This window comes from Dermochelys coriacea, chromosome 1 (assembly GCF_009764565.3).
Source record: "Dermochelys coriacea isolate rDerCor1 chromosome 1, rDerCor1.pri.v4, whole genome shotgun sequence".
NCBI classification, from domain to species: Eukaryota; Metazoa; Chordata; order Testudines; family Dermochelyidae; genus Dermochelys; species Dermochelys coriacea.
This window is the reverse complement of record NC_050068.2, coordinates 273163511-273740226: the sequence shown is the minus strand read 5'-3', so window position 1 is coordinate 273740226 and position 576716 is coordinate 273163511. Positions and strand designations below refer to the sequence as shown.

The 576716-nt window shown below is 42.0% G+C and overlaps 4 protein-coding genes and 3 long non-coding RNA genes across 24 annotated transcripts; 1 reads left to right on the top strand and 6 right to left on the bottom strand.

Moving 5' to 3' along the window:
* Window positions 1–108630: 108630 nt before the first annotated feature.
* DUSP6 (dual specificity phosphatase 6) lies at window positions 108631–113656 on the bottom strand. Its single transcript, XM_038388108.2, has 3 exons — window positions 112606–113656; window positions 111538–111975; window positions 108631–110024 (listed from the first exon to the last, which is right to left on the bottom strand). Exons 1-3 carry the CDS (start codon window positions 113006–113008, stop codon window positions 109717–109719), a joined length of 1149 nt encoding a protein of 382 aa, XP_038244036.1. The 5' UTR covers window positions 113009–113656; the 3' UTR covers window positions 108631–109716.
* A 65396-nt stretch (window positions 113657–179052) lies between these two features.
* On the bottom strand, window positions 179053–276818 carry POC1B (POC1 centriolar protein B). Of its 7 annotated transcripts, none has more exons than XM_043492479.1 (12): window positions 276576–276815; window positions 274982–275066; window positions 265669–265840; window positions 264638–264817; window positions 262642–262749; window positions 258002–258117; window positions 245047–245180; window positions 244042–244110; window positions 236483–236635; window positions 227030–227116; window positions 183596–183773; window positions 179053–182305 (listed from the first exon to the last, which is right to left on the bottom strand). In XM_043492479.1, exons 1-12 carry the CDS (start codon window positions 276588–276590, stop codon window positions 182262–182264), a joined length of 1341 nt encoding a protein of 446 aa, XP_043348414.1. In that variant the 5' UTR covers window positions 276591–276815; the 3' UTR covers window positions 179053–182261. The 7 variants fall into 7 exon arrangements, with proteins under 7 accessions (XP_043348414.1, XP_038252959.1, XP_038252980.1 ...); XM_038397031.2 differs by having other exon boundaries at window positions 183549–183773; window positions 276576–276814; XM_038397052.2 differs by lacking the exon at window positions 276576–276815 and having other exon boundaries at window positions 183549–183773; window positions 265669–265862; window positions 274982–275067.
* On the bottom strand, window positions 269626–274588 carry LOC119853675 (polypeptide N-acetylgalactosaminyltransferase 4-like). The gene has a single exon (XM_038397017.2). It carries the CDS (start codon window positions 274304–274306, stop codon window positions 272555–272557), a length of 1752 nt encoding a protein of 583 aa, XP_038252945.1. The 5' UTR covers window positions 274307–274588; the 3' UTR covers window positions 269626–272554.
* Window positions 276819–306952: 30134 nt separating the features above from the next.
* Window positions 306953–441996, bottom strand: ATP2B1 (ATPase plasma membrane Ca2+ transporting 1). 11 transcript variants are annotated; one of them, XM_043492453.1, is made up of 22 exons: window positions 441986–441996; window positions 440262–440349; window positions 375104–375541; window positions 359021–359218; window positions 355157–355411; window positions 354950–355075; window positions 349151–349288; window positions 345358–345396; window positions 344635–344796; window positions 341580–341794; window positions 339490–339732; window positions 335831–336072; window positions 331176–331413; window positions 329783–329962; window positions 329610–329697; window positions 329222–329328; window positions 325005–325196; window positions 324550–324763; window positions 324168–324379; window positions 319957–320064; window positions 318710–318892; window positions 306953–310181 (listed from the first exon to the last, which is right to left on the bottom strand). In XM_043492453.1, the coding sequence occupies exons 3-22, from the start codon at window positions 375306–375308 to the stop codon at window positions 309870–309872; spliced, it is 3657 nt and encodes a 1218-aa protein (XP_043348388.1). In that variant the 5' UTR covers window positions 375309–375541; window positions 440262–440349; window positions 441986–441996; the 3' UTR covers window positions 306953–309869. The 11 variants fall into 11 exon arrangements, with proteins under 11 accessions (XP_043348388.1, XP_043348394.1, XP_043348401.1 ...); XM_043492459.1 differs by lacking the exon at window positions 441986–441996 and adding an exon at window positions 318233–318386 and having other exon boundaries at window positions 440262–440397; XM_043492466.1 differs by lacking the exon at window positions 441986–441996 and adding an exon at window positions 318273–318386 and having other exon boundaries at window positions 440262–440397.
* LOC122455814 lies at window positions 439811–449427 on the top strand. The gene is made up of 2 exons (XR_006274304.1): window positions 439811–439941; window positions 448364–449427. It is a non-coding gene; the product is annotated as an uncharacterized LOC122455814 (long non-coding RNA).
* Window positions 449428–509910: 60483 nt separating this feature from the next.
* On the bottom strand, window positions 509911–514264 carry LOC122457805. Its single transcript, XR_006277479.1, has 3 exons — window positions 514059–514264; window positions 512290–512295; window positions 509911–509921 (listed from the first exon to the last, which is right to left on the bottom strand). It is a non-coding gene; the product is annotated as an uncharacterized LOC122457805 (long non-coding RNA).
* A 35901-nt stretch (window positions 514265–550165) lies between these two features.
* LOC122455800 lies at window positions 550166–572138 on the bottom strand. 2 transcript variants are annotated; one of them, XR_006274276.1, is made up of 3 exons: window positions 571651–572138; window positions 559855–559950; window positions 550166–550729 (listed from the first exon to the last, which is right to left on the bottom strand). It is a non-coding gene; the product is annotated as an uncharacterized LOC122455800 (long non-coding RNA). The 2 variants fall into 2 exon arrangements; XR_006274279.1 differs by having other exon boundaries at window positions 550166–550346.
* Between the last annotated feature and the right edge of the window lie 4578 nt (window positions 572139–576716).

Below are 576716 nucleotides of genomic sequence, written 5' to 3'. Positions count from 1 at the left end.
CTTGGAATGTAAGACACCCAGGTTCAAGTTCCTGTTCTTCCTAATTAAGAGCAGGTTCCCTAAGCAGCGGGCTACTGGCTATCCCAGAGTGCGTGGGGGTCTCTCTCTCTCTCTCAAAAATGTCCAGAGGTCTCCTTTTTACCCCAGTGCAAAAAGGGGAGGGGGAATTAAATCTTGAAAATTCTTATGGTCCAGAAAAACAGTTCCCAGCCCAACTTTACTCATGGCATACTGAGCATGCTAAGGGGGATCCGGTCTGCCACAACACGCACAGTGATACTCTTCAGTGGGATGGATCATAATATAATGAAAATGGAGTAATTACAAGCTGTGAAAATTCTGTAATACCAATACAATCTGATTTAGAGATGCTTCTGACAGTGCAACAATACAGCATGAACAGCCTGGGAAGAGCCAATCTGTACTATTGACTGCCTCTTTGCCACTCAAAGTTCATCCAGATTTTACACTAGGCTCATTGCATGCTAGGAGTGGACTTTGGAGAATTTAGATAGTACTAAGATACTACCCATTCTAACAGGTTTCAGAGTAGCAGCCGTGTTAGTCTGTATTTGCAAAAAGAAAGGAGTACTTGTGGCACCTTAGAGACTAACAAATTTATTTGAGCATAAGCTTTCGTGAGCTACAGCTCACTTCATCGGATGCATTCGGTGGAAAATACAGTGGGGAGATTTATATACATAGAGAACATGCAACAATGGGTGTTACCATACGCACTGTAACCAGAGTGATCACTAAAGGTGAGCTAATACCAGCAGGAGAGTGGGGGGGGGACTTTTGTAGTGATAATCAAGGTAGGCCATTTCCAGCAGTTGACAAGAACGTCTGAGGACTACAAAAGGTGTTGTCCCTATCCCCCACCCAGCTCTCCTGCTGGTAACAGCTCACCTTAAATGATCACTCTGGTTACAGTGCGTATGGTAACACCCATTGTTGCATGTTCTCTATGTATATAAATCTCCCCACTGTATTTTCCACTGAATGCATCCGATGAAGTGAGCTGTAGCTCACGAAAGCTTATGCTCAAATAAATTTGTTAGTCTCTAAGGTGCCACAAGTACTCCATTTCTTTTTACCCATTCTAAGTAAAGAGAATGGTATAGATATGATAAATGTTAAGATATCACCTCCTGTGATAAGCAACTGATTTTTAATGGTGCTCATTTACACCACATCTAGTCGGGGTCATTGAGCTCACACAGCATTTGAGGATCTTATCTTCCAGAGGAAACCATAATACCAGTGCCAGCCCTGTTACGAAAACAAATTGGCCAGTCATCAGAGAACAACTCCAATAGCCAACAAAAGAGCTGCTAGGATAAAATTGGGGGTAGGTTGACAGCTAAAGAGAGGGGTTCCTTTGCATTAAGAATGATGAACTATTTCCAGTATTATTTGGGGGCTGGTTTTGCAGTGCCAGTGGAGTAAGTTTGCTGCCAGGTATCTGACAACACTGTCACCACTTTTACTCCTTTGATCGTCATCTCTGGGTAATAACATCAATCTATTTCCCACCAGCAAATACCCTTCCGCTAAGATAGGGTGGCCAACTCTCCAGGATTGTCCAGGAATATCCAGGAATTAAAGATTAATCTTTAATTAAAGATCATGCCATGTGATGAAACCTCCAGGAATACATCCAGCCAAAATTGGCAACCCTATACTAAGCTCACAGGTACCAATTCAAACATCTCTGTGCTAGACTGCTGATCTACAAAACACTTCTACTGACAGTTTTATTTAGGATAGGCAGGGTGACAGTACAGCAGAATTAAGAATCAAACATGGTTTACTGCCCTGATTTTTTCCCTTACCTTAAATCTCCCAATTTTGGGGCACCTGGAGCACCCTTCTTTCATTCTGAAGGCTTTTAATTTCATGTTAGATGGATCATTTCTCTCAGATTCTCTATTAGCTTTCTGATTGAACTTTAATTTATTCACCACAGCCTTTACACCATTGTTTTCTGCATCTTGTACCATACGTTCAGTTAAGGAGAAGGGCATCAAAAATGATTAAAGGTATGGAACAGCTTCCTCATGTGAGGAGAGATTGAAAAGACTGGGACTGTTCAGCTAGGAAAAGAGATGACTAAGGGGTGATATGACAGAGGTCTATAAAATCATGACTGCTGTGGAGAAGGTGAATAAGGAACTGTTATTTGCCCTTTCACATAACACAAGAACCAAGGGGTCAATGAAATGAATAGATAGCAGGTTTAAAACAAACATAAGGAAGTATCCCTTAACACAATGCACGGTCAACCTGTGGTTCTCGTTGCCAGGGGATGTTGTGAAGGCCAAAACCATAATTTGTTGTTTTTTTTTTAAAAAAAAGTTAGATAAGAACATGAAGGGTATGTCCACCAGTGGCTATTAGACAAGATGGTCAGGGATGCAACTCCATGCTCTGAGTGTCCCTAAGCCTCTGACTGCCAGATACTCTGACTGGAAGATAGTGATGGATCACTTGATAATTGCCCTGCTTTGTTCATTCCCTTTGAAGCATCTGGCATTGGCCTGTGTTGGAAGACAGGATACTTGGTTAGTCTGACCCAGCATGGCCATTCTTACATTCTTTGCTGCATATTCATGTTATGCTTTAGAACCTCTTAGGATATGGTTTGTGAAAAACATGCTCTGCAAAAATATATCTGCATTGTATGTAAATCTACCTAGTCTTTAAAGCCTAAACAACTGTAACATTTATTTAAAATCAATTTGCGTACCAAGGAGCATTCCCCCTATCATTTTGTTTTCTCACGGAGCACACCATAAAAGCACGAGTTCCAGAAAACAGAAAGAAAAGGAGTACTTGTGGCACCTTAGAGACTAACAAATTTATTAGAGCATAAGCTTTCGTGAGCTACAGCTCACTTGTGTAGCTGTAGCTCACGAAAGCTTATGCTCTAATAAATTTGTTAGTCTCTAAGGTGCCACAAGTACTCCTTTTCTTTTTGTGAATACAGACTAAACGCAAAACCTGAAACCTGTCAGAAAACAGAAAGGAATTTATTTTTGATCTGCAGCTGCCACAAAATTAAGAGGGGACCAGACGCCTGGGTTTTGGGTATGGAGGGGTTGTTTGGGATTACTGACATGAGTGAGGACTACGCAGCAAGAATAAAGGTTTGCATGTGTGGGCCCTTAGATAGAAGGTATAAAAAGTGGGGGGAGGAAGGGAAGGGTGTTGTTTTTTTTGGCCAGAGTTACTTTCCAGAATCTGTGAAAAGCAAGTATTTTGAAATCAAATATAACAGGTTTCTAGATATGAACTCTGAATCCAGATCCAAACTCCTTGAATGTTTGTGGGAGTTTGGATCCAGTTTGGAACTATTCATATCTGGGGTTCTAGTTCAGGTCCAGCTCTTCTCTCAGATAGCCAGACTTTGCATTTTGAAACTTTCAACTCCTATAAACCAACCATTAAACCAGTAAAATTGAAAAGTACCAAAATGTTTTGATCAACAGAATCTGAATAGGATGCAAAGTGTGGAATTGCTCAGCTTATTTCAAAATGAATATAAATGTCAAATCCAGAATTCTACATTATGATTTTTTTATTATATGGGTCAAACAAATCATAGGACTTTTTATAAGTCAAATAAAAGATTCTGTGCTTCAAAGCAGAAATAAATCTAATCATTTGGAATCTAGTTTTTATTAAGGTTTCTGGGAAGAAAAGCCCCCAGGACACAGTACCTCAGCTGGGTCCCTGTAGCTCTCACTACTGGCAGCATTTTAGATGGTTCAATTTGGAATGTTTGCCATGGTGTGAATGTCTTAAAAATACTAGTATTTCAGGCTTGGCTTTTTTTATTTAAAAAAAAAACAGTTTGTATTTCAGCCATTATATTTTAAATATTATAAGATGTCATTGGATTTTTAAAAGGCTTTGGTATAAGAGGCTTTTACAGTATATTCTTTTCCTCTGGCACCACCATTTTTATTAATACATATATATGATGCATACATGCAAAGAGCCAGATCAGAACAATCTAATTTGGCTTGAAATTTTTATCGTGTTGGACTTAAAAGTAGCCTCAGATATGGTACGCATGTAGCTGCTATTAAGTTTGGTTACTGCTTAAAGATGTGAAGAGCCCAGACCTGCAAAAAGCCACACATTAACCAGGTCTGACTGTACTTCCTCCCTTGCCTTGTGGCGTATACAATATTTATGATTATGCATTGTAAGTAAATGTCAAAGAAGTTTGTGCAGCTCAAGTAGCACAAATTTATTCTGGGTGATTCATTCATTGAGTCAGTCAGTCATGCATACATTCATTCATTCATTCATTCATAAGTAATACTGTACTCAGCTTCAACATGCAACAAAGACTTACTTCCCTGGTGCCTTTATTGAGCAAACATGGTAAACTAGAAGTCCTATTTCTATCTTTCCCAGTATTTTTAAAGAAACAGCACTGCCACAGCAGCCAATAAATAAATGCCAAGAAAATACACATTATCCCTGTAGCAAGTATTCCTTTAAATTAATGATTTTATAATTTTAAAAATAATAAAGGTGAGTGAGAGACTGATACCAGATCTAGTACCCAAGGATGCCCTCAAACTGGAGGAGATGGATAGAGATTTTGGTGCAAACTAAAAGGTGTTTTACCATACCAAAATGGAGATTTGCTCCAAAGGACTGCAGTCCTTCTACACAAAGAGAGGGTCACATGAGTATGTACATATATAAGCATATAACATAATTATTGTGAGTGATACAAACTAAAAAAGCAATCAGTGAAACCTGTAGCACTGGGTTTGCAAGACCTCACTATCCTTATAACTACTCATAAGAAGTTCTGCCTGCAGCCTTATCCCTTTAGGTTCCCCTGAGTCTGTGAAAAAGGAGCTGTGTTTATGGCAAGTCTCCAGTCTCTTTCTGCCATGTCTTGCCACAATAAGCCTACAAAGATAGCCAGCATAGGCCTACCACCTCTTTAGTCTTTACATAACTAAGAGAAAAGGAATTCCAGCTCATCTTAGCTTAAGAACTCCCACCCTAAAGCCAAGCACAGCAGGATCGGATTGTGTCCTAACACCATATTGCTTCCCTAAGACCACTTTCTTTTCCTCATTGATGGTGTCATACAGCCTAATACTGTCCATGAAATATGTGAACTACTACACTATGCAGCAACGCACAGGATGCTGAAGACTGCAAAGACAGTTTGAGTATGAAGAACAGTGGTGATACAGCACAGCTTCACTCCTTCCTCCCCATCTTGAGAGCAGAAGGTGGAAGTGGGGAGGGTATTTATTCTAAGGGGAGAGAGATTGGCACACCATTTACCCCATTTCTAGATGGAGTTTGAGATAGGACATGCCCCAGATAGGAAAACCAACCTCAACTCTTCACGTGAGCCAGCATTCTGTGATATTTTATCCTGTTGACTTAGGCAAGAGAAGAGGAACTAAGAGGTGGAGCAGGGGGCTGGGACTTACAAGTTCTGGGATATAGGAACTCTGGGGCGTCATACATATAAAATCTTCGGTAGATGTATTTTCATTAGTCACAAAGGAGGCAGCTCAGTATTTTTCCCTGTTTTCTCTACTTCAGATTTCAAAGCCATATGCTGTATCCTTAAACATAATTTAATGACTCATGTTTCAATCTTAATCAAATCCAAGAATTTCAGGACTATGAAATTCTTTTGAAGTTAGGAGACAAAGTAAACTTTTTTTTTTTTCAGTTTTGCGTTAACTTTATCATTTTTTCCCCTAAAGCAGTTCTTAAGTTTACCCTATGTTATTGTGCTCTTTTATATGCTCTTATCGGACAGCCTTACAAAAAGATATACATATTCTTGTAGTAGATGAGAATGTTTTCACATAGTCTGTTGTATTTTTTAAGAACTTTTAAGAGAGTGACTTGAAAAATGTCTACTTACATTTCTATACCTTTCTTCTCTTTAATTAGATTTTCAAGGTAACTGCAGGTTTTTGCTCTTCATTTCCCTTGTCCTCATTTATTTCTCTTTGAGGGTTTATACCAGAGGTGCATATATGTTGTCTATATTTTCCTTGTGGTTTGTTAGTTTTGAAAATAATAATAAATTCTTGCATCTCACACATTAAGGTATTGTATGACCATCTTCTCCACTTAGCAATGTATTCTTGGTTTTTGACAATTTATAAACCATGTAAAGAATAAAACACCGTGCACATATGTTGTCAGGCATAATGACATATTAATATGGTGGGCTGGGTATTTTTAATCAAAATTATTATTCGATTAAATATTTTTTAAAGTGTCTGCTTAATCTGGAAAAAAATTGTAAGAAATAAAAGTCCAAAATCTAAACTATTTAGATTAAGCTATCACTCCAGAGTACATAATGGGAATAGTTCAGTTTCTTCATGTTCCCATAAGCCTCTATGGGCCAGGCTCCTCAGTCAGACTACAACTCTCATGATTCAGCGTGGCCACAGACTCCCTAAATGCAACTGGTTCCCCTCATTAGGGAACCTAGCCTATGCAGGAAAATGGACACATGAAGCACCCAAACTGCAAATTGCATGAGGCACTGCAGTGGTATTTCCTAATCAAAATATTTCAGTTTTTGATTTTTTTCAGTGAAAAGTTCAACTTTTCTATAGAAAATTTAGATTTAAAATAAAATCATTTCTCTAATTTTTTCCTGGGGGGAGCTCATTTTCCAACCAACTCTATTAGTTATTTCACTACATGCATAGGATCTGATCCTGCAGACACTTAATACCAAGTGTACAACTTACTCCTGTGAGTTGTCCCACTTCAGTAAAATAGGAAACTCACCAAATACAACATTACATCTGCTAGTACCATAAGAGTTTGCAGGATCAGATCTGTAGTTTGTTTTTAAATATCTGAATACTGGATTTGGGTGCACAGGAAATGCAAGACATGGCCTTCACCTGTTGTTACAAAGGCATATTAAATTGTAAACATGAGTTATCTGCAAGGGCTCAACTCCCAAACTGATACACAATGAGGGGAATAAAGGGAATAGCAGTGTGTCGGGGTGGGAGGGAGGAAATTGAGGGACAGGATAAGAGAAAGATAAGCCTTACAACATGCCCTAAAAGCTACCAAGAAGGGACTCCCCTAGGCCCCTTCAGAATGAAGATCTACAGCCCAGGGTGTTCTCAGCAAAGACAACCCTGCCCCCTGAGTGCTTCTAGGGATGAGCATTTCATCCATCATAGTTGCTCATAATTGCTAGTCCAAGATGTAGAGCAAAAGGCAATTGGTGAAGTACACAGGACCAGTTAACTAAACAATTCAACAAAGTATTATACAATATGTAATGAGAATTTTGTACCAGAAAACTTGATTACCTATTACATGTATTTTATATAATATGTACCTCTTCCACTTCATGCACACACAGAATACCTCTTTGGCCAGAATACTGGGAACCTGTCCACTTGTCTGTATAACCAGATACATTTCTACAATTAGAGCATGGAAAAAATGTATATACACTTTTTCCTGGTTAAACTGTATTTGTTAAATAAATATTAACAGTACATCACTGAACTAACTTTAACTGCCCATGCAATCAAAGCTCTACAAACTGACACAGATAACATTACTGTGCAATACAGGATGGACACTGTGTGGGCATATCTTAGCAATGACAAAAGCCCTAGTGGTCTCCTCAAGTGCCCATTACTGTCCAGGGTTGCCAGGCTTAGCTTAGTTTTACCCCACTCAAATAATGGAGAAGAGAGAGTATACAGTCTTGGACAAAAGAATAAGACATCATTCAGACCAACCTTGGACTAGACACTATCCTCTGTTAGCACAGTGAAGTTGGCAAATCCGGAGCCATAGTTCAAGTTTGAGCCATCAAAAGAAGTTATAAAAACAGCAATGGGACAGGATGCACATGGCAATATAACCACATGGATAAAATGTGAAACCAAATTAGATATTAAAAGAAATGTGGAATCTGAATCCTTTATCTATGGTTTGTTAGCTTCAATTTAATTAAATTCAGTTTAGTTATTTTTACATTCATTTAAATGTATTGTTTGGTTGTATGAGCAATAATCTACAAACCAAATATTTGCATTGTAAAGTGTTTTTTCAAATGGATGATATTATTATGATAAGGCGATATGCAAAATAAATGTTGTACTGATAAAACAGTTATTTTTTAGGTTTTTATATAAAAAGTTTATATTTGAATATTTCTCTTGTTCTGTCCACTGACTGTGTGCCTAAACCAGGAGTTAACAGCTCTGGTCCTCCGTGATCTCCAACCATCCAGGTTTTTGTTCCAACCAGCAAATAATTCTTTTTATTAAAATCACTGGTTTGCATTGTATATAGAATTCTCACGTGCCCTAGACTTTAGTATGAATTAGGACATTTAAGTGTTTCATATGCAATATTAAGCAGTATACATTTTTAAAACACACTATTAAGTGCTGCGTGGATTAAAAACCTGTACTATTAGATGTTGGTAAGGACCAAAGATGAGAGTCCCTGTCTTAAGCAGGCAGCTAGGTCCTCCTCTCTCCATGTAGTGAGCTAACACAACACCTGGAAAGTCTCACTCTTTGCCCTTGAATCTCACTCTTTGGGGCTGTAAATCTTACTCTTAAGAACAACCCATGGCATTTCTGCAGTTTAAATGAAGCAAAATGAGTTCAAATAGAGATGGCCCATGCTGTTTTGTGGGGTGTTTGTGTGTCAGCAGCCTACAGCAACCCAGTCGGGTATTCTGTTTAAACCTAGCTACCAGACCACATGTACCATGAATGGGAAACAGGAGAGGCCTATGCAAAAAATCATCCCTCTCTGCAAGGTTCTTATGGCTTTCCATTAGATGGTGCTTGTCCCAGCGACTGTTTTTAAGCAATCTGAGAGCAACAATGATCAGGGGAATATCTTGAAAAACTCTAAAGCAGGATGAGTAGATTATAGAGGACCGACAGAAGCCTCTCATCACATTCAGGAAAATATATACTGTGAACATACTGGATGCAAATGTTTCAGTTCTTGGCAGGTCCAGGTATTATTTCAGTTCTATTAGTAGAAGATATCTCTGTGCATTTTGGGGGGGAGTTTATCAGATTTTGGGGCACTACACATCTGTCAAAATGCTTTGCTTTGATTATCACATTCTGTTTTTACTACTAAAACTGTCTTTTAATTCAGCTGTCACAAAAGTATTTTTGAGCATTTCTGGAATACCTTCAGGGTAAGAACCATTGCTCTGTGCAGGGTCTATTCAGGCCACTGGTAAAGAACTCCTTACAAATGCTCACTTGCACCCAAAAAGCTAATTCAATACTCCTGTGAGAAGAAAACACCTCCCCAATGTCCCTGCAAATATGGCTAAAAAAAATTCTCCTCAGCCCCCAAAGTTGGCAATTGAACTGATATTCTTTGAATATTGGAAATAATCATCATACTTCAGCACCTAATCCAATCTCTGCCCTAACACAGAGGTAGTGTCCTAGTCATTCTGTACTCTGTTTTCCGCTAAAAGAAAAGGAGTACTTGTGGCACCTTAGAGACTAACAAATTTATTAGAGCATAAGCTTTCGTGAGCTACAGCTCACTTCATCGGATGCATTTGGTGGAAAAAACAGAGGAGAGATTTATATACACACACACAGAGAACATGAAACAATGGGTTTATCATACACACTGTAAGGAGAGTGATCACTTAAGATAAGCCATCACCAACAGCAGGGGGGGGAAGGAGGAAAACCTTTCATGGTGACAAGCAGGTAGGCTAATTCCAGCAGTTAACAAGAATATCAGAGGAACAGTGGGGGGTGGGGTGGGAGGGAGAAATACCATGGGGAAATAGTTTTACTTTGTGTAATGACTCATCCATTCCCAGTCTCTATTCAAGCCTAAGTTAATTGTATCCAGTTTGCAAATTAATTCCAATTCAGCAGTCTCTCGTTGGAGTCTGTTTTTGAAGCTTTTTTGTTGAAGTATAGCCACTCTTAGGTCTGTGATCGAGTGACCAGAGAGATTGAAGTGTTCTCCAACTGGTTTTTGAATGTTATAATTCTTGACGTCTGATTTGTGTCCATTCATTCTTTTACGTAGAGACTGTCCAGTTTGGCCAATGTACATGGCAGAGGGGCATTGCTGGCACATGATGGCATATATCACATTGGTAGATGCACAGGTGAACGAGCCTCTGATGGTGTGGCTGATGTGATTAGGCCCTATGATGGTATCCCCTGAATAGATATGTGGACAGAGTTGGCAACGGGCTTTGTTGCAAGGATAGGTTCCTGGGTTAGTGGTTCTGTTGTGTGGTGTGTGGTTGCTGGTGAGTATTTGCTTCAGATTGGGGGGCTGTCTGTAAGCAAGGACTGGTCTGTCTCCCAAGATCTGAGAGAGCGATGGCTCGTCCTTCAGGATGAGTCATTACACAAAGTAAAACTATTTCCCCATGGTATTTCTCCCTCCCACCCCACCCCCCACTGTTCCTCTGATATTCTTGTTAACTGCTGGAATTAGCCTACCTGCTTGTCACCATGAAAGGTTTTCCTCCTTCCCCCCCCCCCCCCGCTGTTGGTGATGGCTTATCTTAAGTGATCACTCTCCTTACAGTGTGTATGATAAACCCATTGTTTCATGTTCTCTGTGTGTGTGTATATAAATCTCTCCTCTGTTTTTTCCACCAAATGCATCCGATGAAGTGAGCTGTAGCTCACGAAAGCTTATGCTCTAATAAATTTGTTAGTCTCTAAGGTGCCACAAGTACTCCTTTTCTTTTTGCGAATACAGACTAACACGGCTGCTACTCTGAAACCTGTTTTCCGCTGTGGATTTTGCCAATATCTCCAGGAAAAGTCAATTCCAAATACTGATGATCCTTGAGAACAGTTTTACGGCTGATATGCAGAGCTTCTAAAAAGAATTGCACAGTAACTAATGTTTCTCTGAGATCTAAATGCCTATTCAGTCATTTAAGCAAACCTTATAAGACTATCTGGTGATTCACAATAATGTTGTGGATGAGGTCCGAGATGGAATAAAACCTGCAGCTCACTGGAACTTAACTGAGTTGGCTCTACAGTACTAATGAGACTGAAAACTCATTTTTGCAACTTAAGTCAACAGCTTATAACTCTGGATACAAAAAATAAGAGATCTATTTGCCAAAGTACAACACAATTTAATATTGAGGAATTAACAATCGGTTGCTTTTTGAGAAGGAATAAAAAGTTCATTTTAAAAGAATAGGGAAGCATGTTCAGTATTATTTTAACATGCCAAATTCAGCCCTGATTTAAGCAGGTATTCCCCCCAGCTGAAACTGTGCCTGCTTCCATTAGGGCCATGCTTGGCTCAACAACTTCATTTTCCTATATTTTGCCATACGTTTGGCAGTTACTATGGGAGGCTTTGCTGCATTTTTTAAAAGTTGATTCAGAAAACTACTGCAGGTTCCTTCACTCTCTGGTACCCATGTTAACCTGTCCCTCAACCTTCCCTCTACAATCAGAAAAATTCAGCATAGCTCTTAAAATTAATTACAGTTCATTATTGCTTTCACAAATGTAAAAGGCTTCTGGTTCTCTGGTTCTCGTGTCAATCAATGTAGAAAAGTGAAGATAAAATTACTTTAATGTAACTGGTTCAAAAACATCTCAACACGAAGTGGCTGATAACTTCCCTTCAAAGATCACACAGCATCTTTCTTTGTTGCTTTTCACATTTTCATTACAATATTATATAATCAAATCATCTTTTATTTTGGTCATATGCAGATTCAAAGTGGACTCTTCCTGGATAGCTTTGAGGAAACTCTTATTCAACAGAATGCAACTCTTCCTTTGGATGACAAGTTATTTATACAGAATTTTTTCATCAAATGAAGCCTGCTTTATTTGCTGCCAAATATATGGAAAGCGAGAAGAGAAGTCTGGCCTTAGTGGCTCCTAGGAGACTGAAAGTAGCGAATAGCAGGAAAATATATACACTATAAAACTGCTATTTAAACAATAGTTTTACAAGAGTATCCTGATGTGATTTAGAGGTGCAAGTTAACAGGACAGTCAACAGCCCTTATTTTGGGCTGGTTTATATATGCTACTTTGAGGGTGGCAATTAATAGACTTTAAGGCCAGAAGTGACCATTGTAATTATCTAGTCTGATGTCCTGCATAACAATGCAGCACTTCTCTAAAGTGATTTCTGCTTCAGGTCCACTAGCTGTTGAAACAGAGCATATATTTTAGAAAAAGATCCAATTCTGATTTAAAGATTTCCAGTGATCAAGAATACACCACAACTCTAGGTAAGTTATTCCAATGGTACCTTTACTGTTAAAATGTACACTATTTCGACTCTGAATTTATCTTCAGCCATTGAATTTTGTTGAACCTTTGTCTGCTAAATAGAAGAGCCTATCAGCAGACAAAGGTCTATTATTAACTTCCATTCCCCATGTAGATCCTTATAGACTTATCAAGTCATGCCTTAGCCTTTTCTTTGTAAAGATAAATAGACTGAGCTCCTTGAATCTATAACTGTAAGGTATGTTTTCCAATCATTTAATCATTCTTGCAGCTCTTCTCTGAACCCTCTCCAATTTATCAACATCCTTCTTGAATTGCAAACAGCAGAACTGGACACAGTATTCCCGCTCCAGTCGCACTAGTACCAATTATAAAGGTAATATAACCTTCCTACTCTTACTCGGTATTGCCCTGTTTATGCATCCACTTTTGTCCAATGTCATATTGGGAGTTCATATTCAGCTGATTTTCCTGGGAAGCAGTGACTCTGAAAAAGACGAGAGTCATAGTGGATAGAGTACCCCATCCTGTAAATATGGCCTACATTCATGGTTCCTAGGTATATGACCTTATGTTTAGTCATATTGATACACTGTTTAACAGTGTACAAAACTATTTCATTACCATGCAGGATACGAAATGAAAAATACTGTATTTGTTAGCTTGCACCAGGCTTTAAGGTACATTTTTACTCCACAAAAGAACTGTTAGGCTGGAAATATAATGAAAAGTAAATGTTTAAAAAATTATCTAAGTATTTTCCTCTTTATAGATTTTTAGCTCTTTTTTAAAAGTTTGTATATTGATTGACTACTAACTCAAACAAGTCTCTCTCTTATGTGGCAACACTAAATATTTAAAGTGCTGCTGACTGTAGATTCTGAAAGCAAACACCTGCAGGCTACAGCTCAGACAGATCACTGGGAAGAAAAAATGTAGAATGATTTTGCTCTCTTGGGCCATGTGTACACTACCAATTTGTGTCAGCAAAAGTGATGATGTCGACACCCAAAAGTCAACACAATAAAAATCACAATTTCATGTTCACACTTGCTCCCTCTGTCAGCAGATTACATTCACAGTGGGAGCACCACCAGCAAGAGTGTAAGCAATGTACTGTGGGTACATGTCCCACAGTCCTTCTGTCACTAGTTATTGTGGGAAGATGTAGCAGATCACAGTGCATCTTGGGACAGTGCTAAATGTCCCGTGATGCATTGCTTTCTGTCCCAGCACTCCAGGGGCTTCTGACTTTCTTTTGCAGCATTTTTTCAATGGTCCTTTTCTGTGCACCCCAGCATCTTTGTGAGAAGGAATGGATCCCGCACTGCTCTCCTATGTTATGTAACTGTCATGAAGACATTGCAGATGGCAGTGCAGTTAATCATGAAGTTCATAGCTGAAGAAGACTCGCAGGCACCCAACATTCTGCATGATATGGATAGGAGCAACTTTACATTGCTTTTGGCATTCACAGAGCAGGTGCACAGGGTAGACCATTGCTTTTGGGCTCATGAAACAAGCACTGAATGGTGGAATTGTATCTTCATGCAGGTGTGGGATGATGAGCAGCAGCTACAGAACTTTTGGATGCGGAAAGCCACCTTCCTGGAACTGTGTGTGGAGCTCGTCCCAGACCTGCAGCGCAAGGACACCAGAATGAGAACTGCCCTCTCGGTAGAGAAGTGTGTGGCAATTGCTGTGTGGAAGCTGGCAACTCCAGATCACTACCGGTCAGTCGCAAATCAATTTGGAATGGGGAAGTCGACCGTGGGGCTGCGTTAATGCAAGTGTGCAGGGAAATAAATCGTATCCTGCTATAAAGGACCGCGACTATGGGAAATGTGCATGAAATAGTGGATGGCTTTGAAGAAATGGGTTTTCCTAACCATGGAGGGGTGATAGATGGCACACATATTCCAGTTTTGGCACAGACCACCTTGCAACGGAGTACATCAATAGGAAGGGATACTTCTCCATGGTGTTGCAGGTGCTTGTGGATCACCATGGGCGTTTCATTGACATCATTGCGGGGTGGTCTGGGAAGGTACATGACGCACACATATTCAAGAACACCGGCCTGTACAAAAAGCTGCAAGCAGGGACTTTCTTTCCTAACCAGAAGATTATAGTGTGTGGGGGGGAGGGGGGGTGTTGAAATGCCCATAGTGATCCTGCGGAACCCTGTGTACCCCTTACAGGCATGGCAAATGAAACTTTACACAGGAGACCTGGACAGCAGTAAGGAGCGGTTCAACCACAGGCTCAGTAGGTGCCAGCTGACATGTGCCTTTGACAGATTAAAGGCACACTGGCAATGCCTTTAGGGCAGGTTGGTCCTCACCAAGATAATATTCATATAGTCATGCGTGCTATACGTTGCATAATCTCCGTGAAGCTAAGGGTGAAAGGTTTGCTCAGGGGTGGAGTGCTGAGGCAGACCGCTTGGCCGCTGATTTTGAGCGGCCAGATACCAGGGCTGTCAGAGGAGAGTTATTCGAATCAGGGAGGCTTTGAGACAGCACTTTAACAATGACCAATAACATATATTTCTGTCTTAGTTGCTTCAATGTTACATGACATGTAGTTTTCCCTAGGAGGCAATGGTGACAGTTGGGGCCTTATATTCCTGTAATAAAGTGATTAAAATGCCTGTGCATGTACTGGCAGTGCCTGCAATCTCACCTTGTCGAAAAAAAATAAAGATAATTTACCATTATAAAAGTTTGCTTTTATTGCACAAGAAACAGCGCACACAAACACACAGATGCTTGGCGGAAAAGGAGGAACCAGGGAAGGGCAGACTGTCAAAGCTGTGTGTAGGTCCAGCTATCATTGTGAAAGTTGTCTGAGGGGGTGGAGTGAAAGGGAATCTGAGAATTCCCTGACAGTAGAAAGGAATGTGTGGGCGGAGTTTGGGGGGGGGGGTGGGCTGGAAGAGAGTTCTGAATGTGCTGCAGTGGAGGTTGAGCACTGATCTTGCAGCATTATTAAGGCCTTCAGCATCTGCTTTTGTTCCTCCGTTACTTTAATCATCCAGTCAGCAGTGTCCTAAACAAACACGTGATCCTCTTTTCTGTCCTGCCATTCAGCTTCCCAACACTCCTTTCGTTCCCTTTTTTCTGCATTGGAGCACTGCAGGACCTCCAGGAACATCTCTTTGCTGCATTTTGGGTGCTCTCTTATCTGGTGGAGATGCTCGGCTGGGGTGAGTGGGGTGTTCCTGAAGGCCACATCTGGTGAAGCACAGGGGACAATGCACAGAAGCGGGATTGTTAAATTCATGAGTAGCATTGAAACATTTCTGTTAAATGCACCTTTTGCAACATTGTCATCACTTTTTCACTCACCCTAGCCAGGCACATATCTCTGCGAACACCCAAAGGATAGTGAGTGTTGGTGGGGGTGGGAGGGCACACCACATGGGAAAAAAAGAGTGCACACTCTTTGCAAGGGTCATGGTGCAGCATTCTAGGGAACAAATTCTAAAATTCTCCTACACTTTTCCACAGGTTGGGGTAATTCTAGAGACATTTCACTACTAAAGGTAAGCAGGGAAACAAGGGTACATCTACTCCATGATTGTGGCTTCCGCCCTGCTCCCTATGCTGGTTGCCTATCTGCCACTTTGGTCTCTGCACAAGTGATTGCCGAATGGCACAGAAAAAGTTTTCTACAATGGGAGAAGGAACCTTCAGCAGAGGATTACCGAATACCTCCAGGAAATGTTCCTGGAGAGCTCTCTGAAGGATTTCCCTTAAGATCGCAGCATGCATTAACACCCTGTTCCGCCATACTTATAAGCTACACGGGGAAATGTCCAACTCACAGAAACACAGCCATCCTCCCACATTTCTATGCCCCTGAACTCACCTCTGCACTACACAAGCCACTTATCAGGAGTCTCATCTCCTGCTTCTTGCTCACTGGAGAGCAACTAGATGACTAGATGATCAGAATGGTCCCTTCTGACCTTAGTATCTATGAATCTAACTGCTGAGATTGGCCAGACACCTCTGGAGTTGAGAACAGTTCCTGACTGCCTGCCCCACTGGGTGACCCCACCGGGAGCTGCACATCCTCATCTAACTCCACCTCTTCATCAATAACTTTGTCCTCTGGGTTAGGTCCTCTTTCCGTCACCTCCGTGTCCTCCAAAGTATCCACAGGGCTCTTGGTGATGGAGGTGGGGTGGCCCCTGAGGATGGCATCCAATTCCTTATAGAACCATCAGGTCTTAAGTGAAGCACTTGAGCGACGGTTTGCCTCCCTCACCTTATGGTATGCCTGCCTTAGCTCCTTTATCTTCGATCTGCATTGCAGCATGTCATAATCATAGCCCTTTTTGCACAAGCCTCAAGAAATCTGCCCATAGGTATCCCATTCCTACAGCTCAAGCGCAGCTGGAACTGCACAGCCTCCACTCCCCATATACTGAGCAGATCCAACAGCTCTGCAGTAGTTCAAGAAGGAAAGCCTTTGCTGTGATAACCTGCCATGGTCACCTGGGAAGATGCAATGAGACCTCTCCCTGCCGAGGAAACAGGAAATGGAATTTCAAAAATTCCTGGGGCCTCTAAGGGGGAGGGGCAGATGGTTGTTTACCTGGCTGCAGGGAAGTGGAGTTCAAACTGCTGAGCAGAGCGGTAAGGATTGGCCTTGTGGAACACCTCCTGGAGGTCAATTAAAGCGATGAAATGAAGCATGGTGTCTATTTGCACTTTGTCGACAAAAATGTAAAGGAAAAAGGACATAAATCTCTTGAGAGTGAATGTATTTTGTCACCAAAACTGGGCATTTTCCCCATCAAGAGTCACCTCGCAGTGTGTATGCACTCACTGTTTGGGTCGACAAATGGCAGTTTTGGTGACAAAACTTGGTAATGTAGACAAGGCCGGTCTTATAAGACATCAGACCAGACTGTGACAACACCCCAGGTTAAACAACGATGGCCCTTATCACTACTGCCAGCTAATGGAGATTCTCAAGTAGTGAAAGACTGTTTGGGAAGCCTGAGTTTCCCTTAAATTCTATCCTTCATGATGCCTGTATGTATGTGGATTTGTTACAACCTCCAGGAAGTAATTCACAACTGCGAAACATTATGTTGCTCTCTACACCTCAAAAATGTTGACATCGGACATTATACCTCCCCCGCGTTGGCTAGGGCCATGCCATAATATTATTACACTTAATCTGATCTAAGTAATTGCCACCTATAATCAGTCTAATTTTCTGTTTATTATACAGAATTTTAAACAAACAGTTGCAGGTTTAGTTAGTTTATGATGGCATTACTCACCCAACAGACATTTGAACCTGATTAGTAGAGATTGCACTGACTTCCATCACCACCACTGATCACAGATTAACACCCAGAACTAGCCACATGCTCTCAAGTCACCTCAGCAACACTTGCAAATTGATGAAAATTTTCCTCTGAATTTACATAATTTTCTTTAAGAAGGACCTTTTTAGGGCCTGGAGCATTTACATTATAATAGAAGAATGGCCATACTAAGTCAGACTAATAGTCCATCTAGCCCGGTATCCTGACAGTGCTGAATGCTAGATGCTTCAAATGACAAGAACAGAGCAATCATCAAGTAATCCACCCCTGTCAGATAATCCCAGCATCTGGCGTCAAAGGCTTGTGATCATGGGATTACATCCCTGACCATCTTGGCCAATAATAATTGATGGACACCTCTCATGAATTTATCTAATTCTTTTTTCAACCCAGTTATAGTTTTGGCCTTCGCAACAGCCCCTGGCAATGAGATTTACAGGTTGTCTGTGTGCGGTGAAGTAGTACTTGTGTTTTAAGCCTGCTGCCTATTAATTTCATCAGGTGACCTCTGCTTCTTGTATTATGTGAAGGGGTAAATAACACTTTGTTGTTCACTTGATCCACACCAGTCATGATTTTATAGCTTTTTATAGCACAGAGGATAAGTGCTTCTTGAAAAGGATAAATTATGAACACACGAGTCCCATCAGTGGCCTTTGCACAGTTTGGAAACCCCATTCTCTCAAAGCCAGCAAATTATTTCAGGAAGAGGTTTAATGCCTGTAAACCATATGCCTGATTGCCTCAGAAACTTTATCCACAGTCGACTTTCCAACACCAAACTGGTTTGCAACAGACCTGTAGCAATCTGGGGTAGTCAGCTTCCAGACACTATAGCAACCTGGACCAGCAAGGGTGGCCTCATGCATGTTTTTATGTGGTAGGGTCAGGACAAGTTGCTCACAAAGCTCCAGAAATGTAGCTTTTTCATGTGAAAGTTCTGGCTCCACTGCAGGTCATCCCAGGTCTGCATGATGATGAGAACCACTAATTTACAGGTGATATACTCAGTATCCCCTGTACAAACTCCCTGTTTGTATTTTTTTTTCCCACACTTCTAGTGCACTTCTGTGTCCTCTTATGGTCTTTTATTGACCTAAGGCTTGCTTCCTTGGGTGTGTTACAAATTTAAAAAATTGATCAAATACATAAACGGCAAATTAAGAGCAAATACATACAATGTATGGTCTATGACACAAAAGAAGAATTAAAATCACTTAAACATTTTTGAGAAACCAACCAAGGAAATGGAAAGTAGCCCCTTTTTTCTGGGGAAGATAGGCTCAAATAGCACCAGAAATCAGAAAAGAACAAAGAGGAGAGGTGAAAATATACTTGTGTCTAGAGCCAAATGTTTGGTTTCTTGGCAAATTTGTCACATAAAAGGTGGCTTGAAGAGCATTTCTGCTGATTAAATGCTATGTCATGACATTTTGAAAAGTGAGGTGAGCATTACTAAAAAATTCCACTGCTTCTGAGGTCAATAGCTAGCCAGCTGGACTTTGGCATAACTGCTTTTAGAAACAAACAGATTTCTCTTTATATCCTTCTAAGCAGCATTCCTGATTTAAACAAAATAAAAAGTTCAAAAGTCTCAAAGTTATAACTATAAATCATGCTCAATGGAAAGCTTTTGTTCAATCTGCATGTGTTAGACTGGATGAATGGCTTGTGGCATTTGAAGTCTATAATAATTTGCAGAAAAGGATTTTCACAACATGAGAAGTCACAAGAATTAAAACTCAAATGCCTTATGAATAGAAACCCTGATATTGTTCACCATTGTAACTTGTCAGCCTTAAAAACATACTTTTTAAATGTAAAACCTGAAACAAAGTACATTATCTTGCTTTTCCTCAGAGGCAATGCAAATACATATACCTATTCCAAAGATACAAAAGACACACAATGCCCATGGACCTACTTGAAAGCAACTACAAAAGGGAAAGTGATATAAATATTTGATCAGCACTTTCTATCGTTTTTAAAAGGCAAGGGCCAGATCATGCCCCTCAATCTGTGCATGGTGGGAACCCCTGACAAACAGAAAGTGAAGGAGAGCTCAGAATCGGTGGGAGGGATGCCCAATGGCAGATAGAGTGAAAGGATTCTCTTTTCTGAGCCTCCCGCCAATCCTAGGGGAAGTTAAAACCAAGATGAGTTGCTGGTTCTGCAGTTTCATTGGAGCCATAGTATCAAGTAAATGAAGGGGCCCACATGGGCCAGAGCTTGTATGGAGGCACAAAACTTTCATGCACCTAACCCTGGTCTCTCCCATGGATCCCTTGTAATCATGCAGATTTGGGAGCAAGGCAGCGGTCTATTCCACAAAGAATGACATGGCAAGATCTCGGTGAGGGAATTCTCACAGAAATTTCCATAAGCAGAGCTTCCTCCTGTAGTTTTTTCCACAGAGTATTCTACTCACTGCAGGTAGCACCCCCTCCTAGCCATTCTGGGGATGAGCTCCGTGTGTGGCCAATGCCCCTTCTTGCGGTTGTGTTCCATCCCTTTCGCAGTCTGTGGCCCCTCTCTCGCTCCATGAACCAGTGTTTTCTTTATGATGCAGCCCTCCAGCCAGGTCACAGTGTGGTTTCCCCTTCCAGGGTAAGGCATGTGATCACAGTTGCTGTTATGAGCAGTCTCAGGCAGTCCTCCCATTCACTACCCCAGCTGCTACTCCCTCAGTGGCTCATAAGGGAACCCAAGCCCACCCTCTACTCTGGGTTCCAGTTCTGGGACCCTCTAAATGGCAGCCAAGGTGTGGCTCCCTCCTGCACCTTGCTGCCTTTCCCTGAGCCTCTTCCTTATCTCCTGGCCCTCCCTCTTCCAAGTTTGCCAGTCTCTTCACTCTCTTCTCCTAGGGAGTAACTACAGACCACCTTCCTACAGCCTCCTCTGCTTCAAATTTCCTGTCTTTATACAAGCCCCACCTGTTCCCACACAGGTGAGTTTCCCCTAATTAGGGCTTTCCTCCCAGGTTTACTTCTCCCAGATTGCAGCCTAATTGGCTGATTGGGCCTACCTGGCTCAATTCCACTCTTGCAGGGCCAATGTGGAGAGTACATGACACCCCATCACACAGGGGATTTGTGGAGGAATATGCACCCAGACTTTCCTCACTTCAGTATGACCTGACTCATTTATCCAGCCTCACCCTGTTATACGCTTTATCTCACATGTTCTAGACTCTATAATGCACTTTTGGGGTGGGGGAACAATACATAAGCTGAAAACGGGCAGGTCTGATCTCACCCCAGGCTGTGCGTGTGAAATCAGGCATACAAGGTGAGTCAAGAGAGGAAAGAAAGTTTGTGGAGTTACTAACAAAGAGTTCACTCTCTGAGATAACATGATATGACATGAGTGGTGGTCCAAACAGAGGCATCCAGTAAGCAACATGTACACTATACTGGAAAGATTAGCCCTGGGGAATGAAGTTTGCATTGACAAACAACATCAATATCCTGGACAAAAGTCTCCCCTCACAAGTTTTTTCTTTGGTGACAACTCTATTCTCTCTGGTTTGATCCCAACAAGAAATTTCTCCTTTCCTCTTCTGTTCTCCTCTCACCAGCAGTGAAACAGACAGTGTATAATTTTCCTTTCTTTTATTTCCTCCAATTCACTTGACTTAGGCATTCAACTTTACAAACTTTGTATGTGGAAACAGTTTGCCATTGGACTGACATCTTTGCATTCATTTGTGAAACTGAGTCAAACTTAGTGTGAGTATTTATTCAAGGTTCAGTCAAAACAGTCAGGAAATCTCTGGATCTCTCTAAAATAGGTTTAATCATGTTTTATTTAGGTATACCTTAAAGTTTCACATGGGTGAAAAATGCTATGTTGACACACTGGAGAAAACCAAGAGAATCATCTTGTACGCACACAACAGCTGGAGCAGTGCAAGTTTGCTCCCAGTGTTCACCACAATGTTTGGCAATGAGAGCTATATACAGCTCTTATCAAGATCCAAACTTGGACAAAACTCACCTGGTTTCAGAGTTGGATGTGAAGTGGCTATGTCTTCACTGTGAAAAAAGTGGGTTTGTTACAGTGGGATAATTAATGCACATTAGCTGTTCTGTTGTAAAATCCTAGTGGAAACAAGGCATTGTAGTTTTGCTACAAAATAGCTAGGCAAGATCAACACTAGATCCTTGTCCGTGGTTGACCTTGCCTAGTTTACCCAACAATAAAACTACACTGCATTCTCTCCACTAGGGTTTTACAATGCGCATTAGTTATCCCCTGGAAAAACACACTTATTTTTTAGTCCTTCAGCCTAAACCCCTCAAGTCTGAGTCAATTTACCTGGGCTCAGAGACTCAGTGCTGCAGGTCTTTTATTGCAGTGTAGACATACTCTAACCCACTACATTTTCAAAATGGCACCTCTGCTTTTAGCCATGTGACTCCTCTCAATGAGCTCTAGGCAGATAAAAATCTCACTACACTTTGAAAACATACCCCAAAGTGTCAAAGTGCTGCAGTGAACAGCAAACCAAAGCATCTGCTTCAACAGCTCCTATAGCATGTTCACTGCAGAGTAGCTTCCACCGATGTTTTATTTCTTTAAGTCTTTGCATGTAGCTGATTAAAATCTGCTTTGTGTTTTGGTCATCTGGAAGAGGCATTAGGTTTATAAGTTATACGGTATCTCTTCCTGCCACACAATTTGATGCTTGATCACTGGTCCATGGCTAAGTAGTGATGTTCACCCAACACCCCTGTGTTCTTTCCTGCACAGGCATGATTCTCAGTCGCAGAGCTTCGTACACACAAGTAGACAGGATAGTGGGCTGGATGGACCTTTAGTCTGACCCAATATGGCCATTCTTATGTTCATATTAAAGGGAGGATTTCTAGAATTAAAAAAATCCTCCCAGGGACTAAAACCAGGGAGCCTTAATAGATGGATCCTCATCCTAAAAATAAAAAAAAATAAAAAAAAAATAAATGAGCTTAACAGTATTTTTCAACATTTGCAATCCTAATTTGGCCAGTGGGGTCATTTAATTATTTCAGGAGGTTTAGCCCATGAGTTTGTTTCCTTGTATGAATGATTAGCTCACTGTTCCAGGTAATGAATGCTCCACTGGCACTCTTTTACATTTAGCTAACTATAGTCTATGCCTGTGCTAGCTGCAGAAGAAATGTAACAGGGGGTATTGCTATACTGCAATTAAACACCCAGGGCTGGCCTGTGCCAGCTGACTTGGGCTAAGGGGGTTAGACTAAGGGGCTGTTTAATTGCGGTGTAGACATTTGGGCTCAGGCCCTAGGACCCTGTGAAGTGGGAGAGCTCCAGAGCTCAGGCTGCAGCCCGAATCTGAACATCTATACTCCAATTAGAACAGCCCCTTAGCCTGAGTCAGATGTTCTGAGCCAGCTGCAGCTGTCTAATTGCAGTGTGGACATACCCAGGGTGATTTCCTGAGGCTAAACCAAACCTGATTACGGGATGAGCCCCACCTGAGAGGAATCAGGTGATTCCAGTACAAAAAGAGCAGGAAACGGCAGTGAAAAGGGGTAGGGAAGTGTAGGAAATTGTAGCTATGTTTGTGGAGATCAAAAAGGCTCCTACAGGGCCTGGTGTCAGTAAGGGAAAAGTTCAAGAAGCAGGAGAGTGAGGAACACTCTCCAGGCAGGGAGACTTAGAAGAGACTGTCCAACTAGAGAGAGATTGCAAAGACTTAGCTGGAAAAGCCTGTGAAGACAGACATGCTCTAGTCAGGAAGTGCTGGGAAGCAGAAAAACAGTTTCTGAAGGAAGTGGGGCTGTGCCCAGCTGAAACTGGAATGCAGACTGCGTGAGTTTGTGTTCTATTTTTGAAAGGCTTTTTGTGTTATTTTGGATTACTAGGGAGAGAAACTGAATGGGGCTGGGGCCTAGAAGGCTAGTATGCATCTGAGTATGTAGTGACTTAAACCCTAAGAGGGGTTTATTTGAACTACTTTTAAACTGAGTGAATTTTTAAAGGGACCTGAAAAGGAGGAGAACTGAGGCAGGTTGGAGTAGAGTGACCTCTAGTCACAAGGGGGTGGTTAGGAGGTGGCTAACTGTTACTAGGAATAAGACTAAAGCACCAGACTTGTAAAAGGTTTGTAGGTATTGCTCTTCTCAGCATTATGGTGTTTAACTGTCTGTCTTAAGAGCCTCACTGATGATTTAGGTTCCTTCGTGGCTATGTCACTTTTGAAAATGAGACTTAAACTCCTAATTGGCTTAGGGTCCTAAGTGCTCTGTGGCACAAAGTCTAAGAACCTTGAAAATCTGGACCTAAAATCCTTGTGAAATTACCACTGAAGTATAAAACCAGTAACAATTTCCACATGTAGTTTCCAATGGCATCTATATGAATTATGATTAGACAGATGCATATCTCCATTGTTAGAGAACATCGGATTCCTCCAGCACTCTGTTAAAATGTGGGTATATTAAAAGGAAGAGGAACAAGAAGCTTCTCTACTCCCATGACTAATTCAACTTGTATTTGTATATATTTTCCAAGTGAAGTCAATTTTCCCAATTGCACTAGAAGTGGGAGGGAGTCAGGAGGTCACCACACTAGAACTGGTTGAAAATTTTCTAAAGGAAATTTTTTTTGCCCCCATCAGAAAATGCTATTTTGTTAAAACTAAAACTTTCCATGGAAATGTGACAATTTTGAAGAAATTTGATTTTGGGGGGGAAAAAAAGCAGAAAGCATTTTCATAGTGCTGAAGTGTTTTGTGGTGACATTTCTGGAGTGGAAAATATTACAAAAATATTTTGAGTCAAAATGAAACATTTTTATTTTTAGCAACATGTTTTCATTGAGCCAAAAAGAAATCTTTGAAAAAGTTGTCTTAAGGAAGCCTTGAAGTTCTGATTTTTGTTGGGATTCACAATGAAAACAAATTTTAAGATTGCAGAATTTCCCCTGAAATGGAAATTCTGGTAGCCACACAGCTCAGCCCCAAACATAGATGCATCTTGCTGAGAAACTACAAAAGGAAGATGCTCCTCTGCTAAAAGGATTTTGCCACAGTTTATTCCCATCTGCTCCTTGCAATCTCTATATAGCAGTGATACTTCTCCCTTGCATACTACCTCCTCGAAGAGCAGCTAGTATACCTCCTGCTAATTCTTCATTTTTGGGTAGTGGGGGGGATGGAAGAAGTGACAAGGTATGCTGCCTTCATGAAAATCCATTTTATATAGACACAGAATCCAATTGTGTGGAATGGCACAGGCATCTGATTTTTAGCAACAGTAAGCCACAGTATGATAGATTAGGAATGTGAGGCTCCTAACAGCAGCTAAGAACTTTGTTTCTTGCCTCCATGCACTGCATGTATGAGTGTACTTAAGAGTAATCCTATGAACTATAGATAATCTTAGTACTTGTATGCCCTTTATCAATTACCATAGTCTCTTAGTGCCTCATACATTTTTAATATAGTTCTCCTCACCTCACACCTGTGAGGTAAAGAAGTTCTGTTATTTCCATGAGGAGATGAGGCAGAGAAAGGATAAAGGCCAGTTTTTTAAAGGTATTTAGGCACCTAAAGATTCCAGTAGGCTCCTAGTGGGGTTTATAAGGCACCTAGATACCTAACTCCTGCTAGGCACTTACCTGCATATTTAGGTGTTCAAATACCTCAAACTCTGGCTCTAACTGACTTAGCCAAGCTCACACAAGGAGCCTGTCACAGACTAGGGGCTTGAACCTGGGGCTCCTAAATCCCATGTTAGTATCCTAACTACTGGACCATTCTTCCACTGATAGCTTATTTAGTCCCCTTAATGTTTAAAATTGAGTGTCTGACTAATAACTTACACTCCATTCTTTGTCACCAATCCCTTGCCCCATTGCAATAACTCTGATCACCATGAGTATACATACGTATATCTTTGAGGCAATTCTACACTGCAGAGATTAGATTCTAGCCTTCCCAAAGGCAGAGTGAGGAATTTGGGATCCAGCACCCTGGTTTGGGCCCATCTTAAGTCTGTGCAGATTGGACAATTTAAAAAATAAAATCATTCTTTAGAGGCAAATGTAAACACAGAGGTTTAATACCTAATTATCCTTCTTGGTGGAGATAACTCACATGACTGGAGTATTGTCATGGATGGATATAAACTGTTTGGGAAGGACAGGCAGGGCAGAAAAGATGGGGGAGTTGCATTGTATGTAAGGGAGCAGTATGACTGCTCAGAGCTCAAATATGAAACTGCAGAAAAACCTGAGTCTCTGGATTAAAGTTTAGAAGTGTGAGCAACAAGGGTGATGTCGTGGTGGGAGTCTGCTATAGACCACCAGACCAGGGGGATGAGATGGACGAGGCTTTCTTCTGGCAACTCATGGAAGTTACTAGATCGCAGACCCTGGTTCTCATGGGAGACTTCAATCACCCTGATATCTGCTGGGAGATACAATACAATACAATACAATACAGCGGTGCACAGACAATCCAGGAAGTTTTTCGAAAGTGTAGGGGACAATTTCCTGGTGCAAGTGCTGGAGGAACCAACTAGGGGCAGAGCTCTTCTTGACCTGCTGCTCACAAACCGGGAAGAATTAGGGAAAGCAAAAAAGTGGATGGGAACCTGGGAAGCAGTGACCATGAGATGGTCGAGTTCAGGATCCTGACACAGGGAAGAAAGGAGAGCAGCAGAATATAGACCCTGGACTTCAGAAAAGCAGACTTTGACTCCCTCAGGGAACTGATGGGCAGGATCCCCTGGGGGAAAGAAGTCCAGGAGAGTTGGCTGTATTTTAAAGAATCCTTATTGAGATTACAGGGACAAACCATCCTGATGTGTAGAAAGAATAGTAAATATGGCAGGCGACCAGCTTGGCTTAACAGTGAAATCCTTGCTGATCTTAAACATAAAAAAAGAAGCTTACAAGAAGAAGAAGATTGGACAAATGACCAGGAAAGAGTATAAAAATATTGCTTGGGCATGCAGAAGTGAAATCAGGAAGGCCAAATCACACCTGGAGTTGCAGCTAGCAAGAGATGTTAAGAGTAACAAGAAGGGTTTCTTCAGGTATGTTAGCAACAAGAAGAAAGTCAAGGAAAGTGTGGGCCCCTTACTGAATGAGGGAGGCAACCTAGTGACAGAGGATGTGGAAAAAGCTAATGTACTCAATACTTTTTTTGCCTCTGTCTTCACGAACAAGTCAGCTCCCAGACTACTGCACTGGGCAGCACAGCATGGGGAGGAGGTGACCAGCCCTCTGTGGAGAAAGAAGTGGTTTGGGACTATTTAGAAAAGCTGGACAACCATAAGTCCAAGGGGCCAGATGCTCTGCATCCGAGAGTGCTAAAGGAGTTGGTGGATGTGATTGCAGAGCCATTGGCCGTTATCTTTGAAAACTCATGGCGATCGGGGGAAGTCCCAGATGACTGGAAAAAGGCTAATGTAGTGCCCATCTTTAAGAAAGGGAAGAAGGAGGATCCTGGGAACTACAGGCCAGTCAACCTCACCTCAGTCCCTGGAAAAATCATGGAGAAGGTCCTCAAGGAATCAACTCTGAAGCACTTAGAGGAGAGGAAAGTGATCAGGAACAGTCAGCATGGATTCACCAAGGGCAAGTCATGCCTGACTAAACTAATTGCCTTCTATGTCAAGATAACTGGCTCTGTGGATGAGGGGAAAGCAGTGGACGTGTTGTTCCTTGACTTTAGCAAATCTTTTGACACAGTCCCCCACAGTATTCTTGCCAGTAAGTTAAAGAAGTATGGGCTGGATGAATGGACTACAAGGTGGATAGAAAGTTGGCTAGATTGTCAGGCTCAACAGGTAGTGATCAAAGGCTCCATGTCTAGTTGGCAGCCGATATCAAGTGGAGTGCCCCAAGGGTTGGTCCTCGGGCCGGTTTTGTTCAATATCTTCATAAATGATCTGGAGGATGGTGTGGATTGCACCCTCAGCAAGTTTGCAGATGATGCTAAACTGGGAGGAGAGGTAGATACGCTGGAGGGTAGGGATAGGATACAGAGGGACCTAGACAAATTAGAGGATTGAGCCAAAAGAAATCTGATGAGGTTCAACAAGGACAAGTGCAGAGTCCTGCACTTAGGATGAAAGAATCCCTTGCACCGCTACAGACTAGGGACCGAATGGCTCGGCAGCAGTTCTGCAGAAAAGGACCTGGGGTTACAGTGGACAAGAAGCTGGATACGAGTCAACAGTGTACCCTTGTTGACAAGAAGGCCAATGGCATTTTGGGATGTATAAGTAGGGGTATTGCCAGCAGATTGAGGGATGTGATCGTTCCCCTCTATTTGACATTGGTGAGGCCTCACCTGGAGTACTGTGTCCAGTTTTGGGCCCCACACTACAAGAAAGATGTGGAAAAATTGGAAAACGTCCAGCGGAGGGCAACAAAAATGATTAGGGGACTGGAACACATGACTTATGAGGAGAAGCTGAGAGAACTGGGATTGTTTAGTCTGTGGAAGAGAAGAATGAGGGGGGATTTAATAGCTGCTTTCAACTACCTGAAAGGGGGTTCCAAAGAGGTTGGATCTAGACTGTTCTCAGTGGTAGCAGATGACAGAATGAGGAGTAATGGTCTCAAGTTGCAGTGGGGGAGGTTTAGGTTGGATATTAGGAAAAACTTTCACTAGGAGGTTGGTGAAGCACTGGAATGCATTACCTAGGGAGATGGTAGAATCTCCTTCCTTAAGTTTTTAAGGTCAGGCTTGACAAAGCCCTGGCTGGGATGATTTAGTTGGGGATTGGTCCTGCTTTGAGCAGGGGGTTGGACTAGATGACCTCCTGAGGTCCCTTCCAACCCTGATATTCTGTGATTCTTAAAAAATACTGTACAGAGAGGTCAGAAGTTCACAGGAAGCACAGCCTCATGAGTGTAAACCAGCCAGTAAAAGATTACACACATGAAGAGAGAAAGACATGCAGGTTGATAGTAGCGCAGATCCCTCACAGCTTTCAGCAGGTTGTCTGTCTTTCATCAGCCTCCTCTTATTGTGATCTAAAAAGGAACATGAGAGTAGCATCTGCCTCTCAGAGCAAGCTCCTTGCTTGCTGCCTCAAAACAATTTCTCTCATGGGCAGCGTGTGAACTGCCAGCTGGGGGAGGCTAGTCTGCCTTCTGCCCCTTCTGTGCCCTCCCTTGCTACAGCCCCACCCACTGCTGCCACTGGCCCCAGTCCCAGCCTAAAGCCCACAGCCACAGAGCGCCAGGAGGGTGAGGTGGTGCAGCCAGAGCTGGGGCCACCCCACAGGGACACTGGAGCCATGCCAAGCAGGAAGCAGGGTGGGCCTGGGGATGGAGCCTGGGCAGAGCCATGCCTGGTGGTTTGGAGTGGCACAGCCTCCCCCAACCTATGATACCCGCTGCCTATGATTTCCCTCTCTTTATGATGGCATGTCTAGCATGCGGTTGGGGCTCTGAAGGCCTTTAAAGTGAAACAGTAGCAATTGGCACTTTGAGGTAGCACTGACAACAACAGGACGCACCAGAGCAGTAACACTCAGACTGAGGCTCATGAGCCACAAGTGGCTCTTTAATTTGTCTCTTGCAGCTCTTTGCAATGCATGATATTAAAACATCATGTGATTCAATTATTGACCAATCAGGATGCTTTTACTATGCTATTAACCAATTGTAGTTATCTATATAAATATAAATTCATAGATACTAAGGTCAGAAGGGACCATTCTGATCATCTAGTCAGACCTCCTGCACAGCGCAGGCCACAGAATCTCACCCACCCACTCCTATGAAAAACCTCACCCATGTCTGAGCTATTGAAGTCCTTAAATCATGGTTCAAAGACTTCAAGGAGCAGAGAAGCCTCCCTCAAGTCAACCATGCCCCATGCTACAGAGGAAGGCGAAAAACCTCCAGGGCCTCTCCAATCTGCCCTGGAGGAAAATTCTTTCCCGACCCCAAATATGGCAATCAGCTAATCCCTGAGCATATGGGCAAGATTCACCAGCCAGATACCCAGGAAAGAATTTTCTATAGTAACTCAGATCCCATCCATCTAATATCCCATCTCAGGGGATTTGGCCTATTTACCCTGAACATTTAAAGATCAATTACTTACCAAAATCCCATTATCCCATCATACCATCTCCTCCATAAACTTAAGTAGAATCTTAAAACCAGATAGATCTTTTGCCCCCACTGCTTCCCTTGGAAGGTTATTCCAAAACTTCACTCCTCTGATGGTTAAAAACCTTCGTCTGATTTCAAGTCTAAACTTCCTGGTGGCCAGTTTATATCCATTTATTCTAGTGTCCACATTGGTGCTGAGGTTAAATAATTCCTCTCCCTCTCCTGTATTTATCCCTCTGCTCTCTATAAATATATCAATCAAAACTCCCCTCAACCTTCTTTTAGTTAGGCTAAACAAGCCAAGCTCCTTAAGTCTCCTTTCATAAGACAAGTTTTCCATTCCTCGGATCATCCTAGTAGCCCTTCTCTGTACCTGCTCCAGTTTGAATTCATCCTTTTTAAACATGGGAGACCAGAACTGCACACAGTATTCTAGGTGAGGTCTCACCAGTGCCTTGTATAACGGTACTAAAACCTCTTTATCCCTACTGGAAATGCCTCTCCTGATGCATCCCAAAACCGCATTAGCTTTTTTCACAGCCATATCACATTGGCAGCTCAGTCATCCTATGATCAACCAATACTCCAAGGTCCTTCTCCTCTTCCGTTACTTCTAATTGATGCGTCCCCAACTTATAACTAAAATTCTTGTTATTAATCCCTAAGTGCATAACCTTACACTTCTCACTATTAAATTTCATCCTATTACTATTACTCCAGTTTACAAGGTTATCCAGATCCTCCTGTATAATATCCCGATCCTTCTCCGAATTGGCAATACCTCCCAGCTTTGTATCATCTGCAAACTTTATTAGCACACTCCCTTTTTGTGCCAAGGTCAGTAATAAAAAGATTGGTCCCTAAACCGATCCACTGGAAATCTCCCTCCAACCTGACAGTTCGCCTTTCAGTAGGACCCGTTGCGGTCTCCCCTTTAACCAATTCCTTATCCACCTTTTGATGTTCATGTTGATCCCCATCTTCTCCAATTTAACTAATAATTCCCCATGTGGCATGGTATCCAATGCCTTACTGAAATCTAGGTAAATTAGATCCACTGCATTTCCTTTATCTAAAAGATCTGTTATCTTTTCAAAAAAGGAGATTAGGTTGGTTTGGCATGATCTACCTTTTGTAAAACCATGTTGTATTTTGTCCCATTTACCATTGACTTCAATGTCCTTAACTAATTTCTCCAACATTTTTTCCAGGACCTTGCATACTACATATTTCTCCTGTCATACTGTTTAGATATGAATATATAATACTATAGTAAATGAAACAATGAATTCACACTGCTGTGGCATTTTTGGGTAATAGTGGTTGCGAATTTGGCTCCTGAACCCCTGGAGATCTGATTATCACTGCTCTAGAGCCTTCTCTGGCAGGCATAGCAGGAGGGCTAGCCCATAAATCTAGCAGAGAAATCCTACGGATCACAGGATCCACAGCAGCCCAGGCCATTTACCCACCTATCTCCACCCTGGCCCAGTAATGGGCACACATCTCTTTCAGGTACTGTGCTGCCAGGTGGTCCCCCACGTTAATTTCCATATGCTGCAGGTACACTGACAGCATCACGACTGGAACATCCCCATGTAAGAGAATGATGCTTTGAAGAGCACCCATCTCCTTGGCCTCCTGTGACTCTGACCTATGTCCTCCTGACCAATGCACCCTTTACAGGATAACTACAGACTAGCTTCCATGTGACAAGAAAAGCCAGAGCTTCTCCCTGTGTGTGTACTAGGATCTGGTTCCTCTCCATGTACAGTAGAAGAAGGGGGCACAGAGCATATCCCACAGAATTCTCAAGGCCCCACTTATGGACATGGGTACAAAACCCCAGTAATCAGTGCCAAACCCCAATACAGTCTCTCTCTTCTGGGGGCTATACTTGTGTGTAATTATTCCAGCGCAAATCACCTCAGTCAAGGCAAGCCTGACATGAGGTAGGTATTTTCCAGGTGCAGTGCAACTTCTTTGGGGAGAAAAGGAGATCACACCCTCACCCCCAAAGAGTCTCATTTGTAGAGAGAGCCTGAGTATACATTAACATGCTACAATAGTGCCAATTTCAGAGGCTTATTGAATTGTAAGTTTCAAACATAGTGGGAAAACTACTGTACATAGGTTTACTGCTGACTTTAGAGTAGTAAATTCTCCGCTTCCCACTGATGAGTTAGCTGACTTTTAGTGGGGGGTTTAAAGTTCCAAAAAAACAATTTTGTATTGAAGTCTTTACTTCTTATTGTTTCTATTACAGTAGGACCTACAGGCCCCAACTGAGATCAGATGCCTTGTCTGCGCAGTGCAGCACAAGCACAGAGGCAGTCCTTGCTCTGAAGAGATTATAATCTCAGCAAACAAGATATAGATGGGGCAATAGAGGCCTATAGAAGAAGTAGTGCATATTAGTGGCAGAGTCAGGACTAGAACACACGTATCCTGACTCCATTCCTAACCCCGTCCACTGCATCATGCTGCCTCCAAAGTGCACACATTGCTGACTTTTCATTGCTTTTTCCTTACTTGCGACTGACAAACGTGTCAGAGTTTCAACGAGGCATTTCATCGTTATTACACTGGGCTAAGAACTCCAACATTCATAGTTCAGCAGGAATGTGAAAGTTCTCTCTCTTTTCCCCCATGAATTCCCCAACAAGGGGAAGGCAACATTCTGTACACAAGAAATCCTACTAATCTTTGCCTTAGACCTCTGTTTCAGTTACACTGAAGTGATAAATCAGAGACCACTGTAGCAAAAAGGAGGTCTTTGAAAGTGTATGATATCACTCTCAAAAAGCAGTTTTATAATATTTAGTGATAGCTCAAATATTTCATAGCTCTGTCTAAATCCAGCACATCTGAAGTAACAAAAGAGGAAATATTACACAGGAAATATATATATATATATATATATATAAAAATGCTTTTGTTCTTGGCACAAAAGTACCACCTGAGCTTTTTATAATACATAAAATAAAATACATCTGTCATGACTTGAATAAACATGAAATGAGGACTTGCAAAATTAAATATACCTGCTACAAACTCCATTTCAAATTTGAAGCTATATTTGCAGTAATCTTACAATGGGACATGGAATTTACCAGTCTCTCAATAGGTGGATTTTAGTTTCTATACTGTCCCAGAGGTATCAATAGAATTTCAGTGTAGAGGGCTTGCACCAGGAATAGGTGAACTGATACAACTAAAATAAGAATAAAGCTGTGGTCTAGTTGATAGATCCATAGAAAAGTGCTACATAAGAGCTCAGTATTATTAAATAGACACTGGACCAAGAGTCAGGAGACTTAGGTTCTAATAGTACTCCCAGCTCTGCTAATGAACTTCTGCGTGACCACAGTCAAATTACTTCCTGTTTGTTTCCCTTCTCATCTTTTGTCTGTGATATCTATTTAGATCATACACTGTCTGAGGCGCACACTCTCTTTCTAAATGTTTGTACGGTGACTAGCACAACTGGGCCCACCAAGTCTCAGCTAGGTCATCAAGCTGCTTCTGTTACACAAATAAATATTAACAACCTCAACCATGAACCAAACTTTCTTTGAGGTATGAAAAAGTTCTTCTAAGGCTTGGTCGTTATGACACATCTCTGCACTTCCAGAGCTGAAACAGCAGCATCACGGTACTGAGAGAAAGTCTATTCATATGACAGGTTTCAGAGTAGCAGCCGTGTTAGTCTGTATCCGCAAAGAGACAAGGAGTACTTGTGGCACCTTAGAGACTAACAAATTTGTTAGTCTCTAAGGTGCCACAAGTACTCCTTTTCTATTCATATGGAATTTCTGGTCTGTCTTGAACCTGACCAGTTCCTGAAATCTTGCAGACTAGCCTGTTCTTCTGAATCCTCTACCCTAATTTTGCCCAATTAGGGTGTAAGGGTAATTCAGGTAAGATTCAGATACATAACAAGGACTTTGGGTGCATAGAAGCACTGAACACCCAAAGGTTTTGAGGTACTTAATATCCCTAAAAGGGAAAATGAGCTTAGGAAGGAATTTGATTGACCAACGCAACAGTATGCTGTAGGTGAAGTGATCAGAGATCATCCAACAATAAACCGAACAAGGTAGTAGCAAACAAGCACCAGACACTCAGTTAGCAAACAGGGTAGTAGAGGAAAAAGGAGTACGGGTGGGTTCCATGAAGGGACTTGGGTGTTGTGATGTTGAGCATCTCAGTGCCTAATTTTTAGGTCCTTAGAAAATCCAGCAACAACATGGATCCACAAAGCTTAGTTAGGTGCCTAGGCTTCCTATAAAATGCATGGGGAGAGATGGGCACCTAAGAATGCTATCCACAAAAGCCAGCATCTAGGTGGGGAGTTGGGAGATGCTGATCAGAGGGGGTGTATGCTAAGACCCACCCCCCTCTGCTATAAGCACTCTCTTTGCTGAGTGGACACCAGCTGCCTGGAATCAGATGACTTAAGTGCCTACGGCATTTCTTACAGGAATAAGTTAGGTGCCTGCCTCACTCCATACGAGACTGCCAGAGAAGGAGGTGGTGCCCGGTGGTTAGGTAGTCATCTGGGATGTGGGATTCAGGTTCAATTGCCCGGTCTGCCTGAGGGGGAGCAAAGGCTCTCCCACCTCTCTGGAGAGTGCTCTAACCACTGACCTATGGGATATTCTGATGTGGAGCTCACTCAGTCTCTTCTGTTGAAGCTGTTCCACTGTGGATAAATAAAAAAAGAGTGGTTTGAGCAGGAAGACAGGATCCAGGGTCTTCCCACCTCCCCGATGGGTGCCCTATTCACTGAGCTACAGAATTATATTCTCTCTGCCAGCACTGAGCCAGAGACAGGAGTCGAGCCAGTGCCAACCCAGGAGTTAAAGCCAGAATCAGCAGAAGGGGTAGGCTGTAGAAGCAGTGACCTGAAAGAGATAGGGGTCTGGGATTCAGAAAAGAGGAACAGGCTGGAAGGCAAAGCTAAGGAGTCAGGTAAGTAGGCAGGGTCCATAGTAGCAGCCAAATAGGGATTCCTCTAGTTGCTCAGGCAACGTTCTCTGCCTCTTTCCGGTTAAATAGTGATCCCAGCCACACTGAGCACAGCCTGGGGACACACAGGCTTCAAGGCCCAAGATCCCTCACGCAAAGGCAAGAGCAATAAGTAATAAACTTAATTAGTGCACTCTCTTGTGCAATCGCGGAATTTTAAAGAAAAAATCTTCAGCAAGTAGACAGAGCAAATGCACGAAAATGTCTGGGAAGTGTGTGTGTGGGTGGCGGGGGTACTAGTGCAAGAAGCAAAGGAACACTGGTCCATAAGTTTATTACATCTGTCAATTACTTCTTCTCAACTGAACTGTTTATAGCTGCACTATGACTCAGCATTTGCTTCCCTCTTCCCCTATTGTATCTCAAGTATGGTTTTAGTCTTTGGAGGGTACTGAAAGCTCTCTCCTGGGAACAGGAAAGCAGTGAGTGATATGGCCAGTGAAATAGTACCTAAATGGTGCTTAGCAGTGAACACAGCTGACAATCGAATAAAGCTTAAACTTGTTATGGATTCCTTTCACTGTGGACACATGATGAATGTAATTTTATATCATCTCTAATTCTGCATGAGGAAATCAAGTGTTGCAATATCTGTGGAATACATTTGCACCACAACATACTCATTTATTAAAACACATGAGATGCTGATTTCAGAACCTGCGCTGCCTACAACATAGGACAAAACTCTGCTTAGGTTCGCTAACGGTGTCCTCAGTAACTGGGGAGGTAAAGTGTAATTTGATGATCCATTAGGCCTCTCTAAGGTCACAGAGATACGGAGTGAAATTGCTGTTGGTATGTTCTTTGTGAGGTTTTATTATGAGTAATGACAAATGGCATTGCAAACGATGTCCCATTAAGTAGTTCTGTGAACTTTTGTTCATTACGAAATAATGCCAGACATTCAGTTTGATTTCAAGGATAGTGGTAAACCTGACTAGCTAAAGACCTTGAGTTTTAAGTAAGCTGAAGAGAACCTTCTGCAACTCCTACTACTGGATCAAATAAGAATGGCTTAAAAACACAGCATCATAAGGTTCTTCATCAGTGTGTTGCCATGGTCACAATCAGACAGGAAACAGAGAATGGCTCTGTAAGTTCATTTCAGTGCTGCTTGTATTCTCTCCTAACATCACCCTTCTAGTATTGCAGCTCAAACCTGTGATTTGGTCAGGTTTGTTTAATCCCATTTCTGTTTCATTCTGAATCACATTCCATCGTGGATAGCATATTATGGACACTGAAGAGAATGAATGTGCACCTTGTACAAGAGCTAAAAGGACTCTTATTTTCAGCATGTGTTGGCAAGATTTCAGAAGGACAAGACTTAACTTGTGAGTCTAGCAGCAGCTATGCACAGCTAAAGGCTGGTTTGTCTAGAAATGCTTTTGTGTCTCATTGAAATAACCACTTATTGGATTGAGACCATCATGTGCCTGGGCACTAAATGACACATAGGCTTATAAAGGGCAAAAGGTCAAGGTTTACCACATAGTATTACATAAACATCTCCATCTGAGTTACAATCTAGCCTTTAATAACTTATGTGGAGCTCTGAACTTCTTAGAAACCATTCCCTGCTTTAAGCCCTCAACCTCTAATTATCGGAGGTTAAGATAAAACTTTCCTTTGGGGCAGGTGGTCCCATAAATATTTACACTACAGGGTTTCTTCTCTCACAAGCTTGTGATATTGACCCTGTGGTAGGCAGGATACTGGTCTCAGTGCACCGCTGGTCTGATCAAGTATGGCGGTTGCTATATTCTAACCAACTGTCTGTTTTTACAGAGTTCTTTCTATTCCCTCCAGGAGCCTGGTTAGGTCTTCATTTCCCATGTATGCCTCATTACTATGCCCTGTATACTGTAAGCTCCTTGACTTCTGGAAAGCCTCTTACGGCCTCTGTGCTCTGCCACAATACAATTTGGAGTTGACCTATTACATTTCCCCTATGTATATTTTTAATGTGGTTTTATAAGTGTGATATTTAATCATTTGCATCATTTCTTTATTTAAGAAAACAGGAGCAACCACTCACTCTCAAAGCCTTAAACAAAAACTTGACCCTAAAGTGAAATCCTGTCCTCCTTGAACTCACTGGGAATTTTGCTATGGACTTTAAGGGGGTGGGATTTCACCTTTTAGGTCAACTTCTATCTCAGAATGTATACATATTTTCCACTCACGAGTTACCCACAACTCACTCTACCAAGAGCAGTTATGGAAGCTCAGTCTATGGGATAACTGCTTGCCAGTCCAAGAACAGTGAGATACAACCATGGTTGTGAAGAGCATTTAAGGCCAGATATTTGAAAGTGCTGAACACCTAAAGAAATAGCCACATCTTCAAGAGTGCTCAGCACCCAGCAAAAACCTATTGTTTTCAAAAGGGAGCTACTGAATGTTGGGCACTTTTGGCAATCTGGCCCTTAGCACAGATGTGCAAGAGCACTGTGGCACCTTGACACATAATGGGGTACTCAGACTCAGATTCAGTTCTCAATACCAAAATCATAAAATATGCCCACAAAGCATAGTTTAAACAACGTGCATACTGTTCTACAATGTGCACTGAAAATAATACTTTGAGGATATAACAGCTGGTTCACAAAAGAACACAGATATAGTTTCTCTAGAAGTTACTTTCATAACCATCTCTTTGTTACAGAATGATTTGGCTTTCTTCACTTTTTACTTTTCACAACTTTTCTAAAGAAATTTTAAAAGAAATCAGAGAGAATACAAAAGGATACATCATTTTCCAGACAAACAAATTAAGAGTACAATATAAACCAGGTGTTTTAGGGGCAGGGGGAGGATTGGGAAGAGAAAAAAAAAAGGTATGGATGTTTCCTAAAGTAATAAACCGCTCTAAATCCGGAGTCCATTGCAAATACTCCAGCTGAATGTAATTCTTATTCCATCCTGCTGTACAAACCCTGTTAGTTATTGCTGCTGGTCGTTAACTTTTTTGTTACAACACCCTTTAAATCACCAACACACCATAATTCTATAATAAACTGAGAAAATAGCATATGTTCTCAGTCACCTGCTAAACACATGGCATGGAGTGTAAATTCATTTATTTGATATTTTTATTGCTAAGGACCCTCTTACATTTAAATAATTAGATTCAAATCAATAGCCTCACTCTGAAACAGTTACTGCTTGGAGAGAGGAGGGATCCCTTTTCAAAAGGAAAAGTCTCTAATAAACAGCATGCAATTAGCCACAATATGCTACTAGGGATTGTTTAATTGAGGTTTCCACATGTCAGGTATATACAAGATTAACCAGATACATACCACCAAAAAGTCTAGCAAACAAGAATTAGGTACACATGTTATCAGTTATTTCCATTAAGGGTTGTAATTAAAGCAGGTGTTTTGCTTTGATTTCTTCTTCTCTCTTCCTCTCCAAACAGCTTTGTAAATTAAACTAAAAAACCTAAGACCCCTTTTTGCTAGATGGCAAGGCCTAACCAATTGTTGTGTTACAATTGTTAAAATACCTCTAAGCTTCAGCACCGCTCTGGCTCTGAGACACTGGTAATTGACAGTATCTCTCTGATCCGATGAAGTGAGCTGTAGCTCACAAAAGCTTATGCTCAAATAAATTTGTTAGTCTCTAAGGTGCCACAAGTACTCCTTTTCTTTTCTCTGACCTTGGTACTTGTGCAATCAAATGACTCTTTTGGGCCTAGAAACTAGGAGAGATTAATTATGGCAGCTTAGCTCTACATGTTCCAAAGACTGGTCATTGTAGGGAACTGTATGCTGGTGTATATCATCACTGGAGGAAATGGCCCTTTTCCCAAATCCAAATTATTTGCCAGCACTGAGCCAAAGTTTCTCCAATTCCTAGAAGTTGACTATTGGGGGTGATATTGCAAGCTTCAGGGTTTGTCTCTGCATTTCCTTGCTTTGGTTTTCTTTAATAACTTAGACATTTTAAGGCAGTTATATTTTGCCAATACCCAAATACCATATGAACTAAACTAGAAGGCCACAAACAAAGACCCAATTTTAAGGGAGTTAGGTATCCTCCACTTAATGAAAGCACATAACTGGCACATACATGTATGTGTTGAGGGTAAATTAAAACCTTTGCTTGGAATCCCAAAACTATTAATTTATTGTGATTTTTATGACAACTTTATCATTGGGTTCTTGTAGTCCTTCGACACTAGTACAATATGAATTGCTAAAAAGAAAAATCATTCAACTGTATGCAAAGTCAGGTGGCGTAAACAGAATAAAAGTATCTTACTTCAAAGCACTAATGAGTTGAGTTCAAATAGTTTGTTCTCCACTAAGAAAGGGGAAGGGTCATTCAGGGGTTGGGGCACTAGCTTAGGACTTAGAAGACCCAGTTCCATTCCCTGCTCCACCACAGACCTTAGACAAGTCACTTAGACCTGATCCACACAGGCACTTTGGTACACATGGATTTAGGTGCCTAGGTCCCACGTTTAGGCTCCACTGCAATCCACAAAACTGCTGCCGAATACCATAGGGCCTAAATTCACTTGACACCTAAGTATTCAGGGTAAAAGTTCCCTAGAAGCCTATGTTTCAGACTCTGGGCATGCACTCTGCTGCTTCCCTGTAAGTCAGTGGTTCCCAAACTTGTTCCACCACTTGTGCAGGGAAAACCCCTGGTGGGCTGGGCCGGTTTGTTTACCTGCCGCATCCGCAGGTTCGGCCGATCGCGGCTCCCAGTGGTCGTGGTTCGCTGCTCCAGGCCAATGAGAGCTGCTGGAAGCGGCGGCCAGTACATCCCTTGGCCTGGAGCAGCGAACCGCAGCCACTGGGGGGCCACGATTGGCGAACCTGAGGACGCGGCAGGTAAACAAACCGGCCCAGCCCGCCAGGGGCTTTCCCTGCACAAGCGGCGGAACAAGTTTGGGAACCACTGCTGTAGACTTTCTGGATGTCTATCTCCTGCCTAAGCCCCCACCCAGTTCACAAACCAGGGGAAGATAGATGCCTTAGTTATGGAACCCTTTCCTCCCCACCCCCACCTGCACCCCTCCCAGGGTACTAAAGTCCAGCTCCAGCCTAAGCCCAGACATCTACACAAGCGTGAAACAGCCCAAGTCAGCTGGCACAGGCCAGCCATAGATGTTTAGTTGCTGTGTAACATACATTTAGTGCACAGCAGGCTAGTAAGAGGTAGATTTACCCCCTGGTTTGCCACGCACTAACTATTTATTTAGGCAAATCCAAAGTATCTCTTTGCTTCAATTCCGCCATGCGTGAAGTGTGAATAAAACTTCCTTAGCTCACAGGGGTATTGTGAGAATTAATACATTAAAGATTGTGTGCCTATTGCAATAATGGGAACATATAAGTACTTCAGATAAAATACCAAACCTTTTACACCACAGAAATAATCCAAAAGCCCTGCCTACGTTAAAACCAAATTTATCTTTCTTCTTAATTATTTATATTACAGCAGTGCCTACAGGCCAGGGCCCCATTGTGCTCGGCACTGTACAAACAAAACAAATACAATCACAGCCCCAAACAGCTTACAAGCAAAATGTAAATCTACAGACTACAGATGGATAATTGAGGTGTTTAGATGCTGCTTGTAATTATTAGAACTGGGAGCACTGGATGCTGGGAGTCTGAAAAAAACAGGAGACAGGAAGGGGGGGGGGAAGTTGAGGAGGCTGAGTGAGAGCTACCAAGGGTGCAGCAGCAGCTTGGTAAAGAGGTTTCCACTTTAAGAATAAAGGCCCGTTGAAGTTTGTTAGTACCTTGCCTTGTTGCTACAACAGATAATACAGATGGGGGAGCACAAAGAGGGATGATACTGGTCAGCTTGCAAATGAGCAGTCACAACAAGCCAATAGACTTGTAGGCAACACAGAGGAGTTTTAAGGCATGATATGGAGGACAACAATGAGGTGGCTTTGTGGATATTTATGGGGAATTCTCCCATGCATAAAAAGAGTGGCATGAGAAGGCACTCTGCCCGGGTCTGCTGCTATTTCTTATTATTCTTGGTCCAGATTCTGATACCCTTACTGAATAGCTACTTCTATGCAAATAGTCACAATGAAATCAACAGGACTACTTATGGAGTAAGGAGCTATTCCCAATAAATAAGGGTATCAGAAGCCAGTCCATTACTACTATAAAGTTAAAACTATTTGTATATTTAACTGACTTTATCCAGAGTCTATAAAAAAAAGTACATAGGTAATAATGGGGGGAAATGTTGCAGTACTCATACTGTATTTGTTGAGTACTGGAATACAAGACACTGAAGAGTTAGATATCTGGGATCTTTAAAATAAAGATGTATAGGATGCATTTTTTCTATTTAGCCCAAGTCCAGAATCTTGCCACTGATGCAAAGTAAGAATTGTGAATAGCGACCTCCAGTGATTTGTATCATTACAGATAATCAGCAGCACATCCTTATATGTATGTATACCCTTATATGTATACAAGCACATCCTTATATGTATACAAGCAACATGTAGCTATTAAGAGTCATTTCCTATAGCTTTATAAGATAAGTCTTACCCAGCAGTAACCTGGCACAAAGGCACAATTTAAGGATATAGCATTAGTCCAGGTTTTTAGACTTAACAGAATGTCCCGGCTTCTGGGGGTTTAAGGCTGATCCAAAATGCTATTTTAACAGTTTTGTGGAATTTAATTTCCTCTGATTATTTTTGTAGTGACTAAAGTACAATCTAAATACACAAAATGTATTAGACTTTTCCCATCTACATTATGACTGCAGCAACTTTGTACCCATTTATGATAAGAGATAGAAAAATGAGAAAAACCTAGCCAGTAGGCCAAATGCAAAGAATTCCAGAACCCACAGGTAGTGGAAAATGTAGGGAAAAGGTGTCTTTATACTAACTATAAATATGGTCAAGGCTTAGTCATTTTCCAGCATCAAGGATTGACTACTATGGAATTGCCTGTTCCTAACTCCCTCGAACATCACTCTTAGGAAAATAACCAAATCATTCTAGAGGAATGAAATAGTGCTGATGAAAAAAGAGAGTAAGAGGCAGTCTCTGATGGGACCAAAGGTAGTTAAGACTTTCGAGATGCATGCCCTGAATTTAACCCAGAAGGAAACTGGCCAGTGCAATGCAGAGGTGTTATATTCTCTTACTAGCCTGCCCTACTCAAAATGTTGGTAGCTGCATTTAGCAATAACTCATGCTGCTGAAAGGGCTTAAGTATGAGTCCCTTATTTAGCACTTTCCGGTCGGCTGTAACAAGAGCTTTCGAGTTGCCATTGACAAACATTATGACACGAAAGATGGTATGACCAGTGCCTATGGTCAAGAAACTCAGAATTGTGACCCAGTTCTCCACCTGAAATCCCTGAGCTACAGCATGTGGACAGCCATGGAAGAGGGAATGTAAAAACAAAGCCAAGCCTAAATTCAAAGAAAATCAAGAAGAAAAAAGGAAGCTTAAAACCAAAGCAAAGAAAAGACTATGAAGTTCATAGAGAGCCAGATGAACATGAAGCAAAATAACCATCTCTGCAGGTTTAGGTAGCTTACTCTGTCCTCCATTACAGTTTATAGTTAGGCATTGCTGGGCTTTTCAACATTAAGTATTTTTGAAGTTAAGTGGGGAGATGTACTGGAAAGCACTTAGAGGGATAATACCGTAGGTCTTGCTACCCCTGGAAATATAATGCTCACTATGTATTTCTGGATGGTTAATAATAAAGCACCTACCTTTGTTACAACCACACATGCTTCTGTGCTCTTTATTCCTGCACCGTAACGCCAGGCACAGTATTCCTGCTTTTAATATTTCTTTGCTATTCGGAGTGACTTTAGGCTTGGACTCTGTGGGGAACATGGGAACAGCTCCCATCTGTATTTCTGTGGCACTGTCACATCCATGGCACTATTTTAATCTATTCAATTCAGGTTCTTATATCAGACCCATCACCGTAGCATACGAGTGCCTTCCAGTAGTGCATTAAGCAATGCGGCTAACTTCTGTCACGTATTTGTTCTCTCACCCTGACTCCAGAGAGAAGGAGAGTGGAATATCTTGTTTTGAAAATATTATAGGTAGGGCTGGAAGTGCCATTTATTATTAAGGTTACCTGATACTTCCCATTAGAAGGCCCTATTTTCAGCTGCTTAAAACTTTGCCAAATGTTAACTATTTAAGCTGATTTTTTCCATGACTAGGTGTCTGCCTCAGACTGATTTTTAGGTAGGAGGAGATTTCAGCCAGAATGGTTCAGCTGTTTCAAAGAATGTGGCTAGGAAAAAATAAGTTTTGCCCATTTAAATAAAATTGGATGACTTTTACTTTTAAATGCTCAAATGCTCTAGCAGGGACTTTACATTGGGCAGGGGGGTGTTTGTCTCACCTTTAGTCATTCCCTTGAAAACTTGGCCAGAAGGGACTATTTTGTAATCTCGTCTGATCTCCTACATGTCATAGGCCATTAAATTTCAACCAGTCACCCCTTTAATTGAACCCAGTAACTTGTTTGACTAAAGGATATCTTCCAGAAAGGAATCCAGTCTTGATGTCTATATTTGGCCAAGTTATAAGTCTTGGGGAAAAGTGAGTGAGAATTCACAATTCATACATGCTCAGTACTTGCAAACTCAGTTTAGGGCCACAGCCTGGCGAGCGCCCTCTAAAGGAAGAGAGCCTTAACCCAACTTTGGAATGATTCATTTGTGTTAATTCCCCTTTTTTCTGTTCATAGTCAGTCCCTTCCAGAGTTGCCAATCTGGGGCCCAGTCGGAAAGCTGACCCTCTTAGGCAGTGGCCTAACTATAATGGTACAAATAGTACAGTCACACCAGTGCCCACAAGGTTATGGGGCCTAACCAGACAGAGTTGCACTCCAGCACTTCATCGGGCACCTGGGGATGCAACACCGCTCCCTCAAACTTGGCCCCCTCAACCCCCAAACACTTTCAGAGTGGTGGCCGGGCCAAACCTGAGTGGTGCTGCAACCCCAAGTGCCAACGTGCAATGACATTCACTCAAATTTTGGCTGACCACCCCCTTGTCATGTCAGCCAAAAATGGAAGATGCATATTTGGCTGCTGTCTCTAACAACAGCCATGAATCCAGTAGGACCTCAAGACAGCTAGCTACCTTGACAATTGGTGGGCAGATGTCTTCAACAGGAAGAGGAACTGAGAGCTCGCTATCTACTGGTCTCTAGGTCTTGTGAAGATTGTGTTACACTAATCCATTAATGTGACAACAGTGTGGATAGTTACAGCAAAGTCCTCCTCTGTAAAAAAAGGTTGCAGTCTTCAAGCCAAACTCAAAGTGTTCTTAGCCACATCTGCTACCTGGGCATCCAGAACCAGTTGATGAAATAAGACACACACTCAGAAAACCTGCATCACTAATGGTGGGTTAGCTCCCTCAGTCAGTGGAGATGAACTCCATGCACTCACTCTCTCACTCATGCACGTGTTTTCCTTTAACCTTTCCCATTTTTTCCTTATTTTTTTAAATTCATTGCTGTTTAATAAATTGCATTTTCTTTGAATCAGTGGGTCAGGGAAGCACCTGGTGCAGAGAGAGCATCCCCGAGTGCCCTAAGTGATCACAGCAAGCTTGAGGGTCAAGCCCTGCAGGAATCCTGAGCCCAGCCTTGTGGGGGTTACGAGGACTCTGCTTAGGGTGACCAGATGTCCTGATTTTATAGGGACAGTCCCGATATTCGAGGCTTTGTCTTATATGGGTGCCTAATACTTTGCATCCCCTGTCCTGATTTTTTACACTTGCTGTCTGGTCACCCTAACTCTGCCACACAGGAGAGTGGAAGGGGAACCCTTGAGGTCAGGCAGTCCTCTGGGTAAAGGAAGTGGGAGCGAGGACTCAGACTTAGTGTATAAGCCAGGAAAGTTCCCCACAACAGCAGGACCATTCCCTCACTTATGCTCACAAAGAACTTTTCAGAAAATTCATCTGACTTTTTTTTACTCTTCAGGCACTTGCACCCTCAGCTGTTGCTCATTTCTATTTGAGTGCTGTAGCTGTTCTCCCGTGGCCACCATTGCTCACGTGTATAGGACCTCGCTTGTTTTTATTCTTGGTTGACAAACTTTCCAGAGAAGGTCACCACAAGATGAGATGATGAATGTCAAGCCATGAAATACCTTCTGTATCCCAATTTTTTTTGTTCTAGGCTTTTTTGCAGTGCTTAGATACTACAGATGCTATATAAAGCCTGAGATAGACTGTTGAAGTTGCATTTTCCTGTAAGTCTTTTCTTTCCTCATACCTTCTGAGGCTGCTTTTGCTTCTAAGTTGGCCTTGCCCTCCAAGACCTTAATGTGCTCATGCAAAAATCTGCAGCTTAAGAAAGAACACAGAAATGTTAAACTTGGAAGGGACACACTACAGATTGTCTTTATTTTCAGTAAGATTTCCATAGATTTATTATGTCGAGATCACCTACAGTGTGCTTGGCAAGCAGTGACTTAATTTCTAGGTTTTAAAAAAAAATAATAATTCAATTCCTTCTTTCATTTGGGATTTCAGAATCCCTAGCTCCAACCAAATGATACTTCCAGTTTGCTGAGATACCCACAAACTGAACTTAGTTATGACTTCAGTATAACTCAGCTGTTCATTACAGCCATGTTTGAAGATTCAATTTTCTTGCAGATACACTGAATTCTTGTTATAGCAAAAACAAGCATTTCCCTTGTAAGCCAAACTCATTCTTCACAGTGATGAATGACTCACTGAGAAATCATTTTTGACAATAGCCACAGCCAATTTTAAACTGTGTTTATCTAGGGGAAGGTGGCTTTGGTTGGTTGGTTTTTAAGTGTTATAGATTAGAGTCAGAATGAGTATTAACATCTTAGGTGTGGTAGAACAGCAGTGAACTGTTGCATATACATCAGTGCTGCAAGATCTCGCTCCATTTCCTATTACAACTGGTAGGACTAACTTGGGGCATTCAGACACTGTGGTGGGGAGAACTCTGTTACTAGGGAGAAGAAAGTGTGCTCTTTCTAGTTCATCTTCTAAGGTGAACTCAGCATCAGGTCAGGCAAAATAGAAAAAGGAATACCCCCACCTCATTACAGAGCTCTTAGTTATTGCAGCATTTGAAACAGAATGACAAGCATGAAACAGACCCTTATTCTGACAGGAGAACTCTGTAGATTGACTTTAAGGGCTGGTGTACACAGTGGGGTAATGTGCTCAATGTGGATGTGATTTTTAAAGCATACTAACCTTTTGCACATTAATTGGTCTGTGTAGCCCCTGCTGGTGAATTTGAACTTTTTGAAACAGTACTATGTTAAAGCACACTAGGGAGCATTTAGTGCACACCGGTAAGATCTATGTGGACCAATTAATGTGCAACACATTAGTATACTTTAATAATCTCAGCCCTGTAAAGCACATTACATCACCATGCAGATAAGCCCTTACCTGCTAACAATTTCAGGATGAGGGACAAAGTTTGTCTCAGAGTGAGAAATCCTATGCTACAGAAAGTAGAAACAGTTCTATGTACACACTTAGAACTTGAAAGGATAGTTTAGATTTGGTTCTTTTTTTAAGGAAAAAGTATCCTTCCAGGCTGATGCTTTGTGTGTCAAGTTTCAGCTCTGCAACTTAACTCCATGATATATACGGTCTATGTCCCTAGAGGTGACTCCCCTCCAGAGCCTGGAATGGAACCAAATATTTCTGAGTCTCGCTATTCTTCTACTGTCAGCGAATACCTATGAAACCAACTGACAAATCCTGTGCCTTATTCCTCTCTCGCTCCCTTCCCATAGTTCTGTTCCACACACACAGTGACAACCTACTATTGCTATTAGTTGCTTAGTTCCAGTGGCACAGGTCGGCAATGGAGAAAAAGGTTCCAAACCTTGCTCATGATTAAGAATATGATTTTGACACAGAGGTCATGGAAGTCATGGATTCCATGATTTTAATGGATCTCTGGGACTTTGGCTTCAGCCCCACTGCAGCAGCCTCCCCCAAAAGTAGTGGGGCAGGAGCAGCTCTCAGCTGCCCACCCCCACTGTGGGGCTTGGAGAGTCAGTCCTCCCACTACGAATAGGTGATGGGCTTCCGTGAATTTTTGTTTATCGCCCGTGACCTGTCCTTGACTGTGATGAAAGATTCCCATGATAGAATCTTAACCTTACTCATGATCCATGTTTTCAGTATGGCACCACATGATGGATTTTGTGGTTTTTCAGTTTGCTCTTTTAAAAATCTAGGAAACTACATGCAAAGCAACTACGTTAAAAGGCCATTATTAAAAGTTGCAAAGTCTAAAGCTAGGAAATGCCAGAATTAAGCTGGCCTGTGCAACCTTAATTCAACCTCTTCATGCCTATCCATTTTGATACAGTCTTTCATTACATGATCACATACTGTTTTTGTTTTTCCCTACAGGAACCCTGCCTTATTCTGTGTACAGAATAGATGGCATTCAATTTATGAGCGGCTACTCAATATTTTGTATTCTCATTGTTCAATGTGTGGCCCCAGGCCTTAATTATTGCACACTATACAAACTCTTCTCTGAAGACAAAATTATTCATCTTCTCGTGGGCTTTTATTTTTATAATGGTCATCATCATAGTATCTGAGTGTTTCAGAAACTTTCGTTCATTTTCACAACACCCCTGTGAAGTAAAGGGCGTTATCTCTATTTTACAGATGTAAACTGAGGCACAGAGATTAAAGTCAGAAGTGTCCACTACTTTTGGTGGCCCAGTCTGACACACCTAGGACCAGAGCTGGTTGGGAATTTTCTGACAAAAGAATTCTATTGAAAAATGCTGTTTTGTCAAACCTGAAATGTTTCATGGAAACATCTCTGGTTTGTCGGACTTTCGACAAATGGCAGGCAGGGCTCTGACAGAAGCCTGCCTAGTTTTCTGGCAGGCTGCTGGGCAGCTAGGTTTCCAAGGCCAGGGCTTCCAGCTCCCTGTCTGGGAGCCCAGAGCAGGAAAGACCTGTGTGCCCTGTCTCTAATGGGCTCAGTTCCCAGTTTCACAGCAGGGAACATAGCAGCTCTGTGGATCCCAGCTCAAACCAGGGCTCTCAGGATCGCTACTCTGCAGATGAGGCAGCCTGGGGCGTCTCCCCTGGCTCTTCTGTTTTATTTTAGAAAAACTGAACAAAAGCAGCTTGATTTTTCTAAAACAATTGGGGGAGGATTTTCTTTTGGTGGAAAATTTTGAAATTTCCAGTTTTTGTTAAAAACATAGAATGAATTTTTTGTTTGAAATTCTGGAATATACAGTGGAATGGAAATTCCAAGTTTTGACCAGTTCTGCCTAAGACTAGTTCTGCAGAGCCCAGCAGCAGGACTGGGGTCCTGCGGGTCCCGCTGAAACAACAGCGGGAGTGGGTAAAATGTACTTTGTTGCAGGTGGGATTGGGTGGGCAAAAAAAACAAAAACAAAAAACAGACTGCAGTAATTTGCGGGAAAACACTAAATCTCTGTCTGTCAGACATTTCTGAAATTCTATGTAAAGCAAGTTTTTCTTTTTTAAATAAATGTTTTAATACTTACATTTAAGCGAGGGAGAGGAAGATTTGATGTCTATTATAACAGCAGTTAAATTTTTTGTACATGGTTTAAGCAAGATTTGTTTTATTCTTTTAGTAGTAAAAATTTAGTAGTAAAAAGTATTATATATGAACCAACCTTTTTTTCTTTTAGTAGCATGGAGGAATCTGTCTCTCTTGTTGGATTTGCGGAATCTAAAGTTTTTGCAGCTGGGAGCAGAATAAAGTGCAGGGGTGTGAGGGAGTGTGAGTCAGAATTGTGGGGTGGGACAGGAGCAGGATTAAAAAAAAATAGTGCTGCACAAGGTTCTACCTAGGATCTGATTTTTAAACCTACTTAGCATTATCTAGCACTTTAAATGTTCAGAGGACAATCTCTGACTGACTTCAGTTGCAGCAGCGAGTGCTGAGCACTTCTGCAAATCAGACCCCATGCTCTCATGTTGCGCACCCAGGAAATGAGGCGCACAAGAGTGAAAAGCTTTGTTTGAGATACTTGCTTAGAATCACATGGGAACTTTGTGGCACTCCAGGAGAAAATCAAATTTTTCAAGGCAGCGTTCAACTGCCATAACTATCATGCCATCCTTTTTCTTCCTGCAAACCCCTCCCTCATTCACTATACCTCTTCCATTTCTAGCTGCGGTCCTGTGGAAAAAATTGTTTGGGATTATGTAATTAAGAACTGTATCATAATGTGTATGCAGAAGGAGGCTAAATTAAAGTTACACAGGTAAACCTTAATTTGGCATTTTCTGTTTTGAGTGCTTGACTTTGTATCCTTAAAAATGTTTTAATGTAGTTTTTTTGTGTGTAATAGACACAGAAGCATATATCTATTTATATACATAATTTATATAGGCACTTATATTTCCATTTTCTGGTTTTTATTTTTAACAGTATACTATTTCAGTGGTGATTCAATAATTTAACAAAAAGAAAAGGAGTACTTGTGGCACCTTAGAGACTAACAAATTTATTTGAGCGTAAGCTTTCGTGAGCTACAGCTCGCATTGGATATATATATCGTTTTCACATTATTTTTATTTGCCAGAAGAGTAGGTAGAAAGACAGTAAAACTGGCTTGCAAAAGATGCTACTGACTCATAAGAATGAGAAATATCCAGCCTTAAGAAGGCGTTCTGGATTTATGCTAGCTGATTCATATTTGCCTACACAGGGGTCCTATGACAGGGAGATTCTGCCATTAGCTATAAACTGCAGGAAACAACAATAAAAACAAAGTGAGATATTAACTTCAGAACTGTGGCAGGAGTTTGACAGAATGATGTTCCCATGAAATATTTTTAGAGTAATGGTTTGCAAAAAAGAATACTTTCACTGGGTTTATAGAAACATAAAATACAGCTGAAGATCCAATTGCCCAATCAAAGTTTCAAGTGAAACAAATGGACGAAACAGTTGAAACATATGCAAGGTAACTGAAGGGGTAAGGAATAAGAAATCAGCAGTTGAGAAGGTACTCATACAGAACTGCTTTTCCTTTTCACACAGAGGTCAGATCAAATTCTTCTCTCCCGAACACCCATGCAACCCCAGTGAATTCAATGGGACTAAACAGGTGTAACAGGATGGAATTTGGTCCATTACTTTAATAGAGGGAGTTAGTTGTCTGTACACTCTTGAATCCTTCTGCAGACTAAGTGTTTGGCAGAACTTTCCTGAACCACACACCAAAACTCTGTAGTAATATTCTTCATTAAAACATATTATCATTAACGGAGCCCTGACTTTTAGAGGTGGCCGCAGATACTTTCTTTTTCTCTTGAATTTATGGCTAGTGTGTTTGTCAGCCATTTTTGTTAATGGAACAAGAGAGGCAAAGAATATTAAGAACAGGGAGGAAAGTTGTTTAAAAGTTCAGATATCAAAAAGATTGGGTTTGACTGTTTCAGCTGAAGGTTCCAGTTGGATTCAATTAAATAAGAACAAATTCACCATTTCGTTAGGAGACAATCCATCAAGAAAGTGCTTCCAAATGGTGGGAACAATGAAAATTATTGACTTTGGTGAAATTACAGAAAAAATAAATTTGTCAATATGTTTAAAAAAAATCATTCATTTCACATTACTAACTTTGTAGAAAGACATCTGTTTGAACTATAGTTCTGCTCTGAAAAGTGACTATAATGGCACTATAGAGTTCCACAGTGAGACTCAATCTACCATATCAGCTCTGTACATTTTTTTCGGAAAATGGTTTTTTTTTTAAACCATCATTCCTGACAATCCCCCCATTGATCAAGCAAAGATCAAGCACATCATCACTAGTAATAAAGATTATTCAGGTCAAATTCTGCCCTGAGTTACATCAGTGAAAAAACCATTTCAGACTAATTTTACCCTAACTTTGTTACAACTTAGGACCACATTTGACTCATAGTAATTGGAATTTAGATCCACATTCTGCTCTCCTTTACACCAGTGCAAATCCAGTTAACAGCTCTGTGGAGGATTTGCGAGCCAGAAGAGAATTCGTAAGTGTGTTAGCTCTGCAGTGCTAAGAGAAGACCTGATTGTCACCCTTTTGATGCACAGACTTTACTCCAGTATATTAGTAAGGTTCTGCATGCTGCAAAATTAGGCCCAAAACAGTAAAAACTTATTTTCCCACTACAATAAGTAGCTATGACTGAACAAGCACAGAGAAGCATCTGTCATACACAGTCCTATTTCAGTGTGGTAGCCATGTTAGTCTGTATCAGCAAAAAACAAAACAAAAAACGAGGAGTACTTGTGGCACCTTAGAGACAAACAAATTTATTTGGGTATAAGCTTTTGTGGGCTAAAACCTACTTCATCAGATGCATGCAGTGGAAAATACAGTAGGAAGACATATATACACACACACACACAGAGAACATGAAAAAATGGGTATTGCCATGCCAACTGTAATGAGATCAATCAATTAAGGTGGGCTATTATCAGCAGGAGAAAAAAAAACCCTTTTGCAGCGTTAATCAGGATGATCCATTTCAAACAGTTGATAAAAAGGTATGAGTAACGGTAGGGGAAAAAAATTAGCCTGGGGAATAGCCCACCTTAATTCATTGGTCTCATTACAGCTGGTATGGTAACACTCATTTTTTCATGTTCTCTCTGTGTGTATATATGTATATATATATATATATATATCTTCCTACTGACAGGTTTCAGAGTAGCAGCCGTGTTAGTCTGTATTCGCAAAAAGAAAAGGAGTACTTGTGGCACCTTAGAGACTAACAAATTTATTTGGGCCTAAGCTTTCGTGGGCTAAAACCCACTTCATCAGATACATGCAGTGGAAAATACAGTAGGAAGATAAAAAGAAAAGGAGTATTTGTGGCACCTTAGAGACTAACAAATTTATTTGAGCATAAGCTTTCGTGAGCTACAGCTCACTTCATCGGATGCATCAAATAAATTTGTTAGTCTCTAAGGTGCCACAAGTACTTCTTTTCTTTTTGCGAATACAGACTAACACGGCTGCTACTCCTGAAACCTGTCAGTAGGAAGATATATATATACATATATACACACAGAGAGAACATATCTTCCTACTGACAGGTTTCAGAGTAGCAGCCGTGTTAGTCTGTATTCGCAAAAAGAAAAGAAGTACTTGTGGCACCTTAGAGACTAACAAATTTATTTGATGCATCCGATGAAGTGAGCTGTAGCTCACGAAAGCTTATGCTCAAATAAATTTGTTAGTCTCTAAGGTGCCACAAGTACTCCTTTTCTTTTTATCTTCCTACTGTATTTTCCACTGCATGTATCTGATGAAGTGGGTTTTAGCCCACGAAAGCTTAGGCCCAAATAAATTTGTTAGTCTCTAAGGTGCCACAAGTACTCCTCAGTTTTTTAATCCTATTTCAGAGCAGCATTGTCCTTTAAACTAGAGAATAGATCCTAGCCACAAAATTTGGCTACAGATCAGGACTGAAACTTCCCCCCACACTTGGGATTTTTTAGAGCCAGGGTTTTGTTTCAGGCCTCTAGATAAGTTATTATCTTGTTTACTTTCATCACACCAGATGTCACCAAAGCAATTTTGCTGTTCACTGGATAACAAGAAAGATTTGCAGTATAAATCTGCAGACAAAACATTCGAAGAACTGCTTCAAAAATAGATATGGATCAATAGTAGCGGAATTCACTAAAATGGCAATATCTTTATCCTGTTAAGTAAGGAACACACTGTCAAAGGCAAGGTAGTTTTTTGTTAGAGGAAAAAAAACACCCACAGAGTTTAAGACTTAGAGTTCATACTGTTTGCAAGGAATTAATATTTAGACCTCTATTTCTTCCCTTTAACCTAGTTGCCAGGTAATAGATGCCTGTGACACACTGATCTTAAAGGATCTAGAGGTAAGAAATAATAATATTCACTATACACATATGCAAACAATCCTTCGTCCTTCACCCCTGCTTCAGGAAGACAGGCTGGGGAACTGATAAAGTCTAATAATCTAATGCCTAAAACGGGCATTATCAAGCTTAAAGTGGGCTTTAATCCTCACCACCACCACCACTAATTTTAACATGTTCCCTGATAGGGAAAAATAATACTATCAAAGCCCCTTTTCCATTTTCATCGAAAGAGCAAGGGTAGACAAAACCCAGACAAAACCCAGTTAGTTTTGCATGAACAATGGCCACATGTCCTGCCATTCTTTCCAACACCTCTTGAATAGTGAATGATAGGAATTGCCTGTTAGAGGACATTCCTATGGGGTTGGTCCTGCTGGGTGATTACATTAGAGGACTGCTCCTGCGCCCTAGCAAAAAGAACATTCAGAAACCAATCAGGGTTTTCAGGGGAAAACCTGGCTTCAGCGTTATTCTTTGGTATTTGATTGTATGAGTTCAGTTTTCAGGATTAACAATTTAGAACTATAATTGAATCCCTCTTTTCCTGCATGCCCTGATTCACCGACAGTCGCTCATCAAAGCAGAGGAAACAATGACAGAGGCAAGTTTTTATGCCTCTGGTCAGAGGCCATTAGTCTTAACTATGCAAAAGAAAAATGCTTCAGGGATCTAGTGCTATCTCTGAAGGATATCGGGAAACACAAAAATGTGCTTCCATGCAGCCTGTACATGGTGTACTCCTTTTTTAGTACCTTTGAAAGGTAATATGATGGATTTCCGCCTCAATTCTCCTAGTAATGTGATCATTACAAAAAAATGTATCACAATGACCAAGTTTATTCTTGCAACAGTAAAATCTGTTTGATTATCAGATGTTCTTTACATGATCCTCTCCATCTGCTCCCACCCGCAGTGTATCAGCCACATACCTGCTTGGCTGGAACTGGTAATAACATACAGTGAATAATTATTCTACAAATTCAGCTTCTTTCTGTCCACAAAAAGCAGTTGGTTTTTCTCAGGTTTCTTAGTTATTAAAAGGTATTAGATAAATATTTCGATGGGTAGTTCTTGTTCTATAGATTGTTGGGTCCTCCTGATTCTGCTACCATTGCTCAGGTGGTTTTGGAAAGAGTCCCATTGATATGAGATAAAATAAAGTAAAATAAAATAAAATAAATAAATTTGCAGAGTAAACTGCAGAGATCCATGAGCCAAGTTGGCAGAATCAGGCCAAGTTTGAGTAGTTTGTTGAAAATATTCAGTATTTGAAATCTGAACTGTGTTGGTTAGTCTTGAGTGGACACATAGGCATTACTTCTGTTCCATGGCAATGTGAGTGAGACTCTGAATCAGGTTTCTGGTAAATTTGAGTATTTGTACAAGTTCAAAATTAATTATTCTTTAACATTAGATTAAAACTGATTGTATGAAACATCCTAATGGTAGGTTTCAGAGTAGCAGCCGTGTTAGTCTGTATTCGCAAAAAGAAAAGGAGTACTTGTGGCACCTTAGAGACTAACAAATTTATTAGAGCATAAGCTTTCGTGAGCTACAGCTCACTTCATCCGATGAAGTGAGCTGTAGCTCACAAAAGCTTATGCTCTAATAAATTTGTTAGTCTCTAAGGTGCCACAAGTACTCCTTTTCTTTTATCCTAATGGTAAAACCTTTCATCAGTTCATTTATAGAAAACATAAAAGGGGAATGAGTAAAGCTGAAGGTAACTGTATTTTAAATATTTACTTGAAATTTAAACAGTATTTGTCCACTTCTAAAGTAAATACCAAAATTCAAAAGGCCAGATTCAATGCTTATGTCACTTACTTGAAGGTAATGGCTGATTTTGGCCTTTTGCTTCTACGCAAGAATAAATGCTGCTGGAGGGTTGTCTCCACCCACTCAGTAGTAAAAGTAAAGAATTTTAAAGGATTTTAGGAAAACATTTGTAGTGGTCTCTAGATCAGATGTGATATAAATTCTTCTTACTCTGAAAATCATTGCAGGTTTTTCACCTCTTTCTAGTTTGCCCCTCAAGGAATCCCTTTTAAACATCCTGTTAGAAATATTGCATCATTAAACAAGATTGAGCACAGTCTGCTTTATCTGAATACTACTACTTTTTATGAACATGTTGTCCAAATACATAAATATACACAGAAGTGAATTACATATGCAGAAGTCACTACATTTTACTAGCCATAAATAAATATTGCCCTTGGGACAATTATCTATTCTTCTGTCCCTCTAGACCTAAGAAATATGCCTATTACATAGGGTCAAATCTAGACTGCTTTGTAATGTGCATCCACCCATTCAGCCCAATTCTCCACTGCCTTGCTTACTTTATAGTCATTTACACCTGTGCAAAGTGAATGTAAATTGACATTAAGTCAGAGTATAAACTCTTCATACCCACTTTACCCAGATATACTGAAGAGTCAGGTTTACTGACTCTCTGAGTAAGGTGAGCAGGATTGGACCCTTATCCCTATTGAAGATAAACTAGATAAGCATATGTAGTCCCCAGTATTGAACAGTGACTCCATGGACATCAAAGATGTCAGTATACATTATCTGCATCTGACTGCACAGCAATTAAGAGAAGTTGCCCATTAAAGTTCTCTAACATTGTAGATTCAGAGATGCTACACTTCAGTAATAGCTCTGACGACTAGTTCACTCACTCCATTTTCACTTGTTTCAATACTGACTTCAAAGTTATGGCTCCAGTACACATGGGTATTGCAATCACTGTAACCCATAAAATTAAAATGTATATAATCACTTATAGATTGACCTTTATTGTATATTCATTATGATCAGAAACATGGCAGCCACTGGTATGGACTTTAGGCCCTAGATCAAGGAATTTCCAGCTTCACACAAGCCAAATATCCTTTGATATCTCCTGTCTCCCTTCCCAAAGGTCTTTAAAAAAAAAAAAAAATAAAATAAAGAGAGAGAGAATCCTAATAAATAACAGGGCAATTAAATACAGAAGTTAACATTAATGCAACAGAATGGATAAGAAATCAACCATTCAAAAAGCAGAAAATTCCAGGTTAAGTTTTCCAAGCTAAATCCCATATTAATATGTAACTGTTGTTCAATCACTACCATAAATTACTCAGGATGTACAACAAAGAAGAATTAATATTCCAGGAGGAAAAATATTTTTTGCAGTTTCCTAACCTTTGAGTGCACATGGTCTCAAGTTTAACATGTCATTAATACATATTGAATTACATTTAATGGAAGATTGCAGGTTAGAGAGCAACAGGTATTAATGCCTGAAATAGCAGACTGAGGTTATTATTGTACATTGTCTGCCACTTTTTCAACCTAAGAAGTAATAGAATTCCCAATAAGCTAAAATCTCTAGTCAATCTGTGTTTTATTATACCCTTTATTATTATATATACACACACCACATGTAGCGATGCAGGGGGACCATTAACTGCCTTCCTCCTAACCTTCTAATATGAGACCAGGCAACTCCTACCTTAGAGAAGTAGTTTCTTCTGAATCTAAGAGAAACCATCAACAGTAGCAGACACCATTTTGAATCACATAAGGAGTCTTCCAGAGCTGTTATTTATATCCTCACCTAGTGCCACCTACTGCTAGGAATTCAGCACTGCAGCCTCCCACTGAAATGCATAGGTTACTGCTCAAGATTACGTGAGCTACAGCTCACTTCATTGTTTGTTTGGCGTGCTGGTGTTTTGACATGTGTTTGGTGTTGGTGGCGACCCGATTCCTCCAGACGAGGGAAAGCTAAAGGGGTGAAATCCTTTTAATGATTAACATCCTTCCTGCAACCCCCCCCAAAAGCCACCACACACACAGCTTTCCCCCACTGATTTTTAAATGAATCTATGACCCACAATGCTTGCCAAAGCTCTATTGTGACAGCCACAGAAGAACAAGTTGATGTGCAACAGCATCTGTTCTCAATGTGAAATAAGCTTCAATGTCTCAAATGCAGGGTGTGAAGCCCTGGTTCCATTAAAGTCATTGAGAGGTTTACCTTTGATTTCAGTGGCCAGGATTTCACCCAGTGTCTCTAACTCAATAAGACTACTCATATGTGGAAATAACAGGTTTCAGAGTAGCAGCCGTGTTAGTCTGTATTCGCAAAAAAGAAAAGGAGTACTTGTGCCACCTTAGAGACTAACAAATTTATTTGAACATAAGCTTTCGTGAGCTACAGCTCACTTCATGCATCCGATGAAGTGAGCTGTAGCTCACGAAAGCTTATGCTAAAATAAATGTGTTAGTCTCTAAGGTGCCATAAGTACTCCTTTTCTTTTTTTCATATGTGGAAAGTTACTCATATGCATAAGTGCTGCAGGATAGGAGCCATAGTCTCATAACCTCATCTCAGACAATAGCCTGATGGGTAATACAGGGACATATTAATTATAATATGCTTTGTATTTATACTTATAACATGTCATAAGGAAATCAAATGACAATTTCTATGCATGCCTCCTCAACTACTTTCTTTTCTTTGTTGCATTTTTAGAAGAGTTTAGGGATTATAAAGTTGACAAATGACAATTATGCAAAAATAGAATTATGTTCTAGAGAATGTGATATTAGTTCTCTCTGAGCTTTTAAATCCTCACTGTGGTTTTAATTATGTGCTAAAGCTTAGGGACATTTGTGCTACAGCTTCTTAGCTGATTACAGAGAATTCTTTAGGATGTGTGAACTAAAGACACAGTAACATCCTATTTATTGGATGTGGTAGCACTGAGGGGAAAGATTTATTAGTCCTTGGTTAAGTAAGATAGAAGTTCTTTTGCACAGTCTAAGGAGCCAATCCTGCAGCAAAGTCTGCATGAGTGCATCCCTGTGCCCACACAGTTCCCATTGATTCCAATAGGTCTCTGCATGGGTGCTGGGTCAGCCCTTTGGGAGCTCACTGCCGTATTCAGTAAGTCCAAAGTTAAGACACATAAGTCACTTGAAAAGGACACAAGGCAACATCACCAACCCTTGGACTGAGAGACCAAGCTGGAAACTTGAACTCTGATCCCAAACTCAAATTCTCCATTTATCAGCCTGACATGCTACCCCTTGACCTTAGGCCTCATTTTCCTCCCATTTTTGGAGCTCCAAAAGAATCTTCCTCAACAAGATCACATTTTTATTGTAACCCCCACCCATGAACATAGCAGACTAAAGACTGAAAGACACAACCTGTGATGAATTGAGAAAATACCTGTGTTATTGTTTACCAATATGGTGCATACCTCTGTGTGTGTTTGTTTATGATAGGTTGCCGTTATGGAGTCAGAGCAAAAGAGGTTGTTAGGGGACCCAAGCAAAAAAGGTAAAACAATGACCTAGATTAAAAGCATCCCAACAACACAATCGCCAAATTTAGAGAAGTGAAGAGATGACACACTATTTTTGCCCCAGCTGGGAAAAGAGAGGTCAAAGAGAGCACTAAAATATTAGAGGATTCCAGGAGTTAGAAAAGGGCAGGAGTGGCTAGAGAAGCTGCCCAGCAAAAGCTGACAGGGTGATAATGGATCATCCAGAGATGCAGAGGGTGTGGTATAAGCAGGACAGTCTGTTTCTCCTAGTCAGAAATGGGGGTTAGCTGGACTGAGTGGAATTTACAAAAACTGGCAAGGAAAAATTAAGGTGAAAATATGACGTTAATGCCCATTGGATTAACACAATCAGTAAAGAGCGGGCTACAGTCAAGAGATGCAGTCTAAGAGCAGTAGGACTGTGGGGTTCCACCCAGAGTGAGGTGCAGGAAACCAGGCCTGTCACCTGAAGGGTGCATTCGAGAGAAACTAAATGGGATCTAAGACACCAAATGCCCTATAACCATGACACAGGTCAACAAAACAAATTGTCAAACCTGCTGAAAAAAAATTTGTTCATAAAATCTCAAATGTAAGTTAAGAGGACAGAGGGAAACCCTGGAAGTGGCCTTGAATGATCTTAAACTGCATAAAAGTGGACAGAAAAGCAATGGCAGAGAAGGAGGATAGTCTTGTGGTTAAGGCTCTAGACTAGGACTTGGGAGATCTGGATTCAGGACACTTAGTCCCTCGGTTTCCCCGCCTCTGTAAAAGATGGTTAATACTTCCTGTGTCTGTCTTATCTAATTAGACTGTAATCTTTGAGAGCCTGTTCTGCTCCCAAAAGTATGGGAACAGCATCCAGCCCAATGGGCCCTGAAGGCCAAACTGCAATATAGACAGTACTAAAAGAAAGGAACTAGATTGAACAAGGGAATAAGTGACAAGTCAGCCATTTTTAATACATGAAAAACAGTCATCTGAAGTAGAACATGGGGGCTGTAAGGGCCATTTACCAAGAGTGGTCCAACCCCTCTTAGATTGATCTATAGCTCCCTGTCTACCAACATTTCAATCTGTAAATTTAGCAATTTACATTGCTAAAACATAAGATCTCTGCCATACTGTTCTCAGGTGAAGAAAAGAAACAGGCTCCAGAAAGATTCCTTCTGTGGTAAGAAGGATTACTGAAAAAAAATTGGGATCTCACCAGAACAAGTTTTGAAGGAAGAAAAACTTTCCTTTAGTATAACTGAAAATAAAGCATAAATTTTAACAGTCAGAGTAATGAACCACTGGAACAATTTAGGAAGGGTTGTAGTGGATTTTCCATCCCTGACAATTTTTGCATCAAGAATGGGTGTTTTTCTAAAAGATATGTTCTAGGAATCATTTTGGCAAAGTTCTAGCGCCTATGTTACACAGGAGGTTAGACTAGATGATCACAATGGACAGGCAGGTTGCCCAGGAGTCAGGTTGGTTGAAGGACAGTCCTGAGCAGTGGTCAGAGTTCACAGAAGACATCCAATAGCCGGGAGATCCAATCCAAGGGGAAGGTACAGCAAGGTAGTTGGCAGTCAGGCAAGGCAGCATCCAAGTGGCAACTAACAGGCAATGGCTTGTTGCTCAGACAAGGCCAGAAAGGAACCAGGAAGTTTATATATGGTCACCAGCCAGTCAGGGTGAAGGCTACGTGGCCAATCAGGAAGCAAGTTGTGGAACCCTTGAAGCTGGTCCACACAAGTCTGCAAATTTCCCAGTAATTTGATGAATGTGGCCTGATAATCAAGGCTGCTTCCCAAGAATGTACTGCACTTGGGTTGAAGAGCAGGTTCCTTTTGGCCTTCGAATCTATGAACTTGGGAAGACCAATAACACTACAGTGTCAGAAAAGCTTTAGCATGTAGTTCTCAAGGAAAACAGATCCCTAACATATTTTAAATATCTTTAGAAACAAGGCAAGTCTCCGTGGATTAGAAAGGTTAATCTTGCATCTATTATTTAGAGAAGGTTCTAGGAAATAGCCAAGAAACTACTGATTTATAAGTCTTCCTTAACAGGGAAGATACAGGCAACATTCTTCATGTTTAGCACAGGGAAACACCTGATGAGTTATGATTTAATGATGGATATTAAATATGAATTCAAAAATAGGAGATCATGCCCGATAATCAGAAGATTTTTCAATAAGATTTATAAAAGATTTAACAGAGAAGCCATGGACTTAATTAACCAGGACTTTTAGAAAGCTTTCAATAAAGTACCACCAAAAATTTTACTCTATAAAGGCCAGAGATTCAATCTGTCTAGCTATTGAGAGGAAGCATTTGAGCAAGCTAATTTGGATGACAAATACAGACTTTTCTATAAAGAAAAGGAGTACCGGTGGCACCTTAGAGACTAACAAATTTATTAGAGCATAAGCTTTCGTGAGCTACAGCTCACTTCATCGGATGCATCCGATAAAGTGAGCTGTAGCTCACAAAAGCTTATGCTCTAATAAATTTGTTAGTCTCTAAGGTGCCACCGGTACTCCTTTTCTTTTTGCGAATACAGACTAACACGACTGCTACTCTGAGACTTTTCTATGGAAGACATGATAGATGAGAGAGAGGAAGTAGCTCAGGACTGAAGGAGGTGTAATTATTGGAGATCTATACAGAAATTTGGGGGGGAAATTTGCCCTTGGGGTAACTTACATAATTGATGTGTCTTATGAATGAACAAACATATCCAAAGGAAAGAAAATACACACCCTCTACCACTGTGATGGGTCTACAGATTTTTGGGGCCCCTGGAGGGGTCCCGGAAGCCCTGCCACATGCTGCCCTAGCCCTTGTCTACTAGGAGAAAAGATGCCTTTGTTCCAGTCAAACTTAATCGGGCTAACTTAACTCAGTTGAAAACCCCACTTAAAATAGGTGTGGACACAGTTTAACACCTTTAGCTCAATTATAGCAAGTTGAGTAAAAGGCACCTTTTTTACCCCCCTTGTCTAAACAAGGCCATAGTGGTGTTGCCTCCTGCTCAGCAAGCCTATGTGTTAGTACATCAGAGGTTCATCCCCAACTGGATTTCAGAGGCACATCACAGAGGCGCTGCCATCTGGCAGCTTATTAAGTGCAGTTACACCTAGTAAGGCTCCACATTTTGAACAGGCATCACTGTTCAGGGAGACGGATGGATAGACAGATGTACAGATTAATGAATGAGTTCGTGCTGACCAGAAGACAGAGCAAAGTTGTCTAGGCAAATAGTGGAACTACTAGATATGGCTTGCACATTTTTGTATTTTGGAGTTTGCTGCTGGCCAAACTGCCTAGAAGGAATGTGGCTAGGGATTTTTGCCCATTTGGTACCAATGTGGATTAGTCTAAGGGTATGTCTACACTACGAAATTAGATCGAATTTATAGAAGTTGGGTTTTCTAGAAATCGTTTTTATATAGTTGATTGTGTGTGTCCCCACACAAAATGCTCTAAGTGCATTAAGTGCATTAACTCGGCAGAGTGCTTCCACAGTACCGAGGATAGCGTCGACTTCCGGAGCTTTGCACTGTGGGTAGCTATCCCACAGTTCCTGCAGTCTCCGCCTCCCATTGGAATTCTGGGTTGAGATCCCAATGCCTAATGTCGCAAAAACTTTATATCAGGTGGTTCTGGGTACATGTCATCAGGCTTTCCCTCCCTCTGTGAAAGCAACAGCAGACAATTGTTTCACGCCTTTTTTCCTGAGTTACCTGTGCAGATGCCATACCAAGGCAAGCATGGAGTCCACTCAGCTCACTGTCACTGTACATCTCCTGGGTGCTGGAAGACAGGGTATTGCATTGCTACACAGCAGCAGCTGCCTTGTGGCAGCAGACAGTACAATAGGCCTGATAACCATCGCCATCATCTCTGAGGTGCTCTTGGCCACCTCGGTAAGGCCGGTCAGGAGCGCCTGGGAAGACATGGGTGCAGGGACTGAAATAGAAGTGACTTGACGAGGTCATTCTCTTTAGTCCGGCCGGCAGTCGTATTGCACAGTCTTCTGCCGAGCAGCCAGGAGATGAGGATGGCTAGCAGTCCTACCGCACCGTCTGCTGCCAGCCAAAGATGTAAAAGAAAGATGGAGTGGATAAAAACAAGAAATAGACCAGATTTGCTTTGTATTCATTTGCTCCCCCCTCCCTCCCTCCCTCCATGAAATCAACGGCCGACAATCATTTCGGTGAGGTCTGTCAGGGGCAATTTAAATTTGAAAAATTTAATGGTTAGTCCTGCCTAGAATACCGGGGGGAGGGATAGCTCAGTGGGCTGAGCATTGGCCTGCTAAACCCAGGGTTTTGAGTTCAATCCTTGAAGGGGCCATTCTGTATGACAGTTGTTTTTGTTTCTTGTTTGCTTGATGCAAAGCCACCCCCTTTGTTGATTTTAATTCCCTGTAAGCCAACCCTGTAAGCCATGTCGTCAGTCGCCCCCTCCCTCCATCAGAGCAACAGCAGACAATCGTTCCACGCCTTTTTTCCCTGCAGACGCCATACCACAGCAAGCATGGAGCCCGCTCAGATCACTTTGGCAATTAGGAGCACATTAAACACCATGCGCATTATCCAGTATACGCAGCACCAGAACCTGCCAAAGCGAAACTTGGCAAGTATGCGAAGTCAGCACGGTGACGAGAGCGATGAGGACCTGGACAGAGACTTCTCTCAAAGCACGGGCCCTGCCAATGTGGGCATCATGGTGCTAATGGGGCAGGTTCATGCCATGGAATGCCAATTCTGGGCCCAGGAAACAAGCACAGACTGGTGGGACCGCATAGTGTTGCGGGTCTGGGACGATCCCAGTCACTGCAAAACTTTCACGTGTGTAAGGGCACTTTCATGGAACTTTGTGACTTGCTTTCCCCTGCCCTGAAGCGCCAGACTACCAAGATGAGAGCAGCCCTCACAGTTGAGAGGCGAGTGGCAATAGCCCTGTGGAAGCTTGCAATGCCAGATAGCTACCTGTCACTCAGGAATCAATTTGAAGTGGGCAAATCCACTGTGGGAGCTGCTGTGATGCAAGTAGCCAATGCAATCAAAGATCTGCTGATATCAAGGGTAGTGACCCTGGGGAATGTGCAGGTCATAGTGGATGGCTTTGCTGCAATGGGATTCCCTAACTGTGATGGAGCCATAGATGGAACCCATATCGCTATCTTGGCACCAGAACACCAAGCCAGCAAGTACATAAACCGCAAGGGGTACTTTTCAATAGTGCTGCAAGCACTGGTGGATCACAAGGGATGTTTCACCAACTTCAACATGGGATGGCCGGGAAAGGTACATGACACTCGCATCTTTAGGAAATCTGGTCTGTTTGAACAGCTACAGGAAGGGACTTTCTTCCCAAACCAGAAAATAATCATTGGGGATGTTGAAATGCCTATAGTTATCCTTGGAGACCCAGCCTACCCCTTAATGTCATGGCTCATGAAGCCATACACAGGCAGCCTGGACAGTAATCAGGACCTGTTCAACTACAGGCTGAGCAAGTTCAGAATGGTGGTAGAATGTGCATTTGGACATTTAAAAGTGCGCTGGCGCAATTTACTGACTCGCTTAGACGTCAGCGAAACCAATATTCCCATTGTTATTACTGCTTGCTGTGTGCTCCACAATATCTGTGAGAGTAAGGGGGAGATGTTTATGGTGGGGTGGGAGGTTGAGGCAAATCGGCTGGCCACTGGTTACATGCAGCCAGACATCAGGGCAGTTAGAAGAGCACAGGAGGGCGCAGTGTGCATCAGAGAAGCTTTGAAAACCAGTTTCATGACTGGCCAGGCTACGATGTGAAAGTTCTGTTTGTTTCTCCTTAATGAACCCCGCCACCCTGGTTCACTCTACTTCCCTGTAAGCTAACCACCCTCTCTTCCCCCTTCGATCACCGCTTGCAGAGGCAATAAAGTCATTCGTGCATTCTTTATTAATTCATCAAACAAATAGGGGGATAACTGCCAAGGTAGACCCGGAGGAGTGGTGGAGGAGGGAAGTACTGGGTGGGGTGGTGGAGGAGGGAAGGACATGGCCACACAGCATTTTAAAACTTTAAAACTTATTGAATGCCAGCCTTCTGTTGCTTGGGCAATCCTCTGGGGTGGAGTGGCTAGGTGGCCGGAGGCCCTCCCTCACTGCGTTCTTGGGCGTCTCGGTGAGGCGGCTATGGAACTTGGGGAGGAGGACAGTTGGTTACACAGGGGCTGTAGCGGCAGTCTGTGCTCCAGCTGCCTTTCCTGCAGCTCAATCATATGCTGGAGCATATTAGTTTGATCCTCCAGCAGCCTCAGCATTGAATCCTGTCTCCTCTCATCATGCTGCCACCACCTATCAGCTTCAGCCCTCTCTTCAGCCCTCCACCTCTCCTCACGTTCATGCTGTGCTTTACTGCACTCTGACATTGTCTGCCTCCATGCATTCGTCTGTGCTCTGTCAGTGTGGGAGGACAGCATGAGCTCAGAGAACAGCGCGAGTACGTTTTTTTCGCCTTCTAATCTTCGCTAGCCTCAAGGAAGGAGAAGATCCTGTGATCCATGAAACACCTGCAGCTTGTGGAGAAAAAAAAAGGGACAGTGGTATTTAAAAAGACACATTTTATAGAACAATGGGTACACTCTTTCACGGTAAACTTTGCTGTTAACATTACATACAAAGCACATGTGCTTTCGTTACAAGGTTGCATTTTGCCTCCCCCCACCGTGTGGCTAACCCCTCACTCCTCCCCGCTCCCCATGGCTAACAGCCCGGAACATTTCTGTTCAGCCATAGGCAAACAGCCCAGCAGGAATGGGCACCTCTGAATGTCCCCTTAAGAAAAGCACCCTATTTCAACCAGGTGACCATGAATGATATCACTTTCCTGAGGATAACACAGAGAGATAAAGAATGGATGCTGTTTGAATGCCAGCAAAGATACACTGCAATGCTTTGTTCTGCAATGATTCCAACTACGTGCTACTGGCCTGGTGTGGTAAAGTGGCCTACCATGGTGGACAGAATAAGGCTGCCCTCCCCAGAAACTTTTTGCAAAAGCTTTGGGAGTACATCCAGGAGAGCTTTATGGAGATATCCCTGGAGGATTTCCACTCCATCCCCAGACACGTTAACAGACTTTTCCAGTAGCTGTACTGGCCGTGAATGCTAGGGCAAATTAATCATTAAACGCACTTGCTTTTAAACTATGTATACTATTTAAAAAGGTACACTCACCAGAGGTCCCTTCTCTGCCTGGCGGGTCCGGGAGGCAGCCTTGGATGGGTTCAGGAGGTACTGGCTCCAGGTCCAGGGTGAGAAAAAGTTCCTGGCTGTCGGGAAAACTGTTTTCTCTTCTTGCTGCTGTGAGCTATCTTCCTCGTCCCCAAAACTTGCTTCCATGTTGCCTCCCTCTCCATTGATGGAGTCAAAGCACATGGTTGAGGTAGTGGTGGCTGAACCCCCTAAAATGGCAGGCAGCTCATCATAGAAGCGGCATGTTTGAGGCTCTGACCCGGAGCGGCCGTTTGCCTCTCTGATTTTCTGGTAGGCTTGCCTCAGCTCCTTAAGTTTCACACGGCACTGCTTTGGGTCCTGTTATGGCCTCTGTCCTTCATGCCCTGGGAGATTTTGACAAATGTTTTGGCATTTCAAAACCTGGAACAGAGTTCTCATAACACGGATTCCTCTCCCCATACAGTGATCAGATCCCGTACCTCCCATTTGCTCCATGCTGGAGCTCTTTTGCGATTCTGGGACTCCATCATGGTCACCTCTGCTGATGAGCTCTGCATGGTCCCTCTGTTGATGACCTCTGCACTCACCTGCAGCTTGCCACGCTGGCCAAACAGGAAATGAAATTCAAAAGTTCGTGGGCCTTTTCCTGTCTACCTGGCCAGTGCATCTGAGTTGAAAATGCTGTCCAGAGCAGTCACAATGGAGCACTCTGGGATAGCTCCTGGAGGCCAATACCGTCAAATTGCATCCACACTACCCCAAATTCGACCCAGCAAGGCCGATTTCAGTGCTAATCCCCTTGTCGGGGGTGGAGTAAAGAAATCGATTTTAAGAGCCCTTTAAGTCGAAAAAAGGGCTTCGTTGTGTGGACAGATGCAGGGTTAAATCAGTTTAATGCTGCTAAATTCGACCTCAACTCTTAGTGTAGATTAGGGCTAAAACTCCAGCAATAAAACCCTACCCAGAATGGATGATTTGATGGTCAAACTTGAGCTTCTGGTTAATTTTTTCTGCCCCTGTTCTGCCTCTAACAGCCACAATCACCCTTCAGAACAGACATTTCACACATTAACATAGGCTAGAATTAGGCAGTAGAAGCTGTTGGGGGAAGGTTTGTAGAAATAATTTATTTGCGATATGCAATTTATAAACCTGGATATTTTTCCTGGTTCTTAACACCAGAAGAAGGTCTTGTCTAATATAAGGTGAGATTCTGCCAACATTGTTCAGGCCAAGTAGTACTTTACTTCTCATGTGAGGATTGACTCCAGCATCATGAAAGGGGTAAGGTGCGACTCAGCCTGAGTAACTGGAAGAAGCTAGGCCATAGACTGTAAATTCTTGAGGCAGAGACCATCTCTATGTAGTATCTGTACAATGCTGAGCCCAACAATGGCACTCCATAAAAGAAAACATCCGTTGCTTGATGTCTTTCAAATTTTAAATTAAGCCCATTTTTAAATTAGAAAAGCACAAACCTGCATCTCTGTTCATGATCAGCTTCTATATTTTCTTTTTACCCTGGTGGGACTCACAATGTTGTTCTGGAGCTGAGACTGTTTGCTAAGTGCCAGTCTGGAATAATTTTGTTGTTTTCTGACAAGATATAAAACTGATGGGTTTAAACGGGAAAGACCGACATAAGTAATTAAAGCAGAGGCTGTAATGGCCTACCTGTGGCACTAGAGAAGGGTCAATAGAAAGCAACCAGGCCCCAGGAAAGTTCAGATATTCAAAAAGACTGGAGACACCAGCTGTGCATTCTCTGGGGAAGAGAAAGGAAGGCAGGATAACATTGGTAGACACATTTCTAAATGAAAGAGGAAAGGAAGATATTACAAGTCTATTTGACCTAATATCGGAGAGAAAACAAAAGGGGGTGAGAATTACTTTACAGTGATGCGCTGGCATTTATTAAAACAGAATTTAATATACTGTATAAATGCAGCAATCTACTGAGAGGAACTAACCTCCATGGAGTTTTAAATGGAAAATAAAATAAATTTGGGAAGATAAATAAATATCAATATAGTGAGCCATAAAAGCTAATTCAAATGAGGGGATCTAAATACCCCATAATCTTCTATAGCTTCCAGGTGTCTTTCTATAAAGAAGCAACAAAAAACAGAGCTACATGAATGCAGGAGATACTCTCTTAAACAGTGTTTGATATGTTAATACATTATCTCCTGTTTAAAGAGCCATTGTCTCGCATTTTCATTACCAAGTATCAAAGCTAATTTCTATTTTCATTTGTCACAGTCTAAATAGCTTCAGGAGACAGAGTCCAAAGTCACGTGCCAAGTCATGATGGCTGAAAAATAGCAGGTGCTACCCTTTTGTATGTGCTGTAATTTGGATGCTGTGCGATACTGATTTCCTGGCACCTTCAGTATGGGAGGTATGACAACAGGAAATTGGCCTCAGACACTACTACACTGGTTATCTCTAGTCATGCTACCCAGCAGAGATGAAAAGAAAGGGAATCTCAGGTTTTACTTTTCCTTCGTTTCCATGGACACAGTTTTCTAATTCTGTATGGAAGTCAAAATCTGCCACCCTCATTAATTCTGTTATTGGAGCTACTTTCCTAACAGCTTGTGTACTCAGTAAAATAATTTTGAATTAGCAAAGAAAACAAACAAAAAAATGGAAAATAAATCATGGCTTTAAAATCTGAAAAAGGTAATGATGAATATAGAACATGGAAATATTTAATAAATGCTGTCATCAGAGGATATTTTCTGGTGGTGCAGCAAGACAATTTAAAATAAAAACCCAGCACTGATGTCCTTCTTAAATACAGCTTTTCTTAGTCTCTCTCTCTCTCTTTCTTCTTGCACAATGTGATAAATAATACAAAAACCCATCTTTTCCTTTCCATGCTTTGCCTCACTCTGCGTGGCTGTAGGACAGTCATGTTTGTGGAAGAGCTGATGTTATCTGATGGCCCACTACATTGAAAACACCACAGTATGTGAATTCTTACTTAGACTTAGTCTCTAAATTATGCTTCTTCAAACATACCAAAGTTATTGGTCCTCACTAAGGACTTATTTCAGAGTAGCAGCCGTGTTAGTCTGTATTCGCAAAAAGAAAAGGAGTACTTGTGGCACCTTAGAGACTAACAAATTTATTTGAGCATAAGCTTTCGTGAGCTACAGCTCATTTCATCAGATGCATTTGGTGGAAAATACAGAGGGGAGATTGGTATACACACACAGAGAACATGAAACAATGGGTTTATCATACACGCTGTAAGGAGAGGTTTCAGAGTAGCAGCCGTGTTAGTCTGTATTCCACCAAATGCATCCGATGAAGTGAGCTGTAGCTCACGAAAGCTTATGCTCTAATAAATTTGTTAGTCTCTAAGGTGCCACAAGTACTCCTTTTCTTTTTACTGTAAGGAGAGTGATCACTTAAGATAAGCCATCACCAGCAACGGGGGGGGAAAGGAGGAAAACTTTTCATGGTGACAAGCAAGGTAGGCTATTTCCAGCAGTTAACAAGAATATCTGAGGAACAGTGGGGGGTGGGGTGGGGGGGAGAAATAACATGGGGAAATAGTTTTACTTTGTGTAATGACTCATCCATTCCCAGTCTCTATTCAAGCCTAAGTTAATTGTATCCAGTTTGCAAATTAATTCCAATTCAGCAGTCTCTCGTTGGAGTCTGTTTTTGAAGCTTTTTTGTTGAAGGATAGCCACCCTCAGGTCTGTAATCGAGTGACCGGAGAGATTGAAGTGTTCTCCAACTGGTTTTTGAATGTTATAATTCTTGACGTCTGATTTGTGTCCATTTATTCTTTTATGTAGAGACTGTCCAGTTTGACCAATGTACATGGCAGAGGGGCATTGCTGGCACATGATGGCATATATCACATTGGTAGATGCGCAGGTGAACGAGCCTCTGATAGTGTGGCTGATGTGATTAGGCCCCATGATGGTGTCCCCGAATAGATATGTGGGCAGAGTTGGCAACGGGCTTTGTTGCAAGGATAGGTTCCTGGGTTAGTGGTTCTGATATGTGGTGTGTGATTGCTGGTGAGTATTTGCTTCAGATTGGGGGGCTGTCTGTAAGCAAGGACTGGCCTGTCTCCGAAGATCTGTGAGAGTGATGGGTCATCCTTCAGGATAGGTTGTAGATCCTTGATGATGCGTTGGAGAGGTTTTAGTTGGGGGCTGAAGGTGATGGCTAGTGGCGTTCTGTTATTTTCTTTGTTGGGCCTGTCCTGTAGTAGGTGACTTCTGGGTACTCTTCTGGCTCTGTCAATCTGTTTCTTCACTTCAGCAAGTGGGTATTGTAGTTGTAGGAATGCATGATAGAGATCCAGTCCTTGCTTACAGACAGCCCCCCGGTCTGAAGCAAATACTCACCAGCAACCACACACCACACAACAGAACCACTAACCCAGGAACCTAGCCTTGCAACAAAGCCTGTTGCCAATTCTGTCCACATATCTATTCAGGGGACACCATCATAGGGCCTAATCATATCAGCCACACTATCAGAGGCTCGTTCACCAGCGCATCTACCAATGTGATATATGCCATCATGTGCCAGCAATGCCCCTCTGTCATGTACATTGGTCAAACTGGACAGTCTCTACGTAAAAGAATGAATGGACACAAATCAGACGTCAAGAATTATAATATTCAAAAACCAGTTGGAGAACACTTCAATCTCTCTGGTCACTCGATCACAGACCTAAGAGTGGCTATCCTTCAACAAAAAAGCTTCAAAAACGGACTCCAGCGAGAGACTGCTGAATTGGAATTAATTTGCAAACTGGATACAATTAACTTAGGCTTGAATAGAGACTGTGAATGGATGAGTCATTACACAAAGTAAAACTATTTCCCCATGTTATTTCTCCCCCCTCCACCCCACCCCCCACTGTTCCTCAGATATTCTTGTTAACTGCTGGAAATAGCCTACCTTGCTTGTCACCATGAAAAGTTTTCCTCCTTCCCCCCCCTGCTGCTGGTGATGGCTTATCTTAAGTGATCACTCTCCTTACAGTGTGTATGATAAACCCATTGTTTCATGTTCTCTGTGTGTGTGTATATCAATCTCCCCTCTGTATTTTCCACCAAATGCATCCGATGAAGTGAGCTGTAGCTCACGAAAGCTTATGCTCTAATAAATGTGTTAGTCTCTAAGGTGCCACAAGTACTCCTTTTCTTTTTACTAAGGACTTAGTCCATGGTAAGTCATGTTTTAAAGCAAACCTTAATACCATGACTAATCCTCAGGTGCTTAAGACCATGTTGAGTGGCCTAAGGTTTGTGGTGACCTCAAGAGAAGCTATGCCAGGGTGAGAGAAGGTTCTGGCCACTGAAAAGCGGGGCCAGGTTGGGACAATAGGGTCAGTTGCCCTTCTCACTGTTTGCCAGATTTCCTTCCTTCCTATCTGATGTGACCAGCCTTTTGCCGCGAGCAGCAGTTCCTATTCCCTCCCTTGTGCCAAGAATTAACAGAGGTAGGTGGGATGCATTGGAAAGATAAGGTTTAAGGAGGGGAAGAACTGGCATAGAGCCAGAAATATCTGGGAGCAGGGAGAGATGTAGGGGGAGGTGTGTGTTTTGGTGCTAAGGGATTGCTATGGTTGTAGCAGGCATCTCCTTTGGGAGAATATAGGAAACAGTAGGATTTAGAGAAGGAGAGAGAGTAGAGCAAAGAGCACTCAGGACTAGCTTCCTCATCTTTACAGCTCTAAGGATTAAGCCACTTTTGAGTTACATGAACATTTACTTTAACAATAATATTCTGATTATAGAGCATATAGATGCAAAATAATTACAGTAAATGCTGGGCTGTGTTAATGCAAGTTTACACCGCTCAAGCCAGTGCAGCACTCACCTAGCCACTGGATGATTCCCACTGCACAAGCAGATCTTCATGTGGGGCATAGAGCTACCACAGTGGTTTCTAAAGCTCCCCGCACCTATCCTTGCATTTATTGCAGGGATAAAGGCATATTAGCTCTTCATAAATATTATTAATAGGTGTCCTATCTGAAGCTATTTGATTTCTCTGAAAGCAAGTAAATTGTTCTCCTGCATTTTTCTAATTCAGTAACAGTTAAATTAAACTTCAAACTTTCTGAAAACGTTTGCCTTTGGGTCTTAGAATGAAAGTGCCTCGTCAACCAAAGCTACAGCACCATACAATACAATACAATACCAAACAAACTCAACACAACCCCAACTTACCCATTTCCAGTTAATGGAAGTTTGTTATTGTCCCTCAGGGTTCTGCATTGCATTGCAGGTACCAGAAGAGGAGAGAGACCCCTTTGGCAGCTTTATCAAGGTTGGCCCGGAGACCATTCTCTGAGTTCCTGACATCCGGATCACAAAGACAGCAGGACAATGACTGACTTGTCCACACATTAAAGCTACAAGAAGGCTGTATAAGGCTGGAGCACAGTGAAAATAAAGCCAACCATATTTACAGACTGGCTGCCTTCACAGGGATGTCCAAGAAAAAATTACTGACCAAAGTGACGCACAATAATCCAGTGTGTAGGCAAATCAATCCATTTCCTCACTATTCACTTTTCCACCATCTTTTATTATCAGTCTTTGACATTTCCTGGGACATTATCCTTTCACCAGCTACAATCTAAGCTCTTTGTGCCTCTACTCCAGGGATCAGCAACCTTTGGCATGCAGCCCATCAGGGAAATCCGCTGGCAGGCCGGGATGGTTTGTTTATCTGCAGCATCTGCAGGTTTGGCTGATAGCAGCTCCCACTGGCTGCGGTTTGCCGTTCCAGGCCAATGGGGGCTACGGCAAGCGGCGCGAGCTGAGGGATGTGACGACTGCTGCTTCCCGCTGCCCCCATTGGCCTGCAATGGCGAACTGCGGCCAGTGGGAGCTGCGATTGGCTGAACCTGTGGACCCTGCAGGTAAACAAACCGTTCCGGCCCACCGGTGGATTTCCTTGATGGGCCACATGCCAAAGTTTGCCGATCCCTGCTCTACTCCTTTTGGCCTTGTCTTCTTCTGCCTTCCAATCCTTAGCCTCACAGGAATAATCAAGCACCAGTATTTTCCATGATGCTCTCAAGACCTCTACCATCACTTCTCAAAAATCTTCCACCAGATTTCCTTTTCTGCAGCCCTGACACCTCATCTCCAACCTTCTCTTCCTTAGACAATTTTGGAAAAGTCAACATTACTCAGCTATCTACCTCTCCCAAAATAACATTGTTGATTATTGATAGTCATTTACTGAATCAGCCCTTTTATTTATCTGAAAATGTCTCCCTCTCTTTCCTCCTCCATTCTGACTTCAGTGATGTATTTGATACTATTGTTCATGACGTCCTTCTAAACCTGAGTCTCGGGTATCTTGCTTTTCTGGTTTTGTTCCTCGCTACCCGCCTGCAACCTTTCAGGGTTACCATGATTGCAGTAGAACCTCTTGATTTTGTGCATAGCCTTTTCGAGCTCATAGTGCCCCTTTACAGGCTACATATCTCCAAACACAAATGCATATGTATGTGTATTAAATCGGCATCACTTTAATATAATCTGATGGATGCATTATCCTCATTTCATAAAACAGCCACCTTGTCAGAGGAAAACACTTGATCATGCAGGAAGTCTTTTCAAATCCTTCAGTGCCTGGGTTTCCATAGTAATCTGCACATGCATTTAGCATAGTTGAGCTTGGAAACTGGGAAGTTGTATGTGCAAGTGGCTAATTAGGCATTGAAGTGTCTTACATGCACAATTGCAATAATTGTGCATGCACATTTTTGCACACTGTACTAAACACTGGGATTTAGGAAAATTAGGCTCACAAGTTTGAAAAATCCAGTATGCGTTTAATTTAAAACCATAGTTGTTCCTTTATTGTGCCAAATGCTACACCAGGTGAGTGTCAATAAAGGGTTTTTTAACAAGATTTAAACACTGCCCATACACAAAATTTTATTAGAGGTAGTCATGGTAACTGAAAAATGTATTACACAGGCTTAATATGCAATTCTTACAAATGTAGAATTCCATTGCTCCGAGGGTAAATATATTTGACTGTTCCAGCTACTAAATCAACTTTTCTGAATTTCTGTAAAATATATTATCTAGAATATCATTTTAAGAAACTCAAAGGGTTACAACAGCTTGCAAAATTGCTTGACTGTGAGGATCAATTTAAAGTCTACTCTTCAGAGGATGGGAATTATCTCACTCGCCACAGGAAAAAGAATAAACTTAGCTAACAGCCTTACAGGCATGTTAGAACAATGTTCCAAGGATTGGCTTCCCTCGGAGTTATAATACTAACCACTGTTCAGGCCAGAATTTTCTATCCACAGAGAACAATAGCCTGATTTAAATTTGCTATGACACCATCAATGATCTATTCATTCAGATCTGATAATGAAGTCACATCAACACACACCCTGGAAAAAGTCTACAGGTGCAGAACTGGGTGTTTGCCATGGGACTTCTATTTACAGACATTACAAACATTCAGTGAATGCCCCTGTGTGACCATCAACTGCACCAGTTTCAGAAAGCAGTATTTTTAAATTAAGTCTTTCTGTGACCAGCAGAAACTATTCAGTTACCATGAGAATCTTTTGTCATCTTCTCTTACCCTGACCATACTTATTAGGATGAAAACTTCAAAAACCAGCCAATGCTAATTAAAATAAAATTATCAAAATATTTCAGAATGTTTGATACCTTTTCTCCCCTTTGGAACATGAAACCAAACTCTGCTTCCTAACTGAATTTTGTTTTCTCCTTTACTTCATGTGAATGCTGGTTTGTTATTGCCAGCTTGCTGAGAAGTCAAGCTAATAGAGTTGATATTTTAGTAGAAAGTATAAACTGCTGAAGCATTTTCTTTTTGAGAAGAGTCCCCCACAATTAAATCAATTAACTCTGAAAACAAGTATTAGAACAAAAGTCAATGTTGAGTCTCCCAAACTTAAGTGTCCTTCCGGTCTTAAGTCTAAAATTAGACCTACCAGATGTGTGTTTGTTGTTTTTTTTAGTGTGTGGGGTTAAACACAGAGGGGTGTATTGCACAGTGCGCCAGTACAGGACAGGGGCACCAACCAGCCCAAGCAGGGAGTGTTCTGAGTGTCCGGGGCCTTCAGCATACTCACCCCCATTCTCCCCATCAAGTCTATGGATAAGACAGATTCCTAGGGATCTAGTTCTGCCCCTTTTTGAGGGGTCTGGGCCTCTGGAGGGCACCTTTCCTCTGGGCTGCCTGGTGCCTCTGCAGCCCCCATTTCCCTGGCCTCTTGAACTTTGAGTCAAGGACTCTTAGGCCTCACTTGGCTCCCTGCTGCCCTGGACACCTCGGTCCTTTTGGTTTCAGACTCTTGGGGTTTGTGCGTGTTTCAAGTAGGGCTGCCAGGTGTCTGGTTTTTGACCCGAATGCCTGGTCAAAAAGGAACCCTGGTGGCTCCGGTCAGCATGACTGGGCCATTAAGAGTGTGGTTGGCTGCCCGGAGTGGGGCTGGAAGGCTCTTTCCCTGCTCTGCACAGCTCCTGGGAAGCTGCTGGAATCTCCCTCTGGCTCCTAAGTGCAGGGTCGGTCATGGAGGCTCCATGTGCTGCCCCTGCCCCGAGTGCCTGCTCCGCAGCTCTCATTGGCCAGGAGCCATGGTCAATTGGAGCTGTGGGGGCAGTGCCTGCAGGCAGGGGCAGCACACAGAGCCACCTGGCTGCAAGGGTATTTAGAGTTGCCAACTTTCTAGTTGCAGAAAACCAGTTTCAAGGTTTCCCTATGCTCTGCTTGTCTCCTTAGATCCTGTGAGCAATCAGAACACTGAAATATACACAGAGCCCACTCTCCAAATGCCTCAAGTCCCATCTCTGCCCCCATCCCGAACACAGATTTCTGGGCTCTCTCTTCAACCCAACCCTAGCAAAATACCCTCACTGGAGGAAGGAGGTCAGATTTACCTTCTCCTCTGTGCTTATCAGCAGTATGTCCTGCCATAGACTGCACTGGTTGAGAGCACTTCAGTAGAGCAGTAGCCACTGCCTAGTTTAGACAGTGTAACACTTGGGGAGAGGGTAGTATGTGAAGCCCCGCAATTGCAGATAGTGGCCCTGCTCAGAACATGGCTTATGGTTCAAAAAAGTATCCAAAAGTACATATCACTATTACAACCAAGCCTGGGAACCTTTGGAGGTGCACCCATTGCTAGTGAAAAATTGTATTCTTTCAGAATGATTCCATCTCAGCTAGCTGTAGAATAGCCAGGTGGAGTTCTAGAGAATAGCTTTCCATCTGCATGGCATGTCAACATCATTATACAGTTGGAAGGCAACATGCCATCAGAAACAATCATCAGGAGTTCAAAAAATCTGTCTGGATCACAGAAAAATTAAGGCAGCTGATGTTAGTGTCTCACACCAGATCTGAAATGGGGTTATTTTGGGTTCTGAAAAACTGTTTCCAGGTAGTTCTGGATCACAGAAAAAAATTGGCTTTATGTTTCTCCAGGCTCTCATTTTGGTATGCAGATAGCCAGTTAAGAGCGATTTTACAAGTTAGGTAATGGATAGTGCATTGTGGATGGTTCCAACTTCTAGAAAGCCTGTACTGTGCAGTACTGCATAATGGGAAGACTGTTTACAGGTCATGGGATAACTTTGCTGAGTGGTTTACTATCCCATCAAACTATTTCCAGGTCATAGAAAGAGCCTTTCCTGACTCATTCAGGAACCAACCAAACCCTTTCCAGAAATCTCTAGTTCTTGGTAAAGTAATATAATCTAATTAGCCAACCCAGAACAACATCTACAGATTCTTACTAGTATCAAACAGTAATCTAGAATTATGTTACTATAAGAAATGACCATGCCTAAGCCAGTTTCTCCAAGACTAATGTCCCACAGTTGGGTAATGCTGACCCGCTAACTCTTGCATAACTTCCAGAAGCAGTGTCTTTTATAATAATGTAATGTTACAGCATCTCAGTGAACCTGACATGCTATAACATCTGCAGGTGAACTGGGATTCTAGGGTGAGAGAATAAGCAGCCAGGAGTACAGCCTTTTAATACTCATCCATCTCTCTCTCACCATATTGTTCTAAGAAAAATGACTAATTACTCCAGCAAGCAGTTTCACATGGTATGCAGGCAGACTGTCTGTGCTACACTTTAACAGCCGCTAGCTATAAATAACGTTATTAGGAAAGCACATTGCCTTAGATGGAGAGAACAGAGACAATCACCTTTCCAACTGTCTAGAAATACATTTAGAGTTCATGTTTAAAGATAAAAATAGACCAAACAAATGCATTACATTTTAGTCATCAAGTTAAGGTTCTTCGCCAAATGAAACAATTGTCACACTAATGCCAACAGTTTATTAAAAGTTTTAAAATATTGGTCAAATTCTGAAACCTCAAAATGCTTGTTAATTAAAGGGTGGAAAGTAAGCCAAGTAGAAAAGAGATACTATTGCTTTTTCATTGCATTTGCGACAAACGTCATAGCTGTCTAGAGAGCTAAGCAAAGAAGTGGCGTCAGGATCCCGAGTTCTAATTCTGGGTGCTCCCACTTGCTGTTTGGCTTTGGGTGGGTCACAGCTTCCCTGCATAGTGTCCCCATCTGTAAACAGGAGCATAGTAAGTTACAGCACTTGCCTGCAGTCTCTCTCAGAGGTGTCGTGAGGATTAACAGTTTGGAATTGCAAATCATCATGTATAAAATTTGATAAAACAGACAGAGGGCCCTCTCCTTTAAACTGCCGAGTATCCATGACTTCCACTGACTTTCGTGGGGAACACCTGCATGTTTATCCATCACGATGTCCCATTTAAACACACTTCATCAAACCACAGCCACCACTAATAGTAAAAACTGGTAAGGTTGGGGCAGCCTAATCTGAGAAGCCACGGCTAAGCATTAATTGGGCACAGAGACTGAATAAGTCTTGCACTGCTACAGGTGCCCATTCCTAAACAAGGTTGGAGCACATTGTTGGCACAGAGTGGGGAAGCTTACATGACAATAGGCTCCATTATAATACTTCATTTGGTCTCTTTTGGTTTCTATTGGAGGACCAATAGCCCCAGGAACCCGCAGCTCGGTTTCAAAATTTGGTTGCTAGCAGCCAGTAGAAAACATTCAAGAAGAATATCTACTAAACTAGGATTGGGCACAATGTGGACAAATAGTTTCCAGTGTTATGAAACTGCCACGTTCCATTTTAAGAAACTGAAGGTGAATATCATGCTGAGAGTAAATACACAAGTTTACCAACATGGAATTGCTCAACAAACACAGCAGGATGCACGAGGCATAGCTGGCCTTAGGCCCATGCACTATGTTTGGCCACACAAAACACCAGCTCATAACACTCTTTGTTATCAATTGCATCCTGGTTGCTTTGCTGACAGAATAGCAATCCCACACCAGGCACTCCTCATATGATCTCAGCTCTCCGAGTCAAGTGTTCCACACTAAGGGTAAACACATCCCATAACTGACGCCCCAGCCAACAGCCTATTTACTATATAATCTCTCAATGTGGGGCTAATCAGCACCAATGGCAGGGGTGGGTAAACTTTTTGGCCTGAGGGTCACCTTGGGGTTCCGAGACTGTATGGAGGGATTGGTAGGGAAGGCTGTGCCGCCGCCCCCTATCTGCCCCCTCCCATTTCCCACCCTCGGACTGCCCCCCTCACAACACCTGACTGTCCCCCTCAAAACCCCTGACCCATCCAACCCCACCCCCCAGCTCCTTGTCCCCTGACCGCCCCCTTCAGGGAACCCCTGACCCCACCACCCCCTCTGGGGCCCCACCCCCTATCGAACTCCCCCACTCCCTGACTGCCCTCCCCCCGGACTCCCTGCCCCTTATCCAACCCCCCTCTCCCCACTCTCTTACCATGCCGCTCAGAGCACCAGGACTGGCAGCCGCGCCTCCCAGCTGGAGCCAACCACTCTGCCATGCAGTCTAGAGCACCAGGGCAGGTTGGTGGCTCTCACAGCCCCACTGCCCAGAGCACTGGTGGCATGGTGAGCTGAGGCTGCAGGGGAGAGGGAACAGCAGGGAAGGGACTGGGGGCTAGCCTCCCCGGCCAGGAGCTCAAGGGCTGGGCAGGATGGTCCTGCAAGCCGGAGGTGGCCTGCAGGCTGTAGTTTGCCCACCTCTGACCTATGGCCTTGTGGGAGAGAGAGTCTTCTGCAGGTGGGTGAATTTCACCCAAGGAGATAAAAATGTTCACAGCTTTATGAACAGTATAAATGGTTAATTAAATTTGCACCATTGTCCTCATCTGTTAAGTTTGTTTAAATTTGTTTCTTTGTAACTTCTGCTCATTCTCATTGGTCCCTCTTCTCTGTCTCGTCATCTATCTCCAGTTGCTCTAACCTGGATCGCTAGTTCTTGATCTTCATCCCTCTCCAGAGCTCTCATATTAATCCATCCCTCTTTATTGCTCTGCTTTCCCTTTTTCTCTTGCTCTTCACCCCTTTATTCACAGTACTTGAAATGGAGAGTTGCTGAAAATTAGGCCAGTGGCTGCACAAGTTTAAAACCACAGATAATTAACAAACCAGTCATAGGCAGAAACAAGTTTACATTTGTAAGTGTAACTTTACTTTAATGAGCGCTATATATCTGAACAACTTTAACTGAATCACAGTGAGAGTAGATATGACATTCATGTTAAAAGCAAACATCTTCCTTAGGGACACTGCTGCAAGTAGACAGCTAGATTCTAGGGTACTGGGATCCCTTCTGCTTCCTACATAAATAATATTCATTTTAAATTCAAAAGGGTTCACTCTAAACCTGACACTCATGTGACCTTCCCACTAGCTTCCTTGCTCCCATGCAATATGTGAGCACTGGTCAATTTTTCCCGTGTGAAATTTTTTTGTTCACTTGATTCACAAAACATCCACTTTTTGACTGCAAAGCAATGAGATTAGAAGCATCTCAATAAGCTAGGCAAATTTTTCCACAGGGGATTATATTTTCATTGGCCACTTTGACCAAAAACAGCGCTTAACAGCAACATGAGTTACACTGGCTTTTTGTGTGTACATTTACTAGAGATGATTTTTCAGACCAGCCAACTGCTTGCCTCTGTGCCTAAAAGAGATAGTTCAACCTAGCTACGTTCCTCAGGAAGAGTGACAAATACATACCCCTGAGATATGTAGTTAACCTGACATAAGCTCTGGTGTAGACACCACTAGGCCAACAGAAGAATATTCTGTCAAACTACCATTGCTTGAGGGGATGGATTTACTACAGCAACAGAAACATCCCTTCCATCGCTGTAGCAAACGTCTACACTACAATGGTCTAGCTGCAGTGCTTGTAGTGTAACTAGACAGAGCCTCAGACTATGTCCACATGACAAACTTTTGCTGCTTCAGGTTATGTCCGCATAAAGCTCCTCCCACTCAGTCCACCAGCGCTCCCCCCAGCATGCCCAGACGAGCGGGAGAGCCCTGCCTCTGCTGCCTGCAGTCCGGCGGGGCATCTAGAGAAGGGTGCAGCAGGGATACCACCGAGTGTGGGAGAGGGCCCGCCCCACTGGAGATGCTGTGGATACTCTGCCAGCCGTGGTGCCAGAGCCCGGAATCGTGGAGGGTCCCCTTCCCACCCCCCAGTCCCTTGAGCTCCACCAAGGGGGGCCAATCTCCAGCTGCATGGCTCCTGGAGCCCAGGATCCTGCCCTTGCCCCTTTCCCTGCCTCTGCTCCCAACCCGTCCTGCTCCTACTCTGGATCCCTGCCGTCCTTGTTGTCAATCCCGTCCCTGTCCCCTCTACCTCCCGTGATATCATTGCCACCCCTGGGGCCACCACCTCCTTGCCCCCAGAGGATAGTTCCCAGGAAGCAGCCTTTGTATTTCCCAGTCCTGACTCACCAGGGGCTGCTATCTTCCCTCCGCCACCCCCAATTGAGCTGGAGTTTGAGGGGAGCCATGTGGTGCCAGCCCATCGGGTGCCACGTCGGGGGTCCGCCCCTTGCCTACCTGTCTCGGTGGGCCACGGGGCTGTGTCGGCGGTCCCTCCAGAGCAAAGCCAGGGGCTAGTGACCCCGGGCCCCGATACGCTGCGAGAGGAGCTGCGGGAGTTCCTCGAGGACGTTCGTGGCTCCCATAACAAGGTGCAGCTCGCTCTCCAGCGATGGGGGGATTTCCATCTTATCCTCCGGGCCGCAAGGGCCCTCATGGGGGAGGGCAAAAGGACTGGGAAGCAGGGCGCCGCAGCCTACCGGCAGGTCCGCATCTTCCATGACTCCTTACTCACCTACAGGTCACGGACTGTTGCGCGGCCCGTCAGGAGACGCGAGCATCCCTGCCAGCGAGGATCCCCCCCAGCCCTCCTCATGGCACCTCTTACCATCGCAACATTGAATACCCGCAGAGACCCATCCTACAGCTGCAGGTCCCAGGTGCTCCCCTTCCTTTGGGAGGGGAAGTACGCTGTGGTTTTCCTGCAGGAGACCCATACGGTTTGGGCCGCCGAAGACAGCTAGATTGGGGGCACAGGGTGTACTTTAGCCACCTCACAGCTCGTATGGCTGGAGTGGCAACCCTGTTCTCCCCCGACCTACGGCCCGAGGTGCTGGGGGTCACCGAGGCTGTGCCGGGCCGCCTGCTGCACCTCTGGGTCAGCATGGAGGGGCTCGTGGTTAATCTTGTCAACATCTATGCCCCGACATCGGGCCCAGAGCGGCTGCGTTTCTTTCAGCAGGCGTCCGCCTTCCTCGGCACCGTGGATCCTCACGAGTGCCTGGTCCTGGGCGGGGACTTTAATACAACCCTCGAGGAATGGGACCGCTCGGGGACCGAGCAGTGCCCGGCCGCCGCAGATGTCCTCCGGGAGATAGTCGACCATCACTCCCTGGTGGACGTCTGGCGCGACCACCATCCGGACGACGTCTCGACGTTCACCTTTGTCTGGGTGGAGGTCCATCGGTCGCGCCATTCCCGGTTGGACCGCATCTACTTATCCCGTTTCCACCTTTCACGGGCCCACTCCTCCAGCATTCGGCCGGCCCCGTTCTCCGATCACCACCTAGCCACCGTGACGGTCTCTCTCTGCGCGGAAAGGCCGGGGCCGGCCTATTGGCACTTTAACAGCTTGTTGGAGGATGTGGGCTTCGTGGCATCCTTCTGGGAGTTCTGGCTGGCCTGGCGAGGGCAGCGGTGTGCCTTTCCCTCGGTATGGCGGTGGTGGGACCTGGGGAAGGTGCGCACCCGGGTCTTCTGCCGCGACTACACCCGGGGCGCCAGCCGACAGAGGGATGCGGTGATAGGGCAGTTGGAATGGGAGGTCTTAGAGATGGAGAGATGTCTGGCCGCCAGCCCCGAGGATCCATCCCTCTTTGGGGTGTGCCGGGAGAAGCGGGAGGAGCTCCAGGCCCTCGAGGACCACCGGGCCAGGGGTGCCTTTGTTCGATCCCGCATCCGCCTCCTTCGGGAGATGGATTGCGGCTCCCGCTTCTTCTACACCCTGGAGAAAATGAGGGGGGCTAAGAAGCATGTCACCTGCCTCCTCGCAGAGGATGGCACCCTCCTCACGGATCTGGCGGAGATGTGTGGGAGGGCCAAGGCCTTCTACGCACGCCTTTTCTCCCCGGATCTGACTGATCCTAACGCTTGCAGAGTGCTCTGGGACGGACTCCCGACGGTCAGCGCGGGCGACCGAGACCGGCTAGAGCTGCCTCATGCTGGCCGAGCTCATGGAAGCCCTCCGCCGCATGCCCACTAATAAATCTCCGGGCATGGACGGGCTGACCATGGAGTTCTACCACATGTTCTGGGACGTCCTCGGCCCAGACTTAGTCACCATCTGGGCCAAGTCTTTGCAGAGCGGGGTCCTCCCTCTTTCGTGAAGGTGAGCTGTGCTCGCCTTATTGCCAAAGAAGGGGGACCTCCTCGATTTACGGAATTGGCGTCCCGTCTCGCTCCTCAGCATGGACTAAAAGGTCATAGCGAGAGCTATCTCACTGCGGCTAGGGTCCGTGCTGGCAGATGTGATACACCCAGACCAGACCTACACCGTCCCGGGCCACACCATCTTCAACAACCTATATCTGGTCCGGGTCCTTTTGGAACTCAGGTGTGGGGATGGTCTGTCGTTCACCCTCCTGTCTTTAGATCAGGAGAAGGCGTTCAACAGGGTGGATCACGGGTATCTCCTGAGCACTCTGCAAGTGTTTGGCTTCGGACCCCAGTTTATGGGTTTTCTCCGGGCATTGTATGCCTCCGCAGAGTGTTTGGTTAGGCTCAACTGGACCCTGACCGAACCGGTCAGCTTTGGGCGGGAAGTACGGCAGGGGTGCCCCCTCTCAGGCCAGCTGTACGCTCTGGCGATCGAGCCCTTCCTTTGTCTCCTCCGAAGGAGGTTGACAGGGTTGGTGCTGTGGGAGCCGGAGCTGCGGCTGGACCTGTCGGCGTACGCTGATGACGTGCTCCTCGTGGTCCAGGACCCGGGCGACTTGATGCGGGTGGAGGCTTGCCGGGCCATCTATTCGGCAGCCTCCTCCGCGCGGGTCAACTGGGTCAAGAGCTCTGGCTTGGTGGTAGGGGACTGGTGGCAGGCTAGCTCCCTCCCATCCGCGCTTCAGGCCATCCGGTGGAGCACGGGTCCGCTGCTCTATCTCGGCGTTTACCTTTCTGCCACGCATCCCTCTCCGCCAGAGAACTGGCAGAATTTAGAGGGCGGGGTGACAGAGCGGCTCCGGAAATGGACAGGACTACTCCGCTGCCTCTCCCTTCGAGGGAGAGTGCTGCTTAATCAACTAGTCCTGTCCATGCTCTGGTACTGGCTCAACACCCTGGTCCCGGCCCCGGGTTTCCTGGCCAACCTCCGGACATCGATTCTGGAGTTCTTCTGGTCAGGACTGCACTGGGCCCCTATAAGGGTTCTCCATCTACCCCGGAGGAGGGAGGGCAGGGCCTGAAATGTCCACTTACTCAGGTCCATGTCTTCCGCCTCCAGGCTCTGCAGAGGCTCCTTTATGGTTCAGGTAGTCCGGAGTGGAGCATACTTGCGCACGCCTTCCTGTGCCGCTTCCGAGGGCTCCGATATGACTGGCAGCTCTTTTATCTCCATCCGAGAGATCTTCCGTGAGACCTCTCCAGGTTGCCGGTCTTCTACCAGGACCTCCTCCGGACCTGGAACTCTTTTCAACGACCAGGTCCATGGAGGCCACCAAGGGGGCAGATCTCCTCGTGGAGCCCCTGCTACAGAACCTCCAGCTCCGTGTGCAGGTGGCGGAGTCCCGCTTGGTGCGCCAGAGGTTGGTCCTGGCAGAAGTCACAAAAGTCGGAGACCTCCTGGACTATGACCGGGGAGACTGGCTGGATCCCCTGACGCTCGCTCAGCGCATGGGGCTTCCAGACCTTGTACTCCCCAGCGCATACTTCAGGAGGTGAAGGCCGCTTTGCCGCCCGCTGCTCGGATTTATCTCGACCGGGTCCTGCACGAGGGCATGCCCCGCCCACCCCCTACCGCAGGCCCGCCGGACCTTTTAATTGGACCCCTGCTCGTGGACCCAACCGACGCCCTCACCCCTTCACTGTAAGCCAGTTCCACGAGATGCAGCCAGTCTACTTTCAAACCGCGCCAAGAAAACATCTCTACACGCTTGTGCTCCACACCCTTCACGCTCTCACCCTCGTGTCCCGCCCCGATACAAAATGGCGGGACCTTCTGCCACCTTTGGAGGGTGAGGAGCCCCGGTGGGCCAGCCTATATTCCACCTTAGTCCCAAGGCCCACCAGGGATGTCAGTTGGCGGCTCCTTCACGGAGTCATGAGCACGGGCTTGTTCTTGGCACGGTTCACCTTAATCCCAGACACCAGCCCCTTTTGCAGCATGAGGGAAACCCTGGCACACATATACCTGGAGTGTGCCAGGCTGCAGCCCCTATTCCGGCTCCTTACCAATATTTTATTACGCTTTTGGTTGCACTTTTCCCCTACCCTTCTTATTTATGCACTCCCTATCCGTGGCCCCACAAAGTCACGGGATCTCCTGGTCAACTTCCTCCTGGCCCTAGCTAAAATGGCCATCTATAAAACCAGAGTGAGGAGGTTGGCCGATGGAATCTCCTGTGACTGTGAGGCCTATTTCCGATCCTTGGTCCGTTCACATATCCAGGCAGAGTTCCTCTGGGCGGCGTCCTCTGACTCCCTTGATGCCTTTGAGGAGCAGTGGGCGCTGTCCAGGATTCTCTGCTCGGTGTCCCCATCCGGTTCCCTTCATTTGACCCTTTGACCACACTCCCGTCCCTGTTATTTCATTAGTTGTCCCCCAAAATTATTTGGTATCTAGGTCCTGTGGATCCCCCTTTTAGGCTGGGGAGGATCCTTTAGCAGTGGACAGGCTTCACCTGCCCACTTCCCTGATCCCAATAGAAAAAAAAAATGACTCTCCTGTAGCTATCTGGCCTGACCCTGTCACAACACTTACCTGAGCTTCCTTCCCCTTCATACCGTTCACCTGTGTTTCACTGCCGGGACTGACTGGACTGCAGTGAAGTCTTAAATAGGTCCCAGCTTACAGCTTAGCTAGACCCCCCAGTCAATGCCCCCCTCCTCCTCCACCAGACTGTACATGCCAAGGGCCTGTGACTCAAGTGTCTCAGAGGTAACCATGGTGGTGTGGGGTGATTGTGGAGTCTTCGCCAAGTATGGCATGCAGCCGTTTGTAAAAGCAGCAGGTCTGCGGCTCAGCACCAGATTGACTGTTGGCCTCCCACAGTTCCTTCGATTTCACATGACACTGATGCTGATCCCTATCATATCCCTTCTCCTGCATCACCCTGCAATCTGCTCATAGATGTCCATGTTTTTACGGCTGGTTTGAGGATGTGCCTGCACAGGCTCTTCTCCACGCTGGCGCAGGAGATCCATTGTCTCTGGTCCACTCCAAGCTGGGGCAAGTCTGGAGCATGTAGCCATCATGATCAGTTGGGCAGTTGCACACCACAGTGGAAAGCTGCTAGGTGTGCTCACCAAGCTGGGAAATCAGGAAAAGGCATTTTAAAAATTTGCAGGGCTTTAAAGAGGGGAGTGGGGCCTTTCGGTCTCTGTGATCCTGGGCCGTGGAGTCCACAATTGTGGCCAGAGCAGTCAGCATCAGACACTGTGGGATAGCTGCTGGAGGACTGTTAAGGTTGACATAAGTAATGCAGTGGCTACACTCGCGCTGCATTAACCTCAAGTCATACACTGTGGTTCAACGCCACTTGGGGAGCTGGTGTTACTGCAGCGCTGTAACAGGGCACTTACATTGGTGGAAGACAGATTTAAGCATAGATACATGCACAACTAGGTCAGTGCAAGGTGGGCTACGTTGACCCAACATTGTAGTGTAGACCAGACCTTAATTGCCATCAATTCCCCAGAATACTCCAGTTGCAGTCATCTTTTTTTCCTTATGCAGCTCTGTTCAAAGTCAATGGGTCCTAAGCCATCGTTTAGTTCCAGGGTTCCCAAATTTGGTTCGTGGCTTGTTCAGAGTAAGCCCCTGGCGAGCTGCAAGATGTTTTGTTTACCTGAGTGTCCGCAAATACGGCCGCCTGCAGCTCCTTGTGGCCGCAGTTCACCGTTCCCAGCCAATGGGAGCTGCCAGGAAGTCACTTGCCGCAGCTCCCATTGGCCAGGAACGGTGAACCACAGCCACTGGGAGCTACGAGCGGCCGTACCTGTGGAAGCTCAGGTAAACAAAGCGTCTCACAGCCTGCCAGGAGCTTACCCTGAACAAACTGCGAACCAAGTTTGGGAACCCCTGGTTTAGACTGATTTTACAAGTGTTCTGTAGAAGAGACATCTAGAAACCTAGATGTTTGCTTGTTGCAATCATTATGCTTATCGTAGTACATGGCGCCATAGGCTAATGCGGTCAGATGTATTACAACTATCAGTAGTAATGTAAGCAGCATATCCATACAAATACCTCATTCGCATGGCTCTTGAAAAGAGCGTCCCATGAATTCTTAATGATGAGTACCTAAAAGAAGTCCCACTAAGATAATTCAAACTGGATCAGAGTTGCAAACAACTCAGATATCATCTTTTGAGACTAACACTACTAAATGCTTGGACTTTCAGAGAATGCTATCCTTTTTAAAAGGCTTTGTTTAAAGAAGGGATTTTCCAGGTTTGACATTTTACACAGATTGTAAATATATTTTCCTAATTGCAACATAGAAAAAAAAATATCAATGAGCCTATGGGGGAAAAAATTCTCACTGCTTATTTTTCTAGCTTACAAACGAAGGGACTCAAAATTAACAGACAAAATACTCCCTACTGTAAATAACTCTGGGTGTTCAAGATTTAATTGCAAAAATACTATTTCCACAACATTGGCACCTGGAAGGGAAAAAATCATCTCTGGATTTTAGTTCAATAGCAACAATATCCAAATTCTGGCAGGAGTAACACAATCCTAATAGCCTGTTTCTATGATGAACATATTGAGCAAGATACATGAGCCCTGGCCATTAAGGGTACGTAGGGTTAACAGATAGCAAGTGTGAAAAATTGGGATGGGGTTGGGGGTATTAGACACCTACATAAGAAAAAGCCCCGAATATTGGGACTGTCCCTATAAGATTGGGACATCTGGTCACCCTAAGGGTACCCTTACACAGAAAAAAAGCCCAAAAAGAATAACGTGGCAGTGAGTCTCAGAGCCTGGGTCAACTGACTTGGTCTTATGCTATGGTCACAGGTCTCATGCTATGAGGCTAAATATAGCAGAGTAGACATTCCCACTTAGTGTGGGCTCTGAGACCCATCCCCCTCGCTGGGTTTCAGAGCCCCTGCTCCAGGGAACATCTACACAGCTATTTTTAGCCCCACTAGCCCAAGTCAAGTTGACTTGAGCTCTGAGACTCACTGCCAATGGGCTCTGTGTGTGTGTGTGTGTGTGTGTGTGTGTGTGTGTGTCCCCTAAGGCTTCAGTGTAGCTTTGCCGCAAGCCCTGAGTAAGGGGCAGCAGCACGTACTAACAGGTTCAGGAACTGACCAGGGACCAGATTATGACTCAGTCAGTCTGCTCCCACTTTGCTCTGTGGAGCAAATAGTCTGTGTCAGCCCTTTGACCCCCCTCTATGCTACCTCAGCTACACTGGCCAGTGCATTGAGAAGGTGCAGCCAAGTCTGTGCCCTCTGCCCACTTACCTATTCAGTCAGTAGCAGCCAAATGCACAGACTAATGACACAAGTAGCCCCACATGCGTGTACTGGGGTGACTTATGTTCCTTTATGCTAAAAATTGAGCCCTAACATTATTAGCCAGGAATACTATGGGATCTGCTTTCTGCAGGAAGGCTCTATAATGCTAGTACTTCAGGAAGCATTCGGAGGTTCCTGTTTAAATCAGTAGTTCTATTAAGTAACAACTATACAGCCCCATTACTGTAGTATCTGAGCACCTCACAGACTTCAATGTGTTTATCCTCACAATATTACAGAGAGGTAGGGAAGCATTGTTATCCCCATTTTACAGATGGGAAACGGAGGCATGAAGAAGCTCAGTGACTTGCCCAATATCACCCAAGAAGTCTGTGGCAAAGCAGAATCTAGAACGCAGCTCTCCCAAGTCTTAGGGTAGTGCTCTACTCTCACCACTTTCCTCTCTGCAGTCCTTCCCCATGTGTGACTCCAGTCGAGGTCACTGCATGTAAAAGGACTGCAAGCTACAGGCCTGGAGCAGAAAATATCCAACAGTGAAGGAACTATTACCACAGTCTGTACAACACCAGCTGAAATGACAAACAAAAAGCCATTGATACTTCCTACAACACATAGGCAATATGGCTCTACTGGGAAACTTGGGATCCAAATCTGTTAAAATAGGCAATCAGAATAAAAGGTGTGTGCTCTGATGAAAAAAGACACTCAGTAGCTTTGTTTCAGAGTAGCAGCAGTGTTAGTCTGTATTCGCAAAAAGAAAAGGAGTACTTGTGGCACCTTAGAGACTAACAAATGCATCCGATGAAGTGAGCTGTAGCTCACAAAAGCTTATGCTCTAATAAATTTGTTAGTCTCTAAGGTGCCGCAAGTACTCCTTTTCAGTAGCTTTGGTGATGGAGGGACATATAAGTACAGAGGCAGGCAGATAATGTATTATGGGGGAGCTCAGGGAAGGAAACTTCTGCTTCATTGTGTGTTTCACATCTAAGTCATCTGCTTAGCATGTCCGTGGCAGGGCAGGCAAGTGTGGTTTACAGACTCACTGCTCTTCTCCTACATGGAATTTGGCAGTCACATGAATTTGTACTGTGAATGGAGTGACCAGGCATGCCTTTGTTTTTGAGTGATTTCATCTGCTTCCCTCCTCCACATTGCCTTGTCTCTTTTGAATCATGCAGTGAGGTGCAAAATGCCTTCCGATGGTTTCTCCACTCTTTGGGCCTCCACTGTGTTTCTTTTGCGTTTGAGCTTGGCTTGCCTGCATTCAAGCAGCTTGGGATTTGCTCCATAAAGTAAAAATATCACAGGTAAAATTGCATCTTTGCTCACATAAAAGAACTTCTCAAAAGTGCAAGTACAAAAGGTCTTTGTAAACTATTTGACTTGGTGAGACTGTGGGCGAGATTCTGCCTTCTGTTGAATCCATGCAAGAGCAGAATTTGGCCCTTTGTATCTAAGTGTTTTTTTTACTGAATGTGTTACAATCAAGTGTATACCCTAGGCCAGTTTTAGGTATTAATTGGATTTCACAGGGTGTAACTGAGGGCAGAAGAAGTGATCTGTAAGGATACATTGCTAACTGCTCATACAGTATTACTCTCTGTTAAAGTATATTAACTCTGATTGTCGTGTGCAGAATATCATTGTCTCTTAAAACTGCAATGTTATTTCCTATGACTGTCAGCCTAATGAAACTGTAAAAATCACATTTATATGAACTTCCTCTAGGCCCTGATTGTCTGAGTCTGGATTCAAGTGAGCAGCAGCTATCTTCAAAACTTATCAATCACTGTTCTGCTGGGCTTGCCAACTGGTTTCCACATCTCAGTTGTTGCCAAGCCAGTACATTTCCAGAATGCTCTCTCTATCCAGTTCTGTTTTATTTTTTTTTTTTACACCTGTGCCAGCCCAAACCATACTACAGTACAGACTGACTTCCTACATTTTCTTTATTACAACCCAGCTGCATTTGCTGTAGACTTTGCCTACATTCAGGATTAGCCCAGGTTCAACAATCCATGTTGTTGCACTGGTGCTGACTTGACACCGATGAACAAGGATTTTCACCAATTTAGGCCAAAATAAGGGTAAACCTTGACTAGTGCAGTCACTTCAAACTACAGAATGGCCTTGTTTAAACCTCTAGGAGTCATCACCAGTGCAGCTACAGGTTTCAGAGTAGCAGCAGTGTTAGTCTGTATTCGCAAAAAGAAAAGGAGTACTTGTGGCACCTTAGAGACTAACAAATTTATTTGAGCATAAGCTTTTGTGAGCTACAGCTCACTTCATTGGATGCATCCGATGAAGTGAGCTGTAGCTCACGAAAGCTTATGCTCAAATAAATTTGTTAGTCTCTAAGGTGCCACAAGTACTCCTTTTCTTTTAGTGCAGCTACAGTAAGTGCTGAATCGGGGTTATTCCCAAACACAGATATTACCTTAAAAATGGCTGATAGTGCTGTAACTGTGCTAGGCTGAATGGTTTAAAACCCATTTTAGACATGACTCAAAGCCATGGTGTCTACATTACCCTTTTCTACAAAAGATTGGTTTCAGTTGGAAATGACACTTTTTTCTGTCCCCAGATTTTTTGGTTTGGCCAGCAAACTGAAATCGGTTATTTGATCAAGTCTAGTCCACAGCTCTGAAGAGAAGGGCCTAGTTAGGCTCAAAGCAGGCATCTGAACTATTCATGCTCATAGGTGCACTTTTCTATAATGATCCTTCTCCCAAGAGGATTATATGACTACTGCAGACAGTCCCTTCAGAAGCAAGTTAAGAAATTCTTTCAAAATAGATGAGATAATCATTTTATTTTGCCTAGTTGTTTAAGAAGGGTACTGGAAGATTTTGTCCAGAGATCAAAAGGTCCTTGTTACAGAGAGGCTTTTGAATCCCAATCATAGTTGTTACAAATATAACACGATGCTTTACAGATCTGAAGTTGACATATTCCATAAACATGTAAGACTGACTGAACTGAAGACATTTCTACTAAGCATTTAGTATCTTTTAAATGTTCTCTCTTCATTTTTATGTATTTTTGGTAAGAATTATCTGGCTGAAATGTTTTAAACAAACCAGGACCTCTACAGGAGAATACAGACTAGTTATTTGCATAGTAACTGTAGCATCTAAATATAGTAGGATGAAAATATCCCCCAATCAGTAATTCTGTGGGAGTGTGACAAAGCAGGACTCACCACCATGGCGCCTCCTGCTGACCATCCTGGGAATTAGCTCTCAGGCCTTCCAGTCCACCTTCAGCTAGTGGTGTCACATCTGCCATCATTGCTGTCTCTATTCTTTGGACCCACGTCACTCCCCGGACTGCAGTGTCCTCTTCTGGGCATGGTCCTCTTGCTGTGCCCCCATTCCGGTATCTCCCGTCTTCTGGGGGCCCAGCAGTCCTTAGTCCCACCACTTGCCTCAGCCGCCAACTGTAGTCCAAAGTCCAGCCCCTCGCCTCAAAGGCAAACTTCAGTCTGGATACTGGCCACTCTCCTCATTGGCAAGTGAGGTGCTAGGGTGGGGGGGACCCAGGGCCGCCCACTACTCTGGGTCCCAACTCAGGGACCCTATAGCTGGCAGCCACCTACTGCCCTCCTCCAACCTGCTGCCTATTTTCCCTGGGCCACTTCCCCCGTAGCCCTAGCACCTTCCCAGCCCTTGTAGCAAGGCCCAACCTGGCAGTGGTCAGCCAGCAGCTCAGCCTCGTACTCTGCTGCCCCTACCCAGCACTGCTCTATCTATGGCGCTTCTTCCGGGAGACAGTTCTCCTCCCTTGCCCTCTGGTGTGCTGAGCAGCCCTTTGTATATGGCCCTCGCTGACCCTGATTGGCTGCTCCAGCAAGCCTTCCCCCTATTGGTGGGTTCAGTAAGCCCTTTCCTGATTAGTGGGTTCTGTGCAGCCTCCCTGGTCCTGCTTTTAACCCCTTCTTCTCCTTGTGGTGGGGCAGCCGCCCCACTACATAGAAACAAGCATTTTATAAAAATAGATCATAAAACAATAAACAAACAAACCCACAACTGAAAAACAAGTTGATTTAAAGTTAAATTTGTTGCTTTCCATGACACCTAGTAAAGCTTGCATGAAGGCACTAAACAGAGGCATGTGTTTTTAAGGTGTGTTGATTTAAAGCATGCCTTGTTAGGGGATTGACTTGAAAGAATTTCAAAATGTGCAGCATAATTTTAAAAAATTCTAAACTTTGCATTCTTTGCAAAACCTTTTGACCTCTGGGTGACATTTAATACCTGAAGGTGAGGTGATGACTGACTACTTCACACTTTGCCAAAGCAACTCCTGATCCTACCCTGCCGTTAGAACCATCTTTACACTTCCCAATAACCAATCAGTGATCATTTCAATGAACTAAAATAGCCATCAAGAAAAAAGGTTAGATTGTTATGTCACAGACACTTAATACATTCAATGTACCTCATTCAAATTGCACATATGCAAAACAGGCTCATCTATTCATAGGTTCTAACAACAGAGAGCACATGAAAAGGTTTGGTACTATTACAGCCAGCACAAAGTCTGGCATGCACAAAAGGGGAAATCAAATGGAGCTATCCATTAACAGGTCACTGAGGAGACATTAGAAGAATTCCCCTGACCCCACCATTTCTAATGACTGATGGCCTGCTGTCATTTCCTAGACCTGGGCCTCTCAGAATGTAGGCTGTTTGCATTCAATCAACACTTTGCTTTTATAGGCCTGTGGAGTCAAAGATTGCTAGACTTATGAACCACAGGCTACCTTCTGTCTGGCTACACCCTCATTTTCTGGAGCCAAAATCTTTTTAACAACTACACAATAACAGGTAATTAGGGTAAAGGTTGTTAATCGTCTCCTTTAGACTTTCAGCTTTTGTATTCAGAATCAGCTGGGTGAAGGTTGAAATACTGTTATCAAAGCTTGAGGTTATTATGCAAAGGATTGAACTGTAGGTCAAGGAAATGTTAACTGGACAAAGAAAGACCAGGGCAGTTAGTGTTCAATTTAAAATTGCCCACTGAGACAATGCAGAATTCAATGTCTTTGCCTTTGAAACGAAGTCAAATACATTATCCGTGTTCAGATTCAAGAAAAGATAGACAATTTTTTTAAAACAGAGAGCACTGTTAGCATTAAAACATCTATTGATTTATTTCTGTGTATGTATTTGATTTTATTCTTCTGATTTATTAAAATAAAGTTACAAGATGTTGGTCCAACTGATAGGTGCCTTTCAGTGCTTGGGGCAACCTGTTCAAAATTAAAACTAACATCACAAATCATAGATGGTTCCTTTCATCAATAAACAGTTAAATACCACTCATTCCCCAGTGATCCAATAGCAAATATAAAATTGTTCCCTTAAACCACTCCTTCCCTGAGGCCCTGACATAAAGTCCATGGTAATCCATGGGAGTCTTTCCACTGACTTCAATGGGCTTGGAATCAAGTCCTAAATATCCAGGAGAAGAGAGAGGCCTTGCAGCCTGACCAGAAGGCTAACAATTCTAAACTCAGATGGAACGAGGGGGAAACAAGGTTTAGAGCAAAGGAGCCTTCAAGGATAATGCCCTACCAGGAGCTCCCTCCTGCTTCTACCAACGCAGCTGCAACTTGAACATCTCCACTGATTGCAGCTACGGCAGCATGGTGCAAGAAGAGAGAGATTCAGTCTTTCGGGTAATTGGGTCCCAAATCACTGAGGCCTTTAATGATGTAACCAGCAGCATGAATTCTTACCAGAAGCCAGTGTACCTGGTGTAATAGATTGTCAATGTACTGTTCCACTCAGCAAATGGGCTACCGTATTCTGCAGCTTCTGAGTGGTCTTAATATGTAGCCCCATGTGAAGTCCATCACAAGAGTGGATTCTCAAGGTGGCAAAAGGTGCAAACAAGTACAGCTAGCAATCAGTGGGCATTCCAAGAAAACAGCCATGTTCACCTCACCAAACAGCTGGAAAATGTCTCCTTGGCATTGACAACTATGTACTTACACATCCAGAAGAAATGTTGGGGCTAACCAAACCCCAAATTTTCACACCTAGGGGACAAATGGCAGGTCAGCTTCCTCAATCAGGGTATTCCAGCTGCTTCCCGCATTTATCAGGTATTCCAGCTGCTTCCCGCATCCAACTAACACAATCTTCACCTTATCAGATTGAGCTTCAGACAGCTAACTCACACCCTGCACTAGTTCCCTTCCAAGCACACAGTGGACCATCCATTCTGCTAACTTAGCAGGATCAGTTGAGATGAAGGCACAGAGCTGAGTATCAGCCATCTTTTGAAGACAACTCACTTTACGTTTCCTTACTATCCCTCTTTGAAGCCTTTTGTGCAGGTTGGTCAGGCAGGGGAACCCAATGACACCCTGAAGCACCTCACACCCAGGACCCCATAAATCTGAAGAGCAGTCACCCATAATTCCACACACATAATTCCGTCCCCCACCCCCGCATTCTCTCTGACAAAAAGGAGGGAAGCTGCTCCTTTTACTCCCACCAGGGACCAAAGACATGCCATCCACACAGGGCTATCCATTTGTCACAGAGGTCACAGCGCTCTTGGAAATCATGAATTTGAATAAAGTCCATGATGTGTTGGAAATGGCTGTAAAAACACATTTAACCAGGCCCCCAAACTGAGTAGCATTGTGACCTGGCACATGGGGTTCCAGCACCAGTCAGGTTTGACCTCTCTGCCCAATCTCCATCAATGGAGGAGTGACAGGCCAACTTTGAGTGGCACTGTGACCCAAGTCTAGGTAACACCACCACTCCAGGTTGGCTCATCTGTCCCTCTGTAGATGGAGATGGAGGGATGGGCAGGCCAAACCTGACGAGTGCTGCAACTCTGCGTGGCAGGTCACAACGCCTGGACCAGGGGAGCAGCCTCTGCAGGGTGACAGGTTTCAGAGTAACAGCCATGTTAGTCTGTATGTGCAAAAAGAAAAGGAGGACTTGTGGCACCTTAGAGACTAACAAATTTATATGAGCATAAGCTTTCGTGGGCTACAGCCCACTTCATCGGATGCATTCAGTGGAAAATACAATAGGAAGATTTTATATACAGAGAGAACATGAAACAATGGGTGTTACCATACACACTATAACAAGAGTGATCAGTTAAGGTGAGCTATTACCAGCAGGAGAGAAAAAAACCTTTTGGAGTGATAATCAAGATGGGCCATTTCCAGCAGTTGACAAGAACATGTGCGGAACAGTGGGGGGGGGGGAAATAAACATGAGGAAATAGTTTTACTTTGTGTAATGACCCATCCACTCCCAGTCTTTATTCAAGCTTAATTTAATGGTGTCCAGTTTGTGAATTAATTCCAATTCAGCAGTCTCTCTTTGGAGTCTGTTTTTGAAGTTTTTTTGTTGTAATATTGTGACTTTTAGGTCTGTAATTGAGTGACCAGAGAGATTGAAGTGTTCTCTGACTGGTTTTTGTATGTTATAATTATTAACCCTCCTGACGCAGAGATTGAAAATTACAAATGCATTTTATGGTAATGATGATATTGCTAGTTCTCCTAGATAATTGAACAGTAACAATGCTCAGTCCCATTGCTGCAAAGAGGGGGCTTCTATTGGAGACATGGTGCAATGAAAATGGGCATGATACAGTAGATAGTGTGATATGTTTGCTCATAACCACTTTCTGATAGTACAAGGAACACAGACTCTGAATAATATTTTTCCTTTGCCCCGGGTGTGAACTCCTGACAATTAATATCAGATTATCCTGACAATTCTGTGGAGCAAGCTCATACCTGGGTGAATATAACAAACTGGCTGGCCTTAGGGAACTAACACCTTACCTCCTGAACAAAATACCTAGAGAGATGCCCTATTCTTTTTGGACTAGTCCCTTGAAAGTGAAGCCTGCTGCTACCAAATAAAGCTGCCCATCGAAACAGTGCACATTAAACTTTCAAAGTAGAATTATTGCAGCTTTAAGACTTAATTTTATGAATGATAAAGGCACCTTTATATTATGGCTGTTGTTGTTCAAAGATTTGTGCTTAAATGAGAAGAAAATGTAGATAGAAAACAACACTGGGAAGTAAAAATCCAACATTTATGTTACATTATGTATCCATTCATGAGGAATTAGTACTTTCATGCTAACATGTTGCCTCTTTTGGCCCAAGAGGTAAGGGGCTGACAGGTTTATTTCTATTAGAAGAAGACATTGATGGGACAGTTCATGTATATTCTTTGTGCAGTCCTGTTTATTTAAAGTTTTGTTTCCCTAATACGGTAATAAAAAACAACAGCAGGCAGTTTCCTTGCTCAGAAATCCCCAAACCTGCCTCTTCAGTGACTTCTGTGCCCAAGAAGCTCCATCTCTCTGCTTCTTCTCATTTTGCCAACTCACAGTTTGCCATCCAATCTCCCAGCCCACTGCTTTTGCAACTAGTCCCAGGGAAGACCCTCAAATTATACAGTTTAGTCCTATTTTGCCAAGCAGCCCAGTGCCTTGGGCAGTAGCTTCCTATTTTTTTCAGCTAACACTATATATATATAAATAATTTAATTGTTCTTTCCATTTAGCCTGAAAGATGGGTGCTGAGCACCCCATTGACTTCAATCAGGTCTGTGAATGTCTGTAGATCAAAGACCTGCATGATGGCAGCCATTAACACTTTCCAGCATAACTATGAAATCCAAAAGTAGCTAGTAGCTCAGCAAGAAATGAACTGGTCCCTATCCCAAAAACAGGTATGTTGTAGTAGGCACAAGTGGCAGAGTCATTTGACATTCATTTCTGAAACAATACCTGGTGTCTTTCTGTGTCCTTGAAAACAAATAGCAACTTCTGTTTCAAAGAATAGCTCAGCAGAGCATATATCCCTTTATGGAAGGGAACTCGTATGCAATGCTTTTAAGCTTGGTTTACCACAGGGTTGCTCCAGTTTTATATCAATGTCACTCCATTGATTTAAATGGGCATAAAACCACAGCGATGAAGTTGAGAGCCCAAGCTTTTATATGCAACTAATATTGAGGGTCTGGTTGAAGATGACAAAAATCAAGGAATAGGACAAGGTTTCTTTCCCTGGTAACAGCCAACCCAAGTATGAATCAAAAAAAGAAAAGGAGTACTTGTGGCACCTTAGCGACTAACAAATTTATTTGAGCATAAGTTTTCGTGAGCTATAGCTCACTTCATCGGATGCATTCCGTGGAAAATACAGTGGGGAGATTTATATACACACACAGAGAACATGAAACAATGGGTTTTATCATACACACTGTAAGGAGATGTTTCAGAGTAGCAGCCGTGTTAGTCTGTATTCGCAAAAAAAAAAAAAAGGAGTACTTGTGGCACCTTAGAGACTAATTTGTTAGTCTCTAAGGTGCCACAAGTACTCCTTTTCTTTTTACTGTAAGGAGAGTGATCACTTAAGATGAGCTATTACCAGCAGGAAGGGGGGGGAGGAGGAAAACCTTTTATGGTGCTAATCAAGGTGGGCCATTTCCAGCAGTTAACAAGAACATCCGAGGAACAGTGGGGATGGGGTGGGGTGGGTGGGAGAAATAACATGGGGAAATAGTTTTAGTTTTACTTTGTGTAATGACCCATCCACTCCCAGTCTCTATTCTAGCCTAAGTTAATTGTATACAGTTTGCAAATTAATTCCAATTCATCAGTCTCTCATTGGAGTCTGTTTTTGAAGTTTTTTTGTTGAAGGATAGCCACCCTCAGGTCTGTAATCGAGTGATCGGAGAGATTGAAGTGTTCTCCGACTGGTTTTTGAATGTTATAATTCTTGACATCTGATTTGTGTCCCATTTATTCTTTTACACAGACACTGTCCAGTTTGACCAACGTACATGGCAGAGGGGCATTGCTGACACATGATGGCATATATCACATTGGTAGATGTGCAGGTGAATGAGCCTCTGATAGTGTGGCTGATGTGATTAGGCCCTATGATGATGTCCCCTGAATAGATATGTGGACAGAGTTGGCAACGGGCTTTGTTGCAAGGATAGGTTCCTGGGTTAGTGGTTCTGTTGTGTGGTGTGTGGTGTGTGGTTGCTGGTGAGTATTTGCTTCAGGTTGGGGGGCTGTCTGTAAGCAAGGACTGGCCTGTCTCCCAAGATCTGTGAGAGTGATGGGTTGTCCTTCAGGATAGGTTGTAGATCCTTGATGATGCGTTGGAGAGGTTTTAGTTGGGGGCTGAAGGTGATGGCTAGTGGCATTCTGTTATTTTCTTTGTTGGACCTGTCCTGTAGTAGGTGACTTCTGGGTATTCTTCTGGCTCTGTCAGTCTGTTTCTTCACTTCAGCAGGTGGGTATTGTAGTTGTAAGAATGCATGATAGAGATCTTGTAGGTGTTTGTCTCTGTCTGATGGGTTGGAGCAAATGCGGTTATATCGTAGAGCTTGGCTGTAGACAATGGATCGTGTGGTGTGATCTGGATGAAAGCTAGAGGTATGTAGGTAGGAATAGCGGTCAGGAGGTTTCCAATATAGGGTGGTGTTTATGTGACCATCGCTTATTAGCACTGTAGTGTCCAGGAAGTGGATCTCTTGTGTGGAATGGTCCAAGCTGAGGTTGATGGTGGGATGGAAATTGTTGAAATCATGGTGGAATTCCTCAAGGCTTCTTTTGCATGGATCCAGGTGATGAAGATGTCATCAATGTAGCGCAAGTAGAGTAGGGGCATTAGGGGACGAGAGCTGAGGAAGCCTTGTTCTCAGTCAGCCATAAAAATGTTGGCATACTGTGGGGCCATGCAGGTACCCATCGCAGTGCCGCTGATTTGAAGGTATACATTGTCCCCAAATGTAAAATAGTTATGGGTGAGGACAAAGTCACAAAGTTCAGCCACCAGGTTAGCTGTGACAGTATCGGGGATACTGTTCCTGACGGCTTGTAGTCCATCTTTGTGTGGAATGTTGGTGTAGAGGGCTTCTACATCCATAGTGGCCAGGATGGTGTTTTCAGGAAGATCACCGATGGATTGTAGTTTCCTCAGGAAGTCAGTGGTGTCTCAAAGATAGCTGGGAGTGCTGGTAGCGTAGGGCCTAAGGAGGGAGTCTACATAGCCAGACAATCCTGCTGTCAGGGTGTCAATGCCTGAGATGATGGGGATCCAGGATTTCCAGGTTTATGGATCTTGGATAGCAGATAGAATACCCCAGATCGGGGTTTCAGGGGTGTGTTTGTGCGGATTTGTTCTTGTGCTTTTTCAGGGAGTTTCTTGAACAAATGGTGTAGTTTCTTTTGGTAATCCTCAGTGGGATCAGAGGGTAATGGCTTGTAGAAAGTGGTGTTGGAGAGCTACCTCGTAGCCTCTTGTTCATATTCCGACGTATTCATGATGACGGCAGCACCTCCTTTGTCAGCCTTTTTGATTATGATGTCAGAGTTGTTTCTGAGGCTGTGGATGGCATTGTGTTCTGCACGGCTGAGGTTATGGGGCAAGTGATGCTGCTTTTCCACAATTTCAGCCTGTGCACGTCGGCGGAAGCACTCTGGGTAGAAGTCCAGTCTGTTGTTTCTGTTGTATTAATGTACCAGAATACAGCAATAGACAAATTATTTTGGTGCCTTAAATTTTTGGCTACCCAACTTCAGGGTGTCCAACTTGAGATGCCTGAACGAGTCTTGATTATCAGATGGTTAATATTCAGCATTTCATGAAAATCAGTCCGCTGGAAGTTGGGCAGCCAAAAATTTGAGACACACCAAATCATTGGTCACTTCTAAAACTCTTGGTGATAGAGTTTAAGCTAAAAAATTACCCGTGCCCCAAGTATTGCTGGGCTTGTCAAACACTGGATGATATTACTGATGATGAGAGGCCGTATTTTGTCATATTTAAACATAACCAAAACAATACTTCAAGGCCTGATCCTGCAAACACTTATTGCACATGAATAACTCTACTGACTTGAGTGGTCCTCTTGAGCTCAAAATTTCCCTGGTGACCTGTCAGCCCAAGTATGAGCCTAAGAGTTGGCGTACCAGAATACAGCAATAGACAAATTGTTTAACTCAGATAATTAATGCTGCAAAACTCCTATAATGCATCTGATTGGCAGTACTTCATAGTGACAGAGAAGTTTCCTCTTGACCTCAGCTGGATATTATCATTAACTAATATTCACAGTGCAGTAATGCCCAAAAGTCCATTCGGCCTTCATTATACTTGGTGATACACAAATGTATTGGACGAGCCAGCCCTGCCAATAGGAATATGCCTATGTGCATGAAAAGCATGAAAATCAGAGTCCTTCTAATTTTTCTCTGTAATGAAATTGAAGAAAAGTCTTTTACACTTTTATTTTTGAAAAATGTTGCATTTACTACACAAATAACAACCTCAAGGTTGGATTCTGATCTCAGTTATACCACTATAAAACCGAGTAACTCCATCAATTTAAATCAGATCCCAGAGGTTAAAATATGTATTACTAATAAAAAATTGTATTAAAAGAAAAATAAGGTTGCAAAGTCAAGCAGTCGGGAGTTAGGAAATGCCAGAATTAAGGTTGCATGGGCAACCCTAATTCAGCCCCCATGTGCATATGCATTATGATGCATATGTTACATCTTTTGTTACATGATCACATACCTAAGTTCTCTCTAAACTGCGCAGCCGCATGGCCACACAGCTGCCTATTAAGCCCCATGTAGGGTCTCAGGGCTGTGGTGGAGAGAGATGCCTGTCCCCCAGCACGGACCTGCCGTGGTGGGAAGAGGCGTCTCTCTGCACCAGCCCCCAGAGGGACATGCCGACCACTTCTGGGAGCAGCACAGGGCCAGGGCAGGCAGGGAGCCTGCCTTTGCCCCACTGCACCACCTACTGGGAGCTGCCCTAGATAAGCGCCGCCCGGCTGGAGCCTGCACTCCACACCTTGTCCTGCACCCCAACCCCCTACCCCAACCTGGACCCCACTCCTGCACACAAACTCCCTCCCAGAATTTGCACCCTGCCCTCCCTTCTGCACCCCAACCACCTGCACCAGGCTTAGCCCAGAGCCCCTTCCCACACCCCGAACCCCTCGGCCCCAGCCCAGAACCTGCACCCCCTCCCGCACTGCAACCCCCTGCCCCAGCCTGGTGAAAGTGAGGATTGGGGAGAGCAAGCGACACAGGGAGGAGGGATGAAGTGAGTGGGGCAGGTCCTTGGAGAAGGGGCAAGGGTGTTTGGGTTTGTGTGATTAGACAGTTGGCAATCCTATCAGTACAGGAGCTGAGAAATCTCACTGAGTATATTTGAGCCTCTTCAAAGAGTTTAGCTGAAAAAAACCCTGAAGTCTCTACTGAGCATGTGCAAAGTGTAATTTTGCAAAGGCTTAGATTAGAATTCAGCTGGTTCGGTGGATTTTCATGAGGATAGCAAACAGCTCATCCCTGGCACAAAGCATCCCCATCCTGCCAAATTTCAAGTCCCCGCTGAAAAGCATCGGAGCACGAGAGCTGTTCAAAGAAAAGGTTGCCAGAATTTTTCAACATGGGCAAAACACCGTGTTTTCCTCCAGTCTGAATCGTTTTGGCTGAAATTCATCCCAAGGCAGAAACCTGGCAAAGGAAATTTCAGCCCAAACCATTAGAATTTGGCAAAGTTATTAGAATTTCAGCCCAAACCATTAGAATTTGGCAACTGAAAAGGGGGTCTTCTAATACAAAGTGTTGGGCAAGCTTAATAATAGGGAGCATTGTCTGCCCTGCCTACAATTTGTAAATTCAAAACCAGTAGTTCCAATGTAGAGCATTAGCAGCCTGCAAGATTTCACTTGAAGAAAGCAAGAAAGCAAGAAAAAAGAAAGCAAGAAGTGTGGGGCTGTAAGAATGTATATGAAAAGAGAAAATTGTATTCCCTGAACTACAGGCAAAGTATTTTGTTTTGCTGTATTTATAAGGTAACTTCACAGAGGATAAAATTTACCTTGTGCAGAGAGCCTGGAGAAAGCCTATGCACCATTTAGGTTCCAATTAATGCTTAAGTGGTACATGAGCTCTGTACTGGCCCTCCATGCATTGCTGAATTTCACCTGCAATGAGAACTGTAATGCTGAATTCTCTCTCCAGATTTTAGAGTGGTAGCCGTGTTAGTGTGTATCAGCAAAAACAATGAGGAGTCCTTGTGGCACCTTAGAGACTAACAAATTTATTTTGGCATATTATAAATTTGGCACTAATAAATTTGTTAGTCTCTAAGGTGCCACAAGGACTCCTTGTTGTTCTCACTCCAGAGTGAACTTTAGGGTTAAGCTGGAAATCCCCACAAGTAGAGGCGTGTAATAGATATGCTGATGGCGGGTATTATTTATATTGTTGTTAGCATGGGAGATCATAATCAATAAAACAATATTTGAGCTCTCATTGTTACCTTTATGGTTTAACAAGTTCTCTCATATGTCCCTGTAGTTAAAAATATCACTCTTAGAAATACCATGAAAAGCTCTCTCTGGTGGTATGAACAGGACATTTTTACCTTCCCTCTTTTGTACCTTTTTTCCTATTTATAACGATAAATAAATAAATAAATCACTATTTTGCAATGGAATGCAATTTCTTGCAGTTACTAATCAATTCTGTGTACAAACTGGAGCCCGTTCCCACTGAGGTCAATAGCTTATTGCTATAAATGGGAGCAAGGTCAAGCCTTTGGGCCAGAGCCTCAGATGGTGTAAATCACTGTAGCTCCCACTGTAGTTATGCAGATTTACACCCACTGAGGATCAGTCCCCTTGACTGAACTGTAGATGTGTTTTCCCAAATACTAAGCCAGCAGAAAAAGTTTTGTCCCATTTTTTATACATACACTCAGCTTCGTGAAAAGGAAACAAATACCACATTTAAACTAGAGGCAAGTACTTCTGCCCTGTGCAAACCAGGTGGGAAGTCTGTGGTCTGTTTTTCAGATCCCTACAAATTCAGATGGGGATTCCTTTCTTACCCAGTGTGACAAAGTTCCTCCTCTACCTTGGTGGGTCTTGCGCTTATTGGCATATTTGCTCACCTTAGAGCTTCACGGCAGCCCTCAGTTTGGCTGTTTTCGCAAACCCACAGTCCAGTCAACTCCTCCTGTCTCTGACCAGGAGTTGGGAGGTTTGGGGGGAACCCGGGCCCGCCCTCTACTCCAGGTTCCAGCCCAGGGCCTGTGGAAGGCAGCTGTCTAGAGTGCCTCCTGGAACAGCTGTGTGACAGCTACAACTCCCTGGGCTACTTCCCCATGGCCTCCTCCTAACACCTTCTTTATCCTCACCACAGGATCTTCCTCCTGGTGTCTGATAATGCTTGTACTCCTCAGTCCTCCAACAGTCAGCATTGTCACTTTCAGCTCCTAGCGCCTCTTGCTCCCAGCTCCTTACACCTGCACCACAAACTGAAGTGAGCTCCTTTTTAAACCCAGGTGCCCTGATTAGCCTGCCTTAATTGATTCTAGCAGCTTCTTGATTAGAACACCTGCAGCCAATCAGCCTGTCTGTCTTAATTGTCTCCAGAAGGTTCCTGATTGTTCTGGAACCTGCCCTGTTACCTTACCCAGGGAAAAGGGACCTACTTAACCTGGGGCTAATACATCTGCCTTCTATTACTCTCCTGTAGCCATCTGGCCCGACCCTGTCACAACAGATAAAATCAGCCAAAGAAAAGACAAAAGAAACAGGAGAATTCAGCAATGCCCCCAAACTGCATCTTGAACAAAAAAGATGGAAAAATTCATTTAAAAAACCCAAAGACCCTGTGTTTCTGTAAAAACATTACCAATTTGGAAAAGCAGATGTGTTGAATAAACCTCTACAGCAGGAATTTCCAAAGCACCTGTGCCTCTGGCACTTGGAGCAAAGTGCTTCATCGTGGTCTCCATGCTAAAGCAAACAGACCTCCTACACAGTATCATTTTATGTCTCCAGTATCTGCAGTGCTGGAGCAATTAAATGGTGGGACGGCACCAGCATTCAGAGCTTTTCCTGAGCCTTGTGGAAGACAGTTGTGAAATAAATCATGATGCATCACCCCTGCATCCCCTGCATACAATCCTGCATATCAGTTTGTCATCAGGAAATATTCTCTATACTCCCACTTTACGTTTTATACGAATCTCTCTATATTTCTTGTATGTCAACATCCTTCACCAAACACTCCAGAATCCACTTGATAATCACAGACTCCTCAGTTAACAAACAACAGAAACCCTGTACTTCTGGTTCTTCCCTTTCCTTCTGAAGGCCATTACTTTCCTCAAAAGAGAGAAACACCCACTCTAGCTCTCTGCCAGACCAGTCTAGTCAGTAACAGCACATGCTTATTGCCAAAATATGAAGGAAAGCTGATGCAGCATCCATACCTGCCAACGTCTTGGGGGAGCATGGATTCCTTTGTGTCACCACTTACCATCAGAAAACGTGAGAGTCCTTTGTATTGCCCTCAAGCTATGAGGGCTCCTGGCATCAAGTCTGTGGGCCAAATTCAGCGCTCTGGAACATGTGCACATCTCTCATTGAAGACAGCAGGAGTGGTTGTGCACCTCCCATGGCAGAATTTGGTCTTGTGTTTGTTTTTGCAATATTCGCATGGTGCTGTAATACCCGCAATACTTGCACTGCTAGCTTCTCTACATGCCTGAAGCTTGAATGAGTTGAGGGTATGTCTTCAATGCACAGTTAACCCAGGTAATTGTCTTCCCTGTCTAAGCACCCAGGTTAACCTAGCCCAGGTTTGAGTGTTCCCACAGCAAAGACCCTACTCACCAGGGCCGGCTCCAGGCACCAGCTAAGAAAGCACGTGCCTGGGGCGGCTCTCATGAAGGGGCGGCATTTCAGGCAATCTTGGGGAAATGCTTCGATGGCTCTCCGGCCACCATTTTTTTTTTGCTTTGGCAGTCCTGGCGGCGGTTTTGGGTTTTTTGTGTGTGTGCTTTGGGCAGCAAAAAAGCTTGAGTGGCCCTGCTACTCACACTACTATGTCCTCACTATCTCTGCACTCACCTATGTGTGGCTGGAGGCATATCCCACAGTTCTTTGTGCTGAGATGTTCTAGGATTCTTGCCCAGTCAATTGTGGAAGAACTTGTCTCTCCTTCAAGGGGTGGGAGAACTGTGGGGAGGCACCAGACCATCAGAGTTGAGTGAATTTATACCCCAGTCAGGTAAGGTAGCCTGAGCTTAAAGCACCTGCACACGTAGTCAGAGATTTTTCCTGCATGAATGACAATTTGAAATCCAGGTGAAAGCCTGGGTTAACTGTGCAGTGAAGACATACTCTGAGGTCTGTAAGGTCAGTACTGCAGTCCTTACTCACGCAAAACTCCCACTGACTTCAGCGGGAGTGAAGATAGCAAAATGGAATCAAAATCAAGCCAAATGTAAAGTTTCAGACTTCAGCTGGTTTTACTATAGCCCTGACTAAACAAGCATGATTAGAACCTTTGACTGGGAAAATTCTTTCATCGGGTCACCAGAGCTCAAAAGAAGCTGAAAGGATTTTACTGAAACTCCCAGAAACGGATCTCACGATCAGGTAGAAAATGTCACTGAGCGGTGAGTTATTCAGATGGTGGGGTGGGACTGTGAACGCATGGGGGTAATAATGTACCATGAGCAGGAATGGGAAGAAACTGAACAGAAGAAAACTGGGATCAAGGAAAAAAACATCCTTGTAGTGAGACTGTGAAACAAAATTATTTGGTGGAAACCTCCCCCCTTAAGTTATTTAAGATCAGACTGAACAAAGCAAACCTGTAAATGGGGCTGCACGTACTGTGCAGAGGTAGATGCTCTATCCAGCTCCTTAATTGGAGCAGCAGAGAAGCTGGACTGAGAGCTAGACTGCTCCTAGCACCATTCCCTTCACTGGGGTACTTGTGCCCTTAGCACAGGGAGCTGGCGTCCACAGTCATAGGCCTCTCACCTGCACTGAATCAGAGAACACTGACTGTGCTATGTGAGAAAGGAGAGAGAGGGTCAAGAACTAGACCTGTGGGGGAGAACTTGGAGAAGCAAGTAGAGTGATGAATTGCCCCTGAGTATCTGGATTGGTCTCGTTTCAGGGACCCTGCCTGTTGGTTTTATGATAAAATACTTGTGATTTGTCCCAGTTTTGAGAGATTCAGCTCACCTGGCTACCTGAAAGAAACTGGTGAAACGGATGGCGGATTGAATCAGCACATACACATCTCAAGGACATCCCCCAGCAAGCTCCTGACTTGATGGCACTCTGCCTCCCAGTGATTCCCCCTCCACATGACTCCTCAAGCAATCACACAGAGTGAAACTGACCTAGTGGGGGAAAAAATGGGAGGAAGGGAATTTGCTTAGCTTTGGACCGGGAAGAGTAGGCATTTTTCTCTCTCTTGTCCTCCTATGCACCTTTCCCCTATGTCCATCAAGACTGTCCCCTGTGAATTTCCTCACCCTGGAGGAGGTTTTGTTTTTTTCACTAAACCATCTAGAGGGAAAGCAGGAGAAATGACTGACTGATAGTGAAGGAAGGTGGGAGCAGATTTGGGGGCATAAGGAAAACAGCAACAGATTAATGGGGAAGGAAAGAGAGGGAAGGAGGTTCCTGGGGCAGTCAAGAGAGACAGAGCGAGACATGGAGGGGGTGTAGGAAAAGAGTAAAAGTACAGCTTGGGAGGAGGGAGAAAACAGTGCAAAGAAGGAGAAAGGGGAAGGAGGAGATAGGTTTGAGGAAAGAAAAAATGACAGACAAAAAGGGGTAAGCCATTTTAAAGGGGGAAGTGGCTGGAAAAGATGTAAAAGGTTAAGAAGGGAGAGGAAAAGCAGTGACAGACACAATGTGCTAATTATGTGACATATTAAATAGAATAGTTGAAAGCAAAATGCTAATGCAGGTTCACAGTCTCGCCAGGCCCCTTGAAGTCAAGGGGAGTTTTCCAATTGACTTTCAGGGGACAGGACTTCATGCCCAGTGCTGAAGACATCAGCGGGGTGAACTGGTTCAAGCCTGCCAGGCACCACTTTCTCTGCTAAAATCTTAGAAATTCTGAACAGCAATTCCATATCTGCCTCCCTTTGGAATGTACCACATTACAGCAGAGGACAGGACAGGGCAGGGCAGGGATATTTTTAATTTCCAGGGGAGGATCCCCCCACTGGATTTCCCCACAAACACTTACAAATGATCGGCCAAGCCACTACAGCAGCTGCCAGCCCTCACCCTCCATCTCCCCCCAAGCCTGAGACCTTGCACTAACCCCAGCAAAGACCACTGAAGCAGGGGTGGAGGGACAGAATTATGTTAATTAACATTGAAGGCAAGTGTTGGCAGGCATAAAATGCGGGGAGGAATTAGCAAAGGACCCAGGGCTCAGGATGTTTGACAACTACTAGTTCCCAGTAACCAGAGTCACATGGGGCTAAAGAGGGCTCCTGCTGGAAAGGGGTAGACCTCCTTCCACCTCTAAAATCATGTGTGACTAAACAGCCAGGGCCAGCACCTCAGCTGGTGTACATTGGTGTAGCTCTATTGAAAAAAAAAAAAATGAACATAGCAACACTGATTTCCAATAGCTGAAAAACTGGCCTTCGCTATTTGCTAGTTCTGGGGGAAAAAATGATGAATTGCAGAACTACCAATTTAGTGTTAGTCATTTGGTGAAACAGGAAGGAAGCAGGAAACCCTTGTGAATACTAAGTTCTCAAAGCACAGTTTGCAAAGAAAATTAGATCTTTATGGGTCTAGCTGGTGCTGCGCTTCTCCCCTGCCTCTCCACCTGCTGGGTACCTCATCTCAATTAGCATTTGCTAATTTAGCAGCAACCTTTTCACAGCATGAATTGCTTAGTTGCAGGATAGTTCAGTGGGCTCCCTTAAAAAAAAGAGGAAGTCATACACTTGCTCAATGGGAGAGGCTCAATTGCGCTCAACAGGTTCAGTTCACAGTGACCCTGCCCGGCTTCCTGCTATTCACATGTGTTACTTCCCTTTTGTGGTAACGGCCTGTGGCACTCAGCCAGAAAACATTATTAATTTCAGAAGTGGCCTGACAACAAACCCACAGTGAAACGAGAGGAAGTGGTGGGGCGGCCATCTGTTGCCTTCAGTAGAACAGTAGGAATATAGCTATGCTGCTTCTACAAGGAAAGCAGATTAATAACCCACAAAGAGGAAACTGGCTAAAATTATCCACAGACCATATTAAAAAAAAAAAAGTCACTTGAGCTGCAGCTGGACAGGAAATTGCTAGAGCTGCTTGCAAATCTCCACTTTGAACAGCACAGTATGGAGAATGCCAAGAGCGGAAACCGTTCAAAACTGGATTAGCACAAGCCAAATTTAACCATAACCCACTTCTACTTTCACAGTTTATGCACACGATCTAGGTCACTACTACAAGAGACACCAACTTTTTTTTTTTCTTCTGTGTTTTGTTTGTTTTTCATTTCACACACTTGCAGTTCCTAAAGTTACAGGAAACGCGTTTTGGTTGCCAGGAATTCTAAAGCACCCCAGTCCACAGCGTATGCTGGAGAATCAGCCAGTCCTGACTTGACAACATGCAGACTTATACATTTCACCCTATTACCATCCTTGCTATTTAAATGAACTATAACAAACAGGAAGTTATGGTCGGAAGTGTTACCATGGCTAAAATCTAACCTGTTCTTTCTGCACAGACAGAATTGTTTCAGTGTAGCTAAAGAAGAAACTGGGTGTCCCAGGCATTGTTAACTGTATCTAGAACCTGCACAGTTCCAGCACAGGTCAGCAGTGACTGACAGTCATTTACTCTCCGTGGACTGCCTAAGGGTCTCAGTGACATGAGTTGGTGGTTTCAAACCCATTATTAGCGGATAAATAACCACGCCACAGAAAACACAGATCTTTTGGCATGCTCAGCAGAAAGGCAAAAATTATTCAATAAGCATAGAAACCAACTATTCCGCCCATCCCTAGAAGTAGCCCTGCCATAATAGGGTAGCAGTACATTGATGGGGCAGTGTGGGAGAAGTCTGAGTTGTTTCTATGTATGTTCTGTCTTTTCTGTGATTAAGCAGAGGCTATAGAAGTCCATCCTCCCCGCCAGGCTAAGATGATAGGGCTATCTGTGCAGTAACTGTTAATTTAGATTACAGTGGGCCAAAGCAGGGATCAGGACTTTATTGTTCAAGGGCTATACAAACATGTTGTTAAGAGACATGCCCGCCTTAAAAATATTCCAAGGTGTATGCAATTCATCACTAGGAGGGAAATAAACCACTCAGATTCTCAATAGCCAAAAATAGTAATTTATTAATAATTTAAAAATGTACATTCTTATAATAAATTCCATCTTAAACCTTTTACACCATGAATTAGGCTCTCCCTCATTGGCAATCATATGCAAGTTCACCTTGCGTACGCACAAGTACACATGCTTATATGTACTTCCAGTTCTATACCCCCCCCAAAAAAAGACAAAATATTGCATTTGAGGTGAAGCTCCCTGAAGAGTTTGTACAGAGATAAAGTACTGTTTAGCGTATCTGAAATGTTTCTGAAGGCAAATCTCTTCCAAGACGATCTATTTACAAAGGTTTTTTAAAAAAAGTGAGAAACAGCAGTACAAAGGGGAAGAGGGGGGACTTACAAGGAAAATAAAAATAAAAAAAGGAAGAGACTCCACTGATTCCCAGAATGTGAATAGCAAGTTTCTGACCATAGCCATTGTCTCTCAAGTTTGCCTCAGCTCAATTGAACAATAAAATCAAGCATGCTGCAAATGTATTCTTTGCAAGGGGGCAGGGGAAAAAAAAATAATTCATGAAGCGCACAAAAACGTAGCAGTCCTTTGGGTTGATTTCTTTTCTATAGGCGAAAGTTAAAAAATAAAAACATCGCCCATGGATTTAAGATTAAATATTTACACTGATCAAATAGCACACTACAGAACTGGCAGCAAACAAGTACTCCAAATACACTGAGCTGAAACCTCTCTCTTTGGCTCCTCTAAATTAAAAAAGAACCAGTCTTCACTGAAGACAACAATCTATGTTACAAATTCCAAAGCAAAGAAGGAAGTAGGAAATTCCCAGTCGCTAGAGAACACATGCTCAGAATGCCCAGTCTCCCCCTACTGTTGGAAGTCCTCAGTTCCAAGCCCCTGGCCAGGTGGGTGGTTGTGCAGGAAGCAGGTGTGCTGCCTGCCTTGGGGCTGTTCCTTCTGGGAGACCTTGGCAAGTTCCCTTGTAACCTTTTCCAGAGCGCACTGGCAGGGGACACGAGAGAGCAAAGCTCCATCTCCTTCCTGCTGCCAGAGGGAAACCATCGAGGAATGATCACAGGATTCAGACCTGGTGGGGAGGCCACTGGGGAGCGCTCACGTGGACTGCCGGGAATCCACTTGGAAGACGTTCTGGTTGGAGGGAGTGGTGAAGTAGAGCTGCTGGCTGGGCACGCGATTGTCGCAGGGGCTGCTGAGCCCCAGGGTCCGCTCGAAGTCCAGCAGCTGGCCCATGAAGTTGAAGTTGGGCGAGATGTTGGATTTCTTCAACTTGACAATGTCGTAGGCGTCGTTCATGGACAAGTTGAGCTTTTGCATGAGGTATGCAACGGTCACGGTGACGGAGCGGCTGATCCCTGCTAAGCAGTGCACCAGGACTCCGCACTTCTTCCCCCGAGCTTCATCTGCACACACAGAGACAGGGAACACAAGACAGAAGAGATGCTCATGATCCAGCTGTGACATAGGAGAAATATGGGGGAGGGGGGAGGCTGATTCAGATCTCACTTATTACCAATGTGAATCAAGAGTGACTCCAGTGAGGTCAACAGAGACCATTACACTAGTGCAAAACCAAAGTGAGATCAGAATCGGACCCTGAGCTCAGCACTGCATGGAAATCAGAAGGCTGATGCAACCTCACAGTGGCACAGAGGAAACATGCTGTGACCCAGCCCAGACTTTTTATTTTTATTTTCAAAAGATGCGATTTGCACTGAATGCTGGCCCAAAGAAACCCTGTGTACATTTCCCCCAGCATGTGAAAACTAGAAACCTCGCCATTGAATGCTTTTCACAGACCAGCAGGCTGCAAAGGTCTATTAAATTATTCTCCAACTCTTGTGCGGCTAACAATGGAAGTATTCAGGCATTTGAAAAGAATGAGGGAAGTCACAGGGGACAGCCCATTAGGAGGAACAGGATGTCAACGTTGCTGGAAAATGGGTTCCTTTGTAAAAGGAAATACATTACAATGCCTGGAGATTAGTTTCTTCGCGGCTTCCAGCCCACATTTCTTCTTGCTGGGCTCAGATTACTTACATACTTCACTAGCACCGGTATCTCTCCACCGGATCGCAACACAGTTTTCCAGCATACAATATGCCCATCCATAACCCTCTCTTCCCCGCCTCAAATAAGAAAAGCAATCAACTAAGAGGAGATCAGAAATCCCCAGGGTGGTTCAGGGAGAAAAGCAATATCAGTCTGAATCAGTAACATGAAAGAGTTTTGAAGGGTGTGCACTAGAGTGATATGTGTGAAGTGACTCTATCTTGCACCCTCGGTTTTAGGCAGAACTCCTCACTGATTTTCATTTGGGAAACTGATGGACAAAATTATTTAAAGGAGTTCTCGTTTAAGCGCTAAATCTGAAAGGAATACAATTATTTATAGGAGATTTACCTTTAAAGACACACTATACCTCTGGAAAGGACATCGTTATTTACAGGCTATATAGCTAAGTATACCACTATAAATCTGAAATTACTTTTAATTGCAATTCTCTCTTGGAAACAGAAAAAAATTAAAACATCACCTCTGTTTTTTAAGACTACGAACTAGATAAACAATAATAAAACTCCTACTACTAATAAATTCACTAGTGCGGATTCTCTCTATTCCCCAAATTTAGCACACTGGGATACATCGTTATGGGGTGATCCCATATCAGCTCGACATACAAATAAACATATTTGCAGCCTGGGAATACAGTCGCTAATTCAAAAGGACTTGTCGCCTACATCTAGAAAAACAAATTCTATCCGCCCTTTTAATTTCAATCAGTTTTGAAAGCCGAACGTTGCGCAGCGGCTCTGTGAGACATGCGGCCGACCAATACAAAAGATTAAGGGTTTGAACTCGGCAAAGGATAAACATCTGGTGGTCCTTTAGCGGTCATAATTCATTAGGGCTCACCTATGAAAGAGATGGCCTCAGGAAAGAACTGAGACAAGTTTTGACTCCAGTGGTCGGAGATGGGGATCTGCTTGTATTTAAACTCTCCGGCGTTCTCAAAGAGATTAGGCAGATTGGGGGTCACATTCAAGATGTATTTAATGCCAAACTCTTCTAAGACGTCCAGATTGGTGGAGTCCTTAGCGCAGCCCAAGTAGAGGTAGGGTAAAATCTCGACCGGGAAGGAAGGCTGGTTGTTGGACAGAGGACTGCCATCAGAGTCCGTGGCACTGTTGGGGTCTCGGTCCGTGTCAGATTCAATGTCGGAAGAGGAATCGGAGCTGATTCGCAGGCCTCCTAAGCCCAGGACTGGCACAGCAGGAGAGCTGCTGCTGCATGAGCTGTCTGGGGGAGTTTCGCAGTGCAGGGCGAATTCGGTCTGGAACTTGCTGAAGCCGCCTGGGGAGGAAAGCACAGCACACACGCGAGCTGAGATGAGTCGCTGGAGTCCCTCTGCCGAGACAGACTCTGTATCCCCCCGAAGCCGCCCACGGAGAGAGGGGCACAAATGCAGCCACGTGAGGCGGCGAGGCTCGGGGAAAGCGCCTTGGTGGCCGCGGGGCACAGGAATGCAGTCCACGGCAGGGCTCCATGCATTTCCCTCCTGCTGGGGCTCGCCACACAAATGGCTAGCGGCGCATTCCTTCCGCCACAACCCTTCCTTTCCGCGCCGGCCGCTAACGGGTTAGCGCCGCCAGCTCTGCCCTGGGCCCCGCTCGCTCCGCACCCGCGTGCCCTCCTCCTCCTCCTCCCCCCCACCCCCCGTTTGCGGCTTGCAGGGATTTGCACCCGGGGGGGGGGGCAGGCGCGAGACAGCGTGTCCCCAAATGGCTCCTGCGCGCTTCGGGTTCCACGCCACGGAGGGGCATAAACCCACAGACGCCAGGGGCATGTGGACCGGCCGGCGACAGCTGAAACACCGCAGGCGACAGGCAAAGAACGAAACCCACCCAGCGCCAGGTCCTAGCGGGGGCCCCCCCGAGCCGCGGAAGCGGGGCCGGTCCCGGGCAGGTCGCTTTAAGCGCTCACCTTCCAGGTAAAACGCTTTGCAGCCTTCATCTTTCAGCCGCTTGAGCAGCAAGCCCAGCACCGACTCCCCGCCCGTGTTCTCGTTCCACTCGCTGCTGCTCTCGTCGTACAGCACCACGGTGTCGGTCCCGCAGCGCCGGGCAAACTTCTCCCGGTCCTGGTCGCTGGCGGAGAAGAGGGCGCGCAGGGGCAGGTTGCCCTTCTGCAGCCGCCTCAGCATGATGCCGGGCAGGGCCACGCTGATGGCCGACTCGATGTGGGACGACTCGTACAACTCCTGCGAGCGACAGTCCATGAGCAGCAGCCGGCCGTTGCCCCGCTCCAGCTGCTCGTTCAGCCAAGCCACCGTTTTGCTGACAGCCATCTCCGACGCGAAGGGAACGGGCCTGAACGTGTCTAGCATGAGGAACGGCTGGGGGCGAGCGGCGTGCGGCTTACAAACTGCCCGCTCACTCAGGCATACGGCGGAAAAGCCGGCACCCTAAACTGAACTCCGGCCCCCAGAAAAATGACTCACCCCCTCCGGGCGCGCGCGCACACACACACACACACACACACACACACCCACCCCTCGGGCTGCCTCCCCTGCAGGGGCAGCGATAGATGTGCGGGGAGGATCCCAGAGCTCCGACTCCCCGATGCGCTTGGTTGCCGCACGCCCGGGCTGCCTCGCTTTTTCTCAATGAGTCCCTGAATGAACCTGTCTAATCGCCGGCCCAGTCCAGCCGCCCGGGCTCTTTCTCCTCGCTGAGTGAATGAAATCCAACTAACGGGCCACTGGCTTGCCCTCCTTTCCCAAAAATACTGCACTGGCCCCTGCTCTTGTGTGCTCCCTCTCCCTCGGCCCCCCTTGTGTGCGCCTCGTCAGCCCCGACTCCCCCCCCCCCGCTCGCCCCCCTGCTTCTCACAACGTGATATCCCCTCCTCCTCCGCTCCGTCCCCTTGATGTGATCAATGTCCCTTTGAATCAGCCCCGCACACCCCCAGCGCCAGGCAGCTCCTCAATGGATACAAACACGGAACGTCTCAATGGATACATTCTCTCGCCCAGCCAATGAGGGCGCGCGGAAGGGCCTGTTGCCGTGGCGACGGACCGGCTAGAACAGGTTGTGTTGATGAATTGTTAATGAGTTTGTCATTCACAAAAACGGAAAGGAATTTCCGCTCCGGATAAGCTGAGTGCAAACAAGCAGCAACAGCAGCTCAGCGGGAGGAAGGAGAAAGAGGCGGTGGAGGAGTGGGGGCAGGTGAGGGGGGAGACGCAGCAACCAGGGCCGTGCTGCTGAGGCTCATGTTTCCTTCTGGTAAAGTTCACACATAGCAGCAGAGCGATTACACAACAAATGGTGCAATTGTATGAGGACCAAGAGGCACCTTCTCCCTCTCCGAATTGTCTCCTCAAAAGCCTGATCTTGGTAGGAACGGGTTTGGTAGCTGTATCTCCCCCAACTCCTCTGGGTTGACTTTAGCCTGGCTTTTAATTACAACTTTTTTTTGTTGCTGACAGCCCTCTTTCCGGCCGGCGGGGCAAGTGTTGTATTTGCCCTTGATTGCTCTTTGCAGTGGTGAAGAGTACCACTCTAATCTAATCATTTCCTACGCAAACCGGGCTCTCGCTAGACTTGGAAACAGAGCTCAAACGCCGCTATCACTTTAAGAATAAACATACGGTCGCTTGCAAAGATTTTACATTGTTTGTGCGGATGACCTTAAACAGGCTCCCGAGAGAAAGCGGCCTGCTGTAAGAAAATGCAGGTTTTGTTCTCCCCTCCAGGCAAGCAACGCTAATTGTCCAGGTGCCAGTTTTAAATAGGGCTAGGCGTGGGCCAGAGTTAATGTGTGTTTTAGAAAGTCATGTGGCACTTGCCTTGGTGTCCGCCTGTAGGTTTATTGTCCATTGTTCTGAAAGCCTGACATCAAAGAGTCCTCTATAGCAGAGGGATCCTTTCCTCGTTAATCATTTCTGTAGTACAAAGCCCCCGCGGGCCTGAGGACGCCTGGCCAGAGGGGGTAGCCCGGCTCCCAGGCCCGTGACATAGTTCCCGTGCCAAGCTGTAGCTATTCCATTGACAAAAAAAAAAAAAAGAAAGGAGGCGAAATGCATTGCAGAAGCAATGGCCTCCCACCGTGTCTGTGTTTAAAAAAGGGGGAGGCGGGGGGGAGCCCGATCGGCAGCCGCAGCGAGCCCCATGCAGCCATTGGCTTGGGGAGCTGGAATCGTGACAGCGCGGAGCCCGCTCAGCTCTGCCGCTCAGCACCCCCCACGGGGGGCCGCCACCGCCTCTGCGCTGCGAGCCGCTGCGCAAGCGACCTTCCCTAGCGCAGCAGCCAGCGGGGCTCCGAGCTGGAGACAAAGGGGAGCGTGCGGAGCTCCGAGCCGGCCGCGGCACGCCCTGGCAGGGGCCCTTCCTCCGCCCGCAGGGGCTGAGCGCCCTGGGCAGGAGCGGGCCCTGCTGGAGGAGAGCAGCCACTGAGCGCGGCTCGGCCGAGCTGCGGGACAGGGGCAATGTACCGGCGCCGGCAGCGCCACCTTCAGCGCGGGGCTCTCCGCTCCTCGCCGCTCAGCAGGGCCCGCTCCGCGGATCTGGCACAGAGGAAAGGCCCATGCGGTGTAAAACCCCCAGGGCGGGCCGTGGCTTTGACAGTGAGCTGCTTGGCGTTTTGAAAAGCACAATTCACAAGCCTGACCTGACCTCTGATCCTCTTGCTAACAGCTGGCTCGGTGCAAAACCGGTTCTAAAAGGCTCACCTCATTTACCTTACCACAGCTGGGCTGGAGCCACGTTTATATCCGAGACATCAGGAGGCTCCACAAACAGCCAGGGCTATGCAATAATTAGATTGTCCATTCCCTGGGGCCTCCTGGAGCAGTGCCTCTCAACCTTTCCAGATTACTGTGCCCCTTTCAGAAGTTTGATTTGTCTTGCAGTACCCCCAAGTTTCACTTGAAAACTATTTGCTTACAAAAGCAAACATAAAAATGCAATAGTGTCAGCACACTATTACTGAAAAATTGCTTTCTTTCTAATTTCTACCATATAATTATAAATAAATCAATTGGAATATAAATATTGTACTTACATTTCAGTATCTCGTATGTAGAGCACTATAAACAAGTCATTGTCTGTATGGAATTTTAGTTTTTACTGACTTTGCTAATGTTTTTTATGTAGCCTGTTGTAAAAAAACTAGGCAAATTTCTATATGAGTTGATGTACCCCCGGAAGACCTCTGCATACCCCCAGGGTACACTAACCCCTCATTGAGAACCACTGTCCTAGACAATCCCGTTGCATGAATATTCCCATGTATTCTGCTCAAAAACCTACATTAGGAAGAACATTAAAACTGCAATGTTAAGTCACTAAAAATTCATGAACTGCCAAAATGAAGGTTGTACATGGTATAACAGTATAATGAATGATGGCAAAGGTCCCATAGGTGACATTGAGCTAACCGCACACAAGGGAGTGATGTGGCCAGCATCACATCCAACCACCTTTGATTGTCCTGACCTGGTGGATCAGGGACCTATTTTGCAGCTGGGTGAACTGGAGTTGGCCTTTCAGTAGGAGATCAAGTGGAGACTGCAACTCAGGGTTGTAGTCAAGTGCCCTAACCATTCAGTCACATACACACTATTTTCATAGTATCCTGCTTCACTACCTATTTTGGAGGCTTAAAAGTGGGGTTTCAGTAATGCCTATACTTTGTGCTGTCTCTCAGCGCTATTCAGCCTGAATAATGAAGGGCTCACTATTTTAGCTATGGTCCTACATTAGTCACATATGTGCAGTACAGCTCTTTCTTTTACAATGTTATTATAAAGTGTTATCACTGTTAAACTTTGCACGCACAAACTACAATTTAATGCCCATTATGTGGGCAAATCAAAACAGATTTTACAGGAACAGTGGACTTTCTTCTCCTCACCACATTTCAACTTTCTGCTGTCACCCACTTCAGTGCTACAGAAATTTTTAAAACTCCCAGGTTTTTTTTTCCATAAGGGGGAAAAAGGGTTTTCCCCTACTTCCCACATTCTCAAACATCTTAGAACTGTTTTTGTTCAATTTTACAAAAACGTGCTCTCAATTTGGACACAAGGCCAGGAAAATTTCAGCTCTCAAGGCGAAAATTGTTTAAAGGATAAGCAACTGAAAACAGGGTACCAGAATGGAAACTCCTAGGTAATCTTAACTATAGTTACCCCTAGAACTCCAGCTGTATTAGTATATTTACCTTGCAACAGCATTGAATACTTCTGGTTACCTGTTTTTTTAAATAATCAGCTATATTTTCTGTCTTAACCTCCTTCCCAACAAGAGCTGCCGTCTGAAGAATGTGAGGGCTTATCTTTATTAGAAAAATTAGGTCATGTTAGACTAGGAGCTGAAGGAGCCATGTTAACATGATGTAAAACATGATTTAAAAGTCAATATAGAGCAGAACAAGTTGGGTTTAGCATTGTGACAAACCATGGCCAGTTTCTTCTTCTTTTGTATGGTGAACTTGAAAAATAACATTAAAGGTCAACCTTCAAGTTTGTTATCTACTCTATGGCTTGTGGGGGCATGGAATGAATCAAGACCACCCTCTGGAGGATCTTAGTGGGCAGCTGTTCACTTGATGTTCCATGGTTTGGGTGTCTTCTTCACATCCACATATCAGGCTGTCTTTGTGTAGTAGATAATTGCAATACCAGTTTGAGGTTCTGATACAGTTCACTGTGATCCATATCACACGGTGAAGCTAGATGGTTGGTCTGTAGGATCTGTAACCAGATGTTGATTCTTGACCCTTCTGTTTTCCCACAACCTCCACCACTTTTCTATTGGTGACAGTCCTGAGGTTTTGAGAGTTTTGGCATCTAGCTAGAAAAGGTTCTTGGCTTTTAGGTGGCATCTTGGGGGCGGGGAAGTGGAAGGGGAGGGGAGGGATGGGGTCTATGAGATCTTCATATATGAGCAAGTCTGTGTTAATTTCTTCATGGCTGTATTCTCGTATTAGTGCTGCTTGTCTTCAAAGGGATGATGGAAAGGTATATGTGAGTTCAGGGAGCCAGACTGCTGTGCTGACTTCAACACTCCTGTGACAATTTTTATAGCAGTGTTCAACTGCACTGATATGAGAATTTTGTAGATGCGCTACCTGCCTATATTAGTGCACAATGTTCAGCTGCTGAGAAGACAAGGGCCAAAGTAGATGTCCACAAGGTGTAAACAGCTGATCCTCATTAGTTTGTGGCTTATATTATTCCTAGCCTTTATCTTGGCAGTGGTCTCTGTCAGATCTTGGCAGTATGTGAAGCTATGATCCAGAATCACTCAGAGATATTTCAAATGGCTAGCTGATATGACATTAAACACAGCTTATCCATGTCTACACTGACTGCTAAGTTATGTTTAGCATCACATTAGTTAACATGATTCTTCAAGATTATGTTCTAACACAACCATATTTTCCAGTGAAGAGAAGCCTTGGGAGAAACGCCAGAATATTTCATAGTTATGGAAAAAATAAATATTTCTTAATACTGGGCCTGATTCTGCTCTTAGTTACACCATTGTGAACAACAATTAACTCCTCTGAAGTCAATGCAGTTTCAATTGTGTAAACCCCATGTAAGTGATAAAAGAATGAAGACCCTTGTTTAGAATATTAATTTGTTACTTTATAGTCTTATGATAAATATATCTTTACCTTTTTGATAAAGTTTCCTGGGAACATTTTTGGAAGAAAAAAATATTCAATTTATCATCATTTTCAGTGCCATTTTAATGGCAGTGATTTAAAATAAAATCTTAGTCATTCAATAGTTTAACTGAATGTTATGCAGCCCTATCAACTCTAATGAAGTACTTGCCTGATACTAATGAAATAATACTACTACTTAAGACGTAGAGATTCTCCTCGTCATCGCCACTAACTTCAAAATGCTTAACAAAGGTGAAGAAGCATTATTATTGCCAGATATGATTGAAATTTTACAAACAAACAATGAGACCCAAACCAAAGAAGATAGTGAAAAGTAAAATGAAGTGCCTTCATTCTAAGAAGTGGGTATGTATTTTCTAAGTAGAGTTGGACCCACAGATTTTGCGTGTCACAATGCCATGATATTGTGTTGCCAAGTGTCATGGTTCCTCACACTCCAGTTCGGAGGGAGGCCACTCTGCCTCCCTATTGGCAGGTCGCAAGTAACAGTCTTATCGGGGAAAGTTCCAATCTTGTGGGTGGGGTGAAGTACAACAGTCTTTGGCCCACAGCCGCTTGGCTGGGACAGACAGTAATTAACAGCCTATAATTAGCAATCTATCAGGGAGCTCTGGCCCTCTGGGAGGGGCAGAGCCAGAAACAGTCTATAGCCTGCAGCCATCTGGCTCGGGCAAACAGCTACAAATGGTCTATAGAGGAGCTCTGGCCCTCGGGGCAGAGCAGAGCCACAAACAGTCTTTAACCACAGCCCCCTGGCTGGGGCAAAGAGCTATAAACAATCTGTAGAGGAATTCTGGCCCTCTGAGCAGGGTAGAGTACAAGCAACACACGGGCCTTCCACCTAGGGATGCATAGGCCACCACCCCGGGGGGGGGGGGTTGGCAGCAGATAGGTAGGGGGGCCCAGGCTCACCCTACTCCACCAGATCCCATCCCAGGGCCCTAACAATGGCAGATGGGCCACTGGGTCAGTGGGGATCCTCCTGAAACACAGACTCACCCTCAGGCATCAGAACTGGACTAGAGTCTGGTCCCTTTGGGCTACTTCCTACCAGAGTCAGGATGTAGTGCCCCATGGACCAGAGATCCTCCATCTCCTCAGGGTACTCAGCTCCATCAGCTGTTAGGGGTCCTCATCTGTCTCCCCTGATGGCAAGTTGTCAGTCCACTGTGGGGCTGGGCCAGGTTCTTGCAGAGGCATCTGCTCCCTGGAAGAGACATCCACAAAGAGACTCTCCTATGGCCCAGCAGCAACTGAGCTCCAGGGCTATCCTTTTCTACTTCCCGTCCTGCTCTGGTACTTCCAGTGAAGGGGGCAAGGTGGATTTGGTGCTGTCCACCCAGGGGAGTGTAGTGGTTCCTCACACTCCAGTTCCAAGGGAGGCCACTCCACCTCACTACCCCAAGTCATCACATGGTGAGGTTTGCACCGACGAGACAGGGAGCCGAGCCTTGCGTCCCTGGAGCCAGGGTGTTTTGATAAAACTGAAGACACCATGGAAAGCCAGTTTGGACTGGCACAGAGGGCACCAAGAGCAGAGGGCCCTGAATGAAGCACCCCCCCTCCCCTCCAAAGAAGCCTGGGACTTAAAACCCTCTTGAGAGCTGGAACAACTTGGAGATCACAGCGGACCCACACGACCTGTGCACACAGGACAGAACTCCTGTCCACCCTTCCCCGTCTTCCTCTTATGTTACACCCAGCCCTGGCCAGCTTCAGGTAGTGTATGTGTGAGTATGAAAGTGGGTTAGGGCTTGGGACACCAATGCTTTCTTCCTTCCTCTGAGTGACGTGGGAAGCACCCATCACTCTCTGCTGTTATTTTATTATTTTATCAATAAAGCTTTAAAATTTAGATACTTGGTGTGTTAAGGTATCTCCTCCCTTAACAATCCTGTGGCCACAGACTGATCACCCGATCCTTCAGGCAGATTGGTAACAGAAATCTGTCACAAGAGTTGTGATGCAAGTTGAAAATGCTGTGCCATGTGAGACTTAATCAAGTGGATAGCCAGCAGCAGTTTTTTGGTAGGCAACCAGAATCTCTCCCCAGCACACCCTAAACCTGCCTAATCATGCTCAGAGAATTAAAACAAATTGGCAAAATGCAATTCAGGGTAGTTTGTGGGGGAGGGGATACAGGAAGTAAAGGGTCATGCTACACCTGTCAACTGCTGGCTGCACACTGGGTCAGACTTAGCCCAGTGTGCAGCCCTATGTGATGGCTGTCTGCACAGACCAACAACTGAGTCTTAGCTGGAAGTCGCTCTTTGCATACCCTATATGTTACATAACCTTCTTGAAGGAAAGTGGTAAGAACTGCCATGCCTGTTAGCCATTCCACACTCATCCAGGTCTAACATTTACAGTCAGTCACAGACATACCTGGGCTTCGGATCCTGCAAAGGTTAGAGCTGTGCCCACCCCCAACCCCTGATTTGGAGTGAAATTCTTCCTTGCACTGGGGCCCAGCATAAGTCATATGCACCACATGCATCATATTTTGATTGCTTGAGTTCCGCAGACCTTATGCATATTCTGTGCTTAGGGGTGAATTTCACACACCAGTCCAGAGGACCCCTGTAGAATCCTTGGAACATTTAAGTGGCACTTAAGGCCTGAGTTTTTCAAAAATCATTTAGGGGTAGGTGACCAGATGTCCTGATTTTATAGGGACGGTCCCAATTTTGGGGTCTTTTTCTTATATAGGCTCCTATTACCCCCATCCCCATCCCGATTTTTCACACTTACTATCTGGTCACCCTATTTAGGGGATTTAGATGCACCATTCCTATTCATTTCAATGTAAGTTGTGTGTCTAAATTCCTTAGGCAGCACTGAAAGTCTCAACCTAGATTTTAAGTGGATAAAGGAATTAAGAGAATAAAAGTGAAAAATATGTTTCAGACATAGGAGCATAGGATGTGCCCTAGAAAGCTAGACCATTTGTCTATGAAGCCCAGTATTTTGTGAGTACCAACTCAAATTGGTTAGTATAGGATACTTAATGCAGAAAGAAAATGCTCCATAAAGCATTTTACTTGAGTTATGTACACCAATAACAATTTAGGGAAATGACACATAACTGATTATCTAATGTCCAATTATGTAGCACATCTTAAATAATAATTCCTGAAGTCAGAGAAATAACACATAGAATTAGTCCATTTAGGAAATCCTTTTGACTCGAGTGCTTTCCTTGAAACTGGGAATTGTTTTATGACCTATGTACTTTTTTAATTGTGCCACATAATAATGGAATGTAGTTAGCAACGACTTAGGAGTGGTGTTTTAAAAATACTTACCGGGTACAGCTGCCATCATAAGAGCAGGAAAAAAAAGTAATTGTAATCAGTACACACACCTGGAACTGTCTGGAGGGAAGGGCAAAGACCAGGAGTTTGGGAAGTGAGATATGGGGGAGGGGACAAGAGCTTTGTGCATAAAGTAAAGGACAGCACGTGGGCATTTAGGAGACAAGATACTCTATTCTCCCTTGCTAAGAACAGGATTACACAAAGTGTGTTATATTCTATAATATCATAAGCAGCCAATAAACATACTAAATAGCAGGAAGTTTATTGGCAGCAAGTCACAAACAACTCAGGGTGTCTCATCTCTCTGTGAGCGGAATTCACCCTGTGTAGAAGGGTAGTATGAGATTTATGCTCAAATGTGGTTCAAGTGATGTGCTGGCACTCTGCACAGTGGTGAATTTTCACCTATTGTGCATGGGCGGTGGATAAAACTCCCCCTGAGGGAGGTGAGCTCCTTGTCCTGCCTCTTCCACCCACAGCCCTGCCCACACTCCACCCCTGATCTGTCCCAGGCCCCGCCCCCACCCACCGCTGACTTACCACTCACCTCTTCACCCCTGCCCCGAGATCCCACCCTCTGCTCACCTCTCCTGCCTGCCGCTCGCCTCCTCACGCCAGACCCTTTCCCCACCAACCATGATTTGAGGACTTCAATAAGCTCAGACATAGGTGAGAGGTTTATTGCAGGAGTGGGTGGGTGAGATTCTGTGGCCTGCATTGTGCAGGAGGTCAGACTAGATGATCATAATGGTCCCTTCTGACCTTAATATCTATGTATCTATGAGACCCCCACAACCACCTGCTGTGCAGCTGGCTGACTGCTCGCCTCCTCACCCTGCTGCTGCCCCCCCCCAGTGGTACCCTCTCCCCTTTTCACCTTAAAGCACTAATAACATTCCCCAAGGGAACTGAACAGGCAACAGGTATCGCTCAATTGCCACATAGATTCTCCTCTGTGTGGCAGGGAGTTCGGTGTATGCTGTATAGAGAGAGACAAAAAAACAGGCTACCTGTGCCAACCTGAAGCCTAATCTCTCCTTTTGAAAAGTGCTTGTCATTGATAGCCTGCCTTAAGGCAGCAGTTTAATCTCCTTTCTTACACAAAAAAGAAAAGGAGGACTTGTGGTACCTTAGCGACTAACAAATTTATTTGAGCATAAGCTTTCGTGCATCCAATGAAGTGAGCTGTAGCTCATGAAAGCTAATGCTCAAATAAATTTGTTAGTCTCTAAGGTGCCACAAGTACTCCTTTTCTTTTTTGTGAATATAGACTAACACGGCTGCTACTCTGAAACCTTTCTTACACAGCATTTCCTGCCACATGCGTTTAATTAAACTGGGTTTGAATAAAACAGCTATATCAAGAAATAAACTCACTGGCTATGTCAGCTCCTCCTTGAGCCAGGTTAGCAGTTAGTACTTCTGGGTACACAGAATAACTGAAGGGTCGTCCTTTGGAAACTGTTTTTAACCCCAATAACACATTTTCCTACAATATAAAAGCCAGCTGAATGTGGCTGAAGGCTTCCTGGGTGTTGACAAATGCTTCTTAAATGGCTTCATTACCACTTCAATGGCTCTTTAACAGTTTCAGTGATCTCTGCTACTAGAAAAGGAGTACTTGTGGCACCTTAGAGACTAACAAATTTATTTGAGCATAAGCTTTCGTGAGCTACAGCTCACTTCATCGGATGCATTCAGTGGAAAATACAGTGAGGAGATTTATATACACACACAGAGAACTTGAAACAATGGGTGTTATCATACACACTGTAAGGAGAGTGATCACTTAAGATGAGCTATTACCAGCGGGGGGGAGGGGGGAGAGAGAAAACCTTTAGTGGTGATAATCAAGGTGGGCCATTTCCAGCAGTTGACAATTGCTGGTAATAGCTCATCTTAAGTGATCACTCTCCTTACAGTTTTCAGAGTAGCAGCTGTGTTAGTCTGTATTCACAAAAAGAAAAGGAGTACTTGTGGCACCTTAGAGACTAACCAATTTATTTGAGCATAAGCTTTCATGAGCTACAGCTCGCTTCTGTAGCTCACAAAAGCTTATGCTCAAATAAATTGGTTAGTCTCTAAGGTGCCACAAGTACTCCTTTTCTTTCTCCTTACAGTGTGTATGATAACACCCATTGTTTCATGTTCTCTATGTGTGTATATAAATCTCCCCACTGTATTTTCCACTGAATGCATCCAATGAAATGAGCGGTAGCTCACGAAAGCTTATGCTCAAATAAATTTGTTAGTCTCTAAGGTGCCACAAGTTCTCCTTTTCTTTTTGCGAATACAGACTAACATGGCTGTTACTCTGAAACCTCTGCTACTAGGTCTCTGGAAGGCTTTTTTACTGTGTAAAGTAACTCAGGGATCCCCTCTGCTCACCTCCTCACTATCCACACCCCACCCTCCGCCTTCCACTGACTCCCCGCTGGCATTCTTTCTCTCTCTCTCTCTCACACACACACACACACAAGAGATGCCGCTGGCAGCTGCGGGGACCTTCAAGGGGGATAGAGGGAATGGGGTGGAGGAGAGGAGAGAAGGAAGACTCACCCCAGGCAGCAGCAGCAAGCTAAACTGAATTCCTGCCACCCCAGCAAGCTGTGGGAGCCTTGGTGAAGGGTCAGAGCAGGGAGGGGAAGAGGTGGGAGGTGAGGACACCAGGGCCTAGGTGTCGGGCAGCAGGGAGGGCTGTGCTAGGGGAGGCAATGCTTTTTAATGCCTATTATACCCACTGCCCATGCCACTGTGCATAGGATTTTCACAAGCAACCTGTTAAGCATTCATGGGAGACAGCACTGAGTAACAGGTTTCAGAGAGGTAGCCATGTTTTCTGTATCAGCAAAAATAACTAGGAGTCCTTGTGGCACCTTAGAGACTAACAAATTTATTTGGGCATAAGCTTTCGTGGATTAGAACTCACTTCATCAGATCCACCGACAGAGCCAGAGGGTACAGAGAAGTCACCTACTACAAGACAGGCCCAACAAAGAAAGTAACAGAACACCACTAGCCGTCACCTACAGCCCCCACCTAAAACCTCTCCAGTGCATCATCAAGGATCTACAATCTATCCTGAAGGATGATCCCTCACTCTCACAGACCTTGGGAGACAGGCCTGTCCTCGCTTACAGACAGCCCCCCAACCTGAATCAAATACTCACCAGCAACTACACACCACACAACAAAAACACCAATCCAGGAACCAAGCCCTGCTACAAACCCCGTTGCCAACTCTGTCCACATATCTATTCAAGGGACACCATCATAGGACCTAACCACACCAGCCACACCATCAAGGGCTCGTTCACCTGCACATCTACCAATGTCATATATGTCATCATGTGCCAGCAATGCCCCTCTGCCATGTACATTGGCCAAACCAGACAGACTCTACACAAAAGAATAAATGGACCCAAATCTGACATCAGGAATCATAACATTCAAAAACCAGTAGGGGAACACTTCAATCTCTCTGGTCACTCAATAACAGACCTAAAAGTGGCAATTCTTCAAAAAAAAAAAAAAAATTCAAAACCAGACTCCAACATAGAGCTGCAGAACTGGAATTAATTTGCAAACTGGATACCATCAGATTAGGCCTGCAGAGAGACTGGGAGTGGTTGGGTCATTACAAAACTTAAACTTAATTTCCCCCTACTGTTACTCACACCTTGTCAACTGTCTGTAATGGGCTACTCTCTTACCACTTCAAAAGTTATTTTTCCTCCCTTGGTATCCTGCTGTTAATTGATTTATCTTATTAGACTAACTTTACACTTGGTAAAGCAACCCTCATCCTTTCATGTATTTATACCTGCTCCTGTATTTTCACTCCATGCATCTGATGAAGTGGGTTCTAACCCACGAAAGCTTATGCCCAAATAAATTTGTTAGTCTCTAAAGTGCCACAAGGACTCCTCTTTATTTTAGCTCTGAGTAAATCTATCACACATCAGGAGGACTATAGACCCTGAAGGCAGGATCCAAACTGAACAAATATTAAAACTCACTTAAATTATTTTCTTATAATTACATACCTTAGTTAATTTAGAAGACTGGGATTGAAGCTCTTTATTACCAAGGTAAATGAACTGTGTATTCTTGTTTTATAGACTACAGTGAAGAAACAAAAAAAAAGATATTCATGATTGTATAAGCGGTTCAGTTACCTTGATTTTGAAAAAAATAGCAACAGCCAATAAAGCATCTGTTTATTCATGATGTAGGCATATTGTGCCTTTCATTCAGGACACTGGACTCCACAGTGCATTGTCCAAAGTGACTGCCTTATTTACCTTTTACAATATTTCATGCTCATTTGAAATATTTCAGGTTGTACCCAGGCCCTCTCAGAGGTCCAGAGAGGCCCAGACCACTTCCAGCTTTTGAGACCCCTAGCCATAATAAAAATAAAAAATGACAACACATGGTCTAATCTTGTGCCATCGGAACCCATATCTTTTGATTAATATTTGTGAACATTTTTAACTCTTTAATATGACAAAATCTATATCAATTAACAAAATAATTATGTCTTTTACTAAATCACATCTATTATTTGCTTAAATTTGCAGCTCTAAGCTGAGAGAGTGTCACATTTTGGTCCAATAGGGATGCGCATAAAAACAAGTTGTGAAACTTATCAAATGCCAAAAAAATTAACAAGTGTCTAAATTTGAGGTCCCCTTTGAGCCTGAGGCCCAGGCCAAATGGCCCTCCTGGCCCCCCACTCTGATTGGCCCTGGCTGTACCTCGAAAGGCTCTGAAGATATGACAAAGCAAAATAAGGGCTAACCTGGTGATACAGTGAGAACATCATTGAAGCATTATGACTTCAGTAGAGCTAAGCCACTTGACACCATCTGCAGATCTGACTCAGTGTGAGGGCATCGGGGTTACTAATGCTACATGGCAAGTAACCTAACAAGCTTAGATTTCCTTTCCCCTAGTAGTAGTGAGAAAATGTCGAACATAATTCTCTGTTCTCTGTGTTAAAGATCTGTCTTATTCTGAGTTTCCAGGATCCCTCTGTCCCAAACTTCTCTAGATAGTTTGCTCTGCCTCCTGAGGATGAGGTCTTTGGAGGACTGAAGGTTTGTTTTACAGCATGAAAAGAGTAAACAAGCACCAAGTTTTCACAGCACAGGTTAACCCATGCGTTCAAAGGACAGAGAAAGAAAAGAAAATGAATGTAAACCAAAAGGGATGGTTCTCATGCTGGGAGTGGTCTATTTAAGAAAACAAATGTGCTCCAGCTCTTATATCATAGCCCCAAATAGAAAGCAATTAGGAATCTAATCCAGGCATGAACAACCCAATTTTCACACTACATTTTTCTGTAGGAGTTGGATTGTGCACTGCAGACCTGATGAAGATCAGCACGTACTTCAGCTCCAGAATATCGCAGTGCTAGGGATTTGGCCAGGCATATACATTTGCACCTGAAAGTCTTGAAGAATTTACCTTTTGCTCACAGCTGAAATCTGTAAATAATCCTAAATAAGGGCCCAATTTGGCAAAGTGCTTAATGCCAGTGCATAACTTTAAGGATGTGAATGGCATCATTGGCTTCAGTGGGACAACTCATGTGCTTAAAGTTATATTTTTGTGACATGGGACTAAGATTCTGTTTTAATTTGCTACATTTCCAAAAAGCAGAGGTAGGAGAGACAGAACACATACATAAAGAAAACTGCCAGACTTCAACATAAGCTTTCGTGAGCTACCGCTCACTTCATCAGATGCATTCGGTGAGTCAGGAGGTGGCATCCGATGAAGTGAGCTGTAGCTCACAAAAGCTTATGCTCAAATAAATTTGTTAGTCGCTAAGATGCCACAAGTACTCCTTTTCTTTTTGCGAATACAGACTAACAGGACTGCTACTCTGAAACCTGCCAGACTTCAGTTGTTCAAAGAATCCCTCACCCCACCCCCCACTGTTCCTCAGATGTTAACTGCTGGAAATGGCCCACCTTGATTATCACCATAAAAAGTTTTCCTCTTCCCCCCCCCTTCCTGCTGGTAATAGCTCATCTTAAGTGATCACTCTCCTTACAGTGTGTATGATAAAACCCTTTGTTTCATGTTCTCTGTGTGTGTATATAAATCTCCCCTCTGTATTTTCCACCAAATGCATCCGATGAAGTGAGCTGTAGCTCATGAAAGCTTATGCTCAAATAAATTTGTTAGTCTCTAAGGTGCCACAAGTACTCCTTTTCTTTTTCCTCATGCTCCTCGTGTCCTAGAAATCATCTTAATTCCCTCCCTTTATCTGGAAGCTTCAAGCATTTGCTTGTCAGGAGGGGGAAATAGTAAAGGGAGAATCCGGTGTGAACAGAACAGGGAAAAGAGGGTAAAATACACTTGAACCCCCTAAAAGTTGAGTGACTTTTTAAAAATGCATTGGACATTTTTCTGAGTTCTGCCCACTCCTAGGAAGTTATCAGAAATTGTATCTTTCTGGGAAAAGAGCCTTTTTAAAAATGCATGTATGCATAATGTTATACATACATAATCCCTACTATAACTTTGATCCAGAGTTTATGGGATTTGCTGTTGGTGGAACTGGATGGGTAATTTCCTGAAATGTTGAGAAGGGAATTAATGTTTATTGGTTTAAACAGGTGTTTGCCAATGTTAGTTTTTATGAGAAGGAGCATGACAACTGTCCTGCACAACCCTCCAGTCACCGTTAGGGATTTTTCAATGTGATGTTACCATGATAACAATGCCATTCATTGTGTCAACTCTTGTTAGTTATTCAGTGGATTGGTGCCATAGGCATATCATAAAAATAAATTACATCAGGTATTTTTTTCCCTAAGTAATGTGTTAGTCCTAGCCTAATGGCAATAAAGTATAACCCTCTCACACATTTACCCATTCTTTCTATATTCACATGCATATACAGGTGCATAACCTTTCCAATGGCTCCTTGAACGCTCCCTGCTCCCTCTGTCACACCATTATACAGGTGGCACCCTGCAGTGTTAACTCTTTTCCTTTATTAATTGTTATAAGAAGCTTTTTTATGACTGGAGTTCAGTTTTACAAATCCTGCAGTTGTGCCACTCAGTGCTGTGATATCATCAGATCTTAGCAGCGAAGTAGGGCTGGACTAGATCAGAACTCTGAGGCAAAACTTCAAACTGCACATGTGCTACAAGAAGTGATGTTGGTGAGTCAGGAGGTGGCTAGCACTCTTCCCTCTTTGTCTGCACCAAATGAAGACCCCAGCATAGCAGCAGGGGCTGCTGTGCAGCGGGAAGTGCATTTCAGTAAGACATTTCATGATGACCACTTGTGGTCATTCAGCAGCCCAGAGCATGTGGCACTTCATGTAAGGGCGTTAACCAGACTGTCTTAGCCAGGTTCTAGCTAGCTTTAATTACATTCTTCCTACCTACATTTCCATGCAGTTTCAATCTTATTGGCATATCAGTTTGTCTTTTTGGGGAGGTCTTTGGGTTCTCTCATGAGGAAAGGTTCTATATAAATATAAAATAATGTGCTGAAATTGTCAAGTGGACCAAATATTGTACTATATGCACATCCTCTGAAATTAAACTGCAGAACATGTTAGCACGGAAAAGGAAATGGGATCAATTAGGAAAGCCAACTATATACATTTGAATCTTTTTTGCACAACTGTTTGCCCAGCTTGAGTTCAGATAGCAACTGTATACACCAAAGGCCCTTGTATAGACATGCGGTTATTCTCATGTAGGAGAGTGGGAATTCTGAGTTTCACTTCACAGAGTTCCCCTGAAACTGGTCAAGGAGAATGGGGTTTATTCTCTTGAGGAGGAGGCAAGGGAGTCACCCACTAAGCCCACAGATTTTGGGGCTCCACTGGCAGCAAGGGCATCTGCACAGTGGCCCCTCCCCAATGTTGTGTGCAGCTCAGCGACAGCACCGCTCTTACTGAAAATCTGAAACCAAAGTCTCCCTGTGTGTGGCTGTCTCTGGAGCCCCGTTGGAGGGTGGGGAAGGGAAGAGGACATTCTATAGTGCAAAGAGAAAAACTCTGCAGGTTACTATAAACTCTCTCAATTCTGCATCACATTTGAGTGGGGAAATCCAGTGCATATGGCCAACCAGCTCTGCCCTCCCATGGAGCTAGGACACAATGTCCTGGTCTACACTAGGCACTGAGGTCGAATTTAGCAGTGTTAAATCGATGTAACCCTGCACCCATCCACATGACGAAGCCCTTTTTTTCAACTTAAAGGGCTCTTAAAATCGATTTCCTTACTCCACCCCCGACAAGGGGATTAGCGCTGAAATTGGTTTTGCTGAGTCGAATTTGGGGTACTGTGGACACAATTAGATGGTATTGGCCTCCGGGAGCTATCCCAGAGTGCTCCATTGTGACCGCTCTGGACAGCACTCTCAACTCAGATGCACTGATCAGGTAGACAGGAAAAGGCCTGCGAACTTTTGAATTTCAATTTCCTGTTTGGCCAGTGTGGCAAGCTGCAGGTGACCATGCAGAGCTCATCAGCAGAGGTGACCATGATGGAGTCCCAGAATCGCAAAAGAGCTCCAGCATGGACCAAACAGGAGGTACGGGATCTGATCGCTGTATGGGGAGAGGAATCCGTGCTATCAGAACTACATTCCAGTTTTTGAAATGCCAAAACATTTGTGAAAATCTCCCAGGGCATGAAGGACAGAGGCCATAACAGGGACCTGAAGCAGTGCCACGTGAAACTTAAGGAGCTGAGGCAAGCCTACCAGAAAACCAGAGAGGCCAACGGCCGCTCCGGCTCAGAGCCCCAAACATGCCGCTTCTAGGATGAGCTGCATGCCATTTTAGGGGGTTCAGCCACCACTACCCCAGCCGTGTTGTTTGACTCCTTCAATGGCAATGGAGGCATCACGGAAGCAGGTTTTGGGGACGAGGAAGATGATGATGATGAGGTTGTAGATAGCTCACAGCAAACAAGCGGAGAAACCGGTTTTCCCGACAGCCAGGAACTGTTTCTCACCCTGGACCTGGAGCCAGTACCCCCCGAACCCACCCAAAGCTGCCTTCCGGACCCACCAGGCGGAGAAGGGACCTCTGGTGAGTGTACCTTTTAAAATACTATACAAGGTTTAAAAGCCAGCATATTTAATGTTTAATTTGCCCTGGCATTCATGGCTCTCCTGGATATACTCCCAAAGCCTTTGCAAAAGGTTTCTGGGGAGGGCAGCCTTATTCCATCCACCATGGTAGGACACTTTACCACTCCAGGCCAGTAGCACGTACTCGGGAATCATTGTAGAACAAAGCATTGCAGTGTATGTTTGCTGGTGTTCAAACAACATCCGTTCTTTACCTCTCTGTATTATCCTCAGGAGAGTGATATCATTCATGGTCACCTGGTTGATATAAGGTGCTTTTCTTAAAGGAGACATTCAGAGGTGCCCGTTCCTGCTGGGCTGTTTGCCTATGGCTGAACAGAAATGTTCCCCGCTGTTAGCCACACGGGGGGGGGGGGGGGCAGGGGAGAGGCAAAATGCAACCTTGTAACGAAAGCACATGTGCTATGTATGTAATGTTAACAACAAGGTTTACTGTGAAAGAGTGTACCCATTGTTCTATAAAATGTGTCTTTTCAAATACCACTGTCCCTTTCTTTTTTTCTTCACCAGCTGCATGTGTTTCAAGGATCACAGGATCTTCTCCTTCCCAGAGGCTAGCAAAGATTAGAAGGTGAAAAAAATACACTCACGATGAAATGTTCTCTGAGCTCATGCTGTCCTCCCACAATGACAGAGCACAGATGAATGCATGGAGGCAGACAATGTCAGAGTGCAGGAAAGCACAAAATGACCGGGAGGAGAGGTGGCGGGCTGAAGAGAGTAAGTGGCGTGCTGAAGAGAGGGCTGAAGCTGAAAGGTGATGGCAGCGTGATGAGAGGAGGCAGGATTCAATGCTGAGGCTGCTGGAGGATCAAACTAATATGCTCCAGCATATGGTTGAGCTGCAGAAGAGGCAGCAGGAGCACAGACTGCCGCTACAGCCCCTGTGTAACCAACCGCCCTCCTCCCCAAGTTCCATAGCCTTCTCACCCAGATGCCCAAGAACATCTCCGGCCACCCAGCCACTCCATCCCAGAGGATTGCCCAAGTAACAGAAGGCTGGCATTCAATAAGTTTTAAACTTTTAAACTGCTGTGTGGCCTTGTCCTTCCCTCCTCCACCACCCCTCCTGGGCTATCTTGGTAATTATCCCCTATTTGTGTGATGAATTAATAAAGAATGCATGAATATGAAGCAACAATGATTTTATTGCCTCTGCAAGCGGTGATCGAAGGGAGGTGGGGAGGGTGGTTAGCTTACAGGGAAGTAGAGTGAACCAAGGGGTGGGGGATTTCATCATGGAGAAACAAACAGAACTTTCATACCGTAGCCTGGCCAGTCATGAAACTGGTTTTCAAAGCTTCTCTGATGCGCACCGCACCCTCCTGTGCTCTTCTAACCGCCCTGGTGTCTGGCTGTGCATAACCAGCAGCCAGACGATTTGCCTCAACCTCCCACCCTGCCATAAAGGTCTTCCCCTTACTCTCACAGATATTGTGGAGTGCACAGCAAGCAGTAATAATAGTGGGAATATTGGTTTCACTGAGGTCTAACCGAGTCAGTAAACTGCGCCAGCGCGCTTTTAAATGTCCAAATGCACATTCTACCACCATTCTGAACTTGCTCAGCCTATAGTTGAACAGCTCCTGCCTACTCTTCAGGCTGCCTATGTATGGCTTCATGAGCCACGGCATTAAGGGGTAGTCTGGGTCCCCAAGGATAACTATAGGCATTTCAACATCCCCAATGGTTATTTTCTGGTCTGGGAAGAAAGTCCCTTCCTGCAGCTTTTGAAACAGACCAGAGTTCCTGAAGATGTGAGCGTCATGTACCTTTCCTGGCCATCCCACGTTGATGTTGGTGAAACGTCCCTTGTGATCCACCAGTGCTTGCAGCTATTGAAAAGTACCCCTTGCAAGTTTATGTACTTGCTGGCTTGGTGCTCTGGTGCCAAGATAGGGATATAGGTTCCGTCTATGGCCCCACCACAGTTAGGGAATCCCATTGCAGCAAAGCCATCCACTATTACCTGCACATTTCCCAGGGTCACTACCCTTGATATCAGCAGAGCTTTGATTGCATGGGCTACTTGCATCACAGCAGCCCCCACAGTGGATTTGCCCACTCCAAATTGATTCCCGACTGACCGGTAGCTGTCTGGCGTTGCAAGCTTCCACAGGGCTATTGCCACTCATTTCTCAACTGTGAGGGCTCCTCTCATCTTGGTATTCTTGCACCTCAGGACAGGGGAAAGCAAGTCACAAAGTTCCATGAAAGTGCCCTTACGCATGCGAAAGTTTCGCAGCCACTGGGAATCATCCCAGACCTGCAACACTATGTGGTCCCACCAGTCTGTGCTTGTTTCCCGAGCCCAGAATCGGCATTCCACTGCATGAACCTGCCCCATTAGCCCTGCACCATGATGCCCACATTGGCAGGGCCCGTGCTTTGAGAGAAGTCTGTGTCCATGTCCTCATCACTCTCGTCACCACGCTGATGTCGCCTACTCGCCCAGTTTCACTTTGCCAGGTTCTGGTGCTGCATATATTGCTGGATAATGCGTGTGGTGTTTAATGTGCTCCTAATTGCCAAAGTGATCTGAGCCGGCTCCATACTTGCCATGGTATGGCTTCTGCAGGGAAAAAAGGCGTGGAACGATTGTCTGCTGTTATTCTGATGGAGGGAGGGGCGACTGACAACATGGCTTACAGGGTTGGCTTACAGGGAATTAAAATCAACAAAGGGGGTGGCTTTGCGAGAAACTGAATGGCCGCCTCAAGGATAGAACTCAAAACCTCAAGGATAGAACTCAAAACTGGGTTTAGCAGGCCGTCGATTTCACAGAGGGAGGGAGGAGAAAATGAATACAAAACAAATCTGGTCTATTTCTTGTTTTGAGCCACTTCATCTATCTTTATACATCATGCTGGCAGCAGACTGTGCAGTACGACTGCTAGCCATCATCACCTTCTGGATGCTCGGCGGAAGACGGTGCAGTATGACTACTGGCTATCATCTTCTGCTAGCTGCAGATTAAAAGACAGTGCACTGCCGGTAGGACTCAATTGCCATGAGACGAAACAAGGGAAATGACCTGGCTGAGTCACTCCCATGTTTGCCCAGGTGCCCGGTTAAAAGAGCACCCAGGACTACGTCAACGACGGCTACCAGTCATACTGCACTGTCTGCTGCCAAAAGGCAATAAACTGCTGCTGTGTAGCAATGCAGTACCATGTCCGCCAGCACCCAGGAGACATACTGTGACGGTTAGCTGAGCGGGCTCCATGCTTGCCGTGGTAGGGGCGTCTGCACAGGTAACTCAAGAAAAAAGGTGCAAAACGATTGTCTGCCCTTGCTTTTACGGAGGGAGGGAACGGGGGCCAGTACCCAGAACTATCCGCGACAATGTTTTAGCCCCATCAGGCACTGGGATTTCTACCCAGAATTCAAATGGGCGGTGGAGACTGCGGGAACTGTGGGATAGCTACCCACAGTGCAAAGCTCCGGAAGTCAATTGTTGCCTCGGTACTGTGGACACAGTCCGCTGACTACATGCACTTAGAGCATTTGTGTGGGGACACATACACTCGACTGTATAAAAACGCTTTCTACAAAACCAACTTCTATAAATTCGACCTATTTTCGTAGTGTAGACATACCCAATGCAACCTCCTGGAAGGGACCTGTGGGGGTACTTAGGGGCAGTATGCTACAGAGCTCTCAGCCAGTCTTTCTTTCTCTCCCACTCAGAGGAGCAGAGCCCTAAAGCATGGTGGGGACATAAAGATGCAATAGTTTATTACTGCCTTCTGCCTAAGTGAGCTGTAACGTTATTGAATCATGGATATCACTTTAAAATTATAGGTTTCAGAGTAGCAGCCGTGTTAGTCTGTATTCGCAAAAAGAAAAGGAGTACGTGTGGCACCTTAGAGACTAACAAATTTATTAGAGCATAAGCTTTCGTGAGCTACAGCTCACTTCATCGGATGCATTCGATGAAGTGAGCTGTAGCTCACGAAAGCTTATGCTCTAATAAATTTGTTAGTCTCTAAGGTGCCACACGTACTCCTTTTCTTTTTAAAATTATACTTACACTGTGTTCCTTACGTTATGGATGATGTATCCTGGCTGAACAGATTTTAGATTCATATAGAAATACTCAGTGACTCAGACATGGTAGGTCTATTCCGGTGTGTGGGTGTTCACAGAACAATTACATAAGTGTCAGGATAGCGAAGCACTTTTGATGTTTGAGGCAGCTTCCCCGAGTTCTTTTCACAGCCCAAAATGTTCTAATTGTTGTTCTCTTGTATTTAATGCACATAATTGATGAAAATTAAATTAAGCAATTTTGGGGTATTTTAAAAAGTGTAATTTGTTAGTGCAAGATATTGGAGCAGTTTTACTCTTGAGCAAAATAGAAATTGTCACAGTTGCAGTCAGGGTGGGAATTGCCTTAAAACAGAAAAAGATGGTGAACATTTTTATTCCAAAGTTCTGAAATTTTCTACAGTCCAGAGCTGAGGGGTAAAATAGGTCAATTTTAATTCAAGAAGTCAAAGACAAAGGACTAGTCTAAGGGAGGCAGTGTTGCCTCATGGGTTCTGTACCTAAGGGTTGCTCTATTATATGCTGGTTGGTTATGGCCCTTAATGGGCCATTGGCCAGCTAGGAATCACAAGAGTAGAGTAGTGCTCTGCCCAGGCCTCCAACATGCTCCCTTATGCTAGGAGTGTGGTGCAGGAACCGCTATGCCCTGTGCCAGTTCACACTACCTGGGGAGTCCTCCATGGGAGGAAAATCCTTGATGCCTTGGTCCAGCTGTTTTCCAGTCCCTTTGTGCTGGTCAATAATTTCAGCTTGTCCTGTGTGCTGTGCTCCCGTCATGCAGGCATCTGCGAGTTCATCAGAGCCACACATCTTACCACTGTCCCACTGAAACAGGAAGAGAGTTGGAAATAGTGGGGCAAGGCAAAGAACATCTGGTGGTTCCATCCCTTCGCTGTGTTTTGCATTCCGTTCTGCCCATCCAGTTTAAGCCACTGCATGTCTGGTGTTCGGAATCCTTCCCGCATTTTCAACCATCACTTAGGACATGAACAAGGTTCCACCATCCCGTCTCAGCATGCTGGTGGCTGGAATGGCTACTTCGTTGTGTTTCTATAATTTAAACTTTTTTTTTTTTTAAACAAGGTGAGGTTGTTGGCCTCTAACCTGGAGGATCAGTGAACTGCTTTTTGTCTGGTCCTTACCCTTTGTCCCTGTCAAAGTTGGGTGGCTCTACTGGAAGTTAGAGCATCCACCAACATAGCTCTCAGGATCATAGGAATGCCTTCCCTTTATGTCAAGGCACAGTCCACAAGTAAGGGTTTTTGGTATGAAAATGCAAAAATACAAGCTAGTGCATAAATGTTCTTTCTGGGTAAATACCACATCTTTCAAATCTTTGAGTATTCAGGTATCAATAAACACTGTATACATACAAAACTACTACTGGCCTCCTGCATTCTGCTTCTACCTAGGTTAATCCCCATTCCTCAAGAAACAGATCTGAAATTGTCTTAAGTGAAAGCAGATCTCACGTTGGAAATCCTCACAGCACCTCTCTCCAGGGCACTGACCCAACATTACTGACTGATGATTTTCAATGACTGAACACTAGTTGCAAGAGAGGAAAACAATTTTATAAGGAGGCATATTGCAGACTGGAAGTAATGGTCGGTCAGTTTTGTCATCAAAACAACCAAACAGGTACATACACACCAAAGCCATGGCTGCATTCAAACTACTCACCCTCAGCACTACCCTTCACCTTTAACATGACACAAGCTACATGCTGCACTGCCAAACAGTACATATTAATAAATCCGTAACTCAATGCCTGAACTTCATCTTCCCTCTCCGCCTCTGCTGGCACCTGAGGTTCAGGTCCAGGTTCCCCATTGGCCACGTGATTCATAGGTTCCATGGTGGGTCTAGTTGTAAGCACCTGATCCAGATCCTTGACAAAGGGACAAGTTGTCCACCAGTTGCCAGGAACCTTATTCTAGTCTTTCACCTGATTGTAGGAAACCTTCATTGACTATATTGTCTCCTGACACTGCATGACAATGCTGGATCCTGCTTCTCAGCAAGGCCTTCAGAGATTCACTGCTGCACTTTGTGATTGTTTGACACAATTCAAATCAACCTAAATGCACTCCTCACTCTAGAGAATCCGCAGAGTCTTCATCTCCCCATGTACTCTCTCGGTTTATTCATAGTTGAGATACAGTTGATGGGCAGCTCACAGCTCTCTGGACAATGATGTGTATCCAGGTGCGCATGAGTGATATGTCCAGCAAAACAAGTTACAGTAATTTTAAATGTGCCTATGGCTTCTGGATGGCCAGATAAGACACTTGGGATACTTTTTTTGCATAAGAGGTAAGCTCCCAGCTGTCATTCACAAAGAGTGGAATCTACAACATGATCTGTGAGATCTAGTAATGAAAGGAGGGAGGACTGAATTTATCAGCTGCAGTGGCACGGTTGGGGGTGCTCATCCAACTAGCAAATTAACTGTGTGACTAACTATATACAGAGAGCACACAGAGTACTAGGCCTTTAGCAGTGCACAGTTAGGAATTCAATTATTAACCCTGTGTCCTCTGAGTACAAACCTAGTTGTTAGCCAAGTGTGTGTCTAATTAATTAGTAGGAACTATTTTAACATAGAACTTCTGACACCATCTTGTGGTTCACTGGTGAGTATGTAACATCAATTAAGACTCCTTTAGGCATCAGCAGTATGGGTGCAAGTAGCTTTAAGGCAGTCTAAGTTAGTGCAGGAGTAGGGTCTAATTTATACTTCACCTCAGAATCTGGCACTCTAAGGTTTGGATCTCCAGTCACTGTAATTTTTCAATCCAGTCCCTAAACACTACCAACTACTGGAGATCTGCAGTGCAAATCTATGGTATCATATCTCCCACAGACTAGTAAAGTGAAGGGATTCATTGTTCTGATGTGTGCAGGAGGAATTACTAAATCCAATGAGCAAAAACAAAGAAACTTTCAGTGCCACATTTTTCCCTGTTCCTTCCCAGCATTTGCGTAACCGTAAAGTAAATAAAGGAACTATGTCTTCCTAACAAGTACTCGGTAGGCGTGTGCTCTCCACAATATCTAAATCAGTGCTATAAACTGTCACCTATGTTATTACATATATTTATACAGAGAAGTTTAGAGAGAAATAAGCACAAGATCTCACATACCCAGGAGCTCTATATACTCACTTATAAAATCAGTCTCTTTTAGCTTCAGAGATAGGCTAATTATTTAAAAATAACTGGTTTGACTCCTTAGAGACTCATTAATAACACATACAATGCTTCCACTGCATCAGGTGTGTAAGAAGTATGGTGCATGTGCTAGCAAGGTTACTTGTTCAGCCTACTCAGTCTTTGCATGAGCTTCTAACACAAGCAGCTAGGACAACTGCGGAAGCTGTACAACAAGAAATCACTCTTACTGAAGATTTTTGTTACCTGCCCTTTTCCCTCAAGACTTACAAGACTAAATTTATGAATATGACATTATTTTATCATTAAGTCTAAGAGAGGAAATAGAAATCTGATCCCACTCTGCTAGTAAGACCTGGTAGTCAGATGCTGGTCTGTTTTGAGGAAGCATAGTTTGATGCAATCAATTTGATGCTTTTTGGATCATCTGGATAACATGATCTGGATAACATGATTAGCTTTCTCAGGCCCAGGATCTGAAGTGGAGATTCAGAATGGAACAATTTGTATTCTAATTTTACTAGGTGTGTCTATATAAATTGACTTGGGTCTGGATTGATAAGCATCATTTGTAAATGTGTTACTTAATAAATAACAACCATAATAATAAAATAATAGTAAAATAATAATAAAATTAGTAGCTTTTATATCCACATAGCACCTAGTTATATGAATCCCATTTTCAAGCATGAAGCTTCACCACATCCCTGTATTATACCAGTTTTTCAAATGGGTAAACTGAGGCATGGATCAGGTAAGTACCATATAGAGCAGGTCAGTGTCAATGTCAGGAATAGGAGCCAGGAGTGTTAATTGTCTGTTTCCTACTCCAGCCAAAGTCCACATTACCTCCCAGCTGAGTCACTACAAAAATATATTCTATATTACCAACAGAAGAAAATCAGTTAAAGTCAGAAAGAAATTAATCCAACAGCTCGGTTACTCACAAGCTCTATATATTCACTCCAGTTCAGTTCTGGTGCTTAAAACTGAGCAGGTACCCTGGTCACCCAACAAGTGGATGGCAGTACACTGCCTTTAAAAATAAGAAAAGGAAAATGAGCTTCTGACCTTTGGTGAGAGGCCAAGAAATGGAGGGCAGGGTGGGGTGAATAGGAGATACAAGACTGACTGCTCATTGGGCATGTCCATTCAATGCTTTGTCACTGAACTCAGACTGTGGTTAGGCTGGAGTATGGGAAGTGACTAAAGACCAACGAGGAAGTGGAGATTGTGGCCTCTGAGGTAACAGCCTGATGTGAACTCAGTCAGGCTCTGCATCTGAGCACAGTCTGTCCTCCTCATCAGACATTCCGGATTTGATTTCTGTTACTGAGATGAGAAGAAAAAAGCCTTTACAAGTATTTTCCCATACAGGAACCATTTTACTTAGTTCTTTGTCATCTGTACATAGGAAAGACAGACTCTGGCAATGCAGGGTTGTTGTTTTGTTTTTACCTCTACTTATGTGTGAGAGGGCACCTTGCAGGAGAGAGACAAACATGCTCATAGGGGGGCAGACTGGTCTCCAACACAGAAGAGTGGCAGTGTTGGATTAATTGATGTGGCAAGAGCTAGACCTACACCCAGTCCTTGCAGTTCTGGGATGGCTGCACCTGTGGGAAAGCACTGGCTACCTTTGTGTAACAGCTGTAGCATAGGTGCCTCCCCTCAGTCGCTACAAGCAACACGCTTTTAAAGGCATTCTGCTTGCAGGAGCCTCTAGTGCCTCTCTTCCCCATCCCCAGGGTGACTCAGTTTCATCAAAGACACAGTTTCAAGATCTTAATTTCATATGTCAAAGGAGATTCTCTCTAAGAATGAAACTCAGCACAAGGCCTCTGCAACATGTCAGTCCCATCTATGTCTTTGTCTGAGGGCTTGAGTGGCACTGAAGTGGCACCTAAGTCTTGTGCTGGCCCTCTTCATGGGGATGGATTTCACCCTCAGAGAATTAAGAAGGGGGTGGAGGGTTTTAACTGAAAACACCCAAAGATCACACACAAAAAATTAAAGTTTTGCTCTACAAGAAATACCATTTGTAAGTAATAAAAAGCATCCACATGGTTAAACAGGTTATCGCCACTCCCTCGCAAGTAATGACTTAGATGAGGATGATAATATTCAACCTGATCATCTGTTTTTTAACAGGATATTTATCTCAAGCTTTCAAGAGTGTCATTATTTTTGAGGGGGAAAAAATCACAAGCAGGAAGTCAGCAACTATCATAGGATGTTCATGTTGTAGCAGAGGGTTCAGAGTGTCTCTCTGAAAGTTAACAATCCATTTAGGTTTTAGAGAAGCTGCAAATATAATGATGCAGAGCCCCAGCTTCTGTAAATCAATGTAATTCCATTGTGGCCAGTGGAGCTGTGCTGAGGCTTTGGCCCATTGTTTGCAACTACCGAAAAAGCACCTCCTTTAAACTCCAGGTCTGAATAAAAGACTATGAACATATGAAAGTTTTTTGCTTCAGATGTGGGCTCTGGCTCAGTATTAATAGCTTCAGTGAGCTTCACTCCATTGATTTAAAGCACCTGTGCTTCTAAAAAGTTAGGACATTGTCAATTTTTTATCACTTGCACAGGAAGCACAGTTGAGCTTAATATTATTTATCCAGCTGGCCACATTGACTTTAACGTAGAAGATCAAAGTGGCTGGGTTGGAGATTGTGTAACATCTACTCATAAGGACCCATAAGGTCATGGGTAAAACTTACTAAAGCCTAAAACTTTATGATCATTTTGCATGAGTGCTCAGCATCATGAATCACACAATAAATCCCGTTCTCATAATGGGATTGGAGATAATAGTACCTTTAAATATATATCTTGATATATATTTAAACACCTTCTAAAATGTAGCAGTACAGACCCCTAAAGTTATGCTTGAAATTTAGCATTATCCCAATAAGTGAATCAATACAAGAAAGCAATGTGAAGATTGTTTAAGAGGTGCTTTGCTGTCGTGCCTGTTTTGGGGCTGTTAAGGAAAGGAAGCCAGTTGATTCTCCCCCCCAGTCACCTAAGTCCAGGCTGTAGGGAGGCGCTTAGGAACCCCTCTCCTGCAGTCAGGCAGTTTAAGTGCCTAAGTCAACCAGGCATCTGCCTCTCTCCACACCAAGTAGGAGGTGGTGGCCACTTTGTAACTTTTAGTCAAAGTGGTTTGAGCACTTACTCACCTGGGATGTGGGAGACCCATGTTCGATATCCCCCCCCACCCCCGCATGAGGGGGAGGAAGGATTTGAACGGGGCCCTCCACCCCACTCAGTAGAGAGTTGTAACCTGTACCCTGAAAGCAGGATTATGCCCAAACATTTGATCAGCCCAGCCTTTGGCCCCATGTTTCCATTTATGTCCTTCAAATCTGCTTCTGTACCAGTGAGCAGTTGACTGAAATTTTCTTGTAGTGGACTCCCCTGGCACCCCCCCACCCCCACCCCCCATGCCAGTGCCCAGGGAATAAGGCTGCAAATTCCTTCTGGGTAAATAATGCTGCCAGCAGCAGTCAGGGGGAATTTGTGGTGGGGATGGTAGGCTTTCTTTAAAATAAAAACAAAATACTTTTTTAACATGTAGCCTTCTTTCTGAGGGTGCAAAGTACCTCTGAATGCAGCTGTTTGATAGAGTTACGGTGTTTGGATAGATCTTCTCTGCATAACCTTTCATGGAATTTTTTTTTTTATGGACTAAATGTTTTGGGCGATAAATAAACAAACACATTTGGGGTTTCAGTTTCATGTCTCAAGGTTTAAGGATGATTAAACAAAAGAGTGGTGCACACAGACATCCAGAAATGATTGTTTTTAACAAGGCCGGACTTTGTCTGAAAACAGGATGACCTGCTGTAAGACGCCAGCAGATCCCCGAAGAGCTTTAGAAAAAACAAGCAGGGCGCCTGAATGTGCTTTTAAAATGCCTAGTAATAAAGAGGCATATAGGATAAACAGGAAAAGAACACTCGACATGTGAACAGCCTGGAGGTGGAAAGGCTGGGAAGAGTTTTGATCTGAAAACCTGATATGGCAACTGAAAGGAAAGATTTTCTTAACACACTACAGTACAAACTGGCTGCACAAATGCAGTCTTAATGCAGCTTGGAGTGGCAGCTGCCTACTGATTTCAATGTTTTTTGTAATTGTAACAGAATCGAGTCTGTTGGAACACCGTGTGGGGTCCATTGGCTTATTTCAGTGCAATAAGGAACACAAGCAACACACTGCTACAGCTATTTCAAGTAAAAGCTCAAAATGAAGCTTTAAAAGACATTTTTAACTCAAAAGTGTATTGCCTTAGGATGGAGTTATTAGTGCTCTGTAATTAACTTGGTACTTTCTATGTACTGATCATCCAGTGCAGTGTTGCCAGCTTTTGTGATTTTATCACAAGTCTCATGATCTTTGGTGTTTTTCTTAATGACCCACCTCCTCAAGTCATGGAATTTCCTGAGCTTCTTAGCTGTCATCTAAAAAAGAAAGTAAATTTCTAGCCTTCATGGTTGTCAAGAAAAGCTTGAAAATGTGTAGCAAATTCATCCCAAATTCTTAAACCAGAAGAGAAAGAAAATAACCCCTAAATGTATAATTTAACAAACAAAAAAAAAACCTCATGATTTTTAAGCCAATCACATGATTTTTGAGGCCTGACTCAAGATTTTTGGGGTGGTAATATTAGTATTTTCTTTGTTTGTCTACAAAGGGGTTAATCCTGGAAATTACCAAGATTTCCATTACAACCCACTTAACATCAGTGATGATGACTCTCGATAGTAAGACCTATGGTCAGTAATGTCTTCAGGATTGGGCCCTTAGATTGCAATTTCCTTTAGGGACATAGGCCCCATGTGTCCTTTTGCTCTGTTCAGGGACAAGCACACCCTCCAAACTGATTTAATAAATAAATAGGATTCATATGTGCCCAGCAGTTAATTCAGGCAGGGTTTTTTATGGCCTGGTGTTAATGCGAACAGTGGAAGAATCAACTGGTGTGAACAACAAAGAGCAGTTCATAAAGTAAATAAAGTTCTAATCAATATTGTGGTTTTCTATTACTATAAACAAGTGGGAGCAAGAGAAAAAAGAGATAATAGTTTATCACATCAGCAAGTTTTTACTCAATCTATTAAAACACTTTAAATGTAAAGTGTAGTAAGATGAGGCCCTGAAACATAAATCCTGGTATCAGAGGCCTGGTATGAGACCTAAGGCCTGAGCTAAAGTAATGGTCAAGACTTTGCTAACATAAAGCAAAGTTAAACTGTGAGCCAGAGGCAGGCCCTGCTCACAGAAGCTGGCAAGGAAAAGGCTGATGTTGCATAAACATATATCTAAAGTGTATTGGATACCAGAACTGTATACAAATGGTACAAGAACATTCCTATACTGTCCACATAGATAACAAGGACAGGGGCAAAAGGCTAGTATAATGGATAGAGTTGTTTTGTTCGAACCAACATGTACAAGGTGAGAGGCGGCACCTCACTACATAGAAGGGTGGTGCATAGTTACGTAAAGGGGTTGCACCTCAATACATCAGGAGCGTTGTGTAACTTGTTTGTGCCTGTGTATAAGAATGCATCCCTTGGGTGGAGTCTTTGTCCGGCCTAGGGGGCAGTGGAAAGTCCCGCCACTGACTGAGCTGACTCCATTGCCAGGAAGCACAAATTTGTAGTATGACCTGTAGAGTCTATGGGGAATTATCACTGTGCTTCGTTTGAGCAATAAACCTGGCCAACGTGCCTTCGTACCTTACTAGAGTCTGTGGTTATTAGGGGTTCTCTCGGGGTCTGCTGTGTTAGCTATCTGCGCAGAGCTGGGACAGCACACAGAGGGAACACGCACGCAGCCGACTGTTATCATCACCGAACACGAGCAGAGCACCACACTGGTAGCGTCTGACAACATAAAGTTCAAATTTATCAGATTAGCTGTTCAAATACATACACCCCCTTATGCACTATGTATAAAATAATATATCATTATAGAGATGCCCCTCTGTTAAACTCTTACAGGCCCTCAGTCACCATTCGCGATAACATCAAATTGTTTTTGTGTCACCAGGCACCATGCTGCTTTTTAGGGAGATTCAAATTTATTGGAAGGTGCTTTTGAGCAGCATGTGCTTCAGATAATGAAAAAATATAGTTACTCCCCACCCTCCTCTGTGTATTGATCAATCACTAGAGGGTTGACAAACATAGTATTGCCAACCTCAAGAGAGCAAACATTTTGGCCCAAAAAGTAATGTTACTTAAAAAAAAAAAAGTTTTTAGTCTGTTTTTTTCTTCTTCTTGACTCCTCTATATTCCTCTGCCAATGTGTGTGTGATAAAAAGATTGAAAAGTCAACTTTTAATAAACACAAAATGATTGCCTCTCCCTGGCTGCTCAGCTGGAGACTCCATTTAACCTCTCTTCCCCGCTCCCCCAAGACAGGGGAACTGCTGTCCATTTCCTATTACTGTCTGGACCTAGCAGAAGCACTTCTCTGCCTCCTGCTGCCCTGGGACTAATCTATCTGGGATCCAGCAGCACCACTTTCAGGACTCCCTTCCTCCCTGCCTTCCTCTGACCCATGTTCCTCTCTCTGCTACAGGGCCATACATGAAGGCAGGACTTGGTGTCAGGATAGATTCATTGTTGCATAGATTCCAAGGCCTAACAAGACCACTGTGATCATCTAGTCTGATGTCCTGTATAACACATAGAACTTCCCCCAAATAATTCCAAGAGCAGATCTTTTAGAAAAAAGTCCAATCTTAATTTTAAAATGGTCAGTGATGGAGAATCCACTACAACCCTTCAACAATTGCTCCAATTGTTATCTACTCTCATCATTAAAATGTATGCCTTATTTCCAGTCTGAATTTGTCTAGTTTTTTAATCAAAATGTTGTGCGATACCAACTCGAATGCTTTACAGAAGTCTAAGTATATTACATCAACACTATTACCTTTATCAACCAAACTTGTAACCATATTAAAAAAAAAGATATTAAGTTAGTTTGACAGGATGTATTTTCCTTAAACCCAGGTTGATTTGCATTAATTACATTACCCTCCTTTAATTCTTTATTAATTGAGTCCCATATCAGCCGCTCCATTATCTTACCTGGGATTAATGTCAGGCTGACAGGCCTATAATTACCTGGGTCATCCCGTTTACCCATTTTAAAAATTGGAAAACATTAGCTGTTTTCCATTCTTCTGGAACTTCCCCAGTGCTCCAAGGCTTATTGAAAATCAACATCAATGCTCCAGTCAGCTCCTCAGTCTGCTCTTTTAAAACTCTTACTTGCAAGTTATCTCAATCTGCTACTTTAAAAATGTCTAGCTTTAGTAGCTTCTATTTAATATCTTCCAGAAATATTAGTGGAGTGGACAGAGTGCGATCATCACCACATGATGAGTCTATATCATCTGTTTTTTCTCCCAATACAGAAGTTATTTATTGAATACTTCTGCCTTTTCTGCATTATTATTGATAATTCTACCATTTTCATCTATTAATGGACCAATACCATTCTCAGGAGTCTTTTTTTCCCTATTATATTTAAAAAACTCCTTCTTATTGTCCTTAACTCTGCTGGCCATACATTTCTCCTTGTGTCCCTTTTCTTCCCTTTCTATTTTCTACAATAACTAATTTCTGATTTATATTCATTACTAACAACTTCCCCTTTTTCTCATTATCTATAGATATAGATAGATATGTTTTTTATAGCAGCCTTTACTGCTTCGGAGTTCCCTAAAGTCATCTCTTATCTGCAAGATATCCCACAACTCTGTGTCATTAGGGCCAATGTAAACCATCACCAATAGATCCTTGCCAGTCAGCTTCAGAATCTTAGAGTGATTTCTCATGCCTTGACTCTGGGAAGGGAGCACACTGTCCTGTTGTCTGCCTGTTCTTGCAGAATGTTCTTTCAAGTCTTCTGAGTAGTAAATCTCCAACAAGGATCACTTGTCTTCCTTGGACAGTTGGAAAACTCTTTGCCAGCAAGGTTGATTTTCTTACAGGATGGACAGAGCTGCCATCCACATGTGTGTTCTATTCATCTCTCTGTTCCCTTGGATCTGCTGGATCTTGAGATGCATCTTCCAGTTTCCATGTCAAGGGCATGATATTGATTTGAAACTTCTAGCTGTGTGGAATTCTTCTCAGTTCTCTTCTCTCTGGTAGTCACAGCCTACCTATCTTCATCTGTGTCCAGCTGTGCAGAATGCCACCGTGACCTCTTGCCTCTGGTGGTTACGTTCTGCCGGGCCTCCTCTCTGACTTCCTTTCTCTCTGACTTCTTGGTGGCCAGCTCCATATTTCTGTGAACCTGAACCTGGTTGTCTAGGAACAAATCAGCTTCTCTGATCTCAGTAGCATTATTTGCCCCTCCAATCCAAGAAGCTTTTCCTCCAACACATCTCCCAATTTGCATTTCATGAACAGGAAATCCCATCTGGCTTCAGGCAGAGAACATGACATGTTTTTTGCAGGTCACCACCATTCCATCACTGGCCATCTTGGTATCACACATAGTACTGATCCTGGAAGGAAAGCTTCTCACACTCCTACTCCAAACTCTCTCTGAAACTCTCCTGTTAGCTGCCTCTGTCCACGGCCCTCGAGTTCATTTTATACCAGCAAGTGACATTTTATACCAAGTCTTCCCTGTTTAGCTTAGTCTGTGTCCTCAGCCCCAAGGCTCTTGCACAGAGCTTTGCCTGCATGCCCAGCCCTGAAAACGGTGAGCTCAGAGGAGTGTATCATGTCCTGGTGATAGCTCCTCCTGCAGACACCAAAATTCTGTGACTCACAATTAATTCATGAGAGTTGGCAATACTGAATTCCACTGGCTGCTCTGAGGGGTTTCCCCTTCACCACCACTAGCTGGGGGAGCTGCCATTCTATCCTCTCCATCTCCCATCCCCATCACTGCCCTCTGCTCCTCCCCAGCCTCCCTTCTGCCCCCTACATCTCCCGCAGCCTCCCTCCTGCTCCATATCCCCATGCACCCCATTCCACCTGCACCTCCTAAATCTGCCTCATGCTAATGCCACTGACCTGCTTCCCCTCACTCTCCCCATTCACCTTTCAGTGTCTCTGCTGCTCCTCACAGTCCCTTTAGTTTCAGAATTATTGCCCGTTTCTGACTTTTTTGTTCTATACCACCCAATAATAGTTATGATGAACAGAAAAATCTCCTTCCAACAGGAAGATATAAAATGAAATTTCTAAACACTTGTGAGTTAACTCTACACCTCCTAGCAGATTAAGCTGGATAATGATACCATCCATTTTGTTTAGGGTTGTTTATGTAATTATTGGAATTTTCTCCCCATAAAAACTCTAGGTGCACACTTTTGGTTTGGCAGTGTGGGACATTGGACTGGGACTCTGGAGACCTGGGTTCTATTCTCTGCTCTGCTACTGACCCATTGGGTGATATTGTGCAAGTCACTGCCTCTCCGTGCTTCAGTTTCTTCATCTCCAAAATAGCAATAATGACACTGACCTGCTTTGTAAAGCTCTGATATCTACTGATGAAAAGTGCTTTATAAGAGCTAGGTATTCTTCTTCTTCTAAATTAGAGATTAATCTAAAAATATAAGTTATTTTGGGGAGGGGGCAAGAGGGGATGTTTGATGGAAAAACCTAGGAATTTTATTCCACTACAAGATGTTTTGTTTTTGCTGCTTATCATCATCCTATCCTTTCACACTGGTTGAAGAAAATTCTAAGCTGTACACAGAGCTGTCAGAACCATGACAACCTGATTAAAAAAAAAGGACTTCAGAATCAGCATGTGTGAGATTTTAAATGCCTCATTGAAAAAACAAAGCAAAAGACTTTTTCATAAGTGGGAGCTGCTTTAAATACTGCCTTAAAATGAATGCAAAATAAGTGAAACTTGGCAGGTCTCTATTCATATTACAGATTTATCAAAGGTGCGGAGCAGGAAGAGCAGCTTTTGTAGCATGTAGCAGAGGATAAGGTTAATTTTAAGCTTGCAAATGAATAGTTCAGGGACTTGCTCGAATGTCTGAAATTTCCTATTATTCTTTTCCGTAGCTCAGTCATAGGTCTGAAGTAGTTACATTTTAGTTTGTCCCACTTTATTTTAACAGTTGACCCACCTGATGCTTGCTGAGGCCATTATCAGTCAGTTCCTTGGCCAGTTCCATGGTCTGTGGGCGGCAGACTGCTGGACACAGGCTACTTTGACTGACCAAAAAGATATGTTTTACAGGGAGAGAGCTAGCTCAAGCTAGCGATTTCATTTTGTAAAATCCTAGTGGAGACAAGGCATTAAAGCTTTTACCCTAATACAGCCAAATTTAACTTCAGGTGGGAGTTAACTGTTATAGCCACATTGATAAAAAATTCCCGAGCCTTGTCTCTGCAAGGCTTTTTACAGTGAGATACATAACCCGAGTTAGCAATCTCCATGTAAAAACTCACTTTAATTCGGCAGTAAAGACAGAGCCATAGAACCAGACTCTTTACAGTATCTCAGACATTCTTCTGGCTGTTTTCTCCTATCTTTTAGATCTCCTCACTCAACAACAGCCATATATAAACAAACCTTCCCTCTTCACACAGTGGGTACTGACCTTGTTATTTTTGCTCATTGCAGCTCCACGCTCAGTTTTCTTTGAGGACATCCCTTGAGATTTTACCTCTCCAGGAGAGAGATAATGTTGCACAGATGGTAACTTTAGAGAAGGGGAACTTAATTACCTTGCAATTCTGTTTCTCTGATGAGATCATTTGGCTGGATTCTCACACCCTCTCACACAGACCCCTCCCCTCAAAGTTTGGCACTTACCCTTTTGGAGATATGCTTCCGTAATTTTTTTTTTTTAATTTTCTCTGAGGCACATTTTTGATCTTGTGTTGATCATCTTGAGTTTTCTTCCTGGGAAATTCACCACCTGTTCGGTTCAAGGAACTGACTGGAACCCTCAGAGGGCAGCATTTATACTCAGCAGTGGGCATTCCAAAACAACTAGAAGGGGATCCGACTTGTGCTCTGTTCCACTATTGTTACCATGAAGGGTCAAGAATCTCTAAGGGCTAGCGGTTCGGCCCTGTGCCTATTGATTTCAATGCTGCAGGCTCAAACCCTAGGGGAATTATGGCAGTCTCATGCTAAGGTGTAAATAGCCAGGAATGAGAATCCTACAAGCGGATCTCTTCAGAGAAGCAGAATTTCAAGCTATGTAATTTTCCATTGTATTTTCAAGTAGGTATAAATATTTTGTTGCCTTTTTCTTGGCTGTAGTGGTGGAAGAGGGTAAATGTAGCCATGTAGCTCTGCTGTGCAAATCATAAAGATTTATAAACACTTAACCTGGGTGACCATCATTTCCTCTGCTTAATGCTGCAATCTTGCTTCTTTTGTAAGGAATAAAAAATGATTTCCGTCTAGTTCTTGTAAAAGAAATCCAGAGTGACAGCTGCAGTGACTTTTTAATATTATGGAGCATGGGATTTTCAAAAGTGCTCAGCATTGGCCTGTCGCTGTAGTTACCATTGACTTCAATGAGAGAAGAGTGAGGCCAATGCTGGATGCTTTTGAATATCCCACAGAACAGAACAAGTGTGATAGTGGGGAATGGAACAGCATTTCTCCACAGGGAAGTACACCTATGACTCTCTACTCTTGCATTGCATAACTTCACATGTTATGTGGAACCAGTCAGTACAATGGGATACTATGGTGAGAGTCTGTTTCCCTCACATAAACAATGACATGCTAAAGTCAGTGCTTACATCCTAACACATACATCTTGAGTAATGACCTAAGAAGGCACTAGGTAAGAAAGTGGCTATGTACTATATTATAGTTTCCAATTACAGGTGCTGGGCATGTGAAATGGGAGACAGCTTTCAACCCAAATCAGCTGGAGGCCATCAAGACTGGAAGGAATGCATATAAGAACACTTAGGCTACATCTTTATTGCAGAGTTAGCCCAGGCTCTAACCTGGGTGTTGCCCTTAAACCCCTTGCCTACATAGAAAAAGTTCTTACCCAGATTAGAAGATGCTTCAAGCATGGGCTAGCATACATGGCTCACCGTTTGGGGCCCAGGTTTGACCTCTTTCTGGGCTGGCAATCCACCTATTTTGCAGTGAGGACACAGACTATTTAAGCTTAGGTACTGATAGTCCTCTAATGCCTTCCCACTGTTCCCCCTGGGCTGCATTTTACCATCCTCTCCCTCTCTACCACCTCCCTTCCTCTGCACTGGAAGTCAATGACACTGGCTTAGTGTTTAAACCCATGTTTGCCTGCGATATTTCTGCTGCACTTCCATGGCATCTGAACAGATGCCATCTGAGAAGTTCTCCTCCCAGCGTGCTGCCAGCTGGCCAAGAGTTGACACCAAAGTTCTGGTGAACCTCTGTTATGAAGTCAATTAGACCCATAATTGGACAGATGTATCTGAAATCAGCAATTTTAGATCTCCAAGAAGCTGGCAATGGATTCAGCAGACAGGACCTCAGTGCAGAGAGAAAATTCAAAACCCCAAAGACTGTATACAGGAAGACCAAGGATCACAATGCCATGTCCAGCTCAGCAAAAACATGCCCATTCGATGATGGGCCCTGCCCTGAGTACAGACCCATCATTTCAGCTGGATGAGCTATTGGAGAATGAAGAAGGGGTAGAGGGAGTGGAGCAGCAGGGACTGGGGTCAAAGGGAGGCGAGGACATAGAGCTGATGTGTACCTTCCACCCCTTCAACTGCTTTGAGGCTCACCCATGAGTTTTTCTTGCTGGACACCCAGGATATCTTTAGGAATATGATGGTGGGACAGACCCAAGAGGAACAGCAGAGAAACCAGCATCACTGCAGCCGGGCAAGAAGCAATTATGCTTGTCTGTGATTGCTATGGGGGGTATTACAAAATAAGAGGACGGGGCTTTGCCTGGTTATGACCAGTCTCAATCACGCATGCTGTGGGCTGGGTGTTGCCTGCAAAGATTCAGTTGAGGGTTGAAGAATTGCTGTTTCTCCATCCTCCCTTCCCTCTTACCCAGTCATGTGTGGTCTAAGATGGATTCCAAAAGGGTGGGGGGAATTAAACATGCAAGCAGTGTTGTATTGCAGTATGCAGCATTGCATGCATGCAAAGCAGGGAGTATTAGTACATGCCCACAAATGCAAGGATGCCTATAAATTTTGCTGGGTGCTTTTTCCTCATACTGACACCCACTACCTAACCCACAACAAGCAAGGTTCAGGTTTTTATATATATATAGTGATTATATAATATAACAACATATCATCACTTGCCATACTTTTGGTGTGGAGAAACTGGTCACAACAGCCACAGAGCAGAGAAATGCAGAGTAATTGAGGAGTCCAAATGCCAATGATTGAAAAATTGCAACTTTTTACACCTGTGATGCAGAAACTTAAAGGAGAGACAGTGCCTCCCCAAAAAGGACAAATGATGTTTTTCTGAGACATCTACACCAGTCCGATGAATCCCCCTCCCCACTCAAGAATGCCATTGACTGTCAGTGAGAAGTACAAGAACCTTCAGGCGAAAAGAAAAAAAGGCCAGAGACGAGCTGCTGCAGGAGATACACATAGACTTTGCTAGCTGATGTACCAGCCCCCAGAGCAGGACTGGCAGAGCCAGGCTGCAGCTGAGAAGATACTGGAGAGGGAGGAAAAGATGGTAGCGGACTACATCACCCAGGACCATGCCATGAGGGAGTAAGACTGACAGCTGCAGTGGGGAGAGCAACAGCAACATAGGGAGTTGATGGAGTGGCTGCTTGGCATGATGGCCAGCAGGCATCAGAAAGTACCAGCCCGTGCCCCACTCCCAGTCTAGCCTGCTCCATTGGTCTCTTCTCCATGCTACATCATCCCACAGGATCCCCCCAGGGTAACGGTAAAGTCGAATCAGCTTGTGAAAACAGCTAAGAGACTGTTACCCAAGGATGTTTTTTCTGACTTAGCATTGTTAGCATTTTTGGCACACAGGAATACCTCATTACAGGGTTGCCAAAACATCCAGTGCAGGCACTGGTGGAACAAAGGACCAAAAGCCTGATACTAGTGAGGAAAGACCTCTTGCAGCCAGCAGGATGGAGGTGCTGCTGAGAGAAGATGGCCAACAATCTGAGAAAGCAGGCACTAGAATATGACAGGTCTGCCCATGACCTACCAGCCCTGGAGACTGGCATGATCTAGCCATTAGAGAGAGATACCAGAAGGGTGGAAAAAAGGAGTCGTGAGGGGTGCAGTGGTACCCAGGTCATATAAGGTGACTATGCCAGAGAGACAAGTGATCCAAAGGAACAGGAGGCAGCAGACACCACACCCAGAGAGAGCCTATAGAGATACAGAGATCATTCCAGAACGGAGAGGCAGAGAACTGTCCGGAGGCCAACCCCACAAGGGCGGGAGGAGACTCCACAGAGATAGTTTGCTGGACTTGGAGACACATGAGAGGGAGACAGAGAAAGGTCGCTCCCAGTGTGGTTGCCAGTTGAGGAGCCCAGACTATCTCAAAGACTATGTAGTCATCTGAGTCTGTCATAAAGATGAGACTTCAACTTAGTTACATAGCTACCTCAGGCTGAAAGGACAATGGCTTGGTGTCTGGGTGCCAATTATTTGGTTTTAGTATTTATATTAAAATGTTTATAAAATAGGACAGATGTGTCATGATCAGCAAAAGTGGAATCAGAAGGCCCATGTTCTCTGGAGTCACTGATATTGATGGGACACCAGGGGAAAAAGAAATGGGTGGAGTTATGCTAGAAGAAACAGAGCCACGTGGACAGAGCATTGCACAGGGTTTAATAAAGTTCCTCTTGGTCAACTTCACCTACATTCAGCCTCACTCTTGGCAAATGTAACTTTGGGGTATCCCACCCAAGTCTGGTACAGCACTAGTGTGGCCATCGCTACATGGGTCAGGTATGAGGTGGGCTTTCCAGTGGAAATGCTCCACCTGGAATAGGCAAGTCTGAGCTCACTCTGCAGTGAAGCCATTCACTTTCTGAGGTAGAAGAGAGGGAGAAAGGGTTAGGTTAAGGACAAAGAAGGATTAGCAAGAAGGGAGAGAGTTTTGATTTCTTCGTAATGCAAAGAACTCATCCATAGTAGGGCATCGGGAAGCCAAGTTATCTCAGACTATAGTATTAGGTGTGAAATGTAATCCTATGGAGACTGAAAGAAGGAGATCAAGGATTAAGGTCTTTTCCAATGAGAGGCCAAGGACGAGAAATTTAACTGTCCATTTCCATCAGGCATTTGTTAAGCTTTCCCATACTGGCAATTAGTGATGTTAAAAAGTCTTTCCATTTGGTAGAGGGTAGAGTCAGGGTGGGTAATTTATTTGAATTACTAAACTGTTTTTGCTAGCCTTGTGCTCCCTGCAGGTAACACCTGCTTCCCACCCTCCTGCCCTGCTGCCACTCTGTCTGCAGCAACATGCTCTTAACAATGGTTAATGTTTAAAAGATACAGTGTGTACTACACTGCTCATTTCCTCTTCCTGAGAATGTGATTGTTATTGCAGAACTCAGAAGCAAGAAGGGTTTTTTTACTCCATTAAACCACAAGAAACGATGTTATATAAAGGTCTGACTTTAAATCCTCTAAAGCAAGAAACGTATATTTAAGACAAAAATTATGTCCATCAGTTAACCTATTTCTTAGCCCAAGGTAAATAGGATATGTGAAATCAGGGCTTGAGTGGAAAACATGAAATACAGGAGGATGCTTTCCTATTTAATAGGCTATACTACTATGTACACAATGTGTGTGTATACGGACAGCGGGTGAAATCCTGGCTCCACTGAAGTCAATGATAAAACTCCCATTGACTTCAGTGGGGCTGGGATTTCACCCAGTGTGTGTATATGTGCATATATAGAGACAACCACATGACAATTTCTCATCTGCCAATTCTATTTTGTGTACCTGTTCCATAAGTAAAGACCAGATTGTGATTGATCCTTTTCAATGTGCAAATGGAGGCAGAGGCATCCAATAGGAAGAGAGGATTTTCACACCCCTTTGGCAAAGACTTCTCCATATTTTTCCTCCAGTTGAGATCTTTCAAATCTGTCATTTGAACTTATGTTAAAAAAAGAGCATCTAACAAATAACCAAACCAATAACCAAAATGTAACGTAGTGCTGGGAACCAACCTGTAGCCAAGAAGTACCAGTTGTGAAATTCTCTTTTCTGAGGGCTGATGGTCACCAGCACACTCTAGATGAGATTTCAGTGGCAGTGGACACTCCCCCTCACTATTTTTAAAAAGAGATGGAGAGAGCAAATGGCTATTGCTAGACATATTAATCCATTCACAGTCAGGGAAAGATAAGAGTCAACTACAAGCCAAGAAAAGACTGGGGAGTTAAGTCCTGGCCCTAGTGAAGTCAGTGGCAAAACTACCATTGACTTCACTGGAACCAGGATTTCACCGTCTTCTTCACCCTTCCATTAATAGGTTGTGGGAACATTGCCCTGAGCTTGCTGGCAGTATACTGAATATCTGCAGAGATTTAGAACACTTATACAAACACAACTCTATGGTGATGCGGTGGATGGGACCCAACTGTGCTAGAAAATAATTCTATTTACATAGACAAGACCACATTGGGTTATGACAACATCCCCAGACACAACAGTTTTGCCTGAGTAAATGGACTCTTAGGCTTTTTGTAATGGCGGGAATTGGGTTTTTAAACTCTTAACCTGCAATCCTTTACTCTGCTCCCTACATGGGCTAGTTCTGGAGGTGAAGTTAGAGGTATCCATCAAACCTGTGGATAAACAGAACTCCATATCCTCAGGTTGTCATTTAGGCAGCTTTTCACCATTGGCCCCAGTCTTGGGGAGGGTAAATTAAGAAGCCTACTCAGGCAAAGGGAACCAAAGGAAGTTTTACTGGTCCCTGTGCATGAAAGCCATTATTTTAAGGTTGATTTTAAATTCTAGTATGTTTAGGTGTAAGGCTCTGTAACTCAAGTGGCAAATTTTATAGCAATCACTGCACACTATGGGCCAGATGTCTGGTTTTGGTAACATGTTATTTGCACCAGTATACATGGATTTTTCCATCATTGTGTAACATTCATTAGTCTCAGTTTTCTGCTGTTCAGTGACCCAGCCTGCCTCACAGTCTTGGAGACCTCATTTTAATTTAAAAAAAAGATATGATCTGCCTGATTCAGGTTATCCAGAGCAAACATTTCAAACCCAGGACCACTATGTACAGCATAGTTGTAACTAAATATCAAATGGAAGCACTGTGACTGACACAGAGACAGATATCTGAAAGAGCTCAATATGCACAATTGGGGCCAGATTTTCAAAAGATCTCAGCTCCCATTTATTACTCCCGGGGGAATGTTGCATCACTGTGCGTGCACAGAGTTCATGTCCCCCGCACATTTCTTTGCTTCCCCGCAGAAAAATGACTTCTGACAGAGCAGCAAAGGGAAGCCACAAGAGTAGTCATGTGCCCCTCCCTGGCAGCACAGGCAGGTTGGCTCAGGTGCCTGGAGTAGCCAATAGAGACATAAATCTCCACAGGGAGTGTGTGAAGGGGTGGGGAGTTGTGAGTGACAGAGAGAGAGAGACACTGTCCTTCTTGCTCACTATTGCAGCATGCTCGGCATGGAAGGGCAGGGCTTCAGGGTGTGTCTGAGGAGGTAGGTATGGTGCAGGCTGCCCCCTCAGGCAGAGCAGAATGTAGCAGCCTGCCTGCTTAGTGAATTGTTCCCATTGTCTTTGTGAATTCCCCCAGGAGTATAAAACAGGTGTAAAAGTTTTAAGGCTCCTTTACATGGCCAGAGAGGTGTAAAGGACAGTATGGCCCTATAAATGCTTATGGTGCTTTAGTGATTACAACTGGTCTGAATTTTTTTGACTGAAAAAATTTCTTATCAAAATGTGTTCCATGAACTGTTTGCTACTGACCTTTCTAGAGATGATCAGTAGCCAATATAAATTTTGAGTTTGATTCCCCAGCCCTCACTTGCTCTTCAGTTGCCTATGATGAAACACTGAGCATATATGTGTTGACTAATAACTAGAAATAAAGGGTCAAACCTAGCTACATTACTATTAGACAGACGTGGTTTGGGGATTTCATCCAATGATCCCAACTCCCATTCTCCATCCATTGTATTGTAGTTTAAATAAATTATCAAAGTAATTGAACCAGCATGATTATATTGCATTATTTTGACAAATAATATATGCAGAATTTTAAAATATTGTGCACAGAATTTTTAATTTTTTGGTGCAGAATTCCCCAGGAGTACTTTATGCACAAAAATAAGGGGCTGGGTTTTTAAAAGAGCTCACTTTATTGAATGATGAGCTCTTTTGGGAATCTGGCCCTAAATACAAGTGTTGAGCCCTTCCAACTCTGACCCCAAGTGCCAGCCAATCAGGCACTCTTCCTGATTCGGGGTGGGGTGGGGATGAAAGGGAAGGATGGACAGCCAAATAGGGGTCAGAATTGCTTCTAATGGAAAGCTGAGATGCTTTCTAAATCATTGGCAGTGACCGTTTAAAATTCCAAATATCTAACAAAAACACAGGAAGTGCTGACAAATTACAAGCATGACCATTTCTAACATGAAATATTTTAAATTAATTTCCTCATAAACGAGGGTCTGTATCGAAGAGTCGGAGTTTCTTCTGCGAGAGACTGTTATGTCATCAGTTCTCACAAGAGAGAACAAGAACCCTTCACTCAGATCTGGGGCCCTCGCCCTGAAAGCTGCTCTGCACCGGTGGCCTCCTTCACCCATACAGAGCCGCAGGTCTTTCCCAAGATCTAATTTTCACCAACAAAAGCTGACTTGGCAAACTCTTGTGGAAGAAACACGATCTCATGAGTTTTGGGCCTAGTTTACAAGTATACAGGGAACTGATTTCAGACATTTAGGCCTGGTCTACAGTACGCAGTTATTTCGGAATTAGCCGAGTTACTTTGAAATAAAACTGATTCCATCTACATGACCAAACCAGTTTTTTCCATTTAAAGGGCTCTTTAGTCCGATTTCTGTACTCCACCTCGGCAAGTGGAGTAGTGCTAAAATCGAGATCGCAGTTCTGGGTTACAGGTACTGTGGATGCAATTCGATGTTATTGGCCTCCGGGAGTTATCCCAGAATGCTCCCTTGTGACCGCTCTGGACAACACTCTCAACTCTGATGCACTAGCCAGGTAGGCAGTAAAAGCCCTGGGAACTTTTGAATTTCCTGTTTGGTCCCCATCAGCACAGGTAGTCATCAGCACAGTGCACCATCACAGGTGACCATGCAGAGTCCACTATCACAAGAGACCACACAGTCCAGGATTTGCAGACGAGCTCCAGCATGGTCCGAACAGGAGGGAATGGATCTCAGCGCATGCTGGGGAGACAAATCTGTTATGACAGAAATACATTCCAAAAAAAGAAACGCAAATACATACGCTAAAATCTCCAGGGCCATGACAGAAAGAGGCTATTCCAGGGACACAGAACAGTGTCGTACAAAAATCAAGAAGCTCAGGCAAGTGTACCAAAAAGCCAGGGAGGCAAATGGGTACTCTGGGTCACAGCCCAATACATGCCACTTCTACTGTGAGCTGCAGCAATTATGGGGGATGACGCCACCACTACCCCACCACTGTTCATGGACACCTGCAAGGGGGGAGTTGTATGGAGCGAAGAGGATGAGTTATTGGAGGACAAAGACGAGGAGGAGGAGGAGGAGGACAGTGCACAGGAGGCAAGTGGGGAATCTGTTTTCCCCCCTAGCCAGGAACTATTCTTAACGCTGTAGCCAATAGCCTCCCCCCACTCCCAAGGCATGCTCCTGGACCACGACCCTGGAGAAAGCACTTCTGGTGAATGAGAGCTTGATCGGAGCCACGTGGGGGGTGGGGAGAAACCCAGCAGCGCTGGGCTGTTCGCATTTAGTTTAAACGGCTCATCCCTGCTCAGAGCCTCATCGGAGCCACGCGATGTGTGTGTTGGGGGGGAAGGTGTTGTGTAAAGCTATCATCCCAGAGAGCCCGCAGACCCTCCTTTTATATGGCAAACCCACCAGGCATTGCTTGCTATGGGAAAGGGGGCCTGGCAATTTGAAAGCATAGAAATGAATGCAGAAGAAGCAGAACCCCTCATGCCCCTAGGGCTTACCATGGCTGCCTGCAAGCTGAATTCTGTTGCCCGGCCACATGTGATGGCTTACTCACACCAAAGTGGCAGGCACTTCAGTATAAGGCAAAATGAGACCTTGTACAGAAAGAACATGTGCTGTATACTATGAATTGCCTGTTTCACTGAGAAAGAGTATCCCCGTTGTTCTCTAAAATTTGTCTTTTAAAATACTACCCTCCCTTTTTCTCCTCCCACAGGTGCAAATGTTTCAATGCGGCCCCTATCTACTCCATCCCAGAGACTGGTCCAGATTAGAAGGTGGAAAAAACGAACTCGGGACGACATGTTAGCAGAGCTCGTGCAGTCCTCCCGCACTGATAGGGCCCAGTTGAATGCATGGAGGCAAACAATTGCAGAGTTGCATAAAGCATTACATGAATACGAAGAGAGGAGGGATGCGCACGATGAGAGCAGGCAGGATGGTATGGTCAAGCTCATGGGGGAGCAAACTGACATGCTCTGCTGTATGGTGGACCTAATGTGGGAAAGGCAGCAAGACCACAGACTGCCGCTGCAGCCCCTGTATAACTGCCCTCCCTCCTCCCCAAGTTCCATAGCCTCCTCACCCAGATGCCCAAGAACACGGGGAGTGGGGGAGAAGGCTACAGGGACCCACACAGTCAACCCCAGAGGATTGCACAAGCAGCAGAAAGCTGGCATATCAGAAATTTTGATTTGGTTTCTGGACTTGTCCTTCCCTCCTCCTCCTCCTCCTCCACTCTAACCCGATACCCCCACTCCTCCATCTAGCTTCTGATTTCTCTCAGTGTTTTGTACAACAAATAATAAAGAACAGTTTTTAAACAATTGTGACTTTATTTCCTTTCATATATATATGGGGGCAGGTAACTTCAAGAGAAACAAACACAACTGTCACACTGTACCCTGGCCAGTCAAGAAACTGGCTTTCAAAGCTTCTCTGATGTACAGTGCACCCTGCTGCACTCTTCAAAACACCCTGTTGTCTGGCTGTGAGAAATTGGCCTCCAGGTGAGTTTCCTCAACCTCCCACCCCACCATAAACGTCTCCCCCTTACTCTCACAGATATTGTGGAGTACACAACAAGCAGCAATTACAATTGGAATATTGGTTGTGCTGAGATCTAACCGAGTCAGTAAACTGCACCAGTGCACTTTCAAACGTCCAAAAGCACATTCTACCACCATTCTCCGCTTGCTCAGCCTGTAGTTGAACTGCTCCTTACTACTGTCCAGGGTGCCTGTGTACAGCTTCATGAGTCATGGCATTAAGGGGTAGGCTGGGTCCCCGAGGATAACTATAGGCATTTCAACATCCCCAACAGCAATTTTCTGGTCTGGGAAGTAAGTTCCTTCCTGCAGCTGTTCAAACAGACCAGAGTTCCTGAAGATGCGAGCGTCATGCACCTTTCCTGGCCATACCACGTTGTTGTCAGTGAAACGTCGCTTGTGATCCACCAGTGCTTGCAGCACCATGGAAAAGTATCCCAAAGTTTATGTACTGGCCGCCCCGGTGTTCCGGGGCCAAGATAGGGATATACATTCCATCTATCGCCCCGCCACAGTTAGGAAACCCCAACTCATTAAAGCCATCCACAATGGTCTGCACATTTCCAAAGTCACTACCCTTGATAGCAGCTGGTCAATGAATGTGTTGGCTACTTGCATCACAGCAGCCCCCACAGTAGATTTGCCCACTCCAAACTGATTCCTGACTGACCGGTAGCTGTTGGGCGTTGCAAGCTTCCACAGGGCTATGGCCACTCGCTTCTCAACTGTGAGGGCTGCTCCCATTTTGGTGTCTTTGTACTTCAGGGCATGGGACAGCAAGTCACAAAGTTCCATGAAAGTGGCCCTACATATACGAAAGTTTCTCAGACATTGGGAATCATCCCATACCTGCAACACTATGCAGTCCCACCAGTCTGTGCTTGTTTCTCAGGCCCAGAATCAGCATTCCACAGCATGAACCTGGCCCAATGCCACCATGATCTCCCAATCGCCACATGCCGTGCTTCTAAGAACGTCTGTGTCCATGTCCTCATCACTATCGTAATCGCGCTGTCGTCGCTTCCTTGTCCAGTTTTGCAGGTACTGCACATACTGCTGGATAATCTGCGAGGTATTTACAATGGTCAAAACTGCAGTGGAGATCATGGCTATGACACCTGCACGGGTAATCCTGGAAAAAGGGCGCGAAACGTAGGAGAGCAGAGTGGCAGTGGAAGCTGTGCTGTTCAGTTCCTGATGGCTGAAAAAAGGAGGAATATGGCTGTCTTCTGTAGCTTTCACAGAGGCAGGAGCCCAGGACAGACAACATGGAGAAGCTCGGAAACTCGGCAATAGCAGGAGAGCAGAGTTGGTGGCGGAAGCTGTGCTGCTCAGTTCACGATGGCCGAGCTGAGTTGGCAGCGGAAGCGTTCGATGAAGAAGACAGAGTAGATAGTAGAGATTACATAGGAAGATGAGAGGAAATGAGAGGTGGATTCATAGTAGCAGGAGAGCAGCGGTGCACCATCTGCTGAAAGCAGTATGGTGTCTGCATGCCAGAAAGGCGTGAAATGATTGTCTGCCGTAGCTTTCACGAAGGGAGGAGTGACTGACGATACACACCCAGAAAGACCCGTGAGAATGTTTTTGCTCATCATGCTCTGGGAGCTTAACCCAGAATTCCAATGGGTGGCAGGGACTGCGGGAACTGTGGGATAGCTACCCACAGTGCACGCTCTGACATTCGATGCTAGCCTTGGTACTGTGGACGCACTCCACCAAATTCATGTGCTTTAGTGGGGACACAGAAGACCAAATGTATAAAATAGCTTCTGAAAATTCGAATAGAATAATTTCGAAATAATTTCGTACTGTAGATGTATCCTTAGTTTTAGATGAAAGGTAAATCTTTTGAGGCTAGCTACGCATTTCACTAGATATTTGGAATCTTAAATAGTTTATTTGAATTTGGTGAGGGCTTAAGCAGGCACAGGGGTTCCATTAATGTTAATAGTTCAGGATCTTTCATGTAAATATATTTTTATAGTTTTAAATACCTAAAATGTACACCTCCATAACATCCTGTATATAAAACCATATACAATACTGTATGTTGTGTGTGCATATATATGTATATAAATATATATACACACACACACACACACACACACACACACACAGAGGTGACTAATAACAACTCTACAAAAAACTACATTATAATCACTATTATAACATTTAAAAATGGATATCAAATTTAACCTCAGATATAGGTCCCAAATCTTCTCTGAATTAATTCTGAGTTTGTAAGTAATGTGCTCTAATGAATACTTATGTTCATACGCAATCCATTCTGACACTGAAGATGCAGATTCCTTTTTTCAGTGTCATATTATGCATGTTTTTGCTACTCACCCTGCTGCTTCCATAAGTTTTCTTTGATGGCTGTTTAACATAACTTCTTCCTAATTGTTTAATAAGGAAACATCTGGATGAAAGAAATTACAAGTATCCAGCAAATATAGAATATATTGAATTATGTTGAACCAAAATTTTGCAGTTTTTCCTGCATTTCCATATATGTAAAAAAAAAAAAAACCAGGGTAAAATTTTCAAAAGCACCCAAGTGATTAGAAGCTGAAGTCCCATTGATTTAGTGCGAGACTTAGGCACCAGAGTGAATAAGTCACTTTTGAAAGTGGACACAGGCTCCTAAATCACTTGGGCCCTTTTGTAAATTTTAACTCCAATCTCTCTTTACATTTAATTTACAGCTAGTTATTTCTGGCTATGCCTATTATTCAGACATTATCTGAATGCAGTTTTTAGAAAACAACTAAAGGAGCCTCACTTGAATATTTTGCAAGGTGCTTATATGTTAAAAAAGGACTGCAATTAATCTCTAAATAATGTTTCTGAGCCAGATCCTCACCTGTTATTGACCTGCATTGGTTTATACCAGCCGAAGGTTTGACCCACTATATCTAACCTTGTAAAAAAGTTTCTGAAATTATTGGCCTCCCTTACACAACTGCTGTCTAAAGAAAACAAACTGGGCATAGGGGAGCAATCTTTTCTAATAGATATTAAATAACATTGCTGCGATCATTTAAAGCCATATTAAAGGTATTCTGCTCACACCCACACCAGCACCCCAAGAAGTTGGGTGCAGTAGGAGAGAGCAGAAATTACTTTCTCAAAAGATGCTAGACATAATTAAAGGTTTATGTCTAAATCTTACAACTAACAAATGACAGCACAACTGAGGGAACAGCTCCCTAAGTAGCCATCTACATAATGTTAAATATACCACAATAACAGTAAAAGTCTAACCAGTCAGCTGTCAATGGACTATGTGCATGTGGAACTGCAGACATCCTCCATGTACTCATTGCTACTCCGCTCCTTAATCTGTTGCTAAAAGATGGCAGGAGCCTCTATCAAACAGCTGTAAAGTTTAAAAAAAAAAAGTTAGGCTGCTTAATTTGCTTTTCAGGATTTGGCCTCATTTCATGTGAAAACTAAATGTATTCACTTGGAAAAGCTCAGAGTGAAGCTTTACGCTGTAAAAAGAGAAGTCTCTGATTATCTCCATTTTCGACCACCACCGAAGACAACACTATGCAAAGGTATTAAAGCCCAAATACAGAGAGAGGATGGGGAAAACAAACTGCATTGTACAATATGCCAATTATCCCAATCAAAGTGTGTTTGAACTCATTTTATATTTTTCTCTTCTCCCAAGCTTCCACTTAACACTCCAGTGAGCAAAGATGTTTGACAACAAAGTTAAATGTGGGATTTGTAGTTCACTGAATAGATTTACTTTGTTCTTGCATACATTCACCTGAGGCAGAAGTTCTCTGCTCTCTGTTCTGGTGCCCAGACTCAGCCCCAACCCACAAAAGCCCAGAGCTGCTGAGCCCTGGACAAGAGCATGTCCAGTGCAGATGGAATCTTCAGAGTTTTAATCTGCAAAGTTCTAGCAAGAGAGAACATGATTTTTCAAGGTGTCAAGGTTCCTTCCCAACTCTGAACTCTAGGGTACAGATGTGGGGACCTGCATGAAAGACCCCTAAGCTTATTCTTACCAGCTTAGGTTAAAATTTCCTCAAGGTACAAACTTTGCCTTGTGCTTGAACTGCATGCTGCCACCACCAAGCGTTTTAAACAAAGAACAGGGAAAGAGCCCACTTGGAGACGTCTTCTCCCAAAATATCCCCCCAAGCCCTACACCCTCTTCCCTGGGGAAGGCTTGATAAGAATCCTCATCAATTTGTATAGGTGAACACAGACCCAAACCCTTGGATCTTAAGAACAATGAATAAATCAATCAGGTTCTTAAAAGAAGAATTTTAATTAAAGAAAAGGTAAAAGAATCATCTCTGTAAAATCAGGATGGTAAATACCTTACAGGGTAATCAGATTCAAAACATAGAGAATCCCTCTAGGCAAAACCTTAAGTTACAAAAGACACAAAAACAGGAATATACATTCCATCCAGAACAACTTATTTTACCAGCCATTAAACAAAAGAAAATCTAACACATTTTCTAGCTAGATTACTTACTATCTTTACAGGAGTTGTAAGGCTGCATTCCTGATCTGTTCCCAGCAAAAGCATCACACAGACAGACCAAAACCTTTGTTTCTGCCCCCCCTCCAGATTTGAAAGAACCTTGTCCCCTCATAGGCCATTTTGGGTCAGGTGCCAGCAGGGATACCTTAGCTTCTTAACCCTTTACAGGTGAAAGGGTTTTGCCTCTGGCCAGGAGGGATTTTATAGCACTGTGTACAGAAAGGTGATTACCCTTCCCTTTATATTTATGACACAAGGCTAATAACTTGGCCACATTTGAGTGAACTTTCATGGGGATGTGAAAAGCACCTTACTGACAAAAAGGCCACACCCTGGCTAAAAGTAAAGTCTTTGCTGCAAAGCATAGGGCATCTTAATGCTTCTTAAAGAAAAGGTCACCCAAATTTTTTAACATGGGTAAAACAACATATTTTTCAATAGTTTTGTTCTCAGAAATAAACCATTTTGGCTCAAATTCCAAAAAAATTCAGCTCAAGGCAGACACCCAGCATGGGAAATTACAACCAAACGGTTAAAGTTAGACAAAGTTATAAACAACTGAAGCCCCCCTCCCTTTTGTAACTGCTGTTCTTTCGAGATGTGTTGTTCATGTTCATTCCAATTAGGTGTGCGCGCTTTGCATGCACAGTTGTCGGGGGGCTTTTCCCCTAGCAGTACCCGTAGGGTTGGTTCAGGCACTCCCTGCAGTCGTGCCTTCATGGCACTGCTTATAGGGCCCTGCCGACCTGCCGCCTCTTTGTTTCCTTCTTGCTGGCTGGTTCTGACAGAGGGGTAAGTGGGTGGGTCTTGGAATGGGCATGAGTAACACATCTAAAAGAACAACAGTTATGGGAATGTGAGTAACCATTTTTTCTTCTTCAAATGCTTCCTCATGTCGATTCCAAGTAGGTGACTCCCAAGCAGTCCCTACAAGGAGGGGTCGGAGTTCATGGATTCGCTGATTGAAGCACCACTCTGCCAAATGCTACATTGTCCCAGCCTGCTGATGATGGCATAATGTGAGGTGAAAGTGTGGATCGATGACCATGTCACAGCCCTGCAAATCTCCTGTATAGGGACTTGTGCCAGGAATGCAGCCAATGAGGCCAGCGTCCTCCTGGAATGCACTGTCAGGGCAGGGGCTGGTACCTTTGCCAAGACATAGCAAGTGCAAATGCAGGGCGTGATCCATGATTAAATCTCTGGGATGACACCGAGAAGCCCTTCATCCTGTCCGCTACTGCGATGAAGAGTTTGTTTGAGTTACAAAACAGTTTTGTTCTTTTGATATAAAAAGCCAATTCCCCGCCGGATGTCTAGGGAATGGAGCTTTTGCCCCCAGCTGTTGGCATGTGGTTTAGGGTAGAAACCTGGGAGGAAAATGTCCTGGCTTGTATGAAACTGTGATACCATCTTTAGAAGAAAGGCTGGGTGAGGCTGTAACTAGACTTTATCTTTATAGAAAACTGTGTATGGAGATTCAGATGTCAAGGCCTCAAGCTCAGACACCCTCCTGGCTGAAGTTATCAAGACTAGGAATGCCACTTTCCATGAAAGGCAGAGGAGCAATCATGTTGCTAAGGGCTCAACGGGGGGGAGGGCCATTAGCTTGGAAAGCACCAGGTTAAGGTCACATGCAGATACTGGATATCAAACTTGAGGGTATAACTTATCTAGTCCCTTGAGAAAAGGCCCACCATCGGACTAGCAAAGACTGATCGAGTGTCAATCCCTGGATGGAACGCCGAGATCACTGCCAGGTGAACCTTTAAAGATGACAGCACCAGACCTAGCTGTTTCAACAGCTGTTTTAGTCTGAAGTCCCTCTCTTTTTTAGTCCTGGGTCAGAATCCTTGCAAATCCTGCACTGGTCTGTCTGATGGGATTCATCCAGGCACTTCAAACAGGATTTGTGGGGATCGCCTTTTGCCATAGTTTATGGCAGGTCCTGCACAGCTTTAAGGTATGCCCTGGTCCCAGGGAAGGGAAAACGTGATGGGGGAGGGAGAGTGAAACCCCCCAAACAGAAACTTAACTAACTAAAGCTAAACTACTATAAAAACACTAACTCTAATCTAACTATTTACAGGTTTCAACAATAGTGACCATTAAGGGAACATTTGCTGAAGCAAGAGAAGAGAAACACCCAGCGACCGCCACGAAACAGAAGAGACTGTGGGTCGGCAGGGCCCTACATGCGGTGCCATGAAGGCATGACTCCAGGGGGCACTGAACCAATCCGATGGGTACCGCTAGGGGAAAAGCCTTCTGAGGACTGTGCACGCAGCGCGCACACACACCTACTTGGAATTGACATGAGCAAGCACTCAAAGAAGAACAGCATCTTAGAATGAGAAGTGTTGGGCAACCTTAATAACAGGTGGTGTTACCAGCCCCACCAATAAAAATCCCACAGACATAGAGTTTGCTGGTTAAAAGTATTTGAAACTTCTTACTCACCCCTCTCTCTCCCTAGGGGTAAAAACTCTTAAATGAACCGAGTAATTCAAGGTTACATACTGCTGTCTGAACTGTAATTTCAATTCAAAATCCTCCTGCCGATACAATGCTCTGATTCAAACTTAATCCCAGAGCTGCAATTTATGTCCTTATTATGCAATTTATCTCATGACAGCTCTCAGAAACGACCTTAGTAATTTCAGTTACCAAGAAGTTTTAAACTGAAGCTACAGGTTGATCCAAAGCAAATGGCTAACACCAAGGGAACCAATTTTCTTCCTGCTGTAATTCCATTGAATGGAGATATGCCATGTGAAGGTGAACAAAATCAAGATTTCTACCCCATGCTAGGCTGTAACCAACACAAAGAGAAATTTGCAAGCACAGTATTTTGATGCTTTCTCTCACTTTTACAGCATTTGGCAGGCCTGTTGTTTATACATTAATACTGAATTGATGCTTTTGGGAAACTCCACCCATCGTGGATCAGGAAAGCTTCTTGATATGCCCAACGAGGTAGCAGCCAAGTGCACGACTGCAAGCTCCAAAATATTTTCAGAGGAAAGGGATGGGAGAGAAGACTTGCTGAAAACAGGGAGGGGAAGAGATAAGCAGTGAATTGGTAGACTGAGAATAGGACACACATCAGGGAATCAGATAAAGGATTGGTAGGCAGGGAAGAGGGGCTGTGCTTGGGAAGAATAAGATCTCTGATCTTATAGACTATGTAGCGTGCCTAACTAAGATGAATACAGACTAATGCGGTTGGGTGGGCCTGCTTGAGGGACAGACTATCTTTCTGATGAAGCAGTTTTCCTGAATGAGAAAATGCCAGTCTAAAATGTGGTGATTAAAATACAAGACTAAAAATGGTATTCACTGCAAGCTTCTACATTGTTTGATAACTACTGTGCTAAAAAAACCAGAGCTTAAAATGTCACAGCCACTCAGCACTGGCCAAATCATCCCCATTAAGTGAATTTAAGACACCAAAAGTGGAGGTGCAAATAAGTGGGTAGAATTTACAGCCTGATGGGCAGACGCGGTAGGCTGAAACAGGAAAAACAACCTGAGCTGTTGTGGATAGCAAAATAATATGCTTCCATTGATCTCCTACATCTCATTTTCCTACCCAGACAAGAGTGCAGAGCACAAATTACAGAGAATGCACCCCACCTCCGAAGAAAAAAATCGTAAAATTAAATACTAAATAAACCTCACTAAGAAGAGCATTTCAGGTTTGCACATGGACCTCTCTGACTCTAACTGAAGACATGGAGGTCAAAACTGGCAGAAATGACAGGGCAGTAAATTAACTGGCCACAATGGCAGATATCAGGGAGTTCATCTCTGAATTTAAGGCCCTGAGAAACAATTGCACATCCAAGATTCTAGCAGTAAAGCAGGAAGTTACTGACTTGGGAAGGTCAAGTCACTGTTCTAGAAAATGGCCTACCAGAAACAAGTGTGAGAGACAGAACTGAAGAGCTGTATGGCACTGCTGGAGCAGAGAAAAAGGGAGATGTATCTTAAATTAGATGGTGTAGAAAATAGAAAGAGGAGAAGCAATATGAGAATTAAGAGATTGCCTGAGAATACTGAAGGAGAAAACCAGATCTTGTACAAAAACACTTTATTTGCAGAAATGATCACACCCAAAGAGATGAAGAACTAATCTCTCATTTGTTAGTAGCTTCTAGGCTACTGACATTTTTTCCAATGAAAAGCTGAAATGTTTTTTTAAAAATATAGCAAGTTATTATAGAAAAACAAATTAATCAATTATATATCCAGCAAAATAGACAGAGGACAAATAGATACTTAAATATTTTGTTACCCTTTATTCACTATTCAGACAAAGTACATTTGCCGGCGGGGGGGGGTGGGGGTGGACTCACTCCCAGCCCTGTTCTATTTTTTGGAATTTTAATGTTTGATAGACATGTTTGGTTTGATTAATATGAGTTGAGTCAATAGTTTCATTTAATTTAATAAAATCACCAGAAACAATGTGTCCTGAGTTGTGTAAAGAAGCTCACTCTTCAATATGGTAAATAATTTGCTAAACAGAGAGATTTGATCATTATATTACAGCCTATTTCTCTAAACCAAATGGTAAACTCTGTGTTGTAACAGTTAACATTTTATTTCTGATGTTTACATGGAAATGATTTGTAAGCCCGTTAGAACTTCCTAAATAGTTGCATATAGAAAAAGAAATTATGAGATAGTTGGTGGTTCAGTGATCATTTTATCCTGATCAATAGTTTGTTCTAAGTGGAATCTTTCAAATCCTGTAAGTAATTGGGTTTATATTCTTCTCTGGCCATGCCAAATCTATTAAGTAGAAGCATAAATTTATTCTTGGGTATTTCCCTTCTAATCTGCATGTAGACCTCTCAGATACTCAAAATCCAGAGCAAAGGCCCACCTTGAAATTCCTACAGTAGCCACTATTTGACACAAGACAAGAGGAATGAATCTCAGAGTGTAAATTATACACGTCTAACTTATCTTTGCAGTGCAGCGCAGTCTCCAGAGCATTTTTCTTTCTTAATAAAATCCAGGCAAAATTACTGACTTTTCATTTGTTATAATTTTTAATTACATTGGAAAAGCCTTATATTTCTGCATGTTTTCGTAAAGTGAATCCAGGAGGCTATAGAACATATTTCTTCAAGTTAAGGGCCCAATCCTGCATGCTCTCCATTTAGTTCAGCAGGAGTTCCATGAGCCGAGAGCTTGAAGGTCCTAAATCAGTTAACTATGAAGCAAACAACAAATGACTGTTTGTTATGTAGATATCAATAAAGAAAATAGGAGTTTAAGTTCTACTTAATAAATCTGTCTTTAATTTACCATATGGAAAAGTTAGTCTTCAATTGCTATTAATTTTTTTGAGTTCGGAGAATGTAGTGCTCAAGATGACGGCAAACTCAACAAAACATTTAAGTATGCGGATAACTTTAAGAATGCAAATAGACCTAATGACTTCAATGGAACCATTCCTTCAGTGGGACTACTTATGCCAAAAGTTACTTACTTGTGTAGGAACCTCATTGAATCAGGGTTATAATATATTAGCACTAGCTGGAATTGATCATAACAAGTGCTGTCCAAGCTTCTCCAGTGAATCTCACTGCTGCCCAGTAACACTGTGGCTATTCCAAGGCTAGACCTTTTGCTGAGTAAATAGCATAAGTCATGCAGTGTTTTTGTGATGTAGATAAATAGGCACTAGTTACTGGACTGAGGGCACCAAGTGTGGTTAATTGTGCTTAAATCTGTATTCCATTATCCCACCGTTATTTACATTTACCATTTAACTACAGATTACTGCAAGTGCAAAACTCTCTGGGGAACTGTGAATTTATCAGGATAAGTGTTTGCAACAAATAAAAACGAAGGGCTAAATTCTGACCATAGCCACAACACTCTAAATCTAGTGTAGCGCCATTTAACTTTAATGGAATTACTCTACAGGTACTATGGTGTACTGAATGTTGAATTTGGTCATAAATTAGGAATTTATCCATCTTAAGTTACCCTTCCTTTTTCAAATCACTTTATTTATGTTCTAACCCAAACCCTGGGTTCTGTGCTCACAACATATATTTTAGGGTAAAAAATAAATTTAAAAAAAAGATTAAAAAGCTCCTAATGTGTTAGACAGATGCTCTCATGAGGAAGAAATGCTTCCTGGAGTATTTTGTCCTTTTCATCTCCAGAATATTGCATCTTTAATGTTTCATTTTTCAAAATGTGCCAGATGAAGGTAACATGAAGCAGCAAGCCTTTTGCATGTGTCTGTTCTGGATTTCACCTACTTTTAAAAATCACCAGGCAGAAGGTTTGACAGCTTTGAACATCACATAATTCTATCTCTGACACAGTTTTTTCTAAAGCCCTAATAAATAATGGCCCCTGCAAACATGCTCTGCTTCTAAATGATTAATCTTACCCCAGATCTTGATATTCAATACAGGTGTAGGAATAAACACCGTAAGCCTTTGGGTCCCATCATCGGGGCCTGGAAAGGCTTCAGTGAAATTCTATAGTACAGAGACTGGCAAGTTCCTGCTACTTTCCCTTTGTTCTAATGTTTTATCTCTCTGAAATGAATAGGGATTTCCTCTGGGGATTAGAAGTAGGAAGCAACCTGAGATAGAGGTCATTTCAAGACAAAGCATGAAAGGATGAAAAAGGTGACTATATAACAGAAGTCTTTTTTTCCCATCTTGGCAATTACTACCCCTTCGGCAACTGAACGGAATAAGTTGCTTCATTTATTTTAACCAAATCAGTAAATCCTTGTTGCTTTTAAGACTTGCAATTGGGATTTTTTTCAAGAAAGTGATCTGAGAAATTTAGCATAGCTGAGGATGTTTTGTTGAATAAGAGCCTGATCCAAAGGCTCTGGACACTGAGATCAACAAGAGTCTTTCCATTTACTTTAATAGGCTCTGGGTCAGGCTCTAAGCCCCTTTTCTTTTCCCACCCATACCATGATGTCACATCTCCTACTCAACTCCATCTCTATCTCTCCTTTTGCTGATAAGGGCAGGAACCGAAAGGAGGTTGAGAGAATGTAGAGGCAGTAAAGCACAAAGCTGAAAATGAACCATTTTCTGATTATTTATAATATACCTGTAATGTGCATTTATGAATATGTTAAAGGTACCTTATCTAATACTGCCCAAGGAACTGCTAACTTCCATGGCAGAATAATCTGAGATAAAAAGTCTTTTTGTGTTGTATTAGCTGCATCAATGTTAAGTACCATAGCTCATCAATATATGGTTAAATAAAAGAAGGCCTTGTGTCTTTATTATTAAAAAGACACTAAAATAACAGCAACTACATTAATGTGTCATGAACTTGCCTTGTATCACTGAGTAGTAAATGCAGTTTACTTACCATTCACTGAACTGGCTTGAGAACAAATTTTCCAGCTTAATTTTAAAATTTACAATAAAATCAATATTGTACTTGGAGAGCAACGTTTGTTACCGAGATAAAGGGTATTGGGGTATGGAATCTGTTCTAGGAAGTGAGTCACAACAAATGCAATCTATGTTCCTTGCAAAGAAAAATACCTTTCTGTGCTTTTTCCAATTAATAGCTGCCTTTAGTTTTCCCACAAAGCAAAGGCTTCTATTGTATTATGCATCTGAAGCATGAAAAATTCCCGGAGGGGACAGTCTGACAAATACATGGTGTTCCTGGATCCAATGCGCATGTACGCATTCTTTAACCATTTGGGGCAAAGAATTGCTCTACTTCACAAAGCTGTTAAGTATATAGAGTAGAAATGAACGACGATAGTCTTGGGGCTAGCTTCTGATCTCACACCATTGCAAATCCAGTAGAGTATTCAAAGAGGTGTGTGAGAGACAACGATCAGATCAATGGTATGGTCTCTGTAATAGAATATTTAAGAAGGAAGTTCTGCCTGCTTATATGGACAGTAAAAGTCCCACAGCACTGTGCCTTTGCCCTGATGTCCTTAATCAAATTCCCCCTCCTTTCATACTACTGTGACCTGCTCAGATTAGTTGCCAATCACCTCTCCAGCGATGGCTGTATTTCAGGAGACTGTGCTGAGTGCATAAATTATTATAATTGAGCTATTTAATGCCAGATGATGCTCCCCCATGGAAAAGCACAAGAAGTAAAATTTCACAGGGAAACTCTAAGGGCTAAACATTCGGAGTTCATGACTAATCATCATGTCAGAAAAGTGAGGAGTTACCAGACTGCAGAGGGGTAAAGAGGCCTGACCTTTCTATTAGTGGTCTGATTGAGTCAATAGCAGTTTGTAAACTCAACCAACACTTTTTTCCTGGGCTTGTTAGTTTCTTCAGAAATTACGCTTTCATTGTAAAAGTTTCTAGTTTTAAAGATTATGAATGTGAACCGATGCAGTATTGGTCTTAATGAGTTTGCAACTAAGTACAATCAATCCCTAGAGATGTGGGAGTATCTCACGTACCTTCATCTCAAGGAACTGTAGCTCTGAAGCTCAAGGATGATAACTGATACATTGACACTCGTGTTGAGTAAGTACTTAGGTGCCTTGGAAGAAGAAACTGCTCTGGGTCAATATAATATCTGACACCATGTAATGTTTCAGGAATCAGGTTTGCCAGGAGTAGAGCTGGGTGAAAGATTTTTGGTGAATAATAAATTAGCCAAAAATGCATTTTGGGAGGCATTGAAACTATTTCGGTTCAATTCGGTGAATAATTTAGGCAAAAACTGAATGGAAAAACTGTTTTAAAAAAAGCCAGAACTGTTCATTTTGGCCATTTCTAAATGAAATGTGTGGAGCATTTTTAAACTAAACATTTAATTTTGACCATTTAGAAACTAGGCATTTTGATTTAATTTAAAAATGGTGTTTTCATTTAGAAATGTAGCTATTTTTTTTTTAAAAAGGTGAAAAACACCCCAAAATGACTAAAAATGAGATATGCCCCCCCAAACCCCATTCGTTTTGGGTCAAACAAAATATATATTTTTTTCCTTTTCGGTGAGAAAAACTGAAAAGTCAGATATGGTCTGAAGCAAACCAAATTTTTTTCCAGTTCTTTTTAGTTCGGCCTCTGAACCAAATTTTTCATCAGCTCTAGTCAAGAGAAAAGGTGCAGTATGTTTTATTAATGGCATGAACAGTTACCTCAGTATGAATTTGCTGTGGTATCTAGAAACATCTAGTTCACATTAAGCATGGTTAGAAGTTTAAGATAGGCTGTAACATAGTCACTTGGTGATGCTTCACAGGGGTGAGGCACCTTGCTACCGTCTGCTTTTAGCAGATCCTTGTCTGTACCTGCCAAGGGTCAGCTCTCAGACAACCCCGGCCGCAGGCAGCACAAGTATTCCCCTCTCAGCCCCTGCAGGCTACACTGTCCCTTTGCAGGCAAGTAATAGGTGCACATCAACCTCTCAGCCCTTGAAGCATCCCACTGGAGTGCCCAGCCCCTGGCCCACTGACCACTCACAGAACTCTGATGCACTGCATAGTATACACCAGCTGACTAGTTTCAACTCTGGATCATCAGTCTGCTTAACACATAGAACTTAGATATATTTATAGTGAAAACAAGAATAAGTTTATTATCAAAGAACAAAGATTCAAATGACAGTAAGAAAGAATATTGGAAACAAATGGTTAAATTTAAAACAAAAATCATAACATGCTTTCTGGAGCCTAAATTTAAACTCACTAGACATTCCCCCGTTTCCTACAGAATCGCTTACCCCTAGTCCTTTTCCTAGCATTTTCAGCAAGGGTGGCTGAGATTCCCCTTTCATAAGATCAAGCCCAGTGGCAGCTTGTCCTCACAGATGGAAGGATGGCAGAGCATCTCTCTGCATCCCTAAATAGACTAGCCCAGCCCTTTGATGTTCATCTGAAAATAAGGCACCTGTGTCCTCCCATTATTTACCTCTTCCTGTTAATTTCGTTCTGACATCTCCACCAGTTCTTTTTTAGTATTTGACTCACTATGCTCATAAACTTCTTATGTGAGACACAGAATACACAGAGGTCCACAAAGATACCATGCCTGGAGAAGCTTTTCTCCAGGCATGGTACCTTTGAGTGACTGAACTTTAGCTACAAGGCCTAGAGAACATAATTTCAGCACATATACATAACTTCTTATATATTTTCCATACGTACACCTTCCAAGGACTATAATAACCAGTGATACAGGCTTTCATTAGAAACCTTACATGATTTTTTTTTTTGTGAATCCAGGAGATTCCCGTATCCTTATGTAGGCCTGTGCCCTCTGCCAATTGGTATCAAAAGGTCTTTGGGTCACACGCTCGCATACTAAAACTCCTTCTTCTTGTGCACTTGTTATTTGAGAACATGTAACTTATCAATATATGTTGAAATATTTTTCAAAGTCACTTAATTAGTCAATTCCAGTTTATTCCAATCCTGTATGTATTTGGCTGTTTTTTCCCCCCAAGACAAACTGCTAACATGACTCACTCCAGGTATACTATATTGCAGTCTCAGAGAGATGCAGCTTGGACTTGGCAACTTCAGCATTGCTAGTGACCAATGATTCTGCTGGCTCCGGCATTGACACATGCTTTCTAATTATCTTGACTGTTGCTTAAGGAATCATTTCCCCCCCTTTTTTTCTCCTGGGTCAATAAGAATCTAGGAATCTCCATTATTTAAGTAGTAGTATTATTTTTGTGAACACCCAAAGGTGTGCTAAATGTTTCCTATAATGAAAAGAAGGCATGATTCCTGCCCATAGGAGTTTACAAATTTACATTATTTGACTTACCAATGGTGAAACAGATAGTACCTAAAGATAGTTTAAAGAAATTTTTATCTAACTTTCAAACTTGAGATTACAAATATATAGACAATATTTAAGGCAATCTAGCAATTTGCAGCATCTCTGTCAACTTGGACACAGTTGCGTTCTGCCTTTTTTTAAGGAAATGTAACCATCTCTCTTCCTGTATCTGACAATGCAATTGCCTTAATCATAATGTTGTGAAATTTGTAGATTGACCAGTGTTTTTAATTGCTCAAATGCTTGTTTTTGTCTGTCCTCCCAGTGATAATGTTATTGTGACCATAAGTAGAAGTGAAATTTACTTTGCCAAATAGTTTATCAATGCACTAAACTTCTGAGGAGCCATTAGGCAGTTTAAAGCGGACATTTCAATTATCTGTTTTATTTTACTTGAATCTGCAAATAAGCCATTTTTGCTCAATTTATACACAACTACTGTTAGGCCAATATGTCATTTCATATATTTCAGTGTTAGGAATAAGGGCTTTTGCTCTCTGCACAATTTGCCTAAATCGTTGTGTTTTTTACGGCCCCTACTATTAAAACATCATCCATTATAACTTCAGCACTTAGTGATCCCTCAAAGATCTGTGCAATTACTCTTTGAAATACCCCAAGAGCAGAACTAATGCTAAACAGCAATCTCCTCACAGATGTCGACATTTCTAAGGCTGGTTTGGATCTGTGCCGGCACAGCCTCTTCTCTCCACAGGCCAGGAGAGCCAATATCTTCTGTCTACTCCAGGCAGGAGTATGTAGCCAGCATGGTCAGCTGGGCAGTACACTCAATAATGAAGAACTGCTAGGTGTGCTCGCCAAGCCAGGCAAAGGAATTTTAAAAATTTGCAGGGCTTTACAAGGGAGTGGGGGCTTCTGCTCTCTGTGACTCTGGGTAGTGGAGTTCACAATGGTGACCAGAGCAGTCAGTGTAGGGCATTGAAGGACAGCTACCTGAGGACAATAAGGGTTGATGTAAGTAACGCAGCATCTACACTTGCTGCATAGACCTAAGTATGTTGACGCTACTCAAAGAGGTGGTGCTACTATGTCGGCCTAACAGGGCACTTACATCAGTGGGAGACCAATTTAAGTGTAGACACATGCACGACTAGGTCGACATAAGATGCCTTGTATCAACCTAACATTGTAGTGTAGACCAGGCCTAAGGTAAGAGATTACTGAGATGGGGGAAAGAACTCCCTTGCAGACACTGATTAGATCTATCCACCAAACTAAGGAGGATAACAGATGACCTCGTACATGCACTAACATATCTACGTGGTACCTTTTTGGAGAAAACAACTCTGCTAACCAGACTTGAAGAAGGCTGAAACACAGCGTGTACTGAACTACATAGGTGCATGCTGCCATCTGCCTCAGAAGCCTTGAAAAGTTTCTCACTATGATGAGGGGATAAGCCTTTAAGTCTAGAATGAAGGTTTCCATTGCATGAAGCCTTGCCTCAGGTAGTAAGGCCACAGCCATTGCCGAGTCCAGGAGCCTCCAATAAATTCTATTTTCTTTACCAGAGACAGGACTTACTTGTCTAGGTTGGTCAGCAGGCATCAAATGGATCAGATTATGCTTATGCTGGATATCACCTGTGATCTGAATCAACCTGTTATCAGCCAGTTGCCTAGACAAGGGAAGACATAAACCCCTAACCCCGAGAGGAATGCTGCTACCGTTGCCATACACTTTGTAAATATATCAAAGGGCAGCCAAGAGATCAAAGGGAAGGGTCGTGAACAAACAATGGTGAATGCTGATGATGAATCTCAGGAATTTTCTGTGGGGCTCTGAAGAATTACTGCTGAAAGTAAACATCTTTCAAGCTGAGAACAGCATACCAGTCCCCTGGCTCCAGAGAAGTAATAATGGAAGCTGGAAAGACCATCTGGAATTTTGATTTTTAGGAAATTGTTTAACTCTCTTAGATCTAAAATAAGAGATCCCATTTTGCTTTCAGGATCAGAAAGTGTTGGGAGTAAAAGCCCTTTCTCTGGAACAAAGGAGGGACCTCTTCTATAGGTCTTACCAGGAGAAGCGATTGTATTTCTTGCAGTAACACTGCCTCATAGGAGAGGTTGCTGAAGAGAAAGGGAGGCAGGAAGAAATAAATTAGAATGTATATCTCACTTCCACCATGCTTAAAACCCACTGATCTGTTGTGATGTAGGCCCAAGCACAATGGAAATGGGACAGGTGGTTTGCAAAAATTGGAAAAGAAAAAGATGGCACTCTAAGAACTAGAAGTGAGCTCTTGGAAGATGCCACTTTTGTTAATGACCCGGTGGCTGCTGAAACAGAGGGAGTTGGTGGGCATCTTTCATAACCTCTGCTCTTTCTCCTTGGCAGGTCCTGGGCTCGAGGGGCAAACCCTTGGAAATGCTGGGACTGATGAGGACAGAATGCCGCTTCAAATGCCCAGGGATTTCAGTGTTGTTCTAGTCTTTGGGATTATGCAGTCTCATAGTCTTTTCTGAAAGAGCAATGGCCCTTCAAAAGGGAGGTCCTGGACACTCTGTTGAATCTCTGGAGGGAGGCCAGAAGAGCGTAATCAGGACAGCTCTTCATTGTGATGGCAAAAGGACATGCTGCGAGCTACAGAATCTGCTGTATTCCGCCAGGCCTTCAGAGCTGTTCTGCAAACCGTCTTGCTCTCCTTTATTAATGTTTGGAACTCCTCCCACTCATCTGGGAGCCTGTCTTTGAACTCTGAAACCATATCCCACAGGGTGAAATCATAGTGCCCCAGCAAAGCATGCTGATTTGCAATACAAAGCTGTAATCTGTCTATGGAATAAAGCCTCCTCTCAAACAAGTCCAGCCTCTTAGCCAATTTATTTTTAGGGATTGATGCCTAGTGCCCCTGTCTTTTTTTCTCATTGGCTGCCACTACTACAAGGGAGCTCAGAAAGGGTAATTATATAGGAGTCTGAACCTTTGACAGGGAACATAGTACCTTCTCTCCGCTCTTTTTGCAGTCTGTGAAAGGGAAGCTGGGGTCTGCCTGAGGACCTTGGTAGGCTCTAAAATAGCATCTTTAATAGGGAGAGCTATTCTATCTGGGGCTGCAGATGCCAAGATGTTCACCAATCTGTGAGGGGTTTTCTGGAGCTCCTCTGGGTGGATGTCAAGGACCATCGCTATCTTCCTCATCCTGATGAGTCTTAAAATCATCAGGAGGTAGAGAAATAGTTTCCAGTATAATTTTCTCATCAGGGGATGAGGAAGTGGATGCCAACGGTACTGGGAGCGAGTCAAGTTCTTGCTCCTCCTGCTTGTGAGAGAGATCCCTAATCTGTTCAGTGCCAAGCTCATTACCAATGCTAGGTTACTTGTGGCATTGATGCTCCCGATTGCCAGTAGATGGAGCCAACTGCATTGGCAGTGGGGACACTCTTTACTGAGGGGAGAACCTCTTGGGTTCCAAAAGGGACATTGGTATGGCCCCAAGTCCCAACTGTGTGTGTCCCAAGGCCCCTTGCTAGTACGGAGGCTGAAACCAGGGCAGGCATGTGGTATATGGTGGAACTGGCTATGTTGGGACACATGGGATCCCACTTCAGCATCTGAGGAAGAAGCTTATTCCTTGTGACAATGGCGATACTGTAACCATCAGTACCAGAGACGAAGGGTCAGACTCTGAAGAAAGGGGAGCTGGGGAGATCATCTGTGGCTTTCCCTTAGACGACATCGCCTTAATTGGTGTCCTAATGGCCGAATCAGTTAGAACTGCCTGGTGTGGAGGTGAAGCCGCTGACATTGGTACCTTGGGCACTGGTGCTGGGTAAGACTCTTGAACTGCTGGTGATGGCAGCACTGAGAGGTTTAACAATTCTCTCAGCCTCAAAAGCCTCAGGAAAACAGTCTCTTGGTACTGCTAAGGCTGGAGGTGTACTATTAACCAAGGCCAAGGTTGTTGGTACCTGGACCGTGGTAGATGGCTCAGGTCATAGCTGCAATTCCAGCAGCAGACATTTCAATCTAGCTGCCCTGTCTTTTTTTGGAGCGGGTCTTAAAGCCCGTACAAACATTGTATTTGTTGCTCACATGAGCTCCCCCCAGGCAACTGGAGTGAGGGTCACCATCATGCATTACCTTACCACAATACTGGCTGTGCTTGAAAGATGAAGAGTGTGGCATATCTCTGGTACTGGAGCTGGTATTGAGACTGGGTGACGGACCCACACAAACAATTTTTTTTTACACTAACGAAATAATTACTAAAACTATACAACAGGTACTATTTATAGATTTCACTAGTGTCTTATAGAAGCAAAGAAAGGGCGCTCCAACAATCATCTTGGGAAGTAGGAAGGAACTAGGGGGTTTGGGGGCAGCTCAGCCCTTTATGTTTGCATGTGAGGTGCAAGACACCAGAGGGTGTTCATGCCACCCCGATGGGTACTGCTCAGGGAAAGATTTTTCAAGAACTGCACAGGAGTGCTCACACAGGTACAGTGGAATGGACATCTGCAATCACTCAAAGAACAACAAAATGATTCTGCTGATAAGGTTGATTTTTATTTTTAATAAAGGATAGCTCATTAGGAGAAAATAGCAACTGAATGAGATTTAAAGGGTTACATTTCTAAGGGCTTATCTACATGATAGAGTAATGCATCCTATGGGTGTGTGTGATTTCTATTTCAAACAGCACTTTGTTAAAGTGTACTAGGGAACCTTTAATGTACACCAGCAGGGTCTATATGGACCAATTAATATGAAACACATTTGTGTGCTTCAGAAATCACACCCTGTAGTGTGCATTGCTGCTCTGTGTAGACAAGCCTTTAGTCCTCTCACTCAAATGAGGAAAACTCAGTGTTAAGTAAGAATGTGAAAATATTAAAATATGATAAGCAAAGAACATTGATCTAAAAGCTAGCATTTATGAAGCCACACATTGTATAGTGGTATAAATAATTGCATAATCCAAGGACAGATTTATTTTAAAGCTATAGATAGATAACAATGACTCATTATGGAAGACATTTTACAAGTACATATTTGCACAGAAATGTATATGCATCCAGATGACCAAATTGAAAGGCTAGTTCCCTATGAAATACCTCTCCCCCCAACTACAAGTACAGTTCAAGACCAAAATGTAAATGTGTGATCTGATTATGTTTTTTCCCCTATATATCGATAGACCAAATTCACAGTTTATTATGCGTCACAGATTCCAGTGATGCATGGTCAGAAATGGGTGATCATGCCAGAGTTTTAAATAATAATGTTTGAGATATGTCATTTGCCACCTTGGCCCCCGTTCTGCAATCGAATCTGCATTGGTGTGCCCTTGTGCTCAAGCACAGCTTTAGTGATTTCAGTGCGGCTCAACATAGGAAAGGGGTTCAGCAATACCAGTGGTCTCCAACCTTTTTACGCCCAAGATAACTTTTTGAATTTAAGGGCAACTCAGGATCCACCCCAGCCCTTCTCCAAAGCCCCGCCCTGCTCACTCCATCCACCCCCTCTCCGTTGCTCGCTCTCCCCACCTCACTCACTATCACCGGGCTGAGGCAGAGGGATGGGGTTTGGGACAGGGTGCGGGCTCTGGACTGGGGCCGAGAGGTTTGTAGTGTGGGAGAGGGCTTTGGGCTGAGCCTGGGGCAGGGGGTTAAGGTGCAGGAGGGGGTGAGGGGTGCAAGCTCTGGGAGGGAGTTTGGGTGCAGGAGGGGCTCCGGGCTGGGGAAGAATGTTGGAGTGCAAGGGGGGTATGGGGTGCTGGTTCTGGGAGGAGGGTCAGGGTTGGGGTTTGGGGTACAGGAGGGGGTATGGAGTGGTGGCTCCAGGATGTGGCTCAGGGCTGGGGGTTTAGGTGTGGGCTCCCGCTGGGGGGAAGTTACCTCGGGCGGTTCCCGGTCGGTGGCACAATGGGGCTAAGACAGGCTCCCTGCCTGCCCTGGCCCCACTCAGGCACATCAGCACCTCCTCCCCATCAGGAGCTGGGCCACCCCACCACCCTGCCAGCCAGTAGCGCACCATGTGGCCATGCTGCTCCAGGAAGGGACCAATGCACTTCTGCATTGGGGGGCACGTGGCTCAGTGTGCTTCCCCGCTCTGAAGGCACCGCCCCCCACTCCCATTCGCCACAGCTCCCCATTCCTGGCCAATGGGAGTTGCGGGGACAGTGCTTGCCTGCAGGAGCTGTGCGCGGAGCCCCTTGCCCCTCCCCCACATGGCTGGCTGCTTCCAGGAGTGGCGTGGGGTCACAGCAGGCAGGAAGCCTGCCTTAGAGGCAGGCAGCCCCGATGCACCGCCACACCGACTGGGAAAGTCTCCAGGATTGACCAGTCGATCGCGATCGACGGGTTGATGACCACTGAGCTATACAGATTCAGTTGCACAACTGGGGTCTTAATTTGCATTATTTATATGATCTCCACTTTGTCTTATGCAAAATGCAAATTCACAATGTAAGCATGAAGCTGCAGAAAGGAAAGACTGCTCAATTTTGATTGTAAATTTTACAAGAGAGATGCTCTGCACCTGCCATTTAATGACACCAGGAAGATGTAAAGAAAAAGTAAAAGTTTCATATAATAGAGAAACTAGAATTTATCCCTCTCTAATGACTGGCAATTCATGTTTACAATAAGTCTCCTTTCTGCCTTCTTCTCTTTATAAAAAATAATCAAACCAGCAATATTTACACATGCATCCAAGCTTTAAAATGCAAACTAGGATTGTAGAAATCCTCACTCTCTTAGGTTCTAATCCTACACTGGCTTACAGAGGTTCTTAATTTATGTTTCTTTAATGGCTTTTCATTGGACTACTTGTAGTGCATAAAGTTTTGCACCTCAGAAGTATTTGGAGGATCAGGGCTTTAAAGTTTACAGTATAGGGCTAGTTTTACTTTGATGTTTGGTATTTTTCAAAAATATTAAACTTAATTTTGCATCAATGCTAATCTTAAATAGGAAAATTACATTTTAATGGCATATATAATGAATGGAAATACAAAATAAGGACTTACAACTGGATTTGTACAGCTTCAAGTGCTGGATAAAAGCTTAAAATACTTTATTTTCATATTTGTTATCAAAAATCTGTTTACCCTTAAAAAACGGAATTCCCTGAAATCCCCCTGCAATTTCTTAGGAGTTGGGCAGGTCTTGTCATTTCTCTATGTGTACAATTTCTACCTGCTGTTCTTAAGGCAACTTTATTTTAAGTAAGTCTCATTTAGGTTGAAAAAGCTGCATTACCTCCTTTCACAATAAACGCTTTCCATCTAAAATTGCATAGTTGTTGTTCAGTGCTTTTATAAAAGTATTGAAATATAGGCTGCCAACTGGTAGAATGTAATGAGGATAAAAGGTTGAAAGGTAACAAACAAAATAAAGAGTGAAATCCTCACTCTATGGATGTCAAAAAGTCACGCAAAATGTGTTTTAAAATTGTATTAATCTTCTGCTAAACTACATTTTAAAAAATATGTTAACTAAATGTTAGTCTGCCACTGATCTTTAAAATGTACTACATGCGCTTTTTCACTTTCTTCTCCTTAAAGCAACAGGTTAAAATAACAGACAAAATTTGTTTTTTGCTCTTTGTGAGACTAAATAAGACATCATTTATTAGTTCCCTGAGAATGTATGAAACATATTCATCAGTACAGATCAACTACATTTGTATTTTTTATTCTCCTTGCCTGGCTTGAAGTAACATTTTGTGTTGATTTTCTAAGCATTCTTTCAGTTTATCTTCGGTCAAAGTCAGTCGCTGCTCCAGGATTGAAATAGTCTGCAAGAAGAGGATAGTAATGTATTTTTAAAATATTTCTGCAATATCATAAATGTACACAATGCTTTACACACAAAAACAATGGCTTATACTGAATAACAAAATACTATGAATGCAATACTGGCTTCAAATAATCTACCGTTTAAACACAAAATTAATACTATGGCTTTTTAACTAAGAAGATTGTCAAAAGGCATAAAACTGCCTCAACAAAATTTACTGGAAGGTATTGTATCCCAGGATAATTATTCATCTACACAAGCTTTAATATAAATAAAATAGAATATTATCCATTAATGGAACATATTGTTTGGGTCTCCAGCTACAAAAATGAGCACTATAGAAACAAAGCTTTGTTTTTTTTTAAAGTACTAAATAAAAGGCAACCTCCAAGGATTTACTTTATTTCTAGAAAGGTAACTTTCTAGACAGTTCTGCTTTAATCTACATTATTCCACAATCAACTTATAGCCCTTTTGATTCTTCTGATAAATTAAGCATTTTCTCTCTGCATTTCTTTCACTACATTTATCTGATTACCCCATTTCAATTCGGCACACTTTTAATAAATTACCAAGTAAAGTGCAATATCTTAAATATAAAATGGCTGGAGCTGAGTTACTGAGAGGAAATGTTGAGAATTTTCAACTGAATTAGAAGCCATTGATTAATGCTGGTATTTGCTCTGTCTCACAATGATTTTTAGAATTATGCCAGTGCCTGACTCCACCTTGATAACTACAACCTGGAGCCCTCAAGCTGAAAATCTCTATAGTCCTGGAACTACCAAAAGATGGGGATGCTCTTCTCTCAACTGTTCTGCCTTTCTTATCTTGTTCATCCTCTGCCAGAGCATGATTTTTCAAGCTGGAATCTAACACTCTCTAGTCAACAGCAGGCTTCTGGTAAATCAACATTAGCAGTTACTACTGAAAAAACCCAACTTCCCCAGCCAAAGAGTTAAAAATATAACAATAGCCTTTCAAAGTTTTAAAATGCCATAGGCAGTTGCATAACAGGAAAAAGCTTTTTAAATAACTTTCTACATTGACGTTAATGAATTTAATTCACATGGCCAACATTTCATGAGATTGAAAGAATTCAGCATCGCTCTAGCCATCTGTAAAGTCAGCCCACACATTTTAATACTTTGGGTTATGAGCATGGCTCTGGGTTTTTTACCCAGTAATGAGGGAATTACCATATTAATTAAGGAAGTGTTACTAGTCCATTGCATACTCACTAAAGTCAAAACATCCAGCTGCTCCACAATGTGCTCTAAAGCATTACCCAGAGCTGGCGAGATGTCTATGCGCTTGTCCACGGTACACACAGCTGGTTCAACCTTGTCTTCCAGCCTCCTTCTTGAGCTTGTTGGTGAGAACAAAGCAGGATGATACCGCAGATCTTCACTGCTCATATCATCTTTGAATGTGGAAACTCCATTTGAAGAGTCAGTTGTCCTTGACTTCATTTAGTTGGAATCATAGAGAAAGAAAGGTATAAAGATCTGTTTTTTTATCCTTCAAAAATATATTGGCACATACATAAGCACATACAAAAGGGTCAATCTTGCTTTCTGTATAAGGTCCAATTTTATATCACATCCATTCATTCTCACCAATGAAAGAATTTTGGCTGTGGCAGATATATGAGGGAACAAAAGTTCACAGTATATGGAGAAAATTCAGCAATCCTCACAGATGATGTCAACACCAACTACTACATCTTGGGTATGTATGACTGAGGGATTAGAGGCTTTACTACTGGAGATTAAAGTCAATGTAAATCTTTCTTTAATAAAAGAGAAAGGTATCCTATACAATGAAAAACACCCATAGATAGTTTTTAGTTACTCATTCAGCTACATTTTCCTGGGAAACTGGCTTCCTCAAAGAACAAGAGGATGAAAAGGCTGAAAGGATGCACACAACCTGAATTCGAGGGAGAGAGAGGAGATTAAACTATCAAACAATGCTGATATATGAGCCTTGCCTCAAGATCACAGTGACAGTATCAGTTCCTTTCATGCTGCTTTATTTCTGTTTTTCTTTGCACCCTCAGGAGTCCTAATGGCATTCTTTTGCGAGAAGAGGATCCAAAGTCAGCAGTCACCAGATGGTCATTCACATCAACTTTACCTGGCTCTATCAAGATGCCAAGGGTCACATTCTTTTAATGCCTCATATATCTTTCCCCAAAATAAACTAATGACAGCAGCCACATTTTGTTCTTACACAAATTAGCCTTGTAATATCCATTAGATTACAAAAAAAAACCAGAATACACAAGAAGTTAAAATTGTAACTGCTTCTCTAACGGTTCTTTAAGTCTTGTGAAATGACCCTATAAGCTTAGCAATGGAAAGAGAAAATTCTGAAATTTTACCTCTCATCCTCCAAAATACTAATAATTTAAAACTGGATAGATTTTCAAATTAGAGAATTGTAAAATACATTTTAATTTATAAAAAATCCATCTCATGACCAATATAAATTCCTAGATCTTATATCGTTGAATTGATTTAGTGTCCAATTTTCAAAGTTGGGGCACTAGCTGTTGATTTCGGCAAATCAGCCAGTAGTTAGCTAAAAATTGGACATAAATCCCATTGAAATGAACAGGCATCTTTACACTGACTTCCATAGGAATTGGACCAAATCAGTAAAAAAGAGATTTAGGTGTTTAAATAGAGATTTAGGTGTCCAAATGTTAAGCACCAGAGTCTGAAAATTTGGCATTTGGAATTTAGTTTATTTTAAAGTTGTTTGCCAGTCAAGACCTTGCCTGCAAAGCTTGAACCTGCAGCAAGTTCTCACAAGTGAATGTTATAAACTTGGAAGAGAGAGTTTATAAAGGATACAGTGTACAGAACTTTCAATATAGTTTTGGCTAGCTGTTTCTATCAGATAATTCATAACATTTATACCAGTAGTTCTCAACTCTGGTCCACTGTTTGTTCAGGGAAAGTTCCTGGTGTGCTGGGCCAGTTTGTTTACCTGCCGTGTCCGCAGGTTTGGCCAATAGTGGCTCTCACTGGCTGCGGTTCGCCGCTCCAGGCCAATGGGGACTGCGGGAAGGGTGGCCAGCCAGTGGGAGTCGTGATCGGCCAAACCTGTGGATGTGGCAAGTAAACAAGCCAGCCTGGCGCACCAGGAGCTTTCCCTGAACAAGTGGTGGACCGGAGTTGAGAACCACTGATTTATACGCATCAACACTGTATAGTCAAGAATATAGTATTCTAGTTGTACATTGGAGTTTTTTTTAAAAAAGGTTAGTATCTGTATTTCTCCCACTTGCTTTTTTCCTTTATAACTCCCTCTTTGACCAGGGCAGATTATAAAGATCACTTGGCAGCCATGGATATGGCAGACTTGCTGCCATTTTGAGAATGTTACAAGTCTGCAGCCATCTCTGGTGATCGGATCACTGTGATGTATGCCTTCGTGACATCACACTTGAACTACTCTGATTTGCTTTATTTTGAGAAGGAGCTGATCTTCTGCATGCAACTAAAGCAGAAAGAAATGGCTCAATAGTTGTCCAAGGTGGGCAGGGGGAAATTTGGGTTCCCACTTCTTTGCATCGGCTGTCTGTTTCGGCATGGATTCAATTTAAGGTTTCAATTCTAAAATGTTCAAAACCCCTTGCTGACTGGGTCCTGAATATCTTGCTGCCTTTTGGCTCATATGTAACTTTATGCATAGGTGCCGACTCCATGGGTGTTCCAGGACTGGAGCACCCAGGGGAAAAAAATGGTGGGTGCTGAGAATCCACTAGCAGCCATCTTTCCCTCTCCCCCCAAAAGCACCTCCCACCTGCAGGTGGTCCCGCGGATCAGCACCTCCTTCTCCCTCCCAGCGCCTACTGCCTGCTGCGGATTAGCTGTTCTGGCACGTTCAGGTGGCGCTGACAGGAGGGGGAGGAGTAAGGGCAGGGCACACTCAGGGGAGGGGCGGAATAGGCAGGAAAGAGGCAGGGTGGGGGTGAAGCAGTGGGAAGAAGCGGGATGGGGTGGGGCTTGAGAGAAGGGATGGAGTAGGGGCAGGAAGAGGCAGGGGTCCGGGGGAAGGAGTAGAGTGGGGGCAGGACCTGGGGCAGAGCCAGGGGGTCGAGCCTCCCCTCCTCCACCGGCATATTAGAAAGTCGGAGCTGTTCACTTTATATATTTTTAGACATGTAAGAAAAAAATGGGGCTACTGCAGCTTGAGAATTGTTGTGGCAAAAAGGGTACTGTTCATATCTTGCCTCTGTAGCTTAGGGTATGCGGAATGCCCTCCCCCAGATCATAAAAGGACCTCAAACTCACTAAGATGTTTAAAGCTTTTTAGGATCCTTAGGAAATAGGATTAATAAGGCTCTTCTGCATGTGTGCCAGCCGACCAACTGGAAAAGTTCTCCAAAATTGGTTAATGGAGAAAAATAAGAAATATAAATTGTGGTGCTATGTACCAAAAATCATTCTCGTCTTACAACCTATTATTAAAACAGAAGAAAGAGGATTCTCATGTTTAATTATAACAGGAAACTGCAAGAACGTTATTTTTTTCTGATAATATTTTTGAAAAGCAAATTCATTTTTTTGTTGCATGAGTAATACATCTTTTTATGAGATAAAAGCAAAAGGATTATAAATGTGGTTAAGCAATATAGAACACAGTCCTGGTCTTTTTTTAATGCTTACTGCTTTATAAATCAAGCTTTTTGATAAGCTATGAAAATGATTGCCAAGTAGTTCAAAAACAACACACACATGTGCGTGCACACACACACACACACACACTTTTTGGGAGTGGGGGAAGAAGAATTCTAAGAGTATTAGATACTGGCAAGTTAAGTCTACCCTAAACCAGTGGTTCTCAAACATACTTGATCGTGCCCCCCTTCTTTGTGTCTATAGTAGTTTATGCCCCCTTTCCTCACTATACAAATACATATACCAATTAAAAAGAACAGGCAACTCCTACTAAATATTAAAAACAGTAAGGCATTGATTCAAACAGAGACATTTAAGTATAGAGTAATATACATTTTAAGTGAGATACTGCTTACTTGCAACACAATGTTGTTACCACTATGACAGGTGCACCTGTTTTTTGGAGCACAGCAATTCCATACTGGGCTGTATGCTTGACACAGCTATCCAGAGATCTCCTTCTACCTTCAATTAAATATCCACACTACATCATAGGAAACGGATTCATGTACAGATGGCAATGACTTTGTATGATGCAAGCTTAACAGAAATCCATCAAAACGCACAGCGGCATCCAGAGTCAAATGCACAGCGCAACCTGAGGACCTAATGTATCTGGAAGAATCAGCTTTGCTAGTTATTCGTTGTTGTGGGTAAAATGTGTGTAGTACGTTTTTCCCGACCCTTAAGCTTCTCATGCACCCTGCAGAATACATTCCATTCTGCCTGCCCCAGTGTTAGAATTTCTGCCCTAAATAATGACCTACTTGGAAGCTGAGGTTTCCTGTTAGTCTCATTGCTGATACAACAGATGTATTTTTTGAATTTCTATAGACTGTAAGTAAAACAAAGAGAAGTTTCAGAAACTCCCACAACTTTTGTTACTAAACCCAATATAAATGTATCCTTAAAACTCCAAGGAGAAAATCTGTGAACTTGAATAAGCAGCATGAGGAAATAAATAAAAAAGATTTTTTTTTGTTGATTTAACAACAGAACAATGCTCTAACATTCTAGGACATTAGCAGTTGAACAGGCAATGGAGAGTGTTTTGCAGCTCAGTACATCAGCGCCTCTGGTCAATTCAACATGTACTGCTTCCTTAGGCAGAAAGTCTTATACTATCTTAATGTCTTGAGTAGGACCCCTAGGACACTGATATTGTCTGCAAAGACTTCAGGAGATGACATGGCAGGGAAGGGCTAAATAAATAAGTGGGAGACAAAGACTTAATAGTTGTCAAACTTGAAAGGATCAAACACTGAAAGGAAAACAAGCAATGCAGAGGAAAACCACAAAAATAAGAAACCAGTTTTCTTAAATATATATATAACTGGTTTGTCTATCATATATATATATATGATAATTGTGCCCAAAAAATCTGTAACTTAGTTATAAATAAGGAAAGAGCACTGGAAAAAGTTTACAAACTTCAATCAGATAACTTATGAGTATGACTAGGTACCTAATGATTAATGGCATTAAAGACATCTAGATATGTTTCTGACAAAGTATGATCCACATTAGATGGTATAAGAGCAGCAATCTTCTTCACTTCAGTGAAGGAGCCATAACTGTAGAAATGAGAAACCTTACCTATTTTTTGTTTGCAGCTTCTCTCCAAATTCATTACTCATGGGCCAATGATTCCCACCTGTGGAATTTGGAGGCAGTCCCATGTTGCTGGAGGTTCCAGGACTAGGCTCAGGCCACCAGAAGAGTTCTTCCATAGCCAAACTCCAGCAACCAATTATTAGAATTAAAACTTGATCTAATATATTAAATTAACCTTAAGGCAACATATGTCTGTCTCCTTTTAGAGAAAAATTTCAGTGTACATTCTGGTCATTTACCAGACTGCCAGGGTAGGTTGAATCCAGAGAGAAGTGCTACCAAAAAGAAAATTACCATGTAAGACAGTTCTCATTCCATTGCATAGCTTCTCTACTCCTTCATTATTCACGGAAAGTAGCAAGCAAATGCCAGAAGGGGAAAAAGAATAAACAGAGTTTAATTAGTCCAGAAGAATAATAGGAAGGAATGAGAGCTCCTCCCAGATAAAGCAAGATCTTTATAAATTAAGAAGTTACGTGGAAACCAACATGGTAGCACCTTCCTAGCAAAGGATGCTTTCTGCAGAGGAATGGAAACTTACTTTGCGAAACTTCCTGAGATGAGGTTCATATACTTTTCCATCCAGTGCCTCTGATGGACTTCTTTGAATAGTTTCCCAGAAACCTAACATGCCAACTGTATCCTTTATGTGAACTGTCTTGAAAGGTAACAAATTCTTCTCTAACCAGGACATTATTTTCTATGCCACAGAGAAGTTATGATCTCTGCTTACTCCCTAGTTTTCAAAGGGATATAAAAACTCATGCCTCAGTCATAAGCCAACCTCTAATGGGAAGTAGGGGGAGACTTCCTCTGCCAGTATCATAATTGCCCACTATGTGGTTTCTTGCACCTTTTACTGTTGGATCTGGTATTGGTTACTATCACAGAAAGGATACTGAACTAGATGGGCCATGGGTCTGACCTGTATGGCCACGTTTGCAAGTTTTGCTGTTTATTTTTTTAAAAAAGACATCCTGATAGAGGTATCTAATGAACTAAAATGATGTGTACTAAAAGGATTGAAAATTGCCTTGAAAGCAGGTTTGTTTCCACAGTGAGTATGTAAATGTCTAGAGTGGAAGCTGGGTTGGCTTTTAGCATATTGTTTGTACCTATCTACCCACAAAGGGCATGTCTAATTGCATTTAAAAACCCATAGCTGGCCTGTGCCAGCTGACTCAGGCTCACAGGGCTCAGGCTAAGGGACTGTTCAAATGTGGTGTAGACATCTGGGCTCAGGCTGGAGCTTGAGCTCTGGGACCCTGTGAGGTGGGAGGGTCCCAATGAGCATGAATGTCTACACCACAGTTAAACAGCCTTTTTGCCCAAGCCCCTTAGCCCAAATCAGCTGGCATGGGCCAGCCGAGGATGTCTAAATGCAGTACAGACATACCCAAAGAGGCTTTTGGATTTTATCTGAGAATATCTAATTTTGCATTGCATCAAGTGCATTGTTCTATGTCCTCAGAAGAATTTTTAGTAGTTGCATTTTGAGAAACCCACTCAGGAGATAAAGTTGATGCATAGCACCAGCAATCCTAGCCATTGGAAATAATAGACTACTGATGACATTTCAGGAAAAGATTGATGCAATGAAGTTTTAGATTTTAGCAAATCTTTACCATGATGGTAAGATTACAGCCAGAACCATGTCTAATTTGACCTTAGGGTGAACAATTCTCTGCACTGGGATCAGAAGTTTCTCCTGATTTTGAAGAAGTGGTGGTTATGAATCTTTTCCAGCAGCAATTCCTTTATGAAGAGGTCTGCTTCTTTGGACAGGGTACTGATTTGCACATTGTCTGTGCCTGCATATAGGTGCGTAATGTGTGATCTATGCTCTGCTGTGACTACAACCAGCCTCTTAAAATTCTGGATGAAGAGGGTGGATCAAAAGGAAGAGTCTTGAATAGGAATTGTGAGATCTTGTACACAAATGCTCTTTTTGTCTCTGCGGTGCAGAGGATTTTGTTGGTTTGGAGAAAAATTTATCTTGATTTCCTTGGAAGCTTTTATTCCAAATTTTTCCATCTGCCAGAGTAATCTTGGATACTCTTGGTTTTAGTAGCAACCAGTGGATTGCTATGCTAGTTTTGACAGTGAGAGTTGAAGCCTCTCTGCAATCTCAGCTACTAATTTCTCTAAATATATTTCCCCCAATAACTCCACACCAGCAAATTTACATTCACAGGATATCTGTTTAGAATGAGTAATGGCTATTACTGTGTATAAAATGGCCTCCTTGTAGCCACCAAATTAGAATCCATTGCTCATCACAAATCACATCAAAGGTTTAACCAAGAGAAAACCTGAGATGTCCGAGAAAATTCCAAGCAAAGCTCATACCTCTAGACAATAAGCCACTTGTTTGTCACAATGGAGGCTTTCCTTACTAATTAGATGGAAAAGCTTTCATCTGAAAATCTATAGCCAAGGCTTTGAAATTGCTGTGCAGTGTGTCATCACTCATTTAGGCTATGGGGTCCTTTATAAGGAAGTCCCTTTCTGAAGATACGACTGTGTCTTTCACTGACAAAGCTATTGCTGCACCAATTTTAGGCTCCCCAGATGTACACAATTTCTTTGTTTTTATATTGTGACAAAGCTCTGTCCTTGCCTCCGTGGGTCCCACGTTTTCTGGTGGATTTTGCTAGCCTCAGAGGCTCACTGTGATCCTCCACGTAACCCTTCTTTCTCTAGAGACAAGGGTCACAGTCTACTGAGCCATTTTCATCATAAGCCAGTGAGGGAGGTGAGGAGAAGTTATCCTTCCTTGCACAGTCTCTGTTGTCTCCCAGTCTCAGTGATTAATTAGGGGGCAAAGGTTGGGGGGAGGGTGCCCGGCCCACCCTCTACTCTGGCTCCAGTCCAGGGACTCTAATAGTATCAGCTATGGTAGCTGACCTTTTCGAAACATGACATGTACAATTCCCTGGGCTACTTCCCCCACAGCAGCCCTCACTTCCTCAAGCTCCACTTCACCCTTACCTCAGGGTCTCCTTCCTTGTGCCTGATATGATGTGTACTACTCAGCCACTCCAACCACGCAACTTCTTCCCACAGCTCCTGACATGCACACCCACCTGATTGACTGGGAGGCTTTTAACTAGTTTCAGCCAGCCCCTGATTGGCTTCAGGTGTCCCAATCAACCTAGTCTTCTCCCTGCCTTCTGGGAAGTTCTTAATTGGCCCCAGGTGTCTTAATTGACCTGGAGCAGCTGCCATTTCACTTATCCTGGTACCAGGGATTTGTTTAGCCTGGAGCTAATATATCCATCTCCCACTACTCTTCCATAGCCATCTGGCCTTGCCCCGTCACAATATAAACATTTTAGTTAAACATTTAGTTTAATCAGATGTTCACATTTGGATCTTATGATACCCTCAAAGGCATTAATAATTATTACTTTTGTGTGTGTGTGTGTGTGTGTGTGTGTGTGTGTGGGACGCGGGGTGATGCATATGTGGTAGTACCTTGCCTGGCTGTTTGCAGTGGGAAGGCAGTACTCTATTCATCTTGGCATGGGAACCACACAACAGAGAGACACCAGTAAACTTATCTCAGCTGGAAAGTAACTTGCTAGATGGCATTGGGAGCCTGAAAGGAGGTCTGCCTGCTCCCATCGGCTGGCTAACACCCAAGAAAGTATTGTAGGAGTAACGTAGTACCATTTAGGGCTTTACTCAGTAAATCAGAATCATTCTGAATATGGGAAGAGGTTTCTCACTTACCCCTCCATCCCATGAAGGTGAAATTTTGTTGGGAGTGGGATCCTCATGTGCCTCTGTTCTAGTCACTAATTGCCTGAAGTGCCAGTTTTGAGGAACAATGAGGTGGCAGAGTTTTCAGACCTTACAAAATTACTCAAGATAGTTAAGGCCAAAGCTGACTGTGAAGAGTTACAAAGGGATCTCACTAAGTGGGTGACAAAATGGCAGATTAGAGAGAAAAGATGGGTGAAGTAATATCTCTTTTTGGACCACTTCTGTTGGGGAGGGAGAGAAGCTTTCAAGCCACACAGAAGCTCTTGCGTGACAGCTAAACGCAGAGTGAAACAGATTGTTTAGCATAAGTAGTTAGCACATATTGTAAGGGATTATTTAAAATAGTTTACAGAGTAGTAGCCATGTTAGTCTGTATCTGCAAAAGGAAAAAGGAGTACTTGTGGCACCTTAGAGACTAAGAAATTTATTTGAGCATAAGCTTTCGCGAGCTACAGCTCACTTCATTGGATGCATGCAGTGGAAAATACAGTGGGGAGATTTTATAAACACAGAGAACATGAAACAATGGGTGTTCTCTGTGTATATAAAATCTCCCCACTGTATTTTCCACTCACGAAAGCTTATGCTCAAATAAATTTGTAAGCCTCTAAAGTGCCACAAGTACTCCTTTTCTTTATTCAAAGTAGAGTGGCCTATTAACACCTCTTCAGTCATAGGACAAAAAAAAGGGATTAGCAGGTTACAGATTGTTGTAATAAACCATAAATCCAGTGTCTGTGTTCAGTCCATGATTTTTAGAGTCTAGCAAAGTTATAAATTTAAATTCCAAGGCTGATCTTTTGAAGGTATCATGCAGGTTTCCTTTGAGGATGAGGACTAATAGGTCAGATATAGAGTGTTCACCCACAGGTGATCCGGTATTTTTGTCTTATTTTCCTGTGTGAGTTCATTTGAGAGCATAGTGATTGTCCGGTTTCACTCACATAGTTGTTACTGAGGCGTTTAGTGCACTGGATGAAGATTACCACTTGTGATAGGCACGTGTAGTATCCATGGATCTTGAAAGGTGTGTTGGGGGGAGTGCTGATCACTGTAGCAATGAAGATGTATCTGCAGGTTTTGCATCTGTTCTTCTGGCAGGGTCTGGTGCTGCTTTGAGTTGGTGTCCTGGTCTATGGAGACCTTGCTTCTGATGAGCTTGGAAAAGCTGAAGAGTTGTTTGAAGGCCAGAAGCGGGAGATCAGGAAGGTTTCTGTCAGGATGGGGTCCTCATGGAGTAGGGATTGTAGTTATTTGATGATCCCTCATATGGCTTCCAGTGTAGGGTGGTAGGTAACAACTAGGGGTGTGTGCTCAGAGGGGGTTTTATTTCAGTATTGCTTAGTTTTTGTTTCTTTTGCTAGTTGCGCTTCAAATTCTTTTTGGCCTGTCTAATTATAGTTTTACATTAAACTTTCCTGAGTTCATGCTCCTTTTTATTTTCCTTAGTAGGATTGGACTTCCAATTTTTCAAGGAAGTCTTTTTGTCTTTAACCGCCTCTTTTACTTTGTTGTTTAGTCATGGTGGTATATTTTTGCTCCTCCTGCTTTTTAAAAAAAAATTAATTTGGGGGCATACATTTAGTTTGAACCTGTATTATGGTGTTATTTAAAAGTTTCCATGAGCAGAAGATTGGAACCTTGTTCTGGAATCTCCAGCAACAACAGTGGACTGCCACTGAATTCCACAGGTGGCAGGCATTAGCCCATGAGTAATGAACTCAGAGAGAAGCTGTGCAACAGAATCCAAATCAATATTCAAATGGCTAAGGTTTGGTGTCAAGGAATGACACAATGCTATTAAAGTGGTAAGAGAAAACTATTGCTTGTAAGTCCATATGCATAATTTTTAGTACATATCCATCATTTTTACTCTGTCAAGTGATCTTTTATAAACAATTTTTTCAATTAACTGCTTTTACCTAGCAGTGCTGTTTTTCATGGGATGGTTTAATATAATGAAGTCTGAGTGCCCCCATCCCTTCAAAGCAGCCTCTTTCTTTAGAGCACACAGAATACTAACAATTCATAAACACAGATAATTCAATTTACTACAAACTAGGTTGGGAAATTAGGTTACTGTTCAAATAACTGACTGCTATGTAAGACTTTAGAGAAATAGCTTGTTTTCAATGAATACAGTTGGACTAGGCAAGAATTATCCATATTTTGAATTATTACTTTTAAACAAAGCTAAAAAGAAAATTAAAATAGGTTCAGTATTTCCATTCACTGCCTGTTAACAGTGAAACTGATTCACATTTGAGCAACTCCATGTAACTGACAAATTAGAAGGACAAAGAGCAGAGATAATGAATCAATAGGAAGCTATTTCTATAGCATTATCAGGCGGATGTTTAGTAGGAAATTAAATTTAGACTATGAATGATGTCATAGTCAGCACACCATAATTGATCATCTTCACTTTTTGTCAAGCAAAATGGCCAAAACTCTGTGGGTGGCACTCGAAATCTGTGAAAGGAGCTTTCATGTAACCTGATCACCCTTGCATACCCCTGCATGTTTTCCCATGGAGCTTTGGCACTTATCAACTAGAAATAAATATTGCAAAGACCCTCTTCCCTTCATATATCATAATAAATTGATTAAGATGGATGTATTCAGATGTATAGTTGATAGGATCACGTTCTTGTTTACTGAAAAATAAACTTTAAAAAAAATGCTTTTGGAGAATGAATGGGAAAAACACAAACCCAACCCACACAAACTGCAAAACATCTGCCTTTAATCTTCTGTAAATCTTCACATATAGAAAGCATATTTGATAGCTTCCTGTGAAATATCCTAATTGTCTTATAGCAAGGATGGAATTGAAGGTAGAACTTACCAATGTGACAAGCTTTCTGATGAATCCCAAAGTTGGCAAGGCCTGTTATTTAATAATCATCCTTTCAGTTATGAGCATATGGTCTACTTGCCTGTTAACATTAAAATAACTAAAACAATGTGTCACAAACAAGACAAGCCCAAATAGATCAAAGAACAAAAGCACCACAACCTAGCCTTCCATCTCCCACATATAATGAACAACCCATCAATAAAAAATGAGCAAGAATTTCAATTTTTTTTTTAAAAAAGGAGTACTTGTGGCACCTTAGAGACTAACAAATTTATTTGAGCATAAGCTTTCAGTGAATGCATCCGATGAAGTGAGCAGTAGCTCACGAAAGCTTATGCTCAAATAAATGTGTTAGTCTCTAAGGTGCCACAAGTACTCCTTTTCTTTTTGCGAATTCAGACTAACATGGCTGCTACTATGAATGTTATTTTTGTATTTGGTATTTTACAAAACTCCCTCCCTCACATTATTACAAGATCTTGACTATCCTACCCAGTCACATAAATGGCAATCCCGGAGTTCCCAAGATAATACAAGTCACAATATAACACTTCAGTTTATTAAAGATTGTCCATAAGCTGAATACAAAAGAATGGATGGTATTGTGGGACTTAGATTAGAGCTAGCTAGATGAAGTGCAGCTGGGGGAAGGGAGGTAAGGATAGAACAATATTTTTGCTAACTAGGTTCATATTTGGGGTCTTTTGTTAGATTCTCAGTTGCTTCTGGATCATCATGTAGTAGTGGCAGCTACATTAAAGGTGCCTGCTTGGCCAGGAAGCTGTGACCTTTCATTTCAAATGCAGTTCTTGTCAGTGTTATCCATGACTTTTGTCACCTCCAAAATGGATTACTGCAATGTGCTCTCCGTGGGGCAAGCTTAAAAGATTATCAGCTGCTATAGTGTGAAATGTGTATCCCCATTTAACTGTGTTTCTCACTTGGAACATATTACATCTGCACTGCACAGATTGCACTGGCTTCTTTTTAGTTTTGTGTGCCATTCAAGGTCCTGATTTTAATCTTTAAAGCCCAGTATGGTTTAGGCACTAGGTATCTTATAGCTCATTTACAACGGCAGTTTAAAATGGGGGAGTGAATCATAAGCCACAGCATCCCACAAGTTGCCCTCTAAAGTTTTTGGTAACATATTATGAACATCCAATGAAGTGAGCTGAAGCTCACGAAAGCTTATGCTCAAATAAATTGTTAGTCTCTAAGGTGCCACAAGTACTCCTTTTCTTTTTGCGGATACAGACTAACATGGTTCCTACTCTGAAACCTATGTGGTTTATTTAGTTCACTCAATAGAGACAAACCATGCTGTGTTAATAGTATGGTCAAAGCATCACACTATTATAACAATCCTTCAGCATGGTCAATTTGGCTCTTAGACTGTGTCTTACTTTATGTTCTGTCCAGACATTTGAGACCAGCTACATGGCTCTCACTGGAAGTCACTAGATTTGTATGTCTGAAGCTGGAGACAGAGCAGCCTTTGAGGAGGGTCCTTTTTTCCAGAACTTGCTTTCCTCATTCACTGGACAAAGTCAGAGCATTTGTTAATCTTCAAAGAAGTGATGCAAGCTGTATCTATTTACCCAGGCTTCTGCTTGACAACATGGCTTAAGAGAAGTTTGAGTTTCTGTTACTGAAGAATTAGTTGATTTTTCTATAGTTGAGTCAATATTGTTAAGTTTTAATTTATTTGGCTTTAGTGATTACATATGCATATCTAGAGAATGTGACAGATGCATTCCTATTTAAAATGATAAATAATTTAAAATGATGTTGGGCCACGGTGGTATGGTCTTGTGGTCATTAAAGACCCTATAGCACTTGTATCAAGTATGAGGGTGACCCAAGTATCCTAATCAGAATCCATATCAAGTATATTCTATTGACCTAAACTTCTCTGTAGTTTCATTCTCATTCCTTCTCCGTGTTCCAATTTAGAGACTGCTGCATTTCACTGGTTGGTGAGGCAGTCATATGCAGTATTTAGTTTGTGTAATCAAATCAGTTATTAGAGTTTGCCGTCATACCAATAAAACAGAGGTGGGCTAAATAGTTTGCCCATAATCTAGCTAGATATTACTAGTCTAAGCAAAACTCTCTTGGTACCAGACCATAATACAGAAATTCAGCCCAAAAAATTACATGCAGAGTCTTGCGTGGTCTCTTATCCATCTTAGTCACCTCCAAATCTTAAGAGAGCACCTGAATTAAATAAGTCATAAGAATCAAAAGAACTCTGAAGTGTAGATATATCTCATATTACCCACACACAGAGTAAACATTTGGCCTCTTTCATTCCAGTGAGGCAACCAGCACTGAAAGTAGTATGTGTGTTAATTTAGAGCCCAACTCTGAGTGGCAGTACTGGAACCCACATTCACAGCCAATAAACTGAAAAGGGTTAAACTATTTTCCTCAGTAAAGCAGATAGTTTCACCTAACATGGCTGAGCACTTTATTATTCATTCAACTAACAAATTCAGCCTTAAGCAGATTGAACTTTTAGAGGTGACTGGGTCATTGGAGACCAAGAAAAACTGGTGGCTTGGTAGCATTAAAAAGTAGCTATGCAAAACAAACATAAGTCCTTGTTGCATCTGCAGCTGTGCGCCGATAAATCAGTTTTATTTATTTATTTATTTATTTAGCCTGAATTACAGCTGTGTTAAATTTAGCAAAGCTATGACAGCATCAAACAGCAAGCTTTTCTGAGCCATGTTCATAGCAATAAGTAGATCTGAAGAGTAGATCTCTTGAACTATATTTGAATAGATGTAGTTGCATGGCACAAAGATTGACCCTTCTTATATGTCTGGAAAATGCCCAGGACATTGTATTATTTCAAACAAGTATTAAAAATAACAGTTTTCTATTGCTAATTTCTCCAAGATTGTGACTATACTCAATCCACTTATCCACTGAGAAGATACAATACACTTGCCTATAATCAGTGCACTGTATATTGTGCGATTCCATGCCTGCAGAGGTTACTGCAGAATCCATCAAATGCCACAGAATTTTGCTCTAGCTTCCAAACTTTCATTACAAAAATTGTATTTATAGCCCCCATGATCATGAAACCTTCCAAATGTTAACCAAGTGTAAACAATGTTCTCTTCCTAAGACCGCAGGGTATTCACTCCGAAGGCAAGTGAGGACAAAATGTTAGCATTGTTAAGTATTTGACAGACAGAAACATCAAGTTGTACTTATCCCATAATCCCAAACTGCACCTCAACTTTCTAGATGCCAAGTCCCCAAGTTTTCCCTGTACCCAGCTATTAAAATCTCCAGCTTCACAGTACCAACTTTACAATGGAGTTTTGTACAATACAAGACCTGACAGCATATTGAAAAATCAAAATTTTAGGGGGAGAGTAAAACAAATTGCATTTAACATCAAAATATGCAAAAGATATTTTCATATTTAATTCAGTAAAACCATCCATTTAAAAAATTTTGCTGCAATAGACTGCTGGAGAAACCAGGGGCCTTGTGACAATGTTTATGTTCTGCTCACTGTGGAGAGCATGAGATCTAGGTTGTAATGCATACACTAGTACAGTGTAGGTGTAGGTAATCAAGTATATATAATTTATTTCCCAAATCAAAAGAAATGCAGTTTTGCTTGCAAATGACAAAAACTTCTGTAGTCCTGATTTCTGTACACACACACACACACACACACACACACACACACAACTGTATGATATAATTTAGGGATCAAAGTCAACTTAAAAACAAATCACTTATGTCTGAAGTTTTGTTTTTTTAAAACCTCCTATAGTTATCACTAATACCCACAATTTCTATAGATGTCAGAGATAAAGTTTCTTTTCCACCCCCACTGCTTGTTCACTTTGTTCAGCTGACTGCACTTTGTTTATGGCTTGAATCATAGTTTTCCCTGTATATTCAGGGAACCTGCAAAGGGATCCACATGCATGGACTCACATGCTTCATATCATTGGGATTCCCTGGATGAATATAGATTTACACATGCAAATCCCATTGCAGGATCAGGGACCTAGTTAGTTTCTTTTGTTATTTGACTCCATTTCCCTAATATTCTTATTTTCTTGATTTATCCTACAACTAAATTTTGATAAAATTACTGCAAGTATACAAGTGCTATGTAAACAAAGTAAATTGGAATTAGTAACAGAAACCCCCCCACCATTTTAATCAGATTTCATCATTCACTTAAGTGTTTAGAGAAAAAACAAATTGGCTAAGGTTCAGTTTTCTTCCACCAGCAAAGCAACACTGGTGAAAAAAAAAATCAAACAAAAAATGCAACGACCACACAGGAGACTGAAACCATTAAAGGTTCCATTTCCAAAGGTGAGAAACTCCCTACCAGACAGTCAATTCTAAATAGAGCAATTCAGGAAGAAGCATATTGAAATACTTTAATAAATTACAAAAATACTTATGCAGACCTCAGGGACTAAAAATAATGTGCACACGATGGTAAAAACAGTAAAGGAATGTAGTAAAGGCTGGTCCTCAATTTATCTGTAAATAGATGCAGCAGGAAGCTCTTAAAACTGAGGACGGATAACATGAAACCACTGAAACATTCCCACTATTCACAATCAAAATAAACTAGCCAATTTTAATTTACAGTGAATTACTTCAGACTATATATGTACACATTCAAAGAAACATCTTATAGGTAGAATTAACAGTAAAGCTTTATATGATGAGTTGGCTTTGTCTATGTATTGAACTCTGAGCTAAAAAGTGCTTTGATAGAGCAGACTCAGCTTACAGAACTTTCTCCTAGCTGTGTGAGAAAAAGAATGTTCTTTTTCCAGTAACTGGCAACATAAGAAAAATATCTGAATCAGAAAATTGTATCTACTTGGCACCAGATCCTGATTTCCAGTATTGGGAGCGGTATTTTGTCCTGTCTTGGATATTAGAAAGGGATAAGCTAAAAATAAACCTTAGACAAACTGCCACATACACCTAACTAGACTCTGCAAGGAAACAGGTTTCAGAGTGGCAGCCGTATTAGTCTGTATCAGCAAAAACAATGAGGAGTCTTTGTGGCACCTTAGAGACTAACAAATGCAGAGTATCTGATGAAGTGGGTTCTAGCCCACGAAAGCTTATGCCCAAATAAATTTGTTAGTCTCTAAGGTGCCACAAAGACTCCGCACTGTTTTTGCAAGGAAACAGTGGCTGTTGAGCCAATGATTCATTATGAGGAGACCAACCTCTACATAAAATGTCAATTAATGAAGGGCCCCACTTTGATAACTAGCTAATACTAGGGAAGACAGTCCGGATACAATTCATTCAGCTTTATGTTCCAAAGCCAAATCACAAAGACATTAATTTTAAAAAAATTAACTCTTGGAGTCAAGCTCATAACCTTCTGATTTCAGGTAGCTGGGAAAAAACTGTCTTAACTAGTGGGGAAGAGGTGGAACCACAGCTCCAATCCCTGTGCTCCTTATAAACACAACAGCAGAGCTGGCCAGCTGCATCAGAGAAGACTATGTTGCACCCCTCAAAGGGCCATTAGCAGTGCAAAGCCACTGTACAGCCACCCCAAGTAGCTATTCTAAAGGAGCTATTCTACTTCCCTAAGGCAAAATGCCTCCTGGTGCTGCTCCCCTGCTCAGGACCAGGCTTTGTCTAAATTTCACAAACTGTGTCATTATCATGCATACACAGCTTTCCCTTTACACTTTATTATTTCTAAGGACATTTTCCAAAAACATAGCAAGTGTGACTCATCCTGTCATCCTTCAGCTTCCCTGTACCACCAACTGAGCAGGATATTCACAGATCAATTTCTTCCTCTCTGGGGTGCCTGACAGCAGTTGTTCCCTAGCTATTAGTCTACACAACTAAAACACAAGTAGTTCCAATTATCTTAAATAAAAGTAATTTACTTGGTTTAGGATAGAAAGCAAGGAGAAAAATCAAACACATTATATAGCACATAAAACAGCTAGATGAAAAATACTTCAAAAGTCTAGCTAGCAAAATCCCAAGCTTAGAAACAGAAGTTTGGACGTTTTCTGTAGACTATATATTAATCATGTGTGTCTTCTCTTTTGTAGCCCAATAAACTGAGTTCCAATATTTCCCTGAAAGAAGAGCCTTTGGTCTCTAGCCAGTGTCTCTCTCTCTAGCTCCATTTCTCCCTGGTGTATCTTTAAGATTATGTCCACACTAAGAAAAAGCATTGTGTTTTAAAATGAGGTACGTAACCATGATTTAGCACCTAGCATGTTTTTTTTAAGAACAACTTTCCTGGTCTATACTAAGAGCAAAATTGTGTTTAATATATTAGTTAACACTTTTAAAACATGATGCTTTTTTCTAGCATAAACATGACTAACGAGTCCAGGTGTTAGTGTTCATTAACATGTTATATATTAACTTATCCTTAGGCCAAGTAACCATACATAAGTACAGTATGGTACAGTATCCAACTTATTGGATTCATATTTTCTCCAAATATGCAATGTCTTTCCTTCCTTTAATTTGTTTGGGTTTGCAGCTGCATTTCCATTCTTTCACCAATTTTCAAAGATGTCTTAGAACCTGTTTAAGTAGAGATTCCTTTAAATTGGATACACAAATGTTCTGTACAAAAACAAATCCAGTACTTCACATGATTTAACTTCAGTACCTTGGAGCACTTCAAAGTATTCTCCATGCCTCTTGTGTGTTTGAGGACACAACTTCCTTGGAGCATTTTGCTAGCATGCTAATGAACACTTTCACTCTAGGGATTCTACCTGTTTCCTTGGTTCCTACAGTTTGGAAAGTAAAAGTTCACAGAAAAAGAATTATATTCTTATAATGGTATATAATTGTATCTGCTAGAGCAGTTCATTATATTATTATATATACAAAAACTGATTAAAAGAACAATAAGGTGGCAAAGTTAATGACTCAAAAGTTAGAAAATGTCAGAATCAAGGCTGTTTGTGAAATCTTAATTCAGCCACTTTGTGTGTGTGCATGAGACACTCTTCATTTACATTACCACATATAATTTTTTCCTATGGGACTGCTGCTTCAATCAGTACACAGGATGGAGCTGCTCTGGAGATCAGTCGGGATTGTGTAGTGAATGAGACTGTTGTCTACTCTGTGCTCTCCTGACTTTCAGTTCCTTTGTCAGAGTGGCTTCAGGAAAAATAACCGTTGGCAAAACCCTGCTCAGCCCCACATTGCTCAGTTGCTCTACAGGACCAGTCTAGTCACAGATAGGAGCTGTGAGTTCACTGCAGATGGAGTCTTCAGAAAATTTAGCAGCCAAAATCTAATAAGTCTCTACTGAGAACATGCAAACACTGATTTCCAGAGGCTTATAGTTCGGGCACATTCAGGAAATTTTCAAAGGGACAGCAAAAGGCACATCCTGACACCAAGGGAAACCCCTGGCTAAATTTCAAGGATAGAGGCATTAGAGTTTCTCAGTGAAATGGTTCTCAGCATTTTTTAAAACCTGGGCAAAACACATTTTCCCCTAATTGTATTCTCAGAAATGGCAGAGCTGTTTAAGCTGAAACATAAAAAACAAACAACAACACTCTGCCTCTAGTTTAAAATGGTTTAAGTTTGACAAAATTGTAAGTACAGCTGGGTGAATAATGGATTTTTGTATATACTGGCAATAAAATATAAAATAAAATAAAGGTTAGCTTTCGGTTGAACCAAAAATGAAATTTTTCCATTTTCTGTGGGCAAATCAAAGAGTAAATTAATTTCTGGTCAAAACATTTTCTTCCACCTGCAACAAAATGTTTTGTTTTGATTTCAAGCATTTTTGTTTGACCATTTTTAAAATAAAATTGAAGAGAAAATTTTGAAATGAAGTTGTTTGAATCAAAAATCAAAACATTTCATTTCAAAAATGTCAAAACAAAACATTTCAGTTTTTTCAGATTTAAGGTTGGTTTTTCTTCTAGCCAAAATAATTTAGCAAAATCAACAGGAATTTGCTACATGTTTCAGTGTCACCAAATATGCATTTTTCATCAAAAAAAAGTTTTGGTGGAAAAACCTCATTCAGCTCTAGTTTTATGAAAATAAAAAACAGGGTCAATAAGACCCTTAGAGGGTTTTATAACTTCAAGTACAGGCAGCACTACTTGTGTTGCTTATCAAATTATACACACACACACACACACACACAGTGCTATAGCAGCTGCAATGACACAGAACAACAAAGCATTGATTATCAGAAAAAAGTCTGATTCATCACTGAGGCTGAAGTCCATAGAAAGACTGACATTCCAAAAAAAAGCCTTTTGTCATTTGTCAGAGTACAAAAAGTGTGTGAGAAAAAATAAGTGAGAAAAAACTCCTTTTTTACTTGCTTAGAAAACATTATGACTGATGGCTTACAAGAATTTTATCAGGCTCTATAAGCAAGTTCACATTTGGGCTAAGAACAAGAAAAAACGGTTTCAAATCTCTTCTGTAACTGTTCTTCGAGATGTGTTGTACGTGGCCAGTCCACTTGAATTGTCTGCATGCCAATGCACTGGAACTGGAGAACTTTTTCCCATAGTAGTACCCTTTGGGGAAGAGCATGTATCCTCCATATCCTTGTGCTGTCTGCTAGGAGCATAAAGGGCAGGCTGCCCCAATCACTCTCACTTTCTTCGCAAATTGGAAGACCATATGCGTGATAACTCAGATGAAGAGGAGAAGGAGGGGGGTTGTAGAATGGATGTGTGCAATACGCCTGGAAGAACAACAGTTATGGAACAGGTTTATAACTATTCTGCCTTCCTTAAGTGATTACATATGCCCATTCCACTTGAGTGAATCACAAGCAGTTCCTGATGGAGGAAGGTATCAGAGTCTATCTAAACAAGGACTGCAGCACTACTCTCCCAAATTAGCATGGTCTTTGGAGGCCTGGGAGATCGCATAATGAGTGGTAAATGTACAAACCAAAGACCAAGGGGCAACAATGCAAAAGTTAAGAAAGGTACCGAAGCTGCCTAAGTCCTTGTGGAGTGAGCTAATGCCCTGTTAGCTAGGTCATAGCTATGCTCATCCATTTTGTCCAAGAACAAACTTGGTGGTGGTTTGCCATTCTAAATTGTAAACTGGCTTTCACGCAAACAAATCAAATTTTTTAGCCTCTTTGTCCTTGGGAATCAATTTTATCTGACTTTGTCTCAATTTTTTTGTTTATAGCTGTCACCACTAAAGACACTAGGATAACATGCAAGACAAAATATTCATGCCCCTGTGATGGAGCTTGATACCTCTTCTCTGTTCTTTTGGCCATGTGTGCTAAAGAAGAGGGAGTCTGTCAAAGGATTTTGGTGAGCCCCAAAGCTACACTAGCAGAGGCACGAATGGTCGTTTTGAACCAACACACCCTGAATCCCCAGAGAATTCCCCAATCCTCTTCAAAGGCTCCTGGTAAATGTTGTAGTCATCGGTGACAGGAGATGATGACTCAAAGACAGTACCTTCATCAGTGTATTAGTATATCAGGCTGGTTTGTTAGTGTAAGAACCTCTGAGGAAGGAAGAAGAATAGCTGTAGATAAACCCTCATGTAGCTGATGGCTACCAGGGGCAGTACCAAGCTGGAGAATAGCATTTTGTTGGTGAAGCTGGCCCATCACTGGTATCAAGGATAGTCCCAGCTGGGAAACAGCACCTAAAAGGTGATCTAGTGTCACATAAGTATCGAGGATGATAGGACTTTCGATGGCACTTGCAGGACAATCTCGTTGTCCAGTGCCAACAAGAAGAGGACCTCAAATCTGGGGGAACTCCCCATAACTTCCAGAAAGGCCAATTTCCTACAACATCATTGAAAAACATTATTGAATTAAGTTTATGTATCTTTGGGATCCATTGTAATAAATGCAAAATTTATGTATTATTGTGGATTAGGACTGAATGTAACCTCTTTAGAGGAGAAAAGTGATCTGAGGCCTGAGAGTTCAGAGGACTATATGGAAAATGTGTCAGAAAAGAATGGATTTTTGAGATAATTATGTGAAGTGGATTCCATGGGGAATACCTGGGAAGAGGTTAATGCAAATCCCCCAGCTCTGGCTATGCTAAACACCAGCCTTCCGAAGCTATGTCCTGAGGAGTGGGTCATTGTCTGCTGATTATGTGATCCCTGAGACAAAATCAAAGGCCCAAGCTGTATGAAGTAAAAGCTGAACTGCCCAATCTGAATTCTGGTTCTGAATCTGAGAGAGTTGTGAACTTGCAACCATGGGGAAAACCCAGTTGAGGATTTTGAAGAACTGACACCTACTAGGGCCTGAGGTTTCAGTTGGGGTGACCTCTGGTAAGCCTTTTAGCTCAAGTGTATGTTTATTGTTTTTAGTATGCTTTTTCTGTAATGCTTTCATCTTAAGAATAAATATGCTTGCTTAGAAAGAGCTGTGTGATAACTTGCAATTACACTGTTTCTAGCCTTCAAGAAGAAAGCAAAGCACAAACAGTGGCCTTTTAGGCAGTCTGGCTGGCTGGAGATATCACAGTATAAATCCTGGGAGCTGTACAACTTAGAAATCTCTGGTCAGGAGGAAGAGAGATACGGGTCTTTGCCCCAGAGGTAACAACTAGGAACCGGAAACCTTTAAATAGGTGTCCTTGGTGGATTATGGAGGAGGAATACAGGTGCTGTTATCTTGAAACTGTGACAGAGTCATCCTGCACGAGTAGCAAATCCGATACTAACAAATATAACAGATCCCATGCCACCACATACACCTTGGCCGTAGGTGGTACTGATAAAACAGCTGGGGGAACAGAACTCAATGCCATAGACTAAGCAGGAAATTGAGTCGTTTTTGATGGTATACTTTGACTTGGCAGAATTGACAACTTGGTACGGTTTACGGCAGAATGCAGTAAAGGGGATCACCTCACTATTGATGCCAACTTTGGAATTGATTTCTCCTTATGGGAGTCTGACAAGGATCTAGCCCTTGAAGAAGAAGAGACTGTAGCTGCACGAAGTGAAAACCCCAGATTTCTTATGGCTAGATGAAGCTAAATCACCAGACTTCTTCAGGTGCTTACATAGTACTGGAAATGGGGAATGGTGTCTTATATCCCACTCCCTTTGGCACAGAGAAGCTGCTAAGTCTGGCAGTGCCCTCTTGGAGGGGTTTAGACAGAATCTTCCATGTTGAGTAGTTGGGTACTGAATGAGGGCACATAGTTGCCTCCATCAGAAGGTCTCTAAAACAAACCGCACTTTTCAGATTCCTATTAATTTAAATTATTTTCTCTTACAAAAAAAAACCCCCAAAACAACCTCTTTCAGAACACATAGCCAAATTAGAGCCACAACTACATTTAGGAAGACTTCCTAAAATGTGGCTTCTGTAGATTTGGTGTTTCTGATCATGTAGATGTGCGTGTGCCTGTGCACGCACGCACGCGCACACGCACACACACACACACACACACAAAATGGTATTTTGGGTAAGGCACTGGACTGGGATTCAGAACTGATCTCTTCCTGATATACTAGACACTTCCCATGTGAATGTGACTATCTACAATTGCACTATGCTAGATTGTAGTTTTACAGTCTGCCTTGAGTAAGGGGTAGGGCATAGTTGCATTGGCTCAGGAGCAGACCAGGAGTGACTTGGAGTCGCAATTTACTCTGCATTGGCCAGTACATGGGCGTGGAAGGAAGGCAGGGAGCTAAGCTTCACCTATGCCTGCTCATTCTTCAGTATAGGAGGAAGAATGCTGCTACTTGTGATATGGGTAGCAAGTGCAGGGGGAATAAGATGGTTCCTTGGATCCCTGCATGAGCAGGCAGCAAACAAGAGTCACTAGTACATTAGTTCCTCATGTGTATAACAAAGATAATACTCTCCCAACACAAGAGTTTTGTGAGGATAAATTAATGAATGTTTGTGAGGTGTTCAGATACTCTGGTACCATGCCATACAACAGATAACTCTATATAAAAATAAATTCACTGATGTTATCTTTCTAGAATTCATTTTTAGCTGCTTCAGGAGGGAACCTGGCATCCCAGTTCCTAACTTTCCATTGAGAGAGAGATTCCCCTGCCCCCCAAACATGCTTCATTGGCAGATCTGAGATTGTAAAAGAGCTATCAGTTTCGAGTTTACTCTCCCCTTAAGACGTGGGAGGGAGAATTTAACAACAGGAAGCTATCTACAACACCACCAGATATGTAGCTCGACTTCTGTGGAGAAAAGCAAATCCCTCCAAGTCAAATAATTTTCAAGAACATGTCATGGAGTTAGAAGCACAAGAAACCCATCTGCAACACAGCCACATAAGAGACCCAGAGACAACTCTAATGCTGCCAGCACAACTGATTGAGGAGTCAGCCAAAGAGCCAGATGCTAGTGCCAGAAAAATAGTATTTCACAGCTTGCCATCTAAACCCAACTGCCAGCCAGGAAAATGAGAAATAGTACTATGTAATGCTGACAGCACTTCAGTGACCTGACAAACTTTATTAATAAACATTACATTACATTTAAAATGGCAGATGAAGTAAGGTTTCAAAAGGATAAAAAGTGCTCTAACAATACTTGTCCGAGAAAACATTCGAAGTGAAAACATGTTTGAAAATTTATTTTGAAAAACTATATATATATGCTATTTTTCTTAACTTTTTATTCAATAAGTAAGAGGAAAAAGGTCATGTTAATCCATTTCATTGGGGAGTTTTAGTAATGCATAGATGGGTGGGATCTAAGTTACCCAGGAAAGAATTTTCTGTAGTATCTGGCTGGTGAATCTTGCCCATATGTTCAGGGTTTAGCTGATCGCCATATTTGGGGTCGGGAAGGAATTTTCCTCCAGGGCAGATTGGAAAAGGCCCTGGAGGTTTTTCGCCTTCCTCTGTAGCATGGGGCACAGGTCACTTGAGGGAGGATTCTCTGCTCCTTGAACCTTTAAACCACGATTTGAGGACTTCAATAGCTCAGATATAGGTGAGCTTTTTCGTAGGAGTGGGTGGGTGAGATTCTGTGGCCTGCATTGTGCAGGAGGTCAGACTAGATGATCAGAATGGTCCCTTCTGACCTTAGTATCTATGACTCTATTTGGGACATGCTCTCTAATTTGTATGGATAAATGTAATACTCGGTGCAGCCTAGTAGAACACAACAATGGGATTTTCAGAAGTGCTCAGCAATGGCCTAACCTTGCTTCTACTGTAGCTAATAGAAGAAGAATTAAGCCATTGCTGAAAGTTTTGGAGAATCTCATCCTAAATGTTCAAGAAACATTTCTGTATTGTGGTCTGACATACCTGGTATATTTTTGACAATCTCATTTATTGTCATTAGTATTCTATTAGAAATTCTATCAAAACATGTACATTGTCCAGCAACAATTAAAGTGTTAAACATGGTGGTACACAAGCTTGGTAGGCACAGAGAAACAAGTTCTGTTTGGTTGCATTAAGACCAGAGAATTCACTGGTAATACTTTGGATGTAATTTTTCAAGGTTGCTGTAAAGAACTATGTTTTATACCTGACTAGAGCTTTTTGGGCTGCTATTGTTGCAACTTCAAGAAAAAACAAAACCCCAAATTGAAACAGATACCTAGGTATCAGGAGAAGGATCAAGGTTCCAGCAGCCCATGAAAGAGCACCAGGATGCAATTCAAGTCACAACTGTGACAAGACAACAAATGTGAGCAATTGTTCAGGGAACTTGTTGGCTACTGGAGTTTGAAGATCAAATTTACATATTAACTAATGCCACTATTGGTATGTTTAGGAAGTTTTTGCCTAGCTGATGTGCTAACATTAGGGAAATAATATTAGAGACTAAGCATTAGAAACCATCTGTTACTTTTAATATTCAAGTTAGTTTTAATATTCAAATTATCCTGCACATATAATCATATAAGCAACTATAAAAATATGGAATTTTATTGCCCATCTAGAAGTAATTATAAAATGCTGTTTGTACCCCACACCTTTCTACGTAGGAAAACGTATCACTGAGTGGGCTGGTTTATTTTCTAACTGCCAACATCTGATATTCATATATTTTTCTTGGTAAATTGAGAATAGTTCTTTTCAATTTTGTGAATTAAAAAGAAGTCAGAGTGTGCATGTTTTTGGCCTAAGAGAGAAAAAAGTTAGTTAATAGGGATTATGGTCTAAGTAAAAGACACAATGGTCACAGCCATTTAGTAGATGTAACCTTAATTAGTTCTGTTAAACTAAAGAATAATACTGGTGAACTACCCTCAAAATAAGTACAAATGTATACTGCTAAAATGTTTAAGGCTTTGTGCTCTTCTCCATAAGCGGCACTAGAGGAAAAACAAAATATGCAGACGTGGGCCAAGGAAACAGGTGGGATGGGTTAGGGAAGAAATGGGTCCATTAAATGGTGCCCCTTTTCTGAGATCTTGTAGAAGCCAAGTATGGAAACTCCAGAGGGATTTAAACCTGCTACTTAAGTTGTGAGATGGTCGGACTGGCTGCAGTGTGATCTCCTCCCTCCAAACCCAAAGGGAAAAAATCATGCACAAGGTTCCCCTTCTCTCTGCAACATGGCGACAAAGTTAGAGGAAGTCCTGACCCAGGGCTCCTGCAGGAGCCAGGCTGTCATATAGCTGCAGAAAGGCAAGAATTCAGTTGATAGAACAAGATAGTGGTCCTAGCAGATCCCCAGAACGCCACAATTTTAAGGAATTGAAACATAAGCCTCAACAGCAATGTAAGCATAAAAAGAAAGTTCACGTGTTGAAACGTGTGGGGTTTCCATTTCCCGTATGTGGTAATATTCCACATAATAGATATAAATGGGATGCTACAAACAGGCATAGCAGGGATGCTGAAGATTTATAAAAAAAATGTTTATAACCAGCACAGACACTCCTATTCTATCATTCACCAACATGGTGATTATGTGGTAATTTAGTGCCACAACTTTAAAAAAAAAAAAAAAAAAAGAGTAAAGAACAGGTTCACTGTGGATTGATTAGTATTTAGAAATACACTATATATTCAGTGTACATTCCACATCATTAAATGCATGTAAATGTAGCATATCAATTTAATGGTGTGCATAATTTTAATTGTGTGGCAATATTGTAGTTAAGTGAAAAATCTAAACCTTATTACCCCATAATGTAAATGGCATAACACTATGTACTGTGCAGAGCGTGTTTGTATAAAAGCTTAAGTATAAAGAAAATAGGAACATTAAATAGTAAGGTACTATATCTAATGCAATATTATGAATGTGTTTTATTCATACCACTTACCCAGGCAAATTCACTCCCCAAACATTGCTGCAGATCTTTTACACAAAATGGCAGCATCACAAAATAGCAGATTTAAAAATAATAAATATATCACTGGACAATTAACAACATTTGGAGGTTAGGGTTTAGGTAAACACACAACTACACAGAAAAATACAGTATTGGTAGAGATTAGCATTTCCTTTGTGCTCAAAAAAAAAAAAAAAGTTTTTTTTTATACACTACTATATTCACAAACATTGCTCAAACCTTGTTCACTCATCTGTTGCTCCACAATACAGTGGCATGCAATGTTATATTCACATCAGTGACCTCCAGATAGGAACTGTCAAGATTTTTATTACTCAGTGCCAATTTTTATTAGCTAGATCTGCACAAGTGTTGTATCCCCCTAAAAATGCCATGTTAAAGCCCTGACACAAAATTTCAGACCTAACATAAATCATTTTTTCTAGTTTAAATGAACTTCCTTTTAATGTGATTAATTTACATTGGCACCTGAAACACAAATACAGGTACATACCAAGACTAGGATAGAAAGTCAAAGTATGTACAAAGCTCAAATATGAGGTACCACAATATGAGTTTCTTGTATTGCTATACAATAATAAACAACTGGAGTTTTGATCTAGAAAATTGTGCTCTCATGGTTAGAACAGGATAAATGGAGTCCTGAAACTTGGGTTCTATTTCTAAAGGGAATTTTGCCACAGATTTCAGTGAGTTGTAGGATAAGGCATCTGTAAAATAGGATAATGCTAACCCACCTTTTAATCAGTACAAGAGCCTCTGATGAAACTAACTATGTAAGTGTAAGGATATTATTCACAAGAAAAGCACATTAACTTGGAGTGCATTGTTTCTGAATTAATGCAAAAAGCAGCAGCTGCAGCATGAAAGACAAGAATTTTAGGTCTGGGCTACTGATTTTAATTATTTTTTAAGGCAGGTGCAGACTGTAATGCTATATCCAATCTACATGCTTCCCTACATTAGACAAAGTAAAATGCACTAACCCCTTTTAAAACAATGAGACATACACAGAGACCATCTACAGAGATCAGATTAAATGCACAGCTTGTTTACACACAAGATATTGTTGATACAAACATTGGTCCAGATCCTGCCATTCGTTTGTGCAAGCATAAGGGCCCACCCATGTGGCAGTACCATAAATATGAATGGTCTCTACACAGGCACAAAGGTCTACCTGTGCTGATTAGAATGCAGGATTAGGAGCTCAATTATATTTAAAAGACATTTTAAAGCTCAATATGAGATCAATATGTCAAGGCGCAATTAAAGATGCCATTTGATTGCTTTACTAAAGTAATTATATTAATAGTACATTATACATCACATACTAGGGGAATAACTAAGAGAAACATTAAGATCAACTGTGGTAGAGGAAAGACATGCATTAACAGGAACATTATACTATTCCCCATTTATTACTACTTTTCATTTGTTGAATGCTGACCAGGACCAATTTGAATATTTAATCAGGCTATCTATTTTTAATTATCATACACATATTGCATGGCATCAGATGTTTACTTAAAAAAAATCACCAAACACTACAGTGATATCATGAAAAATGTTTTGTTTTTACTTAGCAATGTGGGAAGAGAGCCTGCTATGCTGGATCAGCCCATCTAGCTTGATATTCAGCCTCTAACAGCAGCCAAAACCTGTTGCTTCAAGAGAATGTGAAAATTATAAATTGCACTTTTCTAATTTTGTACAGGGAGAGAGAACTACTTTCTGATCCCCACAGATAATCAGTTTACATACTGAAATACAAGATGTGACTACCTATTTAATTGCTGTAATTACAAATATATTATGATTTATTTAAAAGTTTAGAACTGTAGGTGCCTCATATAAGTTGAGAGTTACCTAGCGGTGAAATATCCAGAGCCGAAAATAAGCATCTAGGTTCTGATTTAAACTGTAAACAAGATTTCTTCATGCCTTATCTCCACCTGTCCACTCCCAAGTTAACTGAGGAGCCAAAGTCCTCATAACCTAAAACACCATCCCATAACCCCTGTAAATGTCAGCATTGTTCCACCTTCACAGCCACCTGAAGGTGGCCAGTCAAAGGATGCAACCATCACAGCTAAATGCCAGAATAGAAACACCCAGGGGAGACTACAATGGCCACTGAATCATTCAACCTGCCCATTCCCCTACCCAGTTCATTTCTCAATCTCCCTGCAAGCACTTCCACCTCACCCCCATTACCATCAAATACAACTCCCCTCTGTTTGAGATCCCAGAACACGAACAGATGACTTTTAACATCTTTATTTAGATTGAAGGGAAATTGACAGCTTTTTTCCTTCTAAGTTCAGGCCTTTATGGTGCATCTACGGTGCATTAAAAGACCTGCAGCATGGCCATGGCTGGCTCCCATAAGCTGTCTCAATCTTGCAAGACTTGGGCTCTGAGGCTATGAAATTGCAGTTGTAGACATTTGGGCCTGGGCTGGAGCACAGACTCTAAGGCCTAAGCTTGAATGCCTACACTGCAATTTCATAGTTCTGCAGCCCAAGCCCTGCAAGCTCAAGTCAATTGGTCCAGGCTGTGAGATTCAGTGCTGTGGATGTTTTAACATAGTGTAGACATACCTTGAATGTAAAACTTCACTCAAGAATTAACTTGAGTTATCTACTGCTCTTGAGTTAATCTACCTCAAGAGAGAGCAACCACACTGTGAAACAACACTCACATTATTGTGTCCACACTGAGACTGTATTCACTTGTTTGTGGTGCAGATCCTCTGGCTCTTAGCACTGCAGTAAGCTAAGCTGCTTTTGAATTCTTTCCCAGTGGACTATAGGGAAACTGGTCTGTCTTTTTGGGCACTGTAAACAAGATTTCTTCATGCCTTGTCTCCACCTGCCCCCTCCCATTGTGGAAATTGTGGGACGGCATTAGAGGGCTTGCAGCATGTGAGTGGCACTAACCTGTGTCTACATTAAAATGCTTGTGTTAGTAGCTGACAAGTTGTGGTCACTTAAGTTTTAGCCTATACCCTCTTTTGGGCTGACCAAATCAAATTAATAGCACCTGCGTTAAGGAGTTTTGTGTGTAGACAGGATTGAAGTTAGGAGTAACAGTTGTGTTAACTTTGCAGTGCAGACAAGCCCCAAGTTTTGTTGTGGGTGTTTGCTTTTTGTTTTTGCATCTCCTGCAACAGCTGTTGATATTACTAAAACACAATGCCTGCATCTAACAACAGAGTAGCAGGGTGACGGGTGCTCTCCCTCCTGCTTTCACAGTGCCCCACACAGGTTTGGTAATTGGCTGCTTAACTCCTGTCATGAAGGAGGGTGTAATTCTAAGCTTCTTCTCCCCTCTTTGGGGGCATGGAGAGATATACACACCCTCTCCAATCAGAGTCCGGAGATAAAACACTCTGTACTGGTGAGGAGATGGGATCAGATAAACCCATACAGTATGTTACAGAATACAATGATTTTTTTAAAGCATTGTTAAAATGATAATAAAAACCTACAGTGCCCAGCAGTTGGCACTTTAATCTCAGATCAACAGCTCAAAGTGCCACACTGCTGGCTGGGAGCCTAGTGTCTTCATAGGTATTGTAAAGCAATAATATATTATAAATATAAACAAAGGGGAAGTTGACACCAATGACTGTAAATCAGAAGCTATAAATGTAGACATTTTATATGGGAAGCTAAAGGTATCAAGGAACAGGTCTATGGCTATTAGGGCCATAGACAAAGGACAATAAGGATTTTTCTTAAATACACCAAGAACAAAAAGAAACAGTAGACTTATAGTATGGCAGTGTTAAGATTGTTAATAATGATGCACAAAAAGTGTGTGTTTAATAAGTATTTTCGTTCTTTATTTTGAAAGATGGATATATATTCATATCTTACATTGGTAAAGAAATAATTTCTATTCCAACAATAACTAAGGAGTGAGTTAATCTATGTTTAAACATTTTTAATTCTGAGAAACTAGATAATTTGCACCCCAAAATCTTAATAGAAATTGAACCTGTGAACCACTGTTCATTTTTTAATATATCTTGGAACACTGTTTCCAGTCCTCTGGAATTTCTCCAAAACTAGTGCATCAATATTTATAAATGGGCAAACAGAATGACCTGTGTAACTTTAGGTAGGATAGCTTGACAGTGATGTCGGGCAAAAAAATCAGTGAACAGCTAGGATGGGATGCAATCAGTGAAGAATGGTAGCATAATTAATGCCAATCAGGGAGCTTTAATTAAAAATAGATCTTGTCAAACAAACTTAATACCCTTTTTCGATTAGACTGTAATCTTGGTTGAAAAAAAGGAAACGTGTTGACAAAATATACTTAGACTTCTGTAATACATTTGATTTCATACTGCACAATATTCTGATTAAAATTAGCACTATAGAAAGTCAGTGTAGCACATTAAATAGGTTAAAAATTGGTTCGTTGATGAATCTCTAAAAGTAAATGGATAATCATCAACAAATGGTGGTGTTTCTAGTAATTCCAGTAGAATCTGTTATTGACCCACTAGTAGTCAATATCTTTATCAATAATCGAGAAGAAAACATAAAAAATGTCTGAAAAAGTTTGCAGATCACAAAGATTGATGGAATAGTAAATAATAAGGACAGCTCAACTCTACAGAGTAATCTGGGTCACTTGGTAAGCATGACTCATTCAAACACCATGAATTTTAATATAGCCAAACACAAGGACACATGGTCTAGGAACAAGTAAGCTAGATCAAACTGGCAGGATGTGGAAGTGGTTCTAGGAAAGCAGTGATACTAAAAATAACTAAGGTGTTATGATATATAACCAACTGAACAAGAGTTTGCAGTGCGATATAACAGCTGAGAGTGCAAATGTAATCATTGGTTGTTTAATAAGTAGGGGAATATCAAGTAGGAGGAGGAAGTTGGTATTACATATGTATTACTGCATTGGTAAGACCATTGTCTGATTACTTTGTCCAGTTCTGGTGTCCACACTTCAAAAAGGATGTGGAAAAACCAACAGAGGTTCAGAAAGAGAGCTACAAGAATGATTCAAGGTCTGGAAAACTTACAGTGAGAGTCTTAAAACACAGTTTAGTTTATTGAAGAGAAGGTTAAAAGAGATCATGTAGTCTGGATTCATAAACACCTAAAACAGGAGAAGTTTTCTGATAGTAACAGATAAAAGCATAACAAGGGATTCTCCGTCACTTGAAATCTAAGTCAAGATTGGAGATCTTTCTTAAAAACATATGCTCTAGCTCAAGCAGATGTTAGTTTCATGCAGAAATTACTAGGTGAAATTCCATGGCCTGAGATAAGCAGGTGGTCAGCCTGGACAATCACAATGGTCCCTTCTGCTCTTAACTATTAATAAGTACTTTTCCCTCATGCATAGAAACACAATAGGCACTCCAGTGCTGCTCTTATTGCTAGTTATTGACCACATAGGGTGTACCATGACAGCAGCAGGGAGAGCCACTGTAATGGAGCTGACCTGGACGTAAGTCACTTCCATCATTTAAAGTGGAGCAGGTGGCTGCATTCCTTGACTGAACGAGATGTTAGCAGTGTAGTCAGTAACAGGATAAACAGAATTCTATGGCCTTGACTTGAGAGTTGTCAGATAAGCAAAGGTGGAACAGCTTTTAAATCAGTTGCAAAGAGAAATACACTTTATTTTAAAGTGCTTTATTACTCATTTTGAATCTTAAATATTTTTATTTTCTGTTTTGTTAAACAAGCATTTCAGTTCACATTCAAATTTTGCAGCATACATGGTTGTAAGCATCCTATACCAAACACAGACTCATGCAATGGTTAGGAATAACAGGGTAAGTCAAGAGCACTGTTCCAGCCTCAATGTCTTGTTCCCTAGCTTTGTGTCAGTTTGTGCCAAAGCCTTAGCACACAACTTCAGATAAAAAATATAACCCATTAAGTTTTAAGGGAAGGGGAAAACACATATTACACATACTATAAACAGAACCACCACCAAACATTTTCATCATTTTTAAATTCAGTTAAATTAACTGAATAATAAAATATTCAACTACATTCACTTGTGCCACTATATCTAAAACAAGAGGGGTTTTAAAGATTTACAGAACTGGTGAACACAAGCTTCATTATTTTCCATTGAACTAAGACTCACAAATGGCATTTAGACCAGTAATAAATCATATTCCAGGTCAGCAGAAAGATCATTACAAGCTGACAGTCCAAGTGAAAGAAGCGCTTTTCTGGAAGAGTTTTAGTAGTTATTTCCTGTGTAAAAGACTAGCTGCTGGTTTTTGCATTCCTCAGGGTACAGTTCTTCTCAGAGGATGTTACTCTTCCACAGGAAGAGGAAAGAACCAGTTGTTATTGGATGTGTGGGTTGATAGCTGTTGGACATTTTCTACGTGTCTCAGAATCAGCTGTGAGAACTTGGATAAACAGCTTAGATTCCCAGCCAAGGGAAAACATTCCTATGACAGCTTACAAGTACAGTATCTCAGGAAGTTATGAGACAGAAATAATATCTGGAACTTTTACACCTCCAGTTCCCAGAAATGTGCTGATTTACTAAAGGAACTACAAAAAAGAACAGGCTGACTTGATAAACTTTCTTTAACCATTTCAGTTAACACTGTGTTTTGCTGCCACATTAAAAAAACATTTATAGATTTTTTTTTGCCAGCTCTAACTCACCTACACAACTACTAGAAATTAACCAGTTAGTTTTACAACATGAAACAAAATATTAAGAATTTCATTACTAATCATGTTTATTATAGTATTGCCTAAGGGACAGCCAAGAATGAGGCCCCATTGCCAACCCTATCTTAAAGAGCTTACAATCTAAATAGACAAGACAGACACAGGGTTGGGAAAGCGGTATAACTAGAGGCAGATTTTGTGGGGCCTTGGGCCAGAGCAAGTGGGAGCCCCTCCCCATGCCTTCTGCCTGCAGTCCTACCTGCCCCTCCCCAGTGTTCCTGTTAGAGAAATGGGGTAAGGGCCGGGGTCTTGCCCCACCCCTCCCCAGCACTCCTGTCAGGGCACGGGGTCGGGGCCTGGCTCCCTGGCAGGAGTGCCGGGTGGGCAGAGAAGGTGGGGGGGCATTTTTCCAGGGTCCCCCTCTCTAATTGCCCAGGGCCCCAGGACACAGGCCCCATTGGCCCAGTGGCTAATCCGCCACTGAGTGTAATACACAAGCAGAGTGAACACAATGATGGTGGCAAACATCATGTCAGTTCCATGATTCTTTCCACCCATTGGGTGGCATTACTTAGGAGGAGATTGGCTAAATGGAAACAAACAGAAAGAGATGGGAGGAAGAGAGACAGGGGAGAAGAGGGTAAGATGTACAGGTGCAGAGTGAAGCTGAGGTGAAGAAATTGTGAGAAAGGGGGAAATAGGAAGGGGAGGAGTGGAGCAAATTGCCAATTAACACAAGGCAAAGAAAGTCCAGTCAGAACTGTAAAACAGTTTTCTGAGGGTTTGTCAACATGGTCAGTTAGGGTGTGGCAAGCTGGGATGTAAATCTGCAATGCTCTACCCTGCCACACACTAAATCACTGTGTGGACCCTACTACCACACACACACAAGTTCTATCATGAGGTTTGACCTGCTGCTGTTTGAACAGCAGAGTTAGCATGTCGTAGCCGGGACCACACAGCGACTTAGCGTGTGGCAATAGCACTGTCAGGGCCAGCTCCAGGCACCAGTGTTCCAAGCAGGTGCTTGGGGCAGCAGTTAGAAAGGGGCGGCAAGATGGCAGCAGCTTCTCCCTTTTGCCGTCCGCGGCGGCAGTTTTTTTCACTGCTTGGGGTGGCAAAAACTGTAGAGCCGGCCCTGAGCACTGTACATTCACATCCTGGTGCAGGCTGCATACTATATCTCCATGTGGACAAGGCCTGACTGTCCAGAGATCCCTGCTTTGGCTGCTATTCTTCTAATGGCTTACCTTTGGATAATGGGATCGCAGGGTGTCCATTGCCAAGAGCGGGGGAGTGCATGCGTGCGTGCGTGCGTGAGAGACATAAGGTTTACACCTGGTGTGCCCTCTTAGGGGTCCAAAGCCGGGACAGTGCCTAAATTGTGCTCAGCCCCAGAACACTAGTGGTACATGGAATGCAGAGTTTGGATCCCACAGCAGCAGTTTTGCAAGTATCCAACCAGGGGAGCTTGACTACATCTGGTACAAGTCTACTACTCTACATTTGTACAGTGCCTCACAAAATAGGGCCTTGGCCTTGGTTGTCCCTTAAGCACTACTGTTATAAACATGATTAATTACTTTACTTATTAACTAATACTGTAGCTGAACCAATGTAATTATTTGGCACAGGCTACATACTTAAAAATAGCACAGGAAATCTTCCTCTCCAACTATCTAGGATATTAAGTCAAGTTCAGTCTTCAATTCACTCAAAGCACTATTAATGAACACCCTGGCATGTATTACTTAATTATGTAGCAGTGCAACATACATTCCCAATTTTTTCTTAGTATACTAGTAGTTATATGTCCTGTTAGAATATCATCATTATAAACAGTGCAAAGAAAGGCCATTAAGATCACATTCCTCCCTTATTACATATGTATTACTTCTCTCTTGTGTATAGCTAATTTTTAGATCCATTATCAGTTACACTAGCATGCCTCTTAAAGTCAGGTATACTACACATATCAAGTAATTGTGATGAGGTCAGAACCAGAGAATCAAAACCTGTGACAATTTGGGGATTCGGTCTATGTACAATTTATGAATTCTGACTGATTAAATTATCTAATGATACAACAATTTCATGTCTCACTGTATGTGCAGTCAGCCATGGGGCTGTATTATACATTTCCAAGACCAGGGACAATGGACAGTTGTTAAGGCTAATGACTGTATTCCAGTTGAGAAACTAGCTCAACCTACAGGTCTCAGAGTAGCAGCCGTGTTAGTCTGTATCCGCAAAAGGAAAAGGAGGACTTGTGGCACCTTAGAGACTAACAACCTAGTTTGTCTGCAGAGGGGGTAGGATTTGGAGCAGTAGAATTTTCCCAGCAGCAGAACAAAAGGAGCCAAGTGTTAGTGGTAAGACTTATAAACTCAAGAGAAAGAAAGAGAGGGGCATGCTATCCTGGGAGGAGGGCACAGGGAGTACTGGGGCTGTTTAACTCTGGAACGAGGCAAGGTAAAAGGAAGCTGTCTTGGAGAAGGAGAGACTCCATGATTTGGAGAAGGATTCATAACTCCTCAGAGAACTCTGACATAAGCAAAGGAAATGCTCCAGAATGATGAGGATACTGAGGCAGGAAAGTATGTATAGGGTTTTATTATATTTTTCTGGATCTGTAGGTCTTCTATGCTATCTAAATAAAAAGAATATGCGTGCTTGGAAACCTTTGCAAGGCCTATCAATCACATGCTCCTGAAGAGTTAAACCATAAACCTAGTGTGCCCACACAGTTGGAGCTGAGAGAATGAGTGTGCTTAAGCTACTGGGGAGGCTGGGTGGGTCAGCACTGGTCCTGGGGCCTAGAGCAGCTGGGCTTCAGGATCCCATTTTCTTGAAGGAGTAACAGAGAGAGCTTGTGCCCAGGAAATGTGCAAGAGAGGCCAAAGAGAGAAAGACAGTACTGTAGCATACACTGAGCAAGGGAAGTTTAAGAGCACACTAATTTAGGGTATTGTACAGGCCAGGGCAGAGGGGACGGTTGATGAACAGTATGGATCCCTGTTCAAAACTATAGAGAGAGGAACAGAAAGGTCCCTTCTTCCTTCACTTTTTCTTAGAGGAAATTTTCTTTGTTCTCCTCTGTTCCATGTAATTCTGATGCTGCACGAAGCCAGGGAAGAAAGATGGTGCCCCAGGAAGAGAGGTATCAATGGCAGCTTCTTCCAGTAAGGTAGGGAAAGAGCTGCGGAAGACTGCCTGTACATTGGGAGGAGAAAATGGTGCAAAATCTTGCTTCCATATTGGCTACTACTTGCCTACATGGCACATAATGACAATTCATCTATACTGGTAGTAGTCACATCCCAGAATGTAATTTCAATTATGTATCAAAAAAACTGCTAGAGTTCTGGATAGGTACCTTTCTTGGGAGGGGTTGTGGGCGAGGAATGGGAGTCTATGTTAGTGTCTGTGAAAATAAATCAAACAAAATCTTTTCTGCTTTTAGCACTGAGAAATCCAGACACCTACTACTAAAGGTGCATGGACTAGTTAGCAATATTTCACCTTTCTGAATAATAATTTCTGAGCATTAACTTTTGTTCCTAACCCCTTCTTTAAAATGTTACACTGTTTCAAAAAAAAATTTTTTTTTTGATCCCTTAAAACATTTTGAAAACCTTCAAATTAATCTATTCCTCACCAAGCAAAATGGAACAATTCCTATCCCCCCCTTAAAATATTTAGCACACAGTTTTAACTGTAGAGTCGATATTGTGTACGAATAACAAATACATCATGCCTTTGATAACTATCAATGGAGGAGAGGGCAGAAAATGTGTATTACAGGCAGCATGGCTGGTTCAGACTATACTGCTCTGCTTCCTTCAAATCCTGTTTATATGAGCAAGGTCAACAGATGGAACACTAGAGAGCCTTCACAGTGATTTCCTGCTGCTGTCAGAACAGCTAGCGAGACATCAACTTACCCCGGGTTTATCATGGGACCTGAGGTTAACCGTGCATTGGTTTGCACACTTAATTGAATAAATACAACTCAACATAAAAGCAAATATCAAAGGGTGGGGCAGAAAGAAACATTCCTACAGGAAAAACAAAAGTCCTTTCCAACTTTTACTTTTTCGTAACTCAGGAACACAAAGACAATACTAAGTTGTCTGTAGTACAGTAGGGGTGGGGGAGGGAGAAGGCAAGTAGTGTTTTGAATGGGACTTCAATAATATGGAAGAGAAAAAGCCACCTTTATAACAAAAACAAGCTGAATAGTCTGAGATTCTCACACATTAAAGAACTGTAATCTGTGATTCTATATCTTGCCAATGAAGAATGTTGTTATTCGAAAAATCAATATGTTTTTAATGAGATACACTTACTATTCATTATACATTTAGCAGATTAATTACAAATTACTGGCATTATTTGAGGGGGACAATAAGTGAATTACTTTTTCCACATTGATTTTGAAGATAGTACTAAATTTAGTTTTTCACTTTTACATCTTTATAAATTGCGTTCTTTCAAGTAGGTTTTTCCAAATCTCTGCTTATGTAAGTGGTTAGGAGGTGGCTCTGAACTGGTTTTGCAATGTTGTCTAGTAACTAGGATACCCCGGTGCCACAATATTTACTGAAATATTCTTTATCTTCACAAGCGAACGCTCTCTTCCTATATATATTTTGTCCATAAAGTAATATTTCAGTGTCCCCAGACTTTTTCTGGCACCCCCCCCCATCTATAATGGAACTTGTCTGCCTGCCCCCCCGTCCTTCAGAACTGTAATTGGGAACTGGGGCTGGGAGTCGGGCTGCGTTGGGGCCGGGAGCGTTGGAGCTGGGGCAGGAGCTGCGGCTGGGACAAGGGCGTGTTCTCTCCCCGCCCCATGTGGAGACTAGCCTGGGACCCGTCGTGTCCCTCTGAATGTTCCCTGCCCAACCCCCCCCCCCGCCCCGCCCAGTTTGTAGTATTTATTGGCTGCAGGGGGGAAATATTCAGAACTGGCAGTCTCTTCTTGCTAACAATGGTGCAAAATTCCAGTTATCCTATTATTCTTGTATGAACAACAACAAAAAACAAAGAAAAGCTAACACACAGACACATCTAGGGTTTGCTTTCCTTCCTCATTTTACTGAAACAGACAACAGAACTAATAATCAATAGTCCATAGTGCCCAAGAACTATTTCAACATGTAATTCAATAACTCCCAATGCTTTCATAATTATAATAAGGCAGCAAGACACTCCATGATTAAGGTTATAGAGACTTTTCTCATTAGAAGTCTCATTCCGTCCATCTAAAATACACAAAAAGTCATATCATTCAAAGATGGTAGGATGTATCTTGGTTCAAGGTAGAATTTTCCCACCAATTTTCCCAAGGTAGAAAGGTGAATTGGACAGGGGATTCATAAATTAGAATACCTAAAAAGATAGTTGTTCAAAATTTTAAAAATTAACATTTGACACTTTGTAGCAATACCCCCACCAAAAAAATAGATAGAAACATTCTTCCTGGAAAGTTGGGGCCCTACTGAGTTTCCTACGGTTTACAGGGCCCTTATACAAGTGTCTTAAGGCAAGGGATACAGAACTCCCTCAAAGCAGCAAAGGACTAGGCTCGCCAGGGGAAAGTTTAGTGAGAGCTCCCCCAGCTAATCTCCTAAAATTTATAAGGATTTTGGGGAAAGAAGCCTTCTGTGGCTTTCCAAGGGATTAATGCACTCGAGGCTAGGGGAAGATGAGCTCCTTTTCTAGAGATTTTAGGAGTGTGTAGATTTTGCCCTCCAGGCAACCTCGCAAACCACATTGTAGAAGTGGGAATACCCTACCTTCACCTTAAAGTTTTTTGTTATTAATATTACCATGGCACCAAGGAGCCCTAGTCACAGATCATTGTGCTATATGCTGTACAAAACACAGAATGAACAAACAATTACTCCTCAAAGCGTTTACAATCTACGTATAAGACAGGAAATAACAGATGGATACAGAGATGGGGAAGTACAAGTGACCGATGAGACAATATTGGTCAGCATGATAGGCAGTAGTTTCAACACACCAGCAGCCTGATCATTGTCACGTTACTTGAAAACATCATAGCAAAGGAGAATTTCAAGGATGTCTTTGAAGGAGAATAATAAGGTTGCTTTGTGGAGCTGCCCAAAATGTGAGGGGCGGCACAAAAGAAAGCATGAAGGTTTATGAAAAATTAACAAGTGGGAGATGGAGGCTAGTATCAAGGGCTGGTTGGATATGAGAGTCAACATCTCAATCGTGAATGAGAGACTTAAAAGTGAAGACAAGCAGCTTATATTTGACATGATAAAAAGGGGAGCCAGTGGAGGGCGGCAAATAGGGGAGTGATATGGTCAAAACAACAGGCTGGTTAAATGATCTTTGAAGCAGAATTCTGGACACAGCTGAGTGGGGCAAGACTGTATTTGCCACGGCCATAGAAGAAAAGGATGTTGCAATAATTGAGACATGAGATGAGTTGTGGGGAGGGATAGCTCAGTGGTTTGAGTACTGGCCTGCTAAACCCAGGGTTATGAGTTTAATCCATGATGGGACCATTTAGGGATCTAGGGCAAAAACTGGAGATTGGTCCTGCTTTGAGCAGGGGGTTGGACTTGATGACCTCCTGAGGTCCCTTCCAACCCTGATATTCTATGATAAAGTCTGGATGACAGTTTTAGCTGTGTGAATGGATAGGAAAGGCTGCATCTTAAATATGCTGTGCGGAAAGAACTGCTAAGATTTAGATATAGCCTAGATGTGAGGACTACAGACAGGTCCAAGTTGAAGATGACACCCAGGTTATAGATCTGAGTGACAGGCAAGATTGTGGCATTGTCCACAGCGATCAAGAAAGGAGGTTGTGGGTAGGAGATGGGGTGGGGATATTAGGAGCTTTGTTTTAGCCATGTTGAGCCTCAGCTGATGGCTAGACTGGCCCAGGAGATGTCACACAGACAGGCCAAGACTTTAGTTTAGACAGAAGGAGACAGGTCTGGAGCAGAGAGGTAGATTTGTGAGTCATCAGCATTGAGATGATACTTGAATTTGTGTTTGTGGATGAGATTATCATGTGATAAGGTACAGAAGGAGAAGTGAAGGACACCAAAGACGGAATGCTCACAGACAGTCAGGAGGGGGATGAGAAAGCTCCTCCAAAGGATACGCTGAAGGAGTGAATAGAGAAGTAGAAAAAGAAAACCAGAAGAGGACGCAATTACAGAAGCCAACAGAGAATAAGATTTCAAGAAGAGCATGGTCAATGGCGTTGAGGGTGGTTGATTGGCCAAGGAGGATGAGGATGGAATATAGGTTCTGAGATCTGGCTAAGAGGCCACTGGAGACTTTGGTGAGAGTGTCTTCAGTGGAGTGAAAGGGGCACAAGCTGGATTGGAGAGGGTCTAGGATGGAATTGCAGGAGAGGAACTTCACACAGTTATTGTAAACAGTGTGTTCAGTGAGCTTACCGATGAAAAGAAGAAGGGACAGTTGGAGAGAGAAGGTTTTGGGGGTTGGTTTTTTTTTGTTTTTTTGTTTTTGTTAAGTAGGGAGAGACTAAAGCATGCTTGTATTGTGAGGGTAAGAGCCTGACAAAAGAAAGATATTAAGGAGAAGAGTATGGGAGAGGATAAGAGTGGGCACAAGTGAGATTAAGAGCTGGGATGAGATGGAGTGTCTAGGGCAAGTAGAGGGGTAACAATAGAGAAGAAGTAGGAAAGAGTTGTAGGAGGAGATAAGGAAAAGGGAAGGTCACATTGTATTTTGTCAATTTTCTCTTGGAAGAAAAATCAGTGAGGTCCTGTGAGGAGAGAAAAGGGGAGGATTTGAGGAACGAGTCACAGGTGGCAAAAAGGCAGCTGGAATTGAGAATGTGGAATGTAATTAAGTTAGACAAGTAGAGTTGTTCAGCTAGGACAGAGGTAGCCAACCTGAGCCTGAGAAGGAGCCAGAATTTACCAATGTACATTGCAAAAAAAAAAAAAAAAAAGCCACAGTAATACATCAGCAGCCCCCATCAGCTCCCTCCCCTGCCCACCCCTCAGTACCTCCTGCCTGCCGGCAGCCCTGCTGATCAGCACCTCCCCCTCCCTCCCTGTGCCTCCTGCCCGCTGTGATCATCTGTTTTGCAGTGTAAAGGAGGCTCTGGGATGAAGGGGGGAGGAGCAAGGGTGCAGCAGGCTCAGGGGAGGGGGCAGGAAGGGGCGGAGTGGGAGCAGGGCCTGGGATTGAGCAGTGGAAAGATGACACCTGTAGCTCCAGCCCCAGAGTCAGCACCTATGCAAGGAGCCGCATATTAACTTCTGAAGAGCCGCATGTGGCTCTGGAGCCACAGGTTGGCCACCCCTGAGCTAGGAAGATGGCAGAACTGAAAGAGTAGAGAATGAAATGTAATGATCACAGTGGTCCCACTGATTGTTTGGCAGGCTTCCTACTTCTGATGCACTTAATTTTTTTTTTGCTGTTTCACTCTTGTGACTGTAACTTTTAATTTTCACTTAAATAGCTTCCTTATTTTTGTATGGTTAATCTTTCTGAAGTTAAATGCTACTATGGTGGTCTTTTTTTGGTATTTTCTCTCCACTTCTTACAAGAGTTATAAAATAAATACCCAGTAAAGTGAGTGGATTATTTTGACCCCAGCCAAGTTAAAGAGCTAAATTTTCTCATTGACACTGAAAACGCAACAGCAAAATTGCTAATGAGATCAAAGCATTTGAATTACAAAAGCCCTTGCCAAATGTTAGGTGAGGATTTCAGTTTGGCTTGGGAGGAAAGAGGGTTAAACAGCACTACAACCTCTATAGAGTATTTCATCCAAGGATCTCAAATCACTTTTAAAACAATAAATAACTCTTACCACACACCTGTATGTAGGTATTACTACCACCATTTTATAGATGGGGACAGAGAGATCAAGTGACATTCATGGTCATACAAAATCTGGGGAAAGACGGAGCAAAACATAGTCTTGTTGCACAGTCCGTTGCTTTAAGCATAAAATCATCCATCCACTCTAGCCAGCTACTTATGGTGATTACCATAGCCTTAGACAGCACACTCTTTACAAATCCTGTCATCTAATAATTAAATTCAGTGGAACAATTTCAGAGCTAATAATTCATGGGCAGGGAGAGGGAAGGAGGAAACATTCTCATCCTAGAAAAGGATTTCTCATTTTAACCTAACTCTAGAACAGTACATCCTTTATTATCCAACACCGAGTGTGCATTTTTCTCCTCCTACGAAAGCACCATTTAAATATTGCCTCTTTCCTCCCATACACCACTGTTATATGAAAGTGAACACTAAAAGGAGCTAATCCTATTACGCCTTCTTAGAATGATGTGTGCTAGCTGACACCATAAAATGAGAAAAATCAAATCATATCATTATTGGCACTCTTTATCAAGAAGAGGACTGTTCTTTGTTTTCCAGTACAAGTCTATTTGTCTGCAACTTAAGTTTGCAAAATCAAATATTTCATAAATTAAATATTTACACAGAAACAAATATCATGTGATTTTTCAACAGCTAATTATGAGCTTCTCTTCAGTACAATAAAAGATTAAATCTCTTAAGCAAAGTGAAAACTTCACTCTTGCACCATCTTCTGGTTAACACTCTGAATTGTGGAAGGAGATTTGAACATGGTGGCTAAGAAGTTAAGACTCTCTGAATAGTAAAACTATTTACTGGACTCTGACTACATTTTATCAATTTAGAGAAAGTCCACATTGCCACTAACCTATTGATTTAAACTACGCTTTGTCCTTCCAAACAAGTCCCCCCCAGGAAACTTACCTGAGAACTGAAATACACAGAGGAACTAATATCTATGACAGGTGGGTCAAGCGTTTGTGTATCTGTCACATCGAAGCTAGGATCTATCTGTCAAAAACAAATTTTGATGTTAGTATTTCTATATCAATAGAAAATGGAAACAAGAATGAGCCCACAAAGACCATATGTTAAATGAGGGCGTCCCTATCAACACAGCTACAGGTAAAGGTAATATATTCATAAAAGAAACTGCTGTCTTTGAAGCCTTTCCTGTAACCATAATCATAATGTATTGGTAACCACACATTAAAGAAACCAATTATATTAATATAGATCATATCAAATAGGTCTATAGTCCGTACTTTTATTATAAACCTCAAACACCCCAAAAAAGCAATTGACTCAGAGGTTCTTATCTTATTCTTAGCACAGGAGCTAGGAATCAAGAAGTTAAATTTTATAATAGAAATATGAAAATAGCAACTATAAAATTGATTTTATCGGGGCAGTTAACACCGATGTTACCCAAAATTTATGCCAGTTGCTGATCTCCAATAGAATCACTAATGGCCTCTGAAGAAATGTATTCCAGGAAGCTTTTTTCCAAGCTTCCAAATGTGGCCTCTATATATTTTCTTGTGTGATCTGAAGCCCAAACTAAAAGGGCAGTCTATTCTCTTGAAGATTCCTTGTAAAATTTCTGCTATGATTTCATCTTTTTCCTCTCTGGAAATATTATTGCACATAGCTAGACTATGAGTTCAATTTCCAAAAGCATCCAAGTAATTTAGGAGCCTAAGCCCTACTTTCAAAAGAACTCTAATTTGCAAATCATGTTTGTTTTTCAGGTTATGAGGCAACAGTGGTTTCTGTGGTAGGTTAAGTGTCTGAATAGAAGTCAAGATGTCTGAAAAACATGCAAAAACTGATTCATGGTGAGCTACTATATGAAAGTATTTGACTATGAAGGGCTGCATTCTGCCTGAAATGTATTACATAGCTACACACCACAAAATATCCGAAGTCTGTGCTGTCAAGGTACTAAATTATTTGATACTGTTTGGTTCTATAAATTTGGAACAGAAGTTAGAAGTGCTTGATTTGTACCTTTCGTCATGGTTCTGAAAATCTCCTTTATCTAAAATGGGAGAGCTAAGAGAAATATTAGTGTAAATGAAATATAAAAACCTCATGAAAACACAGAAGGAAAATCCTTCTCACATCTATCATAAGGTTTTATATTACTGCCGATTACCATAGTATCTGAGCATCTTATGTAAAATACACATAATAGTTTATTGTGGACTTCACAGAGTAATTTTGTTTTTGAGTAAAAACTGTACTTGGGGTAAAACTGTCACAGGCTGGCAGGCTCCTTAAGGGGCACTGGACGCAGCCTTGCCTGTAACAGATCAGCCGTTACCCCAGCAGCGGGGTTCTGGAGGCAATTTAAAGGGCCTGGGGCTCCAGCCACTGCTGGAGCTTACGTAAGCTGTAGCTTACGAAAGCTTATGCTCAAATAAATTCGTTAGTCTCTAAGGTGCCACAAGTACTCCTTTTCTTTTTGTGAATACAGACTAACACGGCTGCTACTCTGAATACTTCATGTTGATGGATCTTAACACCCATGAGGAGGCCCAGTGAAGTTAGTGAGGCTGTACATAGGATCAAGGGGCCTGCCTACATGAAGCAGCATGCAGATCAGGTCCTTACACTACATTTTTCTGGTAGAAGGAAATTCAGTAAAATAAAAAATTCCTTAGCCATTTATAGAGTAAGGTGAATCACAAGCAATAGGCAGCATAGGCTAATAAAGAATAAGTTCTGCCAGACAAACCTGATTGCATTTTTTTTTCATAAAATCACAAAATCAGTTAACAATGGAAGCATAGTGAATGTAATATATTTGGGTTTTAATAAAACATTTATTGCTGTCTCATGAAAACTTAATTAAAATTGGCTTAGATAAGAAATTAATGCAGTGGACAAAACCTGGCTTGATAACTGTAAACAAGAGGCAACTCTAGACATGAATGACTATTGCTTCCATTGCTTCAGATTATGCTTATATGTATTACACTATATATGTACCCATGGAAAGTGCAAGAATTATTCTAGACCCTGGTGGTTGGGACACTCACCTAGGATGTGAGAAGCCCAAGTTCATGTCCCTGCTCTAATGACTTTATTTACACACAATGGAACAGCTTCAACAGGACAGACTGAGAAAGACCCACAACAGAATATTCCATAAACCAGTGGCTAGAGCACTTGCCACTTGAACTTGCCAAGTTCAAATCCCTTCTCCGCATCAGGCGGAGGGGGAAATTAAAGCTGTGTCTCCCATATCCCAGTAAAGTACCATAACAGAAGGGCTAAAAGTTATATGGGTGGTCTTCCTCCCCTCCCTTTGGCTTTTCTGAAAATGTCTGAAATTGAAACAAAAAACATTGGAGCAAAATGAACCAAAATATTTTGTTTTAACCCAACTTGACATTTTTTTTTTACTTCCCCAATGTGCAGAAAATTTTCAAAAAAAAATTGGTTTTGGTTGAACACAAAACAATTTTTTCCCATGATTTTTCACGAGTGCCAGCAAACTGAAAAATTCATTTTTTCACCCAGTTCTACTTAAAAGGGAAAAAAGAGACCTGAAAGAGTCCTAGTAGTGATATTGGAAAGCCAATAGATAACGTGCTCTGACTAAAGAAAGCAGGGTGACTGAGGACTGTTCATACAATAGCAATCTCATCCTGGAGCAGGAAGGTAATAGTCTTTCTGTATGTGAGTCTGTAATATGCTTTCTGGGCACATCAGAAAGATACTGACAAGGTGGAGAGAATTCAGAGAACAACAAAAATAAGGGCTGCAGAGCCTGTCTACAAGATATAAAAAAAGAGAACTAAATATGTATAGATAAAGCAAGAAAGTAAGGAGGGCAAGACATTAAACGGTCTACAAATATTTCAAGGATATAAATACTGAGGATAATTATTTAGTGTAATACCTATAGTATTATTTAGTGTAATACCTGAAGCAATGGAATGAGGCTAAGAGAGAATATTTAAGACAAATCTCTCAAAATATTTCCTGACATCAAGATGAACTAGACTGTAGAACAGTCTCCCCAAGGATATTGGTGAAAATTTAATTTAACTTTAAAAAAAAAAATAAGAGTGAGACTGGTAAAACCTTAGAAAGTACAGTGTATCAAATAATTCTCCATTGAGAGGGAGATTGACTAGAGAATCTTCCTTAATTAAAACAGTACTTAGTCAATTAGGTTACAATATTAAACATGTTCATTAATCAACTCTAATAATTTCTAAAGGAATATTAACCTTTGACAGAAATTTCCATTCAAATTTCCATTCTCAGCACTTTTTGAGTATTAATTATTAAAGGGAACTTGGTCTTAAAGTAGAGGATAATAGCTAAAGAAAATGAGGTACACAGAGGTTAGGTCATTTTCTGAAGATTACAGGGAAAAAGTATGGCAGAAAAAAATTACTAGAATCAATGTCTGTTGTCTCCTACTCCTAACCAAATGACTGTTGTTCTACTGACCTCCATGAACTGGTCTGAAGAGATTAAACACAAAAATTTTGTTACACACTGTAGTTTTATAGTGTGTTTAATCCAGGGGTAGGCAACCTATGGCACGCATGCCAAAGGCGGCATGCGAGCTGATTTTCAGTGGCACTCACACTGCCCAGGTCCTGTCCACGGGTCCCAGGGACTCCGCTGCTCGCCTTGGGTACTGGCCGCCGGCCCCCTGCCACCTGCGGTTCCATCCACCGCCCCGCTCAGCCTGCTGCTGGCCCTGGATCCCGGCCACCGGTCTGGGGGGCTCTGCTGCTGGCCCGGGGTCCCGGCCGCTGGCCCGGAGCTCTGCAGCTGGCCCCATCCTGGGGCAGTGAGGGGTGCAGACAGGGGCAAGAGGGGACACCGCTCAGCAACCCACCTTAAAAATAGTTCCAGTGCCACTGTACTAGAATATTTTTAAGTCCTGATTTGCTGCTTACATCACTATCACACCACGTGGAACAGCGTACTGCATTTGACGTTGAGATTAGAATGTACATGCAAGAGTTGGAATCAGAATTTTCTGACAGATTTCAAGATTTCCAGTTATTTGGCCCATGCTTTCTTTTCTAATTAAACATGAAAAGTTCAACGAAGGCGACTTGGATTTGTCTGTATTTCAGTGGATTGGTGTTGAAAGATTTCAAAATGCAGCTCATTCACGTGCTCAGAATGAATAATAATAAAGAATAAAAAGCTCAGAATTGTGGGCATTAAAGTTTGGAGATCTGCGGAGTGCACTTGAAACTACCGAGAGAGATCATGGGGGCTTCTATTCTGACCTGCTGGACGTCCCTGACTGTGAAATTTAACTGTTTGAAGTAAATTGCATTTGCAATGCTTTCAGCATTTGGATCCACATATCTGTGTGAACAGGTATTTTCACACACGAAATCTGTCCTCTGTCCCTCTCAGAACCGGTTAACAACTGATCACTCAGAAGCCTGTGTGCACCTTAAAGTATTCAAATATGTGCCAGACATTTGAAAACTCAGCAAGAAAAAGTAAGGGCAAGGATCACACTAAACTGATAAGATCTGCATTTTGATTTAATTTTAAAAGAAGTTTCTTGAACATTTTAAAAACGTTATTTATTTTACATACAACAATAGTTTAGTTATATATTATAGATCTACAGAAAGAGACCTTCTAAAAACGTTAAAATGTATTACTGGCACGTGAAACCTTAAATTGAATTGGCACGTGAAAAACCTTAAATTGGCACGTGAATAAATGAATACTTGGCACACCACTTCTGAAAGGTTGCTGATCCCTGGTTTAATCTGAAAATCTGATTTTGTGCTGGGTTGAAGTCCTCCAGGTAAAACAAGCCAAGAAAATATTCTCTGATTTTTACTGCCACCTAGTGTGGATTAGTAGTCTGTTCCTCTAAGAAAAATGCTGATTTAAAATTACGCAAAAAATTTAAATGTGCAACTGGATAAGCAAAACATATTCAACCCATAATACAAACACAATACACTTAAATATAACAGAATATTACATTCAAGTTTGAACATCTTTTAAAAGTGATGTGCTAGCTCAACCTTCCATCAATTTAAAAACTTTGATTACATACTGAGGATTCAATTAAAGCAGAAATACAGAAAGCTCAAAAAACACAACTTAGTCTCTTCAAGAGTGGTGCACATAACTTAGCATATTACACTACAACTGTACCCCTAAATAATTAAACCTAAATGCTATCTCCCGATAAATAATACACAACTTATGTTTTCATAGAAAATCCATTAAAAAACATATGGCATGAAAGACAAGAAGTCCCTTATGTTCAGAACATGTTTTTCCTGTTAAAAGTTTAACTGTAAATCTAAGCCAGTTTTGTATTGTGTAGATTTTAATCTAGTCTTTTTATTCAGTGTTTCCCACTACAACTCTAGATTATTAACTAGATAATTATTATGTTAATTACTAGGCACATATAGCTGTTTATTTGGTTACTCCCAGTGCTCATATGTATTCCATAGCATAATTGTATTCCATTCCACCAAATTCCATGACAAGAATTCCTAAATTCTACAGTAATGTTAAATTATTCTGTAGTCCAAACACTCTTGTTTCTCATCCAATTATGCCTTGAAAAACATTCAATGGCAATTTAGGGATTTACGATATTCAGATGCAAAATAAGTCATTGCTTATTTTCAAGTATGGTAACCTGCTCCAATTTGTGGGCCTCAGCTTCTGCAGAGCCATCTATTAGCCTCTGGCTCAGAACCTTCTTGTCCCCATTTATGCCAAGGAAGAGAGTAGCTTGCAGCTGACTTCAACAACTCACATCTCTAGGCCTTGACTTCTGCTTTGTTCTCTAGGTAGCTCAAACTATATATCTGATTTTCTCAGCTCACAGGCTGTCACTGGACTCCAACTCTGGCTCCCTAACTTCTTGGCTCCATGGACCGATAGTCTGATCTATTATGAGAGATTCTTAAATTGTTTAGTTTATGAACATGGAGGGAGTGTCACCTTTAATCCAATTAATTCCCCCTTGTGGGGAAGATGGGTAGCAAGACGGAACTATAACCAGGTGCCAGGTCATGGAGACAGAAAATAAAATATCAGATGCTTACATCAACCAAAATGGTAAATTTTATGTGTAGTGGGGTGGTCACCTGCTCCAGCCCTGAAGGGATTAAAACAGCCTTGGAAAAGGGCTGCCCAGGGGAACCAATATGCTAGGCTGATTGGGGAGGCAGCCACAGCTGGGGCCATGCCCCAATCAGGCCACAGCTGGCCCTATAAAAGGGCTGCTAGCTAGGCATTTAGGCAGGACTCTCTCTCTAGCTTCAGAGGGAGAAGGACCTAGCTGCCTGGGAGCTGAGAATGCAGGCAACCGAGCAGGGCTGGGGAAAGGTGAGAGGAGCAGGAGAACTCCTGCCTGGCAACACTACAGGCCTTGTCAAAGGCCAAACCAGGTACTGGGGTTGCAGAGGCTGCAGCCCAGGTTTTAGGCAAAGGCAGCAGGTACAAACCCCCCTTTGCCAATGATGAATGACTTATACACTGCAGTCTGCCTCAGGGTGCAGTGGCTAAATGGTGACTGGCAGTAGCCATAGGCTGAGGTGAGGTGGGGATAGAGGGTTGGGGGTCTCTCTTGATGGGGAGACCCAGAGAGAGTGTGTACTGCCAGGGGGCAGCACCCCAAGATAAAGGGGCACTGGGGTCTGGGAGAGACATGGGGGCCTGAGGCAAGCTGGACACTGGACTGCAGAGGGTGGTCCAGGCTGCAAGAACTAATTCCCTGGACAACCAGCAGGAGGTGCTGTGGCAGTGAGTCCCACATTGCTACATATAGCATATCTGAAAAATACCAATATCTGCAGCTACACAACCAGGAGGTCTTCATTAAGATGAATGGGACAATTCAGAGCTATTATTTCAGGCTCCTTCTTGACACAGAAAGACAACACTAGATCTATTTACACTCTAGACATTATCAAGACTAAAACAGCAACTATGGGTACTATGTCTACACTGTCTTAAAAAACCTGAGTCTTGGAGGCTGAGTCAGCTGACTCAGGCTTGTGCAGATCTCCTTAGCTCTTAGTCTGGATCTCAGTGCCCTGACTCCAGCCCAAGCCTGAACATCTACACTGTACTGTTATAGCCCCACAGCTAAACCAGCTTACCCTGGTCAGCCATGGGTCTTTTATCACATTGTAGACATACATTCATTCCTGCTATAGAGGTGTGTAGGTCTCTTTCTTGACCCATTTTTGTAGTAATATATTCAGCCCTTCTTGAATATTGCTAGACTGCATTTCTGTCTCTGTAAAGGCTTGAAAGGTCATGCATTCTTTTATTACTGCCATTTAAAATGTATTTGTGGTTTAGCCCTTAATGCTTGTATACATTCTAATGAATACAAAAAGCAGCTCTGGGGCCTCTTAATGTGGTACAATGCCAAGCATCACTGGCTTCATTTTAATTATAAATAAGCCTCAGATTTAAGGACAAACTTCTCCACCAGCCATTCCCCATAAGGTATCATTTGTTGTTTGTCAAAGCTAAGCAGCTCTGCATTTTGTTTAATGTCTCCATTTACCTGTGCACCAGAGACACGAGTTACTAGAAGGATTAAGTATCATAAACAGATTGTTCTACAGCTGAAATACGCTACAGCTGAAATGCGCTACATACCCCTATTTGTTGAAGGGGAGTGGGGCGGAGGATGACAGGGCTATTTCAGGGAGAAAAAATGAAGTCTGCACAAAAGAAGAGTGCAGTTATAATCTGAAATGTGACTCTAAAATGGCATAATGAGACAGGGGATGATGCATCTTCCAGGTCAAGTTTACTCAGTTTAGAAAACTTTTTCTGAGCCATGCAAACTGAACATGGGATATGAAAGTCAATTTGTGTTACTAGTGCGTGAGCAGTGAACCCTAACCAACTGAGGTGCTTCAATTACACAATTAATTGTACCTGCTATGTAATGCACCTCACTAGGAGGCAAGGTTTACTGGTAATGCATTCTCGGAAAGGGACAGCTTGACTTTCAAATCTTCAACTTAGTTTGCAAGTCTGAATGTTCTTAACTCACTTTATTTCACATATAAAATGAGTACATTGGGTCTGGAAACTTTCAGAGATGGTAAAAGCATTTACCAACAAATGCTACCTCAAAGGTTTAGCTATTAATTGGCCATTCAAAATTTTAAGGCAACCTCCTGCTATCATTGGCATTATTATTTGCTGCTCTGATTCATCAGACCATTTATATCATATGAGACAGCTGGAGAGAAGTTACTGTATCTCTTTCATTCTCTATTGGTGACATTGTAACTTTTTTTAATTTTGCTGACTGAATAGGACATTAAATGGAGGACTTAAATCACAGAACCAACAACAAATTGCCAAAGTCATTATTGGTCACCTACATATTGTTGCTGACTGAGTTTGTCACATTTTTTTATTTGTGCTACCATGCTGAGACCACTGCTTTTTTATATGACAATCTTACAGCTAGAAAAACTACCTGTGGAAAAGAAGAGTGGGGGGCGATTTGACAGCAGCCTTCAACTACCTGAAGGGGGGTTCCAAAGAGCATGGAACTAGGCTGTTCTCTGGTGGCAGAAGCAGCTGAGGAGGTCTAGGTTGAATATTAGGAAACACTATTTTACTAGGAGGGTGGTGAAGCACTGGAATAGGTTACCTAGGGAGGCGGTATCTCTAGCCTTGGAGGTTTTTAAGGCCGGCTTGACAACAATCTAGCTGGGATGACTTAGTTGGGGTTGGTCATACTTTGAGCAGGGGATTGGACTAGATGACCTCCTGAGGTCTCTTCCAACTCTAATCTTCTATGATTCTACCTGATTATAAACATGAGGGCCAACAAAGGGAAGTACCACAACCTTTCAAGTATAGTTAATGCTAATGAGAAATGCCAAGGGACAGCATTCTGCTCTTACTTGCTCACAAGAACACAGAGCTTGTATCCAAAATATAGACCCAAATCTTCCTCACTAGGATCAAAAAATTTGCAGGATAGGAAAAAAATGGATCAAGCCATATCTGATCATTTACTTTAAACAATTCTAAATCTTTACAGTATACATTATTTTAGGTTTCATTAATGAGAGGAAATTTCTGAATTACAATAATCGTATTTCTCATCCTGGTGTAGAAAATGAGGATATCAATAACTTTTAGAAAGGTTAAAAGATATTTCAATACATTGTCTTTGTTTCTAAAAATGTTATTCTTTGAAACAAAATAAAATGTGGATACTGATAATAAATGACAAGATTGCTTAGCACTGCATTATCTGTTGCCACACAGACCTCATCTCAGTATAAATAGTATTTTGACAGCCAATGTTAAGATGGAGAAACTGTAAATATTATTGTGTGTAATCATGGAACTTACTTCAATTGACTGAGATTTCCCATCATGAAAATGAGGTGATCTTGGATAAATATCAAGAAGGTGAGGTGGATCATCAGTATGTATTCTTTTAATATGATGTTTAAGAATTTCCTTGTAGTTAAATGTATCAAAATTGGTCTTCCACAGTAATACCTGTAAATCAACCTTATTAAAACGGAACTTTTTTATTAAAAAAAGAGTATTCAAACTACAAAACTTGATTTTTCAAAAAGTAATAGTGCAAATCTACTGCTCTCTAAATAGCAATACAATAGCTATATGCAATTTCCATAAAGAACTTACAATATTTTAAAGGCAAAACACTGTTTAAAATAAAGGTTCAATAGCATGAATTCTATGCTTGCAGAAGATGAAGAAATGCTAACTAATTATAGCATATGCTCCAGTCCCCATCCCAATTCTAATAGATTAAAGGATAAAACATGGTAACATACTGAACTAGAAAGTGAAGGATTGGTAAATAAGATTGAGTTCTGATATAGCTATGTTTTAGTAATTTGGAATAATGAATTATAGATAACACTTAATTCAAGTCCTTGCCTGGCATGAGTGTGGTTTTGTCTATTCTTTGATATAAAATTACTTATCTTGACAGCAAATTCATAATCTTCAACAATTCAGCAATGTGTAGGAAGATGAAAGTAAGATATACTATCATGTAATGATAGATGAACCCTTTTTCTGGAAAGATCCAGGAACAGGGTGATACTTTTGCAGGTTCTGGATCGTATTGTTCTGAATCAGGAAAAATGCAGAATGGGGTAATTGAAGCTTACTCATGTATAATGTATGGGTACATAAAACCTAAATAGGTGATGTGCTAAAGGCCAATTGAATAAAATGAAGTAATTTGGAATGTAGAAAGGTACAAAAGACCTAAGTGAACAAGGCCAAAACTAGAAACACTGAACCAGAAACTGAAGTACAGGACTAAAGGACCAGACCAGGAGATCGGAGGAAGCAATGACCATCATGGAAAGTGAAAGGACTTCCCTGTGCCCCAGAATGTGGTAACTTGTCATTTACCAATTCAGTCTTCTGTTGTCAATGTCTGAACATATTTATGCCAGACAACAATTTTTGTCTGAAATTCCCTAATAAAGGGAAAAAATTGATTAAGCCTAAACCAGGTTGACTTGACTCAGTTTCCCTACTTTAGCCCTGCCCCCAACACCAGAAGGGACCATTGTATAACACAAGCTGTAGAGTTCCCTGACTTAATTCTTGTTTGAACTAGAGCATATCTTTTGGGGGGGGGGGGAATCCTATCTTGATTTTTAAAATTGACAGCGATGGAGAAACTACCACCATCTTTGGTAAATTGTTCCCATAGTTAATTCCATCATGGTTAGGAAAAATTCAGACTAAAAATAAAGGGAAATTTTTTAGCTTCAACTTCCAATCATTCAATCTTGTTATATGGATCTGTGCTATACTGAAGAGCCCTCTATTATCAAATTTCCATTCCCCATATAAATACTTATTGACTATTGTCAAGTCACTCAACCTTCTTTGTGATAAATCAAACAGATTGAGCTCATTAAGTCTTTTCTTGTAGACACTTTTCCAATCCTTCAGTCAGTAGATGGCTCTTCTCAGAGCTCTGATTTTTTTTTTTTTTCAAAATCCTTCTTGAATTTTGGACTCCAGAACTGTCACAATAGTCTATCAGCAGTCCCACCCAAGCCAAATATGAAGGAAACAGAGCCGCTCTGTTCTTATTCAATATCCCCTCATTCATGCATCCAAGAATTGTTAGCCCTTTTGGCCAAAGCATCATACTAGGAACCCAGGTTCACCTGATTATCCACCATGATTCTAACTCCTTTTCAGAATCACTGCCTCTCAGGGTAGAGGCCCCCATTTTTTTGTTTCTATATGTGACCTTATATTTGGCCATACTGAAATGCATTTTTGATTTGTTTCCAGTTTTCCAAGCAATCCAGATCAGCTGTATCCATGACCCATTCTCCTCATTTACCACTCGCCTAATCTGTGTAACCTGTAAATTTTATTCGTAGGATTGTTTTCTTACAAGTCATTGATAAAAATGAAATAGTTTAGGGCTAAGAATCAATCCCTACAAATCCCCACTAGAATCGCAGCTCAGATGATTCTCCATTTACAGTTACATTTTGAGACCCAGTTACCTAGTTCTTAATCTATTTATCATGGGCTATGTTAATTGCATATTCTAGTGGTTTTTTTAATTAAAATGTCATGCAGTATCAAATCAAATGTCTGTTTCCTTTTAATTCCTTCGTTAGTGGAAGGATTCCATATAGGACTATTTTTGGCTTGAGACAGACATTGTTTTAAGTGGGGTTTAGCTATTAGCATGAGTGATAGGTCAGTTGACCAAAAAAGAATGATATCACAAGAAAGGAGGATTGTTTGTATTAAACATGTAATGACCCTTGAAATACCAGTGTTATCTTATTTAAGGTTTAGGCTCATGTAACAGAAATGAAGAAAACATGGTCAATTAGGTGCCAGGTGCAGCGTTAGCCCAAAAATTCCTTCCTTTGGCTTTAGCTAAAGTCCAATTACCAGCAATATCATCACTTTTTTGTTATAGTATATAAAAGCAGGGTTCTTTAGAAATGAATGTGTCCATGAGAGCTTTTCCTAAACCCCTCTGGAATCACACCATGATGGGAGGGTATCACCAGGGCCTGATCCTGTTATAAGTATTTTGGCCAATGCTTATAACTGAATTGTTAGTAGAATACAGAGTAGAAGTATGTATATAGTTATTTTGGATGTAACCAACACCAAATGGACTCTGGAGTACAAAATGTTTTGTGTGGAAAAAGAATCCTGGCAAACCTTGATAGATCTATTGGGGAAATTATTTCCAACATGACAGTTTGAACAAAAGTTGACAATTATGTAGCCCCTCTCCAAATTGAGAAAGATTGATATTGAGAAGACACAATATAGTGCCCTGTTCACCTGGTCATTTTATAGCTGCTTGACTAGCTACTCAAAAGTTACTTGTTGCAGTCATGATAGAACACTAGGGAAACAATACTTAAAATGTTTGTGGGGAAGAAATTACAATATCTGTATGTATATAGCAGGAAAAAAAAGGGTTGATGGAAATTGAGTAATGTTGACTACTCCCATGAGTGGGGGCTTTCACAGAACATGATCTTGTCAGAGGCAGATAGGGTACAGAGAATGTGCTCATCACTTTGGTCTTTCTTACAAGAATTAAGTTTTTGGGCAGTTCAATCTTTACTCTATTCTCATATAACTGGGTTGTTGGTGTTTTTGACTGTTAATCTGCATTACAAGATTTTTTTCAAGTCTCACCTCTTCCATACTACTGCTTCTTGAGTGGAAACCTAAAGTTTTAACTGTACAAAACATCTGAAACTCTGCTCCAAAAAGGTTGCACATTCCCTATGAAATTGTTCTGTCATGGCCTCTTAGAGTGGCCTCTCAAGGGGCCTCAGCTTCACCTAACTGTCTTCCTCACCTTCACTTGCTGTCAGTGAGATCAGTGTTTGGGCCCTTACATTCCTTAAAGTCTGTCACTTCCTAGGTGTGTGTCTGCTAGTCTCCTGGCTGTTTTCTTGTAGGCAGCCTGGTGCAAGGCTGTTATCACTTTGCTACCCCAAGCCTTTCTGCCTCCCCTTCCTTCTCTGTCCTCTTCTCTTTATAGCAGACCCTATTTCCTTTATTGATTGCAGCTGTAGGTGCCTGCCTCCATCATTGGCAGGTCTGGCAGGTGCAAGGGTTGTGATCAAGATGCTTGCTTGTAAACAGGAGGGACTCTCCTCCCTCTTCTGGCTATGTTCAGTACAGTTCCCCTTTCATCTCTGTAGGTGGCCACTCAATTTAACTATGCCACTTCCTCTTCTTACTGGAGAGAATTTGGTAAACACTGTTCATGTGAATAACTATAGCCTGCTACTTTTATTTATTTCATTACAAAAATGAAAGGTTCCATGGTCAGTTGTGCCAAACTTTAAAGATTAAGACATACAAATATAAACTGTAGCAAAAAACCAGGCACCAAGAAAATGAGCTCCGGAAAGAATTATGATTCGGGGGGAAAAGGAAGAGAGCCCTTTGAAAAGTAAATAAAAAGGGGTAAAATAGGTTGAACAGACTTTATACATTTTAGAAAGCAATAACCAACATGATATGGAGTATATTGCTATGGAAAATCTTCACAAAAATGCCATGTAATAACAATATCCCCAAAATCAAAAAGCATGCGTTATGCAGGATTCCCTTGCATTAAATTAAGTTCTCCCTTAAAAACTGAATATCTATGATGCAGTGATTTATGCAAAAGTTAATATTTTCTTTAAAAATTTCTTAATAAGAGGTGCCAATACTATAACATATAATAGCTTGAAGACAGCTATAAAGAAAACAATGGGGGGAGAGGGAGGAAAGGAGGATTTCAAGATGATGTGCACAAGCAGCACTCACCATGCTCCTTAAGCATTTTAGAAGGAAAAAAAATATCAAATTCCAATTTTAACCTCCATATAGACTGGAAATGTAAGCGACAGCTGATTGAGTTTTATCTATTCCATGTAATTTGACAAAATCCACTTCATAATGAATTCTGGAGAATGTTTTTGGTCTACTGTTCTTGCATAAAGTTTTTTCAACAGATGCCAAATGTTACTACATTTGTAACTAGAGCTAAGGCATTACTACAGGGAAATCTGTGTCCTTTATGTCCATTATTTGTGCTACTAACTAGCTGTTTACTAAAAAGTCTTAATTACCTAAAGACATCTCCTAAAATGAATACATTTAGTGTAGAGATTATTAGAGGAGCACTTTAGCAGTTCCATAAAGTTGAGTTGAGATTTCAACTTAGACCAGGAATTAAACCCTTGTAAGAATTAGAGGGGTTACTGCCTGGCCAGTGCTCCTTCCCATTGATGAGCATAGCTTAGCAGTCGCTTTGTTTCTGGTGGCCCCCATCCTTGCTCGCTCCGAGCCCGAGGTGGCTTGCGCCCCTTTTCATGACTCAGCCCTTCGATCCGGTCGTCTATAGTCCTATCCCTTCCAGGGTAATAAAGACTCCAATAAACCAAAAGTCTATTGACTTGGCAGCCTCACTGTAGGGTTTGCTAACTTTGGAGGATCAGTGGGGAACCCAGGCCTTCCCTCTTGTCTGGGTTCTGGCCCAGGGACTCTATTTAAGCAGCTAGAATGCTTCTGTAGACTCCTTCCTGTTTCTCTGTGCTACTTCCTGCTGTCCAGTTGATGCAGGCTGATGCAAGAGGCTGCATGCTGCCAGAGAGCCCCAGGGGACTCTCCCCTTGAGTTCTCTGGCTGCATGCAGCCCCTTGCACCATGAGCCTTCTCCAACTGTTTGGGAAGTCTCTTTAAATTCTTTTTCCAGAGTTCTCCTCCCTTTTCTCCTTTTATTCTGGAGGCTCTTCTCTCCAAGAACAGCCATTTATCTCAGCTGTTGGTGGTCAGCTTAGTCATAGCTCTGGAAGTAACTGTTCCACCCATTCACCCCTTCCTGGCTGTTACAGTGGAGGATTTATATTCTTCTCACAGAATACTATATCTTCTGGAGAACAGCACTTATTCTTTTTAGTAAGAAACAGGTTTCAGAATTTCCATGTAAATCTATTAGTTTATGAATTATAATTTTACAATGAGCCCTTTAAGAATTGTTTTCGCTAACTCTGTTTTGGCTCCTTAATGCAAATAAAATTCCTAATAGACTTCAGATCTGAAGTCTGACTCACTTTTCATGTGCAGCAAAATGTAAGGTAAAGGCTACTTTAATTTTTTTTAAAAACATTGTTGTTTTTATCCATTTCTACTTGCATTGAAATAATGGAGTATTTTTGTCATTGAATAAATGCTCAAGAAACTGTAGATTAAAGTTTCTATCCCTCATGGTTGTGAAGAGCTAATTGCTCCAAGAGTTGCAAAGTACTCATTTATTTATCTTGAGAAGTGTGGATAAACAAAGCATTGTGTTCCTTGACAGGTAAATTCATGAGAACTTTTTGCCTTTTTGAAGACTATTAAGCTTACCATAGTAGTTTCACTATTCCATTATTTGGTCTTTTCACCTCCAAACTGCAGTCTTTAATTAGCACATAGTAAAGTGAAAAGTATTTGCATGAGTTTGGTAAGATTTCCTCTTATGCTCAAATATTTTAATTGTTACATCTAGCTTCATTTTCGTAATTTAAATTTATCCACCATCTTTTTGCAAATCTTCTACATCTCAAGTTTCAATCTTTTTTGCTAGCAAAATTCTCCAGCATCAATATCCTTGCTTCAGTTTGAGGTTCTCTCCAATATTTGCCAGTCTTTTGATTGCTGTTGCAGATTCATTGTCATGTCATCTGTTCTTTTATTTCCTTTAAGTTCCCCTAACTCACTTCTAGAAAACATGCCACATGAAGCAACATGTCTGGTTCTTTGCATCTGACTGCACTTGAGGAGTAAGATAGCAGTGTCTTCTTTCTAATACCACCTGAGTCTTTAGTTAGAAAACACAGCTTGAAGGAATAAGATTCAGTTAGTTGTTGAGTAAAATTCCCCCCTTTTCTTCCCCCAACAAAATATGAAACATGTTTGTAGTAACTCCCCAGAGTGTAACTTCCACAAAGCTTTTCTCTGCACCTACATCATGGGCTCAACACATTTTGTTCTTTTTTTGTTGCCAAATAATACTGAGGACACATTTTACAGACTATAAAGTTCTAATCCAAGTGGTAGATTATTTCTATCTTCCTTAATTGTGCCCCTTTATTCTCTTACCACATAAACCTGGAGAAGCAGCTCTAAGACCAGACATGGTAGCATTTCATAGTGACCAGATTTACCCACAGTGGCACAGTCTACTGCACCCACAGTCAGGATAAGGATTAATGATATGACTCGCTGGTTTAATAAAACTTATTTTCCCTGGAATTATTAAACTGATTCTGTATGAAATCTAGTGCTTTGTTCTGCCAGTTTAAATTAGCCAATCTAAACAGATTTTGCCCTATCTCAGCCCAAATTTTCTAATATTTCATTAATTTGTGCACTGACTAGGCACCTTCCTCTAATTAGAAGGGGTAATGTAGCAAACAGAGCATGTATGTAGATTATATATACATGTGCATCAAAATAATCTTTAGCCAAAACACACTAATAACAGCAAATTACTTTCCTGCTGTGTACTTCTGAATAGAAAAGATTTGTTTGAATTACTGTATTATCCATTGTTTCCCTGAACTTGAATTATTAGTTGTGGTGTCTCTCATGATATGGGACTCATAAAATACAAATGTATTTTTACTGTAATACTCAGTTGGAACTGGTGAATATAAAAATGTAATTTTATTGCACAAAACAAATAGTATAAGATATCACAAATTAAACTAGTATATAAGCCTAACTAGAAACAATTACTAAAAACATGCAAAATGGATCAAATAAGTCTACTGTAATTCTCATCGTTTCAGAACACTATTTAACTTATTCACTCACCTTAATAAATACTGAGAATTGTTTTATATAGAACATGAAGTTTTTAAACAAACCTGTGCATCAGCTCCACCTGATGCAAATTTTTCCCCACCTTTGGAAAAGGCCACAGAAAGCACAGGTCCCTGTAAAATTAAAAGCAAGTTGTCATGTGCTAAAATTTTTTCTATTTTTTTTTTACATTGAAATACAGATCTCCAACTTTCTAATGCTAATGAATAAGAAAGTGGATGAAGTATTTTTACTGGACCACCTTCTGTTTGTGAAAGAGACGAGCTTTCAAACTTTCTGAAGAGGAAGAGCTCTGTACAGCTTGAAAACTGGTCTCTTTCTCTAGCAGAAAGTGGTTCACTAAAAGATATTACCTCACCCACATTGTCACTCTAATATCCTGGGCCTAACATGGCTACAACAACACTGCAAACTACTAATGAGAAATAGTCCAATTGCAATGATTATTTCTACAAAATTAAAGTGAGTGAAAGATGAATACTACAAATCACAGGAAAATATTAGGTCATGATTATTGCCGTATTCTAAACACAATTTTTCCTATATCTATTTTACTTTATATTTACTTTGAATGAATTATTTATAATATATAGTAATCAGAAAGTGGGGCTTGCTGCATATTAGGGAGGAAGAGAAAAGGAAAATGGTGATAGGAGGTTCTTGTTAAGGCTACCACACACTCCCCCATTAACTACAGAAAGTTTATATAGCACATGTACTTATCTAGCAGATTAGTTGTTCACATGAAAATTACTGAAGAACATAACCCTCTTGATTTCAGATATTATTTCAGTATGAAAACTGTTATCCAGCATTAAGCACATTGACTGTCACTTAAGGTTATGCAATTTCTGTCAACTTATGACCAGCCATATTACTGCAAGACTTTTTTTTCCATTGAAAATGTCATGCATTGGCAAATAACTGCCATCATTTGTGCACCATGCAAGTGTATTATTTTTCCTCTAATGAAGTTATTAAACATATTAATAGGATAAAAATCTACTCACATTTCAGTTAAAAAAAAAACTACTCCAGTACTGCTATACCTTGTGTCCATGAAGCGTATATATAAGTCTTCCTTCTAAGAGATCCATAATTTTAAGGGTACCATCAGTAGAGGCAGTGATGATATAGTTTCCAGAAGGATGGAATGATACACAATTAACTCCTGCTCTGTGAACTAAGTCACAAGAGACAAAATTCAGACATTGATACTAGCTACTGGAAATAAAATCTACATTTCCTGTAGTAGTTGCTTTCTAGTGCCCAAAACAATAATCAACTCCCAATATTATTGAGAGAAAAGAAAAACAAATGTAAAAGAAAGCAGTTACTCAGTTCCATGCTAATACAACAGAAAAATTACACAATGAAGAAAAATTGTGAGATGTTAAAGTAATGAATGCTTTCCTTGAAATAAAGAATGCAGACTTGTTTGCTTTCCAATTAGCATGGGGAATTTAATTTAAAAAGATATTAATTTAACAAAGAAATATCCAAGTATAATTGCAGTTTATAGTAATCCTAATCAATTCGTTGATTACAAAAAAGCATTTATGGTGTAGGAGATTTGACATTTATTAAATTTATAAAGAGACAAAATTCAGACACTAACATATAGCACAGGGGTTCTCAAACTGAGGGTTGTGACCCCCACCAAGGGAACACGAGGTTATTATGTGGGGGGTCGTAAGCTGTCAACCTCCACTGCCAATCCTGCTTTGCCTCCAGCATCTATAATTGTTAAATATATATTTTAAGTGTCTTTAATTTATAAAGAGGGAGGGTGTCTACACACACAGGCTTGCTGTGTGAAAAGGGTCACCAATACAAAAGTTTGAGAACCACTAATATAGCATGTTAAAAATCATGGTATTAAAGAGTTTGACAAACCAAAAAATATAAAGCAATTCAAAGCAAAGGCTATTCTCTGTGCTTAATTTCATACTGTTAAATCTAAACTCCTTATGATCATTTACCCGTTAGTGTGTTTTCTGGTACCTAGACCCAATAACATGAGCTTAGGATGAAAAGCAAGCCTTAGCATTGAATGTCCCATCTTTTATTGGCCAAACTCAGATGGTTAAGCTGACTTTCATAGCATGTGGATTTTTTAAATAAAATAAATATGAATTCTTAAGATTATAGCAACTTCTCAGAGGCTGTAAAATTAAAGGACAGTTTCAAAGGGACCAAGTTGAAATATGTTGCAGTTTTTAACTCATGACATTCTTCTAAAAGCTAAAAATATTGACAAAGTAATATTGAGTCACTAAAACATATAGAAAAGACATATTTAATAAGTTTACATTATTTTCTGTATTGTCAGTTTCTGCTCTTAGGGACTGAGTCACATTAATCACACTGTCACATCCTGATCTAGCAAAATACTTCAGGACATAGCTAACTTCAGTTGGACTATGCACAGGCTTAAAGTTAAACATATGCTTAAACATGTGCTTCACTGGATTAGGGCCCTAGTGAATCAGGTCCAGATCTTGAGGTGCAGAGCACATTCATCTCCTATTGATTTTCCTTGGATCCTAGTGACTTTAAACTAACTGCACCTGGACAATCAGCACATTGTAAGACCTGCCCATTACTGAGTGGCAACAGACACTGAATAGAGCCCATCCTCCTATTCAGTCATAAGGATGGTGGCCCGGGCATAAAAAACAGATTAAGAATCTCCTTTCCTTCCCCAATAAACAAAACATTACACTAACTACAGCTCTTTTTAATCATTTTTAAAACGTGGCTATTTGGTGGAAAATATTAGTGTTTGCTACAAGCTAAGGATTTGGAGAATTTCAATATACAAATGGGTAGCAGCTATCTTTAATAGTTACAAAAACAGAAAAAAAGTGGTTTAATATGAAACTCCACTCCCCAAAAAATGTCTTTGTGCAGTCATGCCACTATAAAAAGTTCAAAATGATTATTTTTAAAGGAAAAATTCTTTTTGGAGGAAGAGAGGGAGATGTCTATATCTTAGCTGTTTTCTAAACATTTGAAAATAGATTTTGGGCATGCCTACACTACAAAAGTTAAGTCAACTTAATGTAAGTCGACACCCAGCCACCGTAGTAAAGTCAGTCGGTGGTTTCTGTGGAGTGTCTCCTCACTAGCGGCACTTGCAGTGATGCACAGAGTAGTGCATCATGGGTAGCTAGCCCACAGTGTAATTAGCTGCGGGGGGGGGAAGGGCTTGCAAAATCTCATGGGACCAAAACATTGTCACAGGGAGGAATGGGAACATAGCTTCGGCCTCCCATGATGCAGTTTCCTCCATCCCTCCCCTGATATCAGGGGCAAACAACCCATATTTTCTTGTATCTTTTTTTCGAGAGCCTGGCTTTGCCACACGTATGCAATAGCCCGAGAAGCAGGGACCCCGCTCAGCTGTGCACTCTTGTTTCGAGCATTACAAACACCTTGTGCCTTATCCTGCAGTATTTCCAGAGCTGAGACAGGAGCCGCAGCACAGAACATTGCAATGTCATTCAAGCAGCCCAGCTGAAAACCATTGAAAGAAAATTCCCGGTTGCTTCTGGTAGTCATGCAGCAGCTGAACATAAGTGGAACGCCATTTCTGGTCCTGGGAAACAAGAACTGACTGGTAGGATTGCATTGTTATGCGGCTATGAGATGATGAGCAATAGCTACAGAACTTTCAAATGAGGAAGGCCACTTTCCAGGAATTTTGTGCAGAGCTTTTCCCAGCCCTGAAATGCAGAAACACCAAAATGAGACGTGCTCTGACAGTGGAGAAGCAAGTGGTGATCGCTCCGTGGAAGCTTACAACATCAGACTGCTACTAGTCAGTGGGGAATCAATTCAGCATTGCTAAATCCTCTGTGGGAGCTGTTGTGATCCAAGTGTGCAGGGCTATTAATCAACTTCTGCTAAGAAGGGTCATGACTGAGGGCAATGTGCAGGACATAGTGGATGGCTTTGCCATGGTGGGGTAATAGACGGAATGCATATCCTTATCTTGGCACCAGACCACTTAGCCAAAGAGTATATACACAGTTAGGGATACTTTTCAAGGGTGTTGCAAGAGTGGGTGGATCACAAGGGGTGTGACCAACATCAACGTGGGATGGTCAGGAAAGTGCATGACGTGCGCATCTTTAAGAACACAAGTCAGTTCAGAAAGATGCAAACAGGAACTTTCTTTCCAGATCACAGAATAATGATGGATGACATTGAAATGCTAATACTGATCCTGGAAGACCCAGCCTACCCCTTGCTCCTATGGTTCATGAAGCCATACAGTAGTCATGTGGAGCAGTGAGGAATGGTTCAACAACAGGCGGAGCAAGTGCAGACTGGTGGTGGAATGTGCCTTTGGCCATTTAAAGGGTCGCTGACACAGTCTGCTTACTAGGTTAGACCTCAGTGAAAGCAATATCCCTATTGTTATCTCTGCTTCCTGTGCACTCCATAATATATCTGTGAGGCAAAGGAAGAGAAGTTTCCGCAGGGGTGGGGCATGAAGACAGATAGGTTCACAGCTAATTTTAGGCACCCAAATACCAGGGCAAGAAGAAGAGCCCAGCAAGGAGCATTGCATCTCCAGGAGGCTTTGAAAACCTGCTTCAGTAATGAGCCACAGTAATGTGCACTGCTTATCTGCATTGTGGCTTCTCGTACCATCCCATCAGTTTCCCTATACCCACTCCCAAGTCCCCATGATTGGAATAAATAAAGAGCATTTCATTCTTGAAACATTGATTTTTATTGCATAAGCATAAAGAAACAAAGACCAGGAATATAATTTAACCTTGGGCAAACAATGTGATAAAATTGGGAGGGAAGAAACCAAGTCAGCTTGTCTGTGAAAGCACAGTAATCTTGCCCATCAAAAGTCTTTGAATGGCCACTGTTTGTTCTTAGTACCCTCTCCCAGAGTTGACTGGAAGGGATACTGAACTTCTCCTCCTCCCCCCACTCCTGGAATGTTTGAGGGAGAGGAATTGGGAACAGGGCAATGCTTGCAGGCAGCTTTGCAGAGGCTGGAGAGGGAGTCTAGCCTCAAGCTGTTTTTCTTGAAGCTCAACCAGATGCCTCAACATGTCTGATTGGTCCTTCATAATCAGCAGTATCTCATCCTTCATGCCACCCTCATGCTCCTGGGATGCCCTCCATGTCCAGTTTTTCAGACAATGAAATACTCCAGGCTCTTAGCGCCACGTCAGCAGTTCCAGAGGCATTCATTATCTCACTGAACATGTCATTGCATATGTAGCGGGGTAGTTACCCCACTCCGGAAAAACAAGGAGAAAAGGTAGGCTGATTGGGAAGGCAGCCACAGCTGGGGCCATGCCCAATTAGGAGACAGCTGGTCCTATCAAAGGGCTGCGAGCCAGGAGCTGGGTCAGTGTCCCTCTAGCTTTGGAGAGAGATGGACTTAGCTGTCTGAAGGAGCAAAGAGTACCATGGACAAAGCAGTGCTGGGGAAGGGGCAGGCTGAGCTGGGAAGCTCAGGCCTGGCCAACTCCCAGGCTGTGGCCTGATAGGAAGGCCTAGAGAAGTACTGTGCTGCAGGGAAAGGCAGCAGGTCCAAACCCCCCTTGCCAATGATGAGTGGCCATTACACTGCGGTCTGCCCCAGTGAATAGGGGCTAGATAATGACTGGCAATAATGACTGAGGTGAGGTGGGCTTAGAGGGTTGGGGGTTCCCCTGGGAGGGGAGACCCACAGAGTGGGGTTACTGCTGGTGCAGAACCCCAGGGTAAGGGGCACCGGGATCCAGGAGGGACACAGGTGCCTAAGGCAGGTGAGCCATGGGCCAGCAGAGGGTGCTCGGAGCTGGAATCGAGCTAATTCCCAGGGCAACTAGCAGGAGGTGCCGCACAGATGAGTCTTGCTTTGCTACAATGTGTTCTCTTTTTCCACCTTCTAATCTGTGAAAGCCTCTCTGCTAGTGTGGAGGATGTGCTGAAGGGCAAGCTTTCCACGGTAAGGCACACAAAGCACAAGGCAACCATTGTCAGTGTATACCCTGGGTCTAGTGCAAGGTTGCTATTGAAAAATCACTCCTCTTATTACACTCAAGTGTGAGCCAGAACATAATCAGAATCCCTAGCTATTCAATGAACTGACTTTCTGTTCCACCCATGGTGAGTACGGCTCAGGGGCATGGGCGCAGGCCTTGTGGGAAACCCACATGGGGAGCACATGTTGACCATACCCTTCCTCCTAGCAATATGGATGTTGCTTTGAGACCAGGGACCAGTGTTAAGCCTCCCAAATTGCGGTCTTTGTCCAAGGTGGTGGGGCAGGGGTTTATGGCCACAAGAGAGCACAGAAGCTCACTCCTCACTTTTCTTACTGCTGCTGGTAATAGTCACCCTGGACTTGCAGAATGTAAGGTCAGTGCCAATCCCTGTCAACAAAACAACCAGCATGTTAAAAAAAAAATGTGGCTGAGGGACTTAGAAGTCTCCATGGGTGGTAGATCACATGCTCTAATATTTGCGGTATGAGCACTTGTAACGAAAATTTCCACCATCTCCCCTAGGTGACCTTATGTGATAATCTCCTGAAGGAAACAGATGCTGCAAGTGTCTATAAACAAACCCAGTCCTTACGTTGCTATGCTGTGTATCACAATGCCAGTAGACTTAATACTGGTGTGCCATTCAAAAGTGTCCTACCGTGGTAGAAGAAATAAGGCAGCCCTCCCCAGAAACCTTCTGCAAAGGATTGCAGAGTACTTCCATGAAAATTTCCTAGAAATCTCCATTGAGGATTCCCGGGCCATGCCTGTGCACACACAGTCTTTTCTGGAGGGTACCTTTTGTGTAGCTGGAGCAGCCATTGTGAAGTAGATACCCACTGCACCTCACTTTTTCTTCAGATTAAACAAAATATAAGAGCATGTACATCCTACAGTTTGATTGGAATTGCATGATCACCAGAGGTGCCTTCCCTGGCATCATGCTCAGCCACCATGTTGTCCTGTGACTGGCTGGGCTCCAAGGTTAAAAATAGCTCCTGGCTCTCGAGAAGAATAGATCCACTGCTTGCCTGTCTCCCACTCTCCTCTTCCTCGTCCAGAATGTCCTCCTTGTTGTTGCCGGAGGTGGCCTGGGACTCAGACTCCTGGGAGGTATCCACACGGTGTTTGGGGGTAGTAATGGGGTTGCCGCTGAGAATCTCGTGCGGCTCATTGTAGAAGCAGCATGTCTGTGATGCAGAACCAGAACAACTCTTTGCCTCGTCTTCTGGTACGCCCTCCAAGTTCTTTGATTTTCATGTGGAACTCCTGCCTGTCCCTGCTGTAGCCCTTCTCTACCATGCCCCACGCAATCTTTGCATAGATGACTATATTTCTTCGGCTGTATCGACACTGTGCCCGCACCGACTCTTCTCTCCACTGACCAATAAGATCCACCACCTCATGTGTACTCCAGGCTGGAGTGTGTTTGGGGCATTGAGTCCCCATGATCAGCTGGGTTGGTGAGCTCTCCATGCTGATCAAACAGGAAATGGGAATTCAAAAGTTCCCAGGGCTTTAACAAGGGAGGGACTGTTTCCTGTGTTCTGGCTGCTGTGCACGGAGTTGAAAATGATCTCCAGAGCAGTGACAGCAGAGCAACATGGGACACTTCCTGGTCACCAATTCAGTCAACTTACACAATGCTGTGTCTACACTGCCTCTCTTTTGACCCATCAACATCGAATTAAGCACTATGCCTCTCATAGAGGTGGAGTAATTAAATCAATGTTACAGGCGAGTTAGGTCAGAGGAAGGGACCTGGTAGTTTAGACGCACATACATTATTAGGTCGCTGTAAGGTGGCTTCCATTGACCTAAGTTTGTAGTGTAGACTAGGCCTTAATGAGAAACTGACATTCTATAAATATTGAATTATACTATTAATCACAGATGTGTATGTTTTCCTAAAACTTTCATACTGTAATATACTGTACTGAAAATCAAAAGTAGGAAGACAAAGAAAAATAACACCTACCTAATAAGATTAATGAATTGTCACTGTAGACTAGAATGTCTGCAGAGTCAGTGCAAAACTGACAACAGCTACAAACATGACTGAGGACCCTTTTTATTCAGAATATCACCAGCTTAATTATCACGGAGTTTTGCGGTCTGTTACCATGCAACTTTTAAGTTCTCAGCCACTCTGACTTTACTAATTATAGTGTGCAAGACAGTTATAGTAAGGCATGGTCTCTTGGCATACAATAGACACTACACCATTGTGACATCAGAGGTAACTCAACCAACTACCATCCTTATACTACAAAGGTGGTTTTCAACCTTTTATCATTTGCAGACCCCTACAAATTTTTGAATGGAAGTGTAGATCCCTTTGGAAATTTTAGATATTATCTGCGGACACCGAAGGGTCTGGGGACCATAGGTTGAAAACCACTACCTTACAACTAATTTGTACACAACATTTTAATTGGTTGTCTGAGGAAGACTGCACAGAAGGTGGATTACTTGGCCCAACTGTCAGTTTTTCAAAATCTCTTACAGAACAACACAACCAACACACACACACACACACACACACACACACACACACACAGAGCCCCTCACAGCAGCATACACTGCTCATTTGCCACATGCACAAATCGACACGAATCTTCCAGGACTGTCTCTCTCTCTCTGTCACTCTGAAGCCTAGCATGTCTGGTGAGTCACTGTGAAGTGAAACTGCTAGAACCATGGTTGATGGCTCGTTTTTATTTGGAATATCACCAGGTTCAAGCATCAGTGGGCTGTCAGAACCAGATGGAACGCTGGAATCCAAAGGTTCCATGGTGGTTGGAATGTGACAGCTGATCAGAGAAAGCAGGAGTAACAGCTACATGGGGGTAACAAGGAGATGGTCGTGCCACCAATCAGGGGGCTGCTCTGTGTACAAACTTTGGGGAACATGTACAAACAGCAACATTGCTCCCTGCAACACAACACATGGAAACAAGAGCTCTTTTTATCAGCTTTTTGACACACGAGTTTAGGAATTACACCCAGGCAACAGGATGAGCTTTCAGCTAATAGTTCTAAATAAAAATTCTGAATAGTATTCCCCCATCATGAATCTGTCTCCTCCCCATATCTCCAGCCTTTCCTAAATTTGTATCTTCTCATGATAGACTAGAACTTGAAATTCAGAATATTATTTCAAAGTACCATGAAAACTACCTGAATGCTAATTCTCATGCCATTTATTTCTCCCACATTCTGCCTTATTTAAATAATAAAAATACTTAGCTTGTCATAACTATTTTCCAGAGCACTTTTCAAATGTTAACTATTACTTGAAACACCTATATGGAAAGCCAAACACTGAAAGGATAAGTAACTCGTCCAAGACCGGAGAACCACTCAGAGGCATAATTAGCATTAAAAGACAGAAGTCCCATGCTCTAACTCCCAGTTTCACGTTCTAACAACTGGACCACCCTTTCTCAGAGTTAGCGGTTATTAAGCAACATTTCTTATACAGCAACTCCTCACTTAACGTTGTCACATCGCTGATCTATTAGAGAATATGCTCGTTTAAAGTTGCGCAATGCTCCCTTATAACGTTGTTTGGCAGCCGCCTGCTTTGTCCATTGCCTGCAGGAAGTGCAGCCCGTTGCAGCTAGCTGGTGGGGGCTTGGAACCAGGGTGGACCCTCAGCCCCCATATCTGCTCCCCTAAGTTCCCTGTGCAGCAGCCGCACAGCAGGCTATCAATTGCTGGGCAGTTCAGGTGTCTCTCCCGCCACTGCTGTGTGCTGCTCCTGTCTTGGAGCTGCTCCTGGGGGTAGGGTGGATAAAAGAGGTGCTAATGTCAGGGAGTCTCCCTCCCCCCTGCTCCTGTACCCAGGAAACACCCACCCCTCCCCCCAGGTTTGTGAACTAGTTACATGCAGTGTTGCCAATTTAGTGATTGTTTGGACATCTGAATTGAAATTGAAACATTAATATACACTTTAAAAGCATATAAAGTGTATGATAAAATAAGTGCATCTGAAAAAAATAAGATTTTAAAAGCGTGAACACAGACTAGCTTCCTTATACAGCTGTTTTTTTATGATAGTGTCAGTACATTAATTTCAGTGATGTTGGCCAAACTAATAATTTCAAATTATGATTTGTAATTTTAATTATAAAATAATGATTAATTATGATTTGCAACTTCTAAATGAACTCTCCCTGACAGCTAGTGATGACGTGGCGGCTGGGGGGGAAAAGACTTCAGGACCAGATTGTATTTACATTCACACCTAATCTACCTAGGTATCCAGCAAACAGAGTGGTGTTGCTCAAGTGATAGACTTTGGCTGGAGTTGGGTTACAAATCACTTGAATGCGGAGGGTAATTAAACGTTGTTGTTCTTATTGTAGGAGTAAATGGCAGTAGAACTGTACTCAGCCTGGGCTGATTGAGGGCATCAACAGAGAGGGTGGGGACATGTGTTTTGCTTGATGATCTGCCTGAGTCACAAGTACTTTTTGACCTGCCCCTCTCCATTGTTTAAAGATAAAGCTGATTAGGCTCCATAGATAGTCTCTTGTTCTGTTAAATGATGACTACAGCTAAAGTCACTGATAATCAGGTCTAAGTGCTTAGACCTGCTGTGGGACTGTGCAAGAGATGGCCCAGTCTGCACTAGCGGCAAGGTTCCTCCACTGAGAGTTCAGCTGAAATCACTGAGAACTGGGTGGAACCTCAAGAGACCAACTCACAGTGGTCACAGTGGCAGGTGGCATCAGAAGGTGATAGTGCAGGGCCATTGGCAACAGAGCGATGGAGTGAACGGTGGCACAATGAACAACAGTGGCCAGAGCGAACAGTGAGCAGCTGGAGAAACGAGCAAGGTGCCTTCTTGCCCCCTACCTGGGAGGTGAACTCATGTGAAAGCACCTCTGAAGTCTGAGTCTCCACTGACCAAAGACAACACCGGTGAGTGTTAATGAGACTGTTAAGAATGCTGGAGACACAACACAGTTCATGCAAACAAACATGGCTGTGGCACCATACTTCCTATTTAAGCAAGAGATACCACACACTACAAACTGGAGGCCAATGTTAAGTGCATTGTCACTTGTTCATCCTGAAGTTGAACACTGGTTCCAAACAAGACCAGAAAATGCTCACTATCTTTCTGCAAGAAACTCAACTGACTGGCTAGATGCATGTGGTGCAACAGTGAAAGACTCAACAGCTGAAAAAGTGACGAACTCTCTCACCACATTAAAAAAATTTGCATAAATGGCTGATGAATGCACTGATGCAAAATGGGCATCAAGTTATTGTGTACGTTATCTTGATGTCAATGGTAGGCCAGTAGATGCATTTCTAGATGTTCAAGTTATAGAAGACACATTGGCTGCATCTGTGACAATCCACATCTTAGAAGAGTTAAATGCTTGTCAATTGAACCCCAAACAGATGGCTGCTTGTGCTTTGATGGAGCTGCAAACTTCTCTGGAAGACATGGTGGAGTACAAGCTTTGCTCAGAGAAAAGTGTAACCCTAATCTCTCCTATACACACTGCACAGACCATTTATTCTAACTAGCGCTAGTATGAGCTGCAGCCTCTTCAAAAGACATTAGAAAACTATAAATGTAATGTCTTCGTTATGTTCTTTTTTCAGCAACAGTCCAAAAAGACTGAATATCTTAGAAAATACAGAAGATTACTGCCTTTGGAAAGTATCTACCAAGATGGGATGGATCTAAGTAGTGAGGCTGGTGGATTACTTTTGCGACTACATTCAGAAAAGACTATTGTCGTTCTCTCTCTTGTAAGTCTACTGTTGAAACCACTTGGGTCATTAAACAATGCCATCCAGGCATCTGCTACAATAGTAGTAGATCTTTGTCCAGCAATAGAAGCTACATTTGGATCAGAGAGCTAACCATTGAAAAAGTACTGGAAGAAGCAAAGACTGTAGTCCAGAAGTTGACTAATGAAGGCATTTATATTGAATCCTTAAGTAAAGAGGCCAAGAAGTGTTTGTTAAGACAACTGAAAAAAGTACAGACTTGATTCTTAAAAATCTACAACAGCGACTTCTAGATTCTACTCAACATCTACGTAGCTTTTTACAGATCCCTGTCCTATAATACACCGACAGTTGAGTGGAGTGAGACACTACCAGCAAAGCCATGTGCTCAGGACAGAATAGAGAATTTGAACAGAGTGGAATATCATATGATTAATGAATGAAGATTTGACTTCAACTTCTATTTTATCATCACTAGTGGCTAGACCAGATCTTTATGCTAGGTTTCCTGGGATGAAAGAAGTAGGAATTCATCTCTTGCTACTCCCAGTCACAACAGCTATAGTTGAGCATTCTTTTTCATCATTGAATAGAATTTTGTGTTCTGAAAGAAGTCGCCTTCTGCCTGATCATGTAAATGAACCAATGAGCATATCAATTAAAGGAATGAAAGTTCTGGACACACGAGAAGCCATCAAAGATGAACACATTGCATTCAAGAAGTTCATTAACAGAGTTGTGCAAAATTATAACAAGAAATCAATAAGAATGTAGATGTAGTGCTTCATAGAAGGCTTGAGTAGCCAACTTTAATTTGTGTGATAATTTTAAAACATGAGTTAAATCTAATAAAATGGTCATGAAACGTTTTTCAGTTTTTACTATGGTGCCATACAGCCCACCTTCAACCTTATGGTCTCACCCTTCATTGGCTCCCGTAAATTCGAACCCTAATTTCAATTCCTGGGGGAAAACACTGCCTGTACCCCATCTCCACAGAGCGGGGCGGGAGAAAGATGGACACAACAGGGCACAGGACGGAGGGAGCTTGCTGGCAGCAGGTGATGTCTCAACTTGCTGATCTACTTAAAAATGCAGTGTACTTAGAGTGGAGTCAGCATACTTAAAGGGGCAATGCTTGTGTATCTCTCTCACACACACACACACACACACACACACACACACACACTCTCTCTCTCTCTCTCACACCACAGTGTATACCTCTGACTCACACAGAGATGCACCTCCCCTGCACCCGGCATTTTGGAAAGTGGAGGGAGTGGTACACTCCAGTGGGATAGCATAGGTTCATCATCACACTGTGTTTGCAGCCACTGCCATGCATCTATTGTGTCTCCTCCCACCATTTGTGCTGCCTTGTAGAGTGTGAGGCTACATTAACAATGTGTTAACCCTTGAGGGCTCAGTCGAGTGCTAGTTCATCATTTAGCAGCAAGGCATTCCCTGGGAAATATCCCACCCTCTGACTCCACCACCTCAACCAAGCTTCACAATCATAGTTGCTGTGTACAGTATTAAATTGTTTAAAATTTATACTGTGTGTGTGTATATATATATATATATTATATAAAATGTGTGTGTGTGTGTACGCGCGCGCGCATGTGTATATATAAACGTCTTTTGCCTGGTGAAAAACATTTCCCTGGAACCTAACCCCGCCTATTTACATTAATTCTTATGGGGACATTGGAGTCGCTTACCATTGTTTCACTTAAAATAGCATTTTTCAAAAACATAACTACAACATTAAGCAAGGAGTTACTGTAGCTGTTTATTATGTTATTGAGGAGTCTAGCTCATATGTCACTTTCACAATGGCCTGGTAGAAGATTCAGCATTAAAAACTAGAAAACAGCATCTGTCTTCAAATCCAAGAGGCAGTGAGATTTCCTGCCAAGAAAACCCCACAAGTCAACTGTTAAACTGAATGAAATCAACCTGGTGCAGCCACTTTATAATTCCATTTTGTGCATAATTTCATCCTTCTTCTCTCAAGGAGAATTAGTAGAATGAAAAGGAAAAGTATTCTCAGCAGAATAAAATGAAATCAAGGTACACTAAAATGTAAATAAAGGATAGTTTAGGAAATATTTCTTAAAGTTAAAAGACATTTTATTGCTTCCATTTTAAAGAAATTATAATATAATCTAATTTATAATATAATTATAAAAGAATTAAGTAAACAGGTTTAGTTACCATGAGCTATGTAAGCTTTTACCTCGGTAATGCTGCAGTAACTTGTTCATTCGAATATCCCAGAGCTTCACTGTATGATTAGAACCTGCAGAAACTACACATGTACCACTTGGATTGAAATCAACATAGTTTGCAAACCTAGATGGAAATTATGAAAATAGATTTAATGAGTATTGCTCTTTTAACAGCAATATCTCTAATTCAAGAGAATTAATAAGAACATAAGAATAGTCATACTGGGTCAGATGAATGATCTATCTAGTCCAGTATCCTGTCTTCCAACAGTGACCAGTGCCAGAAGCTTCAGAGGGAATGAACAGCACAGATCAATCATCAAGTGATCCATGCCATCATCTACTCCCAACTTCTGGCTGTTAGAGGTTTGGGACACCCAGAGCATGGGGTTGCGTCCCTGACCACATTGGCTGAGAACCATTGATGGACCTATCCTCCATGAACGTATCTCATTCTTTTTTCAACCTAGTTCTACTTTTGGCTTTCACAACATCCTCTGGCAATGAGTTCCACAGGTTGATTGTACATTGTGTGAAGAAGCACTTCCATGTGTTTAAACCTCCTATTAATTTTATTGAGTGACCCCTGGTTCTTGTGTTATGTGAAGGAATAAATAACACTCCCCTATTCACTTTCTCCACACCATTCATGATTTTATAGACCTCTATCATATTCTCCGTTAATTGTCTCTTTTCTAAGATGACTAGTCCTAGTCTCTCCTCATATGGAAGCTGTTCCATACCCCCAATCATTTTTATTGCCTTTCTCTGTACTTTTTCAATTCTAATATATCCTTTTTGAGATGGTGCAATCAGAACTGCATGCAGTGTTCCAGGTGTAGGCATACCACAGATTTATACAGTGGTATTATGATATTTTCTGTCTTATTATCTATCCCTTACCCAATTGTTCCTAACATTGTTAGCTTTTTTTTTTTTTTTTTTTTTTAAAATTCCACTGCACATTGAGCAGATGTTTTCAGAACACTATCCACTATGACTCCAAGATCTCTTTCTTGAGTGGCAATAGCTACCGTAATTTAGAGCTCATAATTTTGCATGTATAGTTTGGCTTATGTTTTCCCACGTGCATTATTTTGCATTTATCAACACTGATTTTCATCTGCCATTTTGTTGCCCAGTCATCCAGTTTTGTGAGATCCCTTTGTAATTCTTCGCAGTCAGCTTCGGACTTAAGTATCTTGAGTAATTTTGTATCATCTGCAGACTTAGCCAGATGACTGTTCACCCTTTTCAAAATCATTTATGAATATGATGTACAGCACTGGTCCCAGTACAGATCCCTGGAGAACACTGCTATTTACCTCTCTCCACTGTGAAAATTGACCATTTATTCCTACCCTTTTTTTCTTCTGTCTTTTAATCAGTTACTGATCCAAGAGAGGACCTTTCCTCTTATCCCATGACTGCTTACTTTACTTTAGAGCTTTTGGTGAGGGATCTTGTCAAAGGCTTTCTAAATGTCAAAGTACACTATTATCCACTGGATCACTCTTGTTCACATGCTTGTTGATCTCTCACAAAGAAGTCCAATAGATTGATTAGGCATGCTTTCTCTTTACAAAAGCCATGTTGACTTTCCAACATATTTTGTTCTCCTATGTATCTGATAATTCTGTTCTTTATTATAATTTCAACCAATTTGTGTGGTACTGAAGTTAGGCTTCCAAACCTGTAACTGCCAGGATCACCTCTGGAACCTTTTTAAAAAATTGGATGATAGCTAGTATGCCCCAGTCATCTGGCACAGTAACAGATTTAATGATAGATTACATAACACAGTTAGTAGGTTTGCAATTTCATATTTGAATTTCTTCAGAACTTTTGGTTGAATACCATCTAGTCCTGGTGACTTAGCACCATTTAATTTATCAGTTTATTCTAAAACCTCCTCTACTGACACCTCAATCTGGGACAGTTCCTCAGATTTGTGACCTAAAAAGAATGACTCAGGTGTGGGAATATCCCTCACATTCTCTGTAGTAAAGACTGATGCAAAGAATTCATTTCACTTCTCTGCAATGCTCATCTTCCTCGAGTGCTCCTTTAATACATAGATTGTTCAGTGGCCTCACTGATTGCTTGGCAGGCTTCCTACTTCTGATGTACTTAAAAAATATTTGCTGTTAGTTTGTGTCTTTTGCTAGTTGCTCTTCCATTTTTTTTTTGGCCTGCCTAATTATACTTTTACAATTGACTTGCTAGAGTTTATGCTCCTTTCTATCTTCCTCAGGTAGGATTTGACTTCTAATTTTAGAGGATGTCTTTTTTGCCTGTAACCGCCTCTTCTACTCTGTGGTTTAGCCACAGTGGCATTTTTTTGGCCCTTACCTTTTTTGTTTTAATTTCAAGTATACATTTAGTTTGAGCCTCTATTATGGTGTTTCTAAATAGTCTCCAGGCAGCTTGCAGGCATTTCACTTTTGTGACTGTTCCTTTTAATTTTCATTTAACTAGCTTCCTCAGTATTGTGTAGTTCCCCTTTTTGAAGTTAAATGCTACTGTATTAGGTTTCTTTGTTACTATTATTGAATGGTTCAGATATATGCACTTCTTGGACCAGATCCTGTCCTCCACTTAGGACTAAATCAAGAATTGCCTCTCCCCTTGTGGGTTCCAGGACTTAGCTGCTCCAAGAAGCAGTCATTATATGGTGATTTGCCACCTGGTAATTTGGGTGGCACTTTCATCTAGCTCTAGTCATGGATCTAAATTCTCCTAATCAACAGGAAGAAACAGGGGAAAACAGAACATCCAGCTACGCTGGATGGCTGACTCTCCTCAGTTAGGACTTTGGACTTTCAGAGCAATAAAAATGCTATTTATTCTAAAGACAATACTTACACAAAAGACAGTCCTAACTCCGCCAAAGGAACAGGAGGTTTCAGCTGACACAGAGACTTGGAAAACTCAAATTACAACTAAGGAACTGACATTATCAAACATCCTTTCAGGTCTCCTCAGACAGTGGGAGCACACACAGAAGTACCAAATGAACAGAACAGACATAGGAGGAGTATCTAGAAAAATAGAATAGCTTACTATCTGCCTTCTCATGGCAGCATCAGCAGCGACAAGTGTCCCTAACATAATCACCAATCATAGCAGCAAAAGGAAAAAAATTAGGAAGAGAGATTTCCTTCCTGCGTTCCCTCCCAGCTTCTAAACTCTTATTGTTACACCAAAGAAAAGCCCCAAGCTACCTTGCCCCTCACTCACAGCAGGCTTCCATGGCATTAAAGGTTTAGGTAAGACACTTGGGAGCCCACCATGCCTGTTCCGTTACAGTGATTGCTTCAGAAAAACCATGATCTATCTCTTGCACAGAAATATGAAAGAATGCATTGAACAGCAATGAGTCAAATCATCTTGATTATTCAAAGAGTTGATGTACTAGCAAATGTCCTTAGAGAGGAAAGTTAAAATTATTTTGTACAGTGTCAATGGTTACAATGTGCTGGGGGTTCAGCTATAGAATTTGTAGAACTTTGGGAAGTTCCCAAAATTTTGTCCAGGAACTGTCTTATTCTAATAATTGTAATATTTCTGAAAGATTCTCCTGTTGACTTATATTTATACTGAGCATCTACTGCAAGATTAGAGGCAAAAACAAAAGAATTCCCAAAAGGTCAGTGAGGTCTGACTGTTGAGGAATCTGCCAAAAATCTGGTTATGTATTTGTTTACACTTACCAATGATGTTCAGATGTGGAAAAGTATCAAACTGCAAGTGACTAGAATAAACTGCTTGGACTAACCAAGAATGGAGTAGGAGAACCAAAAAAAAATGCTGGGTGTGGGGGGGAAATCATCTGGTTTCCTTTTTGCCATCCTACTAAGGATACGAGTTAAATTTCCTTCCTTGAGTTCAGCAACAGGAAAAAGCTCTCCATTAGAGGAGTACTTGAAGCCTTAAACCTAGAAAACTCATTAAATTCATTTCATTCTAGAAAGCAAGTCCCAAGCTCTCAATAGTAAAATTGAAGTGTTGTTGCTACTATATATGCGGGAAGACTGAGATAGTGATAGGCCGCAGAGCTCAAAGTACTTTTCAGCTCAGACAAAAGGTGGAGAGAGATAGCATAGCACTAGTGAAACTAATAAAGTGCATATATTAGGCTTATCTTCCAGAAGGTTCCATGCATCCCAAAAGCTCTGACTCGTTTATCTTTAGAAGAATATGGGATAATATGAAACCAAAGTATTTCTACAACTAAAGGCAGCAGAACACACTGTAGCTTGCAGAATATTAATGAGTATGAGGGGAAAAATTAAGAATTCTTCACTAACAAAACATCCTACACTAAATTAACAGAAAGGAAAGTATTGGGGAAAAATTCAAAGATAAAAGTAGTCAGAAGTCTAACCCAGCCATCTCCTCAAGAGAGGTTTGGTATCATCTCCTGGAGACAGAAAAACAGATGGGCACATTTAGACAGCCAACTGGCTTCTTAAAAATAAAAAAAATCTTTGCATTCCTTTGATTTCCATCTGCTGGTAGAAAAGTTTGCATCTATTTTCAAATAATGCATAGAGATGTTGGTGAAATTTGATTTAAGACAGCACAAAAGATGAACTTCACATCATATTAAATAAACTTCTGCATTCTTCTGTTGCATGGCACTTACCCTTTATAGTCTGTAAAGCTATCAATGCATAATTTATTTGCTGCATCCCAGATTTTAACAGTTTTATCCTCACTGCAAGATGCTATTAATCTTCCATCAGGTGAAAATCTGTAAAGTATAAAAAAGATTTCTATTTAAGAAGTAGTATAGTACTATTAGTACTTCAGTAATAGAGATAACTGAATAGTAAATAGTAAAAGAATAGCAATAGTAAAAGGTATTTTCTAGGTCAATCTCAGTTTAAGAGTGTTATACTTACTGAGAAACAAAGTTTGCAAAACTAGGCAGAAAAGATTACCCCTTCCCACACCATTTATAAAAAAAACAACCTTTTCCACCCCTGAAATCTAAAAACTAATATATATTTTTAAACACCCACACAGCTGAATTGGGTGGAAGAATGACCTGTAGGCTGAATCCAAGTATGAAAGTTTTAGCTCTAAAGGAAAAATTGACAGAAAAGTTACTAGCGAATGGAAACAGAGGGTCATACTAGAACTCTGCATTTAAATTTTAAACTAAGGCTTTCTCTACCATGAATATTTTAATGGTATTAAACATACACATGCTTGGGAATTTTCATTAGGTAAGTCTTTCTAAACTAACAATGATCCTTCAATAATTACCCTAACTTTCCCAGATTGACTAATCTCATTTTTTTTTCTTATTTTTAAAAGCAATTTTTCATTAATCAAAGTCAAACTTATTAGTCTAGTTTCTCCAGTACTCATTACTTCTCTTTTTGAATACAGGTGCAGTACTGCACTTCTGTAATCGTCTGTGAGTTTTCAGATCCGATTGCCTTATGGTTCTGTTCTTCTCTTCACCATTTGAATCCTTTAGGGCTCTATAGTGAATTTCGTTATGTGTTGCTATAAGAATATATTCATATTTTTCAATATCAACGCTGATGTTAATCAAACAATTGATATACCTCTCCTTTAGAGCCAAGCAGAATAGTAATGGGCAATTCACCTTCTCATTGCCCTTGGAGATTTGCTCTGTCTTTAAGTAGTGGGCCAGCCCCCTGGTTTGCTTTATTTAAAGAGAAAGCCCTGGTGAACGAGGTAACGTCTTTTATTGGGCCAAATTCTGATGGTGAAAGAGATGAACAGAGCTCTTCTTCTTCCTCCTCTGAAGAGCTCTGTGCAGCTCGAAAGCACAGCTCTTTCACCAAAAGAAGTCGGCCCAATGAAAGACATTACCTCATTCCCCTTGTCAGTCTCATATCCTGGGACCAACACAGCCTCAACACTGCAACCAACTGTGCATTTAAAGACATTTTCTGGTGCACTAACCATTTCTGTAAGTCATAAATAACAACCTGCTTTGTAATTTGGCTTTTAACCATCCCTATATAACCTTACTATCTGCAGAGAAAAACAGGAATTTGAAAGAAACTGTATGTACGTGGAAAAGCTAAAACGTAAGATTCAAAAACACAATTACACACACATACAGAATATAGGAAAACCAGGATAAAATACAGTAAATCTTACTTTTTCTTCAAAAAAATTCCTATATCTATTTTTTCAATATTTTTCATGTATAGTGATAAGTGAATTACTAGATATATTTAAATATTACAGCCCAGATATTTAAAGGTATTTAGGCATGCTGAGCTCGATGTACAAAGCCTAACTGATTTAGAAGGCTAAATTTCATTTTCAAAGGAGATTTAGGCACTTAGGAGCCCAAATTCCAGCTACTGGCAATGGGATTTTGGCTTCTAAAGCAGTTAAGCATTGTACGCTGAGCTCAACAACACCTTTACAAATCTGGACCGATAGCACTAAACTTATATCATTTTAATAATATACCTTATGATACATATTTCATATTTAACAGCTTTTTACCATTTACACATTTTTTCTGCATGCTTGTTCAGCCTCTGGAAAATAAAATGCCTTGTTTAAAGTTCTAAACAAGGAAATTGGCATATAGTGTTCCTCCTTTACAAACTCACTGTGAAAGAATACAACACCACAACACTCACTTGGCACAGCGAACCCAGTGTGTATGCTGAGATAAGGAAAGCAAAAGGCGCTGATGGTGAGCACTCCATACTTTTATTGATTTGTCATTGGACGCTGTAACTAGGAACTGGCCATCATGTGAGAAGTTCACACTACGGACAGGTGCAGTATGGGCTTTCAGGACTGAAGATTCTCCATGACTGAAAAAATATGTTAACATTTTACATAATATTAACCTTATAGAGGATATAAAACTCAATAATAATCTGACATTGATTAAAAGATCAAAATTAACTCTTCCCTGAATACACCTATACACAAGAACAACCTCTCTTGGTAAATCCTGATTACCGGCTTTAGACAAAGCCACACAGATATTTTGAAAAACCGAGTTTTCTAATCTATTAGAAGTTTACTTATCTAGACGACTAACTCTAAAATATAAAAGTATTTTGACTTGCCAGCATTTGCCTTGTTACTTAGCTCAGAAGATTTAATTAATGAAGTAAAAATATTTTAATATACTGTAATAATCTAACGATCTTAAGAGTGAAGGTAAACACTAGCCTCAATACTGTAAAATGTCTTTAAAATATTTTTTGTTCATAATCACTATCATTTTTTTTCTAAAGGAACAGACAAATTTTCATTGAATGAATAAAAGTTGCTGTCTTGGTTTCCTTCATCACTTACCCCCAAATAGCAAATGGTTGCACTGGATTTTAGCCATACAACTCCCACTTAAGTAAATGTATCCTTTGAGTTTGAAAGAAAACACTGCCACATGAATTTAGGCCTTCCTCCTCCTGCCACCCACTCATGCTTGCCTGCCTTGAGCTAAGGCTTCCTAATTTCTGTACTCTATAGAACTGCAGAGAAACCAAGGAGAATGAAGAACCTTGCTTCCAGCGGCCCAAAGACTCCCATTATCCCTCAGGTCCACCTGATGTATGGGAAGGGGGCAATAATCTACAGATCTGAAGTTTCTCCAATATTGATACTGCAGTATCAAAAAAATATAACAAATATACTTCAGTTATACTGTACTCACATACAGGGAATCCATAGTCTAACAGTCCGATCCTGAGAAGCAGATGCCAGGAGGTGTCCATCTGGTGAAAACTGTACACTGGTCACAGCTTCCACATGACCCACAAATCTGAAAGCTCTGGACTGTGGCCTCAAATTCCATATCATAAGAAACCTATCCAAAGAAGATGAGGCTGGCAAGAAATAATTTGAAAGCTATTTTCTGTTAAAAGCAAACAACTAGATCACGTGAAATAATAAGAACTCTGATAATTGCTCAAATTTAAAATACACAGTATTATAGCAACTTACTTAACTGGTGACAGTACCTTAAATTCCACTATCATTAACAATCTGTTAATTTTTAATATGAAGTCAAATGACACAAAATGCCTACAAAAACAATGACTGCAGATTTTGTCAATGCCACTTAATTTATTATCTATTTAATGTTTTGAGAGACAGGTTTGGTCTAGTGGCCCTAGTACAAAGTCTGGGAGCCAGGAACTCCTAAACAGAAGTGTTGACACTAACTTTGGTTCACTGTGACTTCAGACAAGTCACTATAAATTTTCTCATCTGTAAAATAAGAACATTATTTTTGAGGTGTATTGAGCAAATTAGTTTGCAAAGCACTTTGAAAATGAAAATACTGTAAATATTCCAATAATTATAACACAGGTTTGACAATGCTGAACAAAATTTAAAACATCTGGAAACAGGGTAGCAAATGCTGCCTTTTCTACCTGTAGCCACTTAAAGTCACAGTGGTGACATGAGCCAAATTTTCACAGATGGGTGCCTAAAGTTCCATCTCTACCGTGGGATTTTCAAAAAGCACTAAGTGTTGGCCTAACTCCACAGAGGTAGGCCTGTGCTAAAGCTCTACTTGAAAATTCCACTCCTAATATCAGTTTTAGTCACCTAAATTGGAACATAGGTGTCCAAAAAAGTAATTAGATATCTAAGTACTCAAGTTTGAACATTTTGCACATTCTTTGAGTCAGTGTGAATTTAATGAGAAACTGAAGGTGGTGGTTCAATAACAGCAAGCACTGGAACATACTTGTGTGACTTTGCAGTGAGAACAGCTGATCATATACTGTACATAATTCTGTATAATGATGTGTTTAACTTTTTAAGCACAATGTTTTTCAGTCTTTGCCTAGAAGTTTCTGAGCAGCTCAATGAAAATGACCAGTCTGGTAAAGTTCTATGTCAGTGCTTGGAAAAGATGAAGGCAGGGAAGCCATGGGAATGACTGGTGTGTAGCGGGTGGGGGATGGCATGATCAGAAAGGAAAAAAAGAAAAAGAAAGGAGAGCAGAAACAAATAATTCCTTCCTCACTGAAAGTGGGAAGAGAGGGGATGGGAGAATAGGATCTCCCTTGCAATTGCAGAAGATGTGAAGAAGTTAATACTTCTCTGCCCGACCTGCAACAGCGAGGGCAGTAATTTGGGAGGCAAGAGATAAGGAAGAGAGCTCTAAATTTAGAGAAACATATACAGCACAAGGCAAGACTAGTACATAAAATGATGAGCCTGCCAGTAGAGTCTACACAGTCATCTCCATGGATCTAATCGCCGCTTTTCCCAGAAGCCAAGGGGAAGGGTAGTCTCTGAGGCAAGGTATTATCCCTGGACCCCCTACTTTGGAGGGTATGTGGTTTGTAGGGATGTGATAAGTTTTTCTAACTTTGAGAGCTGGTTATTTCATAGTAGGCCCTTTATAAAAATATTTTGTGGGTTTTTTTTTCCTTTTTTTGCTTTAGAAGAAAGAATTTGAGTTCACCACCTTTAAAATACAGGGCAGATTATTTATTAGGCCACTACTTCCTAAAATTAATATAATCCACAAACCACCAGTAACCCATGGAGCACAAACTGGCATATCACATAGCACTGGTTCACTTCCTTGCTTCAGACATTAACATATTTTAAAATTACATTCTAACTCCTTCCTTTTACTGCTTTATTCATTTTTTAAAAAAATAACCACAGATAAGCATCTGTCTATATCAAGCTGGGGGGGAAAAAAAGGAGACAAAGACAGACATGAGCACAATTAAAAGAAAGGTAATTCTGAGCCGAAGCTCTCATTCCATCCTTAACTAAGGCCCCAATCATGGAAAGAGAACTGAGCCCCATTAATTTCAATGGGATCCTGAGACAGCATGAATATTTCTGCTTCGAGGAATTGGGACTAACTGTGGTATACCTTCTACATAAGATTTCACACTATCTTAAACCTCTGCAATACCTTAGCACAATAATATAAATTAAGATATTTTAGGATTTCTTTCCTTATTTGTTTTTTGTGAACACAGCATGGTGGGAAAGAATTATTATAAATACATCTATGGTTAATGTTGCTAACAGCAACAGCTTATTTCTTCAACAGCGGAGCTGAAGCCATATTAGCAGCAATTGTATTTAAATTATTCTTTATATGTAACAAAATGCACTTTAATAATAGTTACCTTTAAATTAATTTCTTCTGTTTCTTCATTCCAGTTTAAGATGGTTCTCTGAGTTATCCAAGCAAAGTATTTCACAGAATTTTTTTTATAAAATTATTGTTTCCCTTTTTGCACCATGTTTTCTTTTTCCTCAATAAGATATTATAAATGCATTAAGTTCTACAAAATTCAAATAAAATGTTAAAATACCTATTTAAACATGGCTCTTCCCAGGGAGGGGCTAAATATGATGTCCCAAGCCATTGTAGATGAAGCCTAATTATTACAAAACATATTACTGGATGCATCAACACTGGAAAATGTACTGTGGTATAATGCTGTCTGGTCTTTATATAAGTATGATACATTGCCATGTTACAGCCTTTAAATACAGTAGGTTGGTCCATAGACTAGTTTTGTAAAACAGTTTATAACATGAGCAGGTCTGGTGTATGCACTGCCCATAGGAGATATGTGAACACCTTTCATGTTTGAACATGGTTCTAATTAAGTACCCGCCTACACTACAACAATAACGATGTTTTAACAGGGCAAAAACTTGACTGTGCACAAACCTCATGTCATAACATTGTTGATTCTTGTCTATGTACAAAAAACAACATTACAACCACAGTTTTACTTAAGTATCTAATGATACAGGCAATAGGAACAGAAATTAACAATAGATTTTTCCTTATATATTTTGCTTTTCTGCATATGAATCAAAGACTTGCACATCCAACAATGGAATGATAGTTATGCAAACACCATTTCTGGGCTGCAATTATTAGTAAAAGAGCCTTCAATCAAGGATACTTCCTTTGCAGTAAATAAAGACATCTGGACTTACTTCTAGAAGTATATAGGCTCTTCCCCCATCCCTCAATACTGCCAAATTCAGAATAAAAATAATTGGCCATATTGATCATGTGTCTACCAAAGACAGTAAAGTTCCATCGAGAATGGAACTCCTACTGTTCTGTACTCCAACCCCCCCCCCGCCCCCCCGGAACACCTCAGCAGTGCTGATATTGTTAACAAGATTTAGTAGGACTGAACTGTACTACAGCTTTGACCTTTTGTAGAACTGTTAGACAGTTAAAACACATGATTTGGTCCCATCTACTTAATGCTCAACTATATCATGAGGCTACCTTGCTGTAACCAGGTCACCCAGTAAAATAGGAATTACAGTGTAGATGGATTTAAATATTTAAATCAAATGGGGACATTAAAACAACTATGCCTCTATCAAATATTCTCTCATCATTAGTTACAGTGGCAAATACATATACAACAGTAATTCTAAAAAATTTCTATTTGATGAAAAATAAATTTCTGCCAAAGGGACGGAGAGGCTGTTTAAATTCAGAATCTTTGTTGGGTTTTAAGCAAAAGAGGTTTATTATTATTAACCTTTATAACAGCCAAAATACTGGAATTCATTCTAAATGTAGTGAGCACTAATATAAGTGGCAAAGATCAAAAACAAAAAACAAAAGCCAGAAAACTAACCAACATTCAATTGTCATTTTTATTACTGTTTTTCATAACAAAAAAATTACATTTAATCAATGTTAAATTTACATAGTTTCTTTTATCATTAAAATCAGTAGTTTAAAATCCACATACAGTAATTTTATTTCCCCCAAAATTCTCATAAAACCGATAGAATTAAAAATAGATATATTTATACCTTTGTTTCTCAGAGTATCAGATTTTCCAAAAATCTGTACACAGAATTAAAAGATTACAGTAGCAATGCTTCAATTATGGTTGAGACTGACATTTCCAAGTTTCTATTATCAGATCTTTATAATATTATAAAAATTGCTCCTATTGGGCAGAAGTGTTGCATTCTGAGTCTTATTTTTCTGTTTAAAAAAACCCTGAAATATGGGATAAGAAAGTTCTCTTGAATTGTTTGTCAGTTATAAGTGCCTTGAAAAAAGTGTAATATTTAAGAAACCTGTTCATTCTTATTTTCTGCTCAGACAGCCCAACAAGTTATTTTTAAACTTCCAATTCATAAAATAGTCCTCCAAGAGGAACACACTGTTTGCTAGGTTTTTAAAAAATAATAAATGTTAAAATTGAATAAAAATTGCATAGTCTGCATGCACAGTACTTCATTTCCCTCAATATAATAAGTATGCATGACATACAAGGTAGATGCCTATGCAAGCATGAATTCGTTTGGAAGTGTGCATGCTGAAACAAATTTATTTATGGTAAGGCTTTCACAAATGCTTATGACCATATAAAGCTTGTTCTTTCAGCATGTCATAGGCTGTAGTCTCTCAAAGTAGTAGGTCTACAGAGGAATGCAGAGGTATTCCTTGGCACACGTCAGTTTGGTGAATGTGCAAAGGACTGCCTTGCTGATCAATATAATTTGACAATTCCCTTATTCTGTATCAATTTATACAAATCAGATTTCAAATTAGTCATTTTAAAATAAATGACAGAGACTTATAATGCCCAATGCCACATAGTGACAATCATTTTTAGTATGGGCCTGCACTACACCCCTAATCCATAATTTTCCTCAACTAGTCACTCTTCCATCCCAGCAACCCTTGTCCCAACTTGCTGGCCACTTCTTTCCCTTCCTCCCTCCAATCCTTCACAAATTCTTGGAAATACCCCTGAACAAACACCCTTTTCCTTCTTGCCTCATTATTTCTAGAAAGTCCCTAGCCCTTTTACGACCCCACTTTCTCCCTCCAAACAGCCATCTCCTTTCCCTTCTGCCTAGCCCTGGAGTAATGAACCACCACCACCTACTATATCCCACTAGACCTTCCCCAGATTTTTATTGCTCACTTTCTGTCATTAATTTGTGGCTCTCTAACTGAAGGTAAGAGCTGTCAGTCCAACATCAAGATTGGTATCTAGTGGCTACTGATAGACAGCACAAGATAAATACAGAACGAAAAAAAACAACCCTGGATTTGCCAAAGCTTAAGCCAGTGCCTAGAAGAATTATTTAGAGGCCCCAAAACGCTTGGTACTGGCATTGTACTTTTTCTAGAATACACAATCCAATGATCACACACCTAAGAAACTTTATTTGATCATCCTATCTACGGTCACACATTTAAACAAATACCTTAGTGCAGTGGTTCTCAACCTGCAGGTCCAATCAGTACACAGTTGCAGCCCATGTGACATCCTTAGGGCCACACAGGCCATATACATATTGAATGAATGTGGCCCACATAGAGAGCTGCGTATGCAGCCCATAATAGTAAATAGGTGGAGAACCACTGCCTTAATGTTGTTATCCACACAAGCACCTCTTTACTTTACCTCCTAACATACTGGTATATAAAATATTACATATATGAAGAAAAAAAAAAAACAAGAAAGAATGCAAAAGATTATGTAAACATAATGGTAGTGTTGAGAATATAAACAAATGTCCAGAAATTGAGTGCTAGCTACTGCTTAGAGCACTCAGGATGTGCATACTAGTTCTGAGAATTCAAAGATGAGAGACAAATGTCAACATGACACCCATCCTTTTCTCTCTCACACTCAAGATAAATGCACCAGTTTCTTACCCACTATTGTAGGCTCGCCGGCCACACACACTCAATAGTCTCCCACCCCTAACCATCCCCTTCCCACCCCCCCAACCTCCACCTGGCCAACATTCTCATACTGCTAGCCCATCTTTCTAGTTCCACTACCTCTACCATTAGGGCAGGTGGGGCAGGTGTTGAAGAATCAAATTGCTTTCAGGAACTAGGGCAAGACTGAAGAGGAGTTCACGTGTGGAGGGGGGATATGAATTAAGGAATAAAGCGTGGCCAGTCCTAATGTTTCCTGTCTTCCAAGTAGTAAGAAAAGAGAAACTTTCATTCCTTTAAAAATAATATGACCTCTTCAAAACCCTTAGGAGTTGGCAGATCCCCAATAAAGTAAACACCTGGATGATTATACAACGTACTAAGGATTAAGGTTCTACTTCCCACACCAATGTTAACTCAGCCATGTACTATTGTATTATTTATTCTGTTAATTTATGTCGTAATACATATCTGCAATATAGTTAAGTAAACATTGCTGTGAGAACCTTAACTTCTGTAGATTTAAATTCTTAACCTTAATACTAAAGTAACATAGATTTTCTTTCACTTGATGTAAGAACACTTCAGGTCTAAAACAGGTCATGTTTTTCCTAAAACTAAAATATAAACTGAAATGTAAGCAATAATGAATCAAGACCTTACAAAAATAAAAACCTTAAAGTCATTACAAAAAGGCACTTTTAAATATTAATTCCCAGTATTTGCCAACCCACTTTCGTACACTTCAGCATAGGAGATTCAGTTCCTAAACTATTACAGGGAAGGCTCTCAGAGGAAATTCATGTATCAAATCATAGCCAGCCACTAATTTACTCTGAAGTTCTTCAGATAATAACTATCATCAGTGGCCATTTTATTTCTCAAACTTCCAAATTTGATTTTTATCTGCAGCATTACAAGTCCTCATTTGCACATCAGGCCGACCCTCAGAAGTACGATAAGCACTAAGGCACTTTCCTGAATGAGGATGATAAATAGTCCCATCCTCTTTAAAATGCCATATGTTATTTTCTGGGATAGGGGATCTATCTTTTGGGCAGTTCCTCATGCCAATGAAATCCTTTTGTTCAGGGACTTCAGCACACAGTTCAGTCACAGAGTTAAACCTAATTTCTTTACTCGATGTATATTCAAAGAACTGATTGCCTCCTTGACCGTGACATCCAAAGAGAGACACGTGAGTCCCAGTAGGATTATGTTCAGGTGAATTGTAGTCTAGACATTCTGATGATATTCCCATACTGTGGATAGCTCCATGCCAGCCTGGACGATCCTCTGGTACATGCAAGTTGGAAAAAATATTTTTCAAATACCAGTCAAAACTCTTACATTTCAAACGCTCTCTTAGTAGTTTTCTTTCAGAAATATCACCATAATTTTCTTTTCTTGCTGGAGGATTTCTGTTGTAAAAATGTTCTTTATACTCATCCATCCACACTTCAGCAGCACGTGCCGTGTTCTGAAGGAAATTTGGCCTTGCATATGGAGCCCGCTTTGGAAACACATGGCCTACATGGGAACAAGGATGGATCTCCAACGTGCCGCCACATTGCCACACCCTAAATGATAGTTCTAAATTCTCCCCACCCCAGACATCCATCCCTGTGTCATATGTACCAAGATACTCAAAATATTTCTTACTAACTGCAAATAGCCCACCAGCCATAGTTGGGGATCTAATGGGGTCAGTTTTAGATTTCCATCTTTGACGTTCATGTTCAGGTACAGAATGCCACTGAAAAGTCAATCGCCAGTCAAATCCCCCAATCATGGGCTCCCCCGTCTGCATGTAGAATTCAAATGTATTCCAATCAATGGTATCTATAACAGGACAAATGATCACAGTCTCATTCTCAACAATCCTCTCTAAAAGTGGTTCCAGCCAACCAGAGTTACACTCACAATGACAGTCTAGGAATGTGAGGACATCACCAGTAGCAAAGGTAGCTCCAATTAAGCGTGCACGAACCAGTCCTTCTCGTTTGCTGGTTCTTATCAAACGAACTCTTTTCAGGTTACTAATGTACTTTTCAAGTTCAGCCTTCAGATATATTTTATCACTCAAGTCATCCACTAGTATAATCTCTTTTAGAAGTACTGCAGGAGATGTTTCAAGAACGCTGTGAATTGTCCGCAGTAAGGTTGACCAAGCTTCATTATAGAAAGCAATTATAACGGATGTAGTTGGAAGTTTTCTATAGTTGTAAGATTTGGCTTTACATTCATACATTCGATTGTCCTGTATGTGACGATGCAGAGATATTTTGTCACTCAAATAAATATTAATTGCATATTTTTCAATCAGCTCTTCTTCTAGTTTCTTTTCCTCAGGTGTCAACTGTGGACGAGAGGCCTTACCCCATTCTCCTAGCGCAGAAGAATCAGGAGGGGATTTTTCATAAACTGGACGAGCCAAATCCTCTGCTTTTTCTGGTCTGTTAGAAAAGTGCCTCTCCCATCTCCCATTGGGGACGCTGTCTCCGGTGAAGGAGGCATGGAAGGTAGAAACACACAGCTCCACTACGAAGTAGGCAACCATCAAGAGGCCAAGCAACAGGCAGCTTCTGCCAAGCCAAGTCCATCTTCTGGCCAGACGGATCCTCATTGCAAGCGATTAAAACGGGCAGGGAGAGCTGCAAGTTATTGCAGCGCTCTGCCCCTTCGTGGCACGGCCGGGAGCCGCGGGAGGGCAGCAGTTTCGGGCCCAGCCTGCTGGGAAGGGGGCGGCAGGGTTGCGGCAAGTCCTCTTCCTCCCGGATATAGTCCGGAGCGGGGATGCGGAGCAGCAAAAAAACAACGAAGCTGCTTCCCGCCCCCGCTTTCTCGTGCCTTACTTCCTCCTCTCTGGCCCCGGGACAAACCCCTCCCCCGGACCCTCTCCCTCCGCCCTGCGGTTTGCTCAAAAAGTTGTCGCTTAAAAAAGGGGCAGGGAGGCCTTGGCCCGTCCGACACAGAGAAACGCCTCCCCCCCCCCCCGTGCGCCAGCCCCGCCTCCGCCGGCCCCACCCGCCGGGGAGCGGAGCGACACCCGCGGCCACACGAGCACGCTTCTCCGGAAGCCGCTGAGAAAAACTTTCCTCAGTCGTCCCGGAGAGCAAACACCGCCTCCCGCCCAAGCGACAACCTGTAGGGGCCACCCCCCCTGTAGCCATCCTCTCGCTCCCCGCCCCGCCCCGCCTCATGGAGTCCAGTCCCCTGGCAGGACCGGGGCGTCTGGCTCCCACACAAAGCGTTCAGCGCAAGCCTGCACGCCAACGCGCGACAAAGCTAACAAACTCACCAAGTGCCCTGGTGCTCGGGCTGAAGTCAACGCCGGTGACTGCAGCCTTATGGCCTTTAAAGGGACGAATTAAGAGAGGATCCTCCTGGAGAAGAAGTTAATACATTCGTTAAGTCTCTAAGGTGCCACAAGTACTCCTGTTCTCCTTGCCGATACAGACTAACGCAGCTGCTACTCTGAAACCTTTAAGTATCTGAGAACTGAGCTTTGTGTCATCACCTGATTTCTGTTCTGTCGACCCGGCACTCGCCATGTTATGACGACACCGAGATCAATATTGAAAGGAGGTAGCTTCTCTCAGATACAATTGAAAGATTCTGGGAAAGCAGCCGCGCGTTGGCCCAGAATAAAACTTACTTTCATTATAATAAGGGGAGGGGGGGAGAGTACTGCAAAGCACCCTAAAAGCTAGAACGCTGCTCAAGGTTGCATTACGCGGAGAAGTGCGGTGACCGGCAAGAGAGGCCCAGGCACAAGTGCTGGCGTCTAGATGTGGCCATGGAGAAAAATCCCGAGAGGACAGGCCCTACACAATGTCCCTATTATAGCACAGATGTTCCCGAACAACAACCCGCCGCCCATGTGGAATCTGGCCTCGGATGGCTGTAAAACACGCCGTGCAACAAACGGGACTGATATAGCAAATCATATGCAAGGCCACCCTCCTGCTCCCCTTTAAGGGACTGTAACTCTCCTGGGACAAATCAAAGTGAACGGGCGTTCTGATTCGCAAAAAGAAAAGGAGGACTTGTGGCACCTTAGAGACTAACAAATTTATTTGAGCATAAGCATCCGATGAAGTGAGCTGAAGCTCACGAAAGCTTAGGCTCAAATAAATTTGTTAGTCTCTAAGGTGCCACAAGTTCTCCTTTTCTTTTTGCGAATACAGACTAACAGGGCTGCTACTCTGAAACCTGTCGTTTTGGTTTGGTTACCCCAAACGAAAACCCTTTAACAGCTATTGGACGCCCCCCCCGTCTTTCAAGGGCAGGGGTTTTCCCTTGGCACAGCGAGCTGTGACAAGCTTCCCCCGTTATGAAAATGCATCCGATGAAGTGGGCTGTAGCTCACGAAAGCTTATGCTCTAATAAATTTGTTAGTCTCTAAGGTGCCAAGGGTACTCCTTTTCTTTTCCCGTTATCTTTGGGCTCCCTTCCAGTTGACCAGTTCGCTCGCTGAGGAGCGTCCATCGCCGATCTGCCCAGAGGCCCATCACCGTGACAGCTGAGAGCTGCCCTTAGCGGTAACAACAGGAGCAGAGGAAAACACGGGGCACTAGCGGGGCTTGTCACGTCCCCTGGGAGCGGTGGGTGGCCGGGTTACGTGGCTCTAACGCCGCGGCGCAGGCTCGCACGCCCCGGGGGAGAAGGGGCAGCGCATGGGACAGGGCCAGAAGGCGCGGAGCGCAGCCGGCTGGAGACACGCTCCTCAGTTCGGGGCCCGGCGGGCGGCTGCCCGGGGCTCCCCCAGCGCAGTCAGCGGGGGCCCGCCCCTCCCAGCGCGCACAGCGGAGCTGCCGGGTCCCTCCCTTTCCTCCGCCCCAGGAGCGGGGCTCGGCGGGCAGCGTCTCCCCCAGGCCCGCCCGCTCCCTTACCAGCACAGACGCCATGGGACAGGGGCCCGGCGCGCCCACTCCAGGCGCTGCGATCCCCTGCCCTGAAGCGCCAGCGGCCACCCCACGGCGCGGTCAAACGCCCCGCGCTCCAGACCCGACTAGCCGAGCCCCGAATTGGACCCCAGCCGCAGCCCCCGCCTTGCTGAGGGCCCCATCCACCCGTGTGAGCGCGGCGCCGAGCTTAGAGCCGCATCCATGCGATAGGCATTCGACTCGCCCTTAAAGAAACAGTGAGCCCCACCCCCAAGTTGCTTGGTTACCATGAGCGTCCATGTCCCATTCTGCGCAGCCCCCTCCCCCGTCAGGGACCACGCCCCCCAGAGCGGCCCGCGCGCTACCGCTCTAGCCTCAACGCTCCGCGCGCAGCTCCGCGCCTGGCCTGCCTCGGCCCCCGCCAGAGCGCGGGCGCCTCTGCCTCAGCAGCACGGGCCCAGCGCGCCTGAACTCCCAACGGCGCTTGAGCTGCTGACCCGCCGCCCCGGGGAGGAGCGGGCCGAGCAAGGCGGCCGTGGAGTGAGAGATCACCCCGCAGAGCCAGTTTTGGGGAGCCGCACTCAAGGGGGAGCCACCGTCGTTTCTGACGCCTTAGGAGTCAGGGAGAGTTAGACTCAAAACCCCCTCACGTCAGCCATGCTCCATCCGTGTGGTGGAGGGGGAGCTGTTGGGCGGGGAAAGGGACTCACGCTCCTGGGGGCTGGGCTGGGGGCTCCGAGCCGGGCGTGGAAGGATGAGGTTTGAATGGTAAATGTGGGCAAATGGCAGTGAATTTAAATTTCACACACAGGGTTCAAAAAAAAAAAATACATTCATCTGCACCCATCGAAACGCAGGACAGGCAAAGTAAGCAAAACGCTGCTTGAGGACACGAGTTTAATTGAAGACTAGGCCCTTTGTATTTTTAACAGGTGGTATGGACAATTTGTGTTTGAACCCTTAGAAAGCTCTAACTTTTAAAATCTCACTGTTCATTGTCATTAAATAATTGTCTTCCCCCCCCCCCAATTTCCCACAACTGAACATTTAATTCAAGTAGTTATTTTTTTTTAAAATGCTTAAAATTAAACCTATATTATCTACCAAAATTTTAAAAATTGAGTTCTGCTAAGACTACTTCTACTTGAAGTATGATGCTGAATGAATTCCACAGCGTTAGGGAATCCAATGCACAGTAGCAGATTTCAGGGACTTCCATGTTGGTTTCCCCTTATAGAAGAAATCAGTGATGCAGAATCTAAGTATTTTAAATGGGGTAGCTTATTTTAATTTACACCATATAAAATCAATACGTCAAAGATTGAGGTGATCTGAAATTACAGTAATTGAGGATGTATATGCAAAAAGAAAAGGAGTACTTGTGGCACCTTAGAGACTAACACATTTATTAGAGCATAAGCTTTCGTGAGCTACAGCTCACTTCATCGGATGCATTTGGTGGAAAAAACAGAGGAGAGATTTATATACACACACACAGAGAACATGAAACAATGGGTTTATCATACACACTGTAAGGAGAGTGATCACTTAAGATAAGCCATCACCAGAAGCAGGGGGGGGAAAGGAGGAAAACCTTTCATGGTGACAAGCAAGGTAGGCTAATTCCAGCAGTTAACAAGAATATCAGAGGAACAGTGGGGGGTGAGGTGGGAGAGAGAAATACCATGGGGAAATAGTTTTACTTTGTGTAATGACTCATCCATTCCCAGTCTCTATTCAAGCCTAAATTAATTGTATCCAGTTTGCAAATTAATTCCAATTCAGCAGTCTCTCGTTGGAGTCTGTTTTTGAAGCTTTTTTGTTGAAGTATAGCCACTCTTAGGTCTGTGATCGAGTGACCAGAGAGATTGAAGTGTTCTCCAACTGGTTTTTGAATGTTATAATTCTTGACGTCTGATTTGTGTCCATTCATCCTCCTCTAAGACCACTTTTCACCACTCTTTGAACAAAGGCAGTCAAGCAGCACACAAGCAACCCCTTCTTTCACCCATACCCAGGGAGAAACTCTAATCCCAAAATTGACTAGTTAGAGACAGGGAGATAGATCAAACTTTCCTGCTGCTTGCAACAGCTCCTCCCAAGCAAACCATTGCAAAACTAATAGTAGCAGTATTCCTTCAAGCCTGAACAGTACTTGTCCAATAAGAGAAACATTAAATCTACAGGTAACAGTGCTAGCTACTGATTCTTGACATAAAAATATGTATAAAAATGGCTGAAAATGGGCAGAATCCAGAATTTCTTTAGCCATCATTTAATGGGGTATGGACTGAATCAGATCACAAAAATTCCTTCTCCCAGATGTTGCATTCTTTAAAGCCAGACAGGAAGAAACGGATAAACCCCAAATAAAGCAATCATGAAGGAGACTACTTACTGATCTCAAGGAAAGGAGAAAATACTTATAGAAAAGGTAATGTAATATATAGGATAGCTTAGTATTCTTTTGTTCTATACTATTTACTTTTCTGTATTTTCTATGTCAAATATTATTGCTTTATTCAAGTAATTGAAACTGGTGGCTGTTATTAAGGCGATTCCACAACAGAAGAAATGAATCAATGCTAAAAGGAGGAGGTGTTGCGCCTTGAGCATTTGATAACATATAAACAAAGAGTGAGATGGGTCTAAAAATTGTGCTGCCAGGATATAGGAAGGCTAGGGACCAGGAAAAGGATTTGGGAGGAGCTTGGGTTGCACCGTAGTTTTGTATTGGTCATTTTCTGAATCTTATTTTCATAGTAAACATTTATGAAATCGTTGTGGCTTACGTAAACAGCTTTGGCAAACTTTCATATTTCACTGAGAATTTTAGTTAGAAGCTCTCTCTAAAAACCACATTATTTGTTATTCTTTGATATTTTGGCAGAGACAGATAAGGTGAGCTTATTGTGGAGTGCCAGTAACCACTGCATAGTTTGGGCTAGCTTTCAATTACAAGCCTACTTTTAAATCCCTTCTCTCTACCCCACAGCTTCCCCCGAAAAAAGTTAATCCTCCTAAAATTTCACATACTACATCTCATCTAGTCTGGAAATTTAAATTTTGTCTTATTTCTAAAATGGTTTGGTCTATAAACTTCATGTTTCTTTCAATTTGTTGACCTTGGTGGACTTTGGGGGGTGAGTGGTTGTGGGGAGAGCAGAAGATACCAAAGGCCAAGATTTTCAGAAGCTTTTGATTTTCCTAGTAATTCTGAGTATTTAACTTGAGACCTTAAGGGATCCAAATTGTTAGAAAGGGCCTATCACCTCTCCTCTGAAAACCTGGCTCCTTTAAAAGGTGGCCCCAGTTGGTACTAAAAATCATTAGTCACTTTTGAAAATCTTGATGTCATGGTTATGCGACTAGCACTTCTGGTCTTTGATTGCATTCCCCACAGTGTACAGAAGCTCAAAGCCTGGTCTATAAACCAGGCTTGCCCTGCGGGGCTGACGGTGTTTGGGTACCTGCACAGCCCTTCCCTTAGGCAGGCTGTAGTTGGTTGTATACAGTGAGGCAGCCTTCTTAAAACCAAAATATTGTTTATTTTAATAGTAGGAACAAAGCAGTTAAAAGGGAAAAAAATTGATTTTAAGACGTGTAGACTATTGATTTTACCTAAAAGCTTCCATTCCCATTCCCATCTCCTGATTGTATCCTAGGCAGGACTAACTTCTTCAGGCACCCTTAGTGGAGTATCACATGTCTCAATGTGTTTCCCCTAAACAGCTGTCCTTGGTCGAATGTTCCCTTTTAAACCTACCTGAGTTCTTTTGATTGCCTGGGATCACAGGCCTTTTCCTGTCCTGGTCCAAAGCACTTTTGTAGGGTAGCTAAAGGAGAAGCAAAAATCAAAGCTAGTAGTCCAGGCATTGTCTCTTAACAATTCTCCCTTCACCTTCTCCCCTCTCCCCACCCAAGACCCTTTAGCCTCCAGCCCTCCACCAACTTGCCAAGTTTTGTGCAACTCCATGTCTTAACGCCAGTCTCTGGTCGCTGCAGGGTTTATTGGCCTTAAACTGAAATTTACAGTCATGTGCAAATTTTTTCATGAGCTAATTTACATAAAATGTTACATAGATCTGCAAAAAAACTTGGAAGCTATGAATATGACTAGGAAGCAGAGGTAGGGGTCTTAAGCAGTAGAAGGAAGTGTGTTCCTTCTCAAGAACTAGGAAATGATTGTGCTCTACTGCTCAGCAATGAGGCTCTGTCCTCTCATCTCCTAAATTTCAGTTGATGACAGAGAAAGGAAGAGAAATAGCAGAGGAGAGTGGCTGTTGCAGGCCTCCCCAGTGGTGTAGTGGTAAAAAAAAAGAAGTGGGTAGACTAACAACGCAAACTCAATGTTCCTCAAAATAAATAGTGGGTAAACTCTGTTTACCTGCATTTACCCATAACTACAATATGTGCTTCACAAAACATCACCACCACCCTGCATGCAAGCTATTAATTAGCTAAGCATCTCCAAAAGAAGAGAAGTGGCACCTTAGAGACTAACAAATTTATTTGAGCATAAGCTTTCATGGGCTAAACCCACTTCATAGGATGCATGCAGTGGAAAATACAGTAGGAAGATACATACATACATACACACACACACACACACACACACACACACAACATGAAACAATGGGTGTTATACACACTATAACAAGAGTGATCAGTTAAGGTGAGCTATTACCAGCAAGAGAGGAAACAAAAAAAAACCTTTTGTAGTGATAATCAAGATGGACCATTTCCAGTACTTGACAAGAAAATGTGAAGAACAGGAGGGGAGAAAATAAACAATTTCCCCATGTGTATTTCCCCCCCCCCCCAGTGTTCCTCACATGTTGTCAACTGCCGGAAATGGCCCATCTTGATTATCACTACAAAAGGTTCCCCTCCTTCCCCCCGGTAATAGCTCACTTTAACTGATCACTTTCGTTATAATGTGTATGATAACACCCATTGTTTCATGTTCTCTCTGTGTATATGTATATCTATCTATCTTCCTACTGTATTTTCCACTGCATGCATCCGATGAAGTGGGTTTTAGCCCACGAAAGCTTATGCTCAAATAAATTTGTTAGTCTCTAAGGTGCCACAAGTACTCCTGTTCTTTTTGCGGATACAGACTAACACGGCTGCTACTCTGAAACTAAGCATCTCAGTAGACTTGAGGTAGCAGCAATGATGTCTCTTGGCTTGCCTCTGTCTTCCCTCCCTTTTCTTCCCCCTCCTCCTCGTAGGCAGGCAGGAGGTTTAAGAAGTGAACACTTGTTCACAGCCAGCTCAACTCTTTCCCTACCTGAGCTCCTCTTCCCTTTCCAGCTAGCTCTGTGTCACAATAGGGCAGAATTAGGAACCTGCCTGAGTAGAGAATGAGCTGTGCAGATTTGAGAGTGGAGTCCCAGCTGCGGGCCTGCCAGTAGGCCGCAACTACTTCTCCTTTCCCCTTGAGGGACAGATACCGTGGGTAAGTTGGAGAGGAGGAAGCCTTAGGGAGAGGCAAAGCATGGATGAATTCGTACAGGGGCACTTGGGAGACAAAGCCTTTGGGATGGAGGTGATCATTTTTATGAATATATGTGTAACAGAAGGTGTAGGCAAGGGAGATTGGGCAAGGCAGGGGATTGTGGAGATCTGGAAGAGGTCTGGATTGACTCAGGAGCCCTGGGAGAAGCAGAGCAAAAGAAAATAGGGAAAACATGAGGGACAAAGGGGTCATAAAGCAAAGTGAGATCATGGGAGGCAGAGTGGTGGACCATCATAGGTGTAAATTTGAAACCTTCAGGGTAGAAGAATATTAGGTGTTGGGTAGAGGGAGTGGAGGACTTTGGAAGAGGAAATAGAAGGATAGCTGAGAAGAAAGACTGAAAATGAAAAAGGGCTGCCCCTCCCTTTCTCCTGCATTGATATCAAAGATAGGTCCCCAGTCCAGTGAGGAGCAAGGAAGAGTATGTTCTAAGCAGTGAAGAAATGGGTTCCCTCAGCCTCCCATTGCAAATGTCTGTAGAATGAAAAATGCAGTCCTTAGCTTTCTGCACAAGGTGGGAGTAAAGGGGAAAGGGACAGATTCTGTAGTCCTCTCAGAGTTGAGGGGTTTGGGCAGAGAGGAGGTTCCCCAGTCAGTTCTCATTGCTTCCAGAAAGACACTGGGCCCAAAATTCAGAAACAGCAGGAGCTTTGCCTCTTTTACTGGTAAAAAAACTCTCTTTCAAGGTCTAGGGCCTTAAACGTGCATGTGAGCTCCCCCAAAGCAGTGCATGATAGTAAGTTAAACTAAAGTTATACACAAAGAGATGGCAAATATACATAATAAAAAATGAAAATATTTGTTCTCTCATTTAAAAAAAAATTGAATCAGAGATTATTGGTAACAAAATTTGTAATAATTCTGAAAATTCTCATATTTGCCTGTGTCCTTTTAAGGTTCAGAATGATTGTTCTGTGATACAAAAGTACCATCTACTGTACCAAGTTATTGCACAGCTTCGATGACAGTAATAAATGATGCCTCAAAAAATAGCATCAAAATACTATGTTTCATTTGGCAGTCACTCCAGTAGCTGTGTGGAAGGGCCTCAGGTACTGAGTGAAAATAGGTTTTTTTTGCTAGAAGTGTTAGTCCAACATGAAAATCCTCATCATTGTGAATGAGAGAGTCAGCAAGTAAAAAATGTCTTTTCCCAAGCTTGGGAACAAAAGCATTGTTTTAATGGCTGACATCCCTAGGAAAAACTGTATTTTATATATAAACATTCAAAAACAATGCTAAATGAAAAGATTGCAAAGTCACACACTCAAGTTAGGAAAGAACAGAACTAAGGTTGCCTGTGCAACCTTACATTTTGCCACATTATGCATATACAGTAGGATAAAAAATGTTAATTACTGATCACATTTTTCATGTAATTAAAGACTACTATAATACATATCCACAAGGTGGCCAAATTAAAGTTGCAGAAGAAACCTTAAGTCAGTCCTTTCCTAGCTTGAGTGTTTTACTTTGCAACCTTATATTTTTATAGATTTTTTTTTTACTGTAGTTCCCTAATTTTTAAAACAAAATTGAAATGTGAGAAATCCTATTATGTGGGACCATATTGACCCCCAACTTGGGTCTCAGCAGCGGTCAGACCTTTTGATCACAGCATAGTTTTAACAGAGTAACTGGTAGCAGTAGTAGGTTGAGTATGTGGATAGGCACAAGAGGGAATGCAACACACTTTTCTAGTGATGCTCAAATAAATTTGTTAGTCTCTAAGGTGCCACAAGTACTCCTTTTCTTTTTTGCGAATACAGACTAACACGGCTGCTACTCTGAAACTTTGCTAGTGAGTTTCAGAGCTGTTTGCTGACAAAAGGAATGCAGACATTCAAGTCTCCTGGGTTCAGTTCCAGGTTCTAGAGGGGACTGTGCACTCATGGTTATAGACCTCTGGCCCCCTCTCCCTTACTCCTAGCTCCTATGCTAGTTCCCCTACTCCTATATACCCTCAAGTTCCTGGCTCCTGCCCCCTCTCCTGCCTCTCCTCCTCTGGCTTCTGCATATAGAATTGAATACAGGTATCAGAGCATGGGTCATTCTAGATATTTTTAAATATGCCAGACATGCCAGTATCATTTCTAGCTCATGGTTAGCTAACATACCACACTAAAATTCAGGCCATTCCCCTGCACAATTCTCCTCCACTTGCAAAGTTTAGGCTCCAATCTTGCAGTGAGCACCAGGTGGGCAGATTCATGTGCGTTCCTGCAACCCTACTGAGGGCCTTAGTCTGTTAAAAGAAATCTCTTATTTCCTCTCATTATCTTCTGATATGGTACTGGAGATTGACTTCAAGCTGATGTTTTATTTTAAAAAACAGTTTTCATTTGAAATTGCATGTAGTAGTATTATTTGTAATAAGAGATTTTTATTAAAAAAAAAAGTTAAAATTTCTCCTCCACCCCAAGTTTGTTTTCTTGCTTTGACTGTACATAAAGTGCTGTCAGTGCAGTTTCTCTATTTTGTCTTGCATTGCTCATGTGCCTCTTCTGGCCAGGCCCTGTGAAAGGGTGTTCAACAGCAGAAGAGCTGAAACTGAAAAAATAGCAGGTACGTGTATGCAGAGATGAAGGGGAGGGAGAAGGAGGTGTGCTTCTGAACATTTGCTGTTGCTCCTGGTTCTGCCTAAAAGATCCCTATAAACATCAGTATGGAACAGGAAATGAGATTTCCATGTTTTGAAAATGTCAGAACATACTATTTAAAGCAGAGGTGGGCAAACTAGGGCCTGCAGGCCACATCCGGCCCATGGGACTGTCCTGCCTAGCCCATGAGCTCCTGGCCCGGGAGGCTAGCCCCCGGCCCCTCGCCCACTGCCACCTCCCACTCAGGATGGGGAGTGGGGGGAGTCCCAGGGGGCGGTTAGGGGTGGGGGTCCCGGGAGGGAGTGGTTAGGGGACAAGGAGCGGGGGTTGGATGGGTGGGGAGTTCTGAGGGGGACAGTCAGGGGGCAGATAGGGGGCAGGGGCCAGGCTGTTCAGGGAGGCACAGCCTTCCCAGCTCTCTATACAATTTCGCACCCCGATGCGGCCCTCGGGCCAAAAAGTTTGCCCACCCCTGATTTAAAAAGGAGCTCCCTGAATGTTTATTTTTGGAAATTAAAGAACTCCTGTTGACAATGTCCCTTTAAGAGTTTTCAAAAGGGAGTATGGGATTTAGGCCATATTTCTTCTACTTCCCCTTTCACAACTGTTTTGATGGAGGGTATGTAACTTTCAACCTTAACATTTAGGCCTTGTTTACACTGTGCAAGTTTCTGCACAGTAACTCCCAAAGTGTACACACTGCCATGACACTTAGTGTGCAGAAACTGCGCAGTTGTAGCACTGTAAAAAAACCACCCCAACGAGAGAAGTACAGCTTTCTGCACCAGGGCTACTGTGCTGCAATGCCAGTGTAGACACTGTGGTCAATTACAGTGCTGCGATTGACCTCCAGGAGGTGTCCCACAATGCCTGTTTTCGCCTCTCTGGTCATCGGGTTGAACTCTACTGCCCTGCCCTCAGGTGTCCAACCGTCATCCCCACCCCCTAAATTCCTTTGGAATTTTGAAAGTCCCCTTCCTGTTTGCTTGGTGATGCTTGCAGTAGTCTCAGCGCTTCTTTGCAGGTGGCCATGCCTGCTCCACGCTCCAGGTGATCCCCCTCTTGGAGCAATGCCGAGCTGCTGGACCTCATCAGCATTTGGGGAGAGGAGGCTGTCCAGTCCCAGCTGCTCTCCAGCTATAGGAATTATGATACCTATGGCCAGATTTCACGATGCATGAGAGAAAGGGGCTAGGACTTGGACATGTTGCAGTGCAGGGTCAAAGTGTAGGAGCTGTGGAATGCCTACCACAAGGTACAGGAGGCAAACTACCTCTCCGGTGCTACACCCACAAGCTGCCGGTTCTACAAAGAGCTGGATGCAATATTCGGTGGTGACCTCACTTCCACTGCAAAGACCACTGTGGGCATGCCAGTCAAAAATGGACCGAGCCAGGAGGAGGAAATCTTGGATGAGGATGTGGAGGGAGACCCAGAGGTAGAGGATGACTCAGAGAGGTCAGAGATGCATGCAGCCAGGAGCTCTTTTCTACCCCCGAGGAGGCTAGCACGTCACAGCTGTTGGATGTTGGCAAAGCACAAACAGGAGAGGAGGCCCCTGGTAAGTGGATTTGATTTTCAGAATCACTGAAGCAAATTGTTGGGGAAGGAGGATTGCAGGAAGTGGGCTTGTCTCCCACCGCATGCCTATTTGGAGTGGCGGAACAGGCTGTTGATTGACTCCCTCACTTCATGGGAATCTCCCTCAGAGATCTCCAGGAAACTCTCTTAGAGATACTGGGCAATCCGTTGCTGCAGGTTCTTCAGCAGAGCTGCTCTGTTTCTTGCCTCATTAACGGTAACTGTCCTGCACCACTGTGCCGTCACGGGGGGAGAAAGGGACCATTGCTGCACACAGGCGAGCTGCATAAGGGCTAGGGCGGAAGCCGCAGTCTTGAAGAACACTTTCCCTTGATTCCCTGCTCACCTTCAGCAGCGAGATATCTTCCAAAATGATCACATCCTGTGGAAAGTGTGGGGACAGGAATGATTATCAGGCCCACCCTACCGTGCTGGCTGTCCCCAAGAGCCCCGTGCCCAGTGTACAGCAGGATCCGGGAAGAGTGATTTACCCTGCCCCTGCAGCTACTCACCATTTTAGGGGTCTTGTGGCTCATGTGCTTGCCTGAGGTCAGCCAGTTAGTGACAGGTGTGAGAGTGGCTGTGTTTTAAATCACTGAATCAGTGTTCTGTGTGTTGCAAACAATACTGGTTCTGTAGAATGTTGCATTTAAATTTCACAGAGATGATCTTGGGAGCCCAGCCTCCCTTTTTGTTATTGGCTGAGCGGCTGCGCACAATTAGAAAGCGGCCAAGAATTACTAAGGAGGACTTTCTGGGTGATGTTATGATGCACTCCGCTGCCGAGAAACAGGAATTGAAGGAGGGATGGGACAGCGAGAAGAGGGACTGAAAGGAGAATGCGGCACGCCAGAATGAAGCCATGGAGAGGCTCTTAAAGGTTATGGAGTGCCAAGCAGACATGCTCCAGGCGATACTAGCTCTTCAAATCAAGCAGCTCCATGCCCGCTCTCCCCTGCAGCCACTGTTGCAAATCTCTTTCCCATCCTCCCCCAGACACTGCCAACGCACTCTTATCAACCTTCTGGCTCCAGCCTACACCTGTAGTATTCCACTCATCCCACCACGCAGTCCAGCACTGCGGACTCCCATTACCCACTGCACTCAACACCCATCCCTCTGTTGTTTGGCCCTGCTGAAGTACAGTACTCACTGAATTGTACTCCAAAGGAGAAGGTTGGATATGATCCCTCGACATACACAAATCTTTAGCTGCCTCGGGACCCCACCTCCACCTGGGACCTTCCCTTCCACCATCACCCTAAGTGCTTATGGGTTTTTTTTTGTTTGACCTCACTCCTTCAGTTGTTTTTTAATAAAAGAATTGTGTTGGTTTCAAAGCAATCTTTATTCTATTAATTGAATGCAAATAGAGCCCTGCAAAGCAACAGACAATTACGTTAAACCTTCATAGTGCATCGTCTGCGCAAATCACCTCTAGCATTACAAGCACTGCACTCCCAAACATAGCAATAAATATTAGTGGCTTTCAGCTTCAAATTGCTGCCTCAAGGCATCCCTGATCCATATGGCCCCGCACGGTGCCCCTCTAATAGCCCTGGTCTCTGGCTGTTCACACTCTGCCTCCAGGCACTGAGTCTCTGTGGTCCAGCCCTGAGTGAAGCTTTCACAATTCCCTTCACAAATATTATGGAGCGTACAGCACATGGCTATAAGAATAAGAATCTTGTCATCGGGCAGGTCCAGCTTCCTATAGAGGCAGCGTCAGCAGGCTTTTAAAAGGCCAGAAGCACACTCAACAGTCATTCTGCATTTTTCAGCCTGTTGAACCACTCCTTGCTACTGTCAAGTTGTCCTGTGTATGGCTTCATAAGCCATGGCATTAAGGGGTAGGCGAGGTCTCCCAGGAGGGCATTTTGACTTCCCGTACGGTGATCTTCTGGTCCAGGAAGAAAGTCCCTGCTTGCAGCTTCCTGAACAGGCCAACATTCCAAAAGATGTGTGCGTCATGCACCTTTCCGCACCAGCCTGCGTTAATGTCCATGAAACGCCCATGGTGATTGACAAGCGCCTGGAGAACCATTGAGAAATATGTACGATTAATGTACTCAGTGGATTAGGTGGTCTGGTGCCAGAATTGGAATATGCGTGCCATCTATTGCCCCACCGCAGTTAGGGAAGGCCATTTTTGCAAAGCCATCTGCAATGTCATGCATGTTGCCCAGAGTCATGGTCTTTTGGAGCAGGATGCAATTAATGACCCTGTAGACTTCTGTCAACATGAGTCCAACGGTCGACTTTCCCACTCCAAACTGGTTAGTGACCGATCAGTAGCAGTCTGGAATAGCCAGCTTCCACAGTGCAATTGCCATGCGCTTCTCCAACAGCAGGGCAGCTCTCTTTCTCATATTCTTGTGTCGCAGGGCTGGGGCGAGCTCATCACATAGTCCCGTGAATTTGGCTTTCCTCATCCAAAAGTTCTGCAGCCATTGCTCATCATCCCAGATGTGCATCACGATGCGATCCCACCATTCAGTGCTTGTTTCCCGAGCCCAAAAGCAGCGTTCCACTGTGATCAGCACCTCCGTGAATGCCACAAGCAATCTTGTGTCGTAGCTACTATGCATGGCGAGATCAATGTTGCACTCCTCTTGCCTTTGTAGTTTAAGGAATAACTCCATTGCTACTCGTGACGTGTTGGTCAGAGCGAGCAGCATACTAGTCAACAGTTCGGGATCCATTCCTGCAGCCCGAAGAGGCAGAGCATGCAGTACACAAACTGTTGAAAGATGGCTTCAAATGTGGACTGAAGCACAGGGATTGCTGGGATGCAAAGCAATGCATCATGGGGGACTGCCACAGGACCCAGGATGCCCCATGACCCCCTCTACGTTCCCACAGCTCTTAGTGGCAGAAGAGAAAGAGGGGCTCTGTGGGATAGCTGCCCAGAGTGCACCGCTCTAAATACCGCTGCAAGAGCCACAAATGTGAACATGTTATTGCTCAGGCAGCTGACAGTGTGAATACACAAGAGCAGTTTCCCTTCAATGCTCTCTGAGCGGCACAGTAACTCCCCGTGCTGTAACTCTGCCAGTGTAGAGATGGCCTTATAAATTGATTTAGTTTAACCTAAAACAAATGTGAACTACATACACCGCCTGTGATAGAACAAAAAGTAAACTGCAAAACATGTTTTGACTATCAAAACATGGGTGTGTGGAATTGAGAGACATTAACAGGCATTTTTTTCATGCTTGTCCTAATGAGTGATGTCATAAATGCTATAGTAGGAGCAGGAAGGACACAGAAAAATAGAACAGAGGTACTAGGACAGTTAGAAGGAATCTGATGTCTGAAGCCACTGGAAGGATTTACAGCGTGTCTGACAAAAGACTAATCAAATGGATGCCACCCATTTTTACCCTATAGATTTTAACAGCTTTGAGAGGTGTCCTTTGGTAGAATAACTGTCAAACTGTAAGCTGTTAGCTCTACTGTATGTTATTTGGCTTATAATGTTGCTGTTTAATTACATTAGTGTTTTTCCCCCCTTACACATACTCAGCCTGAAGTATCTTAAAGTCTGAAAATTACCCTTCATCTGAAAATTAATAAATCAAACCATCCATCAGTTATAAGTTAAACTTCCTATAGTATAAGCTGCTTTAGACAGCTCTGAGATGTCTATACTGCTGCACTGACGCTGAGCAGGTCCCCATTGTTTACCCTTGTTTATCAGTGTACATTGTGGATCACAGACTTTTGTGCAAGTTCAGTTGTCTGTAAAAGGGCATTTGCTGCCAACTTTCATCAATATCCTGGAGAATAAAACAGATGTTTAAGGAGGCAAAGCTTCTGATTTATTTAGCCAAACCACTCCTTGAGATTCTTAATATAAAACTTTCAGCTTCTGATCACTTAGAAACTGCATGACTAATAGAGCCATCATGTAATATCAAATAACTTTGATTCCAGAAAAAAACAAAACAAAGTACAAGGATGTTTTGGGGAAATATAGTTTTATTATTATGGAGTTGCAATAAAGTAAGGCTGCTATTGTTTAAAATTCCATTTATAGTGGAAATATGGTAATAGAGGTGGGAGGATGTTTTACTATTTCCAAATACACCATACTATGATAGAATATAAATTTGTATTCTTGGCTGCCATTTATTTAAGAACATGTAAAAATCATCTAAATTCAGTATATTGATTCTGAGCCCACTGTATGTCCCAAACAGGGTATAGAACCTTTCACAGCCAGGCCTTTTGTTTGAATATGGCCCAAGCTGGTAATTATGAAATACTGGTCAGTCAATACATATGTAAAATGAATTGGTAGCCTCAGGGGAGTCCCTGATTGACAAGGATCCTATATCACAATTTATGCTGTTGTCAGTTATAACAAAATTGTGTGGCGGCTTCACTGATATAAATATCAAAAAGTAACTTCCTCTTTCCACAACGTTACTCCTGTTTTGCCCAAACACCTGAAATAACTGACATAAAATTGACTTCCATGGTGGTGTTAATTTCTTTCATACATGATGTGCAAATGTTATTCATTGTCAACGTACAGAATCTTAAATTTTCCATAGCTGGACAAACGAAATGCTGCATCTGAGACACAAATTTACCAGCTGACAAATGTGCTACCAGTATTGTGGTAATGAGAGCTGGGTGAAATTTTTTTGATAACTTTTTTTCATTCCCCAATGAAAAATCCAGATCGACCAAAATGTTTTGTGACTTTGTGTCAATTTCAGTGAACGGTTTTGGTTTAAACAAACAAACAAGAATTTTAAAAATGCCAAAAAAAATTAGTTCTACATTACCAAAACAAAAAGTTTAGATTTTTGGGGGCTAGATTCACAAGGGGAAGTAGGTGTCATTGACAAAACCAAGGAGACAGTGTCCCCTTATGCCCAATAGCCCCATGTTAGGGCACTCACCTAGGATGTGGGAGATTCCCGGTTTGACTGCCTGTTCTGGAGAAGGAACTGAAACCCAGGTGTCCCATCTCCTAGGTGAATGCCCTAATCACTGGACTGTAGAGTCATTTGCTCATTTTGGCCCAATGACTATTCAAGTATTTTATACAAAGTGGAAAGGCTTTAATAAGAGAGACAGAGACCCATACCAAAATGGCGTATAACCATTTTGGCAAGGCAGTAACCTAGGAGTCGGGTGACTTGGATTCACGTCTCTGTTCCAGAGAAGGGATCCAGACTTAAGTGTTCCATATCTCAGGTGAGTGCCCTGTCCACAGGGAATAAGAGGACTCTACCTCAGTTTCCTGAATCTAGCCCTTCATTTCCTTTGCTTCTATTTAAAAAGTTTAAAAATAATTGAAACAAAACATTGTTTGATCCAAAACAATTTTTTGTCCAACTTTCAATTAATTCTGGTTTCTGTTTGACCCCAACTGATTTTTTTTATTTTATTTTTTCAGAACTGCCAGTGAATTGAAAATCAGTTATTCGCACAGCTCTAGTTGTAATGCATTCTAAAAGAGCTGTAGCTACTTCTTGGCTGAAAGGACCCTAGCCTCAACTTGTCTGATGGAGGTTGAATGTAAATCAAATACTACTTCTATACCTGTCAATTTCAGCTGATGCAGCCTTAGGAAAGAGGGTGCTGAAGTTTACAGTTCCTAAATAAAATCACATTGCTTACAAGGGCTGAGACCTGGTCTACACTAAAAAAAAAAGGTAGGTTGACTCGGCTGTGTCACTCAGGGGTATGAAAAATCCATACCCCTGAGCGATGTAGTTAAGCTGACGTAACCCCTAGTGTAGACACTGCTAGATTGACAAAAGAATTCTTCCATTGACTTAGCTACTGAGTCTTGGGAAGATTACTTGTACTAATGGGAGAACCACTCCAGTTGGTGTAGATAGTGTCTGCACTGAAGGTAGTATCTACACCTACCCGTTGATGTAGGTATTCCACCTTCTCAAGAGGCGGTAGCTATTTCTTCTGTTGACCTAGCGCTGTCTACACCAGGGTTAGGTCAGCTTAACTACGTTGCTCAGGGCTCTGGATTTTTCACACCCGAGTGACGTAGCTGGGTTCATCTAACAGGCCTAAGTAAACAGTCAAGTGGAAGCATCCTATACAGTAGTATGCAATCGGAGTGTACAAAGGGCTGGATATAAGCCTGGAAATCTTATACTGTATGTGCACTGCCTGCACCTGTTTGGACATTTGCTACTACTCTGATTCTTTTCTGAACATGGGATTGGCCTGAGTAATGAATTTTCTGTGGATAAATCCTATTATGATTTTTTATAGCAGTGACATCACCATATGATTGATTGTACACCCACACACATTTCTAAATTTAAAAACTTGCTACTTCCATTAGAAAATGCAGAAACCTACATCTAGCAATCGATGGCAACACTTTCTACAATACTTTCAGCAGAATAGCTATATCTTATGCATTGTGCATCATTAACTCAGTTCTCATTGCATGGACCATCCTTTCTCTTCCTGCATATTCCACTCTAGAAACAAATTTGTTGCAATGAGAACGGATGGTCCATGTATAAGGCAGTCACATGATGCCTTGGAGTGTTGGATTCTATCCCCGCTTCTGCTACAAAACTCCTAATGTGATGCTGGGCAAGGTCCTTAAACCATATTTTTCAGAGGTGATCACTAATCGTGTTCATCATCTGATTGCTCAATGTGAAACAGCTAGGGTCTGATTTGTACCAGGGTTGAGCACTCTGAGCTGCCCCTACAGTTGATTGGAGGAGCTGTGCTTTGAACATATAGCATTATAAAAATCCTGAGTAATGAAATATCAAGCTGTAAGTACCTCAAATTGGCCACCCAACATTTTAGCCATAATCTTGCTCTCCATACCCTAGCTGTAAAATGGGGATAATGCCACAAGGAGGTATGGTGAAGATACATTCGTTAACATGTGAAGCATTCATAAAATGGTGAAAGCACGTTAAAAGTTTTGAACTGACCGCAGGAGTTCAATGCAGGGGACAGTGTAATGGGTAAATCCGGTGCCACATAAAGGAGGATAAAAAAAAAACCTGAACATAGACGATCCTTCTGATGAAAAGGAAGGAAGCTTGGGTAAGTTTGTACAGGAATTATTCCTTATATTAATTTTTCCCGGAAATCTCATCTCCCTCCCTTTCCTCACCCCCACTGTTCTTCTGTGATGATAAACTATGCATTTCCTCCCATACAGAAACAATGAATCCCAGGCCCTCTTCGCTCCTCTGTAACATACTTAAGACTTTTCTGCTCTTTCATCAAGAATGGGTTAATGCCCTCCTCCCATCTCTGGAATTCAGAGGTGGTCCAATATTGCTGGAGGTTCCAGGACTAAGTCCTGGGGGGAGTGTTCTAGTTGTTTTCAGGCTACCAGTATAGGTTGACTGAGGAGGAGAAGTTGCTAGCAAAAGAAAAATCTGCTAATAAAGTTTTACCTTCTGCAGTACAAAGCTTTCTGCCTCTCATAACAAAGGTGAAGTTGGGGTGGGGGAGAAGCAAAGTATTATAGTGCAATAGGTAGAAATGGGAGTGGTCTCCCTCCATCCCCACTCAACCTCTGCATATGAAGGCAGAGACATATTTTAAAGAACTGTTAGGAATCAACTCAGTTGCACCTTTCTAGCAAAAGATACTTTTACAAAAGGACTGGAACTCTATTTTGCAAACCTTTTGGGAGCTATTTTATCTAGTACCACATGACATTCTGATTAAAAACTAACACTATACAATAAAACAGACATTAAAATCAATTAAGAACTGGCTGACAGATGGCAAAAAGTAGCTTTCAAAAGGGGTATCCATGATAGGTAACATTTTCACCAATGATCTGGAAGTAAATATAAAATCATTGCTGATCAAGTTTGCAGATTACACAAAGATTGGCAGAATAGTAAAGAATGAAGAGAGGGCAGTCATACAGTGGTCTGGATCATTTCATTAGTTGGGCCCATTCAAACAAAATGTATGTTATTACAGCCAAGTGCACAGTTATATACTTAGGAACAAGGAATGCAGACCATGCCTAGAGAATGGGGGGACTATATTGGAAAGCAGAGAATACGAAAAGGTTCTAGGGCTCATCGTGGACAGTCAGATCACCTTCAGCAACCAGTGCAGTGGTGTGGCTAAAAGGGCTAATGTGATTCTTGGCTGTGTAAACAAGGGAAATGATTTTCACCTCTGTATATGGCATTGGTGAGTATTACTAGAGTACCGTGTTCAGTTCTGGTGTCCACACTTCGAAGAGGATGTTGAAAAATTGGAGAAAAGCACAAAAATGGTTTGAGGGCTGGAGAAAAGCCCTTATACTGAAAGCCCTAAAAAGCTTAACCCACTTAATAAAAAGAGAAGGGTGAGAGGTGACTTTGAATACAGTGTAAAAGTACCATCAAGGAGAGAAATGCCAGGTACTAAAGAACTCTTATCCTGGCAAAAGACATAAGAACCACCAATGGCTGGAAACTGAAGCCAGACAAATTAATACTGGAAATAAGGCACTTTAAAAACAAAAAGAAGAGGTAAGGTTGATTAATTACTAGAATAGGAGACGGAGGAAAGTGGTGAATTTTCCATCTCTTGAGGTCTTCAGATCAAAACTGGATATCTTCTGGGAAAATACGCTTTTTTGTTGTTGTTGTTGTTGTTGTCAAACCCAAGTTTGAAGAAGGTTTCTAACTCTCAGAATAGTAAGGTTCTGGACCAGCTTTTCAATAGGAGTAGTTGGAGCAAACAACCTGTCTTATTTTAAGAGAGAGCTCAATAAGTTTAGGGGCAGGATTAAGTGGTGGGAATGCATGTGATAGCAGAGTACTAACCTCAGTGACACAGGAGGAGCCTTCTGGTCATAAGTTAATAGGCTGAATACAGGGCCAACAAAGTAAAGTTTAAGGACTTGTGAAATACAGGTGGCCAGACTAGATGACCTTCTGGCCATATGCTCTGCAAAATGAAACTATGAAAGTGTAGGTGGTCTGGGTCCAGATGAAGTCATCCCTTCTTCAAGAAATCTGTTCTTCTGCCAGTGCAATGGAGGATCCTTGCCTGTTTATCAAGTCCAACAGCATATAAATATTCACACATTACTTGAAAGCCAAGTTAACGGGAAGTAGGAGGAAACTTCCTACAAGCACCATAGTTGCCTAGGGCATTGTCGCTTGCTTCTTTTTCTGATGCAGGTATTGTCCACTGTCAGACTGGACACTGGACTCGAACCATTGGTCCAATCCCATATGGCCATATTTTGTTATTATTCAGCTATGTCCTTGATAGAGCTGTCAAAATGAACTAAAAGGATGTGTTCTGAGATTCAGAATTGGGTCTTTCAAGTATGCGTCTCACCCTGCGAGGCTTACTTCCATCCTGAGTATGCAAGAGTATGGTGGAATTTGGGTTGGCATTTAGAACAAGTTTGTACTTATCTGCCAAGAAAGGGGCAATGATATGATCCAGGAATGGAGGTTAATTTTGAATTGTACAAGGTAAGCATTTCTGTGTTCTCAGAAGGAATTTCTGGAGGCACATTTTGAGAAATCCCATTCAGGGGATGAAGCCTATGCATGGCACCAGCATCCTAGCCATGGGAGATAACTGCCTACTGGTGACCACTGCCAACACATGACTAATGCAATGATGTTTTGGATCTTTACCATGGTGGTAAAAATATGGCCAGAGCCATGCCTGTTTTGAACCCTAGGTGAGCAATTCTCTGCAGTGGGTCCAGAGGTTCTTGATTTTTGCTGCTGGCCAGTGCTGAATGGGTCCTTTTCCTTGTACAGGGTGCTGATTGATACGTTGTCTATGAATGGGAATAGATGCATAACTTGGGATTTAAGCCTTGCTCCAATTACTACCAGCTGTCTCCTTAGACTGGGTGGAGAGGGTAGATCACAGGGAGGAGTCTTGTGTAGGAATTACCACTCTCATACACAAGTGGTCATTTTGTCTTTGTTATGCTGAGAATTTAGTTGGTTTGGGAGAAATTTATCTTGGTTTCTTTGTAAACACCAGCTTGACTTTGTTCCCTCCTCCCTCTGCTAGGGGTAGAATTCCTTCTTGAATATCCTTGAAGTTGGTAGCAACCAACACATCGCCATGTTGGCTTTGATAGTGAGGGTTGAAGCCCATCTGTGGAAAGGTTATTCACATTAATAGCGGAGATTGAAGAGAGCTCTTTACCTGTGTGTTTGGATGCGTAAGGTATCAGTTTAGGATTATTGATTATTTATGGATGCTTCACCACTTGACAACCTCATTATTTCTTTGTAGCCACCGAGTTAGGAATCAGAGCTTGTCACAAGTTTCATGAAGGAGTAACGTAAAACAGAACCTGAGACCTTTCACTCAAAGGAAGATTCATACCCTGGACAACAAACCAAATATTTTCTTTATGAAGTATAGGATTTTATTTTCTGAATGCTTGTGGTTGAGGCTTTGTGGGTCAATGTGGTAAGTCCTCCTCTTATGGACTATGGGGTCTTCTGGAATGATGCCCCCTTTTGAAGGTGACACTATCTTTCATGGGTGGAGCTTCTCATACTCATACGAGGTTCCTAATATACAAGGTTGCTTTGTGTTCTTCTGTAACATTTAATTCCTTAAAAGCCATTTGCTTCATGTCCTGGAAATCATAGAGGCTTTGTTTTGGTGATGCACCTGTGGTACTTCCCCACCTCTTTAGAGGAAGGATATTGATCCTGGCCTGGGGACTACTCAACCATGTATGGATACTGTTGCAAATACCTCAATTGTAGGAATAGCTTGTCCCTAAGAACCTGAAAGTCTGCCTGCCTGCTTTGCCAGGCTTGCTAGCACCCGCATGATTACTGTAGGAGCGACCTAATACCATTGGGGGCTTTACTTAATACAAAAGGAGTGATTTTGAACATGGCAAGACACATCAAACTTACTCCTCTAATCCTTACGTGCCTCTGTTCTAGTCACAGAATGCCTGATGTGTTCCTGATGCTTGAGTATGGACCCAGCCTATGCAGTGGAAGAGGGTGAAGAGTGACCCCTTTCAAACTGTGATATCCCTTCCATGGCAGAACAGTCTGTGGGTTGAAAGCAAGAGATGCGATTCCTATTGCACTGCTTCATGAGGCCAGGCTTCACTGGGGAAACAGGCTTAGCTGCAAGCCCAGACATATTGCCAGGTTGGGGGAGGGGCAGTACACCCTATAGGAGCACTGGGAGGCAGCTAGGGTCCTCAGAGGTGGGAAAGTCAAGGGAGAAACTTTAATGCCTGATTTTTATCCCATTACTTGTTCATTAACATTAATTTGATGCCTGGCAAAAGTCATGCTTGGTTTTGCCTTTCTGAGACCCCAGAGCCACTGGAGTTTGCAAGACTTGTGCCTGAGCATTGTAAGAATCCCAATTCACAGTGGGAAGAAGGGGAGCGTGCAGCCCTGCCTCTTCCTCCAAAGAATTGGGTCTCCACTCCAGTTTTTTGGATCCATACAAGGGTTTCCTTGCCCTAGCCTACACCTGGTGTGGGACTTATTACCTGAGCCAGCTGGAGAGCGTCCTCATCCTTAGCCCTGGTCTACACTGCAGGGGAAGGATGTGGGGGGAGAGAATTGATCTAAGTTATGCAACTTCAGCTACATGAATAACATAGCTGAAGTTGACATACGTAGCGCGACTTACAGTGGTGTCTCCATCGCAGTGAGTCGACTGCTGCCGCTCCCCCATCGACTCTGCCTGCGCCTCTCGCAGTGCTGGAGTACAGGAGTCGATGGGTGAGCGCTCGGGGATCTAGACTAGACACAATAAATTGATCCCCGCTGGATCGATCGCTGGCCGCTGATCCAGCTGGTAGTGAAGACATACCCTTAGACTCTTTCCCCAAAATGCTCAGAAGCCCTAATACGTTTGGCACTAAACAACTTTTAATGTGCAATTTTGACCAGTCTATAAATCACAATCAGCATTGTAATTAAATGTGATATCACGTGTAACTGTTCTTAAAGCATCCAGAACCTTATGTATAAATCTAATCTATACTAAAAATAATTAAGTCACCATATAACTGCTCCCTGTTCCATTCAGGACCCAGTCTACATTAATTACAGAACAGGGCCATGAGTCCTTACTCTCCACAACAAGAAAGTTAAATAGAATATTTTTTCTTGACAGGTAGGGCTCTGCAGTTAAAAAACAAAATTATACCTTTGAACTTGCATTAAGACCTTTTACCCTGTGCATCTTTAAGATTTAATATTTGTTACAAGATCTTTTTATCTTTATCTGTAAAGCCTTTGTTACCCTCTAGCAAAAGACCCAACACAGAAGTATGCTTTTAAATTCTAGCATATATGTCATTCTATTGTGTAGACCAAACTTTCCACATCCCACACATCTAGTGAACAGTTTCGTTTCAAATAACTCACAACTATAATGCAGAATCATGAAGCTAAGGCTATAGAATATTTTTTCTGAAGAAAGATTTCCACATCAAGTTAAGCTGCTCATACTTAGAGTTGTGTCTCATTGTGTGCTTTTCAAAAAAGTCAAGAGTCCCATTATTTGGATCTTGGCAAGTTGAGAGGTATACTTAGAATTCACATTTTTTGTTTAAAAGCAAAGTTATGCTAAATTGGTTTTCGAAAGGGAAAACAGGTCTTTTCATTGTTTAAAACATTTGTTTTAAAAAGGGCACAGGACAGAGATAGTGGAGAATATATTGCAATTAAAGACAAATGCACAGCAAAATGAAAAGTTCATAGTTATCAGTTACTCCTTTTGAAGAAGTAATCAACAAGTGTGTTCTATGTAGGGTCAGGTACCAAGTCTATGGAGGAAGCTAGAGCTTTGCATGTGGGCAAGCCTGGGCAGTAGACTGCCTGCTCATAGGATTCCCTCCAGAATGTGTTAGTCTCTTACAGTAGCTATAGAGGAACACTTGTGGAAGTATACTTGAACTTTTCTGATCAAAACTGAAGTGAGCGAGGAGGAGGAATATCAGTTATAAAAGTATAAAGGGAGGTAAGTAGGGGACAGTATAGGAATTACACTCATGCTATGTAGACAAATCAGCTAGATCAGTACCACTGAATTGAAGATCCTTCACCAGGACTGCATGTCTATAGATTTATGCTTTTACAAAATACAAGCTCAATGTTGGAACAGGTAGTCAGCTTATATTTTACTTGCCTGCCTTTTCCACTCATCAAAAGGTTCTCCAACCACAAATAGAAGATCCATGTGTAACTAGTGTTCTTATGACAGGTTTCAGAGTAGCAGCCGTGTTAGTCTGTATTCGCAAAAAGAAAAGGAGTACTTGTGGCACCTTAGAGACTAACAAATTTATTAGAGCATAAGCTTTCGTGAGCTACAGCTCACTTCATCGGATGCATTTGGTGGAAAAAACAGAGGGGAGGTTGATATACACACACAGAGAACATGAAACAATGGGTTTTATCATACGCACTGTAAGGAGAATAATCACTTAAGATAAGCCATCACCAGCAGCGGGGGGGAAAGGTTATGGGTGAGGACAAAGTCACAAAGTTCAGCCACCAGGTTAGCCGTGACATTATCAAGGATACTGTTCCTGACGGTTTGTAGTCCATCTTTGTGTGGAATGTTGGTGTAGAGGGCTTCTACATCCATAGTGGCTAGGATGGTGTTTTTAGGAAGATCACCAATGGACTGTAGTTTCCTCAGGAAGTCAGTGGTGTCTCGAAGATAGCTGGGAGTGCTGGTAACGTAGGACTTGAGGAGGGAGTCTACATAGCCACACAATACCCCTAAATATTTCACATTTGGGGACAATGTATACCTTCAAATCAGCGGCACTGCGATGGGTACCTGCATGGCCCCACAGTATGCCAACATTTTTATGGCTGACTTAGAACAACGCTTCCTCAGCTCTCGTCCCCTAATGCCCCTACTCTACTTGCGCTACATTGATGACATCTTCATCATCTGGACCCATGGCAAAGAAGCTCTTGAGGAATTCCACCATGATTTCAACAATTTCCATCCCACCATCAACCTCAGCCTGGACCAGTCCACACAAGAGATCCACTTCCTGGACACTACGGTGCTAATAAGCGATGGTCACATAAACACCACCCTATATCGGAAACCTACTGACTGCTATTCCTACCTACATGCCTCTAGCTTTCATCCAGATCATACCACTCGATCCATTGTCTACAGCCAAGCGCTACGATATAACCGCATTTGCTCCAACCCCTCAGACACAGACAAACACCTACAAGATCTCTATCATGCATTCCTACAACTACAATACCCACCTGCTGAAGTGAAGAAACAGATTGACAGAGCCAGAAGAGTACCCAGAAGTCACCTACTACAGGACAGGCCCAACAAAGAAAAGAACAGAACGCCACTAGCCATCATCTTCAGCCCCCAACTAAAACCTCTCCAATGCATCATCAAGGATCTACAACCTATCCTGAAGGACGACCCATCACTCTCAGAGATCTTGGGAGACAGGCTAGTCCTTGCTTACAGACAGCCCCCCGGTCTGAAGCAAATACTCACCAGCAACCACACACCACACAACAGAACCACTAACCCAGGAACCTATCCTTGCAACAAAGCCCGTTGCCAACTCTGTCCACATATCTATTCAGGGGACACCATCATAGGGCCTAATCGCATCAGCCACACTATCAGAGGCTCGTTCACCTGCGCATCTACCAATGTGATATATGCCATCATGTGCCAGCAATGCCCCTCTGCCATGTACATTGGCCAAACTGGACAGTCTCTACGTAAAAGAATGAATGGACACAAATCAGACGTCAAGAATTATAACATTCAAAAACCAGTTGGAGAACACTTCAATCTCTCTGGTCACTCGATCACAGATCTTAGAGTGGCTATACTTCAACAAAAAAGCTTCAAAAACAGACTCCAACGAGAGACTGCTGAATTGGAATTAATTTGCAAACTGGATACAATTAACTTAGGCTTGAATAGAGACTGGGAATGGATGAGTCATTACACAAAGTAAAACTATTTCCCCATGTTATTTCTCCCCCCCAACCCACACCCCACTGTTCCTCAGGTATTCTTGTTAACTGCTGGAAATAGCCTACCTTGTTTGTCACCATGAAAGGTTTTCCTCCTTCCCCCCCCCCCCCGCTGCTGGTGATGGCTTATCTTAAGTGATCACTCTCCTTACAGTGTGTATGATAAAACCCATTGTTTCATGTTCTCTGTGTGTGTATATATATCTCTCCTCTGTTTTTTCCACCAAATGCATCCGATGAAGTGAGCTGTAGCTCACGAAAGCTTATGCTCTAATAAATTTGTTAGTCCCTAAGGTGCCACTAGTATTCTTATGTGTCAGCCCTGTACCTCACGATAGTTAAAAAGGACTTTAGACATCAAGACCAAACTCAAGATTAACCTTGACAACTGAAAATCTAATGCATGCTAATTTCCTTGATGTTTGGGATTCCAGCAGAAAGATTGCTGAGCTATGTTTTTGAATTTAAAGTGGCTTCCCTGGAATACCATGCTTTCTTCAACTGGTTCTGTTCAGCAGACATACTGCAAAGCTGAGTCTTTTCAGACCCTGTTTCAATGGGCAGTAGGTTAAAATCTTCTTGAGGTAGAAGGCAAAGGAGTAGATTCATAATGAGGTGAAAGACCTCAGAAACAGGACTTCTCAGGTCATCGTAGCCCTATGGCCTAATCTCATCTTCACTGACTAGTGTGATTTAATTGGTGACTTGTCTTCTGTATGAAGAAAACTAATCATACACCAGTCAACCAGTTTTCAGCTACCACTTTTTTTTTTTTTGGTTCTAAACTAAATCATCTTGTCCTAAAAGAGTGTTAAGTTATTTCTTGGCTGAAACAAATAGTCAAGGAGTGCCTGAACCATCTGTAGGGACTTTGTTATAACCTTTAACAAACACACACTTTCCAGGATACATTTTTCCATTTAGATGCTGTTACATTTAAAGTTGCCTCTTAGGTGACAATTCTTGATGAATTGTAGATATCCTTTCCAATGAAACAATAGTATTACTTCGTTTTGGAGTGTTTACGTTCACCATTGTAGGAAGGTGCTGACTGCTTAGGGAACTTCATCCATCTTTGTAACTGTGCTTTGAACTACAGTAGAAAATGCTGCAATTACTTCATTTTTCCATCACATCAGGACAGGACTTCAAATGAGTTTACCATTTCCCAGCAAGATGAGGGAGTCCCCAGTAATTGCCTCCCTTCATGGGTGGGTCTTGTCTATGGTGAAGTTCCTGCTTATAGGTGTTGTGTTGATCTGGTAGTTCATAAACCCAGTCAGAGAACGATGGTAATCCCACCTCTGTAACTGTGAGCATAAGTACTTCTGGTCAAAATCAGGGAGACAATTTCATGACAATTTGAATTCTCACATTTGAAATGTTTATTTAAATTTGAAAAAAGTTGGCTAGTTGTATTAATATAGCGATCATCCAGAAGCGTGCACAGTGTATACTCTGCTCTTTGAAGTTGGCTGGCACCATAAGGCTGAATAGGATCACCTTGTACTGGAGTGTGAGGCTGTGAATGCAAACCTGAAGAACTCTGCTATGGGTATTCATAGATTCCAATGCCAGAAGGGACTATTGTGATAATCTAGTCTGACTTCAACAAAGGCCATAAAACTTCCCCAAAATAATTCCTAGAGTAGATCTTTTAGAAAACATCCAATCTTGATTTTAAAATAGTCAGAGAAGTGCTTTGCATTCTCCACAGTGGGCAGTTTGTGTTATGCATGAGTATGTAGCAGGGCTAATATCAGCCCAAAGCATCTAGAACTAGTTTCCCTGTACATTTCAAGTCCTGTCAGAAGGTTAATATAACTGTGTAGTGTTGCTATTGCTAATAATTATATTGTGATTAGTAATTTTACCTGCCTCATAAAAACCAGGATGAGAGGTCCCAACTCACAACTTTTCTCTATTGCCATCAGTTGGTCTGAAGCCAGCAAGACGGCTGCCATTTCTCTACAGTCTCTCCCCCATTGTTTTCAGTGAGATTGAAACCATGTCCACAGGCAAAATGGCTGCCACTCTATGGTTCAACAGGTAGACATGACACAGGAACTGTGAGGAGCAGAAGAGACACTGTAAAAGGTGGATGGGGAGAGAGAGGGGTAGATGGAAAGGATAGAATGGCAGCTCCCCCGGCCTGGGGGTAGAGGTGGGGAAGGGGAATCCCCTCCAAGAAGCCTAGCAGTGTTGTGATCAATTCATGTAATTTGGCAAGTCACAGGATTTTAGGCAGGAGGATCTGTTATGATGCAATTTTCAGGTTGGCGGAGCTGTGTGAAAGCTTTTAGGGACACAAATCTGCCTTGCCTTCAATATATGGTCCTGGAGCAGTGGGAGGCAAGGAGAGGAGAGAGTGAGGGAAAAGGAGAATCCCCAGGGAAGAGATACTGCTGGGTCTGGGGGAGGGGAGGGAGTCAAGGTAGTAACAGGGGAACTGCCATCCATTTCCTATCTCATGGTGAGGAGACAGTATGTCAAGTCTTCCTGTTGAACAGGCAGGGAAAAGTGTGCATGGGTGTGCATATAAAGGATGACTTTTTAACCTGAAATTCTGTTCTCTCTCGAAAAAGCCCATATTGAAGTAACTAAGAAAAACCATGGGTGGATACTCACTAGTGCAGAAGATAAGTTTCCATTGTAAAGCTCCTAGGTTGATAGGTACATTTATCAGGACGTTGGCCTCTGATTCTTCCAAAGTTCAGAATAGAAGGGAAAACGGAGAAGGAACTGTATCAGTTTCTCCCCTATGGAGAAGAGAGGATGTATAACTACTTCCATAAGGGAAAACAAGGGCTACATGAATTTGGAACTTAGTCTCCCCACCCCCACAAAAAAAAGAAACCCCTCTATTCTTCAAAAGAATCCCAGAACATCTATCTCCAGGACCTCCTTGTTTAAGGTAAAATTTCCTTCAGGCATGGAGGAAACAGGAAAAAAAAAAAAGTGTTTCCACACTATCTTCTGGTTCTTGCAGGCAATCATGAAGGTTTGTTGGTGTCATGTGAGATAATACAGCATGGATCCCCATGACAGCTCTCTGGAGGGCCTGTTTCTACATCTTTTTCAGCTCAGTCATGAATGTTTTGTTCTATAGAATCTGTAGGTCAAAGGGAACATTCGTTCCGAGGGCAAGGTTTCTCTTTTTCCTTTGATTCTTGAAGAGGATGGGGGTGAGCAATTCTCCTTTACCATTCTCTGCCACTTTTGGTCAAGCAAGATTCCAGCAAGACATCCATCTTGAAAGGTGGGACAGATACTATAAGCTTTTTTCCTATTAGTCTTCCAAAAACAGACTCTTAAATCCCTTCTCACCATAATGGTGGCTACAGAACAAGAAGGGGATTGGTGGTTCCGCCAATAGAGTCAGAGGTAAGGGATGAAGCTGCAGAAGTTTTGTTCTAATGGGCTGGTGCATATTGTCTTTTAGGTTGGGCTTTTAAGCTTCATGCTTAAAGAAGGGACATCCTAGCAAAGCAGGTGACTGAAGTGAAGGCCTCCAGGATGCCAACATTGCTTTGTTACTTCTACAGAGAGAGACATTGGCCTCTGTTTTAATCAATTTGATCCATTATAATTTTTCAGTAGGCATGACTGTTTTGACCTTGCAGTCCCATTCGGACACTGATTTTTGTCCCTGCACCAGGGTTTGGTCTTTTGATAAAAGATATAGAATTAATAAATAATAATATTAATAATAATAATAATATAGTTGAGCAAATATCTCTGGGGTGACAGCAGGGCAGGGAAATAAAACCAGGTCCTGAGTGAAGGTCACAGTACCTGGGGTGAGATATTGCCCCTCTTCCTGCAGGCCTAAGCATCCCATGCTTGACTTCTGTAAACACATCCAGGACAGTGATAGGCCAGGTGGAAAGTGGCCATGGAATGACCTGTAATGGACATAGAACAGTGGAAGAGACCCTGTGTTGCTAGAGGAAATAGGCTTGCTTGCTTTCCTGAAGTCGTAACCAGTCAGGACATCAGCTCAGTAAGCACAGCCGTTGGGAAGGGAAGAGAAGAACAATGGTGCTTGCTTTCAAAGTTGATGAATGATTTGACTGAAAGTTGATTGAGTGCATATTTTTAACCCCTTGCCCCTGCTACTGAGAAATTAGCCTCATCTCTTGTTGCTAGATTTTTTTTTGGGGGGGGGGGGGGAGATGCAAAGTACCTCATCCTCACTTTAGTCTCTAAAGTAGTGCTGCCATACATGCAGCTGGTTCTCTTTTAATGCTTTTTTGGCTCTGAGCTAAGCATTCTGTGCTGCCATGTTCTATGTGGGATCCCCAACCCATCCCATAGCTTCTGTATTCTGCTCAGGAAGAAGCCTGTGAGCAAAAAGGCATTTAGTAGGTTCCTTTAGAGGAGGGAATTGACTCCTGGCTTAGACATGACGTAAACTATTTCATTGATTGTTGCTACAGGCTCTTCAGATGAATGTAAAAAACTCTGTTTGCAAACTGGGAAAAAGAAAATAGACAGAAATAGGAAAAAAAATATCAGGAAAAGAGGTCCACGCAAGACTTCCTCAGAGGCTTTCAACAGAAAATGGTGAAAAGAATGGGGATCTCCTGGGCTGTCCATGTGGAGGAAAGTAGATGGACAGGTCTCCCCAGAGGCCAGGCTAATCCAACAAAACTTTAGTTACATCAGTCCAAACAGCGGGGGGCTCCAACATACAAGAGGATCAGCAGGCATGCACTCAAACCAACAACTAGTTTCTGCATCCAAAGAAGTATTACTGAATTTAAAATGGACATTTTACTCTGTTTAATTCCATGCAAAATTCAATGTGAATCTGATCATTCCAGCAGTTTGCCAGTGGCTCCAATTTCTGCAGAATTTAAGACTTTTTTTTGGGGGGGGTAAAAGTCTTATCAGCTCTTTAGGACAACTTCCAAATATAAGCCCATGAAGTGTCTTCTGGAGTCTGCAGCAAGCCTCAAACAATAGCCTGAAGAGGTGGTAACATCTGCAATTCATCAGTAGGTTATTGACTCTAAAACCTATTAATTTTAAAGTCAGAGTTCAGTTTCTCTGAATCATTTAATCACAAAGCTACCTGTAATATGCTTATCCAGTGTAGCTGATTTGAAGAAGTAGGAATGACACTGATTCATATCTATCCTTGCTTAAGTACTTTTGTACCCTACCGTATACTTAGCATTGCTTAGGGGTGACTAGAATCATCTGTTTCCATTACCTCTTTTAGAAGACTATTCCACAATTTAGATCTTATCAGGGAGGACGATACAGTGAAGTGGATACAGAAATAAAGAGGTTCCATGTGCAGCAAATATTACAACTTTTTACCCCATTTAAGACACTTAATTTCAGTTTGAACAAGACTTGTGGCCTTTATGTAAGTTATTCTTTGCATCCCATTATTCATCCTATTTACAATGACTGATACTTGATATAATTAACCACTATTTTGTAAACAAGATTTATATTAAAACCATTCTTCTTGCTAAAATGCTAATTCAGTACAAATAGAAAAAGTCAATGTTGCATGATCATAGTACAGTACACATTTTACAACATGTAACAAACTCAGTGTTGAGATAAGTTGTAACATTTCAGGAGTAAAGTGATTACAGTAGTAGCATTAACTATCCATTTCCAAAATCTTAATCTGTACTGTATTACATTCAAATCAGTCCCCAATCAGACTGGAGATGAACAGCACATTTATTTATTTGTGTTACAATGAGCAAGACAAGTAAACCTTACAACCAGAAAGGTAATAAAGGGCTCAGCAGCTAAAAGTGATAATTATTTTTATAAGCTTAACAACATGATGTCATGGTTTGTTGCGATCACAATAAGAAAGAAAACATTTCCCTTTTTAAACAAGTATTCCAAATTTCAGGTTTCACTTACATTTGCTATGAGGCAAAGTCAATGTACTGCATGTCAACATGATCAGAGGAAGCATTTGTGCACAAAGCCTACACATTTTTATGTTTCCCCCAACTGCTTAAGTGTATGATTCTGGTTTTTTAAAGGTATAATGGAATCATGACCACTGTTAGGGCGGGAGGGGGGAGGGAGGAGTTTTAATTTTAAATTAAGGTAAAAATTAGCATGCAATTCAATTGCACCAGGCAGGGTCATTTTAAGAAAGACTCAAACAGCTTCTTCCCATTTTAAAGCTGTCATTTATTGAGGAAGTTAGGTAGGGAGAATGTCTGAGCCTACCAGAAGTCAGAACTTACATTTTTTTTTTCCAGTTACTAGTATTCTAAGAAGCTCTGGGAGAAGTTGCCATATAAAAGTGTTAAGTACAAATATCCCATGCCTAGAAAGGAAGCCTTCTTCTTTCCAAGTCTATGGGCATACCGCGGGGGGGGGGGGGGGGGGAGTTTAAAGAATGGTTGACAGTGGGATACCGTGCTTGAAACCCCAAGAATGATTGCCTCCACTAAATTTTTTTTCAGTCTTAATATTTTCATTGTTTTCTAACAACTCCAGAGAGTTTATATAGATCAGACCCATAAAAGAGCAGTCTGCACTCTAAGTTTAATGCCTTTTAACCCAATTTCTTCTGCATCCTGAGTTTTTTAGATTGTTTTTTCTCTTTCCTGTCATTACTAGCCGGATTCCTTCAAGTGGTTTATGCACTCCTCTATCACGTGGGCAATTGGCGTTTACCTTCAGGGTTCAGATATACACCAGGATCCCTTGTGTGGCTAGTGCAGCTCCTACGAAAATCTACAACAGCTCACAAAAAACTCATTTAATAGTTTGAGCTCTGATGGTACCTGCTGCCATAGCTCAGAAAGGAAAACACTATCTTTAGGGATGTAGGCAGTTTCCCTCAGTCAACCATATCTATATCTGGACTATTTATCTGAGCTAGTGAATATCAGGACTCTCACCCTGAATTAGTTCCACTGGCTAAAAACAAAACTAGGAGACAGAAAGGTGAAAAAGTTACATGCAGAAGAGGAAAGCTAAGGAAGAATGGGATTCTGGGGTGAGGGTGTTTGGTAGAACAATAATCCAATTGGTGGAGACAATGTGACTCTTATTCACCCAATTGCTAGCAGGTCATTTTTTGGTGCCAAAAACTATTGCTTAACTAAGAACATGCAAACAACTTGTGAGCTGACCCCATGTGAGCTAACCTGATTTTATTTGGATTTTGAAGGGTTTAATACAGTAAGTTATATAAATGAAAAACAAGACATTATTTACTATTCACATTACGTCTTTTCACCCTGAGATAATTTTTCAATCACAATCAGTCACCAGAAATATCCATTTGACTCAATGAAGATTTTTTTGGGGGTGCCTTAACTTACATCCATTCTGTAGGGCAGTCACCAACATCTGATTTATAAAAGTGCTTTTTAAATGGGGCTGTTACCATCTTGAAATTGTAGTTTAATTTTACTAGTAATATAAAGCAGTCTACCTTTTCAATGTTTCCAATGAAGCTGAGAAAAATCTGTAAAAAACCATCGCTGCATATTTATTTTAATAAAAGGGCAGATTTATTCATGTTTACAAACAAATTCCAAAAACAAAAAGGAAAACAGGTATGCTACCTACTAACAGCCTTTCAAAATGCCAACAGCCCTCATGCTGTATGAAGGATTCTATACATTAGAAAAATCACAGTTCCACTCACAATTCACCAAGACAGCACACTAAGCTAACATGTTTAGACAAAAACAAAAAGGAGGACTAAGGTTCTGATGTATTTTGATTTAATCCATTTTGCCTGAGATAACAAAAGTATTTCAAGCAAGTTCCACCACATATTGATGTCCCGCATTAAACAATCCTCTACTAAATTCTGAACAAAAGAGTTATTCAGTAAGTTTCTCAAAATTTTTAAAAATTAAACAGTTGTTTCAAAACCATTAAGTAGTAAATGTATTTAAGAAACTAATTAGGACAGAGGCCATAACTTCATTAGAACACCACTGCTCATGTTTTTACAAAGCATTAGTGTTATCTATTTGGCTATTAGTATTAGCAATTTATCTACAATATTTAACAAAGTAAATTGCAGGCAAAATTTAGTACAGTTTCAATAGAAACACCCTTTTCCTGAAAATACAGCAGTATTTGAAGGACTAATTTTTTTCTCTGCATCATTTATAAGGAAGCTTCCCATCTATGAACAGGAACAAAAAAGTATCTACAAACCTTGTAAACAGATCTGTATCATTTATAAACATAAATAATCCAAATTATTAACAGCCAACAGCAGAAATTTAAGTATCGATTCAATGATCCAAGGCTTCTTTGCCCTTCCCAGCCCTCCCCTCAAAAGGATCAAGATAAACTAAAGTTCTAAACACACTGTTCAGGATCATTAAGTACAACTGATGATCCGCAGGTCACTTATGCTGAGTTACTGTTTATCTGTCAGAGTTCATTATTATCCCCGCCCCCCAACAGCACCCTCAAGTCTGGCAGAAAGCTTTTTTAAAAAAATAAATCTACATTCGTACAAGTGTGTCTTCTGTTGAAGTCCAGGACAAGACTACTATCTTGTCCATCACAATGTGTGAAAAGACCCAGTTTCAATTTGTTTCTTTACAATGCAGCTAGTGTGTTAACATTCAGCTTACAATCAGAGTGATGTTTCCAAACTATGTAGTGGGCTCCCTGGGGATGAAGAGGTAGCAGACTTGTTCATGTCTGTTGTAAGGTGAATTCCACTGTCAACCGCATTGTTATTTTTGTTGGGAGAAGGGGGAGGAGTGAAGTTGCGTTTTGTTGGAGCATCATCTTCAGCATCAGTATCATCAATAAGGGGAATATGAGGCTCAGAATCTTCTATTCTAAACTCAGGATGTGTCATAAAATTGTGAATTGAACTTCGTGTCTCAGGTTTTTCTAATCCTTCATATAAGGAACTACGAAATGCATTCACCACTCGGATCTGTAAACACGAAAGAAATACAAAAACCTGTTAGTATGCTGCAGATTTACTAGTAGTGAATATGAGTTTGAGTTCTTATGAGTTTGAATCCACAAACAGCTAGACATGAGTGAATCGAATTTGTATGTAATGTAGTGGAATTTGCAATAAACTGTAAAAAATGAGGAGCATTTCAGTAGAGCACTGCCAATCTACAGTTGGAATAAAAATTGTAGAAGTGTACTGTAAAACAACTGAAATGTCTAAAAATTCAAAGTAGTGCTAGAATGATTTCATTGCTTGACATGGCTAAAATGTTTTCAAAAAAATGAAGTCAACATGAAAATTTTATCCAATATACTTATTCACAAATTCAACAAGTTTTACTAAGGAATGTAGTATTCAACACCAAAGGGAAAAGGCTAAAAAAGTTGGGGCACGCAGGGTTACTATTTCTCATGCTGGGAATTAGGATGTCACTGACTATGAAAAAGCCAAGCAAGTGTTCACCAAATGTCACAATGATTGGGACATTTACCAGCAGGACTCATGCAAAAGATACCTCTACAACGGCTGTAAATATTCGAGTATATACCTATTCGCCACAACAAAATACATTTTTTCCATAAATAATGTGTTCCGTGCCCCAATTTGTTAAAAGTGGTAATAAATTACAAGTTTACATTTTGCAATTGTTTTCCATTATGTACAAAATTAAGTTTTTCCTGATGCCTTTCAAAAGGTGAAAAAGTTAAGCATTTTAAATGTCTCCACACAAGCTAAGTGGCAGATACAAGAACCTCTTATTGAGAATAGTGTGCGTCTTGGGAATTGTCATACAAGAACTGGAATTGCTGCACATTTCAGTATGAAGGCCACCACTGTAAGATTTGAGTAATCACCTTTATATACACAAGTGTGCATCTCAGATGACAAAAACATACAAGACAACCAACCAATGTGTAAGCTGTCACTGGCTAATTATAACAAATTTTCAATACACACACAGTCATGTCTGTCTCCTCTTAAGAGGTCAGTTCTTCTCTGCTTTTGGTGCAGAGATGCACACAAGGAAAGAGTGTAAAAAACTTCTTGGATACTGCTGAAGTTGTATGGCTTATGTACCATTTACAACTATTAAGTTCATGACATTAGATGTCTGTTAATTTGCATTTTAGAACCAACAAATGATTTTCTACCAACCTAGTAGAATTTGTTACTTAATGAGAAGCTGTACACTCCATAAAAGTTAACAGGTTACAGAACACTCTTAGGTAACATGTCAAGATCCAAAAATTAACCTTTGCATTTAGTATCTTTAAGAATTTACTTTAGCATTGCCATATAATTCTCAGAGTAAAGAATTAGTTTTGCTAATTGTTCAGTCTGAAACCAAAACCCTTAACTATTGACTTGTAATTAAATAAGTGCCTATAAAATCAAAATCAAATACATTTTTCCAAGCAAAACTGACATTGACAAAAGGAATAGGAATGCTTCGTCACTTCTGTAGCTCCTTTCACTGAGGATCTCTCAGCAATGTAACAGAAGTTGGGTATTATTCCCATTTTAGAGATGGAAAATGGCTGTACAGAGAGTAAGCAACTTGCCTAAGATCACTGAGTAAATCAGTGTACAACTCTGGAATAATATGCAGGTCTGACTCAGAGTCCTCTGCCTTCATCAGCAGATTCCCATGATCTACTATGAAGTAGCTGGTTCAGTACTATTCAGTTAGGCCCTGATTCAGTAAAGAATTTAGCATGTGTTTAACTTTAGAGGAATAGTCCCATTAAAATAAAAACTCAGGTTCTTTGCAGCCATTAATTCAGCACGAAGGCCCTGATTCAGCAATGACTTCTCTTTGATTTATTTTATATAAAAACAGACAAGTTCTCACACCCATCATCATAGCACTGAGCAATAAAAGAATGTACACTGACAGAACCCAAGACACGAGAGGCACTGAGGAAATGCATGCATGAACCAATTAACACAGTGAAAAAAAAATACAATCTACATACAAGACTGGCACGATTCTGTCAAGGACTGTGCTCCATCTAGTCAAAGAAAGTGCATTTTGGCACCACCTCGAGCAAAGAATTCTAGAGAGCCTAGCTTCAAATGTCTCAATCAGTAAAGCTGTGTATGTACCTCCCTACAATCAGGAAGGTCTTATTGTTGCCGAGTTAAAGGATTTAGGTCCTTACACTAGTTTCAACAGGGAACCTTGTTACAGATAATTGACTTAAAGGTATTTAGCACATCCAGGACTTGCATCTCTGCATTATTAATGACTTACAGCTTTAAATATCAGGGAAAGCATGTCTGACTCTGGTACACTTTCACTAGATTTCCTAGACAAATTTGGCCACGAAGAATCAAAATTCCTTTTCTTTCACTGGGATCCCAGTAGATCAGAAGCATCAACAAAATCTGGTGTGTTGAGCAAAACAAGGTCTTTGGAGGTCTATAAGGGCACCTCGCATGAAGGCATGCTATGGTTGTATTTTTATACAAAAGAGTCACCACAGAATCTATTAACCAACATTAGTTTTAAAACTGGTATGGTTACTGTTAGAACTGTGTTCTCTTTTCCACCCTAAGGGAGAAGTAGAGTCAGTTACTTCTCTGCTGAAGAAATGATTCAAACAGGTTGAGTTTTGCTCCACAGATTACACGAGTTCATCCTAATCTCTTATGGCAGAGCTCCACAGCCAGGCACCCTTCAAGAATGGAAGTATTTAAAATAGAGGCCATCATGGCAGTTCCATAAAGTAAGTGATGCGTGCCAATTCATTTTCTTTGCTCCTTTCTCGAATGCAATATATTAAGTTAAGAATTTGCTGCAGTTGACAAGAGCTTTGTTAACAGCACTGAATTTAAAAATAATCCATAAAGGGGGAAAATCCACAAATTACATCAGCATAAACCAATCCACAGCATGTTGCATAAATAACCTCTGCCCTCATTCAGCAGAAAACTTTTACTAATTAGACCTAATGCATATGAATTAAGCTCCAATAAATCATCTTCATTTTTGCTATGACCATCTTAATTACCACATAAACATTTGAGCCACATTAAGAACATGTCAAATTAAAAAGAAAGAAAATTCAGAATTAAGGGTCCTCTGGTACCAGTTGATCAGGCACAAGGGTTATTTTTTTTTTGCAAATATGTTAATGCATCAGTAAATACATTAAATTAGACTGATTATCTCCATTGTCCGAGCTGAGTGAAGAATAGTACATTTTTAGTTTTAAGTAACTGAAGGGTTAAGAGGAATACCATTAAGGACATCTGAAAATATAACCAGTTCTCTGTAATAGTGCCCCTTTTACTTCAACTGTTAGTCTAGATCAGAGGTTTTCAAATTGTGGTGCACAACTCACCAACAGTTCAAGGAGCACTTGCTGGTCACATAGTGCCAGCTTTTCCTTATATCCAGTTGGTAAATCACATTAAAAATTAAGAATATTACTTTTCAAGGTAAATAATGCCATAGCTGCCACAGGGAGGTTAAGGTATCTCAAGGGGGAGGAGAGGTAGTTCTCAAAATACCACTATGATACGGTCCATAGTATGAAAAAGTGAGATCCTCTGATCTAGATATCGATACGTGGTACATAATTTCAAATTGCTACAAGATCCTGCAAAAATCTAGGGATGATTGTACAGTTTTGCCATTTAAGAGTAACTAAGGTGCTGATACAATTTATTGATAGAAATGAATTCATCAGTTTACGTATACAAAGCCTTGTCTTAACCAAAAAGTACTGCATAAATATATATTTGGGGAGCATTTTAGAAGACAATTTGATATATATTATAAGCATATAAAACATATAATATGATGTTATCAGGACCCCCACCAGGCTGATTTGTAGCTTGCCCTTACATGCCCACACAGTGATGTAGTGTTATATAAAGCACTCCATGCAGATTTCCCTACCTACGAGGCTCACATAAGAGCTACTCAGAGTTGCAGCCTCAAAGCTCAGGGGAAACACAGGGGAAACACAAACCCCCCAATGATAGCTTTTTAAAAACCCTAAGAATGGCCATACTGGGTCAGACCAATGGTCCATCTAGCCAAGTATCCTGTCTTCTGAATGTGACTGGTGGCAGATGCTTAACAGAACAGTGATCCACCCTGTCATCCAGTCCCAGCTTCTAGTAATCAGAGGTTTAGGGTTGTGTCCCGGAACATCTTGGCTAATAACCATTGATAGACCTGTCCTCCACAAACTTCTTATTCTTTTCTGAACCCAGTTTTATTTTTGGCCTTCACAACATCCCCTGGCACGGATTTTCACACAGACTGTGCATTGTGTGAAGTAGTACTTCCTTATGTTTCTTTTCAACTTGCTATCTATTAATTCTGTTGACCCCTGGTTCTTGTATTGTGAATTGGTAAATAACTTCCTTATTCACTTTCTCCACACCAGTCAGGATTTTATAGACCTTTATCATATCTCCTCTCAGTTGTCTCTTTTCCAAGCCAAGAAAGTCTTTTTAATCTCTCCCCTATGGAAGCTTTTCCATACTCCTAATAATTTTTGTTGCCATTCTCTGTACTTTTTTTTCCAAATCTAATATATCCTTTTTTAGATGGGGCAACCAGAACTGCATCCAATATTCAAGGTGCGGGAGTACAATGGATTTATATAGTGGCATTTGATATTTACGATCTTGTTATCTATCCCATTCCTAATGTTAGTTTTGACTGTTACTGCATATTGAGCAGATGTTTTCAGAAAACTATCCACAATGAGTCCAAGATCTCTTTCTTGAATGGTAACAACTAGTTTAGACCCCACCATTTTGTATGTATAGTTGGGATGATGTTTTCCCATGTGCTTTACTTGGCATTTATCAATGATGAATTTCATCTGCCATTTTGTTGCCCAGTCACCCAGTTTTGTGAGATCCCTTTGTAACTCTTCACAGTCTGCTTTGGACCAATCTTGAGTAATTCAGTATCATCTGTAAACGTTGCCTCCTCATTATTTACCTCCTTCTTCAGATCATTCATGAGTATGTTGAACAATACAGATCTTTTGCAGACCCCTCTATTTACCTCTCTCCACCATTATTCCTACCTTTGTTTCCTATCTTTTTAACCAGTTACTGATCCATGAGAGAGCCTTCCCTCTTATCCCATGCTTGCTTACGAGCCTTTGGTGTTCCTAGCCTCTGTTTGCCAGAAGCTGGAAATGGGCAACAGGGGATGGATCACTTGATGATTACCTGTTCTGTTGATTTCCTCTGGGGCACCTGACATTGGCCACTCTCAGAAGACAGGATCCTGGGCTAGATGGACCTTTGGTCTGACCCAGCATGGCTGTTCTTATGTCTTTCTGAAAGTTCAAACAAACTATATCCACTGGATCACCCGTGTCCACATGCTTATTGACAACCTCAAAGATTTCAAATAAATTGGTGAGGCATGTTTTCTCTTTATAAAAAGCCATGTTGACTCTTTCCTAACACATTTTGTTCATCTGTGTGTCTGAATTCTGTTTTTTACTATAATTTCGACCAATTTGCCTGATACTGAAGCTGGGCTTACTGACCCTGTAATTGCCAGGGAGGAGGCATGGCTCCTTCTCTACCTTGAGACACAGGCTATCAGAGCTGGGTGCCAGGACAGGAGGAAGTATGCTGTGCTCCTTAAAGCAGTGTTGCAAATTAATCCCCTCTCCCACCAAGACAGCAAAATGCTTCCTGGCTGCTCACCAGAGAGTCCTGTGGTTCTGTACTACCACTTGCAACAGGCTCTGCTTAACAGGCAGAATATAACCCAAAGTTACTTCCCATATATGGTAAGAAACCAATGAACATTCCCATAGACATCAGATTTTAAAATACAGTGCTGTACTGCACATCCCTATTCCCACAAACAACAGAACATACTTTGTATTTATTTGGCACTTTTCATTTAAAGATTCTAAGTGCTTTACCAACATCAAATGAATTAAGCCTCACAACATCCCTGGGAGGTAGGGAAGGATCCTCATTTTACAGAATGGAAAAACAGGCAGAGAGACAAGTGACTTGCTCAAGCGCATACAGGAAATCTGAATCAGAAACAGAGCGCAGGACCATACTTCCTTTTTAAGAAGAAAACTCCTGAAAGCTTTTTAAAAAAAAAAAAAAAAAAAGTCCCTGCCAGCACTTAGGCCAGCAATGTGAAACTTCTTAAGTTAGCTAACTACTTTTCAGGCTAGTTAACTAAGCTTGTCAGTTAGCCAATCCATAAGAATGTTTGCAAATGAAATCTTGCTTAAAATGTTAAAAGGTTAATTATTAAAACAGAATGGAAACTCATCTAGCCAAAAAAGTTTAATCTTTTAACACATTTGTTTAAATAAGATACTTGTTTAAATAAAATCTATCAATAAGTGTGCTGAAAATACTTACATGAAACAAATGCATTATATCCTCAATTATATCCAAGTATCCATTTTAGAATGAATTATTATACTTAACAGAAGATGGCTTAAAACCCAGATGCCACTTCGTTTAGAGAGCATAGCGTAAAGCAGGGCGGGCAAACTTTTTGGCCTGAGGGCTACATTGGGTTTCCAAAATTGCATGGAGGGCCAGTTAAGGGAGACTGCATCTCCCCAAACAGCCAGGCGTGGCCCGGCCCCCGCCTCCTATCCTCCTACCTGCTTCTCGCCCCCAACGGGACTCCTGCCCCATCCAACCTCCATGTCTCCTGACAGCCCCTCCAGGACTCCTGCCCCATCCACCACCCCTTGCTCCCTGTCCCCGACCCCCCCCCCCCCCGACTGCCCCCTGATGCCCCATCCAACCCCCCCTTTCCTGACTGCCCCCCTGGGACCCCTGCCCCATCCAACCCCCTTGTTCCCTGCCCTCTGACTGCCCCAACCCCTATCCACACCCCTGACCCGTCACACCCCCGAACTCCCCTGCCCCCTTACTGTGCCACCCAGAGCACCGGGTCAGGCCGCGGCTCTGCAACTGTCCTGCCCGGCCACCTAGAGAGTTGCGCGAGCGGCGTGACGCGCTGCGGGGGAGGGCGAACAGCAGGGAGGGGCCAGGGACTAGCCTCCCAGGCCAGGAGCTCAGGCAGGAGGGTCCCGCAGGCTGGATGTGGCCCACGGGCCGTAACTTGCCCACCTCTGATGTAAAGAGAACAGAATTAAGTAATTGACAAAACATCATTTGCACTGGAAGTTTATGTACTGCTGCCAAATGAACCTAGAGAGAAAGTTATCCAGTTTGAATGAAATAAAGTGTTTTACAATTCAAATATCTTAACATTCTTACCAATGCCCCTGGTTGAATGGCTAAATGCTTCTGCAGCTTTTTGTATAGTTAAATTTACTACTATTGTAACTATTTGGAACAAGCCTATTTTATTAACCTGTACCCTGAAGTTGAAAAAAAAAATTTTTAGAGAGAGAGAGAGAGAGAGAGAGAGAGAGAGAGCGAGCGAGCGCGCACGCCCTCTGGTTAAGAACAAGTCCAACAGAAAGTAAGATTCAGTATATAAAGCATTCCTATCGGAAGCAAGCTTTTAGAGCTCTTTCCTATTCATGTATTTTGTCTATATTTTAAACTTTGTAAACTTTAATTTAAATAATAGCTTATTTTGCCAGATAAAGTGTTAAAAATGTAAAATATGTAACTTTTAACTGTGTTATTTTAGATTATGGTTTATTTACTTTTGTTGGACCAGTTTAATATTATATTCCGCATTGAATAAATTATGAACATTTTCATAAAATGAATCGGAGGCATATACTCGAAAATTTACAACAGTTTTCCTATTTCAGTTTTTAAGAAGTCCCTCTGTACATGAATGAATGAAGGCACAGTATACACAGGCTCACAGCTTTCATGTTTAAGTCTTTTGTTCCAACTGTTCCATCTGTTCTCTAGCCCTCTAAGAAAAAAGTCTTGAGGACTCCACTTTGTGAAAAGAAAGCTTTATGAAAAGTTTGAACGATGAATTTAAATACTAAGGAGAAAATGAGAAACGTTAGGTGTGTGAATTAGGAAATGTTAATTTCATGCACTTAGGAACACACACTCACACCCCACAGTAGTAGAAGCAGTAGTAGAGGAAAACACTACATGTGTAGGGGTAGAAATATTTGTTACATCATGATGCTGGCTGGCGATGGAAGGTTGCCGCCTTAGAGCCCCCTGAATGGTACTTCCACTCTGGAAAGCATTCACTACATCCATCTGCAAGGAATCAGAGATTGTGACAGCTTGCTCAGCAAGAGAGAGAGAGAACAAGAGAAAGGACCATCCCATCTATAACACACAAGAAGTAAAGAAAAAAGGCACTTTTTATAGAGTGATAAACAGGCAAGAGTTGCATTTAGAGCTGAAGAAAGTAAAGAAGGAGCTCGATAGATTACAGAGCCATCCATACCCCCACCTTGAGAAAATCTCAATCACACCATTTAAAATTGTCATGTTATTGGGGTTAAGGGGATAGAGGGGAAGATTTAATTAAAAACCTCAACTACCACTGTCTCCTCCTACCTTTTGCAAGACCATACCTGAGTTTGTATCCTGTTCAGGCCCCTAAACCACAAGATCTGACCACGACGCAATTCTCTTTCAGCATGATCAATCTCTTCTACATCTTCTGAAAACTCTTCTTCAGGAATCTCCTCCTTCTGTGTTCCATGCCCAGCTTCTTTAAGGAATTTCAAACGGCTGGTTGGAATTGTTGAGATCAGCTAAAGATGAAGGAATAGATGGATAAGAACTAACAGAAAGAGGCATGGTAGGACAAATTATATTTTTTAAAATGTAGTTTAAGTCACTGAACATATAATATTGAAGTCTTTGCCATTTTTCCTTTAATCTATAATATTCTGCAAAAACTGTTTTTAAAATTAAACCTATCTTTCTACTTCAGAGATTCAACTTTCAGTGTCAAACCACTGTCCTGATATCCCCCTATTCACTCAGTATTGCTGGACACTCTCCAGCTAAGTTACAGAGGCAAAAAATGTGAACTCATCCCCCTACAACTTCATTTCAAAGGTGTGCAGCTGAACTAAAGCTATTAAGTGCAAGCTCTTCACTAACTAAATAAAATTTAAATTAAAAGCATAAAGCTACATTAATGTAATGTTACAGTTGTCATTTAAAAAAAAAGTACAAGAATCCGGTAACGCAAAAGTTAGAAAAACTGCCAAATTATATGTCTGCTATTTATTCATGTAGTTTACTAGAAAATGGGGAGGGGTGGGGGGAGGACTTGCAATTTCCACAGGATTTTAGTTTTCATTTAAAGTACTGGGAACCAATCATTTCAGGCTGACTGCCAAACATTTCAGAAGTCAAGGGCCTTCAATCACTACTTTGAGAGATTCTCTGTTCCTTTTTACTCCCTCTGCACTGTTCAGGTGGTGCAACAGGTGCAAACTAGGAGCAGCTTTAAGATTTTAAATTTTAAATACATTTCTGAACTGCAGCCCCTTGCTCAGGAACGTAACTACCGCTAATATACTGCCTTCAAACAGAATGCCTGAGTAAAGAATCAAGATGAAAAATACCCCACTATCAATTTTTATTTTCATTAAAAAAGTCTCATTGGTGGAAAAAAAAAATCAGGTATTTGCTAAGCCCTCACACAGTAACCCCCACTTCAAATTTTGAAACATGCTTCAAGTTTTTTTGGATGCCTATACAATTCTCATATGTACCTAAAAGGAAAAACCTAAATATATCAGCAAAGCAAAACATGAATTCATCTCAGGATGTCTTAGTTTGTACACAAAAAAAGTTGATTTACCTGGCCCCAGAGTAGTGTTCCCATTCCCAGGAAAATGGACCATAGCCATTGTTCCGCTGTAAGTTCTGAACAACTGAAAGGTTTCCCACCAAATTGTACAATAATTATCTATGGGAAAAGTAAACAAACAAATAAATAAATAAATAAATAAAAAGCCAGAAAAAGCAATAGGTATTGAAGATTATGAATCAGTAAATATAGGTAGTAGGTATTGTGAATTTTAGCTACTTGGCACTTCAAATGTAACACCAGTCATAGAAGCCGTTTACATAATATATTAGTTCGTCGTTTTAGTATTTTGATCCCCTTAACTTCCCCCTGGTACCATCTTCAAACTACCTTTATTCTGAACCTCAGTTTAGATACAGAAGAGTTCTTCCTCATGCTTACCTGGTACTTCAAAAGTAAAATCTGATTCTAGTAATAATTTAATCTAACAGTTGATAAAATTAATAGAATATTAATATTTTTCTTTATGCCTACATTTAGAAAAACAGCCAACTTGGCAGCAGATTTTACACAGACCAAGATTTGTTTACAATTTACTTTTTTTTTCCTGTTAGACAAAATACAGATGCGTAGTACCCAACCTAGAGTTACAACTCTGCTTTGTATAAAAGCAAGTACTGTATCAAGTGGCCTCCCCTCCCAGAACTAGACATAGTAGTAGTATTTTCCTATTTTAAACATTGTCTAAAAAAAATAGCAATGAACACAGCACTCCTTAAACAGCATTTCTGCACATCCATTTCAAGCTTAGCAGCAAGTATAAAAACCAAAGAAGAGTTGATTAGGAACTATAATATGAGCAAAAGTGAAAATCTGAAATCATAAACCAGAAATTAAGGTTAAATGTAAATTGTAGTAATTATCCATGAATTGTTTAGTGAGGGCAGCCAAACGTATGCTATCAGAAGCACACACACATTTGTATGTTTAACTGTCAAAATTTGGAGAGACTTTCAGAAAACCAAACCAGCATTAAAAATTAGTATTTGTAGTGTATACACATTACAGCACGGTAACACTCAATCTGTGTATCATCATTTTAAGTTAGTTACCCAAATGCTAGATCTTTTTCCCTAAAGCTTCACATATATATATTATATTTTAGGCTTAAAAAAAATCTCAAATTACTTTAAAATTAACCTTGTACTCTTGATTTTTTTTTGTCATTTGCAGTAGGAAACCCTCAAGGGGCACCAACCAAGATTGGGGAGCACTGTGTACTTGGCACTGTACATACACATAGTAAGAAATAGCAGTCTCTTCTCTTTGAAGAGTACCCAAACCAAACAGCCAAGACAGGAAAAAGTACTAATCCCATTTTATGGATAGGGAACTGAGGCAGAGAGATTCAGTTCCAAGGATACCTATTTTACTCCTTTCAAGGAATCATCTTGACCAACTCAGCAAAGCATTAATTTTTTAAACTCTGGTACTGTATAAGACAACTTACTAAATACATTGTTGGCACTGACGTAAAAGTAAAAGAGATGTCAGTTAATGAATTGGAAGCCATCTGACCAGTTCAAGTTTTGTTTTATCTAGCTGACAAGTAGGGATAAATCCTTTGCTTCACAACACTGTATCAGAGTTTCAATGTGTTACAGTTTCTGAAGAGTACTTTACATTTGCAAAGCGAAGCATAAACAAGCTTTAAAAAACACCTTTGAGGTAGGTTAGTCTTAGCCCCATTTTATAGACTGGGAGGATAGAGGAGTGAAGTAACTTCCCCAGAGTTATAGAGCAAATCAAGTATAAGAGCCAGGGATTTGAATACTCATGTTCCCTGATCCAATTCCTGTGTTCTTGTCTCTGAATCACAGTGATTCCTTGTGTCCTAATTTTATGGAATTTTAAGTTTTCAGGTAAAAAAAATCTTAAAAGGTGTGGGTGTGTCTTGGCATGGCTAAGTGGCTATTGCATACTTGGCAGTTAAATGTTATGTCAAACATAGCCTAGTATTAGATATATCTTTCAGAACATTTCTAGTTTTCCTGATGAACCACCACCATAAAAAAGGACCTGTTAGAAACAAATGTGAAATCACAGATTTAAGAGTCCAGAGAACATAGTTAAGTTGTCATTCACATGTGTGAAGCTGAAAGATACTAGAATTACTTGGCCAGCACCATGGAAAAGAAGCCCTTGAGGAATTCCACCATGATTTCAACAAATTTCCATCCCACCATCAACCTCAACCTGGACCAGTCCACACAAGAGATCCACTTCCTGGACACTACGGTACTTATAAGTGATGGTCACAAACACCACCTTATACCGGAAACCTACTGACTGACCAGAAACCTACATGCCTCCAACTTTCATCCAGACCACACCACACGACCCATTGTCTACAGCCAAGCTCTACGATACAACCGCATTTGCTCCAATCCCTAAGACAGAGACAAAACACCTACAAGATCTCTATCAAGCATTCTTACAACTAAAATACCCACCTGCTGAAGTGAAGAAACAGATTGACAGAGCCAGAAGAGTACCCAGAAGTCACCTACTACAGGACAGGCCCAACAAAGAAAATAACAGAACGCCACTAGCCATCACCTTCAGCCCCCAACTAAAACCTCTCCAACGCATCATCAAGGATCTACAACCTATCCTGAAGGACGACCCATCACTCTCACAGATCTTGGGGGACAGGCCAGTCCTTGCTTACAGACAGCCCCCAACCTGAACCAAATATTCACCAGCAACCATACACCACACAACAAAACCAATAACCCAGGAACCTATCCTTGCAACAAAGCCCGTTGCCAACTGTGTCCACATATCTATTCAGGGGACACCATCATAGGGCCTAATCACATCAGCCACACTATCAGAGGCTCGTTCACCTGCGCATCCACCAATGTGATATATGCCATCATGTGCCAGCAATGCCCCTCTGCATATACATTGGCCAAACTGGACACTCTCTACATAAAAGAATAAATGAACACAAATCAGACGTCAAGAATTATAACATTCAAAAACCAGTCGGAGAACACTTCAATCTCTTTGGTCACTTGATTACAGACCTAAAAGTGGCAATTCTTCAACAACAAAAACGGATTCCAACGAGAGACTGGTGAATTGGAATTAATTTGCAAACTGGATACAAATAACTCAGGCTTGAATAAAGACTGGGAGTGGATGTGTCATTACACAAAGTAAAGCTATTTCCCCATGTTTATTCCCCCTCCCCCACCCCCAACTGTTCCTCAGATGTTCTGTCAACTGCTGGAAATGGCCCAACTTGATCATCACTACAAAAGGTTTCCTCCCCCCCCGTCCCCCCCCCCGCTCTCATGCTGGTAATAGCTCACCTTACCTGATCACTCTTGTTACAGTGAGTATGGCAACACCCATTGTTTCATGTTCTCTGTGTACATAAAATCTCCCCACTGTATTTTCCACTGCATGCATCCGATGAAGTGAGCTGTAGCTCACGAAAGCTTATGCTCAAATAAATTTGTTAGTCTCTAAGGTGCCACAAGTACTCCTTTTCTTTTGGCCTGGAAAGTTAGATGTGATGTATTGAAATATTTAAAATTTTGGCAGACTGTACAGTCTGACCAGTTCTCTTAACATGGCCCATATACAAAAAAAGGGTCCCCAGATGTTTGTAGTCATTAAGTTTAGAATAAGTAAAAAGAAATATAACCTCAGAGTATAGTCAATTTATATAAGTCGTTGCAGCAGGACATTCAAATACTTGATTTGGTGATGCTGACATTTCCAAGCTGATGTAGGTATAATTAATTCTCACTTTGCGAGGTATAAACTGATCAACATTGCACGTTTGATAACTGTACACGGTCTTCTAATGGGTCTTAGTTCAGCTACTTACATATAGGAAGATACAGCACTTTACAAGTGTTCTGATAATGGGTGACTTACGTTTAGAACACGCTTAGGTACATAACTCTTCAAGGTCAGATTTAAAAAGTACCAATTTCCATAATGGGAAACTTCAGTACTTTAGGCTCAAAATTTACATTTGTAACCAAGTTTTAAAGCTCAAATTAAAATGGTCTATTTGAACCAACTTTTCCTCCCGTGTTGACAAACAAAGCTGTTCATGTTTACAGATACATAAACCTGACTACTTTCTCTGGAAATGTTGATAGGCTTACGTGCAGCTTCACCAACAGCAAATAAAATTAAATATGACTAACAATATTTAACTAACATCTTCAATTACCTACCTGCACAATAAACGTGCCCAGAACAATAATACAGAAGATAGCATTGTTGAAGATTCCTTCAAAAACATTTCTTTCACCATGGATTTTCCGGGCATTGATTTCATTAAAAAGTTGCATCATCACAAATGTATTAAAAACAATAGTGTAATGCTCTGAAGGAGGAGCATGCAGAGGTGCATTTCGCCCACTATCAATATCGAAAATTTTTTCACCTGTGTAATAAGACATTTCAGTATCATTTTAGTATCATGAATTAACAAAAAAATACACAATTAGAATCAAAATATTAAAAAGGTCAGGATTAACATGACTAAGATTGAAATGCCATCATAAATTAGCTTTAACTTCTAGAAAATGAGGAAAGCTTTTATAATATTCTTACCAGCAAACAGGAGTGTAAAGACTACCACAAGTTGATAGACTGCATGACCCAAAATATTCTTCATCATTGTGCGAGAGATCAAAGGTTTATTTCTACCATAAGGTTTCCGCAGCAAGAGAGATTCGGTAGGTGGTTCCGTTGCCAGAGCAAGAGATGCTAATGTGTCCATTATGAGATTTACCCACAACATCTGCACAGCTTTAAGTGGAGAATCCTATAAAAAGGATATGTTTCCTAATAGATAACACAATAAATATCCTAGAAATGAACAAGTTACAGCCATTAAAAAAAAACATTTCCTACATGGAAATTTGGTGTATTGCTTTGAAGAGCAGTACATTCTTTAGGACAGCATACAAAATGGTGACTTTGAAAAGATTTCAGTATGCAAGAGTTAAAGAAGCACATGTTTTCAAATCTTAAATTAGTTGAAACCAACTACCACCAGTACCTACTTGTGTAATACATGCTCCTGTGAAAGCAACTATTACTGCTACGACATTGACAGTAAGCTGGAACTGAAGAAATTTGGAGATACTGTCATAAACATTTCGTCCCCACATAACTGCTTTAACAATGCTTGTGAAGTTATCATCTGTGAGAATAATATCAGAAGCTTCTTTAGCTACATCTGTTCCAGCAATACCCTGTTAGGAAGAACATACATAGGACAACTGAATCAAAACAGCAGGAATAACTGCTATCTAGCGTATTTAGCATAATAATTACATTTCTACTACACAACTTTCAATTAAGGAAAAGTACAATACACTAGAATATTAGGCATACAATAAACTTACTTTTGGAGAACAAAAATCATTGTTTCTTAAAGGTCTGAAGAAGCACAAAATTGAAATGCAAGACTGAAATTCTAACAAGTTAAAGACACCGAAGTTGATACGTATTTAAAATTATCAATAAGATACAAAAGTTGAAGTAGTACTTTACTGAGGCAGGTACCAAGGGATAAAACGCATTTTATATGTTTAATCAGATTAAGCTCTTATGTGCTCAAACAATAAATCATCCTTTTGTTTAGTTTAAGCGTCTTTTCAGTTTTTAATTTGAACCATTAGATAAACCTGACCTCCTGACATGGTTAAAAAAAAGCCACATGTATCTGCATTGAGGAAACAGTTATTTTTTATTTATTCTTTTAAGCAGGTGAATAGTTTGGGCAACCCAATAAAGAAATTATAAAAGTTAAGGTAGTTTTCCCAAAGTTTTATTTCACTGCCCAGTTAACTTATGCTCTCAGATTATCTTTACTAAATGCTTTGTTACAGGAGCAGTCTGTTTGCTACCATGCATACCAGCACAAATATCAAGATAGTGATCAGTTGCTGTTTTAGTGAAAGCCAGAGTCTTTAAACTTCATGTCTTTTTTATTCCATTCATTATTTGTTGGCAATGGATTGGTAATATTGAAAAAAAAATCCTCCTATGCTAGACATTCATGCTCCATAGTGCTTCTCCTGATAAGTTATAGCAAAATCATGACAGTGTCTTAAGTACTATTCATGCTCTGCCATCCTCATTGTAAAACTGTCCCTGTAAAGCATCTCTCAGAAATATAAACTATAGTTTAGCATCTTAAGTGTGCTGTAATCCATCTATGGTGTGTAATATTTAAAGGAGCCCTCTCTAAAGATGCTGCACAGGTAAAACATAACTACACTAAGTCTCTATCAGAGCAGATGCTTTCTGCTCTCGTTTTCTAAAGAATATAAAAAGGTGAAATAATTACACAAAATGACAGACTTGTCGGTGTATTTTCTCAAAATGAGACACCACACAGACATTTATTATCTAGCTTATGTGGCTCCTCAACCAGCATTGTTGGTTGAAACGGCTGAAGTACAGTAATAGTATTAAGTCTTTCTGAGCCATCAGAGTGTAGTAGTACAGTTCTGTGCAGCAGGGGGTTGGGGTGCAGGCAGGGGGCTCAGGGCAGGGAGTTGGAGTGCGGGGTGCAGGAGGGGTTTGGGATGCAGGCTCCGGCCCGGCACCGCTTACCTGGAGCAACTCCGGGATGGCAGCGGCATGCACCAGGGCCAGGGCAGGCTCCCTGCCTGCTTGCCCTGGCCCTGTGCTACTCCCGGAAGCGGTGCAGGGCTCGTGGCGCTACAGGGGTGGCAATCCCGTGGGCTGGATCCAAAGCCCTGATGGGCCAGATCCGGCCCATGGGCCGTAGTTTGCTCACCCCTGATCTAGTGCATTCTAATTCCAGGAATCCACTCATCTTCTCCACAACCTTACTCAACTGCAATTCCATGCCTCTCTTGTAAGACTTTGGAACAGTGAATTTATCTTACATTAAGTTAATGTAAAATGAATGGTCTTCCTAATGTGAAAGTTAATTTAAATTAGTTAAAAATAAAATTAGTTAATAAATAACTGAACATAAATTAGAAGCTAGAAAAATGTCCAAGGAAATATGAAATAGGTGCCAAATAAAGAAGGATGTTAATCCCAGACATAGAAAATAATCAAGTAGTTTCACATAACGATATGAAGTTATTTTATCTTTTAGCACATTAGCAGTTTTAGTCAAAGGGTACCAACTGGAAGTCCTAGAAAGTAACTCTTTTTAGTTTATGCACAGAATAAGTACAACATGAAGTAATGCAAGCTTCTCCTTACGGCGTCATTGTTCCTCAAACCTGACAAGCAGGCCCACCTCGAGGAATGAAAGAATTAGTTCAGTCTCCCTGCTCATTCAAATCCTTATTCCTTTTCATCAACGAGAGCCTCTATCTATAATATTAGTCAGAGCGAAAATTAAAAATGGATTTGGGAGCCCAACTCTTCAGCTCCTGTTTCTGAAAAGCAGCCTTGGGTGTCATGCAGTCAGCCAACTGGGGACTGAAACCAAACTCATCAAGTAGATTAAACATCCATTAGGTAGTAATGAATTCCAATCAGTAACCTGCGATAGACATATGATACGGAGTTTTACCTACATTAGCTAATCCTGAGACATTCAGTCCAAAATTAATATCTGAATCAAAACAGGCTTGGAACTTTCTAGTAAGCTATGGAAAATTCATCTTGGCGAATTTAAGGTTGCAATCGAGCTGCTCTCTACCCTCTCAGGATCTAGCCAGATAGGTACAGTTACCAGATTCTAATATAAAGAGATGGCTGGATTTGGATTATCACAGTTGAACAGAAAGGGTCCAACTATACTGGAGATTTCAATGGCCAATATAAGTGGAAACAAAATTAGTTTTTAATATTGTGGGATTAGCAGGATCATGTAACCCATATCTCCTCTCCATTCCTTAAGGTCAGCATACATAGAAAGCCAACAATTTAGTGCGTTCCCACTCAGTAAGATCAAGCAATTGTAATGCAGTATGACTCAATGGGTAAGCCTATCTTCCTTTTGCACTAGGAAACTGGATAGTACAAGTACCTGGCAAGATACTGCCCAGTCCCATACTTCAAGCTTTCCCAACAGAGGAAGATCTCTTTTTCCTTTCTTGTTGATGCTCTGGTCCAGCTGATTCAAATTAGACCACGGTTTTGGGACACTACCTCAAATCCCCACCTGGTGCATCACAAATGTATTTATTTTCTGAAAGTTTCTAAAGCTTGGACTACTATAGGGAAGCAGCTCACCAAGTATAGAAACTCTCTATATGATCTCCCAGTCAAGGTCTGATGCATAAGGTCACTTGGACAGTAGGATTTTGAAAGTTCAGCGTTCAAGTTTCCACAATCCTCTATCAATCATAGCTTATACATAGATTTTAAGGCCAGAAGGGACAACTGATCATCTAGTCTGACCTTCTGCATAATGCTGGCTCATAGAACTACCCTGAAATAATTCCTGTTTGAATTAGAGCACATCTTTTAGAAAGAGAATCTTGGAGGGAATCTGTGGCCAAAGACCTGGTCTCTGTTCTTTGAGGGTGCCTCCACATGCAGTGGGCCATGGGATCTACAAAACACTGCTCTGACTAAAGACCCAACATCCTTTGTATTGGATACTTTTTGGACCCTCAGAGCTTCCAGTTCCTCACAAAACTCATTTAACTTTTCATCTCTAACAGGTCAACTTTAGACAAAATTATAAAACAGAGATCATTGAAGTACTGGAGGAAAATATCCTTGGTAAATTTTAGAAATAAGTTTTTTCTTCCAGTCAAAGCTGCAACAGGCTATGTTGTTGATCGAAGATTATTTCTATAGAAAACAATTTGATCAATGTGTTGCAACTGATCTCATTTTAGGCACCTTGACAAGCATCAAATTACAATACCACTGAATTTCATGACAAAAAGGAGCAGAAGAGTAGCAATGAATGTCTGCATAGAAACAGCTTGATTTACAATTATTAAAACTGATTGGAGACGCATGCTTTTAAGTAGATTCCATTCAGCATCTTATGACACAAGAACGCACCTCCATTCTCTACAGCTGAAAATCTGAACCTTAGGTTGAAAGGTAAGGAAATCTGAAGAAAGTTTAAAAAAAAAAAAAAATAGTGTGGGAAGTGGTAGATGTCAATCCTACTTTTGGTAGCTCAGTGGGCTACCAAGCTACAAGCAAATTTGTTCAGCTTTGTCAATTCACGTACGACACTTACATGCTTTCGCTAAAAAAGGCTAAAAAACCCAAAAAGTTACTTTTTAAACACTGAAAGTAAAGAGACTAGAGTCCATACCATGGCAAAGCCAACATCTGCTTTCTTCAATGCTGGACCATCATTAGTACCATCTCCAGTTACAGCTACAACTTGTCTCTGCTCTGTGACAGTGCTGTCAATTATACCTAAAATGAAAGCACACAAAGATTTGAATTTCAGCACTGGTAATTACAAGTCTGTGGGGCAACCTGACTGTAGTGCTCTGTGTTTATGCACAATACTTAGGTAAGATGGGCCAAGTACTCCTTAGCTGAAAGGACTGGGATGTGAGACATGACCTCAAGTACTGAGCTCATCAAATTTTAACAGATACAATGGGCAAGCCTAATTTAGTATTTTAAAAAGCCTGAGTCCAGTAAAACTTGCATTTTGAATTTTTTAAATATTAAATGAACATACACTTTACCTTTTACCAATGTGTGTTTGTCAGTGGGTGAAGATCTTGCAAGCACACGAAGCTTTGGCCAAATCTTATCTATTCGCTCTTGCTCTATCTGTACAAAGAATGCAGACTAGTTATACTGTACAAGTAAAACACTATAAAAGATAAATGCAAACCTACTGAAAAAATAGACTCACCTCTCCTTTTTCATTACGTATTCGTCTGTTGAAGTCTTTTCCCTCTAGACATATGAAGTCTTCACCAGGATTCAAAATGCCACATTTTAAAGCAATAGCACGAGCAGTGTTAATGTTATCACCAGTGACCATACGCACAGTTATACCAGCACGCTGGCATTTTTTTATTGCATCTGGTACCTGTTTATGCAAAAAAAAAAAAAAGCTTGTTATTGTAGTTTTCATGTTGATTGCCTAGTACTTGTTCTAGCACCATCAAATAAAGTAATGGGTGATTACAGTAATAGGAATTTGGAAGGCCAAACTCTACTACTGAAAAAAGATGCACTGTATTCTTGACATGACCCATAGTAACACAATGTGACTGTATGGCCACTTCTAGTGCTGGACTGCATAAAGAAGCTTACAAGTATTCCACAGCCTCTGAGATAATGGCCTTAGCCTCAAGTAGTAGAGGTCCTTCAGATCAAGGTTCTTTGTTCAATCCCCAACAGCTGACCCAACTAAAGCTGGTGTTCTAACATCAATAATCCACGTCCATGCACAGACTTCTTTTCCCCATAAAATTTAATTTTCAAATAAATGCATTTTCTTTTTAGTTACCACTTAAAGGGTCTCTTCTGTTGGATACCCGCAAGTGACCATTATTGCACTGCTATGAAATAAATCTTATACCTTAAACATCTGCAAAGAGCCTCATGCCATGGTAGTAAGCTCTGGTGTTAAGATTTACAAAAACAAATACCAGTATTTTATTCTTTGTGCGTTTTACGATTTCCCCATTGTTTCCAATTGTCAATACGCTACAGTTGGTAGTGCTCACTTTTCAACCAGATGATTGGACTCAAATCCCACCTTGGGATTTGTTCTTATACCTATTGCTTATACTTAAATGCATTGTGAAGAGGAACTGTTCTCCTGAGAAGATCTACAAAGGAGATGTCTTCTTTCCTTATCTCTCGTGATTGAGACCCTATAAAATGCTTTTTTTTTAAAAAAGGAGATACAGAATACAATGGCCAATATTATTTGTTCCTAAATAACGTTGTTTCTAATGTCCAAGTTTGTGACTGCATTCTTTACTACTGAGTGCTTACTGATTGTTCCATTTGCCTTCTAGGTCATTGTAGAGGGCTCCAAGAACACACTAGCAATATGAAAGTCTTAATTATTCTATATTTATAGTCTACATCTATGACGACACTTCCACTAGGTTCTTGGATTACCTTTTATCACATAAGCAACATCAAGTCTTAAGCACCGTATATAAATGAGAATCTCTTTTGGCAAAATAATGTCAAGAATCCAGAAGCCTAACTAACTGATATAGGTGAAGATTTATTTTACCAAAAATACAGTTTAACAGTTACAATGAATTCACAGTTCTTCCTACCTCAGGCCTCACAGGATCTTCAATCCCTACAACTGCAATGCATGTAAGACCAGTGACAATATCATTTTCATTATCCCACTCTGGCTCAGGTTCTCCTGCTGGGAAGTCTCTGAATGCTAGACATATAGTTCTGAGTCCCTCAGAGGCCATAGGTTCAATCACAGTTTTTATAATATCATCACGGTCCCTAGGTCTGAATGCCTTTGGTTCACCATTAGCACTCAATATTTTGAAGCACCTAAAAAAGGAATGGAAGGGGTGACTAAATACCAAATACAAAGGATTTAGTTTACAGTAAGATTCAGAACCACATACTTAAACACCTGATAAAATGAAACTGTAATGCTCTCAGGCATAACTAATCATTTTCCTCAAAGGAAATGTTTTTGAGTCCCTCCAAAAGGCAAAGGAAGGTGGTGTCAACCTTACATTAACTCCCCAACCCCGTATAAGCACTATATTTTGCAGGCACTTAAAATGGCAGAAATTGAAAGTTAATATATACGTCTGTCTGCATTGTACTTCTGTATTCTATGTTCAGTGAGAGATGGACAGTGGGGTGCTCCACAGCACAAAACAATGCCCAAAAGTAGCAGCAGCTATGGTGGGTGAGAGTGCATGAACTAACATTAAAGAATGAAAGAATGAAAAAGCTGGTCAGAGTGAGCATTAAGAAATCTAGCTCTTGAGCAATATGAGAACCAGGTCCAATGTTTCAGCTGGTATAGGAGTAGGATTTAAATCAATTGTGCTTATCAATGTATGTGGTACTTAATTTGGTCTGACACCAAAACGTCTTACAGCAGTTATCAGACCACACTGCAGTGATTTTAATCAAGGTTTTTATAAAAATTATATTTCTAATATTAGCTTCAGACCTGTTATTTTTGCAAGTCTGAGCTTTACAACTGCATGTTTTTTCTTGTGTTCAAGTTACACCCTCCCCCCATGCCCTGGGTCCCCTTGTGTTTTGAATTGTCTGTATATATTCTCAGGATCTCAAGAAAAGTTGGTAGTGAGTTGATAAACGTTTAGCAGTAAACAAGTGACCTCTCCCTACCTGCAACAAGACAGACAGTGCCAACAATCTGTTAACTGAACTGCAAGTTCTCTTTAGTTAGCCTACAAAGGAAAGTATTATGATAGCTCAAAAGCAGTTTATCATCACTTCATAGGTTTATTCCTTCATCTCTTGAAATACTTTAATATAGCACAAACTGATCCAAATGATATGGTAAAAAACATTCACTAAAATCAGCAGGTTTCAGAGTAGTAGCCATATTAGTCTGTATGAGCAAAAAGAACAAGGAGTCCTTGTGGCACCTTAGACACTAACAAATGTAGTTGGGCATAAGCTTTCGTGGGCTAAAACCCACTTCATCAGATGCATGGAGTGGAAAAATCATCAGACGCATGGAGTGTATTTTCCATTCCATGCAGCCAATGAAGTGGGTTTTAGCTGAAAGCTCATGCCCAAATTAATTTGTTAGTCTCTTAGGTGCCACAAGGACTCCTAGTTGTTTTAAAATCAGCAGGTAATTTGTTTCAGAAAGAAGTTTAGAGGATCTGACTAGTGAGGAAAGAAATGTTAGGTGTATTTCTGATGGTAGAAGAGTTCCTCATTGCCAGAAAATACAAAAATAAATGTGTTTCCTCCTCAACAAACAAAGTACTATAAAAACAAAATCCACTTAAGACTTCAAATATGCATCTCAACTGCATTGCAATACAGTACAATAAATATACACTAACTCTAGAAGCATAAATATGACTTAATATTTAAAAAGTATCTTTATTACATACAACTGAAGATGTGTTAACATTTTAAAGTACCAAACGATGACTCAATTCCCCACCCCCATTGCAGCCAAAATCTGAATTTCAGGAGCCTGAAAAAGCATATATGAAAACTCCTAAGAGTTTTATTAAATTCCTAAAAGTTAAATTCCTAAACTATGGTCTAAAACTACACATTTAACTCAATACTTAACAAAACAAAACATTCACAAACTACCTCAAGATTTGTTGATGCTAGAAGCAAGGTGAAGAAGGAAAGATGCACAACTGTTGTTTATTTAAATATTGGCAAATTTTTATTACTGAAACAAAAGCTATGAAGCATTCAAATCACAAATTCACAATGGCATAAGATAAAATGTTTAAGTCGATAAAAAAATTATGATTTTCCTTACCTTCCAAGAAAGGTCTTAAAAATATTTAAGGAGGTGATGAGGGAATCAAGCTCCTGCTAATACTTATAGAAAGAGCAAGGTGGATGGAGGTGGGAAGTCACTGGTTAAGTAGTTTATCAAAAAAATAATAATCCAGAAATTTCTTACAGTATTATTCTGGCATACTAGATAGATTTCCTTACCTGCTATTTTCTTCTGTTACTTTTCACAAGACTGTGGAGTAATTCTAGGTTTTCAGCTACTCAGGTAACTTCCAATTCCATCTAAGTTTTCATGGTCCCTCTCTCCCACCCCGGCCAGAGGTTCCAACCCTACTTCCAATTTGGCACGTAGAACAGAAGCTCATGAAAAAAAAAAACAGGAATGAAAAAAGAGCCACACTGTTTAAATATGGATAAGGGTAGGTGCTGGTACACTAGCGGAGAGACTTCCAATTGTCCAACATGGAAAGAATGAGGCCAGAGAACATTTTATCTCTGTCAGCAATTAGGTAGTCATGACTTGTGATACTCTGTTGATGAAATTTAGCTTGAAATCAATGTGTGGAACAAACCTGTGTCAATGGCTACATCCACATTGTGCCAAAGTGACCAGAGAAACACAGAATTTACTTCCAGCTATTGACACACTAAAATATAGAGAGGAGGAAGGATTTCAGTTTTAATCTTTCAGTAGTAAGAGATTACTGATCTACCTACAAGAGTGCCCATGTTGACCAGTTTGATCTAGGAGCATTGTTCACTACCAGTCCAACAGGATAAAATTTGTAGTTTGCAACAGCTCCCTGAGACTTTCTCCTGAATCAAGCCCTGATAAGACAGTGAGGATATGATACAGGTCCATTATATATACACAAGCTTTTAAAAATGCTCTAGCAGATACTAGAGAATAAAACTAGTTCTGGTAACAGACTGCTTTCTTTTCAAGGAGACAAGATCTCAGTCTAGTTTTGGCAACCTGGCTCTCTCTTTGGAGAATGGCTCAAGTTTTCCCATTCCTCCATGAAAGTTTAAGAACTCCACATCTCAAGGAAAAGTCCCAAAGAGATCCTACCCTGGTCAGGTTCTGCATCCCTCTTGAAGGACAGAAGAGTTTCTTCAGACTGACATCTGCTTGGGAAAAGTCTGAATTCTAGAGTTGTGGATACAGCTTTAAAATCCTATGCATTAGCTGGTCAGTTACATTATCACTAGTTGCTGAAACTGATGCAGAGGAAACAAAACAGACCAGAAAAATCATCTTAGTTAGGGGGCATCAGCTGCCAAACATGAGGGAGTGGTTTCCTTTTGGTCACAGAAACTTAACATTTAGAGCAGTGAACTCAATCAACTATCATGACTGAATCAGAACTTTCACACTTGATAGAGGGAGCCTAACTTTTGTTTATTCTCATCCTCAGAAGGCCTGACTGGGCTGATGTTATGTTCTGGATCTATGCCTGACAAAGGCACGATCCTTCCCTAGAAAGTTGGCCATTGCCTGTGTCAGCTGTTCACAGCTGGGTGGGAAATGAGACGCACAGCAACCAACTAGTGACAAGACATCCAATGGTGTAAAAGTAGGGTGAGGGATTTCTCAGGCGCATGACCGTCAAAGTGAACTTGCTTTCTGGTCCCATTCACTTCTCACCTCTTCTGACACTGACAAGTTAAGAATGAGGACAACTGATGAGAGGGCTGATGCACCTGCAACAAAATCACTGACACACAGAATGGACGAAGGAAAGAAGGCAAGCCTGTCTTCAGTTTCAGAGAGGCTTTATTTATTTTGTAAAAGGAGTACATAATTGTTCTCAGGCTGGTAGATGAAACTTACCTTCAGTGGGGCGGTTATAATGGTTTGTTGGTTCTATTTCTGTCTAGCAAGCATTTTGAGAATTTTGGGGCAATGGTTGTCTCACATCTAGAGAGTTTCCACTTTGCTTGAGCCTAAATCCATAGCACTGTGGTTGTGACTAGCCTTCTGCTCTGCCCACTTACCTGCTTCCTGTCTCAAAAGCAGATTCAGAGGTTGCTTAGACATAAGAGGAAGTGTGCCATTGCCTGCACCACACACTTCAGCTTTTATGCAAGTTTTCCTTCTTCTGCAATGTGATTATAGGGAAGCAAAAGGAAAAGAAACCTAGTTTACTGTTTTCCTGCTTCACTGAAATAGGAAAAAGCAGTTGTGTGAAAAAGGCAAAATATAGTAAGAGCAGCTCTCAGGGAAGTATGAAATAAGTCTTTGTTTGCTGGTTGTCACCTTCTTGACTAACAGGAGAAAGGAGTATATCCCCAAACCTGCATTGGTGGCAGCCAATACATAGAAGAGCCTGTACTTTTGCATGGTACAGTTTAACAGTTTTACTGTTCTCAAATGGGAAGATAAAAAGATTATCTGATTCATTTGTCAATTACATATACATAACATTTTAAAAAAGAGAGTCTACTAGACATAGTAATCCAAGAGTTGCATTAATCTTACTTTTTAAGAACTATCTCAGAGGCACCCTTGCTGAATATCCGAAAACTGCCATCAGAATTTTTTAACACCGTACTCATTGATTTTCTGACTGAGTTGAAGGTATATACTTTGTACAGTGCCTCTTCTGGTATTTCATTTCTTACATCCTGATAATCTCGTTTTAAATCCAGAAGCAATCCCAGCAAGGCACATTCTGTTTTATTACCAACATGACGTGGTAGGCCACCTTCTTTTTCAGGAGGCTGTTAAAAAAAAAAAAGATGCAATTCTTTTCTAGTTTGCAGAATACAGTACTCCATTATTAGAAAACTGCAAATTTAAGAGCATTAGAAGTGAAGTTATTACCCCATCCTAGAACCAGATATACCCCACTTATGAATTGCTGAATTTGTAAATCAAAGTCACTTATTACAAGTGTTAAAAAAAATAATCTGTATTTATAAATGTCCTGATCAAAGTGAAAATCGGCAGCTTTCATAAATTTTCATAAATTGCAAGACAGGAAGAGACCATTTATGATGTTTTAGTCAGATGTCCTGTAACAGGCCAAAGAATCTCACCCAATAGTTTTTGCATCCAATCCCATAACTTCTGTTCAAGCGACAATATCTTTATGGAAAAATATCCAACTTTTGCTTTAAAAACTACAAATGATGGAGAATCCCCCACATTCAAAAGGTAAGTTGTTCCAATTCTTAATTACCCTCATTGTTAATTTCTAGTTCATATTTGTTTCATTTTGCATTCCAAACATTGACTCATTAGGTCTTCTTCTGATAGATTAAAGAGCCTATTACTATGAAATCTCTTCCCCTTGTAGGTACTTACAGGCCATGATAAAGTCACCCATTAACCTTCTCTAAACTAACTATATTATACTTAAGTCTGATTGTAAGGCATCTTTTGCAGACCTCAAACTATTTTTAGCTCTTTTCTGAACCCTTTCCAACTTTTCAGCACCCGTTTTGAAGTGCTGACACTGGAACTTGGGACCACATTCCAATAGTGGTCCCACTAATGTCATATATAGGGACAGTACCACCTCATTATACCTAATCACTATTCCTCTACTTACATAGCCAAAGATCACAAAAGAATGGCCATACTGGGTCAGACCAATGGTCTGTCTAGTCCAGTGTCCTGTCTTCCAACAGTGGCCAGGGCCAGATGCTTCAGAGGGAATGATCAGAACTGGGCAATTACAGAATGAACCATCCTGTGTCATCCAACCCCACTTCTTGCAGTCAGAGATTTAGGGACACCCAGAGCATGAGGCTGTGCCCCTAGCCATCCTGACTAATAGCTACTGATGAACAGAATGAACTTATCTAATTCTTTTTTTAACCCAGTTATACCTTTGGCCTTCATAACATCGCCTGGCAACAAGTTCCATGATTAACTGCATTATGTGAAGACGCTTATCCTCTTAGCTACAGCATTGCATTGTAAGTTCGTGTTCAGTTTGTTACCCACTGAAATCCCTAAATACTTTTTGGAGTCACTTTCCACCCTCACTCCCCCAAGATACACTGCTGAATCTTAAGGGTGATCTACATTCTTTATTCCTAGATGTAGGACCTGGCATTTGGCTGCGTCAAATACACAGTGTTCAAATGAGCCCACCTTACCAAGCAATCTAGATTGGTCTGCAAAAAGAAAAGGAGTACTTGTGGCACCTTAGAGACTAACAAATTTAAATTTTCATGAAGTTGACAGATTTCCACTCTATACGGCTAAATTCAGTGCCTTGCATAATCACAGGTTTCAGAGTAGCAGCCATGTTAGTCTGTATTCGCAAAAAGAAAAGGAGTACTTGTGGCACCTTAGAGACTAACAAATTTCTCCTTTTCTTTTTGCGAATACAGACTAACACGGCTGCTACTCTGAAACCTAGATTGGTCTGCATTACCCTCATCTATTCCCACCATTATTTACCACTCCACCAATTTATGTCATCTGCAAATTTTACCAACTTCTTTATATATTCTTCCACATCGATAAAAATATTGATTAGCGTTGAGCCAACGCCAGATCCCTGGCAGACCCACTAGAAACACTTCCAATTGGTGGAAGATTCCCCATTTAAGTTTTCCATATCAGTTAACCCATTTTATGTCGTGCTTTTAAAAAATAAATCAAAGTCTTTTCAAAGTTTTTCATTAGTTGAGGCCAACTAGCCTTAATATACGGTTACTATATTTTGGACAACATTTGCCTATTCGAATTAGAAGACATGCTCTTGCAGATTAACAAGACACATATAACATTAACAACTTCAACAGGCAGATGGTTTAGTATTTTTCACAGATTCTAGAATACTAAGATACTAGTGAGTTAAAAATTGTAGCTTGGATCTAGATAAGGAATTGTGATGCCTCTTTTCTCTGTTATTAGAGCAACTTTCCTTTTTACAGGTACAGTAACAATATTATTCATAAGGGTTGTTTCCTATTTTTTCTCCAAAAATCACTCTTCCTCTGCAAGCATATTATAGGTCCTGAACCATCCGCACAAGACAAACTGGAGCAATGCATATTCTTAGCATGAACCTCAACACTGAGCCACTCATATGCACCTACTGTGCTCTTGATACCGCTCTCTCCATACTGGCTACTTTCTGAAAATTTTCTCTACGGGTAGCAAATGTATCTTTTTCATAGAAAAAGTTCTAATTTAGCTATGTATTATAGAGTTGATATTCCTTAACATATAGATGGGTACTGATGCAAACTTATGTAATTGGCTGGAGTATTTAAGGCAAGTAAGCCATACTCTGCTATATGCTTCACATTTTGTCTACTCAGAAAGCAACCTCAACATTTTTCCTTATTATATATGTCATGTAATATCTCCTGAGATCAGGATTGGTGGTGTGTATATGAATCAGGTAAGTGGATCCCACCATTAAACTGCTAGACAAAAAGTAAAACTAACTAACTAAATAAAAAAGGTGCAATATTTATATTTATGTGACTATCAAGTTGTGCAACAGATTTGTGATACAGGTACTGAAATATTCGTTTGACAAATGCTCAACATAATGAAAAGGAATCAAGTTATGAATAATGATGTATATTATTGTCCCTTAATCTATTCATTTATTCTACTAATATTACATCATCCAGGATTTTAAAAAACTAATTAAATGAAGCCACTATTTGTGCTTGCATTTCATTATATCTAGTGAACACACTATACGGCTCTCATGTTTATATTGTGGTAGCACCCAAAGTGTGCTAGATGCTTTCCAAACAAACAGAGAAGACAGTCCCTAGCCTGTAAAACAAAATTCATAAGTTTATCTAAGAATAGGGTATTATAAGAATGTCAGCTTCTTGAAGAAAAGGAGTACTTGTGGCACCTTAGAGACTAACAAATTTATTAGAGCATAAGCTTTCGTGAGCTACAGCTCACTTCACCAATTCAAAATAATGCCAACTGTAAAATAAGCCAGTATTTGTGTTTTGAGTGGTTCACAAACCAACTGAAATATTGGGGTGTCTTAAATTACAGTAAGGCTAAAAGGTACCTCACCCTCAACTCAGTGTAGACATTTAAATCACCTAGCTACCACATATGTCCAGTATTTGTACAGGGTATTTTAAAGATGAATGGCTTCTTATTTTTACTATTGTATAAAAATAAAGAAATTTACTTACCAGTATTTTGGAAGTATAAGCACAATTAACAGAAATTCCTGTTACAAGATGAGCCAAAGTTTTCTCAGGAATAGCATCTGGTTCTGGAATTTTTTTATAATGTTTTTCACTGACAAAAGCCTGCACCACTGTCATTCTGTTCATGGTCAATGTTCCAGTTTTATCTGAGCAAATGGCTGTTGCATTGCCCATTGTTTCACAAGCATCCAGGTGTCTCACCAAATTATTATCTTTCATCATTTTCTATGAAGAATAAAAAGCAAATATGAATAGCTAGCCACCACCACCAGTGCTACAACTTTCAAAACTTCTGACTTTTTAAAAACAAAAACAAACAAACAAACACAGTATTCAATCTTCAGAAAGCACTAGTACCTACCTGCAGAAGGGCAGGACTCTTTAAAAGGTGCCCTCAGGTCGGCAACCCAAATATTGACACATGCAAACTCAGTCAGAAAATGTATACCCAAATATATCATGCCATAATAAACAGCATTTTAAATATGTCTATTAGAGCCAGAGTCCATATTCTGCTCCATTTGTAGGTCAAACTTAGGTGAATAAGTAGATAAGTCAACAATACGGGAATGTTAAGTCAATTACTCAAGATGAGACACCAGCTATATCGCTACACTAATAGAATCTGGGATCTGAGCAGACCACTTCTAAGCAAAGACATTTTGTTCAGCTTCTACTCCTGACTAATCAACAGGAGAGGAATATTCAACTGTTTCCAAAGATAAATGTCTTTGCTGTAGGAGACAGTTGCATTACGACCGCTCTACCAGGAAAAAAAAAAAGGGGGGGGGGAGGAGAGAAGGGGAAAAAAACAAAACAAAAAAACCCACAAACATAGGGAGGTTGAGCCCTCCCTCCCCAATTTTTAAGTTATGTTTTTTCATGGTAAGATTAGCATACAATTTAAATACTTCAGCTTGCATTACAGGTTGTTCTCCCTTCACTGACTGGAAAGCAAGGCAGAACTACTTTGTTATATTTTCTTTTAGCTTAAAGGCCAGCTGTTCAGTCATCTTAGAATTCTAACAAAAATACAGACAGAACATCACACAAATTTTATTTAAAAATGTCTGAAGTAAGTCAGTGAAGTCTGACTATTCAAGAACTGAAATCTGTTATAATGGACTGAACAGCCAAGAGAAACAGACCAGATGGTGCAGAAAAGTAGTGCACGAGTTTCGCCTATAGACAGTAGCTCAAAATCCTTTCTAGCTCCCAAAAGGCAGTTTCAATCATTCTAGCTCACAAAAGGCAGTTAAGTGGGCTATAGGTCTGGAATACTAATGCTGCTACAAGTTGCAATAAAGGTACATTAGCAGAGCTGTATGAAAAAGCAACATACAGTCACTGTCTGCACTATGCCAGTCTCAAAGCAGCGTTCAGTCTTTCATCATCACTACTGTATTGGAACAAAAAGAAATCTAAGAATCTGAAGTTTACCAAGGTAGCAGATACCTTGTACTAGATAGTAGGCTCTAGATATTCTGCAATATTGACTCAAAAGTATGAGAAAACAATGAATTGGCACATATCCAAGCAGACTATGAAGGATCATTGCATCATTTCTGACTTAAATTTGCTAATTAGTTATTGCTTATTGGACAAGTGTGTTAGTGGCAGAAAGGAAAGCTTACATAGCTCAGTGTGCAATCTACACACACACACACACACACACACACACTATTTTAAGTTAGTACAATAAGTTGTGGTATGAATATGACAAGCATACTGGAATGCTAAAACTTTACACACATGCACATATGACATAAGTCCTTCTATTCCAAGTCCATGCACCAGAACCACCATGCTTCACTTCATGTCAAGTAGACTATTTCTAAGTTCACATTATCCTTCTGCAAGGAACCCCTGACTTACATTAATACACAGCGGATTAGATACCAACTCACCACAATGCTTTTTCATTGTACTGTACTACAGATGAGAATGAGTGAGTGAGTACGATTCCCTCAGTCTCCAACGAAAATAGTTTAACAGTGTAGAATTTTCTACTTTGCATGATTTAGAACTGTTTTATGTGCCCATGTACCTTTAAGCATGCTTTTTACACATACCTTTACAGAGTAAGCCAGTGAAATAGTGACTGCAAGTGGAAGACCTTCTGGTACTGCCACCACCAGGACTGTAACTCCAATAATGAAGAACTTCACAAAGTACTGAATATAAATTGGTGTGCATTCAGCAAGCCACGGTCGCTTCTGAACCCAGAAGGTATCAATTACAAAATACAAGATAAGGATAATGACTGTGATTGCAGACATCAACAAACCTTTTGTTAAAAAGAAAAAGGATAAGCAGTTATTTAAAAGAGATCCATTTATCTACAATACAAATAACATTTAAAGAAAGATTAAAAAACTACGCTAATTTTCAGATTAAAAATGCAAAAATCTGAAAATGTTATTTAAAATGGCAAAAATAAATTTTTATGCTTAAGATTTTTAATAGGCAAGTCCTAAGATTTTGATGGTTCTCAAAGCAGTTGTAAACTTAGCTCCCGAACACACAAATACAATTTTGTATTGGATATATAAACTCTTATAACTCTATATTAAAATGTAAGTAATGGAAGAGCCATCATAAAGGTGCAGGGCAAAGCACGTTTGCGACAGACTTATGGGTAAGGGAAGAGTTCTCAGGAGAAAGAATAGCATTGAAGATAGCAGGCTGATCAAGAAGGATGAAAATGTAGAAGAGGCCTTGATATTTCACACCAGGATATTGGTGAGGGCAATTTCAGTCGAGTGAATCAAAGCTAAATTGTAGGGGATCATAAAGTTAGTGAAAATACATTCAAGACAGGACTAGACAACATAATGATTAAGCATAAAGGCAAATGAAAGGAGGGAGATAGGGAAGTAGATGGAGAGAGAGTTGGGGTCAGAGGGAGAGTTTACATTAGTGGGACAATGACATGCATGCATATAGAAAAAAAGTTGCCAGAGGAGTGACTGGGAAAGAGGAGAAATGGCATTAATTTTAGGGACAGGTACAGGAGCAGACAATTGAGAGAAACAAGGAGAACTCTTCAGAGTGAGAGCAGGATAGTGCAAGCAGAAAGAAGCATGGAAAGATCTCTTTAAAGAAGCTGAAGACAACCTAGGAAGAGGGATTTTAACAAGGGAGTGAAAGGCAAAGAAGAAAGAGTTGTAGTGAGCTGCTCAAATGTGAAGTAAAACATTGTTTAGAAAGAAAATCTTGCACTGAACGCCTGGAGGAAGTGGAATTGCACATGAAACACTTTAGTATAATTATTGAATGAAACTGAATGTGAACCCTTTGCACATCAACTACTTAGAAAATTTAAAAAATCTGTTCCCTCCTCTCTTCCAATAAGATAAGCCTAACTACATACATCAAGAAAAGACTCCTGTGTTAAATGCCCTATTTCAATAATAATTTTCATGGTTTTGGTACAATTTTAGGACAATGCAACTAGGAACAGGTAATTTTAGATCTATTACTTTAAAAATGGTGCACTTTCTAGTTCCTCTTTATAAACATAATAATTAGCCTTCTCATCCCATCAAATAAGCAATTGTTTGCCAAGCATTTATTTTGTCATATGCTTCCAAGAGAGCTGAAACTATCTAGTTTATTTTTATTATGTAGACACATTTGTCTTTAAGACGTTTTTAAATAAAATAAATTTATCTTATTAAAATTAAATATTTAAGATAAATATTGTATTTTTATGTGTATATTTATCCTTGCATCTGTAATTTTCACTCCATACATCTGAAGAAGTGGGTTTTTTTATGCACGAAAGCTTATACCCAAATAAATGCGTTAGTCTTTAAAGGTGCCACCAGACTCCTCATTTTTGTGGATATAGACTAACACAGCTACCCCTCTGCTATTTAAGATAAAGTAATAAGGGGAATGAGTGGAAAGAATGGTTGTGTTAGTCTACAAAATTAAAAAAAAATAAAGAGCATATGTAAAAATCTAATTTGTTAGTACACCATCCTTCGGAAGTATCAGATGAAGATGGACATGCAACATGACATTATGGATCCACCCAACAGAACAAGTCCTAGAAATAACAAGCTTCTCCTTCCTTCCAAAAAGGGTCTGTTTTAAAGTTTTAGCTTAAATACGTATAGTAACCTTGGAGCTAGTTTTCTCTCATGCTGATATTAGCTAGTACTCCTCAGCTGTGTTTCAGGGCATCAATCATTAGCGCCTAGAAAATGCCTAGCTCCAAGGTCATTACTGATCAATTTAAGAAAAAATAAGCTTCAATAATGACATTTCACATCTACTTCCTGCCCCTTCAAAAATGAATGGAGATCAAGAATGCAAAAAAAAGTGTCTCAACTTTAGTAGTAACTTAACTTTACTTCTATCCTATAGCCTCTGTGCACCACCAAAAACAAAACAAAACAAAACAAAAAAACCCCAAACATGCTTGATTAGAGTGGGAACAGATTATCAAACCTGAATATACACCAATACAATACACAAAAGAAACAAAAGTAATTGATAAAGATGCCATTGATATACTTTGTGGGAAGAGGAATCAGAAGAATGCCTCAATAGTGGGCCCTCTAATAATACTTTTTCTTCCATCTTCAACAGTGTACATTAATATTACAAATCTACATTCCCACTGCTCAGATAAAAGGCAACAGATCCTACAATCACATTTCTATGTAGTACACTGCCTGGTCAAACAGAGTTTTCCAGGAAAGGCATTTGTTGGCATACAATATGCCAAAGTGAGAAATAGTATGAAAGGTAGAAATACTTCACAAAATATACCACACACCATCATCTTGGAAACCAGTGTTCTAAAGCTGTACTTTCTAGCGTTATATTCTTTAAGAGAAACTAACAATACATTCACATGATTATACACAGAATAAAGCACACGAAGGTTCGTTGTAACTTTGCACTTTACAATTGGTGTATATCTGCTTTAACTTGACTTTTCCATATTTTCCATCAAATAAGCCAGTGTGATACTAGAAAAGGATTTTTTTTTTTTTAAAAAAAAATTAACCTACGAGTAGATTATTTCAGAGCAGGGTCATCAGAATATTTCAGAACAATGACACCAAATTTGTTCAGTGTCAAAAACCACAAAAATATGAATAAAAATCACACCTGCTTTGCCAATCTGAACTGCTAGCTTTGTAAGTTTGCCTTGTAGAACTGATTTTTCTTTCTTTGGCATGTTTGCTCTCTTCTTGTCTTTTTCATCTCCATCTCCACCATCTTCACTCTTCAAGGGTTGCATTTCCATGGCTGCACCATCTTGAGCTTTGGCTAAGTTTAGAAATATAGGGGACATATAAATAAATAATTGCATATGAATGAATAATTACAAAGTCCAGTCAGTCACTGGAATCTGTGTTAGATTCGATTCATGTGCTCAGCAATCCCAACTCCCATTAATATCAGTTTTAAGAGTTTCCTTGAAGCCAGTCATTCCCAGCTGATCAATAACGTCACCAGAGATCGTTGATCACGTCAAAACTGGCTTCAAGGTCACCACCAGAAATGAATGCTATGTGACCTACAGGGGCTCAGGTCACTTATTTAGGCGTTTAGCCAAGGCTTTTTGGAATTTAACATTGGACGCTGTTTGAAAATTTGGGGTGAAGTTGGAGAATGTGGGTCTTAACGTTTGCAACTTTTGATTTTAATCATAAGGGACATTTCATATTTGCATTTCTGGATTAGGTTCTGGCAACATTTACCTAGATCTATAATATTTAAACTTAAACTACTGTATATAGGTGAGGCAGATTAAAATACACAAGCTCTTTATTTTCTATAATAGACACCTATACAAAAAAAATGTTTTGTTTTTTATTAAATACTTACCTTTGTTACGGTTCTCAACAGCTCCATCTTGTTTTTTACCTGTCAGAAACAAAAACAAGGAACTGTAATTTTCAAGCTCCATCTCTCTAATATACAAGCATTAAAAAAAACCCAAAAAACAAAAAAAAAAAAAACACAGATTTCTCAAGTATTATTTCTGTGACCTATGGTTGCTTATTTCTCACATTAACTAACTTCAATATAAACATAGGAAATCTGACTGGATACCTAGGAGGAAAAGTAACTTGTGTAATTTTTGTTTTATAATGGAGCCATCAAGCAACGGGTTAATCATCTCTAAGTATAAATAGCAACGTTAGGTTAGACCTGCGTACGTCAGCAGAAGAGGTAGCTTAGATGTTCCTGTTTTGAAGTTCAGGCTCCTCCTGTTTATTCATATGGAAATTCTGTGCCAAAAATTTAAAAATTTAGCGCAAAATTTTTTTTTCTGTGCACAGTATTTCAAAATTATGCAAATTTTATTTGTCAAAATAACACTACATATTCACACCAGTTTCAATTATTTTGGTAATTTATTTCAAAATATTTGTCAGCAAGTATGTCTAACAATACCGACCCAAAAATTCCCCTAGATATCTGCACCACCTCTCCCCTCAGAGCCCAGCAGCAGGATCCCCCCTTGCCCAGATACACCCCCCCATCACCACCCAAAGCCCAGCTGTACCCCCCTCCCCAGCCCAGATATCCGCTGCCCCTACCCCTCAGAGCCCAGGGATCAAGAGCAAGAAACAGTCTGAAGCTGGATCCCAGGCTTGTGTGGAGTTTACTGTGTGGCACTGTCTACCTTCCCCAGAGCGTGCAGGGAACTGCAGCTACCAGGAACCCTCTAGCTCCCTCCCCATCCCCCCAGCGGTGTCTATGTGTGAGGTTGGCTCTGTCAGGTCCAGTGGGCCACTAGTGGCAGCCAGCAGCACTGCAGCCCATTTCTGTGCAGAAAAGGAAATTCTGCACGCACAACATTAATTTCTGCAAAATTCTGTATTGCGCAGTGGCATAGAACTCCTCCAGAAGTACCTGTTAGACTGTTACAGCACCAGAATTAGGACTTTTTTACACTACAGATGCCTCACCAGCACAGCTATACTGTTGTAGGTATGCCATCATAGCCACCTAATGGAGATGCAGCATAAACTGACAGGAATTCTCCCAGCATAGCTAAACGCCTCCAATGAATGCCATTAATTATATTGACAGAAGCACCCTGTTGAAAAAACTGGGGGTTTCGTAAGCATAGCTATGTCAGCTAGGCAATGTGATACACACCTCCCCCCGCCCCCCCCAACACTAGCTAACATATCTATGCTACAAAGCTTTGCAGCATAGCTGAAACCTGAGCAGGGAGGTAACTACTAAATCTGTGGTTTCAGTTTTGGCAATGTTTTAACACTGCAGATGAGAGAATAAAGACTCAAATACATACATATTTTGATATTTAGAATTACAGATGCAGGACTGGAAGGGACCTCGATACATTATCTAGTCTAGTCCCATGGCAGGATTAAGTATTATCCTTCTAGATCATCTCTGTCAGGTGTTTTTCTAACCTGTTCTTAAAAACCTCCAATGACCTTCCCTTTCCAGGAGGTATCCGTTAGGACAGTCTTAATGTCCTGTCTACATAGACATAGCAGACTTTTGAGTAACAGTTTTGTGTCTGGTCATTTGCTATACAAGAGAATGCCAAAAACCTTTGTGGATACCCATTAATGATAAACTGCAACAAAGTGGCCACCTGGGCAACTATGTAAAATCTGGATAGTTTCACATCCTGTTTTGTGTTAGGAAAACCACCTCAGCCTTCCTAGAAGTCAGTGGCAGTGAGGGCAAGATCAATATTCTAAGATCAATTGCTGCAACTGCTATCTTTTTCTGTGGGACCACCACTACTGCTCCCACCTCTCTTCCTATTGCCCTTTCCTGAAAGAGCTAGCATCTCCTGCACCAGCTGCTTGCTTCCTTTCCTCCTTACTCCCCCCCCCCCCCCGCTCCTATTGTGAAGGTTATACAGCTCCTGCTCTCCAACAAGTGGCTCCCCTCTTAAATGAGCAGCAGGTCAGAGGCTGCTTTTCATTTGTCCACTCACACTGGGGGGGAGGAGGAGCTATCAGGGAACACAAGTGCACATTTTCTTACCATTTGCCCTGAAGGACCAAAATTTGGACATTCCTAATTAAGGCAACCCATTTACAGATCTGAATACAAGGCTGAACTACATTTCTATAGCTTTTACATACAAAAAACGTTTTAATCAGGACGATGGAAACAAAGCAACTAAATAGAGGATTTTTAACTGAAAATTGATAAGCAATGACACAAAAGCCAGTTTGAATAGGCTCACAGTACTACCTTTGACAGAAGTAGTTATGTTTTCTGCAGAGAAAACCCCGCACTTGTTACTTCAGTAGTCAAGTTTCTAGTCTAATTCAATAGGCCATACAGCAGTAGTTTCTACTATAAGCCTAAATGTATCTGGGTAGGAGAAAGACTCACCACAGCAATCAGTATGTGTCAAACAAAGGCTGACATCCAGTCCATGCTGCTTAATATGTATTCTAGGTCATTGCCTCGACTATTCTCTTTGCCCTAGAGGGGGCCATGACTTTAGTTAAGTAGACCTTTATTTTCACAACAAATGCTAACTTAATAAATGGTTATTGTCTGAAACTGGAAAGGTACCCAGGTTGACACTTAAGCTACAAAATAAAAAACCTTTAACACAAGGTCTTCATGATTTTTGAATCCTCATAACTAGGCTGAGGATTTCTCTGTAGTTTTGCATTGTGAATGAATTCAGAGAGAGCTGTTTCCAGATTTATGAGAAATAGAGATGTTCTTAGTTTTTGAAAATGCACTCAGATTTTATGTAGGGACAAGTCAATATTGAACAAAAGAGTGCTACTTGCCAAAAGGGCTATCTTGTTCGTTTTCTTTGGCTAACGTGAATTATATCAGAAAGTCTGTGTTAAAAAGATAGCATTGAAGGTGGAAGAGAACAGATGCATTAACTCCATTCCAAGGGGTCAATGCTTGTTTGGTTTTTCTTAAATTTAAAGAATTAGCCTGCTTCACGTGAAGCCTTTGTTGATTTCTAATAGGAGTAAGAAAAGACAGGGTTAAGAGGAGAAAAAGATACTCTGTGTGCTGAGCTACCATAAAAGGTTCCTAAAGAACTGTAATTGCTAACCATATCTTCAGCTACTGTTCTGCCATAGTAACCTGGCCCACCTGTTTCTGGGATAAGATATGGAGTTGTGTACCTCAAAAGGAACATGGAATTATTTAAGATAGGAAGAAATATAATTAGCCTTTGGCAGAGATCCAAAACCAGAGTATCATCCCCATAAGAATTTTTATAGATTATTATGGAAAGAATATTTTGCTTCAGGTCCTTCCCAACTTCCTGGGAAGACATTTTTTTAGTGAGTGATGTAATGATTAAGGCTCTCTTCTAGGAGTCCTCATGTTTATCTCTTGTACTACTTAGCTCCAATAGCCAGTTGCCAGAACTGAAGTTATGGAAAGAGTCACATGGAGTATAAGGAGTAAGACAACTTTTTCCAAAGAGCTGTTCTCCATTGATTTGTCTTCTTGAGAAGATAGTAGAAGCCATGTTGAAACATTTTTGGCTGCAAGACATTACATGGGAACAAGTGCTCTGCACAGGACATTGCAATCTGACTGACCTTGCCAAAGAGTACCAACAGGATAGGAGAACAAACTTTAAAGAATTCTAATATTACATTTTTCAGCCATTTAAAATTTCAATGCTTACTTTTCTTGTCTTTTTTCTCCTTCTCTTTCTCTTCATCTTCTCCTCCAGACCCAAGTAAGGTAAAAATAATTCCAGTTTGAGAGTTCACACCTACAGCAGTAACTACCATTCTTCCAGAGCCTTCCATCACATGGGTACCTGAAACAGAGTACATCTTAATACTTTTCCCAGTAAGTGTAAAAGTAGCTAGCTAGCAAAGCAATAAAATCAAATGTTACGGGGGTTTTTGTTGTTGTTTTCAATAGAAGAGTCACTAAATACTTAAGTTATACATGATCCGTTGATTTGTGTTTAAAATTGCAGAAAAGTTTAAACACAGACTGTTCTAATTGGATGCTACAGCAATCTAAAAATGCATTAGGCATTTTCCTGCACTTTTTTCTGCAATTCCAACTTTTTACCAGAAACTCTCCCGTTCACAGGCCAGGCTTTCATTCTGCTTAATCCTGCAATGAATTTAAAGAGTCACATTCTTATGTAAGCTACTTGCCAACTAAATTATTTAAAAAGCTAGCATTAATATTACAACTGTCAGAGACAAGGCAAGCTCTTAAGGAGTAAACACTGTCTTGACAGCAAAATAAATTATATTCTTAATGTATTTTAAAATACTTTGTCTAAGAGTACATATCAGTAGTTTAGGATAAAAAACCCTACGGGATATCACTGTTATCTCAAAACCAGGCATTATGAAACTAAGCAATTTAGAGTTGGGGCTAAATTTAAAAAATCCAGATATGTTAAGGTGTAGAAATATAGCTAGGGCATCCAAAACAACTCTGCACAATAGAAAAAATTAAGAGTTTAGTCTGTCTTTAAAAATCAATTTACCTTCATCTGAAACTATGAACATTTATAAGTTAGTCATTTCCATATCTTAACATGTTTGAATTTTTTTCATAGTTAAAACTAAATTTATTTGCTGGATTTAGAAATATATTGTTTTGGAATAATTACTATATCCTAGTATTTTTTTTTCCCTCCCCACCGTCAATTACTCAGACATTCTTACAAACTTAACCCAGGAATTTCAGAGTGCTTTACAAACAGTTAAGTGTTCCACTAGTCCTGAGAGGTAAGCAAGATTGGAGTTTGTAAATATGGGAAACTGAAGCAAATGTTAAGTGATTTGGCCAGAGCAACACTGCAAACTAGCAGAAATGTGAATCCAAGAATAGTCTTCCTCCTTTGTTCCAACTACTAGAAAAAATGTCTCCCCAGCTAGCTACATTGTAGGGACAAAAAAATAATGTAAAGAAAATTATCAAACCTCAGCCACTACTGCGGTTAAGTGGTGAGGTACAATTGTAGGAGCAGGATTTTATATTTGTACTATAAGAATTAATGTATGATTTGATCATCCTGCCAGCCACCCTTTTTGAATAGCAGAAAGGAATTACCCTCTGTGACATTGGTAGATATGTTTCAGAGTAGCAGCCGTGTTAGTCTGTATTCGCAAAAAGAAAAAGAAGTACTTGTGGCACCTTAAAGACTAACAAATTTATTTGAGCATAAGCTTTCATGAGCTACAGCTCACTTCATCAGATGCATTTGGTGGAAAATACAGAGGGGAGATTTATATACACACAGAGAACATGAAACAATGGGTTTTATCATACACACTGTAAGGAGAGTGATCACTTAAGATGAGCCATCACCAGCAGGTGCGGGGGGGGGGGGGGGGGGGGGGGGGGGAAGAAGGAAAACCTTTCGTGGTGACAAGCAAGGTAGGCTATTTCCAGCAGTTAACAAGAACATCTGAGGAACAGGGGGGAAGAAATAACATGGGGAAATAGTTTTACTTTGTGTAATGACTCATCCATTCCCAGTCTCTATTCAAGCCTAAGTTAATTGTATCCAGTTTGCAAATTAATTCCAATTCAGCAGTCTCTCGTTGGAGTCTGTTTTTGAAGCTTTTTTGTTGAAGTATAGCCACTCTTAGGTCTGTGATCGAGTGACCAGAGAGATTGAAGTGTTCTCCAACTGGTTTTTGAATGTTATAATTCTTGACGTCTGATTTGTGTCCATTCATTCTTTTACGTAGAGACTGTCCAGTTTGGCCAATGTACATGGCAGAGGGGCATTGCTGGCACATGATGGCATATATCACATTGGTAGATGCGCAGGTGAACGAGCCTCTGATAGTGTGGCTGATGTGATTAGGCCCTATGATGGTATCCCCTGAATAGATATGTGGACAGAGTTGGCAACGGGCTTTGTTGCAAGGATAGGTTCCTGGGTTGGTGGTTCTGTTGTGTGGTGTGTGGTTGCTGGTGAGTATTTGCTTCAGATTGGGGGGCTGTCTGTAAGCAAGGACTGGCTTGTCTCCCAAGATCTGTGAGAGTGATGGGTCATCTTTCAGGATAGGTTGTAGATCCTTGATGATGCATTGGAGAGGTTTTAGTTGGGGGCTGAAGGTGATGGCTAGTGGCGTTCTGTTATTTTCTTTGTTAGGCCTGTCCTGTAGTAGGTGACTTCTGGGTACTCTTCTGGCTCTGTCAATCTGTTTCTTCACTTCAGCAGGTGGGTATTGTAGTTGTAAGAATGCATGATAGAGATCTTGTAGTTGTTTGTCTCTGTCTGAGGGGTTGGAGCAAATGCGGTTATATCGTAGACCTTGGCTCTAGACAATGGATCGTGTGGTATGATCTGGATGAAAGCTAGGAGGCATGTAGGTAGGAATAGCGGTCAGTAGGTTTCCGATATAGGGTGGTGTTTATGTGACCATCGCGTATTAGCACCGTAGTGTCCAGGAAGCGGATCTCTTGTGTGGACTGGTCCAGGTTGAGGTTGATGGTGGGATGGAAATTGTTGAAATCATGGTGGAATTCCTCAAGGGCTTCTTTTCCATGGGTCCAGATGATGAAGATGTCATCAATGTAGCGCAAGTAGAGTAGGGGCATTAGGGGACAAGAGCTAAGGAAGCAGTGTTTTAAGTCAGCCATAAAAATGTTGGCATACTGTGGGGCCATGTGTGTACCCATCGTCAAAGTCACAAAGTTCAGCCACCAGGCTAGCCGTGACATTATCGGGGATAGTGTTCCTGACGGCTTGTAGTCCATCTGTGTGTGGAATGTTGGTGTAGAGGGATTCTACATCCATAGTGGCTAGGATGGTGTTTTTAGGAAGATCACCAATGGACTGTAGTTTCCTCAGGAAGTCAGTGGTGTCTCGAAGATAGCTGGGAGTGCTGGTAACGTAGGGCCTGAGGAGGGAGTCTGCATAGCCAGACAATCCTGCTGTCAGGGTGCCAATGCCTGAGATGATTGGGCGTCCAGGATTTCCAGGTTTATGGATCTTGGGTAGCAGATAAAATACCCCAGGTCGGGGTTCTAGGGGTGTGTCTGTGCGGATTTGTTCTTGTGCTTTTTCAGGGAGTTTCTTGAGCAAATGCTGTAGTTTCTTTTGGTAATCCTCAGTGGGAACAGAGGGTAATGGCTTGTAGAAAGTGGTGTTGGAGAGCTGCCTAGTAGCCTCTTGTTCAGATTCCAACCTATTCATGATGACGACAGCACCTCCTTTGTCAGCCTTTTTGATTATGATGTCAGAGTTGTTTCTGACGCTGTGGATGGCATTGTGTTTGCACGGCTGAGGTTATGGGGCAAGTGATGCTGCTTTTCCACAATTTCAGCCCATGCACGTCAGTGGAAGCACTCTATGTAGAAGTCCAGTCTGCTGTTTCGTCTCTCCAGTCACTCACTGATTACAGACCTGAGGGTGGCTATCCTTCAACAAAAAAGCTTCAAAAAACAGACTCCAACGAGAGACTGCGGAATTGGAATTAACTTGCAAACTGGATACAATTAACTTAGGCTTGAATAGAGACTGGGAATGGATGAGTCATTACACAAAGTCAAACTATTTCCCCATGTTATTTCTCCCCCCCCCACCTCACCCCACCCCCCACTGTTCCTCAGATATTCTTGTTAACTGCTGGAAATAGCCTACCTTGCTTGTCACCACGAAAGGTTTTCCTCCTCCCCCCCCCCGCTGCTGGTGATGGCTCATCTTAAGTGATCACTCTCCTTAAGTGTGTATGATAAAACCCATTGTTTCATGTTCTCTGTGTGTATATAAATCTCTCCACTGTATTTTCCACCAAATGGATCTGATGAAGTGAGCTGTAGCTCACGAAAGCTTATGCTCAAATAAATTTGTTAGTCTCTAAGGTGCCAGAAGTACTCCCTTTTTTTTAAATTGGTAGAAATGCATCTGACAGACTGCCAGTGCCTGTACCGATGTTAAGGCAGGGACAGGCCAGAACCATCCTTATGACTGATTATAGTCACCCTTTTCTTTTAGGATAAGATTTCATTACAGTATTTGCTATAAGGTCTTGCTTCTTGTATGCATTGCAAACTAAATTGTGTAAGGTTCCTTTGTAATCCCTTTCGTAACCATATAATCCTTTCCAAAATTTTATCCTGTCTGAAGGTCTCTGCAAAAGACTGTTTGTGTGAATGAGGAATGTATGCATCAGGAAAAGAAGGTGTGAAGGTCATTGTTAAGTCAGATGGTCAAGGAAGGAGGTGTGAAGTAAATTAAGCACACCCGAGAACCATCAATGCACATCCATAAGTGAGGAAGGGCAGACTGACGACCCTGAGGTAGAGGCTGGCACCCCTAAAGACAAGAGAATTGATTAAATCGAAACCAGGACAGGATGACCCACTCCGAGGTGTTTTGGAATGTTAACATCAAAAGATAACACCAATTAAGGAGTAGTCGGTCACAAACTGACAGCAAAATCCATATAGACTTCAGCAGAGGGGGGGAGGAAAAAAAAATAAAGAAGGACTATAAAATAGAGTGCTTGGCCATAGTACTTTGGGTTCGTTTTGCCACAACTCCAGGAGCATCAGATCACAACTGGCAGAGCCCGGTTCCCCTCTGCAACCAATCTGGCTGGCCACTAGATTGATCCAGACTCTGGATTGCTAACTATAACCCTCAACTGCTGAGGGGGGGGGGGGGGGGGGGGGCGCAGGGAAGAAGAAAAACGAGAGAGAGAAAAAAATTGAAAAAACGTATGCTAACTGCTGTATTCTCAATAAATGCGGCGTATTGCCTTCTTCCCTGAAAAAGATCCCATGTGCTTCTTATAAGCGTAACACAATGTTCTCTTCTTTACAGGCCACCTTTAAAAAGCTAAACATACTTATGTAGAATATAGAGCTAAAAGGTTCTCCCCTCTCCCGTCAAAACATTGTGTCTATGCTTGTGCTTTGCATTGGAAGTTTCATATTGTCTGCCCTGAGATTATGCCGAGTAGAATACTCAAGAATTGACAAAAGATACAAAAGACAAAGCTGAAGGCATTTTTACAGTATTTCGGTTTTGTTTTACCCATTTAGCTTCCTTGGTTAACAATGTGAATGGATAACGTTAATAAAGTGTGCCACAGAAGGGATCATGAAAACACTGTGAGCCATCCAACAAATCCTCCAACAAAACCAAGACCTGACCAGACTTGATATTGCTGGTATTTCAAAAGATAAACCTCAAAAAGCTTTCTAATATAAGCTTTCGGGACTGGTTTACATATCATAAATGAGAACAGGACGGCCCATTTTTAGAAGAGTCTTTTGCAAGTCACTTTGCAGGTGAGAAGAGCTAATATATAAAGACTTATTAGGCATTGCCTCTGATGGCAGAATCCTGATAGCACAAGCCCTCAGCAGGGTCATTGGGTCCAGTAGGAAGGCAAACCAGAATTCTAGAAATACACAAGTTCCAGGGTCAGTTATAACTTAGTATCAACTACTCCATTCGATGAGTTAAATACCAATATTCACACACCTGACAGCAGCATAGGATCTTTATCCAAAGTCTTCTTAACCTGATCTGATTCTCCAGTCAACGAGCTTTCATCAATTTTAAGGTCATTTCCTTGAATAAGTACACCATCAGCTGGCAGAAGATCACCTAAAATACAAAGCATTAAAAACTGCAAACTTGAAACACACTATTAAAAAAGTCAAATAATTGAGTTAAATATATATTCACCATATTTTACTTGCGCAATATCCCCAACAATTATGTCAGCTACTGGTATTTGGATAACTTGTCCACCCCTGATGACAGTGAACTTCTGTTCTTGTTCGATGCGGCTCTGCAGCCCCCTAAACTGTTTCTCTTTACTCCAGTCATTGAAAGCTGTTACCAATACCACACAAACTACAGATAAAAGGATTGCAGCTCCTTCAATCCAACCTGTTTCACCTTCCTCCTCTTCTTCACCAACAGTCACTGCTCCACATGCTGTAAGAAATAAAAACTTTTTTAAAGTTCAAAAACAGACTCCTTTGTAATACATATGAACTTTCACAAGGAATACATTTACACTGACTTTAGTCTGGTAAAAGGATTTCCTAAGAAAGACTTAAATTAAAGCTGGTCAATAATATCTCATTCAGAGATTAGAAGAGAGAGCAGGAACAAGTAGGATCTTATGACAGAAGTAGTGTAGTTCAGAAACTCAGGACGGCAAAGAAGGATTTCAGTGTGAAATATAGGTGCTAAGCAGTTTAAAAATATCAGACTATTTATTTAGATATCTGGAGTCAGGTGCTTAAGTCTGAAAACTTTTAAGGGTCCTTATCACTGCAAAGGTAACAGCTATCCAGCTTCAGCAAATCTTCTTTGTTCACTTTTACCCGGCAGCTGCTCAGTGACAAGATTTTGGTCAGTTGCCCTACTACTATTCAGAACTCTGCCAGTAGTGAAACAGAAGAACACCTGTTTCACTCTTCTGGCTGCTTGGAGAAAGCTCTGAGCACCTGGGGGAAGATCCAGAGGAATGGAGACCTTTCCTCCCCTTCTCAACAGGATGTGAAGTGGAGTACCAGAAGAGCGGATATTTAACCTATCTTCCCCAAACAATTAGGAAGAGGCTCTAGGCAGGAAAGGAAGAAAAAAATCCCTCTCTGTTCCAGCAGCTAAAACGATGTGGATAGTGTGCCAGATAGTTAGTAGCTAGAGGCTTATTCAAAAGATGAGCCCCTGAGAGGGTTCCAACACTACCATCTTGTCAGAAAGCCCTAGTACTCCCTATCTCAACAGCTATGTGCTGCATGGAAGCCAATCTCTCCCAATGTTTCTCTGGACCTCACTGGTGGATCTTCACCACGGTCTTGTTCGACTACAAGCATTACCTGGCATATTTTTTCCAGTCCTGAACAGAATAAGATGAGATACTGAAACTACAAAAATTGGCATGTTTTCAATCTAGAATTAATTTCTAGTTTTCTGAACCACTTCGATCTTCCAGAGCAGACAATGCTTTTAACTTCTGTTTACATGAAGAAACGCTCCCCCACCCCAAATGTCACAGTAGAGGCAAAGGCTGCAACAGTGGATTTTCCTTCAAATTTTGAACCATAAAAACAAAAGCCATGCTTTGACAAAAATTTCAGTTTGAAAATTTCAAGAAACTCTGGCTAGTACTTCAACAACAGTGCTTCTAAACAAGTTGTAAAAGATGGTTGTGAAACTTATTTTGGATTTATAATTGGAACAGTTACTAAATTCTGCCATCCAAATTGGCAACAGTAGAAGTAGTATCTGGATGATCTGCAGAATTCTGGAGGACTACTTTGATTATTTCAGAAGTTGTAACAAAAGCAAAATCGGAGTTACTCTTAAAAGCTTTGATTTAGCAACTGACCATTATATCAATAGTATGAGATAGGGTGGATAAAAAACCATTAAACAAAAACAAAACAGGATTTTTTTTAAATTGGATTTTATTTTTAAAAATAAACATGTATTTAAGTTAAATCTCAATTAAATTTGAAATTGATAAATTATGTTATGGGATAAACTTATTAAAATCTATTAAAAATAACTTAAATTAAATTAAAAATTTATCAGTATATGTGTTTGGTGCCAACTATTAAAGAAAGTCAAATCACTGAGCTGGTAGAAGGCACTGGCTAAGCACCTGGAACCAAAGCTTGTTGAAATGCTATGCCAGCTCTTGATAGCAGTAGCCTCTTCTGAAGGTACAGAGAAAGTTTTCTTCATTTCTATTTATTCAGCTAATTCAGTTCAATGGCTAGTACATTCAAAGTTAAGAAATCAATTGGGAGTTGGGGGGAAAAAAAAAAAAACAGGAAAGTTGGTTTTCCTCTTTCCCTCTATGAATGAGAGAGTTAGGTGTGAAAAGATGAGATCTACTAGTTTTAAAATCTTGAAGGATGTGACCAGAAATAATCAGTTCTCTTCACTAACTACAGTTAACACTTTTTAGTTTTATAAATCAGTTAGTTTTAAATGCAAAACATGTTCTGTTAACTTTGATCATTTTTTTTTCTTATTTAGCCACCCATCACATTTGTTATATTTATCTAATGCAAAAAAAAAAAAAAAAAAAAAAAAAAAAAAAGGAATTTGAAAATGTATTTGCATTTTCATCCAGAGCTCAAAACAAATCAAATTTAAAAAAAAAAAAACTCTTGTAAATAAGAATTTCATTATTCACCATTTATAATAAATTTAAAAATTAAGAATCCAGGTAAAATTCAGACAAATTAAGCAACATGATCGCTTAAATAAATGTGTACAGATATCCTCTTGGTTAGCAAAACACTAAATTTAGTGTAAAGGCTATAATTAATTGCAAATCAACACGTGTTAATGCTTACAACTAATGAGAAGCAACCTTTCAGAAAAACTAAAGTACAAATACAAAATGATTTAAAATTGATTTAAATCAATTCATCCTGCTTGTTGATTTAAATCATGATTAAAATTGATTTTATTTAAAGAAATCCACCCGGCTATAAAGTGATACTTAAGCTATACTCCCAACAATTCTGTTTAGCTGATATTTATGCTAGTTTCTGAAATAGCAAGAGTTACACAAATTCAGTCAGGTCATCTGGTTGTCTCCCTTAGGTCTGAAGGGTTTTAGAAGATTCTTTGACAGTGGAGAAAAGGGGTTGGTGACTTAGACCTGTGGTCACATTAGTCACAAGAATTAGAATGTCTAAACTGAACTTGAGAAGAACAGCAGAGTTCTTTCTACAAGTTACCTGTGCGGCCTGGATAGGGTTTCACTTTGTCTTGATGGCTGGGTCAGCTTCTACAATCTCATGAAAGATGTATGGGAATGGGGTGAAAAAGCACCAGACTGGAAACACTTGTGTCCATTTTTATTTATTTAGTCAACACTTCTTTGCATTCTAGCTTCAACTTGTCAAAGCAAAGAAGGCTCCTTTATGTTTGTCCAAAAAACCCAAACAAAAACCCTCACTGAAGGCCTGATCCAAAGCAGGTGCTGAAGTTTTTAAAACAGACAGTTTGAGTGACTGTACAGACAGAACCTTTTCATTTCTGAATTGGAGGATCAAAGACAGTGTTAACTATCATTTACAAATGAGAAATAGAAGACTACTAGATATGCCAACTCCCAGTGGGGGCGGAAGAACACCTGGTGAACACTATCTGGAAACAATTCTGTTTATTCACACTCTTCAAGAAAGAGAAAAACTAAATATTCACTTGCATTTCATTGCATGAAAACATGAACTGTGTGGACTGTTTACTTTTGAAGTCCAGCAGCTCCTGCTGCTTATACCTCACTTGAAGTATTAAAGCTTGTGTATATCTCCACTTCACAGTCAAATGTGACTATGAACACAGAATACTATTGGAATTGCTATTTTAAATGCAACCAATGCATCTGTTTTTTTATGCTAGTGTTATCCCAGTAGAGAAGTGAAATGGAAAGCAAGCAAAATTACTTTGAATGAAATGTTCTTGGTTTCCATTGGCTGATTAAAATTGATCTTATGTAAAATTTACAACTGAAGTTTCACAACATTGCAATTTACATATTAAATATTTCTTGCTTCAAGGTTTACTTACCAGCTTCATTCCCTCCTGGAGGCTGGTAAAAAGAAAGGCCCAATGATATTATGGCTGCAATTTCTAATATAATTAGGGTAACATCCTGTAGTGCTTCCCATACTAACTGAAGAAATGTTTTTGGCTTTTTAGGAGGTATAAAGTTCTTCCCAAACACTGCTTCTCTTCTCTCTATATCTGCTGGATTTCCACTTAGACCTAAATATTAAAAAAAAAAAAAAAAAAAAGTCAATTTCAGCATTTGGTTTTTTATATCCTATGCATTTCCCATTCATGAAACTCTGTATAAGCCAGAAGCGTCACGGTCTACAACCACAGCTAACTTAACAGGTAGGAATACAGCATGATACTGTATATTAAATACTTTCAAGGATGATTCTTACATAATATAAAGTAATCTTTAAATTATTGGGGTTAAAAAAAGTAGGAAACTGAATGACAAATCCACCCAATTTAGGCTTAATCTATTTCTGCCTTTTTTATACCATTTCAGAGAGAATTGTCGTCTGTTACAGTATCTGACCATATATTTATGCCAGACAATAGATAAGACTAAATTGGTAGGGAGCTCCCACTACCACATTGTGGGGCACCGAGAAGTTCTCCTATATTTCATAGCTACTAAGGCCAGAAAAGGCCATTATGATCTAGTCTGACCTAACACAGGCCATAGAACTTCCCCAAAATAATTCCTAGAGTAGATCTTTTAGAAAAAGATCCAATCTTGATATTAAACTAGTCAGTGATGGGGAATCCACTACAACCCTCAGTAACTTGTACCAATGGTTAATTATTCTCACTGATTATTTATTTATACCTTATTTCCAGTCTGAGTTTCTCTAACTTCAATTTACAACCATTGGATTGTGTTTTACCTTTCTCTGCTAGATTGAAGAATCTATTATTAAATATTTGTTCCCATATTTCTACACTAATCAAGTCACCCCTTAACCTTCTCTTTGATAACTAAATAGATGGAGCTCCTCGAGTCTTTCACTATAAGGTAGGTTCTTCTAGTCCTTTAAACATTCTCATGGCTCTTCTCTGAACCATCTCTAATTTATCAACATCCTTCTTGAATTGTAGGCACTAGAACTGAACACCGTATTCCAGCAGTGGTTGCACCAGCGCCAAATACAAAAAGGTAAAATAAGCCCTCTACTCCTACTTGAGATTCCCCTGTCTGTGCATCTCAGGATCACATTAGCTCTTTTGACCACTTCAATCATACAGGGAGCTCATGATGGTTGTCACCTCCTTGGATCCAGCACATTAGCTTTGTTCTGTTTGCAATAGAATCATTTTAAGAAAATCAGCAATTCTATGTAAAAGAATTGGCAAAACCAAACTTATGCTAGCAAAGCCTTGGCATAAACGTTCGCTCATACAAACTCAGTTACAGTTATCCAGTTACAAATCATTAACATATAGTTATCAGAGCTTTTAATTGTACCATTAGCAATTCTTCATTTTTATATTTTTTAGTATCATTCAGTAAGTTATCCTATTCTACCCCTGAAGGGGTGTGGGGAGTTATGGAAAACAATTACCCTTTTCTGTCAACATTTCTTATAGTCTTTAAACAGGGTTTCAAAGGGCTTTTTATTCAATGTCCAGTTTTGTTTGGGAATCACTACAAAAAAAACTTCACAGGAAAAGTTTGAATGTTGTATTTTGAAGAGGTGTCTCCATTTTAGGGCCTTAACATTTAGTTGCTTTTAACAGTATCCCAACAACATCCATAAGTCAAACATGTCACTATCTGTAAGTTGTGTAACTCAAAGTCCACATACAAGTAGCAATACGACATTCAAGTTGTGGCTTGCATTCTCAGTATGCTAGTGCAAACACACAAGATGCCAGCTGAATTAGTGGCACCACCTCTATGATAGTGATATTTCTCACAAACACTTCCCGAAAAAGCAAGATAATCACCAGGGGACTGCTTCATGACTGAACTGAAAAGGCCAAAACATAGGTGAGTAGGCCAAACCCCAATACAGTAACTCCTCACTTAAAGTCATCCCTGTTAATGTTTTGTTATGTTGCTGATCCATCAGGGAACATGCTCATTTAAAGTTATGCACTGCTCCTTTATAACATCGTCTGGCAGCTGCCTGCTTTGTCCACTGCTTACAGGAAGAGCAGCCTATTGCAGCTAGCGGGTGGGGGCTTGGAATCAGGGTGGACCAGCAGCCCCCCCATCAGCTCCCCGTTTCCCTAAGTTCCCTGTGCAGCAGCTGCCCAGCAGGCTATCAATTGCCAGCAGTTCAGCTGTCCCTCCCCCTCACTGCCTTGGAGCTGCTCCCGGGCACCTCCTGCTTACTGTGCAAAGGGAAGGAGAGGAGAAGAGGGATGCTAATGTCAGGGTGTCTCCCTGCTCTTGCACCTTGATTACCCAATCTTCCACAGAGCAGGGGGACGAAGGACTCGACAAGGCTCAGGATGGAGGGAGCTTCCTGGCAGCAGCTGCCATCTCAACTTGCTGATCTACTTAAAAAGGCAGTGTACTTAGAGTGGGTCAATGCGCATCTCTCTCTCACACAGTGTGTGTCTGTCTGCCATGCTGCCTTGTAGAGTGTGAGGCTACATTTACGAGTTAACCCTTGAGGGCTCAGCCAATTGCTAGTTTATCATTTAGCAGTAAGGCATTCCCTGGGAAATATCCCACCCTCTGACTTCATCACCTCAACCAAGCTTCATAATCATCATCATCATCTCTGTGTACCATTCTTAAATTGTTTGTTTAAAACTTATAGTGTGTGTGTGTGTGTGTGTGTGTGTGTGTGTGTGTGTGCGTGCGTGTAGTCTTTTGTTTGGTGAAAAAAATTTCCCTGGAACCTAACTCCCCCTATTTACATGAATTCTTATGAGGAAATTGGATTCGCTTAACATCGTTTCGCTTAAAGTTGCATTTTTCAGGAACTACAACATTAAGTGAGGAGTTACTGTAGGTTATTCTCTTCTCTCTCTCCTCCCCTCCCCTCCCCCACACCTGTGCTCCAAGTGAACACTTAATATGTTGCTAGGAACAGAACCATTTTCTGTAGCTAAACAACAGTAATATGGATGAGGCAGTTGCGGGAGATGGCAGTTTCCCTGATACCTAAAGTGAGGGTCTGAACACCTAAATAATCGGGGGGGAGGGGTAGAGAAGAGCAAAATCATGTACTGTATACAACATCTTTAGGGCTCCTTCTCTGCAAGTCTACTTAAAAAAAACCCCTAAACTATCTCCCCTTATGTAGATATGCTGCCACTACTGAGGCATTTGCTGAATGCTCAAGTAGACACCTATGTGCAATTAGTAGTAGTAGATACTGAAAATGAGCCAAACCCAACCACAGAAAAAAATTCATTTCCATGTGTTGCAACCTATCCTGTCCCACTGTCTAAATTGACACCGCTCTGTTGGGAATCCCATGTGCGGTTAAAGCTGTCTGGATAGGGACTGATTACTGTTCCTAGAGCTGGGTCACGCTGGCACACTCCCCAGTTGTAGACCCCCATGTCTGACATTCCCAAGTCCGACCCTGCAGTCTCACTCATCTAGGCCTTGGAACTAGTGCCACCACCCTTCTGAGCCCTTTAGTTGCTTAGACATGTTCCCTCCAGAGTTTGCCTGGTTGCGAGTAATCTGGTTCTGAATTACACCCATCAGGGACAGTGTGATATTAAAGTAAGGAAACAGACTTACAAAGATATTTCTCACCCACACATTTTACTCTTAAAAGCATAAAAGTTAGCAATTTATGGAAACTCTTCCACACAATCCTCCTCAGTGGGATCTCTCACTTTTTGCAAGTCCCTGAATCTGGTCTAAATCCTTTGAGAGAGGCCTGCCTCCACTCCTTCTAGCTGCGTCTTCTGTTCTTGTGAGGATACTGCATCTTTGGAGAAGTCCACCTTTTAAAAAAGTATCTGTCCCTCTTTGGTAACATAGGAAAAAAAACAAACAAAACCACTCCAGCTCTCCTAGCCATATGAGCAGACCAGTAGAAATTCCAGATAGATGGTGGAGGGGGTGGAGGCGGATTTCCATGAAGAGTCCATTCAAAAGTAGAGGCCCTGGAGGTAGCAACCCCATTGTTTCACCTAGGTATGGCCATTCAGTAGTGCTCCTTGATTGCTCTGTTACAGCTTTCTGAAAATGTCAAGCTCCTACTACAACATGAATGATCTAATCCACCACAGTTACTTCTGAATAGCCATCAAAACCAAATGAAATTCCCAATGGGACATACACACATTCATTCACCCAGGATTTAGCTCAGGTCTACTCTATAACTTCAGCAGCTCTACACCAATGCAACTTGCAGCAGCCAAAGTTTGTATATCACTAGGGCGAATGCATACTGGGAATGCGTTGATACAAAATGCAGAACACCACAGGTGGGTATCCCAGTGTGCCGCATGCCCACCATCTGAAGCAATACCTTTTGGGAATTTAAAAGCACCGCCAGAGCGGCAAAAGCCACATTATCGGGACAAATGGCATCCCAACCGTGCATCAGTCGGGACACGGGACAAAACTAAAAATCGAGACAGTCCCGATTTTAAGCTGTTCAGAAAGCTGTAAGCAGACACATTCTTCCCAACTAGTAGATTGTCACTGGCTATATTAAAATGCCAATAGTAATTCTGGGCCTATTCCCTTGCTCCCAACTCATGAAGCCATATGCTGGCCACCTTGACAGCACCAAGGAAAGATTCAACTACTGGCTCAGCAAGTGCAGAATGACCGTTGAATGTGGTTTTAGTAGATTCAAGTGGCATAGTGTCTACTGACTAGACTGGATCTCCATGAGAAAAATATCCCAATAGTTAAAAGGCTCGTTACGTCCTGCTTACAATGAGGCAAAGAGGAAAAGTTGCCACTAGGGTGTAGGTGGTATAGCTGTCTGCCAAATTTGACCAGCTAGGCACGGGTGCTATTACAAGAGCTCAAAGTGAAGCTATGCAGTTGAGGGAAATTTTGAAAGAGCAATTTAATGATAACTCCACTGTGTTAGAGTTCTCTGGCCCTGGAGCTTTGAGTACTGCTAAATATTTATTTATAAATACTACTGGGTGTTTTCCTGAAGCTACGCTTTCTGTGGCAGTTGGTGTGCATTTACAAGTTCTGGTTGCTTTGATCACAACAATATTGCAGTATGCATAGCAGTAAACTAAAGATAGTGATTCTCCAAAAATATAAAAAAAACTTCATTGAGTGGGAAAAACAATACAGAGAATCGGTGTTAAAATTTTGTATAAACAATTTAACAGAGTAAACATTTAGGTCCCTTTGAGTGCACAAGGTAGTCAGTTGTGGATACAAATACACCAACCACAGTTCTCACAGATCACATTATGCGTAGCTGTGGTTTTCCTTCCTGTCCTCTGGTGTGGAGTGCTAGTGGTAAGGATGTACATTTTTTGGGGTGCAGGGAGCAGCCACCATAGAATTCTACAAGAACTGCAAAGAAAGCGAGTCTGGGGCTTTTGGACCTGAAGGGCAACCAAAGTCTTCAGCCTGTGAACAAACATAAGAAAATGCTCCTTGTTCTGTTGGGCCTCCGGGCCTTTCTCCTGTCTCATCTTTCTCCATGTTGTTCATTGTATTGGCTCTCCAAGTCTTTAGTTCATAAACTGATGCAACACTGCAGGATCTCTGAGAACATGTATTCCCTTCTCCCTCGTCTTTCTCTTCCTCATCAGGGTCAGGCATTCTGCAGGTATGGATTAGACTGCCTCAAAGCTGCAACTCCGGGAGCAGCTAACAAAAACCAGACATATGCCACTGGATTTATGGTCACAATGGAAAGGGAAAGTTTCAAAACCTGTTTTCCCTATTTCCATAAACACTCTAATAAGAAATGCTTACTGACACATCAGCTTTGGAGCATATCAGCACAGCACTGCTTTCCAGTTCCAGCCATGGTGAGCATGGTCTGCCAAGGGAAAGGGGGTGAGTGCAAAGAATTTTCTGCTGCATGAAGCTAAAAAAGTTTCAGACTATTCCATGGGTGAGTATAGGACAATGTACACTGAATATTTTCCATCAGGCACTATTGGCACTATTATGGCACTATTTTCCATCAGTGGTCGTGGTGGTAGCACAGTGGTGCCCAAACTTTCTCTTGCACCCTCCCTCCCCCCTTACCAGTAATGGAATGTGTTCGTCCCCCGCCCAGGGGGCTGAGAGCAGGGGCCAAGGACCTAGAGTGGAAGGCAAAGTGAGGCTGGATGGCCCTCCCTCCCACGTGGGGGATGGACCAGGCTCCAGTCCCGCTGTGGCCCTCCCCAAACGATCCTCTGTGCCCCCCAGTTTGGGGATCATCATATTAGCAGATCTCACTCTCAAAAGGACACAAACCTACAAAAGAGCTGCCCAGCTTTGTATGCTGCTAGCTGAACTCACTACTGAGTGGCATGGGAAAGTCTCCTACTGCAGAGGAAGAAACAGAGCAGCCATCCCTAGAAGCCTTTGGGAAAGAATTGCACGGTATAGAGATCTCTCAGGGGGATAAGAGGCACCCCTATATACAAGAATTATGTGCTCTGCATGCTCCCTCCTGTCCCTATGGCCTAATCCAAATGGAAAAGCAGATGCCAGTGCTACTTCTACTGAACCTGGCTCTTCACGTACGAGTAAAATAATGAAAAGTCAACACCTTTTTTCTTGTTAACATGTGGATGGGCCATTTTAAACATTCAAACAATGTAAGGAAAAAGGTACGCACACACTTACTGAGTTCTTGCCTGTCATCAGGCTTCATCCGTGTTTGCCTATTGGGATGGCTAGACCATGGCAGTGTCTCAAACAGGTCCTGCTTTGCAGCATGGCTGGAGTCCTGTGCCACGTCTCCTCCTTTTGCTGTTCATGGTACAGGTCTCTATCTTGGGCTCTTCCAAGGTATCCACAGTAGTCTGTGGGGTGCTGGTCTAGTCTCCGCCAGGTATGGTGAGCAGTTCCTTGCTGAAGCAGCAGGTCTGCAGCGCAGCATCAGATCTACTGCTGTAATCCCTGGCCTTGTGGTATCCCCAGCGATACCACAGTTTTCACTTTCACTACACACTGCTGCTGATCCTGTTGTACCCTTTTGCCTACATCTCCTATGCAATCTGGTTGTAGGTGTCCACATTTCAATAGCTTGTCTGTAGTTTGCACACAGCTTTTTCTCCCCACAGACCCAGGAACTCCAATACTTCCTGTCTACTCCAGGCAAGAGCACATCTAGTATCTGTGTGCACATGGAGCTGGCCTGGTCATTTGGGCAACTGCGCAAAAAGATGAGCTACTAGGTGTTCTCACAGAGTTGGGCAATCAGAAGAGGGCATTTCAAAAAAAATGAGGAAAAATTTAAGATGGTGGTAGTTTCCAGTCTCTATGACCCCTGGGCAGTGGAGTTTAAAATTGTGACCAGAGCAGTCACTTTTTCAGGGAATGCAGCATTGTGGGACAGCTGCTGGATAACTGTTCGGATCAACACAGGTCATGCAGTATCTGCACCTGCATAATGTCAACCTCAGTAGCCACCCATGACTATGCCTTTCAGGGAGATGGTTGTACTGAGTAATTTTAAACAGGGTGGTTTTGTGAGCTTGAGTGCAGATGCATCCACAATCAGGTTGGCGCAAGGTGACTTGCACTATTATGTGGTGTAGACTAGGCTTTGGTCAAAAGGCAAATCTTTCTTAATTCTGTAGATCAAAAAGATAAAAGAATTGCCAGTATGGCTTCTTGAGTGTAACAATGTGGTTTTTGCTAACATAGCCTGTTTCAAGCCCAAGTTTGGAGAATGTTTGTCATAATTAAATTGTATTAAAGCTAATGTGAATTCACTCAACTGCAGATTGCCCCATTTGTTCTGGTACATTCAGAAGTGAACACTAAACTAAGTGTAAATCTAACACCACATGGTTAGTTTAATGACTAGATAAATTGCTAGTGACTTAAGGAATTAATAGCTGAAGTTAGTTATAAATTTAATAGTTTTAGAAGGCTAACGTTCTCCTACACTGGGAGTAGAACAAAGTTTTAGGAATATTTTAAAGTTACTTGCCTGGGGTGCGTTTATAGTATGCTGTATACACATTTCAAAAGCCTTTGCAAAAGAAGTCTTCAAAGAGAAAAGTCAGCAGTAGTAAACAAATCAGAAGGTAATTGGTTCTGGAACTGTTACACACTGAAGTTGAGAATTAAAAATCTATCAGATTTTATGGAAGATGAAATTATTAAGACAACTTCTGCTGTAACAGTTTTCATGCAGCTATTTTGAAAGTCTTCCCTTTTTTGGCTGTAACTGCCAAAGCTTAATTTCATTCCCAAGTAAGGACGACAAAAGTTCTTAAAGCAAGAAATGCATCAAAATAACTGAACACTAGAACTTCAACTGTACTTGTGGCTAGTCCTCACTTACGAGTTATAAAGTCAATTGGAAATGTAGGACAGTACAAAATGACAATGAAATATGTATACACAAAATTTTTAAAAGTTTTAAGCTGTGTAACTGCATATTGGTCAACTAATGTTTTAAGTTATGGATCTACATGCTGAGTTTAATACCTATGCTGAAGCTGCACAAATCTCAGTTATGCAGCCATCCTGCTAAGTCTAGGTTCCTTGTTCATGTTTCCTTTTGATGTTAATTTAATAATTAAATTATTAAACAACCCATGTGAACCCTGGGGGAGGGGAGTGAGAAAGTACTGGGATGCTAGGAGTTAACAGCACAGAGTTTGCAGAATGGAAAGACATTAACAGAGAACAGACAACTAAACAGGCTATGGTGATAGTGAAATGTACTAGTTCATCAACTTTAGAATTTTTCCATTAAATTTACATGTCAAATCATTTCATTGTCCATTACTGTTACCAGAATTGCCAGCTCACCAAGAAATTCTGTGACTTATATACAGTAATTTGGGGTCCTTCTGTGGAATTTAGGTCTAAATTGCTGCATGGTACATAGGAGTATATACCACAAGAATATACCATTACAGTTACTCACCTATTTAAATAAAGTGATTTGGTGTCTGTCCAGAGCCATATTTTTGAACTAGGTATCTCAAATAGGAACATTCTGCTAGGTTTACAGTTATATTGACCCTGTAGCACCATTCAGTACAACCTTCCTTAGCAGATCAGTTCCCCCTCAGATACTGGCAATAAACTTTCTCCAGTGTATCAGCATATTTACTGTACACTACAATAATTTTGAATGTATGGATGCAGAGCAAGAATTTAAACTGGGCATAGAAATCATGAAATCCCTTTCTGTCCTACTCCATTTAGAATAATTATTTAATAAAATAAATACTATAGTGGAAGATCATATCTGTACTGTTAGGCACACACCATCTCTAGCAGTTTTGATGGCAGATGAGACTGACAATTCCACTAACTTCATTTGTTACACTGCTGCATTCACTTTTCAAGCAAAGTAGGTGCTGTTCCACCATTGGAATAGCACACTGAGTGGACAGCAACACAACAACAGAAGATACAAGAATATGGCTAGCCTGATTGTCTAGTGCAGTAGTTTTTACCCTGTAGTCCATGGACTCCCGAGGGGGGGGGGGGTCTGCAGACTATGTTTAAGATTTCCAAAGAGTTTGCGCCTTCATTTGAAATGTAAGGGTCTGCAAATGAAAAAAGGTTGAAGACCACTAGACCAGTGATTTGGTAGTCTAGTGTCCGTTAAGACCTTCAACTGGTAGCAAAAAGCTACTAAAGTTCATTATGATAAGTTTCAAGGATTTGCAGCACATTTTCTACTATGGCTTAGGCAGTGGAGCTATAAGGAGGGCTTTGGGATGTATGGCCACTGGGAGGCATTCACGGACAGAGGCCATACATCTGTTCTCTCGGGATGGACTTCATCTGAGTAGGGAAGGAAATAGACTTCTAGGATCGAGGCTGGCACAATGGATAAAAAGCTTTAAACTAGGAATTAGGGGGAGATGGATGGGAGATGTCCAGGAAATCTCCACGCCAGATTTTAGCATTGAGAGGGAAGACGACGAAGTAAGAAAGGATACAGCCGTGGGTAGGAAAATGTATATAAGGAGCGAGGGCGGTGTGGATACTAGTCTAATAGGTTATACTGGCTGTAGAATGACTGTGCCTAATAGGGTACAGAATGTGAGCGAGGCCAAACAACAAAAATTAAGATGTTTATACACCAATGCGAGGAGCCTAGGTAACAAAATGGAGGAAATAGAGCTACTGGTGCAGGAAGTGAAACCAGATATTATAGGGATAACAGAAACATGGTGGAATAGTAGTCATGACTGGACTACAGATATTGAAGGGTATGTGCTGTTTAGGAAAGACAGAAACAAAGGTAAAGGTGATGGAGTAGCATTGTATATCAATGATGAGTTAGAATGTAAAGAAATAAGAAGCGATGCAATGGATAAGACAGTCTGGGCAAAAATTACATTGAGGAAGAAAACTAGTAAAGCCTCTCCTACGATAGTGCTCGGGGTGTGCTATAGACCTCCGGGATCTAATTTGGATATGGATAGAGCCCTTTTTAATGTCTTTAATCAAGTAAATACTAATGGAAACTGCGTGATCATGGGAGACTTTAACTTCCCAGATATAGACTGGAGGACCAGTGCTAGTAATAATAATAGGGCTCAGATTTTCCTAGATGCGATAGCTGATGGATTCCTTCATCAAGTAGTTGCTGAACCGACTAGAGGGGATACCATTTTAGATTTAATTTTGGTGAGTAGCGAGGACCTCATAGAAAAAATGGTTGTAGGGGGACAATCTTGACTCAAGTGATCATGAGCTAATTCAGTTCAAACTAAATGGAAGGATTAACAAAAATAAATCTGCAACTAGGGTTTTTGATTTCAGAAGGGCTGACTTTCAAAAATTAAGGCAATTAGTTAGGGAAGTGGATTGGACTGAAGAACTTATGGATCTAAAGGTAGAGGAGGCCTGGGATTACTTTAAATCAAAGCTGCAGAAGCTATCGGAAGCCTGTATCCCAAGAAAGGGGAAAAAATTCATAGGAAAGAGTTGTAGACCAAGCATCTTAGAGAGGTGATTAAGAAGCAGCAGAAAGCATACAGGAAGTGGAAGATGGGAGGGATCAGCAAGGAAAGCTACCTAATTGAGGTCAGAACATGTAGGGATAAAGTGAGACAGGCTAAAAGTCTAGTAGAGTTAGACCTTGCAAAGGGAATTAAAACCAATAGTAAAAGGTTCTACAGCCATATAAATAAGAAGAAAACTAAGAAAGAAGAAGTGGGGCCGCTTAACACTGAGGATGGAGTGGAGGTTAAAGATAATCTAGGCATGGCCCAATATCTAAACAAATACTTTGCCTCAGTCTTTAATAAGGCTAAATAGGATCTTAGGGGTAATGGTAGCATGACAAATGGGAATGAGGATATGGAGGTAGATAGTACCATATCTGAGGTAGAAGCGAAACTGAAACAGCTTAATGGGATTAAATCGGGGGGCCCAGATAATCTTCATCCAAGAATATTAAAGGAATTGGCACCTGAAATTGCAAGCCCATTCGCAAGAATTTTTAATGAATCTGTAAACTCAGGAATAGTACCGAATGATTGGAGAATTGCTAATATAGTTCCTATTTTTAAGAAAGGGAAAAAAAAAAGTGATCCAGGTAACTACAGGCCAGTTAGTTTGACATTTGTAGTATGCAAGGTCCTGGAAAAAATTTTGAAGGAGAAATTAGTTAAGGACATTGAAGTCAATGGTAAATGGGACAAAATACAACATGGTTTTACAAAAGGTAGATCATGCCAAACCAACCTAATCTCCTTTTTGAAAAAGTAACAGATTTTTTAGATAAAGGAAATGCAGTGGATCTCATTTATCTAGATTTCAGTAAGGCATTTGATACCATGCCACATGGGGAATTAGTTAAATTGGAGAAGATGGGGATCAATAGGAACATCAAAAGGTGGATAAGGAATTGGTTAAAGGGGAGACTGCAACGGGTCCTACTGAAAGGCGAACTGTCAGGTTGGAGGGAGGTTACCAATGGAGTTCCTCAGGGATCGGTTTTGGGACCAATCTTATTTAATCTTTTTATTACTGACCTTGGCACAAAAAGTGGGAGTGTGCTAATAAAGTTTGCAGATGATACAAAGCTGGGAGGTATTGCCAATTCGGAGAAGGATCGGGATATTATACAGGAGGATCTGGATGACCTTGTAAACTGGAGTAATAATAATAGGATGAAATTTAATAGTGAGAAGTGTAAGGTTATGCATTTAGGGATTAATAACAAGAATTTTAGCTATAAGTTGGGGACGCATCAATTAAAAGTAACAGAAGAGGAGAAGGACCTTGGAGTATTGATTGATCATTGGCAGCTCATAGTCATCCTATGTGATATGGCTGTGAAAAAAGCTAATACGGTTTTGGGATGCATCAGGAGAGGCATTTCCAGTAGGGATAAGGAGGTTTTAGTACCATTATACAAGGCACTGGTGAGACCTCACCTAGAATACTGTGTGCAGTTCTGGTCTCCCATGTTTAAAAAGGATGAATTCAAACTGGAACAGGTACAAAGAAGGGCTATTAGGATGATCTGAGGAATGGAAAACTTGTCTTATGAAAGGAGACTTAAGGAGCTTGGTTTGTTTAGCCTAACTAAAAGAAGGTTGAGGGGAGATATGATTGCTCTCTATAAATATATCAGAGGGATAAATACAGGAGAGGGAGAGGAATTATTTCAGCTCAGCACTAATGTGGACACAAGAACAAGTGGGTATAAACTGGCCACCAGGAAGTTTAGACTTGAAATTAGACAAAGGTTTCTAACCATCAGAGGAGTGAAGTTTTGGAATAGCCTTCCAAGGGAAGCAGTGGGGGCAAAAGATCTATCTGGCTTTAAGATTCTACTTGATAAGTTTATGGAGGAGATGGTATGATGGGATAATGTTATTTTGGTAAGTAATTCATCTTTAAATATTCAGGGTAAATAGGACTAATCCCCTGAGATGGGATATTAGATGGATGGGATCTGAGTTACCCAGGAAAGAATTTCTGTAGTATCTGGCTGGTGAATCTTGCCCATATGCTCAGGGTTTAGCTGATTTGCCATATTTGCGGTCGGGAAGGAATTTTCCTCCAGGGCAGACTGGAGAGGCCCTGGAGGTTTTTCGCCTTCCTCTGTAGCATGGGGCATGGTTGACTTGAGGGAGGCTTCTCTGCTCCTTGAAGTCTTTAAACCATGGATTTAAGGACTTCAATATCTCAGACATAGGTGAGGTTTTTCATAGGAGTGGGTGGGTGAGATTCTGTGGCCTGCGCTGTGCACGCGATCGGACTAGATGATCAGAATGGTCCCTTCTGACCTTAGTATCTATCTATCTATCATGTAGGACAGCACATAATACAGCAAGCTTCAGTAATATGCGAAGTCCTGTAGTGAATAGCTGTGCAAGGTCACACAGAGGATGTGTCTGATATACAACGAGAGTGTACTGAATCTGTTCAGCTGGTAGTCTTGCTCATTTAATCTTTCCCCTTGTCTCCCAAATGACCATTAAGTGAAATTTACAAAATTTCTGATCTGACACGTTTCCAAGCATGTGTGTTCACTGGACAGTTAAAACTCCTCTCAAAACCTGGGTTAACTCTCAACTTCCCTACCATCAGTTTACATGGCTGGAGGGTATAGGTTATAACTGGGGCTCCTGTTTCTCTCACTAGAACCTGCCCATTTAGCAGCAAGGACACAGGCAAAAGTCACTTGATTGCCAATAGAAAGAATACAAGTGTTTCAGCACAGGTAATCATGGGGTATGCTCCCAGACTCATGGACAAGTGCAGAAACAATAATGCGGGTAAAGTGCAAGTATCCTCACAGCAAAACTAGGGTACTAATCATGCAGATTAACTATGCAGTACAGAGATACCACAAGAGACTCCACAATTTATACCACTAATAAGTTTCACTTCATTGCCAGTGGAGTAACAAAGAATGCCCCAATGGGGAAAGCAAAATAAAACAGTAGGTCTAGGTGGAGGTCAAAGAGATCAGTTCCCTAAAAGAACCAGGTAGTGAACTGGTGCTGGAACAGCCTGTTTGGGCACATATGGTAAATCCCAATCTTGTGCCAGACAAGCAACTCCTGACAACTAGTTTCAAACTTGTTAAGTTTGCCCTACCAGCCCTGGTTGTGTTCACGATATCCCTACCCTTTATTAAAGGTTTACTCCGATCACAAAAAATAATGAAAATTGGAATTAGTTATTAAGATACATTTATCACAGTGTACAAGTAGTATTTTGTTTAAGGCACAATTTTTATTACCACTCAAGTTTCTATTTCTACAATGCTACTGTTCCTTTCATGGAACAAATAAATGCTTGTACAACCACTTTTCACCAGTATCTGAATTTAAGACACAAATGATATCGAGTGATCTTTTCATCTGTTGCAGTGGTCTACACAACTTTGTCTTCACTGCATGTACTCTTACTCATGCTAAATGGTATATTGTCCAAGATACTTATAGCTGTTCTTGTCCTCACCTACAGAGTTTCATTCTCTGTACATCCTCAAGTTTCTCCCCCGTTTGGTCTATTACTCATGTTGTACTCTGGCTTGGAATATTCCAGTCCTCTGCTAGCACAGGAGAAGAGTAGGAAATATCTATCCCCTGACGTTCAACACCAAAACGTCTGAATTTCTTGTTCCAATATCCCTGGGTCACTATTGGGGCTGCTGATTAGTCAGAGTAATAAAACTTATACAGATTCTGAAACTGGTAACAATAAAATGACTGCTAATATGAAGTTGCATAAGTGACAGATGTGTGGACTATGGCAGATTGAAATACAAGTGTAGCAGGAGGTTTTTTGTATCAACATGCAGTCATTCTCTTGGCTTTAAAAAAAAAAGCCTGCATTTTCCTCTCAGCACCACTAGTCATATTCGTAATTCAGGATACTTTATTAGAGGACTGAATGATATAGTCAATGACGGTTTTGTAGAATATGCAAATCAGCAAAAAAAAAATTGATGGACAAAAGTAGCTCAGAGATATGTAATTTTATGGTAAGCCTCATGTGTCTGTTTTATAAAGTTGCAACATTCATCCATTCAGTTTTTCCATGGTGCTTTATCATCACTTTCACACTGGTGAGCAGGCAATTTGCAGTGAACAGATCTGAAGTACTGTTAAATATAAAAGTTTGACAATTCTATTTACAACATGTAAATATGCTGGAAAACAGTTGTCTTCAAACCTAGAGCAGGTCAAGTCAATCCTGAGGAGATTATTCCATTTTGACTGAGCAGCAAATGGGCTTCTCATCAGGATTCAACAACAATGAATTAGACGAAAAAAATTTAAAAACCAGAACAATTTACTGTCATAATTCCCTCATTTAGACAAGATACTCTGTTAAGCTCTTATTTCAAACTATGAAGACAAATTAATAAATGCTGTGTTTCAGATCCTTCAATTTCCAAGAGTTAAAATACAAGTTTTTTCAAAAATGTAAAATTCAACTGAAAACATTTATTATTTACACTGCAATAGAAGAGGTCCATGCATTAAAACATTACCCCTTCTCCATCTTGGAGAACAGATGAGCTCATATTGCCAAAGTGCAACTGGGTAGCAATTCATCAACTTAGATGGTAAGCACAGCTTTCGAACATGTATCGGTCAAGGCTGGAGTTCTTTTCCAGCATAACCATCACTAGTTTATGAAACAGGGTTCACATGGGTTGTTTATGATTTGTAACTTACCATACAAGCTAGAAACAAGTTTGAAGGTTCTCAAAGTGCAATTAGAGATAAATTTGGCAAAGTTTATTTCAGTGCTAAGGAACAGATTTGTGTAACTGAGAATCAGGACATTGTTTCTGAAATCTTGAAATATGTGACTGTGTAATTTTATATCAGTTACAAAAGTTGGTCTAGTTAACAAACCTTGCTATTCACTACTATGATAGATCATAATTCTATTCTTACAACAGTAAACACAAGCTAGCATTCTATTTAAATTTATACCCATATTCAGAGTCAAAATAACTGATCTAATTTAAATAAAGATCTTCTGGACACATGTTACCACAATACACTAACCTTCATTTGGTGAAGTTTTCAATCTTGTGCAGATAGCATAGACATCTCCATAACATTCTTGTATTTTATGCACTGCATCTGTAGATCGCAGTTCCATAAGGGCACGGAGCTCTTCAAGAGAGATTCCAAAATCTCCATGATTAGATTCTTTTACAGAATTTTTTACACCACTGTATGCAACTGAGTTGTTAGCCATATCACCCATGATGTATGCAGTCCTTAGTATGAGGAAACAATTTCCAAAAAGGAACAAAAATTTTTACTTGAGGTACTTGCAAATGTAAAATAAGTCCTTTAGATATGAAGACAGTCAGATGTGCAGATACACATCACGCTAATAGAAGAGTGTGACATCAGTAACCCTTTCCAGAGAGGAATCTTGAATGTTGTCCCATAGTGAGCTCCTTTTCTTCAAGTTAGTCATATGAGGTGTACAATCTAGGGAAAAAGAATATTAAAGCCATTATTTATAGCTGTATTTTCAAGTCTCAAACACTATATAGGAAGATCTTATTTAGTTAAGCAAAGTTGCATCAAAATAGCAAAAAAGTGTAAGTTACACTGATGCAGTATTTAAATGTATAAAGCTTCAACTGTATCTTTTTAATCCCTAAGACCCATGTCTACCTTGATGCCTACCATAAATTGTCAACAGTAATAGCCAGTCATCTGACCAAAGAGAGATTAGAGACTCAAGACATAAGCAAGAACCGTTCAGGTCTGTGAAATGGGCACAAAGGCGACATAACCTTTCCTGGTTTACACATTCTTGGTACCCACTACTCTCAATCCTTCTTGCACTCCCTCCATTTGTTACACCCATTTGTTTCTTATGTTAGTAAACTCCTCAGAGCTGGGCTTGCCTCTTTCTATATATACACACAGTACCCAGCAGTACTGAGTTCCATCTTACCGTGGCCTCTGGATGGTACTCTAATAAAAAAACCAACAGCTAAAGAAGCATAAAAAAAGTTTCCACAGTACCTATATGTTGCATTCATGAAAGATATCATTACTGTGTTAAGAGTGAGGGAGTGTGTAAAAACTTGCTCAGGTCCTGGAATCAAGGGCTTAGTAGACTTCTCAGAGGAAGCCTATGACTTAACGAGGCTTCTTCCTTCCACAACTAGTCAGATAACCTGGCCTTCACCTCCACACCCCCACTGGGCATCCTTGTGAAGTTTGATAGCTTCAGTGCTCAGGTACTACTGTATCACTATTCAGACAAATCTCAAGCCACCAGCCTCTGAAGGATCTTCGCTCTAGTTCACCCCGGAGAGTAGGTTTTGGTAACAAACCTATGTTTTCTGCAGGATACCATAGAGCGCTTTCTCTAAGCAGGCCAGTTTATACATTCACTTGATCCAAAATAATCTGCTTGCTTGCTCACAGTGCATTGAATATAGCTACCTCCCCACCATATATTTTTTTTTAAAGTCTCAGGTATTTAGACAAGTTGTTACTTCCTTTGATGCAAAAATACTGCAACTGAAAAGTAAACATCTAGACTTAAGGGACAGTATCAAGATAATTAAGCCTTTGATATGGCCTTTGTTCCAGGTACCCAGAAAAAGGTGAACTTCAACTAGATCTCAGACCTGAAAAACTGCATTTTAAGAAACTAGATCTGAATAAGCCCTCTGAGCCGGCTTTCAATGTTCAGCACTATAAATTACAATAAATAATGGAATGACAAAATAGTGTACTCTTACATTACACTTTTTATCCAACTCAGAGTGCTTTTTAAAAAGCAAGCAAGCAAGCAAGCAAGCAAGCAAGCAAGCATCATCCCTTTGCCTCAGTTTCTCCACTGCAATGTGATTTGTCCACGGTCACAATCCAAGAGCAAAAAACCGAGGTCACTCCTATTCCCAGGATGGCATCTTAGGTCCAGCTATTTGGCCTAGTTTGGATCCTATCTTTCTCAAGTGTTTTAATTCCCAGAACTTGCTTCTAAGGGCGAGATATGGTTTTACTGCTGGTGAACACTAGAGAACAGAAAGGCAAAGTTAGCTGTTTCTGCAATGTGGAGTCACATGTACAGCAGAGTGTTAAATGAGAATATTTTCTTCTGAAATATAAAAAAAAAAAAGTCTTTCAATATTTTAATGCAAGATAGTGTTAGAATCAATATAAATGTCAGCCTACTTGCAGCTAAGCTAAGTGATATTTTAAAACTGCTGGAGGTGAGAACTAAGAATATTACACAATGCTGACAAAAAGTACCAGACTGACAGCTACGACAGGGTCGGGCCAGATGGCTATAGGAGAGTAATTTTTTTTTTCTTTTGTTTCAGCTGGAGCAGTAGCCCTATTGGGATCCGGGAAGTGGGCGGGCGAAGCCCGTCCACTGCTAAAAGGATCCCCCCCAGCATAAAAGGGGGATCCACAGGACCTAGATACCAAATAAATCCAGGGGACAACTAACGCAATAACAGGGACAGAAGTGTAGTCAAAGGGTCGAACAAAGGGAACCTGATGTGGACACAGAGCAGAGAACCCCGGACAGCGCCCACTGCTCCTCGAAGGCATCAAGGGAGTCAGAGGACGCTGCCTGGATCGGAAATAGGCCCCACAGTTACAGGAGACTCCACCGGCCAACCTCCTCACTCTGGTTTTATAGATGGCTGTTTTAGCTACGGCCAGGAGGAGGTTGATCAGGAGATCAACTTTGTGGGGCCAAGGATAGGAAGTGCATAAATAAGAAGGTGAGGAGAAAAGTGCAACCAAAAACGTAATAAAATATTGGTGATGAGCCAGAATAGGGGCTGCAGCCTGGCACACTCCAGATGTGTGCGCGCCAGGGTTTCCCCTCACACCACAAAAGGGGCAGGTGCCTGGGACAGAAATGAATCGTGCAAAGAATACACCCGTGCTTACGGCTCAGTGAAGGAGCCGCCAACTGACATCCCCGGTGGACCTCAGGACTAAGGTGGAATATAGGCTGGCCCAGCGGGGCTCCTCACCCTCCAAAGGTGGTAGGAGGTCCCGCCATTGTGTATCGGGGCGGGACAAGAGGGTGAGGGCGTGAAGCACGAGTGTATATAGATGTTTCCTTGACACAGTTTGGAAGCTGACCAGCTGCATCGCATGAAGCCGGCTCACGGTGAAGGGCTGAGGGAGTCGGTTGGGTCCAAGGGGCAGGGGCCCAATTAAAAGGTCCAGCAGGCCTGGGCTAGAGGGTGGGCGGGGCATGCCCTCGTGCAGGACACGATCGAGATAAACCCGAGCAGAGGGCAGCAAAGCGGCCTTCACCTCCTGAAGTACGCGCCGGGGAGTACGAGGTCTGGAGAGCCCAATGAGCTGAGCGAGCATCAGGGGATCCAGACAGTCTCCCTGGTCATAGTCCAGGAGGTCTCCGACTCTTGTGACCTCTGCCAGGACCAACCTCTGGCGCACTGAGAGGGACTCCACCACCTGAACATGGAGCTGGGGGTTGTGTAGCAGGGGCTCCGCAAGGAGATCTGCCCCCTCGGTGGCCACCACAGACCTGGTCGTTGAAAAGAGTTTCCAGGAGGTCCTGGTAGAAGACCGGCAGCCCAGAGAGGTCTTGCGGAAGACCTCTTGGATGGAGATAAAGGAGCTGCCGGTTGTATTGGAGCTCTCGGAAGCGGTGCAGGAAGGCGTGCGCCAGTATGCTCCATGCCAGACTACCTGCACCATAGAGGAGCCTCTGCAGGGCCTGGAGGTGGAAGACATAGACCTGAGTAAGCGAACATTTCAGGCCCGGCCCTGCCCTCCCTCCTCCAGGGGTAGATGGAGAATCCCTGCAGGGACCCAGTGCAGTCCTGACCAAAAGAACTCCAGAATTGATGTCCAGAGGTTGGCCAGGAAACCCGGGGTGGGACCAGAGCATGGACAAGACTAGTTGATTAAGCACCAGCACTCTCCCACGAACAGAGAGGCACCGAAGTAGTCCTCTCCATCTCCGGAGCTGCACTATCATCCCGCCCTCTAAATTCTGCCAGTTCTCTGGCGGAGAGGGATGCGTGGCAGAAAGGTAAACGCCCACACAGAGCAGCAGACCCACGCTCCACCGGATGGCCTGAAGCGCAGGTGGGAGGGAGGGAGCTCGCCTGCCACCAGTCCCCTACCACCAAGCCAGAGCTTGACCCAGTTGACTCGTGCGGAGAAGGCTGCCAAATAGATGGCTTGGCAAGCCTCCAACCGCGCCAAGTCGCCCGGGTCCTGGACCACGAGGAGCATGTCATCAGCGTACGCCGACAGGACCAGCCGCAGCTCCGACTCCCATAGCACCAACCCTGTCAACCTCCTTCAGAGGAGACAGAGGAAGGGCTCGACCACCAGAGCGTACAGCTGGCCTGAGAGGGGGCACCCCTGCCGTACTCCTCGCCCGAAGCTGACCAGTACGGTCAGGGTCTAGTTGAGCCTGATCAGACACTCTGCGGAGGCGTACAGCGCCCGGAGAAAACCCACAAACTGGGGTCTGAAGCCAAACACTTGCAGGGTGCTCAAGAGATACCTGTGATCCACCCTGTCAAACGCCTTCTCCTGATCCAGGGACAGGAGGATGAACGACAGACCGTCCCTACACCCGAGTTCCAAAAGGTCCCAGATCAGATATAGGTTGTCGAAGATGCTGCAGCTCAGGATGGTGTAAGTCTGGTCTGGGTGGACCACGTCCACCAGCACGGACCCTAGCCACAGCGAGATTGCTTTTGCCACGACTTTGTAGTCCGTGCTGAGGAGCGAGACGGGACGCCAATTTCGTAAATCGCAGAGGTCCACCTTCTTCGGTAATAAAGACGAGCATGGCTCGCCTGCACAAAAGAGGGAGAACCCAGCTCTGCAGAGACTCTGCCCAGACGGTGACTAGTTCTGGGCCGAGAATGATCCAGAACACATGGTAAAAGTCCACGGTCAGCCCGTCCATCCCCAGAGATTTATTGGTGGGCACGCGACATAGGGCTTCCAAGAACTCGGCCAGAGTGAGAGGTAGCTCTAGCCGGTCTTGGTCGCCCGCGCTGACCGTCGGGAGCTCCTCTCAGAGCACTCTGCAAGAGTTAGGATTGGTCGGATCTGGGAGAAAAGGCTTGTGTAGAAGGCTCTCGCTCTCCCACACATCTCCACTGGATCCATGAGGGGGATACCGTCTTCTGCCAGAAGGCAGGTGACATGTTTCTTGGCCCCCCTCCTTTTCTCCAGGGCATAGACGAAGCGGGAGCCGCAATCCATCTCCCGAAGGGGACGGATACAGGATCAAACAAAGGCACCCTAGGCCCGATGGTCCTCGAGGGCCCGGAGCTCCTCCCGCTTCTCCCAGCATGCTCTGCAGACAGGCGGAATCTTCGGGGATGGCAGCCAGATGCCTCTCCAGCTCTAATACCTCCCTTTCCAACTGCTATGGCCGCATCGCTCCGTCAGTTGGTGCCCTGGGTGTAGTCACGGCAGAAGAGACGGGCGCGCACCTTCCCCAGGTCCTACCACCGCGCCGAGGGAAAGGCACGCTGCTCCCCTTGCCGGGCCAGCCAGAACTCCAGGAAGGACGCCACAAAGCCCACATCCTCCAGCAAACTGTTGTTGAAATGCCAATAGGCCAGCCCCAGCCTCTCCACACAGAGGGAGGCCGTCACAGTGGCTAGATGGTCAGAAAATGGGGCTGGCCGGATGCTGGAGGAGTGGGCTCGTGAAAGATGGAAGTGTGATAAATAAATGCGGTCCAACCAGGAGTGGTGCGACCGATGGACCTCCACCCAGACAAAGGTGAATGTCGAGACGTCGTCCGGGGGTGGTCGCGCCAGACATCCACCAGGGAGTGATGGTCTACTATCCCCCAGAGGACATCCGCGGCAGCTGGGCACTGCTCGGTCCCCGAGCGGTCCTGTTCCTCGAGGGTCGTATTAGAGTCCCTGCCCAGGACGAGGCACTCGCAAGGATCCAAGGTGCCGAGGAAGGTGGATGCCTGCTGAAAGAAATACAGCCACTCCGGGCCCGAGGTCGGGACATAGACGTTGACAAGATTAACCACGAGCCCCTCCATACGGATCCAGAGGTGCAGCAGGCGGTCCGGCACAGCCTTGGCGACCCCCAGGACCTCAGACTGTAGGTCGGGGGAGAACAGGGTCGCCACTCCAGCCGTACAAACTGCGAGATGGCTAAAGTAGACCCGTCCCTTCAATCCAGACGCCAGCTGTCTTCGGCGGTCATGGGTCTCCTGCAGGAAAACCACAGAGTACCCCCCCCCCCCGAAGGAAGGAGATCACCTGGGACCTGTGGAGACCCATACTACTGCCCCGGGTGTGCAATGTTGCGATGGTAAGAGGTGCCATGAAGAGGGCTGGGGGGGGGATCCTCGCCGGCAGGGACGCTCGCGGCTCCCGACTGGCCGCACAGCAGTCCATCACCTACCCCGTAGGTGAGTAAGGAGTCACGGAAGAGGCAGATCCACCGGTAGGCCGCAGCTCCCTGCTTCCTGGTCCTTTTACCCTCCCTCATTAGGGCCCTTGCGGCCCGGAGGATTTGATGAAAGTCTCCCCATCGCTGGAGAGCAAGTTGTACTTCGTTGCGGGAGCCACGGATGTCTTCTAAAAACTCCTGCAACTCCTCTCACAGCGCATGGGGGGGGGGGGGGGTTACAGTCTCCTGGTTACTCCCCAACAGGGCCCTTGGTACAGCCCCATGGGCCACCGAGACAGGCGGACAGGGTGCGGACCCCCGACAGGGCTCCTAATGGGCTGGTGCCACTAGGCCCGCCTCAAACCCCGGGGCAATACGGGGCGGCGGAGGGAGGATAGCAGCCACTGGTGGGTTGGGACAGGTAAACACAAAGGCCGCTCCTTGGAGGTCATCTATTGGAAAACTGAAAGAGACAGCCCCAGGGGCGGCATTAACATCACAGGAGGTGGAGGGGATGGGACTGGGGCAGGGTTAGAGGCGAGATTTTGGGTGGGGAGAGGGCTCTCAGTGATGCTGGGCACAGGCTCTATGGTGGATTTGGCAGCCATGGCATCAGGAGGCGGACTATCTTCTGTAGGGCCCCCTCCCAGGAAGGAGGTTGATTGCTCCTCACCAACGAGGGGTGCCCCAGTGGCTCGGGTCCCGGCTGCGTGGCACTGGCTGTTGCCTCAACAGGCTCGGTGGCCGTCAGCGGGGTGCCATCTGTGGCCGGGTAGATGGAGGAGTCCAGGGGCTCCTCAGAGGTGGGAGCAGAACTAACTGTTGGGGGGAGAGAGCATGGAGAAAGAGGGGGCTGGAGTGAAGTCGCCCAGATCGAGGTCCGCTGGCATAGGGTCGTCCTCCCCCTGCGTGACCGGGGTCAGACCCAGGGCCTCAATCTCCTCATATATGGATGAGAGATCACTGCTGCCACCTGGGCGTATGCCCTGGGGGCTGGGGGAGGGACACCCGCAGAGCTGGTGGAGGGAACAGCAGGGAGGGACGCCGCGGCCAGTGGGGGCAGCCCCTGCCATGAAGGGCCTGGTCTTTTTAGCGGGGCCTGTCCCCCTTCTTACCCTGGCCTTTCCTGCCGGCTGGAGGGGCTCCCCCAGAATCTGAGGGGGGGAGGACATGGCAGCAGTGGAGGTCACCCCGGTGCCCGTCGCTGCTGGCGTCCCAGTGGGGGCGGTGGCAGATGGTTCGGCAGCAGCCATAGAGGCTTGGGGGAGCGGTAGCTGAGGCTGCTGAAGGGGCCCCACCCATCTCATCCCCCATCAGGGAGCAGGGAGAGAAGGGGAGACACCAGAAGGAAAGGAGAAGCAGGTTGACCACTGCTCCCCACTAGGCTGCAGGCAGGGGAGAAGGGTGCCAAAAGGGGTGGGCTGGATAGGGGGGCAATCAGGGGTTAGGGGGTCAGTCGCCGACACAGGGTGGAATTCCGGCTCCTCTAGCTGCACTTGGAGGGGAGGGGGGAGGAACAACAGCATTGGGGGTGCAGTGAAGAGGGTTGAAACTAAAAATGGGGAGTTGCAAAAGCGCATGGGAGGAGGCATAGGTGCACGGAGCAAGGGGCTAAGTGGGCAAGAATTAGAGCAGGGAAACCAAGGGGCTAGCTTCAGAATCTGGGGCAGGGCAAACAAACAAAGGCTGCAGAGGGAAAGGGTGGGGCAGGCAAACAAACAAGCTAGTAAGGGGGCTGGGGCAAAAGGGGAGGCAAAAGCTGCAAGTGAGGCAGGTAGCGAAGGGCAAAACTGTGGGGTGGGCAGTCGGGGGGGGGGTGAGGGGGCACGTGCACCCACGTGCGCTTGCATAAAAGTCTGTTTAGTCTGGCTGCTGCTTCTGGCCCAAAGGGTGGAATAAGGGCGTGGCAAGCCAAGCGAGCAGCTGAGTCCAGAGGCAGGAGCTGAGGCAGATAGTATACAGCCAGTGGGTGTGGTGGAGAGGGCAGCGGTGGTGGTGGTAGTGGTGGGGGCTGGGGGGGGGGGACACAGATGGATCAGGGGACAGCTCCACACCACACCCCCCGTGTCCCTGTAAACACAGTCAAGACCCCCACCACAAGAGCACAGTTTGAAAGTTACTCAGTATTAAGGCCCCCTCCATGGTGGTCTGCACGGTCTCTAGGTGCTCCCCCACTGGCTGATGGTCCTCTTCTCGGGGCTTCAGCAGCTCTAGGCAGCAGACTCCGCAGCAGCAACAGCAGCTCCAGGTGGTGGTCCAGGCAGGCAGAAAGGACCCCTCTCAGGTGGTGGTGGTGTCGTCCACAGCAGCAACAGCTGGGGTCCCTCACTCCCCCCTGGGGAGTGGGCCACCAGGCCCCCTCCAAGGGTGGGGGGGGGGGGTCCAGCAGCCGGCCAACAACCAGGTAGCAGAGAAGGGGGATGGTATCTGGCCCAGCCAGGGGGCAGCTGGAACAGTAGCAGCAGGGAGAGCCTAGGGTCTAGCAGCAGCAGTACCAGCCACAGCCCTCTCCCTCCAGGCCAGAGGGCTACAAGAGTGTAATAGAAGGGGGAGATGTTGGTCCCAAGTTAAGCAGGTCCCTTTTCCCTAGGTAAGGGAACAGGGAAGGTTCCAGAACAATCAGGAACCTTCTGGAGATAATTAAAACAGGCTGATTAGAACACCTGCAGCCAGTCAAGAAGCTGCTAGAATCAATTAAGGAAGGCTAATCAGGGCACCTGGGTTTTAAAAAGGAGCTCACTTCAGTTTGTGGTGTGCATGCAAGGAGCTGGGAGCAAGAGGCACTAGGAGTTGAGAGTGAGAACACGGACTGTTGGAGGACTGAGGTGTACAAGCATTATCAGACACCAGGAGGAAGGTCCTATGGTGAGGATAAAGAAGGTGTTGGGAGGAGGCCATGGGGAAGTAGCCCAGGGAGCTGTAGCTGTCCTGCGGCTGTTCCAAGAGGCACTTTAGACAGCTGCATTCCACAGGGCCCTGGGCTGGAAACCAGAGTAGAGGGCAGGCCCAGGTTCCCCCCAAAATCCTCCCAACTCCTGGTCAGACACAGGAGGAGTTGACCTGGACTGTAGGTTCAGAAAAACAGCCAAGCTGAGGGCTGCCGTGAAGCTCCAAGGCGAGCAAATCCACCAATAAGCGCAAGACCCACCAAGGTAGAGCAGGAACTTTGTCACACAGCCCTAGAAACTGACTAATTTATTTACTCACAAAAAGGAACACAACAGTGTACTAGGAGCATGAAGTTCCCTACATGGCCTTCAGCAATGACCTAGAGGGACTATCAGTATAGGTCAGCTAGTAGTTCAGTCTCTATGCTTAGTAATTAGCCTCTGAGGGCCAAAGCTGAAGGCTTTATTACTATAAGCATCTCAATAAGGCAAACTTAAATCACAAGTCCAAATCACCATCAAGATACTGACCGACACTACAGAACAAGCTGCATTCAAATTCATGTGCTTGAGACAGAACTATAGCTTCTCAGTCAGCTAGACCCGTTAAAATAACTCAAGTAAAGCCTCCCCCTTCCTTCATGATGGAGTCTGTTTTTCATACAAGTGTATGTAAGCAAAGTTCTAACTGCTATTTTCTAATGAAAAGAAGAAGCTATCCAATTAAGACTCATACTTTGGACACCCATGAGAGGTCAGTTTTGGACAGTCTAAGTGTTACTTCCATAAAACAGGATTAAAGGAATTGCCCTACAGGATCAGAACTGAGGTCCACCTAGTCCAGTAACAGGTTAGACAATGGCCAGTGTTAAGTTTTTGATGACAGTTCAAGAACCTCACAGTAGGCAGATAGGGGATGAGCATATATTTTGCAAGACAGGATGCAAGTAAGCGAATATGCAACAAAAAAACACTGAAGACAAACCTCATGACATACCATTGAAATTTTAGCTAAAATATCTTGCCAAGTAATTCCTTACCCTTGAAATTATATTTAACCTATTTGAGCATACAATTAGAATGCAGACAGATATTTTTCATATGTATTTAACAAAATCTTTAAGAGCAATATGCCAAGTTGAAAGTAAACACCCCCTCCCCCCACAAAGATAGGACCAGATCTCACTCACATGGTGGTCAGTTTACTCAAACACTTCATGGACCTTCAAATGTCAGTTTCACCAATTAGATTCCTTTGCAACTGTGAGTTAGATTATGAACTATTACAATAGTTCAAAGTTACTTATAGGTTTTAAGCCTCAGCTGATGCTCTTCTTTGCAAAGAAGTTGACCTTTAACTGCACATTATCAGCAGCCCAGCTTTATTATGGGAAAAGACTCCCAAAGTGATTATCTCAGGAAAGCCGCTGACTTAATCTAATTAGTTCAAAGAACCAAAAAGTCTATGAACCCACAGTTTGTATTCTGGTAAGAACTGTCTCCAGATATTTGAATTCACATACCATCTCCAAGCATTTGCAAGTTTCACAGATTAATTTTAAGATAGCTGGTGTCAAACAGGATTTTTATATTGAGGTACTTTAAAAAAAAAAAGTTACTTGTGTACAAATTAGGTTGAGATCCTCAGGGCAGATACTGTTTTGTTCCATGAAGCTCCTAGCACATTATACATTGTTGTATAAATAAAATAGCTGAGTCACTCATATAACACACTTCCTGTGGGGAAGGAGAAGATGAAGAGTTGCTCTGCTGGAATTATGCTATTTAGGAGAACTATGTCACCTCAAATTTCGTCCCTGTGACTAATTTTCAAAAACTTATCGAAGTCTAAAATTGTATGTAGGTTTTTTAAAAAAAGAAAAAAGTGATCTCTTTTCTAATTAGAAGAGTTTTGGGGCTGAACTGTTGTACAAAGGCCTGTGTTTTGCAACTAGAGTGTAGAGTAACAGGGTCCAATGTGGCAAGTTACATAACATTGTTTATAAAAAGCAAAATTTCGATTCAGATTTATACAAAATTGAGGAGTCTAAACTAAACTGATACCAGGAGCCTTAAAGGCTCCTGGAGAGGTTACAAGTTGGCATAAAAAGCGGAGGAAATCTGAAAGAAAAAAAAAGTGAAAATATTCCTAGTTGGAATAACTAAAGAAGTGCTTGGATTAGGTAATTTTGATGAAATGATGCTGCTGCCCCTTTTGTAGACATTGCTTCTGTGTGTGCAACTTGCTTGAGAGTGGACAGTGGAATGAACTTAACTAGCATAGCTAAAAGTCTCCCAGAAAGCAGCTTCAGTAATGTAGTTATACTGACCTAATTTCCTAGAGTAGACAGGGCCTATGACTCTTGGGTTCCTTAGAATAAAAGTCAGAGGTCCTAAAGAATAATTTGATAGCACATTTAAATTGTTTCAGAAGTTCTACTCTGTTACCTAGCTTATAACAGAAGCTCATTCGTAAGTGTTCCTTTTACTGAAAATAATGTGAATTGGCTGTTGCTCCAAGACCTTCGCCTGGTGGCAGCAAGGAAGACCAGAAACTGCTGGTGTCCACAGAGGCTGACGCCCTGGGACCACCTTCTGCTGGTAACATCACCGTTTAAGACTCTTAAGTTCCAACTGGTAAACTGCTTTAACGCATCGTTTGAGAAATCAAGATATCAGAAACCATTAGGCCACTATATATTTTATATTAGAGAAGACAGGGGCTCTAGTGATTAATGTATTCATAGTGTTCTCCCTCTCCCCCAATTTAGTGTGTCCAGGTTTAAACAGCTGATGAAGAAGATATTACCTTAAATGCCTACTAACTTACCAAGGAAGATCAAATCTTGTTAACATTCTCCTAAAATTCAGAAGTTCTAAACCAGAGTATGGTAAAGGACCAAACTGATACAGGATTTAAGTAGTTCTTTCAAAATATTCCCATATATTAGTACAAGGCTATGTTGCAAAACAGACTGGAGAGACCTGGAGGCCGTGTTTATTCTTCAATCTATGAATAAAGAGCATGTCAAGATTCATTCCCCACTCTGAACTCTAAGGTATAGATATGGGGACCTGCATGAAAACCCACTAAGCTTATTTTTACCAGCTTAGGTTAAAACTTCCCCAAGGTACAACTATTTTACCTTTTGCCCTTGGACTTTATTGCTGCCACCACCAAGCGTCTAACAGATATATAACCGGGAAAGAGCCCGCTTGGAAATGTCTTTCCCCCAAAAATCCTCCCCAAACTCTACACCCCCTTTCCTGGAGAAGGTTTGATAAAAATCCTCACCAATTTGCATAGGTGAACACAGACCCAAACCCTTGGATCTTAAGAACAATGAAAAAGCAATCAGGTTCTTAAAAGAAGAATTTTAATTGAAGAAAAAGTAAAAGAATCACCTCTGTAAAATCAGGATGGTAAATATCTTACAGGGTAATCAGATTCAAAACAGAGAATCCCTCTAGGCAAAACCTTAAGTTACAAAAAGACACAAACAGGAATATCCATTCCATTCAGGACAGCTTATTTTATCAGCCATTTAAACAAAACAGAATCTAACGCATATCTAGCTAGATTACTTACTAAGTTCTAAGACTCCATTCCTCTTCTGTTCCTGGAAAAAGCATCTCACAGAGCGAGTGCCTTTGTTTCTCCCCCTCCTCCAGCTTTGAAAGTATCTTGTCTCCTCATTGGTCATTTTTGTCAGGTGCCAGCGAGGTTATCCTAGCTTCTTAACCCTTTACAGGTGAAAGGGTTTTTCCTCTGGCCAGGAGAGATTTTAAAGGCGTTTACCCTTCCCTTTATATTTATGACAGAGCATGAAAGAGTAAAGGGAGAGAGAGAATCCTCATATTATATTACAAAAAAGTTATTTTAAGAATTAATGGATGGAAGTTTGACACTGAACCGCCCATACAAAAGGTCTTTTGTTCATCTCCCTCTTGAACCAATTAAACAGCAACATGTTGAGAAAAGAAATTCATAGGACTTTTCTGTTTTTAGTTTTAGCCATGATTATGAAAGTAAGCTTTTCAAAAATTTCAAACACTGTTCCACGATCTGGTATTTCTTGAAGGCCGATTTAAATATCTCAAAGTATTAAAACAGTGTTTAATGCTACACTCAAGCCACCAAAGTTTGGCATTATATGATATACTTGAGTTTTTCCGATTAAGTCTAATTTAAGGAAGCTTCAGAAAACTTCCACTGATCTCATCCAGTACCTGCTCTACAAGGGCTTTGTAATCACTAACAATTCATATTTTTTTAGCTTGTCAAGTCTGATTTAGAGACTTTTACAATCCTAAATAAAATTTGGATTGTTTGCTTTGAGAGGAGAAACTTTTCTCCCCTACAGGAGATATCTTAATTGTTTTTATTGCCCCAAATATGTATAGTCACTGTGGGTTAAATGTTCTATTTAAATATGCTGTTTACAGCTACATAAGACTGGCTGTCTCTTAAAAATGGGATAAAAATTGAGATGAGGAACCAAGATTGAAAATAGGACAGCCACTAGAAGCTGAAATTACTAATTCTACTCCCATCATCAGCTTCTCTGACACTGAAATTTTAAAAGGAATGGAAGATTTTTCTCCCCAGGCCACACCTGATGAGACAGCTCCTCTTAAAGTTTTTCGTCTCCCAACATCCATATTTGTTTGATGCCTCTTGAATCTGTTAGATTTCAAATAGTAGAGGATTTTCCTACTGAGCCTTTTCACTTCACCTCTAACAAATTTCTTGTTGCCTACATTTGTACTACTAACCTCAAATGAATAGCCCTGCAGGAACGTTAGCCCAAATGCAGTATTTTAACATAATCCACAACCCTAAGCGAGAGTGGTCAGCGATGCATGCTGTACAGAACATGACATGACTAGACATCCTATATCAAGTAGTGTAAGAGCACATTATTTAAGTTACAGGAAGTTCTGCATGGGAATCTTTCAGAAGATTTTCCCCAGATACTGGAAGGCTCTATCCAGGCACAATATTTTGACAGAAACTGCAAGATGTGTCAATGTAAAAACTTGAATCTTTTTGAAGCTATAACCCTTTTTGTAATCAAACAGGTTACATGAAAGCGTTACGCTATCTTCTAAAGCAGGGGTTGGCAACCTTTCAGAAGTGAGGTGGTGTGCCGACTCTTCATTTATTCACGTTAATTTAAGGTTTCGTGTGCCAGTAATACATTTTAATGTTTCTTAGAAGGTCTCTCTATAAGTCTATATATTATATAAAACTAAACTATTGTCGTATAAAGTAAACAAGGTTTTCAAAATGTTTAAGAAGCTTCATTTAAAAATTAAATTAAAATGCTAATGATATTACGCAACCGGCCTGCTCAGCCCACTGCCAGCCTGGGGTTCCATTCAACTAAGCCGGCAGCAGGCTGAGTAGGGCCTGCAGCCAGGACTTTGGCTGGCAAGGGGCTGGCAGTCAGAACCGCAGACCGGCAGCGGGCTGAACTGCTCAGCCCGCTGCCAGTCTGAGGTTCAGTCCGCCGGCTCCTGCCAGCCAGGCTTCCGCCTGCCAGTCCCGCTCAGCCCACTGCCGGTCTGGGATCCCAGCCCTGCCCACATAGAGTGGGTACCTACCTTCTCCCTGGTTCTAGCTCATTCTCTTCCTCCCTCTCTGCACTGAACTGAGGGTGGGAGTGCACTGAGCACAGGGCTGGGGTGTAGCGTCTGGCCTGGAGCTAGAATGAGGGAGGGGGCTCAGGGTTGGGATTTGGGTGTGGAGTACTTACCTGGACAGCTCCCATTTGGTGCAAGGGGTGCAGGTGGGAATGTGGGGGTAGGTGGGGGTGCAGGAGTTCCTGTTTGCTGCTCAGGATGGGGGTGGGAATGTGGGGGGGTGTAAGAGTCAGGACATAGGGTGTGAGGGGGCTGGGTATGTATGGGGGTGCTCCCTGTCCAGAGAGGCTCACAGCAGGGGGCTGGAGGGGATACACCCTGATTCCACCCCCTTTCCAACGCCCCCCTCCACCTCCTCCCCAGAGCAGCGAGCGCGCTGCGGTGCCGCTTCTCCCCCTCCCTCGCAAGGGCCGTCAGCTGAATCGGCAGCAGGGAGGGAGAGGAGGAAGGGCAGGAACGCAGCATGCTGGGGGAAGAGGGAGCCTACCTGCTTTGCAGCAGCAGCCATGGGGGGGGAGGGGCGCGGAGAAGAGCGGGCCTGGCAGGCAGGATTTTTAATGGCACACTGCTGCCTGCCGGGGTCCCAGCATGGGTTCGGCAGCAGGCTGGGCGGGGCCGGTGTCTGGGACTCAGCAGGCAGCAGCATGCCATTAAAAAAAAAAAAAATCTGCTCTTGTGCCATCTTTGGCACGCATGCCATAGGTTGCTGACCCTTGTTCTAAAGCATAAGAGAAATGTAGGGTACTCTGGTTAACACTACAGCATTAATATGCTTCTTATCACCAAAACAGTCTTCTGATTAAACAAGTTATTGTCAGGCTCCTTCACTGAAGGATCCTTGTCAGAGACTCAGCAGAGAAGTAAATGCTGTTTATTCACCTTCACAGCATAATAAGCAGCAACTCTGACTTTTGTTGAGAGGATGGTAGACGTGCAATCAGGGAGGTAAGAGGCACGGATGAAGGCCTTGTAGTTCAGATCCCTGTGGCCTCAAACATTTGTTGCATCAAAATTGACTATGTGCTCATTAAGAATTTGTAATACTGTGCAATTATACACTTAAAATAAAAAAAAGAGGGGATCAATTTTTGACCACACAACGATGAGATGCAAAGCAAGACTGAGCCTGGTCCTCCTGTAAGATACGTTGCCCTAGCTAAGTGACTTACGATGCTGAAACCCTCTTCTTTTTGCTACCTTTCAAAGAGTAAGAAGTAAGGCTCTCATCTCTTGTCAGTCTCCATTAAGGAAGCAGCAGCAAAGGGAGGCATTTTATCCAAACAGTCCCAGGCCAAATACACACATTCCAGCAGTCCCTAAATGGACAGGATACCCGATTTCCACTTTGTTGTATGAAAAGGTTTGAGATTCAATGTTTTTATCTTCATTTGAAGACGCATTCATTGCAGCCAAGCCATACACCTTCCTTTTCTTTCGGAAGATAGTGAACGAGCTAACCAAGTTTCACATGCTCAGAAAATGGACAGCATAAGTACACTACTACGTAGAATATCAAACACTAGTTACATAAACCAGAGTTGTTTCACAGAAGTTTTACATCATTTTCCCTACACTTTCTTAGGGAATCAGAATTGAGATCAACGTTTCTGTGGCTTTGCTCTATAAAAATTTAAGGTTATTTTCATATTCACAAAAATAAACAGTTTAAGGTGCCACAAGTACTCCTGTTCTTTTTGAGGTATTGCTAACAAATTTATTTCAGCATAAGCTTTCATGGGCTACAGCCTACTTCATCGGATGCATAGAACAGAACATATAGTAAGAAGATCACACACACACACACACACACACACACACACACGAAAAGGTGGAAGTAGCCCTACCAACTGTAAGAGGTTAATTAATTAAGATGAGCTATTATCAGCAGGAAAAAAAATCAAGATGGCCCATTTAGACAGGTGACAAGAAGGCGTGAGGATACTTAACATGGGGAAATAGATTCGATTTGTGTAATGACCCAGCCACTCCCCGTCTCTGTTCAAACCTAAGTTAATGGTATCTACTTTGCATATTAATTCAAGCTCAGCAGTTTCTCATTGGAATTTGTTTTGCAACAGAAAAGCTTCAAAAATTGCCTCCTTTAAGTCTCTTACTGAGTGACCAGAGAGATTAAAGTGTTCACCTATCTGTTTTTGAATGATATGATTCCTGATGTCAGATGTGTCCATTTATTCTTTTGCGTAGAGACTGTCCAGTTTGGCCAATGTACATACCAAAGGGGCGTTGCTGGCACATGATGGCATATATCACATTGGTAGATGTGCAGGTGTACGAGCCCCTGATGGCGTGGCTAATGTGATTAGGTCCTTTGATGGTGTCACTTGAATATATGGACAGAGTTGGCAATGGGCTTTGTTGCAACAATAGGTTCCTGGGTTAGTGGTTTTGTTGTGTGGTTACTGGCGAGTATTTGCTTCAGGTTGAGGGGCTGTCTGTAAGCGAGGACTGGCCTGTCTCCCAAGATCTGTGAGAGTGAGGGATCATTTTTCAGGATAGGTTGTAAATCTTTGATGATGCGTTGGAGAGGTTTTAGTTGGGGGCTGAAGGAGACAGCTAGTGGCGTTCTGTTTTCTTTGTTGGGCCTGTCCTCTAGTAGGTAACTTCTGGGTACTCTTCTGGCTCTGTCAAATCTGTTTCTTCACTTCAGAAGGTGGTTATTGTAGTGTTAAGAATGCTTGAGAGAGAACTTGTAAGCGTTTGTCTCTGTCTGAGGGGTTGGACAAATGCAGTTGTATCGTAGAGCTTGGCTGTAGACAATGGATCGTGTGATGTGTCCTGGATGGAAGCTGGAGGCATGTAGGTAAGTATAACTGTCAGTAGGTTTCTGGTATAGGGTGGTGGTTATGTGACCATTGATTAGCACGGTAGTGTCCAGGAAATGGACCACTTGTGTGGATTGGTCCAGGCTGAGGTTGATGATGGGATGGAAATTGTTAAAATCATGGTGGAATTCCTCAAGGGCTTCTTTTCCATGGGTCCAGATGATGAAGATGTCATCAATGTAGCGCAAGTAGAGTAGGGGCATTAGGGGACGAGAGCTAAGGAAACAGTGTTTTAAAATCAGCCATAAAGATGTGGGCATACTGTGGGGCCATGTGGGTACCCATCGCAGTGCCGCTGATTTGAAGGTATACATTGTCCCCAAATGTGAAATAGTTGTGGGTGAGGACAAAGTCAAAGGTCAGCCACCACGTTTGTCATGACATTATCGGGAATACTGTTCCTGAAGGCTTGTAGTCCATCTTTGTGTGGAATGTTGGTGTAGAGGGCTTCTACATCCATAGTGGCCAGGATGGTGTTTTCAGGACGATCACCGATGGATTGTAGTTTCCTCAGGACGTCAGTGGTGTCTCAAACATAGCTGGGAGTGCTGGTAGCATATTTAGGGCCTGAGGAGTGAGTCCACATAGCCAGACAATCCTGCTGTTAGGATGCTAATGCCCGAGATGGGGCATCCAGAATTTCCAGGTTTATGGATCTTTGGTAGCAAACAGAATACCCCTGGTTGGGGTTCTAGGCATGTGTCTGCACAGATCTGTTCCTGTGCTTTTTCAGGGAGTTTCTTGAGCAAATGCTGTAGTTTCTTTTGGTAATTCTCAGTGGGATCAGAGGATAATGGCCTGTAGAATGTGGAGTTAGAGAGTTGCCTAGCAGCCTCTTGTTCATATTCCAACTTATTCATGATAACGATAGCACCTCCTTTGTCAGCCTTTTTGATTATGATGTTAGAGTTGTTCCTGAGGCTGTTGACGGTATTGTGTTCAGCACAGCGGAGGTTATGGGGCAAGTGATGTTGCTTTTCCACAATTTCAGCCCGTGCACATCAATTAAAGCAATCTACGTATAAGTCCAGTCTGTTTCGACCTTCAGGAGGAGTCCACCCAGAATTCTTCTTTTTGTAGTCTTGGTAGGAAGCTCTCTGTGGGTTAGTATGTTGTTCAGAGGTGTGTTGGAAATATTATTTGAGTTAGAAACGTCAAAAGTAGGATTCTAGGTCACTGCAAAGCTGTATCACGTTTGTGCGCCTAGAAGGACAAAAGGAGAGGCCCTGAGATAGGACACACTCTTCAGCGGGGCTAAGAGTATAGCTGGAAAGATTAACCATATTGTTGGGTGGATTAAGGGAACTACTGTTGTGGCTCCTTGTGGCATGTAGCAGTTTAGATAGCTTAGTGTCCTTTTTGCTTTGTAGAGAAGCAAAGTTTGTGTTTTAAATGGCTTGTCTAGTTTTTGTAAAAATCTATGCATGAGGAAGTTTGTGTGGAAAGTTGTTTTTTTATGTGTATCCAGTTTTGAGAGTTCATTCTTAATCTTTCCCTGTTTGCTGTATAGGATGTTGATCAGGTGGTTTCACAGTTTTTTTTGAATGTGTGTGGCACAATCTCTCAGCATAGTCTGTGTGATATGTAGATTGTAATGGATTTTTTACCTTTAGTGCTTCTGGTATGATGTCCATCTGTTTGCATTTGGAAAGGAAGATGTCTGTCTGTATCTGTATGAGTTTTTTCATGAAGTTGATGTATTTCCATTCCATGTAACTAAATTCAATGCCTTGCATAATGACAGGTTTCAGAGTAGCAGCCATGTTAGTCTGCATCCACAAAAAGAACAGGAGTACTTGTGGCACCTTAGAGACTAACATTTATTTGAGCATATGCTTTTGTGGGCTACAGCCCACTGTATAGAATGGAACATATAATATATATAAAATCTGCTTACTGTATATAAATACATACATACACACACAAAAGTGGAAGTAGTCATACCAACTGTAAGAGGCTAATTAAGATGAGCTATTATCAGCAGGAAAAAAAACTTGTAGTGATAATCAAGATGGCCCATTTAGACAGTTGACAAGGAAGTGGGAGGATACTTAATAGATTCATAGATACTAAGGTCAGAAGGGACCATTCTGATCATCTAGTCCGACCTCCTGCACAGTGCAGGCCACAGAATCTCACCCACCCACTCCTATGAAAAACCTCACCTATGTCTGAGCTATTGAAGTCCTTAAATCATGGTTTAAAGACTTCAAGGAGCAGAGAAGCCTCACTCAAGTCAACCATGCCCCATGCTACAGAGGAAGGCGAAAAACCTCCAGGGTGCCTCCAATCTGCCCTGGAGGAATATTCCTTCCCGACCCCAAATATGGCAATCAGCTAAACCCTGAGCATATGGGCAAGATTCACCAGCCAGATACTACAGAAAATTCTTTCCTGGGTAACTCAGATCCCATCCATCTAATATCCAATCTCAGGGAATTAGTCCTATTTACCTTGAATATTTAAAGATCAATTACTTACCAAAATCCCATTATCCCATCATACCATCTCCTCCATAAACTTATCAAGTAGAATCTTGGATTCAATTTGTGTAATGACCCAGCCACTCCCAGTCTCTATTCAAACCCAAGTTAATGCTCATTGTTTCCTAACTTGTCTGTATATGGAAGTGTAGGGATTTTCTTTTTCTCCCTCCACCCTTCCCCAGCATGTAAATGATTTAACGCAAGAGTCCCTCCTTGTTGGCTACCCCTCCACGTACCTACCTCACCCTATTGACTCCTCCATATCCTCCCAACAGCAGCAGCCTGCGCAGGAATGTGAAATCCCTGTTGCTGATGGAGTAATAAAAAAAGGGAAAGGGAAGTAATGTCCATCACAAGCCATTACACTGCCACTCTTAATCAGTTGTTCCCATCTGAGGGCTATCATGCACATTTTCTGGTCTACAGCACAATGCTGCTCTTAGGATCCAGAAAATTGGTACACCAGCACCTTCAAAAGGACTTCAAACCTTATTTCCCCACACCCTCCCAAATCCGCATGATCACCATTCATTAGGATAAATCCTAAAGTTGGACATCTGAAGCAACTTTAAATAAAGAGGGCTTGACGTGCCTGCTGCTGAACAGAAGGTCTGCAATCAACAAAATCATCATCATCAATCCATGATCTCATTTCTGATGAAGCATCCAAACTTGCCAGCATCACTAAAACATGGTTCAATGCCATCTTCAATCTTAATCTGGCATGGCCAGTCCCCACAGGATAGTGTCACAAGACAAGACAGACTCCAGGACATATTAGAAAAAAAGGTGGAGTACCAGTCCTGTTCCCCTCAAGCAACAGAGGACATTCCATCACAGAAACAAAAACCATCTGAGTGCATTCATGGGACCTTTGAGGTGAAGGAAAAGGGGACCTAGGACTCCTAGTAGCTCCTCCAGATGGAAACCAGTCAGCTTCCTGGAGGAAGTTACAGAGAACTGCTGCCCACCATGGTACTGGAAAACCCCAAAATTCCTTGTCCTCAGTCTTCATATAGACAACATCTGACCTTAGTCTACATGGAGACAATAGGATTTTCCTAGGCAATCAATGGACCTACACATGTAGATGTGCATGTGTTTGGATGCTTTCTTTAATCTAGAACTGGATATCAGATGTCACCAGTACACCACCCTTTTGGTCCCATTTCTAAGTCATCCAGGCAGATACATCCAGCTCCTTTACACCAGCGAGTCCACTACCAAAGACTTCTGATCTCCTGAGGTTTTCAACTTGCCTTAGGAGAACAAGTCACCCAAACTCAAGTCAGAGGTGCCTATGAGTTAATAGAACAATATAATCACCTGTTGTCCACTATCAGCAATATGGCTGCAATCAAGATCATCATGATTCACAGATGAACTATGGCAGATGAAGTGCATGTGGAAAAAGTTAGGATGTTAGTGGCAAACACATACTAAATCCCTTGGCTGGCAGCACAAACATCTACAGGACTATGCCACTGCAATCAAGGAGACAAAGTGACCTTAATGGGAATAGTAAATGCTTCCAAAGGGTTTGAACCATCCTCCTTGTAACCCTTCTCCCAGGTGTTGCTAGAAGCAGCAAGTGCCAGGTACAATACCTACAGGGTTGTTCTTTATATTATATATATATTATATATTAGATATACATATTAAAAAAAAGAGCTGCTCACGTCTCCACCCAGAAACAGAAGAAGCTAAAAATCTTCCCCCCGACTCCCTTAATATGCAAAACTTCTCCACTTGCAAATGCTGTGTGTGTGGGTGTATAAAAACCAACTCTAAGGAAAGGAGAACAGTATTAATCTGAAAAAAACACAGAGAACCATCTGTGTGAGAATAATAAATCCAACACCCACCCCCATAATATCTCTGTCAGTATGCCTTCACCTCATTTTCCCCACCTACAGGTATGAACGTCCAAACAACAAGTGTTCAAGTTAAATATGCAACTCTCCCCCTGCCCTCCACTGCACCACACTCATAGTTTATTGTCGGAGTTTAGCAAAGTCCCAGAGTCCAAGCATGTATTCAGCCAGGTTCACCTCCACCCCCGAGGAGGTGGGAGAAGAGACTGCCTGGGTTCCATTATGAGGTACCTTGCCTGCACTTCCACAATGTCTCTAAACCATCTCATCTCCCCACTGCTGCTGCTGAGGCCTCAGCAAGGAATGGTCTCAAGGAGGATTCAGAAAGGCATACCTACCAAACTCCTTGAAACATGCATAGTTTGCCATTCCATCATCCTGTTCCTCAATAAGTGTGTGTGTGTGTGTGTAGGGGGGGAATCCAAGCTCCAAAATGTCACATCAGCCAACATTCTGGATACCTCATAGCCAGTGCACAGCACATAAGCTGCTCTAGTGGCACTAAAAAGATTGCCTCCTCATGACCAGACATAGCCAAGATCCCCATGCTCATTTTGTTGGACTTTGAAGTTTTTTATTCAGAGACTAACAAATTTATTTGAGCATAAGCTTTCGTGAGCTACAGCTCACTTCATCGGATACATTCAGTGGAAAATACAGTGGGGAGATTTATATACACAGAACATGAAACAATGGGTGTTACCATACACACTGTAACGAGAGTGATCACTTAAGAGGAGCTATTATCAGCTCAGTCTCTAAGGTGCCACAAGTACTCCTTTTCTTTTTGCGAATACAGACTAACACAGCTGCTACTCTGAAACCTGTTTTTTTATTCAGTGGCCCATAACATACTCACACACCTATATTACACAGCAGGAGTAGATGGCCTAGCAATACAGTAGTTTCAAGTTCTTCTTCAAAGCCCTCACCTGCAGCATGGCACAGGAATCCATATTAACTGGTTTTCAGGGTCAACATGAGATAACTGGGAGACGGGATCCCCTGGTTTACCTGCCAACAACATACTGATACACTCAGCTAAAAGTCTCATTCTTAAACTGATACAACCACCTCTAGAGACAGAATTCCTACAGGAAATTAGCTCTTGGATGAACAGCAGTTGGCTCAAGCTGAATGCAGGCAAAATACCCAAATGGAAGGGAGAAAAGCTTTAACAAGATGGCCAAGTCACTGTCTCCACCTTCCATTGATTAATGGGAACTGTATGCCTTCAAAGCTGTGTGAAAAGTTTCAGAATCCTGTTTGACTCCTTGCTAAGCTTGGATGACAAGATAGCATCAGTTCCCCTCCTGCCCAAAAAAGCTGTTACTACAGCTTACTAGGAGACTTAATCCATTCCTACCAGATGAGGACTTGGCCACCATAATCCATGAATGGGTCACTCCCAGGCTGAATTGCTATAATTTACTGAAATTGAATTAAGACAATGCACAGGCTCCAACAGCTCAGCTTCTGTACCAAGTGACTAGAGGATAACTAATGTTTCAGATTAGCAGCCGTGTTAGTCTGTATTCGCAAAAAGAAAAGGAGTACTTGTGGCACCTTAGAGACTAACAAATTTATTAGAGCATAAGCTTTCGTGAGCTACAGCTCACTTCATTGGATGCATTTGGTGGAAAAAACAGAGGAGAGATTTATATACACACACACACACACACAGAACATGAAACAATGGGTTTATCATACACACTGTAAGGAGAGTGATCACTTAAGATAAGCCATCACCAGCAGCAGGGGGGGAAGGAGGAAAACCTTTCATGGTGACAAGCAAGGTAGGCTAATTCCAGCAGTTAACAAGAATATCAGAGGAACAGTGCGGGGGTGGGAGGGAGAAATACCATGGGGAAATAGTTTTACTTTGTGTAATGACTCATCCATTCCCAGTCTCTATTCAAGCCTAAGTTAATTGTATCCAGTTTGCAAATTAATTCCAATTCAGCAGTCTCTCGTTGGAGTCTGTTTTTGAAGCTTTTTTGTTGAAGTATAGCCACTCTTAGGTCTGTGATCGAGTGACCAGAGAGATTGAAGTGTTCTCCAACTGGTTTTTGAATGTTATAATTCTTGACGTCTGATTTGTGTCCATTCATTCTTTTACGTAGAGACTGTCCAGTTTGGCCAATGTACATGGCAGAGGGGCATTGCTGGCACATGATGGCATATATCACATTGGTAGATGCGCAGGTGAACGAGCCTCTGATAGTGTGGCTGATGTGATTAGGCCCTATGATGGTATCCCCTGAATAGATATGTGGACAGAGTTGGCAACGGGCTTTGTTGCAAGGATAGGTTCCTGGGTTAGTGTTTCTGTTGTGTGGTGTGTGGTTGCTGGTGAGTATTTGCTTCAGATTGGGGGGCTGTCTGTAAGCAAGGACTGGCCTGTCTCCCAAGATCTGTGAGAGTGATGGCTCGTCCTTCAGGATAGGTTGTAGATACTTGATGATGCATTGGAGAGGTTTTAGTTGGGGGCTGAAGGTGATGGCTAGTGGCGTTCTGTTGTTTTCTTTGTTGGGCCTGTCCTGTAGTAGGTGACTTCTGGGTACTCTTCTGGCTCTGTCAATCTGTTTCTTCACTTCAGCAGGTGGGTATTGTAGTTGTAGGAATGCATGATAGAGATCTTGTAGGTGTTTGTCTCTGTCTGAGAGGTTGGAGCAAATGCGGTTATATCGTAGCGCTTGGCTGTAGACAATGGATCGAGTGGTATGACCTGGATGAAAGCTAGAGGCATGTAGGTAGGAATAGCGGTCAGTAGGTTTCCGATATAGGGTGCTGTTTATGTGACCATCGCTTATTAGCACCGTAATGTCCAGGAAGTGGTTCTCTTGTGTGGACTGGTCCAGGCTGAGGTTGATGGTGGGATGGAATCACATCAGCCACACTATCAGAGGCTCGTTCACCTGCGCATCTACCAATGTGATATATGCCATCATGTGCCAGCAATGCCCCTCTGCCATGTACATTGGCCAAACTGGACAGTCTCTACGTAAAAGAATGAATGGACACAAATCAGACGTCAAGAATTATAACATTCAAAAACCAGTTGGAGAACACTTCAATCTCTCTGGTCACTCGATCACAGACCTAAGAGTGGCTATACTTCAACAAAAAAGCTTCAAAAACAGACTCCAACAAGAGAGACTGCTGAATTGGAATTAATTTGCAAACTGGATACAATTAACTTAGGCTTGAATAGAGACTGGGAATGGATGAGTCATTACACAAAGTAAAACTATTTCCTCATGGTATTTCTCCCTCCCACCCCACCCCCGCACTGTTCCTCTGATATTCTTGTTAACTGCTGGAATTAGCCTACCTTGCTTGTCACCATGAAAGGTTTTCCTCCTTCCCCCCCCCCCCCGCTGCTGGTGATGGCTTATCTTAAGTGATCACTCTCCTTACAGTGTGTATGATAAACCCATTGTTTCATGTTCTCTCTCTCTCTCTCTCTCTCTCTCTCTCTCTCTGTGTGTGTGTATGTGTGTGTATATATATATATATATATATATATATATATATATATATATATATATATATATATATATATATATATATATATATATATATATATATATATATATATATATATAAATAAAAAATCTCCCTTCTGTTTTTTCCACCAAATGCATCCGATGAAGTGAGCTGTAGCTCACAAAAGCTTATGCTCTAATAAATTTGTTAGTCTCTAAGGTGCCACAAGTACTCCTTTTCTTTTTGAGGATAACTAATGTGACACCAATTTTTAAGAGACTCCAGAGGCAATCCCAGGAATTACAGGCCAGTAAACCTAACTTCATTACCAGGCAAACTGGTTGAAATTATAGTAAAGAATAGAATGATAAGACACAGATTAAGACAATTTGTTGGGGAAGAGAGTCAACATGGTTTTTGTAAAGGGAAATCATGCCTCGCCTACTAGAATTCTTTGAGGAGGGTCAACAAGCATGTGGACAATGGTGATCCCTCACTAAAGGCTCTTAAGCAAAGTAAGTGGTCATGGGATAAGACGGAAGGTCCTCTCACAGATCAGGAACTGGTTAAAAGATAGGAAACACAGGGTAGGAATAAACGGTCAGTTTTCACAGTGGAGAGAGGCAAATAGTGGTATCCCCCAGGGGTCTGTACTGGGACCAGTACTGTTCAATATATTCATAAATGATCTGGAAAAAGGAGTAAACAGTGAGGTGGCAAAATTTGCAGATAACTACCTTGAATAATTTTTGTAAGTCCAAACCTGACTGCAAAGAGTTGCAAAGGGACCTCACAAAACAGGGTGACTGAGCAACTAAATGGCAGATTAAATTCAATTTTTTGATGTACGCAAAATAATGCACATTGGAAAACTCAACTATACATATAAAATGATGGGTCTAAATTAGCTGTTACCACTCAAAGCTCTGAGTCATTGTGGATGACTGAAAAACATCCACTCAATGTGCAATGACAGTCAAAAAAGGTTAAAAGAATGTTGTGAATCATTAGGAAAGGGATAGACAGAAAACATCATATTGTCTCTATATAAATCCACGGTATGCCCGCATCTTGAATACTGCATGCAGACCTGGTCTCGTCCCCCCACCCTCCACCTCAAAAAAAGATTTTTTGAATTGGAAGAGGTTCAGAAAAGGGCAACAAAAATAAATAGGGGTATGGAACAGCTTCCACATGGAGGAGAAATAAAGATTAGAACTATACATCTTGGAGAAGAGACAACTAAGGGGGATATGATAGAGGTCTATATCGTGACTGGTGTGGAGAAAGAAAATAAGGAAGCATTATTTTACCCCTTCACATAACGTAAGACCTAGGGATCACCAAATGAAATTAATAGGCAGTAGGTTTAAAAGAAACAAAAAGGAAGTATTTCTTCACACAGTGACAGTCAATCTGTAGAACTCCTTGCCAGAGGATGTTGTGAAGGCCAAGACTATAACAGGGTTCAAAGAAGAACGAGATAAGTTCATGGAGGACAAGTCCATCAGTGGCTATTAGTCAGGATTGGCAGGGATGCAAAACGATGCTCTGAAGCGTCCCTACCCTCTGTTTGCCAAAAGCTGGGAAATGGGCAGCAGGGATCACTTGATGATTACCTGTTCTGTTCATTCTCTCTGAAGCATCTGGTATTGGCCACCGTCTGAAGACCAGATACTGGGCTATATGAACCATTGGTCTGACTCAGGATGGCTGTTCTTATGTGTGGAATGGAACTGCCCATATTCCCCATGGCTGTGAGTACATAAGGCCTTTGCTCAAGTCCCTCTACTAGTTCCCAATCAGCCTTCAATGCCACTTTGGATATGCTGGGAGGTGACCCCTAAGATCTGAGATCATGAGCTACCCTGAGCCACTGCCCATGCTGCAATCCATTTGGCATGCTAGTCAGAGAAGAACTAGAGCCACTGCACAACGCTAGGAATCAACTCCGAACTGCAGTGTAGGTTTATGTCCTTTAAGACCAGGGTCCTAATTTCCAAAGCAACTAATGGATCAAGACTAGTTACATCAGACAGCTTTGATCTATGAATTCTCATGATATCTGCAAGTACACTCCTGAGACAAGGCACATCAGAAAGCCCAGAATGAAGCACATGAGAACTGGTGACAAAGCATCTTTGGAAAGGGAATCGGGCCATAGAACAATCTTTCAGAGGAGAAAATGTGAATCCCACATCTGACCATCTTTTGGAAAAGTTGCAAAGCTTCTCTTTGAAAAAGTCCTTTCCATCATAAGTGACACTCAATTCAGAGCTGTTTTATTACCAAACCCCTCTGCAAAATTACCTACCCCAAAAAAGAATTCTACCCCAGAAAGGGAGAAGTGCTAGTGACTTCATGAAATCCACTAGGAACTTGATTTTACATGGAAAGGCTTTGATACGGTGATGAGCAGCAGTATGGGACTATAGGCTAGACAGACGCTTGTACACATTGGATATTTCCTATGGAGGAAATATCAAAAATAATTTTACCTCATCACTTGAGGACCACAATTTTAGACAATACAAAGAGACATGCCAGTGGAGGGAAAACTTAACACTCAACACATGCTCAAATAGGTTAAAAAGCAAAAGCAAACAATCTCCACTTAGAGAAATAAGAAAGTGTTTGTGTGTGGACATAAGTCCACAGGTGCAGTATACTGTCAATTTACAATGGTCTGAAATTTAAAGAGTTTGACATGGCACTGGAAATCATTTTTGATCTTTGTAGTTTTGATAAAAAGGTTGGAGATGATCAAAACTGGAAATTAAACTTAGCAGCTTTATTTTGGTTTAGAAGCCTGCGTGCAGGCAAAAAGGATTCACACTCTTCTAGTCTATCATCCTGTCCTTTTGTTTAGCGTGGAGAAGGCATAAAAATCTTACAAGAACTCTGCACTTAACTCTTCAGTGAACAAGACTGAGTAGCATGGAACAAATGAAAAAACTGAGCCAGAAAAGTTCAAGGTAAAACTTACATACACTAGTAAACCAAGACAAACTTAGTGTTTAGAGATTTTTTGAACTATCATCTCCAAAATTTTTGTTTTTCCACACAAGAATCTCAACTCATAGATGGCATTGCCAGAAGCAAAATGGGGTCCAGACTAGCGTTTGTTAGTGGGACAATGGAAGTGCAGCTCTGCATATCCTTCCATATCCCACATGTCTTTTGAACGATGGAAGAGGCTACAATTTTGGTATAATTCATTCAGCAGAGAGTCCTGATGTCCTATTTTGTATCTCTTCTGGTTTAAATGGAAGTTGCCCATAGAGCTTTGAAAAACAAGCTAATATGTAGTCTGAGATTTTGGTCTAGAACAGATTCTGACAAGCAGACATTCTAATGGCAAGTCATCCTTCACTCTAAGCCTCACAGCACTCTTCTGAAGTAGAGGAATATTGTCCTTGTTCCACACGTGGGCAGAATGAGGTGCGGCAACACTAAGTGGTTTGCTGATGTTCAAAATCTTTAGATTCCCTTCCCGACACATTCCAAGTCCTGTTACATGGCAATACAGTACTATAGAATGCTTCCAGGGAAAGAAACAAGCTTCAGAAAAAACTTATAATCTAACACTTGAGCTACACTACAGACTTATGTCAGTATAACTACATCGCTCAGGGTGTGGAAAATCTACACCTCTAAGCAACACAGATAAACCAAACCAACCCCCCTGTAGATGGCGCTATGTCGATAGGACAGCTTCTCTAGTCAACACAGCTAGCGCCTCTCAGGGAAGTAGAACGGCTACACCAAAAGAAGAAACTCTATCAGTAGGGTTGTCCCTAGGGGTGTGTGAGGGGCCCGGGACATAGGTGTCAAGTTTCTAATGTGCCGGGGTGCTCCCCCTAGGCCCTGCCCCCACTCCACCCCTTCCCCAAGGTCCCACCTCCACCAAGCACACTGTGTCCTCACTCCTCTCCCCTCCCACCCCAGCACCTCCTGATATCATGAATCATCTGATCTGCAGCAAGCACTGATCAGCAGGGCCCACCAGCAGGCAGGAAGGGAAGAGGGAGATTCTGGGTGGGGAGGGTCTCCTCACCCCCCCCACCTCCTCACCCCCCCCACCTCCTCATAATAAAGCATAAGTCCCTCCAAAGCATGGGACAGTTGCCCCAATTTGCTGTACTCAAGGGACGGCTCTGCCTGTCAGCATAGATAGCGTCTTCACTAAGCACTGTATGTGTAGACAAGCACTAAGTGTTTAAATAATTTTCTTCAGTTTAGAGCTTTTAGAGAGTCCTCAAGCCACAGGACTGACATCACTGATTAACATTTACTTTGTTACAATACACATACCCCCATCCCCACGTGGAAGATCTTTTATGGAGCAAGTGATTTTAATGTTTCTTTAATCTTGTTCAATACAGCTTGACTACATCAGGTGCAACTGTATCTAAAAGATGTTACACTAAAAGCCCATTATGTATTCACAGCCTCAGTAGAATAGATAGAACTATGAAATACTTAATAAATACATTAAGCGTGCTGGCTAACTGAAACATTCTATTAAAGAAAACAGTGACAGAGCCTCAACAAGTGGTATAAAGTTTATGAAAAAACCAAGCAGCAGTCAGAAAAGAAAATTGAAACTTTCAGTGCTGTAAGCAAATGCCAGGTTTGTAACTTAAGCCATGTTCTGCAACTTTTAAATGAAAAGTTGTCAAATTAGCCTATGGGGACACCTCCCCAAGTGCTTCCCTGTATCAGCTTGTCATAAAAATAAAGGGAAGGGTAAACACCTTTAAATCCCTCCTGGCCAGAGGAAAAACCCTTTCACCTGTAAAGGGTTAAGAAGCCAAGACAACCTCGCTGGCACCTGACCAAAATGACCAATGAGGAGACAAGATACTTTCAAAGCCGGAGCGGGGGGAAACAAAGGGTTCTCTCTGTCTGTGTTGTCTTTTGCTGGGACCAGAGTAGGAATGCAGGTCAGAACTCCTATAAAGAGTTAATAAGCAATCTAGTTAGATATGCGTTAGATTCTGTTTTGTTTAAATGGCTGATAAAATAAGTTGGGCTGAATGGGACTCTCTATGTTTTGAATCTGGATTACCCTATAAGGTCTTTACCATCCTGATTTTACAGAGGCGATTCTTTTACTTTTTCTTCAATTAAAATTCTTCTTTTAAGAACCTGATTGTTCATTGTTCTTGTTTTTCTTGTTTTTCATTATTCTTAAAATCCAAGGGTTTGGGTCTGAGTTCACCTATGCAAATTGGTGAGGATTTTTATCAAGCCTTCCCCAGAAAAGGGAGTGTAGGGCTTGGGGGGATTTTTTGGGGGGAAAGACATTTCCAAGCAGCCTCTTTCCCTGTTGTATTTGTTAGACACTTGGTGGTGGCAGCAATAAAGTCCAGGGACAAAAAGGTAAAAATAGTTTGTACCTTGGGGAAGTTTTAACCTGAGCTGGTAAGAATAAGCTTAGGGGGGGGTCTTCATGCAGGTCCCCACATCTGTACCCTAGAGTTCAGAGTAGGGAAGGAACCTTGACACAGCTGTAAGACAGAGGAATGCTCTGTCCCTTCTCTGCAACTCCACCATTGACTACCTGTTGTATCACAGGGAAGGAACAGCAACAGCTCAGGTGTACTGTGCAAGTCCCAGGGAGCAGAATTTGGGCTCAACAGGTTCTTACCAAGCCTAGAGCTACTTCTAGCAAAAAATAGCTGTCCTGCCCTAAACAGCTGCCTGAGTATGCCAGAAGAGAGGAAGGGGGGAAAAGTGAGCAATAGCTATCAGTTATTCCTCCTCAACTCTATGCCCCATCCCAGGTTATAGGATATGGGGGGCTGCTTTACCTTGTACCAGGTTGCAGTGTTCTCTTTTAGGCCACGAAGCAGTCAGAAATAAATACTTTCTGTACAACATGCTCCAACCACTCTCTCCTCAAACATGTTTTCATATCAGGTGCTACAAGGAGGAAGATGTAGGAGCCATGTGTGCATGTTCAGTTTCCAATTTTGATAGGGAGCAGCATAGGGTAAAGATTCTGCTCCAGAGTAAGGATTGTGGCTCTAATTTTTAAACACATATTCAGCCCTCTGGCTGAACATCACTGGTTTGGACTGCCTATGTAAGTGACACAAAGGTTTATGAAGTGATCCACATTACTGGCCTTGTTGAACAACTGTTTAGTCATAGACTTCATCCTTTGCTTTCCTGCATTACACTGTTTTCCATAGCAAAGGTCTCTTCAATTTTACAGAGCAGTACATTAGAAAAAGACACTTTTGTGAAATAGTTAAGGCTCCTACACACATACCAACCTCACAAAAAGCTCTGAGCTATAGCACAGTAGAATAAATATTTTCTTTTCCACCAAGGCATACACAAGATATAGTGATAGAGATGGATGAATGCTAGAATGGCAGCTACTCCACCTCAAGATTGGAGATCAAGCAATAAGCAGGATGGCTCACTTTTGTGCAATCATTTTGGGTTAAAAATTCAACCTTAAAGGCACAAAAGTGGGGGATGGGAAGTTTTCCACTGCTGGATCACATCCATGGAATGAAGCAAACAGGTGCCTGGAAGTGGTACAGAAGGAAAAAAAAAAAAAAAAAAAGAGTGGAGAAGAAGAAAAAAAAAAAACAGAAGTATTGGTAGACTAATACAAAAAACCTAAATCATGTGTGTCCCTTTCTCTATCATCAGTGACTGTTACTTTAAGGGGAAAGACTTCTGGTGAACACTTCATGTTCAAAATTAAACCTGGGACGTCCAAATGTAAGCCTCCCAACTGGCTGCTGAGTGGGCTACACTGTCTCCCTTACATTCCCAAGTGTATAATACCTTCCTCCCCACAGTGCCCCCTTCTGCAGGGGCTGCCCTCAAGGATTAGGGCAGCTCATCTTCACATCTATTGGGGAAAAAGGAAAGTGACTGCCATCTTTGCTAAGGACAGCCCAAGGTTCCTCCCGCACAGGTTGTAGCAAAGTGGATCTCTTATCTGAAGGCAGCCTGTCTCTTCAGTCCCCTTATTCTCAATGAGCAGTGGCTACTTTGAAGAGGGCAATTTTTTCAGAGTTCTCTGCTGGATAAAATATTATTCACCAGCCTCTGACAGAAGCTTTCCAGTTATGAACTGCAGAAAAATTGATCCTTTAATGCTGAAGTATTTTCACAAACTTTCCATTGGAGCAGATCAAGATCCATAGCTGACAGTTTGAGGAGAATGCCTTTAAAAATTAGTGCCTGTCATGGAAAAATTTCAGAATAGTTTCAGCCATTTACTATTAAAATTGTATGAAAAGCCAAAAAAAAAAAAAAAAAGTTTTTTAAATAATCCACCCCACCCTCCCTCAAAGTTTCATTTTGAAAGGCTACCTACTTGGGGTGGAGGTAGGGGAATTATGTTCCATTCTAAAGTTGTGTTTTGAAATGGGCTCAGCAATGGAGTCACATCCAGCACCTTCAGAATATTTTATTCAGTGTTATGCACTGTGGCAACTGTTTTAGAAAAAACTATTTACTACAAAGCTTTCCCTATTAAAAAGGGAAGATAGTTGCACCATATTTACTTCCATTTGAAGCGCCTTGCTTGCTGCTCCTTTTGTGCCTTTCCCTTCCAAATTCAATTTAAAATACATTAAAATCTAGGATTAAACTCCAAAAATCTGTAGTCTGACAGTGTCTTCAGTTAGCCATATAGTTATGGTTTTCAAGATAAAAACCAATCACAACCAACTTAATGTTTATTAGTAAGTATATTTTAAAGTTTCCTACCACCACTTTCTCCTATTTTAAAATTATTCATTTTAGCTTGTGAACATTTAGTCACGCAAGAAACTGCATTAATTTCAATAGTCAGCTTTCAACCTCTTTTCAAACAATTTTAATTTGTTAAATATATATGTTAACTGTGGCCATCCATAGTGATGAGGGAGATTGGGCAAAGTACCAAGAGGATATTCTTTGACAGCCGTTTAACCTACCATTGCCACAGTTTCCAGAACTTTAACCCACTGTACCTGTTACAGTTACATCATCAGTTACCTAAATACTTAACCCATATAATGAGTTCTCAGTCTGCCATCTGCACAAGCCATATAGAGTGAGTGGGTTTAACATTTCTTCTCTATTTCTGAATTCCTGATTGCCAACAGTTTTCCCTCTTTTTAGAATCAGGGCTTGTCTATACTTAAAACACTGCAGCAGCATAGACGCATCACTATAGCTCTTCAGTGAAGAGTTTACCTATACTAACAGGAGGGCTTCTCCCCTAAACACAGGTACTCTACCTCCCCAAAGGTGGTAGCTAAGTTGACTGAAGAATTCTCCCATTGACCTAGCACTGCCTACACCGGGGGTTAGGCAAGTTTAACTGCATTGCTCAAGGAAGTGGATTTTTCAGATGTGAAAAGTTATACCAACCTACTTTCCTAGCCTCGACCAGGCCTGTTTGGCTGGTAAATAGTTGCTAAGTTTTATGCCAAAAAACAGACAGGATTCACATCATCATGTGTATTTCATCCAGGATCTAGGAAGGGTAAGATTATCTGGGTTTGACTTAATACGATAACTATTTTTTTCTCAAAACAGATCAAAGTTTAAATTACCATCACCAACCACTTATGCAGTTTTCCTGTTTTGACTAGGAATCTGTTATAGGTTATGTATAGATGCTTCCTCTACATTCTTAACCAGGTATCCAGGGATCAAACCTTTGGATGGTTTATATCAATCCCTTCATTGCCCTCTGAGAAACAAAAAAATGCATTTTATTTGCCTGGATTTCATTTTCTACGACATTATTGCTCAAACAAGGATGACCTGTAACATGGTTTCCTCATAGTGTGGGAACTTAGTGCAGTAAAATCTCATTCCATGGGCAAGTTAGCAATAGAAAGGTCATTTGATTTGTTTAAAAAAAAAAAAATCCCACAGAATATTTCAATGGTGTCACTCTCTGCAACATGGCAGGGGGACTTGCTGCCCCTACTACCTCTCAGCTCCAGGTCCACTGGTTGGTGAAAATTGATAATGATACCCAGTGATGTTGTATTCAAAAGTGCATTTTCCCCATGAACACAATGGCAGCAAACATGACGAGCCCAAAATAACTAAATAAATGTTTAAAAATCGTTTCTTTAAAATTACACTTTACCATAAGGATGCATTGCTTACATTACAAAAGGACACTGCTGAAGATCAATCCTAGGGAAGTTAGCCTTGACATGTAGGACTGAAAACATTTATTCATCAATTTATTCATTCATTTCAATCAGCGTCATCTCCATCTAGGGCACCACTGCTAGACACTGTTAAATTGATCTTTGTCTGTGCCACACTCACATCTCTGTACAAGGCAGGCTGCTAGCGAAACATTTGCAGGGCAGTGAGCATCTGGTCTTTCCACATGACCATTCGATTAGCTGAAGATTGATGTGGGAGAGCATGATATTTCACACGACTGATGTGATCAGTCCATCCTCCAAGAGCAATCCATGCCCGACAGAGGGAGGGGAATTTTAGTATACTTGACCATTCCAGAGCCATTCCACTGCTTGAAAAACTGCCCTCTTGATAGCAGGTATAAATGTATTGCTTGTCAGTGGCAATTTTTCTCCATTTGCTTCCTGGAAGACATCCATCAACATAGCTCTGCAAGTGTCATAATGTGATCATCAAATGGTAAGCAGCACGTGAATGCCTCTAGTATAGTGGTGGGCAACCTGCAGCCCCTCAGGTTAATCCACTGGCAGGCCACAAGACAGTTTGTTTACATTGACCATTCGCAGGCATGGCCACCTGCAGCTCTAAGTGGCCACGGTTTGTCAACCACAGGCCGCAGATTTCCCACCACTGCTCTAGTACATTTATGATCTCAGGACTGTCTCGGCTGTTTTGAGCCCTCAGAATAAGGAAAGGGTCTTCAAATGCTGAATAAAATGCCTTCCAGTAAAATAATTTGGACTTTCCAACAGCCACTCCCTGTGGCAGATTATTCATATGCTGTACAGTTGCCATGTTTATGTTGGAAGTCTGCCATTCACTCAAGCATTCGAACATGAGGCTTTGTGATAGGATGGCAGCCGTGTGCTCCATGTGCTGTTATGTTGAGGACACAGACCACCATGCACCATTTAAGAGTAGTATAGGCCACATGGTTACCCTGCCACATACATGCATTTGGCATCAGCGATGAATCCTTCAAGCTCCTACCTACTCCAGGACAAAATGCTTTTCTGTAAATGTTTAGCAGCTGCAAATGGTCTTCATGCTGTTGTTGAAATCAGCACTTTCTTCTGCTTTTGATAGCATCATATCTTTTGTAGCTTTTAAGGATATGCACAGTGATTCACTTCTGCAGAAAGATTGCTTTGCCTTTCTGCTAAGCTTTGTTCCTCTTCAGTCCCCTTCTAAGTAGAGAGAAATATGTGCTTTGTCTCTGCATCAACTATTGCCACCGCTTTCCCACCCATTAGAGCATCTGTGAGGCAATTTATGAATGCCAGTTGAGTTGCTCAGTTTGCAATAACAAAAAATAAAAAAAAAATTCAGTAGGCGTTGTTTTTAACCTTTTGACATAACCCATTACAACATACATTCTTGGTGTAGCACTCTATAGAATATGCAATCTCATATGCATGAGGTCTTTTGGGTCCATGCATCCACTTAACTTTACTTCCCATGAAATGGGAATGACTGCTAAGAATGACTGCTTCAGACAGTTTCTTACCCGTCTCGCATGATGAAACTGAGCTTAATGGATGCTTCAGGCTTACTGAAGCAGTATTTTTTAAATTCATGCACGGGACCTAGTCTGAAGGCAAGTCTCACTTGTCCCAGCATCTACATTTTTTTTCGTGGTGCTCAGTGTACTTCCTTTCTAACCTCATCAAATTCAGTTTAAGGTGCTTCTAATAGCATGCAAGGTGCCACCAAGCATTGTGTTTAACCAGTTCCCTGGTGGTGGTATTCTCCAAAAAGATTCAGCTACTAATTGGTAGTCTCCTCCTCACTGATGCCTAAAAATAATCAAGATGAAAGTAAAAACAGGGAGTTTGTAAGAAGTTACTTTGGAGTTGTAATTAATTACGTTGTAACATGTAGGTTATGTAACTATGTGCATACCATTTCTGGATGGATTCCAGTAATTTCTGCTGGATGCTGACATTTTAACCAGTGCCTCCTGACAAGTTTTTGCATAATAAACAAAGCAGATAATCAATTCCACTGAACTGCCTTTTTTTTGCCGATGATGGCAAATCAACAAAGCACTCCTATTTATAGCATCTTTAATATTAAAATAAAAAAACACAATCAAGTATCATGTTCTGAGCATTATCAGATAGCAACGCTGTCAGATGAGGGCCACAATTTAACTTTGTGCGGGCTACGTTTGACATATCTGTATTAAAGTCTGAAGTTAATTTTTAAATATTTTCTCAAATATCTATATCTACATAATTGTTCCAGGTTTGTCATGTTTGGTACCACTATGTTCACGGGAGAAAGATCTTTCAAATGAAACCCAAAATTACCCATTTCCGACATCATCATCATCATCCTTCCACCGACTGGAGGACCTGGAGCTGGGAGCAGCAAGTCACTGCCTGCCACATCACGGAGGGCAACACCACTGAAATTATGATTCTGCAGATTTTTACAAATCAAATGATACCTCCTTACCATTCTATCATTAAACTTGCCCATGGAATCGCACATTTCCAGACAGCTATTCTCAGCTGCTAAATTATAATTAAAAGGGATAGCTAAACTACAATAAAATCTTCCCTAGTGGTTTTCCATGTAAGCAAGTACTGCAGTTGTCACATTCACTTGTGACTGCACGACAGCAAAGAGCTAGCATCTCAGACCAAAACTATGTGCAAAGAGGTACAGTATTGGAAAACGCATAATACAGTTAAGTTTAAACACTTCTTGCATTTTTCCCCTTCCTACAAGCAATTTCTCTAGTCTCTTCCTCTCAACATTCCACATTAGTACTGCCTTCTGCCAGGTCAATTTAGTGTCAGTTTCTTAGAAGAAGAGAATATTGTCCCTTAAGGTTAGCAGCAGCTGCAAGGAATACTTGAGGCCCTGGCCAGTTACTGTATCAGGATAATGATAATGGCTTGCATGTGCATCAGAGATTTCTTACTTCTAGTTAGTTTGTTTATTTTTAAACAAAAAGAGCTCTCGCTGGTCCAGCCCCAGGTGGCTAGGACTCATGCAGAAGGGCCATGGACATCCAGGAAGCAAGGTTAAAGGGGACAGCCAGAGCCCCGTTACCTAGGCTCTTGTCCCCTCCCCTGAATCCCTCACCTATCTGCTGTGAAAAATATTGATGAATATCACTTTTCGCATTGCCACCCTTACTTCTGTGCTGCTGCTGGCACAGCAGTGCCTTCAGAGCTGGGTGCCCTGCAGTAGACATTGCTCTCCACTCTGCCTTCAGAGCTGACTGGCAGTATATATACACGGGGGGGGGGGGGGGGGGGAAGAGGGGCAGGATCTAATAACTTTTAGAATGGATATAAAGCCACATTTACATTTTACGTCTGTTCAATATGAATTCCCCCCACTCCCGAACCCCCTACCATGTGCTCTAATGGTTCCCCCTCTAGCAGAGGACAGGATTTCATCTTCAAACTCATTATTGTAAGAATGCACTGATAAAAAGATTACTCACATAGGAATGGCCAGTATTCAGCCTGATTCCTAATTCAAACCAATCCTCTACACAAACAGCTTTGTTTTTTATTGAGAAATACTGTTTCATCGGGATTGGAAGACAAGAAATAAGTACCTCAAGACAGTTGTGTAATTAAGTGATACCTTCAAGAGTATGTGCAAGAGGCAGGGAGATGGCATGTGGCCAACAAAATGACCTCTTCTTGATCTTGCTAGCCCTAGATGGTCCTCCCAGAAGTGCCACACCAGAACTACAATGTAAATTTTGCAGAACACAGTACAGACAGACAGTCAACTGAGAATGGGGTGAAGGTTTGCCTCATGTACACATTAAGCATCTGACTGATTTTTGATGCCAAAGCTGTTACCACTACACTATAGTTCTTGTCTGAAAAAGTTTTTGTAAAGGTAGTAATGATGCACCTTAACAGAAAAGGTATAGATATGGAAACAATCAAAGGAAGAATCACCACTTCTTTTAAATATGTAGAACTGCTTTAGAGGGCTTTGTTATTCTTAAAAGACAAGTTGAGAGAAAGTCAAAGGAGAGCTGAAAGTGATGGCACCATGTAGACAGCCTTCTCATCCATCCATTAGTGGGAACCCTGAAAAATCTGCATTACTAAGTTACTATGCTAAACTTTCCTAGAAATAGTAATGGCAGGATTTTCACAAGGATTGACAACTTGCAGCAACCGCTGACTAACTGGAGGACTGAGCTTGAAGTTTTACGGTCTATGTTACGCAAGTCAGCAAGTTTGTTCACTAACCACTTAGAAACTTTTTCTAGCTAGAAACTCACTTTAAAACAATTTAACAATAGGTTAGTTTTGCTGGAATTCCTCAGACTTTGCCAGGACTTGTGGCGCCACAAGAGTCAACTGCTCTTTGGTATCTTTCCCTTCTATATTCTATAAATATTTGTTTATCCTCATCATCAGAGTCTCTGTGCCAAGAGAAATCTCCTGCATCCAAGCTGGAGTGACCACAGAGTGGGTCCTTTGGATGAGCCCATGTCCTCCATTGACAATAGAAATGCAGATGGGAAGGAATGTAATGTGCAACACTGGGAACTTGCAACTTGTTTCCATCCCTGGTCTGAACAGCTTCCTGCCTGTTCCCTCTCAGGAAAGAAGGAAACTTCAATCAAAGGGACATGCCCTTTTCACTGCAGAATGCTCACTGGAGCATTGTAGCCTACCTGCACAGTCCTGACTGCCTCAAGTAAAGCAGGGAAGAGTGTGACTGCCTTTCAGAGAACAAAACAAATTGATTCAAGATCTGCATGGCCTAATGTAGCACCCAATCCCTGAAACATCTTTTCTCTATCTAGTAAAGAGAATGTATTGTTAGTCAAAAGGCACCAAAATCTTTCTCCTTATCAGCTGATGGGTGGAACAACATGAATAAGCAAAAAGAACAAAGGAGCAATATTTACTCCCCCCAACAAGTCTATGAAGTGAGAAACAAGGTGCAACTGTGAGCTGTGCTGTAAAATGTAAGCAGACAACTATGATGCGTTATACTACAAGTCTGATTATATCTGTCAAGAAATATTTTTAGTATTCAATTAGAATTAGCTGTCATTAATTTTCTTTGCCTATTTAATTCTCTATTAGAACAGCTTCTCTTCCTCACCATAAACCATGCTTAATAGGTCAGAATTTACAATAGCTAATTGATGATCATTTTTCACATCAGCAATGTGGTTGTCATCACACCCTTAGTGCAATGAATAGTTAACAGATTTTTGCAAAGCAAGCAGAGGGAGCACAGACATTGTTTTTCCTGGTTCTGTATACAGTTGCTTTAAATATCAGTAGAGGAAAATAGAGAATTTAAAAAAAAAATCCAGTTAAGTAAGAAAAAAATACACAAGTTTTGGACCTAAATAACTGCATTTTATAGTAACTAACCAGTCAAAAAGGAAGCAGAGTGCTTCCTCATGCACCAATATATAGTATACTAAAGTTGATTGACAGCAATTTTTCTAGCCAATAATTAAACCTTGGAAAATAAGAATTTGCATAATAAGTGCACTGACCTGACCTTAACTGTATTAGCATGAATGAGCCCTATGAAACAAACAGTAGTTGTGGTTTAAATTGTGATTAAACAGCTACAGTTTAACTGGATCACAAGAGAGCTAGCAACTTCTGCTTTGACTTTTTTTATTTAAAAGCGCTGCAGAATTCCTTCATTACAATTTAATTTAAAATGACTTTTTAAAAAAAAAAAAAACCTTGATTTTAAGATTATATATTTGGATTTTTAAATTCAAAATAATTCAGTAGTTAAACATTCACTTTTCTACATTTCACCTTTCACACTTGATTCTGCAGTACAATTCCAGTGATCCAAATTTCTTTTATCCAAAAATCCTAGTTATCTCAACCACAGTGTTCTTCTCCCTCTCCAATGTTAATAGCACTTCTGTTTATCTGTTTACCTGGTTATCCAAAACTTTCAGATGTTCCCCAGGCCATTCATATGAACAGGAGTGTATTGTACTGAGACTTATGGGATGGTCTACACTAGAAATATTGCACTGGAGAAAATATATCAGTTTTAAAGTCAGTTACTCCCAATGAAACTTTTTTTAAAAATGTTAAGCAGCACTGAACTAGTATGGAGAGCTGCATTTTGCACTGCTTTAGTTGTTGTGGGCTATGTAGCCAAGAGATCCCTGCCAGGAAGAACATACAACTTAACAGAACAGATGAGTTCACAGGACATCTAGGTCTCAACTTCACAAGGAAAAAAAAATATATTAATTCAAGTTAGCACACTGTAAAATCCTAATAAAGGCTAGGCAATTGTCATTTTCAACTTGCTAACTTGTGTGAAAATGACTAACTGCTTCATCTTCACTAGATGACTTGAAGTAACACACCTTCCCCATCCCCCGTGAAGACAAGACAAGTGGAATAATTTGAGAGATTCTGCCAATACACTTTGTGGCCACTAAGAAAGCAATGGTTACTTACCCTAAAGTAACTGTGATTCAAGGTGCTGTAGTCAGTGTGGATCCTACTGTATGTGCGCATGCACCTACATGTCACATACGAGATCAGAACCTCAAAGAGTGTCCTTTAGGGCTGTACATCTACCTTATGTCTCTTCTTGCTCCCATATGAGGCCATAAGGGCAGAGTAGCCACAACTCTCCTCAGTTCCATTGAAATTCAAATCCGGTTTTGCTCATTCTTTTCAAAAGTAGCGATGGACAAGTCATGGGATCCACACCAAATACGTTTCAAAGAATCAGTTAATATGGAACAGTTAACCATTATCTTCTTAGTGCGTCGGTAGATCCCTCTGTAGACAACTGGCAAGCCATATCCCCCAGACGGTGATAAGGAGTTCTACATTCATCAAACAGCAGTTGTAGTACTGTGCTACCAAACTTAGCAGCTGATGTGGCAAGTCCAAGGCAAAGTGTTTGACAAAGCTCAGTGGGTTCTCACATTGCCACCATGCATCTCTCAGATAAGCAACATCCTTCTCTTCCAGAAGGAGTGTGAGCTCTGCAGAGCTCACTCCATGCTTCTTTTTTGGGGGTAGGGAGAAGGAGGTACTGCCAACAGGTAATGTGTGATCCATTTTGATATCCTATTATGAGGTAGCCTGACCTTTAGAATTCCTGGCTACAAATAACTAAGGAGACAATCTGAACTGTTTGGTTCTATCAGTGAAATAAAGGTAAGTTCTGGAAACAGTATGAAGTTTCCTCTCTTCAGTGGAGTTTTGGGAAGAATCCAAGTAAGTTAACCGATTAGTTTGGGTGAGACTCAGACCACTTGTCAAGTCCCCACTGAGCAACAAATCTCAGCAACTCACTTGTTTGCTATGAGGAATCCAGCTCCTGGGTCCATGGGTGTTTTAAGTTTCCAGGGTCTCAGCAGGTTGTAGCATTGTTTCCTTCTCTGGCCTCTCTGGCACATTACCTGGGCACCAACCCAGCATCTGTTACCCGTCATGGAAGTGGAGTCCCTCAACCCACCTGCCTTAGGCTGCCACGATTAATGCTGACCGCCCCCCACCCCATTCCCCAAGATGTCCCAATAACTTTAACAAGTCCTCTCCTGGAATTCCGCCCAAATGTGAGAGACCTCTGGTTTACAGTTTAACTCTCTCAGGAGGCATACGGTAAATGTACAGATACTCTGCACAAGATTTTAACATTGTTCTTTTACTTAAAAGCTAAAGCACCAGAGTATAGATCACATCCTAACTGCAATGTCCCTCACTAGATCCCCCTTCCCATGAAGTCCTTGGGGGCGGGGAAACAATCTGCACTCAGGAAGGTGGGCAGCTAACCTGAAGGCTGTAAGCCAAGGATGTTTGTTTGTGTGGAGTCTTGTCTTCTGGGGACCAAGTTCTTTCCATCTGTAGCCGGTCTCTCCAACTTGAACCCAATGTACCTGATCAATGCAGAACACAGCTGAGAATGGTACTCCGCTTTGCATGTTTGGGGGAGGTGGGGTGTCTAGATAGCAATTCAGCTTTGAGATATTAAGCGGAACTATGACCTTGTTCATCTGGTGTTATGTCAAAGACTAGACTGATCAGAGAAGAGCTATAAAGGCTGCTGGTGAAGTCTGGCAATTGGTGTCATGTATGTGCATGCCACTATGTGGCATATCTGTATTATTATGGTTTGAGGAGAAAGCTTTTCCAAATGAAAACTAGTGAAACTTTCATCTTTTCATAGCTGCAGATGAACAGTTCTAGTACTTCTCTTAACACTGCTGTTCAAAACTTTACCAAAGTAATTTCAACATTATTGTAAAGAAGTTTTGCTCACATATTAACATATTGAGCATTACATCTGTGTCCGTTTCATGTAACTTCTGTTTGGGAAACCTATAAACAGCCGATACAGGCACTAGAACTATTCATAAAACAGGAAGGCTAGAAGAAAGAGGTAGTCCGAGTGTGTGCTTTTCCAGAGTCAGTATTGAGCCTGTGACACAGTCAACCCATAAGAATCTGGGGACCATCACACCAAAGAACCACTTTGATTGCAAAAAGCCACTCAATCATGCTAAATGCCCACCGCTGAACCTCATTAACCTAGACAGATGCAAGAACTTGCATGCCACTTACATGAGACATATAACCACTATGACAACTAGGTCTTTGGTCTCGAGTAAGCCGTGCTAGACAGCTCCACATAAATCAAACTTGCTACACTTCAGCAGTCAGAGTGAACTAGGGTAGCCTCAAAATGCCTCTCCTTTTATACTCTGGAAACCCTGTGTTGGGGAGGGGAGAGTGGCTATAAACATTGCTCTCTAGATGATTCTGGAAGCTCAGATGTCTTGACTCCACAAGTGAAAACATGCAGAGGCTATCTTGACAAGAACCATCTAACTATTTAGTTCTAATTCCTTCCACAATGGGTGTTCAGTCAAATAAAGAATTTGAGGCAAGACTTTCAAGAATGACCAGTAATGCGAGAAGCACAACTTAAGACACATTAGCAAGACCTCATTTTCAAGAGATGGTTTTGCAGCCTTGCCCGGAAAGCAAGGCCCACTTAAGACATCAAGTTGTATATTCAAAAAAGTCACTAGTCACTTTTGAAAGTCTTAGTTTAAATGTGTATACACAATATTTTCTTATGTTTTCAGGTAGTCTACTCCCAAAAGAATCAAACTGTGTGAAAACGTCATGCAATCATTGTGGAACAGACACCATGGTAACAGTTTCATTACAAGTGTCTTTGGTCGCATCAGGATGAGTCTCTGATGAGAAGCAATACAGTATAGTACTACTGACCAGAGTTGTGGTACTAGAATCATAAGAGAACATTAAATTCAGGAATGAGCAGCTGGGAGGTGGAGATATATGCTACAGAGCAGTGACATTCTATTTTTAGTATAGATAGGATGAACAAGTAAACCAAAAAGTCATCTATTTGATCAGCAAAACAGACAACACAAGCCAGTTGAGTAACTAGCAACTTTGTCAACAGATGGAGACAAGAACAATTCAGGCTTAAAAGACCCTAGTGTTGCAAAACAAAAAGTTACTGCAACTGAGATCATAAATAAAATAAAAAAAAATAGAAGTTTCTGTTTTTGCTCTAACTTTTGAAGGAAACATGTATGCAGTTATGAGCCCTCATCTCCTGTTTGCATGGATCTGTCAAACAGCATCCATGAAGAGAAACTGTGTATTGCATGGAAGTGGGAAGTAGTTTAGATGCTTTAAGAAAATAAGATAAAGGAACATTACTTAACCTTTACTAAATTCCATTCTGACAATGTTTACCTAGGGTTTTTAACCACATCAGTATCCCAGTTGTTCATGTCCTTTTCAGGTAGTTGTCATGCATTATGAATGAATAAGAAGTTACCTTTATTAATGAAGAAGGTGCCTTACAAGCTTCTGTAACATGACTTTACCAAAGACAACTAGAATTTCAAGTCCTGTTGTCCCATTAGTTATTTGGCTAGAAAATTCTAGACAGAAGAGCTATATTTCAGAATTAATCTGTGTTGTATCAAGGGCAGGGTAATGCCCTCATCTGACTGGCACTTAAATACTGGGTGACTTATTTGGATATCACCTGCAACTTGGGGCAGAAAATTAATGTCTTCCTATTTCCTCATAATAAATGCCTCCAGTATGCCAGTCCTGTTCTATTTTAGACAATGTGCATGCATGATCACACCTTCTCCCTAGCATGTGTCACAGTGACTTGCTGAGCCATAAGGGAACCTGAAATACATCACGAGGGCAAGTAATTGATTTTTTTTTAAAACTGATGTCCAGCATACAACAGGGTTTATACAGAATAATTCTTTTCTCCATATTAGTAATCACAGATCAGCAACTTGCACCCAGTGAGCAGTAAGACAATGTAATTTGGTTGTCTTGGGGTGATGGCCAATAGTTTTCCAAACTTGCTTTATCTTTTATAAAAGAAGAAAGGCAGCAAGTTACTTAGGAAGATCATCATGTTAAAACAGTGGTTCTCAAACTGGTGGTCATGATCACTCGGGGGGAGGAGGGGGTCGCAAGGTAATTACATGTGGGACTCCGAGCTACCATTAAATTAACCCAATTTTTTATTTTTTAAGGGCGGAGGGGAGAAGAGGAGGTCACACAGATTCTTGCTGTGTGAAAGGGATCACTAACACAAAAAGTTTGAAAACCACTTTATTAAAAATAATTTTAAAATCCCTTGAGTTCACACAGTAGATTATAAATGCAGGACTCAGATAAAAGTATTTATTAGGGATGTCAATTAATCGCAGTTAACTCACGATTAACTCAAACATTAAATCACGATTAATTGCACTGTTAAACAATAGAATACCAATTGAAATTAAAAATTTCGCATTTTTTCTATATTTTCAAATATATTTCTATTACAACACAGAATACAAAGCATACACTGTAGAAAGTGTACAGTGCTCACTACATTATTAAAAATATTTGCACTGTAAAAATGATAAAGAAATAGCATTTTTCAACTTACCTCATACAAGTGCTGTAGTGCAATCTCTATCATGAAAGTAAAGCAGTACTTGTGGCACCTTAGAGACTAACAAATTTATTAGAGTATAAGCTTTCGTGAGCTACAGCTCACTTCATCGGATGCATTTGGTGGAAAAAAAACCAGACTAACACGGCTGCTACTCTGAAACCTGTTATCATGAAAGTGTAATTTACAAATGTACTTTTTTTTTTTGTTACATAACAGCACTCAAAAACAATGTAGGCTCTAAGGTTTTGCAAGTCCACTCAGTCCTGCTTCTTGTTCAACCAATCACCAAGACAAACAAGTTGGTTTACATTTACAGGAGATACTGCTGCCTGCTTCTTATTTATGTCACCTGAAAGTGAGAACAAGCATTCGCATAGCACTTTTGTAGCTGGATATGCTAAACATCCATATGCCCCTTCATGCTTCCACCACCATTCCACAGGAACTGCTTCCATGCATATGATGCTCGTTAAAAAAAAAAAATATATATGTTAATTAAATTTGTGACTGAATTCCTTGCAGGAGAATTGTATGTCTCCTTTTCGGTTTTACCCACATTCTGCTATATATTTCATGTTAGAGCAGTCTCAGAAGATTACCCACGTTTGTTTTAAGAACACTTTCACGGCAGATTTCAAAAAAACACAAAGAGGGTACCAACGTGAGATTTCTAAGGATAGATACAGCTCTCGCCCCAATGTTTAAGAATTGGAAGTACCTTTCAAAATCTGAGAGGAATTAGGTGTGGAACATGCTTTCAGAAGTCTTAAAAGTGCAACACTCCAATGCGGAAACTATAGAACACGAACCACCAAAAAAGAAAATAAACCTTCTGCTAGTGGCATCCGACTCAGATAATGAAAATGAATATGCATCAGTCTACTCTGCTTTGGATCGTTATTGAGCAAAAACCATCATCAGCATGGACGCATGTATTCTGGAATGGCGGCTGAAGCATGAAGGGACATGAACAGGGCCGGTGCAACCACAAGGCAAACTAGGTAGTCGCCTAAGGTGCCAATTGGTTGGGGGCGGCCAAAAGTGTGCTCTGGGGAGGCGGTGGAGCGGAGGTGAGCTGCGGCAGGGGGGCAAGGGGAGGGCTGCGTGCAGAGGAACCGCTCCCCGCCCCAGCTCACCTCTGCTCCGCCTCCTCCCCTAAGCACGCCGTCCCGCATTGCTTCTCTCCCTCCCAGGCCTGCGGTACCAAACAGATGATTGGTGCCTCAAGCCTGGGAGGGGGGAGAAGCAGAGCGGCAGCGGTGTACTCAGGGAGGAGGCGCAGCAGAGGTGAGCTGGGGCAGGGAGCTGCTGCATTGTGGGGAGTTGCCACGCGCGGCCCCCTGAGCCAGGGGAGGCAACTGGGAGCTGCCACGGCGGGGGGGGGGGGGCAGCACCTCAAGGCCGGGGTAGGGATGGAAATTGTTAAAATCATGGAGGAATTCCTCAAGGGCTTCCTTTCCATGGGTCCAGATGATGACGATCTCATCAATGTAGCACAAGTAGAGTAGGGGCATTAGGGGACGAGAACTGAGGAAGCGTTGTTCTAAGTCAGCCATAAAAATGTTGGCATACTGTGGGGCCATGCGGGTACCCATTGCAGTGCCGCTGATTTGAAGGTATACATTGTCCCCAAATGTGAAAGAGTTATGTGTGAGGACAAAGTCACAAAGTTCAGCCACCAGGTTTGCTATGATACTGTTCGTGATGGCTTGTAGTCCATCTTTGTGTAGAGATCTTCTACATACATAGTGGCTAGGATAGTGTTTTCAGGAAGGTCACCAATGGATTGTAGTTTCCTCAGAAAGTCAGTCAGTCAGTGGTGTCTCGAAGAAAGCTGGGAGGGCTGGTCGCATAGGGTCTGAGGAGGGAGTCCACATCGCCAGACAATCCTGCTGTTAGGGTGTCAATGCCTGAGATGGGGCATCCAGGATTCCCAGGTGTAAGGATCTTGGGTAGCAGATAGAGTACCCTTGGTCGGGGTTCATGGGGTGTGTCTGTGTGGATTTGTTCTTGTCCTTTTTCCAGGGAGTTTCTTGACCAGATGGTGTAGTTTCTCCTCAGTGGGATCAGAGGATAATGGTTTGTAGAATGTGACGGAGAGCTGCCTAGCAGCCTCTTGTTCATATTCCGATCTATTCACGATACCGACAGCACCCCCGTGTCAGCCTTTTTGATGTCAGAGTTGTTTCCAAGGTTGTGGATGGCATTGTGTTCTGCACGGCTGAGGTTGTGGGGAAAGTGATGTTGCTTTTCCACAATTTCAGCCTGTGCACGAGGGCGGAAGCACTCTATGTAGAAGTCCAGTCTGTTTCGACCTCCAGGAGTCCACTGTGACAGGGTCGTGCCAGCTGGCTACAGAAGAGTAATAGAAGGCAGATATATTAGCCCCAGGTTAATTAGGTCCCTTGTTCCTGGGTAAGGTAACAGGGAAGGTTCCAGAAAAATCAGGAACCTTCTGGAAACAATTAAGACAGAGAGCTGATTAGAACACTTGCAGCCAATCAAGAAGCTGCTAAAATCAGTTAAGGCAGGCTAATAAGGGCACCTGGGTTTAAAAAGGAGCTCACTTCAGTTTGTGGTGCGCATGTGAGGAGCTGGGAGCAACAGGTGCTAAGAGCTCAGTCAGAACGCAGACTGTTGGAGGACTGAGGAGTACAAGCATTAATCAGACACCAGAAAGAAGGTCCTATGGTGAGGATAAAGGTGTTGGGAGGAGGCCAAGGGGAAGTAGCCCAGGGAGTGGTAGCTGTCACACAGCTGTTTCCGGAGGCACTCCAGACAGCTGCATTCCACAGGGCCCTGGGCTGGAACCCAGAGTAGAGGGCGGGCCAGGGTTTCCCCCAAGTCTCCCAACTCCTGGTCAGACACAGGAGAAGTTGACCTGGACCGTGGGTTCACGAAAACAGACAAACTGAGGGCTGTTGTGAATCTCCGAGGCTAGCAAATCTGCCAATAAGTGCAAGACCCATCAAGATAGAGGAGGAACTTGGTCACACCACCCAGAATCCTTCTTTTTCTAGTGTTGGTAGGAAGGTCTCTGTGGGTTAGTATGCTGTTCAGAGGTGTGTTGGAAATATTCCTTAAGTCGGAGACATCGAAAAATAGGATTCTAGGTCACCACAGAACTGTACCATGTCTGTGGGGGTGGAGGGGCAGAAGGAAAGGCCCCGAGATAGGACAGATTCTTCTGCTGGGCTAAGAGTATAGCTGGATAGATTAACAATATTGCTGGGTGGGTTAAGGGAACCACTGTTGTGGCCCCTTGTGGCATGTAGTAGTTTAGATAGCTTAGTGTCCTTTTTCTTTTGTAGAGAAGTGAAGTGTGTATTGTAAATGGCTTGTCTAGTTTTTGAAAAATCCAGCCACGAGGAAGTTTGTGTGGAAGGTTGTTTTTTTTATGAGAGTATCCAGTTTTGAGAGCTCATTCTTAATCTTTCCCTGTTTGCTGTAGAGGATGTTGATCAGGTGGTTCTGCAGTTTCTTTGAGAGTGTGTGGCACAATCTCTCAACATAGTCTGTGTGGTATGTAGACTAATGGATTTTTTTTTACCTTCAGTCGTTTTGGTATGATGTCCATCTGTTTGCATTTGGAAAGGAAGATGATGCCTGTCTGTAGCTGTAAGAGTTTTTTTTTCCCCATGGGATTGATAGATTTCCACTCCATACAGCTAAATTCAGTGCGTTCAATAATGACAGGTTTCAGAGTAGCAGCCGTGTTAGTCTGTATCTGCAAAAAGAAAAGGAGTACTTGTGGCATCTTAGAGACTAAGATTAATTTGAGCATAAGCTTTCACGACCTACAGCTCACTTCATCAGACGCATGCAGTGGAAAATACAGTGTGGAGATTTTATATACACAGAACATGAAACAGTGAGTGTTACCATACACACTAACAAGAATCATCAGGTAAGGTGAGCTATTACCAGCAGGAGAGCAGGGGGGAAAAAACCTTTTGTAGTAATAATCAAGGTGGGCCATTTCCAGCAGTTGACAAGAGCATCTGAGGAACAGTGGGGGGAGGGGGGGGAAGAGGGGGAAATAGATTTACTTTGGGTAATGACCATCCACTCCCAGTCTCTATTCAAGCCTAAGTTAATTGTATCCAGTTTGCAAATTAATTCCAATTCAGCAGTCTCTCATTGGAGTCTGTTTTTGAAGCTTTTTTGTTGAAGTATAGCCACTCTTAGGTCTGTGATCGAGTGACCAGAGAGATTGAAGTGTTCTCCAACTGGTTTTTGAATGTTATAATTCTTGACGTCTGATTTGTGTCCATTCATTCTTTTACGTAGAGACTGTCCAGTTTGGCCAATGTACATGGCAGAGGGGCATTGCTGGCACATGATGGCATATATCACATTGGTAGATGCGCAGGTGAACGAGCCTCTGACAGTGAGGTTGATGTGATTAGGCCCTATGATGGTGTCCCCTGAATAGATATGTGGGCAGAGTTGGCAACGGGCTTTGTTGCAAGGATAGGTTCCTGGGTTAGTGGTTCTATTGTGTGGTTGCTGGTGAGTATTTGCTTCAGGTTGGGGAGCTGTCTGTAAGCAAGGATTGGCCTGTCTCCCAAGATCTGTGAGAGTGATGGGTCGTCCTTCAGGATAGGTTGTAGATCCTTGATGATGTGTTGGAGAGATTTTAGTTGGGGGCTGAAGGTGATGGCGAGTGGCATTCTGTTATTTTCTTTGTTAGGCCTGTCCTGTAGTAGGTGACTTCTGGGTACTCTTCTGGCTCTGTCAATCTGTTTCTTCACTTCAGCAGGTGGATACTGTAGTTGTAAGAATGCTTGAGAGAGATCTTGTAGGTGTTTGTCTCTATCTGAGGGGTTGGAGCAAATGCGGTTGTATCGTAGAGTTTGGCTGTAGACAATGGATCGTGTGGTGTAGTCTGGATGAAAGCTGAAGGTAAATATAGCAGTCAGTAAGTTTCTGGTATAGGGTGGTGTTTATGTGACCATCGCTTATTAGCACAGTAGTGTCCAGGAAATGGACCATTTGTGTGGATTGGTCTAGGCTGAGGTTGATGGTGGGATGGAAATTGAGGAATTCCATCATGATTTCAACAAGGGCTTCTTTTCCATGGGTCCAGATGATGAAGATGTCATCAACGTAGCGCAAGTAGAGTAGGGGCATTAGGAGACGAGAGCTGAGGAAGTTCTAAGTCAGCCATGTAAACAGTTGATGCCACAAAATCATTTATACATACAGGGCCAATTTATTTGCCATGATTGCTTCCAGTCCCTCATCCTCTTTTTTAGCAGTTAAGAGCATGTTGTAGAAAGTATTTCTTTATTGGAATTTCCATCACACAAATTAAGCCATGTTTGAAAACTTGAAACTGATCTATTCCCTGGCCCCTTCCTCAAGGACACAAGGGTTGCAGAGGTTTAACCTTAGAACCACACTTTTTAGTTAAACGGGTTCAAATTTGTATGTAGACAACACCAGAACATTCATGCTGATTTCTGCACTAGTTTAAACTTAAAATTATATCAGATTAACAGCCACTGCGAAATATAGCGATCTTGTGTAAACAGAAAAGTTGCTTTTAAAACTGGTTTTAGTTATTGTAGTTTCTTCACATAAATTTAAGCAGATGTGTGTCTAGAGCAGGAGTGGTCAAACTTTTTGGCCTGAGGGCCACATTGGCGTTCCAAAACTGTATGGAGGGCCAGGTAGGGAAGGCTGTGCCTCCCCAAACAGCCTGGCCCTCGCTCCCTCCCAGTTCCTGTCCCCCTCAGAACCCCCCACCCATGCAACCCACCCTGCCCTGTCTCCCGACTGCCCGGAACCCTATCCACAGCCCTGCCCCCTGACAGGTCCCCCAGGACTCCCACACTTATCCAACCCCTCCGTTCCCCATCCCCCCACCACACCCCTCCTAAACTTCTGCCCCATCCAACTGCCCCCCAGGACCACTGCCCCTTATCCAACCTCCCCCCACACTGCTCCCTTACCATGCCACTCAGAGCCACAGGTCTGACAGCTGCGCCACCCAGCCGGAACTAGCGATGCCACTGTGCTGCCCAGCAGCTCGCAGCCCCACCCCCCCAGGGCACTGGTGGCAGGGTGAGATGAGGCTGTGGGGAGAGGGGAGACAGCAGGGGAGGGGCCACGGGCTAGCCTTCCCAGCTGGGAGCTTAAGGGCTGGGCAGGACAGTCCCACAGGTTGAATATGGCCCGTGGGCTGTAGTTTGCCCACCTCTGGCCTAAAGGGACAGGTGATGAGATAGGAATAGAGAGGCAGATCAAGTTTTGCATTGAAAGCCTTGAGTGGCTAAATGAATGAAAAATTACTAAATATTTTTGTACTTTCAGAGAGACCAAAGGGACCACTCTTGCACCTGAGTTCTTTCACTATTTTGACAGTTTTGAAACGCAAGTTCTAAGTAAACATGAAGCCAAATATTTTATACCCAACAGTTTTCAGTACAGGCAGAACAGATAGCAATCACTGAGTTTCATATACACAGGATGCTAATTCACTGAGGTTTCAGAGTTGCAGCCGTGTTAGTCTGTATTCACAAAAAGAAAAGGAGTACTTGTGGCACCTTAGAGACTAACAAATTTATTAGAGCATAAGCTTTCGTGAGCTACAGCTCACTTCATCGGATGCATCCGATGAAGTGAGCTGTAGCTCACGAAAGCTTATGCTCTAATAAATTTGTTAGTCTCTAAGGTGCCACAAGTACTCCTTTTCTTTTAATTGACTGAGGTTAACCTATTTATTCAGTTAATTAATGCTGTCTACCAAGATGATTCAAGACAACAGGAATTAGCACACACTTTGATATATTCACCTGGTAAGAGTGGGCATAAGCAAATACCTGCTACCCTCACTAAATGAAGTTCACCTACTTAGATAAAAGATGAATTTCCATATTTTACTACTATTGGTAGTAGTTCTTGAAGTGCTGTTCTAAATTCTCACTTGAGAGCCTTAAAATTTGAAGTAAGTATCCAAGACCACATTCCAAGTGCATACTGACCTGTTAGTGATTACCTGTAAAAGTAGTGCAAGATGATAAAAAAACTACACCCCTATTTTACAGCCAACTTCGCATTGTCTTCAGTGCTAGCTAGATGTTTAACTGCCTTATTTTTTAAATCCAGAACACAGTACACCTTGATTAACATCTAGATTATTAGTAAGGTCTATGCTATTATATTAACAGCCACAAACCAAAACCTGTTTCTCAGATACATGGAGCATAATCAAGGGTTTTTTAAAAAGAAAAAAAAGTAATGCCCTACAGTGGCATATTTAGTTGCTCAGCTACTTTTACAACAAGGTAAACAGCCTGAAGCAGATTCCTCAGTGAAACAGCTGTCAAACTCAGATTTGGTCTACCACTACCAACTTATGTCGGTGTAACTGTATGGCTCAGGGGTATGGAAAATTATACCCACCTAAGCCCTGGTTTCAGACAGCACTATGTCGATAGGAGGGCTTCTCCTGTCAACATAGCTACTGCCTCTCAAGGAGGTGGAGTACCTATGCCCATGGGAACCCGTTGGCATAGTGCCATCTTCACTACTGTAGCAGCACTGTAAATGTAGACAAGCCTTAACTTACAACAATGTAATCAAAGTAGCAAACTAATACTACCTTCTTGCATACAACTATAGGAGTAAATGGCATATTTACCCAATGTATTGCATTTTACATACACAAAATTCAGTATGCTTACAAACTTTTGTCCTACCTCTCTAGTTTTTAGTTCTGAAGTTGACAAGAGCTTCATAAAGATTCCCCAAACACAATACCAACTCTCATTGTGTCCATCCCTTAAAATCCTGGGAAGAGAGGGACAGGCTTTGCAGAATACCCTGAATGAATGAATGAATGAATGAATGAACGAACGATCGGGGTTACTTCAGACTAAGGATAGGCGTGAATGAGAAAAGGAGTACCAGAAGTGAGCACCAATAGTACTCTCCTAACCCTCTTCTCTTTCAGTGTCTGGTCTGGGGACGCCAGCCTGAGTGCCTCTACTGACTGCAACTGCATCAGAATGGCAAGGACTAAAAGAATCTCTCACATATGGTAGCCTTTGATCATTCAGTAATTTATAGATTAAAAAAAACCCATGTCTTAAACTCATCTCAGAAGACTGGTGCAGCTCAAAAGACAACCAATGTCATACATATGGTGAGACACTCCTAAGCAAGAAGGATTTACATTCCACACCAGCTTTAATTTAAAAACTTAAGACCCAAGCTCCTTGTTATTTGCATCCACTTAGCTATCTAAATACACCCCTTAGCACAGAATTTCACACCAGAACTCAAACTTTTGTTTGAATTTCCAAAGCTTATGGTTGCACAGAAAAAAAAAAAGTTGCAAATGTGATGTCTGCCTAAGGCCTTGTCTCTTCTAGAAAAGTTGTGCTGGTTTAACTTGATCAAGGATTTTAAAATCTAAAACAGACTTAACTCTTGCTTAAATTGTTTTAACATGTTCAATAAGGGTTAAATTTGTTTAAGTTAATGCTGATTTAATTAGATCAATTTAAATAACTTTTAAACCAGTGCAACTTTTCTAGATTAGACAATGGTCTTGCATACATGAAAACGCTTCAGTTTATTTTAGGTGTTACTTTAAGTCAGTTTAGTTCAACCAAAGCAAGGGGTCATGTAGATACATTTTAGTTTAAGCCAAATTTACTGTTTTAACTCAAACCTGTTTTTCATCTACTTAAAAACAAGTAAACCTGATTTACATCAAAATAAGAGCATGCACCAGTGTTTTCTCCAGTTTAAAAAAAAAATAGAAGTTAAACTGTGTCTAAAACAGGTGCAAGTCTGGAAGCTGCCTGAAACAATAGCTAAGATATTAATTGCTGCCATTCATCTCAATGAAGTTTTTATTCTAACATATAAAATATGCAAGTGTGTCAACATTAACTACTTTTTTTTTACAGAGCATTTTAACATCCAGCCAGTGTTTATCCCACAAACCTAAAACTGCCTCCCATATCTCCACAGCTTTTAAGAACCCTAACTATCCCTGTTCAACCACCCAAGAAACTTCTGTAAGAGTTATGTATATTTTAATTAAATTCCTCAGTACAATAGAAGTTATGGGGCAATGCAAGTTTTACATAACACTGATGACCCCCTCCCTCTCTCACACACTCTTCAAAAAGAAAAGGAGTACTTGTGGCGCCTTAGAAACTAAAATTTAGCTGAGCATCAGCTTTCATGAGCTACAGCTCACTTCATCGGATGCCACAAGTACTCCTTTTCTTTTTGCGAATACAGGCTAACATGGCTGCTACTCTGAAACCACTCTCTTCAGGCATTCCTGTAATACAAATAAAATATGCTCCAGAGACCATTTCATACTTGATCCAATAGAAAAAAAAATTAAGTTCGAAAATTGAGCCAGCCCCATTCTACTAAAGAATTCTAAAAGAATCAGCTGACCTATGCACACTGCACTAGTTTAATTGTGAGGTGACTACATACAGGATGTAACACTGTAGCAGTGGTTCCCAGGAGAAACTGATTAACTCCTGGCCTTATGTATATTAAGTCTACCCAGAGCTCTGCTTTACTTAACTATCTTGAGAGGGTAGATACAAGTAATTGCAAAAAAGAGCATTTACAATTTACCATATCTTCCACTTGCCTCCCTATCCTACTTGCATCAGTTTAGTCTTCTCCAGATTGACTTTCAGACAGCAAGCCCTTACTACAGCATATCCAAACGTCTACCATTGTAGAAAGCATTTGACAGATGACTGGGTTGGTGAGGTAGAGCTGCATCTCAGACTAATTAATACTGTATTTAACGCCTCTTTACCAATAGAGCTGGGTGAGATCTTTTTCAGCAAGTAATTTATTGGCTGGGAAAAATTTCAATAAACCTAAAGCTATCAGTAAATTCATTAATGTCATATTTGCAAAAAAAAAAAAATTTTTCAGTTTCATCAAAACTGTTTCAGTTGTTTTTTACATAATTGAAACATTTTGATTTTATGGGCTAGAATCCCCAAGTGACCCGCTGAGGAGATGCTGGAGCCAGCCTCATGAGTAAAATCAAGTGATAAGGTGCCTCAACAGAAACGTGGAGGGTCCAGGTTAGATTCCTCTGTTTGTGTGATATGGAGATTTGAACTTGGGTCTTCCATACTGCAGGAGAGTGCAATAGCCACCAAGCTATGTGTTATTCTGGTGTATTGGGGGGGGGTGGAAAGGGGCGGTGGTGGTCCTCAATCCCTCACGAGAAGCTGTTCCACTGTGTTTATAATCAATAGTCAGGATCATTCACTGGACAATTCATAGCATTTGTCATGAGTGGCAAATTAGGCCAAAGAAAGAGGAACACCTTCAACGGGAGAAACTGAGGAAGACACTCACCAGACCATCCCATAGCTCAGTGGCTAGGGTAGTCTCTTGCACTGTAGGAAATCCAAGTTCAAATTCCTTCTCCACATTAGACAGAGGGGGGAAATGCCTCTGCCCCCCAATCTGCACACCACACGAGTACCCTAAACACTGGGTTAACTCTTATAAGGAGATCACCTCTTTGCCCTCTAGCCGTTGTGTGAAACTAATCCTCTTCAGGCATTCTACTAAAAGCAAAAATTGAAACCAAAAATTTCAAGTCTGCTAAAACTATGTGTTTTCTGATTTACATTAATTTTTTTGGGGGTGGGGGGGAACTATTGGCACATCCCAAAAATGAAATTGACTTTTGGAACTGCTAGCAAAAACTGGAAAAAAAATTATTCACCTAGGTCTACTTACTTAATGTGCCTAATGAATATTTGCATACTGCTAAAAGAAGAGAAGAGAGCACCCTGGACAATTCCTCCCAAGAGCCCTCAGGCAGAAGATTAGTTACCAAAAAGCTTTCTGCAGAGATACAAGGTTAGAATTAAGATACTTAAAGGCAGCCCCATCTACAAACACTAGCATTTTCAGGCAAACAAACTATCTCAAAGTTAAGGAGTACTTGTGGCACCTTAGAGACTAAACAAATTTATTAGAGCATAAGCTTTCGTGAGCTACAGCTCACTTCATCGGATGTAGTGAGCTGTAGCTCACGAAAGCTTATGCTCTAATAAATGTGTTAGTCTCTAAGGTGCCACAAGTACTCCTTTTCTTTTTGCGAATACAGACTAACACGGCTGCTACTCTGAAACCTATCTCAAAGGTGAGACTGAATAGATAGAACAGACAGCTCTAACATCAGTACTGACATTACATCCATACATTAGCAGAAGAGGATCTACCAACACAACCAATACAGTCTATGCTATAGCAAGGTCAATATTTTTTCCTTATTGACAAAGGCCAAGCAGATCCAAGGTATCCAAATACATACTGTATTTAACAAATTGTCTCATACCAGCCTTTATTCTAAAAGGGGAGGAGATTACTTTATGCCAGAAGTCTCTCTACACCAGCTTCAAACCTCTGATAAACACTGCTGTCACTGAAGACTGCCAACAGCTATAGGAAAAAAGCAAAAAGCATTACCTATCTTTTTTTTAAAATAGAGATATTAGGAGTAGGGCTGCAATCACTGGGCCCTAAGCAAGCTTACCCTTCTCCCAGCCCAGTGCAGAGGAGAGGCCAAGGCTGGGAGTGGGACTGAGGCTACTCTGCACCTCACCCTGCAGCAGCAGCTCCTGCCCCCATCAGGCAGCTCCACTCACTCAGTTATGGTGTGGCTGCACCTCTGACATGACATGCTTTTACACATTCAAACTCACCTATGTACCAAGGTTCTTTAAGTTATTCACCACAAAACCCTATATTTAACTAAGTTCTTTCAAGCATGACTTATGGCACATCTAAAGTCAAACAAGCCAAGAGTCAATTAAGTGGAATGCAAGCATGGGGAATATTTAAGTGAAAAAGAGCCACAAGATCTGAATAAGACTAAAGATCAACATGACCTTTCAGCATCTAGATCTTAACAACTTGAAAACCTGATAGCAACATAAAGCAACAATGCCCAAATAACCCCCTCTTTTTAAATGCCAACAGTAATGAAAAGTTGTCTGTCAAGTGTTTCTGTTCAGCACTGCAAGAATGTGAAGCAAATAAGGTCCTTGCTCCATAGATCAAGCACTGTACACCAGGTGATCAGAACTGAATAATGTAGTATTCTCTCCTGCCACCTTATCTTTAAGTGAAGGTATAAGGGTACAAGCTAGGGTAGCAGATTACCACGCTCAAAAAGCACTACTGTGGAACCTGTAGATATCTCCTACATCTATTTTGGGATTAACATCATAGCTATCTCTGTGATATAACAAAGTATTCCACCTGTAAGTGACAATATGGAAGGTTTCAAGTTCTTGACACATCTGCATGGGTGAAGGGTCATGCCTCTATTCACCTGAAAGTAGAAGTGACATCCAACCTTCAAGATCATAGATTTCAGCCTAACTTCGCCTCCCCAGAAAGAGTCCTAGCAGAGACCAGACAGTTTGTAGTACTTACACACCAGTGTGAAATATACAGGATTGCGTGCATACAAGATTTTTTGAAGTATATGTATCTACCACACACACACACACACACACACACAATACATTTAAAAATCACCACAACACTCCTATAGATTTTAAAGAGAATGTTGACAAAAAGTAGGATGAAGTTTTCAAAACCACTCAGTCTTAGGAACCCAAATTTCATTTTGAACAGTGACTAGAGGTTCTAAGTCAGTCAAGTGACTGAAAACTTTACCCAAAATGAATTTTAAGTTCCCCTAGTAGCGTTCTGATATAACGCACAACTAAGATGGACAATGCAAGTAAGTTGAGTGTTTCCTTTAACTCTACATTTTGGTTATTGCTAGTTATTTATATATATTTATATCCACCCAAGATTGTATGTCCAACGCAAGATTGTATCATGATCTGTTCACTGTAAGTACTAACAAAAAAGTCCCATGTTTAGAAGTCTTAATTAGCCGTGCATCAAAAACTTGGCACATTTTCTCCTTGTTTGGTATCATCTATTACAGCTATACCATCTTGGTTTGTGGATCTCATGGACTTGAGCAAGATTGGCCTGGTTCTGAATTGTGAAGGATTCTAAAGAAAAAAAAAAAATAAAATAAAATAAAACCAGGCGCTTCAGGAAGTAGCATTCCTCCAAGCCAATACATCAATATAATGTTGGGAGTCACTGTGAGAGATCCTTTTTTCAAATGGGATTTTAAGCAAGCTCTTAACAGTCTACAGCAGAAGTGTCAAATATTTGCAAGCAAGAATGGAATGCTGCATTTAATTAAATCATGGTTTAATGTTCAGGACTAAACACTCCTCAGACAGAGGAATGCCCACTGATATCAGTAAGAGGTCTGTACAGAAATGAAGGGGAGGATATAGTACCTATACAGCAAGATCTAGTTATTGTTTGTTCAGCTCCATGTTACATTCATTGATAAAATATACTTTCCTAATGTCCCATCCTTATTTCTACCTTTTGTTTCTATCCCCTCTTCCTTATTCTTTTGACTCTCCTAGACTTTTCCCTGCATTCCCGTGCAGGAACTACCAATTCCAAACCTAGTCTTCTCCATTCCTATGTCCTACTATCGACTAAGTATTAAAAAGGTAATATTGAGTTTCAGTATTAGAATTTGGCATTAAAAGTCAGATTTTTCAAGGATGGCACAATTCACGTTCCTGCACACATCCTGAAACAATTACTTAGGTAGACATAGCGACATCAGTTTCACTCAGTTGATATTGGGAAGGATGTCTGCAGTCATAAGGACTCGCAACTAAAGTTTTATATCTTAAATTCTGGAAAAATCTACTACTGTTAGGTAAGCTTCACAAAAACATCACATGGACCAATTCCAGCCTTTTGTCTGATGCTCAATGTTGGGGAGTTAATGAGCCTATGTATAAAAACTCTATTGCAGGTCCAAAGCAAGTTAACTGAGTCTTAAGTTCTCCCACTTGCTGTATTCATTGTCATAGTACTTCCTCCTACATTTGTCTCCTAAACTGCTGTACAATGTTGCTGTGCATTGCTGAACAGCTACCATGTTCCACAGAGATACTGAATCCAGTATTATTTATAAGACATTCAGATGCAAGAACCTATGTAGGTTTAAGATTGAGTTAATAACCCTCAGTGTCCCTCCTTATTACAAGTTACATGGTAAAAAACAAAAAAAACCCCACACGTATAAAGTAGGAAACAGCAACTTTTATCTTTTCCCCCAGGACTATTTTTGAGCAAAGATGGAGGAATGGTGAATAAGAAAAGAAGCCTAATGGTAGCTACATTCATCTTATTTTAATATCGGTGATCCAAGTTTCTCATGAGAAAAAGATAGTGTTGCAACCACGCAATATTTAATCACTCAAGAAAATGAGTAACAATAGAATAGCAGAACTCAGTGTTAATAATTCTAAAAATGTTTCAGAAAAGAATGTGTCAATAAAGCAGTTATCCGTCTCTATTTTGATTTTTAGACTGAAGCATCTGGCTTCCAATAAGCAGCAGCACTGATTTCATTGTAAAGCCAGATGAACAAAACATGATCAGCAATACATATTTTGCCCTATTTTAACATTTATCATTTTTGTGCCATAAAATAAAAGTGGTACCTTCAAGAGGGAAGTTATTCAGTACAGTAAACCGAAGTAAGGACTAGAGTTCTAGAGAACTCATTTCAAGACGAGTGAATTTTGGGCCCACCATAGTAGGTTACTAGAAACTGCTAGTCTTGATTTGTAAGCAAAATACAGTCACCTAGTTGATAAAACCACAGAAATTAGGATAGGAAGATGTTTGATTATGGAATATTAATACAACAGTTTAATTAAATCTATTGTAAAAATGCAGCTGGATCATAGAAGCAAGCGTTTAAGATTACTAAAGAGACTATCTGCAATTAGATTTTAATTTAAGACTGTACTGATTCTCTTTTGGGGAGCAAACTTGTTACCAATCTCTTAGTTAGCACTTTGACAGATTCATGGTATTTTCTCTTGTCATATAAAGTTTACATTTACGAGCCTAGAGACAAAGTCTGCTTATCTTCCTCAATTAGTTTACTTTGAGCTGGAACCAGTTTCAGTTACCAAAACAGAATATACACCCTTGTTACACCTCATCGTTTAAAGGAGAAACAGCACAATACAATGAAGATAGAACTGTTCTAATAGTGTATATCCTAAAAAATTTAATTCACATACAGGAAGTATTTAGAAATATTAAATATATGCAACAAGATTAAGAATTTCTCTTTATATTTAATTTAGAAAATTTACAAAATTGAAGTGGTTAAGGACATAGTAAACTAGTAGTTCAAAAATAATGTTACATTTTAACAATGTAGGGCTCTCTTGTTTATGTTGCAGTTTTATGAAAAGACTAATATCCATCAAAAATTTGCACACTCAAATGTCTGTCTGAAGTTCTACTGCGCTGAGGTCAGTGACATTTTAGTTGTCTTCTAAAGAATACTTGAGTGCCATTAATATTTACCCTATATTAATGAGAGAAATTTGAATTGGAAAAGACTAGGTTATATTATCCATCTATGTGCCAACAAAGAATTATTCCCTATGGCATAATTTTAACTGCTTTACACAGTCCATTTTGCAGTTACTCAGGCAGCATAATTTCTACCACATCCCCTAGGTGTACTATTCCCCCAAGTCTAGTAGTTCCTTAACTAGGTGGTGGTAGTCATGTTAGTTTTAAAGATTTTCCTTCACTCATTTTTATCCCAATTCTCTAGATCGTATCACCTAAAGCCACCTCAATTTCTTCTCCTTCCTTGGCATTTCCATCCTTTGAGTACTTGCACTTATCTTCTCCCTTTGTGTCTAGCCAAACTGTATATTTGAACCATTCAGAACATATAAGTAAACAGCTTAGAGTTGTTTCATTATGTTAAATCTTCATAAGCATTTACAAGTTTACCTTAGCAGAGGTCTTACAGCATTTTTCAGAAGTTCAGCCAAAAAAAAAAAAAATTAAAACTATAATGCAGCAACTGAAATCGTCAAATTTAACATCTGACAGGTTCTACCTATATTGCTTATAAATTAAGAGCTAGTGACACTAGACAAGATTCCGTTTAAATTCCCAAGCAAGTTTTTAAGATAAAAGTGATGAAGAATAATGTCATAATACCTAGAAAAATAGCAAGAGTTGGGTAAAGCATAAGTCCCTGTAAAACATATTTCATTTGACTTGCATCAAAGGTGAAGATTAATTTTGTGGTCCTAATTATCCACAGCATAAGCAGCATATTTGACAGTCTCTGCTCAGTAGGAATTTAACTAATATAGTAAGGTGTTGCAGTTTAGAATTGGGGTACACTGGAATACTGCCTAGAAGGAAGGAAAAGTGTTTTGCCTATATTAGTGGTGGTTTGGACCCATTAGTCTCCTACTACTTGAGCACAAATGGAATTCTGATCTAGGTGAAAAACCTGAACTACCATCACAGTTGCCTGCTACCAGTAAAGGGAAATGAGGAGTGATAGGGAAATAAGCAACCCACAATGCTGGTTCCAAATCTGCAATTTCACATTTTAAAGCATGGGGGTGGGGGGGTAAAAGCTATTTTTGTACTCTACTATTCAGTGCCACTTCTTCCACTTATGCACTAAAAAAAAAAAGTTTCCATTTATTATGCCATAAGTATTTAAGTTTAGTACGCTGGAAGCCATTTCTGCCAAGAGAATCACCGATGACTTAGATATACAAAAAGTTTACTCCTTGTCCAAATTTTGGATTTATGGTATTTGGAAAAATTCCTGAAAAGCTTTAAAAAAAATAAACTATTAATTCTGAACAATTTTTTCCACTAGCTATAGTAAGAGTTACTGCCTGCTTTCTAAATGGAACAGAAAAAAATGGCAAATGAAACTATCAAGATCATTTAACAAAGTTTTTTAAACTCTCAATTGCTGAAGCACCTGTAAACATTTACAGCTGTGTTTTTTCCAGAGAGCTGCACACTGCTGTACCTCTTCCCACAAGTATTTTGTTTAAAATGATGAGCTATTAAGGGGTATAACTTATTTGGACTTCATTCCCAGAAAATGCTTTATAATTTTTGCTGAGGGACCACTTAAGAGTCTTCCAGAACCCCACCCCCACCATGCTTTGGGCCCAGATACTAATGACCCCTTCCCTTAAGCTAAGGTGCAGGAGCTTTAAATGTAATTAACACAACACAAGTTCACATAATGCTTTGTTTACAAGATAAGCTTTGGATTTTTGATAGGTTGCTCTTTAAAAAGTTATCCAAAGTTAAGTTATGCTGAAAGCAGCATAAAATAATTCAGTCTTAGAGGACTTCAGACTGTAGGTTGTTTCTTTTGTCTTCTATTTTTTGGGGGGGGGGATTAATATAAAAATACCTGTAACAATTGTTACTGTATAACTTTCATCCTTCTCATATTTAAAGTTTACAAAAAACTAAAAAGAAGAAATATTGAAATGGATTACACTGTAACAAGTTGCATGCCGAGTTCCGAACACTGTCCTTAATTCACCCCCACAATGGCAGTGTAGATCAAATTAAAACTGGCCACTATTCAGAGACCCTTACATTAATAGCTAGTCAGTCAAATTGAGACATCCGGGACACTTCTTAGCCCTAAATGTCCTAGTTTTGACAAATTAAGGCAGAGGCTGCTAGTTATTTTGGTAGTAATCACTTACATTGCCAGGGGAAAAATATGATAAATAAAATGCTTCCAAGGTCATGAGCATAAGCTTTATTACCTAGGTTTCCAAGCAAGCTTCTTCCTGAAATCCTATCAGAGTTCTTCTAACTTCTAGACTTCCACATCAGCAGGGAAAATAAAATTGCTCTGACAGTGAGATATTCTTCCAGTCACCATCTTCTGAATGCCCCCCGCCCATCCCCTCACACTCCAGAACGAACAGCAGCACTTCCTTCTACCACAGGCAGCAATCATCCCCCAGTATTAAGGCCTCTTCATAAACTCATTTGGTGTAACATCCAAAGGTTACATACACCATTTGGTTGAGGATGACAGTGTCATACACGCGCCACCGTTAGAGGCACTTCCTGCTACTAAGCAGGACATCACCCAGCTCACAAACGCCGGCCCGCAGGCGGCTCAGAGCAGCCTCAATGGTCCTCTCTCAGGCGCTGCAGAGATGCCTTCATCCTAGTTCAGAATCAACACACACACAGTCCGTCTAGCCATTAATAAATCAGAACCGCAAATCCGCTGGGGGAAAGAGGGGAATTTCTGTCTGCCTCTTCGCCTGCTCTTAACTAACCCGGACTGGGGAGTCGCCCACAAGACAAAGCGGCGGAAGGCCGGGGGGAGGGGAGGGGAGTCTGCCAGTGCAACTGAAAAGGCAGAGAGACCCTCAGCTACAAGCACCGTCTCCCCCCCCCCCCCCCCCGCCAGGCCAGCGGCGGCTAGCTAGCTCCGTGCAAGGCTGGCAAGGAGGCAAGCTGAGGATGATCATACCGTGCAGCGGCAGACGACTAATCCCAACTACTCAACCCGGCAGGGAACAAGGGCTAAGCACCACCCATGGTGTGTGAGTGTGCACCCAGGAAGGGAGGGAGCTCGCACGGCCAACAGCGCCTCTGCCCCCACTGGGGTAGCCAGGCTCGGCACTGCCTGTGCTGCCGGCGGAAGAGGCAGCTCCAGCCCCGCTAATCCCCCAGCCCAGCACACATGTCACACAGCGCCGCCGCCGCTTACCCTTTCTCCCCCCTAGGAAGGGTCCAAGCTGCAGCAGCGCCCGCCCCGCGCAGGAGTCCAGGCAGGGGGGGAGACCCCGCGTCGGCCGCCCCTCAAGGTCACACCGCGCCCCACATACAGCGCGGCAGCCCGCTGCAGGGGTTAGCGGCCGCCCCACGGGGGCAAAGGCGCTGAGCCCGCAGACCAGGCGGGCGGAAGGCAGCCGCCGCTCCGCGCCCTTCGGCGGCTCAGCCCCTGCCCCCGGCGGCTGGAGGGGGCGCTGCCCTGCCTCGAGGCCAGGGCAGCTGATGCTCCAGCTACTGGCTCCGGGGCCGCCGCTTACCTCGGCCGCTGCCCAGCCACACGGTGGACGGCGCCTCGGGAAGCAGCGGGAATCTGCCGCCGCCTGCTTGGCGCACAAGGTGCCCGCTTCCCTCGCCCTGCTCCGGCGGGCCGGGCCAGCCCCGCCCCGCCCCGCGAACGGGCGGGGGGGGTGGCAACGAGAGGGGCGGGCTCCCAGTCGCACCCCCGGCAGGCAGCGGCTCCTCGCGGGGAAGGAGCCCGCGCTTCACCCTCGCACGCGCCCCGCTGCGGCGCGGCTCGGCCCCAGCCGCCGCGGCCCCTATCAGCACCGGCTCAGCAGCACCCGGCGCGCCGCCGAGCCCCAGCCCGGCAGAGTAACCGCTGCCGCCGCCGCCGCCGCCACCTCCTGGCCGGGCTGTGCGGCCCCCCCTGCACTCACACGCTCACCTCTCGCCGAGCCACCCCTCCCCACGCTGCAACTGCCGCTTCCTACCCCCTCGTCCCGGTAGTCACATGACGGGGTCTCGCTCGGGTGAAGGGGCTCCAGACGTGCGGCGCCTTCAATGGGGGAGGAGAGGGAGGAGCCTCCGGCGGGAACGGGGAGTGGGCGGGGCCAGCCGCTCTCCCCGCCTCCCCCCTCTCCTATTGGCTGTGGGGTGCTGACGCGATTGTTTCCATGACGTGTGTGGGCTGAGCCGAGGCGTTTGATGGGGCCCGGCGGGCTTGTCGGTGACTTTGCTACGAGCCTCTGCTCGGGGAGGGGGCGGGTGCAGTGCGCTCGGCCCCATCCCCTCCTTAACGCCCCCGGCCATCCCCGTGCCAGGGGGCGGCAGTAGGAGGGAGGGAGGAGCAGCTCATTGCACGGCGTAGCGGGGGAGCCCATCGCACAGGAGAGAAGATATTGCGCGGAAGCCCATTGCACGCAGGGGGCAGATAGGGGGAGCTCCCTGCCCAGGGGAGGGGAGCAGAGAGAGGGAGCTCCCTGCATGGGCGGGGCAGAGGAGAGTATCGACTCGCAAGGGGAGAGGGTTCTCGCTTTATGCAAGGTATGGGGAGGAATTGTGCCGCTCACCCCTTTCAGGAGGTTGGAGAGTAGAGGGGGTCTTCCCCTTGCAGGGTTGAGGGCAGGCTGACTACCCAGAGTCAGTCCTCCTTCTCCCTTGTTTCCATCGGAGGGTGAAATCAAATTACAGTGACCCCAATCCGGAAAGCAGCTAGTTAAATATCCGGCTGCTGCCTTGACCGCATGAATGAGGGACACTTCAAACCAGGCTGAGAGCGATTGATTGTAAATGTCTCATTGAAACACAAAGCAAAATCCTCCTCCAACCCCAGAGGGCGAAGATTGATTTAAATTTCATTCTCCGTGAGACAGCTTTCCTTCCCCCACACCTAAAGACAGATCTGTAAATCCTCTCTCTGTTCCATCATCTCAGCAAAACCCGTAGGGGTGCCTCATGTATTTCCAGTTTTAGTTCTGTGCGTGTAATTTTACAGAGAAGTGCTCTGAGTTACTGTGGCTTTACTTGTTTTCTGATTCTGAATGGAAGTTATGGAAAAGATTTATGCATCCTGATTGGCTGTTTTACAAAGCATGAATTCCCTTAAAATCTTGTGTCTATATCAGTTTATTAATAATATATAACTGTGATGATCTCATCTCAAAGCACTTTGAAAAAATAAGGCAGCCTCATAAAAGCTCTCCTCTATAAGATAATATATCCGTTGTTACATCCATTTTTAAAATGGGAAAATTGAAGCACAGAATTTGCCAACATTTTCAAAAGTGCAAAAAGAACGAGGAGTACTTTTGGCACCTTAGAGACTAACAAATTTATTTGTGCATAAGCTTTCGTGGGCTAAAACCCACTTCATCGGATGCATGCAGTGGAAAATACAGTAAGAAGATATATACAGACTAACACGGCTACTACTCTGAAACCTGTCAAAAGTGCATAGTAATTTTGACTGCTTCAGCTTCTGAGTGCCCAACTTCCAGCACCTCAGGCTTGACTTTCAGTGATGTGGATCATTATCCATAGCTCCTGCTGAAGAAACTTTGGAAGCTGCAGATATTCAGCACTTTTCTATGTCAAGCCCTGGAACTCTCAAGGATAATGAATATTAGTGGAGACTCGAAAATCTGGGCCTAAATGACACGACAAAGAGCACACAGCAAGTTGGCAGCAGAGCTGGGAACGAGAACCCAGAAGTCCTGATTTCTACTCCCCTTCTCCAACTCAGTAGATCACCCTTCTCAGTGAAAATACTCCATAAAACACATTTATTGCTATATGTTCTTTGTTTTGTTATTTTGATTTTCCTTTTCTTCTTGACACATTATCAGCCTCTCTGCTGGGCACTTCAGTGGAATGAATGGCGAACTGTTTTTGGTCCATCAGGTTCTTTTAGCCAGCCATAAACACCCCATCTCTCCCTAGTTATTGCTCAAATCCCACAGCTATTTAAAATCAAAGTTGAAAAGGAAATTAAATGTAGAAGCTTGCGTAATGCTAGTGGTGAAGCCTGAGAGGTGTAACAGAACCTAATGGGTTAAAGCAACCTTCATGCACACAAATTCTAGTGAAGTGTAAACCAGCCCACAAAGACCAGAAAATAAATAAATCATTCTAACTACATTATCATCATTTGCTTAGTTTTGTTTCATTGTCTGTTATTCTTTCTTACCTGAATCTGTGAAGCAGTCACAAAAGGGCTGCTAACAGTAACTGGCTTCTGCCCATGTTGAAGGCTGCTAAAAGTGTTACCTTATTCCACATCTCTTGAGGTCAACAGAAAAATCAAAACAATGAAAAAGACAAACCCTGCAGACTAATATATTAAAATTATTTCTTGCATTTCTTCCCAGAAGGAGAAAATAAAATATCTAAACGTATATATCACAAGAAATTCTCTTGCATTCCATCTGCAACTCAGTGTCTTCATGTGCACTGATCACAGTGGCTCAGCAAGACTTCCCCAAACACTTGAAAATTACATTTCTGGATACAGCTTCATGAGACTGGCAGATGTGTTCTGCATAGCTCTGCCATGTCTCCTAGCTCTTAGCTAGACAAAAAAGGCTAAAGAAGCATGTTCTTGTGATTAAGACACTGAAATCTTGATTCATTTTTGGATTCTGCCACAGACTTCCTGTGTGATGTAGGGGAAGTCACTCGATCTCTCTGTGCTTCCATTCTCCATCCATAAAATGGGAACAATAATAATTCCGTATCTCCCAGGGATGATGTGACATTATTTAATTTTTATGAGATGCTCAGATCCTGTGATGATGAAGGCGATAGATTTTTCATAGGAAGACTCAAAATATTAGGCTCAGTCACTGTATCATCATTGTAGTACTAATGTTTATTTTACAATAAAGTACAATAATAATGTATACAAGATGCAACACAAAAAGAGTCGGAGGGGAAAGGTTATTGGTGCTTCTATAATGTCTTTTATCTGAGGATTTTAAAATGCTTACCAAATTAATCCTCATAAGTAGAATGTTCTTTCCTGAAATATATTAAATTAAAAAATATTTCTTCAGGTCCTTCTCCTGTTTCTAACACACACAAGCTAACATTTTCCAAAGATGCCCTTAATTTTGGATGCCAAAACTTTTGCAGCATAAATTTCAAACAAGATTTGTAAATGCTTAGACCTACACTGATTCATTTTAAGCAATCTCAATGCTACTGTAGACAGGAAGCATTGGCATTCCTTTTCAATTGATTTTCTCAGCACAGTCCCACAATGTTCATTCCCACTTATTGCAGACTACTCTAGACAAGAGTCCTGTTCTCCCTGTGCACCTGCCTGGAATATCCCAGGAGCAATTTTCCTGGAAGTCTTTTACCTGTGTGTAATTCCCCTATCTCACCTCCAGCAATTATTGTATGCAGTGGTGTTGTAGCAATGTCAGTCCCAGGATATTAGAGAGACAAGGTTGGTGAGGTAATATCTTTTATTGGACCAACTTCTATTGGTGAGCAAGACAAGTTTTCATGCCACATAGAGCTTTCCCTCAGGTCTGGGCTCAAAAGCTTGTCTCTCTCACCAACAGAATTTGGTCCAATAAAAGATATTACCTCACCCACCTTGTCTCTTAGGAAATTATAGCATACATCTTGTCAGTAATATCCACTTCTCTGAGAGCATGGTGTTTATGTACAAACTATTCTCTGCTTTTGAATCTGACACAGGATGATTTCTTATAAAAAAACATGAACAATTCTGCCTTTTGTAGAAATTTTAATGTAAATGAAAAATTTAATTGAAGAATTGAACTTCAGAAAATTTTGATCAATTCTAGATTTTTGTTCTTTTATTTTCTCTGATTTATTTCTGTTTTTCCTTTCCTCATCTTTTTCCAATTCTGTGGCATTGTCTACATCAGGCTTTTTGCTAAACATTTTCCACCCACAAGCTCCACTAGGGGTAACAATGGCAGGAGCACTAGTGCAAATAAGAAAAGGAGTACTTGTGGCACCTTAGAGACTAACAAATTTATTTGAGCATAAGCTTTCATGAGCTACAGCTCACTTCATCGGATGCATTTGGTGGAAAATACAGAGGGGAGATTTATATACACACACAGAGAACATGAAACAATGGGTTTTATCATACACACTGTAAGGAGAGTGATCACTTAAGATGAGCCATCACCAGCAGCAGGTGGGGAGGGAGGAAAACCTTTCATGGTGACAAGCAAGGTAGGCTATTTCCAGCAGTTAAGAAGAACATCTGAGGAACAGTGGGGGGTGGGATGGGGGGGAGAAATAACATGGGGAAATAGTTTTACTTTGTGTAATGACTCATCCATTCCCAGTCTCTATTCAAACCTAAGTTAATTGTATCCAGTTTGCAAATTAATTCCAATTCCGCAGTCTCTCATTGGAGTCTGTTTCTGAAGTTTTTTTGTTGAAGAATAGCCACCCTAAGGTCTGTAATTGAGTGACCAGAGAGATTGAAGTGTTCTCCAATTGGTTTTTGAATGTTATAATTCTTGACATCTGATTTGTGTCCATTTATTCTTTTACTGTCCAGTAGAGACTGTCCAGTTTGACCAATGTACATGGCAGAGGGGCATTGCTGGCACATGATGGCATATATCACATTGGTAGATGCGCAGGTGAACGAGCCTCTGATAGTGTGGCTGATGTGATTAGGCCTTATGATGGTGTCCCCTGAATAGATATGTGGGCAGAGTTGGCAATGGGCTTTGTTGCAAGGATAGGTTCCTGGGTTAGTGGTTCTGTTGTGTGGTGTGTGGTTGCTGGTGAGTATTTGCTTCAGATTGGGGGGCTGTCTGTAAGCAAGGACTGGTCTGTCTCCCAAGATCTGAGAGAGCGATGGCTCGTCCTTCAGGATAGGTTGTAGATCCTTGATGATGCGTTGGAGAGGTTTTAGTTGGGGGCTGAAGGTGATGGCTAGTGGCGTTCTGTTGTTTTCTTTGTTGGGCCTGTCCTGTAGTAGGTGACTTCTGGGTACTCTTCTGGCTCTGTCAATCTGTTTCTTCACTTCAGCAGCAACCACACACCACACAACAGAACCACTAACCCAGGAACCTATCCTTGCAACAAAGCCCGTTGCCAACTGCCCACATATCTATTTAGGGGACACCGTCATAGGGCCTAATCACATCAGCCACACTATCAGAGGCTTGTTCACCTGCGCATCTACCAATGTGATATATGCCATCATGTGCCAGCAATGCCCCTCTGCCATGTACATTGGTCAAACTGGACAGTCTCTACTGGACAGTAAAAGAATAAATGGACACAAATCAGACATCAAGAATTATAACATTCAAAAACCAATTGGAGAACACTTCAATCTCTCTGGTCACTCGATTACAGACCTTAGGGTGGCTATTCTTCAACAAAAAAACTTCAAAAACAGACTCCAACGAGAGACTGCGGAATTGGAATTAATTTGCAAACTGGATACAATTAACTTAGGCTTGAATAGAAACTGGGAATGGATGAGTCATTTCACAAAGTAAAACTATTTCCCCATGTTATTTCTCCCCCCCCACCCCACTCCCCACTGTTCCTCAGATGTTCTTGTTAACTGCTGGAAATAGCCTACCTTGCTTGTCACCATGAAGGTTTTCCTCCCTCCCCACCTGCTGCTGGTGATGGCTCATCTTAAGTGATCACTCTCCTTACAGTGTGTATGATAAAACCCATTGTTTCATGTTCTCTGTGTGTGTATATAAATCTCCCCTCTGTATTTTCCACCAAATGCATCCGATGAAGTGAGCTGTAGCTCACGAAAGCTTATGCTCAAATAAATTTGTTAGTCTCTAAGGTGCCACAAGTACTCCTTTTCTTTTTGCATATACAGACTAACACGGCTGCTTCTCTGAAACCAGTACAGATAAGGCACCCCAGGTTACCATTGTTTTAACCAGTGTACCATCTGTTCCATTTAGACCTGCTCTTAAGAAGATTAAACAAGTTGTATAAAACTACTGAACTACTGGTAGTAACTTTGGACAATTTTGAAATACAAGCCTAATGTAGACACAACCCATCTATAACTGATTATGCATGAGGAGAAATGTCGATTCAATGGAATTAAGAAAGCAAGGGTAAGTTAGCAACATATAATAGATCTGGTGCATATGTACTCAGTGAACCTGCTGTCAGTTTTAGGCCAATGGCTCTGGCTCTGAAGGTTAGTAGCTCTTTCAGGTGGCCAGACCTATAAGGGTTCACACAAAAAAAGGGGTAATCACTTAAAAATAACCTGACAAGGATGTTTTGACTGTTCCTGAAAAGATTCATGGTCCCCCCACCCTGGTAGTGTGCTGTTAGGGCAGGAAAAGTAAGAGGAGTTCAGTGATGATGGGGACAAAGGTGAGGAGCAGGGAATATTTCCTAACTCTGAGGAGCTATTCTCACACCACTACAGATGCAGCAGAGGACAGAGTGTCAGAATCACCAGGCAGCCAGCTGAGATAAGAGCAGATACAGGCTGGAGCAAAGGCTAACTAGTGTGGAAAAAGGCAGGGGCAGTCTGTTGAAACTACCGAAACATTCCCTGCAAGTAATGACATCAAGCAGACTGGAATGATTGCTTCCTTTAGGAACTATATACCTGCTTTGGGATCACCTGGGTGGGTCCTCACTTGTGGATTGACTGAACCCTGGTTGAATGGGGTTGAGCTTATAACAAAACCTGCAGGTACTTCTGATGACTCATCATACTATCTGGCTAAGAGATGACTCATCAAGTTAAGTGGGCTCTGGCTCAGAGGTAGCCTCACACACAGGAGGTGAGGGACCCTCCACATAAGGTATAGTGCTCTTTATTACGACTGACTTCATTGTATTCAGTTGGGCAAAAGGAGGGTCAGATCTGTGAACCAGGCCTAGTAATTTAAAAGGTGCAACCATTGTTGTAAGGATGGATACAAGTAACTGTAGTTTGTGTATTTCTCCTCTTCCCTTTGCCAACCTCAGCTCCTTCTGGTCAGCAATGAATGAGTAGGGTGTGGAATGCATCCCAGTAACTGAACAATTGCTGAAAAACCAAAGACCTCCTGCCTCCTTCTCAAAGTGAACAAACATGCACTCTCATATTCCACTAGTACCAGTATGACTGGATTCCTACTTCTGCTAGGTACTTCACTCTAGGCCATTATTATGTTGGTGAATAAAGGATGGACATTCTTAAGCTTCTGTGAACCCCACAAACTGCCCAATATCATTGTGATCTGCAACAAAATGGCACCTGAATGATTATAAAGAATAAAAGTGTGAAAATACACAGGGACAGTATTATTACCAATTCAAAAGCCACATCTATTTATCACACTAAGCTACTTAGTAAGCACAAATGCCCCATCTAGTAAAAGGTAATTCATGGGTCAGTCAATCAGTTAGTCTCTTGGCTACCAAGACCAGGCAGCTATCTAGCTCATGTAACAGTTTCTCTCCCCCTTGTCTTCTAGGTATCATGAGCAATGAATTGCTCGCTCAACTACTCATGCAGCTTAGCAATGAGGTTGTGAAGCATGGCAACCTTCCCTCAGCCTCCTCTAAGATGGACATGGCCTCTCTACCAAGAAAGGAGCCCAGCAGTGATAGTCTATCCTCAACTCCTGTGCAGATTTATCAGGGTGCAACTGACCTATTGTAAACAAGACTCCTTGGACTTTGGCTGGAATGTTTAGGAGCCCAATGTACACCTGTAGGCCTGCATTTAACATCTGTTTCCCAACAAATGCCTGAAATAAAAGAGCATCTTTAAGGCTTTGTGCTGAACCAACCTCTTCCCCCATCTTCCACCCAAAATGGTAAATTTTAATTTCTTTAAAAAATATTTTTCATGAGGTTTTGTATTCCCTGCTGTAATCATGTGCAGCCTGCAAACAAGAAATGAAAAAGAAACCAGAGGAATAAAGGAATTAGGGACAAAGTAGATTGTTGCACAAGCCACCTTTATCTTCATACGTGTCACATTTGAAATACAGAGAAAGAAAGTACATATTCTCATTAATTCTTTCTTCTTTCATTTCCTTTTCAGATACTGCTACAACACAGCAACATGACAGCTTCAGAACTGACAGAAGAGTACAAAGGAAAGTACTTCTTGTAGGTAGACTCAAAACCTACTTACAAAAAATAATAATAAAAAACAATGAAGGATATCATTTTCTTGGGACTGAATGAGATGAAAAGGGAGCCTCCCTTGGTGGAGTACCTGAAGCAGGAGTGAAAGAGGAAAGGAGAATGGAGGAGGAGGAGGAGGATCACTTCAGACTGCTATCAAGAGCAGCAAAGAATACACATGGACTGCACTTCAGGAAGAAAATTAGAGAATAAAGAAAAGCACTGAACATGAAAAGGAAATGAGACAACTGAAAATGAAGCAACGTTCTACAGCCATCTGTCAGATGATGAAAAATGTTGGAGAATATATGTTCACCAGTATACTGGAATCAAAATGACAGGGCACCCAGGCATTGCCTACCACCAACACTCCAACCGATATGACAGATATGACAATATCCTGGACAAACCTTATGGAATTAAGTTAAAGTATTTTAGGAGATCATTATGTTAAAATACAAATGTTTATGTATTATCATGGGATGGTATGTAACTTCTTTTAATGGGGACACAAGACTAATGTAAACACTGGGAAGTGTTATGTGCTTCAAAGAACTCTTTTACAATAGTGGAGCAGACAAAATTGAACTTTTAGTTGAGCAGTGTTCCTAGGAAATACTTGGGAAGAAGGGAATGTAAATTACTCACCTCTAGAGCCATCCTTTTGAAGCTGCACCTTGAAGAGAAACCCATTATCTTACTAATTACCTACTCTCAGTCTCTTCAAAGGCCTACTAAACTGGCTAAAGGAGGGACTCACAGGGGAGCTAGTTCTGAGCTAATGTGGTTAGAAGCTGGTGACCACAGGAAAAAGCCCTGTGTGGGGTATGAAGAACTAATCACCACCACTAATCACACCTTGTAGGAGTTAGGGTGATCTCTAGTAAGCTTATCAGCATGTGTGTAGGTTCTCTTATTGTTTTAACATGTTTTCTCTGTAATGTTTTTACCTTAAGAATAAAAGTGGTTGCTTAGAAAGAGTTGTGTGGTAATTTATAATTGTTGGCACTAACACCGTCTACCATCTCTGAAGAGAAAAATAAAGTAGGCCAGCTTAGGCAGCCTGACTTTACTGGGGAGGTCACAGTATAGGCATGGACCTGTGCCATCTGGAAATATCCTGGTCAGCAGGGAGAGGGACGTATTGCCACCCAAGAGAGGTGATGGCCGAGGAGCTTAGAGTGGTGACCTTGCTGGACTGCAGAAGGGGAATACAGGTGCAATTGCCCTGAACTGTGACACCCCTGCGCTAGTGACTTCTCCTACATGACATTTCACCATTTTGGAATGTTCTGTTTCTACTCTCCATCTCTCTCATGGCTCCACTATCTCTTAATACCTGCCTTCCAAAAGGACAATAAAAGCCCCTAGTACCCATACCCAATACTTCCAATTATATTTGTCAGTATATAGAAGTAGTTTTGGTGTTTGTGATTTCTAGCAATAGAATTTGGCATTGCAATGCATCATACTCAGTTGGTTTGGTTTGATTTGATTTTGTACCAGTGCTGTTGTTTTTCTGTGATGGTTTTTAAGCCTTTTTCCAGCAACATTGCTTTTTACTGGTTAACTAAATGAAGCTGGTGTTCTTGTTTTTAAGATCAGATTCTCAGCGTAACTCCATTGATTTCACTAGCTGTGTGCCAACTGAGGATCTGGCCCTTAAAGATCACTGTGGTATTCTGTTCTATGATCAGTTTACAAATGTTAGTTCACTCTCTTCCAACCTTCCCCCTTCCAAAAACCAAAAATCACTACAGAAGCAACTGTAGCTCTCTCTCTCTCTCTCTCTCTCTGAGGCCAGCGTCAAAATTACTGCTCATACTGAGTCATACTCCTGACTCACAGAAATTAGCATTAGCCCACTCCTCTCTTTCTTCAGTGTGGGGTCCCTGTCTTGAGATGGACAATAAATTGTCTTCTACTAATGCTACTGTGTGCTGCAATGCTTCAGTGTAGACACTACTTATGCCAATGGAAGGTTCTCCATCTCCCTGAGAGCTGGTAGGTAGGGTGATGGAAGAATTCTTCTGTCAAACTAGCACTGTCTACACAGGGACTTAGGCAAGCTTAACAATGCTGCTCAGAGGTGTAGACCAGGCCTGAGGTTGCTTTAGCAAATGTCAGAATATCTACTTCATATCTACTTCAGTAGTTCAAGAAGATTCTGAAACTTTTAAGAGTCACTGTAGCTAATGGCTGTCATCCTGGTTTTTTTCTCTCTTTCCAAGGAATGGGGGCAGAAGAAAATCACTTCATCCGATGAAGTGAGCTATAGCTCACGAAAGCTTATGCTCAAATAAATTTGTCAGTCTCTAAGGTGCCACAAATCCTCCTTTTCTTTTTGAAAATACAGACTAACACGGTTGCTACTCTGAAAGAAGAAAATCAATTATACATTCCACTTTATTTATAATTTGAATGCTTAAGTCTTGATTAATCACTCTAACATCATATACAAATGTTCTATTTTGTTATGTTGGTCAGTTGCAGCTCCAAGTCATCAGGTCTGCTTTTAAATACTGAGGTCATGAAGGAGAGGAAAAAAATCTCAGGTCACAGTTTTTAAGCTCAATTATTACAAATTTTGTAAGCAATTAGAAGTTTAAAACTTTGGTTCTGGCCCAGCAAATCTTAATCACAGGAATAAGTTGCTTCAGGATCACAAACTGGGGATCTGTGTAATATAACAGGGGTGGCCCAATCGGCGCTCACGAGCCACGTTGTTCTTTTACAGCAAAAGTGTGCATCGTGGAGCCTCCCACACACACACTCCCATTCTCTGCCTAGCAGACTGCGTAGGGGGGGTTGTTCAAGACTGAAGCAAGGTGGTTGAGAGGCTTCTGCCAGAGATGACTGGTTCCTGCTGAGATTGAGGGAAGCACAATTCAAAGGTTCACTCCCAAAAATCTTGAATTACGTCCCCCGAAGCATGCCCCCCCTTATCCTCAGCAGTCCCTACCCTGCAGCTCCCAGGTGCTAGCTCGGCATGGAGAGGCAATGGCAAACAGTGGGAGCTGCAGGAAGGGGCCACTGCTTTAGCTCCATGGAGAGAGGCTGCAGCTCTCAGCTGTTTGCTGCTGCCTCTCCCCATAGTCACAGCTTCTATCTTGCTGGCTCCAGCAGCTGCTATGCAGGGAGGCCTGGCTGCGCCAAGTGACTGCGGGGGCCCAGCAGACCTGGCAAAAATCTGGGGGAGGGGGTATCTGACTCCATGTGGCTCCCCACGTGTTGCCTCTGGAGCCTTCTGCCCAGTGTGGAGTGTGTGGTGGTGGTCTAGGGGCTGAAGCTGCAAGCCCTTGCAGGGGACCCCCAGCTCTTGAACTTCTAAAGATTGTCATATGTGGCTCAGAGGGTCAGTAAGTTTGGCCACCCCTGTAATATAACATTAAACCATATAATAAAGTATTACTTTTACATTATGTTTGGGTTAAAGGGGTTAGTATTGATTTGGGGTGATTTCTGTTCATCAAATAGCATCCGATGAAGTGAGCTGTAGCTCACGAAAGCTTATGCTCAAATAAATTTGTTAGTCTCTAAGGTGCCACAAGCACTCCTTTTCTTTTTTGTGAATACAGACTAACACGGCTGCTACTCTGAAACCCACTATAAAATAAATACTGTATTTAGGAATGAATTTTTTGGAATCATTTAGAGTTTTTTTAAATGTCTTAGTAAAGATGAGCACTTATAGCATCAAATATATTAATGTTATTTTTCAGTAGGATGAATCAGGATTTTCTTTTGCCTAAATTCCCTCCTGTAGATTACATAACATGGCAGCAGTTATGCACTGAACCCACCAAGTTTAAATATGTCATTTTAGGAACACATCTAGTAATAGGACTACTGTAGGATATTTGGGGATGACTTAGTTTGGGGATATAAGGTATTGCATCCACTAAAGACACTGTTCCAGAACAGCATCAGATTAACATGCATATTTTAAAAATTGCTTAGATACCAATCAAATGCTGAAAGATGTCATCACCTTCAGTTCTCATTGGCTTCAGTGATTCTTGCAGTCACTCAAAACCTTTTAGGACTGGCCCCTGTGTTACCAATATCTTAGACTATTAAAAGGAATTTTTTATATTTCTAATTTCTCCCTGTGGTGTTTGTTTAGTTTTTGCAGTTTAGCTAGGCAGTAAAAACAGCCAAATCAGTTTCACTACTACCATCAGTTTCTAGCCAATTTCACTTTCTAATTCTTGTGACCTAGCGCTCCTCTGCAATGTTTACATTCCAAATATTGCACAGGAATATATATTTTTTTTAATTAAACAACTGTTCCAGCAAGAATCTGTGCTCCAGTTGGTAGGAGAAGCTGCAGAAGCAGCCAAAGCAGGGACTGTTGGACTGAGTAATAGGGGTGAAAGTGGGCCTAGCCACCATCCTTTTTCCCCCTACTCCTTTCCTGGTCCCAGAACTGTCAAGGGAGACCCCCCCACACACACACATTCTGAGTGCACTAGGAGCCATTGGAGTTAGGTGCTGAGGCAATTTTGAAAATCCCACTAGGCATGTATCTGCATTTTTAGGTGCCTAGATAACTTTAAATGTCTGGCCCTAAGCCTACTGATCCAAAAGCCTACTGAAATCAATGGAAGGACTCCTATTAACTGTAGTGGGCTCTGAATTGGGCTTCACATGCAAAATCCATCTCTTCACCTTTACTTTCCTTGAACAATCAACACAACAGAACCACCAAATTCTCAAAGAAGACATAAATAAATGAAGGCACTTGCCCTGTTTTTTAAAACTGCTTTGTCAGTTACTTGTAATCAGCAAAGTTGTTCTTTTTCTGATTCACCTGCAGACTTTTATTAAAGGTTACCCCAGCCAAAGCCTTGAAACATAAATAGAAATTAATAGTCCTTTTGAAAGTAGCCCAATTACCTCGGGTGGCTTTCCCAGAGCATGACTGAAGTTTATTTGACTCTGATGGGGCTATTTAGATGAGTAAAGATACTCATATTAGTAATGGTTGCAGGATGACATCAGATTCTTGGTTTGAATTCCACTGAATGGGTGGTCTGAGTTTCTAGTTGAATGGTATTTACAGAACATAAAACATCAACACAATTAACAGAGTTGTTGGTAGAATTAATAGAGAAACAGTGGAGTAAATGTGGGATTTTCCATTCTTTTGCATTCTGGATCTTTTTCACTAAACTCCAATTTGGGAGGTGGGGGTGAAAAGTACTGTACCTCTTAAATGCAAGTAAATCAGCCTAAGAGACTCAAACCAGACATGTCAAACGTGCAAAAACCCCCACAGAAATTGGCCTTCTTTTTGTCTTAATTGGCTTATGAGTTGCTTGTTGTATAGTTTTTGGCTTGTAACTTGTTGCTTGTTTGGCTTATAGCTTCTTTCTTTCTTTCTTTTCTTGATCGGCTCCCAGCAAGCAGGGGCAAGGGGGGGGTGGCAAGCAGGAGCAAGGTGGGGAGAGAGGGTGCACAGCAGGCCCACCACAGTCCCAGACTGCACGCCGGGGGGACCTAATCACATAGAGTATTGGGGTTCTTAGGGATTGGCTTGTTTTGGCCTCGTTTTGAAATGGGATTAGCTTGATTTTTGTCTTATTGTGAAAGTCGGAGTGCATATTTACCGCGTAAAAGTTGGCAACTGTGACTCAGACACTGATCCTGCAATTCCCTGCATGTTGGTGCACTGCCATACCCCATGGAGTCCATTTGAAGTCAATAGGGCTCTTCATAGGTGATGTGGTTCTTGTGCTCTCAATAAATTACAGGATCATGTGCTAAGTGTCCCTTTTTAAGAATGTACTGCACATATGTATACCTAGGGCCCTACCAAATTTACGGCTGTGAAAAATGTATCACGGACTGTGAAATCTGGTGCCCAGCCAGGGGCTTCTACCCTGTTCAGGACTCCAGCTGCTAGTCCTAGCAGGGGATGAGGAGGGACAAGACTTCCTCTTCCCCTGAAGGGGCTGCTCCCAAGGCAGGTCAGACCCATCTCTGGGAACCTCCCCCTGCTGCAGGAAGTTGTGCAGCTTGAGCTGTCACCTTCCCGTGTGGAGAGGCTGCAGCTCCAGCTGTCACACAGCTCCCCACATAGCTGGGAAAACTGGACATAGGTTAACCCCCCCTCCCCAATCTGCGACCCTCACTTCTGCACTGCTGCTGGCGATGGTCCTGGCTTTAGAGCTGGGTGGCTGGCCAAATGCCTTTTGTGTCAGGATCCTCAGGGTTACAACATTGTGACATTTCAGATGTAAACACCTGAAAATGTGAAATTGACTAATTTTAAAAAACCCCAGCTGTGAAATTGACCAAAATGGACTGTGAATTTGGTAGGGCCCTACCTATATTTAAACAAATACTTGGTTGTAAAAAGGAGTTAAGCTTAAAAATATCTTTCAATTGTCTCAGCCAAAACTCCAAACCAATATTACATGTTGCAAAAATTCCTAAACCTTTAAAAAACAATAAACATGTAAATGTCTGTAAATGTCAGACTATCAAAGAATCCTTCATTGCTTACTCTCACCCCTCCTGATTTACATCACCCACCCAGCCTTAACTTTGCCCACTAAAACTTACAAACATAGATGCAACTGACAAAAAAACAAATTAGTAGGGCCCTGTCTCATATCTTTGTATTGCAACCCTGCAAAACTCAGCAACTTTGGTTTTGTTTCATTTTGATGGTTTTAGGTTCCTAAGAATGCAGAACTCAAAATTAAACTCAGTGGATGTGAACCTATGAGAACTAAAACCATGAAGAGTTAAATAAATCCTCTTCAAACTGAAACCACTGAGTTTTTCAAACCTCTACCCAAGAGATATTTTTCTTGTGTTTTCCTCTTTTCCAAATTAACACGAAAAATGAAATTAATAGACAAGTTAAACTGAGATAATGCAACTGTTTTAAACCCACACACCCACGAAATTCAGAGTTAAAGCTGGGACATTATTCTTATCCCAGCACTTCTGGTATTTTCAAACACTGTTGAAAGACTACTGTAGTACCTAGATGTAATTAATCGGGTTTAGGTCAGAGGTTTAGCCTTATCTTCAAATATCTTTGATTTTGTAGGTTAATGTTATACTGTCACATTTTATTCTGGTCAGTCATCTATGCACTCTCATTTTAATTTCATTTTTATGGCCGTGGCAATAAATAAAAGTAAATAAAGAATGGGAGGGAAGGTAGGTAAATGGCTATATTAGATCTTAGCTATACTTTTTGTATTTTTCTTTTGGACATTCACAGCATACATACCATATTCCCAAATGTGCATATTAAGGGCCTGTTTGTGGCATTTCGGATATGTCTGTCTACATGACAAATGAACATCCATCGTTGCCTATGTCAGCTTACTCAGGTGCATGGGGCTCAGGACTGTAAAATTGCAGAGTAGATGTCCAGGCTCAGGCTAAAAGAAAAGGAGGACTTGTGGCACCTTAGAGACTAACAAATTTATTTGAGCATAAGCTTTCGTGAGCTACAGCTCACTTCATCGGATGCATTCAGTGGAAAATACAGTGGGGAGATTTATATACACAGAGAACATGAAACAATGGGTGTTACCATACACACTATAACGAGAGTGATCAGGTAAGATGAGCTATTACCAGCAGGAGAGCGGGGAAGGGGGGAAACCTTTTGTATTGATAATCAAGGTGGGCCATTTCCAGCAGTTGACAAGAATGTGTGAGGAACAGCGGGGGGAGGGGGATGGGGGGAGATAAACATGGGGAAATAGTTTTACTTTGTGTAATGACACTTCCACTCCCAGTCTTTATTCAAGCCTAAGTTTATTGTATCCAGTTTGCAAATTAATTCCAATTCAGCAGTCTCTTGTTGGAGTCTGTTTCTGAAGGTTTTTTTTGTTGAAGAATTGCCTCTTTTAGGTCTGTAATTGAGTAACCAAAGAGATTGAAGTGTTCTCTGACCTGTTTTTGAATGTTATAATTCTTGAAGTCTGATTTGTGTCCATTTATTATTTTGCATAGAGACTGTCCAGTTTGGCCAATGTACATGGCAGAGGGACATTGCTGGCACATGATGGCATATATCACATTGGTAGATGTGCAGGTGAACGAGCCTCTGATAGTGTGGCTGATGTGATTAGGCCCTGTGACGGTGTCCTCTTAATAGATATGTGGGCAGAGTTGGCAACGGGCTTTGTTGCAAGGATAGGTTCCTGGGTTAGTGGTTCTGTTGTGTGGTGTGTGGTTGCTGGTGAGTATTTGCTTCAGGTTGGGGGGCTGTCTGTAAGCAAGGACTGGCCTGTCTCCCAAGATCTGTGAGAGTGATGGCTCGTCCTTCAGGATAGGTTGTAGATCCTTGATGATGCGTTGGAGGGGTTTTAGTTGGGGGCTGAAGGTGATGGCTAGTGGCGTTCTGTTATTTTCTTTGTTGGGCCTGTCCTGTAGTAGGTAACTTCTGGGTACTCTTCTGGCTCTGTCAATCTGTTTTTCACTTCAGCAGGTGGGTATTGTAGTTGTAAGAATGCTTGAGAGAGATCTTGTAGGTGTTTGTCTCTATCTGAGGGGTTGGAGCAAATGCGGTTGTATCATAGAGCTTGGCTGTAGACAATGGGTCGTGCGGTATAGTCTGGATGAAAGCTGGGGGCATGTAGTTAGGCATAGCGGTCAGTAGGTTTCCAGTATAGGGTGGTGTTTATGTGACCATCGCTTATTAGCAACGTAGTGTCCAGGAAGTGGATCTCTTGTGTGGAATGGTCCAAGCTGAGGTTGATGGTGGGATGGAAATTGTTGAAATCATGGTGGAATTCCTCAAGGGCTTCTTTTCCATGGGTCCAGATGATGAAGATGTCATCAGCGTAGCGCAAGTAGAGTAGGGGCATTAAGGGACGAGAGCTGAGGAAGCGTTGTTCTAAGTCAGCCATAAAAATGTTGGCATACTGTGGGGCCATGTGGTTTCCCATGGCAGTGCCGCTGATTTGAAGGTTTACATTGTCCCCAAATGTGAAATAGTTATGGGTGAGGATAAAGTCACAATGTTCAGCCACCAGGTTAACCGTGACATTATCGGGGATACTGTTCCTGATGGCTTGTAGTCCATCTTTGTGTGGAATGTTGGTGTAGAGGGCTTCTACATCCATAGTGGCTAGGATGTGTTTTCAGGAAGGTCACCAATGGATTGTAGTTTCCTCAGGAAGTCATGATATCTTGAAGTTAGCTGGGAGTGCTGGTAGCGTATCTCGAAGATAGCTGGGAGTGCTGGTAGCATAGGGCCTAAGGATCTCATGAGGGCAGAGGGTCCCAGAGCCCAGGCATCAGTCTGATCATCTACGCCATAATTTTGCAGCTTGAGCCCTACACAGGCTGACGCAGGCCACCCATGGGTGTTTAATTGCAGTGTAGACCTATCCACAGTCACTCTTACAAGTTAGGGGCAGTACAGTCACGCCACTTCCTCTCTGGGTTTCCCAGTGTGTAGAGTGAGTGCATATCTCCCTTTAGATATCCTGTTCCCCTATCTTTCCTGGCTAGCTCTGCCAGTGTCTGTGAAGGTATGGGGTGAGAGAGACTATTTCTCTACATTCTCTTCTGGATGGTTAATGCCCTGGGAAATTGAGTCATGCATATCTTGCCAATGTGCAATGGCCAGGGAAGGTAGACACATTAAGGCCCTGATGCCGCAAATATTGATGCACATGCTTCACTTACATACAGCTAGCAGTTCCATTGACTTCAGTGGGACTGTTCATAGCGTTTAAATAAAGTTAAGCATATGTATGAAATCTTTGCAGGATTGGGACCTAAATAGATCCATTAAGCAAACAGGTAGAAGAAATACCTTATGAAAAGTACCATGGTTGCTGTGCTTGCATAATGGCAGCTTTGTTAGACCTTCCTCTGTATTTCCATTGTTTTAAATATCAAAAAGCAATTAGTGTGGATTATAGACTAGTCCTCTGAATAATTTCAATTTCAACATCTGCTTAAAAAATAGCTGCATAAGAAAGCCTCTGCTGCAAATATGTTTAATCTTTAGCCCACTCATTAGCCTATCTGATCTGCAGCTTTAAAGTGCACAACATTTTTAGCCAGTATACAAATATCTGGAAATAGAATTTCTCAGGGAAACTCTGACAAGGTCCACCTTACTCCCTTGCTCAACTCTGTCCAGATTTTGCCTCTGGTCATGGTGGGGAGAGGAGCAGGGAGTGGGAGAAGCCCTGGGTCCAACTCCCCTTACTTATCAGGCAGACTAACTAGCCAGGGGTTTGATGGTATATAGATTGCTCCATTGCAATGGGTGAAGGCCAACGGCGAAGCTAGGAGTAGAAATTTGAATGGGCCTCTCTTATGTTGGATGGGCAATGATAGATTCATGCTCGCTCAGCTTGAGCTAGCCTGCTAAAAATAACAGTGTGGACTTCGTGGCAGCATTAGCTAGTTGCCTGATTCCAAGCCTGCCTGACTCCCAGAGTCTGAGGCAGGAAGACCCAGGAGAAACTAAACTGCCTAAAGGAGGTAGACATAGCCACAGCTTTCAGGAGCAAAACACAGGGTGCAAGATGCAGCCTGGTCCCTTGAGGCTGAGGAGCTGCCCTGACACCTGCACAGAGAGAAAGGCTCTGCTCATTGTGAGGGTGGCATTTGATTGCGTAAAGAGAGTGACCAGGCTCCCAGCTCTGTGGAGAAGGGCTCTTGAGGGGCATGTGCACATATAGGAAGAGCCTGCTCTCTGGGTCGGGGGAGACAGGCCCTGCTTTCAGGTGTGTGTGAGTTGCTGTGCAGTCTTGATCTTGGCTTGGGGTGGAGGGAAGGACCCAGGAGTTGGAGAGTGAGCCAATCCACCATTCACCCTGCAGAGGTGACCCCTGTTTCACAAAGCTGGGCTCGGATCCCCACTCAAGCCCATTGCTTTTTGGTGCTTGTGGATTTGGAGGATCCCACTGAAATATCACTTGATGTTTGCCTCTATGTGCAAGTGCCCTCCTTCCCCCTGGGATGCCCCATGCCCTTCTTGGCCCTGGTGCACCAGATGTGAGCTTCCCCTGCTCAGATGGACACGTGTGATGGCTCAGAATATGACAAGGCCGAGTTTCCAGAGCCTAGCTTTATACAATGTTGCAGCGTAGCTCTGTCCTGGATTTCAAGTACTGGAGTGAGGCTCAAGGCTACTCCAGCCACACTACCCTGCTCAGATTTGGATCGGCTTGGGTGCTAATTGAATGGCTTGTGGCTCACCCAGGCCAACCCCTCTCTAAACCCATGGTGAAGGCCCAGTTCCTCAAAGGTATTTAGGTTCTTAAGTTCCACTGAAATCAATGGGAGTTAGGTGCCTAAATGCATTTGTGGATCTGGGCTGAAGAAACTTACTCCTTCTCCAGAGCCAGGGGGACACATGGGTGGAACTTACAGTTGTCTCTCTGAGGCACAGTGCTTCCCAGGGCTGTCCCTGGGAAGGTGCAATTTATATCTCTTCCTTTGCATGATCTAGCCCTAAATTAACAAACAATCCAGGGTACAGGAAGTAAAAATGATTTGTGCATGAAAATATACATGACGAATTGTATAAGGAGTTTGCTATCTTTACTTAAGTATCTGAACCCCATACTTCTATTTCATGACCCGACTGTGAAATAACAGTTACTGCAAAAATGGGAAGTTAATCTCAAAAGATATTTCAAAATATATTATTTGTGTTTAAGAGAAATGCATTGTAGTTCACTGCTAACTATGTAAGGTGGATATGAAATCTTGCTTTTCCACAGTGCCTTTAGTCACATAATGTGTTTTGGATTTTTTTTTTTTAAACCACAGGCTCATGAGGTTTCTCTCTATTTATTATACAGTTTTTTTCCTTTCTGACTATGCCTATTTGTTCTCTATTTTTGGCTTGTTTTTGCGCTGTTATCTCTAAAGTACAGAATATTTGCTGTTGACTGCAGGGACTGTTTCATTAAAGCAACTATATCAGTATAAGTAAGATGTATTGCAGTATATATATCTATATCTATATCTATATTCAATCTCTAATTACCATAGGTTATTGATTGGTGTGACAGGTAAATTCTATGTATTTGACCTTTTCCTTGAGAATGTTGCTAAATAACTTAAAGTAAGTAACACATGCCACGCATTAGGTACAATTCTTATGATTCAAGTGACTACTGAACCAAAACATCGGTGTATCTGTTAAAATCAAGACTCAAAGGAGATATGGACATACCATAAAAACCTATACCATAACTGACCAAAATTGGCATCTTATGTCTTTCTCAGCAGAGGCCCCAAAGATTCATGGGAATGGAGATTAAATTAAAATACCCTTTCACTCTTGGAGGTGGTTTTTCCATGCCATTGTTAAAGCACATTGGTGGGGCAGCATGGGGGAAATTTGCAGTGCTAGCCATGCTGAGCCATGGATAAACAGACAACTTCAGTCTCATGGGCTAGCAATTCAGCATCTTTCACAAATGCTACATGTGGTAACAATCAGATTACACCTATTCAGTAAGTCTATTCAATGAGTAAACTACTACTCTACATCAGTAAGGATGGCAGGATCTGGCTTTGACTTGGTTAAAGAACTATTGGAGGAAAAACAACCAGGAGTCCTTGTGGCACCTTAGAGACTAACAAATTTATTTGGGAATAAGCTTTTGTGGGCTAGAACTTACTTCATCAGAAGTTAACTGTTGTTTTCTTTTCTGTCTATGTGGTAATTGCTTCCCTCTGAAATTAGTATTTACTTAAGGCTAGCATTTATTTTAAAAATAAATTATACCATGAAAGAAGAGTGCTCCTCCTCGTGCCTCCCACCGGCTTTACAGTTTACCAGATTAATTGGCATTCTATTCTTTAAAAAATCTAATTTTCTTTATAAACTTTCACAACCATTATTTTGTAAAGGTAAAGTCAAATCTCTAAGGCATTAATTTGATTTCTTTTTTAAAATATAACAGGGATATATATTTTAGGAATACAACTTAATGTTATACAATTATTACTTGTCTAATAATAGTAATACCTTACATTAAACAGCATATTTAATCCATATGATAAAGACTCTAAGATATTTTACAGTGCCTCTCTCCTTTTTAGGTGAAATTATTTGGGTTTTATCATGCTGCTTTAATCCTCTCATTTGACACTGCGTTTTTCTGAACTCCGGGTGTTTGATGTGTAGTACATCAGGTGCTGGAGATACAGGGTTAAGGACTTTTGGCCTGTTGGTTGACATAAATTGGAGAAGAGGAACATACCAGAAGAAATAGTGTTGCCTTTAAAGACCTTTAATGGGAAATCAATTGTTGTTCATTGCCATTGTAAATCTATGAGCGTTTGTGTCTCTTCAGATTAACTGTGGAAGTCTTAAAAGACGACTAGTTCAAGTTTCTATTTTTTTTCCTTTAAAATAAGGGGAGAAACATACTTATTGGTTAGATGTATATAATTATATTTAAAGATATCTTCCTTTATTTACACCCAATCCACAGGATACACTTTAGCATTCTAAACAATAATTAATATGCTCCTAGACTATATGTAACAGTTAAGGGCTTCTCTCCCAAATACAGTGTCTTATCATTACATTTCTGATCACGTATCACTGGTCTGACTCAGTCTGAAATTCCATGGGGCAATCAAGCTTGCATCTCTATGGTACAATCTCCCCAGCATATGTTGGAATGAGACAATTGTTTCCATATGCTTTGGGATTTGTTTTTCAGACAGACTCTCTCCTTTTTGTCTGACTGATGGGATCTGAGCAGCTCCATTCACTGTTTCTCTCTCAGGCAATGTGCCTCTGAGAACTCTCTGAGAGGATGCCCCTTTAAATAGGAGACACTCAAATGTAATTATAATGATCACACTGATCAACAATTTACCAGATAAAACTCATGTAGCACAGGAAAGAACATTAAATTAAAATGAAATATATAAAATTGCATTTCTATATATTATCTAGCAGATATATTTATGCTATTGGAAAGTTTTGTTACAGGGAAAGGCAAAACTAGATTTAATAAAACTTTAAAACACCTGATCTTAGAAATCAGATTACAGCTATGTCTACAATACAGACTTTACAGTGGCACAGCTGTACTGCTGCACCACTATAAGGTCTCCTGTCTAGCTATTCTATGCCAAAGGAAGAGAGCTCTCCCACTGGCATAATTAAACTACCCACAATGAACGGCGGAAGCTATGTGGCGGGAGGGCATCTCCTGCTGACATAGCGCTGTCCTTACCAGTGTTCCTGTTGGTGAAACTTATGTTGGTCAGGGGCATGTTTTTTCACACCTCTAACAGATAAAAGTTTTACTGACAAAAGTGCTAATGTAGACATAGCCTTTATTTCTGTCCCAGGAGCTTGAAAGGAACCATCCAAGTTTGTCGCCTATGTTCTCAGTCTCATATATCTCCTCAGAATTGCTTGTCTATACCTCTCACTGATCTTTCCAACTGGTTTTTAAAAAACACGTTATCTTTTTGCATATTCACATTCATATTGCTATCAGTAATGGACTTCAACATACACTTGGGATAGTACCCCACCAGGAGACCTCACTCATGCAGGGAAGTTTAGAGTCTACCTTTTGTTCTGTTTTTACATCAAGTGCTCAACAACAGATCCCAATTCGGATAACACAAGACAGCACTTGAGCCAAATGGTCTGTATGAGTAATGCAGAATTTTTTTTTACTTTCTAGAGCAATTAATTAGACAGTCACACTTTCACTCCCACACTGAAATGAATCTCCATATGTTCAATTATCACAGGGAAAAAAAATTAAATTAATGAAAAAAATGTAGAGAAAAGTTGTAATCATGTCCTAGTAACATTTACTCAGAGCTAACTTTCTGTCAACATATTTGGACCTCATAGCCTCATTAATATACATTCAATTAATCTGCACACCTCATACTTTAAATACAAACAGTGGCCCCCTCACTTCTCATCAAAGAAATAATACAAACAGAACAATTTGAGGTCTATTATAAATGAGACTTCGTTACTTTTGCAAAGTATACTGCCAGACATCACTATTAAATAGTACTATGAAATATTATCTACAATTAAAATGAAACTGCACTTATAAAACTACTCCTTCTGTGATGTATTGTCCTTGGTGCATTTGTTATTTGTTTAATTTACTTGCTAACTTCTCAGTCATTAATATGAATTGCCGAAGTTCCAGTGCATCTCACTGGAAACTTCTAGAGGATGTTGTGAAGGCCAAGATTATAACAGGGTTCAAAAAAGTACTAGATAAATTCATGGAGGATAGGTCCATCAATGGCTATTAGCCAGGATGAGCCTGGATTGTGTCCCTAGCCTCTGTTTGCCAGAAGGAGCGAATGAGCAACAGGGAATGGATCACTTGATGATTACCTGTTCATTCCCTCTGGGGCATCTGGTAGTGGGCACTGTCAGAAGACGGGATACTGGGCTAGATGGACCTTTGGTCTGATCCAGTACGGCCGTTCTTATATTCTACATCTCTCTACAAGTGACGTTTATTGCCTTAAATTGTGGGTGCTTTCAATAAGAGAACTGCAAAGCACATCTGAACTGGGCTGCCATCCCAAGACACAAAAGTAACACCTCACAGCTAGACTGATATGGAAGCACAACCATTAATAGTTTATAAATCACTGGAAAGATATATTTGTTTACACTGTATATTTCCCCTGTGCTTGAGGGAAATAAGGCACTTTGGCAAAAATATGTCCTTATCTGTATAAGACAGTATCTGATTGGTCAGTATACACAGAAGGTTAGAGTGTACCTGAGAGGCGCAATCCTGCATTGGGACAGGGCCCCGCTGTTCCTTGGGCAGGGGTTGGCCATCTTCCTCTCCCCAGTTCACAGATGGATTGCACAGGCTGAACCATCTTTTAGGATGTTCAGCACCCAGATCTGTGGGCAGTTGTGGAGGATAGTCACATCTCCTTCCTACTCCTTTAGGAGCCACCTGAGAGGCATATGGAGAAGTAGTCCCTCTGTTTCTCTGATTGTCTCTAGCTCTCTGCTCAGACTGCTAGACCATGCCTGTCTCTCAACACTATTGTCATTATTTATTATTAGTTGTACAGCCCCCAAAGTGTGGTAGATGCTTAAAAACATTGAATCAGACAGTTTTCTGCCCCCAAAATTTTACAATCTAAGTAAACATAAACAGACTAGGGAAGGAGCAAAGGACACAAGCATACATGCAAGTGATTTAGGTGATGTTTGACAAGCCCCATGTTCGATCCATAATTTTGGAGTTTTTAATGTTTCTCGTTTCCCCTTCTTTTCTCTAAACCCTCTTCCCCTCTTGACTCCATGCTTTCCTCCAGTTCTTTCCCAGTTACTCGCTTCCTAGTTTCATCCATGCCACTCCCCACCCACACATTTAGTACAGCAAAAACTCCTTAGTTATAGTCAATCCCCATACATCATCTAGCTTCTCACTCTTGGTCCTGTTCCTCATCCTACATATATCCCCATCCAGCAGTCAGTCTCCAAACCTCACAAAACACCTAAAAATCTGGAACTGCTGACTTCTAAGACAGTGAAGTTGCTACCCCTTGTTACTCTCAACAGTTGCTGCACCTGAATGTTTCCTTCTTGGAGGAAGCAGGAGCTTTCTTAAAGGGCCATACCTTCTGTGAGATACAGCACACATTGTGATCCTGATGGAGGGGTGGGCTTCTTGGGGCCATGTGCTGCCAAAGTCCTGGCTCTTCATGAAGTGGTGCTTTGGGAGCTCAGCGTTCTCAGGCTGTACTCAGGAGAACAGTGTCTCCTTCTTTCTAACAAATTCAGTGGACTTACTTATGACTTCAGTGGGGTTTCTGCACACAGGGTAACTATACAACCAGCCATTAAATGAGCTGTTATAGGTAAGAGAAATGAAAATTGTAGTCAGTAGGAAAATTTCCATTGAAACAAAATTTCAGTGAAAATGGAAAATATTTCCTGCAGGAAACTTAGTGGAAAATATATTCTATTTTCTGACCAGCTGTAAAGATGCTCAGAAAATTTTTATTACAATGAATTTTTCTGGGAAAAAATGGGGCTGAAATTCACAATTTCTTCCTCACATTTTCCAGTTAAAGTTAAAATACTCCAGGGTATATCCTGTATCAAAGGAAAACTAACCCTCTTTCAATATCTCTAGCTATAGAATGCAGTAAAAGCTTTCAACAAAAGACAACTTTTGAAAAAATAGGACAATTTTCATTTCTAGCTTGCGAGGCAGAAACAATGTGCTTTTCATTTGGAGTGAAAAAAAAAGTCATTCTGAGTTCTACTGTCCCATATTCTTGAACAAGGTAAATCTTTTCTAAAACCCCTTATAAAGTTATATGTTCTGGTCCTAGTAGATAAAGGGATTATAAAAGCAAAGTGGGTTTCTTGGTGTGTTCCGTTGCTTGCCAACTCCCAGAACTTTGTTCCACATCATTGTTATTCCATGGCAATACTAAAATCTGACCTCTGAGAACAGAGCAAAACGCTTGAGTGTGCTCATTCTTTTCTATACAATGTAAAAAGCTGTCCCCATTTTTACCTTTTATACAATTTTGCAAGAGGGGAGTGATTGAAAGTTCTTTTAAAAAATTACAGACGGTATATTGGTTAATTAGACATGTAGTGCTCTTTTGGGAGAGTAACTTGCTAACAGATGTATGGCTCTTACTTTAATTTTTACTGAGCTGATAAAATTTCCTTCTGCATTTGAGTTCCTGTCCATGTCTCTAATTTAACATAGATTCATATATTTCTTACTTTGATTTATTCAAATCAGGTTTTTAAAGCACAAGTATATGAAATACATGAACTCATTGCAAAATATGGACACATAGCTATGCACAAAAATGGATTACTCAACTGGGAATTGTTTTTCATCCTCCAAGAATCCTGTTCTTGCACATCCATTTTAGTGGTCCAATCCCAAAAAGACTTACATTTGTTAGTCTCTAAGGTGCCACAAGTACTCCTTTTCTTTTTGCGAATACAGACTAACACAGTTACTAATCTGAAAAAAGACTTATGTTGTACTTATCTTTATGTTGTTGAATAATTTCAGTGAAGTCAATGAAACTACCCCATGTGTAAATTTAAAGCATGTGTTCAAGTCTTTGCAGGGTCACTTTCTAGGTTAGTTGATTGATACAGATTCTAATACTCCTAACAGGAAACTCAGTAAAACTCTGCTTTTAAATGGGCAATATAGATGAATATAAGATGATGGGCTGGGCATTTATAAATATAGAAGTGTGAGAATTTGTTTGAAGAAAAATAAATAAATTATGAACAATTTATGTGGTAAGACTCCTTTGCTTTTAGACATCCATACTACTTAAAGTTTTATATATGTAATGTATTTGCTGTAGTAAAAATAAAAGGAGTACTTGTGGCACCTTAGCGACTAATAAATTTACTTGAGCATAAGCTTTTGTGAGCTGAAGCTCACTTCATCGGATGCATTCAGTGGAAAATAAAGTGGGGAGATTTATATACACAGATACACAGAGAACATGAAACAATGGGTGTTACCATACACACTGTAACGAGAGTGATCACTTAAGATGAGCTATTACAGCAGGAGAGCGGGGTGGTGGGGGAGAGGGAAGAAAACCTTTTGTAGTGATAATCAAGGTGAACCATTTCCAGCAGTTGACAAGAACTTCTGAGGAACAGTGGGGGGGGGGGGAATAAACATGGGGAAATAGTTTTACTTTGTGTAATGACCCATCCACTCCCAGTCTCTATTCAAGCCTAAGTTAATTGTATCCAGTTTGCAAATTAATTCCAATTCACCAGTCTCTCCTTGGAGTCTGTTTTTGAAGGTTTTTTTGTTGTAGAATAGCCACTTTTAGGTCTGTAATCGAGTGACCAGAGAGATTGAAGTGTTCTCCGACTGGTTTTTGAATGTAATAATTCTTGACGTCTGATTTGTGTCCATTTATTCTTTTACATAGAGACTGTCCAGTTTGACCAACGTACATGGCAGAGGGGCATTGCTGGCACATGATGGCATATATCACATTGGTAGATGCGCAGGTGAACGAGCCTCTGATAGTGTGGCTGATGTGATTAGGCCCTATGATGATGTCCTCTGAATAGATATGTGGACAGAGTTAGCAACGGGCTTTGTTGCAAGGATAGGTTCCTGGGTTAGTGGTTCTGTTGTGTGGTGTGTGATTGCTGGTGAGTATTTGCTTCAGGTTGGGGGGCTGTCTGTAAGCAAGAACTGGCCTGTCTCCCAAGATCTGTGAGAGTGATGGGTCGTCCTTCAGGATAGGTTGTAGATCCTTGATGATGCGTTGGAGAGGTTTTAGTTGGGGACTGAAGGTGATGGCTAGTGGTGTTCTGTTATTTTCTTTGTTGGGCCTGTCCTGTAGTAGGTGACTTCTGGGTAATCTTCTGGCTCTGTCAATCTGTTTCTTCACTTCACTGTTCCTCAGAAGTTCTTGTCAACTGCTGGAAATGACCCATCTTGATTATCACTACAAAAGGTTTTCTTCCCCCCTCCCTCCCCTCCCCTGCTCTCCTGCTAGTAATAGCTCATCTTAAGTGATCACTCTCCTTACAGTATGTATGGTAACACCCATTGTTTCATGTTCTCTGTGTATCTGTGTATATAAATCTCCCCACTGAATGCATCTGATGAAGCGAGCTGTAGCTCATGAAAGCTTATGCTCAAATAAATTTGTTAGTCTCTAAGGTGCCACAAGTACTCCTTTTCTTTTAGCGAATACAGACTAACACGGCTGCTACTCTGAAACCTGTAGTAAAAATGTATTCATGAAGTGAATGACTAAGAAAGAATCCCCCAATTGTTTGATTTATGGCAGAAACACTTGTTAGGAAGTTTGGGGAAGAAAGTTTTTGGCATGGAGGTGGGATGAACACAATAGGCCAGCTTCTTGGGCTCATTACATTTATTTTGCACCACTCCAGAGGCACAAAGTACTGGCTACTTGAGCATTTCCCCAACATAGGGGAAACTGCAGGTAGGGTAGGGCCAGTATAGCACCTCCTGTACCAGTCCTATTCTAGCAGTGCTATAAAGGTTGTGGTCAACGTAAAGCGGTGTAGCCAGGATGAGCCCCGGAGGCTACTGGCAAAGCAACCTTTAGGTTTAAACTTGAGTCGTAATATATAAATTGTTGATAGTGGGCTGCTCTGTTTTACTTGGGTGACTGGGGCTAATGTTTGATTTTTGTAAGCTCACATTTCTCATATGGCTGTTTATTTTTCAGGTGACAATACCTTCAGCAGAAATGCTGAAAAATAACTGTTCTCATCATTAAGTCATCCTAAACAATGAACAAGGATCCTTAGATTCTACACATGCATTCAAAATTCCTTACAAATGTGCTGCCAGAATTTCACATTAGACAAACATCCTGTGAATCCCCCTACAATCACGTATGTAATCACAGCAAAGCTTTGCAGCTTATATTAGCCTATGCCTTGTGTGACAGATGTGGAGCTGAGATGCAATAATGTTATAAATACTGAGATGGAACAGCTACGCTATAGGAAACAGTGCGGAGAAATTATTGTATTTTGGGTTATTTGAATTTCCTTTGTGACTGTATTGATCTAACTTATATTGTGGGTAGTGGAGTGTTTATTATACGTTATAGTGATCTCATTCAATGGAGTCTGTATATGAAGGCACAAGCGCATATTTGAAAGACAATGGGGCAAGCTGTTAGCTTTAAGAATCCTGTCTCCAACCCTGTTTTGCCAGAGCTGAGAGTTACCAGATCAAAGGACTATAAACAGTTAAAAAGTGGCTTGATTCCTACCTGGCATAGCTATGCTGGCAAACCATGTATGCCAGCGAAAAAGTTCTTTTGGTCTTATAGCCTGTGCTTAATTTGTAATGAAAGAGGTGCCGGGGCTCAAGCAATTTTTTACATTCATAACTGATGCAGCACGTCAGAGGTGCTGGGGCTATAGACTGCCAAGCCTAGAGGTGTGAGGCTCAGTTCTGGCACAAATTAAGCACTTGTTATAGCTCATATCATTCAGGGAACTGGTATAAGCTATCCTGGCAAAAAATTAGGAGGATTTTCTGGTATAATTATATTGTTGTAGTTTACCAGCAAACACTTTCTACTGTAGACAAGGCCTTAGAACCTTAGGGTAAACAAACTGCCAATGTTTTAAGCCTTGTGTTATCTATTCCTGCTCAGAGCAGGTCTAATCAACATTGTACTTAAAATGCCAGTAGCAGTGGGTGGCTTGTTTACACTATGGCTCCCAACTCTGCTGCAGGGGACCTGAACCAGTCAAGATATTAAAGTACTGTTGTATGTTGATATGTAACACAAGAATGTGGTGTTAGGAGGAATAATTACAGGTAATTCCCTTTTTCAGAATTATAAGGCCAGATCATCAGCCAGTCAATGTAGTGAAATACACTGAATAGATTTATACCAGCAGAGAATCTGGCCCACAGTATGTAATTAAAACGCTGGTTAGACATTATATGAAGATTCTAAATATTTTGGATAGGCAACCAGCTTTCCACTGTGAACCAGATTTTGCTTTTGCAAATGCTGAGATAGGGTCCTTTCCACTTCAAATGTCACATCTGTGATTTGTACACAGACATATAGTGGTACTGCAAAATGAACAAGAAGTTTTTGATGTATAGGAGTTGGGAAAAAATTGGTATAAAACATAATATTTTGTTTTGCCTTATCTGAAATGAAAACCAGCTTTAGATGGACAGTACATAAAGTGTGTGTGTGGCAGAGGGGCCCAGGGCTGTGTTAAGTTTTTGTGGGACCTTGACTTATATTTTGTCATTTTCATTATGTTTTACTTCACCTGAAAATGTCCAGCTCTCCAATAATATGCATTTTAAAATGTTAATGTTCTCTTAAGTTACTTACATATAGTTATGAACTTATCTCCACCTTAATTAAACTTTGTCATAGAATTATCATAGGGTGCCTTTTAAAGTCTTTTAATTGCACTTTAATTTATTCATATTTATTAAATGAAAGTCTTGGATCAAATCAAAATAATCAGAGAGTGGTATTTTATTTTGAAGGTTAAGACAGCATTCTTAAAGAATGGAGGTTAAAAAAATACCAAGGAATTAATTGTCATTGCCCTTTTAATTTGCTGCCCTGCCAAAGTGCTGTAGATTCCTATCTTAAAATGTTATTTGCAGCGGATTCACCAGACCACCAAATATGGCGTAATCGTTTCATTTATTACATTTATTTTTGTTTTCTGACTGGGTTTATTCTAAAGATTAAAAACAGAAGAGTTCTAAGTGTGCTTTGTGGGATACTAAAACAGCATTTCATTTCCAGTGACATATTCTTGTTATCTAAACAGTATCATACATTATACTTAATATGTAAGAGACAGATTTTGACCTCCCTTACATGGCCATGGGAGAGAGAGAGATTGTGTGTTTGTGTGTGAAGGGGGGCAAGGTGGAGGGAGTAAGGGGCCTCTCTTTCCTTCACAGCCCATGTAAAGTCCTTTCCAGAGCCACAGGGCAGCTTGTAGCCCCTCCTGAGAGCAAGTGGTCAGGAAAGGAAATGGAGAGAAGCAGGGAAGCAGGGGCAGTGCGCATGGCTGGGTGACCATAAGAGGAGAAGTATTTTGCACCTCTTAAAAAGATGTTACAGTTTATTTTCCTCCCTCCACCAGCACAATTGGTTTTCTCAGAGAGACATTCTCTGAGGCAGAATGCCTTCCAGTGCTCCACCACAGGCAGCATGGCCCTGCAATGCCTCAGAGGGCTGTGGCTAAAAACTACAGTTTGGCCTTAAATGTAAGAGCATGTTACAAAATGGAGAATAAAACATGATTCCTGTCCCAAGGACCTTCCACTCGAGTACAGGCAAAGCCCAACCTGAGACAACAGTCCAGGGAAGGGAGGAAGTAGAGAAACAACTGGCATTCAGGGAGTTTAATAAAGGGAGAATGTGGAGCAATAATTGGTGAGGAGAGCACTGTGAGAAAGGTGCAGCAATGTAGTGGGTTTTAAGGAGAGATTTGCAGTGTGTGTGTGGTGTTTGGCTGCCAAAGAGAGGCTTCCAGACACAGGGGGAAGAATAAAAGAAGGCACAAATCTGAGTGAGAAGTGACGAAAGAAGCCTCACTGAGAAGAGTATAGGGAGGGAAAGGGCAGCAGGAGGTTTTCTATTTGTAACTCTTTTTTAGTATTTCTATTTTCCTGATTACCATACACAATCAATTTTCTTTTTGTTTACAATAGGAACACATGAAATAAGTGCTCAACATTATCGTATCATGTCAGCGGTTAAGTTTGGTCCTCTTATTTGCACAGAATTGCCTAACGTCGTAATGTAGGAGGACTTTTAGGATAGTTTTTTTTTTCCCCACCTGTCCATGAAGGCAGAATTAACAAGACTGAGATGTGAGACCTCCCACTCACTGCTGGATAACAACACTTTTTTATCTGGAATACATTGAGCTAAGACTTGACTTGATGTGTTTTACATTGTCGTTAAATATTGACACAAACAATATCTTTGTTTACACTGCATGATTTCTTTAGGTCACATTAATGAATAAGGTGGGTGTTGGTTCTTTTTCGTACTCCATGATCAAGCCAGGGTTAGGCATATGTGGAGAGTGAGTTGTCAAAGTTTGCAATGTGTATGTGAATTATTTAGATTCATGTATATTTTGTGAACAACTGAAAGCAGGATTATTGTTATATCAAATATTCTCTAAATTGAATCAATAGGGCCAAATGCTTTTAACTGTAACAGTTACAGCCTAATAAACTATTTGCATAAACATCATAATGTGCTACAGACAACACAATGTGATGTGAGCAGCAAGCTTTAGAGGAGTACATCAGTACTTGAAATTAATGTGAGCTTATGAATCAGTTGTGCTAGTGAAACAATACCCTGGTGATAAAAATTGCTTGTGTCTACAGTCCTGTGGTTAGATTATTCTGTTTTCAACAAATTGGTTGTTTTAGGTTTCTATTTTGTTGTTCAGACAATGGGGACAGACTGATTGAATACTGTGGAAAAATAATGTAAAATAATAGCACATTGCTGAATATCTATGTCCCAAATTAGGGCTTGATCCTGGTATCCAATGAATTATTATAGCCATTTAAATAAGATAAGACTAAGCCATCACCTCTGTTGTTGTCCCTGCTGTCAGAATTATGCCCGATTTCAGGTAACAGAGAAATTCAAGTTCAAAGTGTCTGGCTGAAAACTCACCAGTTCAAGAGACAACAGGATAGATTCAGAAGTGACAGTCACAGAAATTACACTTTGATAAAGCAGCATGGGTGGAAGTTATTGTAACTTACACACTGAGGTGATGAAAGCATGGCATTGTAGCACAAAAAATCTAACAAGACAGTAAAAGAAGTTGCAAAATGACACTAACAGGAACGTGTTAGAAGGCATAGACTAACTTTATCTTAGGTCTTCCTGCCTTTAACTTTTCTGATTTAATAATTTTATTAAGATAATGTTGAAGTAAAAAGAAAATGGTACAGAGTTTAAGCATAGAAGTTTCTGGTTATCAGGGAATAAGGTACAGATTATCAAGGGGTGCAAAATTTGGTTTAGGAATGGGTGATGTAAGGAATACATAATCTGCAATCTCCCCAATTGGGGGTAAAAGTTTAACAGGTCAAAGTACAGACATTGAGATATGGGGGTATGTTGTCCATATATTGGTGATGTTCAGGTGTGGAGTATAATGAGTGGATATGAAGATGAGGATGGATCTACCCTCATTTGGTGGGATTTAATGTTCAGTGAGTTTATGGTTCCAGTTCATATGGTCTAATGGAAAAAGTCTCTGTGTCCCTTTCCCATAGTTGATGCATGATGTCATACCGGCTCACACCTCCTGGTACTGTCGGTGGCCGGTGATGTGTTTGATGTAGATGACCCTGGACCATCGGATGGTGTCTGAGACCATGAGGCACCGCATGATCCGTGCATAGCGTCGACCGATCCCACAGGTCCGCAGCACACGCTCATTGCAGGGGTCTTAAGCGCTCAGGGCTCCGATGATCAGGGCATCCATCTGCACCTCGTAGCCCTTCGCTCTCAGGGTGTTGGCCCGGGGGGCGTATTTTTCCAGCTTATGAGCTTAGGCTTCGCGGAAGGCCGGGGTCCTGTTCTCGAAGGAGACCGTGATGTCGATGAAGATGATCTTTTTCTCGGCCTCATCAGTGACTACCACGTCAGGTCACAACTGGCTGTCAGTACCAGAGATGGCGCAGTTCACGGCGACCTCCCCCAGGCGCGGTGCGATGGCTTTCACCAGGCGGTTCTGGATGGCACTGTGGCGTGGGGCTTGCAGCTGCACAGGACATGGGGCAGGGTCTCCTTGGAGTAGCCGCATTTCCTGCAATGCTTGTCTCGGTTCCTGTGGCGGATGGCTCCGTTGAGCGGGACGCAGTTGAGCCGGGTGCGGTGGATGAACCGCCAGTTGGTGAAACGGGTGAAGCCGCTCCCAGCGAGGAAGTGATTGCTGGCGTCCCACTAGCTGGTCAGTTGGAAGGCTTTAACCTGGTCTGGTTTACACTTCAGGGTTTCTTTGTACAGTGAGTGGATGGCCACCTTCAGGGTTCTCTCCAGCATGCCCTTGGTGCTCGGGGTGATGATGGTGTTGTTGTCGGACCAGATCTATGGCACCAGGACTCCCAGCTCCTGGCGCTCCTCACACCACTCCCAGTGGCAGCTGATGCGCTTCCCCAGGCGACATGTGGCATTGCGAGCATGGGACCACAGTGAAGTGATGTCGCGCCTGTCCCGTCCGAATTCGCCATCCAGGGAACCGCTCAGGAAGCTGGCGGTGTCTTGTTTGGAGGGGGCTCTGCCGATCCGCTTCTTCGTTGCGTCAGGGAGGGTGTTTGCTGCGATGTTCCTTACCGTGGCGTCGGGACACGTCAGCAGGCGGAAAGCATGGGTGATCACCGCAATGTCACACAGGTCACCCATGTGGGGGACATTGGCACTGCCATACCTGTGGATGATATAGACCAGCTCATTGCTGGCTCTCTAGGAAAGGAACAGCCACTTCTTCACCAGCTGCCGGACGATCTTGTCTGCCTTGTTGAGGGGTACCTTCGCCACGGCGGATCCCCTTAGGACGAACAAGATGCGGGGGATCAGGAAGGTGTTCAGGGCATTTATCTTCTGCCACGGTGCTAGCAGTGAGGCGTCGATCTTGGCGGCATCCTGCAAGATCTCCTGGATGGTGTCCTTGGGTGTCTGCCGGACACGGAAACCCATCAGCATGCCGAGGTGCTGGTACACCTGCCCCTCTCCAGGGGGATGACGGGCTCGCCCTGGATCTGCACTGAGTCCTTTTTGCTGCTGTTGATGTGGAGAGTTGTGCACTTCTTTGCATTGAAGCGGAGCCCCATCCAGTCGGCAGCTCGACTGGTGGCATCTAGCATACGTTGGAGGTTCTCTGGGTCATCCACAGTCAGGACCAGGTCATCCGCATAAGCCAGGACGCTCACCCTCTCACCGTGGAGGTTGAAGCCATCTGTGCCATTGGAGATCGCTCGCAGCAACAGCTACATGGCGAGGTTAAAGATGATGGGGCTGAGGGGACAGCCCTGCTTAACTCCGCTCCGGATTGGGATCTCGGCAGTCTCCCCTTCGACAGAGCGAATGGTGGTGCTGCATCCCTTGTACACCTCTCGAATCACACAAAGGAAGTTCTTTGGCATCCCAAATTCCTGGAGAATGGCAAAGATGTGGTGGTGGGGCATGGACCCAAAGGCATTAGCGAGGTTGAGCCATGCTACCATGCACTGCCTCCGCACCCTTCTGGCCATTTTGATGGTGGTTTGGAGGACAAAGTTGTGTTCATAGCAGCCCTTGAAGGACATGAAGCCTTTCTGGATGGAGCTGATGGCTCCTCTGCTCACCAACCACTCCGTGATCCTTGACGCCAGGCAGCTGGCATAGAGCTTGTACATCGTGAAGGACAGTAAAAGAAGTTGTAAAATGGCATTGTAGCACAAAAAAATCTACCAAGACAGTAAAAGAAGTTGTAAAATGACACTATCAGGAACGTTTTAGAAGGCATAGAGTAACTTTATCTTAGGTCTTCCTGCCAGTAACTTTTCTTGCTACAACCCTGTCCTTCCACTCCCTCATCACGTAAGTTAAACCAACTTAGCCCTGGTCTACACTAGGCATTGAGATCGAATTTAGCAGCGTTAAATCGATGTAATCCTGCACCCGTCCACATGACGAAGCCCTTTTTCTCGACTTAAAGGGCTCTTAAAATCCATTTCCTTACTCCACCCCCAAAAAGGGGATTAGCGCTGAAATCGGTTTTCCTGGGTCGAATTTGGGGTACTGTGGATGCAATTAGATGTTATTGGCCTCCGGGAGCTATCCCAGAGTGCTCCATTGTGACCGCTCTGGACAGCACTCTCAACTCAGATGCACTGACCAGGTAGACAGGAAAAGGCCCGCGAACTTTTGAATTTCAATTTCCTGTTTGGCCAGTGTGGCAAGCTGCAGGTGACCATGCGGAGCTCATCAGCAGAGGTGACCATGCAGAGCTCATCAGCAGAGGTGACCATGATGGAGTCCCAGAATCGCAAAAGAGCTCCAGCATGGACCAAACAGGAGGTACGGGATCTGATCACTGTATGGGGAGGGGAATCTGTGCTATCAGAACTACGTTCCAGTTTTCGAAATGCCAAAACATTTGTGAAAATCTCCCAGGGCATGAAGGACAGAGGCCATAACAGGGACCTGAAGCAGTGCCGCATGAAACTTAAGGAGCTGAGGAAAGTCTACCAGAAAACCAGAGAGACGAACGGCTGCTCCCAGTCAGAGCCCCAAACATGCCGCTTCTAGGATGAGCTGCATGCCATTTTAGGGGGTTCAGCCACCACTACCCCAGCCGTGTTGTTTGACTTCTTCAATGGAGATGGAGGCAACACGGAAGCAGGTTTTGCGGATGAGGAAGACGATGATGAGGAGGCTGTAGATAGCTCACAGCAAACAAGTGAAGAAACCGGTTTTCCTGACAGCCAGGAACTGTTTCTCACCCTGGACCTGGAGCCAGTACCCCCCAAACCCACCCAAGGCTGCCTCCCAAACCCACCAGGCAGAGAAGGGACCTCTGGTGAGTGTACCTTTTAAAATACTAGACAAGGTTTAAAAGCCAGCATGTTTAATGATTAATTTGCCCTGGCATTCATGACTCTCCTGGATATACTCCCAAAGCCTTTGCAAAAGGTTTCTGGGGAGGGCAGCCTTATTCCATCCACCATGGTAGGACACTTTACCACTCCAGGCCAGTAGCACGTACTCAGGAATCATTGTAGAACAAAGCATTGCAGTGTATGTTTGCTGGCATTCAAACAACATCCGTTCTTTATCTCTCTGTGTTATCCTCAGGAGAATGATATCATTCATGGTCATCTGGTTGAAATAGGGTGCTTTTCTTAAGGGTACATTCAGAGGTGCCCATTCCTGCTGGGCTGTTTGCCTATGGCTGAACAGAAATGTTCCCTGCTGTTAGCCATGGGGGGGAGGGGAGACAGGCAAAATCCGATCTTGTAATGAAAACACATGTGCTATGTATGTAATGTTAACAGCAAAGTTTACTGTGAAACAGTGTACCCATTGTTCTATAAAAATGTGTCTTTTTAAATACCACTGTCCCTTTTTTTTTCTCCACCAGCTGCATGTGTTTCAAGGATCACAGGATCTTCTCCTTCCCAGAGGATAGCGAAGATTAGAAGGCGAAAAAAACGCACTCGCAATGAAATGTTCTCTGAGCTCATGCTGTCCTCCCACACTGACAGAGCACAGACGAATGCGTGGAGGCAGACTATGTCAGAGTGCAGTAAAGCACAACATGAACGTGAGGAGAGGTGGCGGGCTGAAGAGAGGGCTGAAGCTGAAAGGTGGCAGCAGCGTGATGAGAGGAGGCAGGATGCAATGCTGAGGCTGCTGGAGGATCAAACTAATATGCTCCAGCGTATGGTTGAGCTGCAGGAAAGGCAGCAGGAGCACAGACCACCGCTACAGCCCCTGTGTAACCAACCGCTCTCCTCCCCAAGTTCCATAGCCGCCTCACCCAGACGCCCAAGAACGTGGTGGGGGGGCCTCCGGCCACCCAGCCACTCCACCCCAGAGGATTGCCCAAGCAACAGAAGGCTGGCATTCAATAAGTTTTAAACTTTTAAACTGCTGTGTGGCCTTGTCTTTCCCTCTTCCACCACCCCTCCTGGGCTACCTTGGTAATTATCCCCCTATTTGTGTGATGAATTAATAAAGAATGCATGAATGTGAAGCAAAAACGACTTTATTGCCTCTGCAAGCAGTGATCGAAGGGAGGTGGGGAGGGTGGTTAGCTTTCAGGGAAGTAGAGTGAACCAAGGGGCAGGGGATTTCATCAAGGAGAAACAAACAGAACTTTCACACCGTAGCCTGGCCAGTCATGAAACTGGTTTTCAAAGCTTCTCTGATGCGCACCGCACCCTCCTGTGCTCTTCTAACCGCCCTGTTGTCTGGCTGTGTGTAACCAGCAGCCAGGCGATTTGCCTCAACCTCCCACCCCACCATAAACGTTTCCCCCTTACTCTCACAGATATTGTGGAGAGCACAGCAAGCAGTAATAATAGTGGGAATATTGGTTTTGTTGAGGTCTAACCGACTCAGTAAACTGCGCCAGCACGCTTTTAAACATCCAAATGCACATTTTACCACCATTCTGCACTTGCTCAGCCTGTAGTTGAACAGCTCCTGACAACTCTCCAGGCTGCCTATGTATGGCTTCATGAGCCAGGGCATTAAGGGGTAGGCTGGGTCCCCAAAGATAACTATAGGCTTTTCAACATCCCCAACAGTTATTTTCTGGTCTGAGAAGAAAATCCCTTCCTGCAGCTTTTGAAACAGACTAGAGTTCCTAAAGATGCGAGCGTCATGTACCTTTCCTGGCCATCCCACGTTGATGCTGGTGAAATGTCCCTTGTGATCCACCAGTGCTTGCAGCACTATTGAAAAGTACCCCTTGCGGTTTATGTACTTGCTGGCTTGGTGCTCCGGTGCCAAGATAGGGATATGGGTTCCGTCTATGGCCCCACCACAGTTAGGGAATCCCATTGCAGCAAAGCCATCCACTATGACCTGAACATTTCCCAGGGTCACTATCCTTGATATCAGCAGATCTTTGATTGCGTTGGCTACTTGCATCACAGCAGCCCCCACAATAGATTTGCCCACTCCAAATTGATTCCCGACTGACTGGAAGCTGTCTGGTGTTGCAAGCTTCCACAGGGCTATTGCCACTCGCTTCTCAACTGTGAGGGCTGCTCTCATCTTGGTAGTCTGGCACTTCAGGGCAGGGGAAAGCAAGTCACAAAGTTCCATGAAAGTGCCCTTACACACGTGAAAGTTTTGCAGCGACTGGGATCGTCCCAGACCCGCAACACTATGCGGTCCCACCAGTCTGTGCTTGTTTCCTGGGCCCAAAATTGGCATTCCATGGCATGAACCTGCCCCATTAGCACCATGATGCCCACATTGGCAGGGCCTGTGCTTTGAGAGAAGTCTGTGTCCATGTCCTCATCACTCTCGTCACCGTGCTGACTTCGCCTACTTGCCTAGTTTTGCTTTGGCAGGTTCTGGTGCTGCATATACCACTGGATAATGCGCATGGTGTTTAATGTGCTCCTAATTGCCAAAGTGATCTGAGCGGGCTCCATGCTTGCTGTGGTATGGCGTCTGCAGGGAAAAAAGGCGTGGAACGATTGTCTGCTGTTGCTCTAATGGAGGGAGGGGGCGACTGACGACATGGCTTACAGGGTTGGCTTACAGGGAATTAAAATCAACAAAGGGGGTGGCTTTGCGAGAAACTGAATAGCCACCTCAGGATAGAACTCAAAACCTCAAGGATAGAACTCAAAACTGGGTTTAGCAGGCCATCGATTTCACAGAGGGAGGGAGGGAGGAGAAAATGAATACAAAAGAAATCTGGTCTATTTCTTGTTTTGAGCCACTTCATCTATCTTTATACATCATGCTGGCAGCAGACTGTGCAGTACGACCGCTAGCCATCGTCACCTCCTGGGTGCTCGGCAGAAGACGGTGCAGTATGATTACTGGCCATCATCTTCTGCTAGCTGCAGATTAAAAGATAGTGCACTGCCGGTAGGACTCAATCGCCATGAGACGAAACAAGGGAAATGACCTGGCTGAGTCACTCCCATGTTTGCCCAGGCACCCAGTTAAAAGAGCACCCAGGACTACGTCCACGACGGCTACCAATCATACTGCACTGTCTGCTGCCAAAAGGCAATAAACTGCTGCTGTGTAGCAATGCAGTACCACATCCGCCAGCACCCAGGAGACATACGGTGATGGTTAGCTGAGCGGGCTCCATGCTTGCCGTGGTATGGCGTCTGCACAGGTAACTCAAGAAAAAAGGTGCAAAACGATTGTCTGCCCTTGCTTTTACGGAGGGAGGGAGGGAACGGGGGCCTGACGATATGTACCCAGAACCACCCGCGACAATGTTTTAGCCCCATCAGGCACTGGGATTTCTACCCAGAATTCAAATGGGCGGTGGAGACTGCGGGAACTGTGGGATAGCTACCCACAGTCGACTGTTGCCTCGGTACTGTGGACACAGTCCACCGACTACATGCACTTAGAGCCTTTGTGTGGGGACACACATACTCGACTGTATAAAAACGCTTTCGACAAAACCGACTTCTATAAATTCAACCTAATTTCGTAGTTTAGACATACCCTTATACTTGTGCTGATTTACCCAAGTGTAACTTGCCTCACCAGTGACATCTGCTTGACATCACCTTCATATCAGTTGAAAACAGCATAATCTCTCATCTATCAAAGGGCCTGCTGAGATTAGCAAATGGTGAAGATGGCTGAATCTGAAACTGGAAAAGAATGAGATGGTGGGAAGCATTTAGAACAACTCACTATCTCTGTACCATCACCCTGAACTGAGGGCATTCACACTCAGATTAAGACATCTGTTACCCTGGTGTTCTCCTGGAGCCTGATTCTATGTTGCCCTACACCTTTTGCAATCATTAACACCAGTGCAAAATGGATGTAAAATGCAGCCAGATGAAATGGACAAAAATATTAGAAGATCTGATGGATGAAACTGAAGTTAGACAACTTCAGACAACTTCAGACACACATTTTTAACAATCAGGGTAATTAATCATTGGAACAATTTACCAAGGTAAGTGATGGAATCTCCATCACTTCAAGTCTTTACATCAATACTGGATATCTCTCTAAAAGATATGCTGTAGCTTAGCCAGAAGTTATGGGCTTGATGCAGAATCACTTGCTGAAATTCTATGACCTGTGTCATGCTACGTGATTGTAGTAGTCCTTTCTGGCCTTAAACATCTATGAACCTATCAATCAATTATGCAAGCAAAAAAGACACACAAAAAGTCAACGTATTGCCTTTCTTGCATCAAGCTACAAAAAAAGTGGTAGACAAACACAAACAACAATCTAAGGAAAATGGGCCAAAATCTGATCACAAAGATGTAAATTAGGAGTAACTGCACTGAAGTCAATGGAGTGATGCTGATGTGAACTGACACAGGTGAGAAAAGACTCAGACCAACAGTAAATAATTCTTCAATTTTCATTCATTTCTTTGCCGTTTGTTAACAATTTAAGTCAAGAGTTACGATCTCTATTGACTCATTATATTTGTCATAGTGTTGACTGAGGCAATTGTTTCACACATCTCCATGAGTGAGTTTTTTCATTGTATCTTTATGTTGGTTTTTCACAAAAAAATCAAAAGTGTAATAAGGAGTTGTAAACTGGATTCTGAAACTAAGCACAGCTGTGAAATTCAGTACTGGTGTAAATGGGTGTGACTCATTTTAAGTTGTGCCCGATTTCCACATTGTTGAATTTGTTTCAGCAGGTGCACAAGTTCTGCCCAATTTCAAAAGATTACATATGTCCACGAACTGAAGAATGTGTTTTAGGCTCCATCACCACTTGCCATCTCTTAAGAGAAACCCAGCATCTGAAGGCAAACAATGTCAGTGAATTGATGTGGGAAAGGACCATAAAAGGGCCATACTGAATGAACTTAGATTGTTGTTTGGGTCAGGAAAAGTGGGAACTGGCTGGAAACACTCCCACTATTTCTGGTTCTGAAGAATAAAATAAACACCCAAAACACCAACAAACAGGTAGAAAACTGAATGCGGTGTGATTTGTTCTATCACTGAAATAAGTGGACTAAATAACAGTATAGCTAATACACGGGAGAACCAGCAGTAGTGGGAGTGTAAAGAGGGAGACAGGGGCTTTCATAGACTATCTGGGGCTACATTTTTGTCTCCTCAGCTCTCTGCATGGCCTGTTCGCCAGCTGATGATGTGCTACAGATTCATTGATTATATATGTTTTACTATGTATTAATACTATTTTAACATTTATTTGGGGGATACCTTGTTTTTGTTTCTCAGGCCAAACAGCCCTGCTGGGAAACAGATATTTATGACTTTCCTAACCTGCAGACAAAGCAGCACAACCTTCCCTCTCCCTGTGCTTTGCTGAAATGTCGGGCATCAAGGCTCACATTTGTGCAAGCACAGGGGCTGGAAACAGCCTAAGAATAGTCTCTTGTATTAGTTCAACTTCATTTTCTGATTTCAGCCTGGTGAAAAACAATATGATAATAGTCTCTCTTGCACTTTCATATCCATCTGAAAGCAGGTAGTGCCAGCCTGTCATTGGAAGGGCATGAAAATAAAAATGAAGAGCCAATTTCACCAGCATGCTCCACTGACAGAAAGCAGCCATAACCTTGACTGAACTGGCTGGTTAAAGAAGCCACAGCATACTGGTGAGTCTGGCCCAAAATAAATCAATCATGAAATAAAGAGAACCTTCTAAGAGATTTGTCTATGGATTAGATCTCCTGTCCTTACTAGTGAGGCTTTATTATCTTGTTAATTATCTGAATATTGCTCAACTCTCAAGAATTCACGCTTTGTCACATTATCTCAACAGTGGAGGTTTGATTATTGTGTGAATTGTTTAAGAAATCAGAAATTTTTAGATTGGGAGAAAACACTGGTCGTGGTAGTGTCAGAGAAAAGTGGCAGAGTCAAGAGGCTATGAAAAATATATATTGTAAGATGCTAAATTTGGTTGACGTAAATTATGTTTTTAATTGATCTATAGCATGGTGCCATTTCTCTTTTCCTGTTGAGACTTAGCTACTATAACAAAAGCTGATTAGAAAGGAAGGGACTTAATCTGAGATGCAGGAGTATGGGATTGAGAGGACTGTACTTATTTATTTATTTTACTTTTTATGTTCAATCTGTTCAGGTTGGACATTGTTTAGAAGTAGATATAGTAGGCCGAATTTGGCCTGGTGTACAGTGATGCCACTGTCACTAATTTCAATGGGAGTGGCAACCATTTACACACAGGAATAAATGTAGTTTAATATGGGTTTACAAAATGGGGAAAAAAGGAGAAAAAATAAAATTACACCTAAACCTTATTTTTTTTTGAAAATGGAAGCAAAAGAAATTAAGAAACTAAGAACACCACAAGAGATTTGTACTCCAGAAAAGCTATAAGGTCTTTGTGTTACTGCATATAATAAAGTATAATCGCAGTTGACCAAGGATTTATTTTGCGGGATAGATCTGTGAATTCTTCTCTCAGCTGCAGAAACAAAATGCTGTTTGAGCTTTTTAAAGCACAGTCAGTTTTAACCACATCTTTCCTGTCCCCTAACAAGTTAAAAATATAACTGGAGACTTCTTGTCAGGTCCTAACCGCATTTATTTTGTTGCGTGGTTACATGCTGTAAATATACTACCATTTGTTGTTGCCAGTGGATATATGTTGTTATAACATCAACATTGCAAGCTTTATGAAGTTATACCTGTGTACAACAGGGATACCAAGAGATTGTAGCATGGGTCAGATAGTTAATTAAATCCCAAATTAATAATTTAATCAGCAACTGCTGTATTTTGCCAAAAAAATTGTTAAAGGGAAGATTGAAATAATAATGAATTAAATCTATAAGCTATAAACAGCTGTAATAATAGTTGAGTCAATGTCAATTTTACTGGAGGATAATGGTATGTCTCCAAACTATTTTTGGGGGGTGATATAATAGCAACAATATATAATGGTGATTGCATATAAGGATGCATGGCACAGGGGCCCCTCTTTCTAAACATGGTAATTTAGAAGAGTTAAACTAAGCCAGAACAAAAATTATTGATTTTATTAAAACAATAAATATTTGGACTAATTCCAAGTTCCAGCCTGCATCTCTGACATCTTCTCCCGAACACCTCAGTGACAACTGAAACTTAATAAGTTTCAGAGTAGTAGCATGTTAGTATGTATTCGCATAAAGAAAAGGAGTACTTGTGGCACCTTAGAGACTAACAAATTTATTTGAGCACAAGCTTTCGTGAGCTACTGCTCACTTCATCGGATGCATTCAGTGGAAAATGCATTGAATGCATCCGATGAAGTGAGCTGTAGCTCACGAAAGCTTATGCTCAAATAAATTTGTTAGTCTCTAAGGTGCCACAAGTACTCCTTTTCTTTTTGAAACTTAATAGGTTGAGATCCTGAGAGGGGGGTGAAAGTCAGTGTAGCCCCACTGACCTGCAATGAGTCATGCCATTTTACACAAGCTGAGAATCTGGCCCACCATGATCAAAACTTGGGCCTGATTTTCTACTGCTTTGCACCTTGCTTAGTCATTCACACCTTTGCAAAATGAGTGTAGAACACTACCATTCCATCTTGATTACCTTTGACACTTTAATCAGGTTTAAATGTCTATATATATTGCAAAGCCGTGGAGAATCAGGCCCCTTATTTTTCCTCCTCAAACCTCCCCACTCCTCCCATTCTCTGTCACATCTGAAAACACTTTTTAACTGTCTTACAGGTCCATAAGCTGGGGATCATCTTTGACCTCTCCCCTTGCCCCATACATGCGTACCGTATCTAACTCCTGCAGTTTCTTCTCCGTTACATTTCCAGTACTCACACACACACTTTCCTTCCCCCACAAATCCATTCAAACCAGAGCTGCTAAGATCATCTTCCTGGCCCATCTTGCTGACTAGATCATGACTCTTTGAATCCTCTCATTAACTCCCCATTTTCCACCACACCTAATTCAAACTTCTTGTCTTCATCTTCAAGGCCTGATATAACTCTGCCCCTCCTCACTCACCTGCTCTTGTCTCTTATCATATTGCCCCCATTACCTTTATCCCAACAATGATGCCAGTCTCCAGTACCCATATCTACTTCTCTGCACTTTAGTCCATGCTGCCTCTTCTATATACCTTCCTGAATTACTCTGTAAGGCAGCTATCCTCTCCTCCTACAAATCCCTAAGACCCATGCCTCTTGTGACCCCTATAAGAAATCAGGAAACTATAAAAAGCCTGGTCATGAGGAAATTGGGAATAGTTGATTTTATTTGTTAAGGACCCATTAAAGTCAAAGAAAAATCTGCCAATGACTTGAATGGGAACAGAATCAAGATCCTAAATCAAAAACATCCTTTCGTCCCCTCAAACTTTCAGTTTTATTGGAACCATTAAGTTATTTACCTAGCTAACCTATGTGATTTTATGATCATTTCTGTAGTCTTTCCTCCACCGCTCCCTCCTATTGATCGTCACATAGACTTGTTACATTTTGTTTCTAAATAGATTGTAATCTCTTTGGGGCAGGGACAACATCTACCTCTGTGTTTGTGCAGCCTCTAGCCCAATGGGGCCCTGATCCAATCTTTGGACACTACCACAATACAAATAATAATAATGATGTAATAATCTTCAAACCAAAAATAAGCTGTCTATCAGACAGCCAAAGATAGGGAATGGGAGAAAGCAAAGGAGCAGATAGGGTAGAGGAACACAGACCTGACCTGCCATATGATAAGTTAGCACTGCCTTAGAAACCTCTAATAAAATGGATAGCCATATGTTTTATTGAGCACATTTATAGGGCTGTCTCCTGAGGCTGTCTTCTCACTCCTGCTCCCCAGGAAGAAACTCCCCAGGCTGCAATTGATTATGGCTGGTACTGGGGCCAGTTCTGGACACAGTCTACTGCTTGACTCTGATACTGATTTTGGTCCATTTGGATTCACGCTCATTAACTGCCCTAGACCCACTCAATCTATTGACCAACTAGTGCCTTGGAACCTACTGGCCAATTAGTGCCTTGGAATCTTTAACTTCCCATTTACAGTTGGTAGACCTAGTAAGAAAGGACTTCTGTTTAATGTCTCCTCGGAAATGTGACACCATTAAGATGCACCACCTGGCTGGTACTAGACTGTCTTATCAGCATTGCATACTAGCAGAGCAAATGCAATATAAGACTTCTAAAGCAAGCAATCTTAATAATATATTCTTAAGGCCAGATCCTTAGCTGGTATAAACTGGTATATGACCATTGACTTCAATGGAGATATGCTTATTTATACCAGCTGAGAACCTATCCCTTCAAATGCAAAAATGTTCCTTCAAAGTATACTGCTTCTAAAGCTTTGTTTGAAAAAAAATGCCAAATAAACTTTAGGAAGCTTATTTTTGTTTTTCGGCAGGAAGGTAAAAAAAATCTGACATTTTAAGGCTATTACATTTATTTTGGAAAAGTATCAATATGGATAGACTGCTAAAATGCATTTTAAAAGATACGCTGATAGCAAAGTGATATTTTAGATGACAGAATTAAAACCAGCCACCTGCTGCATTAAGAACACTTGGTATTTCATCATCATATATACATTTCTCAGCATTGTGATTCAGATAGGTATTACTTCTTTGTATACAAATCTTAATGTGTCCATTGCAATTATGTTCAGAGGCAACATCAGCCCTGGGGGTATATTTCCATTGCAATTGCTCTTGTGTGAATAGGTAGAGAATTATAAGGTTAGTACATAAAGGTACAGAATGAAAAATAAAGATGAGGCAAAAGATTAAAGCCCCTCATTAAAACCCAGCTTTTCCTGATGCTTCTCAGAAAACAGACCTTAGTTTTCAAAAGCCTTTCTGCTCTATGATATATGGAAACATATAAGAATGCATTCTTCATGCCTGTGGAGTCTGCAGTATTAAAGACAAGAGAAACATTTGGCAGACAGAAGTTATCTGCGAAGGGAGGTTACGGACTGCATAATGCTAGTAAAGTAAGCTCACACTGTTTATGTCCATACCATATGGCCTGTGTATAAACAGAGTGCTTGAATACTCAGCATCTCATTCTTATCCTACATTCTCTTCCTCTTATTCTAATCTACCCTTCCTTGTTGATTATTTTCCATTAATGTCAACAGCAGTATCTACTGATTGTAGCAGGCAATGGCTCTACTGCAGCTTTATTTACAGTTCTGCTAAGTTCTGTTATTGATTTTCCAGTGTAAACCAACCTAACAATGTAGAGGTACTCAGATTTATTGCCCACTCTTGTACATGTGAACAGAAATTCTTCAGGCCAATTTAATCTCTTATTTCAGGTGAACTACACCAGAGATTAATTTGGTCTATTATGATTAGGTAAAATCAAGACCAATAAACCGAATGGTGATAGGTTAGATTCAGACTGAACTGGCAATGAATTATCAGATCTGAAGGGGTGAGTGGTGAAAAATCTTAGGATGAGATTTTGTTGACCAATTCTTAGTCACAAAGCTAGGGACAGAAAACAGCTGAGCCAACACGTTTACAAGTCTCCCCCTGCTTCTAACTGTGCACTTTGCTAATCTATGTAGCAATGATATCCTGTCACTGATACCCTCATCTCCCGTCTCCGTAGCTACCAGTTGTTTATTACATCTGCTTGTTGCATCTTGTCTCAAACTAGACAATAAGATATTCAAGTCAGAGACTCTCTTACTCTATGTTTGTATACCTCTGAGCACAATGAGGGACCTCTACAACAGCAATATTTATTAAGGATAACACCACCACAATAAGCAGCCTGTTGCTATAGCCAGAAAGACTGTAAAGGTCAACAAGATACTAGAGCTGTGCACTAAAAATGTATGTGCCCTCCCATTTACACTCACAAACCCACATTGGGTCACACAAATGAGTTATTGCACACTCAGCTTGGTACATGCATGGAGAGTGAACAACCCACATCCAGAAATAGATTTCTAAGCAAAAAAGAGAAATAAAGGGTTAAGTAAGTTACAAACTCACATGTTATGCTACTCATTATGTATTACTTTGACATTAAAGCTACCTCATACATAGATATATAAAATACAAAAAGAATACATTGCAGTATAACTGTATTGTGGTAGTCTCTTTCATATAAAATGCATATCAAAATGTCTCTCGCTATTGGGTCAGTGCAAAGGTGGCTTAAAACCATTTTTGCCTCACCCCAGCTGCACTGAATTGAGCTCTGGACCTTTAGTGTTCGCAAAGCACTTTGAGGTCCTACAATAAAAAGCACTATAATAATAAATAGTAATAACAATAAATAATGATGGCATACAACAGAAGAACCCCAGCAAAATTCCTATTCTCCTTAGGGACTTAAAGACTTCAACCGCGATTTGAGGACTTCAATAGCTCAGACATAGGTGAGGTTTTTCGCAGGAGTGGGTGGGTGAGATTCTGTGGCCTGCGTTGTGCAGAAGGTGAGACTAGATGATCAGAATGGTCCCTTCTGACCTTAGTATCTATGAATCTATGTCTGGAAGCATTGGGTTTTTGATGGTTCTTGTCATTTATATGGTTAAAATTATATTTTATTTTCTAGTGCAATATGAAATGCATAAGATCAAACTGGCTCTCAGTTACATGTATGTAATCTCCTTGACTTCCATGGGTTTATATAACAAAAATGGTAGGCCATTAACTTTTCATTCTTGTCCTTCTGTCCCACAGGTGCAGGAATAAAGAGCTGAAATATGTTGCAGGCTGGTTAATTAGTGATGGAACTCAGATATAACATATGGTTCAGTTGAGAGTCCACATTTCACCCTGTTTAACAACTGGGTTGACTTGAGTTCTTGTCTACACACAAACTGGAACCAGAATAACTAGATCAGTTTTACCTCACATCTGTAGTTATGCCAGTGCATGTCTATATATGTCAGACATGTCAGAGCAGAATACTTTCCAGGTGATTAGTAACTACCCTTTTAGAATCGGAATGTAAAGTGGTCTGGCAAATTTGGCAAGTGTTACTAACTAATGCCTTACCAGTTCCTTATATTGAAACTTCAGTGGAGTTACTCATGAATTACATCTTTGTAAGTGTGAGGAGACTCAGACCTATAAGTGCTATGACAAAGCTCTGTCCTTGTCTCCATGGGTCCCACATTTCCTAGCAGATTTCGCTAGCCTCAGAGGCTCACTGTGACCCTCCACATAACCCTTCTTTCTCTAGAGACAAGGATCACAGTCTACTGAGCCATTTTCATCATAAGCCAGCAAGGGAGGTGAGAAGCTATCCTCCTTTGCACAGTCTCTGTTGTCTCCCAGTCTCAGTGATTAATCAGGGAGGGGACAAAGGGGAGAGCCCAGAGACCCTAATAGTATCAGCTATGGTAGCTGACCTTTTAGAAACAGGACACGTACAATTTCCTGGGCTACTTCCCCCACAGTAGCTCTCACTTCCTCAGGCTCCACTTCACCCTTACCTCAGGGCCTCCTTCCTTGTGCCTAATATGGTGTGTACTGCTCAGTCTCTCCAACAGCACAACTTCCTCCCACAGCTCCTGACATGCACACCCACCTGACCAACTGGGAGGCTTTTAACTAGTTTCAGCCAGCTCCCGATTGGCTTCAGGTGTCCCAATCAACCTAGCCTTCTCCCTGCCTTCTGGAAAGTTCTTAATTGGCCCCAGGTGTCTTAATTGACCTGGAGCAGCTACCATTTAACTTTCCTGGTACAAGGAATTTGTTTAGCCTGGAGCTAATATATCTATCTCCTACTACTTTTCTATAGCCATCTGGCCTTGCCCCATCAAAGTGCTTAATGAGTGAATTCATCAAGGTGCAGAGTAGAATACTCTTTTTCTTAAATATTTAATAAATGTTTACATTATTTTGAAATATTGAATATAAAAATGCACCCCAGAAGTATACAAAATGTCTGAGAATGCAATACTGCCTCATTTTCACACACACATATGTTCAAAGTAACATATCCCTTGAATGGCAGAGTGAAGAACAGATATGATTAAGTTATATTAGATATACCAAACATGGAAAAATAGCAGAATCCTTTTTTAATACCATAATAAATGCATTGGTTTAGGAAGGGGAAGATCCAGGTCTCTTTTATTGTACAGCTGAGAGAAGAGGCCCCATTTTAAGCATTGTGATATCATACCGTGACACAAGAATCACTCATATTTTCCAAGGACAAAAAACATGCTTTTAGTGTTATTCATAATTTAACCTAGTGATTTTAGAAGAGTAACAAGCTGTTTGTACCATGCTGTAATTTATAGCAATTATTGAAATAGAGATGACAGTTAAAACAATCTCCTGATCAAAACAGACCACTGGAAGTTTAATCCCATCACAAAACTTGAGAAGTTAGGTAACTAAGGATCAGAAAACTGCTATTCTTCTGTTTCTGACATCCAAACTTTTGATATGCCCCAAATAAAACAGAAAGGCCCCAATTTTTGGTTCTGACTGCACTGCACAGGACTTGTAGGTAGAGGGAGGATGAGAAATGTGAATGTACAGTAACCTTCATTGGTCCCAGACTCTGAGATTGTCTGGGGGCTGGTTCAGCTTTAGGGCTGCTGTAATTTATGGAAACTGGCCAAGATCATTCTGGCAGCTGAGAATATTTACAATGCCCAGGCATTTTCCGAAACTACCTCCTCCACATCTGTCACCCTTTTTTGCACCAGTAGAGAGAAGAAGCACAATGAGATTAGGTGCCCAAGAAGAGCCGGGGACAGAACCACATTGCCTGAGTCCCAGTCCAGTGCCTTAACTACAAGATCATAGGTCCTTTCATAAACTGTTTATTTTAATATAGTATGTTATTTAATAATTTATGCATCTGAGAGGCTAACCACATTCTCCAAACAAAAAACAACCTAACCAAAGCCTATTATGTTGCCAGGATTCAGTATCCTTCAAAAAGCAAGATTTAGGCAAGCTACAGATATATTGAATCTGCGACAGAAGATTTCTAAAATGGAATATAGTTGGATCAGAAGCATACTAATCATTTGTACACTCCCATCTGAAGTGGGTGTATCAACAACAAATGGATTAATTGTAACTTACTCCGGACCTTCCTTGGGCTAAATACAAAGGGTGATTATTTATTATTTGCATTACAGTACAGTAGCTCCATTCATGGACTCCAGCCAGGATTAATGTTTCATTGTGTATAGGTACTGTATCACCACATTGGGACAGAGAGTTCCCATCACAAAGGGTTTAGAATACAGCTTTACTTACTAAGGATTTAATTGTTTACACGTGATGTTTACACGCTACACGTTTTCCATTCTTCAGCTAATTCAGAGCTCTAAATTCAATAGCTGGCATTCCTTAGGTAGCACTCCTTAGTGGACTTAGTGTCCATAAATCAGTAAATCAGCCGCACTCATCCCTAGGTGTAGTTTCATGACAGATTGAAAAATTGTCTTCATTTCATTTCCGATCTGCAGAACACCATCTGGGAGAGAATATAACAGAATGGAAATTTCTCATACAAGGTGTGAGAGGGGATTGCAAAATTTCACAGTATGTGGCCTGCCTCTTAGTAAAGTGAAAGTCATGTCACACAACAGACAAAAAATTGGACCCTGGCTTGCCTTTTACTTCCTTTTTCAAAAAATGCTGCAACCACAACTGAAGAGTAATGCAGCACATATTAGTTTCAGAGTAGCAGCCGTGTTAGTCTGTATTCGCAAAAAGAAAAGGAGTACTTGTGGCACCTTAGAGACTAACAAATTTATTAGAGCATAAGCTTTCGTGAGCTTGCATCCGATGAAGTGAGCTGTAGCTCACGAAAGCTTATGCTCTAATAAATTTGTTAGTCTCTAAGGTGCCACAAGTACTCCTTTTCTTTTTACATATTAGTTTGTAACCATACCAGTTCAGGCTCTCCATCACCTCATCCCTTGGGGTCATATTGTTACATCTACAAAAGAATTTCAACCCATCCTTTAATTTTGTGTTCAAAATCATTTGCAGCCAGAAATATTAAAATACATGCATACAATTTCATGTGCAAATTGGGCAGTTAAATTGCATCCTCTGCATGACCAAACAATTGTGCAAGCAAAATGACATGCAAATGTAAAGGCTTTTTTTGGTGAACATGTATCATTTTTCTTAAGTATACAGGCATTGTTGACCCTTGTGTCTTGATTATGCAGCCTAAACATTCCCTTGTGGTTTCACCGAATAAGATATCTGCTAATCTTAAACACCATTGCCATCCACTCAGATGTTTCAGCTGCATTTCCAGTGATGGACAGAAAACTATTTTGAGCTCTTTGGGATTCTTGGATGAAAAGCATTACGTAAGCTGAATAAGAGATCCCATTGTGATGCTGTGACCAAAAGGGCTAATGTGATCCTTGGCTGTATAAACAGGGAACGCATTGATTACTTCTGTATTTGACATTGGTGCAACTGGACTGGAATACTGTGTCTAGTTCTGATGTCCACAATTCCAGGCAGTTTAAAAACTGGAGAGGGTTCAGAGAAGGGCCACCAGAATGATTAAAGGACTGAAAACGTGTTTTGATAGTGAAAGACTCAAGGAGCTCAATCTGTTTAGCTTATCAGATAGAACATTAAGGGTTAACTTGATCACAGCTTATAGAGTAACTACACGAGGAAAATAAATTTGAAAATAGAGGACTCTTCAGTCTAGCAGACGATGTCTAAAAAAATCCAGTGGCTGGAAGCTGACCATAGACAAATTCAGACTGGAAATAAGGTGCACATTTTTAACTGTGAGGTTTGTGGTGGTTTCTCCATCATTGGAAGTTGTTAAATCAAGTTGTTTTTTTTTTCTGAAAGACCTGCTCTAGTTCAAACAGTAATTAATTCAGGGAAGTCCTATAGGCTGTGTTATGGAGGAGGTCAGACTAAATGATCACAACATTGCCTTCTGGCCTTAGAATCTATAAGTATCAGACATCATCATATTATCAAGTAAGTTAATAGATTCATATAATGTTGTATTGTTTGGATGTATACATCCATTTACTACTACTACTACTACTACTACTACTACAAGAGAAACGGGAAGCAAAAATTCGCTATATTGGCCTATCCCTGGCTGCTGTAATTATCCCACAGGGCTACTAGCAATCAGAGTAAATGAGAAAAGACTTCAAGGCATTAATTATTATTATTACTATGTCCATGTTGCCATGTCTCCTGATTTCATCAGGAGTCTCTCAGTATTTGGTGTTTTTCTTAAGCCTCAGTTCCTCAAGGCAAGCAATTATGTGAGAATCTCCACTTTAGTTTTAAAATATAAGAACATTTCTAGCCCTGATGGTTGAAAAGAGAAGCTTGAAAACATGATATGAGTGCACTCTAAAGACTCAGAAACCAGAAGGAAGATAAAAAAAGCCCATGTTTTAAAAAAAGAAAAAAGCCTAATTTAGGATTTTTGAATGCTTGAGGCTGGCAATATGGTAATACGTTTAGTGCCACCAATGTGCTTGTTTCAGAGTAGCAGCCGTGTTAGTCTGTATTCGCAAAAAGAAAAGGAGTACTTGTGGCACCTTAGAGACTAACAAATTTATTAGAGCATAAGCTTTCGTGAGCTACAGCATCATGCATCCGATGAAGTGAGCTGTAGCTCACGAAAGCTTATGCTCTAATAAATTTGTTAGTCTCTAAGGTGCCACAAGTACTCCTTTTCAATGTGCTTGTGTAATCCATTGATCAGTGCATGCTCTCTATATCTCTTTCTGTGCCTATCTACAGAGAATATGGGTCTGTTACAGCTCTCAGCTGGTGCGTTCGTCTCTCTAGCTCAAGTTGTAGCAATTCATGCTACAACTTCAGACAGCTGCAGCGGCACAGGAGCTAGCAAACAGAGCTCTAAACAGGGGAGTTTGAGTGGGAGTTCTGTTGGAGGAGAAGGTAGTTGTACTTGGTTTTGTATTTTTAGTATTTGTATTTGTATTTGTGTGTGTGTAGGGGTTTTGTGCTGGGAGAGCAGCTGAGCCTGATTAGGGGGTGGGGCTTTGTGCTGAGAGAGCAGCTGAGCCCTGCCTAGGGGGTGGGGCTTCTGACTAGGGGCCCTATAAAGGTAGCCAGCCAGTCAGGCAGCGGCACAGACAGCTGCAGTGGCACAGGAGTTAGCAAACAGAGCTCTAAACAGGGGAGTTTGCAAGGGGAGTTTGTATTGTGCTTGTTTGGGGTTTGCTTTTGCTGGGGGGGTGGTCTTTTTGGTGTGGCTTGTGTTTCCCAGATTAACAGGATTTAGGTGGGAAGGAGATGACAGATACAGAGGAAGCTGTGGGAGTGACTCCTGCAGTGAAAGACACATTGAGGATGACAGGATGTGGAAGCTGTGGTATGTACATGATCCTGGAGGGGGGAACCGGTAAGAGTTTTGTCTGCATGAAATGTCGTCTGATAGAGGAAAAGATCTGAGGTTTGGAGATGCAGGTGGAAAGTCTGGTTGAGTTTAGGAAGGGGTTTGAGCAGATGATGGAGCAAAGATATGAGGTATCTGAAGGGAAAAGCTCAGACTCGCAGATGGAAGCAGGGCTGGGGAATTTTGAGGGGAGACTGGATGAGGAAAGTGGTCAGTGGAAACATGTGACTCAAAGAACCAGGCAGAGAAAAAGACAGGCTAGTGCAGGAGAAATAGAGCTTAGGAACAGGTTTGCAGAGTTGGAAAATGAAGAAGGGGCTCAGCAGGTAGTCGCTGAAGGTGGAAGGGTAAGGAAGAAGAGAAGAGAGGCTAGCCCTATAGAAAAAGCGGAAGAGTCAAGGGAGACTACACCAAATATGAGCCCCAGGAGGATACAGGATGGGTTGAAGAGAATTGTAAGGGAAAATAGGAATGGAAAGAACTTGCAGCCAGAGGGAACAGGGGAGAGACTGGAGAATAGCACTGTCACCAGGAAAAGGCAGGTCTATGTGATCGGGGACTCTTTATTGAGAAGAATAGACAGGCCTGTAACTAGAGCTGATCCTGAGAATAGAAGGGTGTGCTGTCTTCCGGGTGCTAAGATACGGGATGTAGACCTGAGGTTGAAAAGGATCCTCAAGGGAGCGGGAAAGAATCCCCTAATTATCCTTCATGTGGGAACAAATGATACAGCCAGATTCTCGCTGGAAAGTATCAAGGGAGACTATGCTAGGCTGGGGAAGACGCTTAAGGAAATTGAGGCTCAGGTGATCTTTAGCGGGATCCTTCCTGTTCCTAGAGAAGGGCAACAAAGGTCTGACAAGATTATGACTGTCAACAGATGGCTTAGGCAGTGGTGCTATAAGGAGGGCTTTGGGATGTATGGCCACTGGGAGGCATTCACGGACAGAGGTCAGTTCTCTCGGGATGGACTTCATCTGAGTAGGGAAGGAAATAGACTTCTAGGATCGAGGCTGGCACAACTGATAAAGAGAGCTTTAAACTAGGAACTGGGGGGAGATGGATGGGAGATGTCCAGAAAATCTCCACGCCAGATTTTAGCATTGAGAGGGAAGAAGATGAAGTAAGAAAGGATACAGCCATGGGTAGGAGAATGTATATAAGGAGCGAGGGCGGTGTGGATACTAGTCTAATACGTTATACTGGCTGTAGAATGACTGTGCCTAATAGGGTACAAAATGTGAGCGAGGCCATACAGCAAAAATTAAGATGTTCGTACACCAATGCGAGGAGTCTAGGTAACAAAATGGAGGAACTAGAGCTACTGGTGCAGGAAGTGAAACCAGATATTATAGGGATAACAGAAACATGGTGGAATAGTAGTCATGACTGGACTACAGGTATTGAAGGGTATGTGCTGTTTAGGAAAGACAGAAACAAAGGTAAAGGGGGTGGAGTAGCATTGTATATCAACGATGAGTTAGAATGTAAAGAAATAAGAAGCGATGCAATGGATAAGACAGAGTCTGTCTGGGCAAAAATTACATTGGGGAAGAAAACTAGTAAAGCCTCTCCTACAATAGTGCTTGGGGTGTGCTATAGACCTCCGGGATCTAATTTGGATATGGATAGAGCCCTTTTTAATGTCTTTAATAAAGTAAATACTAATGGAAACTGCGTGATCATGGGAGACTTTAACTTCCCAGATATAGACTGGAGGACCAGTGCTAGTAATAATAATAGGGCTCAGATTTTCCTAGATGCGATAGCTGATGGATTCCTTCATCAAGTAGTTGCTGAACCGACTAGAGGGGATGCCATTTTAGATTTAATTTTGGTGAGTAGCGAGGACCTCATAGAAGAAATGGTTGTAGGGGACAATCTTGGATCAAGTGATCATGAGCTAATTCAGTTCAAACTAAATGGAAGGATTAACAAAAATAAATCTGCAACTAGGGTTTTTGATTTCAAAAGGGCTGACTTTCAAAAACTAAGGCAATTAGTTAGGGAAGTGGATTGGACTGAAGAACTTATGGATCTAAAGGTAGTTGAGGCCTGGGATTACTTTAAATCAAAACTGCAGAAGCTATCGGAAGCCTGTATCCCAAGAAAGGGGAAAAAATTCATAGGAAGGAGTTGTAGACCAAGCTGGATGAGCAAGCATCTTAGAGAGGTGATTATGAAGAAGCAGAAAGCATACAGGAAGTGGAAGATGGGAGGGATCAGCAAGGAAAGCTACCTAATTGAGGTCAGAAGATGTAGGGATAAAGTCAGACAGGCTAAAAGTCGAGTAGAGTTGGACCTTGCAAAGGGAATTAAAACCAATAGTAAAAGGTTCTATAGCCATATAAATAAGAAGAAAACTAAGAAGGAAGAAGTGGGGCCGCTTAACACGGAGGATGGAGCGGAGGTTAAAGATAATCTAGGCATGGCCCAATATCTAAACAAATACTTTGCCTCAGTCTTTAATAAGGCTAAAGAGGATCTTGGGGATAATGGTAGCATGACAAATGGGAATGAGGATATGGAGGGTAGATATTACCATATCTGAGGTAGAAGCGAAACTCAAACAGCTTAATGGGACTAAATCGGGGGACCCAGATAATCTTCATCCAAGAATATTAAAGGAATTGGCACCTGAAATTGCAAGCCCATTAGCAAGAATTTTTAATGAATCTGTAAACTCAGGAATAGTACCAAATGATTGGAGAATTGCTAATATAGTTCCTATTTTTAAGAAAGGAAAAAAAAGTGATCCAGGTAACTACAGGCCAGTTAGTTTGACATCTGTAGTATGCAAGGTCCTGGAAAAAATTTTGAAGGAGAAATTAGTTAAGGACATTGAAGTCAATGGTAAATGGGACAAAATACAACATGGTTTTACAAAAGGTAGATCGTGCCAAAACAACCTAATCTCCTTTTTTGAAAAAGTAACAGATTTTTTTAGATAAAGGAAATGCAGTGGATCTAATTTACCTAGATTTCAGTAAGGCATTTGATACCGTGCCACATGGGGAATTATTAGTTAAATTGGAGAAGATGGGGATCAATATGAACATCAGAAGGTGGATAAGGAATTGGTTAAAGGGGAGACTGCAACGGGTCCTACTGAAAGGCGAACTGTCAGGTTGGAGGGAGGTTACCAGTGGAGTTCCTCAGGGATCGGTTTTGGGACCAATCTTATTTAATCTTTTTGTTACTGACCTTGGCACAAAAAGGGAGTGTGCTAATAAAGTTTGCAGATGATACAAAGCTGGGAGGTATTGCCAATTCGGAGAAGGATCGGGATATTATACAGGAGGATCTGGATGACCTTGTAAACTGGACTAATAGTAATAGGATGAAATTTAATAGTGAGAAGTGTAAGGTTATGCATTTAGGGATTAATAACAAGAATTTTAGTTATAAATTGGGGACGCATCAATTAGAAGTAACGGAAGAGGAGAAGGACCTTGGAGTATTGGTTGATCATAGGATGACTATGAGCTGCCAATGTGATATGGCTGTGAAAAAAGCTAATGCGGTTTTGGGATGCATCAGGAGAGGCATTTCCAGTAGGGATAAGGAGGTTTTAGTACCGTTATACAAGGCATTGGTGAGACCTCACCTAGAATAGTGTGTGCGGTTCTGGTCTCCCATGTTTAAAAAGGATGAATTCAAACTGGAGCAGGTACAGAGAAGGGCTACTAGGATGATCCGAGGAATGGAAAACTTGTCTTATGAAAGGAGACTTAAGGAGCTTGGCTTGTTTAGCCTAACTAAAAGAAGGTTGAGGGGAGTTATGATTGCTCTCTATAAATATATCAGAGGGATAAATATAGGAGAGGGAGAGGAATTATTTAAGCTCAGCACCAATGTGGACACAAGAACAAATGGGTATAAACTGGCCACCAGGAAGTTTAGACTTGAAATCAGACGAAGGTTTTTAACCATCAGAGGAGTGAAGTTTTGGAATAACCTTCCAAGGGAAGCAGTGGGGGCAAAAGATCTATCTGGTTTTAAGATTCTACTTGATAAGTTTATGGAGGAGATGGTATGATGGGATAATGGGATTTTGGTAAGTAATTGATCTTTAAATATTCAGGGTAAATAGGCCAAATCCCCTGAGATGGGATATTAGATGGATGGGATCTGATTTACTATAGAAAACTCTTTCCTGGGTATCTGGCTGGTGAATCTTGCCCATGTGCTCAGGGTTTGGCTGATTGCCATGTTTGGGGTCGGGAGGGAGTTTTCCTCCAGGGCAGATTGGAGAGGCCCTGGAGGTTTTTTTGCCTTCCTCTGTAGCATGGGGCATGGTTGACTGGAGGGAGGCTTCTCTGTTCCTTGAAGTTTTGAACCATGATTTGAGGACTTCAATAGCTCAGACATGGGTGAGGTTTTTCATAGGAGTGGTGGGTGACATTCTGTGGCCTGCGCTGTGCAGGAGGTCGGACTAGATGATCAGAGTGGTCCCTTCTGACCTTAGTATCTATGCTTTTAGCTCTAGAGAGCCCCAAGGGTTTAATCCCAAGGGTCAGTCATGAAGATGGCTGCCCTGGTTGAGTCTTTGCAATGCATAAAATTCTCCACTAGTGTATAGACTCACACAAAAATATGGGCTACATTACAACTATGTCTACACTATACTTGAAGGTGTGACTGCAGCTCAGATAGGCATATCCAGGCTAGCTTGAAACTAGCTAGCACAGCTAAAACAGGGCAGCACAGACCATAGCACGGCCTAGCAACAAGAATACATACCCAGGTTTCTGGGTAGGCTTTAACAGCCTGAGCTGGGCTCCCTGCCACAGTCTCTTCACTTCTATTTTTAGCCTCAATTAAAGTTAGAGTGGGTATGCCTACCTGAGCTGTAATCATACCTCTGATTGAATTGCAGGCATATTGCAAGGGCTTGTCTAGATGAACAGTCCATGCACAGCAAACTGGGGTATAAAGCTACACGACAGTAGTTTGCTGTGCTTTGTCTCTTTGGACCTTGCTGCTAAGCACTAAAAGTTCTCTACTGCACATTGATCTATGCCCATTTGAACCCAGAGTAAATCAAAGCACACTAGGGAACTTTTAGTGCAAGGAGGCAGGCTCCTCATGGACAGTTAGTGCCTGGCACATTAGTGCATTGTAGATTTACACCCCAGGATGCCACGCACTAACTGTTCATCTAGACAAGTCCTAAGTCTTGGATGCTTTATATATTCATTTATTTCCCAACTATCTATCTTATGTACTTATATTGCCCCTATAACTGTAAGGTGGCACAAGTATTTAAAATAGAAATAACAATCTGTCTTTCTTTTTTCCCAGGCTATGGGAGAAATAGTGTGTAGGGATTTTGTTTATAAGTGAGTGAGGAGGTATATTCTTTGTTGATGTGTGTGCACTTGAAGAATTTACTGAGGGAAAGATATCTCAAAGAAATAGCATTAGCACTTGATTCTGAAAGTGGCAAGGTCCCTGGTCATTCTTATCTTGGAGGATGCTACAGAGGAGACAAGTTCTTTGAAGTACTGCCCGCTTTTTCATGAGAATCACATCAGTCTTGCCTGGGTTCCACTTTAGGCTCTTCATCCAAGTGCTGATTCTAGCTAGGCACTGAGAAATCTGGGGGACAGCACTTGTTATGTTTGATGCAAAGTGCAGTGTTGTCTGCTTAGTGCTGCCATTTCAGCAATTGTTGTCTCCTTAAAGATGTATAAAGGTATTCAATAATATGGGAGAGAGGATTGAGTCTTAGCAGACTCCAAAGATGTGGACTTATTTATTTATTTTTAATTATAAACTCATTTCTTGTGGCCCTCATGGAAGGATTAGGCTTTCAAGAAGACTTTAATGTGTTTTATGCCTGGCTCACACTTGCCTAATAGCCTGACATTTACACATACTTAATAAATTAATTATGAAGGGATGCTAAATATGAGACTAGAACAACAGTTTCCAAAGCTGGAACTTTGTTATTGACCATAAAGAGAATACTCATTATCTTAATCTGTCAGTGTGGTTATAGCAAGCAACTTAGATTTCATTACAGTGGCTTCTTCACATTAAATTAAAAAAACAAAAAGGCTCTCTCACTGATAGTTAATTTTATGTAGACCAAAGGACAGCCTTCTAGGCCAGAATGAAAACCGCTTTGTAACACTTTTAGTATATTTTATTTTATAGGGCTATTGATTTTTTGCTCAAGGTTTGTTGTTTTTTTTTTTTTTTACCAGCTCTGGTATGTTTTTCAGGCTATGTTACCGATTGTGAATTTTACTTGTTTATCGATGGTTAGCTGTTCAGAGGTTATGGAGTATGAGCCATTTAGAATTCAAAGATTTATTATGAACTGTTATTAATCTAAATATTTATTTTGCAAAACCATAGGCATTATTTCTTCTTATATAAATTTAATTGCAACTGAGCATCTACTCCAATTGAAAATGTGTTATCTACTTAGGGGTACCCAAGAAGGGAAGTCAGTATGGCAAATGGGTGCTAGCCCTAGAACAGTGCTGTACAATGTAAACATAAGGCCATCATCAGGCAAATGGCTTCTGTGGTAGCTATAGGCCAATATTTTTAGTCTGTTTAGTCACACAATACCACCTCAATCAGTAAAGCAGGGTGATTTATTTGTGAGAAGAGATGCAGTGTATTTGTACATTGGAACAGCTATACAATATTTCAAATGTTCTCAAAGGGACAGATCCTTAGCTCCAATTCCAGTCCCTTTGTGGTACTCAGGCAGCCCAAAGGTTGCCCTAAAGGGGGAAGCCAGAAATTTTCCTGGAGAAGGGAAATTCCCCAAGTAACAGAAACCTTATGTAATACAGCTGTACACCACCTAGCCCCACACCTCTGCTTAAGGGGTTTGTCAGCGATGGGGAGGGGTAATGGCAGAGGCATGTTGGAGGCAGGGCCAGGACACCATGCACTCAACCTGGTCCTCAGCTGGCAGAATGGCCCCTATGGAACTGTTGCAGCTAGCATAATATATAGAAGCCCTTATGCTGCTATAAATACCAGGGTCATTTTAATCCCAGGATCATGAGAGGAGAAAGAAGGCTTAGAGCCCTTCCCGTTCCCTCCCCTATTCCTCAGTTGTTCTAAACTCAGCACAACTAAGAATTTGGTCCTACGTTTTCTGTTTTTCTGCCTTTTACTAGCTCAGGGTCAGATCATGAGAGGTGCTGAGCACCCACAATTCCCATGGCTTTCTCAGCACCTTTCAGGAGCTGGTCCTAATCTTACAAAAGCAGAAATAAAAGATCTAATGCTGTTAGTGCTAACTGGTCTGAATATCATCTGGACAAATGCTGCTTTTCCTTTTCTCCTTTTATACACATCTGTGTAAAAAGAAAAGGAGTACTTGTGGCACCTTAGAGACTAACAAATTTATTAGAGCATAAGCTTTCGTGAGCTACAGCTCACTTCATCGGATGCTGTAGCTCACGAAAGCTTATGCTCTAATAAATTTGTTAGTCTCTAAGGTGCCACAAGTACTCCTTTTCTTTTTGCAAATACAGACTAACACGGCTGCTACTCTGAAACACATCTGTGTGTAACTGAAATACAAGGTCTGCAATTATCAAAGAGCTCCCCCTCCTCTATTCACATTTTAAAGGTTAGTCTAATGACTTCCCGGCAGAGGGAGAATTTAGATGGTTGTGTGGGAAGAATCGAATGGAGATGTCTCACTCAGATATGTTGGAGATAAAAAGATTCCTTCTGCCCCTTTCTGCACAGGCTATGTAGTTAAAGATGCCTCACTGGGCAGAACTTGCTTCTGTCAGTGGGTTGCTAGTAACAAATGATTGGCTCACTCTTATAATTACCTTTCTCATTGCAAGCAACACATTACAGAAGTGTGAGAAATGCCCTTGTCTCACATAGGGACACAAGGTGGGTGAGGTAATATCTTTTATTGGACTGACTTCTGTTGGTGAGAGAGACAAGTTTCAAGCCACACAGAAAAGAACTCTGTGTTAGCTCTCTCAACAACACAAGTGGGTCCAATAAAAAGATACTACCTCACACACCTTGTCTCTAATATCCTGTGACTGACACAGCTGCAATGGGACTGCATACTTGTCTCTCATACTGTACTGCCATAAAACACTGTGTAAAGAAAACTTTTCTACTTAGAAGACATTTTGGCCAGTATCCAGGAAGATAGTGGAGAATCCAATTTTCAAACATCAGTTACTTAGTAGGACAGATGTCCAAGTATGGCATTTGGACATACACACTAACATGTGTATGTAAATGTGTGTCTATGCATGTAAATGTCTGTGAAGGAACTCAGATACTACACTTATGTGGGTGGTATAAGATCCTGTATAGAATAGAATAGGATCTTACATGCCTAGGAACTTTTCTGAGCTCTGATCTACACTAAAGAGTTAGGTCAATGCACGGCAACTTACATTGACCTAACTCTGTAAGTATCTACACTAAAATTTTGCTCCCACCAATATAGCTTGCCTGCTGCACTGAATTAATAACTTCCATGAGTGGTGTAGAGCCAATGTTGATTTAGTTAGATCAACGCAGCCTCAGTGTAGACACTGTGTTGCTTACATTGACTGTTGCTGGCTTTCAGAAGCCGTCCCACAATGCTTCTGATCAGGATGCACACTGAAGACACAAGGAGAAAAGTGTAGATGTGCACAAGCAATGTAATTAATGTGGCGGCTGTATGCCGATGTAAATTAGGTTGACTTATTTTTGTAGCCCTGAGTCTAAGAACCAATTTAGAGTTCCCAGCAAAAAGAGCGTATTTATCAACTCTTGCATAGCCAGAGCCAGAATATTTAAAAGATATAGGTTGAGTTTTTCAAAAGTGACTATGGTTATGGGTACCTTGATTTTTAAGGTGCCCAACTTGAGGCACCTTAAATAGACTCAATTTTCAGGGAACTGAATGAGTGTTCAATGCTTCCGGAAAAATTAGGTCACCTTAGGTTTGTCTAAAATTGGCACCCAAAATCACTAGTCACTTTTGAAAATCTTGCCCACAGCAAATCAAAGAAAAGTATCTCCGGCAGCAAAACATAATGACTAATTCATGAGTCTAGATAGAGTGCACACATTGTAACAGCAATAAATGATTTCATAGCCTATGATGAGATTTCTGTTTTTCTATTATCTTTGTACTTGTTTGTTTTGTAAATATAATATTTAACTCTAATCTGCTATTGAGTCTAATTTGCCTGGATCCCATCTGCCTGGATTCCTTATACTTTTATTATAAAATGTCAGCATTCACAAGTAGGCAAAGCTATGTCTACATTGCAATATTTGCACAACATTTGATTGGATAACCAGTCCAGTAACATTCAACTGCAACAAATGTAGGCATGTTCATGAACTTTAGCATCTATGAATAAATGAGAGAAATCATTACAGTTGACAGATGAAAGGCAAATGGAAAATTAAATTGCACTACATTTCTACAATTGGAACTTTTAAAAGGAACAGATTTTAAATTCAGGGGTGGGTTTGTTTGCATTTGACCCATGCTTGGAATGTACCACTGTAATTGAACTTGTGACAGGCTTCAGGAGTGCTGCCTGAAGAATGAAAGCTTCTGTGTTGTGGTGCGTTAAAAGGGGAACTCTGCTCAGTGGCCAAAGTATCCATGTCAGCAGAACATTGAAAACATTTTAACTGGAAAATTCTAAAAACCGCATGCTAAAAAATACATCTGGTAAGGTGCTATTAATAGACAGTTTCATATTTTCATTAAGTAACTAAAGCAGGTTGAAATATGTCACATGGAAAATTTTCCCATTGAAAAATGTAGTTTTACTGAAACCGAAACCTGTTGATGGAAAATGTCAATTTTTAGTTTTAGTTTTCCAATTGGGAGAACTGAAACAAACAAAAAACCCATATCAAGATGACATTTTGAAACAATGTTAAATGTTAAAAAATGAGATTTTTAATTTCAAAATGTCGATTCAAAACAAAAAATGTTGCTCCAACGTGTTGAATTATTTTGTTTTGATCAAAGATGTCAACATTTTTCATTTTGACATTTCCCATTTGTAACTTTTCAGATTTTTTTCAATGCACAACATTTTCAATATTTCAGGTTTCCATTCTGATTTGAAATGGAAGCTACATTACAAAATGTTGACATTTCCAATGAGATGAAAATTCTGTTTCCCAGCCAGCTCTACAAGTGACCAATCAATGAAGGGTTTCATAGTAAATCAGGAATTATTGCTGTATCAAAAATGTAAATGGGATCTGAGTTACTACAGAAAATTCTTTCCTGGGTATCTGGCTGGTGAATCTTGCCCATATGCTCAGGTTTTAGCTGATCACCATATTTGCGGTCGGGAAGGAATTTTCCTCCAGGGCAGACTGGAGAGGCCCTGGAGGTTTTTCGCCTTCCTCTGTAGCATGGGGCATGGGTGACTTGAGGGAGGCTTCTCTGCTCCTTGAAGTCTTTAAACCATGGATTTAAGGACTTCAATAGCTCAGACATAGGTGAGGTTTTTTATAGGAGTGGGTGGGTGAGATTCTGTGGCCTGCGCTGTGCAGGAGGTCGGACTAGATGATCAGAATGGTCCCTTCTGACCTTAGTATCTATCTATGAATCTATCTACATATTTTGATAGTAACCCTAAAATCACTGAAACAGCAAATGTTAAGGCATTGTACCCTTTACTCCACAGATGTAGATCTAGCACAGAGATTCTGCAACAACCCACCTGCCTCTGAGTCCCTGGTGTAAGAGGCACTGTTAATGGGAAAGGGAGTGTGACTGGGGTACCCAGTGCTCCATGATACAGTAGGCAGCTGGGCATAAGTTAGAGCAGGAGTGCTCTAACTTTCCTTGGGGATAGGGTCAGTCCCCCCAGAAGTTACCATTGTCCCCACTTGGCTCCTGGACCAAGTGCAGCTTTGTCAGAACTGAGAGTTAGTACAGGTTTCCCAGGCCAGGAAAGAAAGTTCCTCGTCAACATTTTGCTTTGAATCTCGAATGATGTCTTCTGAAGCTCTACACCTCTCCACTTTGTCCCATTTCTAATCCTAGGAAATGGAACCTACAAGCATGTAACAAAGTCTGAAGGAATCACAAAAATCAACTTGTCTATATTTTCATCCACTGAGCTCAGTATAGGGGGGATGTTTTGGTCACCACAAGAGCCTCATGACCACACCCTCATGCTTCCTTCTATTCACACCTACTCAACTTGTACATGTTAACCCCACACCTGGAGACACTTTATTCCTTCTGGTTTAATATAACTAGCGAGGAGCAAATATTTTGTAGCAAATAATTTATTCACCAAATTTAGCCTTTTTTCCTGATCTAGACTGCACTGTCTGGCCCTGTGATAATAGAATTGGTGTAATAACTCCACCTCTGTGAGAGGCGGTAGCTATGTTGGTGGGAGAAGGTCTCCCGTGAAAACATTGCTGTCTACAAGGGCACTTAGGTCGGTAAAACTATGTTGCTTGGGGTGTGGATTATTCACACCCCAAGTGATGTAGTTATACTCAAGTAATTCTGTAGTGTAGACCATGGCAGAGCATCCTTCCCAATATCACTGCAACTCAGATCTCCCCAAATTTGTGAAGATTATCCAGAAGGCTGTGGTGATAACTAATAATAGTGATTAGTGATATTTTTATTACCGTAATTCCTAGGACCCCAATCATGGACCAGGACCCCTTTGTGCTAGGTGTTGTACAAACAGAACAAAAATCTTCCAAAATTCTGGTCCTGGATGCATTAAGCAGCCTGAGTTAAGCTAGAACACTGAAATTGTCAGATGGCATGGTTGTGTGAGGGGTTATTGTGTTGTTCCAAGTGGTGGAAGAGACAACATCTCACAGCATTTGGGTCCTTGAACATGCCCCCACAAAAGCCTAAATCAAAACATCTTCCCCCACCCTTAGGGGTGGGAGAAGCTGAAGCTCAAGTCACATTCTATATCCTCCAAGAATTGCTAACATTTTACCCCAAAACAGAAGCAGAAATATACCATCAGCACAAAGCCATCTTTATATACCAGAGACAAGCAACAAAGAGTGCAAGCAATCAACAGTTCTTTATCACGTCACCTTTCAATAAAAGATTAAATTTTTATTTTTAAAGCAAGCTTGTGTGATAATGCAGAAGGCAATTATTCGGTTCAAACATTGCCTGATATAAACATTTTTGACATTTGGCACATTTTTTTCCTTTTGTGAATGCAACCAAGATGTAATGAACTGTTGCCATACCAATAATTAGGAAGAAAATGTTAACTGGAACCTCCTCCACAAGGACTACTCACATAGATTTCATGTGTGCAGTATGTAAAATGCTTTGGGCATAAAAGATACTGTGATGATACACACATGGCTGACACAATCAGATCTAGCCTGCGAGTTACACAGGCTAGATCATGAACCAGTGAACTGAAAAGCAGTGAAGCTATATTTATGTATACCAGCTCAGGATCTAGCCACTGAGTATCTTGCTTCACTTATTCTCACCTTACTCAGACATTTGTAGTGTGTGAGAGGAGCTGCTGTCAGCAGTTTGGGCCTTTTCCGACCCCCCCAAAGACTGGTTAGACCAGGTCACCACCTGTAGCCAAATGTCTTTAAGGTTGGCACTTGAATTCCTCAGGGCTACAGTGGTTAGTATGGACTATACCTGTTTAATATTCCAATGCAATTGTATAATCTACACAGCAGATGAAAATAGAGGAGTCTTTTTCTAATTTTCTTTTTACTGAGGTGAGGAAAATGGTATGTTTGCCTGTATTTTGGCCTGAGTTCTATGGTATCTATATGTTTTGTGTTGCCTGCTCACTATAGTTAGGTATTCAGAGACATTTGTGCATCTAGTAAAACAAAACTTCTGCATTGCAACCAATACGTGTGCCTTCATTTTTAAATTTTAATATTGTTAAGTAGCCTTTAAACATTGCCTTTAAACATTTCCCCCTTTCCCAAACCTCTGCTTGTCTGTCCTTAGATTGGGAGCATCTTGAAGCAGGAGCCACCTCATGAATTTCTGGAAAATACTTAACACATCACAGGTGCTACTGAAAATACAAGATAGATTATACATAATAGTAATAATAATGCATTGGCTCATCTACTCTTAGACATCCACCCTCTAAAACAGGAAGAATGGTCTCCATGGTCCACCCTGAAACAGACACAAGGAAACACTAAGCATAAAGGAAAGAATCAGTAATGACAAGTCACATAAATACAATCTCACAACATGTAATTCATTTTCAGATTCTCAAAGAATATAAGTTATTTAGAGCTGAACCTACACCTGAATTAAATAGGGAATTCATATCTCTTACATGCAGCTAGGTATCATGTAAGGTTTCATAGTTCATGTTTCAGTGGACTGCTTGAGGCCATTCCAAATTCATACCCTGTGTAATGCCACTGACTTTAAACTTACTTCTAACCAGGGATGAATTTGTCCACTTGCACTCATTCAAGTAAAGAGTCTTTTATCCAGTGTCTTACTACTAATAGAAAAATTCCTACTGTTTTCACTAATGAACATTTCCTCTAAGATGTTCACCTGAAAAGCTTAGTTTTACATAGGTATGTCCTTCTGCATTTCTGCCTCTTATTTTAGATGCAAATCTGAGATCAGTGGCTATGTTATCTTAATGTCACATAAGAACGGCCATACTGGGTCAGACCAATGGTCCATTTAGCCCAGTATCCTGTCTTCCAACAGTGGCCAATGCTAGGTGCTTCAGAGGGAATGAACAGCTCAGGCAATCATTGAGTGATCCATTCCCTGTCCTCCACTCCCAGCATCTGGCAATCAGAAGGTAGAGACACCCAGGGCATGGGGTTACATCCCTGCTCCTCCTGACCAATATCCATTGATGGATCTATCCTCCATGAACTTATCTAGTTCTTTTTTGAACCCAGTTATAGTTTTGGCCTTCACAACATCCCCTGGCAACGAGTTTCACAGGTTGACTGTGCGTTGTATGAAGAAGTATTTCCTTTTGTTTATTTTAAATCTGCTGCCTATTAATTTCAATGGGTGACCGCTAGTTCTTGTGTTACGTGAAGGAATAAATAACACTTTCTCCACGCCATTCATTATTTTATGGACCTCTTAGTCATCTCTTTTCCAAGCTGAAAAGTTCCAGTCTTATTAATCTCCTTATTAATCCTTATACGGAAACTGTTTCATACCCCTAATCAGTTTTGTTGTTCTTCTCTATTTACCTCTCTCCATTCTGAGAACAGACCATTTATCCCTACCCTTTGTTTCCTGTCTTTTAACCAGTTACTGATCCACGAGAGGACCTTCCCTCTTATCCCATAATTGCTTACTTTGTTTAAGAGCCATTTGTTTGGGACATTGTCAAAGGCTTTCTGAAAGACCAAGTACACCATATCCACTGGATCACTCTTGTCCACATGCTTGTTGACCCCATCAAAGAATTCTAATAGATTGCTGAGGCATGATTTCCCTTTACAAAAGCTGTGTCGACTCTTCCCCAACAAACCATGTCCATCTGTGTGTCTGATCATTCTATCCTTCACTATAGTTTCAACCAGTTTGCCTGGTACTGAAGTTAGGCTTACTGGCCTGTAATTGCGAGGATCGCCTCTGGAGCCTTTTTAAAAAGTTGGTATGACTATTAACTATCTTTCAGTCATCTGACCAAGAAGCTGATTTAAATGATAGGTTAATGTTTTAACATGCATCCTTTATCTCCTAATATAAACTCATCTAACTAGGGCTTAATTCACAGTGGCCCAAAGCAGATTTAAAGTAGGACAGGATCTGGCCCAGGATTGTGTAAATTATTTGTAACTATTTATTTGTTATGAGCACTGAACACTAGCTCATATAATCTCTTATACCTTTCTTTTAGCTAAGGATGGTGAACTGCCCAAGTATATCTAATGCTACCACAAAAAGTTACCTAAATCAGAAGAAATACACCAGAGAAGGGCAACTGAATGTTAATTTCTGAATTGTCATCACATTTGTATATATTTTAGTTGATGTATTTTATTGAATCTTTACCATTTTTATTTAGACCACTGTGTAAATAAGCCTTTTCACAATAACTGTGTTTTTTTTAACTACAAACTTTAATGATTGACAGATTTTAAGACCAGAGGAGGCCATTAAATCTCATCTAACTTCCTGTATAACACAAGCCGCAGAAATTCATCCAATTACCCCTGCAGTAAGCCGGATAACTTGTGATGAAAATGGCATAGAGCTCCCATAGTCAGACTTGGTAGCACTCTGGCTGAAACATTCACCCAGCTGACTAGCAGCCTTGAGATAAAGAGCAAATCTATCAGGTCACCATCACAAATCTTATGAACTTTGAAGGACTTTTCACTGCTGTTGAAGTGGCTCTGAGCTTTTGGGGGGGAAAATGGTGCTCAGCTATTGTCCCAGTTCTTCTTTAGGATATGCATGCACAACTGCTTTTGACCTTAGTGGGAGTTGCACACAAGTGTCTGACAGATATGGGCCCAATATAGGTAACTATATGGAATTTTAGTGATGCAGATATAAAAGGTCTATTTCAAAAAACATTACCCTAATGACAGAGGATATGATTGCATAATCTGTGTGCAGGGGTGCTGGAACAATAGTGGGGGTGCTGAGAACCACTGAACCAAATTGTAAACCCTGTATCTGATGGAAACCACTTCAAGCCAGGGGATGTGGCAGCCTCTCTCAGCACTCCTAGTTCCAGCACCTATGTCTGCGAGTTACGGAGGACGTTGGATTAGATGGTCAGGACGGTTCCTTCCCGCTTCTAAATCTATGACTCTTTACAGTCCCAATCCAAAGCCCATTGAAGGCAACAGAAAGACTGCTGGTGGTTACAATGGCTTTGGATCAGACAGATGGGACAGTGGGGCTGCAGCTTCTATTCTAGCCTGGAATAAAGGCTATGGGCAGCTGCACAGCAATTTCTTACTCATGCTCCAGGTTTGGGGAAGGGTGAATGTAAGCACTGCAGCTCCTCACCACTTCACTGGTATGAAGGCCATTTTCTTTGGCTTTTTGGAAATAAAGTGAATTTCACCCCCATGGACCAGTGCCAGTCCCTGAAGTCTCCCTGACACAGTTTAAGAAGGCAGTAAACTAGTCCCTGGTATCAAAAAGGGTGAGAAACACTGGGCTCGACTGTCTATTTACCAAGTAGCCCTGACTAAGCAGCACCATCTCAGGAGCAGCCAAGGGATGGAACTGTGCCAATTCCTTCCCTGCTCCCTCCTCTCTCATAGGAATGGTAATCCACTCCTGGCCCTTACCAGCAAATTATACCCCTGATGCCCACTCAGCTGTGCTGGCCAGGTCACTGGGGATCTGGAACCAAGGCTTAGTCCATTCCACTCCATCTGCTTGGCGTTGGGAGTATTAGGCACACAGCCTCTGCATATCTCCCCCAATGATGTGTGGATAGGGTGTGTGTTTCCTAATGCCTCTGTGCATCTATCTGAGCCACAACTAGCCCTAAACAAACATTTCATATAAAAAAAAAAATCTGTATTTCTCCTCTTCAGTTACAATTACAGGACACTCGTGTTCACTTACAAGTGTTGCCCTTCACAAAAGTTTACTTCATAAGGAGCTCTAGATTCCTTCAAAATTTTGCAGGTGAGCCCTTGAAACCACAGGCTCATCATTGTATACTGTACTTTAATACCACTTTCATACTGACTTTTAGTTTCATTAATAGAAAGCTGTTTAGGTTTCAGATCCTAAACTTTACAAATTTTGGCCCACTGAAAGAAAACCAAGCTGCTTTATTAAATTCATTATTCAAGGAAATCACTGTAAACCTAATAATATTTATTATGTTTTTCAACTCAGTGTCAGCAGGGAATCAGATTAAATTAAGGCTGAAGGTCTCAACTGCATTCTAGCCCTTGATCAAGTTACTAATGCTTCAGTTTAAGAAGTATGACAAGATGATTAGATGATTTTAAAAGCCTTGCGCTTGAAGAGATAGTTGATATCGCTAAAGCAATTATTTTTGCAGTCAAATTATGCAATTCTTGCAGTCACATTAATAAACTGTGCTTTGTCAAATTCGGCAATAAGGTGCTTTAATGAAAGGAATTCAGTTGTATCTGCGAGGGTTTCCTTTGTTTAATTTATATACCTAAAAACAGCAGCAGTCAAAAGTCCAACCAACATCACTAGGTTTGTACACACACCCCAGCTCATTTCATGACCCATGGGGCGTAAATCTGGGCTAGCAAGGTTCATGGAAGCAGTCATACACCAACCCTTCACCTGAAGGATACTAGCAATAGCTTACCTGAGACTCATAAGCTCACCCCCAGTCAGAGGCTCTGCCCTGAGACACAACTGATGGAGTCCTAGAGTGGCTGATTGGTCTGCTGGCCCTACTTAACCCAGCAGCAGGAACAGGAAGCTGTCTCAACTGGGCTCTGTCCTGGTCAGGACTGTGTGCTCCTGCTCCCTACTACCAAGCTTCTGTGGCTTGAACTCCTGGCATTCTGACCTGGCTTGACTCTTGGCATCTGACCTATGGTTCTTGACTTCCAGTTTGTCACTTGCCTCTGACCCTCTAGTATCCTGACCCAGCTTGACCCTGGTTCCTGACTTGTGGTTCTGATCTCCAGTTTTTCTCCTGCTTCTGACCTCTGCTGACTCTTGACTGTCTCATGACACAGACTGGCTCCAACTACTCAATCTGGGCATGCATGAGTCGGCTGTAACAACTTGTTTGGACCACAATAACCCTATGGGATGGAGCCTGGTGCAAGGAGGATGCACCCAGCAGCACAGTCACAGGCACCAGAAGCATCAAACTCACCCAATGGGCCCTCTGCCTCCTGGATGATAATCAAGCCCTGCAAGCCCAAGTTGCGCAGCTGACCTCGGACAACCAGTGGTTGCAGGACAAATGAGGCAGCTCAGTGCTGAGAACACCGCACTGCATACAGCCTACAGTGCCTTGCCTCAAACAGGCCCTGCGAAACCCTTGCCTAAATGGTTCGATGGGAAAGGCTGGTGGTTCTGGGGTTTCATGAGCCAAGGCCACCTTCTGTTTCTGATGCATCCCCAAACCTATGCTTCTGACCTTTTAAGGTGAGCTTGGTAATCAGCCTGCTGATTAGAGATGTATTAGAGTGGGCCTCCCCTTGGCTGGAAATGGGACACCCTTTTTCCAAATCAGCGTCAACTGTCTTTGATGACCCACCCTGACTTTGAATGGCCAAGGTCACACCAAGGAGACTCTGGAAGGACCAAGGCACAGAGGCCTCCTATGCTGCACACTTCTGCAGCCTCCTGATGGATACAGAGTGGAACAAAGCAATGTCTATATACCACTTCTACTGGAGCTCACAGGAAGAAATCAAAGATGAGCTGGCCCATGTAGATGTAAGCGGGGGAATAGTCCCGCTATTGTGAGGAACTTTCCTGGCTTACTGCACTACCCCAGTGAAGTGGGATAGCAAAAGGATCTCAGTCCTCGCTCTCACTTCCTTTACCCCGTGGCCTCCCTGCCCTTGAGGGCTCCCTTTCCACTCTCCTGCCTGGCAGAATCTTTGTAACCCCAACAAGGCTGGGCCCAGGATTCCTGGGGGACTCGACTCCCAATCCTGCTGTGGTCACCTAGGACAGGGGCTAGGGTGTCCCCACTCCAGGGTACTCTCTCTGCACTGGGCACTTCTCTGACCCACTGACCATTACATACAAGTTAATGCAAATGCAAGTTATTTAATCAACAATTAATTTTAACAGAAAAAATGGGAAAGGTTAAAGGAAACACATCAACCCGCTCTGTGCAGGGAACACCACAGACAGTGTCTCTGGAATGTCAGGGCAGTTCACAGTCTGTTCTTTGTAAGGCCTAGGCCTCCTTCTCAGACCCTGGCTGTGCTGCAGGGATGCTGTGGGTTGGACACTTGCTCTGGTGGTGGCCACATGCTCTCAGGCTCTAAGTGGTAGGACCCTTCTTCCCAGTGTCGCCCCCACCCTGTCGGGGTTATGTTCCAAACCTGGCCTGCAGAGCCTCTTGGCTGAGGTGTCTCCCTGCCCAGGGTCCTCCTCGCTCTCCCCAGCTGCTCACCGCAGCCAGCTCCGGACTGCTCCAGCCCCAGCTCCACCACTCTGTCTCAGCACTGCTACTGCTGCTGCTCTGCCTCCAGCTCCCTGGGCTGCTTCTCTGCCCCTCTGGCTCTGGTTGCTTCGCTCAGCTCCCAGGAAAGATCTGCTCTGCAGGCTGCTTCTGTGACTCTGCTCCCAGCACTGACCTGCTTCGTAGGCTGCTTCTCTGGCCCCTCTGGCTCTGGTTGCTGCAGCTCTGCTCCCAGGGCAAGTCTGCTCTCTCTGGGCTGTGCCTCTGGCTTTGGGGCTGCAATTCTACTCCCAGGACAGGGTCTGCTCTCTCTGGGCTGCTTTTCTGATCCCTCTAGATCTGGCCCAGCTCTGCTCCCCAGCTCAGTTTGAGCACCTGCTTTCTCCTTAGCTTGGCCCCACTCTGTCTGACCCAGACAAATCCGGCTCACACAGAGGACAGGACCTCCCTGGCCTCCTGATTAGCCTGCTTGCCCTGTCATTCAGGCTGACCTGGAGCATTGGCCTCTCCCCATTGTTCCTGGGGGCTGTCAGTCTCAGGGTCCTGATTCCCCATTGACCCTTCCCCCTTTTAGTACTGGGAGCTAGCAACTAAAACACCCCCACTGAATGTCAGTAAGGGGCAACAGTCCCCTTACACAGAGATGCCTAGAAGTCTTGTGGATTTTACCATCTGCATAGATAATGAACTGAAAGAACAAAGGGAGAAGAAAAGAAGTTCCCTACAGGCCCTCTGTAGCAGAGCAGCTACCCTACTCCTGAAGAAGAGGGGTTAAAAGCAGCCCTGCAGAGGGCTCCAGCTGTGAAAGCCTAGACTGATTGGGGAAGCAGCCACAGCTGTGGCCAGCTCAATCAGGGCCCAGCTGGCCCTTATAAGAGGGCTGGGGGCCAGAAACTGGAAGAATCTCACTCTAGTCTTGGAGTGGGAAGGCTCCAGATATACAGCCCAGGGATAGGCAAAGGTAGCAGGTCCTAACCCCTTGCTGATGATGAGTGGCCGTTATAGACTGCAGTCTGCCCTAGTGAGCGGAGGCTAGATGATGACTGCCAGTAGCCACTGAGGCAAGGTGGGTTTAGAGGGTTGGGGGTTCCCCTGTGTGGGGAGACCTAGAGTATGGGGGTATTGCTGGGGCAGAATTGCTGCCCAAGATAAAGGGCACTGGGGTCCAGGAGGGACACGGGGGTGTGAGGCAGATGAGACACCGGCCAGGAGGAGGCCATCCGAAGTTGGAAAAGAGCTAATTCCCAGATGACCAGCAAGAGGCGCTGCACCAGTGAGTTGTCGCATTGCTGCATACCATGACCTCAGCTTCTGTATTGCCCACTGAACCCATGCAAGCGCATCTGGCTTGTCAATGACACATACCTGAAGTAAAAGAATGGTGCTGCCTGTGTCTCTGCTGTCATCTTGGCTTGCCCAGTATGAATGCTGAGGAGCTTGGGCAAACAAGCTAGCCTAGGACAGGTGGGGGAAACTGACCTGGACCATGAGAAGAGACCTTCCCCATACTCTAATCAGCAGCCCCCCATTCAGGGCCTTCTCATTTGCAGGAGCCTGTCTAGCTTCACATCCCAGGAGACCCTCAGATGGATTCTCCTCTACCACGCTCTCATTGATTTGGGAGCAGTGCACAGTTTCATGGATACAGCTACAACTTGCGTCCTACAGATTCCCCTACTGCACAAGGCCATGCCTTACAATTGAAACTATGGTCCCCTGCTGTCTTCAGGTCCAGTTGTGGAAGAGACACTCCCCCCTGGAGGCCACTATTCAAGGATAGAGGAAATAATACAATTTGGCATGATCCATTCCCCACATTTTCACCTAATCCTAGGCAGCTCCTAGATGAGTCTTCATGACCCCCTTGTTCACTGACAGCAGAAGGTCACTTTCCCATTGGAATTCTGCCAACAGTATGACCAGGCACCAGCAAACATTGCATCCAGATTTAGAAAGGCTCAAACAGGTGTAGTCACCCTCATTGAAACATCCACTGGGGGAACTATGGAACTCCCCCCATCCCCTAAGTACTTTGACAATGCCAATGTCCTTGAGAAGAATGTGGAAAACTTCTCCCCACAGGGGGACTATGAGTTGTTGGACCATGCGGGGGCTGCCCATTTATTTACTCTTGAGGCTTCTGCTGCACACCCCATGTCTAAGCATCTGTGTAATAGGAGGTCACCTTCCAGGAGCAGCCACTCCTGTAAAACTATCCTGCCCTAAATCAGGGAATCTGTCATGTCCCCAAAATTGCATGTAGCAGCCAGTGTGTGTAAGGCAGTAACACAAGGGTCTGTCCCCCCGCTTTAGCTTGGTCTATAGTGAAAGATCTGTGTCACTTGGTCTGTAATCGAGTGAGCAAATCAGACCCACCTTGATTATCACTACAAAAGGTTCCCCACTCTCCTGCTGTTAATAGCTCACCTTAAGTGACCACTCTCATTACAGTGTGTATGGTAACACCCACTGTTTCATGTTCTCTCTGTTTATAAATCTTCCCCACCGTATTTTCCACTGAATGCATCCAATGAAGTGAGCTGTAGCTCACGAAAGCTTATGCTCAAATAAATTTGTTAGTCTCTAAGGTGCCACAAGTACTCCTTTTCTTTTTGCGAATACAGACTAACACGGCTGCTACTCTGAAACCTATGAGATAAGCTTTTTCAGTTTGCTCTTAGCAAAGTGATAGCTGAGAACCTCCTTATAATGATTCAGGTCACTGGAGGTTATTTTCCCATTAATAAACATTTTAAAATAATAGTGATGCACAAACAGACAAATGTATTCTTCGGTACATATCACTAGGGCATCCTTTAATGAAACAAAATGATGTAGGCTGATAGAAACTGTCAGTCTCCCTTTCTGTTGTCACTTGCTAGTTAATGCTGGATTATAGGTTATCAGTCTGCTGTACTTGTAGAACACTGATGTATGAAGATCAGAAGTTTCCATGTTTTCCCCCAGCTGGATGCATGTAATGCAGAGGTGAAAGTAAGGCGCTCCGGTCTGGTCCGGTGTACTGATAAGAAAGTGGCCTTCCGTACACAGCTGAACGTACCAGCATAGCCGCTGATGATGGTGGGGGAGGGGCAGCTGCCACAGGGCCCAGTGATTTAAAAGGTCCTGGGGCTCCTGGCAGCAGCCGGGGTCCTTGGTCCTTTAAATCGCCGCCAGAGCCCTGGGGCTCCCAGCTGCCGCCACCACTACCCTGGGGCTCTGGTGGCAATTTAAAGGGCCCAGGGCTCCCAGCTGCTGCTGCTGCTGTGCCAGCGGCCGGAGCCCCGGGCAGAACTGAAGAGCTGGCTGGGGGAGTCTGGCCCCAGCCCCGCCCCTTCCACCTGAGGCGTGCCCCCCCCACCCCACTTTGCCCAGGACCCTGGCCACCCTGCATACTGGTAAGTCGTTTAAGTTACTTTCACCCCCGATTTAATGACAGTCTTAAATACAACCCCCCCAAAATGTAACAATCTACATCACTGAAAATTTGATTTATTTCAGATTACACAATGGTTGCAGCCTGAAAACACTACTGCTTTGCATACTAACCACAGTTAACTGCATATTATCCAACTAACTGCAGCTGCCTAGCCTTATGTTCCTTAATTACATAGGTATCTTAAAATATCTCCTATGAGAAGCCAGTATATATGAATGATTTATTCTAATTAAAAGAAAAGGAATAAAACATTTACCTTGTAAATGCTCAATGTGGCCGAAAAAGCACGAAGAATAATGGTGTATGTGTTGAGGGAATTTAATTTATTTCACATTTTTGTGAGTAAATTAATAGGGGAATGTTTTGCTGTCAGCAAACCTAGACAACCAACTGATTAAACATATTAACATTGCTGTAAGCTGTTGACCAAAAAAGGGGGGAGAGAAAACATATGCATATATTTTATAACAAACTGTTTCACGATCAGCTAGAATCTGCTTAGTAAGGAAGACCTAGGGCATAGATTTTTCATTTTGTAAAATTCGTGATTAACAGGAGATACCTTTTCAATGGTAATGATGTTGGCGAGGGCATGGCAGTGAGCTTGTCATATTGTTAGCCAGGCTCAAGGAGTTGGGAAAAGGCATTCTCTGAACTGTGGTAGGTCTTGAACCTTCTGCTTGACCAGCGCCAGCATGTAGACAGCTGCATGACACACAGTGGCTCAGTGTGTGTAGCTGGCCTGGAAGGAATGAGCTAGCAGCCAGGAGCACGCAGCGCAGAAGTGCTTTACAGCTGTAATGTGTTGAAACATGTCATGTATAATATGGAGCGCTTTCTTCGTGTATCGGAGATCAGGAGGGATTGAAAGTGGTTGTTAAAGGAGATAGCAGAAGGACACACACACACAATTAAGCAGCCTTAAATAACCAGAATGGACCCCAGGGATCCATGTTTCCTGGGAGACCTGTGACAAAAAGAATGCAACCTTACTTAGGGCTACATTGTGACTTGGACTGCATGACCACAAAGGAGCAATGGCAAGTCAGTCCCTTTATTCCCGTGCACAGTCTATCCAGACTGTGGACCTGGACTTGTAGAAATCAGCAGTTGCTGTGAGCCTGATTACTCTCACTCCACAGCAGCTGGGTAGGGAGTCAACCTTAATTCTGGCATTTCCTAACTTCTGAGTGCTGGACTTTGCAACCTTAATGTTCTTTTAACGTACGTGTGTGTATGTGTGTGTGTGTGTAATAACATCACTTTACTGGATGCTGTGGCTTTCTGATGTTTTTAAGTGATGTTGTTTACTGCAGTAAGATACCTCTACTGCTCTGGTCTGAATTTTTCTCTACATTGAGAAGGACCTAATGTCCTAATTATTTATTGGCCAGTGTTATTTGGCAGGGCATGTGGAATAAGTTGGTGGTCTCAGCTCCATTCCTAGTAAATGGATGTTTATTATTACCGGGACTGGATGCTATTCACCCAAAGGTACTGAAGGAATTAGCTGAAGAAATCTCGGAATCAGTGGCAATAATACTTACAAACTCCTGGATGATAAGAGAAGTCCCAGAAAACTGGAAAAAGATTAACACAGTGCCATCCTTTAAGAAGGGGGAAAACTATAGACCAGTCAGCCAGACTTTGATACCTGGGAAGTTACTAGAGCAATGTATAAAACATTAAATTTGAGAATACCTGGAGGATGAAGGGTGATCATTAGCAGCCAGCAAGGATTTACCAAGACCAAATCATGCCAAACCAGCTTGATTTCCTTCTTTGACAGAGTAACTGATTTGGTGGGTAGGGAGAATGCAGTGGACTTAATATATCTGGACTTGAGCAAGGCTTTTGACACAGTCCCACATGACATTCTGATAAGTAAACTGGAGAAATGCAGGTTCAACAGAAATATCACTAAGTGGATACATAATTGATTAAATAAGCACAAAGAAAGAGTAACAATTAATGGAATGATGTTGGATTGAAGAGAAGTCTCAAGTGGGGTTTCATAGGGAACTGTTCTGGGTCTGGTGTTTTAACATCTTTATTAATGACCTGGGTGAATGTATAGCGAGCATACTGATCAAGTTTGCAGCTTACACGAAGCTAGGAGGGGTTGCCAATACTTTGGAGGACAGAGCTAAAATTCAGAGGGATGTTGATAAATTGGAGAACTGGGCAATAGACAACAAAATGAAATTCAACAAAAACAAATGCACAAATTTTTGGGGAAGAAAAGCCAAATACAGAATGGGGGAAAACTAGGCTTGGCAGCATACTGCTGAGAAGGATCAGGGAGTTGTGGTGGATCACAACCTCAACATGAGTGAGCAATGTGATGTCGTTGCATTTGCTTTTTTTGCAATTTTAGGTTGCATTAACTGAGGCACAACATGCAAGTCATGGGAGGTGATAGTACCTCTCTACTCAGCGCTAATTAGGCCTCAGCTGGAGTACTGTCTCCAGTTTTGGTCACCAATGTATAGAAAGGATGTGGAGAAACTAGAAAGGATCCAGAGGCAAGAAACAAAGATGATCAAAGGGATGAAATGCATGTCATAAGAGCAAAGGCTGAAGGAACGGGGTACAGTTAGTTTGGAAAAGAGGATATTAACGGGGGATATGATAGCGGTCTTCAGATACTAGAAAGGATGCCATAAAACAAGATGAAAATAGTTGTTTCCTCCTGCCACAGATGGCAGAACAAGAGGCTTCAAACTACAGCAGATTTAGATTAAGTCTCAGGAAAAACTTCCTAACTGTAAGAACAGTAGGACAATAGAACAGACTGCCTTGGGAGGTTGTGGAAGCTCCTTCACTGGAGGTTTTCAAAAGGAGGCTGGATAGCCATCTGTCTTGGATGGTTTAGACACAACAATCCTGTATCTTGGAAGGAGATTAGATTACATGATCCTTGTGGTCCCTTCTAACCCTATGGTTCTATGATTACTGCTTTGCAATGACTAAGGATGCCTTTCACGGATTAGGACCATAGTGTGCTTGTACAAAAAAGTAATAAGGCCTGTAGATTTCTGACAAGATATCAAAGGTAGATGATAATGCGCAAGAGAAGTGGGAAAAGAAGGTAACAGCAAAATAAGCATATTTTAGATAACAGATGCTAGTTTCTGCTCACCACCTGTCTAGCCATTCGGCAAAGCTCCTATTATAATTGGCACCTTTATTAGCAATAATCAGCAAAGTTGCCAAGAACTGAACGGGCAGGAGGCCTGAATTGCCTTCTCATTCCAAGATATCCGTTAAGGGTCCATGTTGAAGAAAGTCCACAGGGAAGGGTGGGGAAGTGGGCATTACCTTAGCCCATGCTGTAACTGTTCTGTGTACAAACAGTCTTCCATGCTGTCCATCTACTACCTTTCATGAGGAACTACATTAATTTTAACCAAGGAAAAGGTAAACCAGTTTCAGTAGGCTACTGTGCAGTAATTCATTAGATCTCTTATTATACCTTGTCAAATGGAATAAGCATGCAAGGATGAAGATGGTATATCTCTCTTGCACACTAAAAAATAAGGGAGGACAGAATTTGCTATTGTCATGGAAAAGCTGGTAAATAATCAAAAATATGCCTTAGATTAATATTCTTTCAACTTCATCTAATAATGCAAACCAATCTGCTATTGAGAACTAAGTTCCCCCATCATCCATATCTTTCCTTTCACATGAACTGTGGCAATAAAGCAGCAAAGGCAGGAAAAATTAGAAGTCTCTTTACTAAATCATTCCTTCCTGCAGTTCAAAATACCCGCTAGAGTTCAAAGACAATTGGAAATGCCATACTATATTTTTAACGTTCATAGAGATTCTTTCCTATTGAATGCTGTTGTAATGGCTTCCTACACAGAAACGTTTCCCTTTTTCCTTAACAGGTGAGACGAGCTCAGGCATGTTTATTATTGACACAAATAAATACAGTGGTGTAAAAGAGTGTAGTCTGATGTCAATGGAGCTACACCAATTTATACCAGTTGAGGATCCAGCCCAAGATTTCAATATCTGCTAATAAATGCCTGCTCACTATACAAGATTTAAAAAATCTGGGCCAGTGAAATGATATTTAGCCTATGCTGCACAGGAGAGTTGCTTTATTAAATCTTAAAGACTGGTGGATAAACATGAACAAAGCAATCAACAACAAAAAAACATATTGGGATACTCTACATAATTTTCATCTTGATGGGACCAAGTTCTTTTTAAGCCTGTGGAAGTCTGTCAGCTTCTCTTTCTGTTTAACGATTCACTGAACCACCAAAATGATAAAATGATTATCACGAGAGCAAAGCTAAGGGCCCTATTCTGATGTTACAAATTATGTCTGACACACAGGCTTGTTAAAGTAACTGAAAAGAGAAATAGTAGCATGCAATCAGATTAATTTTTTAAAGTAACAGGTTACATTAACAAATAGCTTTTTAAAATGGAATCTTGAGGAGGAATCTGATAACTTTCGGTAGAAAGAAATGCATATTATTTTCATTTACTTTTCTTTACTGCCATTCCTGTCTTCAGGGTAAGCAGTGATGTCGGGGTACCCAGTTCTGCTAGAGCATAGTACCTACTGCTAGGGCAGTCGTTTTCAACCCTTGTGGTCTGCAGACTCCTGGGGGTCCACGGATGTGTGTCACATATTTCTGTATCACATTAGGCTTCTATTTGACATCAGATTGCTGTAATGGGATGTAACATATCAAGAATTTTATCAAGAGTTTTAATTAGGTAGAAGTTTTATTAACTCAATGAAGGGAATATATGCTCTGGGTTCACTGTAGAAGGCAAAAAAAGTGCAAACACCTAAATACTGGTACTGAATGCCAAGCTGAGCATCCTGTACGCTACTGATTAGTTACATACTATTTGAATGAGTTGGCTAATGTTAAAATATAACAAATTGTTATATTTTAAATTAGCCAACTCATCCAAATAATTTCTCCAAAGATTTCCAAGCACTCAGCAAACCTCATTAAATGATGAAATGTCATACGGTCTACACAGAGGTCACTTCACTCCTCACCAAAGTGCAGCATCTTGTGGTGCAGGGGTGGAATCAGCTGAGGTGGGGAAAGCTGTGGTACTCTGCTAAGCTCTTCTCAGTATCCAAACTCTGCGTGCGTGAGCAGCCACTCACAGTAGATTGCACAGATGTTCAAAGTATAATTCTATCTGCTCTGCTGGGCTTGGCTCCATTATTAGTGGAGGGATAGCTCAGTGGTTTGGGATCCCATTTAGGGATCTGGGGCAAAAATTGAGGATTGGCCCTCTTTTGAGCAGGGGGTTGAACTAGATGACCTCCTGAGGTCCCTTCCAACTCTGATATTCTATGATTGGCCTCTGTGGCACTTTCTCCCCCTTGGTGGGGCTAGTGGTCTGTAAAGGATTGGCTCAGATGTCCCCGTGGACTTTGTTGCATTGTCTCCACAGGTGGTGGTGGTGGTGGGGGAGAGTGGCAGTGCACCACTCCCGCATGGCACCATAATGAGTTGTCACTACTGTAGATTGTACAGATCTTCATAGTATGATTACCCTCTCCTTTTTTCACCTGCTATGATTAGCAGCGAAATAGTCAATAATACTGACATTTTAATTGTCCCTGGACATTGAGTTGATTTGGGCAGTTCACACCTCTCAGAGCAATTGTTTTAGGCTGTCTGCAGACTCAGACAATTAACTCAGTTACACTCTGAGCACATTTTGAAAGTTTTCTTCATAGCCATAAGGGCTAGACATTTACTTTTGGAAGAAAAGAAAGGAAGGAGGATCTGGTGCTCAAGATGGCAGCCTCACAGAGGTACTAGCTCATCCAGCTGCTGTGAGCAAGCCCAATTCAACCTCTATGTCTGGGGCTGCAAGGCTACAGCTTCTGAACTGTGCCCAGAAAAAGTACATAAGGGTTCAGGAAATTTAAAAAAAGGGGGAATGTCAGTTTGAAGCCATAGGGAAGAAAGGCAGAATATAATTACTCTATTAGGGCTGCAATCTGCCACCCCAGCACTGAGCAATACCTCACTCCACAAGCTACTCCATAGAAATCAATGGTACTGCTCAGTGCACCATACTACTCAGCATAAGTAAAAGTGGTGGATTCAGGCCCCTAATTAGGCCAGATGATTACTTCTGTAACAAAAAGCAGCATGAGATTTTTGAGGCCGATATGTGGGCAGAAGGCCCTCAGTTTCTCTCTCATTGAAGAATGACACCTCCAGCAGCATCCTGGGGCATTAATTTGGTACTGAGTCAGAGGGAAGAGCATGACTCACTGCGGCACCTAATTTTCCCTTGGAAGTTTCTCATCCAAGCACTGACCCAGCCTGACTCTGTTTAATCTACGAAGCCCCGAGAGACTGTAGTCTATTCAAAATACTGAATAGCGCACACAGGCTAGGATCCTGAATAACTGATTTGAAAAGAGAGGCTAATTCTGTGGGATGCAGTTAGATTATTTAACTTGGGCATATTCATTTTGCAGTTGACTTTAAAAAACAAAACAAAACACCTTAGCTATTAAGTAACAGATACATCATGTGTCATACTATAAACACTTGCTTCCTTTAGTAAATACGCACACAGTAAACAGGAATAACTAATTACAATATACCATTAACACATATTTGGTTAGAAAGGATCACAACCTACTAATTCTTTATCTTTGTTATGCAGCTATCTGAATTTCACAGCGGGACTGAGTGCCTAGCAGAAAGCTTGATGTGAATCCACTTGTAAACAGACAGACAACAGTGGGGGTGCCAAGATTTCACTGCGCTGTGGGGCTCTGTTGGTTGTCAGTGGATTGACAATGATCAGTGACTCAGTGTTGCTCATTCTTAATCCAGCCCACTCTGCCACTGGTGGGAAGCAAATCCAGGCACACACACAGGAACAGGTCCAATGCTATATTACTGGCAGGACTGCAGCAGCCTGCTTCACGCTCAAACAACTTATGTGCTACCCACCTATTCTACCAGCCATGCTCAGTTGCTGGCTCTACAGTGCCTTTTAAAGGCACACACTGTTACACTAGTGCTGGTCTGCTTCTAACCACAGAATTTCCCCAACATTGAAACAAGATGAATGTTTTTGTTTAAAAAGGGTAAAACAGATTTAAACCATTGATGTTATATATGCTATAGGTCTGTATGTATATGATATGCTGTATGTACACAAGTGAGTGAGAAATGCATCTTGTGGCACAAATCTGCCACAAGCCAGCCCCTGAATAATCTCTCCAGTGCAGAGGGATCCCGGGTGCAAGAGCTGCAGCAGCTCCTACTGTTGTGTTTAAACTTGGCACCGCTGTGGAGAGGGGAGAAAGGTGTCTTTAAAACTTCATGTCTGCTGCCCCGGTCTTGGCTGATTCAGCACCAAACAACCTCCATATAACTTACAGCGCTGCTAAGTCAGTGGTTCTCAACCAGGGGTATGTGTAAAAGCTACATAAAAAGCACTAATGAAGTCAGTACTAGCTAAAATTTCATACAGACAATGGACTTGTTTAAACTGCTCTATACACTGAAATGTAAGTACAATATTTATATTCCAATAGATTTATTTTATAATTATAAGGTAAAAATGAAAATTTTTAAGCAATTTTTCAGTAGCAGTGTGCTGTGACACTTGTATTTTTAGGTCTGATTTTGTAAGCAAGTCGTTTTAAAGTGAAGTGAAACTTGGTAGTATACAAGAAAAATCAGACTCCTGAAAGGGGTACAGTAGTCTGGAAAGGTTCACAACCATTGTACTACACCCACCTCACTGATGCCTGACATAGTGCTCCTTGCCTTTCTCTGGCCCCAATATGCCCCCTAAAGTGAGGTGGTTGGGAAGCAGGTAACCTAGAGCTGGCTTTACAAAACTGGAGGATACCCTGCAGCGGAAGGAGTTTTTGCCTGCCAAGCACTCCCTTAGCAATGCAAAACAAATGGAACTGGGCCTGAGGATTGCGCTCCCTCTAAGTTATCATGCAAGTTCAAAGCAGTGGAGAATCAAGCTCAGTATGCTTTCAAAGGGCTCATACTTCTAAAGGCCTGAGAGCATTAAAGGAATAGATAAATGCCTGCAGAACAGCCATCCTGGTTCACAGAGAGAAGACCAGAGATCTGCCATCGCTCTTGCCTGCACAGCTTGGATGATGTCTACGCACGTTTGATTTTTTCCCTTCACTCCGAACACAGTTCATCACACTAAGCACTATTATATTATAGCTCCTTAGTGTTTTGATTGATGAAATGAAAACCAGGACATTTGAAGTTCCCCCTAGCCCCAAGGTCTTGGCACACAGGGACATTATATGAATAACTTTGGGTAAAACTGACATGGTCTCCTTACTTATACCTGGATCCCACAAGAATGTACTATGATGCTAAAAAGGCTCCCACCATTCTTTCTCCCTTCTGCTCCCAGAACACATGCCCATGGGACACATGATTCAACCAAATGACTCCCATTATCTATTTTCCTTTGCATAAAAATCACTCTCTGGGCAAATAACCTCACAAACATATACACTTCTGTATTGCAATAGAATGCTTAGGCTTGTTGTCCCCAAGCTCTGCGCTACAGTTCCTCATTATCAACCGCAGCTCCAGGGATGGAAGAAGCTCCACCTATTATTTTTGGCATATATTGTGTCTCATTTTCTTCCAGGATCACTCCATATCACCAGACATTAGCAGAGCATATGCCATACACATCTTCCCCATAAGCCTAATGCAGGATATCAGGCTTCTCCCACTGAAATCTATGACAAAATGTTCATTTAAGTTCATCGGAACATGGTTGAGCCCACAGCCCGGATGGGTACCTGCCATCCTAGTGCTTAAGAAAAAGAAAATATATTTTTATTCCAATCACTTATTTGGAGTGAAGTCTGAGACTTGCTGAGGCTCATCTGTCTCAAGACATAAATATCCAGCTTCATTCTTTCAGAAGATAAACACATGCCAGCATGAAAACACATGCAATATCTGATGCTGCTGAGAGGGGACAACTGTTTAGATGCAAACTTAAAGCACACAGAGGCAGACCATGTGCCTACTGCCTATGCAATACCTGATAACACAAGCCACTTGTGCTGACAAGTTACTCTGCATTTTGAAGAGTGATTGAGAAATATTAGGGCTGATACTCATATCCTTCTTTTGGTTTACTATTGCTTTTATTCAGCATTATGATGCCTACCATCACTACAGTATAGTTTCCTGAAGTTGTAATGCTATCATCATTGAAAGAGAGCAAATTCAAATTTGTGACAACAATCCTTGTCAAAAGTATAAAGAGAAGAGCTTGTTATAAGAAGATGTTAGCTTGGGGAGTAACCATTATACTTACCAAACTTTCTATATTAAAGATGCAATGGCAGAGAATCATTGGAGACTGCTGAATTGGAATTAATTTGCAAACTGGATACAATTAACTTAGGCTTGAATAGAGACTGGGAATGGATGAGTCATTACACAAAGTAAAACTATTTCCCCATGGTATTTCTCCCTCCCACCCCACCCCCCACTGTTCCTCTGATATTCTTGTTAACTGCTGGAATTAGCCTACCTGCTTGTCACCATGAAAGGTTTTCCTCCTTCCCTCCCCCCCCCCCCCCCCCCGCTGTTGGTGATGACTTATCTTAAGTGATCACTCTCCTTACAGTGTGTATGATAAACCCATTGTTTCATGTTCTCTGTGTGTGTGTATATAAATCTCTCCTCTGTTTTTTCCACCAAATGCATCCGATGAAGTGAGCTGTAGCTCACGAAAGCTTATGCTCTAATAAATTTGTTAGTCTCTAAGGTGCCACAAGTACTCCTTTTCTTATTGGAGCATTATTTGTTCCTGATTAGGCATTGCTCATTGATAAAAATCTATTAGTGATTCATTTCAATTTAAATATGTCCTCAAACTTCAGGTGGATGACCAAAATGTTAATATTGCATTACAGTGGACAGGATTTATCTGTTATGAAACAAGCTTACTGTTGTATGTCACCTTGACTTTGAGCAAATGTATCGTATTATAACTGAAATCATTCAGAGTATAATGGAGCATAAAAGAAAAATGATTCTCAAAGGCACAGGCACAAGTTGACTTTCATACTTCCTAAGCATAAAGACAAGAATAAAGTCTGAAACATTTTTGTTAATTTGCTTTTCCTCTCCAGAGTGTTCTGGGAGTCTTCCAAGGTTTATGAATTACACTGTTTTTAGTCCAGTTCAGTGAAAGATGCAGTGTCTCTAGTCATAAACAATTACACACACACACACGTAAACAAGAGATACCACCCCAAAGTTTTTCTATTGTATTCTAGTTATTTTAGCACTGACAGTCATTTAGCTGAGACCATTTTAAGGTTTTCTTTGCTAATAATAAGCAAGAGGCAATGAAGCTCATATTACTTTATGATTTCTAAACATTCAATCTCTTTCCTATGTGGCATGTCAGTTTGTGAAACCAGAACAATATTTTACAGAAGGGAAGCAAGATAGCAATTTATATTGTTTTATTGGGAATTTATATGAATGAATTTAATAGTTTATCTTACTCATGTTAAAATAAATCTATATTTTTAAATAGGTAAATGTATATTTTGAATAGGCAAAAATCTTCATTTGATCTTTACTATAACACTGTCCCTCCATATTGCTTAAAGCTTATTCTTCACAGTTAACAGTAAACATCATTGGCTAAATTATGTCTGCAGACTCTGCTACAATCAGAAGTGATTATTTAAAAATGTTTAGGCAATGCAATAGTTTTTGCAGCACACTTGCTCGCAGTGCTCTCAGTCACTGAAACCTCCGTAGTTTAATTAATTCAGTCTTAGCAAATCTCATTAAAGGTAAAACTATAAACATTTCCTAAACTGTTGTGGAACATCTAATAAGCTTGGATGGTGCTTTTTAGAAAAGCTTTGACCTCTAGAGTAGAATTTCAGGGACAATCTCATCCAATATGTCTGAAAAATGTGTCCCGTCAAGCCACCAGCCAATTCTAACCTTTACTATATGTAATACTTAACAGAGAAAACAATTTAGGCTAACTGTATCCTCAGGATTCAGAAGAGAGACTGATATCACTTACAATACATTCTGGTAGATAAGGTTTCATTTCCCATTTTGGTATACGACTATGTTAAGCCTAACAATACAATATAGACAGTGATGTTCTGTTTTAATTTGCCAAAATGCAAATCCAGGTAAAGCACAGGAATCCAAAGGGTGAGTGGCATTATGTTTCTAAAAGCACATTATTTATATAGCATTATACTATTGGTTTTAAATGTTGTGGCATTTTGATGAATGGCCAAGTTAACTCTTTTATAATGTTTATCACTTACATGATAATTAGTAATTTGAGAATGACTGAAAGTTGTTTGAAAGACTTAAATAGTTTTTCAAAATGGATTTGAACAAACTGTAGTCAGTTCATCTTAGACTCTTTATACTACAAAATGTCTAAATGTGAATATTGGATTCCAGTTTGAGCTGTTCCTAATGTCTATGATTATGAAGCTCACCTTATCAACTTAAAAGTTAATGTTAATTAGTGCTTGGCTGCATGTGAGGAAAAAATATAGCTGAATAACACCATATTAATATATTTCCTTAAGATAGTAGCTCATGCAGTTAGGATTCAATTTAAATGAAAATATATTTCCTTTTGGATAGTTGTTTCTCTTTTCATGTTACGTAAATGATATTCTATGGCAAGTGCAATGAAAATCTTTTAAGTTCTAAATTAATTTATTTCCCTCTTTCTGATAGCTGGACATTAACCATGTTACATAATATAATGGAAGTCTTAGCTGCCAAACTGGGGTTAATAGAGCAGTACATGCGTTAGTTACCTAACATGTTGAGTAGATTCAGGTTAAGGCCTTGCCTATCTAATTATAACGAGTCCAGGTTTTTGAAGTGCTGTATGCATTTGTTTCTGACTCAAGTAACTAATTAATGAAGGCTGAAATAATTAATGATGAGTGTAACAGAAGTATAGTGGTAGATTCACTAACTTCATTATCTATCTCCTTTCTTCCATTTGTTCTCCATTGACATATTTCTGCTATTAATTGAGTAAACTGTCAAATCAAGAACCTTATATGTACAGCCTAAAACTTATGAGAGCCAGAGTATTTCTATGGAGCAGTATAGTACGCGATAATACTCAACGGTCAGTCTGAATCTAATATTGTCAATTGCTGATCAGATGACTGAAGTTGGAAAGTTACAGTAAGTGGTGGTTGAGGGTGCTTAACATTTCACAGAAGGTACTCTGCACCCCATCGGACTGAACTCTGAACCTGAGGAAAGTGGAATCATTCCTATTTCTACTACTCAAAAAAATCTAAAGCAAAATGAATCTTTCTTTCTTGTTATTAAAAACAAGTTTTCCCAGGAGCATCTGGCTTTCCAAATGTTTATCATGTGGATGACTCACTAGCTTTATGCGAAGATGCCATGCTGTTATTTCAAAACCAAAATATCAGCATTGACATTTTCATATGTTGCATTGAGATCCTTAATCTTTCTGATTATTGTATATTAGTTTGGCTTTTAAAATTCTAAGCAGGAGCTTGGATTATACATGATGTTGCTTTTGGTTGTAGGAAACACTTTTGAAAAGGCGCACTCTCTCTCTGACAGACTGTCTTTATGGCTGATCACTTCTTTACAAAAATAGCAGTATTTCCCCTTTTTGGGCCACATTCCCATGGCCAACTGAACTGTATTTGCTGCAGGATCTGAAGGTGCCTGTTCTCAGGGCTTTCATTTTCTGGAGCAAATGAGCTCCTGTTGTAACTTAGAGCCTAAGGCCTTTTCTGAGTTATGCCTGCTAGTATGGTCCCCAAGGGACTGCTTTGCTGTCTGGGTATTGCTAAAGCACAGGAGATTAGCTGTTCCCCCTCCTACTCCTGGTCATATCCTTGACCTGCCCAGGAACATCTCCTACATCTGGGAATGGAAAGCTACAACATCCAGAGTTCTTTAGGTCAGGTGAACCCCTGATGCTCTGTTAGAATGGTACAATGGAAACCTGGCCTTTTTTTGTTATGGTGTTTATATAGCACCAGCTGTGTGTTAGGGAGTAAGACAAAGCCCTTTTCCCAAAGAATTTGCAATTTAAGGACCTAATCTTACTGTCCTTGGGTACCTATGATGCCCACCTACTTCGGCAGGAGTTCTGGGTGCACCAGGAATACAAAGGTTAGTATCTCTGTGTAGTCCTTCATATGATCATCTTTGATATTAAATGGACCAAGTATTAGAGCTGTGGATATATTTAGTATGAATCAAACAGTTTAGAGGGATTAAGAGGAGGCAGAGGAGTGGTGAGAGAGGACTTCTTGACAGACTGGTCCCTGCAGGTTTCTCCCCTCCCTCCAGCACAAGGGGATTGTTGAGTGGCACAGTATGAAGGTAGCAGCTCCTGTGTGGCTGGGGAAAAAAGGGCAAGGCTGGGCATCCCCAGTCCTGGCTGATCCCTAATTACATGGGGGGCCTTTAGCAGGCTCCAATTTATGCTGGGAACTAGAGTAGTGTCTAGATAGCCCCAGAATCAAGAAAGCACAAACTGTGCCCTAAAGCTACCTTTGCATTCCCCCTACCCCTGGCCTTGTAGAAATTGTTCCTTGCTCATGCTGGAGAATCAGGCCCTCTGACTGTATTGTGCATGGTCCAGAGAGAAGAAAATGACATCAAAGCTATGGCGATCCTAAAATGTGACTTGATGGACCATTTAGAGAGACCAACAAACTTGATGTTTGTTTATAAGGTTCCATCAGTTCTGAACAGAAGAGATTTTTCTTTTATAAAAATAAAATGACTTTGGAAATTAATGGATTGTGTCTTTGCAGAGCACAGAATACATCCAATACTTTTCATGATATGTATGATCTTCTCAAACCACTTTGGGTTCAGAGTGAATATCTCCCTGGTTTCTGTTCATTCTGAGGGAAGGCTGCTCCCACTGAGGTAGATTACCCTATATCTGCCTACTGTGGGGTTTCTTACATCTTCCTCTGAAGCATATGATCTGGCCATTGTTAGAAACAGGATGATGATCTAGATACACCCATAGGTCTGGTCCCATATGGCAATTCTTATGTTATATCTAGGGCCCTACCAAATTCACAGCCAGGAAAAACACACCACAGACCTTGAAATCTTGTCTTCCTCTATGAAATCTGGTCTTCTGTGTGCTTTTACCCTATACTATACAGATTTCATGGGGGAGACCATCATTTCTTAAATTGGGGGTCCTGACTCAAAAGGGAGTTGTAGGGGGGTCACACAGTTATTTTAGGGGATTGCAGTATTGCCACCTTCACTTCTGCGCTGCTTTCAGAGCTGGGTGGCCGGAAAGCAGCAGCTGCTAGCCAGGAGCCCAGCTCTGAAGGCAGCACCCTCCCAGCAGCAGTGCAGAAGTAAGGGTGGCAATACCGTACCAGGCCATCCTTACCTCTGTGCTGCTGCTGATGGCGGCTCTGCCTTCAGAGCTGAGCTCCTGGCCAACAGCCGTCGCTCTCCAGCTCTGAAGGCAGTGCCGCCACCAGCAGCAGAGCACAGAAGTCAGGGTAGTAGTACCACAACCCACCCCACAATAACCCCGCAACTCCTTTTTGGGTCAGGACTCCTATAATTACAACACCGTGAAACTGCAGATTTAAATAGCTGAAATCATGAAATGTACAATTTTAAAATCCTATGGCCTTGAAATGGACCATGAATTTGGTAGGGCCCTAGTTATATTCCTTGCCCCCTGTCCTAGCTGGCCTTGCTCTTAGAAACCCTGCATTCAATCATGGGATCCAGCAGGAAAACCAGACACAGATAAGAGTTGGGCCTGAACTCCTCTTAATGGCCCAGCTGAATCTCTGCCAGAGGCTAGCACTATCTTAGAGCTAGAGTTAGCTATTATTATTCTTCTTCTCTTTATATGTGGTCACTGGCATTTTTCTAAAGTTCATCAAATAATAATATAAAATAAAAAAAAGAAAGTACAAATATGAAAGTGTCATTTCACACATAGGGTCCAATGATGTATTCCTTGTGCCCTCCAAACTCTGTTGCCCTCACTGCCCCTACCTCTCAGACCTACTGCCAGATCTTAGGGATATAATTTCTTCTCAGTGACTAATGAGACTCAAAGAAGCACACTGAGAGAAGAATACAGCATCTGAAGTTTAACAAATGGTCCTGATTCTGGTCTCAGTTACACTTGTGTAAATCTGGAATAACACCACTGGTTTCAGATTAGTTATCCTGGTTTCAGATTAGTGAATGAGACCGGCATCTAGCCTAGAGTCTTAAGTTTTTCATTACTGGGGGAGGGGAGTGACAGAACCCCCAAATTTTATCACAATAATTTAACTAATTTTTTAAACTCAGATTAAACCAAAAGAGAAAAACCCTCTGAAAATTAGGTGGCTCATTAGTGTATCAAGTTGCATGCTAAACCTTTTCCAAAGCTCTTTTGCATACTGCAACCATAGCTCTTTTTTATCTGCTTTTCAACCCTATTTTTCTGATAGTCGGGCATTGGAACTGATAACACTGTGCTGCAAAAAGAAAAGGAGTACTTGTGGCACCTTAGAGACTAACACATTTATTAGAGCATAAGCTTTCGTGAGCTACAGCTCACTTCATCGGATGCATTTGGTGGAAAAAGCAGAGGAGAGATTTATATACACACACACACACACACACACACAGAGAACATGAAACAATGGGTTTATCATACACACTGTAAGGAGAGTGATCACTTAAGATAAGCCATCACCAGCGGGGGGGGGGGGGGGGGGGAGGGGGGGAGGAAAACCTTTCACGGTGACAAGCAAGGTAGGCTAATTCCAGCAGTTAACAAGAATATCAGAGGAACAGTGGGAGGTGGGGTGGGAGGGAGAAATACCATGGGGAAATAGTTTTACTTTGTGTAATGACTCATCCATTCCCAGCCTCTATTCAAGCCTAAGTTAATTGTATCCAGTTTGCAAATTAATTCCAATTCAGCAGTCTCTCATTGGAGTCTGTTTTTGAAGCTTTTTTGTTGAAGTATAGCCACTCTTAGGTCTGTGATCGAGTGACCAGAGAGATTGAAGTGTTCTCCAACTGGTTTTTGAATGTTATAATTCTTGACGTCTGATTTGTGTCCATTCATTCTTTTACGTAGAGACTGTCCAGTTTGGCCAATGTACATGGCAGAGGGGCATTGCTGGCACATGATGGCATATATCACATTGGTAGATGCGCAGGTGAACGAGCCTCTGATAGTGTGGCTGATGTGATTAGGCCCTATGATGGTATCCCCTGAATAGATATGTGGACAGAGTTGGCAACACTGTGCTGATAACTGATAAGACAGCATTACCTGTTATAATTGGAAGCTTAATACTTCTTTATTAAAGAAGGCCCTTTAAATATACCCTTGAACCAAATGCCTAATTATTTTTGCACAAGACAGGTTTATACTTAGTCTACAGATTGACTCATGGCCAAAATGAGGTATTCTGGCAGAAGAAAGAAACAATGTATGCTAAAGCACTCAGAGGAACTTTTATTCTGGAAAAAATACTGTCCCCAGATCCAGTGATCACATCACCAGTGTCATAATGAGCAGGTTGTTCAGAACTTGTTAGGAATCAAAGGTGAGTCAATGGAAAAAGACATCAAGAGGACAACAAATGCCAGTTGGCTCATGAGCAGCTTAACCCCCTGAGTCAGGCATCTTTCTACCACATTCATTCATTCAGATAACAGTAATAACCAAAAATAAACACTCTGCTGCAATTCAGAGCTCCTCCATTTGGATTATTGTTAGTTCAATAATGCACGAGTACAAATAACCAAAGAAGGGCAAAAGGCAGGGGATTTCATAGTAGTATTAACTCTTAGATGGAAGAACTAAATATGTAAAAAATGCTGAGATTTCTACCTTGAATAATGAGCATTCAGCCCCCAAATCCTTTTAGAATGTTTTGGACTTCTGGCAGTATAGGGAAGGGTGGAATTAAGAATGACAACATCCTGGAGATACGGGGTAGCAGATGTTCCTCCTGCTGTGTTCTGAGAGTATACATGTATTGTTGGTTCTACTACTGGCTTACTGGGTGACGTTGAGCAAGTCATCTGATCCCTGGTGCCTTAGTTTCCTATCTGTAAAAATAGGTTAACGATGGCTACCTCTTTTGTAAACTGCTTTGGGATGTACAGATGAAAAGTGCTATCTAAGAGATAGGTGTTATTACACAGACAATGGTGGTAAGGAATACTCTAGAGATACTGGTAAATAATTTTTCATTTCTTGTTAATCAGTATTTGTATTGTCATTGTTCTATACATCTATAAGACCAAATGTATCTTGTTTCTTTGTGTGCATGATAGTAAGTGGGATTATAAGCTCGTTTATCAACTGGTGTAAATAGGAGTAACTTCACCCAAGTCAATAGAGCTGCATCATTTTCCAAGAGCTGAGGATTTGGCCCATGTTATCTATATGTTCCCTATACAATTGAATGTGCTGTAATCATAAAACTGGAGTGAAGAGGGGGAAAAAAAATAAAAGCAGCCTCACATTCTTCTATATGACAGGTTTCAGAGTAGCAGCCGTGTTAGTCTGTATTCGCAAAAAGAAAAGGAGTACCCGTGGCACCTGCTTTTTCCACCAAATGCATCCGATGAAGTGAGCTGTAGCTCACGAAAGCTTATGCTCTAATAAATTTGTTAGTCTCTAAGGTGCCACGGGTACTCCTATTCTTCTATATGCTTCTGAGTAAAACTGTTCTCATTCTGCTCACATACTGATATGTCAAAGAAGGCAATAAATGCTAGTGTATGTTTCAGGTCAACCCTTTCATCTTTTTCTTTCTTATGAAGGGATTCATTGTAAATATATAATATTTTACATGTGTGAAAAATAGATTAAAGGAAATTATATGATCCTTAAGGGGCTCACATTTGTCTCCAACAAATTGATTAAAACAATTCAGAGAAGGATACCGTGACTACATTCTTGTCCTTCTGGAATTATTCCTCCTTTACCAGTAGTGACATTTATTGCCACGAGAGGAGATAATCTAAGGATTGGAATGACCCAAATATTCCATATTTAATACGTGACCATGGAGTTTGCTGGATCTGAAAGTAAATCCTTCTGCAACGCCTGACAAAGAAATGGTTAGTCAATTCTAAATGGGAGAGGCTGTAACATTTGACTGCCATCACAGATACATGAATGACCAAGTCTAAGTTCATTAGCAATGTGGCTTTATATTCCTTTTGCGCTGGCAGCAGCCATCATTGGATATAATGGGTGAAGTAGCATTTCTTTTCTGAGTATCTTCCACTTTATCGAATGGAAACAATAAGCATCAGGGAATGTTCTATAATAAGAAAAGCAATGTAAACTGTCAAGAGGTAGTTTAGAATTATATTCACTTTGAAGTGTATTTTCCTTTCCACATATACAGTAGTAATACAATCATGATAATGTTAAGCTGTCAGCCTCAATCTCTGGTTTGCAAGCACACCTGATTATGGCTGTACAAGTGGATGTGAACTTGTTTTGCAGATAACAAATTTGCATACATAAATCAGAATTTGAGTGCATAATCCCAATTTGCACATGCCAATGGTGGTTGCACCCAAAAAATGTATGCATATTTTCCCACCCTTGTGGGTGCAGCCAGTTATACATATATGGGTTGGTGCACATAACATAGCCTGGGGGTAAAAAATTCATTCAAATGTAAACATTGAAGGAATAGGCCCCAATGAATTTTTCATTCTTAGTTTAGAAACCAAAAGCAGTTCAGAAGAGAATTAGTTTTTCTTAAAAAAGCACACTTAGGACAAACAGTTAAGCAGATAAGTAAATTTACTCATTTTAGTAGCCTATTGAGTTCAACAGGAAAACTCAGGCGAGTAAAGATAAGTGAGCTGTAGCTCCTGAAAGCTTATGCTCAAATAAATTTGGTAGTCTCTAAGGTGCTACAAAGTCCTCCTTTTCTTTTTGCGAATACAGACTAACACGGCTGCTACTCTGATCTGTCATGTACATAAGTGTTCACAAGATCAGGACCTGAATGTTCAATTTGCTATAGAGATGTTACCAGTGTCCCATATTATAAGCAGGGAAGTAAATTCAACCAAATAGGCAAATGTCAACCAACCTACACCTAATAAGCCAGAATGATTTTCTCAGCTTTTTAGTTCTGCTGCCTTCTATTTTACTCCTACATCTGCAGATTTGAATATTCAGGAACTAGACTGGGAGTGGGAGTAAATTATTTTTGGGCTACTGGCATTTAGTCTGAAATTGTTAGTCTGAAGTTATTGTAGAGCAAGGAACAAATCCTGCAAAAGTTTGGAGAAGTGCCTTTATTACTGTTACTGTAACATGTATTTGTACTGAATAATTCTGAATTAAATTAAATGTTAATAATTTCTAAATTGTGTATTAAGTATTAGCACATGTACAGTTCCTGGTAATTGTCATAAAACAACTTGATCCATAAGTTAAAATCAACTTCCTAAGTTTTCATTTCCTTTTAATGTTTTCTCACAATTGAGTAGAAACTTTTCTGAAGCAAATGAATATGGATGTGGCTTTCTTTTTGACTTGTGTGCATGTCTTCACAGCTGGATTTAGACTTGCAGCTTCAGGACTCATCACCTCATACTAGCATGAAAACCAGAATTCATACTTCTGCTGATGTGAAAGGCAAACATTAACTGCACATGCTCAGTCTGCACAGTCTGACTGTGTTAACTCAAAACCTCTGGAAGCTCTTAGAGAAAGGAAGAGCACAACACCCAACCTCACCCATTCATCCTGTCACTGGTTTGAGCACAGTTGTTATGAAGAAACACTATATTGTTATAACCATCATCTATAAACACCCTCCCGCGCAACAATTCAACAATATGAAGATCATGACAAAAAAGCCTGGAAATTAAAAATTAAGGCCAACACTGCTGTGCAAATATTGAGCGCTGGATAGATGTCAGACTCCTCATCATGAACTGGTTTTCATTACAGCCAAAATGCTCTTCAAACTTGTTTTGAAATTTTATTTTTGATTTTTTTGCTATTATCTTCTCCACCAAAGCCAAAGAAAAAGAAATCCTCACAAGTCCTTTTTTTTTTTTTTGGGTAGAAATTTATAAAACAGATAGGATAATACCTTGGCTTCATTGAAGTCAATGGGAGTTTTGCTATGGATTTCAATGAGGCCAGAATTTCACCTACATTATTTAATCCGAGTAAAGTGGATTCTTTTCATAATAACAACAACAATCTCTTTCCATCCTTTGTTTATAACTTTAAATAGTTTGTCTTATGCCTCTGCCACTTTAGCTAATCATTAAATATTTAGCTTTTAAAATACTTATTCTTCCAGCCCCTTGGTCATATTTGTTTATCTTTTCCGTACTGCCTCTGTGAGAGACAGCACAGAACTCGCAGTTGAGGAGAAGGGGGCTAAAAGTGGCTTTCAGTCACCTTTTGAACTTCCCAATCTTGACTGCTCTGGAGGCTGGAGAGTCCCCACCATTACTTAGGTCGATGTAAGCTGCCCTGTATAGACCAGACCTATGGAAGTATCTACACTTAAATATCACTCCAGCTGATGTAACTGCCCCACTATGACTTAATAACTCCACCTCCAGGAGCAGCATAGAGTCAAGGTCGATGTAGTTAGGTCGACGCAGTGTCAGTGTAGAAACTGCGTTGCTTATGTCTGCTATTCCTGGCTTTCAGGAGCCATCCCGCGTTGCCCCACAGTGACAGTTCAATCGATACAAGCACTTCTGGCGAGGATGCACACCTCCGACACAAGGAGCAAAGCTTAGACATGTGCAAGTGATGTAATTACTGTGGCAGTTTTATGCTGACCTAAATTAGGTTAGGTTGACTTAATTTTGTAGTATTGACATGGCCTTAGACAGTCCTGAGGACTTGCCTAAATTACAGCATCTTCTTGAGTACTGGGGGTTGCCTATGGTTTGAAGTACAACCTGGAGTCTCGCAGTGCTTCATAATGTGACCCTCCCCGTCTTGTGAAGGGTTTCAGGATTCTTGGAAGGCAGCCTTGCATCTTCCTGTCACAGTGCTTGTATAACCAGCAAGTGAATGTATGTAACAAACCCCTCCTCCAGAACATTGGTTCTGTAGCCTGCGCTAGAACAGCTCATGCTTTTAACTCTGGAGGCCCCTCGTTCAATCCCTGATGCCTCAGCCAAGAAGGACCGCAGTCACCTATAAGATTCAAACTGCTGTTGGCTTCATGTGCTTGAGACAAACTTTCTTTGAGCAGAGGAAGCATGCAACCCATTGGTGACTGTGATATTCAAACATCTGTTTTAAAAAGGAACTTCTGTGTATCTTTTTGTATATATGGTGCATCACTGTTAGTGTGGATATGCATGTGTGGTTGGGCTCTCCACATGTGTGGAGGTGTTCACAGGATCAGGCTCTTTCTTTGTTCTTACTTTAAAAACTCAATCTAATTCTTCAGTATTTTCAGGATGGGGGCCTAACCTCTTGTATTTCTCGGTTAGAAAAAAATAAAAAGGGTTGCATCTCAATGAGCCCCTGAAAGTATATTATTGTTCAGATTCTACAATATGCTGTAATTCATTTGAATTATTTCTTGCATTATAAGTAAAGAAAAATACTCTGATCTAATTAATGGAAACCAGGCAACATCATAACTATCAGTTAGACTCCTGCTTGAGCTTTTCAGATGGCAATGAGTAGGTGATAATGGGCAATCTAATATCCATTGCCTCTTGTGCTTATCATGCAAGATAATACTGTTAATTATAAAGTGAAATCTGTCAAGCAACTACTCGGGGTGGTGTTGTATAATAAAGGTGGAACGGAACTATACTAATTGGATCTGGGGATATTTTGGGGGTAATCTCTCAACTTCAGTGGCACAGTTGTAAAGGTTTCAGAGTAGCAGCCGTGTTAGTCTGTATTCTCAAAAAGAAAAGGAGTACTTGTTTGTTAGTCTCTAAGGTGCCACAAGTACTCCTTTTCTTTTTGACAGTTGTAAAGGTTTCACTTTAGATATTGCTAAAGGAAGCAAGGGTATTGTGCTCCGTATACTTGGGTGTGGTTTGGGAGGATCCCAAGACAAGAGTGTGTTTAGAAAAGTGATCTCTTGTACAGCCTCCTCTGTGAATATGGTAAGTTGATAAGTTATGATGTATGTTTCTTTTAAGCTTTATGCTCTTGTTCTTGTATGTGTAACCAACATTGGTGAATGCATAGAGAAATGGCAATACAATCTATAGCCTAGTGGTAGCCAGGGCTTTATTGTGTTTTATTTATGAGATTTTAATTCTCTATTCTTTTCATATGATTTTGAAAGTGGCGATAGCAATTACTCAGCAGTTCAGCAGCAATGTCAGTGTATGTGGCAGTTGTAGGCTGTTTCTAGTTATGTAGGCCCAGCTTTTCAAAAGTGGACTTCTGACTGTCAATATGTATCAGTTTGTGTGCTCAGCTTGAGACCCCTTGCTTCTGATTTTCAAAGCACATAAAGCATGTCAAATAAATGAGAATGGCTAACTCCAATAGAGGAAGGTCAGGGCTTCTAAAAGTCTGGAGCTCACCAGCTATTTTAAATTTTTTGGGGGGATGCATGTTATCTTTACAGTGCTTCTGCATTAAAGGGTGGTGTAGAGAAGAGCATCTATAGCAATTTGTAATTAGAGTTAAAGGAAAATGAAAAGATTCACTTTCTATCCCTGAAAAGTGACTATATTTTCAAAATGTTGCTTGTCTGTTTGCATGTCTTAAGCAAATGTATGAAGGCACACAGGGGTTCTTTAAAGTGCTTGCATAAGGCTTTAGACATACAACAGAAGGTTGAAGGGAGATATGATTGCTCTCTATAAATATATCAGAGGGATAAATACAGGAGAGGGAGAGGAATTATTTCAGCTCAGCACCAATGTGGACACAAGAACAAATGGATATAAACTGGCCACCAGGAAGTTTAGACTTGAAATCAGACAAAGGTTTTTAACCATCAGAGGAGTGAAGTTTTGGAATAGCCTTCCAAGGGAAGCAGTGGGGGCAAAAGATCTATCTGGCTTTAAGATTCTACTTGATAAGTTTATGGAGGAGATGGTATGATGGGATAAAGTGATTTTGGTAAGTAATTGATCTTTAAATATTCAGGGTAAATAGGACTAATCCCCTGAGATGGGATATTAGATGGATGGGATCTGAGTTACCCAGGAAAGAATTTTCTGTAGTATCTGGCTGGTGAATCTTGCCCATATGCTCAGGGTTTAGCTGATTGCCATATTTGGGGTCGGGAAGGAATATTCCTCCAGGGCAGATTGGAGAGGCCCTGGAGGTTTTTCGCCTTCCTCTGTAGCATGGGGCACGGGTCACGGGTCACTTGAGGGAGGCTTCTCTGCTCCTTGAAGTCTTTAAACCACGATTTGAGGACTTCAATAGCTCAGACATGAGTGAGGTTTTTCGTAGGGGTGGGTGGGTGAGATTCTGTGGCCTGTGCTGTGCAGGAGGTTGGACTAGATGATCAGAATGGTCCCTTCTGACCTTAGTATCTATGAATCTTCAAACAGTGCAAATCCATCTGGCTAATTCAGCTCCTCAGAAGAGTGGCTTGCGTATTAGAAAAGGTACAAGGAATGTGTGACTAATAGTTGAGAGGAAGGGTGCATAACTAACAGCTTGGGGATAAATCTGAAGATTTCCTAGAAAAAATAAATAGGTACCCAGGTAATACTTCATTGCTAGTGGAACTGGATACATTAATGAGTGCAAGCAGACATGCATATCTTAAGCCTTCCAAATCTTTTGAATATAGGGTCTGATCCAATGCCTAGTATAGTCAATGGGAATCTTTCCATTGACTTCAGTAGGCACTGGGTCAGCCACACAGTGCAGTTTCCTCAGGCATGCACACTTGCATGTTTGATCCACATACTAGAGGGGAGGTGCATAACCACCTCAGGGTGTTTTTTTTTCCAGGCTCAAGTACATAACAGGCTACTTATTTGGGAACTGTGGGCTAGATTTTTCAGGTGTGCTAGGTCAACACTTATTGTACCTTCAGGATGAAGACATGGGTTGTTTTCTTCCCCCTTTATTAACTATATTGCCATGGGTGGGTTAGTTCCCAGTAGAGCCTAGGCTATGTGGACTGTCCCAGCAGTGTGTAACAAGCCCAGGAAGCATGAGCATAAACAGCAATGTAGAGAGTGAGGTGCTGCTCAGGTGAGTAGAATATGGACATGCCAGAACCTTAGAGTATGTACCCCAAGCAGTGCCACCCATGTCTACACTGCTATTTTTAGCAGCATAGTATCCTCCCCACTGCCAGCATAGCTGCCTCCCCATTGCCAGAGTCTTTTGCTTGTAAATGTGGATGCAACCAGCTTTTCACTGCAGGGTATAGCTACACATACCCAACGCCACCACCGGTGTAGACACAGAGAAGCCTAAGAGGTGCTGAAAGTTGTATCTGCTTGTAACCCAGCACTAAGGAGCTGCTCTAACATGCTCTCTGCTGGGGGAGGAGGGTTGTTTAGGAAGAGATGGCAGAGATAACTGTGCTCTGGGTATCCCCAGTTACCCACTTGGGACTGCTCTAAGTCCCCTTTCTGCTGCTGGAAAGACAGGTATGTCTGCTCTGCAAAAAGAGACCTGCCACAGTGAATGAGAGTCCAGATCAACTGACTTAGGCTTGCAGAGCCCATGGTTAATGGGTTAAAAATAGCAGTGAAGATGTACAAGCTTTGGCAGGAGCCTGGGCTCTGTGGCCCACCCCCTTCATTGGGTTTCAGAGCCCAGGCTTCAGCCTGAGGCTGAGCGTTTACACTATTTTTAGTCCCATAGCATGAGTCCACATCAATAGACCCAGGCTCTGAGACTCGCTGCTCTTTGGATCTTAAGCCAATACCTGGAGGATTTAACTGGAGAAAGACTGAAGTTAGCAGGCTACCTGTTCCCCACCAACTGGCATAGGAGGGGGAGTTGGGGGGAGGAAATGAGTGGAAAGCCAGGGCTGGAAAGCAAAGTGCTCTGCTCAATCCTTAGCCAATGGAGAGGATTCCAGGGACCACTCTAGCCTGGGCAAATTAGAGCAACCTTTACACTTCTCTAAATCAGGGGTCAGCAACCTTTCAGAAGTGGTGTGCCAAGTCTTCATTTATTCACTTTAATTTAAGGTTTTCCATGCCAGTAATACATTTTTATGTTTTTTAGAAGGTCTCTCTGTCTATATATTGTATAACTAAACTATTGTCATATGTAAAGTAGACAAGGTTTTCAAAATGTTTAAGAAGCTTCATTTAAAATTAAATTAAAATGCTGATCTTACACTGCTGGCCCGCTCAGCCCGCTGCCAGCCCAGGATTCTGTTTCCCTAGGCCGGCAGCTTTCCCTCCCAGAAATCAACCGGGGTGGGGGTGGGTTAAGCCTTTTTTGTGCTTTTTGAAAGCCTGGGTTACCCACATGGATGCCATAGCACCATAAGCATGGACCCTGCTCTGCTGTATACTGTTGTGAGCATTACGAACACCTTGCATCTTCTCCTGAAGTATTTACACAGCTGATACAGGAGCCACCACATGGAACAACATGATGCCATGGGCAAGCAGCCTTGCTGAAAAACAGAGTGGAAGACATAGTGGATAGTTTTGCCACAGTGGGGTTCCCTAACTGTGATGGGACAATAGGTGGTGGGGTTCCCTATCTTGGCACCAGATCACCTTGCCAAAGAGAACATAAGCCACAAGGGGTACTTCTCAATGGCGCTGCAAGCGCTAGTGGATCACAGGGGCCATTTCACTGACATCAACGTAGGATGGTCGGGAAAGGTGCACCATGTGCGCATCTTTAGAAACACAGGTCTGTTCAGAAATCTGCAAGCGGGGACTTTCTTTCCAGACTGCAAAAAAGCATTGGTGATGTTGAAATGCCTGTTGTGATACTGGGAGACCCAGCCTACTCCTTGTTCCCATGGCTCATGAAGCCATACACAGGCAGCCCAGACAGCAGTAAGGACCATTTCAACCATAGGCTGAGCAAGTGCAGAATGGTGGTAGAATGGGCCTTTGGATGTTGAAAAAGTCGCTGGCATTATTTGCTTACAAGGTTAGACCTCAGTAAAAGCAATATCCCCAATGTTGTTGCTGCATGCTGTGTGCTCCATAGTATCTGTGAAACAAAGGAAGAAAAGTTTCAGAGTAGCAGCCATGTTAGCCTGTATCCGCAGAAAGAAAAGGAGTACTTGTGGCACCTTCAAGACTAACAAATTTATTTGAGCATAAGCTTTCGTGAGCTACAGCTCACTTCATCGGATGCATTCAGTGGATCTCCCCGCTGTATTTTCCACTGAATGCATCCGATGAAGTGAGCTGTAGCTCACGAAAGCTTATGCTCAAATAAATTTGTTAGTTTCTAAGGTGCCACAAGTCCTCCTTTTCTTTTTAAAGGAAGAAAAGTTTGCACCAGTGAGGAATGTTGAGGCAGATTGCCTGGCAGCCAACTTTGAGCAACCAGACACCAGGGCAATAAAAGAGTACATCAAGGGGCTCTGTGTCTCCGTGAGGCTTTGGAATACCAATCTGTCCCTTCAATTTGCATTTTCTCCCCTGTAAACTCCACCCCCACCAACAATCCTGTGTTGGATGAATAAAGAGCCTTTTCTCCTCAATCTGTTAAGTTTTATTGTGCACACAAACATGCAGAGACAGCAAAGAAAAGTAAGATAACCTGGGGCAAAAGGGCGGATAACACTGAAGGGGAGAAAAAAGGAAAGTTTGCTTACAGAGGAACTGCAGTAACAATCAAAGGTGTGGGAATGGGCACCTTCTGGTCCTTGTACCCTCCCCTGGTGTGGAGTGCCAGGGATACCGAACTCCAACCCCTTCCCCCCACCTGCACCTCCCGCCTCATAGGGTGTTTTGGGAGGAGGATGTAGAACTGGGCGATTATAGCAGCAGGTTCAGCATAGGTTGCAGAGCGACTCTAGTATCCAGCTGCCTTTCTTGAACCTCAACCAGATGAACGTGTCTGATTGCTCCTTCATAATCCACAGCATCTCTTTCTGCATGGCACACTCTTATTCCCTGCATGCTCTCCTGTCCTTCCTGTCCATGTCCAGGATCTCGGACATTCTACGTTTAATTTTACAAAGCTATAACAAATAAGGCACTAAGCAAATAGAAACTCATATTTGTACCATTACACTAATAAGCTTAATAACAATAATTCACCAACATCTGCAATCAGAAAATAAAAACTTAATTATCATTTCAATACAGTTAATACACGTCCTCAGGTTAGCCAGTACAACAGCTGTGTCCTGGTGCTTTACAACACAAAACAGCAATTCATGCAAAATTACCAGTCTTTCTTTGTGACTCTTTCTCCCTGGCTCCAGTCCCAAAATATTCCTGCTGTTCAGGTCTATTGTTTACTCACACTGAAAACCTTTTATTTCCTGGGAAATCAGAAAGGGATTGTCCCCAGGGATGCTTGCAGTAGCCGTCTCACTTTGAAGATTCATGCCTCCAGCTTTTTATTTCTCTCAATTAATAGGCTCTACTTATTTGGCTATTTACAGTCCTTATTTCCAGTCACTGTTGTAGACTTACCAAATTCCTTTAGCACCTCTCAGCCTCCATGTAACTCAAAAGCTTAGAATATTAGGCAACAGTACAGGATAAACAACATATGAAAACCTGCATTTATATAGCAACTCTCAGTCCAGGATTTCAAAACAAACATTTAACACCTTTCTGATTTAGGACAATATTCTTACAGTTTAATATGTGTATTACAGTAATACACAGAGGCTCCAATCAAGAACACACCTCTATTGTGTTAGGCATTGCATAGACACTTTAATAGATAGTTCCTGCCTTAAAAAGAAAAGGAGTACTTGTGGCACCTTAGAGACTAACACATTTATTTGAGCATAAGCTTTTGTGAGCTACAGCTCATTTCATCGGATGCATTCAGGAGTTTGCAATCTAAATAGACAGGGAGGAGACATCCAGGCCCAGAGAGGTGAAGTAACTGGTCCAAGGTTACTTGACAGATCAGGATTCTGTTCCCAGCGCAACCACTGATCTCCCGACTCCCAGTTCCCTATCTACTAGTAACCCCATTTTACAAAAGCGTTTGGTGCCTCCGCTTGCCCCAAATAATCTGACTCTTCATTTTCATAAGCAACATCAGAAAATGTTCTCTCAGTTTTTCCTGGTACGAGCCAACTGAATGGCCTCCCTTCAGATGATTTAAATTCAAATCCAGCTCCTCCCTGCGAGCCAGCAAACTGCAGTGTCTTGGGTCCCAAAGAGCATTTATCACTCCTATTCCCCGTGCCTGTTATGAACTCGTAGAATAATGATCCCACCCTGAATAAATAAGCAAATATCCAATTCAGTAAGAAGTGTGCATTCCTATTAGGTCATGTGATCTTGTTTACATTGCATATCTTGGGTGCATTTGTTACACTGTTTTACATACCGTACTTGTGAGCACTGCCAGTGGGCTAGAGGAACCTGCAGAGACTTGGGCCTCACATGTTGTGTCTACACTGCAATCAAAGACTCATGGCACAGCCACAGCTGGCCTGGGTCCACTTAGGCTCATGGGACTATAAAACTACTGTGTAGATGTTCACGTCTGGGATGGAGCTTGTCCTTGGAAACCCCGTGAGGGGGAAAGGTGTTTTGCAAAATATTTGCAAATAATTTCAGTCAAAAGCATGTCAACCAGCTCTAATATGGACCTTTGAGGAATGTATGGCTTGATTTGCTGACGGGACCAACAGGAAATTTTGACTAACGCTATGTGAACTGAATCTGGCAGGCTCATACTGCTCTAGGCCCGACTCAAGTGAAAAACAAACAAACATTGTCAACCAAACATCTCCAATTTTGGGGTCTCACTCCAGCTTTCCCTTCTGTGCATCCTGCAGTCAATACATATGGTACATGTTTTAAATAAAGGTCCCTTAGGATACATTTTGTAAATATCCCAATTTAATTTGGACAATATCCACTTTTAAAGGTCAATCCTTCTACCCTGTCATCAAAATCCCTTTTTGTTTTCATTGCTACTCAGCTGATTCACTCTTTCCTCCTTGAGTCAGATACAGAAATCCCACCCTGACCTTCTTGGTATCTGATATAGATTAGATTTCTACACCATATGTAGGAAGGAATGCAGGCAACCTCTCCTGGTGTGTCCACAGCTGATGAGAAAAACAACCCTTCATCAACATAGAAACATTCAATAAAATGGCTGAGAATACTTTCTTCTCCAAGGGATAGGATGCTTTCCTTGACCATTTGAAAGTCAGGGAGTTCCTCATTCAGGAGCACCACACAACCACCAACTTATTAGATATGCCAGTAATTAGCACTCTAAAATACTACATATTTCAATGTGATATAGCCTCAGACTGTGGCCAGAGAGCTTTGAAAATGACTGTGTCAGAAGTCTGCTTGTGTCAGTTATACTCAGCAATCCATAGATCACATATGTCTCCCTCCTTCTTTACAATTTCTATTTTATAATAGCAATAAGCAGAGCATTTTCAGGCAACCTTACATTCCGTGCCTGGTGGAAGTCACTTAGCTTTCAGCCCTGCCTGTGTTGCACCATTTGAGGCCCGAAACCGTCCCCCAGAAATGCTATGGGCATTGGCTGTCATGTCTTGTTGCTTCAATAAATCACAGTGGGTCTCTTTAGTTTTTAATTGAATTGAAATAATTTTACATCAACAAGAGCCTACTGCAGAAATGAGCATTTTGAAATAACAGCAAAAAGGGGAACCGAAACCTGCTGTTTGCTGATAATTTAACATTTTATGCATCATGCTACGAGCAAAAACCTGTCTGTTCCTTTTCGGTCTAGTCACTATTAGATTTGTATTATTAATATAATTATTATGAAGAGCGAAAGGATAGGCTTGTGCTTGAGGTACTGGACTAGGACTTGGAGATCTGAGTTCAAGTCCCAGCTGCCTGCCACTAACTTCCTGTATGACTTTGGGCAAGTCACTTAATGTCTCAGTTCCCCATCTTTTTTTGTTTTAAATATCAAGATAAGGTGCTAGGACTATTCTGGAGACAGGACTTGCTAGAGTGATAGACAGAAGGTAGCTTCCATCATTTTGTCTTACTAGCAGGTATGCCATTTGGAGATAATTGAGTATATCTAATGGTACCAGGTACTGTAATACTGGTGAATACCATGTATTTGGCACTTACTAGATGGCTCTTTGGGTCTGATTCTCCACTACCTTGCATCTTTTGTAGTCATTGACACTTATGCAAAGTGAATGCAAAATGTTTCCATATCAGAATTCTGATCTTACTGCATTGATAGCAGCGTTTTCCAGCCACTCCTGATGTAGTATGTCTATACAGGTGGAAGACAGGGGAATACACCTATTATATAACTTGTCAATGGATAACTGTTCCAACCAGAGGTGTTTTCTCCTGAAAACTTCATCCCTATTATCATGTGCTTTTACTGATTTGGAGTAATATTTTGTGAGTTATGTCCATGTGCAGTATATTACCTAACACTGTAGACTTTGTGTGAGAAATAACAGAACAAAATGAGATAGTGAAAAGCTGTAAAGAGGACAATTTGTAAAATTTGTTAGTCTCTAAGGTGCCACAAGTACTCCTTTTCTTTTTTCTTAAAGAGGACACAGTGTCTTTTTGTGTGTTTTACAGCAGCAAAGGCTAAGCACAAAGGCTGTGGTCCTGACAGAGACCTGTTGGTGCTACCACAATGTAAATAAACAACGCCTCACTGGCCCCCAATGCTCTTTAAAGTCAGGTGCTGGAAAACAATATGATTGCAGGTTTAACAGCCTTCTGGAGAAATCTAACTTTAAAGTAATGAAAGCCACCAGTAAAGGTGGTCATATACAATCTAGTGTTTCTATTTATTCCTTGAAGGTAGACTGAATTACTGGTAAGTAATACCTGTTAGACTGTTGTGGGGCCAGATCCTCAACTGGTGCATATAGTGGCTGAACTGATTTTATGCCAATTTACACATGCAATGATCCAATATGGAAATGAACTCACCTTTCACTTACCAGAGAGAGGGCCCTACACTCCCAGAGATGGTATGCTGCAGAGTGAAGAGAATACTTGAAATACAAACCAAACCTATCCCCAGTCTGTGCTTGCTGAAACCTACTGCTTGGTATGAGGCCATTCTAAATTCTAACACAAAATCTCTATCAGACAGAAGATCAGCATCTATTTCCTACTGTTGCTATTATGTAGACTACAGGGCTGTATAATCAATAGCACAAAGGCCTTTCACATCACCTTTCTGATGCTGCTGCTGCATCCTCCATTGCCATTGCTGGACCATCTGTGTTGCTTTTGGGCCCTTCCCTGCTTGAACATTGTTGTCCCCATCCTGGTGCTGTTCCCTCTTCTTCCTGCCTAATTGCAGGGGGCTTTCATTACAGGTGTCTAGTTCCACAGCAGAAGCTGGATCCAGAGTAGGTATGTTTTTTGCCACAAGGTCCCTGGATTCCCCTCATTTCACATTCTTGGTAAGTAGGTGGCTCCCTGTAGCCCTCCCACACCAAAAATGGTGCCATATGGGGGATGTCATGGACCTTGCTACTACGGCTGTAGAACTAACCACATGTTCTATTTTTTTAAAGACACATTTCCTTCCTTAAAAAGCTGGCCAAGTATACATCCTCTGAATAGCCATGCAAGAAAAACTCAATGGGTCTGAGTTTTTGTGGTAAGTGAACACAAAAGGAGTGCACGGTTGAAGTAACATCAATTTCATACTTGACCATATACTCATGATAGTCATTTGTTCTCAATCAGCAGCTACACACTTTGCTAATGCATTGGTTAGTGGATATCCAAGGACATAGGGGCAATCAATCTTTAAATGTTATTGGTGCGGCATGTGCTCTTCATCTCTGCCTGCAATGAGCTCATCAGTAGAGATGTGGGAAATGGTTGGCTTGAACCTCCAATCCAATCAAAATAATTCTAATTTTAAATTTGACCTACATTTGAGCAAACGGTTTTTAAGCACAACTGTTATTAGTGGCCCACAAACAGTGTCAAACATCGATATGAAACTATCTTACTATCTATGAATGTTTAAGGCTGCTACTTGTCTATGTTTTGGGTTCAAGCCTTGTTCATTAGGGGAAATAGCCATATTTTTAAAATACTATGTTATCAATTCATTTTTCTGTCCTAATAAACATGTGCAAACCTATGCAAAGACAAGTAACCTTGCCAATGGGTTTCCAAAGAAACCCTAGAGAAACAAGTCTCAGTCTCAAATCTTTTCAGACTTTGGGCCTATGAACCCATGCAAACTAGTTTGGTGGCAACAACAACAAAAACTGCAGGCTTATTTTGAACTGAGCTTGGAAAGGTTTGTACAGTACTATTTGCCAATGGTAGCTGCATGTTTGTATATTCCTTAGCCCTTATTCCAGTGGTGGGCAACCTGCAGCCCATCAGGGTAATCTGATTGCAGGCTGCGAGACATTTTGCTGATGTTGCCAGTCAGCAGGCACGGCCCCCTGCAACTTCCAGCACCTAGCAAAATGGGGTTCTGACCTGTGACTGGGAGTCCTAGGTGCTGTCACAATACAAAAGTGACATTTGAGTAGGAATCATGAATCAGACAAGGCCTGAGTGGTGCAGAAAGAAATGTTTTTTTAAAAAACATATCCTCTAATCCTGTTTATCTCCTGCTTCTTCTCCCTAAAGGGCTGCCTTTCTGCGAGATACTCAGAGTCCAGTGGTTTTTCAAGCCTCTCTGATTGTAAGAGTTCTGCTCACAAGGAAGTAAGAGTGAACACATGATCTCAACCAACCAACACGACTCACATTTGCATCAAATATTTGCAGTTGCTGTTTGCAACTAATCCAACAACCTATTGAGTTCAAACAACAAATCAGTTAATTGAAATTGTGTCAAGCTCAAGAGATGTCCAATCAAAAAAAGAGGCTAAATTTCATTACATTATTCATTAAGTTCTACGACGCACCTTCCTCTATATAATACCAAGAGCTTAGGTTTCTGTATAAAAGGTTTTTCTAGCCACACACTGGGACTTATGACAGCATAGATTTTTCCCATTGGAACAGATGGCATATGGCAGCAGAACTTGTTTTGATTGCACTTCACATTATTTCCCCCTGCATTTCTGCTCCTTTCCCCCCTTTTTTCTCTTTAAAATGAAAGGGAATTACATGGCCCTGAAACTGGAATTAGCATGAAGACATGTGCATCCCCTTGCAAATCTGTTCTGCATAAATAATCATTCAGCTGACTGACCTGCTAAGGCTCCTAGCCGACAGCAAAGCCTGTAATTTCTCCCATTTTGTGCTGCTCCGTCATTCCCTTATCCTGACTTCTAAGCTGTTTCCAGTCTCTTGTATCTGACATCAACTAAGATAATCAGCTGTGGATTAGGAACATCATCATTGTAGGTCTTATCAGTATAAGTATCTTAGATTAGTAGGAAGACAGATAGTTATCAGCAAAAGGATGTGACAGGACACAATGTGATAACATCATGAACATTTAAATTTCCAGAAAGTGTTTTATTTCAATTTCTCCATAAATCAGGTTTGTAACAGATGGGAGAAATGTAGGTCAGTTGCGGCCAGAGACAGACCTCTCAGTAAGCATCTGCTTAGGATTTCTTGATCATTTCTGTTTCTCTGTAACAGTATAAAAAGTGGATTTAAATCAATCAGCTATTTTAATCAGGAAAAAAAACAAACAAACAAAAACAGATTAACAATACTGTGACATGGACAAACAATAGCAGAATTGCAACGTTAGAGCTGGCACACTGTCCATGACTTGTCTCTTCAGCCAAATTCATTTCTGGTGTACGTCTAATGAAGTCAGTGGAGTTACCCGAGGGCTGACTTTAGAGCAGCATCACTATGTATTGTGGCACATGTGTTACATAAGATCCCACACTGAGCTGAAGCCCTTACAATCCCAGGGCACCAAGAGTTCGGTTAAGGACACAGTGGCAGCCTTGACTTTGAATTTCCCAGCTTCTATTGATCTGTCTCACAAACCAAATGCCACTACAACTTCATTTTTCTTCTCTTTTATTTTGAGATAGCTGTTTAATAGAAATACAAATCAGACTTTACCTGATAAGACTGTACAGCCTCTCATGTAAACATGTGTTTAAGAATATTTAAATTGTGGGGTTTTGTGTGTCTTGTTCCCAACACACCCCACCATGCATTCCACTTGGCTGGTATAAATATGTTCACCAGTGCTATTATTGCAGTATAGTTGAGATGCCCCAGTCCACCGAGGCGGTGTGGTCCCCCACCACCCCAAAGAGGGACGAGCCCCTCTGGACACCAAAGTGAGTGGAGCCAGTGAGTCCTGTGCCCACCTCCCAGAGGTCAAGGCACAGGACAGGAAGTATAAAAGCTCAACCCCAGAGCTCACTAGAGCAGCCGTCGCCAGAGACACCAGACAGCTGCAGCCTAGCTCCCAGTTGGGAGACCCCAGCAACTGGCGGCAGACCCCTTGCCAGTTACCCAGAGGAGCCCATGGTGCTTGATGCCATGGAGGACACCGTCCTGACCCAGGTACCTCCAGAGGGGGAGGTAGGAAGTACCCGGGGGCAGTCGACCCTAGTCTGGCTGCAGCACACCCTGAGCCGATGTCAGTGTGTTGCAGCCAGGATCCCCACTGACTCAGTAACAGGTCCTCTGCCACTGCTAGGACCCCGGGCCGAGATGCAGTGGAGTGGGTGCGTCCCCCCTGCCACCCAACTTGTGGGTGGCAGTCTCCCCCCTCCCAGGCCCCTCTGAGCTGAGAGCCTGGGCTGGTTGTTTACTTGTGTTTGCTCAGCCCCTGCCTGAGGGCCTGAGCCATTGACTCAGGGCTGAGCCTGCTAATTATATAACTGTTGCTCAGCTCCTGCCTGAGGATCTGAGCTGTGGACTCACTATTGCCTGCCAACCACAGGCCAGGTGTGAATAACTGTCTGTTTGCCTCTACTGTTGCGGTGGCGAGAGACTCCCAGGGCCAGGCTAATTCACTGTCAACAACTGGAAGGAAGTTCCGAGGTGGTGTGGTTCCCAGCCATCCCAAAGAGGGACGAGCCCTGGCTAAACTCCTCTACACCCAGTCATGGATCAGGGCCTTATAGTGACAGGTTTCAGAGTAGCAGCCATGTTAGTCTGTATTCGCAAAAAGAAAAAGGAGTACTTGTGGCACCTTAGAGACTAACAAATTTATTAGAGCATAAGCTTTTGTGAGCTACAGCTCACTTCATCGGATGCATTTGGTGGAAAAAACAGAGGGGAGATTTATATACACACACAGAGAACATGAAACAATGGGTTTATCATATACACTGTAAGGAGAGTGATCACTTAAGATAAGCCATCACCAGCAGCGGGGGGGGGGGGAAGGAGGAAAACCTTTCATGGTGACAAGCAAGGTAGGCTAATTCCAGCAGTTAACAAGAATATCTGAGGAACAGTGTGGGGGGGGGAGAGGAGAAATAACATGGGGAAATAGTTTTACTTTGTGTAATGACTCATCCATTCCCAGTCTCTATTCAAGCCTAAGTTAATTGTATCCAGTTTGCAAATTAATTCCAATTCAGCAGTCTCTCGTTGGAGTCTGTTTTTGAAGCTTTTTTGTTGAAGGATAGCCACTCTTAGGTCTGTACTCGAGTGACCAGAGAGATTGAAGTGTTCTCCAACTGGTTTTTGAATGTTATAATTCTTGACGTCTGATTTGTGTCCATTTATTCTTTTATGTAGAGACTGTCCAGTTTGGCCAATGTACGTGGCAGAGGGGCATTGCTGGCACATGATGGCATATATCACATTGGTAGATGCGCAGGTGAATGAGCCTCTGATAGTGTGGCTGATGTGATTAGGCCCTATGATGGTATCCCCTGAATAGATATGTGGACAGAGTTGGCAACGGGCTTTGTTGCAAGGATAGGTTCCTGGGTTAGTGGTTCTGTTGTGTGGTGTGTGATTGCTGGTGAGTATTTGCTTCAGATTGGGGGGCTGTCTGTAAGCAAGGACCGGCCTGTCTCCCAAGATCTGTGAGAGTGATGGGTCGTCCTTCAGGATAGGTTGTAGATCCTTGATGATGTGTTGGAGAGATTTTAGTTGGGGGCTGAAGGTGATGGCTAGTGGCATTCTGTTATTTTCTTTGTTAGGCCTGTCCTGTAGTAGGTGACTTCTGGGTACTCTTCTGGCTCTGTCAATCTGTTTCTTCACAGAGTGATCACTTAAGATGAGCTATTACCAGCGGGGGCGTGGGGGAGGAAGAAAACCTTTTGTGGTGATAATCAAGGTGGGCCATTTCCAGCAGTTGACAAGAACGTCTGAGGAACAGTGGGAGGTGGGGGGGGGATAGTTTTACTTTGTGTAGTGACCCATCCACTCCCAGTCTCTAGTCAAGCCTAAATTAATTGTATCCAGTTTGCAAATTAATTCCAATTCAGCAGTCTCTCCTGGGAGTCTGTTTTTGAAGGTTTTTTGTTGAAGAATAGCCACTCTTAGGACTATAATCGAGTGACCAGAGAGATTGAAGTGTTCTCCGACTGGTTTTTGAATGTTATAATTCTTTACGTCTGATTTGTGTCCATTTATTCTTTTCCATAGAGACTGTCCAGTGTGACCAATGTACATGGCAGAGGGGCATTGCTGGCACATGATGGCATATATCACATTGGTAGATGCGCAGGTGAATGAGCCTCTGATAGTGTGGCTGATGTGATTAGGCCTTATGATGGTGTCCCCTGAATAGATATGTGGACAGAGTTGGCAATGGGCTTTGTTGCAAGGATAGGTTCCTGGGTTAGTGGTTCTGTTGTGTGGTGTGTGGTTGCTGGTGAGTATTTGCTTCAGGATGGGGGACTGTCTGTAAGCAAGGACTGGCCTATCTCCCAAGATCTGTGAGAGTGATGGGTTGTCCTTCAGGATAGGTTGTAGATCCTTGATGATGCGTTGGAGAGGTTTTAGTTTGGGAACATTCAAAAACCATTCGGAGAACACTTCAATCTCTCTGGTCACTCAATTATAGTCTTAAGAGTGGCTATCCTTCAACAAAAAAACTTCAAAAACAGACTCCAAGGAGAGACTGCTGAATTGGAATTAATTTGCAAACTGGATACAATTAACTTAGGCTTGAATAAAGACTGGGAGTGGATGGGTCATTACACAAAGTAAAACTATTCCCCCCCCCCCCACTACTGTTCCTCACACATTCTTGTCAGCTGCTGGAAATGGCTCACCTTGATTATCACTACAAAAAGGTTCTCCCCCTCCCCACCCACCCCCCCCCCCCCCCCGGCTCTCCTGCTGGTAATAGCTCAGCTTATCTGATCACTCTAGTTACAGTGTTTATGGTAACACCCATTGTTTCATGTTCTCTGTGTATATAGATCTCCCCACTGTATTTTCTACTGCATGCATCCAATGAAGTGAGCTGTAGCTCATGAAAGCTTATGATCAAATAATTTGTTAGTCTAAGGTGCCACAAGTACTCCTTTTCTTTTTTGCGGACACAGACTAACACAGCTGCTACTCTGAAATCTGAATTGACAGTGCACAACTTTCCTAATGCATCATCAGACAATCAATCAGCTATGCCATCATGGGGACATTTTTTAAAGTGGTGCTTTGACACACTGGAGTATATTTTCAAACCAATACATCAAAAGTATGGGTGTGTGTCTAGTTATTTCTGAAGTGGTTTGGACTCGATCCTGCAAGGTGCTGAGCATCTTGACCCCAATCCAGCAAAACACTTGCATATGTGCTTAACTTTAGGCACATGGGCTGTTCCACAGAAGTCATGTGTTTAAAGATAAGCACATGCTTAAGCGCTTTGCTGGACTGAGGCTAGAGTGCTCTGTAGGCAACACTTGAAGGACTGAGTCCCTGGTGCACACATCTTTCATATCACTATTTTAACTTATCCCAGTGTGCCAAATTCAGTAGTTGGAGTAGAAAGATACACCCCTTGTGATACAGCTGCTCCTGCTCATACACAATATTTTTACCATTTTAAAAAAATATCCCTAAAAAAAGTAAATTATACCCTGGCAGAGATGACATTTTTCAGGTTTGGCTGTGCCCAAAATGGATCTTGTTGCTAGCAATTGTAGAATCATTGATTATCTTTTCTGCTAGGCAGTGACTGCTCTATTTCCTGTGCAGAAAGCCTCTCTGAGATGGCAGTGTGCGAAGTGGAGAAATGACAGGTTTCATCATTGCAGAAGTTGGACACTGCAGAAGCTGGCCAATTTAAAAAAGTCAATGGCAATACACATGTTCTTATGATACTGTTCAGTGGCTGGAACCAGGATCAGACTCTCCTGTGCTAGATGCTGTACAGACATGGTCCCTGCCTCAAAGAGCTAATAACCTAAAAGCCTGCTCCAGCATCCACAGAAATCAATGGGAAGCCACCCATGAAACTATGCTGATATCCAGATTTTTCAGCTGGTGTATTGATTTAATGGGAGTTTGCTTGAGTAGAGATTGTAGAGCCAGGCTTTTTACTAGGGATTCCCAGATACTACTGACAAGGTTTCTTTCCTCATTTTCCCACCCACTATCCTGGGGGCTTGGGGAGAGAAAAAACTAGCTTCTACTTCCAGGTTTCTTGTCCAGCTCAGATATCTCTGACATTGGCAGACCAGGTGCCAGCTCATGCTAAGGCCTCTAAAACGCTGACAAAAATGCATAGCTGGAAACCAGTATGGCTTACCTGTGTGTTAGTCACAGGTTTCAGAGTAGCAGCCGTGTTAGTCTGTATTCGCAAAAAGAAAAGGAGTACTTGTGGCACCTTAGAGACTAACAAATTTATTAGAGCATAAGCTTTCGTGAGCTACAGCTCACTTCATCGGATGCATTTGGTGGAAAAAACAGAGGAGAGATTTATATACACACACACAGAGAACATGAAACAATGGGTTTATCATACACACTGTAAGGAGAGTGATCACTTAAAATAAGCCATCACCAACAGCAGGGGGGGGAAGGAGGAAAACCTTTCATGGTGACAAGCAGGTAGGCTAATTCCAGCAGTTAACAAGAATATCAGAGGAACAGTGGGGGGTGGGGTGGGAGGGAGAAATACCATGGGGAAATAGTTTTACTTTGTGTAATGACTCATCCATTCCCAGTCTCTATTCAAGCCTAAGTTAATTGTATCCAGTTTGCAAATTAATTCCAATTCAGCAGTCTCTCCTTGGAGTCTGTTTTTGAAGCTTTTTTGTTGAAGTATAGCCACTCTTAGGTCTGTGATCGAGTGACCAGAGAGATTGAAGTGTTCTCCAACTGGTTTTTGAATGTTATAATTCTTGACGTCTGATTTGTGTCCATTCATTCTTTTACGTAGAGACTGTCCAGTTTGGCCAATGTACATGGCAGAGGGGCATTGCTGGCACATGATGGCATATATCACATTGGTAGATGCGCAGGTGAACGAGCCTCTGATAGTGTGGCTGATGTGATTAGGCCCTATGATGGTATCCCCTGAATAGATATGTGGACAGAGTTGGCAACGGGCTTTGTTGCAAGGATAGGTTCCTGGGTTAGTGGTTCTGTTGTGTGGTGTGTGGTTGCTGGTGAGTATTTGCTTCAGATTGGGGGGCTGTCTGTAAGCAAGGACTGGTCTGTCTCCCAAGATCTGTGAGAGCGATGGGTCGTCCTTCAGGATAGGTTGTAGATCCTTGATGATGCGTTGGAGAGGTTTTAGTTGGGGGCTGAAGGTGATGGCTAGTGGCGTTCTGTTGTTTTCTTTGTTGGGCCTGTCCTGTAGTAGGTGACTTCTGGGTACTCTTCTGGCTCTGTCAATCTGTTTCTTCACTTCAGCAGGTGGGTATTGTAGTTGTAGGAATGCATGATAGAGATCTTGTAGGTGTTTGTCTCTGTCTGAGGGGTTGGAGCAAATGCGGTTATATCGTAGCGCTTGGCTGTAGACAATGGATCGAGTGGTATGATCTGGATGAAAGCTAGAGGCATGTAGGTAGGAATAGCGGTCAGTAGGTTTCCGATATAGGGTGGTGTTTATGTGACCATCGCTTATTAGCACCGTAGTGTCCAGGAAGTGGATCTCTTCTGTGGACTGGTCCAGGCTGAGGTTGATGGTGGGATGGAAATTGTTGAAATCATGGTGGAATTCCTCAAGAGCTTCTTTTCCATGGGTCCAGATGATAAAGATGTCATCAATGTAGCGCAAGTAGAGTAGGGGCATTAGGGGACAAGAGCTGAGGAAGCGTTGTTCTAAGTCAGCCATAAAAATGTTGGCATACTGTGGGGCCATGCGGGTACCCATCGCAGTGCCGCTGATTTGAAGGTATACATTGTCACCAAATGTGAAATAGTTATGGGTCAGGACAAAGTCACAAAGTTCTGCCACCAGGTTAGCCGTGACAGTATCGGGGATACTGTTCCTGACGGCTTGTAGTCCATCTTTGTGTGGAATGTTGGTGTAGAGGGCTTCTACATCCATAGTGGCTAGGATGGTGTTTTTAGGAAGATCACCAATGGACTGTAGTTTCCTCAGGAAATCGGTGGTGTCTCGAAGATAGCTGGGAGTGCTGGTAACGAAGGGCCTGAGGAGGGAGTCTACATAGCCAGACAATCCTGCTGTCAGGGTGCCAATGCCTGAGATGATGGGGCGCCCAGGATTTCCAGGTTTATGGATCTTGGGTAGCAGATAGAATACCCCAGGTCGGGGCTCCAGGGGTGTGTCTGTGCGGATTTGTTCTTGTGCTTTTTCAGGGAGTTTCTTGAGCAAATGCTGTAGTTTCTTTTGGTAACTCTCAGTGGGATCAGAGGGTAATGGCTTGTAGAAAGTGGTGTTGGAGAGCTGCCTAGTAGCCTCTTGTTCATACTCCGACCTATTCATGATGACGACAGCACCTCCTTTGTCAGCCTTTTTGATTATGATGTCAGAGTTGTTTCTGAGGCTGTGGATGGCACTGTGTTCTGCATGGCTGAGGTTATGGGGTAAGCGATGCTGCTTTTCCACAATTTCAGCTCGTGCACGTCGGCGGAAGCAGTCTATGTAGAAATCCAGGCTGCTGTTTCGACCTTCAGGAGGAGTCCACCCAGAATCCTTCTTTTTGTAGTGTTGGCAGGAAGGTCTCTGTGGGTTAATATGTTGGTCAGAGGTGTGTTGGAAATATTCCTTGAGTCTGAGACGTCGAAAATAGGATTCTAGGTCACCACAGAACTGTATCATGTTCGTGGGGGTGGAGGGGCAAAAGGAGAGGCCCCGAGATAGGACAGATTCTTCCGCTGGGCTAAGAGTATAGTTGGATAGAGCCACTATGGATGGAGAAGCCCTCTACACCAACATTCCACACAAAGATGGACTACAAGCCGTCAGGAACAGTATCCCCGATACTGTCACGGCTAACCTGGTGGCAGAACTTTGTGACTTTGTCCTGACCCATAACTATTTCACATTTGGTGACAATGTATACCTTCAAATCAGCGGCACTGCGATGGGTACCCGCATGGCCCCACAGTATGCCAACATTTTTATGGCTGACTTAGAACAACGCTTCCTTAGCTCTCGTCCCCTAATGCCCCTACTCTACTTGCGCTACATTGATGACATCTTTATCATCTGGACCCATGGAAAAGAAGCTCTTGAGGAATTCCACCATGATTTCAACAATTTCCATCCCACCATCAACCTCAGCCTGGACCAGTCCACAGAAGAGATCCACTTCCTGGACACTACGGTGCTAATAAGCGATGGTCACATAAACACCACCCTATATCGGAAACCTACTGACCGCTATTCCTACCTACATGCCTCTAGCTTTCATCCAGATCATACCACTCGATCCATTGTCTACAGCCAAGCGCTACGATATAACCGCATTTGCTCCAACCCCTCAGACAGAGACAAACACCTACAAGATCTCTATCATGCATTCCTACAACTACAATACCCACCTGCTGAAGTGAAGAAACAGATTGACAGAGCCAGAAGAGTACCCAGAAGTCACCTACTACAGGACAGGCCCAACAAAGAAAACAACAGAACGCCACTAGCCATCACCTTCAGCCCCCAACTAAAACCTCTCCAACGCATCATCAAGGATCTACAACCTATCCTGAAGGACGAGCCATCGCTCTCTCAGATCTTGGGAGACAGACCAGTCCTTGCTTACAGACAGCCCCCCAATCTGAAGCAAATACTCACCAGCAACCACACACCACACAACAGAACCACTAACCCAGGAACCTATCCTTGCAACAAAGCCCGTTGCCAACTCTGTCCACATATCTATTCAGGGGATACCATCATAGGGCCTAATCACATCAGCCACACTATCAGAGGCTCGTTCACCTGCGCATCTACCAATGTGATATATGCCATCATGTGCCAGCAATGCCCCTCTGCCATGTACATTGGCCAAACTGGACAGTCTCTACGTAAAAGAATGAATGGACACAAATCAGACGTCAAGAATTATAACATTCAAAAACCAGTTGGAGAACACTTCAATCTCTCTGGTCACTCGATCACAGACCTAAGAGTGGCTATACTTCAACAAAAAAGCTTCAAAAACAGACTCCAAGGAGAGACTGCTGAATTGGAATTAATTTGCAAACTGGATACAATTAACTTAGGCTTGAATAGAGACTGGGAATGGATGAGTCATTACACAAAGTAAAACTATTTCCCCATGGTATTTCTCCCTCCCACCCCACCCCCCACTGTTCCTCTGATATTCTTGTTAACTGCTGGAATTAGCCTACCTGCTTGTCACCATGAAAGGTTTTCCTCCTTCCCCCCCCTGCTGTTGGTGATGGCTTATTTTAAGTGATCACTCTCCTTACAGTGTGTATGATAAACCCATTGTTTCATGTTCTCTGTGTGTGTGTATATAAATCTCTCCTCTGTTTTTTCCACCAAATGCATCCGATGAAGTGAGCTGTAGCTCACGAAAGCTTATGCTCTAATAAATTTGTTAGTCTCTAAGGTGCCACAAGTACTCCTTTTCTTTCTGTGTGTTAGTATTATTTAAATAGCTATTAGAGTTATATGAACATGTTTAAAGTTTATGAAATGCTTGTAGGATGCTGCATGTATTAACCCTACTTATAATGTCTGCATCCCATGTTATCAGGTAATATTTAAATGTTTGCTCTGTAACTATAAATGTTTTCTAAGACTGTAAATTCCCCAGAGCTCAAGGAGAAGTATTAACAAGTGTGAAACCGCAAGAAGTGTTGTCTACAGACATCAGACAAGCCACTGAACAAAAGACTGTTGATTGTTTCCCCTCACACTCCATGGCCCATCACAGCTTGAATGCTGGGGAAAGGGAATAAAAACCTGTTAAAAGAAATTGGAATCTTCATGCTGTCTGGACTCTAAGGGGAAGACTCCCAAATATAAGCCAGAGATCCCCAAGCTACTTGACTTGGGCTAGCCCTAGAGGACATAAAAGTTTAATCATCACAGAAGCTTCTATGATACTTAAGCTTGTACCTCATTTGTGTGTCTGTTTACGTGATTTAATATTATAAATAACTCATTTCTTTTCTGAGTTAATAAATCTTCAGTTAGTTACAGGACTGCCTACAAGTGCTGTCTTTGTGGATTGGAGAATTCACCTGGAGTAAGTGACTCGTTCTTTGGGACTGGCAGTAATCTGAATATTGATGTGATTTGTGGTGTAAGCAGCCATCTATCACACAGTCCAGCTTGCCTGTGTGGCAAGACAGTCTGGAACACCCAAAGAGACCGTCTGACTCCCTGGTAAGACTTGTGAGTTAGGAATTCACATGTTACTGGGTTGGTGAAATCTAATTATAGACCATAGAGACCTTAAACTGGTTATGTTTGCTTCTTGTCTGGCCTGAGATTGGCATTTAGGGTCATGAACCACTCCAGACAGCACAACAATCTCAATTATAACTAAACAGCTGCATACACACAGAGTGAGCGAACATTTCTTTACAATTCTGACATATTAAAGCTGAATATTGTCAAACACTATTGACTTCAGTTTCAAATCCAATTCAAACTACAGAGCATTAATAAATCAAGTCAACTGATGAAGCAGATTCCCACTGTGTATAATCTTAAACTCTGAAAGATTTACTAAGGTCCATATCCCCAGATCTAACATGACTAGTATAGTTAGAAACTATAATGACTACAGCTGGAAGATTAGATTTAGTTTAAGAGAATCATTAATCTCACAACCGCATTAGGGAAAAGAATCATAAAAGTGTTGAACTCAATTTGGACATTGCTCAAAGCAGCATGTAAAGCAGTGGTAGTAGCCTATAGAATCTGATTGTGTTGGGCATATTTCTTTTCTTAATGCGGCAGCAGCAAATTGCTAATACAAGCTTGACAATATGGTTTTTTTAAAATGTGGAACAGTAGTTAACGAACACAGGGCATACTCTCTATGTTGATGGGTGTGACGCCAACATCATTCAATGATATAACGGCAAGTGGGAAGAATTTGTCAGTTGTCAAAAGACAGCTCTTCCCATGAAAGATACTGAGATCTTCACTAGTTTTAGTTTTGGCACTAAGACATGAGGATCTGCTGCTGAGCAAGACTCCTTGACATATGTGCCGCACACAAAGCCGCAACAGGAAGCTGAAAACTGGAACCAATGTGTATAGCCAAATGGTCAAAAGTAGCATCCACAATTCTAATGTGAGTGGGCTCCACTGGCAAAACACCACCTGTGTCTTTCTTTGCTTGCTACCATGAACTGAATGCTATTTTTTTTTAAATCAACACCTTGGGACAGATCCTCTCTGGTAAAAAAATGATGTAGTGGAGCTTCACTAATTTACACCAGCTGAGGGTCCAGCTCTTTGTTTGAAATGGTTAATAATCAGAATAAAGGTCTGCTGGGAGATCATTCTAATTGATTGTTGTTGGCAGCATGTAATTCATGTGATTACATTTTCTTATTTTCTTTCCCAACCCACTTTCCCCCCCATAGCCTGTAGCTATTTGTAAACAAAAGATACCTTGGTTTGTGATTTATGGCCAAGATGTGCTCAGTGCAGGACTGATGGTGGGAAAGACAAAGATGACTGTATGCCAACCTTGCACTTCACCAATCCCCAGGGCTGGTTTGGCTCCTGACATGAGTTAGATGAGTCCTGAGGCTACTCTAACTTCTGCCAGCTTCACTTCTGTTAATATTTCCCTATGGACAGTTATACTAACTACTGCCCCAGCTGTGACTCAGCCTCTGGCCAACCTACAGCTGGGGGGGCTGCAAGGGTGGGTGGTGAAGTTCTGGCTCCATTCACCAGAAGATTCCCACGTGCTAGCCACTTTCTGCCAGTGCAAACAGATCAGAACAGGGGTGCCCGATGTGTTTATTTCAACTTTCTTGTTAAAGTTCATCCATAGTTAGGGAAAAAACCATTCAAATTGGGAAACTGATTTTGGTTCTGTTAAAAATACAGTATGGGCCAGATCCTGATTCCAATGGAGTTACTTTTGCACCTGCTCAGCACATCAGAATCAAGACCTTGATTTATCATCTGTTTCAGATGGTGTACCCAGTGAACCCCTCTGCAGAACAGAAAACCAGTTGCTCAGCTGAGCTCCACAGCCTTTTGCTGCTTGCATGGTGTAGCCAGTAGTACATATTTCCTGCTTATTTGAACACACTAATTAGTACACATCCTGTATTGAGCGCTATTCTCTCTAGATAGTGGTAACATTTTTCTCTCTCAATTTCTTCCCTTCTTTGTTATTCGTTTATGTGTTCAGATATATATTGATTAAGTAGTTACAAAAGGATTTTCCAGTCTCTCAGAAAGCTCCCAGTGATCCAGTTTGTCATATTATTCAGTTGGGGCTTCTTAAAGGATCATGAATGTTTTAGTGATTTGTGACTCAGTCTCTCTTTTAAAGTGAGTCAGGCAGCTGAAATTGATCACCAGATTATCTGAAATATAAACATGAGAAGAATATACTGTATTATTCTGATGCTTTCAAAAGACTTTTCTAGGTTCAGATTTAGGTCAGAATTTTGTCTAGATCACTACTTCTAAGATAAGCAAGGACACTGGCCAAGGTAAAATTTGGCCCTACAGCTGAGCTGAGGAGTTCATTAAGCAATGAAACAAGAATGATGTCTGACAATTTGATAATTATCACATTAGTGCTCCAGCAGGTCAGGGCAGGGTTCCACAGAGCCCTGGAAAGCAACAACTTGCACCCCCAGATAGCAGATACACTGTACTGTGATTGATAGTGCTAGTCAACTGGGGAATGGAAGCGTCTCCCAGCTGGTAGACCATACACCTTTATGCTTACTACATGGGCTGACACAGGAGTGAGTTTCTAATCCCAGGAGTTTCTTCAACACTAAGTTGCACTTCTTGTTTAAACAAGTCCTGGCAAAGGGCCTGCAATTGCCTCTCTTCAAACATTCACATCAACTGTATATCTCACTCAAGTGATTATCTGCCCAAAGTATACAAAAAGGGTGTAAACATGGCTGAATCAAAATGTTCAGCATTTGTGTGTTTGCTCAAGAATCCTTTACTGTTTACACAGTTCTACAGAGGAATAAGGTCTAGCAGATAGGGTGCTGGACTGGGAGTTAGGAGCACTGGGTTCAGTTCCTGGTTCTGTCACTGACATGTTGTGTAACTTTGGGCAGGCCACTTCTCCTCTCCTTCCACCTTTTGTCTTGTCTATTTAGGTTGTAAGCAATTCTGGGATAGGAACAGCCTTTTCCTGAGTGTCTATACAATGTCTGGCACAATGAGATACAGATCTTGGCTGGGGCCTCTAGATCAGAGGTTTTCAAACTTCATTGCATCGTGACCCACTTCCAAAACCACAAATTACCACACGACCCCAGGAGGAGGGAATAAAGCCTAAGCTTTCCTGAGCCCCGCTGCCCCACTAAAGCAGAAGCCCCACTGCCATAGGTGTATGGGGCCAAAGCCCTAGGGGTTCAGCCCCAGGCAGCAGGCCTGTAACCTGAGCCCCGCTGCCCAGGGCTGAAGCCTTCGGGCTTCGGCTTTGGCCTGGACAGTGGGGTTCAGGCTTCGGCCTCAGGCCCCAGCAAGTCTTAGCCAGCCTTGGCAACCCCATTAAAATGGGGTCCCGACCCATTTTGGAGTCTCAACCCATAGTTTGAGAACTGCTGCTCTAGCTGCTAGTGTAATACAAATAAGGAGCCTTGCCCGAGATCTTTATGCTAGGGGTGTGGAGAAAGGGACAAATATTATAGAAGAGGAACTGTAAGGATTTAGCTGCAGCCTGGATGTCAAATCTGACACCAGAATTGTCTGGGAGAGTGGCAAGATGATGGAATTACCCAAAGTGATAGAGAAATGCAGAACATTTAATTATACCAGAAATGTAAACCTGTGATACAGCGTATTGTAAAGCTAAAAAAAGAAAAGCCAATATTCTAACCTTGCTATCACAAACCAGCCCTCACATTTGGAGCTCTTAGCATCTTTGAGAGTATGGAAAGGGCTGTGTTTAAAAAAGGCACAGCCTCTTCTTGTTAAATTTGCAGTGACGCCAATATAAATCATTCATAAACAAGGAGGTATTTTTCATGGGAGATTTTTTTTTTTTTGAACACCCAGAGGGTAAAGGAATAAAAATGGAAACTTTCCATCTCCACAGAGCTCTTTCTGTGAACTGCAAACTGGATGTGATTGGATTTAAACTGGTTCCAGGTTAAGGCCCTTTGAAATAAAGCCAGTTTAGCAGCTGAGCCTATTTTACCTGGGCAAGAGAATAAATCAAGAGTTATCTTTGAGTCCTTTTGGCTCAGTATTGGTACTTGTGGCAAACTTAACTGAGTTAAATGTTCCTATTCTAGTTTTTATAATTTATCCACTTCAGTGTACTATAATGTCTTTTCTAAAACAGAATGTCCTGCAGAGACCTAATGCGTCCAATTCAAACATGACATGAAAATGTATTGCATTCAAAAAAGTAGACATGGATGCACTATTAATCCTTGAACATCTGAAATACAAGATTTGTCACCACATTATTAATTATGGATCCTTATATTTAGGTAGCCTAACACTTTTTAGCGTACAGGAGTTTTGCAACTTTTATCGGAAAAGTTCTCCCACCTCCATTATTTGCAGCAATATTTAGCAGGGAGAACGCCCACAGGCCACAGAAATAGTTTTTTTCTTTGTTGCATGAAATTCAGTTCAGGTTTACCAGAGATATAAAACTTTAAAGTTACTATTTTCCTGGTCTCACTTGTGCTTCTCACATTTTCTTTGCTAGAATGAACTGGACACTAGATCAGGTTGCAAATTCTGCCACCTTACAAGTATGAATTATGATGGTGCAGTCTTTAATTACATGATCAGAGACTGTTTTTCCCACAAGATCTCTGCCTCCTTCCAATGTACAGGATAGATACACAAGACCACCAAATTAAAGTTGCACAGGAAACTGTAAGTCTGGCATGTCCTAACTTTTGAGTCCTTGACTTTGCAACATTAGTGTTCTTTGAAAGCAAGGTTTCTGCATGTAATTTAATATTTACATTGAAGTAGTGCACAGACAGGGGCCAAATTAGAACAAATTAGGACTCTAGACATATTATGATGTGTGTACACCACAGCTATTCCTCTGTGGTCTGTCCCACCAGCCACAAGTGATCTAGCAGGGGCCCTTCCCTCCAGCAGTGGCAAGAGGCTTGCCTCCCCCAGAAAGGCAAGGGTGGCAGCAGCTCTGCTCCCTAGCCACCCCATTACTCACCCCTGCTTCTGACAGGTGTCTGCTTGAATGGGTGGGCTGGGCCCACTGTAATCTTTTCTTTCTACTGCCTACAGAATCCTCTCTTGGGGTGGTGTTGGCAGGGCCCCACAAAGAAGTATGTGTTTTTGCAGTTAATAACCCTTGAGATGAACAGGGCAGCTCACTCCCTTAGAGCTATTATTCCAGGCTGCCTGCAGACTCAGGTACTCATGATAGTGGTTACATGGAGGTCTCCTTTTCAAGCTCTTCTTCACCATTTGGGCTAGAAATGTACTTTATTTTGAATATGAAGGAGGAGTTTCTGAAGTAATGATACATCTTCAGAAGCTAGGCCCTTGACACAGGCCTATCTATGCCTTAATCCAGTCTTCACAAGATAACAAGGCCATGATCCCGATTAGGGTATTTAGAGGTGCAAATCCATATAAAGACCATCTTTCCCCTGGAGGAGTTTACAGTCAGGTACTCCTCATTAGCTACCCCATTTTAGCTTGCAGAGCTCCCTAGTGCTGGTGCAATGAGGTGGAATACTGTCATTAAGTATTTTACTCACATCCTTTGGATAAGATTATATCTGTGATGAGATTGCTCGTTTAACATGAGCCACACTCATTTCTTAGCCAGTCCTCCCAATGTGCCTAGTTATTTACTGCAAAGATAGAAGAGCCTATATGAGTCTGGAGTGGCATGTAGCCATATTTGCTCCAAAGTCACAATTCCTCCACTGTGCCCTTCTTGGAGGGAATTAATTCAATGCAGCCCTGAAAAGGGTACATCTTACTTTCCCCACAGTGGCCAGCCAGCTCCTCCATGGCTCTGCCCACTCCCTATAGCTCTCTACCCATCCACTTTCTTGTAGCAGGAGTGCCAGTACAAGAGCTGTGGAAAGGGGTGGGTGAGGGAAGCACTTATGACCACTGTAGCCACAAGGATGGAATGGAGATCTGTGCTTCTCCCTGTTCACCCAGGTTAGAGCTAACAATAATCTAGCTTTTAGAGCTCTCCTGGCAGAGCTGGAATAGAACATTTACTTTAAAAATGTAAGTTAGCTGAACAGAGTCACCAAACAAAGAAAGGGCCAGATTCCAATCTTTGGAAAACCCATGCACATCTGGAATTGCTTTCTCCTGACGACAGTGGAGTTACTCTAGCTTTACACCAGCACAACTAAGATCAGGCTTGGGCCCATACTGCGAAGTTGCCTTTTTTACTCAGGTCTAGTTCAAGTGTGTATATATAAACACTAGCAGGTAGGAATAAATGTCTGGGCTTTATATGGCTGAGTGGGGACATTCCAGACATTCTTGTATATGCTGGTGCAGTAGATTCAGCCCTTCAAGGATTAAGAACAATGCTGCAGACAGCCTTTGGCTATTGCTCTCAGAAGGAGAGATTCCTATCATTTTATCGGCTGCAGCAAAAGAGTACAGAACTGACTACGTGTTGGTAGTACAGTTTCCATAGCTGTGACACAGAAATTAATGGCAGATAATCTGCTAGAGTACAGACAGTCAGACATCTTGCTGGCAACTCAGAATACATGGAGGATAAACTCTTCTCTCAGTTACACAGCCATAAGCCCAGAAAAATTTCCTTAACCTCAATGGAATTTCTCTGGATTTACACCAGAGCAGAATTTGGCCTACTGTATTTTGCTATATCATTGAATGACCATCTTAACCTGTTGGAAAGCTAATGATGGAAAATGTGCCTCATAAATATATATGTATATTGCAGCTGTGTAAATATATATAAAAAAATCTGTAAGCAAACATGCGAGTGCTTCAACAAGTTCTCTGGATTCCACCTAGCTTTACTTTTATTTTCCACACACACATAAAATTTTATAGCATTGGAAGAGTAGAAGGTCTCCGGAAAGCTATTTTTGACAAATCTGTTCACAAAAATCAAGATGAACAGTATCCCCTTGACTGAGTGCATGTGTTAAATACGAAACATTTTGTAATCTGTACTTGTTGCTTGCACTGTTGGTGCCAAATTGTTGCTGACTGTGAAATTCAAGAGTCATTCTGAAAAAGAACTTGGGACAGAAACGCCAGAGGGGAGAAAATATGCCCACTAACGTAGGGGTAAATCAAGAAACATGCCAATGAAGGCAATAGAGTTACACTAGTGTCAAACTGGTGTGGGAAGAGAATCAGGCCTCAGGAGAGACTGCTTGCTTTCTCTCTTGGGACTCAATTGTGACTTGAACATCATGCCTGCACAAAGGATGAATGCTGAGTAAGAATATGAATGGCCTAGCTTGTATGTGGTAAATAGGTGCTGTATGCCTGCTTATCCTTCCTCCAGATCAGGTCAATGAGGAGTGGCCGGGGAGGAGCAGTGAATAGGCTTTGTCTCCATCCCCCAAGACATGAGCAAGAGCACCTGAACTTGCACTGTAGTTATCGTTTGTTGAGTTTATAGGTCAGTGGCAAATCATCATCCACCTGGATCAAGGGGGGGAGCCAGGAAGATGTTTCTCAGGCCCAGTACCTTCTGTGGCCATGCTGCAGGTACACCACACTTTTGCTCAGGGCTGTGCCTAAAAGTCAATCTGCCTTTCAATTTTTATGAGTGGTGTTTAGTCAGCAAAGTAGCCCTTGACTTACAATCCAATCAACGGATAACTTCTCCGTCCACCTATTTCAAGGGGAAAAACAAGGATGGGGGCAGGGTTTGACATGTCTGATATTTTAAGAACTAATAAATTGGTTACATCTGTACAGCTGAGGAGTGGTGTTTTTGCCAAAGCTATTGAGGCCTATTTACAGCATTCAGTCAGAAAATAAACTTATTAAAAATAAGGTAGTCTCAGTGACAAAGAAAGTATTGGATGTGTGCAAAATGAAAGCATTAAACAATGAATGCATTTCCTGAGGATCTGAGCCTTAGAAAAAGCCAGACAAAATATTTTTAGTGGCATTCAGCACTCCGTGTTGGAGAGCCATTTATAAGAGCTCATTATGAGTTATTCCTCTCTGCTACAGGGAGTACCAAAAATAAATAACCCTCAGAAAAAGAAATAGAGAAACAGATGCTGGAACCAGGAGTACTGTGGGTACAGCAGCTTGAAGTGGTTCCATCATATACAGGGTTTACAGTTTGGTTCAATGGCTTTCAGCCCCCCCGCCTATTATACAAATTGTTTCAGCACCCCGTAAAGAAATATCTACCCATGAGAAAGACTCATGGTACCTGGCTTTATTTGACAGGGATCATGTATGCAAAGACTCCAGGCAAATTTCTCTTCTTTAATCCATCATGTGGATGAAAAGAAGAATTTTGCTTTAATGTAATGTCTCCAAATCCTCAAACCCCTCCCCTTCTTAAGAGTGTTATACATCTTCAACCGTTCTTCCCTCCAGTAGCATGAAACTACTGTAGGGAACAGAGGATAGGTCTGATAAACAGAAGGTCTGAACCAGTATTATTTAATTTCCTTATTTCCCCCTACAGGGCAACTGCTCTAAACCTTATTAGAGCACATACAGCATATATTTCAACAATGAGCTACTGCATTGGGCAACAAAATGAGCTTTTTAAATGTCTCATTCCACTGAAATCCTAGGTGTAAATTTCTAGAGCCCTGCTTAGCCACCTGCCAAATTGTAAGGGCTATATCATGGTGGTCACAACCAGAGCGTGTGTGCAGGGGGTGGGGGGGGGGGATGTGTAACATCTGAGCAACAGTGGCTAAAATATCTTCAGAGAGGCTGGGGGAGTGTGCTCAGATGCAGCACTTTCTAGACTTTTTAAGAGATACAGCAGGCACCTTCTGTAATACTTGCCAGAAGTTAGGCATGGACTGCCCAACCTGGCCACTAATAATTGAAGCAGGAGTCAGGCCCAGTGGGTACAGCAGGACTTAGTAACCAGGAATCAGAGTCCAGAGTTGGAGCCAGAGGCCAGGTGCCAGACATGAAGTCAGAAGTAAGGAAATGGAGCAGAGGGTCAGGACCAGGTTACCTGGCATAAGGGAAGGCTGGGGCCAAGGCAGGAGCACGCCTGGGAACAAGCAGATACAGAAGCTACCACAGCTGTGGGCAAATACTTTGCACAGCTACTAAACTGCTGATGCTGGGCTTAAGATCCTGTCTTCTGATTCTTCCAACCAATCAGGTGGTGTAGCCTGTCAGACAGCCTATTACAGATCAGCTGTGCGCGTTAAGTTGCCCAGAGATTGGCTCTTCTGCAGGCCCCGATTTCGGACACCACTCTCCCTTACTTGCAGTGAATGTGGCCTTTGCTCAATGTGGCCATCTTCTGTGCAGGAGCATTACACCTTCTCCTCTTCATAATACCCCTTTCCTGGCATTATGGTGGTTATAATTTGGCTCTAAACATAGTCTATACAGGGTACATCATGCCACTGTCTAACAGCCTCCAAAGCAGAAATTAAAGATAGAGAAGACCTCTTGGATCAACTTGTTTATTGCCCCCCTGGATTATAGAGCAATGCTATCTACAGTGCATTAAGTGCTTTGTCTAGTCTAATGACAGATATTGTAGCTATTTAAACAGGACTACCAAGTATTCTCCAGTTTTACTGGAGATGTATTTTGCAGGCAACTGTTCATTGAGACCTTGATCCTGCTCACATTAAAGAAATTATGGAAAAATCTCCTATTGACTTCAGTGGGACCTGGATCTTGCTCTAAGTTTGTAAAAATGGGCAATGGCCATAATTCTAAGAAGTATATGTTCCAGTGAAAAAAAATTACATACGGGGCCAAATTCTCCTCATTTATGCCAGTAGAACCCCATTCTAGCTGAGAAAAAAAAAAAGGTTGGCCTTAGTTCTTTAAGGCAGAAAGGGGAATAGCTGTCATGGCTGTTGGTGACCACAAGCTTGTTGTCGTCCCCCCATGTTGCCCTGGTGCTGTAAATGTTTGTACAGGAAGCATAGCTGTTGCCTTGACCCAGGAATTTTGTTACGGGATTGTTCCAGTGACTTTAAAAATTTAATCATAAATGATTTAGTTCCTCATGGAAATTTCTGAATCATTTTCTCATTCAGATGCTGACCTTAGCAGATCCATAACTCACTACAAGCAGGTATATTTGATAAGGGAAAATATACAACCCTTAGAGTAAACATATTATATTTTAACACTGAGACATTGATGTTAATTGCAGTATATTTTACATTAGATATCAGAGGCTAAATTCTATTGAGTTACACAAGTGTAAATCCAGAGTAGCTCCATTGGGCCAGATTCACCCCTGCTAGCATAGAGTGTGATCTAATTCCCATTGGAAACAAAAACAAACCCCACCTCAAACAGAAGTCTTTGCATTGACTTTAATAGGAGTTGGATTGGTCCCACAGAGGAGTATAAATGAGGGTAATAGGTTAGCAACAAGACTATGCATTTACATAGGGTAGCTATGTGTGTAACTAGATAGCACAAGAGAAGATGGTTATAAAATATAAAATGTGAAGTTTGCTAAAAACTAAGAGTATCCTCAAACACCTAAAAGTGTGTGGGGGGGTTAAACACAATACTTATTTTGTGGGTTTTGGGGATGGAAAACTATCCGTATTAAAATGGAGAGCATAGTAATAGAATTCTATAGAGAATTATTCAGACACAAACAACAGGCAGCCTGAGCCTGCCTGAGTCCTGCACATCTCATTCATTCCTTACTCAGGCATATCTCCCACTGGAGGCAACAAGTCGCATGCCTAGAAAAGGAGTGAGTACTGGAGCATTGGATTGGGCTCAGAGCACCAGCTCGTCAAAGAAGAATGCATAATCAATACTTCTATCCCCATAGGCACCATCACCTTCTCTTGTGTATTGCATTACACTTATTACAAAGTGCTAAGGCACTTTTTGGAAATATAGGCACGATGGCTCTCGTGTCCGATGCAAATAGTCAATTATATTCAAACTCTCTATATTTTCATTCAGATAACAGCCATAATATAGCCCTACACCTTATTAAGCATAACATTGACCATATTTGGATGAAAGGAGCTATTCCAGGACCTGACCACTTTTCCCACAGCTATCACTGTGACCACTGAAATGCCAACTGTTCATTGTGCTTACCTTTAAGCACATGAGCAGTCCCAGTAAAGCCCTCAGGAGTGCTCACGTGCTTACAGCTGAGCGCATGCACCAAGTGTTCGCATGATAGGGGCCGAAATGTCTAACTATCATCATTGGAAATTTGCCACACCCTTCACACCATTATCACAATCCCTGGAGCATGCTGTCTAATCAGCATGTAGAACAATTTGATCCACAACATACCTGCTTTCCAAACAATGAATATACTAGATATGAAGGAATGGGCTCCAGTCACCACTGTGGTACCTGCTTGTGGTGCATCTGGGGATTAGCTCATCGCTGATTTGATGCTTCTTCTGGAAGTTGCTCAGCCCCTTGTCCCAGTCTTATACTGAGGCCTTTCCTCATGCTAACAAGCTGCAGTATTTCCTCTTCATAGCTTTGCCCTCTGGCCAGGTCACTACAGGTTGTCTCCTTTCAGGGTACTTTCTAAAGGGTTTCTAAACAAAACCCCCTTAGGCAGTTTTCAAAGTCCACTGCCCTGTTTGTGCCGCTCGCTCAGGGGCTGGCAAAGGAACTCAGGACTGCCCTGTACATTGGGTTCCAGCCTAGGGATCTTACAATTAGCTGCTAAGTTCCATAGGGTTTCACCCTTGCTATTGTGTTTCCTAGGCTTCTTACTACTCCTGTCTCTCAACCCTGGGAGTGACTGCTAATCCCTTCTCTGCCATGCTGTGTTGTACTCTGCTCCCTGGCTTTACATATGCCCTTTCCTGCCCAGCTGGGCTTCATGTTCAATTATGATTGTACAGCCAGCGTGCACCTCGCTCAGGTGCAGCCCATCCTGTCCAGTGGTCCTTTCTGATCCATTTTAACCCCTTTAGGAATAGTGTGAGGGAGAACACCCTGTCACACTAGAAAAAGTAATATATTTTCACTATGAAAAAACCCATTAAGCATTATATTATGTCCTCAGCCGCATTAATCTGTCTCTATAAAAACGTTGTTACATCTAATAACTGAAGTTCAATCTATGGTACTATTTATAGTCTAAAAACTGTCAGTAGCTTCCCTCAGGATTAAAAGTCTGAAACAGCTGTTAATGGAATAAAATCTAATAGAAAGAACCAGAGAAGCTTCTATTAAATTTGACTCCATGGAACAGGTGTTTTAGCTTATTTCACTCCATGGAAGGTTGTAATATGATCCAAAGTGAGTTTGTTTTCTGTAGTTGTCTGGTTTTCCCAATAAATGTTAATTTGACTTTGTGCTGTACTGTCATTTGTATAAATTATCTTCAGATTGCATAGCTTTAAAACATGCCATTGCTCTTTACCTGACTCAGAGCTTGGCCTTTTCAAAGCACAATACCATGTTGATTTCAGGTGGAGGAGGAGGAGGAGACATTTCATTCTTCCTCCTTGAAACATACCAGGCCAAATTTTATGCTGCTTTATTCTCTGTGTTAATCCGGTTAAAGATAATGGGACTATATGGGATGCAACACACCACAAAATTTGACCTTTAATTGTAGATAGCTTGAGGCAATTCAAATCTCAACGGAAAGTCTAAGAAAATACCGTTTGCTTGTAATAGTTAATGCAGACAAGCTAAATAGCTTTTCATTTAAAGCATTTATCTGTTAATCCTACATAAAAAGTTATAAAAAGCAACAGAAATAATGACTCTTTCCTCCTTTTTACTTTGTTTGAGTCCACAGTTTTGCACTAGTCTATAAACTAGATTCAGGGTCCCTTATGATTCTGGGTGATTGAATTAAGATGGCAATTTGTATGAAGGCCAGCTTAATAGAGTTTGCATTTCCCCTGGATCTTAGTGTGACCATTAAACGCTGGGAAAAATTATTCAGGAATATTTCCACAAATTCTGAATAATTTTTCAATTAATCTATGTTTACATCCCTTTTGTTTGCTCTTCTCTGGAGACTAAAGTTTTGTTTGCATGAATGACTGGGGATGGTTAGTCTTCATGCAATTACCCATATTCACATACAGCTTTACCCTGCAGGTGGCAAATATGGATATGTATTATCCAAGGCAAATATGGGCATTTGTAATTCACCATTGGCCCCCAAAGTTCTTGCCCTTGTTTCATCCATAAAGTTTCATCCATCCAATCAGGCAGCAGAAACAATACCATAGTATTTAGGTAACCAATGACACACTAAGAATAATGAATACTTAAAGACATAATTGAATAATTAATGAAAAACCTGTAGCCTGAAACATGTGCACACGAGACATTTGTTGAACCATTGCGAATTATGCTTAAAACAATCAAGACACAACCTGACTTTGAAGTTAAGAAATTCTGGGTCTGGATGGTTTTTGTTTGGTGCTTCCCTGTAACCTATGTGTACAGGTCACTTTGTAGTGAGAGGAGGTTAGGATCTAAAAATGCAATCAATTTGTGGTTCTTCTGGGAATCACAATATGTTGCTGTCTCAGTACTGAAATATTCTTCTAGGAATTGCCATTATTTGCAGTTGAAGGAATTTATGAGAATATCATCAAAAACATGGTGGGGGGGCACTGATACACAAAAGAAGTCACCACTGTCAAAACACCTGTCCTATGCTACCCCAGGGTTTTTTAAACCCACATTTTCCTGAACATTTCTGGACCATCTCTAGTTAGAGGCACTCACATCTATTTATTGATTGACGTCCATATTTATAAAACATGTGCCCATTGCCCAAGAATCTGGGTGATTTACATCCACAAAAAGCAGGATAAATAATTCAGAGCATATTATCCACAATTGGCAGTAAAGAGACAAACCCAAAACTAATTACTACCCCTGAGCACAAAAACCCTCCTATAGGTACCATGCCTAACAAATTTCCCAATCAGTCCTTTAAGACAAGAGACACTTCCCTTTTCCATCCAAAAATCTGCTCAGGAAAAGGCCTAAGTAAACAGACAAACTTTGCACTGTGCTCTGAAGATCAACAGTGTTTGGCAGTCCAACAAGAGGAATGACCTCTAGAGCCAAGAACCCTCCATGGCAAATATTGCTTTGTCAGCATATGAAACCTGGATTAATAACAGAAGTGCCTTAAGTGAACTCAATGGCTGGGCGGGTACCTACAGCAAGAGAGCTTTGTAGATTACAAAAACTCCTTCAATATTATTTTTCCACAAACATAACTTTATACTGCACCTTCCTCCAAAACACACTGGGAACGAAGAGTAAAATGTCCAGGATGTTCATTTATGACGCAATAAAAGTAAATTAGTCATGGAACCATATGCAAAAGTAAAACCAATCCAGATTTGTTTACCTGAACACTTTACAACCTGGAAAATAAAAGAATGATTTGGAAAAAAAATTATATCTAGGCAATAAATCCTTTAAGTATTCATTTATGCTATGTATCACTTAACAAGGCATTTGAAAGCTTTTTGGAATATAGTAAACTTAGTGAACTGATTGACATACACAATAAGTAGAGAATATGAATGAACCCTGCAGAGTTCACTTCATATAGGTTGTATGAACCTGACCTTGCAGAGTCAACTCACAGGAACTGGACTGGGCAAATTCCTGCAGGTTTGCCTGGAGGTTTGCATTTCCCAGTTGTTGGGTTCCCTAGCTTATACTCCAAGTCTTACTGGTCACTACTATCCGAGCAACTGCTGTGCTCATTGATGGCAGTAGGAGGGGGAGCTTTTCCTTTTATAAGGGGTGCAGTCAGACCCAATGTGTTCTCATTTTCCCCCAAGAGCATTATTGGTTGCAGGGGCAGTGGCATTACTTGGGAGATGGGTTAAGTTGCAGTATCAGCTAGGGGATGGGTGGGTTCAAACCACAGGCCTTCCCCCAAAACACTTAAGGAAAGGTTAGAGGAGATCTGTGGCAGGGAGAATGGTGGGGCCACTAGGGGAAGTGGAGACAGCACTATGGAGGGTAGGGAGAAGAAGAAGGCAGACTGGGTAGCTGTCTAAGTCTGAGAACAATCATGGAACATTTACATAATGAAGCTGTATGCACAGCTCTACTTCTAAGCCACAAGGGACTCTTTAAATTTTACCTGCTTTACAGCTCATTTCATGAAATCTCCAGAACACTTGTTTTCTGATACAGCATGTAAGTGCCCACGAAACAGCTAAACTTGAAGAAACCCTGAAAAAGTGATTTTCACCCCAAACATTAACTGCTCACTGCTAAGTTAAGGGCAAATTCTGACCTTCACCTTCACAGGTGTGTAATGATCAAAAGTCAGCAACACTGGTGCAGTTCTATGGTGCAGGATGTGGGGAACCTGCTGAGGGAGATCTGCATTGAGATCCAGCTCTCCTCACCGTGTAGCTCTGACCCTCTCTGATAGGCCTGGACTTAGAAAGCAATTGACTCCAAAGGTACTATTCAAGTGTTTAAAGCTAGCCATGTGCAGAACTAAATTGCTGAACCAGGGTAAGAGCTTACAAATGGCAGAAATGATTTCTCTGAGGAATGGTTAAGTAAGTACACAGCCCCACTGAAATAACACCCAGTAGAGTTCTGACACAAAATAACCTTAGCTACTGGGAAAGAACACCATATATTTTATGTTCACATAGCTGGAAACAATGGATACTATCAGATAACTTTTGTTAGCTCTACCACATTACTTCCTGATTACAATGCAAATAAAGAACATTACCACAGATTTGTTTTGTTTTGCAGCCAAGTTGTCATTCCCAGACAAATGGCTTATATAGACATTCTGAGACCCATAACCTAGTGGTGTGAATAGGACTGCTTTCTTTCCCCCATGTTATACCAGGGGTTTAGCTACTAGATGTGGCAAAATGCTCGTACCATGTCAAGTGTGACAGCAGAGTCTGTCATCTGCTGAATTACTATTTGTGATGCCTGTAAATTCTGCAGGAGGAAGGTGTAGATAAGAAGAGAGAGAATCTCTAAAGATCCTCCTGCAGAATTCTTCCCTGCTTGTTCCAGTGTATTACCTCCTATGGAACAGGCCACAGAGCCAGCATACCCCAAACCGAGAAGATCCCGATAGATCCCAGGTGTTTAGCAAAAACTGTCATTCGTCCATGTAGAGACTGTGACCCTGGCAGCCCTCCATCCCCCTTCACTTACTTTCCAGTGGAGTCAAGCTTCTAGGGACAAACTCTGGCTCAAGCAGTCCCAGGGACCCTTCTTAAAGGAGAATCCCCACCATGGAGATAGCTCTGCAGAAATGTTAAGACAGTCTTGGGCCCTTGGCTGATAAATTCAATAGGGCTGAAGAAGGGATGATGTGCACCTCAATGACCCCTGGTCCATTATATGCAGGGACA

Coding starts and splice junctions, on each gene's coding strand:
- DUSP6 (XM_038388108.2), bottom strand. CDS start 113,008: ATGCTAGACACGTTCAGGCCCGTTCCCTTCGCGTCGGAGATGGCTGTC. Junction 111,976..112,605: donor CAAAGCGTTTTACCTGGAAG/GTGAGCGCTTAA, acceptor TTTCCTCCCCAG/GCGGCTTCAGCAAGTTCCAG. Junction 110,025..111,537: donor TGAGGCCATCTCTTTCATAG/GTGAGCCCTAAT, acceptor CTGTGTGTGCAG/ATGAAGCTCGGGGGAAGAAG.
- ATP2B1 (XM_043492466.1), bottom strand. CDS start 375,308: ATGGGTGATATGGCTAACAACTCAGTTGCATACAGTGGTGTAAAAAAT. Junction 341,795..344,634: donor AGTTCAGATTGGCAAAGCAG/GTGTGATTTTTA, acceptor TTTTAACAAAAG/GTTTGTTGATGTCTGCAATC. Junction 324,380..324,549: donor CTTTACACTCCTGTTTGCTG/GTAAGAATATTA, acceptor CTTATTACACAG/GTGAAAAAATTTTCGATATT.
- LOC119853675 (XM_038397017.2), bottom strand. CDS start 274,306: ATGAGGATCCGTCTGGCCAGAAGATGGACTTGGCTTGGCAGAAGCTGC.
- POC1B (XM_038397031.2), bottom strand. Junction 245,181..258,001: donor GTTACTGCAGCATTACCGAG/GTAAAAGCTTAC, acceptor CTTGTGACTTAG/TTCACAGAGCAGGAGTTAAT. Junction 182,306..183,548: donor AGCTGGATGTTTTGACTTTA/GTGAGTATGCAA, acceptor CTCTTCTTGCAG/ACTATTTCAATCCTGGAGCA.